This window comes from Zosterops lateralis, assembly GCF_965231275.1.
Source record: "Zosterops lateralis genome assembly, chromosome: 8".
NCBI lineage: Eukaryota > Metazoa > Chordata > Aves > Passeriformes > Zosteropidae > Zosterops > Zosterops lateralis.
The window spans coordinates 1,084,151-1,627,498 of NC_139768.1; the positions used below are offsets into that span (position 1 = coordinate 1,084,151).

At 39.6% G+C, this 543,348-nt stretch overlaps 1 protein-coding gene across 1 annotated transcript; it reads right to left on the reverse strand.

Moving 5' to 3' along the window:
• Window positions 1-5,499: 5,499 nt before the first annotated feature.
• GRID1 (glutamate ionotropic receptor delta type subunit 1) lies at window positions 5,500-475,553 on the reverse strand. The gene is made up of 16 exons (XM_083867019.1): window positions 474,961-475,553; window positions 472,076-472,231; window positions 280,361-280,645; window positions 207,208-207,413; window positions 111,658-111,711; window positions 101,197-101,370; window positions 92,079-92,240; window positions 90,738-90,857; window positions 57,665-57,766; window positions 56,099-56,296; window positions 53,840-54,164; window positions 51,842-51,980; window positions 33,373-33,568; window positions 25,761-25,927; window positions 23,782-24,022; window positions 5,500-6,644 (listed from the first exon to the last, which is right to left on the reverse strand). The coding sequence occupies exons 1-16, from the start codon at window positions 475,037-475,039 to the stop codon at window positions 6,216-6,218; spliced, it is 3,033 nt and encodes a 1,010-aa protein (XP_083723145.1). The 5' UTR covers window positions 475,040-475,553; the 3' UTR covers window positions 5,500-6,215.
• Window positions 475,554-543,348: the final 67,795 nt, after the last annotated feature.

The following is a 543,348-nucleotide window of genomic DNA, read 5'->3' on the forward strand; positions in this document are numbered from 1 at the left end:
TTGGAAACAATTCCATCAGGAAATACAAATACACACATTTTACATGATGAAAAGAAGTTTAGAAAGATACTGAAATGTAGAAAAATTTCCAGGATGGTTCCTTTGATGACTGAGTGACTTCTAGAATCACAAACTAAAATCAGACTAATAATTACCTACAGCTGTAGGTAATAAACCCTCAGGCTCCACCTCCCCTCCCATACAGATTCTGTAACAAAACAGTTAAAAATTCAAACAGAATTATTTACCTTGAAAACAACTTGGGGGCACAATGAGCTGTGTTGTGGGGTTGTCACCCAGAAATGTTTCAGATGGTATCTACACTCCAATCACACATTGTTCAGAAATCAGATTCTATCCCAGCATTTCAAACTTTGGCAAAGTGGGCAGAGATCTTCTTTTAAAAAAAAATTGTTCAAGCTTTTTCTTTGCCTTGCTGTATGTATTTATGATTCTGAGGACTTCTCCTCCTCCCTGTGTGATCATATGGGCCAAACAGACCTCAAAACAACTTTATAACTGCAACAATAGAACCAGGCACTGAAAGATAAAACATCTTTCAAAGAAACCTATAAAAAGACAAATTAAAAAAGACAAAGTAACTCTCTGATAGTTGTACTCTACTACAACACAATGTGAAGTTTCTATACCAGCCATTAATGGATTTCAAATAAAGTTATCAATTTCAGTAGGGAGGACAAAATAAAATAATTTTTAGGTAGTACACCTGAAAGTCTCCAGTTAAAAATAAATAATAATAATAATAAAAAAACTCAATTAAGGCTGCCAGCAAATTTAGGATAAAACAAAACTCAGTAAAAAGCTGAAGCTTTATGAATTATTTGCTTCCCTTGTTGGTTACCTTGCAAGCTTGGAGACCCCACATTTCTTTTCTATCTCCCTCCAAGACCAGAAAAAGCATCATCCACCTCCAGGAAGACAGAAACACAGCTCAGAGCACAAAACCCACAGGCAGAGCTTTCTGGGGAGCTGATTGGAGCTGCCTGAGGCTGATTTTTCCCAGCTGCAGCCCCAAGCAGCCCTAGGGAGTGTCTCCCACAGCTGCTTTGGGTGAAATCACTGATTAAAGCTGATTCTCCTCAGCTGAGCAACAATCAGTCCAAAAAAAAAACCCAAAACAGGCACCACCAAACAAATAATTTCAACTCTTAAATAATGTAACGAGTGTTTGTGGTAGAACAAATGGTGTTTTTATTTGTTTCCTAAAAATTAAGAAAAATAATAATTAGCTGAGGCAACTGCTTGTATGATGGGATTGAGGCTTCTCATACAAGTAATACAGATTTTCTAAGCATGAGTTGTAACCATCCTTTTCTCCCTCCCCCTTCACCACATGGCAGGTTTTTACCTTTTAATTTTGCTTTTCTTCAGAGTTTTCTTCTGACTTTCTCCTTGCCTTTCCCAGGATTCTGCCAAAGGATGTGGTTTCTCTGTTCCAACAGGGTCCCCCCAAATGGGTTGTGTTTAGATTTATGTCACTCTTTAGCTGCTCACAATATAAGTTCAAGTCAGTAAAGCAAAATAAAAGAAAATAAGAAGGTCTGGACAGTGGGTGCTGTACCACATCACTAACAGGATTTCCTCTGAGTGCTCCACTTGTCACCAGCCCAACAGCTTTAAACCTGTCTCAGAAGAGAGTAATTCTACAAATTTATTCCAAAATTTAAACAGATTTTAGGAATTTTCTATTTTTAGAGCAATCCCAGCATAAAGTTTAGACTGTAATCCACATTACATGCTCAAAATTTTTATCAAATTCTTAATTTTTGGAGACATTTTCCTATTCAAAGCTACCCCTGAACACCATTTCATGGAAAGCAGGGGCTCTTGACCCCAATATTAAGAGCTAAACCTTCACCTGCTGAAATTCAGCGTGCTTGACCCATTCAGAAGAGAGCTATTCCAAAAATTAAACAGATTTTAGGAAGAATTTTCTTTTTTTAAGCAATCCCAGCATAAAGTTTAGACTGCAATCCATGTTACACGTTCAAAATTTTTATCAACTTCTTAATTTTTTGAGACATTTTCCTTTTCAGAGCTACCCCTGAACACCAGTTCATGGAAAGCTGGGGCTCTTGACTCCAATATTAAGAGCTAAACCTTCACCTGCTGAAACTCAGTGTGCTTGACCCATTCCCTGGAGGGAAGCTGATTTACACAGGTGAGAACCCAGCTTTCAGTGGTTTTATTCTATCAGCAGACTGAGAAAAAAAAGTGAATTGTTTTGCTGAGACTCCACCTACAATGCAGCAATGGTTATCAAAGCAAGGCAGATTATCTGGAGTTTCACTTGGCAAGACAAGGATTGCACACACGTAGTTGTAACTCAGCATTAAAGCATTCCATCAAGTTTCAACTCTGAAATTAAAAAGCACAATTACTTTTTTTTTTTTTTTTTTCCCATTGCAATAGGAAAACATGACATACTAAGAGATCAGAGCAATGCATTCTTCAGATTGAGAGAGCAGATTGCCCGTGGATTGCAAGTAAATAGAAAAAACTGAGTCACAGTTTTCTAAGAAAATAATTTAAATAATTTCTAAATTTATGGGTTGATAGAACCAGGATTGCTGAGCCACAAATGTCATTTTGTGAAAGCTCATCAGCAAAAAGAGCACAATAAAAGGAAGGTACATTTCAGGTACAACCACCTTTGCAATGTAAACATTCCAGTTGGAGTTGGAATAGTTGGGATCATACCTTATTCCCTATTTTTAACTACACTGAGGGAAGTCCCAGTTGAAAAAAAAACCAGAGCACAGTTTGGTCTTCAAAGTTTTCAGAAACTTTCTGCAGTTTTCCTGTTTCAACTTGCATGGTATTAAAGGTGAAGGGTCAAAGCTGCAGGTGGTGTAAATAAGCACAGCTCTGCGAGAGCTTTTTTTCACCTTATGCTCATTTACATCACATGGAAATTATATTTCTCACTTCTTCTGTGAGTAATTGCACATGTATATATATATATTTATATATATATGCATGTGTGTGGTGGATACATATTATATAGAAAGTGAATGCTTTGATCTGTCAAAAAGGAAGATACAAATATAAAACAAGAGACAGGATATGGAAATCATACATTCTGCATTTACTTTGAAAACTGAAAGTTAGGGGGAAAGAAACATTGTTGATGTTCAAGGAGAAACCTGGTGATTTGCTTAAATAATTTAAAACATGAAGGGTTTAACAGCTCAAGTCAGTTAGCTCTGACTTGCTAAGTTTTAAATAAACAAATAATTCCTAGACAGTGAGAGGTCCATTGCAGATTCCCAGATTTGCAGTGTGGACCCTGGTGCAGCAAAACACTCAAAATTTAAAGTTAACTTAAAGCAGCTGAGTAGTCCCTGGGAGTTTGGCCAGCTCACTCACCTGCTGAAAATTAGGCACACATTTAATTTGAGATGTGGGTTTGAACTCCACCATGGATCAGCAATGCACTTGCTCCCTACAGGGATCACACATGCTTAAACACTTTCCTGAAAATGGTTTGATTCTTCAACATCCTGCTCATCTTAGGTGAAATCCTGCAAACATTCAAACAGCTGAGTTCTGTTCTGTGCACAAGAATTGAGGAGCTCTAACATTGCTTGTAAATTAAAGCACATTTCCAAACTTTACAGCACATAGCAAAAGTAAGCCAGGAGGAGAACCCTGATTATGAAAAATGCTAAAGTTAATCCCCAAAATATTCACAATTTATTCCACAAATGCAGGTCAGTTGCAATTACAGTGTTTTAGCCTATAATATGTAAAAGATCTGGAGTGAAAGCAAAGATGCCTCATTAAAAGAGGTTTCCCAGCCCCTGCTCTGGGATCCCCCTGGGATTTGATGCAGCAAGTCAGCAGCAGGTTTTGTGATAACAGCAGCTCAGGAAACCTCCAGGAGGTTTGTGTGCCACAACAGATTGTACCCTCACAGCCACCCCAGCACCTCCTTGCACTTTCCTGCTGCTAAAATCTTAAGTTGGTTATGAAAAAAAGATTTTTTTCCAATGCAAATCCTTGCACTCTTTCTCCAAAGCATCTTTACAGATCCCTGTGCGTGTGTAGTCTTTTAGTGCAGCTGTTTCTGCCATAACTAATTAGTGTATTTATGGAAGTTGTAGGTTTGTTAAGACAACAAAAAACAAAATAAATACGACAAAAGAAGAAGAAAAAAAAAATCCAAAGCTTTTGTAGGCCAAACCTCTAAACAGCATAAATCTAGTCAGCTGTATTATTAATTTTTAATTAGTGTGAAGCAAATAGTGCAATTTGTGCCAAGGTGCAAAACTGCACCACTTTCATGAGGAACCACCTTGGCAAGAGAGAAAAATTAATCCCTCTAAGGGGACTCCTTCTCTAAGCCCACCATCAATATTCCTCATTTAAAAAGTGGTAATCTGAGGATACTCTTCCATAAGGCTGGGTTTATGTCACAGTTTGACTTTTCCTCCCTACTGCTGCAAGTAGAAATGCAAGAAATGTGGGCACTTTAATCACCCCATAAACACACGTCTTGTGTAATTATGCAAATCAAATTAGGAGCAGTGAATGGAATGTTTATTTCTCCAAAAACCCTGACCCAGACTGCCTGCTGACTTTTCCTGGTACGTGAATGCATTTTTACCTCTGCTCAAACAGAATTTTTCACCCTAACGTAGACAGTGATTTTGCTGCACCAGGACCTAGAGCCTTTTCCAAAGAGCAGTGTTCCAACAAAGCGAACAAATCCAGCTGCAAAGGGAAATTACAACCTGGTCTTAGGGATACATTTGAGAAGACACTAAATTATGCCAATTTTGAAAGAGGGTGATGAAGAATAGGAGGGAGGACAGGGATCCACTAGGTTTGGCATTCAAATTTCTGTTTGGGAAGGAAACAATGTGTTAGATTTTGGTTGGGGTTTTTTTTTTTCCTTCTCATATGACATTTTACACTGGTAACATTTGCATGACAAGACATTAAATAAGCTGTATGTGTTGCTCTATTTTTTCACAAAGAAAAAAAAAGGTTTTGTACAGCCATTTCTACCACGATCATAGACATGGCCATTAAAACATTCCTCTTTACAAAATCAATGGGGAAAAAAAAGCAGAGCTGTGCTTATAGTCTTGTCATTCAGGGATGTGACTTCAACAGGGAGCGTTGCACCCATTATTCAACAAATTCAGTGAAATCTTAAAGAAAGGGATGGCACCAGAGGGCACAGTCCCTGCAGTGCCATTTTCTCCTGCCTTTGCAGCTCCTCCTTGCCTCACTCCATTGGTTCCTCCCCATTTTCAGTCATGTACACAAAAAAAAAAAAACAAAAAAAAGAGTTGAGCAGTTTTTTTTAAAGGTTTTCCCCGTAACCTAAAACCTGTTGTTCATCAAAGCATTTATATATATAATATATACGTCGTAATATATATAATATATATTATATATATATGTATAACAAAACACAGAAAGTTAAATTAAAAAAGAGCCACACAGCACAGCAGACATGTAAAAACACAATAATCCTGTGCCTAAATTTAGAAACTGTGTGGAAGTTTAAATCCTTGTTAGGAGGAAAATGTTCTCTGTTTATTGTTTGTTGGATTTGAGTTGTAATTCGCCTTTAAAGCATTTTTTACTGCTATGCTAATACCAGCTGCTACTTTCTCTCAGTGAATTGTCATCTTGGCTGTAAAACAGGGTTCTGGGGAAAGGAGAAATCTGAGCATGGTAAATTTTTCTAGCAAGAAATAGATATTTTTTTTTCTCTTAAAAAAACCATACCTGTAAGGGAACAAGTGTTGAAAATCCATGGGAAAAATAAAAACAAAAAAAGAAAAGCATGGCCCTCAGTCCCAGTAACAGGTCTTCTTTGGCACTTGAGAACAACCACAAGTAGTTTGCCTTTTTATTCATATAGAACAAAATTTACAAAGTCATTCATACATTTTTGTTTGTTTTTTTTGTTGTTTTTTTTTTTTTTACTTACTTCGAAAATCGGGAATATTCAAAATACACTTTTACCCCACTTCATTCTTCCGTTATTTACAACTATATACAACGAAAAACGTCAAGAGTCCGTTTTATCCTTTTTTTTCTTCTTTCTTTTTTCTTTATTTTTTTTTTTTGCGCGCGTCCCTTTTTTTTTGAAATTTTTATATTAAAAAAAAAAAAAAAAAATCAAATCTCTGCTGGTCGTTTTTCACACCGTTTTTGTCCCCCACCCCCTGTTGTCATATGGACGTCCCGTGCGAGGGCTCCATCGCTTCTGGGATGACTCCACTTGGCACTGCCTGGAAGGCCATTGGGATGGGCGTCTTCACGGGGCTCTGGCGGAACAATCCCCCGTTGGGCGACCTGTGTTTGCACTGTATGGAGGGCATGGTGGCCGAGCTGCTCAGGGGCAGGGGCAGGTTGCTGCCCGAGGCGGCCGTCAGTGTCCTGCTGGCCCCGTGGGCCGTCTGTTCGGGCAGGAAGGTGCTGACGGACAGTTGGGTGTTCTGGTAGTCGCGCACGGGCTCCAGCGGCTGGGCGGGCTGCATGCCGCCGATCTCCAGCGCTGAGATCTCGATGGACGCCGGGGAGAGCTGCTTGTGCGCCATGTCCTCGTCCATCAGGCTGTTCATGCGCCGGTGCACCTGCTCCAGGTTCACCTCCTTGTCCTGGGGGGGAAGAAATCACAACGGTCAGTCCAGACATCATCTCTGACCCCAGGTGCTCTGTAGTATCATCCATGGACAGCGGGGACAAGGAACTCTGCAGAGCTGAGATATTCTAGACACACGGGGGTTTATTGCAGGGTCGTGGGTAAAAAGGGCTTTGCCTTCAGCCACCAGCCTGGGCTGGAGGGAACCCCAAAGAGAGAAAAAGAGGGGAGAGAGATGGGGTAGAAACGGGGTAAGAGTGGGGAGAAGAGAGCAAGCAAGAGATTGGGGAAAAGAGGTGAGAGGCAAGAGAGGACAAGAGGGCAGAGGGGTAGAACAAGAGAGAGGACCTTGTTCCAATCCATTCTGTCTCTTTTGGTGTTGAACATTCTAATTTACAGTGACTAACCCGTGCAAGATACAAAACCTACAGACTTTGCATGCAGCCCATGAGAACTGCTATATTACCATGTCAGTTTATATTCTAAACTCTAAAGAGACTTTTCTTATCCACCTTTTCCCTGATGCCTTTGGCAGAGTGGAAAGGCGACATTCCTGACTCCTTTTGTTTTCTGTCCTTCAATCCATCTCCAGCTCATCCCCGTCTTCCTGCCTGCCATGATCACATCTCAGAGCTGCCCTTCATTTCTATTTCACTCACAGGTTTTACATCTCCAGTATTTCTTACCATACAATCATATCCATAATTCCTTCCTGTCCCATCTTTCCCAACACCGGCCTCCCTGCCTTTGCTCTGTGTGACAAGAGTTGCTGATCTCTCATTACAGCACTTGGGTTTTAACTGTTCCTGCACAAAACCTCGGGGTCCGGCAACATCTCCAGATGAAAAACCTGCTGAAGAAAACAGCAGCTCAATCTTGGCCTGCTGGAGCTGCTGATGTTGTCAATCCCATCCTCCTGGGAGGTAAACTGATGGCTGTGCTTCAGCTGGCAGGGGCTGGCATCAGGGACCAACCAGCACATCCATCACACCCTTTGGCTCACCTTGCACAAGCTGAGAAAAAAATCCCATAGCAGGCAAAGAAATCACCTGGGACACCAAATTCCAGTGGGCAGCTCACATGACAGCTCACCCCTATCTCATCTATCTGCAGAGCATTTTCTAAAGAACACATCAGTAAAAAACCCCTGAACTTCAGGGTGGTTGCTCCATGTGTTGAAACTCACTGGGCAGGGGTTGAGGTGGGGATGAATTCTTGCCTTCCCACCAGGGAGCACTGGGTCACCAGTGTGGCACAGGATAGGAACCTACTGGAACAGCACTGAGAGGGGACTGGGAGCCCTGGGGAGGGAACCACACATTTGTGTTTGGAGCAGCTGTGTGACAGACCATAAACTTGTCACCTCAGCACGTCATCTGGAAAAAGTGACCAGAGCTCAGTGCTGGTCTTTAGAAAATGCATCACCATCTTCTGAGAATGCCTTTCCTAATGCTCCCAGAGTGGTCTCTTCAACCGAATGTCAGAACCACCCACAACACATTTTAGCTTCCACGAGGAAATACAGCAAAAGGAGTTGTCTTCAAACCCTGAAGTAGCAAAGACCTGTTTATCACCTCAGCACGGCATTCAAAATGCTCAAATTGGGAAGCCACAAAACTGCCAGGGTGAACTCAACCACCTGGGAGGCTGCCTGACTGAATTTTAACAGCTGGCATTGTATTGCCAATAAAAAGGCAGTACATTATATAATTTCTCTCCGTTTCATGAAGCACAGCTATGATTGCAGTGGCAGTTATTTGATGCAAGTGTAACACACACAGCAGAACAGCAGCAAAGTGGAACTGGAACTGGAGAAATTCCCTGCTCCAACAGAAACCTGTGATTACATCGCTCAGACAGCAAGAGTCCAACCTAGAAGGAAAGGAGGACTACCCAAAACTCCTGAGTTCCAGTAATCCCTGACTGCTCAAGGTCAACCTGTTATCAAGTGTTGGTTGAACCCACCACCAGCAGCCTTAGTGATTCACACCAAGATGAATGTACAAGGTGTCACTGCCACTCCCTCCTCTTAATCTTCCATCACTGGTGTTTCCAGCTGGAGCACAGAGAATTATTGTCTTATTCCAGTGGTATCCTCTGCTAAGAAACTTTCCCTTCCCCTGTAAATTGACAATCCAACTCCAAAGTCCTCGATTCCAGTCAATGTCAGCCACAGGTTCAATTCCAACCTTGTGATTTAACATCCCTTTCTACATTACTCAAGAACCGTTGAATTTGCTGATCCCTGCACGGGTTTGGGAATGGATTAGTGTTACATGATGTACAGTCCAGACCTGTGTCCTCAGCTTAGGCTAAATCCATATTGATCCCAACTGGAATACAATTGCTCCACAATTACAGGCCTGAGCTGCACCTTGCAAATTCTTTGCTAATCAGTGGAAAATGAATTCCTATTTAATTTATGTCATAAATTCACCGAAATCCCAATGAGGCTCCCAGAAACCTGGGGGGGATACAATCTTCCTGACCAAAGAAGAAAATAACTTTTAGAAAATCTTGCTTTTTCAGCCAAATCTTCTAATCAGATAATTTTGAGTCAAGAGAAAAATCAATGGATAATAAAATAAAAAATAAACTTTTTTGACAGGAAGGGGATCACACCACACTTGATCAGATAACCCCAGCAGCTGTATCAAGTCCTTCCTGACAACAAACACACCTCACCTGTCAGACCCTTCATTCAACACCTCAGACAATGCACTAAGCTGATGATAACTCAGAGGCTCTTTCCTAAATTCTGTAGCTGGGAAACTCAAGGATTTATGGTACAGTGGATTACATGGATTTAATTCATAATTTCCTCAGCTCCTTTTCCTTGAAGTAAAATTGCAGAACTGGGGTAAATGTGACGAAATTTCTTACATTATTCTCCATGAGAGTAAGAGCTTGATCTCTCTGGGTGGGTTCCTTTGGAGCAGGTGTCCCACCACTCACTGCTGATTTTCCTCACCTTTTTTGGCAACAAAATCTTGCTGCCAAGTTCTGCTGGTCCCCAAGCTCCAGCTAACACCGTGTATGATGATATTGTGTCTATGGAGCCCTTGTTAGGTACCCTGTACTATTCCTTTTCTAAAGGATGCTGCCAGCTGGGATGTGAACTCTTAGCTGGCATTTGGATATCTGGGACTCATATCCTTGTCAAGCCTCCACTACAAAATAAGAAAACAAACTGAGCAAATATTAGAGCAAATATTCCTAAATGAGGCTTTGGCGAAATGCTTGTGACTCACTTAAATTTTTGTGAGTAATTTTTTACTTTTGCCAAATATTATGCCTCCTTCAGATCCTTTCAAGTGAAAATATACACCAATGTTTTATTTATATTTAATTTTTTTTTTTTTTTAAATTTATTGCAAGTACAGGAAATGCTGGATTTGCAGTTCCTTATGTCCCACAATACAGACTCGTGTTTCACTGTGCTAAAATTTTCATTCTCAATAAAGATTCAAACACAGACATCACATTCTACCTACACCAGAACACTTTATGGAATACATGGAATAGAGAAATAAACACTTGGGATCTCTTTATTAAGAGGTAGAGGTGACGATTTCATTTCCCTGATTCTCTTTCTTCAACTTGCTGGCCTTATAAAGATCAGAGAAAACTTTTTAAAGGCTTTCAACAGGCCAGGAATTCGCATTATTCCTTCTTTGCAATGTCAAAATAAAATGTTTGCAAAGGTTATGGAAAACAACTTGTCTCTGAGGAATTATAAAACCACATTTTTAAAGGTTCTTCCTTTTTTTTCTCTGTCTTATTAGACAAAGAGCAGCTAAATAAGTAAATGTCAAAGTTTGTTTGAGACTATCTTAATGGTGATTGAATGATTCTTCAAATATTTAAAAAAACACCCTAAGATAAAACTCAGAAATCCTTGAAAAGATCAGTTTGTCACTGCCCACCATAAAACTGCTTTGAATCCCAAGATTTCCAGAGGTTTTGGGATGGCTTTATGTGACAAGTCAACCTTTCAGAATCTGTAAATTCTGTAAACCTCATCTCTTTTTTCCCCTTTATTGTTCTTCTGGGAAATTCAGTAACGCAGCATATGTTACTGAAAACTAACAAGCTAAATGGAGAAAGGTTTAAATGGCAATAAAGCCAGAAAAAGAAATCTTAAAAGTTATGATGTTTTTGTTCCATTGTCAGCTCCATGCTCTCCTTTTAGTTCTTTGCTTCTCATTATGTATCAGTTCAATTTGTTAAAATTTCTTTATTGCACATAATATCTAGAATTTAGTTAATATTATAAATCTGTCACATCTCAGACATTTCATGCCAATTCAACTTCATTTCTCAACTATGGCTGTGTTGGACACAAGTGTATGTTTGTGCTGCCAGAAAAAAAAAAATTTTTCCTTTGCTGGCTTCATAATTTTTCAATATTAATGTTGTACTCCAAATAGATCAGTTGAAGACATTAAGGAAGGAAAAGCCATTCAGTGAAGGAAAAGAAATGTGTAAAGAAAATTAATTCTACACCCAAAATAAGGCTTATCCCTCTGCAGGCTTAAGGAAAACCAGCTAACCAAACATTGCTCCTGCTCAGGAAATTCTCTTATTCATAAATACCAAGTGAATTTGAGCTCAGTTTGAAGGGCAGGTCTCTGATATGTCCAAGTGGCCTCTGATAACAGCAGGAGCCCACCCTGCTTTGGAATGGATTTAGAAAATGTTCACCAGAATTATCTGGGAATAACTAAAACCTGCATGGCCACACCTGTGACTCCCTCTCAGGATTAACCAAGTCTGACTTTTTTCACACAGAGTGAAATTATGGCGAGGTATAAATGCAGACACTGTGATTTACAGAGCAATCACTTTGGTTTTTCTAGCTGATTTTCTGGGACTCTTGACAGTGGGTTCTGATAAAAGTCACATTGAAAGGATATGCTGCTAACTTTGGAGTTAAAACAATCAAATTCAAGGGTGTTGGAAAGGAGCTACAGTTTTTTTTTTTTTTTAAGGAATTGCCTACATGGCTCTAAACACAATTAATTAAAAGGTAATATTGCCCAGCTGACTGGTTCACAACACTTGAGGTTTTCCAAGTGAAAAATCTTTTGAGAAAAGCACTTTTATTAAAGACACCATTGTGATGTCTGGTTTTGTTTTTTTTTTTTTTTTTTTTCCTTGTGATTTCTGTCAGCTTATGACAGACTCCAAGAAAAGCCACTTCAAGGCATAAAAACGCTACAAGATGATGAAGCAGTTCCAGTGAGGAAAAAAAAAAAAAAAAAAAAAAAAAAAAAAAAGGAAGACAAATGCCCAAACAGGAAAGTCTAATATCTGCAGAAATGTGATGCTAAAACTATGCCAAAAGCTGTGATAAGTTGCATCAGCATCCAAGCCATGCAAATAAAAGCACATTAGAGTGGGGAATAAAAAGATTGATGGCCCTGACCCCAGAAAAACTGAAATTTCAGACACGAAGCCAATATGGGCAGAAAGGCTCATACAGGGAGGGAATACCTTGTCATATGTCAACACCTCCCAGCCAGGTGCTGCTAACTGTGCCAAGAGTTAAAAGCCTGTTAAAGTAGTTAATAAGAGTCAGGAGAAATGCAGAAAACAAATGCTTTTTAAGGTAATACAGCCTTAATCATCAATCAGGGCAAGTTTCTGGTTTGTTTTTTTTGTTTCCTGTCCTGGGTGACAACATGAAGGATTATCTTTTGGTGAGAGAAAGAAAACAAATGCTAATATTAGGTTTACATTCTGTGTAAGAACTATTAAAAAAAAAAATTAGGTAATTTTATGATTAGGGCTGGGTTTCAAAATTTGATACAAACCCCAGTAATCAGACAGATATTTTCTCTTGTGCCCTTGACCAGGAAACACTCTGGTCTCTCTCCTGCCCATATAAAATTCCTCTTGACTCACACCTGTGTGTTCACAGTGACATCAGACACAGGTGGTGGAAGGCACACCTGCACCTACTTAGAAAGGAACATTGAGGTACTTCCAGGCACAGTCAGTCCTACTGCAAAACTGAAAAAAGGGGGCAGAAAAAAACCTGAAACAGCAAAGTTGCCCTGCTCAGGTACCTACAAATTATTCTCTTCTTGCTCAGCATCAAACCCCAGCAAGCAACTGCAGTCTGTGGGGTCTCAGACATCATGGACTCAAACATTTAGTTTGTTAAAGAGAAATAAAGCAGCAGCAGCTTTGCATATGTGCAATTGTTTAGGATTATTCTGAAATCCTGTATACACTTAGGGTCATCATCATTACTTTCAGTTATAACTCCTGTATATGTAATTTTAATTTATTCCAGGAGGCTCTGACAGACTGGGCAAAACCAGGGATAACTGTCTTGCTCAAGAAGAAAAAGCAGTGATGATGTATGGAACAGATGTGCTGCACGACAGTGACAATCCAGCATGGTGTTCCATTAATACAAATAAGCCCTTTTTAATACACTCACTGTGTGACACTCATTATTCCAGAGATTCTGCAGTGAAATGCAGAGAGAAGTGCAAACAGATGCAGCGGTGATGGATGTCTGCTGTCACTAATTTAACACAGGCAACTGACCCAGCCAAACAGCACTTCTTGTTACAGGAAATTTTGCTGAGTGGTTTCTCAGTATGCTCTGCTCAAAGCTGGTGTGACCACAAGAGAATCTTACTAGAAATATCCAAGGATTCACCTCAAGGGTCTGCTTGAAAACCTGCTTTTAGAAATAAGGCCCAATCCTGCAATCAAGCTCCTGCTCTTACAAGTGGAAACTCCACCATGTATTTTAAATTAGCAATTAGCTAAATTATCCTCCATAAACCAGCTGGTGGAAGAAGGCACTGAGAGTGACATCAGGTGAGGTCCAGCTGGCTGTTACCTAATTGAAAGAATAAAAGAAATGGAAGTTTTGCAGCCTGTTAATTTCATTCAATGTGGAATCATCTGCAAAGAAACAAAACTTCACAAAAATTATGTACAAGAGGCCACCTTATTTACTAGGTGATTCTCTCCTTCACCAGAGAGCAGAAATTCCTTTTTGAAGAGACAGCAATACTTTTTTATCCTTCTAAATAAACCTGAAAAAAAAAAAAGGTGAGATATTACAGAATACTGCAAAGTTGATGTCAATGTGATAGAAGATGATTTCAAATACATTGCCAAAATTTATTTCCAGCTACCCTCAGCCAGGAAATTGGTGTAAATAAATTACTACCAAAAGCCTGGACACCAAACAAGTAACAGAGACTTCATGAAGCAGTTCCCATCTTCCCACACTCCTGCTGCACATCTGACCCAGGCTGGATTTATCTAACCTGAAATCACATTTATCTAACCAGGGCTCTAATTCTGATGTGTCCCACGGGTCCTGCCTGTGGGCCCTGCCATGATCTCCCCAGTAGGTTGACAATGCACACCACTTTAAACCAGCTAAACCTCTCTTTGTCTTATTTATCCTTTTCAACTGCATCCCTGTCTCTGTGAATAAATACACAGGACACATTCCTGATGGGGGAACAGCAGAGCCCTGCAGTGATCTGCTCCCACATCCACCACCATCCATTAAATGCAATCACAGTCCAGACCCCACAACAGACCAAAACTTGCCAGGGAAGAGGCTGTGGCAGCATTTTCATTTGTTATTCAGTATAAAAGGGGACATTCAGCCTCATGCTGAGTTATTCAAGCTGTAAAATCCTTACCCAACCTTGGTTCGCCACCAGCCGGTAACTCAACGACAAAGAGAATGAGTGAGTGGGTTCACATGGTACAGATGGTTTTTTCCACAGTTTTCACGACGTTAAAAATGGACAGGACAATAAGAGAATGCAAAGAAATGTTTTTCTCAGCACGAGCAGCAAAATGCAGGATGGAATGAGTGCTGGTTGATGAGCATGCCAGTGTCTCTGCAGAGGAATTCGGGAGGAAGGAGAAGTGGAGGAATCTCTATTGTGTGCACACTACAGACTGCAGTCACAGCATTCCCAACAACACAGAGTTGGGGTCAAGGGGAGCTCCAGGGGAAGGTAAAAATGAGGAGGAAACTAAAGGGAAACTAATCTGTGCAGGCATTTTCGACAAGAAACCAATTATCTGTGTGTTTGTTATAAATTCTCACCATGCTCCTGAGGCCCAGCCTCACATCATTGGCCATCTCCAGATGGAAAAGGGAAAGGAAGATGTGGGGAGAAGAAAAAAAAAAAAAAAAAAAAGGATCAAGATAGTGAGGCTAATAATGTAATTAATATTTCACTCTTTTTTTAGCAAACATATACTCATCATTTCTTATATTTCTGGTCTGAAATCCCATTGCAACAAGAGGATGGCCCTCGAGAGGGTGGTGTTTTCAGAATCTGACATCATCTAAAATCACACTGTGAGGTGACAGATTATTCTTTTAATGAAGAAAAAAATTAAATTCATCAAGGTTCTATTTCAAAAAACTCACTAAAACTTAATGGTTTCTCTACATGGCTTTACACATTTTTTAAATCCTAAATTATAATCTAGTCCATAAGGGATGCAATTTCTCACTCTGGTGAGCTCAAATCAAAGCAACTCCATCCTTTAACAGTCTGAATTACTCTATTGGAGCATCAGGCACAACAGATTGCTCCACACCCTCCTTCTTCACCATTCCTGTCTAGTCACGTCCAAATCTCAAAAATTCCCTTTTTTTTTTTTTTTTTTTTTTTTTCTATTATGGCAGGAGGAGAAGGGAGAGTTGGCACAGGAGACAAAGAACTGTTTTTACAACCTGCCTGATGCCCAGGGTTAGCTGACTTCACAAAACCCTTACACCTGACTATCAGCCACCATTTCTGCAATTAAAAACTGAATTTTGGAAAGATTTCTGCATCTCCCCCATTCAGGGCTGTATTTTGGAAAACTGCCCAAGCTCCTGTTTTGACAGAAGACAAGACATGACCAGCCAAATCATTAAAATAGCTCAGCATAATAAAAATCTGGCCACCAGCTTCCTGAAAGATAATTCTTGCATACTGAATATTTCTGAAGAAACAGAACTTGTTGTGCTGAGTGAGTTTTTGTAGCTCTTTTTTATATATGTGCCTATAAAAATGAGTCTGGACTTATGGAAAATCATAACCAAACCATTGATTAATTTAAAAAAATAATAAAAAATAAAATGTTTTCCACAGTATCTGTGATACCTTAATATTTTAGTAATATTGACCACAGGTTATTTTATTTCGGGTATAAACCACAAAATTATTTCAATTCAATTGATAAATAGGTTTATGAATTGCATGTTAATATCATTGCATGGCAAGGCCAATCTTCACCAAATAACTTCAATGCACATGGAACTCCCAGTTTTTTGCTTCACACGTGGTGGTTTCAAAGCAAACAAAGTTTGATCTTCTGCCACTAAAAGGAATGGAAATATTTTGGTGCTCTGGGTGAGATTAGAAGACACCTCTTATTTAATTTTATCTACATGTTTAAATGCTTAGGCAGATCAACACCTAAGGCATTTTACAAACCACAAAAATGCAAAAAGAAATTTGAGAAAAAAGTCACATTTTATGCCTTTTTTTTTTTTAATTTTATTTTAAACTCTTACGGATTTTGTTATTTTACACCCCCTTCAAAAAAATCAACTTTAAAATACCACCGTAGGCTGAGATAAGACATACAAAAATTAGCTGTGTAAACACTGTGTGAAGGATCTAAAAGAATCTGACACGTTAAGGCTCCAATTCAGTAAAACACACAAGCTCATGCCAAGCTCATGAGTAGCCACAGAAAGTTCTCTGGGACAGGCAATGCAATGCAAATTAAACAAGGACTTACACAAAGTGAAATTTTAAACAGGTTATTTCTTTTGGATTTCCCTGCATGGCAACGCTCGTTTTTTTAAAAACTTATTTCTGTTGAATAATTTTCTTCCCCTTCCCCACTGAGGTTCATGGCAGGTAAAATCCAGGTTATATCCCTAAGGATCCCATTAGCAGGGTTTTCTTATGTGAGAGAGAAAAAAATTAAACCAAAGACAAAATTCCCTTCCTTGCAGTTAGGGAAATGTGCTGGTACAAAACTGAATTTCTTGGCCCCAGTGCCATAAATCATGGGGATGACACGTCACTGTTAAATCCATTCCAGCCTTGGCCAAAACCTATGGTGATCAATAGGAGGAGCTGAGTGGTTCCATTGGATCCTGGGAGCAGGAATTACAGAATATCTGCTTCACTCTAGGCACCTCCAAAGAGAAAATCTGGTTTTTTCACTCACATTAAAAAGGCAACGTGGAGTTAGTTAAAGGTGCCCTTCCAGCTATTACCAGCTTTTCTGTACAAGGTAACTTATAGATTATAATATATATATTATATTATAATATAATATAGATTATAATATAAGATATTATATCAGCCCCCTTTTATTTTATTTTTTTTACTGGTTCTTCCAGCTTATACTTCATCATCAAACAACATTAAATTTTGCATTCTGGGTTGACTGATTCCTAACGCAGCTCTGCTGATTTAAAAATTCTAGTTAAATGAAGTTCCTCAGCTTATTACATTCAAAGCTGGTTTTGAAACTGAATTTCTAGATGGCATTAAAATGTATTGTTTTGCCAATGTTTGCATGATTTATTTTCCCCAAACAAGCCTTTATTTATTCTTAGAAAAGTAGAATACAATACAGCAGTACAAACAAATGATAATTTATATGCAACTGAGCAAAAAATGTACAAAGATTTCAGACATGTCATTAAAATACAGAAAAAAATAATTTAAAACAAAAACAAGATAAAATATAGAGAACATGCAATGAAGGGAAAAAAATAAAATATCAGCTTGATGATCTCATGTTTCCTTTCACTCTCAAAAGGAACCATCCTGGGGCAAATCAAATCATCACATAAAAAGATAACACCACGAAGGAGACAAGGTAAATGAAGCGACAAGGAAAAAAGACAAAGAAAGTGAAAATAATGGTGAAAGCAAGAGAGTCTTTAATAATCGAAACCAATCACACTGAAGGTACAGAAGGTGGATCCCCATGGGACACACCTGGCTGGATGTCCTGGGTTGTGGTGTAGGATGCACACACAGTATTTATCCCATCCCCATCCCCATGAGCTGCTGGAACCAGGTGGGGCAGTGTTTTCCCAGGCCCCTCCTTTGGGCTCTTCTGCTCATGGCCCATCAATGCCTTGCCCAGGACTCACAGGGAACTCCCTCCAGGAGCTCTCTCTGTTTAATGGGCCATCAAGGAGCCACTGCACGACTCCTCATCCCATTGGGAGATGCTCCCAATGCCCAGGGGGAGGAGCCAAGCATTCCCACCTGGAGAGAATCTGGGATTTGGGACAGGACAAGCAGCCCTGAGCCACTGGATTCCCAGAGGAGCAGAGCTCCCAGACCTTTCTGTGGGATCACTGCTTCAGGAAGAGCCCCTCACCTGGACTGCTCCCCCCACCCTGCTCAGGGTGTGTTCTGACTCTGGCAGTGCTCCTTTGTGTTATTGCATTGATTTTACTTTTTTCCTTTCTTCTTATTAAATTGTATTTCTGACTTGGCGCCTCTCACTCGTTTTGCTTTCAAACCACAACACTGGAGAACTGAAGTGAGGAGAGCACAGGACAAACCACAACTCTTGGCGGTGACAAATCTGGGTCCATTGCCCTGCCAGCCCCTATTTCCATGGGTAAGGTGCACTGGGATTCCTCTGCTCTTCCAACACCACAAGAGACTCTCAGTGGGCAACTTTCCTCACCACTAGAGCTGGGAGAATGGATTTCTGAGGTAGGCTGCGGTTTGCACATCAGGGAGTTTAAGGCAGATCACAAGAGGCTGCCCTGGCCAGAGAAACAGTTTTGGTTTATTTTCCCTTTCACTGTGAACTGCCAAAATACTTGTGACAATTTTTAGAATAATTTTCCTACCTCTCACTATCTTGTAGAGCTTGCAGAGTTTAGACTTTTTGAGATTCAGGACATTATTAAGCTTGGAGTAGCAGGAAATGGGAATTATAACAAGACCGTTCCCACTCTGAACAGGACCTGAAATGCTGCCTCCTTTTCATAATTCAAAAATAAAAAGGACGGAAAAGTGAAAAGAATATATTGAATAAAATGATTTTGCAGAAGCGTGAGAAAGGAGAGAAAACACAAACAAAGCTGTGCAGACTGTGATTGTTAATGAATTATAAATTTGACACAAGTTATGAGACAAGGACTAGAAGCAACTCAGGAGGGGGAAAAGAAAACTCTGCAATGCCTTAACCAATAAAACCCCCAAATCTTCTTGCACCACAGATTCCCAAACACACTGGGGCTAGTTCCTGAAACTCTTACATTGCTGGGAATAGCACAGCTGGTCTGGAAAAAGAGATTTTTGATGAATCATGTATATTAACTGTGCAAAAAAAGAATCAAACCAAGAATTTCTTGGGGGGTCATTCTAACATGGTCTTTCAAGAGCTGTATCACTCATATAATATAATATATAATATAATATATAAGTGGATCAATATCACCTCTTATGAGATGCATCAATTATCCCAGAAAAAAAAAACATCACCCTGCACAAGTGACTAATTTTGTTTAGCATGTCTGTTTTTTTTTTTTTTTTTTTTTTGTGGATAATCTCAAGCACAATGAAAAATACAAGAATTTAACTTTCTTTCCAGGAATAACAGGATATTTTATCTTTGCTTTTAAGCCTCCATTGTTTTGCAGCGTATGGATGAACTGGAAATGCTTTCTTCATGGTTCTGAAGAGATCTCAGAAATAATAATCTTCAGAGGAACAGCACATCACACAAAGACACAGCTGATAAAGCCCAGAGGATGCTGGGGGAGCCCAGAGCAGGATCATAATCACAACAAAGATGTGAAAACTGCCTTTCATCCCTCCAAAGGGGATAAAAGATACCAACAAGCTGATGATGTGGCAAAGCCCTTGGCTGTTAAATTATCCAAATTACATCATGGCTTACTGATGTTGTGAAATAAATGCATGGGACTCACACAAAAAGTTAAAGAAATCCAAAGGCAATTGTCAAAAGTTTGACATTTACAAGGTACCAGGTTTTAATAACTTTATCTGATTGCTCAGTCATTTAAAAGGGACATAAAGTGACTGAACAGAGACTCCAGAACAAATATTAATTTTTCCCACCTCCCTAGTTTTCTGAAGCTTAGTGAAGTCAAAAGATTAGGTATCAGCATTTCAGGCTGAGCAGCAGCTGTGTAAATCCAAGATTTTAAGACACAGACACAGATGTATGAGCTGGCTCAATTTCACTGTGGGTGTTGGATGATTGGGTGCTAACACTGAGTAGAGGGTGATTATAAATTCCAGAATATCTTTTTGGAAAAAGATGACCTAGTGCAACTTTTTCTGAGTTAAAAAGCAATAAGGCAATTTTAACATTACCAGATATTTTTCCAGCATGAAGAAATTTCAAAGTTGAGCCCTAAGAGAAGAATGTGGCAGGGTGTTGCAGCAGGACATTTTTTCCTGATGTTGGAGCTAACATTTCTTTTGTTAATCTGATCTGATAAGGATTAAATGGGGATAACATTAAGATTTGTACAGCAGAACTCATTAGAAACATTTTTACAAATCGCCTTCGAATAGAATAAAAATCTCTTGTATCAACATCAAGAAACAACAAAAATATGTTGTATCAACATCCTGAAAAAGACCAACCCAGCCCTCACTCTTCTGGCAAGAAATTTCACTATTCCTTGAAAGTACAATTATGAACCAATGGGGGCATGGAAAAATAAAGGAAATTCATCTTTCCTGAAGGTTTGTCTTAACAATTTGACTTAGGGCATAGGAACAATACTATTAAAAAAAAAAAAAAAAAAAAAAAAAAAAAAAAAAAAAAAAAAAAAAAAGTGGGGTTGAGTTTCTTCATACAAACTGGCCCAAACCACCACCTTAACATCACTGAAAACATTTCTCCAATGCCAGTGAAGGCAGCGCACATTTTTCTAGCCACAGACTTCACAGACCCTCAACATAAAAAAAATCAGAGTCACTAAAAAATGTTTTTTCCCCTCTCTCCAGCAAGTTGCACACCACCCAACCCTGTCCTAAATCCATCATAGTAGTTGTACATTCATCATCCCAACATTTTTTTTTTTTTTTGAGTTGGCAATTGTTAACATGATACAACCAACCAAGTGGGTCATGCCAATGTGAGAATGCTACACAAGTCAGGACAACTCCTTGTTCAATTCTGCTTCCACTATAATTTTTTCCAGGAGATTTATAAAGCTCTTAACAGGGTAAAGGCCACAGAAGCCAAATATTGCCACCTTCTCTTTGCCTCACGGGCAACATCAAAATCCAATCTCAGACTGCAAGAAAATCAACCTTTTCTGTGACCCTTCACAGAATAAAGTGGCTGGGAGACATCCCAGTTCCCAAAATTTTTAGGTGATATTACAACACTTGTGCTTTGCCAGAGCCTTCCCAAAAGCCAAAGAAAATCAGCAGCACAACTTGAGTCTGCAGCTCTCAGTGAACTAATGGCGTGGCTGGAGTGCCAGATGCAGCCAAGAGGCAGATTTTAATGTTCTGTGTATGCTCCTCGTGCTGTAGCTCTGTCATTACAGCTCTTGCTGTGGAAATGCTGCTAACACACAGTGCCAGGAGCTGTGAAGCATAAAAGACATAAAAAATAAAGCTATGCTGAACACACTCCTCCTCCTGGAGATCAAACTCTCCTTGTGCTTTTGGTCCCCTGTGCCAGGCTCAGCCACTGCTCCTGGCTCAGGCAGAGGAACACTCAAGACTCCACAGCCCTGGATCCTGTCATTCCCATAGTTTTAAAACTTGGTTCTTCTAAACACCTCAAAAACCTTCAATCTCTATTAACCATCTCTTTCAAAACTTGGTTTCCGACCTTAATTGCATCAGCTGTCCCACTTCAATCCCTCCTCACTGGTAGTGCATTAAAAAATACGTCAGGCCACTGATGTGCCAGGAAATGCTGCCACATTCATTTGCTGATTGAGTTGAGTGGATGTTGTGACAAGAGCCCCCAAGCCCTGGTGTGCAGCAGGGCTGGGCAATGTGGCCACTGGCCAAGGCAGAGGGTTCCTGAGGACCCTCCTGCCTGCCCCTGGCTCTGGGCCTTCCCAAAACCGAAAGTCACTGCACCCAGCTGTCCCTTCCATCCCATCCCATCCCTGTGCATGCCTTCCTCCAGCCATCCTAGTCCAGCCCTGTGCCCTCTCATCACTGGGGACATTCACCTCCTCATTCAGCCTCCACACCTGCTGCACTCTGCTCCTCCTCTCCTGCCAACAGTCCCATCACTGATCCTTCTGGAACCTGTCCATGCTCTGTTTAAGTTTAATGTGCCTCTAGCCCAGCCTAGTTGTGCTCCAAGGGCAGGTCCAGCCCCACAGACAGTGATTTCCCCAGGAACAGCCCCACCATGGGAGCAACTTCAGTTTACTTTAAAACACAGAAGGTTAAAAGTATTCAGATGTACAAGAGCAACTGTCAAGAACACACTGGAGGGAAAGGGGAGAAGGATGGGAAAGGGAGAAAAGATGGGATGGGGGAGGCACAGATATGCAATAATCCTTCTTAGAGTTATTTAAAAAAAAAGAAAGGAAGGAGACAGGTGAAAAAGAAAATATTTAAATTCAGGAAGACAGATCCTTTTTCAGCAATGGAAACTGAGCATTCAAAACTCCTCACAATAACAGAGCGAATTATTTCACCTTTGCTATATGAAACTGCCTTCAGGTCATATTCTCATCTCCCTCTACAAAGACACACAAAGGCAAGTCCCTGAGCACAGAGAGGGGGACAGAGCACTCAGTATGGCCAGGGGAGTGCACACAGCATGAGGACACTTGGGAAAGCACCCCTGCCTTGCCCTGCAGGGTGAAACACTCACTGCTGCCTTTTAGGCCTCTGCAACACCAGCGTGGGGAGACCTTTGGAGTTACAGCAGGAGCAGCTTCTACAAGGCAGCAGGGCAAAATCACAGGATATGGAACTATTGGGATGGAAGGAGACCCTGAAGACCCCCAGTTCCAACCCCTCTGCCAAAGGCAGGGACCTCATCCACTAGATCAATTTGCCAAAATTGCTTACAGGTGACAGGTATGTCAATTAATCTACTGCTCCTGCAGCTTGAGAAAGAGAGATTAGAATTGGTGTGCTATTTTCCAGCTGTGGTGCAGCAGCCCAGCTCGCTGCCATTATTTATTTGTAACAAACATCTATTCCGAGATGAAAGCACCTACAAATGCCTCAGTTTCTCCAAAATTACAAGAGGTTAGTTTGTTAAACATTTAATCTACGTAAACAAACACAGGCTTCATGCAAGACAGATCTGAGAACAGACTGAATATTCTATCTTAGAGTTGCTCTACCCCTTGCTGCTGAGCACAGAAACTTCAAACCCAGGAACTTCTCAGACATAATTTCCTAGATAAAACACGTTATATGAAGGTCAGCCTCCTCAGAGGCTCCTACTTTTAGAAATAAAACTGACTTCAAAAAAAAAAAAAAAAAAAGGAAGCATTTAAACAGTGTCACGGCAATATGGCTCATTCAATTATTCACCACCTTATTTATTTTTAATTGCTCGTCTACCTCTTCAAACTCAGCCTAGGTCAGCCATGAAGGAGAGCAGCTACCCAGACAGATGTCTGGCAGCTGCAGAGCCTGAAAAGGATTGGAGATGGCTCTCCCAGCCAATGGATGGGGCTCAGATCAAAGAAAATATCACCACAAATGTCACAGCTGGGTGCCTGTGACTGTCCTCCCCGGGCTGTGTGTCTGAACCACTCTCTTACCCCTAAAGTTGGTCTCTCCAGGTCAGGGCTGAGGCACATTGCTGGGGCAATGAGGGGAACTTTGCACTGCTGCTGCCCATGCTGTATCTGCTCTACAAATAAATACAGGACTTTAGTCTCCAGGCCTGGCAAGTTTGGCACCTTCCACGTGCACAAAAGACACTTTTGTTTGTTCGCTTTTATTTCCTTAGAAAACAACCGCCCCAAAAAAAAAAAAAAGTTATTATGCGAAGCTTAGTATGGCAAATCGAAATAAATCAAATTTATTGCATGAGAGCACCTAAAAAAATCCCACAATATCCACTCGCTCTCTCTTTTCTTTTGCGTTTTCTACTTTTTAATTGTGATAAGAATAAAAGTTATGGACCTCTTTCGGCGTTTCTTGATGACAACGGTTGCTGTTCCACCACAACTCCAGTGCTGCCACCAAGCAAGCAAGAAGAAGGCCTATTGCTAAAATGCAGAAAACTCCTGCAAAACTGTGCAGCTTGAGTGCCTTCCCATCTGTCTGTGCATTGGTGTGGCTGTTCAGGTCACAACGTCCCATCCGTGGCCACCACTTCTGTTTAAGGACATCCAAATCTCCACTTTCTTGCAACTCTAAGATCCTGCAGAGATTCCAAAAGACGAGTATTATTTGCAATGATACTTTTTTACAGGGTTTTTTTTTTTTGTCTTTTATGCTTCTTAAATCTACCATCCCACAATTCAAAACTCCACACCCCTCCATCAACCAGTGTGTTGTCTTCTTCATCTGAAACTCTCTTATTCCAAGATTTCTTTCTACTCACAGCAGCAGGTAAACTCCACTGGGCCACTTTAGGGGAAAAAAAGAGACTGTCAAAAATCCCACTGCAGTGCAAACAGCATTTCCAAGGGAAATCAGCCCATTGCAGTTAGCTGTGCTTGCTCTGGCTGCATTCAGCTGCAGCAGCTGGTCCCACTAGTGAAATGCTCAACCCACTCCACTGCTGCTCTCCTAAAATAATTCCAAAAATATGTGAAGCTAAACATGCTGCTGTTTGTGCACCACTCAGTGCAAATCTGTTTAAGCAGCGACCGACTCATTTACTTCAGCAAATGTAGTTTATTCAAAAGGATTTTACTTCAATGATGTTACTTAATGCCTGAATTACTGTGTTAACAGTTGCTAATTAATCATTGTTTTGTCTCTTGTGAAGTGTCCCTTCTCTGCATGAATGATTCATTCTGGACTTGGTTTGATGGCTGTTTTAGCTGTTTACTAACAATCTTTTCTCTTGAGGCAGCTTTGTCTCTAGTTATGCAGCTGGAGTTTTGCTCCCTTTTACATAAAGGAGGAGCAAAATGAGGCAATTTTGCTTCAGTTCCCTGCCTGGGGCAGAGCACTCGCTCACCTTCTGCTGAGGCCACAAATTTCTGCACAACAACTGTGTGTCTTCATTGCAGGGACACCCAGCTGAGAGCTCAGAGAGCACTAAACAGCAGTTTTATAGTCTGGCCTTGTCAGGCCCATGCAATTCCCTGCAATTCTTGTTTTTCTGCATCGCTGTGAGTCTTTGAGCTGTCCCTCCACCCTAAAGGATAACACAGGGTTTGTTGGGTGGGGTTATTTTTGTTTATTTCTTTGGGTTTTGGGGCGGGTTTTGGTGTGTGTGGTTTTTTTTTGTTGTTGTTCTTTATTTTTGGTTGTTTGGGGTTTTTTTGTGGATTTTTTTTTGTTTTGTTATGTTTTGTTTTGTTTTGTTTTTTGGTTGGTTGGTTGGGTTTTTTGGTGGTTTCGGTCTTTTTTTTTTTGGTTGGTTGGTTTTTTGGGGGGTTTTTTTGTTGTTGTTTTGGGTTTGTGGGTTCTTTTTTGGTTTGTTTTTTTGTTGTTGTTTTTTGGTTGGTTGGTTGGGTTTTTTGGTGGTTTTGGTCTTTTTTTTTTTGTTTGTTTGGTTTTTTGTGGTTTTTTTTTTTTTTTTTTTGGTGCTTGAGGTTTGTGGGTTTTTTTGTTTTGTTTTGTTTTGTTGTTGTTTTGGGGGGGGGGGGGGTTTGGGGTTGTTTTTTTTTTTAACTGCAGGGAGCAAACCACTACTTCAGAGCCTGCAGAATGTGGCATGAACTCAAGATCTCTCTTCAATCTCTCCTCCACCTCACACCAGGCTCTGAGGACATCAGTCCCCCCAGCCAGAGCCAGGGCAGCCCAAAGGTGTGAGGCCACCAGCCCCCTCCTCCCAAAACAGATGGAGCAGAAGGAGCAGCAGCTTTGATGGACTCTCTGCTGTCAGGTATTGATTGTTCTTTATTAATTAAATGCCAAAAGTAACGTGAGGAGTTGCTGGTTACAGAGAGAAAGCCTAGAGAAGAAGCTTTGTTCCAGTTTACCTCTGGGAGAAAAGATCCCTGTAGGGACTGCCATGCTGCAGTGCTATCCCGTATCCTTTGCTGCTGATGCTGTTCCCAATGACTGTCACCGAGCACTCATCATCTGTCAGGGCAGCGTATTCCACCACTGTCACATCCCACAGGAAAGCGTAATTGCCCTTCTTTGCCTGGAAATACAGCATGGACACAACAGAGCCTGAATTACACAGCATCTCCAGGTAGGACAAAACCTAAGCCAGCAAAAAAATCCAGATTTTCTCACTGCTCCTTGGTGATATTTCATTAGGTCACAGTTTTTGTGTAGATCTTAAACATCTTAATATTTCTACCAGTCCTCTCTTCCAGCAGGACATCACCTACTTCAAACCTTGCTAAAATATCTTCCTTTTTTCAGTATGCACATAGGATAACACAGCCAGCTATAAGTGTAGGTGAGGCTTATGTAGCAGGTCATTAGTTATAAATGCTTTAGATACTTTTTAGATTTAGAAAATTTAGACTGCTTGAAATGATGAGATTCAATGCATGTTTAGTAGGAGACATGGAATGAGATTGGTTTCATACATTTATGGGACAAGACTGGCACAGTGTGAGCATGAAGTGATGAGCATCACAGGCATCAGAATTGTAATTTTGCACCTTTGCTCATATAAACATGTAAATAAACAAATTTTCCTTGCAGGTAAACACATTCCTGAGAGTTATGTTAGTCCTGTAACAAAAGGCACACACTGAGCTGAAAGAGATCCCTTTTCTTCAAAGGTGAGAAGATTCACAAGCATCTGCTACTATCTCAGTTTTGGGATAAACAATCTTTTATTTTAACACACATCCATGCAGATATCCTTAAATATCAGCTTTAATTGGGACTGAAACCAGCACACAGGGCGTATAATGAATGTAAATCAACTTACTTAACAAGATGTAAGAATCATATCTGGAGAGGGATTCAGTAAAGTAAAATAAAATATCATTTTGTTGGGTAAAGTCACCACTGGTTGCCTGATATATTTAAGTAGCTGAAGTCCTGTATATATTTCTTTATGGGAACTGATCCACAAAGCTCCCCCAGCAAATGGCTACAGCTCTGGCATAGAATCAGCTCATCTTTCTGCATTTCTTTTCTCAATTCTTTTCTAAGCTCAGTTTTGAATTCACCTGTAAGTTTGTAAGACTCCATCAGTTATTTCATTACACTGGATTCCTCAGCTGAGCAAATAAGATAATTTACTTCACCACAGTTTGGCACAAACCATACCTTTGTGAAGCCCCTTACAGTTGCTTACACATGACAATAAATTAAACAGGTGAAGTATCTTCTAGGAGGCAGAATTCAGGGAAATAAATTTTAAAATTATATTGCCTAGATTTTCTCTAAGATACTTCCTGCAATCCACCTCTTTTCCCTGTTTTCCTTCAAAGATACACAAATTCATTTCCTTCTGGGTTGAAATGGAGCAGAAATGTTACACCCTCCCTCTTTGGTCAGATGTGAAAGGGTCTGTACACTGAACCCTTGGAAAAATATTATTTTTATTACTCAGCTACACCATGTTCCATGGTAAATAATAATACATAAGATTTTGCTGCCTATGACAGGAAGCTGCCAGCATTAAAAAAATGTCCTCAGGGCGTCAAACCCAGCAGCACTTGTTACTGTGTACAGAATTTATTCAAAATCCACAATATTAGAGAACAAAAGCCCTGCCTGATGGACAGACAGAAATTGGACACCCCAAAAAGATGTGGCCTAAGTCAAGATGGTAAAATGTGGTTTACATTTTTCTGAGTATTTTTATGTTGGTTGAATTTTTGTCTTTTTTGTTGTTGTTGTTGTTGTTGTTCTTGTTTTGTTTGGTTTTTCTTTTGTTTTGGTTTGGAGTTTTGGGGGGTTTTTTGTTTTGTTTTTGGGGTTCTTTTGGTGGTTTGTTCAGTTTAAAGAGCTGCATTTATCTCCTGTTCTTTCAGAACTGGTCAGTAAATCATCTTTTCAAATTTACAGCTTAGAAAAGAACACTGACACCACAATACATTCATTATCTATTTCTTAGTAATACTTGGGGAGCACAATGTTCCTCAAACATTTGACTTCCATTACAATGCACTGGCTAAAGGAAAAAAACCACATTATTGATTCTCCTGTTCAATCCTCAGTTTTCTGTGTGTTATCTTATATACAAGAGCTTTGTACACTGATTTTCAATGCTGGACAGCAGATTTTTTTGTTAAGGTCTATTTCTTGTGTTTGTAATGCTGCTATTCCTAAATCACATCCTGCAACTGGAAATGCTCAATAAACCAAATCTGCCAGATCTTTTCACATCTATTTTACATCTTTTTAATGACATAAGTCAGTCTATGCAACGCCATCACATCTGTAGAGCATCATTTCTCTGACAGCCTGATCAGTTTAGAATAATCACAAATCTGACTTTTAAACCAGAAATCCTGGGTGCAAGGCTGTCCCCTCCCTCCCTGACTGCAAAAAACAGAATCTCCAAAGATCCCTTTTTTTTAAGGGAAGATTTAGTTATTTCCAAACTTTTTCCACTTGTGAAATTTTCCTCCCTGAAGAGTGAAGGCCTCATGCTATTAAATGTGTTCCTTATGTGGAAAGTTTTCTTATAGCAGAATGTTTAGTTGCTGTCTAAATTCAGCATCCTTCCCTTCCCTGTTATTATCTGTTGTGACAGCTGAGCAGTATCATTTGTTCAATTTAAGGAAAAGCTGTCAAACTTTGGAAAACATATGTACAAAACACATTAGTGCACACATACATGTGTGTGTGTGTGTTTGAAGTAGGCTGGCTTTTTATATACCTTCCCTAGGCAAGCAGTGAAAGCCAAATAAAATCAAATTGACATTCACTTGCGATGAAAAATCAACGTCAAGTTCTAAATGTGGCTTAAACTTTTTTTTTCTTTTTTTTTTTTCTTTTTTTTTTTTTTTTTTTTTAATGATGAAAAAACTCCATTTTATGGAGTTTTTTCATTATTATCCCATGTTTCTGCCTCTTAATTTCCAGGCCATGAATGTAGGGACACTGGCAAAAGGCCTGTGGCAAATGCCAGCATAGAATAGGTGAGACAGTTTAAATTTAAAAATGACCAAAATAAACACAGAATAAGGAGCTCAAATTTATAATTCATTCTGCTAATTGTACTTCATATCTTGCCCCTTTCCTGTGTCATTATTGTGACTCTCAGCTGTTGTGCAACTAAACAAAAGTCACTTGGTTAAACTTCCAAAAACCTCTTTATCAGAAAGTCAGCCAAAGCAGCCACTCATTTTTTTTTTCACCCAGGTAGAAACAACTACTTTGGCTTATACCAAGGACATCAGATTTATCTTTGGTTTAAGAGATTTCAGAAAACAGATTTAAGAAGAAAAGAAGCCCCTAGGCAAAAAAAAAAAAAAAACACAAAACAAAACAAAACAAAACAAACCCCCACAAATTTATATTAAAAAAATATTTCTCCTTGCAATCCTAAAAAAAAAAAATTAAAAGGCCAAAGAAGATTGCTTCCTAGACAAGACAAGGACCACAAAGAAAATAATAGTCCAGGAAAACAGTAAACAACCCCATAATGTCACTCCTCAGCACGGATGGAGATAGAGGAATATTGTTCAAATATTCCTGATGGTTAAACAATGTTGCTTCAAACAAAGCACGGTAAGAAATAACAACATGAAAAAAAAAGATTGATTCCAGCTTAATCACTGCTGTATCTGTGATTTATCTGGAACTGATGAAGAATAGTACCAGAATAGTGCAAAATTCATCATTAATTCAGTGCCAGAACACAGTGTCAGTGTAGCTGATCCCATTATGTGCCTGGGACCACAGGAACATCAAGGAGTGACCTTTACATTGGCATTAGCAGGGTTGTTCAAAAACACATTTATTAACTATATAAAAGTGCTTTAAGGGAAGCGACGCAGTTCTAATAAAAAGAAAAAAAACATGCCATTTAATCCTGGTGAAATGTTTCAAACATGAAAATAATTAAGGAATCACTACAGGATGCGATTGATTCAGGTTTAAGGAAGCATTTGCTTTTGCTTCAAAGGCTGGTGGGTCAAGAAATGGAGAAATTTATGAAGCTCTATGAGAACAATCACAATTCACAGTATATAAAATTCACTGTAGACAAAGGAGTTTTCAAAAAAAATCATATTAAATGAACTTTTAAATTACTTCCACTCTCAAAATTAAAATGAAGAAAGACGATCACTCTGATTTAATGCTCAGTGATCATTAAGGAAGCAAAGAAGAGAAGGAATAAATCCTTCCTGTGCCATTAGCTAAATCAATGATGCATTCTCACTTTGTGCTCTACTCGGTTTTGATCGCTTCTGATCAAAAGAGATACACGGGAAGAAAAGAAACAATTCTGAGAAATTTTGGCACCAAATTGATTGGACAGGGGAACAAGCAATCTCAACCAAAGCAGGGCATTATAAAATGCAATAATGAGTTTAATTCTCCTATCTGTATATACAGCAGATGGGGGATCCATATTACTCCATTATTTCAAAGCAAAAATGGGTGCCCCCAAAGAAAATAAAAGGAAATAAAAACCACAGGTCATTAAGTGTGTTGGTGCCAGTCACTCCTCAAATCACACAATAATTCTCTGTTCCACAAAAAAAACCAAAAACAACATGTAGCTTTATCTGAGAGAAATAACATTTTGGTAAAACACAGTGCCATGTGAATGCATTTTCAAAAATCTGGAATAAACAAAGAAAAATCTTGCATTAAACTTCTGTTTTAAGAAAAACGAGTATGCTTTCTGTGGATCCCTTAATTCTTACTCACGTTTCCAATCATGAAGTCAAAAAAAAGAAAACAAACTCAAGTGAGCAAAGGACATCCCTGACTGGCAGTGGATGTAAAGCAAACACTTCACTGAGATCCTGTAAAAAGTTTCCTGTGACAGCATCAGTCAATTCTCATCTGTGACAGTCCCAGGCAGCTCAAAGTGGCAAAAACCCCCATTTTTTATGGGCTGGTGCTTGGTGTGGTTCCTGCTCTGTGCTGTGCAGAGGCTCTGCTGAACGGGAGGAGGTTTTTAATCTTTAGTGACCATTTCTATCTGTCTTGGGATTACAGGAAACACAACCTTTCCCCCACCACCCTGAGCTCCTCAGAGTGCTCCTGTCACTGATGTGACACCAAAGTGCATTCCTGCCTTTCCTGTGGCTCTCCCAGAGGGGAGATGCTCACTGTGGCTGCAGGACCCTGAAGAGACACCTCTGCCATGGCAATCAAACACCAGGAAAGCTCCTTCCACTGCCATCCCTTTATTTCCAGACAAAGGGAGTAGGGAAATCTCCATAAAGATAAATCGAATAGGGACAAACACCTGAAATAGCCGTCTGTGGCATAAATAACCAGCACTCCCTTTTCTGCACTGAAGTTCTGTTTGCTCAACTGTGATACTGTCTAAAGAACATGCAAAGGAGAAGGAGGGAAGAAAGAATAGTAGTGATTTTTTTTCTCTTTTTTTTTTTTTGCCTAAGTCCTCATTCAGAAAAATGTTTTATGAATCTTTTTATGCCAGAGAGATTTAGAGTTCCCATTTCCTCCAAAGCACATTTGTAAGGCACATTTACATCTCTTTCATGCAGCACTACGTGTTTATGGATGGAAACTCTCATTTCCTTGGCTGAATCAATTCTCCTTTAGGAAAAAAAAAAAAAAAATCCAGAATTTCGAGCCATAATACTTGACATAGAAAACTTGTCTGTTTATTCATAGGAAGAGTGACACTTAAACTACAAACACAATAGTTCAGTTGACAATGTTATTAAATATTGTTGCCAATTTCTGGAGGTGTCTAATCAAATAGGGGCCTCGGTCATCTTTGGGGACTGAAGTAAAATTTAGTTGTTGTTGACATTAATTGAATGAGCTGATCCAGTTAGATAAAAATCACCCTGCAACACTGAAAGCAAACTTGGTATAAAAAGTTATTATCACATAGATAGGCTGGAGCTGCCAGCTCCATACAGACAATATAATTGGTATTCTCAACTGCCTGCCAATCTACAGTTACATTTCTGGCTTAGCAAATGTAGCTATCATCAGTGGCAGCCTGCACTAGGCTTACACAATTTCATGGATAAAGAGCATCCGCTGCCAGAAGAATATTAGAAAAAAAAGAAAACTAAAATGCTGTGAATTATTTTATTATTGGTTTAAATGCTAGAAAAGTATTTCATGTCTCTATTTCTCCTCTAAATGTTACCAAAGTGTTTCAAAAGAGGCCTCAATTTCATAAAGTGCTGAGCAGATTAAAGAAAAAAAAACCAAACCAAACCAACAAGCACTGCAGACTTTGCTATTGCTCTGCCTTGTCCCCAAAGAATTGAGATTTTTGGAGCTGAGGGCTTTGGGGAAGCTCATCTCAGGGATGAACCCAAACTTTTGACTGAATGCTGAGACATGGGAGTGTCTGCATAAAGCTTTTGTGCAAAAGTCGAGCAAAGAGTTGGGAATCTCTTGTTAAAGGAATTTGGGAAATGGGACAGCTTGTGTTACTTGTGTTCATCCTCTTCATGGCACTGTAAAAACAGTAGATTTTGGATTATGTCCCTCTGACTGTTCAGAAAAGGTTTCAAAAATTCAAAACAGCAAAAGGAAATGGAAGCCAAAACCACTTTATTATGTCTCACGTACAAAAGCATAAAGAACTACTAAATCAGTGTTTCACTGACAAAAGCATCACTGATCAAACATTCACCATGGTGATAAAAACTGTTAACTTGTTTTAGGGAAAAAAAAAATAATCAATTGTCAGATGAAGAGGACACTTTTCACTAAAGGAGCTGCACATCAAGGCTTTCAGCATGGCTGCATCCCCTCTGTGTAATGCACTCCTGGACAGCAGTTTGATGGAAGGTTTTGTTGAGATGTCAGATGGGGAGCAGAGGGCCATGAGAGAGAGAAGGGACATCTGTAATGGCCAATTCTCTTTGTCACAGGGCTCAGAACAAAGATACAACATCCTACTCTGCATCTCTGCACATCCTCACAGTGTAGGCATACAGCACTCCTCGAATCCCACAGTAATTCTCTGTTCCACAACAAACCCCATGCAGCTTTATCTGAGAGAAACAACATTTTGGTAAAACACAGTGCCATGTGAATGCGTTTTGGAATAAACAAAGAAAAATCTTGCATTAAACTTCTGTTTTAAGAGAAATGAGTGTGCTTTCTCTGGATCCCTTAATTCTTACTCATGTTTCCAATCGTGAAGTCAAAAAAAGAAAACAAACTCAAATGAGCAAAGGACAGGAGTCAGTGCTGAACAAGGCAAAGAATTACATACAAAAAGGCAAAGTTCCCACAAAACTGAGAAAATTTATGACCAGATCCAAAGGACTTGGATACTGAAGACTTGGGCAGAGCTAAAGTACTTCAATTCAGAACAACGACACCAAAATATGATTCTTATTTTCCATCAAGGTACTAAAAGGAACTTTATATAGGAATTCAGGGGGGGGTTTTAAATGACTGTATTTTATTTCCTATGACTTAACTTTAACTCTATAGAAACAACATTGATACAGAAATTAAATTAAAACCTCTGTGATCCAGTCTTACCTTCCTGATGCCTTCAGAAGGGTTGGCCACACAATTATCTGCCCCGTTATTCTTACTGATAGTCCTCCAGAGCTCAGCAAACGTGTTGTCCTGCTCCAAAGGGTTGGTGCCTTTTGCCTTGAAGTATTCATACACTGCTGAGTCCCTGACTGTGCCATAAGATATATCCATTTGTTTGGACAGATCCTGAAAGGTCCTGAAATTCAAGCAACATGGAGAAATTAGGATTATGCAATACATTAACAAGACTTCATTAATTAAATTATTTCTTTCTATGTCTGTCATTTGTCAGAAAGCCCCAAGTAACATTTCCATATTTCATTCCTCATTGTAAAGGAAAGCCAAACAGTTATTTAATTGTACTGAGGTGAACTGATTTTAACTACACCCAAGCTCTGCTTCACCCCAGTGAACATTTCTTTTTTTTTTTTTTTTTTTTTGACAGATAACATTCATATTAAATATGTTACCAAGAATATAATGTGATAAAGACTTACCTGAACACAGGAAAAATTCATATTATAAATATAAACTTCCAACCCCATCAACTTCACCAGAAACACCTCGCAGAATTCAGTGGAATTAGTTCACAGTTATACCAATGCTCCATCTGACTCCAAATCAATACGACTGTTTTAAACAAACAAATAAAATCTTGCTTCCAATTTCCACTAAGTCTCTCTTTTCACAGCCTCTGGTAAAACAGGCATTTTTCATTCACACACAGGCCTAACTTTCATTTACTCATCATCCACCACTCTGCAAGTGTAAATGGGTCTCACCCCGAGTGGCTGTGAATGCACAATTTATTTTCAAATTGTACAGAATGTAATTCACTCCTGTTTTACAGCCTTTTCTGCACGGAAAGGTGTAAATCACTGCCTGCATCAATGAAAAGCAGCCCAAGCTTCAAAACACTTCAGGTGGCATCATCATCAGCAGCATCCTGGCTGTCTTCCCTCTCTCTGAGCTTCATTCCCAATTCCTGAGCCTTCCTCCTTTCCCCTCAAGCATCATCTGTGTGCAGAGCCATCATTTCTCCATAAATCCATAAATCCACATTCCACCTCTGGCAACCACACACTGCAGCAAGGACCAAACTGCATCTGAGAAATAATGGCTTATTTCCTGTTGTTATAAATGTATATATTATAAAGTTGGCTTTTCACAAGATGTGTGCTGTATGATTAATAACCTTGTGGTAAGGATATAAGTGTTTATTTCTGCTGTTAGTAAAGAAAATCAGGCACAGTGGTAGTAGTTGATATAGATTGTTTAAACTGTCTGTTTGGTGGGGATAACACCCAGTGAACATGGAAAGAAGCCCCTGCTATTGATACACCAACTATCAGCATCTCCCATCTGAAGAAAGTCTGGCCCAAGGCCCAGCTGGAGGTGACAATGGAGACACAGCCCAGAAACACAAATGCTCTAAAAAGGGGGACCCAAGGAGGGGCCAGGCAAAAGAGTTCCTGGGATATGGAAACTGTTTATGGAAAAATATGAATATTCATCAAACTGATCCAATAGAAAGGGTATTTAAAGAATGTCTCTGATATGGCAGGTGTGGACTTGGCTGAGTGCAGAGTCACTGGCTGTACTTTGCTTTTATATCTCCTAATTGTCTTATTTTCTATTAAACCTATTGCTTAAAATTTATAGAGAAAATGAACTTTGTTTTTTACACTGTTAAATGCTTTATAAATGTGTGACTTCACATATTAACATGTTCCTGACAGAACCAACCCATTGCTTGACATGGGTTAAACTAAAGCGACCCCTCCCTGCCTCACCCCATTTCTTTTCCCCAAAACCAATTTTTCCCAAACACAAACTTCCCTGATCAATAGATCTGAAAGGCTCACCCTTGCCACCTCCAGCTCCTGGAGCCACACAATCTTTGCCTTGCAGCTTGTGCAGATTTCCTCACCATGCTCCCAGGGAGCCTTCCCTTGGCCCAGGAGCCAAAGCTGTTTTTCCACAGCTGAAGACTTGTCACAGACAATATTTTCCTGCCACCTTTCCTGCCTTGTTTCCCTGGGGAGACGCCACTGCTGACACTTCATGTTGCCTGTAAGATTTCCCTGCTGTGATATTTAAAGCAAAGCAATCTGGGCATACACACAATGCCACATAAAAACACATAAGAAATCTCTTCCCTCTTCTCCCTCTCATCACCCCCAGCTGTAAAAATTACCTTTTTTGGGGGGGTCCTGGTGTTACATCCCTGTCCCCAGGCTGCAGCTCCATCCCCTGGCCCCAAACTCTTCCAACTCACCAGCTGCTTCAAACACTTTAAGTGGTTTAAGTTCTTAAACTGTGTTAAGGACTTTTTATCGTTTTAAGCTGTTAAGCAGCTTTAAGTAAGACTGTGTGAACACTTTCTGTCTATACACATTGCACACTTGTGGATTTGGCTCCACCAAACCCCAAAGCTCCTGCTATTTTTCCCCAGCTCTGTATATGGCAATTGATAAAGTACAAAACAAACATCCTGGAGGGTTGTTGGAAACTCAAAAAGCTAATGAAAAATGGGAGAATTTGTTCAGATTTTATTTCTTTCTTTAATGATCCTGAAAGATCTATTCTGCTCCCCTAAATGTTTTTTTTGTACATTCTAAGGAGCCACTTTTCCTCCAGTCTTGATCTGCATGATGACATGCTGCATTTAGCTCTGTCTTTATTTTTTAAAGTGAGTTTCATCATATCCCAAGGAACTGATTAAACATCAGGAATGGATAATATGACTGTTAAAAGACACATTTCTGCCTATAGGGCAAATAAAAGGTCTTTGAGGGTGTTCTGTGGCAACCCTGTCCCACCAGGTTTAGTGCAGAGATTTTGGTGTGTGTAGGAAACCCTGGTTGGCAGAAGCACAGCAGCAGAAATATGTTTAACTAATATACTTTAATACAAGTTTCAGCTGCTAACAACTTTACAAATGCCAACTGCTGATACTGCTAATTCTGTTTGAAAGTTTCAACATGAGGGTTTGGATAGTAAAAAAAAAATAATTAAACTTGCAGTTTTAATATTATCAGTATTCCCTTCATTGCCATGGAAGCTTTTACTCATGAACGTGCATTTTGTTTTAGCTAAATTGCCCTTTATTGGCAATCAGGATTTTTATTTTAGCTGAATTACATTTTATTGACAATCAGTAGTGCACAAAAGCACGGTGCACGTTGCTTTACGAGCAGAACAGTTTGTTCAATTCTCTAAACATCACAGGGCAGAGAGAGCAAATCTGGGGTTTAAACCAAGGGCTTGCAATAAAAGACAAGCACACAGGTGGCAGGGAGAGAAGCCCAGCACTGGCCTGGCTGTGGGAGTAAGGAAAGCCCTTTAGCTGGCAGCATTTCCTTGGAACACAAAATGTGGAGTACTGTGTGTCCTAAGGATTTCTCACAGTGAACTGTTTGATGTTTGGGACCACTTAGCTAAAAGCCTATCCCAGAAATTATCCTGACAGAGAGTGGTCTCAGCCACAGCTCTTGGTCTGGATAAAAAAGTATTTCTGCTGTATTTCTGCATTGAGAGTGGAGGTGATGCTCAGCACCTCCATGGCCAAAAGATTTGGGCATGGTGGGCATGGGCACATACATAAACAATACTGGATGGAGATTTATAGGAGAATTATTTATAGGAGAATTTCCTCCTACTATTTTACAGGGAGAAGTAAAATAATCACAAGGGTAGTTTTTAAACCTTATTATTTTAGCCCCCATCAATTTTGTCTTTGCCAGACAAAATCACTCACTGCTACATTTCACATCCTGGTTGTATCTCACATCCTCTAAAGGCAACTGCTGTCATTGTCCCTAAGGATTTCTTGTGTCCTAAGGATTTCTCACAGTGAACTGTTTGATGTTTGGGACCACTTAGCTAAAAGCCTATCCCAGAAATTAGCCTGACAGAGAGTGGTCTCAGCCACAGCTCTGACTCTGGATAAAAAAGTATTTCTGCTGTATTTCTGCACTGAGAGTGGAGGTGATGCTCAGCACCTCCATGGCCAAAAGATTTGGGCATGGTGGGCATGGGCACATACATAAACAATACTGGATGGAGATTTATAGGAGAATTATATAGGAGAATTACCTCCTATTATTTTACAGGGAGAAGTAAAATAATCACAAGGGTAGGTTTTAAACCTTGTTATTTTAGCCCCCTCAAATTTGTCTTTGCCAGACAAAATCACTCACTGCTACATTTCACATCCTGGCTGTATCTCACATCTTCTAAAGGCAGCAGCTGTCATTGTTCCTAAGCTTTATTTGTGCAGGACCCAACTCCTTTAGCCACTCAAGTTCTTGCCTCACTTTCTTATGGCAAAAATTTTATGTACTTATTAGACAAAACTATTTGTGACAAAAAATGTGCAGCATAAGAAGATACCCCATTAGCCTCAGCACCTCAGCTCCTGGATCCCACAAGCCATTAAAAGCTCTTTGTAAGTGGGATTAAAGATAAAGGCAGTAAAGCAGAAAAAGCCAATGCCCCTCACTCCTATATCTTATATTTGCTATAATTGACAAGTACACCTAAACCAATTAATTTAAGTAAATGCACCTGTAGTCAATCTAAAGAAAAAAAATGTCTTTTAAACCTGTGTGACCAGCCAAAATATTTAATGTCCATATTTATGCTAGAGGAACACACCAACTGATACGTGTTCACAGTGGAATTGCAATTATTTCATGCAGAATCAACAGAAAACTGGGCTCTCTGCTTGGTTTTTTTTTTTTTTTTAGAGACTCATTGACATAAAACAAATGCTGCAGAAGACACAGACAGGCAACATTAATTAGCATTTATAATTAAACCACTAAAAGTAACTGCCAGAATAAAAATACTGGTTAAGATACACTTTTTTTTTTTTTTGCAGATGTGTTCTTACTTGTAAAAGCATTGCTTAAAAAAGTGATACTTATTTTTTTGGGCAGCTGTAGATATACAGACTAAAAATATGCTGCCAGGATGGGTTTATTTGACTTTGTTGGTGCTGCGTGCCCAAGACTTCTGGATGAATAATAAGTGACAGACTAAACTTGACACCAGGTGCTTTGAGGTAACTGCGGATCAATTAACTCAGCTGGAGGCACCTGGATCATCAGATGTGATCAAAGACTTTTCCAAGAGAAAAACATGTTCCTTCATTAAAAAAAAAAAAAAAAAAAAAAAGGCGGATTTTTTTTATAGTGACCCTGAGATTTTTTTGATTTTTTTGCTCAATGCAGCATAATGTTCTAGCTGATGGTTGCCATTGAGATTCTGAGACTTCTGAAGCTGCTCTGCCTAAATGAAATCTTAAAAATGCACACATCAAATTCATAGTACAAGTCCTAATTTTCTATCTCTAAATTCCTTGAGGCTAAATTATTTTCTTTTAATTTTTTTCTTTTTCTCTCCAAAAATTAAGAATTCATTACATCTCCAGAATTAAATATAAGTGCAGTTCCTAACAAGAATTGGTTTTTTCCACACAATTATGTGAGAGAGAAATATGTGTTTTATGCACTGGGAAAATGGTAAACCAAATAAACTTCAAAGTAAAAACCAGAAGTATCTGAACTGATTTGACAAGTTTTGTAAGGCTAAGAAACACCTATGAGCTAAAACCTAGAACATAAAATTCTACCTGAAAGGGGATTTATTGGATAAAGTTACACCCAGTGGAAAAGCAATGAGTTGAAAGAGAATTCTGCCTGCAGAATTCTGAGACCTAAAATTGCTGAGAGCTCCCCCTTTCAAGGGATAATTTTCCATGACAAGGAGGACAAATAAGAAAATTATTCTCATATGTAGATGCCCCCTGAGAGAGAAAAGTCTGCAAAGCTGAACCAAGGTTGAAGTGGTACTGCAGGGTCTGCACAAGCACATTTTACCATTCACAACCTCATCTAATTCCTGATTAATTGTTTTTATCCATTTATGGATCAGCAAGGCAAAGGATTTGAGCCTCAGCCCGTTGTTCACAAATCAACAATCTTTGCAACTCCAGTTTTAAGTTAAATTTATGAGTGGGCAGGGTAAAGCTTGTCTTCAGACATCTGAAACTGAGTTCAAACTTTCACAAAAAAGACATTCTCTAGAGCTGCTCTACCCAACTTGAATATGTTGAACTGGTTGGAGAGCTGGAAAAATTAAAAATTCCCTCTGTTATGGATATAAAATACCACTAGGGGATGATAGGCTCATTGAGTCAGAGACTTGCATGGAGAGTTTCACTCTGTTGCTAAATTCAAGTTAAAAAAGCATAAGCCCATGTAAAAATGGAAAAAATAGCAGTCAGTGCCTCTAAACATTAGTGCAACTGATATTTCATCAAGAAAGGGAGATGTATTGGGTAACATTGCAATTGATCTATCTTTCGCACCTGTAAGTCCTAAAAATAAATATAATTTTAAAAAATAAAATATTATGATGTATTTTTGGTAGATTTTCAATGTTTGTTCCAGGCACATCCAGGAATGTTGTCAGTGTGTGTTAAACTGGACACACAAAACTATAAACTGTTCAAGGGATTCTTAGACTGGCACTACCCTTAGTACAGAGAAATAAAATGAAAAACAAGTTTATCTCCACTTCTTATAACCTTAGACTTCAGAAGAACCGGTCCATGATTTTAATTTGGGGATCTCAGATTTTCTTTGGAATTCCAAATAATTAAACTGAGATCTTAAATTGTCAACTTCTCTCTAGTGACGTGATCAAATTCTGCATCCTTCCATTTCACTGTAAGTCACTTTAAATGCTCTGAATTCTGTCTCAGTGCAGTGATGTGAGGAGCAACAGGTTTCTTCATCAAATACTCTAAGAAAAAAATTTTAATTTTGGCAGCAAAGGCTTTCCAGTAGAGATCAGCATGTATAGGATACACTTTTCTGGGTCAAGTCCTTCACCAGCAAACATATTCTGCTTTATAATTCATATAAAACTCATTTTATCTGCTCTCCACGAAAAATACCACCCACTTCAAACAACAGAAAAAGCCATGGGAGTTTCTGCAAGGGCAGCTGTAATTATTGACAGACTAAACCACTCTGAATCAGTGGAGATGGAGCCCTTCACAGCAGGAGTGCACCTTCCCAAACCACAGCAGGAGACAAGCAGTGCAGGCAGCCAGGGCACCCTGAGTTTTTTTGCTTTTGAGTGTTTGAATCCCTGCAGTGGAGATTTTCAATCAGTTTTATATAAATTATGTCTATATTTAGAATTAACTATTTTGTTAATATGTTTAGGAGAACTATGATTGATGGTGATGTTCACCAGTGAGGTCGAAGAGGTGGAAACCTGTGCAGCCCATCTTTTGCCTTCTGTAACAAGTGTCTATAAATGGAGTCAGAAAATTAAAATAGAGTTTTCCTGCCCGACTTTCTGCTGCCTGCCTCATCCTCTGTGTGTCCCACAGGGTCCCAAAGAAGGGACTTTCCTCCAGTGGCAAAGCCAATCCATTGACATGTGTCACAGAGCACGTTGCCATGTCAACCACCTCCTGTTCCTACAGCTAAAACAAATAGTGACTGAACTCCTCAGCAGGTAAAATGGCACTGCAGCAGCTTTTTTCAGTGTTATAATGTCACTGCTGACAGTGTGGTGGCATCTCTGAGACTCTCATTGGAGTGGGACTCGCTGCCCTAAATTAGGTGGAACCAAAAGTGAAATGCAATATTTATTTGTAGGGAGAGGTTTTATTTCTGCCTCAAGAGGAAGGGGTTTGTTGCACATTCTGCATACCAGGTGTGATGGGAACAGTTCTGTCACCCACCCAGTGCAGCACCAGAGCCCTTCTACTGCCCCCAAAGGAACTTGTTTTGTGGCTTCCCAGCAGACTCAATAGCTAGAGCAGCACTGCTGGGCTCAGTGAAACTGGTTATACACACAAAAACACACGCTCAAGGCTCCCAGGACAAAAATACCAACAAACAGTAAGAAAAACTAAAAACAAAATAGCCAAATAACACATACACAAAGCACTAGAAGCACTGAACTTGTACAGCCTCTAAACTGATTTAATTTCTTTCAAACAACATCCAGCCGCCTCTGTTCCTGCATGCAAAGGGAAAGACAAGTGAACTAAACTATTTTCTTAATTCCTGATACAGCCCTGGCTCCCCTGCAGCCTGAGTGTGTCTTGAACTACTGTGTGAGTAGTTCCTGAGCTACTGCATGATTAGGTTTGAAAACAAGGGAACAGAATGTAAACCCACCGAAATGCAAAGCCAGTCAAGCCACTAATAAATGATACACTGTCACGTTTATAATTTTAGTAGTAATTAATTACTAGCTACACGTATTTATTGGCAAAGCATTTGGAGGCTTTCTGTATTTTCTAGGAGGTGCAGCAGAAATACATTTGATTACCAGTATTTGAATTTCCACTCTTCACTGATCTCAGAACAACCTGAAGTCAAAGTGTGGAGGATGCAGGACAAAAGCCCAAACAAGTAGGTTGTGTCCCATTGCTCACCAAAGTCCTCAGTATCTTCCAGCAGTTTATTTAGGAAACATGCCCGTTACCAAAAAAGGACTTAACATTATTTCTGGCTTACTTAAAAATTATTTCTGGCTACGAGACTCAAATTTGGATCCCGAAATCAAACTGGATTCTCATCATAATCAGTAAAGCAGGTTCTTCTGTAAACAACATTAAACCTCTGGGTATTTCAATCTGCTGCTATTCCTAAATGATGCCCTCAGGACCCCCTCAGCCACTCCACTCATCTGCAGTGATCTGGGTGAGTGTGACTTGACTTGTCACTGGATCCTAAAAGTTCATTTTGCCTGGAGCTGACACTGACTCTGCTCCAGCACTGCACAGAAGGAAATCTGTGAACCAGCTGGAAATAAGCTACACATCCCCTGATTGCCAAGCCAGTGTTTCTAACTATATTTCCAACCCTTCTCCTCTCCAAACATCCTCCAGGCAATAAAAGCATAAGTCACTTAGATTGCTGATTTTTTTTTTCATTTATTTATGTGTAATTTATTTTTTCTTTCTGGGTGTTCCAGGTTTTCTGAATTGCTGTAAATTATTGTAAAGAAACTGTGATGCTCCTTACAGTAGAAGTTACAATTATTCTGCTTCAAATGTTTTCAAAAACAAAAAATAGAGTAATAAACTATTTCATTAATACTGATAGCAATGGAAACAAGTTTCTGAGCATTTATTTCAGTGCTGGATCCACTGAAGCCCCATAGTTAGTGATCCTTGGATGAAGTTTCTCTCATGGCTGAGCATTTATGATTGCATATTAATTCATCTGATATCTAAATAAGGGAGTGAAGTCAGAGAGCAGACTTCCCTTTATATTTACAATTTACAGAACCCCTCTTCACCATCCCATTTTTCCATATTTTTAAAAACTTAATAACCTTGAGATATTACTCACTTTGCCCACCACATTTACAATTTAACAATGAAAAATATCAGACTGACTCAGAGCACCTATAACACATTAGAGTCTCTTTTAAAGTGCTGGACCAGGTTTTCAAAGTCTGGAGCTTTAATTTATATGCTCAGATCCACATTTAAACTGCTACACGGCTGGGTGGATTTTCAGAACAGATCAAGGAAAGATTTGGCCCAACAGAACATTTGTACAACACTGGCAGACCCAGCTAAAAGTCTGGGGAGGGATTCAGAGCAGCCATGAGGAGTTGCTGTTCACTCTGCAAAACCAGAGTCATCAGTCTGGCTAAAAAATCTGGGTCATCTTGGATCCTTTATCCATATATATTCCATTCAATAATGAGAGGGAAACTAAAATGAAAAGGTGAAAACATCCCAAGAGCACATTTAGAGGAAAAAATACCCCTGTTTGGACTTCCTTTGACTATTTTCTTGCTTTACTTTTAAACCACTTTGCCATTGTGGCCGTTCTCTGAGTAGCTCAAAGGGTTAACACGTTAATCAAAGCAAGGTATTCCACCCCTTAAATTAATAATTAGAATAAAAACTGCAGCTGGTGTTTAACAGCACCTCGGTCCCAACAGCAGGTTTCAGTCACTTAACCTAAATCAAACATATCATAAAGTTGGCATGAAAATCACATTGTCTGAATCAAGCACATCTGGCAGCTGACACATGTTTTTACCTAAAATGAAAATAACAAACCACCTATTAGAGATGCAGATGCACTGGAAATTGTTTGTCTTGCTGATATCTTCTACCTCTCCCATTCAGCAGCTAAAAAATCCTAATGAAGATTAATGATTAAGATGGAGAGGGAAGAAATTGCTTTCTTCCTTTTCCACTGCTGTTCTAAGTGCTGATAACGCTGCCGGTTCTGTTTCACACTCAGATGACAAAAGAGAAGCTTTTTAATTAAATAGAGTGGGCAACAGATAAGCTTGGTTTTTTATAAAGCCTTTACTTGGGGTTAGTGCTGCTTTGTACAGTGACTGTTATTAAAGTCCATGAAATCCCAGCGTGGAGGAAGGTCCTACAAAACTCTTTATTAAGTTTGAACACAAGTTTCTCTGAACACTGAACCTCATACTAGAAAACACCAAAAAAAGCACATCAGAAAAAAAAAATTGGCTGCTCGCTATATTGAGATTAATTAGTTTATTGGGTAGTCTAATTATATACCTTGAAATATGAGCTTGGAAATTGCATTATTGCCATATGTAAGAAACACAGTATTTAACATCCACCCCATTCTGACTGATGGTTTTCTATCCTCTTCCAGATAGACATGACTATTCATAAATCAATTAAATTAAATCAGAGGCACATTCTCTCAGGCTGCTTTTAATGGTTTAGAAGGCAAACAACTTCAATGCCTGTGATTACATTTCTTGTAATGCAGCAAACTTGGTCAGCTGTATCAGAAACAGCTTTTCTGAGGCAATGCTGTTCTCTCCCTCATCTCCAGATGAGTATGGAAACACTCCTGTGTTATATTATATTATATTATATTATATTATATTGTATTGTATTGTATTGTATTGCATTGCATCGCATCGCATCGCATTATATTATATTATATTATATTATATTATATTATATTATATTATATTATATTATATTATATTATATTATATTATATTATGGGCACATGTGCAGAAGAGAAAATTGCTCAGCAAGGCAGATGAGCCCAGGGAATGAAGAGAACACATTTAACCCTTCTCTTAGCAACACATCACTATTCCAGAAAAGTTTTCTTTCTCTCCAGAAAATATTTTGCAATGTAAGAATGGAGAGGAGAGCACTCAGGGTATTAAACAGGAAAATAAGTTCCTTTCTCCCCTAAACCTCCATAACCTGCATTGATTAAAAATGTTTTGCCGGGTTTCTTTTTGGTTTGGTTTGCAGATTTGTTTGTTTTTACAGCATCACAAATAGTTTCTAAATCTCTTTATAAAGATATTCAATTTTTAAAGCCTTTCTTTAAATGGCAAGTTTACAGATTTCCACTTCACAGCAAGAGGGTTGATAAATATTTTACAATGTATTGGAACAACTTTTTTTTTGCAGCAGATGAAATATCATCCTATATATCAGTTAAGAGTGTCTGGTGTGAGAATAAATGCTCTTCCATCATGGAAACATTTATGAGGGGAGTGGCTATTTTAGATCTGGTAGATTTAAATGGAAATTTAAAAGAGAAAAAGCATCCAAATTAAAAGTGTTTGCTGGAGTTTAATATCCTGAGGCAGAAGAAAAACCCAAACAAGATTAACAACATAAAAATAATACATTTCAAAAGACCAGAGTCAACAAACACCAAGAACTAGAGAAGAAAATCTCTTGGGGTGTTGCTTTAAAGGATAAAGGATACAGAAGGGCTGGAAATTCCTATCAGACACAGATGCAAATTATCTTAACATGAGGAACCATTAAAAGAAGTTATAAGAAACTGCAAGAGCTTCTTTTCAGGACTTAGAAAACCAAAATCATTCTCTCTATATTTTCAAGACTAGTGCAGCCATTGGACCAGATAATTGTATGTGCTATAAATGTAGAGGAATTGTGCAATTTTTATGCAAAAAATTGTGCAAAATTGTGCAAATGCACGAGATAAAAGGAAGGAAACTTAAATCTTCCTCACAACACCAATAAACAAAATTTGCATGATTTGTCACTGCAGAAAGAGATTTGTGTCATCCCTTGACTGAGTCCCAGTGCCCAGAGCAGAAGTTGGGAAAATTCCCTTTGCTGTTGGGTGAGTTGAGAAAATCTAATGTTGAACAATCATGGAACAAAAATGACAGGATCTTGGTGAGGAATTGTGCAAGGTGAGAAGACAGAGGTTTTTTCACATGAAAAAATGAAGCAATTCCCAAAATATTTCAAGAGATTAGCAGAGTTGGAAGCCTCTGTATGCCCTGTCTGAAGTGACAATAATTAAAAAAAAAAAAAGTACAACTTCTCCTCCTTATAAGTGAGAACAGTGACTTCCAATCTCATCTCGTGGTTTTGCAGGAATTAATTTACTGTGATTAAATGTTTACTAACTATTGGTAATTTTGTGAATACAATTTACTTGTTGTGTCTTCAGGAATGTTCTCAGAGAGACGTTCTGGAAATTGGGAAACCTGTGCAGTAACATTCATTATATTCCATGTAACAGAACCTGCATGACTTTTATAATAACTGTGACACTAATGACTCGGACCAGTACAGATAAATTATATTAAAAATATAAATAAATATATAAATATATATTTATAATAAGTATAAAATTAAATGTATTAAACATAAATTTATTTAAAATAAATATAAATTTATAAATAAAATGTTATTTTACAGGAGGTTTGGTTTGGCTTGGTTTGGTTTGGTTTGCAGGCAGCTGCTTCACTTCACAACATCATTAAAACATGGAAAAAAAAAACCCACTGGCCAACCTTTTTCATGGTTCAGACCAAGAATTATTTCCAGAAGAGAATTCTCTATGGAGTTTTTCTTCTCCCTCCTGTTTTTGCCTTTAGAGATGATGGATTGAGCCGTTAGGAGATGTCTAAAGCTTTTTAAGGCCCTTTCTGTTTGATTTGCTATAGTAATAATTATTTTGCTTTTTTAATATCCTGCTATATTAGGTGGCATTATCAGTTCATATAAGACATTAAATCAGCTTCTTTAGAGAAAACATAATAGAAATCTAAGTACCCTATTGAGCAAAAATCTCCCATTACTGTGTTACGTATTGTTTATCCCTTAGGAGTTAAATAGAAAATACAACCTGACAAAATAAGTCATCGGTGCCACCCATGGAATAAAAAATAAACTTCATCCTACAAAAAAGAAGGTGTAAGGCAGGGGCAGTGGGATTTAATTTATGCAGAAAGATGCTCTGTGGACAACTGGGGAATAATCTACATTAATATGAGCCAATATGACCAAAAAATGACTCTGTCCAAGCCAAGGAGAACCTGCTATCAAATATCAGATTAAACCAACCCTTGTATGTTTTGATGGCCTGTCCTGAGGGCTGCTACTCTTGCTAGATTTCCGTCCTTTCAAAAGCAAAAGGAAAAAAATAATAAAGATTTTATTACCTGCACAGATGGTAGATTTTGCTAACGTTACATCCAAATCATTTTCTTCTCTAAACTGTGCATGCATCTGAATTTTAATGCCTCGGCCCACCTCAGACACAGAATTTTGGCATAACCAGAACAAATGAAGAGATGCTGTGACACAGGTCTCTCCAAAGTCAAGCTGGAGAGGTGTGCAACCACAAATCTCTTTGTTGGCCATTGAAATCCCATCTACATCTCATTTTTTTAATGGCAACTGGAGAGACACAGAACACAAGCCTGACTTTCAGCTGTGCATTCTCATTTTTTTCTCAGAAAAAAAAAAAAATGTCCCTGGGAAATATTTGCACTTAGACGGTTGTTCAATTAGAAGAGTAATTAGGATCCATTTTAAACCGTGCTGGAGTGGCATATGCCAACACTCAGAGAGCTTTTCAAAGGGCTCCAGACTGGGCAGCACCATCAATAGGAGAGAAATGAAAAGACAAACAATGGGACTTGCAGCACTGGCAGCTGCCCAGTGCCTTGTCCTGAGCACAGCCTGAAGGCAAAAGCTGGCAAGCTCTGCCCCAGGAAATTCCACCTCTGTGCTCCAGACAGGGAATGTTCTGGAAAAAAAAAAAAAAAAAAAAAAAAAAAAAAAAAAAAAAAAAAAAAAAAAAAAAAAAGTTTTGAGCTCTTGCATCTTTCTTACACTCATTTTTAGCCCTTTTTTTTTTTTTTTTTTTTTTTTTTTTTTTTTTTTTTTTTTCTTCAGGGACTTAATCTAGTTATTTAATGATTGAAGCTTTTGCTCACAGGCCTTTAATAATAATCACAATCATTATTTTTTATCATGCTCATTCATACGTGCCTCCTGCCAACATGCCTGAGGTGCTGCACAGACACTGCAGAACACAGTGCAAATTAAACATAACAAAAGGAAACCCAATGAAATATTTAAAAAGACACGTCTGATATTAACAAGAGAAAGGCTGTTTTCAAACAGGAGGAATTTCAAGACAAAATTGATGTGAATACAGAGGGATTCTGGTGAGGTTCCCACCACCAACCCTATCAAATCCACTTAACTACAGAGATGAAATGTTTGTCCATCTCCCTCTGGCTGGCACCTTCCAAGCACTTTCCTCATTTTATTTTTAAATATTTTGAGATTGCTTCTGTTTTGTATGCAACCAGAAAATCTGTATTTTTTTGATACCTGCAGTGCTACTATAACATAGTGACTTATGACCATCATCCTCAAAACAGCTAAACTGACAATATGCCACATTAGAAATATAAGAATTAGAAATATAAGAAAATATTATTACTGTGTTAAACACAAAGAGAACCAAGACAGGGAGGAGGCTGAGCTTGCCAAGATCAAACAAAGCTTGTGGTAGAAAAAGAATTTGCACCCAAGTCTTCCAAGTGCCAGCCTATCACCCCAACTAAGCTGCTCTAAATCTTCAGCTGTCACCAAAACACAAGACATTGGGGGATTAAAATACAAATAAGGAAATGTGAAATCATGAAACAACAGATATATTATGCATTTGTATGCAGTCCCTGAATATATATAATATAGATGCCTCTCAAGGTATTCACAGCACATACAAATGTTAAGGATCAATTTGACAAAAAATCTTAAATTTAAACCTTTATGAATCTGCAAATAGAACACCTTTCTTTGTCCTATTTTTCTGGCATGATTCTTTACCTCTTGTCAGACAAGCTCTCCCAAACCTGAGCTCCAGAATATCCGTGCAGCTATTGAACTGCATGTAGTCTGCTTGTTAACAAGAAATGAGGCTGCAATGCAAGTCACTGCTAATTAAACTCATCATTACAAATGGAAGGTCAGACAGCAGATCCAAGAGCCGTTTGAAAATGTAATAAGACAAAAGAAAGAACAAACTCACACGTAATAATTCTGCCTTACTTGGCAGACTGACCCAGCAGAAGACTCTCCAGCTGCACTGAAGGCAAATATTAGAATAGTAAATCCAAATAATTTGGGTTTAAACAATTTCATTGAAGATTACCACAGGCTCTAAACATTACCTAGATTCCTTATTAAAAACAAAAATTGAGAATTGATCATTTATAAAGTTAGAACAGGCATCATCAGCTTCCTACCCTGAGCTGCAAGGTAGTTGTCTTCCCTTTTTCACACTGAACTGGGTAACCTCTCTCTGCTTGATGTGTCACTGCCCTGCCTGGACCTCCACAAACACAGAAATCCTGAGACAACCACAACATTGACACTGTTCCCTGCCTGGGAGGTGGGGCACAGAGAAGAGTGCCAGGAAGTAATCTGGAGGTAATTTAAGAGTGTCGGGAGTGCAGGAGGAAATTTGGACAAAAGGGATTGAGAAGGAGCATTAAAAGATCAACAGAGAGTAGAAGCACAAAATTTTTTTGGTGCTTCTTCACCAACAATTTTGCCAGCTGCAGAATTGAGGGCAGCCAAGGAAGGTACATCGGATTTCCTGTCAGCTCTGATCTCCTGAGGGGATAGAGGGTTTCCAAACTCCACGTTTGGACTCATCCCACCACCACAGACACCAAGGTGAGTGATGGGCACACAGGACACAAGAGGAGCAAGGACACAGGTGATGTCCTGTCCTGCCAGAGCAGAAAGCCACTGCCTCTTCTTGTTAGCACACCTGAGATAAAGCCCTTGATGTTTTGGGAAAAATCCAAGGAGAAGAATAGTTTTCCTTTCCAAATTAAGCACATTTCTTACTTGGGATCTGGGCACCTGGACAAAAAAAAATCCTGTTCAGGATTTACAAAGTATCTGCCAGGAAACAAATATAGATGGCAGATCAAAGCTGCTTTCTGCCATTCCTCCCACTCTGGGCGTTCCACCTTTCCCTGAGCCACAGGAAGCCTCTGAAACTCCCAGCAGGGTGGAATAGCCTTGTGAGACTTGCCAGTGACAGCTTTAAAAACCAAGAAAAAGTGTTCCCATACCAGCAGGCTTTCATCTGACACGATAATTCTAAAAAACCTGCCTTCCAACAGCTCAACTTCGCTTCAGTGAATGTCTCACCGAGCTCCTTCTAATAAATATTGTTTATGATTTCTATGACACACTTGTTTTGCAGTGAAATTGTGGAGGCAGTGATCACTGGGGCTGATTGACACCTAGTTATTCAATCAAACACACTTCTATTTCACTAGTCACAGACCACACATGCCAAATTTGATACCGAAACAGCTTCTATTAGGGCATTTTGGAGAGGGCTTGGGAAGAAAATCAGTCTTGTAATGAAAATCTTAACTATGCTGCAGCTCCTGCAGCACCATAATACTCATTTCTCTCCTGCTGGCAATTTGGAGGCAGCAGCACTGAACACCAGAGGACTCCTCCATGGAGGGAGAGATAACAGCAGACATTTACTGAAAGGATGGGGGCTGTTTTCTCTTAACAATGGAAGTGTACACAGATGGATTTGGTAGTTCTCAGCTGGTGAGCAAATATTCAGCTCCAGCTCATTGTGGCTCTTTGGGTGGGGAAAAATTGGATTTCACATAAGTATTCCTTTCTGGGTTCATGAAAGACAGAGTGCAGGCCAGCTGAGTGGCAGAGTCAGGCAGAAACAGCCACTGCACACAGTCAGTCAGAACAGGGAGCAGAGGCACAAGGCCACCATTAATTCATGAAAGGCAGTAATTTACTTTCTCAGAAAAAAACACCCCAACAACTTGTTCTAAATCTGACAAAACATTTTATAAGCTGTTTCGCCTCAAGTGTGGGGACATGAAAATCATAGTTCACACTGATGGATGGATGTTCAACAAGAGCTCCCAGAGAAACTATTCCTTTACCCCACCTCCTCTCTCCAAGGCACCTCAGGAATGATTTGGGAGCCTAAACCACAAGCATCCAGAACCATTTTTGACATCTCAGGCAATATGAACAATCCAAATTGTGACAACACCCACTAGAGATCCCTGCCCTTACGGCCAAGGAGGTGGAACACAGGCAGTGAAACTTCCGGCAACTTAAAATTGCTTTTGGCATTTACATTCTGAATTACTCTGCTGATGTTTCCTTATTTCTGCATCCTCATCTTGTATGAGGGGATGTGATAAAGGAACCTGGGAAGTGAGAAAGGCATTTAATGACTCTTCTCCAGCCTCCACCTCCAGCAGTAGAAGGCTGTCTGAGTTCTATACTTGTGAAACAATCCCGAGCAGTTCCTTCACCCAAATAACTTCTCTCCTCCTCAAGATTCTTAGCAATGTCTTTTTATTTTAAGAAGGGGATTTAAAACCCCTTGTAAATGTTGTAACAGCTCAGACTCAAAGGCATCCTCTAAAAATCCATAGTTCTGCTCTTAAACCTCTGTTCTTTTAAGATTCTTCAAGTAATTACACTCCAACTTTTGTCCTCCCCTGAACTTTACTGAGTTTTGGAAAGTGCTGATTAGAGCAAAGAGAAAATTTCTTCAGCAGGGAAAGAAATAGAACCTTCAAAAAATTTTAAGAACCTGATTAGTCAAGCTTTCTGGACAGCTATTTGTGTCTTGCTTTTCAAGAACAATTTATTCACTCAGCTTAACCTTATTCCCAGCACATCCAGGCAACACACACAGACAGTTTTATTCTACATAGTTTCTCGTGGATTTCCAGAAAAAAAAAAATGAAACCCTTTAGCCTTTAAATTTGCAGGAAAAGAAAAACAAAACAACAAGTTACACACACACACACACACAGACACACAAATTGAAACCAAACAATCAACAGGATGTGAAAGATGTCTCTCCTGGAAAAATACAGAATTCAAGTACCATGGTCCTCTCCATCAGAATTGCCTGAGGGCTGTTGGAGTGAAAGTGAAGAGGGGGAGAGGAGAGAAAAACAGCCACTGCAAATAAGCAGAGTATTTTATTAGAGAGTTATCTCCTTTTGGCAAGAATGAGCGCTCAAACGGATAATACCTTCCTGTGAAATCCAGGTTTCCGGCTCCGTGTTAAGAAGAGGCTCTTACCTGATGGGATTATCCATCCTCGATACTGTGAGGAAAGCTGCTAAATTCGCCGTGTAGGAAGAGCACACAATGAGGGTGAAGAGCCACCAGCTCCCCATCACAATGCGCATGGCCACGGAATTGACACTGGACTCACCCCCTACAAACAAACAAAACACAGGAATGGAGGGGCTCTCAGCAAAATCCATTTACAATCACCTTCTGTGTGCTCTGCTCTGTTAAACTTTGCTGGAGTTCCTCTCTGCTTCCCCTCCAGTCTGCCCTTTCACTGTGAGAAAAGCACTGTTAAGGCTGATAATTCACGAGTATTTTCTCCAGTCAACCTCTTGCTCTAGACACTGTTCTAGAAAATCATCTTTCAAAATATTTTCCCTTGAGAATTATTGAGGATCAAACCTAAAGAACGTGAAAAACGTTCTAAATAAAGTTGAACGGCGAAGCACGACTGATACGCAGGAATTAAATCATTACAGTGTTCACAATATAGTAATATTCTGTCTTCAATTACCCTCTCAGAATTGGAAAAGAAGCCCCACAGAACTGCCTAATGGTTTGTGTGCTATCTTTGCTGTATTTAAATCTGCGAAGACTGAAGCATTAGTGTCATTGCTTGTTACCCTTTACAAGATTTCAAACCATTGAAGATTTCTTTCCAGCATCCTTCAAGCACAGTTACTCTTGAGCATCATTGGAGACTAAACCTCAGCACAGAGCTGGTTCTACTTACTTCAGCATATGTTTGTGCTGATTATATCTTACTGCACTTAAACCCATCTTAATGAGATGAGGGACCAAGTTTCGTAGTAATAGGATGGATTTTCCAGCTGAAGCTTTAGAAGCTTGCAATCACAATGAAAAAAAAATATTTAGAAAAAAAAAAGTTAACAACTTTACCCATATGTCAGCAGTCAATAAAACCTGCCTTCCAAGAATACAACTAACGTTATAGATAGGGCACAAAAAACTGTGTGGGCAGATTTTGTAAACAATTAATGACAAAAATAACTTCATTAATGGCAGCAGTCCTACTGAATTCAGCAGCATCAGTCCCATGTAAAGTGTAAAGCTAGTTACACACTCAGCTCAAAGTAAGAGCTGAGTATAGCGCTCACCAAGAGATAAACTGTCTCACGAGTTCAAGAATATATGCATTTGTATTTCCATTTATACATTAAACAATTAAAAAGGTGCTAATTTCAGAGCTGGAGAAACACTGCAATTCTGCACCAAGCAGCTCTGTGGTTTACTTCTAGGGTAACAATTTTGCCAAAGAGGAAAAGCCTTTCCTGGATTCAGCAAGTGATGGGAAAGGCGTAAAAAGACAGAAATCCCCAATCCTTGCCCACTTTTGTTCAGCTGAGCTAATAAAACATACAGAGACCTTCTGTGGGATTGTCACTCCTGACTTTCTTTCTTTCAGGTGTTTGAGCCTTTGCAGCAGCTTTCTCACGCTGCTTCACATAAACAACATTGTATTCTTAGAATTTATCAGTATGTTTTGGATAGTTGTTCTCTGAGAGAGAACTTGACTGATGGTCACAGTGACCAATGGAGTCAGGAGGTTGTGACCTCCTTTGGGCCAATCTTGGCCTTTTGTACAAAATGTATATAAGTAGAATTGGAGTCAGATAATAAAGAGCCTTCCATGTTTGACCCTGCTGCTGTTGCTGTCTTCTGTGAGGGTCCACACCACGTCACAACGTTGCAGGGGTAACAGTGGGATCTCTACCCTGCTCTGGGAAGGGATGCCAGGGGTAACAGTGGGATCTCTACCCCGCTCTGGGAAGGGATGCCAGGGGTAACAGTGGGATCTCTGCCCCGCTCTGGGAAGGGATGCCAGGGGTAACAGTGGGATCTCTGCCCCGCTCTGGGAAGGGATGCCAGGGGTAACAGTGGGATCTCTGCCCCGCTCTGGGAAGGGATGCCAGGGGTAACAGAGGGATCTCTACCCCGCTGTGGGAAGACCTGCCCCACCACCCCATGGAGCAGGGTGAGTACCTTGCTGCACGAAGGCGCCGTAGACCACCCATATGGCGCTGTGCAGGGTGGAGGAGACGGAGGGGCCGGGCTGCGCCGCGCCCTGCGCCCGCACGGCCTGGATGCGGTTCAGCACGAAGATGAGCACGCCCACCACGGGGATGGCGGCCGCGATGCACGCCCACACCGCCACGTCGAAGGGAGCCAGCAGGGAGAAGATGTTGATCTTCTCCTCGGGCTTCTTGATGAGGATGCCCACGGAGTAGTCCATGTAGCGCTTGCTGAAGTCCACCACGCTCTCCCGCTCGGGGGTGATGGTGATGGCCGAGATGGCCAGGTCTGCTCTCTGCAAGAGAAACGTGGCGTGTCGCATCTTTCCCTGCTGTCAGGACACTGGCCAGCACGAGGAGAAGCTTTTAGGAACTAAGTGGTTACTTGCTTTTCCTTCTATTGTTTAAAACAATTAGATGCGCTCATATAAATATAAATTCTCATATTCATATGAATTCTCTAATTCTGCTCTCATCGTTTCGACGTTAGTTAATTGCGTCAATCTGAAGAAGAGTAATGAAGTATAACCTGTCAAGGTGCTCTTGAACAGAAAGCATGGCCCTGACTCCTCTCTTATCTGGCTTATCATCTAACCTTTATCCCTCACTTGTTTTCCAAAGGAGGCCTAAAACTCCAAACCATATTAACCCCGTGCAATGCAAGCAATAAAGAAAGAAACACCATTTATTTAGCTTGTGTGTTTGATTGCAGAGTGGGAAGAGCTAATGTTTGTTTTCCTCCCTGCAGAATTCCCAAATTTACATATTCATGACGAGATTTCATAGGACAATCGAGGAGAAGACTTTGGGTTTTTTTTTTTAATGAATAAAGTGATGGGAAAAGCTCGTAACAGGAAGAATGCACAAGGACAACTTTGTTCCTGAAACTGCTTTGACTTCAATATTTAAAACAAGTAGGTGTTGATGTAGATAATCCTTAAAGAGAAAGCACACTTGATGAAGGGTAAGATAGGAGTTAACAAATAAGATTCCCAAAGCTTTTGAAGAGCTTCAATTAGATTTTCAGTACTTTCTGTCTTAATAAAAAGAGTTCTCTTCAAAAAAACCCAGAATATACATTCTGTTTCCTAACTCTAATTGCATTGGGAACGTAAAGCCAATATTAGAGGAGGGAGGTTTGCTTTGAAACCCTTTGGAGTCTGTGGAACAAATGGTAGCAGAAATACCATTTTAAAAATACCATAATAGATATTTTATTGCTCCAAAGAAAGCAATTTCCAAAGAAACTTAACAGGAGTTCTTACCTTATTTTTAAATCCATGAAATTCAAAGAGTTTATGTCAATGCAAAATATGTTAAAAATTCTTTATGCTCCCTAGCACCAACCAAGAACATTCCATTATCACACACGTTTGCTACTGCTTTAATTGCTTCTATTTCCTCCTAAACATCTCCTTACAGATACTGAACCACCTATTTACAAGATAATGAGAAAGCTTTCGCTTTCAGTAATAACCTCCACTGCACAAGAGTAACCTTTTCTACAAAAAAAGCAGCAACATGGAATATTAATTCCTTTGATTCTTCTTCTTGATTAACGCTTGTCCCATGTCAGGTTGTAAAAACACGAACAAAATACCCTCGTTTCATTCTCTGGGAGATTCTAACCTACAAACTCTACCCGTTTACCTAAATGGACTTCAATTAACTTACTCCTGGATTTGCAATATTGTAATTAAGATATTTGGTCCTCTCAATTTTAAATGAATGAAGAATCTTGAGACAAGTTTAATTCTCATTCCCTGTTACTGGGGCTACTTTTTTCTGTTTGGGAGTCCAACTCATTGTCATTATTCATTGGTTGCCACAGAATGACCAAAATAAAGTCCATCTACAAACAACTTTCAAAGACAAAATGACAACAAATAAAATACCAGTAGTTAATACTTTAAGGAGAATATCTTATTTTTTCCCTATTTTCCATAGCCATTCCCTCACACACACAAAGATGACCTCTGTTCTTATAGCAATGTAAACACATAGATTCACACCAATATAATTTATGTTGAGAACAGCTGGAAGCAAATAAAACAAGAGACTCTCTCTAGCTCCTATCCTGTCTACAGAGTCTTAAATTGCAGTTTATATCACACTCAAACCATCCACAGCTCAGAAGAATTCTGCACTGGTGCCCTCATCCTAATTCCTAATTCCTAATCCTGTCATTTTTTAAAATGCATTTTTTAAATGCAATTTCTTCTCTGTGTACCTTGTTAATGAGTTCTCCAATCATGCCATTCCAGGAGCTGTTTTGGAGCTGGTGTCCATACTTGCCATCAGGAGCTTGGTAAATCTCATACTTGAAGCCCAGATTCTTGGCCAGCGCATCCAGGACGTCGATGGAAAACCCTTTGTATCGTTTTGGCTGCCCGAGGATGTTCTCTGCCACCATCACAAAAGGTTCTTCCTGAGAACAAAACAGCATCTTAACTGACGCTTGAAACGAGATTTTTAGTTTGTTTCTCTGAGAAAAAGGGTGTTTTCTGAGTTAGTTCTGGACAACTTGGCACAGATTTTTGAGACACACATAACCTTTTGAGGCAAAAATTGTAGATTTTTGGGATATACATGGGATATTGTGAAGCTTCCCAACCAGACACCAACCACTGCCTCAGCACTTGAGTCCTATCCATAGCCTTGGTTTTTCCACAGTTCTTGAGAAGAAGCAGATTCCAGATGAAATTCAGCCCCAGATTTAGAAAGCTATATTCTATATACAAGGCCTCATCTTTTACCCAGCTAAACACAAGCCTAAACCACTGCAATCTTGTGAACATTTAAAAATTTGAAAATCCAAATATTAACCACCTTCATGGGTACTGGTTTCTTGAGTATTTTAATTTAAGAATGTCTGTTTTGAGACCAAGTAAATGCAGCGTTTTGTGGTGTGTTTTCTGCTGGGGATGGGTGTCCTGCTCTCCCTCCTGCAGGGGAATCCCAGGGATGTTGGTGGCACAGCCACCTTTGCAGCTGGTACTGCCACAGAGGGGTCTGCTCACCTCTCACACCAGCTACAGAATAAATTGAGGGAAGAAAATTGGGGGCTGGAAAGAGTGTCTGCCTTCACGTACATATGTACACTCATGTACTGTATATTTGTACCATGAATCAAAAAAAGAGAATTGAAAACAAACAAAAAAAGGACATCAATTCTGCAATCTGCAGGCTACAAATATCTTAGCCAGGAATGCATTCAAGCCCTCGTTTGCCCCTGATGTAGCACTTGGCTGACAAGAGCTCTTAACCACACCAGATTTAACAGACAGTAGTCCCAAATGCATAATGATTTTTATATATTTTTTTGAAAGATGACACTTTTCTAAAAGATATAGTTTATCTCAATGGGAATTTATGAGCTCGATGCAGAAAATACTTGATTAAATTTTACAGCCTGCAGTGTACAAGAGCCAAGATTAGATTATCATAATTGGCCCATCTGATCTTAAAATCCATGAAATGCTGAAAACTGCCTCTCCAAGCTGGAGGATGGGATCTGGAATGCACCCCTGTGCTGGTTCTATGCCTGGTAGGAATTACAATGCAGAAAAAACAGCATAAGCAAACAAACAAACCCTCTGTGCCACCGACAGTGCACAGCTCCACATAAAATAATAAAGGGCCATCACCTATCTCCCTTGCTTATGTAACTGATCATCCAAAAATACTGAACTCGAAATGATAGGGGAGAAAACACTTGCGGGAAGCGCCCGAAATATTCAGTCAGATCCTTTTTATTTTGAGCATTTTTGTTTGCTGAACTCAGAAAGGATCATACCAAGACTGTCACCACTTTGAGTGTCACTCCCTGGAGGTCGTTGCCCAGCCGCCGCTCCTGGAGGCTCCCGTTGAGTCCCTTCTCTGAGTCCCACGTCGCCAGCTGGAACAGAAACACCCAGAGGCTGAGGCACTGCCAGGCAGGGACCTCTCAGCATTTACAAAATGTAAATTGTTTCGTGTTTAACAGCATTTAATAGCACCTTGACCGACTCCAGAACTGATACACAGAGGGGTTTGGCTTTTTTTAAGGTACAATCAGAATTAGCGCAATTCAGAGGTCAGACATAGACAGGCACCTGGCCTGAATGTGTGTTCATTTGTGTGCGCCATATAAATTATATAAATTATCTGTAGGATTTATCCTATAATTTCACTTAGTTCACTCTGACATTACGTTTTTCCTCACTAAGCTTGTATTGCCTGGGAGGCTTCAGGATTACCTGTGGTTGCACTATTCCAGATTTCCCTTTCTGCTGAGATCCCTATTTTCAATACCCTACATTTATCAAAGACCAACCTTTTTTTTTTTCCACAGTGTTTTAGCTCACCTGCAGTCATAAATTCCTGACACAGGTTCTATGGTGTCAAGCTGTCTCAGCTCATGTTTTCTTCAGCTCCTATCTTAGCTCCTGTTTTCTCTGTTCTTGCCCTACTTTTACGTGATCTCTAAAACAATTACAGGCTCTGGAGCTCCCAGGCTCCCAATGAACAAGTATCTCATATCCACCAGATGTACCACATGCATGTTTTCAGGATATCTCCCTGGAATATTACATCTAAATATTTCATTTTTCAATTAAACGCATAATTTTAAAAATTCATTTTACCGCATTTTTCTGAAGAGAAATACAGTTCAATTCAATAGAACAGATTCAGTAGGAAAGTCAGTCTTTAAGTGACCTTTGGATTATTCAAACTAAAGATGCTCCTGAGCAGCAGCAGCAGCAGCAGCATCAGACACTCCTTTTGCCTTCAAACAGAATCCACAGTGTCATTTTGTGCAGAAAACACATAAATAGTATCAAGCAGAAACTGTTTTCTTATTTTTTTTTCTTTCAGCTGTACTCTTAAGCACCAATCCTATGCTCACATATTTGGAAGCAGTGTTGTTAGCTGAAGGCATGCCCTGTAGAAATTAAACACAGTCCAAGATCTGTGAAATATGGATTCCTCCTGCCAGAAGCTAATTGTCATGTAACAAGTCAAAATCTTCTTGGAAAGAACTTACTTCACTGAAAACGCCCATGGCTAGATGTCTTACATGATTTATTTCTACGACTTCAGTTTTATCCTAAAGCCTCACAAATCAAATCAGCAAATAAAATGTGATGGAAGAGATCTGTATAGTTTTATTTCTGTTTTGTTGCATTAAACTGATAAACAGGGAACTAGAAAAGAACAAGACGTTCAGTGAATATTCAGCCACTATCACAACTGATGGAAATTATTCCACTAAACATTGAAAGCTGAGACGCAGGAGAGGAAAGACTTAAGGTACAACTTCCTTTTTATCCAGATGACCTGGAGGATGGAGGAGGAGAATGTATGAATAATTTTCAGCTTTCTAATGACACTCCTGAAAGCTGAAATATCTCAGATTGAACACTCTCCTCCTGTGATGGCAGCTTGGAGTGACAGAGGAGTGTCTGCACATCAAGTGTCTGCAGCAACACTGGCATCATTTGAATTTGAATTTAAATGCTTGTTCTGAAATATTTCCAGGTGTTCCTCAGCCCCAAGTGGACAGATCTTTCCTCCGACATGAATCAACATGGTTCAAAGATCAGTGTAGGTGTGTACAGCATCTGCTGTGTCTCAAATCTGTAAAAAAAGCTTAAAAAGAAGGTTTAAACCTTCTTTGCTTGTCCCAGGCATATGATGGAGATTTTTGCCCAAATGGTTTGCAAAATCTACAAGGTGATGATTAAATAGTCATAAAAATGGGAAATGTAACACATTCAGGTTTATTCCATCACTGGTAGACTGACACATCATTTTTTTCCTTTCAGAATCTGGTTTCATAAAAGGCCTTGGACTTCTCGAATACTCTGTTTCACATTCTGCACTACCTGGAAGAGTTCCAAAACAATACTGGAGAAAAGACAGTGTAAACCCATGAATTTATTTTTTTTTTTTTTTTCCAAAAAGGAGCAGACAAAGGTTCTTCTCTGCAGCAGGGATAAGAAGCATATTTTGCTTCAGAACAAGCACTCCAGAGATTACTGTACCACAAACTTTTCAGCCTCTTAAAAGCAAACTACAGAGACAAAAAATCATAAACTGAACATAAGGAAAACCATTTCTAGGAGGGATTTTCCCTGTGCATCCCTGTGCTTTGGAACATTTGTTAAGAACTGTGCCAATTTTATCTTCCACTCCTTGCAGGCAGAGTTTTGTTTACAGGACCGGTGTATTTGCAGATATGTATAGCAATTTGTGCCAAGATCAGAAACTAATTTCCAGCACGGTTACACACCATGAGTGCTGCTGTTCAGGCCATTGGAGTTTCATTTTTTGGAGAAATATGGACAGATTTTCCTACTAGAAGTCTGTAGCCAAAGGTTATGTAGCACAGCCATCATCACTGATAGGAGATAAAGGGCTTTTAAATCTGATTATGAGAAATAACTGCTTGCAGAATCAGCACTTGCAGGATGTGTTTAAAAAAAAATAAAAATCAATGGTCTCTGGGATATGTATTTAATGGCAACCTGGGTGGGGTTTTTTGATTCTCAATTAGCTGGTTCTGTGACTTTAAGTTTTGAAATCAGCTGCTTTATGAAAGATTTTCAACTTAAAGCTTCTCAGTTTTCCTTTCTGAACCAGCCCTGTTGCTGGGAGTCCTCTAGTTCTAACCAAACAGCAGAATCTAAACAATCCAGTAAAGATTACCCAGAGGAAACAAATGTGGAATTCACACCAAAAGGAAACTCGTTGGAAAATTCTGACTCAAAACATGCTTCTGATTTCAGTCAATATTTACTGCATTTTTAACTAGAACTGCAAGGAAAGGTTTGGAGAGAGAAAACAACAACTTGTACATTGTTTTCACCCTCCACAAGCAACACAGGGTGAAACAAAGACACTTACTCAAAACACAAGCAAAACAAATGTATGTCATAGGCCCAACCAAATGGAGATGCAAAACATCCCAAACAGATTTTTCCTTTCCCAAAAGAAAAATCCCTTTCACAGGAAATACAAATAGTTTCTTAGAAACATTTATTCATTCTCAGTGCAGACTATTGGATAAGAAATAGATAAAAGGGCAGGGATTTTTTTTCAGTATTTCTAAGCAAAACGATTTTTAATGGGAAGAGCTTGGCACATCCAGGATATAAGGAAGGACATAGATAAAGGAAATCAAAGAACTCTCTGGTGGTTCTTGAATTTACCAGAGATACCAGAGCCAAATAATGCTGGATCCCAGCCAAAGGTGATTAGGATGGTTTTGTCCCACGTAGAACAATTTCACTGAAGTCCCAGAGTGCACAGTTTGACCTGTGATCTCCTCAGTTTGCAATTTCCCAGGTGAGTGCATTGATTGCCATCTTTAAGGCTGGTAGAGGGGCAAATTATCCACAAAGCAAAAAGGTACTTGTGCAGTCTTTTCAGAGAATGTCACAATGCCAGAACACTTGAAAACCACAGCTACTTTCATCTCCAAAAGGAAAAAAACCATTCCCTACTGCTGAAACAAAGCATTTACAAGGAAACAAAGCCATTCCTAGAACTCTGCCAGGGAGGAACTCTGTCAAAAGTGCTCAGGAACAATCTGAGGTTCCAGCCTACGAGCGTTAATTCGCCAGCCTGTGTAACACCACTGAGTCCCCAGAGCCACACTTATAGAAAGTTAATTGAGCGTAGAGCTGGAATGGAAAATAGAGAAAGTTCAAGAAGGCTGAAGGAGGGATTTGAGCAGGAAAGAGCAATTGACCTGAACAGACATATCTAAGGAAACAGACATACACCAGCGCTCGCCTGAGCAGCCAGCGAGACAAATGGCAAACGTCTGGGGCTGAGATGGCACATGGAGTCTGCCCTTGAAACAGCACAAAGCCCTTCAGAGTTTTTTGAGGGAACAGGCCCACAATTAACAGAGAAAAGCAGCACTAACGGAGTCACCACCACGCAGACAGTCCCATAAAACTCTGATTTAGAATTTAAGAAAACCAATCTCCCATTGCGCCAACGAAATGCACTTTGGCAAGAAGCTGCACAGTAACGAGCAGAGAATTTACAAAAATCAGAATAAAATTTCAAATCAATTTAAACAGCTCAAAAACCAATGCAAAACACTAAAAATTATGTTGCACTGAAACAAAGAGTCAAATTAGTACCAGAAAATTAGTATCAGAAGTGTATTTTTGCCTTGTAAGATCAATGACTACTTAACTGCTATTTTATCTAGAGACTAACTAGATAGGATATGGATATGAAATCTCTCTCTCCATGTCATTTACAATAACTCCTACATAATAAATAGGGAAAACCTAGACGGGGAAAACTACATTAGTTAACCCAAAACTGTGGGGATAGTTTAGGACAGAGGACTCTCAGCAGAGGCTTTGGTAGAGGTATTCCAGCATTGATATTCTTATTCTCTAGAAGTCTCTATATTTATTCAGGTCCTGCTCTTCAAATTCTTCCATCACTGCAGCCAACAATTTCGACCCTACCTATCATAACTCAGCCCTATCTTGCTCCACTATTTTTATGGCCCTTCATTGCAGAGAATATCAAGTACTTCGACGTGAGACAAAATGTTTTCCCTTATGTTTTTCATTAGCCAAAGATCAACTCAATTAAATGTAATGACCGTACTATTAAAAGCCAACTACTTTACATATAATAGAGCTCTACAACATAAATGAAGATTAGACACTTTCTGCCCTATACTACTAATATTAAGGAAGCCAAGGTGTTCCCATGTATTGCTTTGTACGGAATTGAAAGTGAGGAATTTCATGCAGAATTGAAGCAATAGTTTCCTTTCTAACCTTATAGGTTTTATTAACACAGTGGCAGATTTTTATACCCTTTGGGAATAGATCAGCACCATATACTTTATACTGTGTGTATATCACATTTAATATTATGTTGCAGGGCATGGATGATGAGAATTATCTTTTTGCTGAAATGAGATGCTGCTCCATTATGTGGCAGAACGAGACATTATTTTGCTAGCAGGTAATGAAGCAGCATTGATACCAATTCAGGGTTGCTCCTTTTTCCATATTGTGAGAGCTGGTGAACATCTCTGACCTCTTACACAACACAGAGAAACACCTGTGTCCTACTGTGCAATGCTTGTCTGGGGCAGCAAATCCCCTCTTGGCAGAAAAAAGGAGCTGAAAGGACATGACAAGATAAATGTATTCTGTAATTCATTATATAAAAGTATAAATAGGCCATCTTCAGCTCTGCTAGAATAAATTGCTTCAATTAATACTAGTCTTTGAAGGAGCAGTGACTGCAACATGCTGATGTTATTAGTGCGGCAACACAGGCACTGAGAAAGATGTAGTATTAAATGAAGCAATCATGAGAGTGATGAAAACAATATGAACAAGAATCTTATCCTCTGATGGCTTCTTTATGAAGTGCAGGGAAGTATTACTCCATCCCGAAATTCCTGTATTTCATTTCCCCGACATAATATCAAAACGTGGCAAAGAAGGTGTTGAAAATAAATTGGAGGTATTTTCTACTAGACACTCACAGGCTTCTCTCTTGAAAAGCAGGCAAGAAAATTCCACACTTGTCCTCCTGCAGTTTTACCACTTTTTAAGATACAAATGATGTGCCACAGTGTAGAAACACTGTTGATGAATCAGATGGCAGCATTGCCATAGCAAAAAGATGTGAGTGCAGCACCACAACTCCTTTAAGGGTCAAATAAATTAACTGTGAGTACCCAAGATATTGCTGAATCAGGCACTTCCCAGGGGCATCGTAATGATATGAACAACCAGGTCTCTAAGCATAAAATTAAAACTAATAAGCAATCATGAAAGTTAGAGCAATGCAGGTACAAAGTCCTCAACAGCTGCCACAAGTTACTGGCTAAAATCACATTGCCATGGGTTACCTGTGCTAAAGGCAAATGAGCCCCTCTTCTTTTTCCTGCAGTTTTAATGTCAAAGTCATTGTCCAGTGAAATCCAACATGTCCTGGACTCCAAGGATACTCTGAATGTTATGAACAATTACTGAGAATCAGGTTGCTCAGGAAGAGCTGCTTGTGGACAAAACTGAACCAATTCCCTTTACCACGACTCATTACGTGCAGGTAAAGTGGAAACAAATCCATTTCACACAGAGAACAGGTTGTTTTCGAAGCTTCCAAATGCTTTTTGGGAGCAAATATTACCAGCTTTTGAGAGCAGGACTATCCTTGTTATTCATGCAGACCCTTTGTAAACAAAAAAAAACCCCATTGTCATCCAAAAATTGGATCTAACAACAAATACAAATTCATGTTGATTTCCTATAGGTTCTTGTCCTGCTCTACTGAGTGCAGTAGCCAAATCACTCCCTGTTGTGCTGTTCTAAGAATTTTCCTGGGGAGGGAGAGCAGGAGAGGCTTGCACAGAGCTGTCAGGACCCGTTTTTTCCAGCCCTTCTATGTGAGAACTCTGCACACAGGAATTAACCACCACACTACAATGGGCTATGCCAAAACTGCTCTGCTTTTTGCAATTCCTTACTGGGTTTCTTGGGTATTATCTGAGCTGAATGCTTTTTGATACCTCACATTCAAGAAACCCATCCATATTTCTTCAGTTGTAACCACAGGACTTTCCCTGGCCTGGCCCCCGAGGTACAGACCACTGGGTGATTCCACCAGCTGTGATTTTCATCCCCTGAAGCCTGGACAGCAGGAATTCACTTTCTGATTCTGGTTAAAGACACTGAGTCATCTCAGAAGGAAAGCAAAGTTCAGCCCACGCTCTGCTATCACCCATCAAAACCAGATCTCAGCGCTGTATTGAAAATTCTCAATTCTTCTCTCAAACTCCAGACACTTACAAAAAGCTCCACAACACCAAGAGCAACTTTTTGTAGAAATTTATTCAACAAATTGGCATTATTTGATTACCTCACGATATTTTGGTGGCCTTGATATAACAAGGACAATGTTCTAGAGGAAAAGCCACTTTTGATTTTAGTTCAAAAGGTATGAATTCATAAAAGCAATTTATAAACCAAATTGAAAACTTAAAGACAAAGAGGTAAATCTTAGATGAAATGTTGATATTTAAAGAGGACAATTAAAAAACTTAAATAATATTTTAACAGAATTGCTGTTCAGACAAGTTAATACTCTCTCTTGACATCAATAAAAACCCTACATACCAAGGCTTCCCTGCTAAAGATTTTAAATTAATTTTGATCAGCTCTGGTTATCAGCACTGGAATCCACATCCACATCAATGGAACACTGAAAACTCTTGTAATAAATAAAAAAGTTCTGTTTTTACTGAACTTTCCCTTTTTTTTGATCTTTACAATATGACTTCATCTTTATCCAGTGACACAAAATGGCTTAAACCATTTGGAGATACTTTTTTCCCCCTACAACAAAAACCACTGAGTAAAAAAACCCCATAACTTGGTGTTTGGTAATGGATAATTGCCTCCCCAAGAAACAGAAGAACTGTAGATAGTATTAAGGAAAACATGAATTTTCCTCTCTCTAATGATAGGCATTTAATGGTTTTAATTAACAACAAGCTATATTGAGACAGCTTTCAAAAATATATTTATCCCTTGGGCTTTGTTACATACATAGAGCAGGTTTTGCAAGGCAAATAAAATCAGCTTGCTCACAAAGCCAATTAGCAGAGAATATACAAACAGCAGATCCACAGATATTGTAGTTTATATAAACTATGCACCCATTGCTAAGTGTTCACAAGGAACATAACAATACATTTAGTTAATCTTTGCATAGTCTTCATACAGAAACTGTGAAAATACTTCTCCAAGTTACTGTGTACAAACCTTTTGCTCACAGCCTATTGCCCTGCTTCATTTTCATTGCCCTGCTTCATTTTTTCCCTGCTTCAAATCAACATTTAGAGGAATTTTTAGCTTTTAAAAAAAAATAAAAATTCTGGACAATGAGAACTTGTGAACAATTTTGCACAGTGACAGATAGTGCACACAGAGTACATAAGAAAGATTACAGTAATAAATACTTTCTCCCAGCTCCACAAACTGCCACGTATCAGCAAAACTCCCTCACACCAGGAAGGATGTGGCAATTTCAGCAAAGTAGTCGAAGGTAAGAAATAAAAGCAGGTAAGAAATACAACTTGTACTGTGTGTAATGCTTAAAGGCTTCTCCTCTCAGGTTCCTTTTAAAATAAACACTGATCTCCAGAAAGCTTTATTAGAGTGCCCTACATCATTTGTTCAGGAGGATTCAATAATTTAGTGGGTTTATGTAATTACTACAGAGCTTATTTAATATCGCACCTGATGAGTCGTTGTTTTCCAAGTCTCGAGAAAAGCTTCTAGAAAGGTCAAAGCTGAACGAATTAGAAAAACAAGACGTGATTTATGTCCAAACTTCTCAGTGGAGGGAGAGGAACACTTTGGGCCAGGGATGAGCAGCAGAAGCTCTGCCAAGGAAAGGGAGCAGCTCTTTGGGAATGACCCCACTGGGAGATCACCCTACCTGAAAACATCTCAAGATTTACGATTTATTTCTACGCTCTAAATGGCTCTTGGTCACTGCAGGGCAGCTGGTTTTTCAACAATGAACAGCAGAGAATTTATACACAGCCTTAGGGCTAAAATGGTCAATGCCCTCAGAGAAATATGGGTGCAGAAATATGGTAAAGAATTATCACAAACGTATCTGAGGAGGGGAAAAAAACCACACACGTTACATTCATTAAATCCCTTTCTTACTGCCTTAACCTGATATTCTTTCTGTTGCTATGGTGATTGTTATCCAGCCATTTATACATTTAAAGAAAAAAAAAATAATCAAAATCAGTATTCCCTCTCATGAAATTCAAAGTGTGAGAAATATCTCCTTAATGCAATATAAAGACTATTTCCTCAGTGGACCCATCAGACATTCATTTTCCTAAGGTCTTCCGAGTCCATTTAAACTTCTCTCTTGCTCACATTGTGTGGCAATGAATTTCAAAATATAAGCAGGCAGTCTCTGCAAATGTACTTCCTCTAACAGGTTGTACAAGCTGCCTACCAGTTCATTTTATTAAGTATCATCTAGGTTTCCATTGTGAGAAAAAAATGAATAATTCCTTCCCATTTTGTCTTTTAATCTCTTTATTTCCTAAGCACCTAGACACACTCCCTCCTTTGCTTACTGAGCCAAAAAATTGTGGCCTCTATGTCTCTTCATATAGAAGGAATCTGATATCTCCAGTCACCCTTTTTGAAAGGGGGAAAAAAATAAAAATCACCCAAAAAACCCAACTCAATCCAAATTATAGAGACCGGAGAAAAATCAGCCCATGGAAAATTGGAGAACTGACTTCAGAAAGCCAACTTTGGAGTGTATTATTAAGCCTATATTTTAAAATTACCTTAGAAAAGTTGCCTTAGAAATCTTCAGCATTAAAATGCAGAAACAGCTGAACAAGGAAAGCAGAAAGCAAATGTCACCGATAGAAATTGTATATATTTATATAATATATACTTAGGAAATGGAAAATAAATTCTTACCTACTACATGCACAGTAAAACATAGAATTATTTAATGTTTCTTGGGAAAAAAAAAAGGCACTTTCATTTATTAGAAAAAAATGCCAACACCTTCCATTGTATTTGTTGGGAACTCTTCTGAAATGCCTTCCCTTGCATAAGCAGAAGGTGATAAATACAAAATAGAAAGTTGTGAGCCTGCAGTAATCCCCCTCCTCTCACTAGATCTACAGTCATTTATTGGTAATAACTGCCCACAACTTTTAATAAAGGGGAATTTGCAGCAAATGCTGAATTTCCAGTATTTTTTTTCCAACATGGATTTTTTTTTATAACTCACAGAACTGCCTTACAGATCCCAGAATGTCTGAAGCCTGCAGACTTTGCTCCCAAACCCAATTAATTAAAGGAAACAAAATTAACGGGGTGTTAATAATTATGTGTGTTTGTCCACATCTCCATGGCAAAATATTCCCAGCTGCTTTGGAGCTTGCGATAAACTCTGATGGCTGAGAGGCCCCACAATCTGCTGGCTGCCCATCAAACTCAGTATCTTGTGAATGTTGAGTGAAAACTTGGCCATTACTGAACTCTCAGACAGTCACTGCAGATTTCAAACTGCAGGAGCTGCAGGGAGGGATGAAGGAGGGAGTGAGTGACAAATGCAATCATCACATCAGCCCAGGAGATGCTACTGAAATGCTGCTGATTAGCCCTGCCAAGGTGACAGCTGAGAATCTGTGCTCTGATGGACCTACAGAACTGACACAGTCCAGGATGGGGAGGAAATTCCAAAGGATGAGCTCCTTGCAGAAGTGGCAGCCCAGACCACACAAAACTGTTCGTTGCTCAGAAGCAGAGGAGGCCTCCTACACTGAGGGCTGTCAGGCTGGTACAAATACACAATCATTTTTAGAATTCCAGGAAGGGAAGAAGATTCGACTGTTTTTCATCCAAATTATATTGAAAAGCTTGAAGGTTGGGAAGATGAGTACCCAGGCCACTGAGCCTGCATCCCAAGGGTGACAAGGTGCACCTCTTCAAAAGGCAGATTAGGGACAGCTCACAGTTGGTGGCTTTTCCTTCACCCTGCTGAGTAGCACAGTCCACATCTAACATCATAAATGAATTAGCTAAAATGTACTCCTGTAAAAATACACCCCTTCCCACATTCACCTAGGGCTGGCATAAAAATGGCATTTCTTCATCTCTTCTTTAAGAAACACGCAGCTGTCATTAAATAGATATATATATTATATACGTGATATATGTAGACAGATATATATGTATATATGTATGCATAAAGAAGTCAGTGAAGTTATCCCTCATAAGAATCTGCCTGAGTTTAAATTGCCTTTCAGTACTAAATGTCACAGTCACTATAGAGAGCTACAATTTAAAAATCTTACAGGACTGAAACTGTTTTTCTCAATACTCCTAACTAGTTTTCATAGGGTTTTTTTAACCTAGTTACTTGTCCTTTTGGGATGCTTCTGTCTCCTTTTGCCAAATTTCCTGATCTTGAATTGGTACCACACCGGTTAGGAGGAAAAATATCAGATCTCTCAAAAAGCAGGAGTTGGCTGTTAATGTGAATAAATCTCATGTTAATGACTCTCATCACCACTTTGGTCTGTGTTAGTCTGGCAACATTACAGAGGCTGCGTGTGCACACAGAAAATCAAAGAGAACCAAGGCTTAATTAATTGTATAATGGGCTGCACAGCGACCTGTCAGAACCTTTTGGTGAAAGAATCTCACATAAATGAGAGACCAGCAATCCCATCAAACAATGACATCTCCCCTGTCCCCCCAACAGCCCCCAGTATCAACTCACATTCCTTCACAGGCACGTTAAAGGTCACCTCGTGGGTGCTGGACAAAGTGCTGACACCGGAGCTCACGCAAGATTTCACATCCAATATTCTTCAATAGAATAAACTGACACTCTTCTCATCTCTGGCAGACATGGCCTGGGAGCTGATAATCATTCCAATGATGGTGTAAATTACCACAGCAGAGTTGCTGTTATCGTGTTCCAGGCTGTCACACCAAGCCAAACAGATGTAAAAAGACTAACACCAGACTCATATTTTCACCAGATTTCCCACGTAACAAAGCAGTTGCATAAGAAAGAAATAAGGTAAAAAGGAAAAGAAGAAGGTATATTATACTGGCTTTTTTACTCTTCGCAGATTTTCCATTTTTAACTTTTTCCACTGAAGTGCAAAACTAAATTGAAGCTTGCTGTGAATACATTCAAGAACTTCAACAGATCCACACTCATTTTACTTGCAGTGCCTTGTGGTCCTAACCCTTTTTGTTGCTCTATAATAAACACTTTATATGTTGGTACACAAACCAAAGGCATCCACTTCTCACCGCCACCATTCCTGTGTCATAATTCCTGATATTCATGTTCTAGATCTTGTTATCTTTCTCCCAGGATATTTGCCCTAACATAACATGAGCAGGAAACTTCTCATGCTTACTGCACACCATGTCATTCCAGCTCTAGAACTGCTCCCCAACCATTGGCACTCATTTCATTTGTTTATGTACAACTTACACAACTTCTGTCATGACCAAGAAAAGATTCTGGATAAATACCTTAATATCACTAAATTTGGGGCAGTTCTGTTAAAACTGTGATCCAGGGGCTCCTCAGTTTAGGGGGTGCCTCAGGCTCCATAAGGTGGAATTGGAAACAGGAGCAGAGCTTCATTTCATAGTTCAAGGGGCAATGATATTTCATAACTAGTCCAAATCCAACGTGAAGATGGATGCAAAAGTGAGGAGAGGAGACAAATGGGGAAGTAGGAGCCTTAGGTTTTCATGAGAGGATTATTATGAAATATCATCAGAGTATGATAGATTGATATGGTATGGGCAGTTCCTGCAGCTGAAATATCAGAATGAGCAACAGTTGTTCTTCCACTGCTGTAACAATTTGATTTCTCCTGGTTTCAACACGACACTGATACTGGAACTGATTTAAGTGCACTAATGCCACTGGAAGCCATAAGGGCTTTTGGCAGAACCTATAAAATGTGAAGAGTTCCTATGCCCCATTATGCTGCTGATGTTGAAAAGCCAAGTGTGCCAGCCAAAACCCACCCCACACAACCCCAAACCTTTAATTAAGAAAGGCTGATATTAAGTTGTACTCAATTAGAACACGTGTAATTTGCCACTGTGCTCCCAGAGCTAGTCCATGTGCTGGTGAGGCACCTTTTCAAACCCTCTTTTGGGCACACTATGACTATCGTACAATGCACTTGTATTATAATTAAATTTAGTGTAATTACTTTACAGAGTGATCAGTGACAGTTTATTGTTCAGGAAGAATTAATCCTTTGAGCCTTCCAACATCATTTTAGTTCCTGGTTCTAAATGAGATTTCAAAGAATGTAATTTATAATAACCAAAATCCCCAACGCATACTTTAATACAGCCTTCCTTTGTTACAGCAGCTCACTGGTAAAATGCTTGTGAGTGAGAATTCTGATTTACCTACACTGCACAGGACCACTCGAATGGGAGGAAAGCAGGCAGAAATTATTAACTGATCTTCTTGATGTCTCCTCTTTCTTCCTCCCTCTCAAACAAGGTTGTTCTAGAACCCTTTCAGAAACAATCCCACTATTAAAATCCTTCCACCAGGAGAACACTTGCCTTTCCAGAAGCAGCCCAAGAAATCCTCCCTCCCCTCTGAAACATCATGAATATATTTAAAGGAGATGTGATGATTGGACTTAGAGAAAAATCTGGAACTGGTAGCACAAGAGAAACCAGGAATGTTGATTTCCTCTTGAAACGAGATGCTTTTCCACAGAGAGAGGGATCTAAGTTGGGCAGTGTCAAAACATTTTGTTTAGACGTTTTTAATTCAAGCAAAATGTTTTGACAAAGTGGAAAAAATCTTTTGCAGATCTCATCCATTCCAGTATTGAAACCTGTTTTGTATCCACTGCAATCCCAGTTCTCAATTCCTTTCTCTGGACCACTTGTTAAGCATATTGCACATCCCACTGAATAAATTCCTCCAGTTGCACTCCAGTCCCTCAGGACCACCACGCACAGGAAATAAATGAGAGAACCTGACCCACAATACAAGGCAGAAGATATTAAAACAGGTCAATATTGTGGGGGGTTTTTTTAATTATCTTTTCAAAATTAAACCCTTCAGGCCAGTTTAAAAATTCCAAATTTCAATGCAATATCTTTTTACCAAAATAAAAGCTTTTCTTGTGCAACTTTATCCACCAGAAAAGATAATTTCAATGAAAAATCGCCAACTGCCAACTGTAGCTGAATTTCTTGATGTGATTTTTTTCTAAATACCACGTTAAAAATCTCTCCTTCAGTCTACCTGGCTAATTAAGATTTCTCAGCTCTGAAGGCTCAGTCCTTTTTCCTGTCAGCAAGGTTGGTTGGTGCAATCAAAGATGCTCCAGACCTTCTGGAGGTGACACTCCAGGCAAATGTCACTGTTGGGATGATCACAGCAATCAATAATATGTGGCATTGAAACTGCATCAGAAGACACAGCAGAGCACATTTGGGGCAAAGTCTGAGAAAAATCTGTGTAATTCACACTTCTGACAAATCAAGAATCTCTTACAATTATCTTTCTGCCTTTATTTCTGCATGGAGCTACGAAGGGAAATACTTGTTGGAAAGCATAAGAGGCATCACATTAATTTTTTAGGAGAAATAGAAGGTTTTAGGTAGTGACAATCAAAATATGATTGTTCAGAGTTCATTTTATCCTCCTTCCTATGGAAAAGTATTTGATAACAAAGAGAGGGACATAAGCAAAGTTAGAGGAGGAAATAGAAGTTCCAGTGGCAACATCTGCTGGTCCAATCTGACTTTTTGCTGAACCTAACAGTAATGCAATAACATTTATCAACTTTCCTCTCCATAAAGATCTGGCCACTGCTGTCCAGACATCAGAAAAAGCTCTAATGCACAAGAATAAATGCAGAGAATGAAAAAACATGGAACCTTCAGCTGGAACAAAAGCCATCAACTCTGCAGGTTCAATCTCAGCTGTACATTATGTGCCTGCCTTCCTCCTGCAGGTTCCCTGTCAGTTCTCCATGATCATTTTAAAGTTTTGTATTAAAATATTCATTTTGAATAGTCTTCGCAATCAAACTTTTCCCTGAGTAAAATTTCAACTGTATATTCATTTATGAAAAAACACCAGGGGCATTCTTCTAGAACAGTGTGGTTCAATAGACTTGGGTGATTTCCACAGGTGGGGATCAACCATTCCTCATCAAGAAAAATGAGTTGTAAGACAAGTTTCCCAGGTGAGGAGTAAAAATAAAGTAAATGAGGAGTAAAATATTAAAATATATATATTTAAAAATATTTTAAATAAAAAATGTTTTATTATATTATATATTATTAATAATATTATAATATTAATATTATAAATATAATCTAATAATATTATATTATATATATATATAAAGATATAATATATATTAAAAACATTTAAAAATATCCCAAGCAAAACCACAAACAAACACCACCTCCTTTGAAAAAACTTAAAAACTTAATGATAATTTACTGTAGAAACAACACTGAAAATAACCCAGCTTTTAAAAGAAAACCAGCTGGAAAAAAATAAAAAAAGGTGACAGGAGGTTTGCAGGGACAACAAAATTTCTCTACAGCAGAGTAAGCAGAACACCAAAATATAAAATATCAATCATTAACATCAAGTATGTCTCTGATTTGTATTAGCCAACATCAGTTTACTATTGCAGAATAAATATACAAAGGAATATCACAATTATACTACTTCTGTTAATTTTATCTTTTTTTTTCCCATAGAAATTGGAGATGTTAGATGGTTTTGAAAAAACTGTCTGCTTTATGTACATATGAACAAATTCAGTAAATTCTCCCACATTCATAAACCAACAGTATTATCTCTTGATATCAAGAAATGCTAATGCACAGTGATAAGAGCTTGCAAGGTGATTATATTGCAGATTGACACAATCATCACATTCGCTCCAGATTTCCCCTGTGGGCTGGAATTCAGGCATTAGAGCCTTCTGCCCCAGGACACAACATGAGGAGTCAGCAAGAGCTGAGGATGTCAACAACGGGCAAAGCTTCAGTAGCAACTCAGCAAAGAAATTAAACATTGCAACAGGATGAATTTTTAGGTTAGACTCGGGTTAAAGGCCTTGCAGGATTAGGACCACTTCCTTCAAAATACACATCATAACAAATAAATATCAATATTAGCATTTTTCGTAAGCTGCCTAGATAAGTCCTCTGGCGGTCAAAAACAAAACCCACAAAATAAACTTTGGTTTGGGTAGTCAGAATCTTATGAGCAATATAAAATCAGTTGGGTTAAAAAAACAAAAAACAAAAAACAAAAAACAAAAAAACAAAAAACAAAACAAAACAAAACCAACCAACCAACCAACGAAAAAAAAAAAAAAAAAAAAAAACCACCTCACTTTGGTATCCTACTGCTTTCTTTGCCTACTGACAGTGAGCATGAGTGAAGCAAAATGTGAACACAAGAGGCAGAAAATAAAGCCAGATCAGAATTCTTGTCTTCAAACCCCCACAGTCTTGAGTTCACCACAAGAGGTGCAAGACAGACAAATCCCACAGCTCCAGGACTTTCAGAGGGAACAAAATGCGCTTAAGACAATGAAATATTTCAGTAGAATGCTGATATTCTCCCACTTAACCCCCATTTATTAGCATAACGCCAAAAGGAACATAAAATTTCACGAACACGAGCAGTTAATACAGCAGTGCTGTTTACAATGTAATTACTGCATCCACACAACTGTAATTGTTAGGTTTTTTTAGCAGGAACATCAGTGGGTTTTGCAGTCCTTGTATGAATTTCATGGTGGGGTGGAAATAAAACTAGGAATGCCTGAGCTAATTTAAAGCTAGATTAGACATGGTTAGGTGAACTGTTATTACACAGCTTGCAGAGCCAATAGAAGCTGTAATTCTGCTGGGAAAACATTCCAGGCAAGGTCCTTAATTGGCAAAAATCTGATCAATATCCTTTGACTTGGCTGCTCTTCCACGACTGCGGGAACACTGAGGTTCCAGCTCGGCGGAATATCTTTGCTAAGTGCTCCTAGTGAGTTTCTGTGTGTGTTAACAGGAATATTTCAGGCTCTTCAATTATTGCTACAATATTCTGGATGTCCATGTCATAGATTACACTACCAAAGCCTCACAGTGAAATCTCTGTGAAACTGGTGTCTTGGATATTTATTGTCTTATTTACAGCTTTCTATTTTTTTGAAAGCATTTTATTTGGTCTCATCAACTCTCCATGATAATTTTAATGACCAAATAACCTCATTTGGTCATTCTTAAATTACCACTAATACAAGTGAACCAATCTCTCTACACCTCCTAAAGTACAGTCGGAGCCTTAAATTGTTTTAATGTAATTAAAGTTGTCAACATGACGTTCTGTTTATAGGGAAAGGACAGTTTGGAACTGTAGCACAAAATAAAACTGCATTTAACTCTACAAATCTAGAGACTTTTCCAAAGCTTTAAATGCAAAAGGAAAAAAGGAATTTTTACAAATATAATCTTAAATATAATGTTTATCCAGCTCAGTATATTACTCAAGACATACCATAGGCTCACAAGAAAATAAGAATTTAGTGATATTTTTTTTTTCTATTAAATTCTGATCTCCTCAATTCTCCCCTCAGTTCATTAAAAGATGTTGAATATAGAAAAAGCCCCCAAACATCTGTCAGTGTTACCCACTGCACCAGCAGGAATATGACAAGGTTAATCATCTGGCTTGAAGGAGTCTGACTTCCCCTTGGAGGAGATTGCTGCTATCAGTTTTCTCTTGGAAGAACAGTCAATAATGTCTTCTAATCTCTAATAACAGACACGGGACAAACATTCTATTACAGCCTAAATAAATAAGACAAACTTTAATTTTAGACCTGTCTATCAAAGGGCTATTTCAGTAATTATTACCTCTATGCTTGGCATCTTTTTTATTTTTTATTTTCCAGATTAATGTATCTTAGATACTGCTTCAATTAACCGCCGTTATAGTTACAAACAATGAGATTAAATTATATTTTGGTTAAAAATACAATTATTTGCCACTTATCCTCTCTTTTTTTAACTTGAATTTTTTTCTAGCCCTGTTCTCCCTTTTTCAGTGTCCTGTGTTGTGGTGTAGGATGCACACACAGTATTTATTCCATCCCCATCCCCATGAGCTGCTGGAACCAGGTGGGGCAGTGTTTTCCCAGGCCCCTCCTTTGGGCTCTTCTGCTCATGGCCCATCAATGCCTTGCCCAGGACTCACAGGGAACTCCCTCCAGGAGCTCTCTCTGTTTAATGGGCCATCAAGGAGCCACTGCACGACTCCTCATCCCATTGGGAGATGCTCCCAATGCCCAGGGGGAGGAGCCAAGCATTCCCACCTGGAGAGAATCTGGGATTTGGGACAGGACAAGCAGCCCTGAGCCACTGGATTCCCAGAGGAGCAGAGCTCCCAGACCTTTCTGTGGGATCACTGCTTCAGGAAGAGCCCCTCACCTGGACTGCTCCCCCCACCCTGCTCAGGGTGTGTTCTGACTCTGCCAGTGCTCCTTTGTGTTATTGCATTGATTTTATTTTATTTTTACCTTTTTACCTTTTTTCTTCTTATTAAATTGTATTTCTGACTTGGAGCCTCTCACTGGTTTTGCTTTCAAACCACGACATTCAGTCACTTCTGTATCTTCTCCCACACTGCTCTCTACTTATTCCCCAAGCCAATTTATGGAATTCTTGTTCTCACAGAAAAGAATGGGGAATGTGGAGCTCCAGAGCAGCCTTGGCTGGAGTGACCATGACATGCTGGAATGTTGAAGTGTTAGGACTGTGGAAAGGATGCACAGCAAAGTCACTGCCCCAGACTTGAGGAGAGCAGACTTTGGCCTCTTCAGGGATCTGTTTAGTACAGAGCCATGGGATGAGGTCCTGGAGGGAAGAGGGACCCAGAAAAAAGCCGGTCACTATTCCAGGATCACTCCCTCCAGGCTCAGGAGTGATGCACCCAAAAAGAGGAATCCAGGTGAAAACACCAGCAGAGCCCCTGGACAAACTCAAACACCAAAAGGAAACCCACAGAGGTTTAACAGGACAGGGAGCCTGGGAGGGACACAGAGAAACTGTCTGAGCTGCAGGATCAGCCCAGGAAAGGTGAAACCCTGACAGAATTAAGTCTCATCAGGGATATCAACTTCTCTTGCACTGCTGTAGTGAAATAAGTTGTTCCTGACTTTCTCAACAGTCCCAGAGAAGTTGTACATCACCACCTGACTTTTACATGTATTTACAAAGATATTCAGGGCAGATATAACACACAGAAAAACAACCCTAGCTCAAAATACATAAACCAATCAAAATTTTCAAAGAGGATATAAACCACCCCTTCCTGCGTTCTGGTATTAAATATGTGTTCTGCAACATGAAATTAAGACACGTAGACCAACAGTAAATACATATTTTGTTTCCACTATTTATATATAGACATTAGGCACTGTCACTATTGTGTTTCAGATTTTTCTGTCACAATGAAAAGGGAAAAAAAGTGAACTGAATAGATTCCAAAATTCAAAATTAAAAACAAAAATGTAAACGCATTTCTACTGAAAGAAAGCTCTAAGTGTTTCCAGCCTCACACTTGACAGAGAAAATCTATTTTTGAAACAAAGTTTTCTATTTAGTAAGACAAAAAAAAAAAAATCAGAAAAATAAATACATTTGGATATTAAGGGGTATTTCTGTGTACTTCTAGGTTTGAACCTGATTCTGAGCCAAAAAATAGAAATCCCAAACAAGGTGACTCAGAGGCAGCTGAAACCCAAATATTGAATTTTTTCCCCATGATGGAGACCAGCTGTGAAGGACAGTTCCATTACCATGTTCTGGAGACGTTAAACTTGATTTTCAGACCAGAAGAGGTCACTATAATGACTCCAGTTTGGATTCCTCTACTACAAGGTTTGAGGATAAAATAACGTGTCTCTGACACGTCTAACTCTGACCTGACAATGGAAATTTCACATCCATAAATAAGATTATTTATTTTCCTCATGTAGAAAAACCGAAGAGAAAATTCGTGCACTTTTCTCCATATTAAAAACAGAGAAAAAAACCACGAATTTTTAAGTGTCGCTGCTCTGCAGCCTTTGTCCAGTATGAATTACAGAATACAGTCATTATTATAACTGTGGTGTTGATAACATTGATCAAACTACCGCGAGCAGTAACAAAACATCACATTTTCTAGTTATGAAACTGACCCCACGGTATCTTTTCACTGCCACAGAAGGGAAAGGTGAGGAGAGAACACAAATCCTTTGATTTCAACCACAAATCTCCCCAACAGCACAAATGGCACCTATTGTCGTGCCGTGAAAGAAACTCTCTTATTAATAATTTCACTCTTTTCATCCTCAACCTACTAATTTTCAACATGTTTCCTAAAAATTTATTTTGCCTTTATTACAGCTCTTGACTCAACCCGAAGTCAGTATCTGGTTTCAAAGATGTTGGTTTGTTCTACCTCATACTGGCAGAAAGCTTTTAAACAATCATGAATTCAGTATTACATCCACTGTGCTATTAGCGTGGAAAAAAAAATAAATCTTACTGCTCAAGAATATTTCCTCTGGGTCATAATTATAATAAGAATGGATTCCTGAGGGCATAATCCAACAAAGTGCTGAAGTTGAAAGATTGTTTAAAGCTTTATTGAGGTAGATGTCTACCATTTTCTTTCAAAAAAAAAACAACATCAGAGGTTTATAACACATCTGAAAGTTTTAATGTTTTCATTTTTCTCTTGTTTTGAAGAAAAAAGAGCCACATGCAGTTGAGAGTTTCATCTGTCGGTATAATCACTGCAGTACAGAGATTTCCGTCCTAAAGGGCCTTCATCTTTTTTTTTGCACACGCATTCAGGAATTCTTGCAGTGGAAATTAACAATTATTTCACAACGTCAACAGTTCCTGACGTGACAGGTAAATCATTTCAAGGTACACAATGGTTGAAGAGGGACTTTTCAGGAGGATGGGAACCAGCAGCTCGCATTTATCTCAATAGAAGTCAATTTGCATCCCAAATTAACTAATAGAGCTAAGAATCTGCCTCAAACTCAGAGAAACAACACAGCTGAGAATAAACACCAAGAAGAAACCAGCTAGGCACAAATGGGCTAATTTACACTGTAGCACAAGCAATGAAGTTAAACAAGAGATGATGGGCAATATTAGACACCTAAAGGAAACTGGAGCTGGGAAAGGGACAGAGCCAGACTGTGATTAGATCCAAATCAATCTGCACTTCATTACTGGACTTTGGCCACCTTCAAGACATTTAATTTTCACAAGATGCCAGGCAACTGCTCTTCCCAGATGTCCTTTCTCCCCCACCCCACGTTCTCCAGATAAATTCCTTAAAATATGCATAAAAACCCAACCTATGCTACTGAAGGAGTTCGAAGAATTTTCGTAAACCAGGTGGTTTCTATAAACTTGTATCCTGGTCTTATATATAATTATATATTAATATAATTAATATTATATAATTTAATATTAAATTATATTTAATTAATCATTTAGATCATATAAGTGGGTTCCTTAAAACTCAAGGTAGTCTATGATTCAGCATAAATCACTATTTTCCAGACACATCTATTAAGAGAATTAGAAATTATCTAGCTGGGAGATGTCCAGGTTGACCACATCATCTGTCATTGCAAATAAACAGGTTTGGGTTCTTTTAAGCAGATTAATACAAAACAGTAGGAGAGAATATTTATAACAAGCTAATAAATGATAGAGTGAAGCAATTACACATTTGGAGGAAGAGAGAATTTAAAAATCCACTTAAAAACCCATTTCCAAGGCAGCCTCATTTTCTGCTGAGGAAAAATAAAGGTGGGCAGATGTGCAAAGGTCTTCATGTGAAGGTGACTTTAGAGACACCACATTTCTATGAAGACAAAAGGCAGCAGTGGGAAGAAAGACATCAAAGTCCAGCCAGCTAGAATTCCAGCTAGCTACAATTCAGTATTCTAGTCTTTGCAAAAGAAAAATTAAAGGGAAAAAAAAAAAGTTTGTGCGTTTTTCTCTCAGATAATTAAAATAAACGCCAAGTGAGAGTAAGATTAAATAAAGGAAATTTTATAAATTAGAATCGGAGACACATTCATGACTAGGAAATAGCTGGTTTTAATAAACTCTTAGCTGAGGTATGTAGAAACCCAGTAATGATGCAGAGTCAATCAAAAGTGTCTGGAATGGCTGCAGAGAGAAGCAACAGGCAGAAAAAAACAAACTAAAGGACTGCTGTGGGTTTGGTGGCTTTATCTGGGTGACCCTACAAGTTCTGCCTTTTCTGAAAGCAGAACCCACAAAATACACAGATTGTACTCACTGCCTGCACTTACACTGGAAGAAAATATTTATTGCTTGTTATTGGTGAAAGTGGAGTAAAAATTAGTGAGGTTTTTTACATAAAAGCTTTATCTTCACATGAAATGAGCTAATGCATGTATATATACACATGGAAATAAAAATCCCCATATGGAATTAGTTCCTGAAACTGGAAATCACACAGATAAAAATGATGGTCACAGCATTTCTTAGCTTTCTGAAAATGAAGAAAAAAGTTGACCTAGAAGATGAACTATGTACTAAGTCTATGAAAAAAACTATTATTTTACCATCTGATGTAAATAAATACTTGCACATGTGCTAAGCTAGCCTGCATATTCTCTATATCCAAATTTGCCCTGAGAGGTAAGAGAGGTAAGAACTCGAGGACCTTGTTCCAATCCATTCTATCTCATTTGTGTTGAATATTCTAATTTACAGTGACCAACCAGCACGAGATACAAACCCTACAGACTTTGCCTGCAGCCCATGAGAACTGCTCTATCACCACATCATCCTGTATTCTAAACTCTAAAGAGACTTTTCTTATCCACCTTTTCCCTGATGCCTTGGCAGGGTGGAGAGGGGCTGCACCCTTGGGGCCTTTTGTTTTCTGTCCTTCCACCCATCTCCAGCTCATCCCCGTCTTCCTGCCTGCCATGATCACATCTCAGAGCTGAAATTCATTTCTATTTCACTCACAGGGTTTTATATCTTTAGTATTTCTTTCCAGGCAATCACATTTGTAAGCTTTTCCTGTTCCATCTTTCCCAACACCAGAGCAGGAGTGCCCCAGGTGTGTCACCCTGATGTGAGCTCAGACCCTCTGCTGAGCCCAGCCCAGACAACTGAGAGTGACACTGCAGGACGCTCTGCAAAATGCTGTGCAGAGATAACACAGAAAAACCCTTCCTCACAGCAACATGAAGTTTTCTGTAATACAATGTACAGTGTGGAAAGCATAGCTGTATTTCCAGCTTGTAATCAGCTAAAGGAAGCACTGATATTGTCTGTCAGCTTTATTGATGACTGGTATCCATAAATTCTTCCTCCCTTTCTCATATCCTTGTATTTCTACTGGGCACGTCTTGTTTCTCAACACTGAATTTTTGACAGCATTAGTCAGCACACCAAAAGTAAAATAATGAATCCTACTGCTGTGCTTTTTTTCCATCCTAAAAATGTGTCCATATAAAGCTTTCCAAATGCTCCCAGAAGAACTGGGTTTTGTTGATTGGTATTTTCTAAGCGACTGACACAAAAATCAGATGCTTGTTTTTGGTGACAGGAAACGTGGGGAGCAGGGAAATATTTGAAGCAGCAACAGGGCAAGATCATGGCTGTACACAAACAGCTTTGGGTTTGAGATGTGTTTACTCCTAATGGAAAAGGAGTAAAAAATCCCTTCCTTTGCTCACTGATCTGGAGCAGGATTAATGCACACACTGTCTTTCTGGACTGGACCATGAAATACATACTGCAGAAAGGCAGAGCTGCAAAAGGGCTTTATCCTGGAGTGGTGTTTCAAAATCAGAATTAAAAAATCAGAACTAAGCCCACTTCAACTAGAAGGTCAGGCTCTACAGAGCCTTGATGCTGGTCTGATCCTGAACTTTTAACTCAGGAAATACCCACAGTTATTATAAATTCAGAATAGACAGCATCTCTGAAATAATTAAAGCCAGAGAGGCAGTAGGCACAGTGAGGTACCTATTTTATACCACCTACATGTAGAAAGTTAATTCAGCTACAGGAAAGGGTATTTAATCTTTGCTGCAGCCTGACTAAGTGCCGTGGAGCAATGGAGATTATTAATGTGGGCAGGCAGAGCTGGGACACACAGGAGGGAAGGGAGCTGAAAGAGATCCTTACTGCTCCAATTCTTCTCATCATTCTAGGGGATCCTGCTAACTCTATTTTTTTGACAAAAAAAAGGGCAGTTTATCTTCAAAATCCAGTATCAATACTCAAAAGACCTTCCATAAATCCTCCTGTACAGAGACACAAGCACAAAACGAGCACAGGTTCTTAAGGAATATTTGGCTCAGAATGTGTGAGAATAGAGAAGGATAATCTGGCAGGCAGCAGGAGCAGGGCAGGGGAAGATCCTCTCTGATGTGCTGTATATTATGAACAAACTGGCTGTACTCTACCTATTCCTAACAACTGATATATTTTAGGCAAGAAAAGTAATTTCCTTATAATATTAGGATCCAGATCTGGAGTCCCCAAATTAAAATAAGGATGTGGACAAGTGCAGAGGAGGCCAAGAGGATGATGAGAGGGTGGAGCACCTCTCCTAGAAGACAGGCAGAGAGAGCTGGGGTTATCCAGCCTGGACAAGAGAAGGCTCCAAGGACACTTTATAGCACCTTCCACCACCTGAAGGTGGGTACAAGGAAGCTGAAAATGGATTTTTTACCCTCATGGAGTGACAGGACAAAGAGGAATATCCCCTTCCAATCCAAGCTGTTCTGTGTTTTGCCTGCAGTGTGCTTGTCCAGTCGTAACTCTCTCTCCTGTGAGCTTGAAAAGTCATAATACATTATACTAAAAAATTAATGGAATTGCAGTAATTATTCTAAAGCCAAAACTACTTACTGCCTTAAAATTTTGATTAGTTCTGAAAAATGCCCTTTTGGTGTCATCTGAGCTCCTTTCCTTATAAAATCTGACCCTCACTGAAAAATAATATAATCACAAAAGGCCATATATCCAATCCTTATTTCCCATTTGGTCCTCTCTACTGGCTCCAATAAATGACTGTTCTGCACTGCAGCTTGGAAGAATAGAAAAGGATCATGGTATGTGGACAGTGAACAAGACTCAACAGGAGTCACCATGGAGAAAGTGTTATGATGGTGTTAAGTCCTGCCTGACATGACAGAATTGATAATAAATTCTTGTAATGCCACCCCATAGGAAAAATATACCACATAAAGAATGAAAACATACATGAAAAGTTTTCCCTTTTTTCTTCTGAGATTTAACATGGGGCATTTTACATTTTTTCCTTACTTTTCTAATAAATCAAGCCATAATTAGCTATGGATCTTTGAACAATTCACCTGTCATTCAAAACAGAAACGGGAAGGAAATAAATATAAATCTGGAAAATACATGGAATCTATTTAATATGAAAATATGACAATATGACAATATGTTGAGTTTTATTCCAAAGGCTGTGGTTGGGCAGCAGAGGAAGGTACCAGTCTTTCACACAGAGTGTGAAAATTTTAATTTAATAATTAAATATTAAATTAAATAATTACAATTAAATAATTAAATTAAATAATTTGATTATTTTAATTATTAAAATAATGAATAATGCTGTAATGAGAGTCACACTAGAGCAGCAGAGTCTGTGGGCTGTACCCTGGATTCAGATTCCTGTTTTTATTTCCAGCCAGCTTAGCCAGCAAATGTGTGGTTTTTTTCGCTTCACTGGTTACTGTGCTCCTATTTGTGCTCAAAAAAAAAAGGAGAAAGCCCTGAATGGTCTTTCAGTGAGTCTGTCGAGGAACAGTCCTCCACTGAACACTCAGAAACCAATCAGAGTTAATGAAAAATAACAACAAAATCTCAGTGCGCTTCCCTCGTGCTCAAAAAGTAAATGTTTTGTGTTCTCTTTTGGCCTCCCTTGCCCTGGAATGAAAACCCAAAACCACGGAGCAATAACACTTGTTTCTCTAGTGCAATTACCTTGTAGAATCACTGAGAAAGCCTGGAAAGCCTGCTATGGAATACTTCACTCCCTATTATTTTAAAATTTAGGAGAAAAGAAATAAAAAGGCAGAAACAACTTCAGATTCTATTCCAGAAGGAAGCTGCTTTCTCTGCAAGTCTGAGCTGGGAGCAGCACAGTTTGCTGGATGTTTTATTCTGTCATAGTCCAGAGAAATATTCATCCCCACCTTGGCAAACACCCTGGAGAAGCCCCAGTACTGAATGTTCTCCAAACTCAGATTATGACACCATTTTTTCTGTCAGAATGGCAAAACAGGAGTAGCAGATTTCTGAATATCCAACCACAGGGATTACATATCACACAATAATTATACATTTAATTACCTGGGCATCTCTTGGTATAACAAACTCACAACCTCCAGGTGCTGCTGAAATGTAAATATCTACAGTGGCCTTGTTGTTTGGTATTGAAGAGCATCTTGAGCTCAGTTTAGATTCACTACAGCTCAGACAACAATCCTGCAAAGCAAACTGGGGCCTCGCTGTATTATTAATCTTAGGGCAGAATAAATTGCACATAGAGCTTTAAGAAAATTATAGATGAAATGTTCTCATAGAATTAAGCATCACCCAAGCTCCTAGTTACTAAATATTAGCTTTTTTTTTTTCCTCTCATTTAAGCAATTGCTGATTGTTGTACTTGTCTAGGACTCGTCTCTGATAAGGCTCCAGGAAGTAAAAGCATCAATATTTTTAGTCAGATAGTTCCTGCTGCCACTTGGTGACATGGAAGTTCCTCATGCGCCACATTTGGGCTGATCACAAAGAAATCTTGTCATTAAACCTGTCTTTTGAAAACCTGCATGTGAAAGTGTTTATTCATACACAGAGATGTAATCTGTGAGAGTATTTATCCATACACAGCCATGTAATCTGGCATGAAATGGCAGAAATAAAAATACAAATAGAAGGGGGAATTTAGATAACTTCTCTTTATGTCGTTTATTTTTATAAGACTGAATAGAAACCATAAAGTTCTTTCATTTTTCTTAACTATGATGCAAGCAGTGCCAAATAGATTACCTCTGTTTAAAGATCCCCTTTTGGACATATTGAATATATCAGAGCAATCACAGGCAGGCACCAGAGTTCCCCTGGATTTTAATATTACTGCTGAAATAAATGACTTCATAAATTATGCTTGGCCTGCATGTATTTGCAGTTTATCAAATGCTACAAGGCAGCAACCATTAGAAGAATTAAACACATTTTTCAAGTACTGCAGAGAAGACACTGTGTGCATGGTCTCCCTCAAAATTCAGTCCTTGCAACTGTCCCTGACACTGAAATTGTGCTTTAAATAAAGAGATTTTACATCTCCTTATAATTTATGTCCTTCTAAAAGCCAAGATTACATCTATTCCATCTGATAGTTAAGATAACACTATGTTGGCACTATTATTACTATTATTATTTTATTGTTATTATTATTATTTTATTGTTATTATTATTATTATTTTATTGTTATTATTATGATAGTTTTCTTCCGAAGAACTTTTGCTAAACACACATTATACTGAAAAAAAAAGTTATTCTGACATTCAACAGAAAGTTCTGGGAATAGGTATAAATTTTAAACCCCAATCATAGATCAAAGCTATTTCTCAGGGCAGGAAATTAAGAAAGACAGGCTGTTCCTCTTTTCTGGAGGAGTGAGGCTCACTGCCTTTGTTCAAGATTGATACTGTGAAAAAGAAAATTGTAAATAATCTCCATTTTTGGATTGCCAAAAAAGATTTTTTAAAAAATTGTATTTTTTTTCCTTAAGACTTCTTTTTCTTTGTTAAACTCAGTAAATCTTGACCTGTTGCTCTATGGAAATACATTTTTTCACATTGTCTGCACTTTAGCACAGATTCTTTATGAGCTGAGCTACAGAAAGGGGCTTTTCTTACCATCCCACTCTGAACACCCTCCCAGGATTCATCAACAAATTACAAGAGTTTTGGTGAAAACTCCAAAATTAAAGATGCAACTGTTTTTACAAGGCTGATTTTAGCACTCCTATTATCTCCATTTTCTGCACTACTGCACAGGTGTGAAAAAACGAGAATTTTAGACCCACAATTCATTATAACCTGGTCAGTGATACAATAGGTGATGCAGAAATTAAACAGAATTTCTGACGTGTCTGCTGCACCCTAATTTTCCTTGCCCCACTCCTACCTCAGATGTGGCTGCTTTTTAAAATCTCTCAAGCTCCACACTGTGAAAATGTCATATACAAACAGCCTTTCCAGAGGGGAAGGCCAGCACCATCCTATGCTTGGAGAAATTCCAACTCAAATTTGCCAGGCATCTCCTTTTACTCGGTGTTGACACTGGCAGGATTTGCAAATACCAGTAACAGTTTATACACAGCCACAGTCCCATTAGCAGTGCTTTCCAAAAATATAATTTAGAATTAAAAAAAAAAAATCTCTAAAAGTTTAAAAGAGCTGTGGATGTATCACAGGTCTGCAAGAGAAAATACATTTTTAAAATTGTTTACTCACTCTTCAGTGAAATAATCCAGTTAGAATTTTTATAATGAATTAATACACAAAATTAAGTATATTTCAGCCCAATTTGCAGAACTCAGGCAAGCAGTGACCCCACTTTATTTCAGGAAAAAAAACAAACCAAAATGCTCAAGGTTATTATGTTTCTCCTTTAGTTTTCTCCTCTGATTTAAAAATTGATCAGAGCCATTCCCTATATGTTAAACCGTATTTTTCACCATGAATAATTCAACTTATGGAATATGCAAGGAATACATTTACTTCTATTCCTCATACACGTCGTGCACAGAGAATCAGAAATAAAAATTTAAGGGGGTTTATTATTTTGAGTGAAATACTCCAGTTGTTTTTTCACAATGTGGTTATAGGATGAATCACAAAGCTCTTTTTCCAAATCACTCAATCAACTCAAGCAGAAAGAGAAAGTTTAACTGAATGTAAATATGTGGAAATTGCATTTTTCCAAGAGGAACAGGACTATTCACCCTTCCCCCTGTACAGACACAGAATGATTTTAGTGATCAAAAGTAGCCACAAGTTCATTCTTACATTTCTGCTGGAAAACAGGAAAAACTGAAATACAACACCCAAGTTCCTGTTTATAAAGTGCTCCAACAGGAGGCAGGGATCTGTTCTACAGCTAAACCCAGGAAATTAACTGATGTATTTTTCCATGTAAGTAAAACTCATTTAATTACAGTAGGAACCACGTAATTATTTTGGTGTAAATATAACTTTTAGCAGCATATGATGGGATTTGGCAATATTCTTGGAGGTGAAAGCACTTGATACTGCAGGTGTCTAAAAATATCGTTTGTTTGAGCAATGAATAAGAAGCATAGGGTTTGTCATTGTGATAATAATGAGATTTTGTCTTAAAGTGACAATCCCAACTAAAGTGTGGTATCAGAATTCAAAAATGTGGTTTCAACAACTGGGAAACATATCACAAAAACTACTTACAGTGATTTCTGCAGTCTGCCTCAGACGTGCTGCAAGAAACAACTATAACTGTTTACAAAGCTGAAGATATTTCAAGAAAATCTAATGTGAAAAAAAAAAAGAAAAACATACCAACTGACAGAAATGAATAACCAATCACAAACATTATCATTTTGAACAGAATGCTTCTTATGAAACACAAAAATGTGTGCAAACCATTAATCCTGCCTTCATTACAGCCAGCTTGGGAGAGAAATGCAGATTTGCTTTAGAAAAAAAAAAAATATGTTCTTTGTCATAAAGTAAACTGAATCCCAACATTGTTTCACACTTAGAGAAGATCTTCCTGCCAAAGATGAAGATGATCCCAAAGCTCCTTATTCAGCCAAACCACATCCCTGTGAGGTGTGTTTGCTGTTATGGGGCTCTCTGCACTCATGGCCAAACAAGAATAAATAGGTTTATACCCCAAGAGCTCATGGGGATGTGGGGACTTGCCACAAAAGCCCCCCTGGAGTTCCAATTCCCCCAGTTTTGCCTTCACAGCTGGATAATCCAGCTCTTAGATTGTGGAGGATCTGCCCAAGTGCAGCAGCACAAGAAGGATGAAGCAGCCCAGATGTTCTGAAAGTTCCATCAAGGCTGTCCATTAATGAGAGCTAATAATGGGTTGTCACTAAGGATGAATTAATGCAGTCCTGCCTTCCTTTCCCCTTCTACGACCATTGCACTGTGAAAGGACATCAGCTTTATTTTTGCTTTCTCCTTTTTGAGCTATTCTGTTCCCTTATCACTTTACATCCACTTACTTTTCTTTATTTATTTCTTTTAATATACAGATATTCTTGTTGCTATTTCTGAAGGTGTTTACAGACACCAGGAATGTAAATCATGGTGGTAATTATCAAGCAAAAGACATTTAAGCTTTTCAGTTTCTCCAGCAATCCTCAACTTTCAAATGCCCCAATAAGCCACAGCACAAATCTCTATTTTGAGCAGGAATACACAACATTTTCTAAACTTCCACATGTACACAGTGAATAGAAGGCAATTACCTGAGCCTTTTGTAAAACAAGGTGATATACCTTGAGGGACATACCCTGTTCTTTTTTATGTTTAAACCAAAGAAATTTGAGCATTTTCTGAAGTTTCCCTTTCACTAAAGTACACCCAAAGGAAAAACAAACTATAACACAGAAAATACACAAATACTTCTGTGAGCCTTTACCAAAACCACAGGATGTTGCCTTGAGTAAGAAAGGAGAAGACAAAGTGGAACAAAGAAGCTACACTGAGCAATGAAATACATATATTTAGGTGTAATCACAACTAAATCACAGCTAGTGAAAGGGAAAATGCTGTGTGGAAAGATCTCAGTTCAACTGGAGAGTCAAGATACCCCTGCAAAAATAGCTCTGAAAATTCCTGCAGATTGGAGTCACTGACTTGGACATTCTCTGGGCATCTCTCTGGTGGAAATGATCCTCAAAAAACTTTGTGGTGGATGCTGAGTGTTAAAAGTCCAATTAAAACCTTTTGATTGGAATTCCCTCTAAATTTCAACACTCGAATTTAAAGAGTTTTGCCCTCCCCTGTCACTGATCCTGAGTGCAAAGATTTCCTGTAGGGTCAGGACAGGGATGAATAACCACAGATGCTCTCCATACATAAATAAAACCATGCAGAAAAAACCCTCTGTTTTCTACCCAAAACACATCCCTCCACAGCTAAACCTGACCAAAGGCTGCAATGGAAGCAACTGCCAATAAATCAGAACTGGTTCTCTCACTCAAGTAATATACATAAGACAATGATTTTCTGAGCCTTTAAAAGTACTTTTAAGCTGTAACATATTTTTTTGCTGCAATAATAAAAAGTCAGGCTGCTTAAATAATTGAACTCCAGTAGTTCCATGGTAATTTTGCTCTAAGAGGTATCATCTCTTCCAAGTTCCTCTCCAAACTTCTGCAGCACACTGCTGGCTTTTTACTCTCTCTATATATTAGAATGAAAGGATAATTTCCAGAACTTTATTTTAGCTCAGAGCAGTATTCCACAGCCATTAGCTTTTTACCCATTTAGAATTATACTCCCTTTCAATTTTTGGGGAACTCTACAGTGTTCTGCATTTAACACCTGAAGAGTTAAGCCTTCCTATATTAACCACTGAGCAGCACAACCTCAAAGTAACACACCAGGGATCAAAAGTAATCAAAATACCAGGTCAGCCATTCCAGCAATTTTCCCATTTAGTAATTTGATTTATTTCTTTGCTTTGTAGTTGTTTTTGAGTGATATTTTAGTTATCTCCACCTCCCACCTTTGGATTATGTGTCAATTTGGTCAGTGTGTCACATACCCAAGTGAGAGCATTTGTCTCTGTGGTACCATATTTGAAAAGCACGTTAGAAAACACCTAATAATGTATAATATATAATAATGTAATGTCACACATCCCAGTTTGCCTGTAAGGCTCTGGGGTGCTCAGGCAACACTTCTTTCAAAATTAAGACAGTAAGATAATTTTTTATCATTCACATGGTGTTTGAAACTTAAGATTTCCTCATTTTCAATCTTCTAGAAACAAAAATAGACTGAGAAATAGCCTTTTCTGGTCCCCACAATGTAAAAGCCAAACTGAAGTGTTTAGAGGCATGTTTTTGGCAACAGAGAATTTTCAATTATATCTCCTGGAACTTTATGCATTTCAAATACTTGTCTCCCTTCTGTTGAATTTCTAATAGATATTGCACAACTTTGGCTCCATGTCCAGAATCCTTGTGCCAAATTAGACTCTGAAAGAATCTCATGTTTAGCTGATAAAGATGATCATGTAAACACAAGTTCTCTGCTTGTTTTTCCACTTACACTTCTGTAATTCAGACAAATCAAAGAAAACAAATGGCCAAATGAAAATAAGAAATCACGTATATTTTACTTATTTGTGAAATCCTCTTAGGTCAGCTCTGTTTAATGTAGGACCCATTGATCACACCACGGTGATGTCTGTATTTCAACCATCTGAGCAGTTTAGAAACTATTTACAGCACGAGTTCCAATCAGAAGCTCACTGTTCAACTGAGAATTTAATATATTTTTTTGAGCATTCCCTCTGCCCAAGTGTGTTCAAGGCAGCCTTGGCAGAACAAGGCAGTTTATGTTAATAATAATCCCATGGAACCACTTTAACTGTCCTTGTTCCACCAGCTACCACTGATAGGTCAATCTTGACTTTCCATGACAGAGCATCTTTCGTGTTGGAAATCATCTTCCCTAGAACTTATTTATTTCTCTCAAATCCTTGCGGCAGCTATATTTAAAACATCCTAGTGTGTTTATATAATTTATATACTCAGCCAGCTTCCTTAGTGCCAATTGTGTTGTATCTTCCCTATTTTTATCACAGCAATCCCATCTTAATTAACTATAAAACACATAAGCTAAATTGTGTATCTTCACTATTCTATTCACAGGCTGCTTATGGCATTGCATCGTTACTGCACATGAGAAATAACTTGCAGGATTTCCTGCCTACCAACATAAAACCTGTTCAGGGTTTAAGTGCGTCATAAATTAGAAAATATTTCTCACAGAGTAAATGTCTTCTGCAGCATAGCACTAATTCATATTTGAAGAATAACATTGTCTCCTGTGAGGCAGGATGTGTGTGATTTAGAGGGAAAACAGAAGAGAGAAGGAAGCAGCACATCTTTACCCTCCGCACGTCTTTGCCAAACGTCTCGCTGTAGCTGGTGCCCAGGATCTCAAACTGGACATAGGGGTTGGCTCCATCTTCTCTGAACTCCATAACACCAGTCAGCCCAGTTATGTGGCCCTAAGGAAACAAGTTTGAGAAACTTCAGAACAGAAGATATTTGCCTTCATAAACACTCCTCTGCATAAAATGTGTGCCAAACGCACTTTAATCGTGTTTACAGTGAATTTAAATGTGGCTGTTGTATGTTCTTCAGAAGCTCAAACCCAGCACGAGACAAAAGACTTCAATTTTTAATTTTTTTTTTTTTTTTCAGAAAATCACTTTAGCACTCAACCCAATGTTTATGGTCATCAGGTCATTGCTGCCCACAGAAACAGACCCCAAAGGAAAAGAGAAGGGTTTTAGTGGACTGTGAGACAAGAGCCCTCCCAATGTAACCAAGGGCACTGGGCTCAGTTCTTGGCTTGAGCACCAAGGCATGGACTCCCAGCCCAAAACAAAGGGACTGCCTGCTGTGCTCCCAAGAGAGGCATGAAGGAAAGATAAAATTGCATCTCTGTCAAACTATCACAGAGTTTGATTCTGGCTTTGTAGCAAAAAAAAAGCTTGAAGTGACACCAAAGTTCAAATTAATTTAACAACAAAGGATGGCACCATTAGGACTTGTCAGAATGATCAAATTGCATCAATTCGCTGGAGGAAAATGATTTCATCAATATGTATTTGGGAACAGGGTGTTGCTTCTGAACAACTGCAAAAGTTAGTGCAGTAAAAAATTAGGGGGTTTTTCTACTATTACTTGTGATCAGGTAACTTTTATACAAGAAGTTGCCGTGTGTCTGCAGAGCCACAGTTCTGTCCATGCTGGAGTATTTCAGTGTGGTGCAAAAATAGATCCTTAGCAATGCTCAGCTAACTTACAAAGCTACCCTGAGCTGTGGAAAATGGAACATAAAGCTTAAACCATTGCTTCCCCCTCCTGCCCCTCCAAAGTGCATAAATTATCCTCTTGCAAAAAATGCATTAATCAACTCCCACGACTTCTCCTGGTCCTACTTCCTCCACAGGAGGCAGCCAGGAGAACAGCAGAAATAGAACAGGTGCCACTGGACCCACACTGCACTCTATGGGTCATAATCATGATAAATAATCATAAATTATTTATCATAAATCATCTGCTTGTTCAATAGCTGTAGATTGTCCTTGGGCATTGTAGATCACTTGCTTGTCATACATCAAAGAGAAGCTGAATAGAAGTTAAAACCTTCTTCAAATACTCAAGTAGACATGAAGTAACTCTTCCAATTGCTCACACAATCGTGGTTTGAATTTTCTCACCTTTTTAATGGTCTCTAGCATGGATCTTCCCCCGTTCCAAGGCTTGGTGGATTTCCTCATGCAGTTCAGGCTTGCCATGCTGTGCCATTTCCTGTCCTCCAGTTTTCTGTGGAAAGCATTGGCCAGCATGAGCACACTGTCATACAGGTACAGGTTGGAAACCTGCAAACAATAATAAGAATGAGCCTCTTTTTCTTTTACACCTTCCAAGGAAATGATAAAAAAAACAGCAAAGAAAATAAAACAAACAAACAAAAAAAAGGGATAAGTGAGGACTAAAAGCTGGAAGTATTTGACATATTCAGCAGTGAAAAAAATTGAAAGAAATGCCTGTGCTCCTGGGTGCCTCTGTCCAAGGGATTCTGGCACACTGGCACTGCCTGAGCATTGCTGCAATGCAGTGCTGTAAAAAGAGATCTCACTCCACACAGAAACTCAAACTACAGAGGGAGCACAGCTCTCTATCAATGAAAGACAACACTGATAGTTGCTCAGCCCTTTCAGCAAGGAGGGAAAAATAAGAATTAAGTTCTTGGGGGTTTTATTCACTTGAGCAACTGGTGATTTCTGGCACAGCAAAATCCAATCTGCATGCAACTCTTCAGAACATGAAGAGGAGAAATTACATTATTATTTGGGTCTCAGCATCTCTTTGCACCAAATATACCTGAAACTCCTTTCTCTGGAGCTACTGAATTTAGCCTCCCTATTCTTCAATTCACACGGAAGATACAGAAATAAACAATTGATGACAGAGACTGCAGTAAGAACAGAACACCACACTAGTAACACTGAGCATGTATTTCATTTTTCAAACCAAGACACGTCTAGCAATCCATGATTAGATCTTTGACAGGCAGTGGCGTCCACTTCAAATGGTAAAAATTTAGTAGTGGAAATTGGCTGAGACAAGTGATTAAAAAAAAAAAAACAATTAGATACTCTTCCCTTGTTCCCAGAGTTCACACACATTCTTCTTCAAATGTATGTACAGGGGCTGAGATTTAGTCTTTACTAAACTCAAATCTTCACTTTACATCATTGGCCAGATACAGTTTTCTCTATTAATACAACACTACTACTATTACTACTACTATTAATAAAAATAGTGTTTCTTCTAGCTGAAAGCTTTAATCATGCTCATCCCTGACTTTGCCATTTATCTCCTGGATTTTTCTTGTTCATCTTAAAAAGTAATGCCTGGAGGCCAGGAAAGGGCTGCAGGTGGGAGTTAATTCACCTGCACACTTCCTATAAATGTGATTCGCTGAGAATCCCAATAAAAGTGTCACTCTGTGAAAGTTTAAATATATATTAGTGTTGAATCACTGGCTGCAAATAAACTTCTGATGTGTGTAAGATGCTAATCTTCAGAAACAAAATGTTTCATGTTCCATAATCTGGAGTTTGACATAAATTGATTGATTTAAATTGAAAACCTTTGAAATATATTATTGTATAAATAAATATGAACGAAAGATATATGTGCAAAAATTAATTTTGAAAGAATCACAATACAAAGAAAAAAAAAGATGTTGCAAATCCACACTTATTTAAGTGACTAAGCATAAAAAGGGATCTTTACATGAAAAAATGCAAAACCTACAAGATACTATCAGGGAGAATATCTCTCATCTGGCACTGTCATCTTTTTTCCCTTTTCTTTGCTGAACAAGCACTCCACACTGCCTGAATTTGCTATTTTATCCAGTTAAACCTTCTCTTTTTAGAATATTTCCCAAAGTAGCTACATGCCATACACTTCCTCTGGTTTTAACTGTCCAAACTGTATTTTTAACTGTAAAAGTAGTTAAAGAGTTAATAAGAGTCCCAGCAACCAAGTTTCTTCTGCTCAATTGCATTTGTTTCCCTATTCTGCAGATATTTCCAAACAACTTTCAAATAAAGCAACCAAGCAGATCCTTATTATTCAACAGGGCACTTTTCTTCAGGGTTAAACAACTCCTGAGAGGCAAAAAAATCCAAACAAACCTCAGACCCCACAAGATACACCACCCTAAAATCCACTTTCTTTTGAAAGAATGCTACAAACTGAGAGATGGAAAGATGGGATTTGCACAAGAGAAGTCTCCCACTACATTTGTCCTGATCCTACAGCTGGACATCTGGACCAAGGCAGAGGAAAATGTTACAGAGAACACACCAAGGTGCTTTTTGCCATGGAAAGAATATTCTGCGTGTTCTGTTGTATTATCCACTGGAATTCTGCCACTCTGGTTCTTTTCTGCTGAAAGTCTCATCCCAAACATGAGTAAAATGGTGCTTTTTAATCAGCAAAATTCCTTCCTCCATATAATCACACTCTATTTACTCCAGTAAAATTGATATGCATACATAACTACATTTTACTCATTACTCACTGAAGAGTCACTATCCTATGGAAGAGTAAGTTGCAATCAACACTTCTATTTTAGGACAGAAAATATGCAAGCTAGGAAAAAAAAAAAAAAACAAACAAACAAAAAAAAAAAAAAAAAAAAAAAAAAAAAAAAAAAAAAAAAAAAACAGAATAAAAATTTCCACAACTAAAGCTGGATTTGTAATAGTAAGAAAAAAAAAATAAGACACAAACATTCTTGGCCTGATCTCACAGCAAACTCAGGGCTGTAATAATTTTCTTTATTACATTTAAATACAGCAAAATCTCTGCTTATGTCCCAATTCATGTTTACAACATGAGTTTGCTGAACAGTGAAAGGAAAAAGGATTCAGCAGACACAACCTGCTTGCCCTTGTTACTGCACCTGCACACAGATTTTAATTTTCAGTGACCTGTAAAATTCCCTACGAGTATGGACATGACCACTGAAAGGGAATTTTTGAGACATCCAAGGGTTCAGTTGGATTCTGATTCCACCAGTATTGTCAGAGCCATGAGAAAATAGTTAATTTAAAAAAATCATTTTCAGGCAGCATTCAGAATTGGTAATAAAACAATAGAGAAAAGAAACAAGGAAACATTCTCGGCTACTTTGGGTTTTCAAAGCTCTGGAGCATTTTTTATTTCCCCTATTTGGATATTCACAAGGGAACAGAGAAGGAAAGGGCATTTATCTGTCTGAAGAGACTCCCCTTAATAGAATAAAAATTCCCAGACTATAACAAAGCATTTCATTTTGGTCATGTTTGGAGGAAGTGCCAGTAATTTTTAGTTATTCTTTTACTCCATTGCTGACAGTGTAAAAGGCAGAGGTGCTGAAATGGCTTTTGATCTATCTGCTGTAAGAATGATGGTGACTGCTTCACCAATATGCTAAAGAATATACCCTGTACATGAAAAATTTTAGCCATGTTCTGGTTTATCTTCTGGAAATTATTCCAGACTTTATGAAGCTCTTTTTTTTTTTTTTTTTTTTGCACTGAAGAAATAAATCCACCATACACTAGTAGAGCACAGCAGAAAATTTTCAAGAATGAAAATCTATCACAGCATTAAATGTCATTTCATAGAAGTTTCTACGTGAACTTCGTGAGATTCTCCAGAATGATTTTACTTATAAAGTTATGTATGGAAAAAGCTCTTATCTCCTTCAGAGGGACTAATCACAGACAAGGGATTAGACAAGTGATTTCTCTTCTGAGAAAGCCACAAGCCACAAAGACTGAGCCCAACTCTGAGTGGCCAGCAGAGCCAGGAGCCCAGCCAGAGGATGGAAGGAGAGCTCACACTGACATGCCACTATTTATTTATTATCCCTAAGGCAAATGAAATAAAATTACTCAAATTCTCCTACAATCACCAAAAAGCAGTCCTCAACTCTATATTTGTTCAAACCTTCTGACAGTGAGGAATCTAACCACTCTATTATTTAGTGTTTTGCCCATTCTAGCTTTAAGTATCTCAATGAGCTTTCCAAAGAGTTCTTTTTCAGCCTGCATGCTCAGAGTGTCTTTTTAATTGATAAGGATCTCTTCTTTCCTTTTAATTTTCTCCTGTTTTTACACAGCTACACCTCCAACACTCTCTCCTTCTTCCAGGTTCTATTCTCTGAGTGCTCACTGTCCTTCAGCAATTTATTACAGGATGGGCATTTAACACCATAATGAGTGTTTTCTCTGCCAGTATTTTTTGTAACAACATGTCAACAATAATACAAGGCCTGGATTACCCTGTAATGCTCGAGATTGTTAGCTGGAGGCATTGGCTTCACTCACTAAACATCTCAGCAATTTGGCACAGCTCACACTGACCGTGCAAGGAAAGTCTAGGAGGAGTGTCTTGATAAGGAAAACTGAAAACAACCAAGAGTCAAACAGAAGGATGAGGTAAATGCTGGAATTGCAAACAGCATAAAAGATTATAGTTTTATCCTGCCTCATTTAGAAATAAATATAGGTACAAATTAGGTTTCAGAGGCAATAACAGATGAAAAATGGAGGTACTGATGCTTTCCTCGAGCCCCTATTGTCTGCTCCGTGATTGAGCAGTGAACAAAAATTTCAGTGAAATAATTATGCAAATAGAGAAATGCAGCAGTTCAAAAGAAGCAGGGAGGAAAAGATAAGTTTCAGCCTCCAGTGTGATCACAAAATCCCCCATGGCCACAGGACACCTGCAGAGCTCTGGGGTTTTTAATGGATCCCTCTGCTAACACACCTTGGAGAAAACACACATCCCTGGGCTGCAGGGAGAGATCTGTGCTGGGCAATGGGCACTAAAGCCACTTCAAGGATACTTTACATTCACATTGCACTCAGAAACAATTTCACTGTGACTGAACATCTGGCCAAAAGTCCAAATTAAACTTTGCTAAAGAGACTAGCAAATGTAGGTTTGCACTGAAAGAAATGGGAAAAATGTGGCTCGTCAATCCTTTATGGGAGAAAGTGAATGCTTTGATAGGGGTTAATCAATATTTACTGCCCCTCAGTAGCACTCTGCAGTTGTGGAATAACAGCAGTGTTAACAAGCCAAATGAGAATAAGCCCATTTAGCTGGACAAAAGTGCAGGATCAGGCCCTTAAGTTTAGGCACTCAAACACATCCTAAAAAAAACCCCTTTACTTACAGTAAAATTGCAGTGAGTCCTGAACAGGAAATAGATCAGAAATAAAACTCAGCTTAGTAGGAGCAACTGCTAAGAGATGCCCACATGGATCTCTGATGGACACATCATTGAAGAATGGAATTTTTACTCTTTCAGTGAACACCCTCCCACACTTCTCAATGTCTCCTCAAATACGTCCAAGCAGTGCCTGGAATAGTTCTTCAGTAGAGAGGCTGGACTCTCAACCAGGAATAACCTCATTAATTTTGTGACACAGTATGCTGGGGTTTTCTTTTTTGCCTTTTCACTCCTACTGTGTATTTTTGGTCATGCTAAATTATTTTAGATACACAGTGTCCCTGAAATATGTTTAAATAGCTTTAGAATCTTACATGGATTGAACCCATCAACTACACAAATGGTAAGCAAGGAGAAAAATGAACGAATGGGAATTGCATTTTTAAAGAGAAATCTTTCTTAAAAAAATTAAAATTCGTTTTTTAAATTTATGAATGCATTGTGACTAACCCAATGAAAGAAAAAAAAAAAATACCCTCATCAAAAAACAAGTTTGTAGAGTGCCATCAGAATTAATACTTAAAGAGAAATACTTTGGAAAGAAGCAAGTTATACAGCAAGTTTTTCAAATTGAGTCTGTACGAATATTTCTGAAATAATCTAAAAAAGTTTAACAGCAATTAGGCCATTCTATACCATTCAAATGCCATATGAGGACACCATTCTATACCATATGAGGACACACACTAGGACTATGTAGATTTAACTATAAATCCTGAAGTGCTTTTGTGCTCTCCCTCCAGATGAGGCAACACTGACAACACTGATGGCCCCAACCCCAGGACACCAATGGCCAGTGGAGAAAGCAAGTTCTAAACTGTGTCTTTTCCATTTACCAAAAATAAATGAGATGGACACAAAAAAAAAAAAATCCTACCTGAAGAATAAGACAGAGAAAAACACAGTCCTCTGGAGTCAAATAAAATGATCGAGACAGGAAACTTTATAAAGCTTTTTCTCCACTTAAAGCAGAAACCCAGCTGAGTATATTTTACGTGCAAGAAATAAGGGCATGAGCAAAATTTTGACAAGTGGGTTGATGGAATAAGATTGGATTTCCACAAAGCATTCAGAACAGATGAGTTTTTGGATGAGCTTGCAGAACAGCCTGATCTTTAAAAGGCTTGTCAGAATGCCAAACTGGGATGATCACCCACTGAAAAACAACCTTCCAGGATATGGGACTAAAGACACAGAGAACAAAAATCCTTCCAAAAAGATTTTCATTAATTTAGCCAGAACAAAGTTAATAATCCATGACGTAAATGTTTCTCTCTTCTTAAAAGTGCTAAATTCTCCCCTAGAAAAAAAACACTACAGCTAGAGGTTGACAGAGATCAGCTTATTCTTCCTCAAAGTCATTAAATAAATAATTAACCAACAATAGCTGGTAAGTTACCTTGACAACAAACAATTATTAATATGAGGCTGCCCAAGGGAGGGAGAGAGGCAGGGATTTCCAGCCTGTGGTGTTAATCAAAGTATTTCAAAGCCGCACAAAGAGCCAGTGCTGGCAGGCAGTCACTGCCTCTGGTGGATCCGTGCAGCCTGACATGGAGCTTGGAGCTCCTGCAGCCTCTGGCAACGGGGGGGATTCACTGATGGTCTTCTGCACAGCAAAAGGGCAGCAGGATTTTTTTATTTTAAAAAAAACCCCAGAAAATTGCAAGTACCTGAATTACAGGACCATTAATAACACGTCAGTCACACTCAAATTAATATGAGCTGTTTGTCCACAAGGTGTTACATAAGATTTTTTTGGCAAAACATATGGAAAATAAATGCAGCTGTGGAACACTTCAGGTATGACTATAGGTGATAAAACCATCCTGTATTCCATCTATAACCACTTAAAAATATACTGGGGACAACTAATTTGGAGAGCTCCCACATGTGCCCTCTCTCTGTCTTTCATGCCAATGCAATTGAATATGGAAGTTATGGAATCAGCTGCCAAAAACATTTTACCTCTGCATTTTTTTTATCTGTATTGTTTTTAAGTTTATAGAGAAGGAACTAATGGGCAAAGCATAACTTAAAGACAGTTTCTAAGCTGGTATAGTATTTCTGGAAGATAGAAACTGTTTTGTTTCCCAAAAATCCACATCTGGAAATCAGCAAGAAGAGGGTCTTTACCTAAAGGTCCTTATCAATGGAATTTAGTAATAGGACATGAGGCTGCTGGTGCCAACAAACCAGTTACCAGTTTGCAAATTTGCAAATTAGAACTTGCTCAGAGTCCTGTCAGAGCCCTTCAGATGAGTGTCTGATTTAGATTATGCATAAACCAGCACAGGCAGCAATACTCAAAATCCTGCTGTAATGGAAGATTATTCCCCAATGAGTGATTTGTTGGTGCAGCATAGATAATTTTTCATCATACTGGAAATTGCTTTGATCCTTGGAAATGAGGGGCCTTTGTTCTCATTACAGCACACCTCAGAGTTACTAACAAAGATCAAAAGTGTCTTTTCTGTCTGAGCCAAGGCAGATGTAGACTTTCCCCTGCGCAGAAAGAATGCAGCCACACTCAGAACTGCAGGGGGGGTGTTTGGCTTTTCCCAAACTTTGCCATGGCTGAGACAGAACCTGAGCCAGCAGAGCTTCTCTTCAAGGAGGAACTGTTCACATCTGTCCCTTAAAGGATTTCAGCCTCTGCAGCCACAACTTTTTTGTAGGATGCAAAGAAATAAAATTCACACTCCTATCCCTTGGGAAATCTTAATTTACTTCTCTTCCTGATAATCTCCCTGCCTCTCCTGGTCTGAAACTCTTCTTGCAGGAGCAGCCCCTCCCCAAGCCCAACCAAGCCCCTTGTCCATCACCCCACCCTGGAGACCCCCCTGGCTCAACCACCCAACCCATCTCTGTGTAACACTAATTTTGCAATTAAATGATTTTAAGAGAGTTTATATTCTTAGTCCCACTGAAGTTTATAGCTATATCCAACACCTTCAACAGCCACACAAATGAAAATTTTTAACTGTCTTCTAAAGTAAAACAAAATATTCGAGTCCCACTGAAAGTCCAAGGCCTTTGTTTCTGAATTATTGCACTGTCATTGGAAAATAGCACCTATTAAATGATATTTAAATTACCGCAAGAAAAATTCTTGATATCTGGGACAAATTGCCAAGAAATGTCAAGATGTTGCTGACACCAGAGTCAAACGTGTTACCAAAACCTGAAACTTGAAGCAGCAGTGCATATTTTACACGCTCAGACAATTATCAGTTCTGAGCCTACTGAAAAGGGACAGACTGAACACATCAGCTTGATCCAGTCCATTACCTAAATATGAAATGCTCCACAGCCCAATATCTATTGGAGTTCTGTTATCTCCCAGATTAACTCTTTCACAGCAGATGTCTAACTAGCATAAATACAATAAGCAAGCAGTAATACCACAGCACTGTGATGGCATGACATTTTTCAAATATAAAAAGATTTTTAAGAGAATGAAATATTCAAAATCAGCTCTGAATTAGTACAACCATGTGCTGATACTTCATAGACGTCAGCACTCAGCAATAAAATAAATCAATAAAGTCAAGAAAAGTTGACCCAAAGGTTACATGCTCAGATTTATCTGTACTCATTTCCTTCCTCCTCTGAGTCAACACAGCCTCAGAAAAGTGTCCCATGGCCAAGTCCTAAGATGGGCTTTTTTCTGCTGTGCACTGTCACCTCTCACTCAGAGGGGCCACAAGTTGTGATGTGGGTGCAGACCCACACAGAGGACAGCAGCAGGTCACACATGGAAAACTTCTGTATTTTTTTTTTATTCTATCAACTTATATTCACTTTTTACAGAAGGCCAGGATTGGCCCAAGGAGGTCACAACCTCCTGACTCCATTGGTCACTCTGACCATCAGTCAAGTTCTCCTCTCAGAGAACAACTATGCAAAACACAAGATAATTTCTAAAAATACACATAGTTTACATGAAACAGTGTGAGAATCAGGCTGCGAAGATTCAAACACTTGAAAGTAAGAAAATGCAGGGTGACAGTGCACACACAGCTACTGACCTGCAGCATCTGGAGGTAGCCCTCCTGGGGATCACACAGCAGGGAGGAGATCCTGTGGTTGTTCCTCATGCACCTCTGGTTGTTGTCCCTTGACAGAGGGAAAATCTGCCTGATGACTGTCATCCTCCCCAGAGCACTGTGCACCAGCTCCAAGATTTCATTATCAGTGATTTCCTGTGAATGGAGACACAGGCATTTAAAAACATGGATTTCTCCAGATATTTTATGTGTTTCTTTCATTATTGGTTAAATGTTGTTTTTTTTTTTTAAAGACAAGAGGAGAAAAATTTTAAAGATGCACATGCTTAATCTACGCCAAATGTTATTTTGTGTTTAATAACAACAAACCTATTTTTTTATACATCATCTGAAATAGCCTAGCACAGTACCATCTATCTTGGCAATACTACAATTTTACAGATGTAGTTCCTCAAAGGAAAGCACCAAAATGGTCTCAATAGATTTCTAAAAAAAACAAACCAAAAAGCCAAACACAAAAATCCCCCTTGAAATGAAATTTATATAGAAAGACCTTTTGTTTGACAGACTAGAACCTCAGTATATCCTCAGGACAAAAATAACAATCGAAAACCATAACAGTCTTGAGGAAATATGGCTCTTTCACCTGTGAGCAACATTACAAGAGAGCACTTTTCCCATAAGTACAGTAGATCATTTCTGCAGACTAATCCTGATAATGACTCAAGGAAGTCTTTTGAGGTTGTCTGTATTAGGAAATAAAAAACAGGAGAAGCTTTATGGAGGGGTTTGACACGTTTAGGAACATCAGTTGCTGCACACGGAATACTCTGGGATGAGATATAAGGAGACCTCAAGGACAGGCTGCTTTTCTTCCCAGGCTTCACCATTTCTGAAGCTTCTCTGCAGACCTTCACACGCCCCTAATCCATCCAGACTGCAGGATCTACAGACAGAGACTGCACCTACTGCTCCTACACCATGCCTTACACATCTTGTGCTTAAAGAAACACACAAAAAACCTCTTTTTTATACCCCAGCTTGAAAACCGCAGGCTTTGCTGACCCTGAAATCATAACAAAGGTGATGTTTTTTGTCCTGGCAGGAGTTCACTGTGAGGAAAGGCAGGCACCGCACTCATCCATCCCCCAGGTGCCTGCTGCATATCCCAGCTCCTCACCAGGGCCACCAGCAGCTCCTGCAAGTCACATCAGCCTGGCCCCAGCACAGCTGGGAGTCCAGGGGATCCCTCTGGGCACCCTGGAAGGTCACAGACCTCAGCAGAGGGGTCTGGAACCCAAAAAAGAGGGTCTGGGGTCTGTGCAGGGGGGTTTGAGACCCTGGCACAGAGCCCAGGGGGACACAGGCTTTGATTTTGGTCCATGTGAAAAACATCCAACAGAGAGAATTGCAAGTCACAAATGTGTGACAGACAGTGCTGTAGTTTATCACTGTGTAGAAGATTTTGTAGTTTGGGGATTTTTAGAATGGAGGTGCAAAGGGACAAGATGGAGGATTTAGGGTGGAACCTTGGGTTCTTCTTGTTCTCCCTTGGCATCCATTGTCTGCAGTGACGTGGGCACAAGGGAGTTTCAGTGGATTGGGGCAGAGTAGACATGACCCTGTTAGTGCAGGTGATAGACATTGGTATGAAATGGTAAATAATAACCACATAATTATCTCTATAAAAGCAGAGTGACCTCCCATCACAGGGGGAGTCACATCCTGTCCAAGCTGCTGTGAACACCTTGGCTGGACCCAAAGACCTTGCAAGATAAGAACTAATAAACAACGGGAGAAACCAAGAAAACCAAGACCTTGAGACTCCAGTTCATTCTCGCGCCGCACCAAACACAGAGACACAAAATCAGACCTAAAACTTTCAGAGGTCAGGAGGGAAAAACACTCCCTTGGACCCACATGAACCACCAAGCCTTGGAATCTCGGGGCAGAAAGAACCATAAAACCCAGTGTTATTAAACCCAGTCCAGTGCCCAGCCTGCCCACGGCTCTCTCAGCCCTTTGCAGCTCAGGGGGTTGCAAATTGCCCCTGTGGCTGCAGGTTCTTGGTCAACACTTTGTGATGTGTCATCAGCAGAAGTGAACCTGGCCCTGGATATTTTAACATTCAAGGAAAAAAAAAATTACTTTGTTTTCTTGCCATTTTCTCTGTCAAGCTGTGAGCGAAATGACCGTGGGGTTATAATAATTACTTGTTATGGTTGACTAGTACTGTACCTTGGCTCAATTTAGTGCTTCTTTACTGATTTCCCATTTTTATTTTTTTTTTTAGGAACATGAATTTTTAACTTTGCACAAGGTGAAATTCGTTGCATTAATGACAGACCAACTGGGGTGGCACGAAAACAGTAAATCAGAAAACAAATATATTCTTATAGAAGACAAAGGGTTTTGAGGCTTAATAGAAAATGCTGGGCAGCATTTTCTATCCTTGTGAGGAGATGGTGTAGCAGATCCACAAGCTCCACAGATTTCCCCTCTGTGCATCTGAGGGGTGTTAAAACCACACAAAGTGTCTAAGTTTGAGGGAGAGACAATTTTATGGCCCAGCTTTAACTCACAACCTCAAGGCTGCATCCCTGGGGAGGCACACTCAGACCCAAGGGCTGAAAACAAACAAAAAAAAAAATCACAAATCATCCAAACCTCCAGTTCAGCTCTCACCACACACATTTTGTGTCCCCTCTAATTAATGCACAGCCTTTCAAAGATGGCTCAGAAACACAAATATTGGTCATTTGTGGCATTGGTTGATCTGTTTGTTTATCTGCACACACAGAAATTCAGTTATTTGTGATTCCACGTCACATTGCTCAGGGGAAAACTTAAATCCGCTTTAGTTGTGCTCAACCATCGTAACACAAATCACAAAACGAGACAATTATGTTTCACATTACAATCTCTATTTTCCTAGAGGTAATGACAGAAAATGATAAATTTTAATGGCATTAATAATTTAAAGCACCAAAGAATATTTCCCTGAGAAAAGTGGAGGATTAAACAGAACAGCGCTGAGAACAAGGATGCTCATGGAGACAAACTAGAGATTTATTTGGATTTTTTCAGTAGTATCAATACTCTTTGGTGGGTTATTCTAATTTAATTAAATTAGCTCTATTTCTAGATATAAGGATTCTGCACTGGGTATCCAGATGTATTTCTCAGATCATTGTTAGTGCCTACACAATAAAAGATCTTCTGATTTAATGAAATATTATTCCATGCTAAAAATCTTAAAAATTCTAAATAAAGGGAGCACACAAAACAATAGTCAGTAAAAGCAGGAAAAAAATAAACAAAAAACTCATCACTGGTATTAGTGTGGGAATTATTACTATTATTAACTGATTCATCAACTGAATTATTACTATTATTAACTGCTAAAACAACTCATCAAAGCTCATCCATGACCTTGCTCCTGGATTTTTGAGATTCTTTCTGTGCAATTTCACAGCATTAGAATCAAGCCAGTTTTTAATACACATTTATTTGGCCAGGATGGAGAAACACATCCAGCACTGTTCCAAGAGTATGTATAATTTTCAAGCAATTATTAGAAAAAAGAAAAGCCACAGATTTTTGTGGGAATAAATAAATAAATAGAAATGCTGAGGTGTTAAAGATCTCCAAAAGGAGACAAGTGAGATTTCCTTGGGCAAGTAATAAATATAGGGTACCTGGAATACAATTAGAATAAATTGTAATTGCAAATTGCTGCATTTTGCATTGAAACGTGTCATTTCCTAAATCTTACAAAATTTCCACACTGTGTTCCTTGTATTTCTAATCAATTTTTAAACTTTTTTTTACTCTGTATTTTTGTCTGATTTGAGAATATTCTAGACTGCTTGCCCCACAAATGATCATTAAAAAGTCTGATTTTTTTATCAAGAAAAAATAAGATTTAGGGAAGTGTTAAAGTTCTGGTCATCAAAGTAAACACAAATATCATTACTCAGACTGGTGCTTTAAAATTAAACAAAGAACATCATCTCAGGCACTTCCATATGGAGAGAAAAAGTGAACAGAACTCCAGTCCTGGCTCTACTCAGGCAAAACATAAACCACAACAATTTAACTGTTGATCACCCAAAACGCACATAAAAATATTCTCAATAAAAGTGAAGAAAAACCACTCTATTCATTATTTTTTTTTCTTCCCAAAGTGAGTTTTCCCAATAATTATTCTTACAGCCATGTGCTGAGACAACTCTGCTCATCATTCATTATCTCACACCTTCCTGCATGCTGCCCTTGGGGAAAGAAGGATCTTGCTGAGATAGACTTTATCTGATAATTACTATTCTATTTTCTGCTCATTTTTTCTCAACTTTCAAAAAAAATATTTTATGAAGGGAAATAATCCAGAAGTGCCCAGATGACAGATGAGAAACCACTTGATTTTCAGATCAAGAGGACAGAGACAGTGGACAGGTCTGATGTGGTGAAAGGGAAGAAAAGGAATATTGACAGAAGCAATGGAAGTGCAGGATGGAAATGGAAAATAAGAAATACAGGAGAGTGGAAAATAAGAAATGACACCCGGGGATTGGTGAGACACTTTCTTGCCCACCCTATAAAAAAAACACCTCCTGTAGACAATGACACAATGGAGAAGAGAGACCCATGAAAACAGCAGGAAAAAAGAAATTTAGAAATTAAATAAATAAATAAATCAAAATAATAATTAAAAATTTATTTTTATGATTTTATTATTTTAATTATTAAGTTAATAGTATTTTAATTAATAAATTAAGGGTTTAATTAATTCCTAATTAAAAAAATAATTAAGCCTGAGTCTTGGACTGAAGCTTAAAAGAATTAAGCTTGAGTGCAGAGAAGGATGAGCAGAAAGATGCTCTGAGAGGGGAAAGGAAAAACACCAACAGCCATTTTTCTGCATTATTCTCTCACCACCTGGGCTGAGCTGGGGGAAGTTTCATCTGTCCACTGAAGATCTATAAATTAATCTGCTGGCAGCACCACCAGCATCATTTGAAATGTGTCATCTGTCCAAAAAAGCAAGAATAAGGTCAACTGCTGTCGAAAATTTTTTGACTGGTATTCAAGTGATGGGGACAATGTCATCCCCACACGGCCCAGAGTTCCCCAAGTCCCTCAGCACTCGAAACTTCTGTCTAAGGCTTCTCTGATGAATTGTCTGCTCTTGCTATATTTCCAAATTTTTTTATTACTTTTCCTGAAAAAAAAAAAAAAAAATCCAAGAACTTTTCTTCCCAATTCACTTTTCCCTTCTTTTTCTCAGCTAAGAGGGCTTTTCTGACAAATATCATCATAGTTGGGAAGAATTCAATCAAATACATTAGAGCTGCATTTGCTTTAGTAGTTTCTCTGTGCTGACTCCAATTTTTTTCAAAACAGGATCTTTATTGAGGAAAAGAGAAAAGACTCAAAAGTAACTTTTTCTGGGTGTTAATCAGAGTTTAGTTTTATTTTTTAATTAAAGCTTAAAAGAATTTCAGTTGGTTTTTTTTACTGCTGAATACTTTGCTTTCCTATAGACTTGGAATTTTTATAACACTCTATTTCCACAGATATTAATTTCAGATTTCTTATTGACAACAGATTTCCACCAATAACAAACTGGTCCCTGAATTTTATTTTTTTTTAAAGCATAGTTTTGCTTAGCACTGTAAAAGCCATTGGGGATTTTTTAACAGCCCAAGTTATTAAGCTCAGGTTAGTACATGAGGATCAATTGGTTTTCCACATTCCATCTACCAAAAAAGGATATTTTTGCAGGGGCCATTGCAAATACAACTTCTCTCTCTGCTCTCCACCCCACAACGTTGCAGTGTAAGTTTGATTTTTATTTGTTTGTTTTTAAATGGGACAAATAAGAGCACAACTTTTTCTAGGAGATAAAGAAACGAGCCCATTTGAAATCTTGGATTCGAGTCACTCTGCAGAGCATTAAACCGTATTTTGAAATACAGGAATACAGAATTTCAGTCACCCTGTGAACATCTCCTCACTTATTAAACCATTGTGCCATGAGAAATGCTGACAGGGGTTGGCATTTTACCTACGAATCTTCTTTACCCCATAGAACATTCATTTCTAGTGACTACCTGATCTTTTAGACTGTAAAAAACAAACATAATGAGATTTCTGCCAGTCCTCCCCACTATTGCTGTGGTTGCAGTTTGAGAATTTAGAAGCGAATCTTGAATTTCAGCATTTGTTAGTCCATATGGCACAGAATGTGGTGATTCTAAAACTGAAAAAAGAAGTTATTTTGTGTTAATGACAAATGTTCCTTTGTATCTGCTCCGATGGGGACTGATCTGGATCAATGGGGATCGATGCAACGTAAAAGCAACAAATGGAAACCAGACATTCACGTTCACCACCAAAAATACTGAATAAATGGTTTGGTAAGAAGTGCATGGAGTGACTCTCTGCATAAACTGTCACAACAATATTGAAAAAAATGATATATGGACAGGCCTAGAGCAGAAGGTGCAGATCAGAAAACACTCAGTGGCATACAAAACACAGGTTTTTATTTGTCTTTCCGTACTGACACTGAAATTATTTAGCTGGCTTATATAATGTGAGTAGGATGATGAAAAATGAAGAATAAAAAAACAAGAGCAGAGCCAGGTGTGAAAGGAGAGAGATGATGGGATGGAAGAAAATAACCAAGGCAGTTGTTCCTATACACTCTCACACTTAGATCATAAACCATTTTCCAATACTAGATCTAATTTCCACTGCAGAAGATTAAATTTTATTTCCCTTATATTTCCAGATTGAAGATGTGATCATATTCTTGTTTTATTTGTACCCAAGTTTTTCAGCCTTTACACACAGCTCATATTTCACCAAGCTTTCATCACACTAAGTGCTTTCCTCTGTATTTCCAACATTGTTCTGCATGTCTTGTTCTGCTTTTAAAGCGTTTTGCCCAAAACTTGCAACACTGTTCCAACAAAGCCAAGCTGATGTCAAACAGAGCGAAATAATTGCCTCCTTTTCCTTACAATGGATGTTCCTGATATTGTATCTGAGGACTACATTTGCCAACTCAGCAGGACCATGATTCTCATCCTGGTTTTTATCCACAAGGATCCTGAGCTGCTCCTGCAGATGCTCCTCACCTACATCTTATTTTGTAGCCACAAGCAAAAGCACTTCTCTAGATTAAATCTCATGTGGTGGAGTGTTTCAAATTCATCTAAAACAACTGAAAGTACAACAATATATGTTTTTAACAGTCTGGTCATAATTCATGGTTTCTATAGTCAGAATCAAGGAACTAAATAAAAACATGAGATCTCCATTTTTCAAGTAATCACTTCTCACTTTTCTTTATCTTCTGCTCGATATAAACTTTTTCTTAATACTTTTCATGATCCCCTGTATAAGCCATTTTGCAACACAGCTTTATTTTATAGTCCCTTACTTTGTTACACCTTTACACTCTTCCCTGGCCCTTTTCTTAAATCACTTTTTCTGTAGAACTCATCTCTGACTTTGAGTTCTGTGAAGATCACCCGCTGTCATCATAAGGAGACCTTTGTTACGTCTCCAGAGAATCCCACAATTTGCCACCCTTTACTTCCTGTGTCATCTTTCCAAAGGCACCACTGGTTTCCCAAAGCTGTGAAGTTGGACAATCTTTTGATGTCCATTATCCTTTCTAATCTCCACTGCTTTTGACAGCTATTGCAATATTGAAACATGACTTGTTTGAAGCCAGAAAAGTGGACACATACATATATTTATATTTTTAAGCAGTAAGCTTTTAATGATTTTGGCTGCCAAGAGGACATAGGAGGGCATGAAACTGCCTGAAAAGACCCATCCCTGTGTATTCCCTTCCCCTAGAAAACCTGCCAGGTGATGTTTCCACCTTCCAACCCCACATAATAAATTTAACTCCCAATTAACCAGGATTTTTCTGAAGAGGACTGAGCCCTTTCTCACCAGCAACAACATCCAAACTGAACAGACACTTCAGCACAGACCTGGCCTATTGAGAACCAGCAAAGAGAATTTTGTCAATGCAGCTGTTTGTTCATTTGCTGTGTAATTACCAACCAGATAGATTTAAAATTAGCTCATCCTAAGCTTGGTGGTCTTGCTTACCTAACAAAATTTAAGTGATAAAATCTGTTCAACCTCTAAAACTTAACTGCTATTCTACCACATGGGAAGCAAAAAACCAAATACAAATTTTTATTGGATTGTCAGTGCAGAGAGAGTGAAATAGATTTAATTAAAGTAAGAAGATGATAATATATCTAATTGAAATAATACCTATAATGCTATATAGGCATTCTTAAGGCAAGGTAAATGCAAGTTTCAGGTCCTGGTTGGTTTGATGAGAGGTGGAGACAGAGCACACTGGGCCAGCAGAGCTCTGTACTCCAAGATGTGCAAAAAGCCCTTCAATGATTCCCCCTGAAGTGCAAAAGGCCTGGAAAATCTGTTTACAACCCAGTGCTCTTCATACAAGGAACCTCCATGGAAAAAAAAATTGTCCCTGTGTTCTCTTCCTGCTGCTGCCCCTTCAATTAATCAGTCCTACACCTCTTTCCTTGCAATGGGATCGTTGGGTGGACAGGGAAGTGCAGGGTCCTCAACCTGCCCAGGACAAAAATGGACTGGCTCAGGTTTTGGTCCATTTGCATAATGCACTTCTACTCCCATGGAAACACAGCAAAAAGAGCTGATTGGACTGTTGGGAATTTAAAGTTAATTCCATTCCACGAGACACAGTAAGAACCAGCAGCATCTTTCCCATCAAATATTCATGCGGTGCCCAGTACCACTAATTGGAGACATGTACATGGAAACTTTAATCAGTTTGTCCTTTTGCTGGCAGGGGGGGATGCACATTTAAATAAGAATCAAGCCCTAAGGAACCTCCATCGCTACACAGATCCATCCATGGAGATGCTCAATGCACCTTCTTCTCACAGTAGCTTTATCACACACACAAACTCTAACACTCCTACCACAAAAAAAAAAACCTAAAAAATTCCCTCTTCCTTTTTGCCTGCAAAGATTTCCCCCAAAACCCTGTGAGTCTGAAAAATTTCTCTAGTTGTCTGTTCGGATTTAATTGCATTTTGAGATATTTATAAATTATGTGCGCTGATATTTTTCACTAGAAATTTATACTCAAAATTCTCATGCTGCTCTCAGAGCTTCCCCACCCAGTCTTTAGGCACAAAGGAAAAAAAAAAAAACCCAACAAAATCTTCCAGAAGAGAAGCAGAGCTGACACCCTGTGTGATCTGTTTGTGTGTGTACAAGTGTGCACACATTAGTGCTAAAGGCTTTTATCAGGATGTTACAGATTCAGGCTTTGTGAAGGGAATTTTAACATCTGAATAATAACAGCAGCAGTAAAAAAAATTCACAAACACTCCCTGTCTATAAATGTTTAGGGAAATATCTTTATGTGAATATAAACACTGACTCTCTGGGCATCTCGCTGATGTTTTGTAGTGGGTCATTACAAACCAAGAGGTGCTTAAATATAACAAGGACTAGAAAGAATTTATACAGTCTTCACAAGCAGGGATTTCATTCACTTTCCCTAACCCCTATTTAATTACAGAGCCTGTCTAATGCCACACAATACAATTTATAGTTGCTATTAAAAGCTGCCCATCCAAAATTAGAGGTGCAAAAAGGAGTGAGAAATTAACAAAAGAATCAAATTAGAGGCTTTGCATTTGTAATATAAAAATGAGACAGCGAACATCATTCTTTTTAAATTAGGTTAATTTGCTATCTTTAAATAAATCATTATTAAAACAAGGAATTTGTAAAGTACTGCCATTTATCAGTGATTTATAAGTTACTATATATGGTACAACATTTCATTGTTTTTTAAATAAGGATCTCAACAGATTCCCATTAGGGCATGATGGCACTAAGGTAAAATAATCGTTGTAGCAGGACAGGATCCCATTTGCTGCAGAGGGGAAACATTCCACTTGGAATTTAAGCTGTTCTGGATCCTGGCCAATACACCAACACAGTTCTGCACTAGAGAAAACATGTGTATCATGTAAATATATATTTGAATGGACCAAGCTCACAAGTGCTCTTTCCTCTCCTGACATCTGTATTTTCACAGCAGTGCAGGGTGAGCTTCTGCCAGAGATGCCTCTCTGTGAGGTTTCTTTTCAGGTATTCTCTGCTTCCTAAATAGCTAATGAAATAGTGTCAGCAGGAGGGGAAAAATAATCCTCACAGCTGCTCTGAGGTGTATTGGAAGCTTTATCTTGACCTCTGGTGTTCAACCTAAGCCAATTCAGCTGAGACAGACAAGCAGTGACACCACAGAGTTTGAACCTTGTGCCATTCAAAAAGCAAAAATGCTCCATGTAGGCTCAGTTTGGTGTGTCAAAACACATGAAACAAAAGATGGTGATGAGGGAATGCAGCAAGCTGTGTTTTCTCTTTTGACTTTCTTACCTCATTTACATAGACCCAGTGACTATCCTTTGATGCAAGGTTGGTTTCCACAGCCTACAAAAATAAAAAGAAACATAATAATAAAAATAAACAAAACATGGGAAACATATTCCAGAAAGAACTTATATAAAAATCTACTCCTGTAAAGGTCAATTTGATTGCTTTCATTGCTACTGACATTGTTTCAGCAATAGTTCTTCCCATCACTTCCTCTGCTGCTTCATGGAACTGGAACTTTTTGGTGGCATCCACCTTTCTCTGACTTCAGTTCCTAAACCAAAGTACCCTGACTGTGTCCATGTACCCCAAAAACAAACTGGGGCAGGGTGGGACAGCAGCATCAGGGATCCTGTGATGAATAAATGCCCAGAACATGCAGTTCAGGAGATATAACTTCTCTGTGATATATCCAATGCATCCTACTCAGCTGGGTTTCTTTCCAATATGTCTCCCAAAATATATTGTCTCTGGCCCACCCAACCTCTGATAGTTTATCTGTTAACTAACCTAGTTCATTAAAAACATGTGAGATGCTCAAATGAAGTTCACACATTTATATGAGAGTTCATCCTCTCTTTGTATTTACATAAGGCTCAAGACAAAATTATGATTTGCATGGTCACTTTTTTAGATGATCACTACATATTATAAAGAAACACCTCATCCCAGCAGTTTGCAGATTTATCCACACATGTACAACCCAGTGGGAAGCTAAAACTGGAGAAGATTGCACTATTAGCACTGAGAGGGAACCTCAGGTGAAAAATCTCACAACAGACACAGAAGTTCCCCCTTTGACATAGATAAGCTCATCCCAAGACCCTTAATATTCTAATAAAGTGATAACAAGCATGGAGAGATGTGCACTACACTGCCAGGGATATTGTTAATGTCCTGCTTAATACATGTTAACTGTTAGTTAACAGTTTATCTGTTAACTAACCTAGTTCATTAAAAACATGTGAGGTACTCAAGTGAAGTTCACACATTTATATGAGAGTTCATCCTCTATTTGTATTTACATAAGGCTCAAGACAAAATTATGATTTGCATGGTCACTTTTTTAGATGATCATTACGTATTACAAAGAAACATCCCATCCCAGCAGTTTGCAGATTTATCCATACATGTATAACCCACTGGGAAGTTCAAACTGGAGAGGGAACCTCAGGTGAAGGATTTCACAATAGACACAGAAGTCCTCTTTGTTTGACATAGATAAGCTCACCTCGAGACATTTAATATCCTAATAAAGTGATAACAAGCATGGAGAGATGTGCACTACACTGCCAGGGATATTGTCAATGTCCTGCTCAATACACGGTTAAACAATTACCACAGTGTGTTCATCTCTGCTAATAACACAGTGCATACATGTATTTCAGGAGGCAGTTCATTACATTTGGAGTGTTCCTGCCTTCAATCACTTCTCTCCTCTGTGCCTGTACGACCCCATTTATTGAACAGATATTCTTATCTCTCAGTGTTATAAATGGCCCTGTGAATCACTGAAATGAACCCAGTTAAAAAAAAAAAAAAATAGAAATGCAAACAAAACCAGTTAGTGGTTTTTAACTTGGATCATTTGCACAGTATTTCAGCAATGACTGCAGTGGTACCCAGAGGCTCTGCAGACCAGCACTGGGCTGAGCAGCATCATCATCAACCACCTTCCTCTTCAGAGCACATTTGCATAATAAACCTCTCAGATATTTAGTGTCAGGTGGGATGAATCACCTTCTCTGACGACACTGAACTACAGATGACTGGCTTGGAATAAACGCCCACGACTTCTGTGGCTGCAGTGCAATGACAGGAGATCCATCCTTAATATGGGCTAAGGGATATCTGATTCCTTCAAAAATATGAGCAAAACTTCCCTAACAACACCAGCATCTTTAATATTACTCTGAGCTTAAGCTGTGTCCTTAAAAAAAGGTGTAAATGACTTGCCTAAGTAAATGTGGTTTAATATTTTGCTCATTTGTGTAGCTCAGACAACCACAAAAGAAAATTGTGGGCAACACACGTACCTCCACCTATTTCTCATGTCCACAAGCTGAAATACTCCTTTAAAAAGAAAAAAATCCCAAGAGAAACTGCAAACTCATCGAAACACAGAAAGAACATACTAATTCTCTTCATCATAAAGAGCATTACAGAAAAATAACAAAACCTGGTGTCAAAGCAGATGAGAACCAGTAGAGATAACATTTCTAACAAAATAATCCTCTCCCAAAAATGCAGTAAAAAAATTATCCCCTTGGTAATTGCCTCCCTTGCATTACTTTTAAGCCAGGAGGAATATTCATCTGACCACCTGAGGTACTGCAGCTCTTGGGAAATAAAGCACTGATGAACAGGAGGGCAAAAAATGTGTCCATTTCCTCCCTATTCACCTCCCAAATATATCCAGAAAAAGCCAAAATAGCCAGGTGCTGTAACATAGAGAGAAATAGCAAAGTGCTGCTGGCATTAGCACGGCAGAATTAAATAATGCTCAGGTGCAGAGTTATTGCACTGGCTACATGAAGTGATTCATCTGCAACAGTGAGCAATTTGTATGAATAAATGCTCAGTCTGGGGAGACGTGAGAGCCAGGGAATTCAAAATGAATTATCCTATCTCCTTCTCCTGGGTTCACAGATCTGGGCCAAAGCCTTTAAAATGAGGTGCCTAAATTTAGGCTGCTAAGAGTTTATCTTTAGTCATCAGAGTGCCAGACCACTCAGTGCTCCTCCTACAGAGCCAATGGCTCTGCATTCTAATAGCTGGAAATGTATTTAGAGACATCACTGGAGGGAGTCAAGTCTAAATGGATCTAAATATCTTCTGTTCAGAACTGCAACACAGAGTGTGAACCATTACTCCAAATGAAAATGTGCTGGGAGGGAGCTGAAACTTCTTGCATTTTTTTTTTCCTTCAGTTTTATGCCATATTTACACACTTTCAATCCAAAAAAATCTTTAAAAAACCAAAAAATCTTTAAAAAACCCCTCACTGAAAAACAGCTCTCAAGTTTCAACTCTCTGATATCACCAGGCAATTGCCAGAGGCTCAGGAAAGTCAAGCAGTGTGAAAAGCAAGGTCCTGGAGACCTGTGTTATCATAAGGAAATTTATGGAGAATTCTCAAAGTAAGGAAGAATTTAATGTTCATAACTTAGCAAGGTTTTCTTACTTTAAAGAGGAAAAAGGTATCAACACTTGGGAGATCGTGGTCACCCATTTTTAATTATTCTGAAATTAATTTATTTATTAATTATAAACTGTTCAGGTTCTTTCCAATTGCTTGAGATTGTGTCCATCCATTCCAAAATAAATAAATAAATAAAATTTCTTATGAAACATCCTTGAAGGACCTATTCCATCCTATTTGATAAATGCACCCTGTATAAAGAAAGTAGGCTATGAATTTGTGAGATCACTGTGCCTGAGAAAAAGCACTGCCATCTATTGGGGAAGGATTCATGGGTTAAAATATGCTACAGTTTTGTATGGAAAAAAAAATAATATATGTGCAAAATGTCCCAGTTCATTTTTATACTTTCTGTGTAGATGGGGTCTAGGTGACACTTGGGACTAATGCTTCACAATATTTCTACCAGGGAGAAAAGCTGCTTTTGAGACAAAACAGCACACTGAAAATTAAAGAGCATCCATCTTTCATTTGCTTTACCTCAGAGTAGAAAATAACTTGTACAAATTTGGGAAAAAAGAGGAGTATTTGAGATTGTGACCTTCTTCCTCCCCAACTACTTTTCAAGACTCAAATGTAAAATACAGAACCCAAACAAGAGAACTGTAATTCACTCAGTGGATCATTATAAGTGACAACATATAAATTATATTATCAGAATCAGGCCAGAACTGGAAGACTAGAAAGGAATCAGTGAATACAGGAAACTCTTTACAATTCCTCAGCATTTGCAATAGAAATGAAATAAAAAGACACTGAAAATCAAAATATGAGCATTAAGATTTCAGATCTCATAGCAACACTGACAAAAGAAAAGAATAAGAAGCCGCATGAAAAATAATCAGATAGTTTCATGTATATAGTTTTGTTTCCTTTAAAATGTATAACTTAAAATAATTTACTGCCAATAATCCATGACAACATTATTTTGTTGGAACACAGCGGAAAACAAATATTTACATTGCCTTTATGAATAAATAACTCGGTTCATTATTTTATCTAATGGCAGTTGCAGGATTAAAAAAAGAAGGTGGGAAAGCAAGCAGTAAATACTGCTATGTATAGAAATAATTCTGCAGAGGGAAAAATAAATAAATAAATAAATAAATAAATAAAATAAAAAATAAAAAATAAAAAATAAAATAAAATAAATAAAAAAAAAAAAAAAAAAAAAAAAAAAAAAAAAAGGAACAGAAACAATCCTTTCCTAACCCTCTTAAAAAAATCTGAAATTAAAAACTTCTCCAAGCTGGCCAATAACAGGGAAGGCTCTTTCCCAAAATAAGATATAAAAAAACCACCAGACTGTTTTGGTAGGAGGGAAACCAAAGTAGCAAAAGTTATTATTTGCATGTCCTTTAATTTAAAGGTGAGGATAAAGAGCATCACAGCTTCCCACAATGAAAAAAAACAAAGCAGAGGGAAAAGTGGGGAGTCCAAAGAAAACAATTTGAAAAGGGTGTCCTAAGAGATGCTGGGAGAACTCAAAACCAAGTCTCTTGCCACTGCTATGGTTTAACCCCAGCCAGCCCCACTAAGCACCACGTAGCAACCTCCTCACCTCCCTCACCTCTCCCAGTGGGACAGGGAGGAGAATCAGGAGAAAAAATGGTAAAACCTGCGGGTTGAGATAAGAATGGTTTAATAACAGCAACAAAATCTTTGAAAAACAACTGTAATGAGAACAGGGAAGAACAAAAGGACAGAAAAATAAAGCCCAGAATGACAATGATACACAGCACGGCTGCTCCATGATAGTTTTAATAGGTTTAAACTGATTTCTGGGGTAGCAGGGCCTGAGAACAGGACCTTGCCTTCACTGCAACCAGGATGGTATTTCCATGCCATTGTTTTAACCAAATCAAGTATAACTTTGCTTAGGAAATGGGGGAGAAGGGGGGATGATGGTGATTCTTAATAAAGTACATAGTCCTTGAGAATAAAGTTAGGTCAGGATGATTTGTACCTGTATAATCATCAATACGATAAATAACATTATTGTTAATTGTAACATTAGTTTGATAACTGAATATGATCATTCTCTTAAACCAGAATCTTAAGCAAGAATCATGAGAATTAATTGTTACAGGTTTAGGCTTGGATAAAATCAATGGAACAATGGGGTTTAATGATTAACATAGATCCTTATGGAACAAGAAAATTATAAAAACTGTGTTATTTTTCCATCTCGGCAAAGTCGAATTTGGGTCCTCCCCCGACTTCCAGACCTCTCAATAAAGCACCACACACAATTCCAAGATTGTGTTTTCTTTCCTACACCAACACCCCCAACGCCCAAACCTCTCCTGAGCCGCCATCAGTGCTCCCATCCAGCTCTCCACAGCTGGAAGATGCTCCATGGTGGAGATGCTCTGGGCACGATGCTCTGTGCTCTGGAATGTGCCTTTGGCTGCTTTGGGTCTGTGTCCTGGCCATGCTTCCCCCCCAGCTCCTTGTGCAGAGCAGGAAAACTGAAAAGTCCTTGATTTGAGGTGAGCCCCCCTCAGCAACACCACCGGGGTGTTTTCAGTGCTGTCCTCACAGTGAACACAAAACACAGGAAGGAAGATTAACTCTCTCCCAGCTGAAAGCAGGGCAGGAACCGATGACTAATTACAGCTGTCATCAGGAGGCAGATGCACCTGCATTGCAGTGAGTGCTCTGTGTCACCAATCCTGTCCCCAAGGCCACAGCTCTGGGTCTGTCTCTCCTCCAAAGCTGCTCCTCCAGGGCTGTGTTCACACTGCAGACCCCACTGTGCAGACAGACAGACAGACAGACAGACCATGGCCAGCCCTGTGCTGAGGAAACTCCCCTGTCCCAGCAGCCAGGACCCCTGTGGCTGTCACACTAACAGGACCTGGGTGACCAGGCTGAGGGACAGAGGACCCTTCTCTCACACAGACCAGATTTCCCCACTGGCTCAATCGCAGGTTTCCCATGGCAGCGTCTCAGACATCCCAAACCTTAAAACTATTTAATCTTGTACAATAATAAAATAACAGCTTGAGCTTGTGCATCTGAGGAGAGACCACATGCAAAGGAACAACTCCTGAGTTTTACCGCCTGGTGATGTAAAGGAGGGGAGGTCTGGGGGCCATCAGCTCCTGCCACGTCCCTCAGTGTCCCTTAATGTCCCTCAGTGTCCCTGGTCATGCCAAGGGTGGTCACTTTGGGGGTTCTGGTTTGAGGCTCCCACCCTGTAGGAGCATCCATGGACAGCAGGGAGAGGGAACTCTGCAGAGCTGAGATATTCTAGACACACCTGGGTTTATTGCAGGGTGGTGGGTAAAAAGGGCTTTGCCTTCAGCCACAGCCTGGGCTGGAGGGAACCCCAAAGAGAGAAAAAGGGGAGATAGGGCAGATCTAAGGGGTAGAAATGGGGTAAGAGTGGGAGGAAGAGAGCAAGCAAGAGAGTAGGGGAAAAGAGGGTGGAAAAAGTGTGGGGGAAAAGCAGGAGCAAGAGATAGAGGGGAAGAAAGGGGAGAAGCAAGAGAGGACAAGGGCAAGAGAAGAGCATGATCATCTTGTTCCAATCCATTCTATCTCCATTATATATCCATTACATATGTGTTGAATATTCTAATTTACAGTGACCAACCTGTGCAAGATACAAAACCTACAAACTTTGCATGCAGCCTATAAGGACTACTATATTACCATGTCATTTTATATTCTAAACTCTAAAGACTCCTTTTCTTATCTGTTTTCTCCCTGATGCCTTGGCAGAGTGGAAAGGCAACATTCCTGACTCCTTTTGTTTTCTGTCCTTCAACCCATCTCCAGCTCATCACTGTTTTCCTGCCTCCCATGCCTACATCTCAAAACTGGCTTTCATTTCTATTGCACTCACAGCTTTTACAGTATTTCTTACCAGGCAATCATATCCACAAGCCCTTCCTGTCCCATCTTTCCCAACAACACCCAGAGCTCCTGCACCAAGAGTCTCCCTCAGAACTGAGAGCAAAACCCAGCACAGAACGGAGTACCCTGAGGACATGGACTCCAGAAGAGCTGAGTTCTCCCCAGAGAACTGCGTGACAATGATGGCTAAACCCATTCTTTACTGCTATAAACTTATTTTTAATTATTATTCATAAAGAAGATGTGAGCAAAGGAGGGCTTGGGGAAGTAGTCATGTCTAAATCTCAGTTTTTGCAAAACTTTCCTAAGGGGTCAGTCTCATTAATTCGTTACCTGCTCAAGTTACATTTGCCCCTGAATAGGTTTCAAATGAAAATTGTTTGAGCTCTTGTCCCAAGTCAGTTTACTTCCAAAAGGAACTTTTTTCCCCCCTTTTCCCTTCACATCTATGGAGAAATTATTTGTCTACTGTATTTTCTTTCCCCCATCCACCAAGAACAAGAAAAAAAAAATAGAATCCTTTTGAAATCCACTGTAGTAAAACTGCACTAGAGAAGAAATAAAAAAAAAAAATCACTATCTTCTGTATATAATTTTGTAACCTGAGTCAAACTCAGGTCCAGCTGCCGGGTTTCATCGCAGGAGATAGATTTGGATTTTTAAAAATAGCTTTGTTCTTGATTTAAACATCCATGAAAACATCCTAAAAATCAGGAAACTGGTTTTGATCCAAAAGAAGAGCTCCAGACCAAGTTTCCACTGCAATACAACTGACAGTAATTAATTGGACAATATCAAAGTGCACCTGTTTATCTGAGAGCCTTTGTGTATGTCTTGGATACAAATAAGTTAAGATAGCAGATATGAAAAAGTCAATTTTGGTAGAACAGATGGGTTCATTCTACATCCCCTTGATAGCCAACTTATATTTAGAAATCTCTTCAATTAAAGTAGTGCAGTTCTTGTCCAGGTGTGACTTGAATAGGTGATAGCACTTCATAGAAAAACAGTTTCTCTCTACCAGAGATTGAGATTTTTGTGCTTCTTCTTTCCTTTGTGTTTTAAATAAACACCTCTTGGCTCAGTGTCTCCAGAGGAGCATTATTAGATTAAAAATAAAGTCAGCACTACTAGCTGCATTAAATAAATTATTTATATTAATATTATAATTCTTATGGCATACTAAAGAGCACTCCAAACTGATACCATTTCTCAAGTTTAATCGTTAATGGTACCGTTAGAACAGAAGTTAAACCAAGAATTTCCAGTACAACATCCCAGTTCTAGATAAAAGTTCATAAAACTAAGGTAAATTCAGACTAAGAATCTTGAAGATAAAAACTCAGTTGCAGTAAACTGGATCAAACCTGTAGGTTTATTTTCATTATTTAATAGAGGCTAACTAATATTTCTAAATATACTTTCAAAGTGACATATATTTTTTTTTTTCTTCTCTAAATGGTAAAATGGGAATTTAAAAAGTTTCTATGATATATTTTTCAGACAGAAAGTTCAATGTCCCTTTTTAACTGAACCGTATTTTCCAACAATTTGAACTTTTACTACGAAAGTGTTGCCAGAAATTCCATAATCTTCCTTCTTTCTGAGCTTATTCCCAGAACTGTGTGTGCACAGTTTTTCCCAAAGCACCCAGCAGGATCACCCTGATCCCCACACCTCTCACCAATGACAAAATTAATTTTACTACATTTATACCAGAAACTGCCAGCTCTGAATCCTGTACACAGGAGCTTCCTACAAGCCACTCATGAACCACAACCACATTTTTTGCTATTTCTCTATGTGTACCACTCCATTCTTGGTCTACACTCCATAAACACATCACCAACAGTTCTCTCTCAGCAGGGACTTCTTTTCAAGTTATGCACTGTTAACTTAAAACATAAAGCCTGGTACTTGTGCAGAACTGCACTGCTGAGAAAATCTGCTCATCCCTTCGTGGTCCTGATGGAGCACAAGGAATAACTGGAAGGTTATCACCACATCTGGTGGCTTTTTAACCATTCCACAAGCCTATAAACTTGGCATTTTGGGCCTGAATCTCCCACAAAAGAGAGGCCAAAGTGGTCACAGAGATCTCTGTGCTCTCGTTAGTCTGAGTCAGCTCTCCAGGGTTCTTGCTCCCCATAACCTCTGTAATATTTCATTTATGTTCTGTACAAATGACACGGCGATGGTCCTGTCTTGACCTCCTGTCTCAGCTCCTCCACAAGATAAACAACTCAGCCTAATGGGGTGGGGAAGAAAAATTAAAAAAAAAAAAAGGGTTGGAACAAGAAAGGAAAAAAGAAAGGAAAAAATAAAAATACATCCCAAATACCATCCCATTTTTGGTTGCTAATGAGGCATTTCACACAAAGACGAGTAAATATGACCCAAACCTTCACCTGCTTTTAGCACACACCCTGGAGTTGATGAATGCTAATTAGAAGGTGTACCCGACATTTTGCATTTATCAATATAAATTGATAACAACTCAAACCACAACACACAATTTAAAGTCGGCACTGCACTCGTTGCCTGTTACTTAGGTCATAGCTGATCAGAAAAAAAAAAAAATACACTGAAGGAAACCTAAATAAAAGGTAAATGTTAATCAAGAGAAACACTCAAGATGAAGATTGTGAGAAAACCACTGAAACTTTCTTTAGTTTCACAGCTGTATTGTTCTTGAGTAACTGCTGCAACATTTGTGGCACTGCCTATCATTTTAGCCTTAATCATTTGGATGTAATGCACTGGGATTTCTGCTTAATCTGTTTCCCATTTCATACGTAATGCTTATTACAGTCAATCTCCTCTGCCATTCCATTTAGGGCACATTCCACTGAACGATGCATGAAAATGCCGTGCATGGAACCCTTCCAAAAGCGTTCAGGAGGAATGTGCTCTTCAAAGCTCAAATGTCACCCAGTGTTTATAAACATGGTAACTGCTGACCGTTTAACTGCGTGGCCCAGCAGTGACAGCGGGTAATTGCACAGCTGTCAGAAACCAACGTTTCCCTAAAGACATCAATCTAATGTTAACTAAAGAACAAAACCTCCCAGAAATATGGTACTTAAAATTTTACCACAGCCACGTGCCAAGTTGAATTTGAAGACCCAATGAATTCTTTTAAAAGAGTAACTAAATTTTGCTCACTTTGACTCACTTTTTTTTTTTTTTAACATCTATATTCTATTAAAAAGCCTTTGCTTTTTAGAGACATTTACAAAGATTTTTGTAATGTTTTGCTGGCAACTGTACACCTGAGTCACACTCGAAAGAATAAACCAAAATTCATCAGAACTGCCCAGCACCTGGAGGTGGCTGGCTTTTTTCTTCTGTTTGTTTGATTTGATTCTCCACCTATCTTCTAAAAAGAGAAGAAATTTCCATTGAAACAATATAGGAGTTTAAATCTTCTGTTTGGAATGCCTAAAGGACACTGGTCTGAAGGTTGAAAAGGCTTTTTCAGGCACAAACCCTGGGCAAAAAAACCTATTTTTTTGCTCTCCATCTTCATAATGAGTGCAGGGTACAACCCTTCCAGTGCATGTGGTGGTGTGTTTTTAGGTTTTCCAGTTTTCCATATACAGATGTTTGTTTTTTATTGTTCTGGATAAATTACAATGATTTCTCCCTGTACCCCCACGTTAAACCCTTTTGGTTTACCCCAGTGATTGGCAGGTAACAATCACTATGAAAAGTCCTGTCCATCACCCTGCAGCCCTGCCCTGGAAAGTTCTAGTGAGGATGTCGAGTGATTTGACAGGGTCTTGGTTCTCCCCTCCCCTTTTTATGTATTGAATTGATCTACTGTCTGTCCTTTATGTTCTGGGTCACTCTCCCCCTTTGGGATTGGTTCCAAGTTGCCCCATCTCATTTCCCCACCCTGATACCTAAGGTTTGGTACCAGAAGGAAATCTCACTTTTCATGGTCTTTCTTGGTGTGTACAAGTCCCACAGGGGCTCCATAAACACCCACGAGGGTCCTCCCTTCTTCCTCACTGCTGCTCACGCTTCTTGCACAGCCAAAAACCCACTGGATGCAAAACTGAACTGTTACTGCAGCCTGTGCAGAGCCAGCCAGGAATGGGACACCAGGTCCCAGAGAAGCACAGAACTGCCCCAAGTGCATGTCAAAAATCCCATTCACTGTGATTTCTCAGCTCTGCTCACAGCCACAGCTCAAACCCCAGCTCCAGCCTGCACTGCATGTTCAGCCGTGTGGAGTTTGCACAGAGGTTTCCAGAGTTTGATCTTTTTGCAGGTATAAACAGCAGACGGTTGTGATTCCATTAAAGATGCAGAATTCTTACCTCTCTGACGTGCACCCAACCCCAAACAGTGAGAACACAACTTATACATTCCCAACTCCCCCCTTCAAAAGGCTCCTACTTTGCTCTGATAACGCGATAGCTGAAGCTCTGAGAGTCACACCACAAACTCTGAAATGAAAGAACCAGCTATAGGGTGAAGAGACCACATCAATTTCCAGAAACTTACGGTTTAATACTGATTTACTGCCCCTAGCACAGAATTGTCAATCACACTGCAAAGCTGTTATTTAACGTAGGTTATGGGGGTTTTAAACTCTGTGAACTTGGAAAGGTGTATCAACATCAAAGCTCACCCTGTCCAAAATCTATATTTTCATACATACATTCTATCTCTTCTCTTAATTTTTTTTTAAAAAACGTGTCTGGTTTTAAAGGAAAGATGGCAATAGTCAGCCTGAAACCTAATCCCTTTCAAAACAGTCCATTTCTGCCTACAGCACTCTTCTGCTTTAAATTGCAAAATAAATACATAAATAAAGCCAAGTCCTTGCAGGTCTGAGGACCCTCTTGTCAGTCACAGGGTACTTTACATGCAAAAACAGTGCCACAGGCTGTGTGAGCACTAAAGAGCACCTTAAACATCACCTGAACCATCTCAAACCACAAGACTTGCACTGACCAGCCCTGCCAAGAGGAATATTTGCTGCTCCTCACACTGCCTGAGGATTCAGGCTTGTTGTGCATTTGCCAAGTGCGAACTCTCAGGATGCTGAAGAAGGAGGGAAACACTTGGGGAGCAGCAGTGGTGGTGTGGAAGGGCTCCCTCTCCCACAGTCTTGAAGACTTTTTGCAAAGCTTTATGAGCTCATGAAGGGCACTCCAAGGCAGCAGTCACTGTGCATGTACAGCTCAAATAAATTCATTTTTTGTTCACAGATTTTTCTTTCAAGCAGATGTTCAAATATTCCCCACTTGGGTCCAATCCCGTGATGTTTTGCACCAAGGCTTTCTCAAAGCTTGCAGAGATCCACTGGAAGCCCCACAGTGATCTCATTACTGCCATTCTGCATCAGCTTCATCTTTGGCAGCAAGAATGGTATTAAAAATATACATTACAATAATGGGGCAGGAGCAGATTTGACTGGAAAACATAATTACTTTTCCTAAAGGCTTGCACACAGTTATTCAGAAGTGTATGGCAAAGTTATTCCTGTAATTTTTTAAAAAAACCCCAAACATATTTCATCCTTGGAAAAATTTTCTGCTACAAATCCAGAGGAGCAAAAAAAGGAAACTAGTAAGTTTCTAATTTTAAAATACGAGCTGGTTTGACTTGTGACATATTATCCTTTGCACTGATTTCTGTAATTCCATTCACGTAGATATGAAAGGATGCAGAAGGAAAATTTCTGTTATGTTTAAGTAGACTACACCTCACTGACAAAAAAAAAAAAAAAAAAAAAAAGTCCACTCTATGGTACATCATTTATGCAGGATAATTTCTGTAGAGGACTATCAGTCTATGTTTTAAATCTCTAATGATCTGCTTAGAGAAGAGAAAACCAGTCCCCAGATATTACGGAATGAACAGGGTTTTAATTTAACAATTACGTTTGTGACAAGCTATGACTAGAAAACACATCATTGTTTCAGTGTATATCCCATTAAAATGGATTCAGATTTCAGGCTAAGGTATGGAAGCATCCATCAAGTGTTAATTTATTTTTCTGAAGGTGAAGTGACAGCAACCTGTTGTGTAACAATACAACAAATGGTGTTTGGCATGGAATCCATCCTCCTTGAGGGAAGATCTGTGGGAGATGCAAACAAGAACAAAGTCTATCAGCTGATGATAACTCTATTCATAAAGTTTGTGCTGTGGTCAAATTTCTCTATTTGCCGTATTTATTTAGGCACGCCAAACTTTTGAGCAAGGCCATGAAGCACAAATTCCAGGTACCTTTGGCTGTGGCTGATGCTCTTCTCTGCAAATGGAAATAGAGATGCTGCAGGGAGCAAACAGACCAGCAAATAAACCAGAAAAACTCAGCAAACACAGAGGAAGATAAAATCCAAGAGCTGAGACCTATAGGTGGTGAGGATAACACACAGGAGATTAAAAAACATAAATGGAGAAAAGGAAAAAAGAGGACAGGGGAGGTAGGAAGTAACCACAAACCACATGAAGGAAAAAAATAAAATTGAGAAGATTGGAGATTCACACAATCCCAGGAAGTGTTGAATTGCATCAGGGACAAATTGACTGGCCTGCCATCAGAGAGCACAGAGGGAAGAGGTCAGCTAGCCAGGACAAGAAATAATAAAGAAAGAGGGAAAAAAACCAGTCTTTCTTCACTTAGATCAGGTGTCAGTGTAAAGTTACTTCTGGATAAAGTAAGTTCTATATAGGTGAGATAGATGTACAGTGCAAATTGCAGCAGGACGCAGCTAATGAACAGGAATAGACAGATCAGGGCTGTGATGGAAGGAAATGGTCAGCAAATGCAACCACTGAAAACCAGTTTCATTAAGTGAACATTTCTTAGCTGATCCTTTCAGATAATACTTCAGTGCTGGGCTTGAGGGACTAAGAATGAAACAAATACAAGAAAATTAAATATTAAAAACCATACAGGGCTTGCAGTCTCTACTTTTAATTTGTAAGACTATAATTTATTTTTTTTTAATGAGGATATACTAACAGCTGTTTCCAAAGAGGGAACAAGATGTCAAAACAGCAATAAGGAGAATACAATTGTGGTGACATTTTATTCAGAAAAGGAGTGATACTAACATAGTGAGACAACAAAAAACCACAGGTATATAATGGAATCTCTGTGAGGGAAGTAAAGAAAAATGTCTTGGGATAGCAGCCTTACATCAAAGCTAAACATAGAATAATAATCCTCATCTATTAAAATGCTCTGCAGGGGTGGTGCATATTTAATAAAATTTACATTCTTGAAGTCAGAGCATAAAGATAATAATAACAACATTAATAATAATAATAAATAAATATTTTATATATATATATACATATAATATATATATTATATAATTATAATAATAATAAATCTTGTAAGACAGTGCAATCACTAGTTAAATGAAGTCAAGTACAGCCGAGGTTCCCAGCTTCACAACAGAGACCCTAAGAAATTCCAAATTTCCTCTGGCATCCTTAGATTTGGAAGTTTTCACCTATCCAATTTACTCAGCAGGTAGTCCTTTGGAACCAGAGAGCTTTAGTTGCTTATTTAATATTATCAGCAATGAATCTGACAAATGCTACCAAAGGAATTAATTATGATAAAAAACCAGGTAGTACGATAAATACAAAGGTATTTGGAGAGCATTTAAAACGTGACGATTTGTAAAGCCAGATAATATAATTACACTGAAATTCACTGCTATGAAAAACAAGGTCATGCACTCAAGATTAAAAAAAAAAAAAAAAAAAAAAGTCTATTATTTGAAACTTCATCAGTTTGAAAAACACCAGGAGTGTTATTATAAGTTTATTATGTGTGGTCCATGAACAATGAGACTTTTATATATATATATATAAATATATTATATATATATATATATATATATATAAAAATATATAAAATATAATAAATAGATACCAACAAAGAGAGACTCCTAAAGTCACTGGTAGGTTGAGAGCAGAGTTTAAGTTCAGACAGCTGAGCAGCAGAATTGTAACACAGAATGTTTCCTGCATTTCAAGTACTATATTAAGGAATTCAAAAAGGATATAAAGAAAGCATCCCACCTGCTAAACTCACATGGCCATGCTAGATATAGTAATACAGATAATATAGATAATACAAGGATTATCATAGGTATATTCTGGTCAAGAATAAAAACATTTCTTCTAAAGTCTTATGTGGAGATTCTGTATTCACCTCACACCATCAGTGGCAGGTCAATACACACAGTTTCATTTCAGGACCATGATTAGCTCATGGAAGTGATTATGGAATAGATATTATTGATATTTATGGCCTCTCCTCTCAGCAGACAGAAGCATGCAAACCAGGAGTTCACTTCTTATCTTGTACCACTGGGACAGCACACAAACCCAGCAGGAGCCTTCTGAGGATTATGAGAAAAACACAAAAATATGCACTTTATGTGTTATAGACTACAGCAGAGCTGAAACAGTTAATGCTGAGGTCCTGCTTCCTTTAGGAACTCAGGTATTCAAGGTTTAACATCTCAGGTGTTGTAATTTGCATCTCCTGGAAGTTGGCGAGCCTCAGTGTAATGTAACTTGTCAGCTCCAATGTAACTTGTTTTTCCAAAGCTAAATTGTTTTTAAAAGATTAAGGTGTTCTAATTTTTTAAAGCATTAAGTACAAAAGCAGTAATCCTTTACTGCTGTGATAAGGATTGTCTACCATAATGTTTATTATTTACTAAAGCTTGACTGCCAAAGAAAAGGAACTCATTTTTCAAAGTCCATCTTTTTATGTGGCTGAATTGCTATATTCTGAATTTGGGGCTGAGAAGAGAAGACTGATTACTTCAGCTCTGCAGAACTTGCATAAAAAAAGGTATGATTCAAGAATTAATAAAAGAATATGGGATGAACATTAGTTCCAGTCAAGTCAAAGGGGATAAGATTTCATCCTCAGGAGTCTTTTGTCTCTCTTTGAATCCTGGAGAACTGATGGATTTAGAAGACTATTAAGATACAGTTTGCCCAGACATGTTAGTAAAGTAAATCAGTTAATAGGTCCTTATAAAAGAGTATTTATTAACAAAAACAAAAACAAAAACAAAACAAAAAAAAAAAAAAAAAAAAAAAAAAAAAAAAAAAAAAAAAACACCAAAACCCACAAACAACAACAACAAAAAAAGCCAAACAAACAAACAAAAAAAAGAAACAAAACAAAACAAAAAAAATTTACAGACCAAAGCTAAGTAAAGAAATCTGGGATTCTGCTTTCTGGATGAAAGTAGGAATAGCAGAGTTCTGGGGAGGAGGAAAACCCACCCACCACACAATGTTCAAATCAGGTTGATACCATTCCCTATGGAGAAAACCAAGATGATACAGGAAGAGTTTTCAATAGAAAAGAGTAGGAAAAAAACCATCCCTTTTGAAAGGGATTGAATGAATCCATTTTCATGTCACCATTTGTTGGCCTCTGGGAGAGAGATGCCTCTCCCATCCGGGGTGACACTTTTGGGACAAGCAGCAAGGAGCCTTTTCCCCTGCTGGATCTCCTGTGCCTTGCCTTTGAGAGCACATTCCAGCCTTCACTCGGCTGTGTCAGATGAGACACACAGGGCTGAGCTCTGTGCAAATTGCCTCTCCCAGCAGCCCCGTGCCATGCTCAAACATCGCCCTCCCTCACCTCCCATTGTTCCCTGCTTCTTTTCATTAGGTCTCTTCAGCAATTCACTCTCAAATCTGTGTCTTGGCTGTCTCTCTGCCGGCTGATTCCTTCCTGTCCCTCTCAACAAGCACAAGACATTACTCACCTGTCTGTACTGCACAGCTGAAACACAAAAACTATCACTCAAGTGAGAAGGCTGCAGCACATCCTACCTTGTACCATTATTTTGCTTTCCCTTAGCTATTCTCTACGCCTATTCCACAGGAAGATTTATTTCCCAAATTAATTAAAAGTACACAGCCTGTCTTCATTCTGAAACTCTCACCAGTTATTTACTCCATTCCAAACCCAGAGACAGATGGGATTGTTTGCCCCCAGCTGTAGATAAACCTCTGCAAACATAAAACTCTTCCTTTCCCCTCTACAGCATTTCTGGCCCTGTGTGTCCCTACAGAGATTGAAGATTCTAGTGCAGCTGTGTGCAAACTCTACACCATGAGTTCTCCTCCTCTTATTTTATAATCAAAGATGACCTGGTATTTTGAGCCACGTGTCTCTTCTTTTCTGGGTCTTGCCTACATAAGATATACTGAAGGCTCAGTAAGGTGTACTCAAAAAAAAAAAAAAAAAAAAAAAAAAAAAAAAGAAATTGTAATACAAACTTTCATTTACTCAGTTTTGGTTACTTCAACACCTGTTCTCCTTGTATATGTGACCTTACACCACCTAAAACTGCACTCTGACAAATGAACAAGCAGAGTAAATCTTCACCACCTTCCAAAAAACAAATAAAATTATTTTTCTATTTCACCTCCCTAGTTAAAAAATGGAGAGGACTTTTTTTTTGCTTGGGCACAGTAAACAGCAATAAATACCTCAAAATTGCAGTTTGCAATTCTCATTTAGCATAATTACAGATGCTTAGAATTAGTTGAGGAAAAGGAATGCCAGTATGGTACCTACTCTGCCAAATACCCCAAATACCAACAGGGTCCACCTTTCAGCCAAGCCAAGTGCCACAAATCTGCCAGAAAAACCCCTAATTGTTAACAATTGTTTTAACAAAAACCCCAAAACATTAACAACAACCAAAACTACTCCATGAAAAGGTTAAACATTTCTCATTTGAAATTCCACTGCTAGAACCTGTGGTAGACTAAGAGCAACCAACTAACCCAACATCTTGGGATGGATTTTTAACTGATTTATTCTTGTAATTTAAACACAACTAAAAATGACATAATATGGCTTTTACAAGCTTCACATGGGCCTGAACACTTTTCTCTGACTACTGAGAATTATTAATTAACAGAACTTGAACTTTCATTTAGTGACTGGTTACAAATTTCTCAATTTACTGATGCTTCTCAAAGTTCTGCTTTTGAACTCCATGGAAGTGCAGCTTGGGAAACCACTACATGAAATCCTGAGTTTTCCTATTCCATCCTATTTGCCAAGGAAAGCTCCAAACCTGTCTCAGATGAATAATTGCAGTAATAACAGAAATAAACTGAAATGTCTTGTTTTTATCACTGCTTGAATTACTACCACAGAAAATGAGGAGCCTTGGGGGATAAAAAAAAAAAAAAAAAAAAAAAGATGCTCGAAGCATCTGTCTCATGCAAAAAATCAAAGTTCCTTTGACGTTTTAAGTGAAGTGACAGCAACTCAAAAAATATGGCTATAAATTTTCTGTACCACACTTTTAAAATCAATAGGATTTAAAATGCGTGACTAATTGGGCTGATCCAAATCCCCCTTTGGAATTTCCGTATGTAAACGTTGGCAGAATTATCCAAGTAATTACACCACCCTTTAGCTCCTTGATCTACATCATATACGGTCTGGATAAGATGGAAACATTGATAAATTTGTGATCAATCTTTACAACAAGCTTTTTTTTTTTTTTTGGTAAGAGAAAATCAGAACCACTCCTTCCATCTGAGTGTGTCAAAGGCATGGAGTGAATAAATAAATAAATACCATGTGGTATTTTCAGATCAGCTTTTCCTCAACCTCTGCCCTCTTTTTCCTCAACTAATTCTAAGCATCTGTAATTATGCTAAATGAGAATTGCAAACTGCAGTTTTGAGGTATTTATTCCTGTTTACTGTGCCCAAGCAAAAAAAAAGTTCTCTCCATTTTTTAACTAGATAGGTGAAGTAGAAAATCATTTTGTTTGGTTTTTGGAGGCTGGTGAAGACTCCTGCTCATCAAGGGGTACTTTTCCAGCCCCTTCTGAAATACCTGCACTGAGGATGATTTTCGATGCATCTTCACTCTTTCCATTCAGTATAAGAAAATTTTTCTATCCAGAAAAATTACTCCTCTCAGTTTTCTTTAGATATTAGTGTTTTCATCAGAAATCTACTGAAATTAGTGGGTTTCCATGAGATGTCTCTAGAAATTAACAGTCTCATGGGGAAAAAAAAATTCATCCAGCAACTGGCCCAGAGTTTTGCTAACAGTAGTAAACAGCTTCTTTACCACTTCAGTTTTCAACAAACATGAGCCCAGAATGGAAAAAAAAAAAGAAGAAAAAAGCAATAGATATCTTTTTCTATTAGACCCTATCATAATCACTTTGGCAGAAGAAATAATCATTTACATGAGAGGACAAATTAATATCTAAATAATAAACTCTCCATGCTCTGGAGTCATCTCCTCACAACTGAGCCCTCTGTGGATAATGTAAAACTGCTGAGTCAATGACTTTGAACAAGCACAAGTGACCTGAAATAACAGCAAAACAACACAGAGAACTGAATCTTTACCATCATCTCCCACAGGGACCAGAATCCATTGCACCACACTGTAAAATGTTGTTTGTATAGATGATAATTTTATCTTGCCTAACTTTAAAGTTCACATTCATAGGCTTTTTTTTTTTTTTTTTTTTCCTTTTTTTTATTAATCAAATGGCTCTGACAGCCAGAAGCTTCTTTCCAATATTAGAGAGAAAGTGGTGGGTGCCAATTCACAATTATTCAAACCAGCAATCTCCTGTGTCTCTGGCTGCTATTATTCCCTTGCCTGTGACCCAGCCACTTAATGAAGTGAAATTAATTTACAGTAATAGGAAATTCTCAGAACTACATGAAAGCACAAGCTTTAATATGAGAAGAACAAATGGCTATTTCATGCAAGGCTGACCACAAGCATTGTAAAGAAATTTGAAAGGACTTTATACCTTTTTAAATAGGTATGGTATTAGCTGGAACAATATACTGCAGTAAATATGATAAATCAAATGCCTCTCTGAATCAGAAAGCACCAACACAATTTCCTCCTTTTGTCACGCAGCAGAATTTTCTCATTTGCATATAAATATATGACACACATATATTTTATAAAGGTAAAAGCAAGATCTTCTCATCCTTCAAATCCCATTTAACTCTTCCATCATGATCCCAATTACAAACTCCCAACAGCAAGGCAGTAACAGGGAGGTTGTTTTGCTTACTCATCCTTTACAAATACATGTATCAGTCTGCATTAGCACTGAAATAAATATGGCTTTATCTTAAATGGCAAAACAAAGCTCCCAGTTTGGTCCACTGATAGTGTTTATCTACAAAATTCTACAAAAGAGTGAAACTGTAACTCAAATATCTCACGTTCTTTTATTTCCTTTCATGCAGGAAAGCATCACTTTTCTAAATTTTGCTTTAAGATTTTTTTTCCCCACTTGAGAAAACAAAAGGGAAATAGAGAGGGAGAAGTGTGCAGCAGCTGGCAGTGGGGAAAATAAAATAAATAAATTCCTTTATTTGAGGCATTAAACATTTTGGATAACTTGCTTTACAATCACCAAGGCTGGAAAACAAGCTGTTTACCACCGTTAACAAAAATCTGTGCCAATTGCTAACCCTGGATGGATCTTTTATTTTATCCCCCAAGAAGACTGTTAATTTATGGAGATATCTCATGGAATCCTGGCTTACTTCCCACCAGACCTGGAGTTCTTTATTTGCAAGGTGTGGGCTGCTGCCCAAGGTGTTATCAGCAGATGTAACAGGTCCAGGTTTTCTCCAGTATTTATCCTTACAAGAATATTTCTGTTAAGGGAAGTATCCAGCCTGCATTGAGAAGTGGAAAGGCAATTTTACTCCTTGGCAAACACAAAACAAACCCCAGCCTCTTCCAGGTCCTTAAATAAACTGACTCTGACTGACAGCACAGAGAGATACACAAAAAAAAAAAGGCTTTACAAGATAGAAAATGATTCATATCTAATGATAATTCAAAGATTTCTCCTTCTCCCCCCCCTATTCATTTAGTTGTTCAAATAAACTGAAAAGCTCCTCCGTCTCCTTGACATTACAAATTCATCCTTTCCAAAAGTGCTTTTCAAAAGTGCTATTTAATTTCTTTTCTGGCAGTGCATCTAAATCTTCTGTAACCCAAACAGAGTGTACACACAATACCTCACTAAAGCTGAATGGGATGTGTTAGTTTGGCAATGTGCTCAAAGCAATCTTTCCTCTGGAATCTTCATAGATAAAAATGAAGAATCTTCAACTGCTCAGATGATGAAGCTCAGGAAATATATGCAGTGAAAAAGATTTCAGTATTACAAATAAATTTTTAAAAAGACAAAATAGAATTTTAAAGGAGTCAACTGATGGGCAGCTTACATCAGTAATTTCAGTTTTTAACAAATCTGAAAAAGCCCAGAAAATCCCAAAGTATTAACAGTTCTAAAACATTCAAATATAAAATAATTAAAGGGTGTAGAGAATTACATGCCATGGATCAATCCTGATGTTCATGGCACATAACAAAATAATTTATCAATGACTTCTCAGCCATTGATCAGGATCACTGGAATGAAAGGCTTCAGAGGAAAATCAAGAATACCTGAAAAATCATCTGGAAGTGACTGTTACCCAGTTAAACACAATCTGAACAAAGTCTTTCTTTGCCAAAAGGAATGCACAAATTCCCTGAGAATTTCCTCATGGCAGGAAATGAAAACAGACCTTTTGTGTTCCCCTGCAGACTTGGCAGCACAGACCCACAGCCAATTCACACTTGAACGGCTCCAGAGCTGATCCAAAGCTCCCAGTCCCTCCAGCCCTTCCAATGTGCTCTAAAGAAAATCTGAGTATCCCAGAACTAAGAAAATACACAAAGGTGATGTCTGATATCTAAAAGTGACAGGATGGGTAGGACCTGTTGATACAGGATATAATGGCAGAACTTATTAGGATCACTAACAGCTTAATTTCAGAAAATATGCAAAAAAAAAAAAACAACAAAAACACCTGACTTTTTTTTTTTTTTTTTTTTTTTTTTTTTTATGAATCATCTGGAAGTGGAAAAAAACTACATGACATTTTCTTGGATAAAGTAACCACTCAGACTCACTGGGCTACAGCTTTTGAATAGGTCTGGGAATGTTGATACATTATGAGAGGGTGAAGATTTATCACCTGTATTCTTCCTACTCTGGAACTGATGCATTACAGCAATTGCAACACCATGGAAAATTTAGAGCTTGATTACTCAGAAGTATAAGTGAACATAGAAATTATATATATGTATTATTGATTTTCATATAAAAATATTCCTCTAAGTGTGAGTTCTCGCCTTTCTCCAAATCTCTGCATTCATCATTAACTAAAAAAAATCATCTTTATGACTTCAATACTTTAACAAAACATGACTTCATTCCACTTGTGAACAGAAAAACAGCACTGACCTTTTCACATCAAAGTCAATCTTGGTCAACACTGATTGCTGAACATGGGTCTAGTAATATTAACATCTTTGCTGGCTGAAGTTGCATCAAGCAGTTGCTGTGAAGAAGTATCTACATTTTAACTTTTTTTAAAAAAAATCATATAAGGAGGAATTAAGTAAGTAGAGTCTGGGTGTGATGGTTTCTTGGTAGGACCTGTAGATTGTCTAACACACAAAACTGAAATTCATTCAATAATCATCTTTGTACAGCATTTCCTGTGACCCCCTTGCACTCCATGTCACTGCTCTGGGACTTGGGATATTCACAACACCAACAGCTGGAACAAGCTCAGTGATTCCCAAAGGCACATGGGATATTTAAAATTATTCCAACACTAACCCAATTGTTGCTGAGGCTGTAAAAGACAATTTCCAAAACTGAGTAACCTTCTGGTTCCATTGGCATGGTGTTGCTGAATGCTCTCCCCATACTTGGGAATACCAACCCCTACTGATTTTGAGAAATGAGCTGAAGTCTTTGGGACAGGACAGACATTTCTGCTGTTGGGTGGCAGTGTCCAAACTCCTGTGCTGGCCCTTTAGGAGGTAATGCCACCAGTTTTATACACAGTCTTCTGGGCATCCTGGAATGGCTCCACACTTCCACAGCCACTGTGGAAATTCAAAGTATTAACAGTGGAGCCAAGGACACAGGCAAAGACAGGAAGATGGAGTGTTTTTCCAAGGTCACAGATAATCCGTGTTGGATGTATTAAGAATGATATTTGTATCTACTAATGGAGTGGTTTACATTTTCTGTCATTTCTTTTCCATTTGTTTAGCTTTGTTTTGGGTTTTTTCGTGCTATTTCCTTTTCTTTATGGTTTCACCAGTCCATCCAAAAGGCCCTAAAAGTAATTACATAAAAGTGCCAATTTCTGACCCATAAGCATTGGTTTAAAGTAACAAATGACATTCAGTTTGAATAACACTGTAAATGCCTTTTGGTCTGAACTGCCCAGTTCTTTAGTTCACAGGAAAATAACGTCCTTTCACTAGAACAGAAAAGGGGAAATTTTCAAAAGACTGCTCAGGAAAATATCACTAATGACTCATAATATTAAACCTCTCTTAAAGCCAAGGATATTTCCTCGATGCTCAATTAGGTTTTTTTATATGTTTCACGCAGTCCCATTTAGTGTCTAAGATACTACGACTCCAACACTTTGCTTTTTGTAAGCAATTTTCATGAAATGCTCATTACTGAAAGCCTGAATATCCCATGTCTAAGCTGCAGTCCCTTTCAGAGATCTGTACAGCACACAGCATCACCCAACAACTTTTCATTTAGGTAAGAAAGCTAAATGGGGTAATGAGGAGTATTTTATTTCCAGCAACAGTTTTTCCCAGCATTAGAAATGTTAGTCTTGCCTTCTTGTGCCCTTCTAAGAGACTTATCTGAGCTAACTGCAGGGATGTGGAATTAGGTTCCTCAGCCAAGCAGCTCACTAAGAGTGACTTATCCTATTAAAGACAGGCTAATGAATCATCCTTTGAAGGTCTCTCTGTTAATTACAGAAAAACCTCACTGATAATGTGTAGAGAAGACCAGAATACTTTACATTTCCCTGGTTTGACCATCCTTGTTTTTTTACAGCTCCAACAAGGCCTGTCAAGTCAGCAGGGCATGGCCAGTAGAAGCAGTAAATATAGTTCTCCAAAATTCTTTTCCATTCTGGTTTTTCTCTTTTCCCACGTTTAATGACAGGACCTCTGGCTTTGCATTGAACCAATTGCAATTGAACCTCTGGCTAAGGAGCAGACCCAGAGAAGACCAAGGGAGCAATGCCAACAGAAACCAAGAAGAAAATCAATCACCAGAGATTTCTACAGGGACTTGTAATGCAGGAGGTCAAAAGATCTCTCAAAATCAGCACCAAATGGGAAGATCATTTAAAACAGATATTTGCATATTCGTGCCATGCACAATAGAGAAATCTGTGAGCTGTATTCAAATATCGAGTCAAAGTTAAGATACAATAAAAAAAGGAAAAAATAAACCAAAGAAAAAAAAACCTGTCCAATTTTTGATTTCACAAAGTGGACAGCTTTTCATTACACAATGTTTTCATGGGTGTGAATCACACTGTTAAGGAACAACTGTGGCATGAGTCACGGAATGGAAATCTCACTCTAAACTCATTTTTTGTGGCCGCCTGCACTACAAGGGATACAGGAGAAATGTTTTCCTGCCTGAGCCGCACCAGAGCTGCCAGCCATGCCTTCATCCAGAAATTAATCATGATCAATTCAGAATTAGTTATCTCAGTCCTGTTTCTGAAGATACCTCTCTGTTTGTTTTCAGCACACTTTGGTACTTTTCTGAACAAGAATTTGCTTTTTAACTGAAATTCCTGGGTTTACTTTTCTATGTTTTAGTATAGCAGAAAATGAAAAAAATGCATATAATATGAAAACCTGAATCATAAACATTTAAATCATAAACTCTATATTAAATACTAAATTAAATTTAAAAGTCCCATGTTGTATAATTCAAAGGCTCTATATTTGCTAACTTAAACCACATGCATTTAAGAATGTAACATTAAACAGGTATTAAAAATGGAACAGTCTCGTGGAAAATAAATAATCATATTGTTGTAAATCATGCAAATCATGTACTAATTCAAACTATGGAACAAAAGTTTTAGAGTTAAGAGGCTAAAAACTAAGGAGCCCTAAAAAAGGCTTTAACATTAAAATTCCACTAAAAAGGGCAACAAAAAAATATTTATGAATAAATTTATTTCTTTTTGTGTCTCTCAAGAGATGTCCCTCCCTTCTACTTTGCAGCTTTTCTGCAGATTCTCTCCTTTTCTTGACCATCTCAGTAAAGGCAGCAGGATTTCCCAACAGATGCCTCCACACAGCTCTACTCGGATTAAAGTGCTATTTTTCCAAATCCTATTACAGAACAAATAAAAGTGAATCATATACATAGATAATGGTGCTATTAGCATTCCGAGTCTACCAGGTAATACAATGCCATGTAAGCCTCAAAAGGAGATATCATCTTGCAAAACTGGATTTGAGATGCTCTGTGACAGAGCAATTTCTCTAATTCCATTAACAGCTTGTGCAGTGGCTCTTCCTGCCAGCAGGAAAGCAAATATTTAAGGATTTCATAACATCTATGCTAAAAGTTTGAGAGCAACTTGGACCACAATATATATCAACATTTTTCTCGTGTAAAAGACCCACAAAATAATTAGCTGATACACCAATTAAATATATTGATGTTTCTATTCCAGGAGACTGTTAAGAGTAGAAATTTTAATGAGTGATGAGTCAGTCATATGAAAACTCGGGTTTTGTTCCTTTGTTTGTGTTCAAAACTCTTTTTATTTCAAGAGTAATTGGAAAAGAAAGAAAAGCTTTTCATCCTCCATTTATCCCCAGTATAATTTAACAGTGGGATTCTCCTTCCATAGTAATTAAAGATTACTTTTCAGAAAAGATACTGCTGAGGAAAACAGACAGGGGGTTATGTATGATTTGGGACATCAAACATTTTACTTATGTGACACTTAAAAATGCTTTATTCTTTCATGAAAATACACTTGTTTTTTTTTTGTTTTTTTTTTTGTGATTGGCACAAAATCTGGTTTTTATCCAGATTATAGATGAACAGATCTGCCTTATCTGCAAGGAGAGTTATATGCTGCTGTAATTTCTATGTTTAAATAACTTTGCTGAGAGCTCAGATAGTAATGGCTGGGGTTTTGTTTAGTTTCTTGGCAGACAATTTTAAAATGCATAAAACAACTTAACTGAAACATGTTTTTTTTGTTAAAAAAATGTTTTTTCTGAAAAAAAGTTTTTAAAAATAAGGAGAAACTCAATTTTAGGTCAACTGACAAAAGTCATTCAAATGAAGAGATTTGTTTGTGCCCTAAAATGTCGCTGCTTTTCTCCTTTTGACAAAATGTTCTTTTGAAATGAGAGAGAAGTCAAAACACTGCATTTAAAAAACATCAAAGCATTTTCGTTCATCTGAAATACTCTTTTATTGTGAAATGACCAATAATTCCTGTATTTTATGCAGAGGGATTGACTGTGAAATAGTTGGAGGTGGTGCTTCAGTACGATTCTTACTCTGACTTAACCATAAAAGATGCATAAATTCAAATAACAATACAAGTCCACCAAGGACCTTACAACAGGACTTTGGGAAATGCAATAAATCCCTTCTATTCCTTTCCCATCTCTATTAGTGCTGATTAAGCCACAACATCATCCTGGCATTTGTCCTGCCTTAGACAAGAGGGAAGATATCAAAATAATGAAGAATCATTAGAATATCCTGAGTAAGAGGGGACTCACAACTCCTAAATGAAAGAATAATATAATGCCCAATTTTTAAACTCCTCCTAAGGTGTTCTCACCTGCTGGGTTTCAATTAAGAAGCCTCAAGTAACTGTTGATAGGAAAGTAAATGTTTGCTCTTGACAGTTTTACCTTATATTTTGTTAATGCTCGTGCTTTAATCATTTCCAGGGATGCAGTTTCACCATCCAATAACCACTTTGGAAACTGAGAACTTCAGGAAACCTCACACTACAAAAAAATGACCAGACCTCTTAATTTGTTTCTTCAAATGAGGCTTTAAACTGCTGTGAAACATTTCCCTCCCAAGGGCCAGCACAAATCCTTCCTCAAGCATGTACGAAACAAAACCAAACTTTTCAAAATTATCAATCTTCTAAAGAAAAAATGTCATATCTTGCCTAGCAATAAACAAAACCCCTTGTCTGGCAGTGACAGGAAGAAAGATTTTCTTGTCTCTATTAACATATACAGATTTAGAATAATATTTAGCACATTTATTGCACCTGAAAATGTAAAAGTCAGAAAAATTTACGCAGCTTCACGGTTAAAGTCGAAGCTATGACTTTTTTATGTGTTTTACAGAAATTATTTACTTTGATATCAGCTTTTCCTTCCTGTAATGGATTAGTGGCTTCATTCCAACAACAAGGGAAGTTCAAACATTACCAACATTGGAAGTTTTTCTTTCCTGCCAAGGCTTTGCTAATTCCAGAAAAATCAAGAGATAAATTTTGTGTCTGTGGACCAAAAGCATCCATGTCACAAAAAAAAACAATGACCACTGGTATTTGGGAGGTTCTGAATGTGTTTCAGATTTCTTTGCTCAAAGAGAAAAGTAAGAGAATCCAAGCAGAATAAAAAGCATGAGGATACAATAAAAAAAGAAAGGCAAAAATTCTTTCCACTTTATTGAGTCTTAGGATGCTCCCACACTTCTCAAAATCAGGGATATTTAAAAAGCAGAACTTGTCCCATAGAGGTCACACAGCAGAGATGGGAGAGGTGGTTTTTAGCTTCAAGCTAAGCTTTCCGCCCTTTGCTGCAAATTCAAATTTACTGCTTTTACTCCTGAAGGCTCTCTATTAGTAGTCAAGATATTTAGCAAATTCTTGCAGGCAAAGATTCCTACTGATATATAACCACCAGCAGAATTTTACTGCCCATATTTCCCACCAAATGTTCCAAAAAGTTGTATTTATCTAAAATTATCCTTCACAGAGTTGAATGATAGGTCTTAATGCTTTACTGCTTTGCTGCAGCAAACGTGAAATAAGTGAAGGGATTCAACATTAGTCACTGAATAATTTTAAGGGGGATTTTACTGTGCATCTCATGCATCAAACTGCACAGGCTTGAATTTGTAGTTTCTTTCTGCTTAACCACAGGGTCAGAAAATTACAGGGTTTTTTTTTTACCATAAAACAATAAATAAAACATTTCTGTTTGCAAAATACATATTCCAGACTATTCTGAAATCACAAGGAATTAGCTCTTTTCCAATCTCTGAATGATATGTACTAATGAATAATAATTTCAGTTGTGAGAGGGCTACTGGGGGATTAAAATAATAAAGAGAAGTTACAGATGTTGGGAGTACATTGTATTCCTACCCCACATAGCCTTAATTAACTTCCTTGGTGCTGTGGATATCCCAGAGCCTTGATTAAATTACTTTATTACCTCACATGAAAATTTAATTTCAGCTTTCTCCTCCCTCCTTTCTGAAGTTCGCAAAAAAATGTTATTTTTCGCAAAAAAATGCAACAACTAATTTTAAATAAGAGGCTTGATTTAGCAAATGTTAAAAGGACTTGTTTGATTGTTTTTCCAAAACTACATTCTTTAAAAAAAATAATCTGATGAAGATTTTTAGCTTTAATTTAATGACACAGCTCAATAAAAAAGTTATCATCAGACTCTTGCCCTACATCTCTAGCAAAGCAGCTTTTTTTGAAAGGGAATTATTTCCTCTGCACATCACCTGTATTTGGGATATTTCTGGTTACACACACCTTCCTGCACTGCAAGGGGAGTGAGACAACAATAAAATGCATGTCTGAGAACACACTGACTATCAGGAACAATATTTGAAAAGGAGAAATCCACACTGTCAGGAGCAGCATCATGCAAAAAAAATGAAGAACACCCTAATACAGTTAGAGCACATTCAGGAGAGAAGATGTACAAATAGGATGTAAATATGTCCATGATAAATGGAAATACAATTGTGCAGAGGGTGAAGTCTGCTTTCTCCTTTTTTTTCCCATGGAGTTTATTGAAGTGAGATAGACACTCATTCACTCAAATTCTGCAAAATGTCTATTCTGGTGAAGAGCACAATCTTATAAATGTTTCTAAGTACTTTTGCAAAGGAAATGTTAAATAACATCTCCTGTACTTTGGAGACTTGGTGACTCACACTCCACCTCCAACAATCCTTGCTTTCTGTTATAATTAGGAAATACTATTTGTTTTCATGGTAGTAGTGCCTGGAGACCCCATTCCCTGGCACAAGGCCCCATAGGAAAATGTAGGTGACCTTTTTAGCATCAGCTCACCAAAAAATACTCTAAAAGTAGAAACAGCAATATTTCTGTCTGCCACTTCTCAGAGGGAGCAGAAGCAGCACAAGAGTCTCTGCACATATTAATGACTTTATAAACACCCTCGGTGCTGAAGATGCCGAGCACTCAGTGCAGGAAGAGCTCCACAGCATATGGCAGTCTGTAAAAATCCTGTTTATAGTGACCACCAGCCTCTCTGTGCTGGGAACAAGTGCTGGCCTGGGATTGAACAGGCAGCCTGAATCCATAAACTACAGCTGTGCTCTACATGATCCATTTGGCCCGAGTCATTTGGAGTCTCTGTGCCCTATTTCTCCACTGAAGAGGCAGGAATCTCTGTCAGGCAGTGAACTTTAGCACATTGAGAGTAATTTGGATCTCTGAGGGGAGCTGGGGTGTGAGCAATGTGGGCACAGAATTACCCTGATTTGACCAGAAAACACTGAATTCTTTATCAGTTCTCCATTCTGTGCTGTTTGTTCCCAGGGCTCTTCACTGTGCAAAATATCCCGTTTTAAAGGGATAAAGAGCAGTTTTCTCTGTGCTGTTTGAGCAACTTTGATTCTTGCAAAACAGCAGCCCAGGACAGCTTGTAAGTCACCCAGAGCAATGGGAAATTAGACCCCACAAGGGAGGTTTCCTGGGTTGCGGTGTAGGATGTGCACACAGTATTTATTCCATCCCCATCCCCATGAGCTGCTGGAACCAGGTGGGGCAGTGTTTTCCCAGGCCCCTCCTTTGGGCTCTTCTGCTCATGGCCCATCAATGCCTTGCCCAGGACTCACAGGGAACTCCCTCCAGGAGCTCTCTCTGTTTAATGGGCCATCAAGGAGCCACTGCACGACTCCTCATCCCATTGGGAGATGCTCCCAATGCCCAGGGGGAGGAGCCAAGCATTCCCACCTGGAGAGAATCTGGGATTTGGGACAGGACAAGCAGCCCTGAGCCACTGGATTCCCAGAGGAGCAGAGCTCCCAGACCTTTCTGTGGGATCACTGCTTCAGGAAGAGCCCCTCACCTGGACTGCTCCCCCCACCCTGCTCAGGGTGTGTTCTGACTCTGCCAGTGCTCTTCTGTATTATTACATCTATTTTATTTTACTTTTTTAACCTTTCTTCTTATTAAATTGTATTTTCTGACTTGGAGCCTCTCACTCATTTTGCTTTTCAAACCAGGACATTTTTGGTGCCCAACGTGGGGCTCGAGGCACTGAGAAAAGTCAGAATTACAGTTGTTTTTATTGAGAGTCTCCCACAAGCAACAGAGGGGAAGGCAGCAGATCAGGGTAATGAGAGAGTCACAGCAACAAGTGATCTGAGCTGGAACACTGAGCCCCTCGTCAGTGCCAATCTAAATTATAACACAGACAGCACTTCAAAGAGTGAAATCTCTGACCTCAGCATTGGTTTGTACCCCCTGCTTTAGAGTTTATGGGAAAAAATTCCAAACACTTTTGTATTCTTACAAGTCGGATTTACAAAGGGAAAAATTAGAAAGGGAAAAAGAGAATACAGTAATAAAGATAATTAAAAAACCAACCAAATAACAACAACAACAGCCCAAACTAAAAAACCCAGAGAACAATACTCTTGTATTCAAGTTCAGTAAAATACTCTTATTGTTGATTTCTAACATGCTGCAAGGTTTTGTTTAAGCCAACAAAAGCAGCATATCCCCATCACTATCCACATTCACTTCAGTCTTTTATAACTCTACATTACACCTAAAGCCTAAACAGGTGCTCACGTTATATAAATTTTATATAAATTTTCTCTCAAGTCCTCACAACAATGAGTTTTCTAAAATAACATGTAAAGGCTTTCTGAGACTTTGCATAAGAAGTTTTTATCCAGTGACTTTACAGCCATTATGCAGAAATGTGGTTTTGAATCAACCAAAAGATATCAGCCAAAACTGTCAGCATTAAACTGGAGTAACAATATCCTCACACGAGTAAAAAAACACACAGTAGACAGAATTTAAAGTTTCTTATGGACAATGCTAAAAGCCAAAGATATAAATCATAAAGGGACATTAAAAGTTCACACATTTGCACACGTTCATCAGCCAGAGAGTTTTCTTTTTTCCATTTTTATCCCACAGAGTCAAAATACAGTGATGACTTGGCGACCTGAGAAGCAACGGGAGGTATAAATATGCTCAGAGCTCACATCAATTTTAATAAAAATAATTTTCTGTGGAAATTACAGACTGAGCAAATAAAGATAAGAATTAATGGGTTCTCTCTAATATCGCAAGAACTATTTTCTGAACATTCTGTTTTCTCATGAAGTGTGTTAATAAAAGAGAACAAAAACTTTTTAGATGTGAGAGTACAATATTTCACCTATGCAGGTAATTTACAAATCTCTTGGACATACATTTACATTTATTTTAAATGGAATGCTTTCACCATAAGATTTCCTCTCCTCCTGCTACTTATCCCCTTGACATTTGTGCTCTTACCATAATGGGATTTAATAGCACAAGTGGGTTAAACTCTTATGAAATAAAATCCCATTTCATGGAAAATTTTTCCTGGTAATTAAAGCAAGAAGAAGGAGAAATACAGAAAATGCATTGTTTGTGGTATGCAATGAATATGTGTCTGCCTGGAACATTACACAATCTCAACAGCTCTAATGTAATTCAGGGACTGAAAAACCGGGGGGAACAAGAGAATAAACAAGCTGTATATTCTCACAGCCTAATGCAAAAATAATCACAAAAAAAAAGTAAATTTGATTCTTCGATTTCAAGTGAATTTAAAAAGAATGGTGACATTTAAAAGTCACACTGTGAAGAAATAAATTGCAATTCTCTGAACTACTGTTAGTTTAACTTGTAACTTGTTCTTGTATCTGGCAAAGAAAATGAATCATATTAGGCGTGTTTATGTTGTGTTTGGTTTTTCTCTAATGCCGTGCTGGATGGCAAAGAATTCGGGGGATATTGATTTGTTTTAAAACAAACTGTTCAATTTAAAATTAAAAAAAGAAAAGAAAAGAGCACAAAAAATTTCTATTCATTGTGGGCTTTTTCCAAGAAGTTTGAGCTATCCAAAGCATGTACTGTCAGCCACATGTTAACACATTACTAATTATTATATATATCATTATATTATAAATATATATAAATATATATATAATATAATGTAATATATAAAAATATAGAATATATAGAATATATAGAATATATAGATTACCAGTTTTAATATATATAAATATATATAATATATATAAAATATATAATAATATATAATAATATATTATATATTATTATATTACCAGTTTTGTCAGTCAAAAAGTACATCCTGCAAATACAAAAAACACCCCACTGCCTGCAGAATAACATCACACTGAATGAAAAGAAACCTGATTTTCTTCAGCACTGCAATGGTGGCAGGTCACATCCCACCTGTGCCATTAAAAATAATTCCTTCCAACCACTGACAACATGCTGAATATTCTGTGTAAATGTTGCATCATCAAAATCTTTGGACTTTGTAGATTTTTGTGTTGCACAGACTTAAATACTGAACAACAAAGTGTCTGTGCAGTGCCAGGAAAGTGCCAGCACGTCACCATTTGTGACACAAATTATGAGTGAAAAAGTCAATCGATGGAAGACTGGATGTGATGCGTGCAGAACAAAACTACCTCAAAAAAAGCAACATAACTTTTTTTTTTTGTTAAGGTAAACAGCTAAGTTTAGGTACAAGGCTGAAAGAGAAACAATGCCAGAATGATGGACTTGAAGATTATCTTTTAGTCAAAGGAAAATATTGATATTCCTCCAAGGAAAACAAACCAAAGAGATCTAAATAAAACAGCCAAATTTCAATATGTTTATTAAGTTCAACTTCTACATCACCTTAAGTCCACTGCCATAAATTTACTATTTATTGTATGCTGAGGGGGAAATAATCACTCCAGTGTAATTTCAAGACAAAATAGCTGTGATATCTGTCCCATCAGACATATATTAGAGAGATCACTACCCCAGCACATATGGGAAAAACACACCTCACACTGAAATCTCTGACGCTTTGTCATTTGCATCTGTTGTTTTGCAGGGGACTTCTGTTCTATAAACTAACTTTCATTCTCTTAAAAATACCATTTTTTAAGTTAATGAATTTAAGAAACTCCCTTGTCCAAGTTTTCATCGCTTAAGTGACAGCAAAGCCAATTTATCAAAATAGGAGAAAAAGAAAAAAATAGGTTTATAAGCTCCTAAGTAGCATTTAGTCCAAGTGTTTCAAATACTGCTGCTCCTTTTGCTACCAGAGTTCTGGCACCTTCATAAACCATTATTAACCAAGTGCATTTAGTATTAGTAGAATTTCAGCTTCCAAATGAACACCACTAACAGCCATTCTGCACAGAAATCCTGTTTTACAAGACACTTAGGAGCTCTGCGAGACCAGACCATAAAAATTATTAACCAGAAACCATGCTCAATTTAGTGTTTTTCCAATTAGCAATTCAGATTGTATTCCAGTTGGTGATGTTCTACATTGGAACAGAAATGGATTGATTTTAACTGAAGAGCAGTAGCAAAAGACAACCAGGTCCTCAGTAGAATCTGCATTTTGGACCCTGTGTCTGCTGTAGGAAATTTGGGTCTAGGGACTTCTCCCACATGGGATGCTGTGAAAATCCAGCTTCTAAACAACCAAAAAGTGAAAATAAAGTTAATTCTTTCTTTGTTCCCAGCCCAGATAGGAAAGTCTTTTGACTTGGTGTCTTACCACTGTCAAAAAAAACCCCAAATTTGGGGGTTTTTTTGTAACAAAAGGACACACCAAATCCAAAATAAATGGCAGCAGACACAGCAGGCTTGTCCCTCTGAAACCTCCAAAACCAGTTCTGCTGGAGAAAAATGGAATAAACTTCTGCAGGGGTAAATCAGCCCTAACAGAGCACGGCTAAAGACACTGAGCCATCCCATTGTAACACAAAAAGGAATAAAACATTTTGGGTTTTCAGCTCAGGAAAAACGCTACAGCTGGGTTTCCCTTTCCTCACTTTTAGAAGAAAATGCAGAAAACAGGAGCTCTGTGGCTATTGTGCCTTAAATGTTGTCCAAAAATTCTCTCCAAGGGAGACAGTAAAAGCAGAGCAGAAATTAACCCACCTGAAAGGTCCTTGTTGAGAAGAATCGTAAAATAGATCCTGAGAGCATCTGTAAGCTCAGATATCTGACAACTGTGTTGCTGCTCTCGAGATTTAAACTAATGGTGCTGAGTTGTCCAAGTATTAAAACAAGAAGTATATCTTCAAGTTTAAAAATAGTTTATAATTAAATCTAAAGTAGATCATTGTGCACTGATGTCTTAAAATGCAATTCAAAACCCACAGACTGTAAAAGCATTATTCAAGCAAGAAAAACTTTCTTTTCTAAACATTAAAATCAGAAAAAAAAATAAATAAAGGGCAAGAAAAATGGTAAATACAGCCCAAAAGATATATATACACCAGTGTGCCAGTGTCCTGAGAACTGATCCATCTTCCTCACAATGAATTCCTGTACATAAAACTTCCTTTTGAATTACAGTACATGGATTTGGGGACTTCTTGTTTGACAGAGACAAAGGGAAAGCAGCAATTTAGGACTGTACACCATTTATGCAACCTTTTTGTTAATAGAGCATGAAGAGTATAGATATATTTTATATAGTATATTTTATATATCTATACTAGAGTAGTATTATATATAGAGTATATTTTAAATAATTTCAAATACAACATGATACTGTCTAAATTTCTAATGACCTAAAAGAGTTCCAGTCTGATAATTTCTCAGTGAAGAAAGTTGAAAGAAGTCAGCTGTGTCAGTCAATTGACTCCTCCACATGAGAGGAGGCTAAACAGAATGTAACTTTTCAGCTGGAAAATATATGACTGAGGGGATGGAGCGTAACCACTCTCAGATTTTAAACAGCCTGGAAAAGGTGATAGGAAATGATTATTCACAATCCAAAAACCAGACAGAGCCAAATGATGTTAACAAAAAAAACCCAAAGCACTTTTCCACACAAAGCGTGTTAAAGGGTGTAACTCACCTAAAAAAAAAGAATTAGGAGAGATGAAAAGATCTGCCTGCAAGTCTGGAGGAGGCAGTGACACCTCCATCAGCCAGACAAGCTTCCTACCCAGCAGAGTTACCTGGTTAAGCCATGGGCAGCTGGTTTCTCCAGGAGAATATTGCAGGAAAGAGTCTCAATGACTTTACTGACGTCCAGACAACATCCACAGCCTTTTCCTCACCAGCACAGCTCCATGGAAGGAGGTGTTGGCCAGGCAGGACCTGCCTTTCCTAAATCCAATCAGCTCAGTCCCATCCCTCTTGTCCTGTTGTCACCGTAAGGAAATCCCCATCCTTCTGCTGCTTGAAATAAACTCATTTTGAGGGTGAAAAGAGGAGCACCTGTGTCAGATTCCCTGTGTTCCAGCTCCCCTGTGCAGGGGAGGCAGAGCAGGAACTCCCAGCACCAGCTCTCTGCCAACAGACAGCATCGCTCGTTTGCATCTCCTCAACATTCATGGCCAGGATTTCCCATGATTAAACCATCAGAAAGATGCAACAAGCTCTTTAATTGGGAGAGAGGAAAGGGGAAAACAAATGATCATGCTCGGCCTGGTGTTCTTGACAGCCTGAATGACGTGCTTTACACGACAGTTATTAACAGGATTGTTATTTCCAGGATGAGGCTGCTGGTGGCTGGAAACTCAGGGAAAGATCCAAGAGCACCCCCTGAATACAGAGAACCCCAAAGACAGGAGAGAGACTGTTATTTCTGCTCTCAGAGGGGCAACATGTTGTGACGTGGTGCAGACCTTCATAAAGGACAGCAACAGCAGCAGGGTCAAACATGGAAGGCTCTTTATTATCTGACTCCAATTCTGCATATAAATATTTTGTACAGAGGGCCAAGATTGGCCCAAAGGAGGTCACAACCTCCTGACTCCATTGGTCAATATGACCATCAGTCAAATTCTCCTCTCAGAGAACAACTATCCAAAACACACAGATAAATTCTAAGAATACAATGTTGTTTATGTGAAGCAGCGTGAGAAAGCTGCTGCAAAAACTCAAACACTTGAAAGCAAGAAAGTCAGAGGTGACAGGAGACCCCAGTGCAGCCTGACTCTGCCCACGGGGCAGCCAACAGGGCAGCCCATTCAGCAGCCTCCATGTTTCTCCTCACTTTGAAATTTTCCATTGGCTCAGGACAATTTTGATGCACTATTTTGATGCCCCAGCTAAATCCAAGTCCTGGAACCAGTTTGGAACCAGTTTGGCTGCATAAACCTGCCAGACCCTGCTCAACAGAGCCCAAGAAATAATCTCCAGCCAGTGCCATGACCATACCTGACTCACATCATTCCTCTCCCCCTCTCTCACACCTTTTTTCTGCAGGAGGCATTCAGGTGCTCAGAAGAAATTCAGCATGAAAGACTCACTACACTTAAAGATGAAAGTCTCTAGATCTCTCTCTAAGTGTGTGTTTCCAATTCTAGCCTTAATTCAAATTGCAGGCTTCATTGGAGGTTTTTTTTTTGCCTGTTTTTAAACGTAGGCTTGAAGCAGAAGCAGAAATGCGATAAGAAAAGCTCTGAAAGTCTCTTATAAGTATATCAGTCATGGGGATATATGAATGAGAAATCTTAGGTTTCAAGGCTGAGAAGAATTTTTAATTACTTGTATCACTAGTAAAGACCTCAGGTATTGGCAAAGAACAGAACCCAACATATATGATACACATTTATAGGAAACTACATACAGACAATGAATATAAAATACCTATGATATAATATAAATCAGGAATTTAATATTTATTATGTATGTGATATAATAATTGATTCTAAAAATGTTATAAACCTATTTTTTTTATATTTTTCCATCAATGATGTCCTAATACCACTTCATCACCCTAACAAAGCTCCCTTAGAAATTAGGTTTGGTTATTCCAAATTCTCCTGGTAGATGCAGAAGGAAAGGACTAATACAATAGGTGTGGTAATTATCTTGTACTCAAGAGATTTAACTTCACTACTTCTAACTGATAAACATTCAATTTTAGAAAAAATCCCTTTCATTTCCATTTTGCCTTATTTTCCTCACTGTAAAATACACAGAATACACATTAACTACGCATAAAACAAATAATTGCATAGTAAGTTCTTTAACCTGTCATCTTTACTCACCTGCCATGGTAACAATGCTTAGATAATTTACATGATGTTATATCCCAATTGTGGATTTCTGCCTTTTCCTAACTAACACCCACCTGCATTTTAATATAGGCAAGTTTAGCTTAAAAAGTCTCACACCATTTGTTAACTGAGTGGTAAGAGATGCAATTGTCTTTTATTTTAATGCAAATAAAGCATATAAAAAATAGTATGTGCAAAGAGATCACATCCATGAAAAGTTTATGCCTATGAAATAGTTACAGATGAGAGGAAAACTTCAGACATTTACTAAGTCCAAGTCTCACATAGTTAACAGTAGAAAATATTTACTTTTACCAGGAAATCCCATCATATCGAAACTCAGGTTTGTGTGCTTGGTCATCCCCAGCCCCACTCCACATTTCCAGCTCCTGAAAGCACCGAAGGCCACTAGACCAGTTTCCCCTCCTGATATTCTAATGCTGCCTTTGTCAGGAGAACTAAATGTTTATTGCAAAAGAGGATATAAACTGCCTACCCTCCCTGACATTTATTGAACCAATACTCGGCATTAAATTTCCTCTCTGGCATCTCAGAGTAAGATAAATAGGGATTAAAATGGCAGCAGAGCAGCAGAGGAACAGGGGGATTTTATTTACACATTCATTCTCCCAGAGATGAGAATCAGGATGCACCAGAAAACAACGTGCATGATGAGAAGTTAACATTGCCATCAAACTATAGGATTTCCAAAGGAAGAGGGATAAATCAGGCTCTGTCCTAAATGCTGAACCTTACTGGATAATCCCTAATAAAATCTGCCCAATACAGAGCTAAGGGAATTAATTTTATACAACAAATGAACTTGAGTTTGTCCATTTCCTTTCTCCACAAAAACCAAGTGGCCTCAGGAGTTTCTACCCCCTGTAAGAGAAATGCACCCTAGATCTGTGTCTTCCTATAGTCCCAGACAACATTTTTCTTTTTTCTGCCATGCAATAATTAGACAGATTTTTCCCCCTGCTGCATAACAGAGTTATGTTGAACGTAGTTATTTCCAGAAAATCCAAAATGTTATCAAAGACTTGTTAAAATGGGTTTAAAGAGTAAGGAGGATCAATCAATATGTTGAGGAATATTCAATTAACAATAACACATACTGCACAATGGGGAAACACAGACATAACTGAGGCATTTGTTGGAATATACAACTTGCTCTGAATCATTTACAAAAAGAACTAACTGAGCAACTAAAATATATTTCTTTTTGATGAGTACTAAAATTCAAAATATGAATGTTTCTAATCTGCCTGCCACACATACCACAAGATTAACTCTTTGGTTTTGCACCCCTGGAAAACAAGGATTTCATAATTGTTTTTTCATTTATAACTTTGCCAAAAGACACTTCTCTTTAAGCTTCTGACACAAATATGTGATGGTAGGTATTGTATCTCCAATCAGCAGGTTGACTGCTAGAAAATATGTAATTGTAGGAAGAAATAATGTGTTTTAAGAGTCATTTTTATCCTAAGAATCTCCAGACTATCATCAGAATTTGTCATCTTATAGATTGTTCCTTAGCCTTAAATCTTTAGGAAGAAACAAAGAGACAAATCTTAGGAAAATCAAAGGACAATCTTAGGAAGAGACAAAGATGTAGGAGGTTATGATCCAGAAACCCCATGAGACTGTTCAAGGGATCTTAAAGTGCTGTAGTCAACTTCATCCTCAGCCCTGAGCTCTACCATGTCTGGAGAAAATGGGTCGACAGAGGACATCCCTGAGTCCACTGCCCACAAGTGTTTTCCTGTAGATAAAGAGGATCCTTCCAATGGAATAGCTGTGAAGGTGGGAATTACATCCACAAAATGTTACAGATATGTGAGGTGATGGTGACACACCTCAAATGGTTGTTCCCATTTGGGTTTTCTCCTTTGTAGATATTTTGGAGTGAGGTTTGAGCTCACCCAGCCTGGGCATCACCAAGGCCAACTGTGAAGCCTGTGGTGCAGTTAGAGAATAGATATTAAGGTGTTAATGAGAGATAGTGGGTTTTCTAGAGGTTAATAAGTATAGTCATTAGTGTGAACACTTCAGCCACCTTAAGGAACAAGTAAAACAATGTTTGTTTGCATTTTTCCCTGTGCTGTGTGCCAATGAGAATGTAACTGCAATTGTAAACTCTATAGAAGTGTATATAACCTGCCGTTTTAGACAAAATTAATGGAGAATGTAGAATTAATCATAGTGATTGGATCGGCGTTTGTTCCCATTATTTTAAGGGTTTTCCCTTGTTTTACTCCTTTGTGCAGGTGACTGTCCCCTGACATGCTGCAATCACAACTTTATTGACCTGGAAGCACATAAGGCCATGAACGGAAAGATTCTCCTTTCCCCAGTCATTTTTAATCCCAGTCAGTGAAAGCCATCACACTCCCCTATTGGGACTCCGTGTCTCAGAAATCCCATTAGTGACAGGATTCCCCCCTTTCTCTGACTTCAATGTGACTGGTTCTGAACTTGCAGCCCAACACAGATCTGAAATCAGTGGTTTCATTTAAACATCACCACACCAATTCCACTGCATGCTTACTTCAGTCCTCATTCCTTTAAAATGTCATTGTCTAATTAAATTTGAATTAAAAGCAAATAAAAGCACAAAATGCTTCACTCTGTTTCGAGGAGAATGACCCACCAGAATATGGCTGACATCAAGTCAGACTTCCTGGAATAACTAAATATTTCTGAGTTGCTGATACACATTAAACTAATAGGGGTCCCTGCTTACTTCAGCTGGTGGCTGTATAATTTTTTCCTTCAAATAACTTTAAAGAATTGCTGACACACACAATAATCCTCATGCTCTGTACTCTTTTATAGATTATGCTCATTTAATAACTATTTCATAACATCACAAGCATTATACAGATTCTTTTCTATGGATCCTGCCATCCCCAGTGAAGAGCAGTGGTCAATAATCAACTCAGAACACCACTACTGTAAATTCCTTTTGACTGTAAAAAATTCATCCCGTACAAAGGGATCTTTTTATTGAGCAAAGCTTTTAAACTCTCTACCGGTGAATAACGGAGAAAAAAATAGAGGGCAAAAGAAACACTGCAGAGATTTTGTTACTATTATTACCACCTAAGCGGTCATTTAAAGATAAAATCTAATTTTAAAACTCCAGTTGTAAGAGTGGCCCATATATTAATAGGCATAAAGGGCTATTTTGTCTGCTGCAGGTTGGTCTGGAGCCACTGCCCTGGACTCTGCTCACAGCCCTGGGACAAGGAAAGGCTCCTGCCTCTCCTGCTGCTCCATCCCAGGCACAGCAGCCCTGCCACGTTCTCAAAACACAACCAGGTCACAGCCCAGCTCAGTGAATTGCTATAATGAGATATTTTTGTTTCACTGTATTCTGTACCTGAACTAAATCTTGCCCAAGCCAGCAGACAAGTCCATCCTGCTGCCATTGATGAGTTTTTTACCACATACTTTGGAACTTCTGCAGACACAGCTTATCATGACTAAAGTCAGATGACAGTGTTTCAACAAGTGAAACCAAATCTGGATGAAAATTAAAGAAATAGCAATATTTGTCTAGATAAAGGAGGCTTGCTCAGAGTTTGATATATTATATATTTTCAGTGTGCTGCACTAATCAATAGCAGCTGATTTGTGAAATGGAAAAAGCCGAGTCTACCTAAGGAGAAACACTCCTTGTGTTACTGTACATTTCAAAAATCAGCCTGGAAAAAAACCACAACAGCTTTGAGCTTTATAAATACTGAGATAGAATTGAAAAAACACAGATATTATTTTTATTCCACGTATTGTGATGAATGGAGCTATCAGAGATGTTTTTGTCTAAATACAAGCAGTTAACCAATGGCATTTGGACTGATTACTCATAACACAAATAAACAATTTCTATTTTCCACAACCCATAATAAACAGAATCCACATAACTTTTCTTTATAATTATGGTTGTTACTTTTCCAAATGATTTGACAAAACACTTCAGTGGGGAAAAAAATCCCAAATAGGAACCAGAAACAAAGCAAAACACTGTCCCTCAGCTAAGGAGAGCTCTCCAAATGAGTCTAAAAAATTGGAAGTATTTTCTTCAAAACGAAAAGAAAAAGACAAGTCTAACTAGTTTATTTCTGTGCTTGTCAGTATTTTTCACCAGAAAAGTATTCCAAGTCAGAACTAGTCTTATATGAAGTAGAAAATAAAAAAAGTTTTCAAAAAAAAAAACCAGACCCAAAACAATCATCCAACCAACCTCAAACAATCCAACCTAAAAAATCCCCACACTTGTCAAGGTGGGATCAGATTCAAAACTACAACATGGAAATGAGAAGGCCTTACATGCCTCTCTTAGTCAGCAAGTTAATAGGACTGGGTAATGCTATTTTGAGATCAATTTCATATATTTATAATCTCCATAATGGAATAATAGGAGGAGGCACAGAGTAAAAAAAAAAAAAGAGAAAAGCCATTAAAAATGTGCTGCGTGCGACAGGACTGTGACAGCCAGGGCTCAAAGAGAAAAGTGGGAACAGAGAGGGGAATCAGCCACAATTTCTGCCGGGTGTTAAAAATAGCCAGGTAGAACAGGCCAGATTTTTAATACACATTTTCTCATTTGATGCATGTTCCCCTCAGCAGGCACTGCGAGCCACCCTCCAGTAGATATTTACAACAATGTTGATTTTCTCCAGGACTTCTCTGTGTTATCAATAATCCTCATTCCCCCCAAAGAAACCCTAAAGCAAACGAAGGGGACAGAATGAAGAGACAGGCAATTACAGCACTGCATTCTACTGCTCAGGCTGCCCATGAAAAGTCTAAGAAATTTATTATCAAAACTGTTTTTCCAGACTTCCAGTCATTTAAAAGCTTCATATATTACTCTGGAGTTACTTCCAAAATTATTTTTCATAATTTCCTTTATTTCCTTCCGGCGTAACTCTTCCTCTTTGTTTATCTCTTGGTGTATAAATTCGAGTTTATTTACATATATATAGTGGATATATTACTGGCTGCCCTGCTGCAGGCATTACTGGGCTGCACTCTGTAATTCAATCAAGGCAATCCATTTAGGTTCACAATTATATTCTCTATAATTGGAATTAATCTATGGGAAAAAGTATTTCCTATAGATACACTGAGCTATCACACATCAGCCAAACACCTGCCGAAATTGCCTTCAAATATAAACAAATTTTATACATTTATTTTTTAAGCCCTACCATTTCTGGGATATAAATCTTCAGGTAAGAGTCAAATTTTCCTGCGTGTGAGACTTTTTTTGTAGATTTATAATAGAAACTATGTAAATATTGATCTCTTTAAAGTCTTTCCCAATAAAAATTCCTTCTACTTCAGCCTCCCTGTCATGTACGACTTCAGCTTATTGCTTCTCTAAGCTATTATGAATTCCTGCAGTAATTAAAAATTATGAAAAAAAATCAAAAAACCCCAAAAAAAACCACCATTGGCCACAAGACCCACTAAAATTTGACACAGCCAAGGCATGCACCACTTTCCAAAATACTTGCACATAAATGATATTTTTGAAAATAGAGTTTTATACATGGGAGTGGAGTTTAAAAGGTCTCCTGCCTCTGTTAATCCAAAATGACATTTTCCCACCAGTGCTGCGACTGCACTGACCATTTTACACTCTGCTAATTTGTAAAAAATCCGCATCATGGAATGTACTTTCGTTAAAATGCAGGAAATTAAAGCAGTTTATTGGAGAAAGCTATTGCATACCCCAGTGGGAAGCTGCAGATTTTTCACATTTGTTTATTCTGCAGAAATTAAGAATTTAGTGCTGAAATCATAGAGGTGACTTGGAGACCTAAACATACCTTTGGATACTGAGATCTTGTAAAAGTGATGTTCACAAACCTCTTATCACCAAAAAAGCTCAGGAGACCTTCCTGGGTTACAGAAAATAGGAATTTAAGCTTCTAGAGAAACTTCCAGTTAAGCACCACGCTGTTTTCACATTATTAGCCTTATTTGTTATTATAGAAAAATGGTTTTGGCCTGTTTCCCAAGCAGACAGGAACTACAGCAATTTAACTCTGCCAGCAGCAGATCTGCTCAAAGACACAATTGCTGCTCAATAATCCAAGAGGTTAAACAAGCAGAGGTGGCACAAATGCCCTGAGTAGGATTGTCTACATCAAAAAATAAAGAGATCAGCAAGAAAAGCAGGAGAAACAGAAAAATAACTCCAAAAACAAACAAACAAAAAAAAAGAACTCCAAAAATGAGCATTAATTATTTCAGCAGACTCTCAGGTCATAAAAAAAACAATAGAAAATATTTTAAATATGTTACTGAATTTATGCTCTAGGAGAGACAGGACACAGAGCAGGATGCAATTGGTACCTACAGCACATTCCAAATAGAGTTTTACTCGAAGAAATGTCACCCAGCTTGGCTCATAAAATCTTTTAAAGTCTTGATCCATGTTAAGAGCTGATAGCAAACAGTCACTGTCCTCCTTTAAAGCAGTTGGTGATTACAGATGGTGCATTTTAAAATGCTGGGAACAGATGCAGTGTGCTGCCAGTGCAGCATTAGTTCTGCTGTCCAAATCTACCAAATATTTAATTTTTATCAACAGGATTCTCATTCTCAAAAGTTACTGGTACCTGACAGGGCATTATTATGTAACAGAATAAATAATTCTGAAAGATTTCCACTTTTTACAAGTTTTATACCAACTATGTTATTCATCAATGTGCTTTAAGACAAATAGTGACAAAAAACTACAGAGAAATCAAAGTTTCACTACTTTGGTAGTTTTAACTTCTGTGGAACTGCATAAACATTTTAACAGAAGACAAATTTCGCAATTTCAAAATCTTCCAGAGTGTTCCGGCTGTGATTGAGGCAAGGGCAATATTTGAAACATTTGTATCTGACAGCCTGATGTTCAAAGCCATCAATTTTGCATTATGGCTGTAAGATTTCCAGTCCCTGATGGCGAAAGGATCAATATGAAATTATAAATTGTCACCACTTGCATGTGTGCACACCCCCCTCCATGGAAACCTCTCATCTGCCAAGGGGAGCACAGCCCTTCCACAAATCATCTCCCATTGAATTAGTTCAGCACTCAGGAAAGGAAATCATATTTTTAGACATACTCTTTTTCTACCTGAATGCACGTACCAAATTACACCTTATAATTAGTCACTAATTGATGAGGTAATTCAGAGTATTACGCAGTGACATTTGAGAAACAATATCTACACATCGGATTGGGGGAGTGTTTTCTTATGATGAGCACCCAAAAAGTAAATAAAACAATTCAGATAAAAACTGTGAAGAACATAGAGAATGAAAATAACTGCAGAATATTCAGGTGAGATTTGGGCAGAAAAAAGCTGCTCCAGTGGTTGCAAGAGCTCCCGGCCACTCATTTGAGCACAGAGATTGTAGATTCAGGATAGACCAAATAACAAATTCAGTTACCAAAACAATGTTTTGTCTTTCCAGCATTGAAAATTATCAGCACTGAGGTTCTCTGGAAACTTTTGACTGAACCTCTGGGTCTTCTTGGGAATTTTTTGTTGGTACAAATTACTGACCTTTCACAGTGAATTTCAATTCCTCATTTAAATTCTATTAGTGAATAAAATGAAAATTCTCCAAAGCATGTTTGGGAGAGGGAAAACCACCTTGACCTAACAGATTATTCCTTGTTACATCCTCTGGGGAAGTTTTAACAAAGACAATCTAACATGCCAAAGTGAGATTTCTCAGAAACCTCTCCAGGTTTTGAAAATCCTTCCCAAATATTGGATTCAATCCTCCCTCACTGCACAACCAGGCTGCTTTCACATGCAACTTCCATGATTTTCATCAGAAAATTTCCCAGCATCATGGGAGATTCCCACTGCCATGAGATTTCCATGCAAATCCAGCCTTCGGCCCTCATTTAATTTCTAATCCGATAAATAAAATAAATCTGATTCTGACAACATCTGCTTTTCCAGGTTGTGTGTCTCAGAGTAACATCCTGGAAATTTCTCCACCACCCATTCGGTTTTGATTCAACCAGCATCTCTACCAGTTGAAATCCCACTGGTTTTTAATTGACAAGCACTTTCAGGTTGCAAGTTTATTAAGTTATCTGAGTATCAGCAGAATAAAATTATCTTGGGCTTTAGCACTATTTCTGGATTTGTAGCATCAGAGCTTGACCCCGTATCTCAATCAGATAAAACCAAGTGCAGCAAATCAAAGTTCTGCATGGGAAAAGTCTATAGGGATCAAAAGAAAATATAAGTAGAGCAAATAGGCAAATGAGGCTGTTTTTAGTAGTTTTTAACTTAAGGCAAAATTCCTTGGCTTTTGTACTGAAATAGCACCAGCACAAAAATGATCAAAATTAGGTTTTCATTAAAGACTAATGCACAATTTACCAGAGCACCTTTTAGGACACTCATTTTAAAGGCTTTTAAACCCAATTTATGTTTATATTACACATCCAGTTTGCCTCAAATGCCTTAACAGGATTTATAGCACAAACCCCAGATTAAGAAAACTTCACAACTTCTACAACCACCCCCTAAAATCTTTTTTGTGCAAATTTAGCACCAAGCCTGTCAAATTCCTGCCCATAGCAATGACTTTTGATCACTGCTGCACTTGCTCTGGAGACCTGAAACTGGGAACTTCTGAGAAATCCCCATTTATTTTTTTTTTTTTAAACCCCAACCAAACAAAAAGCCAACACCTACCACCACAGAAATAATTTGAATAATTTTAAAGATTCATTAGGAAAAGAAGGAAGGTTTTTTTGTCAATAACTAGGTTGGGGGTTTTTTTCTGCAGATGAAACAAATATAGACAATTCTGCTGGCCAAAGATTGCTGGGGAATATCAACGAGCTAATGGTGAAACTTGTTGGGAAATACTATGAAAAACGAAATTCCCTTACGAATTGTAAAGGAAATACTACAAAAAACTCTAGTCCATTAAGACTGAGTTATTTCAGCTATCAAAAAATGAACAGGTTTTCGTACTTGGGCATAAAAGCAGAGTTCAAGAAAGAGAACTGCAACAGGCAGCTTAATGGTGCCGTAAAAAGCAAAAACCAGGCAAACAAAAAAACCTCAATAAACTAGGATAGTTCAATATCAGGACTGTTTCAGGGATAGTTTTATTAATGCACCACCACATGGAGCAAATGGAGTGGGCTACCATGATCCAAATAATTTTTTTCCAAGGCAGTTATTGAGGGAGAACAGGAAAATCAAGTCAGATCCACAGTGTCTAAATGGGTAAGCTTTGATAACACGTGAAATCAGAAGTTTATACACCACACTGCCCTAAAATCATAAACCTCAACCAAAAAACCTCACAATAAACCAGGGTTGTTCAATACCAGGGCTGTTTCAGGGATAGTTTTATTAATGCACCACCACATGTAGCAAATGGAATGGGCTACCATGATCCAAATAATTTTTTTCCAAGGCAGTTATTGAGGGAGAACAGGAAAAGCCAGTCAGATATGCAATGTCTAAATGGGTAAGCTTTGATAACACGTGAAATCAGAAGTTTATACACCACAGATGTGATTCATCTCAGTGCCCCAAAATCATAAACCTAAAACAAAAAAACCTCACAATAAACCAGGATTGTTCAATACCAGGGCTGTTTCAAGGATAATTTTATTAATACATCACCACATGTAGCAAATGGAGTGGGTTACCATGATCCAAATAATTTTTTTTCCAAGGCAGCTATTGAGGGAGAACAGGAAAAGCCAGTCAGATACGCAGTGTCTAAATGGGTAAGCTTTGATAACACGTGAAATCAGAAGTTTATACACCACACTGCCCCAAAATCATAAACCTAAACCAAAAAACCTCACAATAAACCAGGGTTGTTCAATACCAGGGCTGTTTCAGGGATAGTTTTATTAATGCACCACCACATGTAGCAAATGGAGTGGGCTACCATGATCCAAATAATTTTTTCCAAGGCAGTTATTGAGGGAGAACAGGAAAAGCCAGTCAGATCCACAGTGTCTAAACGGGTCCATTTTCAGACAGCGCTGATAACACGTGAAATCAGAAGTTTATGCACCACAGATAGTGATTCATCTCAGTGCCCCAAAATCATTGCATTTGGAGGCTGAAAAGCTCTATTTTCCCATTTCAGCTGCTGCTCTGCACTGCACAGGTTTCACTCTACGGACCGTTTTCTACTATTTTGTCAATCCCACTTATTCAGGTGAATTGGTCTGTGATATTTCCCTAAGATGACTCTTTCACAACTTAATATATCTCTGCCATAAAACATTTTCTGCCATACAATTAAATGTCTCCCTTGCTTGCCTTAGTCCTATGGGGATAGTTCTCTGACCTGGACATAGATCTTACATTTGAACATTACATTAAGATGCTGGCACAAAACACCTTCATATGTGCAACAAAATGAGGTAATGGAACAAAGCTGGATGGGAGAGGGAATAAAAAAGATTGCATTATTAAAGAGCAATTCACCAGCATGATAAAAGTTCAAGTGTATAAAGAGAAAAATGCTGCTCTATTTAGCTTTGAACAGAGAAATCCATTTTTTACATCTAACGACGGTAATGAATTTACTTAATTCCAGCAGTACAAGCAAATTCTTCTAAAACATCAGGAAAAATGATTTAACTTCTGCTCCAGTTTGCTTTGTAAAAGGGAGACAGTGCCTCCTGAACCAGAGATTGCTATCTGCTTAGATTCAATGGCTATCCATGGGGATAAAAATTATTTTATCTGCATTTCTTTGAGGAGAATATTCTTATTCACACTTATTTATAAATGCATAAAAAATACAAGACTGCTATTTTGCAATTCTGTCCCACACATGCACAGACAAATAGTGTTCACACAAAACTATGCCATTAGTTATTTGATTATTTAGTCATTTTTATTAAAAAATTGGTCTAGCTTGTTATTTTAATTATTTTTCCTGCGTTTTAGCGGGACTTGCTAAATAATTTGATTACAGCAAAGAGAGTGTTGCCATTTAATCAATATTGAGAGTTGAGCAGCAGATGTGAACGAAGAAAAGATGACATTAGAGGAAGCCATAACAGTAAAAAACTTCATTTCAGACTTTCATAAACACATTGCAGGGAGGGAATCTGTACAACACTCAAATTGCCTTTGCTCATGTGCTTAGATTCAACAGGCTGTTTAATTAACATTTTTAATATATTTTTAGATTTGGATAATCATAAACAAGTTATTGTGTAAAAAAAAAAAAAAGTCTACAAGCTTCTCTTTGGGTGTTTAGAAATTCATTTTTCTGTTTCTGGAAAAACAACCAGCACAAATATTTGTCTGAAAACAAATTAGCCACAAACGTTCCGAAATTTGGAGTGAATATCAGAGCTATGAGTAATGCTCTGGGGTGTTTGACCAGCCACTCTTCAGATAACACAAAATTAACTGGAATTTCAAAGCCAAATTTTCCGACTTCAGAACGCGTGATCGACTGCAGCTATCTATTTATTCTCAGCTTCTCTTTGTGGAATACACAGGAATGTTTTCTACTGGAGCACAAAGATGCAAAAATGGTTTTAAGAGCTGAATAATTTCCTGGGTGCAGGTGAGAGCTCTGGAGGAGGGCTCAGTGCCACCCCTGGGACAGGTGGAAGTCACAAAATCCAAATTAACGTGCAGAAATGTCCATGGACAGGGACAAGTGGAGTGGAAGGTTCATCCTCAGAGAGCAGAGCACAAATCATAAAAACACGAGCCTGAAATCACTTATGCTTGCATTATTGTGATTAATGGGTTTTGCCCTTTGCTACAGCATTGCTGCAGCCCTGAGAAAGGTGCAATTACCTCTTTTGAAGGATGAAGTTGAAAAGATTTGCTCCTAAAGGGCACTGCACACACTCTGCTGCTTAATTAAGACTCTCAGTGAACGTTTTCATTACCTTTCTAAACACCATCCTTAGTCCTGCTCATTTCCCAACGTTTCCATTGTAACAGAGTAAATTACAATTAATAAGCTGACTAATCCGTGTTAATTAAAGATGGTTGTCATGTAAAGTCTTTTAACCACCTCAAACCATCCCTCTGAATCTTCAAACACACAAAACTTAAAAACATTATGAAAATTAGATAGGGAAAGACTGTGGAGGCTTCTTAATTCTCCTTTTGATAGTCATTGCAATTTTTTCCACCATTCCTGGCAGGACCACCATAACTTATTTTTCAGCCTAATTCTTTATTTTACAGCCCCATATCTCTCTACTCTTCAAAAGCTTTCCCTACCACCTTTCCTTCTATCTACAAAACACAAAAGCTGTGGAAAGTCTCAGGGCAAAAAAATGCAACTGCATTTCAAATTCAACAGTCTGCAGTGAGCAAAATAAAAGTGAATAAGTGAATACAAATGTAAGTGAATACAAATGTAAGTGAATACAAAGGTAAGTGAATACAAAGGTAAGTGAATACAAAGGTAAGTGAACACAAATAATTCTACAAGCCCAAGTCTAGTAAGGAAAAGAGATGCCTTCTAAATTAATATAAAATTATCTCTCATATAAAATATTTACTTATTTAATACCCACAGGTGCTCTATTAACCATCAGCTTATTACAGCTTAGCTTTGTGCACCAAGAATTTTTATAAACATGATGTTTTCGCACCAATCAGAGCCAGGAGAAGGAAGGTTGGGTCATTTTTTATTTGTGAAAAGCAGCACCACATTCACCACTGCCCCAGAGCCTTTCAGGACAGCACAGGGGTGGATGAAGGACAAAGCAGGTCTAGGAAAGCTCTTGAGCTCAGTGTGGGAGAAAGAAAAGCACTCAAAGCTGACAATATCACAAAATCTTTCCTCCCTGTCTTTTTTTCAGAGCTATCTCCACAGGACACCAGCCTTTCTACATTCTGAGTGGTGTTAAATGCACACAATGAGCACCTGGATTTGTATTATTAACAAGCTAAATTATCTTTTTCCTTTTTTTTTTTCCTTTTTTTTTTTTTTTTTTTTGGTAAGACATAAATACACACACAAATGTTTAAATGCAGTAATATTCCAAAGGCTACATGAAAGGCAAAAAGCATTTAGTAACCATGTTACCCAACCCCCAAACCCAGCTAAAACCTAATTTGACTGAACTCCTCAAAGTTAATCAAAGCATTAGGCTAACTCTTGGGAAGTAATTTTCATCAGAAAAAAAGCCTCTGCCTTAAAACTTATTATAGCACTGGAGTCCCCAGACAGAATTTATGCTGCGGATCTTTTTCTTCATTACTTGGGTTGTTTATAGGTGAAATTTCATTTACAAGTCTGAAGAAAATCCACTCAGCCACAATCACCAAAGCATGGAAAATTTTGGTTTTACTTCAGATGAAAGGAGAGCAGAGAAGGGAAGAAAAGAAGCATTTTCAAAGTGGGTATGTAGGACCTGAGTTCTGATTTATGAAATTCAATCCAAACAATACACTTTTGTTTCCTTAGCTCAGATTCCTCTGCTTTTAGAAAAGTAACGCGGATTTTTCTTCAACAATGTTTTCAACTGACAACATTTTATGATTGACAGAATTATTTTGAAAAGATAGTTAAAAACATTTTAAAACCAAGAAATTACGCAATCTCTTCAATAAAACTAAAGTTTTATTTCCTGCAGAAAGTATTAACTCTCATAGGAAAATTTTAACATTCCACTGTGTTGGGTTACACAAGTGTTAAACTTGTCATTAGAACTTAGAATATTTTAGATGAGAAGATGCCACGGTAATAAAATATTCCAACTTCAATGGTTAATTAAAAGTTACCAGGTTCTCTTGTCCAGTTTTCCATAAAAGTTAGACTACCCACCTAAAAATGAAGAGATGCTTTTTGCATTCCACTTCATAATAATACTTTAAGTCAATGCACTTGATCAAATATAATATCAAGTTTCACTCTCAAAGCATGATTTTAGGGAAGTATAGCACTTTGAAATAAAAAGGTAGAAGACTGGAAGGCAAAAAGCAATTTTGATTTGATTATTGCTTTCTGTAGCTAATATTAATACTTCAAAAGAACTGACTTAACCTCTTCTTACTGGTTTAATATTAAAAATAATATCTTGAGTGGCTGCAGATATGCTGCCAGTGGAGCATTCATATCAGGTGGATATCTGTTCTTAATTTCAGTTTTAATGCACAGACCCAGCACTAGCCAAGACTGAGTGGCAGCACCACTGGGACAACTCATTTAGGAAAATAAACTGCACAACTGCAGCCACAGACAGGACTGGGATTATGTGAGAGAACAACTGTAGACACCAGTGTTGGTGCAGAAAGAAGGGGAGGAGCAATTCATAAAAAACTAACAAATATCTGAAAAAACCCTTCTGAGATAAAGATGTCCAGGTGGGGCTATACCCACAGATGATACTGAGTGATGGGATGAAGGAAACAGACTTTAAATAAGTCAAGTTGGTGGTTTTGGATTTGGGCACCTGTGTGATGAGCAGCCCTGGGCATCAGACAGGCACAGCACCCACAGGGGAGTCCCACTGCCCTGAGAAATGAGCTTTTCCTGACAAAAGCAGCACTGGGCTGATCCTGCTCTCTGGGCAGTTTTGCCTAATCCAGTTTCCCACATAGGATGGATTTACATTGGGCTTACACAGCAGCGCCTGGGGGGAGCAGGGGGCACCCCATCATGGTACAAATGCCTGCAGCTCTGGCCACTGCCTGCTCAGGAAGGACAGGCTTTACAGGAAACAATTTAAATAAGCAACTCCTGTATTAGGGAAAAAATTGACTAAATTGATTTTTTTCTAGTAGATGAAAAACACGAAGGGGAAGTTGCTGTGATGTGTTCCAACACTGAGTGAATGATGTTTTAATACTGACAGTCCTGCCTTGCAAACAGGGGATCTGGGCTGAGGGGATCTGCACAGAGAGATCCAAGTTAATGCAGGTGGAACTATAAGCTCAGTAAAATAAGAGTAATTCCACCTGGAGGGAGCAATTGCAATGTCCCTTGGAACCATCTACGTACAGTGCTTTCCACTCCACAGCAGCTACACCACAGCTCCCAGGTCAAGGTGCAGAGATTATATTCTTATTATAATATATAATTATTATAATATATATTAATGATAATAATAGTATATTATTGTAGTATATTCTTATTATAGTATATTACTAATATTATTGTATTGTATAATATTAATATATTAAATTAATGTATATTAAATTATTATTCCCATTACTGTTCCAAATGACTCAAATATATCAGAGAAATAAATTTCCCAGCAATGCAGGTGCATCAGTATTAAAGAGCAGGCCCAGTCTGCACTGGGATTTAATCTGAGAACAGAACATTAGAACTGGTGAGGTCCATGTGGCCCAAACCCAAATCTGCTCTATCCAGAGCTAATATTAATATTCAAAAATATTAATATAATATTAATATTAATATTGATTACAGCCAATATTAATATTCAAAGTGCTATTCTCACTTTCTGGGAAGTGGGCATTGCCATTGGAAACACACTCACCCAGCAGAGTCCAAGAAGTTAATACAAGAACAAGACAATACTGTTTTACAGCCTTAACTAATCTGATCTTTTCTATATATACTGGCAATTATAGAATAGAAATTGTCATAAATTCTTTGAGATTTTACCTCTTACCACCATAACTGCTTCCAGTTACACCAGGCTATATCTGCTGAAGGCCCTTTAAGAACCAAATTTAACCTCTGTTTTAAATATCACACATTCTCAATTATCACTATAAAATAATACACAGCATTTTTGTTTTTCACAGCTTGAATTCATGGGGAAAAAAATACAGTCCCTTTGGTTACCCACAGTGATTGTCACCACCCAGGGCAATAAACACAGACCCAGAACTTACTGCAGTCATGCAATTAAAACTAAATCTCATGGTTTTCTAACATTACAGGCTGTTGATTTATCTGACCAATGTCTCCCTGACAAAGCTCTGAGGAGTTAATAAACCACAAAAAAAACCTCAGCTCAGGTTATTTTCAAATTTCATTCAGTGAGATACAGCACAGGAAGAGTACACGTGTACTGAGCCTTCCAAAGCCCTGATAAGGCATTAATAAACTTTATCAAACTCTGATTATGCCTGTCTCTTTATGGATATTGTTACACTTCCCAAAGACAGCGCAGCTGGGAAATTAAATGCCACAAGTGCAATGTTTGAGTCTGCCCACCTGAGTGAGCAATGATAAGTAACAAAAGGCAACAGGCAGAATCTCCCTATTTTGCCAGTGTTCAATGGACCAAAGCAAATTTGTAGATATTTGAGTTCTCTATTTGTTCCTAACAAGTACCTGTCACTTTTTAGGAGGCAAAAGTGCACAAAATACAGCATTTTATTATCTAAATTCTTCAAGCGCTTCACCTGAAAGCCCAAGTGCCACCTCTAATCATAAAACAGCACACACTAAGCAAATTCTTTTGCCAAAATCTCTTACATCCTTTATTATTACATCGTATTAGGAAAGTGCTGACTCAACAGCAGCTATTTTGCTGCAGAATGGATAAATTCCTAAGTAGGCGCAGAACGTGTCACCCAGAAAATATTAACAAAATAATTTACTATTATGATACAGGGGGCAAAGATAGAAAGAAAATGCGTTTTTATTGAGGATTCTTGTGCCAAGCATTAAAATCCCTGCCTGTGCACAGACATCCTCATGAGCAGGCCAAGATATGTGATGGCTTTCAGAGTTTTATTCTGCTGTTAATTTGGCTGTGTGACCCTGGGAAGTGCAGCCTGTGCTCTGACACTGAGAGATGGAGGTGGGGACTGTTAAATGATGCTAAATCTACAGATTAAAAAGTTCTACACAGAAAAAAAAATAATAAAAAAAAAAATTTAAAAAAAATTTTAAAAAAGGTATTTTTAGCTCTTTTTTTTGCTCTTTCTGCACCATGAGTGGAATGCTGGTTGACAGAGCCAAGGAAGGGAAGTGGATCCTCACTGATGAGTGAGAAGTGGCTCTGCAGTGATTGACAGAGATATGTGGGACACGCCAAAACTATCAGAGAAGTTAACACTTGTCATGCAAAACAAATGCGGTGGCCTCTAAGGCAGCAAGGAAGGAAACAATGAGAAATAAATTTAAGCAAACTCAGCAAGGTTCCCATTAAATAAAAGCCCTAAGGCTGCAGCAAAATGGGCTAGAGAGGAAATAAAAGGAAGAAAATATTGTATTTACAGCATCATGTAACAGGTAAGTAGGAGAAACATGGATCCAGAACAGCACCTATTAGACAGGATTCCTCCTTTGCACAAAAGCTCATTGGCTTTCACAGAGTCATTAAAGGGATGCCAAACTCAAAAGCCATGTACCCATAGATAAAACATCATTTCCCTTTAGTGGTAAAAAGTGTTTCACCATGGACAAAGACAGGTTAAAAAGCCATATTTTAGTATAGCTGATCTCCCTCTCTATCTCCAAAAAAACCCCTAAAAACAAAAAAAAAACAAAAAAAAAGAAAACAAAACAAAAAAAAACAAAAAAAAAAAAAAACAAAAAAAAAAAACAAAAAAAAAACAAAAAAAAAAAAAAAAACACCCACCCAACCAACCAAAAACCCACAAAAAACCAAAACACCACCCTAAAACTCAAAAACCTCCCTGGGTGCTTTCTGTTTTCTTCCACAGAAATTTAGATATTTTCTGTTGAGAGTGTCCAGTTATTGCTGCCCCAATTTTCTCACCTCCAACACTTACTGTAATACTGTAATACTCAGGTTTAATTAAAGCACAAGGCTTTATGAATGTTTAGGGGAATGTAATACTTAAATAGTGTCATTCAAGGACAACTTTGTTTTCCAAGGTGGCAATCGGTCTTACTCCAATCAAAACCAAATCAATAAAGTGGAATTTAGCAATTCAGACACAGCATTAATAAATACAACATGAGTCAGGACAATGAAAAAGAGTTAGCAATGGTCAACTATGTGAGTGAATCTGAATAAAACCTGTTTTTCCATCTCTATAGAGAAAATTATTATTATTTGTTGCACTTTTGGAATATAAGGAGCATGTTCACTTATCTTTTGATCCAAAGAGTGTAAGAATTCACCAACTCCCCACACTTTTCTCTCCTCTTGATTTGCAGTGACAATTTCCTGCAGAAGACCTGCCAATAGTTCTTGGGGAGATGCTTGGGGGGGCTTTGAGCATCTTTTTCTTTTAATTCTCTCAGTCACTGGGCTGCTCCATCCTGGTACCACTCGAGGCTCAAGCTCTGCAGGTGATGTGATGGCTGCAGAATGTGACAGAGGAATGTGAACTGAATCCTAAAGCAGCACAGGGATGTTGCTAAAGCTTGTGAACAATGTGGGTGCAGAGCAGAATATCAGCAGCATCAACACAGCTGTCCAACAGAACATATGCTCCCACACTCCTTTTTTTTTTTTTTTTTTTTTTTTTTTTTTTAATGAGGCACTGATTTTTAATTGTTGTATTACTGTAGGAATATTGGGAGAATTACTCCGTGCAACCTGAGCTTCATACCATTCAACATATTCCTTCTCAACTTTATTCCTGGTGTTCTGGTTAAATCTTTTTTAATGGTTTTATTTTTAATTGTTTTATTATTGTAGGAATATTGGGAGAATTACTCCCAATTTTTAATTGTTTTATTACTGCAGGAATATTGGGAGAATTGCTCCGTGCAACCTGAGCTTCATACCATTCAACATATTCCTTCTCAACTTTATTCCTGGTGTTCTAGTTAAATCTCTGACATTTCTCGCAGAAGCTTTTTTATTAAGGACTTATAACAATCATAAAAATCTGCTCTGGGCAGAAACTCAGCGTATAAAGGCTTAGTGAGGGAATACTCACACCATTTAAAGTGAATTTAGGATTTGTAAAGGCACTGTGAATGAAAGAACCCTCAATACCTGCAGTAATTTTATAGTTCAAATGGTAACACTAATAACAAAATGTGTCCTCTCACTTTCCCCTCTCCTCCTTCCCTTTTTACCTCCCTCTCAGTGTTTTCCCACAATGGTAAAGCACAGTGTTATTCCAGAGAGGGAAAATAATTCAGGATGATGGGGAGCCCATCACTCAGGCTCTGTGCTGATCCTGCCCCTGATGCTGATCCTTCTCCACGCAAAAGGGACTCACCAAAAGGGTTCTCAGAGCCCAGTCAGGACCCTGAACAAATCTGGGGGTTCCTCTTATGTCCTGCAATCCTTACATGGTCAGGACTTAATTATTACATTTATTACTGCTTACATGGCTTAGCTCCTCTCTGCATCTTGTCAAAAGCCTCTCTCAACTGTTTTATTTAAGAAAAAAAACCCTGAAAACACAAAAACATTAAAAAATCCACATCCTGACAGTAATACCATGCAAGAAATCAGATATTCCCGTGCCATGAATCGCATGCAGGTCGTTAGGGCTTTTTTTTCAAAATTCTGCCAAAGAGTTGCTTAAGCCGTTTGCTCAGTTTAAAAAAAAAAAAAAAAAAAAAAAAAAAAAAAAAAAAAAAAAAAAAAAAAAAAGAAAAAATAAGGGGGAAAAGTTTAAAAAAAAAAAAAAAAAGAAGAAAAAAAGAAAAACAAAGAAAAAAAGAAGAAGAAAAAAAAAAAAAAAAAAGAAAAAAAAAAAGAAAAAAAAAAGAAAGAGAGAAACTCTTTAGAAAGATGCCACCCAGAAAATATCTGGGATATACACAATTCCAGGTACACAATTCCCAGGACTAAGAATTTCAAACAAAATTGGGTGAATATACAGAAAATGTATTGGATTATAAGGATTATAAGATTAATTTGACTGTTCTTTCAGAAATCAAATTCAGGACGTTGTGATTCACCAAGCAAATGGTCCTCAGCACCTTCTAGCTGGTCTGACTACATGAAACTGAAAAAAACTGCTTTAAATCCAGTCTGAAAACCTTGGTTGGAACTGAAGGATATGTTTCACTGAATATATAATTTTTTATATCTCCTTACACAAAGTATGTTTTAAAATGTCATCTTCTCTAAGCTAAAAGAATTACTAGAAAAATCAAACCTTTTTTTTTTTTCACTTATTTAGCTCCAGTTAATGGCATTTAATAATATTTATATAAACTTAATATATTTAGCCACACACCACCCAGAAAGGTGAGGAATAATTGATTTTAAAAGTTCTAAGAGTGTGAATATTATTAACTGATCCCTTAAAAATTATTTTCAGTGGTTCCTTTCTAAAGAGTCCAGTATTGCTTTAATGGAGACTATTAAATAAATCAAGAATATTAAAATTTTTATTATGGTTAAATGAAAAGTGAAGAAATACAAACATTTTGGCTGCCATAACTTATTACATTCTTTTAATCTACTATATCCATTGCAGTGCATGAAAAATGGTGACTTTGAAGAATTAAGCATTTTCGTTGTTTTGCATCCCAACTTTATTATCCTCTCTTAGCCCTAAAAGAAGATAACCAGGATCAGACAAGAGATTATACACAAACAGAGGTAAACAACAAATGGGTATAAATCAGATTATTGGGATGCAAATTGAGGGAGTGATTCATAGCCTAAACCTTGGAAATAAAAAACTATTTTATGCCTTCCAGGGCATTCTACTTACTCCATTATATTTTACAAAATATTTTACAAGGAAAAGTTTTGATATATCTCTGTCAGCAAAATCACTGTAGGGAGAGCAGGTCACATCCAGCATCGCTCAGTTTTCATTATAAGGTTAAAACACCTCATTCCTTCTGCTGTATCCAATCAGACCAGGGAGGGAACCCAGGAATGATCACCATGGACTCTCTGTGCTCACAAACATCTTCTCCCAACCCCAAACTCGTGTGGATGTGCCCAGAGCCCAGCACCTCACCTGCTGCCAGGTAATTCTTCCTATTTTCCACCAGGGACTGGAGCAGCTCATCCTTGTAAACCTCTGGTGGTGTTGGGCGTTAGGTTTGTTCCTTTTTTACTTTAAATATTTTTCCCCATAAGTTACCAAGGAGACTAAATGTTGGATACTTAAGAGGACTTGACCAAAACAAAGAGGAGCCCTGAGCTCAGTTGGGGAGATTTTTATCTGTTGTAACTCCAGAAGGGAGGGGGTAACTGCCTTCTCTGATAACAATCCAGCTGTTAGAACAGGATGGGGCATTGTTCCTTATCTCTGCTCAGTCTGCCCCTGCCTCCCAAGGCAGCTGTGAAAACCAGATGGAGCAGAGTTTGTTATCTCTGTTCACTCCTCCACTGCCCCATGGGAATATCTCCTGTTAATGGGCCATTAAAGCTCATGGACCAATGGCATCACACATTTCATCATCCCAGTGTTCCTTATCTCCTGTTAATGGGCCATTAAAGCTCACCAATGACATCACACATTTCATCATCCCATTGGGAGATGCTCCCAATGCCCAGGGGGAGGAGCCAAGCATTCCCACCTGGAGAGAATCTGGGATTTGGGACAGGACAAGCAGCCCTGAGCCACTGGATTCCCAGAGGAGCAGAGCTCCCAGACCTTTCTGTGGGATCACTGCTTCAGGAAGAGCCCCTCACCTGGACTGCTCCCACCACCCTGCTCAGGGTGTGTTCTGACTCTGGCACTGCTCCTTTGTGTTATTGCATTGATTTTATTTTATTTCTACCTTTTTCCCTTTCTTCTTATTGAATTGTATTTCTGACTTGGATCCTCTCACTGGTTTTTCTTTCAAACCACGACACCATGACAGAGACCCTGCAGCCCATGACAAACAGCAGTGCTGGCAGTGTGGACTGAGTCACACATTTATCCCAAAAGGTCTGAAAATGTATCACAGAAAGCTCTCTCAAGTCTCAAGGAGACAAATGAGATTCCATTAAAATCAGGAAGGGAGAAGGATCACCTTTAGAGGATGTCTTTATACAGAGAAAGATGCTCAAGACAGCCAAGGAAAAACCAAGGTTCTCCTGAGGAGCACAAAGCACAGGCAGCTCCTGGCACCTGAAGGAGAAGCTCAGAGCACTGTGTATCTCCCAGGGCAGGACAGACTGTCCCCCACGAGGGAAAACTCCACGGGAGAGCAACAGATGCCTACAGGAAAAAGGATGACGGCTGTCAAAAGGAGACGATCCCATCTGATGTGGGATTGCAAGTGACTTCCTCTCATTTTTCTCCTGAAAAATGTGGGTTGTGTCCAACCCCCAGCAGATGCCATCAGTATGATATTGTTACGTGCCTCGTGTTTGAGTACGTGCACTCTTAAAACTTTTGAAGTTTTCATTTTTCTTCAAAGAAATAAAAAAAGCAAACAATGCCTTCTGATCAGCTGCTACAGACAAAATAATGAAGTGCCCAGATTTGCACTGCTGAATGCTTTGTTGAGATAATTTTTTTAATTTTTTTTTTGTCAGAGCTCAAGAAATGAAAGTACAATCAATTTAATCACAGGCTAATAGCAGGACTCGAGAAGGAAATACAAATGATGGGAGAAACCACTCTTAGAAGGAAAACAATAATCATAAATTAATGAATCAGGGGAGTATTTTGAACTCACAGCTACTTTCTACACATTTGTTAACATTTTTCTGAAGATACAATTTTGCATTTACAAAATATCTGTTAATAGAAGCAGTCTTCTGGTTTTAGAGGATTCCTCCCTCGCCCTAAGGATGTTTTGTGAGATCTTGTGGAACAGAAGGAATAGTTATACCACCGTGTTCCACAACTGACCAGAAAACTTCCAAGTCTTTGTGTTTTAACCTGTTTCTCTGCAACTAAAAACCTGCAAGTGCAAAGCTGACAATACTGGGGGGGGGGGTTTATATATCCACAGACACTTTTGGGTTTCTAAGAGAGTGGAAAAGACTTCCAAACATGTCAGAGTCCAGGGCATCCCTCTGGGCACCCTGGAAGGTCATAGACCTGGGCAGAGGGTCTGGGGTCTCTCCAGGGGGGTTTGAGACCCTGGCACAGAGCCCAGGAGGACACAGGCTTTGATTTCAGTCCATTGGGAAAACTCCCAACACAGAGAGGAATTACAAGTCACAAATGTGTGACAGACAGTGGTGTAGTTTATCACCAAGTGGAAGATTTTGTAATTTTGGGATTTTTAGAGTGGGGAACAAGATGGAGGATGTAGGGTGGTGCCCTGAGTTCTTCTTCTTCTCCCTTGTCCTCCATCTTCTGATGCGATGATGGCACAAGGTGGTTTGAAGGGATTGGGTCAGAGTAGAAATGACCCTTCTAGTCCAGGCACTGGGCATTGGTATGAAATGGTAAATAATAAGTGTGTAGTTATCTGTATAAAAGCAGAGTGACCTCCCATCACAGGGGAGTCCCCTCATGTCTGAGCTGCTGTGAACGCCTTGGCCAGCACAGAGAATTGTAAGATAAGAATTAATAAACATGCGAGAAACCAAGAAAAAACAAGACTTTGAGACTCCAGTTCATTCTCACTCCAGACTCAAAGCCTTCAGAGGGCAGAGGGCAAAAAAGATTCACTTGAACCAGCAGAACCACCAACCTGAATCTCAGGTCGGAGAGAAACCAAACCTGAGACAAACACACAGAACTTCCCAATTGCTGCGAAGCTCCTCAATGACCAGCAAAGAGCCAGAAAAGAGCAATGAGCAATGAACACTCCCAAGGTTTCACACAGGGGAAAACCACTCCTGTGCGCACCCACAATGATGATGTGTCATATTCAGACTGAGAACAGTTCTCTGAAGCCAAACATTTTACATTTTACATTTTGCCTGGTGCTTCTGGGTTTGCTCACAGATCTCACACTGCCTGACACAGAACCTGGCATGTTCACCTCCAAGATAAATGCTGGATTGCCTCCCTGCATTATGTATTTCCTCATAACTTCACATAAACAGCAAATTCTAAAGTTCAGCTCTGTTTAAATTCAGATTATTAAACACATTTGGCCCTCGGATCTTATGCAGTGCTATTGTGATGCAGCAGAACAAAGCAGAGTTGTAGATGAGCTTTACTTTTGCAGAGAACACAAGAAAATCATTGAGAATTGAATTTCCTCACCATCTTTGAAGTCTAGTTTACAGAATAATTTTTGCTGTCTCAGGCCCAGGTAGCAGGTTTATAAATACATCAGAAAGAGGAAGAAAAAGGAGGGTCAGGATGATTCAGTGAGTGAATTACAAGCTCACTGAAAAGGCCAGTTGCATGGTTCAGTGCACAAGGCAGTCAGTAATTAGACAGCAGGTGTCTGAGGCCAAAGAGAAAGAGGAAAAAAGTGCAGCCACCTCACCCACCTGTATATTTTTTTTTTTTTTTTTTTCAGAGACACTGTTTAACACTGACCTTCTGGGCCAGCCTGTGCTGGGTGTGCACAATTTACAAAAGGGCACAAGAGGAGCAAGGGATCTTTTAGGGACAGGGACAAGGGAGCCACGAGCAGCCAAATGCTCAAGGTGAATCCTGCAGGACAGAGGAGTTATTGGGAAATATGGAGGGAGGCATGAAACGAGATAACAGGGGGAACACAACAAAGAAACAGGAAGGCACAGAGCAGAGCTGTGACACATCAGAGATGCCACACCACTGTCCCCTGCAGCATCTGCCTGCCCTTTCCCTGACAGGGATGCCCCTCCAGCATCCTGTAGAGAGAATGTTCAGATTGTTGTGTGATCTCTAGTTCTCTCATTCTCCCTTTAATCACTGATTCTGCACTGATGCTCCACTCCCCACTGCTGTCAGCCAACCCTCTCTCAAATTTCTTTAAACATCCCTCAGCAGGACCTACTGTGCCCCTTCATTTGTACAGGATCCTGTGTGAGCTTGAGGTTCTCCCTCCTTAATCACCTAATGATGCTGAAAACGCTCCCTCCAAGGGGTTTTGAAATGTGTGCACGTCTTTCTTGTGCCACCCCTTCAAGAGCAGCAGTTATGGACAGATCAATGAGGTCCTGCAGGAAGTTTTCAGATTAGGGGAGAGCAAGATCACAGATGAAATTATGAAAGAAAAAAATGCAGAGAAGGGTAGTGAGCCCTTAACTCCACACTCACAACACTGAGGGAAATGCATTTTAACTCTCAGCTTTTCTAAATTATGCTTTTCATAGGGGGGGCAATAAAGGCTGGATGGCACAATCCTTTCTAGGATTGAAATTTAGCTGACAAATTGGGGGACAAACACTAGAATTAAAAAAGTAATTTATTAAAATTCTTGATGCTGATCTAAATTTTACTAAAATCCTAGCAAAGTCTATCACTCCAATAAAGATAAAGGTTTTAAAACAAATCGTGCCACAAACAAGACTTGAAAAACATTTGGTAAGACTTGAAAAACTTCAGTGAAATCCAAAAAGTAAACTATGTATGCTGTGAGTGTAACAGAGCAAATACTGGGCAGAAATTTCAAGGTTTGGGCACACGCTGTGTACAAAAGTCTTAAGAGCCTCTTGTTTATTTGTTAAAAGCAGTATAATAAAAATGATGTTAAATACTAGCACTCTCTATGTGCACCTCTGCTACAAATGTTCTCCTGAAGTTCATTCCTCAGCTCAAGTGATACAAAACTACAATTCCTATTCATCCTCTGCAGTATCTTCCCACTCACACACAAGTTATTACCATTTATATTACACAGAATTGATAAAGGCTCACCTCAATTTAAAAGTTCTTTTTTTTCTAAAGAGCTGGCATTTCTTTTTTTCTTTAGTCTTCCATTGTTTTGGGGTTGACATTATAACATTTCCAGTCTCCAATTAGCAAAGAAAGTCTCTGCCAAAGAGCAGGCCTAAAACTTCTCCAGAACTAAAATTAAAACGTATATAATTACTCAGCTAAAGGTTTGAGATATGATTGTTTATATATTAAATTGCTCTTACAAAAGGGATAGTCTGTTAGGAAGCAACATAATTAAAATATAAACAATAAACTAAAGAGGTAATAAAACATCAATTGGCTCCTCATTATAGAGCACCCAGCTTTTACCTGGGATGTTTTATATATTTTGTTCCAGTTATGTTTTTTAATAACTCAAATTAATTTATCCTTTCGACAAGGCTTGAAAGAACATTATTTGCATTTTTATGGAGTATTGGTGGGGTAATTTTGTTGTGTTTTTTTAAGACCAACGCCACAAAAAAAAAATCTTTTCAAGTCTTTTATAAAAGCAATTCTTTTCCCATTTCTAAATACAGCAGTCACCACTTCAAGGTCAGCTTTAGTTTTCTAATACTTATGCAAAATGATCAGAGCTTACAAGGGAATCATCTGTACATAAGCTGAAGCTCTATATTATAATGGAGAGGCAACAGGGGATAAAAGTTGGCTTTTCAAAGAAAAATAGATTTTTGTCATTTTTTTCTTTAAATAAATCAATCAAACATTCAACAGAGTGGTAGAATTTCTTGCTAGAGAGCTTGCTCCTGAATGAAAATGTACAGATAAAAAGATCTTGTAAAAAGCATCTACATGTGATAAATATGAGCCTTGAGTTGGATGAGCACAGGGAAAATTACTGCAGAGGCTTTATGGACTTTGTGTGTCCGTATGTCCTGGGTGACTGTGATACCTGTACCCCCAATTGCCTGTGCTGTGTGTTCTGGACCTTTCAGACTGGTTCTGAGAGTCAGCAGGGGAAGAACAACAGCACAGTTTGTTTTGAAAAACTGCTCACTCCTCTGCATCTTCTTCTCATCCTTGGGCTGTGTGTTCATTGGGTGCACGGACAGCAGCCAGAGAGTTTTTCTCTTTTAGTCAGTCTGGCTGGCTCGAGCAAAAAAGTTTCCTGGACTGTTTTTTTTTTCCTTTTTCTTGGGACTGTTTAAATCTGCTCTGGACTGAAAACCCCAGAGGAGCCCCAGGAGCTGCCCCTGTGGCCACCAGGGCTGGACCAGCATTTTCCAGCCCCAAAGGGACGGGGACTGACAGAGCTGAGAGAGCTGAGCTGACCCAGGCAAGGACTTCTCTCAGTTCTGCCATCTGTCTTCGGACCTGAGAGAGGTTTTATTGTTTCATATTATTCATTCCTTATGCTTGTGGGCAGTTTGTTTGTTAAATAAATAGTTTTTTCTACTTTTCTCCAAGAAAGTTCTTTCCCCAGACTGGCCATTTGGGTTTGCCCTCCTGAGGTAGTCCATTCCCAGGTTTTCTCCCCAATCTGCCCTAAACCAGGACACCATACATGAAAAGAAACGTTCCACCCTAAATCCTCCATCTTGTTCCCCTGCACCTACATTCTAAAAACCCCAAAACTACAAAATTTTCCACCTGGTGATAACTACACCACTGTCTGTCACACATTTGTGACTTGCAATTCTGCTCTGCTTGGAAGTTTTTCACATGGACCAAAATCAAAGGATGGAGCTGCCATCCTGCACAGTTAAACTCTTGCAGGAATGAGAACAACTCACAAATGAAAGCAAAATACAGATAAATATTAATTATAATAAGGGAAGAAGCTCTTGAGAAAGAAAAAGCTGCTGCACCAAATAGGAGTTCTTAAAATAAATAATGAGTCAGGAGAAACAAAATATGTTCAGTTACCAAAATCATTTCTATGTAGACTGCTGCAAATCTTCCCATATGGGATAAACAGATGTTAGCACAGACCAGGCAACAACAGATACCCCTTGCATGACATCTTGCACATTATTTGATTGGATTATATTTTTATCAGATAAAAATAGGGCTTGCTAATATAATGGGAGGGAGGAGGGTCTATACATTCAAGGAACCAGCTTCTGGTACTTTTAGAATTATTTAAAGCACACAATATCATCTTGGGCATTTAATATTTTTTGTGCTCACATGGATTTTTAGGCTCAGAATGGTCATTTTTTCCCTCATTCCCTCAAAAGAGACTCCACTTGCTTTTATTACACCAACACACCAGTGCCTCTAACATCCAAAGCCTGCACTCCAAAGTGCCCTGTATGCTATTTAAGCCTCTATTTGAACAACTTCTTGCAAAATACACTAAAAAATTCAAAAAAATACCCAGAGCTAAGTGCCAGATGCCTTTGCAACAAACTCATGTTAAAATCAGGTAGAAAGTTCAAACTGAGAGCTGCTCTTGCCCTCCTTAACCAAGAGTAAAGAGTAAGCTGAATCAAAATCTAATCAATATTCCACAGCTTCTCTGAACACATCAGAGGATGAAGAACACATTAGACTTCTTAATTTTTGAACAGAACAATGATTAGATTTCACTGTTGACCAGTAGCTTCACGATCTCATCCTGGGAATAGACAAAGAAATTAGGCTTAATTATTTTATTATACCATCATTAATTCCTTTCTTGAATTTTCAGCTCTTCATCACACTGTCAACACACCAGATCAGGAAAGATGTGAAGCAGGGGTTGGTTTGTGCCTTTTGACTGGTGGGCTTTTGCTCCCTGCAGCACAAACCCACCACACTGTGGGGAGATCCCCCAGGGATGCCACACCAGCCATTCCCCAAAAAAACATTTTAACAGGAAAACTTCACTTCAGAGAGGGGCAGTGCAATGAGAGCAGCTGTGATGGATCACAGTCACACCTGAAATACTCATGTCTCCACTTGCGGAGGGGAGAGCAGGAGGAGAGCACATAAAGATGTGTCAATCCTTTCCCCTTTATTCCCACCTGTTGTGGTTTGAAAGCAAAATGAATGAGAGGCTCCAAGTCAGAGATATAATTTAATAAGAAAAAAAGGTAAAAAGGTAAAATAAAATAACTGCAATAACACAAAAGAGCACTGGCAGAGTCAGAACACAGCCTGAGCAGGGTGGGGGGAGCAGTCCAGGTGAGGGGCTCTTCCTGAAGCAGTGATCCCACAGAAAGGTCTGGGAGCTCTGCTCCTCTGGGAATCCAGTGGCTCAGGGCTGCTTGTCCTGTCCCAAATCCCAGATTCTCTCCAGGTGGGAATGCTTGGCTCCTCCCCCTGGGCATTGGGAGCATCTCCCAATGGGATGAGGAGTCGTGCAGTGGCTCCTTGATGGCCCATTAAACAGAGAGAGCTCCTGGAGGGAGTTCCCTGTGAGTCCTGGGCAAGGCATTGATGGGCCATGAGCAGAAGAGCCCAAAGGAGGGGCCTGGGAAAACACTGCCCCACCTGGTTCCAACAGCTCATGGGGATGGGGATGGGATAAATACTGTGTGCACATCCTGCATTACAACTCAGGACACCACCTTATCCCAAATTTTGGCTTCAGCAGTGACATCCCAGAGCAGGATTGTGTCCCCACTGACCTGAAAGCAGCTCCTGTGAAACATCATTCAGTGCCTGACTGAGGACACAGGATGGGGGAAATGCAGAAAAAACCTCATCTGCTACATCAGAGCAAAGTGCAGTCAAACCGCTTTATTGCACTGATAGAACACAAAGGGGTTTGTGGCAGTAATTGGAAAGAGTATTTAAAAGTCTGACTGACTGTCAGGCATTGTGGGAGAAACAATTAGCAACGTGGTTTTAAAATGCACCAGAGACTGTTTTGAGTGAACCTCAAAAGAAAAGAAATCCTTTTAAGTTTCAAAATATTTGGATCCCAGGTGAGTTCATCCCAACTTTTCTTTTTTTTGCAACAGCTTCATCCCTTTTTTTTTTTCTTGAAGTGGATTCTGTCCTCCTTCCCAACCTCATTCTACTAGAGTCAATTACCAAAATAATTCTGAAAACTTTTGTTCTCTTTTCCCAATTAAGAATCTTTTCTTACTCTTTATTTTTTCCCTCAATGATGACTGCACATCATCAAAAGAAATCACACCTAACATTATGTCTCATGACATCAATAAGTGAGAATAACTTACCATCAGTATTATATTTAAGAGGTAATAAATAACATCCTATAAATACAATTGCCTGCATCATTTTGCTCTAGTTGTTGTTTAATACTGTTTAATTAATTAACAAATTAATGTTTAATTAATTAACCAATAAGCCTATGGAAAACTGGAAACTTTGCTTCCAGAAATGGGTACCACATAATACAAAATACCTTCCATTATATTCATGTCTGAAAATTACATTTTTCTATTCTGCAAAAATCTTTTATTCTTTGTAATCACCAAAAGAATTGGTGCTGTGCTCCTCTTTACACACCATTTCTGCTGCACTTGTGTTCACATCTGCTACATCTGCTTCCTGAGACACACTCCACTGGCTTCTGTGCTTTGAGAAACGCAAAATTATCTAATTAAAAAATATTTGAGAAACGCAAAAATTATCTCTAATTAAAAAATATTTGGACCTATAGATCCAAATACTCATTTTTATTTTGAGATTCACATTTTTCCCCTTGCAGAAGTATGTCCACGCACACACATTTGTTCTATTATCAGTGAAATCAGGGGAAAATGCAACTGCTGTTTGCAAGGAGAAACATCCACAATCAGGACCCCAACATGGGCAACCTTTGCTTTGGTTGAAAGGAATTAATTGGGATACCACAGTATGTAATTATACACTGAGGAGCTGCAGTGTGAAAACCCCAGAAAGATTTTAGGAGCACCAGCACCTTCCACAGCAAGTGCCAAAACAAGCATTCAAGGGAGCTGGACTGAGGAAAGTGCCTCACACACAGGGACATGCACACACTGAACCTCATGAGTACATTAAAATAACCTTTTTTTCTATTTACATAATAACTTACATAAGAGGCAAATGTCAGGAAGTCACTTAAAACTGGAATATGCCTGTTTCTGAGCAGCTTAACTGACATGTTGTTGCTATTCCCAGAGCCTGGATTCCTGGAAACCAGGAGGCTGAACACAAATGAACAATTTACTTTTTTTTTTTTTTTTTTTTAAGCCAATGTAATTGGATTAATTCGAGATAAAGATTTTGATTAATTGTATTCATCCCCACTTAGAGGAAGTGCATTATGTTACTGTAGCCTCAGCCCTGGATTGATTTGTTCATTTATTCTGAGAGGCAAATTCTGTTTTTCTAAGTGATACATTTGTTCTGGCTTTAACTTTGGAAGGGAAGGGCCAGATCCGGAAACACTCTGTGCCCCTGCTCCCTCTCAGAAGAGATGTTGGAAAAGCAACAACTCTGATGTTTCTGCTTCTACCTCAAATCTGGCTAAAACAGGTCAACAAGTTCAAATTTCTAGACTGACAAATCCCACATGGTTTCATTACATAGTCCTGCTTTTTTTCTGGTTGTTCAGACTTTTAAAAAATGTGTTTGTGTGTTTGTGTGGGCAGGGAGGGGATGCTGTTTAAAATGACAGAGAGAAGTGTGGAATTATATTAGATGAAAACATTTTATTTTGGGCAAAACACGATTATTTATTTGGACCGATCTTTTCTTTTTTTCTTGAAGAAATTTTAAAAAATTATTTGGCTCAATTTGAAGTAATTCTGCATTTGACTTTCAGGCTGCAGAGCAAGAATTCCTCTGTCAGATGGTCAACTGCATATTGAAGTTGAAATAAAGCTGTAAACAGCTGGATTTTAGATGAGATTTGGCATTTTTAAATTAGTAATAATTCAGCAAGAAGAAGAAAATAGAAGCAGTCTGCTTTGCCTATTACATCCTCCTCATTCAGTTATAAACATAGTCCTTTTAATGCCAGAAGGGTCTGAGTTTTCCTCTCCATCAGAGTTTATTTCAATGGCACCAGAGTTTTCCATACCTGTCACTCTGCAAATTCAGTTTTGCTGTCTCCTTCAAGAGGAGTTTTGGGTAAGGGAAATCCAGGCAGAGAAGCAGAGAAAACCAGCACTGGAGCAGTTGTCCTCCTCACTAGGTAACAGCTTCCTGACAAATCAGGTGCCAGCCCATGCTTTTACAGTCCATGTTGAGATTCATTTACCTGACAAATTACTCCCCCAAACTTCCAGCTTCATTATTTCCTTAGATAATTACACCTGCATTTTTTTTGTTTTATTTCTGGAGTGATTTGTGATGGTAGCGAGCATCTGGCATTGTGTTCCACACAACTTTCTCTCCAATTAATGTGAGGAAACAAATGTCATTTTAGGGATGTTCTGTTTTTCGTAAAGGTTGTGTCCTAGGTACTTCAAGTATAAATATAAACACACACAGACTTTTTTTCATGCACTCAAATCCAGCCCAGTGAACACAAACCCAGCTGCATAACTCAGGATGTGTAACCTCTTCATCCCTCTATGATTATTATAAACGTGGCATGAGTTTTTCAGGAAGAGCAGCAGGAAAATGTTCTTCAGGGAGACTCAAAAGCCAACAGGTACCAAGCCCTGCACTCAGCTCTGCCTGAGGACCTTCCTGCACTCCAGGGCTTTGCTCTGGAAGAGTTTATTTCGAGTGTCAACTTGGAAATATCCCAGTTTTGAGGACACAAGAGCAGAGAGCTTTACCTTGGATGTGAATCTCTCTTTATGGAGACATCAGCCCTTTGCCAGGTCAATATTGAGGCCACTTCCCCTGTCCTTCTCTGGGACAGCAGCATTTACAACAATCAGATTAACAAATCATTCCTCTGACAGAGGAATTCATAGTCTCTGGAGCTTTTGTATTAATTTATACATAATTTTGTATTGTGTGTATCTTCACACAACTGAACAACTGCTGAAGAGAGAGAAGCCTGATAAAAACAAATCTGAATTAATGCTGTAGAAGTGTTGGTGCTGAGGCTGAAGGGTTTCTGGCTGGAATTTAACCACTGTATCTATGTCTGAAGTCTCAACATTTGTAGGAAAAGGCACCTGGGAAATCTCACATAACCCACCAGACACGGCAGTGCAGCAGGTCTCCTTTCAGTCTCAGCTGAACACAGCCAACCCAGCAGTACCCAAGCGAAGTCCCATCCAAATAAATATCCAAATTCAGTGTGTAAGGGTTGTCTACAGACTAATTCCTCATTAGAGCACAACCTGAGCAGTGGAGCCCAGTCACTTCCCACATCACTGCTTGTGACTGATGTGACTGTGGCATCAAAACAATTCCACTGCATCACCATCACCTCAACTGAACACAACAGGAAGAAAATGATCTGTAAAGATAAAAGGTGCACTTAAAAGAAATAGATAATTTAAAAACTGAGGATAACAAATTGGCCACTGAAAAAACAGGATCTTGACCTAAACTCTGCTGTAAACCAACCTTTGCAGTAAACTGAACCCCAGCTCCAAGAAACTGCAGGGAGGTTTTTAAGTGAACTCGACAGCTGCTCGTCCAATATCTTGTTCCTGACAGGCTCAATCAGGTGCTGTCTGAGCTCCTAAAGATGGCCAGATCTGAAGGGATATGATGTTTATTCTCTGTTTTCAACTCTCCAAAATACAAACTCATGAGTGCTGCAAGATAGGGCTGTCAATCTCTGAGTGTAACAGGGGATTCACACCCTGCTGTCCACTGCTTTCTGCTTTTCTGCTTACAAATCCATGATGTAAATTAAATGCCATCAAACTGCTTATTATCTTTTTTTGTTTTCCCATTCAGATACTCCGGATGTGTTATTTGCAGCTAATTTTATCTCCCCCAGCATTGTCTGAAAGGAGGGAGGCAATTACAGGTGCATTTACTAAAACCAGATATCCTTTTCACAATTACACTCACCCTGAGCTTTGAAAGTTGGCAGTTTGGTCTTTATCATGGGAAAATAATTTTTTACAAGGACACATTGAAATGGAATGAGTATTTGGGGAGGGCTGGTGCTGTTTTTGTGGCCACCTCATTACGTGGCTGAAATTGCAACTATTTGTAATTCTGTCTTTGTACAGCACAGGGCACCAGTGTCAGCACTGTCCCACGTGCTGCGACACAGATTTATTACCCAGAAAACTTTAATAGTGGTAAATGTTTAATTTATGGCTTCATTTAAAAATATTAACCTAATAGCAAGGCAGATGGATGGAAACTACTTTCCATTTCCTCTTGCAGGGCTTTATGTGAAGATAGCTGTCTTCAGCTAAGAATATTGGTCTACTGAGGTCAACACAAAATGCAAATTCACTTCAATCACACAAAAAATCAATTCTTAAAATCTGTGATGTCTCCAAGCCTTTCAATATAGTTTATTAATTTCAGCTGATGAAGCCCCATCAAGCTGCTGCTTCCTGTAAAGAAGAGACTAAACCAAGGTGGAAGAGTCAAGAGTTCACAGAAAGAAGAAAGAAATGCAAATATGTTCAGCTTTCTTGTGTGGTTGTTTTTATAAGACAAATGACCACATGCATGTGGAAGTACAACATAAAATTCAATAGAAATGTAATGACCTTAAGTGGGATTTTGTCCATCTTTTAACAACTGAATTTTTTCTACCCACGAAGAAGCATCAAGGGTCACACCAGACTCAGCTACTGCTGAACATCAAAGGCAATCTCCCAAAAGCTCAGTGTGCATCAAACAAATAATTGATGCAAAAAACCCAGCACTGACTCATCATATTTGGTTGGAGTAAAGGGCATTCAGCTGGATCCCTGGAGAAATTTTACATTTCAAAAAACGGAACTATGTTCATTATTCTCCCCATTTACTCAGCTCAGCCTTTCAATAAACTCCATGACAGCTTAAGCCTTTCAATAAAGCCAAAAGTGAACATAAACAACTGAGTGAGTTTCCACAATGAGGACACCCACACACCCACTGCAGGATAAGGCACTGCCCTGTCACAGTCAAATATCAGAAAATCCCTGTTCCCGTAGAGATCCTGCAGGAAAGGATTGTATCAAACTACTGCAGTGCTCCCCTAGCACACAAAATTCAATCTTCAATGATCTGAAATGACTGAGGTATTTAACATTTTTAGGTTTTCCCATATCTGTAACTCCTGCCGTGCATGTTTTGCTTCCCTTAAAACAGGAAAACGTAGAGACCCATTGACAAGAGCACCGTGGGAACCAGATAGTTTTCTGGAGGATGATTAAAACAAAGATGATTATTCAGTTATCAGCATCAAAACCAGGAGTTTAAAGAATCCACATTGGTGTATTCTGCAGAACAACTATCTCAGTAGCAGCTTTCATCAGCCGTCAGGAAAAGAAACAGACCGACCGAAAGCCATGGAAACCACTTCTAGGAAAGAGTGAACAAATCCTTTTTGTCAAGTCCTTGCAGCCTGCCAAGAGCCCTAATGCAGTGAGCAAAGGTTTCTTTGAGAAGGAAAGGCAATCCAGGAGTTACTGCCTTGGGCTGAGATGAAACAGCTGAGAGCCGACTCTGTCACTGCCACTGGGCTGAGCCAACACTCCTGGGCAACTCCCTGTGCTCTTCTCCTCTGATTGTGCTGCAATCAAGGGAATAAAGCCAATTGGGACAGTTTGAGAAACACGCCTGTGTCTGCCCATGAGATTCTGTGGGTTTTGAACAGTATTTATTCTTCTAGACAGAGTAAAACTTTCATTCTGGAGCAGAAACACGTCACCAGGGAAAAAAAGCTTAGAAAAGTAGAACGTGGTCATTGAGAGGCTGTTGACATCAAACTCTTCCAAAAGAAGGCATAAGCAAGAAGGAAGCTTTGGTCATGATCACCTAAAATATCACCATACAGATATTTATGTATTTTTATCCATATACATGGCATTCTATAACACTTTTATCTTTTTATCCCATGAAAAAAAAACAAATTGGCTGAGCATTTTGCAGTCCCAGTAAAAACCAGTGCTGGCAACTTGGCCACCAGCTGCACCCCAAACAGCTGAACTGAACCCCAGCTGTGCTGTGACAATGCTACAAACCCAGATTTGCAATGCCTCGAGAAGACTCACAACACAATAACTGTATTTTGTGTACTGCATTCTCCCCTGGATCTGTGCAGAGCATTTCACTTTTCCACAAGACTTGGGCTGCCACCAAAGCCCCAAGTGTTCCTTTCTCACTCTGCTCAGCGCAGAGCCTGCAACTGAAATACAGAAATGCCAATGAGGAGGTTTCCAGCCTGAAAAATGATGTGTCTTTTTTGTTCCATTGCTGCTGTGGATGAACTCCTAAACAATGAGCCCATTGTTGTGTCCCTGCAGTAAATTAACCCATTGCAGCACTTCAGTGAAGGATCAGTCCCTTTACAGTCACATTTATTCTACAATAAGGAACAAGCTTGTACCTTTGGAAGGGCTTTAAACACTGGGTATCATCGGTGTGAAATGTTTTCGGAAGAATTTCTCCCAGAATAACCAGGGGAATAGAAGAAAGCACTTAATTCCATTTAACTACTACAGGATATAGTCATACCTCTCTATCTCTTCTTTACTACAGCACAGCCCTTAGAAATAGCCCAACAGAATAAATATTTTGTCCATTATTTAGACAGAGGATAGACATATAAAAGTTTTTCTTTTCCTTGCAGCCAGTCCTGCTTCAGTTACATAAAACACTTTCCAGCCCAACGAGTTAAGCACTGACAGACAAGGGGCTACAGCTGAAACACAGCTGGGAACAGCCAGATCCCAACCCTGCACTGTGTTTATCTGCAAAAAGTGAGAAAGTTATCACCCACTGTCAGCCGCATTGTTCTCCTTTCCAAATCTGGATGGAGAGAGCGTGATATTATAAGGGAGTAAATTGGGGAAAAAAAGAAAAAAAAAGAAAAAAAAAAAGAAAAGAAAAAAAACAACAAACAAACAAACAAAAAAACCACCACCAAGAAACAAGCTTTAAACCAGGCATGATTCCATGGGTTTAAAAATCAGATGAAATGTTTAAATATCATATGAAGTACTGCACAGTCAAGGTCAGAAGTGTCAAGTCAACATTCAGTGCAAGAAGCAGCCCCAGCACTCCACTGTCCAAGAGATGAACGTTCTGTTTGAATTCAGCCTTTAAGGAACCAGGTGCCAATGACAGAAAATGACATCATAGTCTCTATTTGACTATTCAGTAAGGTCTGGTGAACTTGTGGCAAGAGGTAGAGTGTATTTCTGAATTCAAACCTGGAATTCTACTCAAGGCAAAGAGAATATTTCTACATCCTCACCTAGAACTTTTGTCTGATAAATACATTCATGCACAGAATGCACCCATGTCCTTGTATTGTGACTCAAATACTCACTTCAGTCAATTTAAACAGAAGGAACAAAGCCAGTGGAATAATTACCACATATGTGTGCCTAAAGCAGCAATATACTACTGGTGTATTTGCTCATCTTTACCTCTTTTCACCTCAAGAATCTAAAGGATCTTCTAAATTGTTTTCTTTTATTTAATTCAGTGAAAATATAAAGAAAAATAAGCATTATTTAAGTACATGTACCCTACAGAATGTTTAATACATGCATTATGTCTATTTAATATGAAAGAATAGAACACATCTAAATATAGAATACATTTTGAAGTGTAATTTCATATATATCACAGTTTATGCACATATCAAAAGTAGTGCTCAAATATCTCTAAGAAAATGATGAATGACATCCAAACGCATTAAGCACGTTATTACTTCAGATAAACAACCCTTAAATTATTCTGATTTATTATTCAATTTTGCTAGAAAGCATATTTGCAAAAATTAGCCAGGGTTTTAAGACATGAAACTGGATATAAATCATTAACCAGACAGCTACACTCCTCTCACTCTCAAACTATTGAACTAGAAGCATTAATGATGGCTTGGAACTGTAACTGATGGTGAATTTTGAAACTTATCATTACAAAGTGGCAAAAGAAATGGAGAAATGTGGTTTAGAAGCTCATTTGCACACTAAGATTTAATATTTGTACATTAGTCAGGTACAACTGAAGCCTCCCCAAATATTGATAATTTTAGGTCATTTAGGGCACAAAATTGAAAACAGAGCACAAATAAATTGTATCACTTGTACAGCTTTTTTTTTTTTCCTTATAGGTTCCAAACCACTTTAAAAAGAAGGTGATGATCCCTATTTGGCAGATGGGAACAGAAGGAAAACCAAGTAATTTCCTGAAGTTGGACCTGGCACAGCCTGGGACAGAAAACTCTGTGCGTCAGTGTTTCTTCCCACCTCCCTCAAAAAGATACAAAAAGGAGGGATGTCTGTGTAACCAGATAGAGAATTCATAAAAAAAGTCCTAAACTGCAAATGAAGCATCAGTTTTAAATATTTGAAAGCCATTGTAGTATCTATTACAATGTAATACATTATTCATCCTAATTGCAAGTATCTAATTTATGCCAATATTCCCATAAGCATGAAATATCCTTCCCTTGATTAGAGATTTTAAAATATATATTTTATTGGGTTAACTGATGCCTACTCATCAATTACTCATTCAAATGTGCTGAATAACCTTGTTCTTCCCTATTTCTGTTTAGGTCTAACTGGCAGATAATATGGATCAATGATGGACAGGAGGGAACTGTTCCATACCACAACTGCCCATGTCTTTAATCATCACTGTTGTCACAGACAACGTAACTTAGAAAATCTTTAATCATTATTAGTAAACTTGATGAGTATAGAAAAAAAAAAAAAAAAACCACCTAAATTGTAACAGGCAGAACTTGAATGATGGCAACTATCAGTCATTAATGTTTCCAACTGAAAGGCATTTTGCACCTATCATCTATTACAGCAAATTAAATACGTGTCAGCCAGTCAAATAAAGGACATTGATTCATTGATAGAAGCCCCAAAGACAAATAGTACATCTGAATGAGTCCATCAGTCTTTACAGAGTTATTTAAAACAGAGTCTCAGTATTTAATGAAAGGTTGAATTTGTCTTTGGCTGGTTAATGCATTCTGTTCCCAGCTCAGATCTGAGGAGAGTTTAAGGAAAGTTATCTGAGGTCATTTCTGTGCTACACCACTTTCCTCCTGGTCATTTCCATCCAATAATATTCTTACGTGTTGTTTCTCACTTTGCTTCATCACCTTATGAATTAGATCACTTGCAGACATACTTTATCCTCCCTTTATTCAATTTCTTGGTATATTTAATAAAGAAATGTCTTTTCTCGAGCTCACCAATGGGGTCAGTTTGCAGAACAACACACACAAAACCACAGCACTCCCACGTTAAATAAAAGAACTTCAACTCCAGGTGAGAGGAATTCTCAAAAGCCAAAGAAAACGAGTATAAAGAAGAATTTAAATGATGGAATCATATTGAGCAAGATGATTAATAAAAGGAGATTAATAGAAATACTCTGAGCAACAAAGAATTAGAAACAGCAGCCTTTGAACTGGTTCTTTCACCTCACAGCACAACAACAGAACATTTTTCTAACATGACATTAGGTAAACTAAAATTTTATTACAGAAATCATCAAGATGAAGAAGTTACTGAGCTTTAAAAGAAAAATAACTGATGCTAACTCAGACAAAATATATGCATAATTTAAAGATTTAATTATTATAAACACTTCGGAAGTGATTGCAAATCTAATGTTGCAGGTCCTCTCTCAAAGAGTATCAGGAAGTTGAGTATGTAGGTTCTCCTGATTTCCTTTGGCCCATGTGGTTCTGGGGCAAAGCTTGATTTAATTTCACTTAATTTAATTTCATTTCCCAGCTGGGAAATCTCTGGGCTGTGCTGTGGCCAGGCTGTGAATACACTACAGGGATTTCAGAGCATCAATTCACCCATCCCAGGACATCTGGGGCCATCAGGAAGGGAGAACTGAGACCACAAATGATTCATTTCCTGGGTCTCAGCAATTGCTTTATGCACTCCAGGGAATGCAGGGGTGATTCCAGACCTGCCACACTGACCAGCTCTCAGGAGGTAATTTACTTTTGGTCAACGCCAAGTGATTTGCTGCAGTCTGGCAAGTGTTTGCCTAAAAAACAGCACACTGATAAAAAAAAAAATCACCTTATTTGCCCACTTTTAGGGAAGGAGCACTGCTGGGAATTCTCCTCCTGAGGGAACTGAGGAAGCCTGGGAGCAGCCATGAGAAGAAGAGAGTTAAGAGGAGGATTTTCATCAAGGTCTCCAATTTGAAATCCATTTTTAGGAATGACAATTTAGTCCTGGGAAATGAACACAGTCTGGCCTTGCAGAAGGTACAGAGTCTGTCTCAGAGTGGAGCTAATGCAGATGTCAACACACACACCTGAGGCTGGAGGAGCAGAATTTCCTATTCCTATATTCCCATATTCCTATGGCCTGATAGAAGCACAAACTCCTCAGTCTTTAGATCCAAGATCTGAGGGACAAAGGGAATCCAACCCTGTGTTACAGAGTAAATTGTTATTTTGACCATTGTGACAAAAAGCCCCAATTTTCAGTATGTGACACAAGGTAAGAGATGTTCCAGTCCTTCCCTGAGCCTGCAGTCAGCACAGGAGAGTAAAGTGCCACTGAGAAATCCCCTGAGTCCTTTCTGAATATGCATTTTTACAACCTACAGCCCTGGATGCAGTGCTATCAGCACAGGAAAAATCAGATCACAGAAATTAGGAGTGTACCTTGAGGATGTGTTCTGCTCCAGACCAAGTGCTAAGAGTTTACACCTTCATAACCATCACTTTTCTGCTACACACAACAGAAATGTTCTTGTGATGTAGCTCTGCTGTGTAAGGCCCTAGAGTCATCATATCATCTAAATTTTCCCTCCCCTAAGAATACTTTGTGATTTTTTTTTCCAATGACATTTAACTCTGAGTGGATTTTAAGTGTCAAGGAGTCAGATTTATCCAATTTTGTAATTGATATATAACCTCAGCTTTTGCTAGAATGCACAAAAAACCAAGTCATCACAACAAGGTAAACTGCAGAAATGAAATTATAGTGTTCTGCTTTATCAATAGAGGGCTCCATTCCACCTAATTTCTCTCACACAATAACCACATGGCTCAACATCACAAAAAAAAATCCCATTGCTGAGGTGGCTGAAGTCAACAGGACTTTGATTTCTTGGTACCAACAAAGCTCCTTGATTTCTTAGGACCAACAAAGAAAACAGTGCAAAGCCTGTGACATTCACTGGCAAAGAGATGAAGCATCTGAATTGCACTTTATTGCTGAAAGAATGTGAAATAATGATAGTTCTATTACAAATGAAGTGATGGAAAGGCCTGAAAGAACTTTCCAAACTGCATGTGGATGAGACAGCTGAATCTATAAATGACCCTAAATCCAAATATTCCCCACTGATCTGCTCCTCCTGTGACCTGCCTGAGCTGCTCTGGGCAGGCAGGACAATTAAATGGTCACAGAACAAACTGACACAACAAGCCATGAGGTTAAATCACAGATTAGTTCAGTTTAGAATAACTTAGATATCAACTTTCTCATCAAGAAAAACCACTCTGTGGTGGTAAAACAGTGAAGTAAAATAAAATCTGTCCAATGATTTTTTGGTGCCCTCTGCACACACCCTGCAGGTATAACTCGATATGGATGAGACAAGGTTGTGTTGGCTGCTTGGTTTCTTTGGCATCTAAAGGCAGGAAGTGTGATCTGATCCAAAGTATGACTTAAATAATTCATAAAATAATATCAAATTCTTATTATCCATTTTCAGTGAGAGAGGTATGCTGTTAAATAGAGCATTTTTCAATCGTCTGATTTTCTCAAAAGGAGAATTTTCATGGCTAAAACTGGTTTTGGTCCTATAAATAAGGATCATCCATCCAGTTCTAAGATCCAATCAGGCAAAGGAATGTGGAAGTTTCTGTTAAACTCTGTTAATTTATTATTCCAAAGCAACTATTGAGAACAGCAGAGTCTGGGAAACAGGGATGAACACTGAGATCACTTCAGAGAGGGAATAATTCTAGACCAAACAAGGCAAAGCAGAACCCAAATTTCAGAGGAAAACAGAATATTGCCCTTAACAAAACTCACACATTTTACTGGACAGAGCACTTTAATGGCTGCAATAATTGATTTCTCTATCAAACCCCTAAATTAAATACTTTCTTTCAGTCTTTCTTATCATCTATACATATAAATTAATTTTCATACTACTTAACTACAATCAAAGTCAATATGCATTACTTTTATTACACCTAGGGATGGCATATACACAAAACCACAAGTTCAGTTCTACATAAACAGGTATATAAAACTTCCTTGCCAATTTGTAAGAAACTCATTAGTAACCTTAGCAACACAGCTAATGAGCCAGATTTCTATTGGTAGTAATTTTAATAGCCTATATCATACTTCATTTGCTCATCTTGAAGGGAATTTACTATTTATTGGCAGAACTAGCAGCTAACTCAAACCCTTTCTCATTGAATTACATTTAAAATTCACTATTTGCTTATAAATATTTAAATTAAATACAAACAGGATTCTTGCAAGGCAAACCAAAAACACTCTCAAAAAATAAACACAAGTCTCTGCACGCTCTCTCCAGATTCATCATTTGCTTTCCATCATAAGTTTGCCTTCTCAATGCTGTAGAGTTATATAATAGAAATATAGATAAAAGTGCAGAACAGTTCCAGCAATATTTAAATTATGAGAAGCAGAAAATTCAAGGGTTTTGCTGCACTCCTTCCCTCCATGCCACACTTGCTCTTAGACATCAATGGATGTCTCCAAATATTCACATCTCTCTATTAGTGCTACAAAAAACAAGTAGCCCTCAATTTTCAACCTGCAGTTTCAGGTTTCTATTGATCCCTGGAGGGCTTAAGGGAAAAAAATTCATCCTTGTTTAGACAGCCTTCACTTAATCCTGCTGACCTACTCAAGAAATGAGATATAATGGTAATATTAACATTATGAGTCTGCAGATGGCATTTCCCCTAATTCTATCAAAGTCCTGTGACTCTACAGCCCCTCTTGGTGCTCTTTAGCCTGTTATGAACTTATTTTTTAAGCAACATCAAGAGCCCTCAGCGTCACATTCTGAAATCTCATCTTGACTCTACACTTTCTCTTTTGCTGCTGTCCCATGAGGTCTCATTTTGTCTTTGATGCACAGTCAATTTTTTCCAAATATTTTCTCCCAAATGCTTTAGAGGACTTTCAAGGGAACAAGATTAAAAAAAAACAACAGCTCCTTTCTTGCTCTCAGGAAAAAAAAAAAAAAAAATCTGCTCTTGTTTTGAAGAAAACTGCAATAAATACACAGGCAGAAGGCTGTTCACAGAGATGTCTGAGAGTCTCCTTTGACCAGACACTCCTAATTTGAGAAGGAAAAGACAGATGGTCCTCACCTGTGCCTGTAGAGCTCTTGTTTTAGCATCAAATAAAAGGGCTGCCCTCGGAAGAGAAAGGATGGAGAGCACTTCAAAAGCCCAGCACAGACCGGGTGCAAAAGTGGCAATTTTTTTTCACTTTCCACAAATCCACTGAAAAATTTGCTGCCATTCTACACCTTGTTCAGCCTAACTGTGGTCCTTGACACCAAGAGCCTGGTGACCTGCCCTGGTGGAGCTAAAGAGACTCACAGGGGACACAGGGCCAAAGGGAAGTGCCTGTTCTGTCACAGGGATTGGAAACCTCTCAAACCAAGAGCATTTCAAGTGTCGGAACAGAGAAGCTTTCCAGCAAGCACCAAGAGGAAAGCAAGGTCAAACTCAAATGAGGGGACTGGCACCAAAACTCTGCCTACCTTTGCTGCCAGAATTCTGGATGGACGGGCTCGACTTGAACCTTTCCAGAAGCCAAACTGCCAATAAACAGCAGCAGGAAATGCACGAACCCAGACATTTTCATTGTGCATTAGAGAACTTTGTGTACTTTTGTCAAGAGCAACAAAGAGCTGCAGAGAGCTTGCTTAAAGTGAAATTTATTCACTTTAAACCTCTTTTTCTCCTTGTATTAACACAGTCTATAGACTATTATGTATTAACATAAACTGTAGACTTTAATAACACTTTGACATTTTTCAGGAGATTCAGCAGAAATTCCCTACTCAAATGAGGGAGAGTTGCATGAGCCACTCCACTATTCCATCCTCTCTTACTCTTGTCTCCCATGCTGATGGTGTCAGTTTACTCAGCTTTTTTAAAGACAAATCCCATTCCTTTGCCTTCATTCTTGTGCAGGACCAAGGGAGAGCAGCACAAGACTGAGGGACAACATGCACAACAACAGGTTCAGGAGGAGGGCAGTGTGTCAGAATCGCTGATTTTCTTCCTCACTTTAACACACTGTATGGAAACTGGTAAATGGAAAATGAAGAGTTTGTTGATGAACAGAAAGGGTTTCCTAAGTTTTCTCAAGCAGTCATTAATTATATGGATAATCCAAACCCAAGACACTGACACAAACATCTGACTAGTCATCTAAACCACCCCATCCACTCAGTTTGCCTTGTTCTTGTTACTTTGCTCTCTGATTTCTTAGGAACATCAAGTAGATCTTCTCCTCACACTTTTCCTCTGACAGGAAGAAGTTATATATTCACATAATTATATATCTACTGCAAACAGCTTCTCCATATCCCAAGTCTTGATCTAGATTAGCAACTGCTTAAAAAGCAACTGCTTTTTAAGACTGCTTATATTAACAAGTGAATAATGAGCATTAGCAACAGCAGTGGCACAGATGCTCTGATTCCCTCTGATACTACTTTGTCCTTATTAAAGCAATTGAAACACTGCTGTATTCCTGTTCTTTAAAGCTTATTTAGTCTTTTTAAGAACTCAAGTACCAAAATACTTTCCCAGTTTATGATTTTTTTATTCCTTGTTTGGTGGGTTGTTTTTTTTTTTTCTTATTCCAAGTCTCACTGCCAGGTCTCCCAATCCTTCCACAGTGATAAACCATGAAACCCACAGCCCTTGGAAAGTTGTTTATCTTGGCTGGGACACTTTGCTGAAGTAATGGTGATTCCAATAAACAGACATATTCATTTGCAAATCAATACCAGAGTGGGAAATCTGGAGGTTCCAATATTCTCTAGAACCACAGACAGATTTAACTGTTTTCCCACAGCCACTGAAGGTGTTCAGAGCTCCAGTGCTGTGATAAAACACTGTGTTCACTTTTAATTACAGCAGCCAGCACGAAAAGCTTCAGTGGTTTAGCGGGGCCTTGTGGGTTTTTGTGGTTTTGCAGAGGTTTCTTTTTAATAAATTCTTTGGTCAAAGTGACAAGAATTTACATGAGCGTTGTACATAAGCAAAGCTCCTGGACACGGCACAACTGGGTCATTACATCCCTGTAAAAATTTATATATACTCTTAATTCTAATTTTAGATTACCAATTACAACACTGCAAATATTTCTCTTTAAGTGCTTATGTAGATCATTGTAAGATCAGCAGCACTTTTATTTGCTGTAAGGATCCCTGAAACTCTTATTTACCAGATAGTAAGTAGTGAGTTAAACCCATCACAAAGGGAAACTCTGGAAAGGGGAGTGAAATTAAAGGAGCAGGAGAAAGACATAAATTCTCTGGCTGGCAAAGCTGAATTTCATTTTTCCAAGTAGCAGAAACCAGAGCAGAGATAAGGACTATGCACACCACATCAGTGTGACTGCTGCTATCAGCAACACAAGCACCAGCACAGTTGATTTAAACACATCCATGGATTTCCTGCTTAAAACACTGTATTTCCTACTTAAAACCCATCTCAGTGACTCCTAATTCCATGCAGCCAACCAGGTTTTTTCCTCTGCAGCCTTGAAATGCCAGAATTGACTATTCAGCCTCAGGTTATTCACAAATTTGTTGATGCTTTGACACTGTCACTGAGTCATTTCATTCAGGATTGCTTTCCTTATCACCTGGGACTGCAGCATTCCACAACTCTCATTTGGAAATCGCAAATAGCAGTTTCTGCTCAAGTCACCATTAAACTGCAGAGAGCTTTGGGACCAAATCCTGGCTGATGTTATCATTCGCACTAAAGCATCCCTCATGTTCCCAGAGAGATCTCTGTGCTTTGCCAGGACATAGATTCTCCCTGCTCACTCACAGTAAAGGTTTGACCTTTTTATTTTATAATTATTTTACTTTTTGTGTCTTCATCATTCACAGAAAACTCAGGGCTGATGAGCCTCAGTGAGGTGGTTTTCCTACACTGTTCCTGGTTCCATTTGGGCAGCATTGCAAGTGCTCTGCATGAATAATGCCCAATTAAAAAAAAAAATTAAAAAATTAAAAAACACAGTCCTTCCCCCAGTTTACACTGAAAGGTGCAAACACTATTTGCAAACATCAGTAAAACACATCAGAAATGTGTTTGTTCTTAATGAGCTGGAACAGAAAAACCCTCAAGAGCTTGTAGTCTTTGGCTCATTTCTGCTCCAGTGTCTTTATTCTCTTTTTCAGTTGCACAGAACACAAGCATTTGCTCTCTGTTCTGTATTTCTAGACATACAAATTTCTTTTTAAATGACTGAGCTGGTCATGGTATAATCTGCAAGTTGTGCTTGTGTGTATAGATATAAAACACACAGAGAACATACATATTTTAATATTTATATGTATTTATACTACATAACCACATATATTTTACTCAGACGTGCTTGGCACTAAATAGAACAGCTATTAATTGGCTTTATTAGGTAATAACTATTAATTAATTTTATGGGGTTTTAGGATCTTCCTTTATTACTATTTTGTCTCCTTGGTATTATTATTATCACTTCTGCCTGCCACAGATTTTTTTTAAATTAGACAGTTCCACTTTTTATTTGCCTTTTATGCTGTAACCACCTTATTTCCACAGGGGCACTTCCAGTGTCAGGGTGGTTCCTGTGCATGGAAAGCATCAGGAATGAGCCTGTTTCAAACTGCACATTTTATTAAGAATTCACAGCTGGATCCAGGCTGAAATGCTCTATTTTCTAGGTGCTTCTTACTCTCAATCAAGATGCATTCAGAACTGACATTGATTTTTAAAATGCCTTTTAAAATGCTGGTATGGTTTGGAAAATAAACCCTGTGGTGCAATGAGTTTTGTTTGCAGGACTTTTTAGCGTGTTGATGTACATTTCAAAATACTCTCTAAACCCTTTTAATAATTTTATGGAAAAACTTGTTAGAGAACTTGTAACATTTTCAAGTCAATATACTCCCATTAAACACACAAAGTCATTGTCATACGTCAAGGCTTATGGGGGTTTTTTTTTTCCCTTTACAGTATTATCTAAAAATAATTTTAATGCGATTTTTTCCTTTGGAAAGCTGGAAGCAAAATATGAATTATATATCAAGACCAATCACTCAAGGTGCTTTCCTAAAGAGTGTCCTTGGAACCCAGTTGCTATTTGCACACACATTAATAAAGTGCAAAGCTTTTAAATCTGATTGCTCCGAGTTAAATGGATGGGTCAGTGCCAAACAAATTGATCTCTTCCACAGTGCACAGAACTAGAACTCCATAACAATGAAAGGACTCAATTCAATAAATAAAATACAGATTTTTTAAAGTTATCTGAGCACCCCCTTTAAATGCTCTGTATGTACAAACTGCATTGTTTACCTGAAACTCAAGCCAATACCTCCTGTTTACCTGAAACTCAAACTCAATTCTCTTTGAATAGAAAGAGAATTTTAATATTTGACACAGCGTGGAGGGGTTAAAGGCTGAGTATCTGAAAAAAGGATCACTGGAGAGGCAGGACAATCAGTTCTCTCAAATGAAACAACCAAGGGGTCAGTGGTGGCGCAGACATACCTGGCAGTATCAAATGAAAGGATGACCTTTTGGGCAAGTCCTTGGTTTGACATTTAGAACTTCAATCCCTGTTTGAGGTGAGCTCAGTAAATTGCCTGCTCTCTCTGTAACCCCAGCTGGTAAAAAAGGGACTAATGACCCTCTACCTCCCCATTTAACGCTAACAATAATCATCAGGTACCTGTCTCCATAGAAAGAGCTCAACCTTGGAAAGTGATCTTTGAATAAAAGCTGTGAAAACATAACTTGAACAAACCCCTGAGCAAGCAGCGAACAGAAACAATGGTGAAAACAGCAAATCTCTGTGTGAAAACCTGATTGTATTTCCTTCTCTGCAAATTTCAGCATGGAGAATTACCAAGTAAAAAGGTATTACTAAAAATAAAAAACTATCAGAAATTATCCTTAGGACACAAAGTCCTTCCCTACTGTCAGAGCCACTTTTATTCCCTTGTTGCAAAGGGAATTCTCCAAGACCTGAAAAACTCCCTTTTTTTTTTGCACGTAGTGGAACAACCAGCAACAAAAACGTGCAATTTCTGCTGCCTACGTGTCCAATGCCTTCTCCAGCCTCTGGAACCTTTGATGAGATCTTCCACACAGCTGCCCTCAGAAGATCTCACCTTTAAAGCGGTTTTTTCTTACCTTGTTTCTCTTCCCTGAGACCAGGAGGTGTTTTAGTCCTTGTTCTCACTCTTCCCAAGTCCCTACACCCATCACCCCATTCCTCCTCTCCCTCCCACCTGCAGACCCTTTAACAGAGCTCACTTGGCTCAAACTGTTCCTAAAAAATCACTTTTTCTGCCACATTCTGCAATTGTTCCTGTCTCCTACTGGACCTGCCAGATGCCTTTAATAGAGTTAATCACATTTCTTCTTGACCTCTCTCCTGGTTTTCCTCTTGTGACGCTCCAGCATTGTCCCTCCAGGGAATTCCCTTCCTGTGAAATTCTCCAAGTTCCCACACCCATTCCCTCTGTAATCTTCTTTCTTTACATTAATTCCATTCAGCAAACCAAACTAGAAAAAAAAAAATAAAATAAAATCCCCTGCCATTCATATGCTGATGTGTCTTGATCTACTTCTCTGTGAGACATTTTTCATATTCTGGTCAGTCTAAACTGACTGCAGTCAGCATATCCCTACGAGCTTCATGTGGATAAGGAGATTTCTCAACACTCTCCCTTCAAAAAGCAAAGAAAATCTTTTTTTTCAGTCAAAATGGACAGCCAGAACATCAGACCTGCCAATTTGGACTACAACACAAGTGTCATCTTTGACTCTCACTTCTTATCCAGGATAAGCCCAAAATCTCAGAGATCCTTCAGACACAATCTCTCTAATAAACAGGTTTTTTAACCCATCTGTAATGCAGAAATTCCTCTCCCAGCTCTGATGATATTACATATTGATTACTCCCAAGTTCATCTTTCTGACCTTAAGAATCACAAGCTCCTCTCATATCTCAGTGAAACTTCTGCTGAAAGGAGGATCTCTAACCCTTTTCTTTGATCATTTCACCCAACTCTTCATATTCCTTCAAAAATTCTCTTGTTACCTGTCACATCAAAGATATGCTAAGGATTTTCACTTCCAATCTTATCCCAATCCTCCAGGTTATCTCTAATTCATCACCAACATTCTGCCCTTAGTGCCAACCTCCTTCACCTACCCCTGTTTATAAAAACATTTCCACAAGTATTTTAAAAAATCCTTAGTTTGGTTTAGTTCAAAATTTTATTTTTATTTTCAAAATGCTGATTTCTAAGATGATGAAGTGAGGACACTGTTTGTGTCACGTAATATTCATTATCAACCTCTTTTACTCCAAAGATGTCTTGGTCATTTCTTGCACACTGCAAATTTTTAGGGACACACATTCATACAGCACCCAGTAAAAATCCCAATTCATAATGAGCCCCTCAAGTGCAACAAGCATAAAAACATCAGGAAAAATCATTATTAACACAGGGCTACACCCCCTTTTCCGAAAGAGCTCTCAAACCCTTGCCAGTTTTGCAGTATTTTCCAAACTGAGGTACCAAGGTAAATGAAAAACTCACCTATATCTCACCTGAGCTCTTCTCTCACACAGTGCACTGAATTCTGTGCTGCCAGCAATTAGTAAAGGCTGCAACAGGGTTGTTTTTTTTTAAATTAGTTTGAAACTAAAAATAAGTTTCAGGTGAACATAATTTTATTTCACCTGCTGAAAGTTGCTAAAAAACCTCCTGGGAAAAGATGCCAAGCAGGTGCAAATTATTATCAGCAATTATTACTCATCCCTTCCAAGGGTAATGGGCTTTTTCTGTGACCTCTAGGACAACAAAAAAAAAATGTATCTGTGATTTTCTCAAGCCAGCACACCAGGCTAGAGGTGCATTTTAGGGGAGAAATGATTGTGCATCAGTCCCTGTGCTTAGAAAATATGGAAGAAAGTCAACCTGCACCTAATGGTTCAAAAATTCAATATTAAATACTTAAGAGTATTTATATATATCTAATATGTCTAATCCTCAAAGCCCAGCTTCCCCAGAACAATCAGCAGAACACTTCACTAGATTTATATGAAAAAGTAAAACTGGAGGATGGTAAATAATTTTTTTATGTCCATTATTTTTTTAGATTTTTGTAAGGCAAACATATTTTCTCATGTACCTGTGCTCTGCCAGTGCCTTACAGCAGGCAAACACTTGTATGGTGATCAAATGCAGCTGCAGGAGCCTATTTTAAAATTAATCAGCCATAAATTAATTAGTAATGTCTCCTTTCTGGTAAATTATACCTAAATTGCAGAAAATTATCCTTGCTGAGAATGATAAAGTCATCTACAGCTTTCAAGTATTTTAAAGAAACATTTTTGCATATATTTATGTATTATATATAATATATAAATAATTATATATATAAAATACATATATGTATTATATGTATACATTATATATATGTCTTTTATATATGTATGTATGCATGTATGTATATATGATATATATATACACTAAATATATAAAATATATTATATATATTATATTATATTATATTATATATATTATATATTATATATTATATATTATATATTATAACATATATAATTATTATATTTATATTATATATTATAATATAAAATATATATTATGTAATATATTATTACATATACTTATAATTATAATATATAATATATATTTGTTATATCTATTTATAATATATATTTATTATATATATATATAATGATATTATTATATATATATATGATATATAATGGTCATTATAATGACCACAGATATGTCAGAGTATTCAGCTCCACTTTGCACTATGCTAAAAATAAAAATGCATAAGAATATTATCTTTAAATTGCACAAGGTGTTGTTATCACCCAAACAACCTGAAGTTAAATAATTTGGAAATCAGATCCATGAAGGAGTAGGTGGAGGGGGGTTAGTTTTTGACAGCCTTGGGGTTTTTTGTGCCCACTAGATTTGTCCTCTCAGCTCTTGCAGAAGCCAGAACTAAAGAAAGTGGCTTTTCTGTGTCCCAATACAACATTTGTGTCTTTCCAAATCATAAACACATCCTGCTCCTTCAAAAAAGCCCCAAAAATGAATGCAGCCTCTCCTAACAGACAGAATCTTCCCTATCCTGAGGTTAAATCTCTTTAGAGTTCCAGATCAGCAAGTGAAAAAAAACCAAAAAATGTTGAAAAAGAAGGTTTGTTAAAAAAAAAATAAATTACTGAAGCTCACAACAGACATGAATGCTGATTCATGATACCTTAACAATTTTTTTCAGCTGGATGTTTGGCACAGTTTCCTTTAGCCTTGACATCCTGACGTGCGGACAGCAGCAAAATTTCAAAACGACTTATGTTTTAGCAACTGAACACCTGCACTGAAACAAGGACCCAAAAAACACAGGGAGGATGAAGCATTTGGGGCAGGAGAAGGAATGCCTGGTTCCTGTACAGACAGATTTATTGACATTTAAAAATACATGATCCTTGATGTGTCATCAGATTCACAACATGAGCTGAGAAATCAGATCCCTTCAGATCAGACATTGATGACACTGAGAGATTTGGTAAAAAACTGCCACTAAAGCAGTATTTAGACTCAAAAGGGCTTTGTGTACCTCTGGCAAATTTATCCAATTGCTGTAGTTTTGTTGTTTTTTTTTTTTTCCTCAATTGACCCATAATAAAACTCCTATCAGTTATTGTTAAATAAACAAAACTGGATTCAAGCCTCCTATCTCTCATGATTTCAATATTCAGGTTCAAAATCTCATGCAACATTCTAGTGGAGTAAAAAAACAAAAAACAAAAAATTAAAATTATTGTGACTTCTACCTGCAGCAGTAAAAGGAATGTCATTTAAATGAAGCTAAATAAGCAATTCATAAAGTCATTTGTTCAATATTTTTCCCCCCTCTTTACAGTGTCTATGAATCCATGGAATTGAGTGTTCCAAACACATATGACTGGGATCCCTGTGAGAATAACCCCATCCCCTGGATTAGTCACAAAATGTAGGAGGGTTTGTGTTTTTTTGGCCCAGTGGAAAGAAACTTGCTTCAAAGCCAATTTATCCCAGAATGGGAGGGCTTTGTTTTCACTCAGGTTTTAGCAATTCAATGAGCTTTGCTTGGGCTTTAATTATAATTAATATTCTCTTTAAGCACCAAGAGTCTTAGCATATTGAAAATGTCAACAATAGCAGACAAGATTTTAGCTCTAAGGAAGAAATAGAATACCAGAGGAGGATTTAGAAGAAATAAGGCGGGCATAATTTAACTTGAACTATTGAAAGAAGAAATGTATTATTTCTGCAGTTGTGTTACCAGCACTCACAAATCACCAGCAGCTCTTTAAACACAGAAATTGCCTTCTAAAAACAGAAGAGGCAGAATATTTTTTTTTCCCCAAGATTATGCAACAATATTTCGAGATGTTTGTACACTGCATATAAAACAGAGAGATGGATTAAAATGTTGAAGGTTTGCAACATAAATTAAAAAAAAAAAAAAAAGAGAGAGAAAGAGATGAAGAGTTAAGTGCCAGAAAATTAATATTGAACTTTTTTCCTGTTAAATTCTGAGAAGTGAATATCCCTGGAAAACCATTCCATACAATTTGCTTGTGGGTGCAAATTGTTCAAGATGCCATAAATAATTCCCTCAGCTCCAGTGAAGTGATAGCACATCACCAAGTGCAGAAAGAAAAAGAGAAGGCCAAGTTCCAACTCAAAGTGCTCTGGGAAGAAGCAGCTCAGCACCTTCAGTGACCAGCACTGAAGGAAGGCCACAAATCACTGTGAAATAATCCCAAAAGCAGGATATCTATATTTATTTTAAAGAATCAGCCAGGACACTTTGCAGGAAGTAGGGTGAAAAAGGAACAGAGGAGCCTTTTCTTTGCAATGAGGACACTGAGGTGATTATATAAACAGGGCAGAGATAAATTACACCTGTTTAACACAGTCTTCTGCTGGAAATTTTTAGCTTCAGCTCAGAATTGGAATTGCTGTGATTCACAGCACTGATACAGCAGTTTTGGTATTAATTTTTAAAAGAATTAATCTTGTTCTCTTTTATTATAGCTTTCTTTTTTAAAACTTGCTTGCTGTCCCAGGCTGCTGTGCTGCAGGGATATGCATTTAACCTTCCTGCAGCCAGGCAGCCTCACAAGGATCTACAGCACTTTCAGACATCCACCTCAACAGAAACATTTTTCACTCCAGTGAAGCTGCCAAAAAATACAAGTAATGCTGAGTTAAAGGTTTTGTAAAGCTGATAATGCCTTCTTTTTTATAGACAATAACTACATGCAACTGGGTTACAGCCTCCATTTCGCTGGCGCTCAAAAGGAAAAGTTGTATATAAACCTTGCAAAGAAGGAAGAGTAAAGTCTGTGAAGCAACTGATATCACGTATATTTATAAAGACAAATCCTATTAAAACACATAAACCATGTGTTCTATGAAGAATTGAGAAAGCAAAGCCTCCCCAGAGGTCAGGAAGTGCAAATCTGCCACAGGAAACTGGAGAAGACCTTTCCCTCCTCTTCAGATGGGTTGGATATAAAAAGTACGAAGTCTAAACTTATTCACACAAGCAATGTTTCCTGGCAGGTCTTCAGAAGGGCTCCTGGGTCAGCTGGAACATCCTGCACAGCCCAATTGAGGACAAACTGCTGGCCTGATTCACCAGAGTGTTTTATCCAGTGAACTCTGGAGTGCCCTGCAGAACGGTCCCTCCCTGAACTCCCATTGCCCCACTGACCTCCCTGTTAAAAACATTCTTCTCTTTAGCTTTGGGTCATTGCTTCCTGTTGGACAACCAGGATCACCTTAAATAATTCCTCCTCCTCCTCCACTCCTGTTTGCTCTCAAGCACCTGGCAGCTCTATTCCCTCAAAACGTGTTCCTGAGATCGTGCTCTCCCATCCTTTCAGTATTTTTGCCACCTCTCTGAACTTCTTTCCATTTATTCATTTCACTGTACAGCCCTTCATGAGAAAAGTAGTCCATAAAAACAATACTTCTGTTTGCAATTGAAGAAAAAAACATATCCACTGCTGAGTGGAAGGGGGAAGTGAATCCTCACTGTCTCAAGGAAACCAACAGAAAAGGTAAAAGTGCTAAATCTTCCATTTCTGAATTATTAGTTTTTCTTATCACCTTGCAAGAGGATCACGTACTTTTCAAAAAAATTTATTTTTTTTTTCCTGGCACCTCTTAAAATGGAGACAAATAAATCTGGGATTTTAGCAGATGGAGAAAGGAACATTTAAGGAGGGACACTCTTCAGATTAGGTTTGTTTCAGTCCCTAAATGCCCTTTTAATGCATAATCTAAGATAGTTAACATTTTATAAATGCATTTACCATCCCTGTTGTGAATAAAGGCTGATTCCAGGATTACAGCAATACCATTGAAAAGATTTTTTTTTTCTTCTCTGTTCTTACAGTCAAAGCAGTTTCATAGCAAAACACTAAATCTTGAAGATTCACAAAAGGTCCATCATTTCTCCTGCAGTAACTTTGACACAGGACAGAACCAGGCACTGAGATGTTAACAGAGTTAAATGAAAACCAAGCCTAAATAAAAATTAGAAAAATGTAATTCCTCCACGATTCAAAAGTTTTTTACACATGAGATGGCAGAGCCCCTTAACTTTGTACATCCCAAATCAGATCAGATCTCCCTGGCCTCCATAAGAGATAAGACAAAACCCAAATCTGTATTTCTAGGAAGAAAAATGTATCACTTGCGGTACCAAACCAGGCAAAATAGATCTTGTAGCTGATATTTATGATTTGTGCTAAGAAAAATCTGTTAAATCTGTTTATTTCAGGTTTCATAATCACAATGCTGTTCTTATTGTTTTTGTATTTTACCAGAGGGTTGGTGCTCAGCACCTGGTTTTCATGAGGACGTGCTATTGGCCAATACATTTCAATAAAAATCCTGTTGAAATTTGTCAGACAGTTTTTCCCTACTACAAAATACCAACTCAGAAAAAATGAAAATCTTAATAAGAAACCTCATTTTCACAAGAAATTTTCCATTTCCACAAACAAAGTTTTAAAACCTCTTTATGCTTCTGGTTTTTTTTTTTCCCTTCCTAACTGGAGTTAAAGAAAAAAAAAAAGGAAATAAATAAGGGCAAAATCTAAAAATAATATCTTAAAATTTTCTTCTAGCATTGCTACTTAGATTTTTTTTTTCAGAGGGCTTTTTTCTCCAAAAAAACCTAAAAAAGCCCTCAATAATTTCCAAGGTGCAGAGTGAGATTGATAACAGTAAAGATCTATATGGTACCTCCAGTATAAAACACCAACTGTGGAATTGAATAAACCCATGGAAAGCACTCACTGCCACATGTTGTGGATTATATATTTCAGTAAAATACATAAAAATGCATTTTTCATTTAAAGCTGCAGGTTTTTATTCTAAACTCCTTGAAAATGTGCTGTAGATAATTAGTTGCACTTATTGACTGAGGTATTGAAGAGCTGCAGTCATTTTAACTCTCCACAAAATATAAGTTCAGCCTCTGCCTGGGAAAGATTCTCCCCTCTGCACCTCACACCTCAAAAGCCTTTGGAGAATTCCTTTTCTAAGATTTAAATTTTCTCTTGTAAAGCTTTTTTTTCTGAATCAATCAAGATTCAATAGAGGAAGATTGGCAAATAAATTACTTTTCATTTCTGCCCACTCCTAAAACTCCTGCAGGGAGCTGGTAATACATCAGGATCATTAGTCTTAATGCCTGTAATACACAGGGATTTAAGGTGAAGTGAGGAGTAAAGGGTTTAATGCAGTTTAATATTGGTCCCTACACTGGGGACACCTCAGGGTCCACCCAACAACCCCAGAGTTGTGTGAAGGGGGACACAATTTCAACCCAACTGGGGTTTGAATAGAATATTTCCTTTTAATCAGGTTTGGATACTTTGTTAGGACTCCCTGGAAAGCCAAGCAATGTGCATTTCTCAATTGACCCATAAAGCCTCATAAAACTCCTATCAGTTATTGTTAGATAAACAGAACTAGATTCAAGCCTCCTGTCTCTCATGATTTCAATATTCAGGTTCAAAATCTCGCGCAACATTCTAGTGCAGTAAAAAAAAAAATAAATTAAAATTCTTGTGGTTTCTACCTGCAGCTATATATATATCTGGGATTTTAGCAGATGGAGAAAGGAACATTTTTGTCAACTGTTTAAGGAGGGAGACTATTTAGATTAGGTTTGCTTCAATCCCTAAATGCCCTTTTAATGCATAATCTAAGATAGTTAACATTTTATAAATGCATTGTAAAAGGAATGTCATTTAAATGAAGCTAAAGAGGCAATTCATAAAGTTATTTGTTCAACATTTTTGAAAACAACAGTTTGAAAACAACTGAGCTGTTGAGAGCTGCACACACTTTGAGGTCACCAAACTCCCTTCATTCTTCTACTGGAAACACCTGAAGAGAATTTATCCCTCCCTGTGCTTAGTCTTTTCCAATCTACCTATTTGCCTCATTTATTTAGGATAAAATTTACCTTGTAATTTAAAAAAATCACTGATGAGCACAAATGTGGATAATTTACTGAGGGTGTTATGGTAAAAAAAAAATCCTAATGAGCTAATTTGAGTTGATTTTTTTTTTAATTTAACAGGCTTTGATCCAGCAAAACTGATAATGGAAACAGGTCTCATCCACATTTTAAATTCCTCGGTTCAGTCATATCCCTGGTTAGTTAAAAAAATAAATTCAAACCCCTATTTTATTGCCAAAATCTTAACTAATGAATATACAAACTTAAACTGAGGCTCAGATTCCATTCTCAACTCTGACACATAAAGCGCTGTAAAATAATTCATTACTTAATATTAAGAAAGCTGGATAAAACTAATTAATGCCAAAACTTAGCCCACAGCACATTAATTAAAAGTTTGCCCAACAGCCACCTCCCTGTCCTAATTAGCATCACTGATTTCAAGAAACCACTGAGAAGACAAACATATAATTCCAACTTCATATTTCATAAAAATCTCTTTGATTCAACTTTTAAAGATCAATAATGGGCCCCTTTAATACAAATTTGGAGATTTCCACAGCAAAGACAGCTCTCTCAGGCACGTCATGTTTCATTTCTAATGGATTATTGCAGATTTTCTGCTCACTTGGTAACAGTGGTTGAAATCCAGGACACAGAATTATTGATATAGAAGAGAACCAGACAAAAATAATTACCCCCCATAGAGCTGTATATTATATTATATTATATTATATTATATTATATTATATTATATTATATTATATTATATTATATTACACTATACTATAATATACTCTATTATATTATATTATATTACATTATACTATACTATATTACACTATATTATACTATATTATACTATACTATATTACACTATATTATACTATATTATACTGTATTGTATTATATTAATTATATTGTATTACACTATATTACACTGTACTATATTATAGTATAATATACTATATTACATTTTACTATTATATTATTTAATATTACATTTTACTACTATACTATTTAATATTACATATTACTGTTATACTATACTATATTACATTTTATTACATTATATTACACTATACTATATTATATGATACCATATTATATTACATTATATTACACTATATTACACTATACTATACTATATTATAACATACTATATTATATTAAATTACATTACACTATATTATATTATATTATTACATTACATTACATTATACTCCACTATATTATATTACATTAAATTACACTATATTTTATATACTATAGTATATTACATTATATTACATTATATTACATTATACTATATTATATTGTATTGTATTATATTATACTATACTGTATTATATTATGTTATGTTATATTATATTATATTACACTGTATTATATTATATTAATATCCAGCCAGTGATGCCCCATTTGCATTAACCACAAATCAAGCATTCCACGGAGCCTGTGATATTCCAATTCCCCAGCACTGGAATCTGACAATCTCATTTAACATTAAACAACCAACACTGCCAAGAAGGGCAAAACAGGGTCACAATAAATGCTTCTGAATTCTTGAAAAAAAAAAAAAACAAAAAGCTGCGGACTGACCTCACTGATGAAAGTCTGGGCTCCCCGTGGGCTCAGGAGCAGGATTGCCCTTCTCAACGTGTCCCGGTAGCGGTTCAGCTCCTCCGTTTTCATGGTGGTGAAAAGGTTGGAAAACACCCTGCTGATGTTCCTGTCCACTTTCTGTAAGGACACGTCCAGTCCCAGCCTGGAGGCCTGATCCAGGAATCCCTGCAGCCCACGGATGTCTGCAACACAGGAGGGGAAATAAAATAATAATAATAATAATAATAATAATAATAATAATAATAATAATAATAATAATAGTAATAATAATAATAATAATAGGAGAAGAAGAGAAGAGAAGAGAAGAGAAGAGAAGAGAAGAGAAGAGAAGAGAAGAGAAGAGAAGAGAAGAGAAGAGAAGAGAAGAGAAGAGAAGAGAAGAGAAGAGAAGAGAAGAGAAGAGAAGAGAAGAGAAGAGGAGCCACTGCATCAACCTCACCTAGTCAGCCAAGCAGCAATAATTAAGTGGAAAAGAATTGGTTTTTTTTTTTTTTACTTTTTTCCCTGCAGTGCTCTCTGAAGAAGAGTATTCCACACAGCCATTTTTCACAGAGTGTGCCAACAGGGAAACTCCATCGGGGACCTTTCCCTGAGAATGACCCTTAGGAAGAGTCTGTTTGTACTTTTGGGTGGCTCTGCAAACCTCCCCAGAGGCTCAAGGCTCTGGGGGTTTAACAGTGCAAAAACAACAAAGTCCCACCCCAACAGTGTCACTGTTCAAATAAAAAAATCCAGGAGCAGATAAGTTTGCAAGGGATAAATCACTCACACCTGAACTTTTCACTTTCTATAAACTTACAGTTGCTTTTCCTAAGAAAAAAATACAATATCCAGAACATACACAGTCTTTCTTCTGATTTATCCTTTTTTCCCTGTCCTGGAAATAACCTGCCTAACCAGAGGTTTATCATTTATGCATAAACTCATAAAAGAATACACAAAGCCCCAGTGTAATTACAATACATTTTAGTTTAAAAAAACCAAAACAAAACAAAACAAAAAAAGGCAAAATAACAGAAATCACGCAAACAGAGCCATTCAAAACACGTTCCTTTGAGCTCTGTGCCTCAACCTCAGGATGATTTGAAAAAATATATCCTTAAACTGCTAAATACTGCAGGTGTGCTGAAATAATGACAGTGACAAACAACCACCATTTACAGGTTAAAGCATTTCACTAAAGTTGCCAAAGTAAGTTTGGAATTTATGAATTTAAATTAATCAGACAGCATTCATTACTATACCTATTCAGACCTTATGGATATGTGTGACCAAAAAAAAAAAAAAAAACCACGAATATTTTTCTTTCAATGATGTTTAGTCCTTCAAAATTACTGCAGTTAGGAGATTCCCTTCCTCATGGTTCAGTAATGACTTGTGTTTTTGTGCAAGCCTCCAAAGGAAAGCTGTTTACAGAAGATTAACTGTGCTGAGATTGCTCTGGGGGGTTTTTGCCTCCCATTTTCAGCTGACCTGATGAACTACCAGTTAGAAATATTCTTGTAGACAAGTACAAAATACTGGATGCACTTGGTGAGACTGTCTGGACTCAGAGGGATGTTTTATATTGCCTTACAAAACCTTTCCCCCAAGGAAAACAGAATATTTTCCCGTTTGAGAAATGGAAAGGATGCTGAGTTTTTCCAGCTTGGTGAGAAAGCAAAATCTGAGATGGATGAGATTGTCCAAGCTCGAGTGAGCGAGCACAATCTGGGAGTTTTTCACAGATAGAAGTGAATGTGAATTTATTCAGCGTTGGCAATTAGAAAGAACTGTGTGATGATGATACCTTCCTGAATGCTGACACGCCTGCTCCTGTACTTGACACTGGGAAAAACTGGGAAAAAGGAGGACGGGATTTAAAGGTGGAAGTGGGAACTGCAGAGAATTGCTGGAAGAGGTGACTAAAGGCTTGAGGTGCCTCCATAATGGAATCTTTCTTCACAAATAATTATTCACAACAATTACCAAGAGGGCAATCATTTCTTAAAATGTATCAGTGCACAAACACACAAACATGCCCATATGCAGCAGCATCTGTTTATAAGACATAATAAATTAGGCTCAGTCTTATTTTATCTGACATCACACGAGGGAGTGCCCTCATTTTTTTTTCCCTCCATTTAAAAGATCACAGGTCCATGAAACATTAAAAAAATGTAAGCTTTGCTCCACAGCAGCTGAAACAAAAAATACTCACAGTTAAACTTACAAATTTCTTTCCACTTCTCATAATCTAGGACTGCTAATCCTTCATTCTCTTCAACATTAAAAGGAGTTTGATACAGTTCACATAGAATTTGATTAAAATAAAGGGTTATATAAACAGTTTTGTCTGTTAAAATACAATTGTTTCATGTCTTTGGTAGTCTTAACAGTGATTTATTTATTAAAAAGTTTGGATTCTAACATTAGAGAGTTATCCTGGACCATCACTGATGAAATAATTCCTTGTGCCCATTCATTTCACACTTTGTAGGCAAAGTACAGCAATTCAAATTCTCACTTCTGTCTGGAACAAAGAGTTTGATGTAGGGAGAGAACCTACAGCCACCTGTGCCCTCAGTCTTAAAATTACTTGCTTTTCTCAGGTTGGAGCCTGAGAAAACTCACACCAACATATTTTAATTTTCTAAATGACCCTCTGATTTGTGCATGCTCAGAATGAGGCAATATTTGAATATTTTCTCTTAGAGAAGATCAGTTTCTTGAAGAGGATGAAACAGTTCAAAAGGAAAATTGTTCTAGAGAAAACACACCTCTCATAAACGGGATCCATAACACCACACAATAATTGGGTACATTTACAATAGTCTAGTCAATGACAATCATGGAATCAGCAGCTTGGAAGTGGAATTAGAAAGAAGACAAAAAAAAAGGCAAATTTCTTATGAATTATGAAAATTCTTTGTGCCTCTTCTGTTACATCTGTTCAAAATCTGTGTCTGAGAACCTTCTCTCTAATGCTGACAGATAAACCACACCTGCAGGTCTGACAACAGAATTCCGGGACAATTTTAGGGAAAACCATTACAAGGAGGGAAGGAAAGCTTTGGCACACTGCTAAGATGTGAATTCTGTCACTGTGACTACAAAACTAATGCTTGCCATAAATAAATAAAGGGTGTTATTGAACTATAAGGAATAATGGAATATATAATTTCCTGCTGGAGGTTAGCTTGGGTACTGTGCTGGCTGATTGGAACACAAACATAAAAAAAATAGTACTAAATGTGGCATTATCTTATTGTCACCTACAAAACACTTCATTTTTATTACATTATTTATAATCCTTTTTCATACCAAAAAAAAAAAAAAAAAAAATTCCTAGAGTTTCCAGTAACATTCATCTTTTATGAATTTACAGGCTCTGATTCACGGCCTTGACAAAAGAGCTTGAAGCTATTATTTCTGTGTGAAACAGCTGCGTGGCTGGGCACAGCTGGCCTTTTAGGATGGCTCATTGCAGAAAGGAATTTCCAGGAGGTAAAGAGCACTGGATCGTCCTTTCAACACCAATTCCTAACCCCACTTGACAGAAAATAAGAGGCAGCACATGGCCAGGAAGCATTTTTGCTTTGGGTGGAAAACAGCTGGAAGCAAAGTGAAGCACCAAGTTTGGAGCTCAAGAAGCACCAGGATGTAATTTCACAGCCTGTCATTCCCATCCGAGCAGAGCCTGGGAGGACCGAGTGTCGTCACCCAGTTCTGTTGTCAAATAACCTACGCAAATCCTTTCGCTGGCACATTTGTAAAAGGGAAAAATAAATAAGTGTGAAAAACAATGAGATCAGGCAGGAGATGGTGGGGTTTTTGGAGTTTTCTTATTTGCGGGTTGCAGGCTCTACACTTCACACTTTTTCTTGTTGTTTTTTTTTTTCCCCTCCCCAGTGTCAGTTTTTATTTGATGATATTTAAAGTAGTGAGGAGAGTGTCAAGTAGGCTTGGAGAGTTTCATTATTTTAGCATTTATACACTTATAAAAATATGTTTACTTTTTTCAAGAATTGAGGAAGGGTATTCATTGTTCTTTATACTTAAACTCCAAGAGAAGAAAAAAATAACATTGTTTCTTCTCATTCAAAGATAAGCTTTATTGTCATTTTGATTCTCTTCAAATTGGACAATTATTTCATTTCTTGGCACAGAATAAAACACACATTTCCAGGATTCACTGATTTGAAAGATAATACAAAAGCACTCTGAAACAGGTTTCTTAAACCACTTCAGTTTCATGGGTTTTATTCTTTTTTTTTATTTTACATTGGCTGTTCTTCCTAATCCTCACAACTGCAAATTGTTTGCATTAGAAATAAGGGATAATGTGCCTGGTGTTAGAGACACATATCCTGATGATTAGACTCCTGCTGCATTGTCAGCTTTCTGAATAAATTATTCTGAATTCCAGATTTGTGTCCTTGCTGCTACTAACCTACTTGAAGGACTTGAATATATTCTAGAATTTCAGAAAACTGGAAGTGGACAAACTTCAGAAGTGGCTCTTATTCTTCAGTCAATAAATAACAAAATTTAATTTCTCCAAACACTAGATAGAAGACTATTGTAAATATTCCCAAAAGGGAATTATTTTGTCCAAATAATCTAGAAGAATCAGACTTTGAGCAAGCACTGAAACTTCCAATCTAAAATACTCACAGAACGATTTTAACTGCTCAAATAGAGTGATGAGACCAGGATGTATAACAACATATCCTGTTACAACAGAAATGACTGCATTAATATTAGAACATCAATACTTATTGCAGCCAAGTACAAATGTGAAATGATATTAAGACAATCTATTTTCTACTTTTTCTTTTTTTCCTCTGCTCTTACAATGTCTCCCCCCAAGCTCGTATTTCTCACTTCACCTACATCATTTCCTCAGGTGTCTTTGCCTGCACATTCCCACCATCAGTGCTAAGATATTTATTTTTTTTTTTCCTACAAGCATTAAAACTCACAGTTTCAAAGTGTGTCCAATCTAGTTACCTCATTCCTAATTAAGTTTTAGTTCAAGAAACTTTCTACTAAAAAAAAAATTAAAAAAAATCCTTGGCTTCTTTGCATGTTTTAGATATGCCAGAGTTCACAGTAACACCTCTGCAATTATATCCCAATTTCATTGCCTATTTTTTTTTAATAAAGAAATGAAATCAGGAACTAAGTAGTCGTTATTACAGCAAGGAGATATAATATCAAGTACAAGAATTCCACTAATTAAATTGGATACTTCTTATTCTTCAGCTTAGCTAAAGAACAGCTGGACCAAATGAGACCAGACAGGAAATTCTGAGCTTCGTGACCCGTCACTGACACACAGGGAATAAACCAGGAGGAATTGTGGATCCTTCCCTTGAATATTCTCCCAAAAATTCAGTTTACTGCAAGGAATTCCTCAGACAAGTGGAATTTCTCTGGATTTCTATGCACTAATGGTCCACATCACCCTCCATAGCTTTTTTCCTCCACAGAACAAATGTAAAATTTGAGCAAATGTAAAATTTAAATTTAATGTAAAATGCAAAATGTAAAATTTAAGCAAATGTAAAATTTGAGCATCCAAATCAGTTTTCAACCAGCATAAAAACTTGGGAATTTTCAGAATCCCATTAGATCTCCCATTTCTCAATTTTGCCTTTCCCTCTTGGACACTCCTACTGACAGGGAACAAACACAAAGCAGCGTGCCTGAATAAACACACCTAGAAGCTGCACAATCCTTTCTCAAAGACACAAGAAAAAAAGCAAGAAGTGAGACATTTCAGGAATAAAAAAAATAAAAATAAAGCAGGCTATCAGAAACTTAAACTTTGACAAATGCATGGAATATTAATTCACCATTTAAATCAAGATCCCAGACTGACATTTGACCACTTCTCCATAGAAACAAAAAGTCCCACCACGGGTGTTTCCATCCAAACATCATCAGGATCAACCAAATGCCAACTTCCACTCTGAACTCCTTGTAATATCAAAGCTCGAAGTTTCTATAACGGCTGCAGAAATTTTCCATACTGCCCACATCCATATTCTTTTCCCAAAGATAAAAACGACTTTGAATAGAGGCAAATCAAAGGTTATTTTCACTCCCAAACAGCTGGAAAAGGGACAGAATGCACCATAAAAATCCAGATGTGCTGCATGCACAAACAGATGCGTCCAGACTCGTCATAAAAGGTTAAAAAATATTGAAGTGACTCTGAACAACTGATGTTTCACACCTGGAGCAGCTGATCCAAGCTGAAGGTGGCTGGAGCTTCCCAGGAGGCCCAGAAGGACAAAAACCTTTTAAAGGCTACAACAACCCTTTCACATTTAGCATGAAAGGTCAGCCACAGGTCTCTCCTGCTGGATTTTAACACTCAGCATTCAAAAGCACAAGGGAAAGCACCTCAGGAAATTCGTTACTGCTGGAAACAATGCACACATATGCTACAGCTGATGTAAAAAGGGAATTCACTGAAGAACCAGCGTTCCTGTTCAAATCATCCATTTGATTCTTCCAAGTGCAATAATTGCCAACTGTCTGCTCAATGGTGAACCACTGAAATGAGCTGTAATAGCTTCTCACCTCACTGCTGCTGTTTATACAGTGAAATACCTTTCAAGGCACTACACAGTGCAACAGCTGTATCTTCCTGTGAGACCAAAAATATCTGTATTGGCAAAAAAAAATCCCTTTTCTGATGTATAGACTCAGTTGAAATGAAATATTTTTCACATAAACTAATTTTAATCATTGCATTAAACTGCTGAGTTTACTATTTGCTATGACTGAGTACCAGAAATCTAAACATCCATCCACCAGTACCTTAAAAAAACATTTCTTTTTTTTCTCTGAGATGCAGCCATATTTCTGAAGCCATATTATTTTACATGAATATCTGAATTAATAGCACCCATTTAAGACGTTGGGGCTGTCAGCTTTCACACAAATGTAGCTGTTACTGTATGGTCACTTTGGTTTATTGTATTTTGACACCCTTCAGAAATAAGACTAGATAAGAAAATAAGACTAAATAAGAAAAATCAATAAAAGCATCCCAAAACAAACCAAATGTGCAAAGGGAATAGCTGAAATAGAGAGGCAAAGGTTCTCTCTTGTCAGTCAGAGAAAACCAGGAGTCACCAGAGAGATTCAGTGTGTGTAGCTGAGTGTCCAGCAGAGAACTCAGCAGCTCATCCCTTTGGATTTAATGGATTGCAGAGTGAGTCCCTCTCATTTAATCAGCCTCAAATACTGCACGTTCTGATATCAAGAGAGATGGCAATGAAATTACTGCAGATAAAGGAATGAAATCACTCCTTGAGGATTGAGGGAAGGCCACTGGCAGGAACACCTTATTCCTTCACATTGCTTGTGTTCATACAACACCTTTCAGCTAAAGGACCTCCATGGACTTTATAAACTTTATAAACAATGGACTTTATAAACACCTGGACAGCATAACAAAGTATAAATGTACGGCACAGGAGCCAGTTGTTCTTTACACGACAGCAAATAATAATTCAACTCTTTATTGGTACGGCCTCACTTTGAATATTGTGTGCAGTTTTGGGCACCAAAATATGAGATATAAAGTTATTAGAGGGTGACTGAGGTCCCCTGGTGTGTCCAGCCTGGGCAGGAGCAGACTGAGGTCAGACCTCAGTGCACTCACAACTCCCTGGGGAGGGGAAGAGCAGGGGCAGCCCCTGATCTCTGCTCTGTGCTGACAGGGACAGGAGCCCAGGGAATGGCCCCAAGCTGTGCCAGGGGAGGCTGAGGTTGGATAGCAGCAAAAGGTTCTTCCCTGTTATATATATATATATATATATATTATAAAGTTGGCTTTTCACAAGATGTGTGCTATATGATTAATAACTGTGGTAAGGATATAGAATATAAGTTTTTATTTCTGCTTTTAGAAAATTAGGCACAGTGGTAGTAGTTGATGTAGCAGCTGCTTAAACTGTCTGTTTGGTGGGGATAACACCCAGTGAACATGGAAAGAAGCCCCTGCTATTGATACACCAACTATCAGCATCTCCATCTGAAGAAAGTCTGGCCCAAGGCCCAGCTGGAGGTGACAATGGAGACACAGCCCAGAAACACAAATGCTCTAAAAAGGGGGACCCAAGGAGGGGCCAGGCAAAACAGTTCCTGGAATATGGAAACTGGTTATGGAAAAATATGAATATTCAACAGACTGATGCAATAGAAAGGGTATTTAAAGAATGCCTCTGGTATGGCAGGTGTGGACTTGGCTGAGTGCAGAGTCACCTGGCCGTACTTTGCTTTTTTATCTCCTAAATGTCTTATTTTTTTTATTAAACATTTCTTAAAATGTACCAAAAAAGTAAACCTCATTTTCCACATTCCCCCCCAGAGGGTGTCTGGGCATGGAACAGGCTCCCCAGGGCAGGGGGCACAGCAACAAGGCTGGCTGAGCTCAAGAGGCTTTTGGACAATGGTCCACATGGGGGGACGCTGGGCATTGTCCTGTGCAGGGCCAGGGGTTGGACTCCAGGATCCTTGTGGGTCCCTTTCAACTTAGTTTATTCTGTAATTCCGTGATTGGAGAAACTTTTCTCTCATTCCTGTAGGTTTGAGTAAGAGTCAAGTGTGTCTGGGCACACACAGAGAGCAGAGAGGCTGTCAGAGCTGACAGCTCTAGTACTGCTGCATGGAGTCTTCACTGAGAAAACAATCTCTCTAAAGTTACTATTTCTCTATCAGTCTCAGATTTTCACAACCAACCCTCAGTGACGTTAATCTTGTACCATCTCCAATCTCCTGCCCTGCCCCTTGGGCAGGTGCCACATTTCACTCAGTGCCCAGAGCCCCCAGCACAAGGTGGATCAGGGGCACTGAGCCTGGTCCCTGTCTGGAGCCTGGTCCCCTGGAGCCCCTCTGGCTGGGTGGGCACCTGGAATGGCTCAGGCTCTGTGTCCCCTGGAGCCCCCCTGGCTGCAGGAATGGCTCAGGCTCTGTGTCCCCTGGAGTCCCCCTGTCTGGGTGGGCACCTGGAATGGCTCAGGCTCTGTGTCCCCTGGAGCCCCCCTGGCTGCAGGAATGGCTCAGGCTCTGTGTCCCCTGGAGCCCCCCTGGCTGCAGGAATGGCTCAGGCTCTGTGTCCCCTGGAGCCCCCCTGGCTGCAGGAATGGCTCAGGCTCTGTGTCCCCTGGAGCCCCCCTGGCTGCAGGAATGGCTCAGGCTCTGTGTCCCCTGGAGCCCCCCTGGCTGCAGGAATGGCTCAGGCTCTGTGTCCCCTGGAGCCCCCCTGGCTGCAGGAATGGCTCAGGCTCTGTGTCCCCTGGAGCCCCCCTGGCTGGGTGGGCACCTGGAATGGCTCAGGCTCTGTGTCCCCTGGAGCCCCCCTGGCTGGGTGGGCACCTGGAATGGCTCAGGTTCTGTGTCCCCTGGAGCCCCCCTGGCTGGGTGGGCACCTGGAATGGCTCAGGCTCTGTGTCCCCTGGAGCCCCCCTGGCTGGGTGGGCACCTGGAATGGCTCAGGCTCTGTGTCCCCACGCCGCGGGCACCAGATGGACACCAGCTCCCAGAGCTCACTGCCCTGCCAAGCCTCTCCTGAGCCTGGCCAGTGTTTGCTCATGTGCTGGCAAGGCAAGAACAACCATGGGTGTATTTTAGCTTTAGGGATGAAGGACCCTTTGGACAACCTTGATTTTATTTACGTGACGTCCATCAGGCTGTAACACAAACAGTGTGACAGTGCTGGCAGTTTGATTTCCTGTTCAACTCATAAAAGGCATTTTTATACTTAGAAAAATGAGGAAAAAAAATGCATCCTTCTTTAATTTCCTACTTTAGCCCATTTTCACAATATAGTTTCCATAAAACGCTGCAGAAAAATGGAAAGGGTTAAAAAAATCAATTGTAGACTCCTCTTTTCTTCAGTGCTCTCTGATAAAAGCAAGATGAGAAGGATCTCTACTGGGATAACAAATCTCTTGGCAGAATAAAGAGGGAGTTGAAAATAAAAACTGAGTTCATGTCACATATAATGACCACCAATTACTCCCTCTTGCAGGAATCTGCCAATAAGAAACAAACAGAAAAATCCAATTTTCGATTATTCATTCACATTACAACAACTACTGTAGTACAATGGCAAACACAAGTACTCTGTTCTTTAACAACATAACTCTGAACCCAGAGGGAGGGGAAAAAAAACATATAACCAACATGCCAGAGAATAAAAACATAGATCAACTTGGTTTTTTTTCATCAGCCAAAACCTCCTCAGGTTCTTCTCTTGGCTCCAGGCTTTAGGAACACAGTGAGTAACAATTCCTGAAAGTGAGTAATAATTACTGAAAGACAACTGGTCACCCTGAGGTGGGAGATTGTGCAGGACCACTGTCAGAAGATTCTCCACTCAGCACAATGTAAACAAAACAAGCACGTTTTTACAAACTGAAAAATGAGGCAGGCCTTAATCCCACAAACATTTAATTTAAGTCTGTATTTTGCTCTGTGTGAGGAAATTCAATGCCAAATCTCCTCCCACGTGCAAGATCTCTCAACATATGAATATAGTGCACAGTCAGTTCACACTGCAATTTATTCCTTTGATGATGATCATCATCAGGACAAACACTTAAAACACACAGGACACACTTACACCTTTCTGGATGTGAAGCCATTCTTCCCCAAAACAGCAATACAAAAACCACAAGCAAAAAAAACTTCTCAGCTTTTTAAGCTCTGCTTCCGTGCAACTCTTCTCTCCAAGCTACAATCCTGATAATTCAACAGTTTATGTTCATGAAGAAACATATGGCCTTTGTGAAAGCACTTTCCATTCTTCTTTTTACTTTATTTCTACAGAGCAGCAGCAAAGAGAAACATTTGCAGGCTTAGGATAACAGTGCCTCCTCATTAAACACTCAGCTGCAGGAAAGGATAATGGTAAACAGAGCCCTTCCCATCCAGGGCTCTCAGGACTTCAGGGGCAGCAGGTTTATAAAATTGGGGCTTCCTATAGCATCTCCTTTATGTGTATTTCTGAGTAAATGAATTGAGAGATCTGTCTGCCTCATACATTTAAATTTGATTGTAAGACATAGAGACAAAGCAACTCCCCCAAAATCTGACAAGTTTTTATCCACTTATCCCAGCCATTAATCTGAAGGCCATTTAGGAAGTCCAATACACCCTAAGGTTAATTTTTCAAGAGGTCTCACTTTTTTCCCCCCCCTAATTAACTTAATTCCTTAACTAATGCCTTCTAATTTACTGGAAAGGAGTCGGGCAACTCCAAAAGTCACCAGAGGAGATGTCATTATTAGAGAAGGATGTGAAGGACATCTCTGGCAGGTGCTGCTATCTTTGGTGGCAAACCCACACACCTGAGCGTGGCTCACAGGAGCAGACACTGTGCTCATTTCTGTTACTTTAAATAATAAAGCAATGGCCTGGAAGAGAACAAGATGTTGTGCCAGAAAGGACAGGATGATGTGTTACTGCCAAGACATCTCAAAGTCCATCAATCAGGTAAAGACAAGACTAACATAATTACTGACTTCTTTTTATTCTTATGGAGAGGCTGGAAAGGGTGAAACAGAAACCCCTCCTTAGGAAAACATTACAACTGCCACAATGCGGTGAAAGGAAAATAAAAAATATTAAAATTATAGCTAATAAATTCACATTACTTTCACATATTCCATTTTCTGACGGAAGAAAAATCTAAATCTGCTGAGTTCACAGGAACAATTCAACTATGTAATGTTTCATAAAGACATGGAAAGTCTATTTGAACTCTAGATGAACCATGCAGCATTTTTAATTTATTTTTACCTTTTATTCTGCCCTTCACTCCAGGCAGAATCAGTCTCAGGTTTTCATTGTGGGGACACAACACATCAAGCTCTGCCTCTTTACAGCTTTAAGGTAACTTCCACATACTGTAATTAATTATAAAAGCAGCAGATGAGAACTAAGAGTTCTCATTCTACCAGCTCATTTATGCACTAAATATAGGTAAGTCCTCTTTCAATTGTCCTGGTGTTTGATTTCATGGATCATGACAATCATAGTACTTGAACATAATATGTTCAAGCACTTCTGCATCTGAAATATATTTGGTTAATATAATTAATAACTTGGGGCAGGAGAAAGCAGGGTTAGAGATTTCCTGTCAGGAGAACGTGGCCCAAATCTCTGCAAGGCCACCTAAGAATGCCAGCTGGAAATATTTGGAAGGCAAAATAACAGTGAATGGGGTTTTATTTGCTCAGATTTCTTTGCCTTTTTATCCTTCTAATTCCCTCCTTTGAGCAAAAAAATGAGGTTTATTCCAGTTCAAGTATTTCTTCAGATCTCTTCATTCACTCATATAATTATTTTTCTCACTATCAAGTGGTTGTTCTTGGTCACAGAGGACATGAACAGATTCTGTTCTTACCCTGAACCCCCTTTCACTAAAGATGCCTGTGGGTCTCTTCCAACTCTGAATATTCTGTGATTTATTGGGATGCATTTCCTGACGTGGCACTACACTGACTTCCACAGCAGCAGAGACAATCCAGCTGTAAACTTCAGGGAATGAGCCAGCCCTGTAAACTGCTGGGAAACACCCTGACTCCAAAACCTCCCAGCAAGAGGCTGCAGATAAGAGTTTCACACTTCATTTCCTCTGACACGTCCCCAGAAACACTCCTGTGCCTGTGCAGTGACAGAGCTCCCAACCACACACCCCAAACACCTCCCAGGCTTTATGACACCAGCCACTCTGCCCAGGAAAAAGAAATACTCTTGGTTTTTTTTTTTTTCCCCTCTGGAAACAAGTGCTCAGTGTTTGTAGGAACAGAGACCTTTTGCTCAAAAGAGTGGAATGAATGATCGGCAAAATGTGCTTTAATGTTGGGAAAAGAGAGAGCTGGGAGTGGAGCTCTTGAGATTTGAGGCTGATTGCATTCTTTAGACAGCAGGACCTTTTTTATTATTTTTTCCCTCTTTTTTTATGTAGAAAGTGTAATACTAAAAATATCATCTTATCAGTTTCTAGTTATATTATAATAGTATCCTGATTTATGCTTTCTTTCACCCACTATCACTAAATCTTACAAGTTAAAAATAAAAAAAATAAAAATTATAATAAATATATATATATTAAAAAAACCAGGTATTTTCCTGTGCTTTCTGAATTTAAATCATAATTTTTCTGATTTATATTTCAATGATTGAAACATCCAGTTTTAACTGCCATTTAATGAGTGAAATAAACCCCCATTCATTCTCTTCTTACAGACCCCACACCCATCTCTAAATGAAATGATCAATGACTGGTTATTGGTTCCACAACGTTGATTTACTTATATAGAACACCTATAAAAATGTATGTGTATATATGTGTGTATATATTCATACACAAACTTAATGTATATATTGTATATATACACATATATATGTATATATAAAATAATAACAATATATAATAATTATTTATAATATTGTATATTTATAAATGTTATATGTGTATATAATATTATATATAATGTTAATATATTCTATATTTTCTATAATATTATATATTTCATAACATTATATACTATATTTATATTTTATATCTATATTATATATGTATGTGTGTATGTATATATATATATATAAAAATTTTTTCTGTATATATATATATGTGTGTATATCCAAGGACTCTTCCCCAGCCCCACAAGGACAAATTTGACCAAAATCATGAAAATCTTTTTCAATCTCTGCAGCACAAGAGGCAGGAGGGGGTAATAGGATTCCATTGCTATAGCAATAAATAGTGAGCAATAAAAACATTTCCCTTGAGCAGCCATGGTACAGCTGAAGTGCCAAAGCTAAAAGAGGAATATTAGAATGAACATAGACTAGTTAATTGAGGATAAACATACCAGGAAAAAAAAAAAAAAAGACTTCTTGAACTTTGCAGTATGCTGATGACAATTTGAAGAGACAGTGACTAAAAAAACCTACTTAGGAAAGAAGAAAATGAACTGTGTGAAATTTGCAGTGGATTTAGTGAAGTGCACAGTCCCCTGAGATAAAGAGATGTGAAGAGGGATAACAAGGTTGGCTGTGAGAATGAAAGAACTGGACACTGAAAATGCCAGGGGAATATTGAGGCAAATTCTTGCATCAGCTACTAAAGAATAGAAAACAAAGAACCAACACAAAGTGAGGTGTATCTTCAAACCTACATTTTTGACTTGGTTCTGAATAAAGAAAACAAACAAAATCCAAAACCACCCACAAACCAAAAACAGAGCTGAGAATAATCAAAACTAACTGTTCAAAAACTTTATTTTTTCTGATTTTATAATCCATTCCTGCAAATTATTTTTGGTGATGTTTATCTGACACTGTGTCTTTGATGCTTCGTACCTTAATTTCTATTCTTTCTTTTTTTATCCCATCTATCCCTTATTCCCACTGCAATAAATAGTCACTTTGATTTACAATTCCCTTCAGCCATCTGAGCAGGATTAAATATATCTATATATATATATATACACATACAGAGAAACAAATTAATAAAAACAAAATAAAACTTCTTATTTCATAAGGTACTTTATTTAAGACAAGGGTTTGAACTTTCTTTTTCTTTCAATTTCTAATTGCATTTGCAATTTTTAGTGTGACACTGTCAGTGGAAAGATTAAAATAAGCTGCAAATTTAACCTTTAAAGATACCAGCAGCTGTTTGTTTCATTTTCTACATAAATACTGTGAGTCAAAGGAACAGGTTTTACTAAGGAGACTCCAAACTCAAGGTTGAATATCATTCTGTTTTCAGACAGATATTACTATTTTCTCCTTGTTAAAGACTTTCCAAAGGTCTGCACACACACTCCAGTGTCTGATGTCTCAGACTCATCAGATGTCTGGTGTCTATTTTTGTTACAGCCTGCACTTCAACTAATTTGAATGTCTCATATTAGTGCTCTAATTATAGATTTCATATAATCTGATTACTGTTACAAACATAAGGGTCAAGCTCCTCTTAAAGTTGCCTGGTTTCTTTTAGGCTCTACTGAAAGTAGCTGATGTTAAAATAAAAGTTATTCCATCCTGCATGTTTATTAAAGGGATCTGATACCACTTTTATGGATTCTGCAAAGGCATCTCCTGTGATAGTCCAGGGTTAAACTGATTTCTGGGGTAGCAGGGCCTGAGAACAGGACCTTGCCTTCACTGCAACCAGAAAATGGTATTTTCATGCCATTGCTTTAACCAAATCAAGTGTAACTTTGCCCAGGTAATGGGGAGAGGGGGATGATGGTGATTCTTAGTTAAACACGAAGGGCTGGGAATAAAGTCAGACAGGTCAGGTGGGTCTGTGCCTGTATAATCATCAATATGACAAATGACATCATTGTTAATTGTAACGTTAGTTTGATAACTGAATATGATCATTATCTTAAACCAGAATCATGAGAATCATTGTTACAGGTTTATGCTTGGGTAGAATCAATGGAACAATGGGGTTTAATGATTAACATGGATCCTTATGGAACAAGAAAAGTATAAAACTGTGTCTATTCTGAACCTCTGTCGGAGTCTCCAGACCCCTGGCTCCCAGAGCTCTCCAAATAAAGCACCACACACAATCATCTCCAGTGATTGTGTGTTTTTTCCTACACTGACACCTGGACTGGAAAACCACCACCTTGTAGGACCTGGCTGCAACTTGGAACACAAACCATCACCTCTCCCAAGGGTCCAGTGCTCCACTTCAGCAGCACCAAACTCACCCAAGGGGTTAATATTAAACTCTTGATAACCAGTCCAGGATTATTTCCTATAAGAACAAACACATTCAGAAGAGGTGGGGTTTTTTTTCAGTTTTAGCAATGCTTTTTTTATATAAACTGCTGCAGGATTAGGAAGGTAAGGCTACAAACCCTCCATCACTTTGGGTGGTGTGGCACCCTGCCTTTCACATGGAAAGCAGCATCAAACTCACACAAGGGTTAATAACTCATGATAACCAGGATTATTTCCTACAAGAATAAACACATTCAGAAGAGGGTTGGGGTTTTTTGGGTTTTTTTGGTGTTTTGTTGTTGTTGTTGTTGTTTTTTTTGTGGTTTTTGTTTGGTTGGTTTTTTTGTTTGTTTGGGGCTTGTTTTTGTTTTTTGTTGGTTTTGGGGGGGGTCGTTTTTGGGGTTTTTTTTTCAGTTTTAGCAGTACTTTTTTTATATAAACTGCTGCAGAATTAGGTAGGTAAGACACCTCCAAACCCACCCTGCCTTTCACACAGACTCTGAGGCTCAGCAGGATCAAGTTCTCAGCTCAGTGTCCCCTCTGCCTCCTCTCCATTTCCCTGACAGAGGCTGAGATCAGAACAGACAGCTTGGTCTGACGTTTCCAGATGGAGCAAGAAGCAGGCAAAGCCATTCCCTTTGGATAGAGGTGGGATGGCCAGCTCACAGAGAGGAAATGCCAGGAAATGATTATTTTTTTTTTTTTTCACAGCTCCCTGCTGTCTTGATCCTGAATAATCTGTAGCTAACTGTGTTCATCAGGCAGGCTGACATGCCCTTCCCTGCAGGTGGCCAGCCCAGAAAGCATCAGCCAGCTATTCTGCAAAGGAAAAAATATCACGAAAGCAATGGCAAGGAGAAGCTTTTGGTAGCAGCAGACTTTGAGCGTGATAATGTTTATTAAATCTGATACACACTGGGTTTATTACTCACCTAAGGGGTTGTGTTATCGTGCATATAAATAGTCATATTCTGATATTAACCTTAAACTAGTGCTTGGTGAAAGAAACAAAGGATGTAAGGAGAAACTTTGGAAATGCTGTCAAGTGGATAGACACATGATTTAAGTGATAAAAGTGATAAAAAGTGATTTTAAGTGATAAAAACACTCAGTTTCATCACATACAGAGAAAGTTGAGTATTCTGACCACCAGTAAAAACATGCCTGGAAATGCAAAAATTTAACTTATTATTAAAATGTGATTTATATCACTGACAGTGATTAGTCTTAATCAGTTTTAATAACTGTAACATTACAAAGCTAAATTCCGTATGTGTATTACATGTGATTATTAATTTAAAAAAAATCCTGGAAGGCATGAGCCAGAAAACAAGAGGGAACACTTCCAGATTCCATTTTTACTCTTAAAAATGCCCAAATGATGCAAAGTAATATCTGTAACTGTGATTTTAGATACGTAATTCCCAACTACTACTAGGAGAAAAGTAAATATTTTCATTATTCTAGCATTTAATTTTACCTTGGGGAAAAAAAACCCCATAATATCCAATGCACATTGGAATAAATAACTTGCCAATGCTCTTCAAGGTGGTTTGTTTTTTTTTAATTATTATTAAGTTATCATGAATTTACTTCTTTGTGGCAGCCTAACTTGCATGTCATGAGAGAAAATTCCTTCTCAGAGGAATCACATATCCAAACAAAAATGAAAAGTGGGGAAAGAAAAAAATTAGAGTAAAATTATTTAGTCTTTAGAATTGCATTAAGAGTAAACCAGAGGCTTCCTAGAGCTGAGCTGTTCCTCTCTGGCTTCTGGCAAATCTCATGGGATCATATTCACTGACACACTTAGAGGTCTGATGTTGTGACAATTTCAGAACCTTCCAGTCTATTCCCCAATAAAACTGTTAAGTCGCTGGATGCTTTTAACACTATTCTAAAACAAAACCCTAAATTTTATTTCTGGATGTCTCTGCCTCCATCCCCCATCTAAATCATCCAGAGCGTTATTATTGCTGGGACAAAATGCTTTAAAGTGAGTAAATTATCCAGATTCCACATTAACAGCAGCAATATTCACTTAATTTAAATAGATCATTAAGAACCACATCCAAAGGCTGAGAAATCCCTTGCATTTTATCTTCATTAACATCCAAGCATCTGTAGACCTGGCAGTGTTTGGTTAATGGTTGGACTTGATGATCTTTTCCAACCTTAATAATTCCATTCAAAGGCAGACACATTAGAGGAAAGGCGATCACACATTATGAGTTTTGTCTCCTCTGCCTTGTCCATCCATTGTATCTCTGCACAGCAGTTAAAAGCTGAATGTGGCTTCTCCTTTTGTACTAAAATGCATTCTACAAAAAATATTTCAGCAGCTCGTCCTCCTGGACCAGGGCAATGTGCTGCACTGTACTCTGAGATATTTTAAAATTTAGTGAAAATTTTACCTCTTACCTCAATTTCCCTATTTCAGATCTGCCCTGTAAAGCAGTGTATGGATTGAGGAAAGCTGACTCCATCCCAACCAGCTCATCTACTGTATTTTGCTTTTGACATTTGTTGCTGTTCCACTCCCTGTCCTGCCACAGAATAACTCCAGATTTTAACCAAAGGAATGGATTTTCAACTCCACAGTACTAAGAGACAATCGAAACAGCACCATCAACTCAATTTTAAAATTAAATAGTAGCTAGGTTTCAGTTATTAAATTAAATACTAGCTAGGTTTCAGTTATTAAGACAAAATTAAGGAATATAAAAATCTTTAACATCCACGGACTGATAGATCAAAACCATTTGCACCTCATGACAAAATCTATTTCCTTACATTGTTTACAGCTGGCATGAAGGAACTTAGTCTTTAGAGTGACTTATTAGAAATATTACCAGTGATTGCATTCAAAAATCAATTCCTGCTGAAAATATATATAAAAAAAAAAAGAACCCCACTAATTAAAAAGCTATATTGGCAAAATAAAACTGGCCTAATAGGATCCTGGAAGAATCAATCACTATAATCATCTGCTGCCATAAACTCCATGGGAAGATTACAAATGTGATGCTTCAAAGGAGGGGAAAATTCTTTTAAAATATAATTTGAACTTTACTTCTGAAATACCATGACCATCATGATCCATCACCCACAGTCACTGCCCGGACCTACAATAAATCAAAGCTCTGATCCAATGGTTACAATCAATCTTTGGAGAGCAAATGCTGCTGCCATGTCCAGTGCATGCATTTCAGATTATTCATGGTGAAAGGTGTGTTAGCAAATGGCAAACAAAAAAGTTGAGGGGGAACACACACAGGACTAATAAAACCTCACACAACAACTAATCAAAGCAAATGGGAAAAGACACAAAAGCAGCACAGGGATGGAGATGAAGAAAAGCTGCATGGCCTGAGGTGGATGGGAGAGGGTGGGAATTAAAACTTTTTAATAATAAAATAGATGTTAAACCACTCTGTCAGAGGAAGCAAACGACCTTGGAAAAAGTTCTAGCTGTGAAAGAGTTATTCAGGCAGAAAAAATGACCAATTACCAGAATATAATTGGCGGCTGCTTTGCAGGAGCCTCAGAAAGCAGAGGTTCTGGGAATGGATTTTATACAGGAACCAAGTTCTTTGCCCATTTATCAGCTTGAGAAAGGTCCATTTCAGGCTTCTCACACTCACAAACCAGAATTCAATTTAAGAAATCAGACCCAGTTAGGCCTGTAATGCAGTTTAAGTCTAATGTAAGCCTATAGCAAAAGAAAGTCTCCCAAAAAAATCCACAAGTAACATCACATTCCATAATCTTCCAAGCTATTCCAGAGATTTTTAACCAGAATTCTTATGTGGAAACTCTGTATCTTGACAGTCTTGGTTGCTGTGTTGAAGAACCACCATAGACAAGGTGCTTTAGACAAAAACTTGATGCAAAGACGTGACCAGGATAGATGATTTTATACTTCCGCATTCAAAAAAGTCAATATAAATTCAATAATTGCAATAAATCTTCTTCAGGCAATCTATTTGGAGTCTTCCCCTTCCATGTAATAAATTGTGAGAGGCAAATCATGAAGCACAGTTTCCAAATAGTCTAAACTCCATTGACCACAGAGGGTGAACTTTTAATAGAGGAATTGTTATCATTTCCTGTGAGGAATTAGAATGGCTTTTCTCCAGTTAGTTGTAGATGTCCATTAGACAAAGTTATGGAAGATGAACAATTTAAATTCCATGTCAAGAGTTTTCACTTTAATTAATGCTATTTCCAGTTTAAAGGAAATAAATATCCAAGAAATGATTTAAAATTAATCCTTCCCTTCAGAAGTAGCACTAGGAGTAAAATACAATTATTTCACTTCAAATCTTGTAATCTAGAATAATAAAAAAAAAGATCCATTGTGTCTTTATTTGGCAGTAGCTCACCAGAGTAAGGTATCCAAGTCCTTAACAGAGTCCTAAAATTCCAATTTCAGCTTTGCTGCTCTCCCTCATAAACCATAGATCAGTGATAATTATGGTGCCAACCTCGTTCTCCTACATTTTCTTTCTTCAAATTCCAAGTATAAATATCAGTGAGGAGCACCACTATATTTTAAAGTAGGAAGAAACTGCAAATCCTCTGTCTTCATAAAGGTCATCTCACCTCTTCCTTTTCTAATTCAAAATGAGACATTTGAGAACAGAGAAAATACACACTTCAAACATAACGAGAGGGCTAAATGCCATTCCGAGTCTCTCTCCAAATACTGCACAAAATAAACATTCATATTAATAGGAGTTTAGGGAATCCAGTCAAACAACAACCTGAGCATGAAACTCCCACCATCTTTGGAAGGGCTGTCTTGGAAAAAATTCTGCTTGTCATTTTGATTAGAGTAAGACTGGAAGAGAATTTACTACCCAAGTGATACACGCTCCAAAATTTAAGCAAATTGGCGTGTTCTAATGAGACATTTTTTCTGCAGACAAGCTTTAACATTTCTAACCTGCTCAAATGCTAACCCATCCTTCCCGTGTGGTATTTCTTTCATCCTCTTCTCTCTGGCTGAAGTGCAGAAGCAACTTCTCCATTCTCCTCCCCAGATACTTTAATATCTGTACATTGGGTCAGACAAAAAGTAGCTGCTCCTTTTCTTCGTAATATTTTTATGGTCTCCTGTCACCACTGTGATTTACTCTCCTATTTTTTGATGTTGAATATGTACTCTTTTGAGCTTGTCTAACAACCACTGCACTTTTCCCAGTGCACACAAAATGCTGGTTATTTTCCTGCTAGACGGTATCAACCCTTGTGAGGAAAACTTTCAGCAGCAGAAGTGACAGTCTGTTAGTTCAAGCTCAGAGCAATGTCCTTCCTCGTGCTGTTCCCTCTCCACTTTCCATTCTATTCTTTTCCAGTGTTACCCTGAATGTACCAAAACCAGCAATTTCATCTTCCACCTGTGCCTTTTGCTGCACTTTCAGGAACTTAAATATTTCTAAAACTAGAACAGACTACAACACTTCGCTGACATGAATCTTGCTTACAGAAAAGCCAGAAATCTCTGAGGAATATCATCATTAATCACAGATGCAGATTCACACAAAATACAAGAAAATTAATACACTCCCACATATTTAATTTACATGTCTATACATGCACAGGCATTTTCTCACCACAGTTTTGGGTTATTTTAAAACTGTCACCCCTAATGCAGAATGAGGGAGATTTAGCTGTTATCAGTGGGTACCACTTCATGGCCCACCTGTAGCACTGAATAAAAAGGGAATTGAACCATCTGGGATATGACCCAGTGCATCCCCTTTAGCTTTTTCCATTCTTGAAACTCAAAGCTCTCAATGGTTTTGCACCACAGTGTCAGCAGGGACAGCAAAGGACAACAAGGACTCAGGGAAGGTAAACCCAGGAGAGCATCCAATTCCACAACTCAGAGAAGTTTGTACAAAGGCAGCACAAAGCTTATTTGACTAATCAAAGTTGCATTAAATGCACCAAATTAAGGGATTTTGTGAGATCTGAGCTTTTGAAAAGTTATACACACCCACTTTGAGAAGTAACACAGCAATAGGAACAATAAAATCCTCATTCTGAAAACTTCACTGGACAGAATCAAAAAGCTATCTCTCTGCTAAGGAGAAAAACTCTCTTTAATCTCCCCTCAATCAGATACCACGATTCTTTCATTGTTTTGGGGATTTTTTAGATGGAACAGGAAAAAGAAAGGGTAAACTGGACCACTTGAAAGACCCCTTATCTGCTCATTACCTCACTGACTTTGGCTCAGTGTGCAATTTCTGGTGGATTGCTCCTGAAAAGAGCCCCACATTGACAAACTCCTGGAAGGAAATATTACCCCCAGCAGCAGCAGTGAGACAGAACTGGGAACAAGGTGCTCTATTTATTGGGTTACTCTGCAGGCAGCCACAGCCCATCACAACCTCGACCTCTGCAAGAACCAAACTCTCTTCAGGATCAAATCTGACTCTCTCAGCAATCCCAGCCCAGGAAGGTTGGTGCTGAGACACCCTGCTCCATATTCCACTTATTCATTTCATCATTTAAGAACAAATCTATGAGCCAATATACAGAGCTCACCACCAATTGGAGCCTTTTTAACAAAACCCCTCAGCAATAGTTTTTTTGAACTATCTGTCCTTAGAAGTTTTATTTGGAAAATCCTTGCACACTCCACGAATTCTGCAATTAATGATTTGAACTGAAACATTTCTGCCCTCCTTGTCACCATGGTAGCCAGCACATCCCAGATCATCTCTTTGATGATTCTTTCCTGTTTGCTTATTTCAGGCACGCTGGTCCAGCATTCATGAAGCAAATTCCTTTTGCTGCCTTAAACACACAAACCTGAAGATTTCAACACCGGCTCACAAACACTTAGCCCTGCAGTTTCCACATTTAAAAATGAAGGCAGAAGTTTGAAAATGTGAGGCTAATATCACCTGTCTGAGCACATCAGCTCTCACTGCTGGCTGTGAGGCAGGCTCTGAGCATGGAACCACTTTGCAGCAGTGCTGGGAAAAACACCCTCTATAGTACATTACCCTGAAGATAAATAGGACCACAGCAAATGATTCAGTCAACAAGTAACACAGATAAAATTAGATTAACCCCTCAGTGCAACACGTTGCACAGGCTTCCTAAACAAATTGTTTTACAGCCTCCATCCCTTCCCCCTTCCCCATCACTCCACCAACTCAGGCTTCACATCCTTCAACCTCTGCCACCTCACAGGTGCAGACTAATGCTCCCCCAGCATATGGCAGATGCACAGGGACTAAATCAATCTGCTTTTTCTCCCTGTCTCTTCCCCCAAAAATCAGGTCACACTTAACAGAAAAAAATTCCCATTTTTCTCTACATTTCTGACCTATGCAGTGCCTGAGAGGGGACAATATAATTTCAAGAGCAGGGGAGCAGGGCTGTGCATGTAAAATGCTCACACCCATTTCCCCTCCATGCACTCCATGCTCCCAACATGCACAGCAGGAGCTCAGAAGGATTCCTTCATATTTCATATTTTTAAGCCCTATCGTGGTAACCACAGAAGGCAGGAACTCAGGAGAAAGGGAAAAAGGCAAGACGTGAAACTTCTGCCAGATTAATTTCTTTTCGGGCTGGTGGAGAGTTTAAAAAAAAAAAATTAAAAGCATGATTCATTTCCTATTATTCACTGTGAGATCCATTCAATTACTGCTCTAACAGTACACTGGAGCAAGGATAGCCCAGACATAGGGAAAGGTCAGCCTGACCTCTGCTTCTGAAGTCTAACTCTCACTTCCAGATCCTTCTCTCCCAATGCAATGGCAGAGGATGCACACACCAGTGCAGAATGCAGCTTTGCAGCTGGGTACCCAGCCACTCCAGCTAAGAGAGGAGCTGTGAAGCTTTAAAAAAGAAATTACAGAGGATATTTGCATAATATTTGCTGTTGGAAATAAACTTGGTTTGAGGAGCTTGTCTCCAGATACAAAACAACCTTTCCAGTTTCTACATTGATTAAATGCAGTTTTACTGTATCCAAATTAATTATTCCTATGGTTAAGCACTAGCTTCAATAGCATCCAATGTGTCTTGCAGCACAAAAAAGGATCATTTTGGACAACGTTCATTTTTTCAGCTCAGTTAAGGGTCCAACATATATTAAGTATCAGGTTAATTTTTGCTATGAGGTTTTTTTACTAAAAGAAAAACTCACATGGATGATTAAACCTGTGTCACACACTTCAAATATCAGTTTTTACCACTGCCCTGTAAGCACAAAAAGATATCCAGTTCATAATAGAATGTTCAGTGCTGCAAATTAAAATTTCAAAGTATCCACACATCAGAGTTTGTATCTTATTTTTAAAATAACAGAAGTACTCAGACCAAATACATGGACATTTGAAGAATACAGAATTTTCTAATTCACACCACTTGTTTAGAGAGCAGTGAGAGTTAGCAGAGCCAGCAATCCACCTCAGTAGTAAAAACTGCTATAAAGATCTTTATGAGCTGTTACAAACTGGCCTAATTATCAGAAGATTCCTGCACATTATTTGGATGAATCAAAGATGGATAAATGCATAATCCAAGGTTTTCATAGGGCAGCAAACCACTATTTACCAACAAGGTGAATGTAAATAGTAAACAGGAAAAGGAAGAAAAAAAATAGAAAAAAAAAAAAAACACTTCAAAATCATCAGCAGGAAAAACTCAAAAGCAACTGTTTGTATTTACAGACCCTCAGGTGTTTTTAATATTAAAACCAAACTGAGCTGAAAGTAAATTGAAAGGGTCTTAACTTCCCAGACACCAGCAAAATATAATAAGGCTTTATTGCATTACCTACACAGCCCTGCCTCGTGGAGTAGATCCCTACATGTCACTGATTTTTTTAGTTTAATTGCTTCCAAGTCAAACCAGTGGGGAGAATTTCACTTTGCCTCTGAGGGCTAAACCCACAGCTACGCAAGCAGAGAAGCAAACAAAGCCAAATAAAATCACCTCCTGTGTTTGGAACTACCTCAGAAAATGAAACAACACCTTCCTTAGTAGATGCATATATTTCACATCAAATTAGATCTGTGCACAGTCTGTCTGATTCCATGTTTTACTATTTAGGAAAGCAGTATATAAATATTTAGCACATTTGAAACGCACACACACATCAAAGTCTGTGAAATGTGTTTGGAGAGCTTTAAACAAACAACACTGGTCATAAATTTTGGTTTTTGCTTTATTGAAGCCAATGTGTTCCTCTCCACACCCTACCAATTATACATCATCCAGATTGCTCCTGTCTGCTCACACACATCCCTGCACATGTATATGCAAATGGAAGTTTGTGCTGCATTCAGAGGGTTTGTGATTCCGTGACAACTGCTCCTAATCACAGTTATTACCATTATTTATGGCACAGCTCGTGGGCCAGGTGTGCAGGGTGCCTTACAGGCAATCAGGCAGATGCCAGAGCCACACAGCTGCCTGCACTAGCAAAGCTCTGAGACAGCAACAGGGCTGACAGTGGGAGCACCTCTTTAGTGAGTATAAAGATATGTATGTAAACTAAATGTAATTTTAACAAAGCATCCCTTGTTCCACAGCACTCTTGACCTGTTCAGCTGCTACAGCCAATACCTGCAGTGTTCTGAAGGGAACAGGTGGCAATGGCTCATTGAGGAAGGACTTGAACTCTCCACACTCCTACCTTGTAACTCAGAATTCCAGTTCCTGGAATTCACAAAAGTTCCTGCTGATATAACTGTGATGGAGCCGTGGAAATTGTGGTTAGATTCCAAAACCAGAAGAATGGAACTTGCACTTTCCACACTCCTACCCTGTAATTCAGAGTTCCAGTTCTTCAGCCACAAAAGTTCCCCAGTGATATAACTGTGATGGAGCCATGGAAATTGTGGTCAGGTTCAAAAACCAGAGGAACACCCACTGCTCTGTTCTTTAGAGCTGTCAAAATTGGACATCTGGTTTAAGAGATGCAATAAGATTTTTCTAAATATTTTTTACTAAAGACCAGGGCCTGGCAGGAAGCACTGTCTTCATTTAATACCTGATTTTGGAAGCACCCATGGGTGGCCTGTGAGAGAAATTTGTATCTTCTCCTCCATTCAGCCTCAAAGGCAGGGAACAGACACAGATCTCAGTTACCCCAACACCAAGACTCCTTCCTCTAGAAACTGCCAAATTGCCTGAAGACATCCCAGAACTCTGGAAAACAGGGGGTGGGTGTTGGGAAAGATGGGACAGGAAAGGTTTGTGGATATGATTGTCTGGTAAGAAATACTGGAGATGTAAAAGCTGTGAGTGAAATAGAAATGAATTTCAGCTCTGAGATGTGATCATGGCAGGCAGGAAGACGGGGATGAGCTGGAGATGGGTGGAAGGACAGAAAACAAAAGGCCCCAAGGGTGCAGCCCCTCTCCACCCTGCCAAGGCATCAGGGAAAAGGTGGATGAGAAAAGTCTCTTTAGAGTTTAGAATACAGGATGATGTGGTGATAGAGCAGTTCTCATGGGCTGCAGGCAAAGTCTGTAGGGTTTGCATCTCGTGCTGGTTGGTCACTGTAAATTAGAATATTCAACACAAAGGAGAAATAATGGATTGGAGCAAGGTTCTCTCTCTCTTACTTGTTCTCTTCCCCTGCTCTTACCCCACTTCTACCCCTTAGCTCTCCTCTCTTTCTCTCTTTGGGGTTCCCTCCAGCCCAGGCTGTGGCTGAAGGCAAAGCCCTTTTTACCCACGTGCAATAAACCCCCGTGTGTCTAGAATATCTCAGCTCTGCAGAGTTCCCTCTCCCTGCCCTCCACAGATGCTCCTACAGGTGGGTTTGGCTTACGCCTCTTGCCCAATCCAAGCAATCAAGAACAAGTGAAGACTGCAGTGCAGTGCAGAAAATGCTCACTGCACTCCCACACCTGTGCAGGCACTGCAGCACCAAACCTTCCTCAGACACCTGCAGGGAACAGACATCTCCAAAGGCTTTTGCTTCCAGCATCTCTTCACTGCAGAAAATGAACCCCTTGCAAAGAGCAAAACACGCCCTCACCTTGCCAGGAAGGCAAACGTGCCATTTTCAATGCAATTATTTATATTCACGTCCATGTTACCACTAATGTAATGATGACAACAAAGTTCTAACATAGTCTACTCTCACTATTAAAAGACGTACAGAATAATAGCAACCATATATTTCTAAACAAAACCAATAGGGTACATCTCACTCTCCTTTTAAATTAAAATAAATAAATAAATAAATAAATAAATAAATGAAAATTGGGTGTTTTTTAAATTGTTTTGTTGGGTTGTTTTTTTTTTTCAGTATGTTTTTAACAGTGCACTGTCTTACCTCCACAGGTTCTCCTTCTATTGAGGTTATTAGAAAACCAGTGCTTGAGTAGGTTCTCTCTTCTTTAACACCTTACAACTGTTGTTTACAATAAGAATTCGAAATAAAAATAAAATTTTATTGGACTGTATTATAAAAATCTTCCAATAAAGTGCCCTTGCCTGAGGCTAAGCATTTACCCTGGCTTTTATTCCTCCCCAGATTTTTACAAGACACCTACTCAGCCTCCATCAAACCACACTGGTGAATGCACAACAGCCAATGATCAAAATAAATTCCTTTGTTTCCAGTAGCTGGACAACACTTTGATTTAAATGGGTTATGGTGTGCAAGTGATCTATAAAATGACTTTGTAGCAATATTATTAAGTTGGAGAAATTCCAAATGCCAATGTCCTCTTTTGTATTCCTTCCTAGTTCAAACTGTTATTTCCCAACATATCTTTCTTTCCCTTTTTGGCACGATGAGCAAGTCAGATTTGGAAGGATGTTTTCTTTGCATTTCTTTCACTCAGACTGAACAGGGTAGTGAGCCAGGAGCATCCCTGTGCACTCTGAAGAGAACACACATCAGTGCAAGGATGCAGCATTCCTCTGGTGGACAAGACAGAAAGACAAAAGAAGAAAAGAAAAAAGCTAATATTATGTCTGACACATTTGCCATTTTCTAACTCGAATGGCTATAATAAACCACTTGCTATTTAACATCCTACAGCTGGAAATATTTGACATTTGTCCCTTGTTGTTTGACAGAATCCCTGCACATTCTGCTGTTTCTCTCCATCATCCATGCAATTAAGTTTCCAGTGGAAGTGACTTTGAGAACTGGAAGAATTTCCTTTCACTTATGGCCTTCAACTGCTCTACAATCCCAGAGCAGTGGCCAGACCTACACAAACTCCACGCCCTTCCCTACCTGCCAAGGGTGTAAAAAGGCACAAAAATCTCTGTGGAGAGAGGTCAGCACCACATTTTGCTGCCCAAGGTGAATACAGTAGTTTCTGTTGCACACAATGTCAGGACTTTTTTATTTAGGATTGCCACATTTCCCCTTGCATGGCCATCACCAGAAGAGGCACAGCAAAACTTGTGGCTTCTTTGAAACTTTACTACCAAAACTTTATCAGGAGTGATGACAAAAAAAGCCTGGAGCTGCTCAGAGTCCAAAATCCTGAAACATTACTACCAAAATCCAAAATCCTGAAACATTACTACCAAAACTTTATCAGGAGTGATGACAAAAAAAGCCTGGAGTTGCTCAGAGTCCAAAATCCTGAAACATTACTACCAAAACTTTATCAGGAGTGATGACAAAAAAAGCCTGAAGTTACTCAGAGTCCAAAATCCAAACCATGTTCTGAAGATACTCGCACATTCATTTAAATTTAATGGGAAAATCCAGAGCACGTCAAAGAAGAGAGAAATTATGCAGTCATGTCTTCTCTAAGAACAAAATAGCATTATTACTTCAAAATTTTACTTGTGGATCTCATTCAGTATTTTCTGTAGTCTCAAAAATTAATTTCCATACAAAAGAAAAATCAAAACAACCAATTAAAAAAAAAATTTAAAAAAGCCAACAGTAAAATAAAGGCTAATTAACTATCCTCGTCTGTTCCCCATCTTTCAGTGAAGCTTTTGATTGTCAAACCAGTCAGGAGCAATTCAGACATCTGCAAATAGGTGCCTTTGAGATAAAACATGATGTCCCATAAATGACCCCTGCCTGTTTTGTGGTGGCCTAATGGAAGGTGGGGTAGGTGGCCACTGAACACACCCCAGACATCTAAAACCAGTTATTTCTATTAAGTACAGAGTTACTCTCTCCATATTTTTACAGGTTATACAAAACCAGTTCAACAGAACCTCAGTTCCATAAATGACAAAACTCCTAAGTGTCATAGCTTGATTAAACAGGGGTGTTAATGATGCACTCAAAGCACTCTCTGATTTAAGGGTCCATGGAAATCCAAATTAAGATGGAGATGGAAAAAAACCACTGTCATTAATAATGTAAATAAGGGATAATTAGTGCTCCCCAATTATTTTCAGGATAACATAATATTTTTCTATACTTAGAAAATAAATTATTGGGAATGTGTGAATTTACTTACTTTGGTCTCAAAATGAACCAACTTTATGCAAAAATTGTAAGTCACAAAGAATCAACCCCCAATTGCTGCCTCACTGGGAAAGACCAAATTTGTCAAATGTTCAAACTTTGAGGATTTCGTCAGATTCTGAAGCAGAAACAACTCTCCTGTGACAGAGGGATGTGCAGCAAAGTTGCCATTCTGTGATTCACTGCTCTTTTACAGCAGGAAAAGTACCAGAAAGAAGGTGAAGAAGGAAAGTTGGAAAACAAGTAACTACCACACAATAAATGGCTTCCACCTCTATGGATGCATCTCTCATTTTTTCCCCTGTATGATGCAAACTAAAGAACTATTTCTTTCTAAAGAAAGAACATGTTCTTGTTCAGTGAAGAAGAGGAAAGGAGTGCATTCTAGATGGTGATAACCCAGCTAACAGGAAAAAAAAAAAAAAAAAAAAAACCACAAAAAAAAAAAAAAAAAAAAAAAAAAAAAAAAAAAAAAAAAAAAAAAAAACACCAAAACAACAACAAAATTCCAGATTATCTTGAAGCCACACACACCTTCTGAATCCCCAGAGCCTGAACATTCAGGACCTAATCCATCACTACCTGCAGCCTTTTGCTAATCAATTCATTTCACTGAAAAAGCCTCTTGGAACCAAAGATTAGGTGCTCTCCCTCCAGCAGAGTCATTTTTCATTTGTATACTTTGATGACTACTTGCTTAATGAATCAAATTTGACTTAAAAAGAACAACTGTTGTTCTGTTTACTTCTTTCTGGCAGCCCTGTAAACTCACTTCTGACATAAAGGTAACTATAATCTCTTCATCTGCACAACATAAGGGTATAGAAATATTAAACCCTGAGCCTGCAGGTTTAATCCTGCTGGTCAGAGAGCAAAATAACCATAGTCACAAAAAAAAGGTACTTCCCCAAGCAAACTTTTTTGATAGTCTGAGCAGACACTTGAAAGTAATTTAAATACACCAAGAATTTGGCATTATTCATGTTTTCACTATTTTCAGCCGGGTCACTTTTATAATCTAATCAGCTAAACTTTGTCTTCTGGAATCGCTTTCAGAATAAGAACAATGTGATTCTCAATATTCATTGCACAGGACAAGCCATGTGTCAGCCCAGGCAATGTGTGGATAATAAATAAATAGGGGATAAATTCCTGCCCTGTGTGCAGTGTCAGAGTGGTCCAAAGGGCAGCACATGGAGGAGAGGCCCCATCACAGCTGGGCTGGCTGATCTAAAAAAGGGGTTTTTACAGCAGCAGAAAGGATTCCACAACACTGATAGTGCCAATGTGCTCTAATCCTCACCTCAATAATTCTGGCACTCTGGGCTCCTCATTCTCGTGGGGTGACTTTCATGCAAATTTGTGATGAGTTTTCAGCCAGTTTGGGATAGATGGGAGATGTTTAAGTGACAGTGATGTCAGTGTTTCACACAAACCTGCAGGGGACACTGGCAGGGCAGCTGAAGCTGGAATGGCACAAAAACTGTCTCATTTGTTCAGATAAGCTCATTTCTGGGACAAAAGATTAGTTCTCTCTAATGCCCCATACTGGTTTCTCTAAACCAGGATTTGGGAGGTATTAGCCACTGTGTAAATAGCCCAGCAGATTTTAACTCAACATGTTGGTGGATGTAGAGCAGACACTGCCCTACCTACACTGAAAAAGGCAAAGTGAGAGAAATTCACATTAACCTGTCTCTTCCAAATCTTGGTCAACCTGACTCGGAGTTTTTGTGATGAGGGTTGGACAGACAGCTGTCCACCACAAAGCTGAATTTCCATCCAGTCATTCTGCATTTTTCCAGCAACAAGTTAATTACTGCCACTGCATTTCAGCATGAAAAAAAAAAAAAGAGCACATAAAGAAAAACCCCAATTTGCAATTCAAAATGTATATAAATGTATATCAAATCACACAGACTAAAGCACTATTAATAATGGCAGCATAAGCATATTTTCTAGTGGTGTTTAAAATTCACAACCCTGTGCCACCTGTTTGTCTCCAAAGTCAATATAACTGAATTTTCTCTCCATATACTTCACTAGAGAAATCCCTTTCATTCTAATGAAAAAAACCTCTGCCCTTAAAAACTGGCAAATGCTTTTCAGCAAATGCACTAACAGTAATATCTGTTTCTTAAAGCATGAGTTTCAGCTTAGTGGGGTTCTTTTACCACTGATTTTTATCCTTTAAAATGCATTGATTTCTCTCTTTTTGCTGACCTTTACAGTATAAATGTCACTGTCAGATAAAATAATTGAACCCAGTAATCCATGCACAGACTGAAGAAAAACCTTTGACTGATTTCACCATGATACAATCACAATCTAATAAGAACCCATCTGTATTTCCTTGACAGACGTGTTCCTCTCCCTCAGTCTGATTCAGGTGCTGTATGAAAAACACAAAGTTTATTCTGGGGAAACATTCTCAGAGTGACACTGGTTGCTGGTTGCCATGGAAATAATAAATTATGAAGGTGGCAGACGGTGCCCTCTCTTCAGTGCACAGGTAACTGCACCATTCCCACCAGGATGCTGCAGCAAGGGAAGGCACCAGCATCTCATTTTTCCTGAGACAAACACTAAAAGAAACTGCAACAGTCAGACAAACAAAAAGCTGTTATCATTTATATATGCATTTAAATTTAATACCTGTGCAATTCCATTCCACTAACCCACCTCATTAGCACATGAAGCCATGAGATCTCTCTCCTGCCATGTATTTACCTGGAAACTCCCCATTTTCCTCAACACCTATCAGATTAGGCCTTGAAGTAATTAGATTCTTGAGCACAAACCCTATTTTTGGTGTGCTTTCTGCAAAGGGCTTTACAGAAATAATAAGTTTGTCTGTTCACTATACAGTCACTGAAACATCTACACCTCTCAGCCAGGGGGAAGCAAGTTCTCAGCCTGTCAAGCTGCATTTTTATTGCTCTGGGTGCAGCCCTTTGCCAAGGCTGCTCCACTGCAGAGAAAAGGAGGCAGGACACATCGATCCAAAGAGACAAAGCACAAACAGTCACTTTAACCCATCGGGAGGCAAAGCTCTAGTCTGAAAAAAAAAAAGAAAAAAAGAAAAAAAAAAAGAGAGATAACTGATTACAAGTACAAAGCTTTGCTGGATTTCCTCTTTCCCAGTGTGACACCAACCCCAGACCTGCAGCCACAGGTGTCCCTGTTCCTCTGGGCAATGGGGACAATCCAAAGTGCCCAAAGTCACAGCACTGGCCAGCACAGCACAGCCTGAGATCCCAAAAAAAGCTGACATGGGCCCAAATGGTCACTTCTGTGAAGATTTGGACATTTTGTGCCTGGCAAACTGGTGAAAACAGGAGTTTTCAGTGTGTGTTCCTGATCCAGCAGCTATTCTGTGCATTGACTCCATCCAGTCAAGAGATTTCTATTCAGGCTTTAAAAATATTCATAAACCGCTGGAAGTTAAGGCTGGAACCTTATTTATCTGCTTCATTGGCTCGGTTATGAGCTTAACTGGAGCTTTATGAATGATGTCTGTCCTTCCTGGAGAAGGCAGAGAGGTTGTACAGGGTGTTCAGTTGGAGCAGCTGCTTTTTCAATCAAGAGATACTTAATTAAGCAGAGAGGAAAAATGAAGAATACATAAAATGTGCAGAAACAGGTTAGCTAAGGGTTTTAGCCAGCAATGAAAAAATTTTAAAAAAAGGGACTTGCAAGAAAAATATACTCATCTATTTTTTATTTTAAGCTGGTTTCTAAAGGAAACCAAATTACGGGACTCTTTAAATCTATTATCACTTTTTAAACACCCTTTCCTACATTTCATTTCATTGATACACAGGGAGAACTCTCTCCTCGTTGTTAATGGATTCAGCAGTTTCAGTGCCACTGATGAAATGCCTCCAGACTCCCAGAGCCCAGGCAAGCAAGAAATCAAATGATGGCAGGAGGTGCAGCGGGCTCTCATCTGCCCCCAGGCATTTCCAAGCCTCTTATCACTGGAAATGCCTGCTTGAGGTTGCACCAGAGTAGAGCTAAATCCTGCATTTTCATCACAAACTCACCTAATCTGGGCTTGCACAGATTCCTCCTCTGTCATGGTGGCTTAGGTGTGCTTTTGGGGACATCAGCATGGGCTGTGACATGTTAACTGAGAACACAGGTGGCGATTTTATTTTGTCCCCACAAACTGCTCGGGCCTGTTAACACTGATTTCCACTCACATTTTACTACCTGAGTCTCCTAAAGCTAAAAAAATTACTCTAGCCACATTGGAATCCACATTGCAACCGTTCTGCAAAAAAAAACCCCAAAATAAATAAAGCAGCAACTCCTAACATTAGTCTCTTATATAGGAAAAGAGGCATTACCAAGCAAAGAGAACTTTAAAAAAGGGTGAGCCTGTAAGTAAATTGATGTAGGAAAGTATTTAAAACTATATCACACCATTATTGCCATGACTTTTCCGTATCTTCAACATAAAAAGATGTTTTAAAGCAGACTATCTTTCTCTCTACAGAGCTGACATAAAAAGGCTGGCTGTGGCTTTTCAGAAACTTTTTATACATCACAGACTTAAACCATATTTCTATTGTTTCTAGACAAATTCACATCTGGACATTCTCTGCCTGTTTAGCCGTCATTCACTAATGCACAATTTCTTTCTCCACTGTAAAAACTGGAAGAAAAAAATAAACCTTGAGGAAAATAGATACATCACTTGTTTCAAGATTTTAGTATCTGTTCCAGAATCACCTGCAAGGTAGTCATGGGTCCAGACTATTTAGACAACAATTAATCCCAAGTTTACCACTTCAAAATTGTCTACACACAACCAGCTCATATTCACCCCTCAGAGCTGACTGCTCCTGAATAATTTCAGGTATTTCTAAGTCTTTTCCATCTCATAGATGACTCAGTTTCAGTGCCAATCAGTGGCTTCAATAGTTCAGATTATGAACAGAACCATAAAATTAACAGCTGACAATCCATGGAACTGATAGAATCACTTTGATGTGATTTGAGTAACCATTGGTGAACCTCTCCAGAGGAACTGGGCAGGTTGGGGTGGGTTAACCACATGTAATTCTGCAGATGAAATATCTGTCAGCTTTAGCAAGCAGCAGCTTCCTGACTCTCCTGAAGGTACCTGCAAAGGCACAGAGGGCTCCCAGTGCCCCAGGCAGCTCCTCAGCTCCAGCTCCTCTGGATGCTGCTGACAGAGCCTGGGCTGTGTGCCCTGCCCTGATCGAGGTACAAACACCTGCCCAGTGCAAGGTGCATCACTGGCTTTACCTGCAGCTCAGTGTCTACTACCATGAGTAAAACAAAGGATGGACACCAGGAACCCCCAGCAAACACAGAGAGGTTTTCACTTTCATCAGGAGAGTAGGAGCTCATAGCAACAGGCTACATGGTGGCCTATGTGAGTTCTAAGTTTTAGTTTTCATGTTTGCAGATTCTGTGCTGTTTAGGGATGTAGTTCTGAGCCTCGTATTCAGTGTCACTCAGCTCTCTTCACAGAGTAGGGAGACAAAACAAATCCTTTTTCTGCAGAGAACCAAGGACAACTTTCAGGCCCAAAAGCACAAACAACAGTGGACTGAAGGGAGGAACAGGAATAATGGGACCTCAAAGTCTGCAGCTGGATTTAGACAATTAAACCCCAATATGCAAATGGACCAAAACCAATAAAACCAATCTTGTGACTGGGGGGCCATTTTTTTGTGAATGCATTTCTGATGTGGCCTGTGCACCATCACCCGTGTTTCAGAGCTTCTCAAAAAAGTGGCTGCAGAGCTGCCCATTGGGGGTTTGGGTGCTGACCAGCAGAAATGCTGCAGTCAATATTCACTTTGAGGAATGTTCCTCCAAGAACTAATAAAAATGTATAGAGTCCTACAGAAAGAATGCACAGCTACCTGAGAATTCCCTGGATCTTTGCCGCACTGTTTTTAATCCACACTTGCAGCAAACACTTATGATGTCACACCCACCCTCTGGTTACTCACCACCAGAGGAGATCCCAGAGGTATTTTTTATTTTTGTGCTTCCTAGTATCTACATTGTTCTTTTTTAGCTTTTTGACTTTGTGCAGTCTGTATTTCTAGTCTCAACCATCCAAGAATAATGACTCCAAAACCCAAAGTAGTGCTCACTGGAAAAATGCAGATAACTGTGGGAGACATGCAAAATTATTTCTACCTTTAGCTTATCTCACAGATAGATTTCCTAGCAGTGAAGTTGTTCACTTGGCTAAAAATCCTATCTCACAGGAGATACCCATGTTAAATAAACAAGCAAATAAGAGTTACAGCAATCACATTCTGTTATAACTCCTGGAGCTGGAATGGGGAGAGAAGGAACCAAATAGCACAATACCCTTGATGAATTCACAGAACTTGACAATACACTGCTGACAAGACAGGGGACTTTGAAAAGACCAAAACAATTCCCCTGATGATAACAACCTGAATTTCTCTGAATCCTCAACTCTCCATCCCAAATGGTCGCTTTTAAAATGCATTAAAATTTATTGCAATAATGCCTTGCTGCCCATTCCTGTACTTATAAAGCACAGAGCAGTCATCTAAATCTCCCATGATAACATCTTCAAGACAGGAGCTTATCAGCAGTACAGAGAAGGAAAATCCCGTGGGTTGGGATTACACTTTTTGATTATAAATTTCCTGAGAGAAAGATGCCATCAATCTACATTCTTTATGAACTCTACCACATGAAAGTACTCTTTTATTCTAATAACAGATATCAGGTTTTGTGCAAGCAGCACCTGCAACAAAACTCTCCCACATGGAAAAAGGAAAGTTGTTACATACAACCCCACAAAAGAGAATCAGTCAGCATTATTTTTTTTTGTCATGAAGCTGGTTTATTTTTATCTTTCCATTGTCATCAGCATACCAGCTGTTACATACCCCTTTAAGGAAGATTAGAGATTAATAGCCCTGTTTTCAAAATATATTGGAGTACTTACTTCCTTACCCTATAATACATATATCCTAACACAGGAAAAAAAATGGAAGGCCTATTTCTAGACATGGCACAAAACAGGTGATGGAAAAAAAGTTCATCAGGATCTTCCCAGGCACTTTTGTCAGAAATATGCCAATTCTACATTTTCCATCCTGGCTCCCATTCAGCTCTTCTGTAGAGAGCAAAGGTCACAGTAAATGACCAGTGACTCAGAGCTGTCCTGGGCTGTAGTGCAGGATGTGCACACAGTATTTATCCCATCTCCATCCCCATGAGCTGCTGGAACCAGGTGGGGCAGTGTTTTCCCAGGCCCCTCCTTTGGGCTCTTCTGCTCATGGCCCATCAATGCCTTGCCCAGGACTCACAGGGAACTCCCTCCAGGAGCTCTCTCTGTTTAATGGGCCATCAAGGAGCCACTGCACGACTCCTCATCCCATTGGGAGATGCTCCCAATGCCCAGGGGGAGGAGCCAAGCATTCCCACCTGGAGAGAATCTGGGATTTGGGACAGGACAAGCAGCCCTGAGCCACTGGATTCCCAGAGGAGCAGAGCTCCCAGACCTTTCTGTGGGATCACTGCTTCAGGAAGAGCCCCTCACCTGGACTGCTCCCCCCACCCTGCTCAGGGTGTGTTCTGACTGTCAGGTGCTCTTTTGTGTTATTGCATTGATTTTATTTTATTTTACTTTTTTTTTCCTTTCTTCTTATTAAATTGTATTTCTGACTTGGAGCCTCTCACTTATTTTTTTTTTCAAACCACGACAGAGCAGGAGAAAGCTCAGCAGAAGGAGGCCAGCTGCCTGTTTCAGAGGCTGGGCAGGTGCTTCAGGCCTCCTTTTCGAGGCAGGAATGGGCACTGCACACAGTGAGGGCCTGTTGAGGTACCCACTAACTCACATCACTCTGCATTACAAAAACTCACCGTGCTACTCCTCATGACAAAGTCAGTAAAGAAAATAAGACTGCCTCCAGAAAGAACCCCCAGCTCTTTGAACTCCACATATCACTTTCAGAACAACAGGTTACCCCTTGAGCCCCTGATGCCATTCCTGTCTCACCTTTCCCAACATAACAAGACCACGTTTTGCTTTAAACTAAGAAAACATGAAGATCAGAGAAAACTTTGAGAGGAGATTGGAGATTGTAACACATTGTGTTAGCTCCAGGCTCAGGAGCCCATCACCAGTTACATCTGTGCCCCGGGCCTGAGCTGGCCAGACAGAAATAGAGCTGCTATTCTCGGGAAGGTGCAGCTGCCTCCTTTGCTGTGACTCTGGTCACCAGCAGATTGCATAAAGGGAATAACACAATGAGCACAACAGGCTGGGCAGGCAAGGAGGCTCAGCACGAGGATCACCTCAGCCTGTGCACTTGAACAGTGTTATGAGTGATGTCTGTATAAAATAATTCGTGCTGGAAATTAAAAAATATAAAACCGAGAAATCGCAAGCGGCCACCAAGAAAGTTGATTTACATCTGTAAAGGGACAGGAGGTTCCAAAGAGGAATCACAGAATTTGCAACAGAAAAGGAGTTGCAGCCACGAAGATGAGCAATCAACAGTGATTAATCTAAGCTGACTAGATGATTGAGGCCAGATATGCATCAACAACAAAACGCCCAAAATCCTCAGGACTGATCATATCAATATCAGCTTCTCAAAAACTTCATCAACTCCTTGTCCCCTCCCAAACGGCCAACCAAAAGAACCAAAGTCCCAAAAGAAGATGCATGAATATGCAATTTAAACCAAAGTGGACAAAGAAACCCTACCTCAAATAGAATAAACTGTATTTAAATTGCACTTTTGGTGGTGAAATTTTGTGAACAAGGGGGGGACTGGTGCAATAAAGGCCAGTCCAATGTTCACCCAGCCTCGATCCCAAAATCAAAGCTGTTCTTTTATCGTGGCTTTCCAAGTTTGCTGTTACGTGAAAATAAATTTTATTTTTTTATTTTTCAAATTCAGCTGTTTCATTTATAGCAACAGGAAACCTCAGGCTTCAATCTCCTTCCAGTGACCTTCCACCATTACAAAGTTTTGTGTTAAACACATGGTGCAAGCCAGTTTTCATTTCTTTTTTTGATACTTTGGTTACGTGCAATCCTATATTAAAAGAAGTTGAAATAAAGGACTTAGAGTTTCCTCCCTGCTGTCCTCCAGAAAAATTCAGAGAATTACCTCCTTCTATCAGGCTCTGTAGCAAAATGCTTTCAAAACAAATCTACACTTTCTATTAATGCTGTTTATTAAATTAGGCTTTAAAGAAATACGCTGTACTAGTTCTAGCATTTTACAAAACAACTCTTAATGAAAAGCTCCAGAGGGTTTTTTAGAGTGTTCACTCAAAGTGTCACTTGACAAGTCAGATAATTCTCAAATATGAGGAAGATAAAACTCCCCCTTCCCCCAGACATCATCATAAACTCAGTGCTTCTATTGTAACTTCTATTGTAACTTCTACTGTATTCTAAACAAATGTTTGCTTAGTTTTTCTGCTGCCCTGACTTCTGAAATCTGCATGAAATTACTCTGAGAGAATTAATAAAGCGAGCATCAAGAAAATCCTCATACCTGCATAAGTCTGTATTTAAAGCTACAGGTGAAAACCAGCAATCTAGTTCATTTTCACCCTTTCTAAAAATTGAAGCAAACACTTCCTGAAAAAGCAATATATGGACATGGCAGGGGAATGCTTAATACCCAGCCAAACTATTCTTGACTCCTGCTTTACTGCAGATATAAGTGATAAGATACTTGGGGAAAAAAAGGTAATAGCCATTTATCCTTTCAAAAAGCAGAGTTCCTTCATTCTGTGCAGTTCAGTGCACAGCAACATAACTCACCAGTACAACACTTACCTTGATCTCAGCTAGATCAGTACATCAGCAGCCCAGGAGATCAACACTGCCGCTTATCAGGCATCTACATGATGATCATATTTCACAGAGGTGCTCACAATTTATCCCACACGTTCTCAGCTGTGCTCACATTTTCCAGCATGGGGATGGAAATAGCATCATTTCTCTCTACCTGTGCAGCTCTCAGCGAGCCAGCAAGACTTTCAAAGTTGAAATCAAACAATTTGAAGGCGGTCCCAGAACATAAAATACCGTTTGCCAAATACTTGGAGCATTAGTGCTACAAAGTGAAACGCTGTCATAGGAAAACTCTGACTGGGATGAGAGTCTGCTGTGCCACTGCAGTGTGCATTTTACATTCCTGTCTAGACCAAGACACCTTGAGAAAAAAATGTGTTTAGTGAAAAAGCAGCTTCTGGTATTTTTGTTCTCAAGCAGCAATGCAGCAGCATTTTCCCAGAAGATCACACACATCCAAGCAGCAGATCTCCTGATGACCAGCCCTCCACACACAGTGTTTTGGAACATCAGCAAGGGTGTGCAGCAGGGGAAGAAGAGATACTGAGAGAGAAAAGCAATTTCTGTAAAAAGCCAGCTGCAGATGAGCTGGGGAAAGTGCTACAGTACATCACTGGTGCACACAACTGTCACTTCTGCTGCAATTCCTGAGCAATTGCTGCATCTGACCTGATGCAGGAAAAGAGGAAAGTGAAATCAGGACAATAAAAAGAGTCCCAAAACAAATCCGTAACAGAAAGAAAAATAAAATGTTAAAAACGTAAAAAAAAGAACAGGAGAAATATCTCACCAATTTTTTCCTATGCAGTAAGTCTCATAATTTTGGCATGATAGGTCCTATATTAGCTCACTGTTTAAATTTACATATTGTACATTTTATACATTTTAATCTTCTCTAGTGCACCTTTATTAGAAGTTTGCTAAATATTTACAAATAGTAATTCAGCCCTTTCCTGACACATTGCTTTTGTTCTCATTTTTCCTCGAAAGTAATTTTCTTCACTACAACGAAGGTAGGACATCAGTTAAGAGACTCTGCTAATAAACCTTTGTGCACAAGATCATTTCTCAGGAAAGGAGCCTTCCTGAGTTTCATAGAGGAATTTATGTCACTGTAAAAGTGTCATGAAAGGAACACAAGACAAGCACCTGAGCAGAATTATTCCTGACAAATTCCAAAGACCAGGATGAAGACAACCGTGTGGATTTTCAGCAATAATGTTGGCAACAAGCTTAAGGACCAAAAATACTCTTTTGCACCTTTGCATTAGTCATTATTTTTACGTGCAGGAAAAGAACCACAATTGGTGGTTCTTTTGGAATCGCCAAAGCTGTGCTGCTTTCTAAGACTCTTCAAATTTATAAAAGATTTCCAAACTCTCACTGAAGCCTCTCACACTGTGATGGGTTTTACAACAACATTTCTGCCAATGTCCCTTTTATTTTATTAAAGCCACAAGAGGCCACACTGCAGCCTGTTTGTCCTTCTTGCTCCCAGATTCAGATGAAAACAGATGAACGCAGAAACAATTCAATGAAAACACTATTTTTAACAATGCCTTCCAGGAAACTTTAAAAGGAGAGCAGCTGCCCTGCCTTGGCCAAGGCGTGGACCCAAACATCAAAGAACAGGAGCAGAGCAGAAAGGAAAGGTCCAAACAGCAGAAATGTCTATCAATTCCTCTTCTTTATTGGAACAAGGAAGATAAAAGATGAATTCAAGTGAAGATGAGAGTTGTGCAGAGGGGTGAACAGAAAAAGGCAGAAAGATGGAATTAAACGTGAGAAAAAAGATGTCACAATTTTGGTTTGGTTGCCTGTTTTTTTTCAGGAGAGAACCAAGCACAAAACCTAAAAAGGCAAGACAAAAAAATATATATATATATATAAATATATATATAAAAGCAGGAAAAGGAACTGAGAATGAAACTAGTGACACCTTGAAATGGCAGCTCCTCCTTATTGGAGACCCTTTGTTTAAGGTGAGCAGCTCTCCAGGCAATCTGCTGGACCTCAATCAGTCTGCTCCCTAAGTGATATTCACGACAGATCAAATCAGATAATCCTCCCTGCCCTTAAAATACATGAATTTTTAAAAGGCTCAGATAAGGAAGGAAGTGAGCAAGAGGTTACAGAACAGGAAGGGCAAAACTTATAGAATGATGTAATGTATTTCAAAAAGGGTAAGAAATAAATTCTCCTGTTTTCGAGCTTCAAAATGTGCAACCATATCAATTTTAAGTGCCTGATCTTTGTTTTCATATATATATATATATATATATATATATATCTGTACTCTCCAATATTATTCTCTTCCCAAGACCTCAAATAAATACCACTAGCTCTATTGTTTTAGCTAAAAGAAATCAAATCTAAAAATTCAGCTTTCCCTGACACCTTGCAGCTTTCAGAGAAGATATTAAACAGTAGCTGGAAGGTTCCAAGTATTTCCAAATATTTCCTATTTACAATTAATCACTTCCTAAAGCTCAAGAATAATCTTCTATAGAGAGGAAAAACAGCTCTGAATGAACACAAGTTCTCAGAAAACAGATTTTTATTTTAAAAATATTTTTATGAGTGGATTTTTCCAGTGCAGGTTTGCAATTACACAGCTTATTTTGCCTGAGAATCCATTGCACACACACGATTACAATTTCCATGACAGAAAATTTATATTTAATCTAAAAAGACATAACCCAGTGGCAGAGACTTCGAGCACAAGAAATAGCAATAAAGTGGCTATTACCAGCACTGAAAGCTGCCTCAGAACATTTCATGTTTCCCACTTAATGTGAATTTAAATTTATGCTTGAGCATCTATGGCTTGTAAAGTTACACTACAGCCACTGTATGAGTCAATGTTCATTTTTCTACCTTTTTTTTTTTTTTTTAACACTGAGTCTCCTAGTGTGATGTTTTGTCTGACAAAGTAAAGCAACTAAAAGCTGGAAAAAAAGATGCCCTGGTGGAAATAGGAAATACACAAACAGTGAATGTGCAACTGAGATTTGAAGAACTGCACATTTTTTGTTAGATGTGCAACAGCCTGTTACTCAAATATAACAGAGATCAAAATATTAGAATAAAGTAGTAGGCACACAATAATATTCTTGTGTTTTAGAGGCACAACTGCATCATTTGAGTTCATTTCAACACACAGAACTCCCAAAACAGCCATGGGTGTTGTTATTCTATATTTTATCCCTGTTACTTATATTTGAAGTTCCTCAGTCCAATATTGGCACGTTGAAAATTAGGCACCAAGCCATGAAACAGCATTTTAATGTTCAAATTTCCTTACTCACAAAAAGGTCTTTTCTTGGTTAAATATCACGGCCACAGTGTGATAGAAACTCTTTGAATTTATTACTTAGCAAAGAATTTCAGGAAAATATTACCTGGAGTGTAGGAAAGTATGTCCAATAAAGCAAAACCTCAATATAAATACATTTCCTCTATTATGTTAGAACAAATGATGGTGAAGCAAGCAGCACCAAACTGAAACACAATCATTTCCTAAAGAATTGACTTTAATGACAAGAGCAGCATAGAAGAAAAACATCAGCTCAATAAATAACACATTTGAAATGCCATGAAACACATTTAGAACTTGTTTCAGAAGGAGATTCAAAGCCACCTGCTAGAATTCTCTTACGGGACACCTAAATTATTACCCAACTAGTTATTAATAATATTTTTATTATATATAATTTTTATATATATATATTTATATTTATATTTATTATATTACCCCACATTACTGAAGGCCTCATTATTAAAGAGACTGACTCTGCAAGCTCTGAATAAAGTCATATTGTTGCAGCAGCACCACATGAGTTAAATCCAGTTAAAAACAAGTTAATGCAGCAATGAGTTAAATCCAGGAGCTGAAATTGTATTTGGTGAGAAGCTCATCAGATGAGTTCCCAAAAAATCCCCACAGTCAGATTTCACTGCAAATATTCACTTTGAGGCAAAAGGGAATATTTTGCATCCTGTCTGGGGCAGGCTCAGCTCTCTGCTGCACTGACCAAACTGGAAAAAATTGTGAATTTCATTTGCATCATCAAAGTAAATCAGCGACAAATCTGATGGGGAATTTGATGCCAATTTATCTTTATTTTTATCTTTAAAATGCCTCCTTGCAGTGTTCAGACACAGCTACCTGAGCATCCTGTTCTTTTGTCTCCTCTTTTCACTGCTTAGATACTCCTTTCAATCTACCAGAGAAAAATCATTTACTTGAAGACAGAGAAAAAAAAAAAGGTTAAGCAAACATGCACAAAGGAATTGTGGGGAATGGAGCAAAGTAGACTCATAAAAAATGAATGCTGATAAAATGATTAAAAGCCCAACAAGTAGTACTAGTAAGATGGTAACTTCATTTTACTAAGATTTTACTCCCTCAGTCCTTGAAGGAGCTGTGCTGCTTTCACACACAATAAAAAAAAAGACAGAAAAAAAGTCCCAGGAATATTCTAAGACTCTTCAAACTCCAGATTTGGGGGATCTAAAAAAACAAGAGGCCCAGCAATAAACAATATGTTATTTAAAAGTCCACCCAATACTCATAGCAGATACTAAAGTCATCACATGGAGTCAGCAAAAAGTTGAGTGCCCTTCCCAAATTGCAAGATCAAGCTAAAAATATGAAAAGCTGATGTGATACACTTAATAAATTCAACAGCTTTAAGAGCACAATGGAAGAGACTGAAATTTGTGTGTGCTGAAAATTATCCCTAATTTCCAGCTTCACACCTTCTCTGCTGAGCTGAGCTGGATATTGTCAGTCCAGTTTATTGAAAAATGGAAACCACAAGGAAATATCCTGTGCTCAATATATCTGCACATATTTATGTCTTAAGCACACAAAATTGCTTTATCCTTAATTTAATAATGAAAGGGGGTGGATGGTTGTTGAAGCACTTCAGAAGTATTTTCATGTTTATGTGGGGAAAAAAGCCACACTTTATTCAAATTGATCTAGTTTCATATTATCATGATGAGTAATATGCTCTCTGCAATCTTATCTAAGGAAGTTCTAAACATCTGAGAGAAATATGATGTTTTAGCAAATGAACTTTTACTTTGTCTACACCATCTGATGATGGCACTTCAGTGGGAAGAAATACTGATCAGATTTACTCAACCTCTTTCCTGACAACAATAAAAACACCAGTGAGGTTTGGAGGAAAGGTTGATTTTATTTGCCTGCTTTGGGTTTTGCTTTTGTTTAATTTACAAGTGATTCATCTGCAGTGCTTTACTCGTGAAGGAATTGTGCAATCTGGACCAGAATTCAGTCTCACTGGAGGAACAGACTTTGTTTTAGTCAATCCCAATATAGGTGGCAAATAATCTGCATTTCAAGCTGCTACTGTCACTAAAGCCCAGGTATCTAAACCATGTGCATTCAAGCAAATTAAATACCAAAAAAATAAATATATTATTTCCACACTGAAGAAAAACACCTATACTGAAAACCAGAAATTCTTTCACAAGAGGAAAATGGAAAAAAAATATGGCAGGAGTTGGATAGTGAAGTATTTATTTGATCTGCTTTCGATTTGTATATTCATTTTCTTTTGAAACAAACAACGTGAAAGCAACAGAGATCTCAAACATGAAATGCAAATTAACTGATTACAGAAGATTTTTATTTCCCAAATGCTGACATAAAGCTCCTACTCACCAGACCTCGGAACACCTGAAAGAAAAATAAACTCCCAGTTTCCAGGCAGAAAAGTCAATGCTTGACAAGACAGAGAAAGACCAACCACAGGGCAAAAGAGGACCTCAGAATAAAACCCAAACTATTGCTTTATTACATCACTTAAAGCAAAATATTTTTAACCTGGTGCCTTTTATCAACACAATACTATAGTTCCTTTTATAATCAAAGAGAAATACATGCCTGACATGCAGGATTTTTTCTTAAACTGTGGTTAATCACAGTGGAGGAGGAGAGAAGGGAAAAATCCCACAAATAATTTCAGCACCGTGTTTGCAAATTCAGGCATGGAAGGCCATATTCACTTGCACACATCTGTTGCACCATCAGACACACGAAGGACGAGGCAGGGAGTGGAAAGTCAGGAAGGAAAGTTCTATTTTAATTTTTCTGACTCAATATATACATTTTTTACAGAAGGCAAAAGATTGGCTGCACAGGCTTCCACCTCTTTGACTTCTTTGGTGAACATCACCATCAATCATATTTTTCCTCCCAGAGCATCAATATATAAACAAAATAGTTAATTCTAAATAGAGTTTACATAAAACTGCATGAGAATCTCCACTGCAGAGATTCAAACACTCAAAAGCAAGAAAACTTAAGAGTGACACACATCACCCTCCAAGGTTTGTCCTGAAGTGTCTTTTCTAAGCAGTTACCAAAGAGACAAAGTGTTGCTTCTACCATCAGAAGTAGAAAGGAACAGGGTGGGTTTCACCCATTCTCTGTTTCTATGTATAAAAAGCACTCTGCTTCTTATTTTCAAAGAATCCTAATTTTAAAATATGAGATAAGCTGGTTCTAACATACAAAAAAAAAAAAAAATACTCCAAGAACTAGTTCCTGACTGGCTTGCAATGTTAACACATTTTGCAAACATGCAAAAATCCTTCAAATTATATTATATTGTAATCTTATGTTAGTAATCCCTGAGGCTAAAAAATAAAATTACAGGCACTAAAAGAAGCAAACTAAAACTCCTTGGCATTTCTCAGTGATTTTGCATGTCTGTAATACATCACTGTAATTGTATCACAGTTATGCCAATGACACTCAAACCTGCTTTTCTATTTGTGGCAATACATCTTGCAAGACAGAACATAAACCACCATCTTTTGGCTCAAAAATTGTGATTGTCAAATAATTTTTTAACTCAGACACTGACACCCCTGGAGATGCCTCCCTGCTCTGGTTTTTCCTTTTGTTTTCTGATTTTTTGGGACACCATGTCCTCAATTTGGGACAAGAGTTGGATTAACCACTGGCTTTTTAAAAAAAATATAGAAATAATTAACCATAACCATAAACTGTCTTTTTATGTAATGAGAGGGTCTGTATTCTCCATCAACCCCATGATATAAGATGCAGAAAAAGTAAAATATGGGTAATTAACCATTACAAAAAGCAGAGAGAACTGGCATAAATAACTGGTTTAGGCACCAAGACTCTGGGGCAAACTTTATCAAAGAAAGGTAATTATTTGCTCTTTTCCATCACCTTAATCTCAGAGACAAATAGATATATTTGCCATCCATGTCCCAAAAAAAAAAAAAAAAAAAAAAAAAAAAAAAAAAAAAAAGGCATAATGTTTTAACCACTGAAATACCATAATAAATCCAAAGTTCATTTTTAAGGTAAACACCCCAAACACTGAAGAAATAAATAGGTCATAATCTGGTAAGATTGAAGCACTACTTCATTTTATGATAAAAACAAAGTTTTGGGTGTTTTTTTTTTAAACATTTAGATATGAAGAATTCTTAAAGGTTAACCCCACTCCCATGAAAGCTGATCTCAGTGTATATTTGCAAATTTCTCTATCGTGCACCTTGAGGACTTCCCAAGGCAAGCACCAAAAGGAACCAAAGACTTATTCACTGCACAGAATTTATTGACAAGACCTTTCTTTCTTTCTTTGCACAACACATCTACTGTGCTGCTTAATTTGTCTTCCAACAGCATTCCTTCAATTTAGTCTTCATATTTAAACAATACCAAGAAAACCCATATTTTTTTCCATTTTTTTTTCAAATTTTACAGCCTTTCTTTCAGAGTGCTTTATGGAGTTTGGAACGCAGCAGTTCTAGTTTCTCCTGAAGACTAAAAATCTAAAAAATTTTAAATCTAGGTTAAGAATATCTTAATAAGCTTTGAAAATATGTACTTATTGCTTTATCTCTGTCAGTTAATGGAATATACCACCTTTGCACAGGGGCTAAAAACTAGCAGAGCTAAAGTTCAGAAATTTTAAAAGAAAAATTAAGCCCTTTGATACTACTATAAATAGTGTGAAATTTTTACCCAAACCCCTGTGACAAAACCTCCTGAAGGCTTAGTTCATCATTATGACATAATTTCAGCACATTCATGGCAGAACATGAGCAGATCAGGTTATCACCAGCAAACAGACAATTCACTGCCTGTCTCTCTTTTGTTTCTAAAGAAAAGTAACACCAAAAACTGATATTAAGTCCTTTCCTCAGAAGAAAAACAGCGAAACAGCACCAGGGGGTCTGAAGAGACAAAGAAGGGAAGGAGCACTGTGAGGTGCCAACCATTTGTGGTTGTTCTGGTGTTCTGGGTTTGTGGCTTGCTTTTGTTTTAAATTAAGTCAGTAGGAGTTCTGCTTCCTGCCAGTGGCAGAATAAAATCAGTTTGTTAGCTTGCTCTGTATCCTCTCACCAGGAGAGAGCCAACCTGACTCTTTGCTGGAGTTGTGCTTAGAAGAGAAGATGAATAAATTGTGGGAGAAAAACAAACCACAATGCAGACAACCTGTCATGGCTGTCCAGAAAAATCTCTTCTTGCTCTCAGCATGGGATTCTTTCTTGGCCAAATCAGTGGAAGTTTGCTTTGCCCACTCATGAACTATCACCTGTAGGAGGAGGGGCAGAGATGGCAAACCCCATTACAATTCCATCACTGTATTCCCAACTGGAATTAAAAGCACCAGAATATTGTAAAGCCTCTGAGTTACCTGCTCCAGCACTCCCAAGAAAGAAAAACAGTGTAAAAACTTGCTTTATTCTAAAAATCACAAGCACAAAAACATCCCTATCAATTTGCAGAATAGTATAAAGGAAGACACTGAAAAAAAATTCCCCACCAATTAATTTGGAATTAATTGAGCCAGCTGCTGTACACGTTCTGTGCTGCTTCACTCAGCCTGCCCCTTTCTCTCAGTGCACCTGGACCACAACCCTGTGCACCACAGCAATGTGAGTCTACCTGTGCAAAACACCTCCATTCTACACCAACCTCATTGCATCTAATTGGGATTGATCTTCTACCTGCACAGATCCTTCTAAGTCTTTCTGTCACAGACATCTCCTAAAAAAACTCCTTGATGTCTAAACATCTTCCTACAAATAAAGAAAATAAATCAAATTCAATTGACATCAACAAATAAAGAAAGGAAGAACAGTTGGGAAAGAGAGAAGTCACTCTCGGAAGATTACAATCTCCATCATGCAAAACAAACCAAACTAAACAAACAGAAGAGAAAAGAAAACAAGCAACAGTTGAAAGAACTTCAATAAACAAAGATGGCTCAGCTATTGACTGCTCAAAATGATCTCTCCTTATTTCCACCTCATTACCCAGGAGAGGCAGCAGAGGAGTTGGACACATATTAATGGTCTCAGTCCATGTGAACTCTGCTGCATCCAATCACAAAACATCCTGCCTGGAGCTATTCCACTGGCTCTTTGTCACAGACACCTCAAGCCCACCCACTCTGTAGGAATTCAGACATGCTCCTGTAGGATAATTATCCATCCAGTGGGAAGTCAATGCTGATCATCCCAAGGACACTTCAAGGTTATCTGTGACAACCACCAGTCACTTAAAAAAATACACAAACAAAACAGAAATCTCAGTCTTTGCAGCTTCTTTTTAAACTGGTCAACAGTTCCAGAGCATTTTGCCACAGACAATGGAATATCCAGACTTTTGGGGATGGGGGTGTATCCTGGTCATATTAAGGAAATCTCCATAACTTTTAGTGTATGCATAAAAGTTAACACTCCTGATTTTCTCATGCAATGCACTGAAAGTTAATTCATCTGGTTTCTCCACGGTTTGACTCCCTTATTGCGTTTTGATTAGATTGCCAATGGCTCCAGAGGTTATCAATAATTAAAATCAGAATTGCTCTCGTTGTGCATCCCGTATTTTTGAAGGAAAATAAGAACAGTCTCCCATAGAGAGAATGATAGGGACTGATTAGAAAGATAATTTTCCTTTTGTGTTTTTCTTTAAAGAAAAGCACTCTATAGCTAGAGATTGTAAGTCAGCAACATCTACACTAAAGTTACATTTCCATATTCACCTGTGAAGCAACTCTGGCCGGCTGAATAGAGAAAGATGCTCCCACTGCATGAACAGAGTGAGCAAGTAAAATAACACGTTTCAGTGGACATTTAGCTATCACATAGATTAACACAGAACATGAACCAAAACAGGCAGTGAGGGCAAACTACAGCTAAACATGTTTTGGAAAACAAAGAGGGAGAATTGTGGGAGGAAAAAAAAAAAAAAAAAAAAAAAAAAAAAAAAAAAAAAAAAAAAAAAAAAGAGAGAGAGGGAAATATGACAGCCTAAAGTCCACTACTCCTCCAGTGGACTATAAGAAACACTTCAGAGAGTTTCTAAGAGGTGCTGATTAGCATTCTGAGTTATCCCAACTGTAAAACCTGTCACCTAACCTTTGAAGCTGAAAATGCAGATCTAAATGCCTGCAGATTAAAGTGTGCAATAAATGCAGCCAATAATCTTTTTTTGCTTAATGTGACAGTTAATAAGAAAACACAGAACATAGCTGATGTAGAAATTCAGACTTTGCAAACTTCACAACTGAAGGTACACCAGGCTTGTGGCATTACAAGGTTTTGCTTAAGAGGTCTGGCCAAATATATATTTTATTCACAGTTCTTCTGAAAAGTAAAAGCAGAAATCATTACAGGAATTTTTCTTGCAAGTCTTCATCAGCCAGACATCTGTTACATTAAAGGGGGCTCTCATTCCTGCCTGGTGCAAGCCCCAAAAACAAACCAAAACAAAATAAAGCTAAGAACCAAACAGACTGATCTAGACTTTCAACCTTCTTCAAACCATTGTGACAAAGACTGCTCCAGGATAATCATGGATTTTTTTCTTCTGATGAGAAGTGCTCCTGTACTCTTCTGCTGCCAAAAAGAACAATTTACACTTCTGCACATTCAAACATGAGGGAGCACCAGATGGAAAGTGAATGGACAACCAAGATGAAACAAAGAACCAAAGCCCAGACATATCTCAAACTTAGGCTGCTGAGCAAAGCATATTGCTGTCCTCCTGTTCTTCTGGTTTCTTGTAGAGAGCAAAAGGAAAGGCAGCACCTCTTCCTCCAGCTCAGAGGAAAAAAAAAAAAAAAAAAAACAAAAAAACCCACCTTAATCAATTAAAAAAAAAGGTGCCACTGTTTGTTCCTGAGCATTAATTTCCACACTGGTGGAGCACCACCCTTGGATCACAAACAATTTTCATTTTAACATTTGATTCTTTGATTCCTTCCCTTTCTTTGTCTGTGAAAGTATTTTTAGTGACTATTAATGCACACAACCCACAGAGTGATGAGCAGAGGGTCCAAGTCTGGACTGCTACTGTACTGGAGCAAATCTAATCCAGCTTTCAAGTGAAAAACCCAAATATCAATTATGCTGTGACCAAGACAGACCAGCTGGAGAATTCCATGCTAAAGAAACAGGGCACTAAGACCTCATAAGGCTTGTGCTGTTCTTGGTATCTGAGTTAATCTCATTAAAAATTGGATGTGCCTTCAAAAGCTGTGGTAGCAAAAATGCTGCTCCAAAGAGCATTTCTAGAAACATAGAGCTTTTACCAGCCATTCAAAAAAAAAAATGCATTACAATTAATTTACCAAATCAAACAAGTTAGTTGAGTGGGTCCTAAAATATATATATAATAATTGAATCAGGTGAGCATTAATTGATTTTAATGGTGCCTCATTTCTGTGAATGGAGGCAGAGGGGGATTTGTCAGGAGCAGCTCCTCACAGCAGGTTCTCCTCCTGCTGCCTGACAGCCTGACAGCTCCTTGGCTCCTGCCTCCTTAACCCACAATTGTACCTGTTATTGTGCAAAACTTTGCTCTATTTCTGGTGATTGCATGGGTGGATGACAACCTTTTCCTTCTGAGTCATTTATTCCTCCTTGGGCCTTTAAACTGCTCCTTTACAGTATAATCAGTCTCAGCAAATGACTAGTAATTACAATGTTAAAACACACTTTTTTCCAATGAAATAATTTTTGAGTATAGGCTGTCCAAAAACTAACTCTGCATAAAACTCCAGTGTTCCTTAATTCCCTTCTGTACTCTGAGTAGAAAAGAGGGACAAACTTATTTTTCTATTTTCTTTCACTTAGAAGAGCCTTCCCCCTTTCTAGCCCTCACTCTGGGCTCTGCTCTGGAAGGTGTTTCAGTGGCATCAAGTTCCCTCAGATTATAAATAAGAAATAACATCTTTCCTAAATGAAAATTAGTGAAAATATTCTTCAGAAAAAGTGATTGCCATCTATAAGTCAGGAATGCATGTAGAGTATTTACAAGAGCACACAGTGACAGGGGAATGGCTTCACACTGAGCAGGTTTAGGTAAAATATTAGGAAATAATTCTTTACTGTGAGGATGTGAGACTCTGGAACAAATTGCCCAGAGAAGTTATGGGTGCCCCCATTCCAGGCCAGGTTGGATGAGGTTCTGAGTGAAAGGTGTCCCTGCAGGTGGGTTGGAACCAGATGTTCTTTGAGGTCCTTTCCAACCCAAACCATTCTGCAACTCCGTGTCTGTTGGGAAAGGTGGGACAGGAAGGGCTTGTGGATATGATTGCCTGGCAAGAAATCCTGGAGATGTAAAAGCTGTGAGTGCAATAGAAATGAATTTCAGCTCTGAGATGTGATCATGGCAGGCAGGAAGACGGGGATGAGCTGGAGATGGGTGGAAGGACAGAAAACAAAAGGCCCCAAGGGTGCAGCCCCTCTCCACCCTGCCAAGGCATCAGGGAAAAGGGGGATAAGAAAAGTCTCTTTAGAGTTTAGAATACAGGATGATGTGGTGATAGAGCAGTTCTCATGGGCTGCAGGCAAAGTCTGGAGGGTTTGTATCTCGTGCTGGTTGGTCACTGAAAATTAGAATATTCAACACAAATGAGACAGAATGGATTGGAACAAGGACCTCGCTCTCTTACTCTTGGTTCTATCTCTTCTATCTCTCTCTTACCCCTATAGATTTTTTTTTACCTCCCTCACCTCACACTCTCTTTCTCCCTCTCTCTTTGGGGTTCCCTCCAGCCCAGGCTGTGGCTGAAGGCAAAGCCCTTTTTACCCACGGCCCTGCAATAAACCCCCGTGTGTCTAGAATATCTCAGCTCTGCAGAGTTCCTTCTCCCTGCTGTCCATGGATGATCCTACACATCAAAATCTACTGATGTACAGGCACGAAATCAAAGGAGGTGGTTGCTGTCATATCACTCAAAAAAAAAAAAAAAACCCCACACTTCAGCATTGCACCTCAGTATTCAAGTCCACAGTCTTACTTGAAAATAAATGTATTTATACACATATAGAGTGGGATGTTGGGATTTCCTGAGGCTTCTCTCAGATGGTGTGACTCACAAAGCACCTCACTGCCTCAGAGCAGACATCACAGCACACACACACAGGCTCCATGGAATTATTAAAAGTATTTGTACTGTGTTATTCCTAGAAATCTCAACACTCATTTGACTCATTTTTTTACAGTACCAGCAGACTAGTTTTGATCTCAGAAGCAGATAGGTCAATGTAGGCATATTGCAGACAACACAAGAGGTGGCAGAGCTGAAAACCAATCAATTTACAAGGATTCTTCTAAAATTACATTCTACACACTAAGTTCTCTCTTTTGTGTTATCTGTTTTCATTTTTTTATCAAAGGCTTCCCTCTGCTAACTAGTAATTAGCAGAGAACTTAGTTCCAAACAGTTTTAAGGAATTAAATTCTCTACAGGACACAGCCCTATTGATATATGGCAATAACAATTCCATCTCATAGTGCAGGCAACATCCCCTTTGGGACACCTTTTTCAACACATATTTACCCTACTACTTTGTGCTTACCACGTCTGGGGGTTTTGTTTGGTTTTAACATTGAGGTGATCACATTTAGGGGATTGGGCATTATCGCAAGATTGATACACCAACACTTGATCACCTTCAGAGTTACAAGGAGAAAGTTTCCAACAGGTTTTAAATCCGGCAGGTGAAAACTCTGACCTGAACTGCCACAGACACAAAACAAAGAGGTTTCTAAAGGAAATGCAGAACACTCTGCAAGTGACCCCCCAGAGAGAGAACCCATTAGCCCATCTCTCATCCTCTGGCAATACATTTTGTCTCTTTACACTTTAATTTGAGAACTGTCAGGGAACCCACCACTGAAGGATCCCATTGATAACAGGTTAACAGCACAGACAGGTGTTAAACAGCCTCAATAAATTGTGCTGCTGCAGGAGCCAGCAGACTCAGCCCAAAACTTTGGATTCTGTATTGAGAATAAATTAATATCTCCCAGCTCTTTGAATCTCCTTTTATCCACAGTAATTATTGGTTGCCACAGACCAAACAAACTTAACTACTACAAAAAACATCCAAGGTACCAGCCAACCTTCTAATAATGATTTGTAGTTTCTGAAAAACATCAAAGAGTTTAACAAACATGTCAAATTGTATCATTTATAAATACATTCACATGTATATGCAGGTTCACATAAATAATCAAAAAATTCCTCAAACACATTTTTAGAAGATGTCTATGTGGCTGCCTAACTTTAAGAGAATTTAAAATAACTGAAAAACTGAAAAATCAAAGGAATTGGTTCTATACAGGTATGGAAAAACTGGGAATATTTTTGAACAAAAGCAAATTTTAAGTGCTTCTTAAAAATAGGAAAACAAAAGGCGTTTAAACAAGCAACTCTTTGTAGTCAATGTTTTCTGTTAACCTTCAGTCAATACCAATTAGTGATTCCAACAATTTAAACTGGAATGTCTAAACTGGAAACAAAAACTTGAAGTCATCCAAAGAAAACACATTTTCTTCTGGTTGTTTTGTTTTGTTGGGGTTTTTTTGTTTGTTTTGTTTTTGTGTTTTTTTTTTTGTTTTTTTTTTTTTTTTTTTTTTTTGTGGGTTTTTTTTCGTGGTCTTTTTGGGGGTTTTTTTTGTTGTTATTGTTGTTTTTTTGGTTTTTTGTGGGTTTTTTTGTTTTTTGTTGTTGTTGTTGTTGTTTTGTTTTGTTTTGTTTGTTTTGTTTGTTTGGTTTTAAGTATCAAATATTCCAAACTGAGCAGAAATTCATTGACAAGCCCATTGAAAGAGGAGCATGCCAAGGTTGAACTCCATCTTTCATCAATACCTCACGTTATACTCTGTGTAACAATTTAAAGAGTAGTTCTGTCATTAAAAACAGAATAAGAAAATGAGTTCCTGATTGTAGAAGTCTAGTTCAACCAAGTCCTCAATCAGTGTTGTTTTCCTAAGGCTGGAGATTGTTATAATTTTATTAGTAAAGATAATAAGGGCTTGATACATGGAAAGGTCTTTTCAATAAATACAAAGGGTTAAAAGGAAACAAGGAAGGGAAATGATGTCAAAATGTTGGTAAAGGGCATGAAATGGCTATAAAGATCAGTGGGCTCAGTGGAGCTGTGCAGTGCTGAAACACAAAGTTGCCTCCCTGTCAACAAGCAGACAACTACACAGAAATAGTTACAGAGATAAAAGTAAACATTTTCCATTTATGTTCCAATTTAACATTTCAGAAATACAGAAAAAGCTCTAGAGGCAAAGCGAGATGTCTGCCTTCAAAACACCACTAATCATTACTGCTGTTCTGGGAAGGTCAACATCCAGGAAAAAAAATAAAATAAAAGCTATCTCCATATTAAATTTATTTGGCCTTTTTTCCCAAGTGTTTTCAGAAAGAGAGCATGCACGAGAAATAATGTTTACCTCTAAAGATGAAAATTGCATCTATTGAAACACTTTATTGCATACACCAACTCAAAATGTCCCAAAATAAATCAAAAATTAAGGAAAATATGAGCATTTTTTAATATTTTGAACTCATGATCAAGGTGTTAAATTCTTTTCTTCATGGAGCAAATAGGCCCAACTGCCCCAGGGGTTTATCAACAGCAGGTCCATATTGTCACAATAAAACCAGAATTTCTGCAGCATCACCTCCTTGGCTGAAGATACAACTATCCCTGCATTTCTCATGGACAGGAATTACTATGAAAAATATTCCTCACTTTTGTGAAAGAAAAATATTAACAATTCTCAAGCTATTTTGCAGCACAGAAAGATCTCAATCATTCTGGAACAGACTGCAGCTGTTTTCTCAGCAGCCCTGACCTGCAGGAAACGTGACTGGATGTGGAGACCTGTCCTGTCCAAGTCCCCAAGGCCAGCCATGGCCACCACTGTGACACTGGAGAGCAGAACACTCCCATTTGTGCTGCCATGAGCATTGAATCCATGTAACTCATCATCTGAGACAGAGGGGAGACACCTATGGGAAAGTGACTATTTTTTAACCAAGATCTAAAGGCATTTTTTCCATAACCTGGTCCCTGCCATTTGGATCTCCCAGCACTCCTTTGGAGCCTCCCAACCTTTTCCCCAGCCCTGCAGTGGTGAAGCAGAGAGCTGTCAGCAGTGACATCCCACCTTTCCTTCCCAAGGCACCAAAGCATCCCCAGTGGTCCAGGGATAATGCTGTTCAGAATATCACAAACAAACCATCCTCCTTAGTGCTGTGAAACAATTCCAACCCCAACACACTCTTAAAAAAATAAACAGACACAAAAATAACAACCCTACTCTCCTGCTGTCTCTTCTTCCCCTCTTTCACTGAGAGACAACTTCAATAAAATAAATAAATCTTTAACCATGAGAAGAAAAGAGGAAGATGAATTAAACACTTGCTGTCTATACACATCCCACTCTCAAAAGACAACAAGCACTTTCATGCAGGAATCCTCTAGGTGTAAACATATTAAACTTTCAATCATCAGTATACAAGGACATTAGAGAAAAAGAGCATTACCTAAGGCAGAATCACCTCCCAGTCATAATGTTTGCCATATAAGCATATGAGCACAACGAAACAGAGACCAACACAATGGGAATTCAAAATTAATATGGCATGATAGGACTGAGATTGTGTGATTATTACCATTTTAATACACACTGGAAAGCAGAAAACAAGCTCTCAATTATCAAAATGTCTCAGGGAGAGGGAACTAGCAGGGAAAGCCTCACTGCTGTATTACCCTCCTCAGGCCTGTGTACCTTTAGTCACTTGCTTTAACAGCCATATCAAACACTGGGTATGACAGAAATAAAATTGTGGAGACCTTTATTATCAGTCACTTTAAGCTTCCAACATAAACAAGAGTGTTCAAGCAGGAAGACCAGCACAGCAAAGCAAATGTCTCTCCATGGTCTCCTGAGGACTCATTTTTCTAACATATGGACATTCAGGCTGAAGCCCTTCAAAATGTGATTAAATTCACACTAAAATGTTCTGTGCTCTCACAATTTCAAACACCTTGACATCACATCTAATTTTTATCTTTTGATTTAGCTTAGAAGTTATGTTAATCCTTAAAAAGAAGCTGAATTTGTCCTTGAGACAAGCCCTTCAGGTAATTTCACTTCAGTATCATGTAAGCTAGAACATATTTTACCTTGGCTATCATTAGGATTTACAGCCAACCACTCCAATATTTATCAGCTTGTCTGACTTTAATTATAACACGCATGGAGCTAATGGAGCTAACTTCCAACACCACATCCATCAGAGCCAGCTCTCGGGAGCTCCCAGCAGAGCCTGTGTTGTATTTCACTGGGGAATGGGTTTTCCCCCAGGACCCCTGAAGCCTGTGACCATGTAGTTTGACCTTTCCTTCCTTTCCTGACCTCATTGGCTGAGGTCCAGCTATCTTTTCCTGAGCAGGAGACTAGAAAAGGCCCTGTTCTTCTTTATTCACTCTCTTCCCCCCGGAAGCCAAGAATAAATGCCTTGGAATAATCCCAATGGAAGAGGCTCTTTTGGAATCTTTTGTCTTGTCCCTGAGATACTCCTCAAAGCCTCTCAAAGAACTGAGCTAGCCAAAGACCCCAGGGAGGCTACGGGGGAAATATTTCACCTAAGCACAAATGCCAACTCAGGTAACGTGGATTTACTTGCACTTCCCAGTTTGTACCATCCATTAGTAACAGAGTGTTGATTGAACAAGGAGGGCAGGGACAAGACACTTCATACAGCCGGAGTGTGGTGAAGGCAGCACGACCCCAGGACACCCCTGAGAACAGACTGCCTGGCACACACTGTGATGGGATGGAAATCTTACACTTTCCATTGTCGGAGTCCAGGGCATCCCTCTGGGCACCCTGGAAGGTCACAGACCTGGGCAGAGGGGTCTGGGACCCCAGAAAGAGGGTCTGGGGTCTGTGCAGGGGGGTTTGAGACCCTGGCACAGAGCCCAGGGGGACACAGGCTTTGATTTCAGTCCATTGGGAAAACTCCCAACACAGAGAGGAATTACAAGTCACAAAGGTGTGACAGACAGTGGTGTAGTTTATCATCAGGTGGAAGATTTTGTAGTTTTGGGGTTTTTAGAATGTAAATGCAAAGGGACAAGATGGGGGAATTAGGGTGGAACCCTGGGTTCTTCTTGTTCTCCCTTGGCATCCATTTTCTGCAGTGACGTGGGCACAGGGGAGTTTGACTGGTTTGGGTCACAGTAGAAATGACCCTTCTAGTCCAGGCACTGGGCATTGGTATGGAATGGTCAATAATAACCACATAATTATCTGTATAAAGGCAGAGTGACCTCCCATCACGGGGGCAGTCACATCATGCCCGAGCTGCTGTGAACACCTTGGCCAGCACAGAGAATTGTGAGATAAGAATTAATAAACACATGAGAAACCAAGAAAACCAAGACCATGAGACTCCACATCATTCTCGTGCCGAGCACAGACACAGATCTAAAACCTTCAGAGGTCGGAGAAGGAAAAACACTCCCTCGAACCCACCAGAAGCACCAGCCCTGGAATCTCAGACAAAGAGAAACATAAAACCCAAGATCCATCTGCTATCCCAGAGAAAGAGAAGGGAAAGCAAGAAGAGAAGAAAACACTAAGAGTAGTCAGCTCACAGCACTCAAAACCTCAAACTCCTCTGTTTGTTCACAAATCAACATCACATTACCCACATAACCTGACCTTGCCAAAATCACTCACTCCTCAGGACAGACCAAACACAAGAAATTAAATCCAAACAGCAGAATGGTAAACAGAGCTAACAGGGTTACCTGAAAACAAAGTTGTAGCTTCAAAACCTTTATAGCTCTAACAACTACGGGCAGGACTCATTACCAGGGGCTCTGTGTTGGTTTTTCAACACGAGCACTTGCAGAGAGGATACACACACCTCACATCTGTGCTGTGTGCACACAAAGGAAGAAGCACCAGGAATTGTGTCACTTAAATGAAACTTCAGTTTCAATGAAGGGATGTTCCTGTAAAGACTGAGTGCTGTGCATTAGTTCCTACCCTGCAACTTCATAAAACTGACTTGCCTGGGAGTGTGAAAAGCTGGATGGTGGTTTGCAACAAGCCCAAAATGACAAAAAACAAACAAACAATAAAATCTAAAACAAAATAATCCCAAGAAATTTGTATTTTTTTTTCCCAAAACCCCCACCTTTTTCATGTGTGTAAATGGTACCAAACCAAACTCCTATTGCCACAATTTTTTTTTTTTTTTTTTATATACTTCCTCTTTATTTAAAGCTCAGCTTCTAATTACAGTTTCCAGGTCAGTGATATTCATCAAGAGAAGCCCAAACTGTCTTTGCTCTTCATTCACACACAGACATACACAATTGTAAATATATATATGCACACATATGTAGAGCAATAAGTGACAACTCTTGGTGCCAACATGAGGACTTAAATACAAACACAAAAAATGCCCCATTGAAATAGTCTCAGCATTTGTGTTTCATGTGTTTTTCCTTTAAATTCAGCAGCAGCTCCTGCAGGAAATAACAGCAACACCCAAATAAGTTCTTCCTCAGCAGTTCAGTTAGGACAGAGCTGGACACAGAAATGGAGCAAAGCAATACCAACTCATTAAACATTTTAATCACAATGCAAAGAATTCCTGCCATGCCTAGAACTGAATATCATGGCTTCCTTTGCCATAATAAATCCTCTCCTGGATGAGGACATGAACACTGACCCAAAAAACAGCTTTAGCATGGTGACCTAGTGCTTCTCCTAAATATTCCCAGGAGACTACGAGCAGTGTCAAATCTTACAATGACTAAAACTCACGTTCTAAATCCAGCTATAAAATCATCCTTGAAACATTCTTTACTCCTCCAGTCAATCCCAGCAGCAGGTGGGCAGCTCTAAGGACAGCATGTGAATACAAAGGCAGAAAGGCAAATCATTTCCAAGGCTCTGACTTGCAGCCTCAGCAAGTAAAGTGAGATTTAAGCCTCAGTGCATAGTGTGGCAGTAGTTATGGCTTTTTACCAATTACCTCTAATAGGGATGGCTCCTTTTCCCCATTGCTGTGTGAAGCACGGAGAGAGACAAAGGCTGTACCTTAAATAGAAACACTGACTGCAAAGTGCACGGCTGTCAGAGGAGCCACAAATGAACACAGGAGCCACTTCAGACTAAATAAATACTGATCCAACTTCTTCACCCTCAATACAAGGAGAACAGAACTGCCTGTGAGTACAGTGAGGCCCCTCCTGAAGCTGTAGTTTGGAAAAAAAATTCCCATTGGTCCAATAATCTCTTGCCTAATTAAGCCCTTTGGGTCAAGGTGTCAAAAGGCAGGAGGAACTGACTTTTCCAACAGGAATGGTAATAAATATAACTCCTATTATGATTCAATAATCAGAGTTTCTTTTCAAAACTGATACAAAAAGTGGGGCACACCACCTTTTCTTGGAAAAGATGCGCATGAAAGGTGTGAACAACCAGATTTTAGGTCTCTGTTATGGACATTTCTGTAAAAACAGGGGCGAGACTTGAGCTGAACCCTCACCACAACCATTAACCTCCTTTGGGATAAATGTTTGCCTTTTTTTAAAAAGCAAACAGCTCTAAACCACACACACGACCTGTGTGCTGAACATCCTGACCAGAAAAGCTGTGGGAAAGCCACAGGGATGGGAACACTGCAAACCATGTAGTAACATAAACCTCACTGATGATGGCCAAGTGCAAATTCCTCTGATTGATAAGAACAAGATGCATTAAAGTCTGATCAACACACAGGATCAGGTTTATGATTGATGAGGATGGACATGCAATTGTACTTGGAAGGAGGATTTATAAATTCTTCTCCATGAGGGCCTGCAGTCTCCAGACAGGTTAAACTGATATTTGGAAGATTCTCTTAAATTTCAGTAAAATTAAGTCTTGTCACATTTTTTTCAAAAGGTCTTGGCAAAAACAATCTGTGGACAAAGCTCTGAGATTGCTTTAAAAGCAATGAAAATTGGTCATCTCCCTGACACTCAAACTCCAATTACTTCTCCTTGGTAATTGAAGTCCAAAGCATAGAGATGAAGCATCTTGCCAGCTTCTGTGGTCTTTTAAGACTGAATTTTATTTTAAACACACGATATTTCATATCAGTAAATCAAGTTCTGCAAGAGACACCCCACCATGAGACAGGCTGTGGGCAGAGTCTGGTGTCTGACAACATGGCTACATCCTACACAAGATTTTTAGAATTAAAAACCTGCTTGTGGATGCTTTAACATGTTTCAAATAAATAAACCAGGAATTAGCATCACACATTACCACTTCTATACAATTACTGTGGTAATTAACAGCGATAAACATTAAATGTTTAAAATATTTCTTTTAGATCATTATCAGAGTCTCTTTCGGTTTTTTCCTTTAAATATATAAATACAGCTATTTTCCCCTAACGCCACATCTCCTTAACACAAAGAATTAGCTAAACAGAAAGCAGCCATCCTCCCACCCAAGACATATGGGAAAACAAAGCTATTTGCATATATCCCCACAGGTCCCCTTTCGCTTGCCAATTTCCAGTATTTAAACTGTTATTAAGGGGGAAAAAAAGCATTTAGCTGCTTCTTTTGGTTAGTGTGTTCTGCTAAAGAGAACACTCAGATCAATATTTTTAATTTTTTTTTTTAATATTTGATTGGTAACACAAATAAGAACATTCAGGAGTGTGTTTATCTAAACATCTCCAAAACCACTCACATGCAATAACCATAGTTATTCTTACCTCCTCATTTTCTAATCAATCCACGACAAAAAAACACATGTCTCTACAGATTTCTGCTGAAGCAATGCTTGAAAAGCAACAGTGACCACAACTAGGAGGAAATTCAACTGGGCTTTTTGTTTTCTAAACAACCATTCAGAATCCCCAAACGATTGTCTGACACTAACTTCCATCATAATAAAAACCAAAGAACCAATTAGTGTTGCTTTTCTAGACAGCAAGGGCAATCCTTCTTTATATATTAATATTAAAAACCTGGTGTGAAAATAAAATTCTCTCCTCAAATTCTCCCCCCTGCCTGAGGTGATTATTAGTTTTTTAAGGATGTTCCTTCAGCCCCTCTGCAGCAGAAGGGGCTCAAATTTGGCTCATTTTATTATAAGGTCATTAATAAATTTAATGAAGTCCCAAGCAAAGGAAAAGTCCACCTTTGGAGGAATTTAAAAACGTGAACAAGAGGAAGTTTGATCTTACATTAATCATGATTAAATTCAAATATTTTAAGCACATCCTAAACCAGCACAATAACTAACGTACACTCAGCTGTTTAGAACTCTGGCAGAGATGGTTTACTCCATTCCAATCCATGATCCAATATAAAAATAAAAACACATCTTCCTGACATCAGCTGAGGAAGATGAAACACAAGGAGGTTAATTAGCACAAAATAGGGATTAAACACTGGAACACGAGGAACAAACCCTTTCCTGAGCTCAGCACTCACTGTGTCTGATGTTTGGATTACCTTAATGTTTAACAATGTCTGATTAAAGCTTTTAGGACTTTTGGATATTCGTCTTTATTATTTAAACCAGCTCGGTCCACATTCTTTAACTTAAACAAGAAAATAGATCTCAATCTTAAAAACAAAGTCACTTCTCTCCTTCCCCTCAGAAGTGAAGCTTTTAGCTAATTTTTTTACACAGGTGATTTTTTTTTTTTTAAATAAAGTGCAGCAGAGTTGCTGAGTGACTGAAATTAAGCCCTTCTATCATCTTTACAACAGCTGAGCCCACAAAGAGAAACAGAAAAGTCTCACTACTAACTTTGTCGTTTTCTATCCTGTCTCTCAACCCTTCTAAGTGGTTGGTTGGTTGGTTTTTTCCAAGTACAGCATGTTATAAGCCATCAAACACCTTTCTGATGCATCTATGTGAAGAGACCCTAAAAGTTTTACTGTTCTCCAGAATAATAAAAAAAAAAAATTCAAGATTTCTCTTACTTGTAATTTGTTAATTTTCTGTCTAAACCAGATCCAAAGGGAACTGACTAAATAATGGGAATCTGAGCAGGAAAAGGATGGTCTGAGATCCCCCCAAAGCAGATCAAACCCCAGTGTCATCACTGCCAATGTCACATCCCCCTGAAGCCAGTCTGAGGTTACTGGGAATTGCTGAATTTGCCAAACTCACTTGTCTCTGGCCTTGCAGGCTCTTCTTCTACCACAATTTGTATTTTTCTTCCTTTCTTTCCAATGATTTAATTAGGATTTGAGAGAAAGAAAACTTAAATACACCTGTCAGGAGTACTCAGTCAAACCCACTAATTGGCCAATAATCCAGCATTTTAAACATTCCTCTTTCCTCTCCTCCCACCCTTCCCACTGCAAGGCTGCCCTTGTTAGTCCTATTTTAGTACCATAATATATTGTTTCACTTAATTACAGCTTGGCCAGACTTATATGGCCACACAAATTAGAAGAGATTAAAAGACATGCAGCAACACCAAGACTCCCACAGATATTTCTTTATACACATATGTCACCAAATGCTCCTTGCTAAACAGGGAGAGTGCACTTTGGGTGGTCCAAACTACTTTTAAATAATTGGATGTACTTATATATTCTTCCATATATAAGGCAATCATTATAAAGCATCCTTAATGCAGAGGAACTGGGAAAACCTGGGAAAATAAAAGCACACTGCTGTTCCTTCAGCCAAGATTTCTATTGCACCACAAGGGCCTGGTGGGGTGTCCAGTTAGGTGTTGGTGCTCAGGCTGTGCTGACTCATGAATACAATGCCAGATTTTGACCTTTAATTATTCTTCCACAGCAGGAGGGATTACTATCCTTATGACAAAAAAATAAATGACAGTTCCTTCCTGTAAAGATTCTGTCATTTGAAGGAGAAAGGTGATGACAGAGAAATGTTGGTTCTAGTTAATGGATCATTCTTTTCTTAACAAAGTTCCCATGACGTTATTATAGGGCTTTTGGAAGATGAGATATGTCTTAATTCCTGTTAATGGCAATGTCAAATATTAATACCAGTGGGCCAAAGCAAAACGACTTTGAGAATTACTGAGGAACTGCATTAGGACAAGTGAGATCACTGGGTTATGGACTGTTAGGCAAGGAAGGCATTTTGTATTTCAGGCACTGGATATTGCTTGGTCTTTTGGTATAAACATAACATTCCTCTATAGCAGTTTCTTTATTTTCCTGACTCCCCATGCATGCTTTGCTAGAAGCCACTTTGCTGTTGATATAAACAGTGGCCAGAGGAAATCACTCTGACTTTGGAAATGAAACTCAAGCCAGGCCATAACACCAGCACTGAATCACTATGCTGCATTCCCTTCCTCATCTGCTATGGAAGAGCTGAAGTTTTATCCAGCCAAAGGTTTGATTCTTGCTGATGGATGGGGCAGGGGGTGCTGGGGAGGTGCCAGGGGAGGCCATGGAATGGGTGATATTAACAGACACCGTGCAGGGCTCACACAATTACTGTCCCAGGCTGCAGTGTAGGATGTGCACACAGTACTTATTCCATCCCCATCCCCATGAGCTGTTGGAACCAGGTGGGGCAGTGTTTTCCCAGGCCCCTCCTTTGGGCTCTTCTGCTCATGGCCCATCAATGCCTTGCCCAGGACTCACAGGGAACTCCCTCCAGGAGCTCTCTCTGTTTAATGGGCCATCAAGGAGCCACTGCACGACTCCTCATCCCATTGGGAGATGCTCCCAATGCCCAGGGGGAGGAGCCAAGCATTCCCACCTGGAGAGAATCTGGGATTTGGGACAGGACAAGCAGCCCTGAGCCACTGGATTCCCAGAGGAGCAGAGCTCCCAGACCTTTCTGTGGGATCACTGCTTCAGGAAGAGCCCCTCACCTGGACTGCTCCCCCCACCCTGCTCAGGGTGTGTTCTGACTCTGGCAGTGCTCCTTTGTGTTATTGCATTGATTTGATTTTTTTTTCCTTTCTTCTTATTAAATTATATTTCTGACTTGGAGCCTCTCACTGGTTTTGCTTTCAAACCACAGCTGCACAGCTGGTGAGGAGTGTGGAGCACAAGGGCTGTGAGTGAGGAGCACCTGAGGGAGCTGCCAGTGTCCAGCCTGGAGAACAGGAGGCTCAGGGGAGTCCTCCCCTCTCCCTACAAACACCTGAAAGGAGGTTTTATCCAGCTGAGGGTCCATCTCTTCTACCAGTGATGGGACAAGGGGAAATGCCCTCCAGGTGCACGAGGAGAGGTTTAGATTGGACATCAGGTAAAACCTCCTCACTGCAAGGGTTGTGAAGCCCCAGAAGAGGCTGCTGAGGAAAGCAGGGAGTTGATGGAGTCACCACCCCTGGAGGCATTAAGAAGACCCATAGATGTGGCACTTAGGGGACATGGTTAATATTTGCACTTTATGACCTTAAAGGTCTTTTCCAAAGTAAATGATTTAATGAAGTGGGGACTGCCAATAGTTCCTGACCCCAGAAGACATTCCAAACTGATGAACTCAACTGCTGTCTCCAAATAGTGTGACAACAGCTGTTGCCATTTACTGCTCTCCTTTCACAGGAAATAATCAATGAAACTATTGCAAGGGATTGTCCCAGCTCGATTTTTGTCTCTCTCTTGGAGCCCCCTGTAACTCTCCCCTATGGCTTTGTAAGAAACAGTCTCTTTGAGTCTTGGTTACTAAACCAAGAGACACAAAAACAAAAGATCCAGTATTAAAAAAAGGATCTCGGTAGGACTCAATGTTCCCCAGTAGTGAGACTAATCCTATTTACTCAATTTGTACACAAAAAAGAATGCATTATTTCCACTTAAATAAATGCCATAATAAGATGATGAATATTAAATTACTTCCCAATAGAACTCAAATTCGAATTACATTGGCAATGGGCTCAAAAACTTTGAAGCATTTTTCCTCTGCATTTTATTTAATTTTTACAGTCCAATGATGCATTTTTTTCCTAAAATGACTGAAATAATTCTTAAAATAACTCCCAGAGCACCAGATGCAAACATTAAACACACAAGGAGGTAAATGCAGAAGGCATAAAAGGCCCACACAGCACAATTCAATGAAGAGCAAAACTCTGCTCTCTTTGCATGTCTCTGCCTGGGAGGTGAAATTTGTGCAGCTGTGGACAGCCAGCTATACAAAAGAACAAGTTCAAAAGAACTTGTATCGTGTCTCTTTGCAAAACATTTTTCAAACTATTTGAAAGCTCAGAATTATTTCCTGAACTTGCCTTGAATTTATGAGCAAGACGAGATGCCTGAAACTGCCCAAACTCTTGGTCCAGAGAGCTGTGACTGGTTTTTGCTACCACTGAACTTTACAGGTAAACTGTGATAGTACACAGTGAGAATAAAGGCTGGACCATAACTCCAAGATCATTTGTATATCACATCAGGCATTGTCCTGGAAGTATTTAATTGCTTTTATGGGAAACAACCTCTGCTCATGCTCCCATACCTTGCTAGGAATAATGGGGGGTGAGAGAGGTGGAAATCTTACTGCTGCTATTAGCACTCACATACCTTAAAAATCAAAGCACTAAAAGTAATATATAAGTATTAATTTGAAGTGAAATTGACTTTCTTTAATTATATTTGGTGTTATATATTGTGATGCATTACTAAATAAAAAGAAATACCATCACAAATGACAAAAATCCGTGCTTAATTTAAGCAGACCAATTACTTTAAGTGCTGCCACAGTCAGAAAAGTGATTCAAGGATAAGTATGGGAACACACAATATCATTTCTTCAATAGCTTCCAGATCAAATTCAATGTAAAAGTCAAAAGGTCATTTTTTTTTTCTACCCCGTGGTATCACAAAGTCCCTGTTGGACTTGGAGAACTTGGCTGAATCCTTTCTTTCCTGGCACTCTCTGCAGCTGCAATGACAATCACACATTAAAAGACTCAAACTTCTTACAGGATGGTCCTCATTATTTCCAGGTAGATGCTACATTAGTCTGGAAACCAGACATCCAGTATGCAGTTGTGACTGAACAACCAGGTAGTGCAGAAATTGTGGAGATTAAATATTCAGACAATTCTGCTCTTTGTTGGGTGAAAAGTTACTCAGTCCCCTTTATCACCTCATACAGCAGCATCAATGCAGAGATGTCTGAGGCTCCCCTCCCTCAGTGATTGCTCTTGCAGACTGATGAGCATAAAGGAGTTAAATTTCTTTACAGCTAGCTCTTAAAATCTATATATCTTACTATTAAAACAGCTTCTCCACAGCAGTTCCAACTGGGATGCACCAACCAACTGGAAAAAGCCAGGTATTTTTAACAACACATCCAAACTCCATCAGCACAGCTCATGCAGGAAAAGACACCTTGGGGCAGTGTCAGATTTGTTGAACGGGCACCAACCAATACATGTGCAGTTGGCTCAACACCTCAGGTGCCAGATTTATCTGTATTTACATCAAGCAAGGGTTTCTCACTGGAAATATGGCAGCCCCAGTGATGCAGAAGTGCTTGTCTGACAGCTGGAATCATGACACAGAAAGAAGATTGTTGCAAAGTGCATTTTGGGTCTTCTAAAGTTCTGTATGATTTTTTATTATTGAGTTGCTGTAAAAGTTCATCCACCCCCTTCCCCTAATCCCTGTTGTTATCCCACTCCATAGGCCTTGCCCTCCCCATTCTGTCTCTTCAATAGCCCCCTCCCAGTGTGTTGTACCTTCTATTGTACCTTATCAATGGACACACCCTGGTGTTTGATGGCCCTGGCAAAGCCAGATGGTTCAGCCAAGGCTTCAGGTATCCCCACACCCCTTTTGCCCCAAAATGGCCATGTCAGTGCCCCCTGTACCTAAATCACTGCCCCTCATTTCCATCAGTAACGCCCCTGTTCATAAAGGCAGGTAAGAGCCAAAATCCTCACTCACACTCTCAGTCTCTCTGACACCAGGGCTTTGCCCTGAATAAACACCTTCCTAATGACCACACAGTGTGAGCTGCTCCTTTTCTTCCAAGCAAAGTCACATCTCTGTCTGGAATCTGGACCCAAAGGAATAACTCATTTATGTGGGATCTGAAGAGCAGAGCTGGCCAGGAGACAAGCTCAGAAGGATCATAGAAGGTAACTTAGGTTATAAACAGACAAGGATAAAAGAAAACTTAAAGAAGGTAAGGTGAAAGTAGCTCACATGCAAATGCTCTGCATTAATTATTTTTGTTGTGACAGTCAGTGTTTCACATCACCAGTGATTTGCAGTGTCCCACATGGACCGTACAAATGCATGCACTTCTAAATTTTCATTGCAATATTCCTCTGCAAATTAAATCAATGCAAGAGTAGCAGCCTGCACAAAAGGATCCTGATAAAAGACAGACCATTCCAGGACCAATATCTTGTTGTAAAATTATTAACAGCACAATTCCTGTAATTTAAAATCGTGGCTGAGGCCCCTGACAGGCAGGACTCAGAAATGAAACTGCCACATAATTGCTGTGGGAAACACAACTTCCCACAAAACCAGTCATATCGAAAATTAACTTCCTTCCACACAGCAAGATTGATCAAGTAGCATTCAAAGTTAGTGCAGCATCAATGAAAAAGAATAAACCTCTAATCTTGAAAACAAAAACAAATTTAGAAATCAATAAATTGTGGCCTTGGGGGTTTTTCTCCTGTAGGAAACAAGCTTCATATACAGGTTTGGAAGGTCAAATGTTCTTCAAAGGTTTTTCTTCTGTAGAACTCATACAACACTTTTCTTCAGCGAGCAACACTCACTTATTGACACCAAAACTTAAAAATACAATATTACAGCTACTTTTCACAGGTCTAACACCATTTTCATTGACAAAGTGGACTCATAAAACACCCTTGTTCTATCTCACATTCTGTAATATGGATATGCAGACATGTATGAAGGAAAGCAGAGACCTAATCTAAACCACAGAGACAAAATGTGGTTTTCAGTAGGAAGGTTAATCTAGTGAAAACACAGCTATTACTCACATTTCTCTTCAGAAACATGACTTAATGCTCCTCATTGTTTTCATTTTCACACCCAGCCTCCAAACCCCTTCTCAAACCCATCCTCTAAGCACACATCTGTTTATTTGCTCACCCTGGCAGCACAATTTCAACTGTTTATTTCCCATCCTCATCTTCTGGTGGGTGGCACCCACTGCTTTCAACTGATAGTCATTTTACAGCTTGGTAAAAAATTCTTTATGAAACTTGCCCCACTACCAATTTTTCTGTCAGAAAAGCTGATTACTGATGCTTCTACATCCAGAAGGTCAGCAAAATAAAACATTAAACTCCCCAGCAGGCTTGTGCACATTTGTTGCAATATATGTAGAGGCACAAAGGATGCTCTTGTAGAGGAAAACATAACTCAAAACACATCAGGCACAGCTGAAGCTTCTCAGGATGACACAACTGATCAGAATTCTGTTGCATGTTCTTGTACAGCTGGGAAGATCTGGTTTTACACAGAGCACCATCTGAGAGCCATTGAAAAACTTGGGGGCAGCTTGGTTTTTTTTCACCAAAAAATAGATGTCAGCAACAGCAACCTCCCAGTGTGGTCAATGGGGAGCAGGTTCCTGTGCATCTTCAAAATTACACACAAATATAAGTGATAGACGTGGAAAAGCAATGGATAAATCATGAAGGTGCAATATCTGCATTAAATCCTATCTTTTCTTATTTAAGTACAGGGGCACTGAATGGATAATGATCAACAGCCTTTCCCCTGTTGGTACAGCCCAGTAGGAATCTCTTGGTTTCTTGTTGTAGACCTTAAGGCATTTTACTGTAAAAGACCATATTCTTGCACTGAAGTTGTGCATACATTTTTATCTGTCATTTCAGTGTAAAACAAGGCGTATTTTATTGTAACCACAAGAATATTATGGGCTTGTTGGACTGTTCAGAAACTACTCTGTTTTTCTAACAGCCAAGTCCATTACTTTTCCCCAGAAATTATAATTCAAAATGTATGTCAGAGAAGGGACGAGTAATCCCTTAAATAAATTATTTTCAGCTTCAATGTTACACAGCCTTGCTATAAAGGTAGAACTTCCTTAAATTGTGCAATGTTGTTTTGTCTTCAGAAAATCTGACACAAGGAGGACACCAAGGGCTTTTAGAGACCAGCAAATGAACAAATTAAAACACCACTCAAAGGAATAGTAACAACTTTCAGAGACCAGGTAGAGAAGGATCAGTAATTATAGAAAACCACAAAAGCCCAGTGCTGGGAACTCACTGTGGTCACAAATACATCATGGCCAGCAGGAAATTCCTGCCCATTCGGAGAATTGAAGAAGAAGGAGGAAAAGGGCAGAAATCTGTTCTGGAGCTCAACATGCAACACCCTGAGAAATGGGTTATTTATCCTCCACTCACTGATCCACGCCCAGATCTGGCAAGGCTCAGTTTGGCTTTATTATGGAAACCCCCTCCCACCAATTTCTCATGAAAAAATTATTCCAAGTGGAATAAGCCTAAGATGGACACAAGGGCAGCTGTAAAGCACAGCAGACTCCCCACTGGAAGGAGCAAAATGCCTGTGGCAATGTTCCATCACCTTAATGTCTCAGTGATACAGCCTGTGCCAAATGGAAAAGATAAATTTGATCATAATTGAAATTTAGGGGTATGTGAATTAAGAGGTTCAGGATTTGCTACTTTGAAGAAAAAAAAAAGAAGAGAGAGAGAGAGAGAGAAAAGGCAAAAAAAGGCCAAGAAACACAGATGCATCACCAGCAAAAGGGATACCACAGTTCAGTAAGCAGGTTGGCTGGTATGGAAAATAGGAAAATGCAGTTTGAACATCAACCACCTGGAGTGTTTCTAAGACATCCTAATAGGATGATTCTGATCCCCTTCTTTCTTGAAATAACTGTTAGAATAATTTTGACTTTTTAACCCATTCCCCTGCTAAAGAATAACCTCCTCATCACCACCACGAGGCCACCAAAAGAACATCCTGTACATTGTAATTTTTCTTTTAAAGCATTCACTGTTCAAGCATTACAGAGGACAGCAATTACAGGACAGTTTATTTGCTGGGTTACTGGATTTTTGTGTCTACAGATTAGCTCTACAAGCATCATGGAACTCTGTGTCATTAAAAGGATGTTACAGTCTCAGTTGATTTCCTACTTAAAACCATCCTCATCTTCAGTGTTCCTGTTAAAGAAACAGCAAATAACTATCCAGCAACTGAGAAAATCTGCACCCAAGACATTCAGAACTCTTTTAAACTCAGGTTTGTTCTTTTTTCCTCTGTTCACTTGTTGGATTTTGGGGATTTTTAAACCAGGACTAAACAAACTTCAAAACCAAAGATGTTATTTCTCTCTGACTTGCCACTAAAAATCTGACAGTGTATAGGGAGAATGCAAATAAAGATTTATTTTGCAACAGCAGAAGACATATAAAAACTAAACTATATGCACAGACATACATAAGATTATTTTTCCTACTGTGACTTAACCTTAAGTTTCCTGTTTTTATATTCTGTTCATGGTAAATCAGCATGTCAAAAGACTATGCATCACATTTTAAAGCAAAAGCATTAGCAGGGTTTTAAAACACACCATTGAAAATTTATTTTCCACATTACAGATCCTATATCCTGAGACAGGAGTGCTGAATAAACAAGTTAAACAAATGGAACAGTGTTTGTATCAGTTGGGCAGGGGCAGGGGAGATATTAAAAAAATATACACAGTTCCCTTTCCCTCTGAGAGCCTGGTACAATGAGAGATTTGGGGGGTTATTATTCTTTATGTCTATCATAAAGTACCTGCACAGAGACTCCCCTTTTCCTCAAGTTTCAGCTCAAAGTAAGAATTCTCTACTCTACTTTTCAGTTTAATGCCAGGAATATCCCTGTGAAATTTAATTCAGATACAGAATAGTGTGAAAAAAGTAATAGTTATTGTGAAAATTAATTTTTAAAGAGAAAGCACTTTCTGGAACAGGTAGAGACCATGCTGAACCTCCTTGCACACCTATGTGACCCCTGCTGATCAGTGTCAACACTTGATTAATATTTTACTGAAAAAGTGTGAGATGACTCAAACTTTGTCTGGCTGGGTAGGTGTTGCTAAGCAACTTTGCTCCTTGTCTGAGAACCAGTCTTCACAGCAACCTCTCCTTCAAGACAAAGACCTGCACCCACTTGAAACACGTCCTTCCTCTGCCAGTGAAAAACCAGCACATCCTATTCCACCCTTCCCTCTCTAGTAATGCACCCCACATCCCCCAGCAGGTGTTTCCAAATAGGGAAAGAGTTTTCAGTTTACCTTGAGACGTGCTAGGAAGTTTAACTAGAAGATTTTGTTGGTTTCTCATTGTAATTAGCTCAGAGCCAGCCCAGAAGTGTGGACTGGACTCCAGGAATGTAACTCAAAGTCTGTTTGTTCATCTCATTGGGACAAAAAGCCCACCTAAGGTGTTTGGTACTCAAGAGAGAGAACAACTCTCTGTGCACGTAACGTTTGTCGTTTTGTTATTTTTTATTTATTAAACTGTCTGATTTACGAAACACCTCCCAGAAATCTTGCTCAAATTAATTATAGCCACTTTTCTGCCAGGCTGGGCCTCAGAGTTTGAGTCAAACTCACATCCCTCCCCACCTTGCTGTTAAAGAGAAGTGTAGCAGTTTGGTTTTAATTTTTCTTGTTCTCAATGGTTTCTGCTATGGTGCTGTTTTATGTAAATTAAAGTGGTTTGTTCCATGTACCCCTCTGTTCTCCCCATATGGTTTCTCCCAAGTTTCAGTTTTCTGTCAATCAATGAGTGATGTAACCCCTGGGGCTTGTCCATCATTTTGGGGTCTCTCCCTGTGTCCAGAAGGTTCCAGGGAGAGCGTCCAGTGATTGGACAGGACCCCAACCTTCCCCTCCCACTTCTCTTTGATTTGCTGCAATATCTGTCAGTCACCTACTGAGCCACTCCCCCAAGAGCCCTGATTGGTCAGGCAATGAACCCACCCCCTTGTCCCACCCCCTCAATATAAACTGCTGTACCAGAGCGCTCAGTGCCCTGTTAAGGGTGACACTCTGGAGGTGAGGTCTGACCTCAGGAGGTACCAATAAACTTCAGTTGCTGTCCCCTTATCAGAGTCTGCCTTTCCTTCTTGTCACTGCTCACTCCTCGCTGGCAGAAAAGGCTCCACAGGATCACAGTGAGGTTCCCCAGGGCACCAAACCATACCCTGTACTGTAGCCAGTGTCAGGGCTGACCTGGAAGAGCAGGAGAGGCAGAAAAGGTTCTATAGGATTGGTGAGGTTCCCAAGGTACCAAACCCTACCTCGTCCTGTGGCCAGAGTCAGGGCTGACCTGGCAAGGCAGGAGAGGCAGAAAATGCTCTATAGGATCACAGTGAGGTTCCCCAGGGCACCAAACTGTACCTCATATTGGAGCTGATGTCAGGGCTGACCTGGCAAGGCAGAAAAGGCTCCACAGGATCACAGTGAGGTTCCCTAGGGCACCAAACTATACCTCGTCCTGCAGCTGGTGTCAGGGCTGACCTGGCAAGGCAGGAGAGGCAGAAAAGGCTCCACAGGATCAGTGAGGTTCCCCAGGGCACCAAACCATACCTCGTACTGCAGCCAGTGCCAGGGCTGAGTGGCACAGCAGGAAAAGGATCCTTCCACACCACAACCACCGCACAGAACCAACCATAACAACCCTAAAGCACCATCCCTGCCTTACCGTAATCGCTGTCGTAGAAGACGATGAACTTCTGCCAGCGCAGCTCGGTGACCAGCTTGAGCATAACATCATTGAGGCGCACGGGCGGGCGCGCGGCCAGCGTGTACTCCTCGTCCTCGGGGCTGGGGTTGAGCTGGCAGGCGGTGCGCGGGGAGCCGCCCGTGCTGCGCTGCACAAACAGGTGCGGGATGTGCATGGCGTCCGTCAGCGACTGCAGCGCGTTGGCCGACGCGCAGCCTGTTGACGTCACCAGCGCCAGGATGCCCAGCGTCATCAGGTCGCAGGCTGTGGAGGAGGAGATGGAAAAGAAAGCAGGGTTGGAACGAGCTCAGATATGTCTTTGGCCAACCTAAGTGCTAAGAAGGGAACGAGGAGTCAACACAGCCCTTGCCCGTCAACACGGGGTGTTGTCGCGCGTTTTGGGTTTTCTAAAGTTCTGTATGGTTTTTGTTATTGAGTTTCGGTAATAGTTTATCCCTACCATCCTCCTTTCCCAAATACCTGTCCTTCAGCCTTACAATAGGCCTCGCCCAGTCCATTGTACCTTCCATGATAAGACCAATTGGCCCATTGTATCTTCCCTTGTATCTTATCCATTGACACACCCTTGAGTACTCTGGCAGAAGCTGGAGACTCAGCCAGGCTCCAGGTTCCCCACTCCCCTTTCACCCCTAAAATGGCCAAGTCAATGCCCCCTGTACCTAAGTCACTTCCCCTCATTTCCAATGGGAACACCACAGTACTTAGGGGCAGGTACGAGCCCCAAATCCTCACTCACACCCTGAATAAACCTTCCTAATACCACCAAGTGTGAGTCCACGCTTTTCTCCAAGCCAAGAACACATCTCTGTCTGAAATCTGGACCCACAGAATAACTCATTTATGTGGTATCTGAAGAGCAGGGCTGGCTGGGAGATCAGCTCAGAAGAACCATAGCAGGGCTGAAATTATTTATATTACACTATCATCTGAAGCCTTTCAGAGTTAGCAGCTTAGAAAACTGCTAATAGGAAGAGACCACATGAAAGCAAGTTTTCCTCTGTAAAAGTTCTGACCCACAAGAGAACTTCTCTAGGTTGTCAGTAGGAAAATGCCATGGTAAACAAAAGACTCCTCTCCTGAAGAATTAATAAAAGACTATATTTAAATGGTGAAACTGACTGAATGTCACAAGTTTTGTCTCTATTTTGTTTCTAAGAAAGTGAACACTTGTGGGGGGGAGGAGAAATGTTTTGAAAGTTTCATTTTTTTTTCTTTCTTGTTCTTACTATGTGTTAATAAACTATCTGTTTACTTTTAAGTTGAGCCTGTTTTGCCTTTTTCTCCCAAAATCCTATCTCCCACTTAGCAAACAAAATTAAGTAAACGTAAAACCACCACAGTCCTACCTTTCCTACCCTTCACAGCAGGAGACAGTATCTGCAACCTGTCCTGATATGCCAAAGTTGAGGACAGATAACAAAACTACTGTCAGTCCTTGAGACAGCAGCTGATGTGGATGGAGATATGGCCCTGCCTTCCTGGAGCATGCAGGAACTGAATTCCCATTTTCTAGAACTCATTTCACTGCTTTAACCCCTTAATCCTTGTTGAGTACATTGGATGAAGGTTTCGGACAATAAAGAGCAATTTCCATTCCAAGGAACTGCCTCATACAGCAGAGTTTTGAAGGGTTTTTTAAATTGCTAAAAAACGTTCACTGTGTGTCTCAGAGCAATGAAGAAACAACAAAGGCATTCTTTCCAACCAAGACAACTCCTGAATGACTAAACAATTATTAACAACACTATAGCTGCCTTTAAAAAGATCTGGAAAAGCACGTATCATTTAAAAACACAGCATATACATCTGACCCCATCTGTTTTTGGGAATTTGTCTCATGCTGATTTTGATACACAGACTGTGGAGAGGTGTGGGCACTCTGCTCTGCTGCTCAGGGCATACCCCATGGCATGTTCTTCCCAGGACTTTTCCAGGTAAGGCAACCTGATATTCAGCTGCAGTTAGAGAGTATTTCCAGCCAGGGCCCTCAGCAGTGGTGAGAAGACTGTGTCAGACAGACCATAAGGCAGCCAGTGATGCTGCTTTTTACTAACTCCAGTGAATAAGTGGCAGCAGAGTTGGCCCTGGCAGCTCCAGCCCTGAAGGTCACTCACTAGGAGCTGCTCCACCTCTGTAGAGGGCTGGGGCAAGCTCAGGGGTTCAGCAGCTGTTCCAGACCCCAGCACAACCCACAGGAAACCCTTGCTCTGCTCCCCCAGCACAGCCAAGCCTGACAGGAGGGGACTGGGGATGCTCCTCAGCCCTGGGCTCAGCAACAGTCCATGCATGAGGAGCCTCAGCCCTGGGCTCAGCAACAGTCCATGCATGAGGAGCCTCTGGGATGCAATTCAGAGCCCCCTGGGACACACAGAGAGCTGAGCAGGAAATTCAGCTGGAGAGGGGAGGCTGCCCACGCCCCAAAAATAGAGTTCACAGGCTTGGGGACTGCCAGCATCATCTCTGGTGACCTGCAGCCACAGTGCCACTGACCTGCTGCCTCAGCCCCTGTGGAAAGGCAGAAAACAGAACACAGTCTATTAAAAGCATTTATTTCTCCTCTGAACACTTTTAAGTGTATCTCCACTTTCAGAGACCAGAAAGTCAAAGGAAGTAGGTTATGAATAATTAATAGTAATTAACACTTAAGTGTCAATTAATATTAATTACATAAAGGCTCCATAATTAAACACGTAACTGTTTCTCACACAACCAATGAACTGCTCCACCAAAAATCTTACAGCAGACAGAAAATAGATATATTTCACTTTGATATGGGATAACAGAAAGAAAATGTTTGATCTTCTCTGTGCCCAGAATGTTCAACATGTATCCTGATGCAACAAAGATGAAGAGCTTTTAAAATTATTTCCTTGATGGTCTTCACAATAAACATATGCCAGCTGCATTATCTAAATTTACTCTGTGTTGATTATAGTTATATGAAATTGTTCTTTGCTTTTCCTGAGAGCTGACCTGATTTAACAGCAGGGAGGCATTATATTTGCCAAATGGGAGACCCAGGTTCGGGAACAGATTTGATTTCCCAGGCTTCTTGCCAGAGAAAACTGAACATGTCATACAGGTAATTTATTTAGTCACAGTAGGGGAGGGAACAGAGAAGTGAGAACAGAGGGAGAGAACAGCAAAGCTGAGCCATAAACCCCTGCAGAGATCACCAAGCAGCAAGCTTTGCTGTCACCAAGGGTGAGAGCAGCAAGCCACAAGGAGCAGGAACAATTTACTTGCAAACCAGACAGAAGGAGACAAAAAACAAAGGCCCTTCTGATGGGAGGCTGCATTTGGAGAGTCACTTATTTGTGCAATTCAGAGCTGATCACCAGTTGTAGAACAAGAAAAACCTTCAGTCTCTGGCTGACACTAATCAAAAGCTGCTGCTTATTAACAGCAGAAAGAGCAGAGAGGTGACAGATCACAGCCCCCTTATCTCCCAGCACAGCCCACCAAACACAGCTGAAATATCTCAGCAAAGAACATTCCAGCTGAGGCATTTTCCCAGCGTTTTGTAGCTCATGTCCATTGGAGAATTAGTCAATACTCTTCCACATTCTGATATTTTTGTCGATTGATTATGTTCTGCCTGAAAACATTTGCTCCTTAGGAAGTGTGTGTTCCTCTTGTCTCTCTGTTTTGAGATAGGAGGCAATAAAAACTGGAATGACTAAAGAAAAAAAAAATCATGTTGTCTGAATTGCTTTCTTTAGTCAAATTTCAGAATGTGAGACAGAACATGTCATTTCTAATAGAAGACTTTCATTATACAAAAATACAATGGATTCCAAGAAGTTCAACCTCTCCACAATTATTGCACTGAAGGGTGAGAATGAGCTTTGAGAACATAAAGGAAGAAAGGATTACTTTTTACATGAGTAACACAATGGGGAACAACAACATAACAGATTCCATTAAAAAAAACTCATTAGCTCTTAAGGCATCTCAAAATTCCTTAGAGAAGAGAACATTCAAGGTTTATACAAACTTGGGAGAAAACTCTGGTGGACACTTGTTTTTTTAGGATTCCCTCCACATTCCTACAATTTCTTGCACAGAAAATTAACATTAGAAAAGAGATGCAATTTTCTGTTGAACTTCACAATAGCTGTCCTTGACTCTGTGACTGAGTAAATGCCTAATTCTGTCCAGCAGTTGCACTTTCATAAGCATTCAATGGAATCTGTGAATTTTTTGCATAAAAAATTTCATAACCCTGATCATGATTTTCCTACGAGCTAAATACAGTTGGTTTGAAATTCTTTGATCCACATCAAACTACCAACATAAGGGAAAGGGGAATGAAAATACCTTGAGAACTTCAGTGATCTTCAACTGCTAGAGTTATGGTACTTTAGGTTTAATATTATTATAATCCTTAAACACTTCCATATTTATGTATGTTGCAGATATCTTTACTTAGATAGGTTTTAAGAAATAAGGCTTTGAAAGTATTTGTTCCACAAATGAAAATATAGAAATGTTCTGGCAATCCTGCCCCAGATTTGACTGGTATTTAAACAGAAATAGGTGTTAGTTTACTGTGATGAGAATTCCTTTATCACCATCAAAATTCATTTTAAGAAGATACCAACATTGTACAAACCATACAGTAAGAAATGTTCATGTTTTCACCATGTTAGACTGCGCATCATCACACATAAAGAATAAATCTTCATTAATCTATTTGAGCCAATTGAATCGTGTCATGGTGCTTGCTCAGTGTCGACAGACCATCTCTCAAGCTTATTCTTGGATTTCATTGAAGTTTCACAAATTGATTAAATCCCGTTTGAAACTGTTTTGGTGAAATATTTCTCCCAACCTATTCTTTTGAAGTCTGTTCTCCCTTTTACACATCTGCCTAACATTTTACCTGTTGAACTGTTACTCCCATCACAGTGTTTCACTGCTTTCTTCTCCATCTACTGCCTCTAATTTTACTCTCACATCACTGCAATACACACAAAACTCATTCTGTGACCCACATCTCTAACTCCAGACACATTCCATTAAGACCACATTTAAGTCTGAAAAAGGAGCTATTAATTGTCAGACTTTGCCTTATCCACAGCACCTTTCTCATCAGTGGGACTCCCCATGGGACGTGAGACAATGCAAGATTTGTAGTTTCCAGTAATTATCCTTCAGGTCTTGCATTTCTACCCCAGCTCCCTGTACTTCCTAACTCTGAAGACAGGTGCAGATGGCAAAATCCTGATTTGGCACCATCTTCGTGGGGATACTGGCATTAAGAGCTTTATCTCAGATCTCTGTAATTAAATCCCTCTCTCTCCCCAACCCACGGGGGATTAAAATACTCCAAGAGGAACCGTGTCTTTTGCTCCTGGCAATGTGACAACATGACCATCTCTCAGTCTTTGTTTTCAGTGACTTCCCATTATCAGAAAAGGGCAGAAACTTGTTCTTTTGTTTCCTCCATTATCCACAGAGCAGCTGCCAGTGTAATTTCAGTTTTAACTATATATCCACCTACTGGCATTCACACTGCCTCTTCAAACTTCAATGTCTTTCTGTCTCTCACTTCTGGGCATCACCATCCTGCCCACTCTGGACAACCTCTCATATTTAATAAATCCTCTTCAAGTTTTTAGTAGATTATTTTTTCCCCCTTCCGTTTCACTTTGACTAACCCTTAGGGAACTCTTCACTGCACTGCAAATGGACAATCATCTAAATCACAAATAACTTGGGCAGATGAACCTGGGGTTGTTTAGAGAGAAAAGACAAGATAAAAGGAGACTCAGAAGTGACTAGAAGTTCCTGAAAGGTGGCTGTGATCAAGGGGAGGTTGGTCTCTTTCTCTTTTTCTCCAGGCAGCAGATGACAGAAGGAGAGGACACAGTCCTAAGCTGCACCAAGGTTGGATATTAGGAAAATTAGGTTGGATATTAGGAAAAAGCTTTTTATGGAAAGAGTGATAAAGGACTGGAATGGTCTGCCCAGGGAGGTGGTGGAGTCACCTAAACAAAGCCTGGATGTGGCACTCAGTGCTGTAGTTTAGTTGAGGTGTTGGGGTTGGGTTGGACTCAAAGACCTTGGAGGTCTCTTCCAACCCAGTGATTCTGTGAACTTGCATTTAAAAAAAATTACCATCTGAAAATGGAGAGGCTGTTGCCTTTCTGCTTGGAAAGCTTTTCAGAGGAAAGAGGACAACTTCAGACATGCTGTATTACCCTGCAATGAAGTGATTAACTAAGTTGGCACTTAAGTGTCTGTGATTAGGTTTGAAAGCCACCTTCCTGCTGAGACAAGGGACTTCATGCCTGCCTCGGTACTTCTGCCTCTGATTTTTCACGTTATTTATCTTTGAAAACTGTTAGGAAAAAAAAAAAGTCATTAAAACTAAGTCTGGAGAACACAGAAGATTCTGGGAAAAAAAAAAAAAAAACAACAAACTGGTTTTGGGAACTTAAATTCTAATATTTCATGAGATAATCAAGGCTTGTAATATCAGCTGAAATTTCACAGTTGGCAGATGCAGGATGTGGTGTGCTATATACAAATGAATTATTGTATTATTTATGGGTATAAACTTCAATTAGCAATTTGGTAGCCAATTTATAGATAAACAGAGACACACGTAAAATTCTGGGGGGAAACAACCAAGAGCCAGGAGTTAAAAACGTATCAGTTTGGAAAACTGTGTCTTGAATCAAGATATAAGGTCTGTGGGAAACACGCCCACAGAGGTATTCTTGAATTAAATGGAAAAAACTCCTCCTGGGAGGTTTGCTGGAGCACTGAAATGAGAGAGAAAAGACAAGGATGCAAGGAGAGGGACTGCATCCATCAAGCAATATTTCAAACTCAAGAAGATGATGATACAATCCTTCCAGGTAAAGCCAAAATAACAGAAACCACAGAAGTGTTTTCAAACATAATCTAAGCAAAACCTGAATGTTTCTGCTGTAGAACAAGAGAAATTTCCATGAAGTTACAGCACAGGCCCATGAGCTAACTCAGTCACCCAGAAAAATGGCAAAAGACTATTTAGCTATCAGCATTTTACTCCTCTATAGACCACAAAAGCTCTTTAAAATTTAATGCTTTTGTGCAAAACCAGCTGATCAGGCAGAAAAAAATTTAGAATAATCTCATCTATATCACTGAAAGTGCTTCTATTAAAAATATTGATTTATACAAAGATTCACTCCTATTATTGGTGTATTAAGGACAACATTAAAATTGGTTATCTAAGCACTCACTGAACCTCATGCTTCACTAAATGGGGTTTCCTGAAGAGCAATTTATTTCTTGCTTCACATTTTATGATGTGTCTTACTCTTCAACTTCTTTTCTTAACTGAGAAAGGCAATTCAGAATGAATTTGCATTATTTGCACTTCATGACATGCAATGCAGTTGCTCTTCCTTTGGATACTCAGCAATAAATATATTTTTCCTTTGTATCATTTCCATAGGCTTTTCCTTACCTTTATGTTCTATATTACACTATGTTTCTACAAATAACAAAGAATTTATTATTTTTATTATGAAATTTACACAAAGCTATAGTTACTTGTCATATAATGACTGATAATACAGAGAAAAGATAACAAAGGCAGACAGCAAAAACCTTTTATGCAGCACTTTTATTGCTGTATCACCTTATATGTAGTGAAGATGGATATTTCCTACTCCATTATCAAAACGAAATGCATCTCAGAACAAGAAAGAAAATTTACAATTTGTCCTCTGTGGTTAGAGAAAAAAAAAAGGAAAAAAATATAATCAAACCAACCAAAACCCCAAAGTACCTCAACTTAGGTGTGTCCATTTTTTTGGATAAAACATTTGAGAAGAATAAATATTCCCTCCCTCTTCCTGTTCTGTATCTGAGGAAGGGCATGACAGAGGTACATTCACACATTGCATTAAAGCACATAAGAATTCACATAATCACTATGTCAGAATACCTCTGACAAAGCAGCATGTAAAAAACATCTCCAAAGCAAGGAAAGAATGAAGATTTTGAAATGTCTACCAAAAAAAAAAACTTGGAACAATTGCTTCTAAAGGTCATCCTCCAATTTCTGGGCAGTTTTTTTAATTGTTTTTCCATTCGTCAAGGAGGAGGAATAAGGGAATTAAGGGAATAAGGTGCTGAGGTCAGCAGCTGGCTCCATCCCTCATCACTGCTCAACAGCACCAACTGCCCAAGAGAAACAGTTTTCAGACCTTCAGTTTCCTTTCAACTCTGTATTTTAAACCTGATGCCTCGTGGGCCAAGTCTCAGCACGTATAAACTCTGAGAGCTCCCCTGGCATTACCACAAGTGTCCTTTACATCCAAATAATTGCCACTGTGCCTTGTTTGCTCCATTATCCCCTTGGTGCAGCATTTTCAGTGCACTCTCATTGTTGGCTGGCACACACAAACACAGAGACAACTCTTGGTACAAAGGCTGCAAAATGCTTTTATTTTATAGGACCTATGATGAACACCAAAATTGCATCAATCCTTTGAGTGCTATTCAAATTAACTGCAACAATTGGGAGGAGGTTTAAAGCAATATGGCTGGAAAGACAAACCAAAAAGCCATTTATGTCCTGGACAACATTCCTTGTGTCAGTACTAACCCATTAACTGCTGTCCTTGAAAAATCAACCAGGAGCACCAAGAGGAGCAGTCTAGATCATTCTTCTGTTTGCATTTATGCAGACAAAGAAATCATTCCAAAATGGTAAGTAATGTACAACAGAGAATAAAAACAATGATCAGTTGTGGCTTTCATTTAATTGATGGGAGTGTATCAACTCCCTTCACTCTTTGATGGCCAAAATAAAACACCCAGCACAACTGACAACACCATTGAGTTTCTGCACAATTGAGTGATGCCATCAAGTGGTCAACAAATGCACCAGTTGTTTTCCCAGTGAGGTTTTGGGGTTAATCTTCATTGAACACGCTGAGTTTTGTGTGGAAGAGCTGCTGCCATGAAATCAGCACAAAGCTGATAAAAGTGCATCAACTGAGAGCGCTAGTGACAGATAAGAGATGGCCTTGTTTTTCCAAAAGACAGCTCTGGCACTGCTCTCTAGCTCCTCCTAAGAAGGTGAGAGTCTCTGGGAGCACAAACAGCTTTCTGAGAGCTTTAGAGTTGATTTTTTTCCTATTGGTTTTGCAGTTGGGTCGATCTAGAAGGCCACACCAGGAAAGACTGCATTATGTAGGTATTAAAGGTATTTAATTTTATTTATTTTTTTTTAAACAATTTTAGCATTGTGAGTGGTTAAGGATGTGCGACATCCCAGAATTTAAACCTTTCCTAGTTTTCTCAATGAATAATAAAAAGATCCTTAAAGCAGCTAAATAGAAATTTGATGGTACAGAAATTCTGCAGAGTAACTGTTTCTGTCTTCTCAACAAAATGTAACTCCATTAGTGACGACTTTCTCTTGGAATTGTAGTTTGGCACGATTAAAAATGTGAATAAGCATTTCTGGTAATTTCCAGTAGTGCATGGTCCTACAGAACTCACATTAATCACAATGGCATCAATACTATTTTTAGGCACTAGGTGGAACTGAATCAGCCTTGACTTTATTTTTTTTTTTCCCTTTTTCCCCTTCAACACTAGTTCTGAGGTAGAATTAACTGCAAACCATCTCAATTATTCACGGGACATAACTGCTTTTCCGAACACCGCATATTTGATCTCTGTTCTTTGCAAGTTCTTCAATAATTATGTTTTCTTTTGCCCTCCAACACAGAATGAGCTGCACTCTCTCACCCTCTGCTTTTTTTCCACCTGCCTTTCATGCCAAATCAATGACACAGAGGTATTTTTTACACCCTCGTTAGCATTCTGCAGGGATGCCTGACTTTGTCTCCTCCTTTGGGACTATTTTACTTGTACACTGAGTGTTATTTTAATGTCAGCGTGGCTCAGGCTCAGCTTGAGCACGAACAAAAGGAAAACACTCTTCTGCCAGCTACAAAAAGCAGTCAAACAGTGATTCCAGATGAGCTGGTAAAACCTCTCATTCTTTGGTGCTGGATCTGGAGCAGCACTGACATCCAAGGAGCACATTAGCCCTGCTTATCTCAATATATCTCTGCACAAATAGGGCCAAGAGAAACCTCATTTTGGGGAGAGGCTCAAACTCTTCCCCTTTGCAGGAGGGATGAGCACCAGCCTGAGCCTCCTCAGCACTGCTCCTGCACTACCTACAAAAATTCCTGTTGTTTCCCCAGCACAGCAGCATCAGGTACCACTCACTGCACACTCCCACTCACGTAGACATTTTAAGCAAACCAAAAAACACAGACGCATTGATCTCTTGTTCCAACCTGCCATTGTGCTCACTGAAGGGCCTGCTTGAGGACAGCCAAAATCAAAAAAAATCCCAAAATGTTGCTCCAAGGGGCACTTCACATCCTCAGATTTTAGGGAAGACTCTGGAGTTGCTGCTGTTACCAGAAGCAAAATGTTACGAGGGTCAAGATAAGTTCACAAGGTTCCCATTGTCTCATGCGCAGACAGCAAGTTCCATGCTCCAACAAGCAGCTCCAGAAATGCACAGCCTTAAAAAAAGTTATGCTTCTTGTCCCCATCTCTGCTTTTCCCCCTCCCACAGCTGTTAGTTCTGCCAGCAAAGGGGACAGCGACAGTTCCATAAGGCAGAGGAGACACCAGGAATGATGGCGGAGCCGAGGGAAGCACAGCCGTGCTGGAGGAGCCCACTTATCCAAACAGCATCCATTTATTTGTGCCAACTGCTGAAATACTCGTAGTGTTTATGGATTCTAGTTGTGACTCAGGATGTATTTATAGCGTATATTTATCGACAAGCTTTAGGGGTTGATCTATTGAAGGATCTCTGCGATGTATCACACACTTACAACTGCATTCAGAGATTATGCAAATAGCCCGAGCCTAGCAACAGTCTAAAGCTGCTATGTCATTTTCTAAAATCAGCTTGAAAAGGAACACTTTCTCCTTTCCTCACCCATGAAAGGCAGAACAAATGCCAAAATTATTTTTTGCTCATTACTAAGGAAAGGTTCCTGTCCTCACTCAGCACTAGTATTGGTGATATAAAAATCACTTTGCTTGCAGATCTCAAATCCCCCGTGGCCATCCAGTGCTATAAACTGGGGAGCATTAAAACACTGCAAATCTGCATTCTCCAGTTCTCCTTTCAGCAGATGCCACTGAGTAACTTCAGACAGCACACAAAACTTTTTTAACATCTACTAAAGCTACTTTAAATTACTGGAGCATTACTCTGAATTTCTCCTCCCTTCAGCTCTGCGTGAAAACACCAAAATTCACAAATTGTCAGGAGCTCTCACCTGAACACATGAAATTAGCCAGTTGTTCAAATGTGTTTAACACCTGGTAGTTCCCACTGTGAACCTGAGGACAGATTTTCAAAAAGCCTCAACATTTACACACTTCCTTACCAGAGGCTGCTGCAAGTCCAGGTCTCGTGTTTTGATGTTTAAATGAGATCTGACCTCTTGAAAGTTTTTCCCATTTTTAACTAGTTTTTTTTTTTTTAACCATGTCAGCCTCTGTCTCTGGGTATAACCAGGTATTTACACTGGGGATAACCAGGCTTACCTCAAACCAACAGAAATGCAGAATATTTAATATTATATTATTAAAATTGTTTAAAAAACAGCTTAATTACAACTTGTACCTAAGGTTTCTAACCAAATGAAAGTTGCTTTCAATTAGTTCATATCGTAGGTAACAATTCAGACTCATCTAGAGGAAGCCATATAGAAAATATCTGCTTTTAAAACACCTCACATTCCACAGGAAGACACAGTTTAAGGAAAGGAAAAGATGCACCTCAAATATAAAAGCAGAAAGAGCAGGTCAGAGAAGGTTCCTGCTTTCAAATATCAACAATTTTTTGTTAAAAAAAAATATATGACTTCTTAGAAAAGTGAATTTCTAACGAGAAGTACCAGTACAAATGAGGAATTTTTGTTTGTTTATTCATAGTTCATCAGCTTCTCGCTAAAGCCATTCACTATTGGATCATACAGATTTGCTAAGAATATATATTATGGTTGTATGCTCAAATCATAAGCCAAATTTAAAAAATTCAAATGTTAGAAAGCCACACATCTCAATCCTTGCAATCCTCAACTGTCCCAACCATGAGGGAATTTTACTGTGAGAAACACTTGAATTCTAGCCTGATAAAAATGAAGTTACAGCAGGATGCCACAGACAGCAGTGCCAGCTTGGACATCCTGACAAGAACCAGGGGATTCCCTGCAGGGCTGAGATGGGCTTTCTTCAGTCATCATTGTATGACTGTTACACTCTGATTTCTTCTCTTTTTACTGCACAACATCTTTATAAAATCCTTGTCTCATCCAGAACATGTGCTAGCTAAATTGTCACATTCTTCACAGCATCTATTCTTTTCTCACAATCACTGAATTGTTTTCTTAAAACAACCTGACTCTAAGGTCCATACTTTATAAATCTGCAGGGAATCACTATCCCCAGTCCTGGCAGTGCATGACCCTCTTGTCTGACTGATAATAACCCATACAATTGACACTTTTAGAGTTTTCCACATCTCTCCAAGAGTGAGGCACTGCTGTCTGAGGTTAAATCCCCAGACACATCACAAAGGTGCAGCCTCTGAGAGCCCTAACACTGTAGATTGGCTCTGCAGACTCAATGGTCACTGTCAGCTCTCCAACCTCCCCAATTTACTGGAAATGACCACTTCCCAAAGATCCAATTTCATGAACATTAGGCCAGAAGACATTTTTCTTCATTCAAGGATCTCTAACTGTCTAAATACACGTCACTGATGGAGAAAACACCTTGCCCTTGATGTAAAAAATACCCCACACCACCTCAGATAAGTTCTACACAGCTCTTGATTGTTTTCTATAGCATTAACTACACATGCAGCACTATGAACCACTTGTATTTTGGACCTGATTCATCTCAGGAACTAACTACTACAAAATGCAATTAATTTATTTCCTCACAGGCTGCAACTATTTTGTGCCACCAGGAAAACTACCTCCTGGTAGTTTTCACAAGTGAGCTGATTTCTCAGGGGGGCTTTTGTCACAGGGGCTCCTCATTTTCACACTGTAAGAATATTTTGATGTGGTCCAAACCTACATTTTTGTGACTGTCTGGCAGACAATGACCTTGTACATTTACTAGTCTCAGAAACTCCATGGAGACCACTCTTATATATATATATATATATATATATATTTAGACTGACAACCATTTCTCAGTTCTACAAGAGAAAAGTGATGGGTTGTTGTTTTGTTTTTTTTTTTTTTTTTTTTTTTTTACCATAATAACAGGTTTCTTTAGCTGTAGAGCCCAAGGCACAATATGTTCTCCTTGGCCACAGGACCAGCAGAAGGTGTTTTAATGAAGCCCAAGACTCAATCAGGGTTAAAATCTGGGGGAAGTCTGGCTCTGTACATTCAGGCCTCCATCACACAGAACCCAGGCAGTTAGAGAAAAACATTTTTTTTTCTCACTTCCACTCCAAATTCCTTGCCAGACTAAAAGCCATTTCTGCAACATTTCACTTCTGGCTCTCCCAGTTTCCTTGGTCCTCTGTGCATGCAGGAGACTGCACTGGACACTGTTTATGGCAGGAAAAGGGGGTTCTAAATGGCAGAAGTGACTGTCATTTACCCTCAGTTTAATAACATGTAATAACTCACAGGACTTGAGCTGAACATCAAAACTGAATGAAAAGGTTTTTGTGAGCAATGACCAAATACATCAGCTCTACTGTCAGAAAGACTACAGAACAGAAAGGCAGGGAATGTTCAATTTGAAGACTAATTTTAGAGCACATAGAAATGGATGATGAGAAGAAATGTTTTCTACCAATGCTCTCAAGATACTTATCCCTGTTTTGCATTAACTAGAAGACAACTTTCCCATTTTGTGACTATACCTTTTCTAATGCTCAGCCCAAGATGTTCAGAATCCAACCAGCTGAACCTCACCAAGGCCCAGGAGCTGACACAGACTCCTCATCAGGGACTTGGGTGCACACAGAGTCCCATGAAATGAGCAGCTAAAACATCTCTTTGTACCCCACAATGTGCTGATGCACCAGGAAGGAAATGTGATCTAAAAGGGCAGATATTTTCAAGTGACAAGCTTCATGACCCTTGCTCAAGTCATTTAAATATAGAGCTCTACAAAGCAAAAGTTCAACCACAATAAGCTTCATATGAAGAACATACAAAACTTTTTTTAAACAATTAAACCTTGACATTTCAATTCAGGCAATGCCTTTTTTTTTTTTTTTTTTTTTTTTTTTTTTTTTACAATCTAAATGCTTGGGGGGGGGCAAAAAAGGAAACAAAACTGCATTTTTTTATTTTTTTTTTCAATACAAAAATTGAAAAGCAGCTGAAGTTCAAGGCATAAGACTCCTCTCAGCACCACCAAAAAAAATTGGCAACTGTTTGATCCCTATAAGCCCCACTTGGGGTGAGCATCAGCTGGCACCTTCCCTGCTTCAGTTCTTTGCTGTGAAAAGTCTGAGCTCTCAAGGGCAAGTCGTCCAAAGGCTCCAGCACAAAGCTCTCCTGTACACCTTGGGAACATTCCAGCAGAGATGGAGACTGAACCTGTCGAACACAATCCCCAATTTCCATCACTCAGAAGGCCTAACCAGGAGTGATGGGCTTTCTCCTTCACCAAGAATGTTTGTTTAGAGTGCAGTGAGAGCCACAAGAAGCACAACCCTTTGTGCCACTTAGGCAAATCGGGAGAGACTGGATTTTTATCACAGGGTCAATTGGATTGAGCTGGGAAACTCCATTTCTGTTCTCTGCACCTTTGACAGAAAGCAAAGAGTCACAGGGATAATTTATACAGATAAATTAATGATAGCAAGGTCTAATTTAATTTTGTAGCCATTTGCTTATTTCTTTTATTTGTGTTCTTTCCTGAAGTACTTGCATGAAGCATGCAATTGCATTCTGCTGGAGTGGTTAACACAGCATGAAGAGAAATACACACTTGTCATGTCATTTCAGGCCCTGCACGGCAGAATCTCATGTTAAATTATTTTTGGCTACTGAAATCGAAACAGGGCAGATGCTATAGAAAGTAAATGAGCAAAAATCTGAATTGCTATAAATTTATTGCAACGTAAATAACTGTCCATGTATCCCTTGTGCAGCCCAGGATCAGCTCTCTTCTATTACAAACTCTGATACAGTATGGGTTTGCAGTCCTCTGTCACAGTTCCACTGACAGGATAAGGGTAAAGGATTTTTGAGACAAAAATTTTGGGGCCATTCTGTGAAAATTTGTTATCCCCCAAGTTTCTCTGTCCGAGTTCAATGTTGTATCTGTAATCAAGGTGTAAGTAACACCTTAACTGAAGATAAATATAATATTGAATCTACTATATCAGCTACCCTGGCTTGTCTGGGTCTTTTCCATATCCCTCACTGACACCACACCAATCTCTCTAAAGCTTTGTAAAATCTATTGCAGACATACACAAAACCAAATTCCTATAAGAGAACATTCTTCAGAATATTGTTATATTCGCTGGCTTTTGTGCTGAAGCATGAGGATTTAAATTCTTTATAATTTCTTAATCCTATCAAGTATACTTGTGCATTTTCTAATTATCTAATATAGTATAGAGTCTAATCCTTACCCAAAAAAAATGAGAAATGAGAAAATCCTACTAAGATTCTAAGCATTCAGTACGTTCACTCTGAGTTCACAAAGTTCTTGCTGGTTTTAAGCCTTGACACTGCCTCCTACAGAGTTGAAATAAAGTCCTTCTTGCTCTCTTTTTGCATCACCATTCCCCTTCCTCCAATTACGACTTTTTTTTTTTTTTAATGACTCCAAGTTTCTGCTTGTTGGGAAAGATAGGACAGGAAGGGCTTGCAGATATGATTGCCTGGCAAGAAATACTGGAGATGTAAAACCTGAGAGTGAAATAGAAATGAAATCCAGCTCTGAGATGTGATCATGGCAGGCAGGAAGACGGGGATGAGCTGGAGATGGGTGGAAGGACAGAAAACAAAAGGAGCCAAGGGTGCAGCCCCTCTCCACCCTGCCAAGGCATCAGGGAAAAGGGGGAGAAGAAAAGTCTCTTTAGAGTTTAGAATACAGGATGATGTGGTGATAGAGCAGTTCTCATGGGCTGCAGGCAAAGGCTGTAGGGTTTGTATCTCGTGCTGGTTGGTCACTGTGAATTAGAATATTCAACACAAATGAGATGGAATGGACTGGAACAAGGTCCTCACTCTCTTACCTTCCTTACCCCTGCAATCTCTCTTACCTCACCCCCTTCTCTCTCTCCCTCTCTCTTTGGGGTTCCCTCCAGCCCAGGCTGTGGCTGAAGGCAAAGCCCTTTTTACCCCCGACCCTGCAATAAACCCCCGTGTGTCTAGAATATCTCAGCTCTGCAGAGTTCCCTCTCCCTGCCCTCCATGGATGCTCCTACACCCACTGACCTCCTGCTGCTGGAGTCACTGAGTTTCTGCCTTCCCTGGGTGTCACCCACACACAATTGTTCTTCCCAAACCCAGACTAGGGATGAGAACATCAAACACTATTTCTAGTACAGAACTTGGACAGTTTTCCTGTGCTAACCATTTGTGTTCAACTGCCTTCCCAGAGCTCTTGAATTACAACAGCTTCTCACCTCCACTCTCTCCAGAACTGCTCAGATATTCTGCTGGCTTCTGCAAGCATTTGCCAGAGCATGATTTTTCCATTTGGTAACCCATTGACCTACAATAGTTCTGCTGTCTGAACGTCCTGAAAATAAAAAAGTGTACCTTAGAGCAAGTGTTTGCATCTTTGGTGAAGATCACATTGTCTTATAAACCCATGTTTAATTGGATATTGCTTTGGGAAATTGTGTTGCAGTTTCAGCAAAAGCCACAAGCTGTCTCAGAGGATCTGAAAGGTATTGTGACTGTCCTATTTTAATGAAATTGCACTTGCAGTGTTGCAGCAAAAACATCTCGTACATCTCAATTCGGTCCCTTGAAGAGATAATAAACAAAACCAAAAGAACAGTGAGCTGATTATAAATCTACTCCTGTTTTTGTTGTTTTTTTTTTTTAAGATTTACTAGTATACCAAATCTTGCTGTCTCTGGAAAGACACGAAAAGCCAAACCAACATAACCCTACAAATGGACTTTACATTTTGTCTAGACTGTGCAGTTCACAGCTGCACAAGCTCCTGATCATTTTGGAGTCACACAGAAGGTTTTCCTGTGTTACAGTGCACTGAGCAGTGCAGAAAACTCATGAGTGGCACATCCCAGAAATGCAAAGTGGGGCAGAAGGTCTGATGTTCTGGATAAGCCCCACATGCTTCTGACACACTCAGTGCAGTTGTTATACTACAATGGTTTCCTCCATCAAAACAAAATCTTGCAAAATATGATTGAATTCAAGATTCAACAGGGATGCAGAGCCCACCCTGGAAACCTACACCATTCTGTGAGGAAATGAAACCACAAGAAAGAAATGATTCAGTGTTGAATTGGATCTAGTCTGAGGTTGCTCTAGAATTCACAGCCTGAAAAAATGAGCTAAAAAAATCCTCCAAAACATTTCAAAATCCTGTGCAGAACTTCTCAACAAGGTTTTCACCCCATTAAATGGCTGGGAAGAAAGGTGACGTTATTCCCTCCAGTACAAATTTCCTTTATGCAAATCACCCAGGATTTACTACTCAGAAGTGGAAATGAACGTTCCTTCTCCTGTCTGAGGTGCAAGAAATTACCATGTGCTGCTCATTGTCAGCAGCAGGATCCTTATGACTCATTTCTTTGTCCTCATAAGACACATAAATGGAAACAAAATTTCAAGATGTACAGATAACCCTTTTTACAAGGCAAATGATTTATTACACCACCATGAATATTCACAATGCTCTTACTGGTTTTAGAGGTAGCTTTATCTTGTATCTCATTTGGATGTGACTGTACCAAATTTACAATTTGGAATATTTGTTGTAGTTCAGTTAAATATGTGCAGACATATACAATGCCGCATACCTCAGTATTCTACCCCAATACACTACTGGAGAACACTAACTGTTAAACTCAAGTTTATTTAAAAATAAACTTCAAGGAGATTAAAACAAAAACAAACTGGGTGGGTTTTTTTTTTTTTTTTTTTTTTTTTTTTTTTTTTTTTTTTTTTTTTTTTTTTTTTGTTGTTGTTGTTGTTGTTGTTGTTGTTGTTTTGTTTTTGGTTTTGTTTTTTTCTTAACCAAAGAGCAGAAAGCAGGAGCATGGTCTGAGTTTTCATTTACAGCCTCCACAAGTATCAATTAAAATCCCTGGGTTCACGTACACTGATGGATAAAATAACAAGCAAATAATGGCTAGAGAGCCTTGCTACAGCATCAAGTGTTCCTTTGAAGAGGAGCCTCAGAGTTTGCAGGGCTGATTCTGCTCTGTTTGATCTAGCACAGACTAGCCTGCACAAAAGTATTGGTTTACCCCTGACAAAACACTCTTCTGTTTGCATTATCTGCGCTGGACTGTCATAATGCCCTCTCCACTTTGGAACCTCCGAGAGCACAGAGCACAAATTCACACTCAATTTATCTTACAGCAGTGGAGACAGGTCTTCTATTCAGAGCTGGAATAAGAGACACCAGAGTGGAATAAAAAGAGGACTTTGTATTAAAATATTTATATATGTATGTTTACATGGACACTTTCAAGTCAACTGGCTTGCATAATGCTCTTCTGTGACCCCCAATAATTGAATTATTCTTTGTGGGTTGTGCACTCAGCCACAAGGCAGCCACGAACATCCAAGAGAAACAATGGCACTGTCAACAATTGCAAACAAAGAAACTAAACTGCTAATCCCTCTTTGACACAGAGGAAATACCATGGATAAATGGCTCCACTTTTACTTTTTTTAAAATTAGAAAAATAAAACCAGTATCTGCCTCTTAGGTCTTACAGCTAAAAACAAAGAGACCTGCACTACCAATGAGCCACAATCACATTTCTGAATACAGAAATGACTAAGGTAAAAGGGAATAAGAAACCACCTATCCCAATATTACCTTCCCTTTTCCTTCCCTTTGTGAATTAACATGAAGCAGAGCATGTATTGGTGGGACCCTCCTGCCTGTACACTGACAGCAGCTCCAGCAGCTCAACAGAATTACAGAATTAACCTGAGTTAGAAGTGACTTCCAACCCACTCTTTGGATTGGATGTAGCCTACAAAAGAATTATTTTTATGAGAATTCTTGAATTTTATGTCCTGTATAATTTGTTGACCTTCATACTATGTGGTTGCAAGGTCTGCAATTTAATTGTGCTTCCCATGAAAAAGGATTTACTTTAAAACATCTATTTTTGTTGGACACACCTTAGATCCCATATTACAACATGCAGATAATTCTCACTCCCTACTCTTATTTCTTTCCCCTGCACATTATTACATTCCACTATTACATCTTTTCTTGCAGCAATCCTAATCTATTGTGTTTCTCCTCCTGTACAGGCAGCTCCACACCTTTAACCATCCTTCTTGTCCTTCTTCTAGATTTTATCAGTTTTACTGTGACCTTTCAGAGACAGGAGCATCAGATCTGCACACAGGAACTGAGATACACAAGTACACTTGAAAAATGAGGTTGATTTGTTCTCCATTCCTTTCCTAAAAATCCCTAAGATTTATTTGTTGTTTCTTACTGTCACCAAGCATTCAAGTAGTGCTTTTTGAGAAATCTCCACAATAGACACAAGATCTCTCTCCAGAATGGTAATAAAGAGTTTTCAGATTTACTGCTGTGTACATGAACACATATATATTCTGTGTGGAAACATCTCACAGCAGAAAATGTTTCTTGACAGCCCCACGACGCTGAGAAAACAAAATGCCCAGGAAAAAAAAAAATAATAAAAAAAAAATCTGTCATGCCAGATCAAAATAATTCCTGAACTCTATGCATCTTCCCATCCTCATGTCCATTTCCCTGAAAATTATTATTTATAAAAGCAGACAGCCTGACAAGCAGGAGGACAGACATTTGATACCTGGCCACATCCACCTGTGCCAGGAAGAAAACTGCAGCACACAGGACAAGGAGGATGAACACTTTAATACCAAGCACTAGGCAGATACACCACAGAGAGCAGGCATGAATACTGCATTTGTTAGGGAAGAAAAACATATATCCTGCAGAAAGGCAGAGCAGTCAAATTCTCTCAATCTCAACTAACTGCAAATAAATATGACTGTGTTCCTTCAGAAAAGTCTTTCTGCGCTACATGTAAATTAGTATTTTTCAGAAAATATTGAGAGCATCTTTACCTGCCTCAGTGAAATCAAAGAGCATATTTTGAAGCACCAGAAGGTATTTTTCTTTTCTATTTGTGCTTTCTGATTGTCTGGCTGGTTTTTTTTTTTTCATTTGCACCCAACTGAGCACTGCTACACCACCAGCTCCTTTGTTCTGGCCTGTTCATCTGCTGCAATAACTTTTTTTGTTTTCCAGTTGGTAATTCCATCTTCTAGCATATATCCTCCTGTTTGGCTGCTTTATTCAATTTTATGAAATTGCCACTGCAAATTATTTGTACAAATGGAGAGTTATTTCTTTTTCCATTAGCTCTCCCTCACTCCAGACTTGCTCCAGCAATGCATTTGGTCATGCTGGAGTAAATGGTGGAAAAAAAATGGCACAACCACAAACCAGAATAACTGAACTCAAGTGTACAAGGAGAATCACCCAGTGGTAAAAGTAATATTCATTTTATAAGGCACAGGAAATCAAGATAGCTTGTATTAATTCTACTCATCTTAGAAAAGTATTTCCTTCAATTATTTTATGATCTGTATATGCAGCATAAATCCTCCATTACCCACAGTTAATTTAAGGGAGAAGAGAGAATAGTGAAGCATTTCACGTTGTTTCAAACAAGTGAAGAATTGCACTGCAGCAGCAAACAACAACAGAGCCTGTTCTGAACATCACAAAGAGGCACAATCCTAACAGGATCTGCAGAATGGGCTATATGGAATCTTGCTGCCTTCAATTTCTGCTCATCAAATGAAGCACTCCTATTAAATGGCCTTTATGTGCTCCCTAATTCAAAAAATGCCAAGGAGTTAATTTAATCCTCAAAGCAGATACTATCAGATGTGTATCTGGTGCTGTAAACAGATAATAGAGAAAGCACCTTAAATTCACAAATTTCATGGTTTTTTTCATAAAATTAACTTAGTACCACTTGCCTACATCTCTTTGGCACATCTTACACACTTTCCAAGCAGCACAAAAATTCACACTCTAACACAGCTGGAAGCCTGGCAGATAAAAAAGTATCCCCAGCCAATGTTTTAACCTTAACTGCATATCACCCTTGTCTGGAGGAGTTTAAAATACTTTACTTATTGAAATACTACATTTGTATCAGAAGCCTGAATTGCTTCCATTGAAAAGTTTAGGAAAGCTGAACTCTCCCTCTGAGCACCATGATCTATATCTGTCCTTGTTTTTCCCTACTGAAATAGGAAAATCATTTGTACTTAATCATCTGTACTTTGAAAACATAAAGGTATTGTTGATGAGTGTTTTAAAATGGAGAAATTCCAGAGAAATGGAATTGTATCCATCTCCAGAGCACCTGGGCTCAGCCCATCAGGGTCAGCCTGATTTTTGTGTCTCAAACTGATGATATCCCTGTACTCACTCTGTGTCTTTGGACAAATGCAGCAATCTGTCTCATATATCAATATTTAGAAAGTTTATGCACAAAAATCATTCATTTTTAAATCCTGATGGTGTTAATCCTATTCCTAGTGGTTTTCCATCTTTGTAAGGCTTCCCAGTGGAGGGATGGGAGAGTGGAAATTCCACAGCTGGCAGCACAGCAAGGGTCTCCACCCTCTCTAAAAGTCCTTGAGGGCCCTGCAAGAGCCTAGGGGACACTTGGATAAAAATCAGCCATGCAAGATTTTTTCCTAATTCACAGAAATGGTATGGAAATGACAGCAACAATTACAAGATGAATGCACTCTTAAGTGGTCTAGAGTGAACAGGAGTGGAATCATGGAATAAATTAGAATGGTATTACAAGAAACACTTTAAAAACCAGATTAAATTAGTTTGGCTTGAAAAATCTTTTGTTTTGGTATTTGAAAGTTTTTAATGTGTGGAATAAGTCTTGCATGAATAATATTAAAATATATTTAATCATTTTTATGGTTACACATAATGAACAATATTTGATAATGCTTACATATTCCAAACTTCAAAATACTGTTTCAAAATATATATAATAAATGGGGGTGCTGGTTTATTCCCCCCCCAAGAAAATCCATTATCCTTCTGCTACTGGGCATGCTTAAGATCAAAAAAAAACTAAAATGAAGGATGTTATATATCTTGAGGAATCACTTCTTGATTCTCAGTCATTCCAATTGCAAGACTCCACTGCCTCCTGCAGAGCAGAAATCACCTTATGACCAAATCCATAAATGCATACCACATGTGCAAATAATAATTTACAGCAACATTTGCTGAAATTTGTATCTTTAGGTGTGCAGTTAGATCCACCATAAAGAGCAGGTGATGTTCAGGCAGGAGGTCATCTGCATGTTTTTAAAATGAGATTTTTTGCACACTATGGTTTCTTCTGAGCTGATCTCTGGCCAGCCCTGCTCTTCAGATAAACATATAAATGAGTTATTTGTGGGTCCAGATTTCAGACAGGGATGAGTTCTTGGCTGGAAGAAGGAGCAGACTTACACTTGGTGGTAGGAAGGTTTATTTAGGCCAATACCCAAGCTGTTCTAGCTCTTACCTGCCCTTAAGTACAGGGGTGTTCCCTTTGGGAATGAAGGGGAGTGATTTGGGAACAGGGGACATTGACATGGACATTTTGGGGCAAAAGGGGAATGGGGATACCTGGAACCTGGCTGAGTCACCAGCCTCTGCCACAGCAATCCAGCACTGGGGTGTGTCAATGAGTTCTATCATGGAAGGTTTACAATGGACTGGGAGACGGCTGTTGTATGGGAAACAACAGGGAATTGGGAAAGGAGGGTTGGTAGGGATGAACATTTACAGAAACTTAATAACAAAAACCATACATTTTTAGAAAACCCAAAATGCGCATTGCAACAGCACAAAACGTCTGAAAGCAACAGGTCTAAGGGGCAGGTGCACTAAAAGACTCTGGGGACATTCCCAGCTCACAGGTGTCCCCAGAAGGGACAGCAGCAGCTACCCCAAGTGCCACCCCTGGGTTAGAGTGTTATCAGTGCAGGGCTGCCATAAACACACCTCCACTTCCTGCACTCTGGCACGCTTCAGCCCACCTCTTTTGCAACCAAAAATGCAACTTTTTAGCCATAGTAACAGGCACCAGTTTGAGCAGATCTGGGGAAAGGGCACATGCTATTGGTCTCAGCCCTTAAAACATAAAACACTTCATTATAAATATATATTATAAAGCTGGCTTTTTGCAGGATGTGTGCTATATGATTAATAATGTTGTGGTAAGGATATAGGATGTAAAATTTTTATTTCTGCTTTTAGAAAATTAGGCACAGTGGTAGTAGTTGATGTAGTAGCTGCTTAAACTGTCTGTCTGGTGGGGATAACACCCAGTGAACATGGAAAGAAGCCCCTGCTATTGATACACCAACTATCAGCATCTCCCATCTGAAGAAAGTCTGGCCCAAGGCCCAGCTGGAGGTGACAATGAAGACACAGCCCAGAAACACAAATGCTCTAAAAAGGGGGACCCAAGGAGGGGCCAGGCAAAACAGTTCCTGGGATATGGAAACTGGTTATGGAAAAATATGAATATTCACAAACTGATGCAATAGAAAGGGGATTTAACAAATGTCTCTGATATAGCAGAGTGTGGACTTGGCTGAGTGCAGAGTCACCCAGCCACACTTTGCTGTTTCATCTCCTCATTGTCTTAATTTTTTTATTAAACATATTTCTTAAAATTTACCAAAAAGTGAATTTCATTTTTCACACACTTGGCAGATTTTTTTTTTTTTTAATTACACTTATGTGGAGGGTGTGAATCTGTGGCTGTTGTAGGCAGCTGGTCAGAGGAGATGGCTGGTGAGACACTGATGATCTTCCAGACTTCACAACAGCAACCCCGAACTCAATAATATCTATATATGCCAAAATAAGCGACATTAAATTTACCACTGTGTCAATATGGCAGCTGTCACTGATCACTTGGAAAAATCTAATAGAGACAATAATAATATAAAAAACAATGATAATAATACTTCACTCCTCTAAACACCTGACATCTTCATTTCACTAGCTAGAAATTACAACAATAAATATCAAGTTTCATATTTTTAAGGCCAGTAAATTTCATTACAGCCATTAAGTCTGAGGTTCTGTACCATATTGCTATGAAATTTTATCAAATGACCCTCACATCAAGTCTAGAGCTTCTTCAATTCACCACATGCTCAGCTTCAGTGATCCAATATTTTATCACCAGAATTGTTTCAGAATGTGTGGCTTGTTCCAGCCTCAGTCTTTCCTACCTTCATTTTCTCTGTTTTGTAAAGATTTTTTTCCTCCATGAGCACGCAGCAACTTACTACCAAGAAATACTGTCTCAAAGTCATTACAGAAGGATTGTCAACCTTTCTTTTTCTGAACCAGGCAAAGCTTTTTTAAGTTCTTAGAGCAGAAGACACAGATGTCAGATCAGCCTTGCAGTGACTTTCTCATATCCTCCACAAAGCCCACACAACTGAGAAAAGCTGTATTTTAAGACTGCTTACTGTAAGAGTGGTACTACTGTTATTAATCAATATTCTGCACTCAGATCTGCCACAAACCCCTTAAAAGCTTGTGTTTGGAAGTCACAGAAGAGAATGACTCATATTGTTTACTAAGTCAAAATACACACCTCTGTAGGATACACACCCTGCATTCTTAGAAGCATGGGCTCACAGCATTTAATAGGACCACAAGACAGAAATGCTCTTTGCAATGACAGTAAATAATTAAATATCAGCCCAAATTACAAATCTTTAGCAGCCCAAATTACAAATCTTTAGTTGACCTAGTTGTAGACATTTCCCATGTTATTCACCCAAAACCTCACTTGGTTACTCTCCTTAATGACTCCTCCTCCTCCTCTTTAGTGAGATATTAAGAATTATTCATGTTCAAAGGAACTGCAGTTAGTTGATACCACCAGATTGACAAGAAGCCTAAGCAGGGTGTTAGGTTCAGGTAGGAATCTGAATTATTGAAAACATAAGTGACCATTTTCCCTGCATTTATGCACATCCAGCCTTCCAATAGTGACTCCCTCCATCCATCAGTGAGAGGGAAACTCTGAGAGAGAGAAATGCCAAAGCTCAGTTTGCCCACAGTGCAGAAAGGACATGAATAGATTCTCCTCCATGGGATGATCAAAGACCTCCAGAAGCTCAGAGGTTAAGGTTACATGTTCTCAAATCACTGCTCAGCAGGTCTGCCTGCACTAATTAGGATACAACACCAGGAAAGGTCAACTTCATAAAATACCCAGAGAATTAATACACAGTGACCTTGCCATTTCCTTTGATGTGATTACATGCACACTGCCAGAGAAAGGCTTCATGGCTTGCATTTTATTCATACCCACTCTTTTCAAACAGCTCTTGTGAAAAAAGAGCTGCAGTTATTGATTAATTATTAACTTGAGCTATTGATATATGTTTTGTTTTATTGACGATTTTCTTGTTTCTGATTTTTTTCCACTTACATCCTTCACAGCAACGAACTGGTTAAGGAGATTTAAAAAAATAAGTTTTACAAGAAATATTTTAGTCTTTGAGGTCACACTTTCATGGATAGCATTGCTTTCTTCCAAACAGAGGTCTGCTAGGTGATAAATCCTGCAAGAACTCTTGAACTACACCTCCCTTAAGCAGTGTACTTTAGTGATGCTGGGTGTGGTTTTTTGTGGGACTTGCCTTTTTACCTACCAAAGAGAAGCTCCAAAGAAAACCTCTCCCAACCTTAAATTAATCTGCATTAACTAAAAAAGGAAAAAATCTATTTCCTGAGGTTCACTGTTTTCTGAATTTTGTTATGCATTATTCTTCCCTTCAGCCAAGATTATGTTTTTCAACATTCATCTTCCTACTTTTCATCCTCATTTCTAATAACTCTCAATAGTCTTTTGCACTATCTATTTTCCTCTGCATTGGAGATATTCATGGTTCAGTACCTCCACAGGATTTAGTTTCTATACTTCATTTTCTGTGCTACTAACAGAGATATTAAACATTAGAACACATATAGCATGATTCCCCAGGCTTTTTCAGAGGCTCCAGCTTAATCCAGTTCAGATTATTCTTTGTTTACACTTGCCCTGCCAACTCTTAGCTCATATGGCAGTATCTCCATCACAGGAAATTTGGATCAATATTTTCAAGTAAGATTTCATGAAGCAGATTATCATGAAGTATGATTAATGCTTTACCTAATTCCAAATCCATTACGTTTCTTGAATCCCCTTCATTCACCAGATTTGTAACTCTATCAGAAAGGTAATCAAGTTTGATAGGCCTTTCACACCATACCTTTAACTTTCCCATTTTTCTGGCCAAAACACATCCATTACACTGTACTTGCAAAATACAGAATCACCAGAGATGCAAAGCTGAAAAGAAATAGTTTTCTGGGTTCAGAGGTAGAACAAACTTTACTGAATGAGCAGAGGCTGAATTTGTCTAAATCTCATCTCCCATGTAAGAAAACTGACCTCTCATTATGATTTAGCACAAAATACAAATCCAAGGCAATTAACTTGCCTTTGCTACAATTTGTGCAATTGTATGTAACTCCAAAATCCAAATCAGAGTTGTATGCAATCAGCATCAATAAATACCCACTTGGCTCTGCATCCTGCTAATTCCAGACAACAAATGTGTCCTTAAATCAATAAACACACACAATGTGGGGGGTTTTCCTTCCAAAGCCAGGCATGATGGCAGTTTCTGAGGTCAGGCTGTGGAAACTGTGCAAGACAAATTATGGATGGCTGTTCTCATCTGCTGCCTTCCCTCATTCTTGGCTCTAAAATACATGTTATAATGGCTGGGGAATCACCCTCACTCAGCTTGCACCTGGGGGCTCCTGCATCCTTTCAAACATAGAAATATATACAATTACTTTCCAGCATGTATTTTGTACTGTAAAAGCAACAGGCTGCAGCAACTGGACAGAGGCACAGGCTGGATGGTGCTATGCAGGACTTTGGGTCAATGTGAAACTTCCCTTCTCAATTACACCAGCAGGGACTGCATTATTTTTAAAAAATTAAAGAGCACTGCATAAAGAACACGAGCTAAAGATAATTGTTTCCTGAAAGCAACAGCTTTTCTATATGAGCAAACCAAAGCCCCACTAAGTGAAGTGCATCCCTAGATAGGCAGATTACAAGGTACACATTACTGCCTCTTTGTGCCAATAAAAAACCAAAATTTCCTATGAGAACACAGCTCTTTGTCCAGACCATGTGTGTTCTCTGTCCCATTCTGCCCCAGTTGATTTCTTTTTGATCTTTATATTCAGATGCCCTTAGCGAGAGAATCATCTCAGACCCACCAGTGGGACATCACTCCCTTGTGAGAGGTTCATGCTCAGAGAAATGCAAAGCACATTGTGATGTGTCAGCTCCTCCCTGCACAAAAACAGAAACAACATTCTCACTGGCCTTTAAAACAGATTCCTCCTAGACCAGACAAGCCTTGCCCAACCACAACACAACCAGATGCTGCTACAGGATTTTCTTTTGCCTTTCCTGCTGCGAATCCTTTGGAAATTTCTCCTGCCACGCTGCCTGGTGGGAGTCACCACTGATGAAGCCACTACTACCCTGATGTAGCCCTGCTTTGTGCCTGAGATGGTTTAGTTTTCTGAAATTCCCTTCCCAGAGAGTTTTCTGTAAACAAGAGACATGTTTTTTTAACTACAAATTCGTTTACATCCTTTCCCTAGGAGGGACTTCTTCTTGATGTCCCTCTGGTCTGACCAATGTAATTTTAAAAGTTTGTCTTTGTTTCACCAGTCAAATTAATCTGTGTAGAGCAGATTCTCCTCACCAGCTACAGGCTTTCCATCACCACCAGCCTTTTCCTCTGGCAGCTCCAGCACAGCACTGAACCCTGCAATGCTCACCAGGCTGCAGCACAAGGCTCCTGCCATTCACAAGGGCCTTTCATTGGCTACTTCAAATCCAATATCCAAAGCTCTTTTCAAACTAGAAGCACTCAGATCTGTCTCAAGGATACAATCCCATTTCTCTGCTTTTAAAACACTCGTCAACAATACCTTTATGTTTTCAAAGCACAGATGATTAAGGAAGAAAACAGCAAAATCTATTTCATATACTTGGCATTAGCATGCAGATTGACTAGAGAGGTAGATCTAGCAGCAAAAAAAAAAATAAAAATCTTTGTAAACAGACTGCCAGTCACAAAAACAAAAACATTTTAAAATGATGCACTAGCTGCATTCAGCCAGATTAGTAACATTACAATTAAAGGACTTACTACTAATGCAGTTTAAATAACAATGAGAACGCCTATTAAATGTATACTCAAAACAATTATTTTCAAAAGCTTCAGCATCAGCAGCTGCACAGGGCCATCCACATCAGCCAAGCCCTTTTGAAAGGCTCAGTACTCAACCAAGGACAAGCTCAATGTAGCTGAAGTCAGAACCATCAGTGGCCACAGGGAGAAAGAGGCCATACCCAAAATGAACTGTTGTCTAGCTAACTTATACACAAAACCTGTATTTAAAAAAAAAAAAAAAAAAAAAAAAAAAACACCAACAACAAGGAAAACCAAGGTTTACCCATTGACAAGTCCTCGTTTCCTGCAGAGATGCAGCACAGATAGCTAAAAAGACAAAACCAAGGGGATGCTGCTCAGTGCTGTGGTGCCCAGCAGGGCAGAGGCAAAGGACAAACCCCCATCAGTTCAGCCTTAATCACAGTTTGGTACAAGTGGGACTGAGCCAGCCTTACACCTCCTCACTGGCACACAGCCACCTCTGTGAATGGAGCTGTTGATCTCATTACAGCTCCTAGTAAATTATAGTAGACACATCAATAGCTATATCAGCACTGCTGTGACATTCTGAAAGGAAGTTAAGGGTTGGAAAGCTCTGGCCCCCAAGCAGCCCTCTTTTCCCCCAGAAGAGCTGCCATCACATCAAGGTTGGTAAATACTGCTGGATGGGGTAATAGCAATAGACACCGACAGATTCAATTCTGGTTTGATGGCAATCCAAAATCACTATCAGGAAATTAATTCATGCTAAAGAAATAAATCTACTCTCTTTAAGAGGTCACTTTATAATTAATTATACTCCGGCTTTTAAAGCATTTTGCAGACTGCAGTTCTCTCTAACGTAATTATCTCACAGGCTGCATTTTATAACAAATCTGAACTGAGAACTCTAGTCTGGAATGCCAGGAGTGAGATTACTTTAATATGAAGCTTCAGTAGGTGTTTATAACAAGTATTGGAAAAGCAGGTAATAAAATATTACACAGCCTTGAGACAAAAGTTAATGAGACAGTAAACAGCAAGAAATTAAGAAGCTGGCATGTATTGTGTTCCAGAAGCAGAAATGACACCATCAGTTGTCTCTGAACACTGACTGTAATGTTCCAGACCTTGTTCAGACATCTGAATTATCACAGCTGGCTTCCCCCAGCAGAGCTGCTCAGTGCCCATCCCATGGCCAGCCCAGGCACAGCCCAGCACTGTGTGTTCTTCCAGAGGGAAATCAAACTCCTGCACCCAACACAGCCCCTCCTGCCTGTAGGACCACCCCAAAAACCCCAGTGACACTGTCACTGCATCACAGCAATGAGAGTGACACACCCAGCACTGTCACTGCCACAGTGACACACCCACCCCTGTCACTGCATCACAGTGACACACCCAGCACTGTCACTGCATCAGTGACACACCCACCACTGTCACTGCCCAGAGTGACACACCCAGCACTGTCACTACCCCAGAGTGACACACCCACCCCTGTCACTGCATCACAGTGACACACCCAGCACTGTCACTGCATCAGTGACACACCCAGCACTGTCACTGCCCACAGTGACACACCCAGCACTGTCACTGCCCCACAGTGACACACCCACCACTGTCACTGCCCCACAGTGACACACCCACCCCTGTCACTGCATCACTGACACACCCACCCCGTCACTGTCACAGTGACACACCCACCACTGTCACTGTCACAGTGACACACCCACCACTGTCACTGTCACAGTGACACACCCACCACTGTCACTGCCCCAGTGACACACCCACCACTGTCACTGCCACAGTGACACACCCAGCACTGTCACTGCATCACAGCACAGTGACACACCCACCACTGTCACTGCCCCAGTGACACACCCACCACTGTCACTGCCCCAGTGACACACCCACCACTGTCACTGCCACAGTGACACACCCACCACTGTCACTGCATCACAGCACAGTGACACACCCACCACTGTCACTGCCCACAGTGACACACCCACCACTGTCACTGCCCCAGTGACACACCCACCACTGTCACTGCCACAGTGACACACTCAGCACTGTCACTACCCCAGAGTGGCACACCCACCACTGTCACTGTCACAGTGACACACCCACCACTGTCACTGCCCCAGAGTGACACACCCACCACTGTCACTGCCCCAGTGACACACCCAGCACTGTCACTGCCCAGAGTGACACACTCAGCACTGTCACTGCTCCACAGTGACACACCCAGCACTGTCACTGCCCCACAACACAGTGATACACCCACCACTGAATAATCTGAAATATTCTTTTTTTTTTTTTTTTTTTTCCAGAGATGTACAGCTCAAAGCAATTTGCAATCACTTGAGACTCAAATAAGAGTTCAACTCAAATTTTTGAGGAATTCAAGACAGATTGTCTTGCACTGGAATTCCATTTGTCCTTCACATTATGTTAAAAGGTCCTCCTCTGTTTTGCAGGTACGAGTAAATTGGAAATAACAAGACTGAAAATATATTTTTCATTCTATATGAAATCCTGACATTTCAGATCATCTTTTTCTAATCAGTACAAAAGACTAAAGGTCTAAGGCTGCTAAACCACATTCATTTCACAGTATTACACAATGGTAAAGTCAAATAGTAAATAAAAATCTCAAACATGAAATATTAGCTCCATTATTTTCAAAAACTCACATCATAATAAAAATAAGCAAAACAGTGTAACATAAATCATAATAATGTCATTATCAGAACCAAAATGTAAAGATTTTTTATCACAATACAAATATTCCCACCATGGATTTTGAGTAAAGCTGCAATTATCTTCCAGCCCAGTTTTGCAGGACAAAAGGCACTTCACAATTTTGAAAAACTTTGTGGGTCTTACCCAGATTTCAAGGTACTCTGATTCACCCATATTGTTATAGTCCCTACACAGAGATGAGTGTCCTTCACCTCATCCAAACCAGACCTTTCCACCACACACCTCACCCTGTAGGGCTCTGCATGTCCCAGCACTGATTTTCTGAATTTGAATTCAACATCTATTGCAAATGTGAAGGGGTTGCTACTCAGATTACACATTTCATAGAAGCTTAAAAGAAAGTTTTTTAAGTTGCCTGTATTGATAATGGAAAATTTTTCAGTGATGCAAACAAGAACATCAGCCCACACTCAAACATCATTTTTTAATACAGCAATTAATCCTAAGTGCCATTTGTTTAGTATTAATTGACGCTGAACTACTGTCACCTGCATGGCACAATAAATGAAGCATCCAGCACAAATCCCCTGAGCACACAGACCAGTCTCTGTCCTTGGGCAGCTCAGAGCTCTGATTCCAGCAATGTCCCTCATGGCAGTGATGCTTTTCCACTGGAGATACACAGGACATGTCCTGGCATTCTCCAGGATCAGAGCACCCAGGATTTATTGCTGTGAGCAGTATTTAACCTGCCCTTATCTAACCATTCAAATAAATACACCAGCCAGGTTTTAAATGCTGAACCACAAGTACCAGACTGCCTTATTTTAAAAAGGCAATTTAGAACAACTTGTATTATTATTAGAAATTCCTTTGATTCTGGAGGGGAAAAAAAACCAAAACAGATGCAGTACAGAATCCATGGCTTCAAAATGTAATTTCAGAAAAATACTAACTACAATCTGAATCTAATTTTATTTTCTATATTCAAATTGGGATGAATAGATGCTATGAGTATTGTCTATTAAAAAGCCCATACCACAGTTTTCTATATATCTCATTTGCAATTCTTCTCTCTCATTGAAAATTTCTAGCACTGCAGCTGCAAAGGCTGCTATATCTGCCTGGCTTTCTGACCATTTGCAGTGACACACACACAAAAAATAAAAAATGTGTGCTGCTCAATTCTTTCAGTTATTTGTGCTCAGTCCCCCACTCCCTTTCTCACTGTTGGGGCATTAGGTTATGTAATAGGCTGTGATATAACACAGTAACATGAAATACAACCAGATACAAAGGCAAAAAAGAGATTTTATCAGTTTCCAGTGGTGCAAAGGATGATGTTTGTTCTGTCATTGTGTCCATAAATTACAATAGGTTTGATAAAAATGTCTTAAAAGATGTCTCACTAACACAACTATAATCTCTTCTGCTCTGCTTCTTTAATCCCTGAAGATCTTTTTTAATAAGCCTCTCCCACAGAAACTGATTAAAATCCACATCTTTCATATCTTCTGAACACAAAAAATAGCACGAGGAGTAGTTCATATATCTAGTGTTAGTAATTATGCTGAAAGTGCACTTTAAAAGACTGTTTCCTTTGATTTATTTATTTCTGGCTATCCATGAATGAGCAGAGTAGGCCATTAAATGACAATATTTCAGCATCAACAGGAAATCACAGGTATATAATTTACTAGGTGACAATTCTAGCATGGGAAAGAAATAAGAAATCAACTATATTGGTGTTATTAATTACAAAGGAAATTATTTCAGTGCAATCTGAAACTCACTTCAAAGCATGGATATTGGCTGCTTATGGCAGGTAAAGCCATAACTCCCTCCATTTCAGGCCTCAGGTCAAAAAATTAACAATTCCATATTAAATTTACCATGAATTATCATCTGTATTTAAGAGTGGAATAAACTTCTCCAGGATGGGCCATCTTCACTTTCTGTTAAAGCATCTACAAATTCTATTTCGGCTCTTTTGCATGAAATCAGTCATTAAAAAGTAGGTTTTGACTAGTTTGCAGTCCTTACTTCAGTTCAGCAAACTGCAGAAGGGGAACAGCACAGGCAGGAATGGAAAGGAGCTTCTCCTGTGCTCTGCTGAGACCATCTATGAATTAAAATGACAAGGAAAGAGCCCCTGCAACACAGAGTGATGACAAAGAAAAGCCCTGCCCTTTGCTGTATCTATTATTTCCCAAGGCTGCCTGAAATCACCCCCTCCAAACAGAGGCTGCACATACACATGAGAAGGTTACCAAAGCCCTGAGTTACAAATCCTCCTGAAGTGCAGAGGAAGATGAACAACCCCAGTCAACACTCTACGTGCTGCCCAAGCACCAGGGAGATGTGGCAGACAGCACTGAAAACACTCACTCCAAATGCAGCATTTACTGCACAATTTCTCTGTATTTATAGATGCAGAAAAGCTACAAGGGGATGAGTTACCATCAGCAGCCTTGCCCTCTGCTCTGTGAGCAGGGCCAACCCAGCTCCTCCCAGAGAAATGTCACCTTCAAGGGCAGCTTTGGAAGGCTTTATTTTCTTGTGCAGCAAAACAAACCTCATCGTTCAACACCTCAATTCAGTTTAATTCAACATAAAGCTGAAAAAGGCTTGAAAACTAAATTCTAAGTGCATACAGAGTAAAGATTGCAATACACACTAGGGATTGTTCACTCACACTTCCCTTGGTTCAGCTGCTCAAAAGGATGAATCTCACAATGAATCCACTGCTAATTACCTGAAACCAGACAGGAGTTTAATATGATCCAGGCTGCTCTAACCTCCAGCATTCCATGTCTTAGGATTGCATGGACTCCAGTATAAATTGCTCTAATCCAAACACTCTGCAGAACAAGGACTTCTTTCCCTTCTCTGGACACAGGTAAGCCCTTCACCATCACTGGGCAGACAGAAAACAGCAGTATTAACACAATCACACACATTATCTAAAATTACCTGCATAAAACCCCCAAACCTTTGCAAATCAGTTAAATTTTTAGATACATGTGGGTAATCTTGAGAGAAGCCCATCACACAAACATTTCACTCATAGTTACTTTCCCCAATCTCTGACCCTCATCACCAGCTCCCTCACCCCCAGGAGTGAATTCTGTTGTTTTCTATGGCTTTGTGCAGGTTAAAAGACATTGAATTCGTGCACATGAAAATGTCTCTTCTTTCCATGGTTTACAGCTCAATTTTTGAGGAAAGAAGAGGATTTTGAATAATTCTAACGACCCTAAATATGCACAAAAAACACAATAAGATTAAATTTCAGGTGGCCTGAAATTCTGTGCATTTGTGAATATAATATTCTTTTCATGTAAGAAATTTGGGGTGAATGCATTTGCAAACAGCTGAATTCAAAACTCTAAGTTTGTGACCTCATTCACAAGGTGAGGTGATAAATATTTGTGCCTTGCTATGAATTGCTGACACAGTGCTGTGCACTGAGGAATACACAGTATTTCCTCACAGGTATCCTCATGATTCTTCCTATTTAATACTTGACTTCTCTTCTGAGACTCCCACTGATGCTGTGAGGGTCACAAGGTTTTTAAAGGTGTCCTGTAAAAACTAACAAGCAGAATGAAATACCTGCCACCTTTCTTGCAAGGCACCTAACACAGCTTTATAGGGTGGTTAAAATTTGCCTGATGTGATCAAATTGAAACCTCTGACCCAGTGCAGGGGAGGTTCTCACTCTCATTAACAGTCCCCAGACACAGCTCCTTACTGGAAAAACAAATTTGGTCAGTGCTCTGTTTCTCAAACAGTTTTGTCACTGAGGAGGATATTTGCACCAATATGATGCTGAAATAAGTCACTGAGGGAGAAACCCAAAAGGAAACAAAGCCAGACTCAATGGGCCCTGCAAAACAGCTGCAACTTATAAATAAAATTCTCCACTAACGAGTTTCCAAGTCTCTATGAAATCCCAATATTTGGCAAAAAGGCATTCCATTTCCCATTGTAAAATCCTCTGGCATAAACTGCCATGCTTTAATTAAACCCAGAATGCAAATCACATCCCCAGGAGATAATGCCTCTAGCTGCTTTCTCTTTAAGTGTGGAAATCCACTAGAGCAGTAAAGAGCACAGAGAGAGCAGGGGCAACTGTGCAGCCCCTGGGGCTGAGCTGCCCAAATGCCACTCCAAGGGGTGACTCCTCAAGAGTTCCTGGCAATACTGCTCCAGGCAGGCTCCCTGTTGGCAAAGCAGTGAGCTGTCCATCTCTGCTGCTGCCCTGCTGAGTGCCAGCCTGCACTGCTTGGAAACACAGGCTGAGCTGAGCTGATCCCACACACATTTGTTGTTCTGCCTTCTGCTGCAAGGAGAGAAGTGTCTGCTCCGAGGGCTGCAGATTCCCAATGGGAAGTGTCCTAGGGTGACTATGATTCCTGTATCCCCAATTGTCTGTTCTGTACTTTTCAGACTGGTTTTGAGAGTCAGCAGGGAAGGAAGAACAACACAGTTTGTTTTTGAAAAACTTTTCACTCCTCTGCATCTCTTCTTCGTCCCTCCATCTCATCGAACGCACAGACAGCGGTCAGAGTTTTTTTCCCTTTTAGTCAGTCTGGCTGGCTGGGGCAAAGAAGCTTCCTGGACTATTGTTTTCCTTTTTCTTGGGACTGTTTAAATCTGCTCTGGACTGAAAAAACCCAGAGGAGCCCCAGGAGCTGCCCCTGTGGCCACCAGGGCTGGACCAGCATTTTCCAGTGAAGGAACTGGGACTGACAGAGCTGAGAGAGCTGAGCTGACCCAGGCAAGGACTTCTCTCAGTTCTGCCATCTCTCTTTGGACCTGAGAGAGGTTTTATTGTTTCATATTATTCATTCCTTACGCTTGTGGGCAGTTTGTTTGTTAAATAAATAGTTTTTTCCACTTTTCTCCGAGGAAGTTCTTTTCCTGGACCAGCTGGGGGAGAGGGTCCATTTGGGTTTGCCCTCCTGAGGAACCCCATTGGCAGGTTTCCTCCCAAATCTGCCCTAAACCAGGACAGAAGCCCCCACCAGTGCTGAGGAATTAGGAGAGCTACCTTACACAGGGCAAAGAGCAAACACTTGGTGCACCTGCCATTTAAAACTCCCCTTTGGAGACAGCCCCGTGCCACAGTGGCACTCCCATCACAAACCCTTCTGTCCAGGCACTGACTGCATCTCTGCTGGGTAACTAAGAAAAATACAGACACAATACAGAAACTGGAATTGTACTGGCAGAGAAATATTGTGCACTTCCAAGCGGCCATACCATACCAGGACATTCCATAGATGTTCATTTTCTCACCAGCTCAGGAAAGTCAGGTATGCTTTTATAATAAATGAAACCTGAGGATGGGAACAGAACCAAATTGTGTTTAGCTTATCAAACATGGAACAAACCACAGCTCTTCCAAGGCAGTTTTAAAAAAGAAATGATAAATAAATACAGCTTCCACAGGTACAAGATTTGTTATGTATATCTTAGGGAAGTATCTAACAGCAGCTAATTCAAATATCAGACTAACTATATAACATTATTCCCAATACTGGGAATCCACTGCTGAGGACTCCTGTTTGACTTCAGACATGACATAAAAGACTCAGGAACTCTGTACTACGGCAGGAAAAATGCTCAAGAGTCTTCCTTATGAAAAGGGTTTGTCCAAGCTGAGTGACCGAAGTGAGAAAAGTACAGCTCATCCTACAGCCCACACACCATGGGAAGGAGCCAAACACAGGGTGTGCACACATTTTAAAATGCACAAAGCCCTGTCTTCTAGAATGCATTTACTATTTGAATTTTAAAAATGAAGCAAGGGAAATCTACTCCACGCCCACGACTTTCTAGGCTGATTGATACTCAGAGTCAGTATCCTCTGCTGCACAGCTACAGTGTGCCTGACTCCCCCACCATCCTCAGGAATTATTTTTACACCAATATTCTGTAATTAGGGTTCTGAACTCATAAACCCTCAGTTTTTTCTGCAATGTGCCTTTAGATCTCTCAAGGTGGCCAGAGCCACAAGGTAATTCAGTGTCTGACTTCCTGCAGTCAAAGCTGTTTGTTAACTTGGTTTTTGCACTGAAATATTTCACTGATGCTCTCAGCACCACCTTGCCTGAGACAGACCTGCAGTACCACAGCCTGGAAATGGAGAGTGAGGGAAAGACAAGCTCTGGAGGAAACATCACCTTCACAGAAAATATAAACTGATTCCTCTAACGGAGATAAAAAGATGTGAAATGTTAGATGCCTTTCATCCTGAGTGAGAGAAATAAAAACATTTTCAATTAGGTATTGCAGAAGGTTCAAAAGTTGAGGAAGTGCCATGAATTCAATCTTTAATAAAAAAATCATGACCATTTATTATTGATGATCCTTAGTGGTAAATATCCTCATCTAAAATTCTTAACTGATAGGGACTTTTCAGAATTTTTTCAATGGGCAGCAGGAGGAGTTTCACTCAGGCATCTGTGGCTGTGTGCACCTTCCTCCTCACTGGGGAAAAGATTATACAGTTAAAATAAAATACAAAAGAAAGACTCTATGTTTAGACAGGCATGTCTGTGAATGCTAAACAGGGGAATGCTCTGAAGCTGGTGAAATCCTTGGTATTTCCTCACTGGCCATGCAGCAGAACATCAGCCCAATATCAATGAGCCAGAAAAAAAAAAAAAAGACTGGAGTGCCCATGTGTTAGAGATGTCCTTAATGACTCAGCAATAAAACTGTTCCTCAGGCCAAAAATCAGCAAAACTTGAATTTATAAAGATATTAAGTTCTTTGTTGCATTTGTGGGTTTGTTTTTTTTTTTTGGTAACCCAAATGATTGGTACATCCAGGATGTGAACTGCTGTGATTCTATGCAAAGTGTTACAGCTTAAATCACAATGCAGTTAGCAATGCTGGAAAATACATAAATTCACCTTTCTGCATGTGATTTTTGGGAGACACTGAGCCTAAATGCTGCTGAGGATTTCAGTAGTTCCAGGTATTTTGCTTCTCAGAGCAGGGGGATGAAAGGACAGGCCACACAACGACCACCTCATCCAGAGACAAATTTCAGACCTCTCCATGAATCTTTGGCCTTATACACTAAAAATAAAAATCACTATACGTATTTCTTAAGTTTCTTGTTCCTTTCACCTTCATACAGGTCTCATTTCCCTGGAAAGCAAAAGAACCACCAAGTACTGCAAACCAAAATATTTGCAAATGCTAAGAGCATTCAGGCACTCCACTAGAACAAACAAGGATGTATCTCCTCCAAGCGCATCCAAAATCCCTTCTGGGTGATGAGCAACACAACTTTGCTGGAGTTACTCATCAAAAGAGATCAGTTTTGTCTGCAAAACACAAATGCTGATTCCAAACTGCCACTTCTACACACAGAGTCTGCTTTGGGTAAATAAATGCCATTTCAATATTTAACAGGGAAAATTATGCACTTGTTCTTACAGGTTTTGACCTACTTTAGAATTTTCTTAGCTGAAACAAAAGCTTGTCTGAACACATATACACACTTTTTACATAAATTTATATTTTTTTAAATTTATAATTATTATACTATAATATAGTATAATATACTATAATAATAAAACTATATGGTATAATTATTATAATTATATAGTATAATTATTATACTATAATAAAAATTATAATTAATATACTATAAATAAAATTTATAATTACTATACTATAATAAAATATGATAAAATATAGCTCATATATAATTAATAAACCTTAATTACTATATTATAATATACTATTATACTAAAATAAAAAATTTATACTATAATATGAATATACTATAATAAAATATACTATATATAATACTAAGTATTATACTATAATACTATAATATTTATTATAGTATAATATTATACTATAAAATATTATACTATATTAAAATTATAATATACTATAATACAATAGTTATTATACTATAATAAAATAATTATAATTATTAAACTATAATATATAATAAATTATTTTACTATAATAAAATACAACCGAGAACTTACTCTTTTTGAGTATTGGACACAACTTTAAAAAAAAAGTAGAAAATGAATGAATGTGAAGTCAGATCCTGGGGCTCTGTTTCATGCAATTCCCAGCTAAAATCCAAAAGGAAAACATGGCAGGCTGTTCATTAAAGCCATTTACTATTCCATTCATTTCCTCTTTATTTGTTCACATTGCGCTGTCACATCATGGAGACCTTGTTAGATAATCACTGAAATTTATCTCAAAACAAAATAAAAATAAAAATTCATGGTTTACTTAAGTTTTTATGAACAGACACATCTCAAAGAACAAAAAAACCTCATTAAAATCAAAGGAATAAAAATATTTCCTTCTCTCAAATTTGGCTTTTTTGGCTACTTTCTTGCTATTGCAAAATACTTAGCTTCTAATGAAAATAATGAAAGCAGGGATTCTGTGCTCAGAGGTTTTCATTTGAATAAGCAAGGCAATTTCCATTTCAAATATATGTTCTGCCATGACACGATATATAGTGTCATTTCTCATTTTAAGGTTATTGAGGTTCTTACACCCCTCTAGAAAAAACAGAAATCCACCTCAGCTTTCCCACTGCTCAGCACAGCAGATTCCCCATCCAGCCTGAGGTTTGACTGCAGAGTTTCAATGTAAAACCTACCCCAAATCCTGCTTTCTGTTCTTAAACCTGACTTGGCACAGGAATTTTCTCAAGTTGCTGCATCTTACTTGTTCCTGTCATTTATTTCCTCGCTCACTCAGGGGTATTTATGACCTGAAGTTGGACAGAGACTTTGATAAACCCAGATAAAAGATGTTGAGTGTTGTTCTTAGGGAATCAAACTCTGCACCAACCTGTGCAAAGTCTTCTCCACCAGCTCATCTGGTTGGAAACAATAATGCAGACATTAAAGTGAAACTACAGATCAAAATTTCATGCTGAAGCTCATCTTTAGGAAAAAATCCCCCTAAGAAAATAACTTCTTTAAACAGCAGAAGCAACTTGGCCAAGAGTGATTGATAAGTCGCTTTGTTTCATGGCGTAAATCTTTAATTTCATTTGCTGCCCTTGTTACTCTGACCCCAGCAATGGTCCATAAATATTTAGGTAGCTCTCGACCAACATGCTTTCAGCTTTGGAATACTAATGCTGGCTGCAGTGAAGAAGAAAAGGAATTGCTGTAATGGACCACAGAACTGGCTGTGAATATCTAACCTGTTTGTAAGGCATTCTGTTTGCTGAAATTAAAGCAGTCATTACAGCACACAGGAGCCCTTCACATTCTTAATGAATGGTGAGGCTGTCTTGGGAAAATAACAAATATCTTTACCTGAATAAGCATTAATGTTGTAACAACCAGAAAAAAAAAATCAATAGCTGTATAAAGCCCAAGGCTAAGAACAGAAAAACAAGACAGACATGCATACAGATAACCTTACCAGGGAAGAAATCAAAGAGATTCTGGTTTACTCTGCATCTCATCAGGCTGCCTGACAGATTATCAACAACTTTAAAAGTATCCTTTGATATAAGTACAGTCAAGGCCCAGGGACATGACCTTCCACCAGCCATATTCCCCCACTGCACAACACCCCAAAGCTTCTTGGACTTCAAACAAAGGGTTTGACAACACCACTGCTGGCAAAGAGTGGTGTGTGCAATAATGAGGTGAGCCTTCCTCCTGCTCCAGCCAGCAGAAATGCAAGATAGAATCACAGAAATCCTCCCATCAGTGGATGCAGCACCCAAGTTCAGCCTCTCTGGGGGGACAGGGTGATTCAGTCCATCAGCAGGGACTGACCTCCCAGCTGGCCAAATCTCTCAGAAACACCAGAAATAGAAGCAATCACCTGCCATTCCCAGCAGAAAAGGGGTGCTGAGCATAAGTAACCATTACTGCTGAAAGAGCAGCCAAAATTGATCTCTACCTTCTCCCAGCTTCTGCCAGAAGCCTCTTCTAGGCTTTAATTCCTTCTTGTCTCCGCTACTGAAATTATATTAAAAAGAATCTTGTTACATTGCTATGCTTTCAGAGCTGCAGAAGGGGATTGAGAACACTGCAGCATAGCTCTGTTTGCTCTGGAAAGCTCTTATCACTTCTTGATAATAAAAACTAACCTCCTAAGTTTGAGATGCTGTCCTGATATTTTTATGTGCATGCAGACCTTCCTCCTTAAATTCTCTTTTCTTATGCTCTGCTTCTTTCCATTAGGACTATCCAGAGTGAAGCATCAAGTACCAAGGACTTGCCTGTCTCTGACAGCCACCAGAATTCAGTGATAGTGAAACCTCACCTTCTTTTTGATAATCCTGAGGCTAAACGGAGCCAGGAATTGGGCTCTGTATCACACAGTGGCTGAAAGGGAGCAGAGTCCAACATTTGCCTTTAAGAGTCACTGGAACAAACCATGTCAGTGCAGGCCCTCCCAAATCCTACATTTGCTTTTTCCCTACACTGAAAACTGCCTGCTAAAAACCTATGAGCAATGGCAAAGGCACAGGTCTAACACTAAATCAGCAAGTCAAATGAAACTATTTTCTTCACGTCACATTAAGAAGCATTTACATGTGTGGAAATCCTGCAAACAACATTTTGTCATGTCCAGCTCATGTCCAGCCTGTGCTAAAAGGCTCAAAAGTGACTTGGCCTGTCTCAAAACCAGCCTGTGTCTGTTTGCAGCTTAAGAAAAGGCATAAAAAAAATCTTCAAATCCACTTTCCAGCTCCTCCTCCAAACTGAACAGGTTTCTGCAATACAGGAGGACAGGACTGTAGTTACTAGCAAGTTGATGATTCCCTAAACTCTTAAAAAATACAGCTTTTTTCTCACTTTCCCTAAGTGTTTCCTGTTTAGGCTGCACTGTACACAGCTCTCCCCAGCACGCCATAGTGGGGTTCCATTTTATCCTTTCAGTTCTGCTGCACAAAAGGGGAGCAAGGCATTCAGCAGAGCTCACAAACAGCACAGTTCACAATAAAGAAAGGGAGCCTATCTTTACCATAAATTTCAGGCACCACTGAGATAACAAGGACCCAACTGAGCAGGGCAAAGAGCACATTAGTAGGTTGGAAGTTTCGTTTTCCTGTTGGAGTATAGGAGTTCTGGTTTATTACTGCTGCTAGTTTGCAAGTTCTCTTTTATAGACAGTTTAACAGTGAATGTGAATAGCTTTTATTTGCTAGAGTTGCTACTAAAAGGATTTTCGTTAAAAGATTTTTTTTTTCTTGTAAAAAATCACTCAGGTACTATTTCTCAGAATGAATTGATCCAGCAAGGCACAAGTGCTAAACAGACCAGAATCTCAACACTACTTTTCAGAACATAAACCTCTGATATTTGAGCACAAAATCACCTTCAGTGATACAACCTCCTTACAGTATTTACACCTAAAACAAGGATCTGACACCCACTGTTGTCAGAAGAAAAAAATCTTTCTAATATCAACACTGGCACAAGGCTCCAGGGTCTCTTTAAGGTGCAATTTATCCATGGAGAATGGGACTAACATGTAAATACATGCAACCACTAAAGAAATTGATAAAGTTATCAGTAATTACTGACCACAAACCGATTTCTTTAAATATCACCCATTTAACCAGTTCTCAAGGAGATTTAGTGCCACACTGGGAAGAGTTAAGAGTGAGAATTTTGCCACCTTGAAGGGCCTAAGAAGCCAGAAGACAATGATAGCATCAAACCATTAATAATGTAATATTCAAAAACACTCAGCCCAACTGTTTGCTTTCAGAAATAACCAAGTCATGATCAAGGCCATGCAAAATATCTATAATATACAACAAGGCTCCATTCAAAGCAGTGCAACTTTACTGATTTAGGTGCTTGAACCTACTCCACACAAAGCAAATATCTAATGAGTGAGCACACACACACACATTCTGCCCAGATATAGTTAAAAGCAAAGTTTGGTCATTCAGTATTGAATGAACTTTCTTTGTGCCAAACCAACAGGGTTTAAACCCCACTAGTACATTGTCACTTCTCTTATATAAAGATTTTGGTGGTTTGCTGTTGCTATTGCAGACTGAACAATCTTTCAGTGCCCTATTCTGAGCAGAGTGAGCTGTAAGCCAAGCCTGCAAGTTCCATTATCCAAAAAACTGAATGAGTGACACAAAGAAGTTGATCAGAGGAAGAGTGTCTTTCCAGCCAGTTGCCTTTTTACTCACAATTCTTCAAGTTTAGCAGCACCAGCAGTGTGGGTACAGAGTGTATTAAGCACTTAATCAACAACATCAGCTCAGAGGAGTCAGGAGTCTGGCTGAACTAGCAGGGAATCATATGTGGAAATCCTCACAAAAACCTGCACTTAGAGCATTCCTGCTGCACTTAGAGTATTCCTGCTGGTGCACGACACAGCGTGGGGAAGCTGCACAGCTCAGAAGTGCTGCCTTTCAGGTAAGTACTGACAAGGTCTCCTTTGCTTTCCTCTAGAGACGTTTAAAGAGAAATTAAGGGCTCTAGGACTCTTAAAAATGTGTAGAGGGAGTTAATCATTATGTACCAGCCAACACAGCCTCTTACAGTGGAATGATGCCATTAGCCACAGCTTTAGCTATTGCTAACCCTCTAATAGCTGCTGGGATTTCTCATGGCAAGTGCAATCCTACCACTGAGCTTTTCATTTTGGACTGAGCTTTAGGACACTTTGGGGACCTCCAAAACTACACAAGCAACCCCACTGCAGTGAGCCTCATGTAGTGTTCACTGGGTTAGCACCTGTGAACTGGAAAGGGAAAAGCTGAGCCTGGCTGGGAGCTGTGATACCTGCAACCCTCACAATCCAATTCCCTGCCCTCAGTGCTGCTCTCCATGGGGTAATTCACTCTCCTCTGCTCCCCAGCACACAGCTAACATTGGCACATCTGTGTTGTTCACACCTAGAAATAAATTAACTCACACTATGTGGGAGCTAATCTTTTTTTTCAGAGGTTTCTGAGCAAGTCTTGAGAACATGCAGAATTCACTCATGGTTCATGGTAAGGCACAATTAATATATCCAGGACAGACACTGCCTTGTGCCATTTGCTCTGCCAGACTATCCTGGAGTTAAATACCTGATTTGCCAAAAATTAAACTCAAGTTCCCATGCTTCTCATAAAAACAAAGTGTTTATGGAATACACTCTCTTGATATAAACCTGATCAGATGTTTACATTCATAGAGGCAATCCTCAAGGCTTTTCTCTATGACAGCTTGGAAAAGAAGTTGTTTCAACCTTTTCCCTTGCCAGCATGAACTTTTAATGGAAGTAAATCCAATTTCCCTCCGACCTCTTGTAGGAGCATCTGTGGTTACCAACAACCTCTACATACCTGAACTGCCAACGATGGTCTCAAAGTGTTCAGTTCCTCAACCAATATTCTTAAAAGGAGGAACAGTTTTCCAGCTTATCATTCCTAACCTGTTCTCCACTGCCAAAAGTGCCCTGGGAGAACCAGGTTTACTTTGTCTTTATATTCATCAGCTCCAAGCTCTCTTTAGCTGCTCTGTTGGGCTTGCACAGCCACGGACAGCAAGGTCTTCTTTCTTCACGAGCAGCCTGTGCTCCTTTCCTGCTCGGGGATTTGATCACTGGTCTGAGCCAACTATGGACTCTTAACAAGGCAAAGAGGGTTTGGATTTATAGTCTAGATTTATAGCAGGAGTTGTGAGCAGATTGTGTATCAAATATCTCATTAGAAGTGAACAATACAATGACACACCCAGCAGATCTGTCCCCTGCTCAGATCAGGCCAGGCAGACCAACGCCAAGTGTGGGATTGGGGCCACTACCAATTCTGTAAACCACTGCCTTCTAAATTCAGAGACTTCATTTTACTCTACCACACCATTTTTCCCCCAGAAGACCTGTAAAACCTTCGACATCAAATACAGTTTTAGCATCAGAAGCAAAAGGGCTGTAGAAGTCACTGGTGTCAGTAAAGTGACATTGCAATACAAACTCAATAAAATACTTGCTAGTATGTTCTTAAACTTCTCTCATCTTTTTTTTTTTTTTTTTTTTTTTTTTTTGCCAGAAGCTCCCTGACTCCACACAGAAAACAACAAGACACTCAGATCAGTCACACACTCAACATTGATAATAAAGGCACCTTCCAGCTATTTTACATTGATACAACACCCCTGAAATGGTGCAGTGAGTGACCTTCTCAGTTACCTTTCAGATCTGATTTTCCTCAGGATTTTGTACCTGCAGCTGCTCAAGTCCCTCAAAGGTGTTTTTTTTTCCCACTGTGTTTGTCCTCTGTGGTTCTGCACATCTACAGCACAAGGAGCAGATTCTGTGATCTGCATCTGTGCAGACAGGAGACAAGAGGAGCCACAATTCTATTAAACTGATCTTTTATCTCCAAGTTTGCAAACACACGGTGCTGGAAGATTGCATTTAAATTCAGCACTTAATTCCCTTCAGTCAGCGATTAAATTCTTTAAGGTGTGAATGAGGTGTTAACTCTATTGCAGAATCGTTCCATGTGACAGAAATATATTTTTTGAAGTGACTGAATTTCATAATGGGCTAATTCTTGGGGAGTGAGAATTCAGTTCACTTAAAATACATTTGAATTACTAGATTTCAAAGCAGCTGCACCTAAAAGCAAGCCTCATAAAGTAAAAGAAAAGTATATTGTCTGGGTATTTTACTGAATAAAAGCTGGAAATTATAGATTAAGGAACTACCTTAAGACTCTACAGAAACAACTATACAACCAAAAAGTGAACCCATATCTTTAGGATACAGGTTTGTTTTCGAGCTGAAAAATAATTAAAAATTAAGAATAATTATTTTCTTTGTTGCAAGCATTTGTTTTAAAGCAGGTATGATTCAGGTTGACTTCAAAGCCTGAATTGTTTTATTTCCCCTTTGGATGATTATTCTTATTAATAATTCCCCCATTACTTTTGTTGGATTTGTTCTAGTTATAGACTGAATAGTTAGAGTTTTATAGTTATATATTTGTTCTAGTTATAGACTGAATATACTAGAACAATATAGTTATAGACTCTTTTGTCTATAGACAATATAGACTGAATCCACCCCTAAAAAACAAGTTTAATTATTTTGTGCCCACTTGAACCAAGTTGAAAAATCATTTCCTAAGTTTAATGTAATATATTCACACACCACCTGCCTTTCCTGGGTGACACTGTATGCAGGAAAAAACAAAAAAACACCCATTAAAATGAAAAGTACTGTTATAGGGGATATACTGCGTTTGATAATTCGTGCTGAAATAAAATGGTAATAAATAAATGAATAAGAACTCATTCTAAAAAAATTAAGCTTGCATTTCGAGTTAGGTGTCTCTAACAAAAAAATAATAGAAATCAACACTTAAAAAAAAGTTCCCAGTTCTAGAGATGAGCCATTGCCAACAATTAATCAAGAAAGAGCAAAATCAAATAAGACCCAACGACTCGACTCTCTCAAATGCAGCCTTCCCAAAAAAACAATCAACTCACCAACTCTGCTCAAAAATTTACTCAGGAGGGGGACAGCTTCAAAAAAAAAAATCTCAAAAAATACATCATCCCAAATAGTCAACAAAAGATCTAACCTTGGGGGAAATAAACTGTATAAAAATTAGACTGACGATGGTGGGATTTGTGTCCCGACGTTCACCCAGTCCCAATCCCAAAGTCAAAGCTGTCCTTTTATCGTGGCTTTCCAAATTTATTGTTAGGCAAAAATAAACTTTGTATTTTTACTTTATTTTTCAAATCTGGCTATTTCATTTATAACAAGCACTAATTTCCTTTCCACCTCGCGGATGTTTATATTCTTCTCCCCAGCCTGCTTTGCTCTGCCTTTATTTCTAATCTGTCTGCACCAGCACAGCTCTTGTGTAGCTCAGAATCTCTGAATAAAGAAAGAAGTCTTTCAGATCATGAAAATATTCAAATTGACATCCAGCTACATTTTTCAAAACAGACCTGTGGCTGTACCAATGCAAATCACTCCCGAAGCCAACTGCTCTATTATCATATTCATACAAGTTATTTGTTTTACAGACTTTGGAATCCCTCTGTGGTGGATTTTATTATTTGTTCATTGTTACATTAGCGCTGTTCTGCCCTTGGAAATACCCATGGCATTAGCTGCTGAATCTTTTTCATGTTATCTATTTCAACAAGAAAACAGGTTGTTTTTCCTATACCTCTTGAAAATAACAATAATACAGATATGGGGAAAAAGGATTTATACAAAACAAGGTGAAGGGGATAAGGAGGAAACTGAACACTCAGAATAAGAGGTTCAGATAAATGACTGAGCTTCATGTGTTTTTATAAGCACATAATGGAAGTCAGAATTCAGATTTAGATCTAGATTTTAAATGAGCTTAACTAGCAACAAAGGGGTATTGTGTTCTGCATTAAATTTACCTCTCCCATCATTTAAACCAAGATACATTACAGTGGTTTTTGTAGTGAATAGCTGATAGAGAATATTGTATTATATATGTATAATAATGTATTATACAGGTGTAATAATACAGATATAATACAGATACATGTGTCACCTTGATGGAGACACAGGACTTTGATCAGGCAATAAGTAACAAAATTTTAACATAACAAATCCTATTTTTCTCATAAAAATACAGGGAAATTTCAGAGTTTGCCACAAGCTCACGAACAGAAGACTGTTATTAAAAATTTTGATCAGTTCCTTATGATAATAAAGGCTGTTAATCTGAAAGCATCAAATAAAGGTCCCTTAAGGCAATCCATGTTCAACAACAAACTCGTCTCCATTTTTAAAATTTAGTCAAGATTCTAATAATTACAGAGAAAAAAATGGAAGTTTTATCTATTTTTTGAAATCTTCTCTTTAAAAATCTACTAGAAATCTACTCATCATGCAGACTGATTTAAATACTTCAAAAAGCATTTTCTAGAAACCTTAAACGGTGCAAAAAAATGGCTGAATTCAGCCAACTACATGGATTTTTTTTGTTTTCATGTATTTTATTTTTTAACTATCATGAAATGCAGCATTAAAGAAGTGATGCCATTCATTTCAGAGTTCCCTGGTACCTTCTCTCAATGTAAAGCCCAGCAGCAAACAACATTAGCCTCTATTAAATTCACGTTGTTAATCAAAAGACAAATTTGACTCCACAAAATTTCGTGGCCACCCTAAACAGGAGGCAGATCAATTCACCTCTCTGAAGTGTGAGAGAAAGAGATTATGGGCAAAAATCCAATTCTCTCGAGTTATCCTTTAGGGCAAATTCCAGTTAATTCCAGAGAGGAAGATGGAAATCCACCCACACACACAATCAAGAGGATCAGGTTGCTCAGGACCATTAGAGTAGAAAATCTGTGAGAATCACTCGTCAGGATAAAGGATCTCAAGGTTTTTTTGAGGAAAAAAAACCCACAAACAAATAAACACTTAATTTAATTCTAGAGACTTTTCAGAGGAAATTCTGTACTGTGTTCCTGCTTTCATTCCCACTGAATTCTTAGACTCCCCTTGTTAGATATTGTACAAAACAAACACAACATTTTTATTAAAAAGCACATTTCCCAGTAGCTGTTAACAATATATTGATAAAACCCAGAGAGAAATTCAGTTTTCTTAATCATTTAACATAATTCCATTTCCAAAGAGCATCAATCCTGATGTACCTCGTGTTTTACACTGCGCAGAGGTCAAAGGATCAGCTGGAACACTCTGCACTATTTTCCCTCTTGGTTAAACACAGGTTGATATTGGAAACTGAAGCAACAAGCAGATGAAAATCTCTCTCAGTTATCACAGACAGGATTATAATATCCAACAATTTTATCCACATTCCCAACTATTCAAATAATGTTAGAATAGAATATAGAATCAATAGAATGTTAGATATAGAATATAGAATAAATATAGAATCAAATTACCAACTAAACACACTAAAACAAAACATTTAAGATGAAAACAAAACATTTAAGATGAAACTAGAAAAAAAATATTCTGAAGCTGTTTATTGCTATTTGGTGACTACTAACATGCAGCTGGGTTGGGCAAGATTTAATTCTTGGAAATTCAGCTCAGTATTTCCCAGCAGGCACCAGCAAATTGATTTATTTTAATAATCAAGTCCCCCCCCAAAACCAATTAAATTTAAAAATCAGAAATCCATTCACATCTTAAAAGAAAAGCAACTAGAATAGTCAAGGCAAAGTAGGGAATGAGAGACATGGACAGAGTCAACTGCATAAATACCAGCTACAATTGAAGGTTCAGACTCTGAGCTCAAAGGGTCATGGGGTATTTAATAGTCTACAAGTGGCTTGAGAAGCAGCAAACCATCTGTCAGGGGACATGAGTCACTAGAAGAGTAATTGTCTGCTAAGAGTAATAGTGATTGAGATGTTTTATCCATGATTTCTCCAGTACAGATTAAATGAGATAGATACTATGAACAAGAAATTGTACTTTCTGCAGCCTAAAATTCACTTACATACTTTGCTGTTACACTAACCAAGACCATATTGCCATGGTTTAATCTAACCTCGATCATAAATCTTTCTCTTTGGCAGAATTTGAAACTGCTGATTAGACTTAATATGCATATCCTTAGCAAGGATACAAGGAGATTTTTTTCCAAGGACATTTCCCAAAATGAATCATCTTCAGAGAGGGAGAAGCTCTTTTCACTTAGAGCACTAGTAAAGATATTTAGAATTTAAACATGCTGCAATTCAGAAGATTTTTGTTAGATAATGGATTGAGATAGTGCTAATCACCACTCTCAGTAACGTGGGTTGAGCTAATGAAATCTGTGCGTGCACATTTGATGCCCTGCTGAACCAAATTTTAACAAATTCCATAACACGTTGAGTGGATCCACCTTCTTACTTGCAGAGATGTTCCACATCCAGCTGAAGGACATATCCAAGTTTCTACATTTCAGCACTGAAAACTGCAAGTTTGATTCCTTGGGGAAAAGCTTGAATTTGTTCCATGATGTTCATTCATCTCATTGACTCCGTTGAACTTTAAAACTGAACTGTAGGTTTAAACACAGCTCCTGAACTCTTCTGCATCTCCCAGCCCAGTCCACACACACATTTCAACAATTACAGAGTGCATTTAGAAGAATCCAATTTTAAGTACACGTTTTATGGCAACAAAGGACTTTTCACAGTGCTGGTCCCAAGTCACTGCTATTACCTGGGGTGATTTCAGAATATCCCGACAGGCCTCTCTGTGGTACAAGTCTTGATCCTATTACTGTTTCTAGGGTAACCCACATTCTGCTCAAGACCCTACAGAGCAGCTACTGTCGTGAGAGACCTCATGCCCGGGCTTCAAACAGATGAGTGTTTAATGTGCTGAAAGACTGGCTCCAATTCGGTTTGTGGGGTTTTCCCAAAACCTAAACACAACAAAAAACACCAACCTCCACAACCTGTAGGATTCCTGTCAGAATTTCACAAGAAAAGTCAGGAATGATCTCTGTCTTTAGCTTATTTTTCTATTTGCCCCCTTTCTCCTTCTCTATTTGCCTCCTTTCTTTATCTCCACCAAAAAGAAAAAAAAAAAATCAAATTAATAAATGAAAGAAAAAAGGTGAATGATGCATGTTTACCTTGGTCAGATTTCTGGATGCTGCTCCTCACCAGGAGAGAAAGAACATGGGTTTTAACACCAATAAACAAAGGTGAAAAAAATCAATTTATAAGCTTGCACTTATCTGTGCCTCACCTCAGTTAGTTGCTGTGATCACAGGCAACACAGACTTCAGAAGTCTGGTCCTAAATGGTGCATGGCCTGTTTAACACAAGCAACAGCCCTCAGACCAAAAAAAGCCCAAAAAACCAACCCAAACCCCAAAATAATAATAAAATTTAAAAAAAAAAATTAAAAAAAAAAAAATAAAAACAGCAACCAAGTCAGAGATCCCTTGGTTGTCATCTCTTTGAAGCTGCATTACACCTTCTACAGAAAACAAACCCCTTTGATCTCCCAACAAACAAGATGAAACTGAGCTCAGCCAGAAGCACAAAGACTTCCTATGTCATTATCCAACCCAAATTCAGTGCTCTGCAAGACCATGTTCGAGGCATGGCCACTTCACTGGATCCCTTCAGGCTGTGCAAACCAACATTTGGAGAAGCAAGTTTATCTCACAGCTAAGAGTAGCAAAATCTTCACAAAAGAATGGGGTTAAAAAAAAGAATGTGCCCATGAAACAGCATTTCTGGGCAATAAGAAGGAGAAACAAGCCAGTTCCCCCATAAGCAGATCTTGTAAAGGACTTCAGTGCTCTCCAAAATGCTCTTGAAGCAAACATGAGGTCACTCTGCATGAGAAGAGTTCAGAGAAAGGATCAGCAACTCAAGAAGTGAATGAAGGTGCAGAAAGCCCCAGGTCTGCAGCTGGTTCCTCTGCTCATTGTTCACCCAGGTTACACAGCCTGCAGGGCACCAAATCCTCCTAACCAAATCAGACCATTTGTTTTGCACAATACTGCAGGCAAAAAGGATAAAGAAAATAATAAAAAAGATGAGATGCAACACCACTGATGTGCTGAGAGTAAGGCACTGCCCAAGAGCTGCTGATGGAGTGCAAGGAACAGCCAAGGCAGGGGATTTTACTCTGCTGTTTCAAATAGCTGCTTATTAAACACAAATCTAATGTCTTTCTTTCAAGAAATTGCTTTGGCTTTGTACAAAAAGCTTGGTTTTTTTTCCTGAGGTCTGGCTTTTCACGATAGCTGTAGCACTAAGATAGCCTTTATTAAAACTGCTCTGCACTGTTCTTTCATTTGTGGAAAAAACAGCAGCCATGAACACCTAGAAGTCAGAAATCACTTCTTGCAAGAATAAGGACCCTCTGTGGCCATTTCTTTGGCTTATCATCCAAATGCAGTGTGCTAACATGTATGTATATACCATTCTTATATTTTAAACTATAGCCAAGGCCAGACACAGCTAGAAGACAAAAACCCACAAATCTGTTGGTAATTATTTAGCAGAGGCTTAGTTACTATGGTGATGAGTTTCCTATAAGTACCACAGTCAGAGACAGCAGCAAACATTTTTGACACTGTATCTTTATTTTTTCCATTATGTTTAGAAATAAATATCTTTGTCCTGCCCTAATGCTTTTATAACTGACCAAAGTATAAAAAGCACTTAAAAAGACAGATCTGACAGGTGGGAAGTGCTGAGTAGAAAGGGGTTGTGAAGAAAAAGATTTTTGATTATTCTGATGTTTTAACAAGTGAATATAAAGCAAATACACTACTGAATTAAGCATCAACCCTGATCTATTTATTAGAAGTAAATATCAACTGAAATGAAACATAGGCAAGAAAAAGTAGATTTTAATATTGACTAAAATGAGCATTTATGCTCTTTACAATCACATACTCTAAATTTTATTACCCATACTCATTATGGCATAGGTGCAATTGTGGTTTTAAGTTCAAGTCCAGTAGGCAGGCCTGCACTGAAGAGGAGTTTTGGACTAAATTACTGCTCAAAATCTCTAAACGTTAGGGAAGTCTGGGATTTTATTTGCAACTGGTGGTTTGAGAGAAATGAGTGACACCATGGGGAGATATTTCCAGCTGGCCCAAAGGTGGCAGCATCAGCTCTGAACAGTTCTCCTGTCAGCCCTACCCAGTTTGGCATTTCAGAGCCAACAAAGGGCTCTGAGCTGGGTTTTCCTCAAGTTTTGGGTGGGATAGAGATACCTGGCTGCAGGTCATGCAGGGGAAACTCCTCTCCCAAAACAAAGCAAGCTGGGGCTGAAGTAGTAACACTTCTCACCTACCCAAGGTTTTAATGCTGCTACTTCCTTGTACAACTCCATCTCCAGAAGTCCTTAACCTTGGTATTCAAATTCAGACATGGCCAAATAAGTCTGGGGGGCTGGGGATGGGATTTTATTTGTTTTTTAATGTTTTTTACCCCTTCATCACTTGCAAACTTCCTTTCCACATGGGATTACACTGGATAGGATTGTCTGTCAAGCTAGAAGTGCATTAATTGAGATAAACAAAACCTCAACACAGTAACTTGTCCACATAATGCAACTGTATTTTGTGAGAGGGATTAGCTGTTCTTTACTCATCCTTGCTAGAAAAAAAGCAATGAAAGAATGAGAAGCAGAGAAAGCTGCACAGAGGTCCTGAGCAGCCAGGGCTGGGCAGGATCTGCCCCCACACTCCAATATTAGAGTGGATTATAGTCACACACTCTGCTGTTCTCATCTCATTGAGACAGACACTTGGCATCAGCAGCAGCACACTAGCTCAAGCATGTGCACATCACCATAACAAACTGGCATATGGCTATTTTCAGCAAATCTGCACTTGGCACACGAGGTGAGTAACATTTCTGGATTCCAGCATCTGACCTTCCTGACACTGGAATGAGGGAACCTTGTCCTAGTCCTCCTACTGGGGACTGACTGTGAGCACCTGGGATCAGTTAAAGGTTGATTCCCCTTCCCACTCTCCCTCATTTTTTTGCTAAGTTCAAAAGCAACCTTTAAAAAATACCTGATCCTGCCTGCAGTGAGCTGTTCGTGCATCCTCCTTAGGAAGGTGAGGAACCCTTAAATATGTATTTTTCTAAACAAAGCTGACTAATTATTTACTGCTTTGACTTGTTCGTGCGTGTACATTTTGATATCCTTTTAATGTGAGATTATTCTGTTATCATGTAAAAAGGCAAAACTACACAAAGAAAGGAATAAAACAATGGCCACAGCAGCTGTTTCTGCCTTCTCTTGCCACCTCCCAGCTGTGTGGGGTGGAAGGCACCAAACACAACTGACCCATTTATCATCACCTCCTTACAACCTCTGTCCTCTGAGCCTCACCTACCTAAACCCTCAATGACAAGATGCTGTGACTGACCAAAACCATCACTGCAGTTTTACTGTCAGCCTGCTGATACACTGCACTAATTAATGCTCTTTGCAGATCGTTTTAGAAAAGCCAAGCACTCAGCTGATCCAGCTTAGCTCCTATTAGGGCTGGCTTTTCCAGGCTAGCTTGACATCTCCTGGTTTTGGAACCTTTAAAGCATTTCTGGCTGCTTGGTGCACGGAGCAGTATTTGCCAGGACTCATTTCACCGTTAATTAGAGAACATGATATCTTTGTCTGCACGTTGATGGAACTCAGAGCAGGAAAGGAAGATTTGAGATCCAAGCTATGAAAATATCCTACATGACCAAGGCACTGGGAGCATTACACTTCCTCCTTCCCCAAAACATGGTGACACTGGGTTTGATGCTGGCCAAGGAGGAATTTTAGCTGGAATTTTCTCTTCTCAGGTTAGCAGCCAGCTCAGTGAGCTGTACCACTGAGCACTGGAACTGGGACCATGCAGACATGAACCCAAAGTGAGGGAGAGGGGAACAGCTCATCTTTTTCCCATTCTAATTAAATACAGGAAGCAGAGCTCCCAGGAGAAGGGCCAGCAATAACAGGGAGCACAGCTTGGTGACAGCATCACTGAGCAGCCAACTCAGGAAATGGCTGTGATTTGGAAGCCAGTCCTTACTGAGCTGGACCAAACTGCCTCCACCACACAGACCAACATGGATTCCACTCAAAGAAATGCACGAGCTGGTTTAATATCAAGACAAAATTTCTCTTTTATCATCATTTTGCATTTTGTAATAAGTGACACATTTTCCCAGATACTCCATGTCCAGGTTATTTGGTTTGTCCCATGTTTGCATTTCAAATCGGCTCTTAACACGATACTGGTCACAGAAAAAGCTGTCATCCCTCCTCAAACCATACCCTCAGTATACACTGGCATTTTTAAAACTCATTTCTCTACTTTTTAAATGGCTCTCTACCAACTCTTCTAAAGTATTTCCTAATCACTGGTTGTCATTTGTCATTCCTACAACACAAAAATGACACCCTAATATAAAACAGTCTTTTGCCTGTCTCAGAGATCTGAAAGAACTCTGCCCAAGATTTATCCTTTTATTTGATGCACTGAAACAGAATTATTTCAAGGGCTGTTTGTCAGTTGAAAGGTTATTTTGCAGAAGTTAAATTACATTGTGTAATTGAAATCTAGTTACATTGCTCTTATCAGTCTTAGGAAGGTTCCACTGATTCAACTTTATCAAAAAACACAACCAAAAAAAAAGAAACCTGGACTTTTTCAGGTTACATAGAAATATCTTTCAGTTCTAAAAAAAAAAAATAAAAATAAAAATAAAAATAAGAGAAAAACATTCCAGTGTAAGCACCCAGTTCTTGGCTGCTGCAACATTGCCAGGCAGTGCTGACACCACGGCTTGAGAACAGCCCTGGCTCTGCCATTGTTTGCTGGCTGCACAATCAACACAGATCAATGATTTCAGGGCACTCTAACTTCCAGAACAGGGCTAATTATTAGCAGTAAGTGAGGAACAGAAAGGCACAGAGATAAGGAAAGGAACCCAGAAGATATGAGAGAGAAGGATGGAAAGTGCCCATGCAGGAAATGCATGGAGAGTATGAGAATGAACTAGTGCCTGGCCCAGCTTTTTTGAAACAGAATTAAAATTGGAAAAGGTGTTATGTTCAGCTGGAAGACATCTCTGCTCCCCTAGTGCTGATAAAACCTCCACTGTTTAATCTGATTACCACATCCATCTAACACAAAATTATGTGAGCACAATATTGGCTCCCACAGGAGCCAAGAGAAAAAAATCATTCTAATTTTTTGTACCATTGTCGTTTTGTCTTTAATTTGCTGCTTATATTCTTCCTTATTGGTGTTGCCAAGGAGCAATAAGAATTGAGAAAAAGACAACTGAAAGTGCTCACAACCTGATTCATTTGAAATCACTGAAGCACTGGTCACAAAACACTGAAATACCCTTTTCTCTTTTACTTGGTCTACAACTAACATAATGCAACAGGACAATCAGTGGAGTTTAAAACAGCAGTGCAGGTGATGCCCAAAGATTTTACAACCTGGTTTTGAGTGGTGTTGTTAATGACATTAGACTTTGTGCAGGCCTTAAAAAGACTTTTTCCATTTGCAACTCTTAAGCTGTACTCACTTCTCTTCCTGCACTGTGTCTTAATATTGAAATGGAAAATTTGAACTGGTTTTTAAAGTGATTTATTGTGAAGAAACAAGCACAAGTTCGCAACCATAAGATGAACTACATGGATATAAGATAAATTCAGTTTCTCTCTCTCTTTTCACATTTTTCTTAGAACTGTCATTAGAACAATGTGAAAGAGGCAAACAGTAAAGTTTAAGCATTCAACAAAACCTGAAGAGGTGACAGATCCTCATCAACACGTAAGAGCAACATTGAGTCTCCTGATGAACTTAATTAAATAACCTCCTAAGCACACAATTGATATCCAAATATTTTTAGCTCTGCATTCTGCATTTCTAAGTGTTTCCTAAACGATATACATTGCAATCAACAATAAAACCACAGCAAGTGCAGTGTTGCATTCTGTGCAATACAGATGTCTTACATACACAAATCACCACTGCTACCATGTGAAATAAATGCACGGTTTATTTCATGTATATAATACAGCTGAGTGAGCTGCAGCAAGACACTGGAGCCCACTCAGCTTTGGCTCCCTTTTTCACTCCCAGCAGGCCTTCAGTGCCCCAAACACCAAGTACCTACAGCAAGGATTAATAATTCTGGCAGTCCTGAGGAATAATTAATAATTCTGGCAGCCACATCCCCCTCCCTGCTCACCCCAGCAAACAGGGAGGGAGCCACACACTGGGGAGCTGCAGGAGAAAAGGCTGGGCTTGGGGAAAACAGGTTCCCATCACAGATCACAATCCTCTAGAGTGCAGCAGAGCTGGGTTTCTTGTCCATGCCCTGCATCCATAGAGAACGTATAAATTCCCATGTTCCTGTGCACACATGCAGACAAGTCTGTTTTCCTGTCAAATCAATTTTTAAATTGTGCACTCGCTAAGCAAACCTGTGTAAACAATCAAATCCCCAAGTGCCAGAAGAGGAAACACCACCCATGTACCAAATGGAGGGAACTGGGATCCTGCCTGGAATAAGCCCAAACCTCCTTCTTCCTTTTCTATATTTATAACGGGTGCTATGTGTAAGAAAAGGAATTAACAATCTGTCAACTTGCTTCTACGCCTTTTGATGCTCAAAGAGCTGCAAACAAAACTCGAGCAACCACTGCCCATTGATTGCTTCAACCTTTTAATTCTCTTGATTTCCCCCACCATGAATGAGATGGTCATGTCCCAGCTCTTATTTATGCTGGGCAAACCACAAAGTCACCATCAGGAACTTCCCTGGCACAGCTGCTCTCATGTCAGCTGGGTGTCACAGCTATAGAAAAGAAGTAAATTGACAGGGAATTGCTAAGCCACATTCACTGGTAACTCCACAATGAGTCTGGAGGAACCACTGTCAGGTTTTGTGTCTGGGTTTGGATGGACAGGTATCTGCCAAGGAAGATTGGAGTCTCCCTTGGAATGTAAGCCCCTCGTCTCCCTTTCAAATTATTAGAAATTTGCAATTAAAACGTTGTCAGGCAAAGATTTGGGGAATAGCTACAGCAGTTCTTTACTAGGGATATTAAACACACAAATGCTGTAGTACAAAATAATAAGCAAACAAACAAACAAGGAATCCCAGAACACCCTGACAGAGTCAGAAATACAACCTGACCCCTGTTGGTTCAGGGGGTTGGGAACAGCCCAAAGTCAGCCCTCCTGGAGGGGCAGGTGTGTCCTGTTGGGAGCAGAGATGGTCCTGTGGAGCCAAAGGGGCCAGAGATGGGTCTGGTCTGCCTTTGGGAGTCCCCTGGGAACACCAGAGTGCCTGGGGACACTTGGGGCTCCTTTTTATCTGGGTGGAAATGGTTTGGCTCCTCCTCCCTGGGTGGAGCATCTCACACTGGGATGATGAAATGTGTGATGCCACTGGTGAGCTTTAATGGCCCATTAACAGGAGATATTCCCATAGGGGAGATAAGGAACACTGGGATGATGAAATGTGTCATTGCCATTGGTCCATGGGCTTTAATGGCCCATTAACAGGAGATATTCCCATGGGGCAGTGGAGGAGTGAACAGAGATAACAAACTCTGCTCCATCTGGTTTTCACAGCTGCCTTGGGAGGCAGGGCAAGACTGAGCAGAGATAAGGAACAATGCCCCACCTTGTTTTAACAGCTGGATTGTTATCAGAGAAGGCAGTTACCCCCTCCCTTCTGGAGTTACAACAGATAAAGAAAAATCTCCCCAGCTGAGCTTTGGCCACCTCTGTGTTTTGGTCAAGTCCTCTTAAGTATCCAACACTCAGTCTCCTTGGTAACTTATGGGGAAAAATGTCTTTAAAGTAAAAAAGGAACTGTATGAAGAACCAAACAGGTACACACATCCAAAACCACATCTAGCCACATATAAAGGGGATTTTTAAACAAATATGTGGACACATATAAACCAAATGTTTGGAGATGCATTTCATGCACACAAAAAACAAGTTCACTAAGGTCAGCTGGTTGTTCTGGAGGAACAAAGTGGCACTTGGCATAAACTTTTTACTGTCTCTTCTTCTCTCTGAGCATTTGGTGTTCCAGAAAGCTTTATGAGTTTTCATTGCTTTTTGTATCTCTATTCAAATTGGAAACAATATACAGTGTATAATCAAAGACAAGAAGTTTAGGACAAATGAAGAAGGGCATCCTTAAGCAGGTCACTTCTGATTCTAGTGTTTGCTTCAGTCCAAGAAACTGAAAGGTTAATTTATCCATTATTTTGAAATCTCTGATATGGTGATAATTTGAGCCTGTGTGAATTCATGAAGGGCAAAAGTTACTTTCTTGATTTTCATGCAGTCAAAATATACCAGAGGTCTTTCAAGCAAACAGCCATGGTTGTACAATTTTCTAGGCTTATTTTCACTTTTCTATGATAAATTCAGTTATTTATGTTGTGCTATCCTTCCTCAGTTTCAGAAAAAAACTCCTTCATGCATGTCCTCCAAATGCCTCATATTCCACAACCGAAAAGTTTGTTCAGCCTGAATTGTGCTTTACATTTTATCACTTTTCATCCAGAACCTTTCCTAAAAGAGAAAAGTCTCCTTCCTCCCACAGAATAATTATGAGGCAGTAGCTGAAAACCTGGCTGTAATGGGCAAAAGAGAAATAAACACATTTTACCTGTTTTCTTTGTTGTTGGTTTAGAAATTACATGGTTTAGCTCAACCCTGGGTGGCAACTCTGTATTTGCATAGCTTGTAATCTCAGAGATAATGTTATGGTCCCTGGGGTGTCTGTGGTTAAATGCAACTTATTGGAGAATGGTATGAATTATCTCTGCAGTGATTTCACACTGAATTTGCAGTGGTGTGTAGCAAGCCAAAAAAAAATATGGACAGACACACACGGTATTTTATCTTCATTCCAGAAAATAAATGGCAATAACATCTGTAATATGCTCATAGACAGAACCCTGGGTTTAGAAGAGAATTCTTACAACAAAGTACTTAACTAAGATGGAAAACAGTTTGACTTGTGTTGAAGTCAAAATGAATGTTTTGTCCTAGAGAGCCAAAAAACCCCCACATTTGTTACATCAAGTTACAATGAAATCTTGAAATTATATTCTTTAGTAATTATATTTACCTTAGCTATAAAACAAGCAATGTCAAGTGCTTTGTATCTGATGATTCTGTGCAGATACAAATACTATTGTGTTTAGCCAATATAGGAAAGAGAGTGATATTCAGTGTTTTAGAAACCTGTTTGTGTCTCATTTATAATCAGTTTTTCTAGGAAACCAAAGAAAAATATGAATCTCTTTTATGCTTCTCTTATTCTTGTTTCACTCCCCTTTCTTTTGATACTTTTTTGATTCAATCCTTTGTTTGGGATGTTTGCTTTGTGAGGCAGAAGAGATGACAAGGGAAAAAGACACGTACAATGCAATGAGCTGTCGCTTTGTTTCCACTATTCCATGTGCAACAGAGTCAGTGCTCTCAGAAATTGTTTGTAAAATAAACTAGTTTTGGCAATGACCTAAGCTTAGTGGGGAGAAAACAAAGAGAATCATGCAATTCATTTTTAAAAATCAATTAAAGTCAGCCTAAGATCACAGACATGGTAAATACCATCACCAAAAAAAACCTACCACAGAATTCCAGGAGTTCACACTGAGAATTAACCGAGTACAAACTCGCTTTTCTAAGTGAGCATCTCTGGAACATCTTGGGTATCTTTAGAGCACAGCCTTATCCATTCTGCTTTTGGTTATTTTCCACTTAAACTGCTTCCCTTAAACTCCAAGTAACCCAAACCTTGATTCCAGCTCGAGATATTTTTATCTGGCTGTGACAGAAACAGAAGTTAGTTGGTGTCTCTTGCTGCCATGTGCATAATAACTCCGAGACAAGAATTTCTAAGGACTTAGTAACAGTTTCTCCTTATTGCATGATATTAACACAAATTTAGCTTGCACAGGCTGGTTAATGATGTAAAACTGCTAACGACCCTCTTTAGAAATTCCCCTCCACAACTCCAAGTAATACAACATGAAATAATGTCTGAGCAAGGAGAGATGCTCAAGAGAATCTGTACTTGGAGACTGTTGGAGTTGTCAAGATAACCAACTCCAAGGATCATGTTCTCCTAAAATATTAGTGTTTCAACATTCCACATCAGCTTCCAACTAAGAAATTGTATTTTGCAAGTTAACAAGTAGGGCTTAGGGGGAAAAAAAAATTACTTAATCCATCATGTGTTTCACAGAAAAATCACAGAAAATTCACTGGTGTCAGCTTTGAATCAAACTTGTCAGGTTAAGGCTCTCAGAGAGTTGCTTTAATTCACAGAGGAGACAGAGTCTCTGGTGGGAATGCACTATCCAAACACACTCTGCTGTCTGCAAAGGCCTTTGCTCCACACAGCAGGTCACTTCTGATGATCTGTTTTCCACACAGCAACCACCCACCAAAACTGGGCTACTTCAGGAAAACACAGGATGAAAATACAACAAGACACTTGGATGCAGGAGGAAAACAGAGATGATGACACAATGCATGAGAGAAGAAGTATGTTCTCCTTAATTCTAACTCCAGTGAGCAGGAGCACCACAACAACCTCCAGATACCAAAACAGAGGATCTTTGTTACAAGTACTACAAAAAAAAAAATCTAAACATAAAAAACACGGACACTTGAGGTATTCTGAGAAATAAGCACCCACTCTATCACTTAATTGTGATTTGAAATGCCAGTGAAGCCCTTTGCTGATGCCAGTAATGAGCTTTAGCACTTCACTTCCCTGGCCATGAGTGCATGTCCTACTTTAGGGCTGATCAGGTAAAAATTTGGCAAATCCTGGTATTTCTACAAGGAGTTGGCTTTGATAATTCAGAAAACATTTTTTAATCTTCTAATTTCTGATTTTAATGTTCATCTTGTTCTTATGACCTAAATTATCCAAGATCTTCTAAGCAGCTCATGTAGACATGAACTCCCAACTTCCAATTCAAGTTTGTCATCTATTTATTTCTCACCATGTCTCTGTAAAGCACAGGAGAAATTTAAAACCTGAAGAAATGGCCATCTGTAGCAGGTAAACTTCTATTATCAGTCTATATCTAAAGGAAATCTCTATTCTAAAATGAAGATTCCTGTCCACTAGACTTATTTGTTACTTCAGTCAGACAAATACTTGTGAAGAAAAATCTTGGTTTTCTGTTGAAGCAATAAGGCTGAGATGTTCTGAGGAGTAACAAATCAAGTTCTGCAATGCCCAAATTCACATTATACCTTTTTTTTAAAAAACACAAAAGTTTGGAAAACAGCTACTATCGCAGAACCAACACTTACATTGCTCTGTGGTTTTGTTGGGTATTTCTTTCCTCTAATTAAATTATATTTGGATTGTTGACTACAGAAGCAAATCAAGACAAACAACCACACAAATCTTCCATTCAGTGAAGAAGGGCAGGAAAAATCCTCAGGAGCCAGAAACTTCCTTGTTCACCAAGCACACACATGCAATTCACAGCAGTGCACAATGACAATAAATATACATGTATAGCCTTGAATACAGCTTGGAAAAATTACAAAATAATTTTTTTTAAACACACACACTCCCACCTGCAGCACAAAATATCACAGGGAAAAAAAAGCGAAAAAAAGAAGCAAAGAAGTGTTATTAAAAAGGCTTATTGTTATTAAAAACACTCTGAGGCCATTCCTGATGGTTACATAAGTACTGTAAAAGCAAGATGTTCTTGGCAATCAGCAGAGCTTCACTGTGCTTGCTACACTGGTTTCATTAACTATTACATCATGCTTAATTTCCATAATTGGCTTCAACTTCACTTTATAAGCTAGTCTAATTTAGTTTTTATGCATATTTTAATTTAATACAGTTTGTTCTTCACTGTAAACCCTTCATGGGCCACATATTCATCCTGTACCACCTCATTTAGAGCTTTCCCTAAGAGCAAAACTAAAAGGACAAAGACCACAGTGTCTGGGAAGTGACCTTTTCGTTCAGCTCTGACAGCTGAAACTCTCATCCAGGCCCCCATCACACAGATATTTGACTAGAAAAACCTTCTCATTTTGTGCACTCAAGACAGGACATGCTCCCCCAAAAAAAAATTTTAAAAAATTACAACTACTAAGAGTTTATTACTTATATTATTCTATTCTTCCACAAATCTAGGTCTGTACTAATTCTCTTTTCATCACACACGAGACAGTTCAACTTTTCAGCCTTAACCTTCTTGACTCCACTGTATATTTCAGTGCATTTTCCCTCTTTTATCCAGATCCACAGTTCAACAATGATCAAACATTCCGGGACTTGGGATTTGGCACATCAGACTCCACAGAGCACCCGCTTATCCCAAAAAAATTCCTCTATTTCTTGTCCTCAGTTTCACTCCTCAGCTACCCTCAACACACCCATCTGCTCTGCTCTCCTGATTCACATCTCCTCCAGATCTGCTTTTATGCTGACAGCTGTAATGATGAGCTAACAAAGGTCACTCATTCTTTTATACACTTCTCCTTCTAGGCGCTCCACTTTAACTGAGTAAATTCAGAATGTTTACTGATCTAATACATTCCACTTCTCACCTTCCTTTCCCCCATCTCCGCTGCTGTTCTATACCCTGGTTTCAAATGTCTAAAATTAGAGTGATATCTCCTGAGGGAAGAGTACACACACTTTGGGCAGCACAGCTTTTGCAGCTACAACATCATCCACGATGCTCTAAAATACAGAATAAGTGAAAACGTGACACTAACGTAATGCAGAGCCCAACAGACACTTCACAGCCGCTGCCTCTTAGAACAAAAGTGCACACTGGAGAAAGCACTGACCTAGAAAGGCAGGAATTATTTGGATGGCTTTGTTATCCATTATGGAGCAAACCTTATAAAAGGCACAGATTCAGCCCGTGCTGGGGAAATGTTTCCTTCATTAACACGACTGAGCTCAGGAGTTACTCACAGGTAAATTCTCAGCATCACTAGGCATTAAAATAATGGCTGCTTGCCCCCTTCCCCAGTAGCCTAATGAAAACACAGTGGAAGAAATTGCCACGTTTAAGAAGCAATTCCTATGCACCTCTCCGAGTGATGCACAATCTGATAATGCCCACCCAGATCGGGAACAAAAGTCTTGGTCTTTAGTAGGAATTAGACTTCCATGAACCTTTGGACCTTTGAATTGGAGCCTGAAATTGTCAGTAGTTTCTACAAAGAAGCTAAATATTAAAAAAAGCAAGCAATACAAAAAAAGAGAAGCTTGTGATGACTAAGAATAAAATTACATTACGTATCAACTTTCCGAAAAAGAATCTTTATTCTTAGACTGAATGTGATCCAGCCGCAACAATTTAATATTCCCCCCGGTAATCCTCTAAATCTTAGATCTGCACATCACGCAACCCACAGCACTTCCCAAACCATTCTGCAAATAACTAGGTCAGGAGTCATATTTATCTGTTAATATGAGATGATGAGGCTCAGATTAGGACAGGGACACTGGGAAAGTGGCCACAGAGTCACCCTTTGCCATAAGCCAATAACCCACCAGCGATGACACGCACGGCTGGCTGAGCTGCCTGTAGAGCAGAGCTGTGGCAGGACTCAGAGCACTCAGGGACCATCCTGGCCTGCCAGCACAATCCCATAATGATGGGAGATGTTTTACACACTGTCCCATTGTCCAACTATTTTTTGGAAGTAAGAGGGAAAATGAATATGAAGTTTGGTAACTGAGTTCCCTGTCGCTATGTCAGACACGCAGGCAGCAGGAGGTCAAGCAGCAAAGATTCTAATTTAATGTCTGACTCCATCCTTATATACATTTTGTACAGAAGGCCAAAGATTGGCCAAAACGGTCACCACCTTATGAACATCACTGGTGGACTTGACCATCAATCACATTCCTCCTCCTAGAGAAGAAATACATAAACACAAAGATAAGTTGTAAGAAAACAATATTGTTTATGTGAAGCAGTGTGGGAAAGCTGCTGCAAAGGTACAGAATTTCACAGGCAAGAAAATTCATGGCAACAATTCTCATGTAAAATTTCTACTTTATTGATTTTAGTTCTGATAAAACTTACTTGCAAGTTTAAAGGGGTAATTTTGAGCAGGTATGAGCCACACAGTATGGGTCTAGACTTGAAAAACCTTTACTTGCATAAACTTTATCTATACCCTCCTGAAATAATTAGAGTAAATTTACTCACTAGCTTTAGTGGCTTTAGGGTCAGGTAATTTTACTGATTTACAAGTGGTCAAGAGAACACAGAGTTACTGAGCTTTTATAGCAGTCCTAAATTATTTCCCATTACAAGCTAATTTCTTCTCCCCTGTCTCTTCCCCTCCCTCAAGTACTTATTAACCAAGGGTTTGAAGCTGAAGATAATCCATCAAGTAACAGAACCTTAAAGCAGTTTTTCTTATCCCATTTTTTTTCTCACTAAACTTTCACAATGCCTAAAGCCATTCACAAGTCAGTTACTATTCTGTTGTGTTTGTCTGAGATGTAGGAGTCCCTAGAGGGAATGGAGAAAACTCTGGGGCAAGAAGGACATTAAATCATCAAAAATTAAAAAAAAAAAAAAAAATCACCAGAATAGGGCAGACTGAGACTTTCCGGCTATTTCTGCAGCATCAGAGAAGTGTATCCTACAATTCCCAACACCAAAGTCCACACCAAAGGGGTTTCCCCCCTCGGACATTTAAAAGCCTTTAAGTAATTTATAATTACACAGACTTTTGCCTGGCTGCAGCTCAGCAGAGCAGTAATTCCTCAATGTGAGTTAAGTGGGTTCCTTTCTCATCACCAGCAACAGACTCTGCTCATTGTGGCTCTGGCACAGCAGGAGCTTCCTCTGTCCCAGATCCTGGCACAGGAGCTGCATCCTGACAGGATTTATGCCACTGGTGGAGGAGCTGACTTTCAGCCATTGCAGCACTTCAGATACCAAACATAGCCCTTGGACAAGAAAATTAAGAAGCTCCAAAGTCTCTTCTGTGCCACAGAGTGGCAGCTACTTATTATTATCATTTATATTTTATATATTATCTTATAATATAATAGAATGATAATATACTTATCACTTATTTTTATTTTTTATCAGCTATTTCATTCTAGTGCGTGTTTTACTTTCCTTCTAAATCACAACTATCCTCTTGAGAGTACAGGATACTTTATCCACCATTGGTTTTTTAGTGCTTCCAAAATCAGAGGTACACTTTGTGAGCCAGTTAGTTCCCTGGGCCCAGCACATAACTCATTTGAGCACCTTGGGAGACCAGCAGCTACAGGATTTTCTGATTTGCAGGAGGAGATGGTCAAAAGACAGCTCCAAAACCCGAGCAAACAGCAGAGTGCTGTGTGCAAGCTCCTGGACAGGGTCTTGTTGGGAAAGATGGGACAGGAAAAGCTTACAAATATGATTGCCTGGTAAGAAATACTAAAGATATAAAACCTGTGAGTGAAATAGAAATGAAGGGCAGCTCTGAGATGTGATCATGGCAGGCAGGAAGACGGGGATGAGCTGGAGATGGGTGGAAGGACAGAAAACAAAAGGAGCCAAGGGTGCAGCCCCTCTCCACCCTGCCAAGGCATCAGGGAAAAGGGGGATAAGAAAAGTCTCTTTAGAGTTTAGAATACAGGATGATGTGGTGATAGAGCAGTTCTCATGGGCTGCAGGCAAAGTCTGGAGGGTTTGTATCTCGTGCTGGTTGGTCACTGTAAATTAGAATATTCAACACCAGTGAGATAGAATGGATTGGAACAAGGTCCTTGCTCTCTCACCTTCCTTACCTCTCTTACCTCTCTTCTCTCTCTCCCTCTCTCTTTGGGGTTCCCTCCAGCCCAGGCTGGTGGCTGAAGGCAAAGCCCTTTTTACCCACCACCCTGCAATAAACCCACGTGTGTCTCGAATATCTCAGCTCTGCAGAGTTCCCTCTCCCTGTGGTCCTTGGATGCTCCTACAGGCTCTGAGCTGCCTTTCCCTGTGCCTCAGCTCAGCCCTAACGTGTTTATTCCTCTCTCAGCTCACTCTCAGCCCCTCCAAACCTGATGGAGGTGTAAAGTAGGCTAAGGCACAACCTGGAAACAGCTTCCATTCCACCCAGTGAAATGGAGCACGAGCAGCTCAAGGGGAAAGGCTGCTGTGCACACTTACGTAGCTGCCAAGGGCCCATCAACCCTCAGACTCTTTTATCAAAGGCAAAAGTACATTCTACAGAACTTTTAAAATGCAGAACAGGTTTGTTGTTTTTTTTTTCCCCACAATAGCTGCCTACTTCAAGAGGATATCAAGTTGAGGTTGGGTGAGATCTTCCAGTTCAGGCTTTCCTCTCAACTCAAAAAACTAAAAGAATGTAGGAGTGACAGCAGGATTTGGTAACACGGTGATAAATGGAGTTTTTAATATTTGCCTTCATAAAAATCAAACTGTCTGTACATTTTGCAGGCAAAGTATTGCTGATGCTTCTAGCAAAGCTTTTCAATTTTTAATTGGTTTTTAGTCCTTTACATTGATTTTTTAACCCTTTTATTGATTTGAAGCCCTTCATTTCACTGATTTTTAAAGCAATAAAAGTTTTATTTAAAATGCATTATATCTGTTGACATAGATCTAATACATCAATAACATGAAACTATTTCTTGGGCCAAGCAAAAGTTTCACTCAACTCTAAAGACTTTTTCCTGCTGGTCAAAACCACTAAATAAATATTTAAAGTTTTGTCAATACATGTTTTTTTCCTCATTTTTAGAATTGCTGAAGTTAGCTAAAAATAATTTTAAAACAAGTGCAACATTAATATATTCTGTATACCAATATGCTTTTGAAAAGGAGAGATCTCTACATAGACTTTCCAGCTTTCTAAAGCAGTGTGTGGTTGGAATTTTTTGGTTTTACATAAATACCTCACAGTCTTGAACTGTGCTTTATTAAGTAATATAAAATTTAAAAGTCTACAAAGTATAACATAGCTTGCATAGTTTAATATTATATATTGAAATATGTGCATTAAGTTAATTGTACAAATATATTATAGAAAATTAGAAAATACAGTACTCACACCACATTACTTAGAAATTACAGGGAAAGCTCTTGCAAAGATCATGGCCTAAAACAACAGAAGACCACTTGGTAACTATTTGGAATTATTGCCTTGGGAGTTAGGGCTATGAGTCCAGAACTGAGGGAATTTCTCCATGTAGTGGCTTACCTCATGTCATTAAATGCCCTTTGGAAAGAATGTCTAATTGACTCCTAATTATTGACCAATATTCACTTATAAAACCACCACATGGTTTAATTAATGTTTATAAGCTGCCCACTGGTTTTGCTTTGCACACATCCCCAGGAACACCCCTGCAAAATAAAGTTCCTTACACAGCACAGATTGCCTCGCCACGTTTGGTTCAGTCTGGTTTGCATTGTTATATAATCATTAATTCTGTGATCCCACTTCCCCCCACGAGCCTTCCCTGCCATCCAAGGCACTGAGGAGAAAAGGAACTCACCAACACTAAGTAGCAAAGAAAAGTATTTTTTATGTCTATCTCTTCTTTTCCAGTTTTACCTTCCAAAACAGATGTTTTTGCCAGGATTTTTCTACGCTGTTGGGAGTTTTTAGTGTTTGGATGGTTAATAAAATATCACTCATTGCACCAGTTCTGCACATGGGATGGTGAGCACACAAACATACGAAACACTGAAAAAACATTCAAAACCGCTGTTATTTCAGACACGCAAAGAACAAGGCAGGCAGCAGAAGGTCGGGAAGGAAAACTCTATTTTGATTTTCTGACTCCATTTATATACACTTTGATCAGAAAGCAAAAGATTGGCTGCACAGGTTGCCACCTCTTTGACTTTGTTGGGGAATATCACCATCAATCTTATTTCTCCTCCCAGAGCAGAAACATATAAATAAAATAGATAAGTTCTAAATAAATTCATAATTTACATGAAGCTGCATGAGAATCTCCACTACAAAACTGCAAACACCCAAAAGCAAGAAAACTTAGGGCGACACAAAAGCACTGAAATCAGTCCAGATATTGATCCTCAGTATTACCTATGGCATAGCCCAGGCTCAGCTCCCAGCCATGTTTCTCACTGATGATCATGAACTTTGCAAAGCAAACCGAGGCATCATGACAAGGCAGATGGAAATTTCCAACCTGTAGAAAGTTTGGCTTAGGGAATTTGCTTGGAGTTTTCCTACAAATGCACAAACAGTTTTGTCTTTCTTAAACTTCAACACAAATTATTCCCCCTCCTTCAAACTCAAGGGCTCCTCAGATTTTTGTCATTCAGTGTTCAGGGTTGGGTTTTACTGGTTTGTTTGTTTGAGGAGGTTTAGTCAGTTTTCAAGTTGTCATTTTGTTAAATTTTTTTCTCTTTCCCCTTTCTGGGTTTTTTCCTCTTTGGAAAAGAAGAGTTGATTTTACTGGGATTTTTTTTTCCTCCATTCTGAAGCAGCTGAGAGCTCTTTTAAGCTTTAAAAGAGCAACAAAATTGAGATCTCTTATCTTGGCTCTCAGTCAAGAAGCTTGTAGATTCCAAGAGAGTGATAGCGGCTGAGGTTATCACACAGAGCCACCACGCCTTGGCAGCCAACACAGAGCTTGCACTGAATGCACAGAATCCAGTCCCTACCTGATTATTGTGTATTTGGGCAACTCATTTTGGATGTTGGGATAATGTGGTCACCAGGAGGTGACTCCTGCTCTGGTTGGTGCTCTCCCACTCCGTGGGTCCCCGAGCCGCATTCGGCACATCACACAGATGATGTTCTCTTCCATCAGCAGTCCAAATCTCCCTGCAACACATTTCCCTCCACACAGGCCTCACAGAAGGAGATAAAGATGCCCAGGCAGGAAGATCTGATTTGATTTTTCAGATCAAAAAGAGATTACCAAAAGAACAAACGGCAGTCGGGATGCTCAAAAGGCGGAGAGAACCGGGCACCTAATTTCCATTAGGCACCTCCCAGTCGCAGCTTCAGCATTGCCAAAAGTTTTCTTCAGAAAATATCTGTATTCTGAGGCTGACATTCCACAGTTTCAACTCAGAGGAAAAAAAAGTCATGAGACCAAATGTTGTTACAGAATTTTTTACCAAAAAAAAAAATCCAAAACAAAACCAAACCAACCTTCCCGAACAAGCCTACCAGTCAAATGTCATTGATATTCACAGAATATGCTGCTTATGTACAAGACTTCCTTCAAAGCAGGAAATTACTTTCCATCTGAGAGAACAGACTAACTGTAAAAATCCATTTTTTTTAAACTGGGTTTTATTTGCTGTTTGTTTCTGAAATTTAAACCAAACACTTTAGATACGCCCAACGACTTTCATAACTGGCTCCACTTAGAACTCATTCATTGGCATTCATTCAAATGTGCTTAATACTATAGACACACATTTTTAAGTGATTACACTTTATGGTGCTTTAGTCTTTGAGGATTGCTAATGGGATACAAACTTTTCCACTCCATTTGTGTAATTATAAACCACTTTTCCTTATGTCCAGGCTGAGGCAATGTTCAAATCCTATCTGCTTCCTGGCAAATAACAAATGAACAGCGCAGGATAAAAGGACCATGTAGAATAAAAGGGATTTATCTTCGCTTTAAAGAGGGGGAAAGCATGCAGCAAGGTCATTTCCTACAGATAAATAGGAAATCATCATCCTTTCAGTTGATACTATTTTTCCTTGACAAGTGAGTAAGTCTTAAATGTTTTCAACTTGACACTGTATATTTTTTTTAAAGAGCTACCAGGGAACTGCAGTTCCACATTACATTTCCTTAGGTTTTTTTTGAGCATCAGTTTTCTTCTTGCTTCAGAAAAATCTCACTACCTACCATCAACATCTTCATCTCATTAAAAGCTCTATGTAATTACTCAGTCTGCATGGATTATTCAAAGCACTCACATAAGCTTGATTCTGCTTACTCTGCTCCTTCCATGCCCTCAACTCCTCTATCTATCCATGGCTCTGGCCAACTGCATATTTGGACATAAGAAAAGGGGCACTTGTCATATGCAACACAAACAGGGGAGGTTCATGAAGCTCAGAAATTGCTGTAAGAAAAAAAAAATAATCTTCCTTTCCTAAGTCACTGCAAGGTCTGACTGAGGAAAAAAAAAAACAAACACGGTTTTCTATTCTTAAAAAAAAAATGTCCTTCAGGAAGACTTTTCATTTACACCAACTCATTAGCTGCCAAAATTGACCTCTGCTTTAAAACCACGTATCTCCCTTCCAAATGGCATTTTCATTAAGATGAAATGCCTCTTGAAGCCTTTGGAGAATTTGCATTTGGTAGACACAGCACACTGTCATCAAATTGTACACAATTAACCTGAAATTAGAATGAACTACAGAAAAGCAATTAAAGTAAACCATCAAAGAAATGAAAAAATAAATTGGTAACTCTTCAGTGAACATTTTTTGGAACAAATACAGATAGGTTTGCAACAGGGCTATTCAAGAGAGGTCCAAGACACACCACAGGGCACAGTGTAAATCTGTCATTCTAAATCTTGCCAGGTAAATATGTCCTGCCATGCCAGATTTTGCTCAAGTTTTTCTCTGATGTTCTCTTCAGCATCTCTCATCAACACTTGAACTGGATGAAACCACATTCTACTTGCCTACAGACCCTCACTGCCTAATGCAAGAATGGATATAAAATCAGACAATGAATTCTCAGGGTGGCAAGGTGGTTTTTGTCATCGTTTTGGTTTTTAAAGAAGGCAGGAAGCAATGAAGGAGCCAAGACAGGAACAAGTCACCGTGCAGTGTGTGGGGGAAGCACCAAAATTAAAGGCTCCTCAGCTCAACAGCTAAAGGAGAAGTCCTGGGGTCTCTGCATTTACCTCACTGTGTCCTGGATCAACTCCTACAAAGCAGCAGAACTCAAAGACCCGACTCATATCCGAGTCCTCTTCCCATTCCATACATACAGAGCACTGGATAATGTTCTCAGTGAGTCACAGCCCTGGAGCAGCAAACAATTGTTCTCTGTTCCAAACAAGAAACACGCCATGGTCTTCTCCAGGCAAACTTCCTTCCCAGAGCTGATCTTCAGGTTGCCATTAGTGAAGGCACTGGCGTCACACTGTTGTTAAAGTGTGACAAAGGCAGGGAAGACACAATGATGACTTTTTCTTCTGTCGTGATGACTCTTCCCTTTCTGTGTGTTGATTGCAAGAGCCAAACAAGCTTCCACTTAACCCTGCTGACTCCCATTCCAACACCAAGTCCCTTCTCCTCATTGTAAGGGCCTTTCCTATTGCCACAGCAGCCTTTCACCTCAGTTCTCTACCCTGCAGCAATAGTCCTGGCCATAATGGATAAGCACTGGGGATGGAGGGAAGGAATAGAAAAACTCCCTCTGAGAACAACTGGATTGCTGCTGAATTCTGAGGACAGCCAGCACAAAAGGAACTGACACCTGTTGCTTTGCAAGAGTAGCTCAGTCCCAAGTTCCACACACCAAACTGAGCACGACGATCTCTATGGTAACCAAACTGCTTTCACTTTTTTTTTCACCCAGGAGACTTCCTTTTAAAATATAGATGCTTAAAGCACATTTCACAGTCTGGTTTTGAAAATGCAGATGGAAATAGAAGGGCTTTACTTAGTACTACTTAAATAACAACAAAAATACCCTTACAGCATAAGCATGACGACACGTCTCTTGCCCACTCTCCAAAAATAGCCCAACAATCAAATGTCAACAAGCCACAACAATCTGAAAAACCAACCCAAAGTCATGTATTTTACAGCAATCCTAGGGGACTATTATGCCTGGAAGGATACCCTCTTGAGTCTTGAGTAATTCTGCAGCTTTTATAAATAATCCTGAAATTCAGACCTCAAAGAAATACTGACTTACCATTCCTGAGATTCTCATTAACAGGACATAAATTGGTTTCTTCTCTCTAACCTTTAGGTTAGCTTCACTGAAATGCTAACAGAAATTTTAAGTGGCAGGTAGTATTTTCAGGCTGCCATTATCACAAATACAAGTTCCACAGTTAGAGGAAATATGTAGCTCATTGAAGGTTGTCACCACACTGCCTTCCTGCAGTTCTTCCTTTAATTCTGATCATGTATACACACATCAGCATTGCTGTCTTGTACTACATTATTCTATAAAACAAGCACAAGTGAAGTTTAAATAAGCTACAAACGCCACCTTTTTTTTTTTTTTTTGGCTCTGCAAAAATTTCTAACTAAACCTGTGGTTTTTTAAATGGTTTGAATTCTCATTTCTACTATGTATGTTAGAAACTCCAAGCCCACATACTTTAATCAAGACCCAAAATTGGAATAAAGTAGACAAAAAAAAAAGAACAATTTTCACAAGATACTGTTTTAATTATTTGCACCCCATAATCAGAATGACTGGGGAACACCTACAACATAAGGATTTTAATTTCAAATCATTTGCATCTAAACAGTTGGAAAAATTTACCTCCTCACACCACCTGCTTAACACAAGTCTCTTTTTCTGTCCCAGAGTTGTATCCTGCTCTGGGGCCACACAGCTACTCCAGTGTTACATTCTGGACTCACAAGCAGGATCCAGAGATTTCCAACTGTTGACCTTCCAAGTGTTTTTTAAAAAGCCTCCAAAATCATAACCACTGTAACAGATGCTGGGTAGAATTTATGTAATGCCCAAAAGGTTCATTATGTCATTTATAACCCAGGATGACAACCACAGTGCAGCATTTGTATTTGATTTTTTTATTTTTAGGTACTTTTAGATAGAAATTTCCAAATTCAAGGATTTAACCCATCCTGACACCAACTAATCCACACGACCTCTACTGCCAGATGGAGCTAAATGACTTCCAAGCCAAACCTTAGGGGGTTGGCTTGTGCTTCAGAGTAGGGGAGAAGGAGGGAAGATGTCCAGGGCTTTTTCTGGCCTCTTTAATTGTACACAGGGCTATTTTTGCTGCACCTGTAGGTAAGACATTCTGCTGGTCTCAGTGATGGTTTTGTTGCAGGTATAGAGGAGCATAGGGACAGTGATGGAAAAACATGGCAGGAGCTCTACACGTCACTGAAGGCTGCTCCCAGTTTTCCAAGGGACAGTCTGTTCATACTTTATGATCCAGCACACAATTATTTCACCACCCTGCCTCCTAGAGCAGAGACCCAAAGACCACCTCATCCACAGCTCAACGAGGATGCTGCAGCTGGAAATTGAAAGAGGGGAGGAATGATTGTGTGGTGTTTGGCAGGTTTGAGCTCACTACATCCTCTCCGTGGTCAACAGAAGCAGAAGGTATAGGTTCAAACAGTAAGTGAGGCTTCAAAAATATCCACCTCTTTCTATTTAAAATAATGTGTTTTGTAAGGACTTGGCTTACTACTTCAACACCCTCTCCCACAACAGTTTTATTTAATTCTGGTTGGCTTATCCAGTCACTTGGTAACCTAATACTACTATTTATGTTGCATCATCTCATTGATTTTATTTAATATCTATGCCTGTAATTTGGTATTAATTTTTATTTTAATTATAAATTCATGATAGAAGGGGCAGAACTGACCGCTGCAATTCACAGACCAGTTACAAACCAGTAAATTAACCCATGTAAACACTGAATTTCTGCCAACAGCTCTCAACCTTTCAAATTATTAAGTGTGAATTACAATAATAAATAGATGAGGCAGGAAGGAAATAATTTTAATAATTACTGAATTATGCATACTAAGATAAGACTTTGAATCTTAATTAAACCCTGGCCTTTGCTTAAGCACTGTATAGGCAAGGAAGCAAAAGCATTAGTCACCACAGGCAAAATAAAATGGTTGAGGTATTGATAACTGCAGGCAGTTCTTAGACTTATTCGCTGGACTATGCATAAAACAAAACAAAAAAAAGTTAATTTAAATGTTCTACATGAAAGACAGCAACAGTAAAAAAAATTGCTGGTACTTTGATACAATAAAGAACAGCATTATATATTTCCCAAGTTTCCATGCATCTTGTAATTATGCAGTGATGGTTGTTTACATGCAGAACCCTGTTTGGCAGGGCCTATACATATAACAATTTTTTGTTCCTAGTTAGGTATCCCTAATTCTTCCTCAGTACAAGCAACTGTGTGAGGCACAGGAATTTCATCCCCAAAGCTGTTTCTGTGCCACAGTTGTTGTGCATGCAGTGCCACAGGTGCCCTCAGTGCTCTGCAGACACAGCAGCCAGTCTATAGAATACAGACACTGGGAAGTACCTGCTGCCTTGTTCCTGAAGTCTGGAAACACACCTGCAAGTCTGGTCTCTATGATCTACAACAAATAAAAACTGCACTATTTACTCCTGCCCACAGAGCAGCTCACGAGCAGCAATGTTAATCCCCAGCTCACAAACCTGGACAAGAGTTACACATGGGAAAAGGCAGGGATGTCAGGAGATCAGAAACAAAATGCTTTCTTACAGCTGTCCTGGGTTTAGTGTAGGATGTGCACACAGTATTTATTCTATCCCCATCCCCATGAGCTGCTGGAACCAGGTGGGGCAGTGTTTTCCCAGGCCCCTCCTTTGGGCTCTTCTGCTCATGGCCCATCAATGCCTTGCCCAGGACTCACAGGGAACTCCCTCCAGGAGCTCTCTCTGTTTAATGGGCCATCAAGGAGCCACTGCACGACTCCTCATCCCATTGGGAGATGCTCCCAATGCCCAGGGGGAGGAGCCAAGCATTCCCACCTGGAGAGAATCTGGGATTTGGGACAGGACAAGCAGCCCTGAGCCACTGGATTCCCAGAGGAGCAGAGCTCCCAGACCTTTCTGTGGGATCACTGCTTCAGGAAGAGCCCCTCACCTGGACTGCTCCCCCCACCCTGCTCAGGGTGTGTTCTGACTCTGGCAGTGTCTTTCGTATTAGTGCATTTCTTTTATTTTACTTTTTTCCTTTCTTCTTATTAAATTGTATTTCTGACTTGGAGCCTCTCACTTATTTTGCTTTCAAGCCTTGACCACAGTGTCCTGCTGGGACTGCTGATTATCAGGGGGAAGCCTTCACTGCTCCTGATTCCCCCAGGGAGGATACAAAACACTGCTGTGTCTACTCAGGACTGAAGGAAACACCCAGCCACACCTACAGCAACTCAATGCTGTTCATTCAACGAGGCTGGGCAAGAGTTTAGTGCTTATAAATCTAGTAAGACAATCCTTTCGGCAGAAAATATTAATTCTATTCATTCGCTCTGTTTCACCTACACCTTTGAAAAATAGTCCTATTTCTCATTGCTGGTTTTAAGTTTTTCCTTTAAATTAGTGTTCTGGAGTTGGTCACAAAACCCACAGACAAAACCACATAAAATAAAAACAAGCACCTAACCAGAGCAAATCTCATGGGCAGCAGTATAAATCACACAGACAGCAGAGCATCAGCCAGCCTTCACATGCATTTGCAAACACATTTGAGGATTTTCATTTTAGTCATTACTCACTGGCATCCAACCACAGGTAAACTGCTTCTGGCAGGGAAAAAAAAAAAAAAAAAAAAAAAGGATTGGTGGTAGGGTAGGGGGTTGACACAAAAGGGAGAAGGAGGGAATAGATGATGGAAACAGGTACAGAAACAATTTTTCCCTTCTTTTACAGGCTACTTCTTGCATAAAGCAACAGCTACCATGGTTTCAACTCCCTGAGCAAGGAGGACTTTACTATTCCTTCTCTAATGGAGATCAAAACCACAGGACAGACCTGGATGTGATAAATAAAGCCACATCCCAAATGTACCACAGGCTGGCCCAGTAACTGAGTAGAACTCTTGAAACATTACCCCTTTCCCAAATGTATAGCTGTTCAGACTTTCTGCACAAAAAAAGAGGAAGGTGAGACAGAACAGCATTTGATCTTTTTTCTGCTTCCAAGTATATTTCTGCGCAACCACTACCAGAAAAAAATTTGTCTTTATGTATGTACTGCATCTTGCATGCAGGAGTTTTAATATACATCCCCACTGGCAGACTAAGGCCACCTGAACAGTAAATGAGCATGTTTCACATTCTCTCCTGCTGCTCATACAGTACATTTTTTTCTGCTCCTTACCAGCACAGGAAAGAAAAAAAAGCTCTGGAATTTTTATCTGTAAACACACCTGATCTTCAACCTCTCACCTACAGTTTCTACATTACAGCATACATGATTCAGACAATATACAAGTATTAGATTCTGCTCTGGTAAGTTTTACCACATGAGATGGGATCCTGAACTACTTGGGGATGTTTGAGGGCATTGCAGGGCTGCTAAAACTCAAGGGGATTTGCAATAAAGCAAGAATTCTTATCTTATTGCAATTCCATTCCATAGTCATTCAAAGTAACTTCAACAAACACAGGGATTTTCATTGTCATGACTGGACCTTACTTTGAAAAGTAATGGAGCATTTGTTTGTTGTAAAGAAACTTATCTTATTGTGGAAATAAAGATAAAAATGGTATAAGCTGTTTGTACATATTGAAAACTAGGACAGTTACAGTGCAATTCCTACCATGAAAACATCTTTCAAATCATTAAGAAGGCAATTACTTGACTGGGTACTGGTGGCCCTAAAGAAGATGCACAGCTGGACAAGCAGAAATCCCCAATTTCAAACTGGGCTTACCCATTTGCTACTCAGACAATAAGTAACACCATTAAGTTCCAGTCTTCCCCTAAACAGCTCCAGGGATGGTGACTCCACCACGTCTGGGCAGCCCAATTCCATTTCTCACTAAAATCCTAGTTGCTAATTTTTATATTTAAAAATAAATTTAAAATCCTATTTATAAGATCACTGTTAGCTACAGTTTCCCTACCCCCTGTAATATCACACAGGGCAGAGTATGTCTTCATAGGAGAAAAACACAAAAAACATATGGAAAGTTAAATGGAAAAAAAATAAAGCAAGAAGAAAGGTGAGGGAATGGAACTTTAAGAAACCACAGGTGCAAATATATGAACTAGCAGGATATTTGTTCCATAACATAACATTTTGCAGCAAGAGCCTGAAAATTTGTAAATATGAATGCTGGTGCATGTTCTGTGGTCTTGGACTCTTCCAACTATTTATGATCAGCACTTGCATGTGCATATGATGAGAGCTGATTTACCTAAAATAAGAAGGATCCATCTTGCCCTAGCAGGTTAAAGAGAGAATGTGTACAATGCATAATAAAATGCCAGTTTTATTATGATTTAGAGGAAGGAAGATCCAAATGTGGAACAGACTGCCTGCTAAATAAAATCTGTTGGGGCTGCTGAACAAAACTAAGTTAATTTGGCAGGTGGACTCCTAACCCAAGTTGCTCTTAATTCACAGACGTTTTTTGCCAGACAAGGGAGTCTTGCTTACGAGGCACTCGCAGGGTACTAGGGTGGAATGCAAATTCAAATATGTTTCATTGTTCCTCAGGAAAATTCCCCAAAGGGTGCAGTGCACTGGAAAATAACAGAGCATCATGCCATCTGGAAGTTTACAGTAGCATAGATGCAAATAATTAGAGTTCAGAGCTGCAAAGAGAATCCCTCCCCTTTCTCCCACCAGATCTCCACAATTTTGTTTCTTCTAATTCAACCAGACACCCAAAAACTTGTGAACAAATGCAACAAGCAAGGTCACCCCCACAACAAACAGCCCAAGGCTTTTGGGGACATTTTTGTCCTTAGAGCTTCCAGCTCAGGCACCTCATTAGGAGCACACAGCCCATCTTCCCTGAGCACAGAGCTCACCATACTGCACTGAGTGACTTCTTGTCTGCTCATTAGCATGGACAGGAGTTACAGGACACCAAATTCACCATCAAAAGCAGCCATGTACCTTTGCTGAGCTCTCCCAGATGAGGATGGAGGCTCAGGGCTTGGTCAGTGTACCTGGAAGTATGTACAGACACAAGAGGGTCTCCAGCAGGACTACAGCATTGCTTATATATCCTTATACAAAGCATTAAGCATATTAAGCATATATCCTTATACAAATACATTTTTAACCTATACAGTGCCATTGAAGAGTTTCACATCAATGTTTATATCTAAGGATTTTCATTCTGACTCTATTAAAGGAGAATTTAGGAAAAAAATTTAAAAAAAAAAAACCACAAAGTGGCCTCCTGGTGACTTTAGTGTTCAGTTTCAGACCTTCAGCATAAAGGTATCAGTGATTAGCACCATCCCAAGGGCTGCAAAGATGCATCTTTGGTTCTCAGTCCCTTAATGACAATGCCCATGTCTGCTGTAGCAGTTATGCAATCATTCCTTTAGCCTGTGACCCGATGATGAGCTAAGATGATGTGAATGAATGTGACAGAGTCCATCCACTCTTTTCTTAATTCTTCTAAGATTACTGAGTGCAGGCTGGCAGGGGTTCAAAGGAGGAGAAACGCAACAATTCAATCCTGGCTTTTTCAGATTAAAAATCTTAGTGTGTGGTAGGGAAGACAGAGGAGTGATGCATCAATAGAGCTGAGTTAGAAGCAGTTCTTACGAAAAGCCAAACAATTACACTGAGTCTTTACTTTCAACCAACATTTGAAATGCCCAGGAAAATAACTGGGGAATCATTACACTGAGAAATGTGTAAATCATGTTTCTAGTGTGCATGACTGTATATTTAATTAAAACTGGATACAACAGTTATTGTGTGTTAAATAGGAATCTAAAAAGCACTGAAGTTGAAGACCATTACAATAAATAAGTACTGACTCTTGCATGCTAACTCATGCACGATTGTAGCAGGCTGAAAATGAAAATGTGTCCATTTTCAGCCTTGGAGGCCTTTAATAAACTATCATTCCTCTTTTATTCATTTGCAAGATCTGAAGGAGCTCCTATTCTTCATTCATTTGAGTAGAAGTCTCCTTTACCAGTGAGGCTGATGAAACCCTAAATCACATTAATGCTCTTGCCACTCCTCTTTCCTACTCTGTACAGAAATCTTCCACCACTCCCCACCAGCTTCATTAAGTCCATCCTAAATCCTGCCCAGTAAAGACCAGCCCTGTACTCCAACAATCAAAGGTCTGCAGGAAAAATGGTATGAGAAATCTTGCTTTTCAAGTCTTGACTTCTACTGCAGAATGGGAACGAGTGAAAAAAAAAAAAAAAAAAAAATCAGGTTTCTTCACAGCTGTGAATCAAATTCAAGTCCAGGGAAATTACCTGGTTGAAATGGGAAAGTAACCAAGAAAGTGCTAACAACTGCAGCCCCTCTTTTTCCTTTTTTATTAAAAAATAATAGAAAGGCCCATTAAACTGCAACTTGAAGAGGGGGAAAACAGTACCCTCCTTGGATGAGACATTCAAACAGATCTTGAAACAGCTAAAAACTGTATTAACAACCTTGTTCTGAAGAGGAAGAAACAATGACAAAGTAAACTGGACATTTCATGCCTCAGAGTGAAAGAAGCAGAGACAAAGCTGAAGAAACTCCCCAACTCCATGGCCAGCATTCCACTTGCTGAACTCCCCAACCACTTCTCACCACCACAACATTGGAACTCTGAGAAATGTTGTTTTTATTAAATGAAGGCCTCAACAGATTGAGCTTTCAGAGTGCAACAGCAAAAAACAAATACACATGACATGAAATCCTGTAGAGGACAGCCTCTTCTCCAGGTCTCTTGTTGCATGATATTCTGCATCACAGCATGACATGAATGAAGCTTCCAAAATTAAGGCAAGAAAAAATGTATTCAGAAATAATTCCACATTTTTTCACATCATATCTTGACAATAAATATCCTTTCAGACCACACGTATCTCACAACAACCTTTCCACAGCCCTGACCTACCAGTATCCTATTTATTTGAGCACTACTGAAAACCACCTGTGCTCAAAGCAGTCATTCCATCACCACATCCTTCCTCCAGGATAAACATGACAAATCCTACACAGCACATCCTCATCTCATGAGGTGACAGTAGCCATACACATTCTCAATTTTGGAGATACAGCCTTCCATCTCACCCAAGGAAGAGTAAGCCAAGTTTTCCAGGTAGTTGCATCTTAGCAATTCAGAATTCCCTCACCTGAAATCACTTCTGCCCTGTACAAAAGTAAACAGCACAATGTAAAATGTCAGATTTAGGAACAGGTCTCACAATCCAGGGAACTGAATATCATTTAGAGCTTCACACAACATCCTTTTGCAAAGAATTTCATCATATTGGTTGACCAAAGTAACCAGCTAGCTGGGGAGATCCCTTCAGTTAATTTAAGATAAACTGTGAGCTACATTGAGAGGACTGCTCAGAATTCCCATTAAGGACAATGTAGCAGCATCAAACACACATTTTATTATTTGGCTTCTCTTCCTTTTTTTTCTTTTTCAACATCACACCACTGGCACAGCACTGTGAAGTATTGCTGTAACTCTGCTGTTCAGGACATGGATATGCCCTAAAGGGCCTATCATTGATTGCTCTGAATAATATTTCTTAACTGCAAAGGAAAAGATGTAACAAGAATAAAGAGGTCAGCTATTAAAAAAATTAAAAGAAAAATAATAGTCTTAAAATATTTTAAAATGGGATTATTTTATGATGAAGATCACAGAGACGTCCCCTTTCCCTGAGTTGTGAGCTCCTCCTGGTGAAGTATTTTGCCTTCATTTACCAGACACCATTTGTAATAATTCAACTTCCTGGACTTTTCATTCCACATTCTGCATGGTGACTTCATGCTGACATCACTTCAACATAATTTTTCTGATATATTACTGGTTCTTTGCCAGCTAAGAGGAAACATTCTGACAGTGAAACTGAATATTGAGGAACACTGACACCATTCTGCAGCATGGAATTTGGTTTTTTTTTTAAATAAAAGACAAGAAATTTAAAAAGAAAAAATATGGAAGCTTTCTATTTTTTGGTTATTCTTCCTCACTACAGAACTCTTCACACCTTTTGTCAAGAGCAGCCAGACACACCACAGCCATTCTTTTGGGTAGAAACAAAAATATGGAAGATTAATTGGCCACCTTCAGGCACTGAAAGAGATGAGCATTTGAAATAAACATAAGGGTAAGAAAATGAGAAGTAATTAACCTTTCTGGCTCATCTGTCTCCCTGTGCCTGCAACCTGGCATGTAGTTTTGTCACATCAATGAGCAAATATCCCATACAGGCACCGGGACTTTCATCAGCCCAGCACTCCTCAGTGCTCTCTGTGAAATGAAAATAAAGCACATTTCTCCTTCTGAACCATCACCAGCACGGAAGTGAGAATAGAGACTCTATTTCCAAAAGGCAAAAACCATTTAAAAATGAATTCTTCATTAAAGGAAAAGCTTTTTTTGTCACATTTAAGTAACTGGTCCAGGTGTGTATCACTGAAATGCAAGAGTGATTTTTGAACCAATATCCTCTATATGAGATTACAGTATGTCTGGCAATGGGGAGCTCAGCTTTTTATCCCACCAGTCACCTCATTTTTTAACTCTAAATCAGTTCTAACTGTCTGATTCACTGCAGGAGTAAATCAGATCACCAAAAGAGTTTGGGGTGGAAATGCAATGAAGAATTATTCAGGAACAGGCTTGCAATGAAAACTAGGTTTTCACTGTTATTTAAATTATAGAAGAAGGAAGAACAGAACAAAACAACAAACCTACATGAAAATTCTGCATTTTTCTGAGCATAATATGCAGATGCAGTCCTACTGTATAATCCTCTGGTTTAGTAACCTTGCATTTTGTTTTTCCATTATGTCAACAGAGGACTCGGTTCTATAGGAACTACTTTACATACAGCCACTGCATGTTCCAACTAAAAACACAAGAAAGAAAGAAAAAGCAACACACTTCTCACATCACATTGCTGTGCTGAGAGTGCAATCCACTGCACAGCTCCTGCCCCACACAAACAGCCCAAGAATTTCTCAGTATCTTCTGTACATGGGCTGGGGAGGCACAACCACTGCAGGACAAGGGTCCTCCTGGACATTCAGCCAAAGGAACAGGACAGTTCCTGTTAGTTCCTTAGTCCTTAATTAGCAGTTTTAAGTCAAGATCAAGAATTTCCTAGCACAGAAGCACTTTTCTGGGACAAGAAAGTCAGAGGCAGCTGTGAATAGCCCTGCAGTCCCCTAACAAGCAAGTTAAAATTTCTTTAACAACTGAACTGAAACTTCACTTGTCTAAATTATTTTAAACTCTACTCCTATTGTACTGAGAGGGAAGTAGAACCTCCCATGGGTGTTTTCAGAGCTCACAACAGAGAAAAGAATCCTTTTTCTTTAGTACCCTTTTTATCCTGGCTAACAATGACATTGTGAAGTGCACGCAGTGATGAAGACCACAGAATTTCATATACATTGACTCCTTTCCTCTTTAACTCCCACCCACTTCCCCCAGCACACCCCAGAGTGACAATCTCCTTCAATTTGTCCCATGAAAAGCCTGTCATGAAAGTGAAAATTTATTCTCCATCACCATATAATCTCCACTGATGAACCATCAGGAACCTCTATCAATTTACACAAGATAAAAATATCAGAAAAAATACGAGTGCTTTTCAAACTAACAAAGACTTGACTGATTTGAGTTGCACACAATCTCCAGTCATCTCGAGCTTTAGTTCTCCTGTACAAAACCAGGCAGTGATGCTCTCCTGGAGAGCACAGCCCCTCATCTTGCATCCTTTTCTTCCCTTCCTGCATCACACACACACACAAGGGGAAGATCAGTGCCGTGCCCGCAACGCAAAAACAACCAGTGACAGCAAGGCTGCCAAGCTTTAAACAGAACCTTGGCAGTACAAATTTCACTAAAAAAAGACATTTTTTGGGTTGGTTTTTTTGCTGTAGGTCAGTAGTTTGAATTCTGTCCAAGTCAACACTGCACAAAGGTTGTTATGTGATGTTGAGGTGCTAAGTGATCTCAACTCTGACAGGAGAATCTCACCAGCTTCACTCTCTGACACGTCTGCAAGGGGTGACTGCATTGAGCTGCTCCCTGCACAAACCCACGGAAAAACACCCTCATTAGAAGTGTCACCTTTGTACCCAGCTCTCCACAGGAAAACTGAAGACTCCAGCAAAAAAAGTGAGCTCATCCATCCTGCAGCAATTCCCTGGAGGAAACTCAGAGATTACAACCTGTATCTGGATTTACAGGTGACTGTTTTCCCTTTGGTCCATCCAGACCTTTTTACACGAGGCAATAAAAACTAACAAAGCAAAAAATTAACAAGTAACACCTTCTGAGTAAAAGGAAACAGGGCTAGTGGACCCAATAATTGTGAAGAACGGATTGGATTTTATTGTTCCAAGTGACAACAGGAGTTTCTATAAAACCAACAGTATGCAAAAGGTAAGAATCCCAAATCTGATGGAGTTGAAGCATTTAATCTTCTGTTAATACACTAATTTTTTTGAATATGTGACATCCAATATTCATCCTAACATCTCTAACAACCCTATAACAGAAAGATTCACAGATTTTTTTACCAGGTTTGTTTACCCCAATGTTTCATTCCAGTCCATTCTCCAACCCCAGATTTTAAAAAACCATAAATACTACTCTCAACTCAAAAAACCACATTCAGTATTGTTGCATTTACAGGTTCCAGCTTTAGCATCCTAAACCCCCCATGCAATTAGAGATGGGAACTGCCCAATAAGCAGCAAATGTTTCCATCTCGCTCTGGAAGATCCCCAGGGAGATGATTTACAATCTGTAACATTTTTATAGATCATAAGGCTGGTTTACATCACTTTTATGAGATGCTTTAAAATTTATAAGTTTTCATTTTCCCCTCCCTTGGAGTCCAGTTATTAGTGGAGAGAGGTTTTAGAGGTAGCAGGGAAGAAGGAAATGATCAGATTTAAAAACAAACAGAAAAAAAATAATTTGTGGAATATTTCGACTCCTTCATTCTATAAAAGAATGGGGAATAAACTAATTTGGTAGGACAGTGCTTAATATTTTGTTTTTACACTTCCAAATCCATTTATAACCTATGTTACAAAATATGACAACATTATAATTTAGTTTAAGTATTTAGCTCAAAAATAACGACTTTAGAACAAACATTTTATTTTAAAAATAGGTTTTAATTGGTAAGCAAAAATTTACAGAGCATTAGAAATTTCACAACAAAGTCAAACCTAGAGCACCATAAATTTTAATGCAGTAAATTACTACTCACTTCTGCTATCATGCAGAAGAAAATTCTGACAGTAATAAAAACCCCACACGCAAACCTAGAATATTTTTGTTCCAATATTTAGAATTATTTCTCTGCAATTCTCCTCTTTCTTTTGTATTTAAAATACTTGAACTAAGTGGCTAATGTTATTTACAGGGAAGAGAGGAAAAATACAGATGGAGAACCTCAAATAAATATACTTTACACTGTTTGATGAGAATCAACTGCAGAGATTGAACTCTGATCAAACCAGCTCTGAGCTGCACAGATACATCAGGATCTATGACTTAATCATGCATTTTCCTTAGGGGGCTTCAGAAATTTTTAAATAAATATTTCACTATTAATTACATGTAGTCTCCAGATCATTTTAAGATACTTATCTTGAAGATTCAATCTTTGCAGTTGAAAGTTATGGTTTTTTATCATATGAACTGCCTTGGTTTTTAAAAACCTACCTCTTTTCACCAAGGTATTCACTACTATCTTTTTTAAAAAGCTGCAGTATTATATTTATCTTTCAAGAAAAAAGAACTTAAGACCCCTTTTTCAGCAAGATGCATAAAACTGTCAGAAGGTGCATATTCAAATTCAATGGAATGGCTTAACCCCATCATACACAGGGGTTCTAAAGGACAGGTTTTCCCAACAAAAGAAAATACTCAGCCTTTGAAACAAATCCTACACTACATATAAATGTCATTGTACTCTTAATTTCAAAAGTAAGCCATTAACATTCAAGTAAATGGAGTTTCGTGGCAAATGCAAGAGGAGAAATGTTGCTAGAAGAGCAGTCACTTCCTACAACACATGGATGAAAATGTTCCAAATTTACAGCAATACTTTTAAGTGAAAAAAAAAAAAAAAAAGTAGAACAGAAGTCAAGTGTCTGATAAATATATGTAACAATCACTTAAAAAATAAAACAAAACACACACTCTTAGAGCATCCAAAGGTCCTGACATACCCAGGTAAGCAACAACTAAGCTGAAAAGAAAAGAATAATCAGCAGAGCACAAATATTTCCAAGGTGGTCAAACACAGCTTTTCACTCACACAGAAAATTGACAGTGACAATTTTATTTAGAAATTAAAGGGTTGTTTTCCAAACAAATCTGTGTCTCAGTTCCATTAATCCATAGGTCACCCAAAGTAGCCTGGCAAAGGTACCTCAAGCCAGTCTCCACATCTTTTGGCTCAGAAAAAAAAAAAAAGAGCTACCTCTTCCCCTCTTTAATTCATATTACAAGCAGATTTAAGAGAGAAAAAGGGGAGATATAGATAGATAGGGTTTTGAGTTGAGTTTGGGGCAATACTCCAAATTTCAGTTTTAGCTGCAAAAACCCAGTAGCGCTGGCTCATTTCCCCATCCTTCTTTCTACCTGTCTCTCCTTTTCTCAGAAAGCTTCACAAGAATTCTTAAACAAAGAAACACTAAGCTCAGAGAGATGTGGCTCACCTTGATGACACACCTGCCTGCTCAGCAGCTGGACAAACACCACCTGGACTACCCTGGCCATGAGGATTTCAATCTACCAAAACATGTCTCATTCAGTTTAAAGAAGTGAAGTACGTTTTAAGCACAAAAACCTATAAAATCATCACCAAAAGGCTCAATTTGTATTGTTTACATTCCTTGGCCAAAGATGACAATCACATTTCACAGGTTATTCAATGCCTCATCAAAAGACATTAATACAATTGTAATGATCACAGTCAGATATCTGTTTTAAGAATGACAAACAGTTTTCAGAATTTTAGGTAAAGTTTTGCAAAGCCAGGATCTTCCATCACAACTGCTGAAGGACCAATATAAACACACACATAATTCTGGACCAGATCAACCAGCACATTTTAGTATTGAGGATCCCTTGTACAGAGATCTGTCAGCCAAAAACCTGTAAATACCAGTTCCTCAGTGTTCACTCCCCAAGAGCACAGGAATTATTCAGTGCACCACAACTCAGCTCCCAATACTCTATCCCAGACTGAAAGCACATAAAGCACCAACTCTAAGGACAGTTGCAAGCTTTGAACACATCAGTTCACAGCATGGAACAGCTGGGTGTTTTACATTCCACTCAGGAGTGCTTCATCAAACAGTCCAGCATCCAAGATTCCAGCACTCCAAAACATTTGTTATCTGCCTCGTGTATTGTTCCATGAGACAATAAAGGGCTCAATATCTCTCCCACTGCTTTATGAGGTTACCCTTTCCTCCCCTTGAATAATACATCACTACTACTGAAATGTGTGTTCCTCCAGTTGCTTCCAAAAAAACTTAAAAACCTCTCTCTCCTCAAATGCAGCCCAGTACAAAATCAGTAGTAAATCATCTTTATTATAAATGCAGACTGTTTTTCCAGCTGCATTTCCCTTCCAAAGAACAAAATTGTTTTGCTGGTGGTTTAACTAATATCACAAAATCACAGAACTCTGCACATCCCTAGGCAGCTGCTCCAGTGCTCTGCCACCTTTAACATAAAGAAGTTTTTTTTTCCTCATGTCATTCAACATCAAATGCCACAAAAGGATTCTCCTGATAGGAGAATCTCCCCAAAACAGCCCCCTCTGCTTTGATTCTGCTGTCCTGTCCAGTTCAGCTGAAATTAAACTCCAGACTACAAAAGAAGAGGAAATACAAACAGGCTTCCCTTGGAAAACAAGGTACAATTGTAAAAGTAATAGGAGAAGCTTTTGTTACCTAGAACTGGAATATATCACAGTAGGAGTTTCTGGTGTATAATTACACCATGTTGTGCATGCTACAAGTTCTCAAAATCATCTCAAACTTCACATTTTTATATATAACTGTATATTATGCTTAAACATAAAGATCCCTGATTATAGACACACATAAAAGTGTGAGTTATACTATTCCTCATTTTGGGCTACCCAGCATTATTAAACCTGAAAAAATATAATCCTGAAAACACTCAGAGTTATCCAGTTGTGTCCTGAAATAAAAAGTTTTCATCACAAAAAAAAAAAAAAAAAAAAAAAAAAAAAAAAAAAAAAACCACCCAGAAATAACTCTTTTTAAGAAATTAATTCAGATAGAATAAAGGTGCCCAGGAATCACTACTCTCTGGATTACTTCCTTAATAAGGTGTAGCATCCTACATTATGATACATTATGAGACAAAAATAAAAAAAATTAAAATTACTTCTGCATAAAATATGCATCATTTATGACAAGACTTTATTGTAACTTCTGGTGAGGATACACAGCTTTACATTTCAATTGACAGTGCTTTCATCTAGTGCTCCTTCCACAGTCTTCATGCTATTTTAAGATACAAAAGACCTATAAAAACTGTTAATATCATGGGGATATGTGATTTTTCTCTAGTATGTTGGACTCCTGTTTCCCCTACAGCAAACAGCTCTAGTCCAGCCCCACAGCAAGAGGACACGAGGATGTCCAACCCTAAAAAAGTTTTGGCAGGTTCTCAAACTAGAAACAGCCCACAAAAATCACAATTCATCTTTCTGAATAAATAGTGGCAGGAAAGGAGAAATGGCACACTATCCCCCACAGTCACAATGGCACAACAAGCTCTCAGGAAAAAAAAAATATATATATCACCCAGGAGACAGATTAAAAAGAATCCATAAAATGTGATGAAGAGTAAAATTGGAACAGTAGAAGGGAAGATGAAAGAGATACATTCACATAAGTTTAATTACTGAGTTTGGGGCTTGCCTTACCCTCATCTGCATTTGCCTAATCTTGTGGAATTCAAACTATCACTTTCTTTAAACTTTCTTTTAAACACAGTCCTAGAAGTGGCACTCAGATTAACTGTCATTATTAAGATTATGACATGGGCAATGCAAATTGTTAAAGCTGCCCCATTCTGGACCAGAGGAGTGGAGCACACAGACACCTGGGGGCTGATTATAAGGGGGTTTAGAGATATTCTCCTTCCCTTTCTTTGTCTATAAAACACACAAATGTTTATCTGCAAAGTGGATGCCCTCTGTGGGAAATGCCAAAAGCAAAATCACCATCTCCCATCATCACTTATCCAGCTGGAATTTACCTTGTTCCTGAAAGAGTTGAGATATGTTTGAGTTTTGTCAAGGAGGAGATGAAAAGATGTTTCTCCCATCTCAGGGAAGTGCCATAAGTGTTACACTGACTATTGTCTGATGGAGCAGTGCTGTCACAACCACCCCTTATCCTCTGTGAACAGTGAGAATGGCAAGATTTTCATCTAGCCTTAATAAAATAATAAAAATCCAAGTATAAATGGTTTTATTCAGATGAGAAGCATTTCTAATCCTTTAAATTCATCTCAATAGATACTTCACACCATCCCTCAAAATTCAGTCCAAAAAAAACACTCTTAAAAAAAATTTAAAAAAAAATTATTAATTCCCATGCTTTATCTCTACTAGCAAGTAACTTAAATCAGTGTGAGTGAGGAGATCCTGCACTCTGAGCAGTGAAGCAGCTGGTGCTGATCACCAAGTGCTCCCAGAATAGGATTACAGGGCTTTACTGGGAACTAGCACTGAGCCAGGGCTGTGGGTAACTGCCCCTTATCAGCTCTGGGAGTGCTCCTGGAGAGCATCTTCCTGTTGAATTTAATTTGAAAAAGCCTGCCTTGTGAAGTCTGAAATTGCTTCGTGACACAAACCAAAAGGTACCAACTGTAGCAGAGACTGATTTCAAAATTAGCCCAGTCATTTATAAACTCATATCTACACACACATAACACTTAAGTCCCTGGTGTGAGATCAATTTTTTTTTTTTTTTTGAGACAAATGTGCAGAGTATCCCCACCTGCATTAGTACAGGGGAAAAAAAATAAAAACAATCTCACAGCTTTCACCTGTGCTGAGAAGTACTAAGGAGAGGCTGGACAAAGGCAAAAAAAAATACTTGTTTATTCAAGTGTGTTGTGCCTCAGCTTCTGGACAAGACACAGCTTCTGGTAGCTCAAACCTCTTTGTGCTGAAGTATCCCCAAAAAATCCATTGTTAATGAACTGCCCTATAGTGCAGAATGCCTGAGTGACACCTGATGCCTGAAATTCTGCATAAATCCACCAGGGAAGGTGTTAAGTCATAGAAACCAAAAGCAGAGAAGCAAAGTGAGAAAGCAGAGATCTCTAACACACCTTATAATGTTGGAACAATTAATTGCATCCTCCCCACATCCTTACTTGAGGGCAGTAAGGAGAAATCTCTGGCTCAGACTGGATCTCAACTAGCTGAGTTTCTCCTTATTTTAGGGCTGGAGCAGGTACCTCAATTTCTGCTCTGGGTGTGAAGTGGAAATGGATTTTTATTGGGAGCTGAAGGCTTGGCTGGAGTTCCCAAGGGCAGCCTGCAGACCACTCACCACTGATTTCATTATTCTCCTTTTTCCCTTCCCAAAGCTACTTAAAATTGGATTTCAATGGCAGTAAATTTGTCTAAGAAAAAAAAACCAAAAACTTCCTAACAGGCAGCTACAGTAACTCCCCCCTGAAAACTGCTCACATGACTCCTTCCACCCTTCAAGGAGAGATGAGTTTTTGGGAGTTAAAGCAACTCATTCTGCCACAGCAGAGACAGGTAAGAGCAGTATAAACTCTCATTACGAGTGCCACTCCAGAGAAGAGCTTTCAGAGATGACACTGATGGAAGTTTATGCTTGATAAATCAATATTGCATATGAATAGTAAGAAATAAAGTAATCAATGGATTACAATTATGTATGTACCCCATCAAGACAGGAATCAGTCATTCAAAGTGGGAGCTAAAATAAAAATCTCTCTCCAGATGAGCTAGTGGGATCAACAGTAATCCTTCAAAGCTGGAAATGGGCACCCTACAGCACTCCACAGAGCTCAAAAAAATACAATCTAAGAGTTCATTTGCACACTGCTAGTTTAGGAACATTGAGCTGCCTTTCAGCTGATAGATATCTCACAGTTTTTGCAGCCTCTGAAATAAATCCTTTTAATTCAAAGTGCGCCATTAGCATTCACAAAAGGTGACACAGTGCCCCAAACAAAAGCAGAGTATAGCCCTGAACAGTTATTCACAAGCCTCTGCAATAGGTTAATGCAAACAAACTCCTGTTTACTAACAAGCTGGCAATTAAAGCCCCAGAGCATACACCTTGCTTCATTTCAAACCCTTGTAATTTGTATGAAAAAAAGCCTCTAGGAGAGGCAGAATAAAAACGAAGTGTCTGTTAAACTGAGAGAGCTGTACCTAATTATAAACCACAATAAGATTCAGCTGGTGCTTTAAAAACATTTGGTCTTAGTTTCCTAATACTAGAGCTTAGCAGTTGTCCAGCTAAGCTTTTCTAACCAACCTCCCAACTATAAATCCTCTAGTTTTCCAAAGGGAATATTGTTACCGAAAGAAAACCATGAATATCAATGTATTGTCTTCCAATTTGTATTTGTTTCTTACATTCATAGCAAAATTAAGAGTTAGAGTTTGCTCCCTACCTTTCACACCCACTTTTCACAGGTGCAAAGGGTTTTGTTAAACAAGCAGGAGAGAATGAATCCAGAGAGTTCTGGGTGTAGAATCTGCCACCCAGCACAAAAACAGATCAATCCAAAGTCATTTCTAGTATGTATCATCCAAAATCTCTCTCACCCACTAGTATCCCATAAAACACACTGAAATCTTGATGTCAGTCTAGTTTTGCTAACAATTAAGAGCTGATGCAAAAGCCAATCACTAAATCAATGCATGTGAAATGCATTAATTGCATTTAATGCATCAATGCATTAAATCAATCAATGCGAAATCTAGTGGATTCACTTTAAAATATTACATGTAATAATTGGACATGCAATAGAATTGTCTTCTTGGAGGCACAACAGGCGCCTCCCCATGGTTTCCAGACAGACAGACAACACATCTCAACACTTATAATAATAAGTAATATTCCCTTGCCCAAAAGGAGGCTTGGTCTGAAATATGGATGTTTTTGTCAGTCTTCTAACTTAGGCTTAACTCTTTTTCAGCCCAGATATTTTCTACACTTCAATCTTCTCACTGAGACAGTCCTGGAAAGGATTTCTGCCTTACCTGGCTCACAAACACAAACCAAGTCTCCTAAAATGTACAAAAATGTAATGCTCACAAAACGCAAAAGTGATCCAAAACAGAGCAAACAACTAAGCCTTATTTGTTACCCACAGAGACTCCCAAAACACAGAAATCTGACCAAAACACTGCTGGATTCAAGGGGTGGGCAAAAAGAATTCCACCCTGGGTTTGACCCGGCTGCTGTTGCAGTCAGTGGTGACTCCCCCAGTTAATTCAGTGCAACAAGGTCCATTTTCCTGCTGGGGAGCTGCAATATTCCTATTTCACAAAGGAGAGTGTCAGGAGAAAACAGGCAGGTTTCTGTCCTAAGGTGATGGGAGCAATCAGTCTTTCCCCTACCAGACAGACAGTTAGACCAGAGAACTGCTGTCAATGCAAAAATCCCTCAATGGAAGAAAAGATCTTTCTTTAGCCCAAAGAGCTGACTATCCACATCTTCAAGAGAGGCAGAAGTTTTGCTACTCACCTTGCTAAAGCTTGATCAAAGCTATTTTTCCCCTCAAGAAAACGAATTATTTTGATTCTCCTTAGTCATTGAATCAAAATAATGTACAGAAACACGACCACCCATTTATTTTATTGCATTCCTATAAAATTTCTGTACAATATTTCCTAACTATCATTTTTTTCCTCAATCCTAGGCTTTAAAGGTTTAATGGAACTTTCACAAAGTGATACAAACTCATCCTGTGAGTATCTGCACAAGATGAAAGTCTTGACAAATCGATGATGCCAAACAAACACAGGCAATTTTTTTGCCCTCCACATCTGCAAGCTCAGATCCTCCAGTTTGTCTGATCCAATAAACATGATCCATTAGATGATGGAGAAAACGAATCCCACTACATCGAGTAATATGAAAAATTAATTTGAGATGCTGGATTGAATCTCAAAAACATGGCCCTTTTCCAGGAGGAAGCAGTAAAAATTAGTATTGTTTGCTTTAGCACAATAGATATTTCATCTGGGTCTGCTGACTGAGATATAGAGCTAGATTTTATTCTAACTCTGAAAATTGAAACCTGTACTCTTCTGTCTTCCTATAGGCACAAAATAACATACCCAGGAGCATACATAATTTAGTAATTGTGCCAAGAGATTCTGAAAACAATAAGAAAAAAAAATAAATGTTTTATTTAATAAATAATAAATATATGGGTGAAAGTTTGCTTCATGCAGAGTGAGCTTGAGAAAGAAATGATGCAGTAGCTGCTTCCATCAGCAGTCTAGGGAGACATTAGAAGTTCCAGGTATGAAGGGAGTTTAATTTCTCCTTCACTGTGTAGATATGTAAGTGAAGTCACAGTTCTCTGGTTCAAGAAGTTCTGCATCTTTGAACCAGACAACACTACTGAACCCCTTGAGAGTTATATAAGCACTGATGATCTCCCCATTTCATAGAAGGAAAATTGTATTAGGACTAAGAAAAAAAAATTAAAAAATAAGCATTGCTTCAAAGGGGCCTAACTCCAAAAAGAGTTGCCATTTATATTGCAGGGCCACAAAATAAGAAACTTCAATGCAGTCATAACAATTATACTGTTTTATTAGTGCTATACAGCCCTTATTCAAAGTAGGATATAAATCCCTCATGGTATAATTTAAAAACTCTCTCTGATCCTAAAAGCTCATAGTCTAAAACCTTGACCCAACACACATTTAGAACATGCATTCTAGAGCCTGCACCAACATCCACAAAAAGAGAATGAAAATGTCTCACTTTCCTCCTTTCACTGACCTTTCTCTTTACTTCACCTGAAATTCAGCAGAATCAACATCTTGTAAAATCAGAGCCAGTTCTTATAACCACAGATTCCATTGCTCAGACAGCAGTAATATCTTAATATAAATCATTCAAACTGTTCACCATAATAAATACTTAAAATGAATTCTTCACAGACACTGTTACTTTTTAAGAACGATTTATGTAAATCGTATACAATGGCAAAAAAAATTTATATTTAAGACTTGAAATTGTACTGCTTGCATATCAGGCATCTGGACCCGAGCAACTGGGATATTGCCTTCTCTGCCTGATATTCATCACTATCTGTGCTTCACAGAGATCTGAGACAGGGAATGCACTCCCTAGATTTGAGGCAGTAAGATAAAGGATGGAGGTAGAAAGAACAGGAAAACTACAATTGAAATTAGAGTTTATGCCCTTTATCCCTCCCATGGTCCTTTCTATACCTGAACAACCTTCTCCTCCTCTTCTCCCAAGGGCTGTACACAGGACACTCCTCAGCTCCTGTTGGCATCTCCAGGTGACATGGAAAGTGCCCATCGTTATCCCCCTGAAAGGCTTTATACAAGTGGTTTATTTAACACACCTGGGAGGAAACACCCTGAATAGCAAAGTTGGTATTTTAAAGACGGTTATTCTAATTAGCAGGAGAACCCCAGGTGATTCAAGTTAACTCTGGCACCCACTACATGGATGGTGTAGTGACCTTAGGGGTCTGAGCACTAAAAATGCAAGATTAAACACAAGCTGTAAGAAGAGCTCGGTTACCATGAATGCCATCAAAACCTCTAAATTTGCAGCCAGTTTTAAAATGCACCCTCCTTTCTAAGCTGCAAATAGCAAAGTCCTGATGTGGTTGCCAAGAAACCAGTACTTGCAATTCACAGGGTTCACGTTTGAGAGATATTTGCACTCACAAACGTTTACAAAATCAAAACTGAAGCAAACCAGAAAATATGGTATCAACCCCTCTTATGATTTCTCAATATCACTGTTAAAAAAAGCACATATTCCATTCTTCAGATGACTCAAAGAAATGGACTTTGTTCCAACAGCCCTGATGGGATTCTCTGACATCTCCTCATGAATTATAGCACAGCCACTGGGGTCCTCACCAACATCAAGCTCTTCTAACTCATTGTCCCACTTTGTGGATTACTGCACTGGTTCACTGATTAAATCCAGAGTTAATCATGATCATTGTGCTGTAAAGCATCTTGGGAGACGTGACATGGAAAGTACTAAAAAATGCAGCTGAATTTGGTTGTGCTGTGTCTTCTCAAAGCCATTTATATGTTAAAGATTGGCTTTTATTGCATTCACTGTTATGTTCCGTACAAACTCCTGCCTCAATCCTATTTTCCTGTGCCATTTTTAATTATTAATATTTCTGTTTGCTACCAGAGATCTGACAAGGTTAGGCCCTGTACAGACACAAAACAAATGGCATTTCCCAGTAAAGACAATTCACAAGGTGTAACAGTCAATAAAATACAAGAAAAACAAGATGAAACAACTGCTGGAGACAAACAAACAGGAAGCTGGAGGGAAACCCATGGCTAAATCACAAACTATCCATGGAACTCTTTTAAACAAAATTCTTTGCTGCTTTTTAAATTCCCCAAAAATGTATGTATTCACCAACTTCAGTCATGCAATGCTAGTTTACTTTACATATTAATTCATTTTAGGGGATTAAGAATTATTAAAAATGCACAGTCAGAAAAGTTACGGGTAGTTCTGAAAATCCAAATCTAAAGATTTAGGATTTCTGCAATTCACCAGGATACTGCTACGTTTATAGTAGTGCAATGAGCAGAATCTCATTGCAAATTTTATGCCCTGTGATAGTTTTCTGTTGTTGGGATTCCACAGATAAATATTTCACAAAAGGACATCCTAGGATGCTCTTTGACAGTTCATCTGTCCTGAAGGTGCTCTGTAGTTCACTAGGTGATCCTTTGCTGTATTTACTCACTCAAACAGATGTGCTTCATCACTTCACCTTTTCTTTTTAATTATTTTTTCCAATTTTTCGGGTTTTTTTCAATTTTGTCCAGTAGTGGTGCCATTACAGAGGTATGAAAATGAAGAAAACAATATTAAGCCAGCAAGGTTAAATGTCTGTGAAACATAAATGGCGAAAGTGTGAAAATCATTTCAGGAATGAACAGCAATTGAGAAAGGCTACAAGGGCTCAGAAATGGTGTGACAGACCAAAGTTTGCCCAAAGTGCTTTTCAACACAGTCTCAAAAGGATGGGATGAGATGAACAAAAAGCTTCTCCAGGAGGAGCAAATCTCAATAAAGACTGAGGAATATCCAACATCAGATGATGAAACTTCCTTTCCAATACCCATTTGCAAAGAAAGAAAGACCAAGACTTGGTATAGCAAACCAAGTCAACTAGTGAGAGATTTAGAAACATATCCAAGAATAAATTTGCATTTTGCCTTTAGGAAATGTTACTTTATTTAACAGAGAAGAAAAAAAAAGGACTGGGACAAAGTCAGGCTCATGGCACAACTTTGGCCTACTTCAGTTGCATTGACTCTACCAGTTCTTGTACCCTGAATCCATACAGAACAATCAATTCTTATCTAATAAAAAACCTATCTTTAATGAGAAAATAGTCTTTCTTCCATTTACATTTGTTTGTCACCAGCAGCACAGTTCCTTTAGAAAAAAAAAAAAATCTGACTATAATTGCACTAAGATGATAGTAGGAAAAAAAAAAAAAAAAAAGAAAAAAAAAAAAAAAAAAAAAAAAAAAAAAAAAAGGGCAGAATAGTAGGTGGTAATTTTAAAAGCATCAAGCTCCATTCTTCCTTATCTGATTATTCCTGCCCATCTTCGTGTATTAAGGTTGTGTACTCACAGCATTATCCTATTTGTAATCCTCAAACACACAGGGCTTTAAGACCAGCCCCTCCAGATATCAGTGACAGGCAAGATTCTATCCTGCTAAGGAAGGATTATTGTCTTCCTGTTTCAGAAAAGCAAGAGAGGGGGAATCATGAAATAAATTAACATTGCCTGTCTCTGCAAGTCACTGTGACTCCCTTTGCTTTAATTTCTGTTGTTATTAAGGCTTTCATCTAAAGCCTTTCAGCAGAAACAGCAGAATAGAAATATAAACTGCTGCTGGAACAGGCTGATGCCTGTGATGACTGATGACTTGGATTCATCACTTTTTAGTCACTAAGCAAAGAAAGGAGGAGGAATGGGGGGGAATGGTGCTGTAGTAATTAGAGATCCAGGTTTATTAGTAAAGGCTGGTTTTATGCAGTCTAAAAGAGCACAAATCAAGGAAATATGCACACATGCAAAACAAGCAAGAAAATTTTTCTGTAACTTTTTATATAAATATATGAAGTGCAATAATAAAGCAGGGAGAGAGAACTGTAGTCCTGATTTAACTACCCAGTAGCTATGCCAAGAATGAAGTCAGTTTATTAGGTAACTGGACTAGCATCCAAATTTCTTTTCTATCATAGGATGTATTCTTTTAAATGATCAAGGTCACCCTTTGAACAGACTTTTTCTCCCTCTGGTTGTGCCTGTATTTGTGGTCCCCTCACTCAGAGGGGTCACAAGTTGTGATGTGGGTGCAGACCCACACAGAGCACAGCAGGCAGCAGCAGGTCACACATGGAAAACTTCATTTTTTTAATTCTATCAACTTATATACACTTTTTACAGAAGGCCAGGATTGGCCCAAGGAGGTCACAACCTCAGGGACCTCATTGATCACTCTGATCAGTCAAGTTCTCCTCTCAGAGAAGAACCATACAAAACACAAGATAAATTCTAAAAATACATATAGTTTACATAAAACAGTGTGAGAATCAGGCTGCAGAAGTTCAAACACTTGAAAGCAAGAAAATGCAAGGCAGCATGTACCAGACTTTAAAGAACATAAAAGGAAATGTGATTTTATTCAGGAGTTCCTTAAGCACTGTCCAGTTTGTCAGTGTTCACCATCAACCAGACATTTATCAAAGTGAATCAGCAACTGGCCACTCGCTGAGTCACTGCTCCTGATCCAACAGCCCAGAATACACATCAGGGTGTTGTTTACCAAGCTAAAAGGGAAAATAAGTTATTGCCATGAGTCACAGAGGGAAGGGAGCAACCACAGAAATGAAGATGAATGTCTGGAGCCCAACACAACCGGAAACGATCAACAAAACCCTGACACACAGACACGAGGCAGGAATGGAGTGCCAGGAAAAGACAAATACTGCTATAGATTCAGATGTCTTCCTCTGATAACAACCACAAAGATTAGTGGTTGCTGCCAGCTAAATCACAGAGAAAAATCTTCTGCTGTCCTGTACTTCGGCCTGGATTGTTAGATGGTATTGAACTGTATAATTAGGTTACCACCAAATTAAATGCAGCAAAAGTTCAGCTGCACTTCATACAAATATAAATATGCTAAATTAAAGGCTTTTCTCACTGAAAATCAATAGTGATCTAATCATGCATCTCTTTAACATCGAAGATGACATGTTTCCTTTCCATTAAAAACCTGTAGATTTGCCATTATTAAAGAATCAAATAGAAAAATATGAACATTTCAGAGCCAGGGAAGAAGGAGCAGCTCAGCTCTGGTTCCAGCAGACAGAAACTCATCACCAAGAAAATGAACTGAAGAAGGAGGGTGTTTCCAGCATACCAACTAAAAAATATAATCAGGAAGAGGATTAAAAGCATGCTTGTTCTGAATGATTCATGAAACATAATTTCTGCTCTTGCCTGGGTAATTAGAAGGCTTTCAACTCTAGTTCAGAGACCTGGGTTGGGGCATTTTTTATTCTCAAAACTACTGAGCTAGAAGAGTTTTTCTTCCTTTCAAACGTTGACATCAAGGCAAGAGATGTAGAAATGTAAAATATGCTTTTTATCAATTAATAAGAGTCCAAGATTTTAAGTTCCCCAATACCAGCCAAGGGACAAGAAAAGCCCAGATCACTTCAGGGTGAGTTTCTGAGGAAGCATCCCAAACTACAACTCCATCATACTCCTGGTTGGGAAGCAAACACACGAAAAAGGCAAATAATATGTAATTTTAAAGAACAGCTACAAGGCAAAGCATATCACATTCACTCACAAGCTTTCTTTTTTAGTCTGACTTTCATTAGTAAAAAAAAAGGCAAACAAAGCATGATCAAAACTTTACTGCTGACTCTGCCTAATTACACAACTACTTGAAAATTCATGGCAATTCTCAGCACAGGAGTCTAACCTGAGTGCCTGTGCCTGCAGACTTACAAACATCAGGCTTATGCGATTTTTTGTGCTCTGTGATGGGCTAATTTATTAATCTGCATGTTGCATTATGTGTTAATGAGTGTCTTACACACGATAATGCACAAAAATTCTAATGCAGGATGAGGAGCTTTCAGATGTAACATTGTCACTGGAGCTCAGACAAACAGAGAGCTGATAACAAAATGAATGTCACAGATCTGGTGATGAAGCATGAAAATGCTTCCTGAATGAACTAACTCAGCCTCTTGGGAGAGTAAGAAAATTCTTCATACAACAACAGAAGGTCTGTCTTATCTTTAACTCTTCTCCAAGTTCTTAATTTTAATAAGTTTTTTGTTGCTAGAGATTGTGTTATTCCTTTTTTCATAAGGTATCCACTGGTAGTTCCTTTCCAATTTCAGACTAACATTTTTAATTCTGTAAGACTGTCTTTAAGAAATTCCCTCATTTATTGGTGTTACAATAAGTATTTGTATTGCTAAATAGCTCTAAAACATAAGTAAACTTTTCACAAAGGTTTTATGCTTTATTTTGCACAGACTGCTGAGCAACAGTCACAGCTTAACCCTTTTACATGGTCTGGATTAAAAAATGACAGGAACATGAAATATCCTATATTTTCATCAATCATTTCAGCCATACAGTCACAGATCATTTTCCCATCACTTCTGTAGGGTTTTGGACTCCAGAAAGATTATCCATAACAACGAGTAAGAGGAAGAATATTTGTCTGTTCTCTAATCCTTTAAAAGAATTGTTTACTCTCTTCTAAAACAAGGTGGTCTGCAAGTTGTGCTTCCTGGAGCCTTTAGCAAACTGAGACTAAAGAGAAGGAGAGGGAGGGAGGAGGTTCAAAATAAGTTCCAATTTTAAGTTATTTCAAGTCAGAGAGGCATTAAATTGAATTAATAAATTAAACGTCACATAACTTTAATTCCTGGCTCCGGAGTACCCCTTTATTAAGACTCTGCTCCTTGGAATTAGTGTATCTGTTTGTGTATGTGTGTCTGAGCACACCCAGAGCCTTCTGGCCAGCCCACATTCACCTGGTTCATAGGAAGGTGATTAATGACAATATCTCAAAACTTTAATGGTTTCTGTTATGGTGGCAGAAAAACAGATAATTTTAGGCAACAAAGTATAACAATAAAGATGTAATGAAAGGTAGAAAACTCATCAATATGTTTATTTGAATAGGTCAACTATTCTTGACCTCAGTAAAATCACATCAGTGACAGGCATAATGCACACTTTTTCTAGAAATCAGTAATTGAGATTGTTTTTAAAGTAATAATGACAAACATCTTTTTCTGTTTCGAAACAATAAACAAGAGAAGAACCCAGCTTTCCTCCTTGCCTGTTCTCTCCCAGAGCTGCATTTCTAGATATGACAGGATCATACTCAGTACAATATTCATTCCCTGTTTAACAGCAATAAAGCAGCTGGAGCTGTTTCAAGGCTGCAAAGCCTTAATGGTCATGGGTACTTGGAGGTGTATTTTTATATCTGTCTTCCCCCTGGCTCTGGGCATTGAACAGACATGAATTGTGGTGCTGTCCAGGGCCAGCAAACATTGCCTTTAATTTACAACAGGAGAATTGCAGAGAATGAGTGTCCTGACCAATGTTACACATCCAGGAATCTGTGGCAGAACTGGGAAATTCTGGTTGAACCATCAAGTGCGTGAACTTAGTAAATTAAGGAGACAGAATGCAAAAGCAGGTTTTCTGACTCCACAGCATTGACACTCTAGGGGATGTTTGTACAAGACACTGCAGTGCAGTGGGTAACCCCAAAACTACCCTGACATTAGTTACACTGGGAATACAAAACCAATGTCCCATAAAGGTCAGTACTCTTGGATATCACCTACAGAGATGAGAGGCAGAGCAGCCTGGACTGCACTGAAATCCATTCTGCCACAGAAATTGCTCTCAATGTCTCAGACAATACAATTTGTTTAAGCCCAACCCAGCAGGTTCTACTGCACTCACAAATAAATTCCAGCCCAGGACACAGGAAATGAAGTTGGTACTTTCTGCTCTGTCACACATCTTCCTGTTTGGGAAAGCCAGAGAATACCTTGTGGCTCAGCTCCCTAGCTTTCAAATAAGGACAATTTTTTGCTAAGGATGGGATTTTTCTGCCTCAAAGGCAAATTGAAACACATCATAAAAATTCAGGGAGCATTGTGAGCATCCCAGAGAAATACTACTTTGTTTTTTTCCATTAATTTCTCCAACTCCAACGTTATCCTCAGTGAAAGAAAACTTACTGCTGCACATTAAATCTTTACATTTACTGTTATTAATCTTTTACGTTCTAAATGTAAATATATTCAATTAAACTTACGTTGGATCTCTCTTTGCGAATAATCTCTCATTTATTTTTCATTTAAACAAACTTGAAATTCTTCTTTCCCTCCAGTTACTTATTTGTAGGTTACATTGGCATATGATAATATTTCCTAGTTACAAAGGTGAGCCATGCTGGCAAAATTGCCTGTGCAAAAACAAATCCCAAAAAGCAAACCAAGAGAAACTATAGTATGTTTTACAGAAAAAAAAAAAAAAAGGTAGAACAACTGTCCTGTAATAAGTACAACAGTTCTAATTCATAGTTGCACTGAAGTGATGCCCTTAATAAATGACTAGGGATTTCTCAGTCTGTGATTCCCTCGAGTGAGGTCTCCACATTTATTTGCCCTCTGTGATGTGACAGAGCCTGATCATCTCTCTTTGCTTCCTGTGAACTGCAGGGGAACGTGCCACCCTTCTTTCCCAAAGACTCCCTTTGAATCACTCTCTGGAGACTCATTTCTCTCCCCCAGTACCAGCAGGAGTGTCTACACTATTCCCTCCTGCCCATAAAATTATCACCTCCACTGAGGTGTCCCTTCCGCTGTGTCGCTGCATCCATTGCACAGCACATCCCCAAACTCCACGACACCGGTCAATTCTTGAGGTCAATCCCAGGATGCTCATCCAGACAACTTTTGGAAAACCATCTCTTCAACCCTTATAATAAAGCCATCAAGGAGGATAAAGAGACAGATATTGGAAAACAAACCCTGAAAGGCACCTTTGTTATCACAGCCAGTGAAATATAGATAGGGCACAATTAATAAATCAATCAATAAATGAACAAGAGTAACTCAGGAACTCAATATGGAAGACAAGAACCAAAGAATGTCCTTTACAAATCTGTGCACCATGGACTTTACCAGGTTCCAGGGGGATAAAAGCCTTAATATTTATAAATATTCATAAAGCCTTTGTGGTACTTCCTTAGAAATGCTCTTCATTTAAGCATTAAATGATAAGAAAGGCACAAGCAGGAAGAATTTGATTCTGGTATATTTAAATGAATCCATGATTGATGATTGTATAAAAACTGTGAGGAGTGAAGAGTCTGTCCTTTTTCATTATTTAATTTCATATATTCTTTCATTCTTTATTATTGCATTGAGGTGAATATTTCCCTTTCTGCAGCAAATCCTTCCCCTTAGGATTACACATTTGCACAAGAAATACAGGATTATCTTCACCTACAGGAAATGAGGAGATAATCTTTGTGCTGCATACTCCATAAACGACATTTCATTGTTAAAACACTCTTTTTTCCCACTGAGGCGTGAAGAAAACAACAGCAATTACTGTCCTTTCTGAAATATTTTTCCTACTTATGGTCAATTTTTGGAAAAAACAAATGAAGTTGCAGTCTCCTTTCTCTGATCAGTGTTGAAAAATGAGCACCTCACCCTCTAAACATGACATGGATTGTGAAATCTGCAGCTTTTAAAACACCCAGAATTTAATCTGACATGGTCTTGAGCAACCTTATCCTCACTGGCCCCTCCTCTGAGTAAGGGGATTGATAACAGAATCTCCAGAAATTCCTTCAAGAAAATTATCTTCTGATTCCTTTTACACCTCTTAGAATTATCTCTTCACTTGGTTGTCTCATCTTAACCAAAGCATTTCACTTTAAGTTACCACTTGAAAATGCAACCACAGGCCTTATTATTCAAGGTTTCTTTTCTTACATCTCTATTTCCATTTCTTTTAAAATAACCAAGTGACCAGGGCTGAAGTGTTTCAAATTACCACTACTCACTAATACCAAGAGAAAGCAATTTCTTAGGGCTAATTTAATGCACTTCTGAATCCTGTAATTTATTTTGATTCTGTGTTCCCTCTTCCTTTCCAGGCTCTCTGCCAAGGAAGTTAAAGAGGGTCTTTCTAGCTAGATTTCCAATATTCTTCACAGGTTTTTTTTTTTTTTGTTTTGTTTGGAGGTTTTTTTTGGGGAGTGGGGAGAGGGTTGAAGTCTACAAACATAGGTGGATGGATGGCACAGGACCAAGCTGCAGTCATTAGCCAGGATTAAGCCATGTGAAGCTGGTATTAAAGTGGAGAAAGCAGAGAAAATAAACATCTCTTACTGTGGCAAAGTATAGTTTGAGAACAAGGATGTGGGGATCTTCTTTGCTGGCCAGAGAAACCCTTCACAGACAGTCAGTGTCCATCACAGGAAGCATATTAACCTACAAAATTCGATTACATGACACTGGCCCACAGAAAATTTACATTCAACCTCTACAGGAGGAGCTACAGAAACAGGGTGATCAGCGTTTTTTAAATTGGGTTCAAGTCTTCTTTCCTAATACTGGATTAAAGAAGGCATTTTTTCAGTAAAAAAAAAAAAAAATTAGAAAAAAAAAGGCACAAAACAAGGAGAATTTCAACACTAATTCTCTGACCTCACTTGTCACAGTATCAGATGTGGGATACTAAGCTCAGTGAAAATGCTGATTCTCAGTGAGGTGTCTTAAAGGGGAAGTTGAGCTGTCACAAATCCTCATCTTTGTGCACTGAAAGCAAGAGACCAAATTTACCATTAGAACAGTCTAAGAAGGTGGACTGTCACCTCCAGAATCTCCTGATCCAACCAAGGCTGCTCCTATTATCACCTTGGTGCTGAAAACAGAAGAGATAAATGGCAAGGACAGATCTCTCACATTTAGCTCAGAATATATCAAAAAAAGGAATGAAGGTGGTGGCTTTTATCTTGTTTTTTCTAGAGTTGGAGATTTCTGTGCCTGAGTGAGCAGTAAATGCTCTTCATAGGGTAAAACACTATCTTAGGCAGAAAATACTCCTGGTGATACCTGCACTCCTTTGGTTTTGAAGTTGCCTTAACCACCCAAAGTAAATTGTTTTAACACTAATGCATTCTCTACATCCCGCCTACTAATGAATATAAACAGAGAAAAAACTTGGTGCAGAAAGGAAAATACAGCATAAGGAAGGAGAGTTGTTAGAATCAGGGCACTTAGGACTGCTCTCTAAATGAATGAATTACATTATGAACTTTTCCCTTTTGCTCTGTCTAGCCTGAAAAGATTATGAAACACCCTCTTTATTTTTTTGAGGCAGAGTAGAAGACAGTTAAAGGATAGTTCAATGACATCTCCTTTTCAAAGGCATAAGTAGCGATACAGTGCTCTATAAGACTAAAACATTTTAAAAAATATTTTGAATAGCTAATTGTAAGTTGAGGTTAAAAAAGAATGATCACTTTAAAAAGTGAACTCCCTGCAGCATCCTGTACTTGTCAAACACTGTTCTTCCAGTCCTTGATATTGATTAGGATTCCACTTGAAGGAGGAGATAATGAAGTAGATTATTTTTTCTGCACTGCACCTGACACAATCAGAAAAGCTGACACAGAGTATTTTCCTGCTTTCCAATTTGTCTGCCACACCTATTTTCCTTTCTTTGAAGGCCACGGGGGAGAACAAATAGGAATTAAATTAAGACATTGCAGAAAATAACTGAGAATGAGGTGCATTTAAATTCTACACAAGACACAGGAGGGATGAGTGGTATACAGCAGAATTCAATGTCATACCTTTGCTAACTATGAAAATCCAGAGTTAAAGCTCGTTAAATGGTTTCCTAAGGTTTGCTAGCCAGTGTAAATGCTAATATAGCACGGCAGATGTTCCCCCAAAATAACACCTTTCTCACTTTGGAGGTATTTTTCTTCTAACTACATATGCACACACAAAATCTCAGCCTGTTCACCTATCAAAGATGCCAGAATAAGCAGGTAAGTAACTGTGATTGTAAATTTATTCACAGAACAGAACACAGACAACAACCACAGACACTCCTGCAGCTGGACAGCACCTGGGGCTGGCTGACAGGGAGAACCTTTGGTGAGCTGCAGGACCACAGAGCCTTGAAGAGGCTCAGCCTATGGATCCTTTTATGCTCCTATTTATGTAGTTGCTGTCCAGCCAATATTACATGGCCATGCACTCCTGGTTTCCCAAAACACTTGTGGATTTTCCAGCTGCAGAGTAAAATAAGCACCTTTGGCATCTGTGACAAGAGCCCACCATATCCCCAGCCCACCCTCTCCTGCAGAGGGGAAACAGGGGTGAGATGAGCACAGCAGGACCTTTGCAGGGGCACAGGAGCACTCAGAGAAACAAACAACAGAACACACTGGTGTGGAGAGAATAAACCAGGGATGTGGCAGACAGAAAATGCAAAGGATTTTAATGCATAATAGTCAGTAAAACAGTCAGGAGAACATTCAACTTCTTTGTACCTTTAAGCCTTCTTAATGAGCCAAACTTTGTTGAGGCTTTGTTGACCTCAGCCCTGCAGCAGAGGAGAAATTTGTTTTCAAGTGACTGTAGCTGCTTGAGTGGCAAACAGAAATTCTGCTCCTTGGGAGAGGGAGCAGAGTCCCTGCTCCCCACCACACATTCAGGGGAACACAAACCAGAAATACATTTGCATTTATTTCTTGACCAGTTCACATGTCTTTTGATGAGCTTGATAATCCTGTGCTGGCTCTGGAACCCAGGATTTTTGATCTGTCTGGATAACAAATTATTAAATTACTAATTACCTGGTCACAGCCATGGTGAGAACAGCCCTTCCATCACAGGCCTTGTTTTGCTGTATTACCACAAGTACCTGCTGTGTGCTCTTTATTTTTAAATTTGTGCAGTTGTGGGGATTACCCAACGTTCTCCCACACTCGGGATGTCTGAGTCTCAAACAGAGAGGATAACCTTTCCATACAATTCCCTTGAGCATTTAAAAGCACTCTCCTGGCACCATTACAAGGTAAGTCTTATTGAAGTGTATTTTTAGGCTGCCAGATGTACAAAAGACACCTTTACTAGGTGTTCTGCCTCTAAACACACTGTGTGATGTACACTGTGACACACCAGCTTTTCAAACCTGCCCATCACACTTGTGGTTACCAATATTGGAAGATGCAATCCATGAGAACAAAAGCCTGCCCTGAGAGGAGCTGCTTTCTGCTACCAGGAAATGACTGAGAAGGATATTTACCTGTCAAGATTTAGGATAAAAACAGTTTTTGAGCCTGAAGTAAAGCATGCAGTGTTACTCCCATATGAGTGTGGTGCTCAGCTCTGATTTTTTCCATCCCACAGCAGCTTCACACAGATTCCACAAGGAGCTGGGCAGCTCCTTCCAGGTAAGGCTTGAGAAAACCTTCCAGAGGCTTGTCCAAGTGTCATGTACGATCCATAATGATTGAAATGAGGTAAAAGTAAAGAATATCCCATCTGAGCAGGGGTTTTGTCCAAGAGCCATCCATGATTCCCCTCCCCAGTCTCTGCTCAGCTTTTCTCCTGGGCTGCTCTACATTCTTCCCTTTAGGGGACATTAAATTTCAGAAGATTTTTTTTTTATTATTATTATTTTTTTATTATTATTTTATTTTTTTTTTTTTTTTTTTTAGGTTTGGGTATTTTTAAGGTAAACTTTGATATTGTTGAGAATTGCTCTAATAATCCCTTTGACCAAAGACTGACCAATTAACAATATAGCTAACGAGACACTGTATTCTGAAGATGGATTCCTTCTTCTCTCTGTATAAAACTCAAATGTATTATTTTACCTTTTTTTACCAAAATCATGTACTAAATCCCATGGACAGGGTAAAAGCATAAATGGGTTTCTATTTACCTGACATTCCAAATAAATCTCAACATGCTGGAGCTGTTTAGCCATAAATAACCAACTCCTGCAAACCTTTCTTTCTTTGGTTACCTTCAAACAATGCCCAACTGTCTTTTCCAAACTAAAGAAATTTATCATCCTTTTTTTTTTTTTCAATTTTGCCACCAATTCTTTCACTACCTTTGCCTGCAGTACCCACTGCAGGTATGTGAGGTGCACATTGCCAAGCATTGAACAGGCAGAGTTTGCTCCAGAGTCAGTCAAATCACATCCCCTTCAGGTCATTTGACTTGTCAATTCTCTTGCAAAATTGCACTTGCATTTTTATTCCTTCTAAAAAGCATTCACGTTGTGAAGTGCTACATTAATTACACATCAGGCTGTGCTGAATTACTCATGTGGCTGGAACCACGTTTGTGCTGCTTTATAATATTTCCAAAGTGATCACGCTGTGTTAAGCTGTACTCTAAAAAAAAAAAGTGATATTTCTGAGAAATATGAAATATTTTTTAATAAAAAGTATTTTCTCAGAAATTTGACTACGTTCTAGATTAATTTTCAGGTATATTAGAAAGCTCAAAGGAAAAGCATGGAAAATAAAAATATATGGAATTGAAATATTCCCTTTTAAAAAAAATTCATTCTGTAAGCTAAAAGAATATAAGAATATTTCACACTTTACATTTTAAATGCCTACTAAAACCTTCCACTATGGATATAGTGTTGCTTCTACAAGATACAGCCTTTAAAATAAATTGCTAAGATATAGCTTAAAAAAGGGAAGAAAAAAAAAAAAAAAAAAAAAAAAAGGAGGGCTTTAAATTCTTCTAAACTGACAATCAGGAGATACAAGCCAAACAAAAACCTTTTTCCTATTCCCCTTACCATGACTCTGCCTTTGATGAGTCACTGACACTGAGGAATGCCAGATCATGATGAAGACACAGCCATGTGCCTTTAGCCTTCCACACAGTAATAAATTATGATAATAAGAGACCTAAACCCTCATCCCAGGCACTTCTGCAATATTCTTTAGGAGAAGAATAAACCAACCAACCTTGAGCAGACAGAACTAGCAGGCTGAATATCAGAATCTCCTAAAGAAACTCTGTTATGGTCTGGGTATCTATTTCTGATGGTACCATCTCAACAAATTGGGTTTTTCAGATCAAAAGGAATTCCTTTACTCGTGTTATTAAGAGGCTGTAGAAACACTTGAGCTGCTTGAACAGAAAACATACATTTCCCTGTTTCTCAGCAAAGTGAGAGCTTCTGTAGGAAACCACCTCTGCTGCTTTCTCAGAAAAAAAAAGAGTAACAAGAATTACTTAAAAAGGAATGAAGCATCTTTGGAAACAGGAACATGGGTCAATACCTAAAAGTATTTGACAGTTATGAAAACAAAAGGTCAAACCCACCTCTTTGTACTGAAGCATCAGTTGTAAGGGGCACAAATTATCTGTTTTCAGAGTAGTGAATACTTAATACCTGAGCTTTAATCCAGATACTCTTTCCTAATTTGGCTTGGGTCAATACCACCCTTCAATAAAGGCATAAAAACTGACATGAAGGAGGCTGCACATTGCTACCATTATTACTAAAAATCTACTAATCTATTAAACCTAGATTTAATAATTTGTAATTTAGTAAGTTTAATTGAAACTTTTAATAGATATTAAAAGCAGAACACTACCAGTGCCACTAGCTTAAAGCAGCAGCCAGTCCAACAGATCACATCCCAGAATCACGTTGTCCCATATGACAAATTCTGTATTCCTTCACTTTTGGCAGAAGTTGGTTTCACAACATCCCTGTTTCTCTTGAGGTATATTGGGAGCTTGAAAGGAAAGCCAGAAATAGTGGTGTTCCTCCTTGGCAGTTAGCCTCAACCAAAAAAAGTAGTAAACTACATTTAAATCAGCAAGACATTTCTCACATATCACAGGATGGAGTTTTTAAATGAGATATCCTGTGTTGTACCAAGGGTGAACCAGCCTTCCTTGCCAGGATGGAGGAATCTTCCCCCAGAGACACAGCCAGAGTGTCAAACTTGTCCCTTCACCAACACAGAGCCCCGTGACCAAAACCCAGAGTCCCCAAACTGGGCAAGAGGAGCTCCAGTACCCAAAATACAGAGTCCAGGGACAAAATGAGGCTACAAAGCATCTCAGCTGGGGAGAAGAGAGAAGAGAAGAGAAGAGAAGAGAAGAGAAGAGAAGAGAAGAGAAGAGAAGAGAAGAGAAGAGAAGAGAAGAGAAGAGAAGAGAAGAGAAGAGAAGAGAAGAGAAGAGAAGAGAAGCCAGAGATGTTCCCTTGTAACTGAATGGATCAGTGATCACAAAAGGCCCCAGGGAGTGAGGACCCTGAGTTCAGCAGTTTCCAGGAGTTTTCCTCAACCTTAAATCAACGTTTCAGCCTTTATGTTCTGTGAACACCTTTAGCAGCACCTAGACTTGCATTCAAATAACCTTCATCATAATGTGTCTTGTGCACCAGGCACAATCATCTGTAATTTAAATCTCTGATTGACATTAATTTTAACATTGCTAAACTTACTAAAGGACTTGATAATATTTAATTTGCAAAGAATGAACTTGATTCATCTTGAGGAATATCTCATGCTGCTTTTTATTCTAGGGATTGTGGTTCTCTTCTTTTGGGGACAAGATGGAAAGGGGAAAGCTACAAGAATAAAAAAAATCTTCATGATCATAAGTATGTCAGGCATTCCCTATGAAATAATAATATCTGGGGAGTTCCAGCTGGAAAACAGTTGTGATATTTGCTCATGGAGGATACAATAGCTGAGTTGAAGAATGAAATACAGGAAGGAGTTATGTTACACTGTTTCCTTAAACAGAACCCAAAATAATAGTAACAAAAATTGCCAAGAAGAAGAAAATTATTTTACTTTTCATAGAAAAAGGATGATATGTAAATTCACTAATTGGAGAATTCATTTCACACGGTTTAGCTCTACAGGACATTCCTGTCTGAAATAACAAATGTTCAAGCACCTAATTACAAATGTTGCTATAAATAAAGTACTTTGGGCAACTATTTTAGTCATTATGCTAAATAACTACAGTAATCATTATACTTCAAACATGCTGAAATGTGGCAAGTGTTCAGATTTGGTACCCTTGCATTTTTATTCTGCATGTGGAATAAAGTGCTAACAGATATTTAACTTAGTCAATTGGATTCAGTTCTAATTTTTTTTCTTCCACTGACATATTCATCTCCAGCTCCTGATCCATTTCAGCTCATACTTATTCCACACCAAGCTTCCAACAATAATATCATTATCCTGACAGCTCCTATCAATTATTTCTTTTTAGAGCTGTTAATTTTTTGTGCTGTAAACATCATCAATAATCACACAGGAAAAAAAAATTATGAAAAAGTGATAACCATTATCTCTCCATTCTATTTTTTTCCTTCCACCACAACCGCTACACCGACAATAAATTGAGAATAAAGTACAAGCAACGTTTGAAGCGAAGCCCTGACGCCTCTGCAATTCACATTAAATTTCTGTAGTTGCTTCATCCTTCCCCACCCTCAGAATTTCTCATTTCTGTGCTGAATCCCTCTTTGACTTCTAGATAAGGTTAGGCAACTAAACTGTAACAAAAATACCAAAAGCACAAGTCCCGTCACTTGTAAAGGCATTGATTAGGACATCCATGGCTGACTCTGGACCTTCTAACCCCATTTTTTGCACACATTTCACGCCTTGGAATAGAATTTGAGTTTCTATGTGTAAAGACAATGGATTACAGGATGCTGAAGATCCAGAGGTGAGGCTTTCTCTCTGAAAAGCCACGGGGGAGGGGACCAAGTGCTGCAGACATGGCAGAGCAAGGGCAACAACCCCAGCCCTGCCTGAACACTGAGACTGTCACTGTGCCAGGGGCAGGGAAGGTCTGCACATTCCACCCTTGCAGAATATCTTGCAACACGTGTCTGAAAACAAAGACAGAAAGGCACAAAGCCCCAGGTCTGCTGGACCAAGCACACTGAGAGGATGGCAGAACACAGGGACGTGGCTGGAGGAGACTGGCTGCTCCAAAACTGCAGCAAAATGAGAGTGCAGCGTCCTGTGAGCATCTGATGCGATATATTACTTTAAAATCAGCGCTCCTGGGGAAAAAAAGGATGGAAAAGTTGTTTGGGGTGTTTTGTGAACAGCTAAGACAGAGGAAGCATGATGGTTTCAAAAGCAGACACTGAGTTGTGAAGCCTATCCTTGGATCAGTCTGCTCTGCACTCAGGGATCCCCTGGGCATTGCTGTTTCATCCAAATCAAGTCACAAAATAACACCTTCTTTTTATCTCCTTGACTTTCAGGAAGTTACTTCCCACTTGAGTCTTATGGGACTCTGGAGCACGAGGAGAGCCCACTTGAGACTCAGATAAAACCAAATACTCCTTGAAAACGTGGTTTCAGAATAGCAAAAAATAGCCCTCAATACTGTTTCTTCTAGATAAGATTTACTCTGGCACTTGGTTCATTTCTGTAGCTTTGTTAGACTATCAAAGTGACACTGATTTTATATAAATACCTTTATACCACACTCATCTTTAAAAAGAAGATCCTAGAAGCTCTGCAATTTCATATTCCACATTCTTCTTATCTACAAGAGCCTGTCTGCCAAACAGCTACTATTAAAACACAAAGCACCAATTTTACACAATTTTAATATTATCCAAATAATTTGCTGGTGTTACATTATCTCCCCTTATTTGGTTTTGCATGCATTTAAAGGAATCCATAACAAGTTTTGCTCTACTTAGCTCATTTTGCTCACTGTTAAAAGAAGCCAGAGAGATTCACCTAAGCAATACTGATCTCAGATGACAAAAAAAAAGGGTAAATAAGAATAATCACCTCCAGATACTTATTTTGCTGCCCAAGTGGCCTATCTGCCATGTAGTCTTTGATGACTCTACTACCACAGTCAATACCAGGCATCCCTTTAACATGGTGTTTGAATGTCAGAGACTATTTAGAACATGGATAAAGCAGGGATGGTTCCAGCTTGTTTCTTTTTGGTTTGCTATGCAGCACGCAGTCTCCACTGACTAAGGTGATAAAACCATAAAACATCGTGACAAATTGACTGAATTTTACAAGCCTGCCCAAAGTGCATTTTCATATTGTTTAAAGCTTTCCAGGGAAAACATGTTGGCAGTATTAGCTGGGCAAGGTACTGACATGCACAGCATTAAAAGGGAGATAATACAGTGCTCTCTGTGCTAAAAAAAGCCTCATTCTCCCAGCCTGTAAGCAATCTGCTTCTCTGTGTGCCTTGGATGGCTCCAACGGAGGAGAGTAGCTGCAAGCAGCTCTAAATAGGAGCAAGCAGAAGCATGTGTGATAAACAGCTACTCCTCAAAGCCTTTTTTTCCCCTCTGGTATTTCAATTCTTTCACAAGCTCACAGGAGACAAGCACTCTGACAGGGTCCTATTCAGGGCGTGTTTGGTTTATATTCCTTCTCCAGGCTCTGCACAGCACCTTGTGGTGTTCAATCCCTTTCTGCACCAACAAGTGAATTTCTTGCAGCAAAGCCTTTCCTCATTCTTTCCTGAGCACGGTAGGGCCCTCCAAATGTCACTTAAGATTCTTTAAGTTACAAAGGGAAGGATAGCTTAAAAAAATATGTGAATGGGATAACACATTTCTGCAAATCTGGTGACAACATCAGCAGCAGCTGTATGGGTGGAACATCACTCCAAGAGGCTGCAGTGCTACAGCCGAGTGAAACACAAGTGTGAATTTTCTGCTTGTATCTGTGCTCTCCTTTCACATTGAGATAATGCTTGAAACCAAGATATAAAATAAAAATAGACAGAACTGTGTTCTTTACTGCACTTTTCCTAAACATTGCTATATATTTCAGCTGCTGAAATACATCCTTGGGAGTGCAAATGATGAGCCAAAAATGCATCTTCAGTCATACTCCAACACTCAATCCATTCTAAAGCTCCTCTCTGAGCCACTCAGATGTTCACCATCTCACCAACACCACTAAACCAAAATCCTCCTCCAGTCTGGCAATACTTTGGCCTGTACAGTTTAGAACACCATTTGCTTTGTGCTGATCTTCAGCTAATTCAACCTACCACTGCTTTTTCCTGCTGTAACAGTTATAGAAGGTATAGATAGCAAAGCATTAAGTAACTGCTTGGCAAAAGCATGCTTTGTATCTTGGATGAATAAAAATGTGAGTGTATTATGCCCAAGAGCTGCAAAACTGAAAAAAAAAAAAAACAAACCCAAGAGATTACAAGTTACAGACAACCAGACAACTGATATATATATTTTATTATTATTATTTTACTTCTCTATTATCTGAGAAATTTTCTAATTTCTTGACCTGCTAAAGTTTATAAATATCTTGCAAATCGTGTGGGCAATAAATCTGCTTTTTTTTAATCATCAGTTTGTTCATGAACAAGCTGATCATTCTTCCAGGTGGACATTATTTTCTGCTACTCATACTCTCGTTATCTCCCCTGTCTGCTTATCTCCACACCAGGGATCATGAAAGGATTCCTACCAGGATTCATGAAAGGATCATGAAAAGAGTAAGAACAGGATGAACTTGTTCCCTGCTTCAGCCTAATACTCTGAGCTCAGGAAGCCAACAGTTTTCAGACCAGGACCTGGATATGGTTTCTATACATTTAATTACTCTCAGTACTTCTCTCTCTCATTAACTTTCCGAGACATCCCTGTATTGATGTAAAACCTTCCCTCTGCAGCAACCTGGAGTGGAACAGCCACATTCTCTCATGTGTTTCAAATTTAACACCCACTACTTTCACCTGGTGAATGTGCCTGCATTAGAAGAACCAGTGAACAGATAATTCCTCTCCATCTCAGTCAGGGTTTTAGAAACTTCTATCATATTCTTCTACAGCTGTCTCTTTTCTGAAGAAACTTCTTCACATTATTTATTATTGGATTCAAAAAATGCTGGTGTCGTGGAGAGAAGACAAAATGTCATTTTATTTCACCAGCTGAAAACACAAAACTGAAAAAAATATATATGTTTCTAGATAACATGAGCACAACTAGATAAATTGGCACACTGAGGTGGGAAAACAAATTTTGTTTATTTCCTGACTAGAACCAGGTTTTCATTAGGCAAAAAGCATTAGGGATGTTATCTTAACAAGCTGCTTGATGACCTGTTTCCAGTGAGCACTTTGGCTAGAAGGATCTCAAAGAGGACTCCCAAAGGTCAGAGAGCAAATAAAGCCTTCAGCCAGGGATCAGGCAACAACAAAAAGCAGAGAAAAAATCTGGCTAGGCTAATATGGTGATATGGAACACTTTGAAATGTCTGTAAAGACCAGCCTAGGTAGAGCTCTTAAGAATTGATGAAGGAAATTAAGAATTTCCTTCATAATGCACCCTAAGATAAATAGGGTATAGATAAATAAAGTATATTTATTTATAAGATAAATGAAGTATAGATGTGCATCCACTTGGCTACGGAAAAACAAACGTGTCTTCCTGCAGAAAGCAATTCTTGGTGAAAGGTTGCTGCAAGTATCTCATTTCTGGTTTGAATTTGTTGTTTATATCTTTAAACTGACTTCACCACAGGGTTAGAGGTTCTTTGCTTCCTCTCCCCATCACCAAAACAGAAAAATATTCGCAAGAAATCAAGAATGTAAGTGCCTTTAGAAAACATAAATACACCGTAAGTGGGATCATCTACTAGCAGGAAATTACATGTCTGAGAGGGAAAACAACCACCTAATGCAAAACATAATAAATGTTTGTCTAGAAAAAGCATATGAATATTTGATGCTTGAATCTATTTCTTTTTAAATTATCTCCAACACACTGTGGGCATGGTAAAATTTCTCTGAGATCCTTTTTCAAGCCCCCATTAGCCCTTTTCATAGTAAAACTTGCTGGAGAGAGAGATCTATGTGTCATCTCCTTTGTGTCCCTGCCTGCTGCAGGGAGGTTGGGCTGGATGAGTCCTGAGGTCCCTCCCAACCCAAACTGGTTTCTGGATCTGTGACTGTTGAATGGAGTGTTGTCAATGGCACTGAAATAGGATTTATGCAATGCAAGTCACAATCTCCATGTTCCAGACAAAGCTAAGCTGGCCTGTATTCCTATACTCTTACACATTCCGTTCCCTAATGATTTTTATTTTCTAGCAATACTCATTGGAGTATAAAATAGAGGACATGTTGAAGAGCAGCTGAGAAATTCATTGTTCTTACAGGAAACTTGTCTTCTAAGCTTCTTCATTCCCAATACCAAATATTTACTAATAAAGCCTTTGGGAAGTGTGTGTCTTCATTTTAAATAATAAAAATATACATTCCCAAAGCTCTGAAGGAATGAGAAAACAACTAGTTAAGCATCTCTCATCTCCATCAAAAAACTGTGTGCTGCAAATTAACATCTGCAGAAAGAGGATGTCCCCTTCTTTCCCACTACTCAGTCCCCACTGCAGGATGTGCAGGGCCTGGAATCACTGTGTTACCATGAACTTCTCAGTGTCTTTAAATATGATAATAATAAAATAAAAAGATGTCTCCGTACTTTGTGAATATAACTGGAGAAATTATGAATATTTCTCTTGGAATAGGACCTTAGGGTGCAAATTCAGCTCAGCTGTAATTGCATTTAAGTGTATGGAACAATTCCAAGAATAAATTCGTCCCACTATCCAGAAGGGTGCTTGCTTTATTGAATTAGGAGAATGGAGTGCACTCATCCTGTCCACAGATCCATTAGTCAGTAGTTATGACAGGCCATAAGCAAAATCTATTATTAGCACATTAACTGAAAATGCAGTTTTTTACTTGCAGAATCCATAGCCATGATCTTAAAACTACTAAAAGAACACTGAAGCCTACAAAAAAAAAAAAAAAAAAAAAAAAAAAAAAAAAAAAAAAAAAAGACCCAGTTTTAATTTTAATTTCAAAAAGGTGATACTTATGCAGGGCTAAAGAGGGGGATCTCAGAACGTGCTAAAAATTTAAGAAAATCTCACTAAACCAGTTTTATTTCATCAAAGGCAATTCCATATTTGAGAATAATAAAAAAGAGAAGGTTCCCTGCTGGACCTGTGTAGAATTCTCTGTGCCACAGTGCAAATGGTGGCCAGGCACTAAAGCAGAATGAACCAATTAGCAAAGTGTTCCATCTGCTACAGCCTGGGCTTGCTGTGTCCCCACACCTCGTGCCACCATGACAGGAACTTCTAAAGGGACAGCTTTAGCAAGAAAGCATCTCACTCTTGCTGAAACATCTTTCTTTTTCATCTTTTCTGCACACAAAACCAAACATGGTCACTTTACAGGAAGCCAGAGTGTTGAGAGTTGGCCATTCCCACCATGAAAGGGCTTTTTCTATAGGCTTTGCTATAAGTCAATTCAAATATGCTTCAGCTCTGAGAAGTAGAACACAATCATATATCCCTTTGAGAAATACAGTGGATCAAGACAAACAGTTTTGAAGTATTGAAGAAAATAGAAAACCATGAGACCATCCAATTTCCCATCATTTCCAGATTTCACTAATTCATTTTTTTGCAAGATTCCAGCCTAACAGCTCTGGGTAACAACCTCCTGTCCTCAAAAGGCAGCAGAAGCACAAGCTTCCTGCAGTGCCAGTTCTGCACTGCTGTCAGCTTAGAAAGGCATCCTTATTTCTGAAAAAGTAGATTTCATATTGACAGTGACTTTTGTCATTGCTGAAATTGCTAAGCTGCGTATTAATTAATGGAGACAAGCCAGTAACATGGATAAAAAACCCAGGGGAGACTGGACTGCTGGCCAAACAACAAGGTTTCACAACTGCTCTGACTCATGCAGACCCTGAAACGGAAACCTGGAGATTAAAAACCTCAATGCCTCATCTCTTAAAACCACCTATCTCCCTCCCAATTTGCATAATGTGAAACAGAACTCAGAATTAAGCATTCGTGTCTCTTCTGCAAGAACAACAAGCCCATAAATCAAAGTCTCCTCGCTGTCTCTGCAATTTGCAGCATTTCAATAGTCTCATCCCCCTGCAAGGATTGATGTTGGGGCTCTGGCCAGAGTCAGTGCAGTGGAGCTGACAGGAGACTGCAGTGGGGATCTGGGGAACCAAAGGAGCCCTGCAGGAAGGCAGGGACAGCCCTCCCTGTGTTGGAGTCCAGGGCATCCCCAAGGAAGGGAGTTTGAGCCGTGGGCAGAGGGTGTGGAGCTGCTCCAGGGGGGTTGGAGACCTTGGCACAGAGCCCAGGAAGACACTGGGATTGATTTTAGTTCATGGGAGAGGCTTCCAACACTGAGAGAGGAATTGCAAACCACAAAGGGGTGAAAACACAGTTTAGCACAATAGAAGATGAAAAATTCAGTAGTTTTGGGGTTCATAGAATAGAGGTAAATGGAGGACAATGGTGGAATTTGGGTAGCAAATCACAGCAGATGTAATCCAACTCTTTATCTTTCTTTGGATTACATCTGTGTTTTAGTGAACACAGATGTTCATGATTTAGTGAATCGTGTTCCTCTCCTTCTTCCTCATCCTCCATCTCCTGAGGTGGTGATGACACAAGGTGGTTTGAGTGGATTGGGTCAAAGTGAAATGACCCTTCTAGTGCAGGCCCTGGGCACTGGTATGAAATGGTCAATACCAGACACAGGGATCTGTATAAAAGCAAAGCCAGGCCCATCGGGGGCAGTCCCCTCGTGTCCCGACCTCGGCTGGGAGCGGAGACAATTCTGAGATATCAAACAATGAACAACAGGAGAAACCTGAAAACAAGGCCTTGAACACTCTGCCTTTTTTCTACCAGCACGACTCAGGGATTTTAGAGGGCCAAGGACTTTAAACAACTTAAATGTCAGTGAGGAAACCCTCCCCAAGATCCCTGCACTCAACATGTGCTCTGGCAAATGGGGACAGACAATTCCCCATCCTGAACATCAGAAACCCGACCCAGGCTGATCTGTCACACTCCTATCTGTCCCTTTCCTTACTATCATTGCACAATCTGCTTTTTCAAAGCTAAATTAGCGTGGATTCTGTGGAGCAAAGCTTCTGCTGATGCCTGAAACAGAGACTGGACAGAGCTGGAGAATAAAGGAGGGATTTATTGAAGGGACTCCAGGCTTCACCTTGGGCAGGACAGGACTCTGACTAAGGCTGCACCCTGAATCCACTACAAAACCTCAAACAAGAAAGGCTGACCAGTCACAAGGTCTGACATTTTTATAATTTTTGGTCCATTTGCATATTGGGGTTTAATTGTCCAATTACAGCTTCAGGTTGTGAGGTCTCATCCCTCTTGTTCCTCCCTTCAGTCCACTGTTATTTGTGCTTTTGGGCCTGAAAAGTGTCCCTGGTTCTCAGCAGAAAAGGAATTTGATTTGTCTCCCTACCCTTGAAGAGAGCTGAGTGACACTGAATATGAGGCTCAGAGCTACATCCTCAGGTAACAGAGAATCTGCAAGCTAAAGCTTAGGGTATCACTTCTACTGTGGTTTAGGTAAATTACTGTTAGAAAAATCAAATGCCAATGAAATTCCTAAGATCGACTTGCTCAGTGGTGACGAGATAATGAATTATTTTCATTACTGTATATTAAAATAAAGAGGAAATTTTTATTTATTAGCATGAAAGTTAACTTTAGATATAAGATTCTCAAGCCGAAACTGATCTGGCATTTGAATTAAGTAAACATAAACAGAGACACACTGTTTTCTCTTGATGACAGAACAGCATTTCTACCATGTTAAATTGTACATCTTGCTCATAAAATTTAGTAACAAATATAACAATGACAAAGCTTTCCCAACTATAAATCAGAAATACTAGGAAATAACACATTTGCAATGCTGTGAATGTAAATTGTTCACCAGAAAGTTGTTTTCTGAAGCACAGTTTTGTATATCTACATGTCTGTGAACGACAGACATTAAATTGAGCAGGTTGGAAGAGCTGTTTCCTGTGGGTTTGTTGGAATAACCTTCTGGGAGAAAAAAAAACAACCCAACCAACAAACAAACAAACAAAATCCAAACATCAAACTGGGAAACTCATCCAATACCTTTGTCTTGGAAAATATTTTGGTGATTGAGAAGGTTTTTAAGATGCCTAGAAAGAGATGCTTTTTGTCCTGATGATTAGAGAACTTTGCTGGGTCATAGGGAGCTCCAAAGCCTCCTCCATTCACACACACACAAATCAAACCTACCCTTGATCTGAGTCCCATTTCCAAGGGTGCTGCCTCATTTCTGACAGCCAGCATTGTCTCTTAAAAACTTCACTGAGGAGAAGGAAATAAGGGTTTGGACAATCATCTTGAAAGGGGAATGTGAAATCTTCTGCAGAATTTTATATTTTCTCAAAAAATATTTTTAATATTTTGCAGACAAAATATATATATTATATATAAAATATATATTTTAATATATAATATATATTCATATAATATATAGGTATATTATATATATTTATATATTATATATTATATAAAATATATATTAATATCTTGAAGACAAACCCAAGGATATTATTTTAGTGGATATACCCAAGACATTAACGCTATAACTAAACTTACTGTTATTATACATACTCTTTCTAGAAATTTTATTGTTTTCTGACATATTCTGTCAATTTTAGTTCTTTTGTTGTGGTTGTTTTTTCTTTGCCAACACTTGTGCAGAAGTGAGGGACAAGGAAAGGGAGGGAAGGAAAAAAATTATAATAACTGCAAATAAAGCTCAGATTTCTGTGCAAATTACCAGATTCACTAAAACACAGATGCAATCCAAAGAAAGATAAAGAGTTGGGATTACATCTGCTGTGATTTGCCAGATGAATTTATAGTAACCACTGATAAAAGAAAAAAAAAGAGTTGTTGGGGAAAAGGAATAGATTTAAATCAAAGCCAAAAAGTAGGTCAGTTACTACTTTAGGTATGAAACTATCCAAAATGACAAGAGATGCAGCACAGGGCTGGGAGAGCAGGATCTCCATGAGAATCTGGGCTTTCTCCATGAGACCCAGGGCTCTCTCCATGTGCCCCAGGGCTCTCTCCATGTCCCCAGGGCTCTCTCCATGTCCCCAGGGCTCTCTCCATGTCACCAGGGCTCTCTCCATGAGACCCAGGGCTCTCTCCATGTCCCCAGGGCTCTCTCCATGTCCCCAGGGCTCTCTCCATGAGAACCAGGGCTCTCTTCATGTCACCAGGGCTCTCTTCATGTCCCCAGGGCTCTCTCCATGTCACCAGGGCTCTCTCCATGTCACCAGGGCTCTCTCCATGTCCTCAGGGCTCTCTCCATGTCACCAGGGCTGTCTCCATATGCCCGAGGACTCTCTCCATGTCACCAGGACCCTCTCCATGTCACCAGGGCTCTCTCCATGTCACCAGGGCTCTCTCCATGAGACCCAGGGCTCTCTCCATGAGAACCAGGGCTCTCTCCATGAGAACCAGGGCTCTCTCCATGTCACCAGGGCTCTCCACGTCACCCAGGGCTCTCTCCATGTCACCAGGGCTCTCTCCATGTCACCAGGGCTCTCTCCATGAGAACCAGGGCTCTCTTCATGTCACCAGGGCTCTCTCCATGTCCCCAGGGCTCCCTCCATGTCACCAGGGCTCTCTCCATGTCACCAGGGCTCCCTCCATGTCCCCAGGGCTCTCTCCATGAGACCCAGGGCTCTCTCCATGTCCCCAGGGCTCTCTCCATGTCACCAGGGCTCCCTCCATGTCCCCAGGGCTCTCTCCATGTCACCAGGGCTCTCTCCATGAGAACCAGGGCTCTCTCCATGTCCCCAGGGCTCTCTCCATGTCACCAGGGCTCTCTCCATGTCACCAGGGCTCTCTCCATGTCACCAGGGCTCTCTCCATGAGACCCAGGGCTCTCTCCATGAGAACCAGGGCTCTCTCCATGTCCCCAGGGCTCTCTCCATGAGACCCAGGGCTCTCTCCATGAGAACCAGGGCTCTCTCCATGTCCCCAGGGCTCTCTCCATGTCACCAGGGCTCTCTCCATGAGACCCAGGGCTCTCTCCATGAGATCCAAAGGTCTCTCCATGTCACTAGGGCTCTCTGGAGGGGCAGTGCTGGTCACTCAGCCCCAGGGACAGTTTGATGCTGGGGCTGAGCAGAAGGGCAGCAGCACCACTGTGGCTGCACTCTGAGCTCACCTCTGCCACAACAACACACACACAAAGTGCTTGTCTGTTCCAATCAGGAGGAGAAATATGTACCAAAGCATCTTCAAACCCATCTTTTATTGGAGATACAACATTTACCTCTTCTTTATTAAGAGGAAAAACAGGGTAAAGAAGGCAATGTTCATGGGATGGAATGAGGAACAGATGAAGAGTAACAACCCATGAAAGTGCTGGCAAACAGAAAGGAGACTTTCATTACTATGTACAAAATGTGTTCTTTAAGATGATTTCACCACTCAACCAGCAAGTCTGATTTTCTGCCATAAGCATAGGAATATTGCACCCCAGAGCAATCTTGAAGAAATGGGGAATCATCTACTCAAAAAAGCCTATTGTTACTTTGGGTTTTTAAAGCATTGTGACTATTTGCATTTTTCTAGTGTGCACACAATGCTTTGTTTTATAAGATACCAGTGACACACTTGAGAGAAAAGGGAAAAAAAGTCATGGTGTTGTTATGAAACAATAAAATGTCCTTTAAAAAAACACATATAAAAACCAAGTAACAACACCACATGCACAAGAGTATCTCCTATCAAGCTGCACTAAACCCTTTTCAAGGAGGCCTGGAAAAATAATATCCAAATATTTCTGTTTGTGTTCAAACAGCATGAATATACTACCTACGTTCTAAAGGCAAATTATTTGTTAGGTACATTTGATAAATTTAAAGAGCTGGATGTAACTCAAATAATATTTAGAGATACTTTAATGACTTTACTCTGAGATGCACATTGCTCCACAAAGAGTGCCTTTGACAAGTTAGGCTGTGCTCCCATCACACAGACATTTATTCTTTATCTGAAAACCCACAGAAAAATGTAACTAGAAATATGTAAACAGAAATGTCATATGGAGGGCAGATAAATGTCCATCTGGAGGTAAAGTGGGGCTACCTGGTCATAATCCTCACAACAACAACATATCCTCCAAGACACTGTCAAGACAATAACACTTTGTAAACATGCAGAGACTGCAGCAAGGCAAATTGCACTTGGCAGGGTTGCCCCAAGGTTTGTTCACCAACACTGCTGTGCTCCTGAAGCAGCCCTGACAGAACCCTCAAGTTGCAGCCATGGTGAGGAGCACTCAAATGCAAAAGGAGAGCGTAAGTCAATTGTGAAAAGCTGCTCTGGAAACGGGCCTGCCTCATACACTGGTGCTCACAAAACAAACCAAGCAAACAAGGAGAGGAGGAGAGGCAAGGCACCAAAACAAAACTGAAAAGTTTTGCTGAGAAGTTAAATTTAACTGAATCAGAACTTTTTATAGGAAAATAGCAGCACCATCAAGACTCACCTACCAGTGCCCACCTCCCTCACTGGGCAAGGTGATGGGACATTCAAACCACCCCTGCACAATCTGACAGCTTTAGCCAAAACCTTGACTTCTTGTAAAATTCTAAACCAACAGGGTAAAGAAAGAAGAAAAGATTTATTCCTTGTAAAGCCCATTTTCTGGCCCTTTTTATGCCTGTTTCAATTTTTGCAGAGAAATGGAGTTCAACAAGGAAGAGAGAGCAGGATTTAATCCTTGTTTAGCTTCAAAGCTGTGCTTCCAAAAACTCACAAAACTCCAAATATTCTTTTTGCATTAATACAGGTTTTCAGACTCAGCTTCTAAATAATGAATACATTGTTAGAATGATTACTATTTATGGCTGTACAAACTGACTCGTTTTAGAAAAAGATCACTGAATACTTGCTCCATTCTTGCATAATTCTGTAATTTCTGCAATAAGGCCTCATTAAACCCAAGTCCTTGATGAAATAAAAAATAATAACTTGAGAAGAAATTAAGATCCTTAAGGTTATACTGCATGCTAAGGGAGACATTCATGTATACACCCACACTTCCTAGGAGAATCAAATTCAAATTCCCACTTTTCTTATTTGGAAGCAGAACATAAATACAAGAAACGACTGAGCATAATAAGCTTAAGAAATAAAAGCAAACAATCTGAATTATCTGAATGCAGGAGCCACATTTCATTAAACTTAAAAGTAACAGAAATTGTGGCTGTAACAAACTCTTTGGGAACAAGGAAGGCTCAATTGGTTTGGTTTTTTGGAGGATGTTTGCTTTCCCTCATTACACTAACTTGATTTTCTTCACAGGTATTTTACATTACTGAAGCTCCTTGGTGAAACCATTTGAAATACAATGTCTTTCCATCAACTTCAACACTGCTTGGAATAATCTGTTTGCAAGGACTGTGACAGAGTACAAATATTCCACAGAGAACCAGAGGTAACCTTGTTGTGCTTTATATTCAGCACAAAGCACACATTTATTAAATATCTGTGATCATGATAGATTTCAACCCCAGCATCCTGTCTTTGCCTCATGAATGAATCTCCATCTAAAGTCCCTGAGGTCTGTAGTCACCTCAGCAGCTCCAGCTGGCAGTACTTACTTTAAAGATTTCAAAAGAAAATTCTCTTGTTACTCCTCTTTGAGGCAAGATATTTTACATATCCAAACTTTACTGCACAGCTGGATATGCCCATGACTACAAGCAAACCCTAAATTATCACATCAGTCCTTGCACTTCACAAATCAAGTGAGCAACAACAGTAGAGATTTAATAATGAAAAAGTATTTTTTTACAAGATCCAAGATGGAAATGCACATGGCAAATAAAAAAATGTAATTTCTGAGTTTTAAAACTCATAATGCATTGTCTATAAAAGTGTAAAGTTCACCTAAAACTCTAATTCTCAAAATACCCAGCACATAAACCTTGATAGGTAAGTCTGGTTTGAAAACCTGAGCCCTGGACTAGAATATCACCATAAAAGAAATCAGCAACACTGTTAGATTAATGAAATTCCACTTTTAAAACCTGTTTTAGGTGTTGCTGTGTCAGACAGTTGTCCTCACTCACAGGGAGGGGAAGAAGGGAAAGGTCACATTCCTGTCTTCTAATTTATTAGCACTATACATATAAATATTTGAAAAGAGCATGAATATTAGATTGCCTAAGCAACACTGCTGCCTTGGGATTTTTACTACTGAATATATTAGGCCTGAACTTTCAAAATCATTTGAAGAAAGGAGGTGAAATCACAAATATCTTGGGAATATACAAAGGCAGAGGAGAGAAAATTAGACAACGAGGGACCTTAAAGCAGAAGAAAATCCTTCATTTTTGGCAGTTGATGTGTATTGCATGCATTAATATGCAACAGTCCCCAGAAACACTGGCTGATGCTACAGTCACCTCATTTTAAGTACTGTTTATAGTAGGGAACAGTCCTAGCTCAGACGACTTGGTGTCTCAATAGGCAAAACAAATTATCTCCATTTATAGAACTGCATGTCACCCAGAGTCAGAAATAGCACTGCATTAGCACCGAGCTCACACAAAGCAAAGGGGAGAGTCACAGCTTGTGTTAACCACATGGTGGATAGATATTAAATGGCTTACAATAATTAGTGGTTAGGATTTCTTTTAAATAAATAAAATAACAAAGGCGCCGTATAATGTGAATAAATTTCAATAAATCAAACATGCCAGATGATGTGGTCAGCTCTGGAGAGTTTATTGCATGTTAATCTGGTATCTGGATATTGTTTCACATCATTATTGGTCAGAATACAGCAGGACAGGTGTATCCATGGTCAGAACATGGACTGCTGCCTCCCCCAGGCTTGCCCAGAGGAATATCTTTACTATCTATTAGGTGAACTCAGTTGTCCATTTCCAAATAAAAGTGGTTTCTTCAGCTCAATTTTTGAGTCAGAAGAATATGAAGACAGAAAAGAAGATGAAGTAATTTTAGAACAGGAACTGGCCTTCTCTAGTCCTCAGCCCGTGTGTCTTATCTGTATTCTGTGCTACAGTTTATGACCTGAATTACAAACCGTTAGTATTCACATGCACCCGGCATTTATTGCAAGCTAAACTATTTCTTTAAAACAAGATAATTAAAATTAGTTGTGGTGGGCATTAAATGCCTAAGAAATCTTTCTAAAAATGTTCCCAGAGCTTGCCCTTGGATACAAACTCATGACTCCACTAAAGCACCCTGACTACACAAAGAATTAAAAGACTTTTGTAATTTTCTGACAGCAGAGGCTATTGAATTAAAGTGACTCATTATTAGCATTTACTCTTTTGAAGTTACTTCTAATTTGATTTGAGTACTCCAAGGGAAAGTATGTTCCAGTAGCCAGAGGTGAGGCTTTCAATAAACTATATGGCTCCTCCTAAATCAGACTAGCAGAGTTTGGTAACAGCTACATGGGCTCATTCAGTATCTCAGCTGGGGCAGTGAGACACTGAGGGATTCTCATTCCCTGGGGAACAAATCCAGCCTCCAAAACGACTGAATGAAGGGACAGCCTTTCCCAATTCCATTGCCTGGTGTGACACCACACAGAGTTCTCTGCTGTAGCCTTGGTCTCATGCAGAGCTGCCACAAGCCTGAGACTGTGAGCAAAACTTGGAGGAGATCACACAGAGCATCATCTGAAATGTGCCCAGCAACTGAACCAGTGTTGATGATCCCTCAGCAAAAAAATGCAGTGATGGATTTGTGAAGAAAAACAAGTGGTTACCAGACTGCCCAATGGTGGGAGGGTCATAACCTTCTCTTCAGGGATGCATCATTAATGAAGGTGTGGAACAAGCAGCACAACAGGGCAGAGATTGAACCACAACCTTGGAGGTTTTCAGGAGTCACAGAACAAGGTTTTATAGCCCCAACACCACAAAAATATACTGGGTATGGTCTCTCTCAGTGACTGTCATCAGCAATGGCTCAAGTGGCCCCTTTGAACCAGGGGGAGTTTGGACACTCCAGTATTAGAGGAACTAAGTTCAGACATCGACTTCTTTTGAAACAGCTCAATTATTTTCCTGTGGTACTGAATTCCTGACATAAAGGAAAAAACACTGTTCCACTGTAATTGGTTAAGGATAACTATCAGCAAAGCACAGTTATTGGGAGAAAGACCTTTGCTTTCAAATACTGAAGTCAGCAACACAACGTTTAGAGATAATATTTTGACCATTTGATGTCTCATTTTAAAAAGCTATTTATACAGCTTACCTCTAAACAAAGTTTCTTACATAAAGAACAACATGCCAGAGCCCACTGCCTTAGAACTATTACCACAAGACATAGTTTAGTTTCAAACCCTTTAAAGTTCTTGACATTTATTTATTACATTTATTTCTTCTCTGTAAATCTCTGTGTGATTAGGCAAACATTGTGCAGTGCACACTGGATGACAAACAGCCTGTTTCAGGTCTCAGGGCATCCAGAGCACAAAATCTACTTCCTTATGTCAGTGCTCCCCAAAATATGCCATGGGGATGTCTCTGGTGATCACAAATCCACAAATAATCTGCCCAGCACCACGTTTGGGAATTCTTCCTTAAAGACAGAAAAAAGGGATGGAGCTGCACAAGTAAGAGCCCAAATATTCACCAGCTCCTGAAAATACCCCAAATCTTCCTGAATGGTCAATAATATTCCAGACTACTAAATAATTTGATTTTATAATAATTTATATATTATTAAATATATAAATTATTATATATATTATTATATATAACATAATAAATAATAAATAATTATAGGTTGAAATAATCACTACACACACCGGTCACTAGTCCATTAACCAGGAGGAGTCAGTGACATGAGAATTTAAACAGCATTTTACATAAGGAGGGAGGCCTGAGCCAGTCTGAAAAGGGTAAAAGAGTTCTGAGGACTCATGTGAAGGCAAATTTCACTTTGATTTCCTGGGAGATTCTTTTCATCAATAAGAACTAATGCACTCTCCTCCAAAACCTTGAATAATAACCCAACAGAGGTATGGGCAAATATATAATCCCACACTCTCCAGAGCTTAGCAACAGAGACTTTTATTTATTAAATTAGTTGAGATATTTAAAAAATAATCATAGTATGTGCAAATCTAAAATGCAAAAAAGTGAGAAAGAAAAGTTTCATGGATAGTATTTACAGTTACTATGAATATATAATTATAGGAATCATAAGCTACGAAATAATTTAGTAAAATATTCTGCAAGCTCATTTTTCATTCCTTAAGTACATCAGAACTTAATACTACTAAATTACATGAAAATTCACAGTAAATATCTGCACACATAATTTTATAACCTTCCACATTCCTGATCTAATGAAAAAATGACAATTTAGCTTTATGACAAACACTATAGCAACAGTCATTGATGAACAGCTTCTAAGAAGTTCTTTGAAAGTATCAGTGTTTATAAATTGAATGGATATACATGATGGGTTTACAGAATGTAGAAAAGAAAATTCATTATTTTGGGACTCCTGATGGTATTCTAAGCAATGACAAAAACATTATAAAAATTTTAAAAACAGGAAAAACGTGGAGTAAACGTTCAGAATATGAAACAAAGGTGATTCTTATTGTCAGTATAGTTAAAAGAACAGAACAAGTACCAATGAAAAGTTTCAGCTGAGATTACAGTGAGACTGAAAATGTGACTAGCAGGTGGTCATAAAGTAGGATCATGCAATATCTGATATATGCCAGGATAAAAAGATAAAATATTAAATGTATGCATAATTTGACAGCAATAACTCAAGAAATTCCCTCCTAGAGTTTCGCTTTTTAGTAAAAAATCTTGTTCAGGAAGAATCCTGACTCTGATCTTAGTTACACATTTACATAAATACCTTCTTAGCAAGGGGAACTTTTCTTACTTCTGTTAAAAATTAATGAAAGACATTGATAAAAAAAAAAAATTCAAAATATGCCAAGAAATGAGCAGTAGGGAGAAAAGCATTGGTATAATAAAAGAACTTGCTTTAGATCTTGTCACTTAAGATTTGATATGACTGGATAAAAAAAGCTTAGAGAGAGTCTAAGGATCACTGAGAGGAAACAAAGCAGCTCTGAGCTTGACAAGAACTATGATAGTAGAAAATGTCAATGGAATTTGGAATAAATCGTCCACCTGGGAGCAGCTTTGAGTTGGTGACTTCATTAGATGGCTGTTCCCCACTGGTGAGAACTACTGGAGCTGGGGCTGTTGAGATTTTTGAGTTGTGAGCCCTGAGTTAATGCTGAGGGAAGAACTGCAATGTCATTTGGCAGCCCAGAGCAGGGCAGAATTCCCACTTGGAGCCCTCCTCCTGCCAGCCCCATTGAAGCTGCAGCAGCACCTCTTGGGCACCCAAACTCTGTACAAGAGACATTTGTGCCTTGACTGGAGAGCTCCTGCCTGTTCTCAGTGGATGCTTCAAATCCAGATTTGACAAAAAAACTGAGAGATTTCTTTCAGGACAACACAACAAAGTGTATTAGAACTACAAAACTGAACATATTTTATGCTGATTTGCACTTTAAATACTTCTCAAAATAGGAAAAAAAGGTACTTTGATTCTTTTACAGCACTGCTAAAGTGTTTTCTGAAAAAGCTCAGTTTTCAGTCAATGTGAGGAAGGTCTTTGGCAAGACTTTCCTCCCTCCACATCCCAGATTTTCTTCCCTGATACTGTCAAGGACTGTTCCTTCAGAAGTGAAAGTGCCACTGCACTGGCTGACAGGTCTCACAGTGGTGGGAGCTTTGAAACTTAGGACAGCAAAGATTGGGCTCAAACAGAGACTCCTGTGCTCTCCTGTGAAGAGAGGAGGCAATAAAATCCTTTGCTAAGAAAGACAACTGGAAATTCAGCTCGGTGCAATTTGACTGGAAGGAGGAGCACTTTATCTTCCTGTACAAATTACTGGCTTAGCTGAACTGTGTTTAGTTCAGATGTTAAGAGCATTGCATTAATCCTCTGAACAATTTAAAAGCCCTAAACCCTCCAGAACTGACTTCTAAGAAAGCCACCAACAATACTGATAAATAACAATACACATACATGAAGGATGCTGGCTGGATTTTTGACTTAAAATTTTAGCTCAGAGCTGGGTGGTATTTTTTAATCTGTGCCTTATACACATAAAACACCATTTTCCTTTCCTTCCAATGAGGCAGGTTTGGTTTCTTTAGGACAGGAATGAAGCACAACCTCCAGCACATGCAGTGGGATTCATTCCAGCAATTGTTATTTTACACAGGTAAATTCTCTGACTCTGCCTGACCTGGGGAACTGTGCAGGGACAGGGAAAGCTTGGCAGAGAATACTTGGCCTCGAGATCAGGTTCTACAGTGCAATCAAAAAATAGAAAAAAATATTCCTTCAATATATAAGTAATTAAAGAGATGCTTCCAATAAATCTTAACTCACCATTACTTATTCAGTCTTTATTAAGAATTCTGAAAGGCAAACATTTTCTCTGTTAAGTGCTGGTCCCGAGGAAGATGCAGTTCTGTTTCTCTTCTTGTCCAAATACTGAATCTAATTTTCCTCTAAACTAATTTTTCCCTAAACAATAGTTACTATTTTCAAACATCTAATCACCATCTCAAAACAAAAAAACCCAAAGCCAAAAACAAAGCACCACTTTTTTTTATAAAGAAAATTATTTATCATCCAAACTCTTCAGAGACTCCCAAAAAAAAGACAAAGAAACTTACTAAGAATAAATTAAAGAAGAAACAAACAACTCCATCAAATTGGCAGCGTGTCCAAACTCACAGTGTGTTATTAAATTAAATCAGTGACATTTAAATGAGTGCACCTGTATGCATACAAAAATAATCTCCCAGTTAATTAGCTCTGCAGCTATGGATGCCCTAATAGGTCAAAAGTACATTAATTATACCTAAATGAACAGAAATAATTTACAGGTGGCCACAAACCAGTAAATACATCTTAACACCTCAGATTCTTGCGCTGGGAGATAAGGTCGTATATTCACTTATCATATTTTCCAGATGTAAAAAAAAATATCATTGGAGGCAAGATGTGATATTAATATTGAGTGCATTTATCCAGATGGCACAGGACAGACACCTCAGATGGGATTGTCCTGCACACAGGGAGCTGCAGATTCAAGGAAATAGGTACAGCCTTGGAGTGCTGCACACCCAGAAAGGCAGAAAAAGAGGGCAGAAAACAGCCCAGAGCTGGGAGAGGGCAGCAATGGATCTGAGAAGGAATTTCAGAGTTTGATAAACACAGAGAGCTGCAGATATGGTGATAAAACCCTCAATTACTGAAAAAAACACCCCACACTTAGCAGAATGGATGCTAAGTGTTAATCAAGCATCTGTACAGCCCTGCACTTGCAAGCTGGTAGAGGGTTCTCTGCAGAGCATCTATTTAACCAAAATATATTATCTGAGTTCTATATTTAGAAAGCAGAATAACATGGTAAAAACTATTGGATGTTCCAAACTTGATTGAGACTGAAATTCCATTTTTATTTGAGTTTAAAGGAGGGAATTCATGTTCAAACAAAACATTGATTTAATCATTCTCCAAAACAAACCTCATTTTTCAACTTTTTATTAACTGAAGAAGTAATAAACTGGAAGAGGAATTTGCCCTGAAAGTCCCTGTGAAAAGTCCTGTATATTATTTCTATATTGTTTTGGTTTTATAAAGAGATGGTGACAACAAAAATATGTGGACTCAGAGCACCCATGGACCAAACTGAGGAGCTGGAAGTGAAAGCCCCTGATATTCTGACCCCCCTGATATTTCTGTGTATCAACCCCATCAAGGAGGGCAGAGTTTGACAAAAGGAATCAGATAAATGTTGCAAAAAATTAGTTTGGTTGGGATGAACATAATATGGATTATATCTTATATTAAATACATTGTCTCAAGGTTGACTGCATGGTTTCTTTATTCAGAATAAGTAAATCAAAATTAGAACAGAGGAATTCCAAACTCTCACCATCAAACCACATATTAATCAAACCAAATAAATTTAATGATCAACCTAAAAACAGTGATTTCAAGGCAATGCATGGAACTGGAGTTTCTGCAAACTATTTGGCTTTCCACTGAAAAACAGCACTAGTCAGTCAAAAGATGAAAAAACAGTCAAGCTAATAGCATTAATGAAAAACTTGTATAACACGTTGATAATCCAATTTCTGATAGCTTTTTTTAAAAAAATGGAAAATAGCCACTAAAACCATTAGATTTTAATGAAGATTGTTAGAACAATCACTTTATTCTACTCTTTTCCTTTTGCTGTGTGCATTTTTAGCAGAAAGTAACACTGAAGTACAACGACCTGCATATGAACTGATGTTCCAAAATAACTGAGCAGCGGCTTTGTGACCTTCAAAACTCTTGTCTCTCGGGCCAGTGGGAAAATTATAACAGCAGAGTATTTAATAGGTTCAGTTTTGTTAGCTGAATGCTGGGTTCTGCTCTAGAGCAGAAGAATCAGGCAGTGTCTACACTTCACTGTGGACAGCCCAAGGTCACTGGCACCTCTCAGGGCTGTCACAGTGAAGACTGGCAAACACAGCCCCACTCCCTGATTTTCAGCCAGTTCTGAGATGAAGATAAGCTATTTAATCAGTGCAATTTTAGTACAGGAAATGAGGACACCTATCATAACCATTAAAAAAAGCCCTCCAATAATTGTATTGTAACTCATTCCTCATAATGAAAACACTGAAAGACGATGGAATTGCCTTGAAAATGGGGAAACTGCACTAAAAGGAAGTGGCAGCCACTGGAGCTCTCACTGTGTGTTATGAGATTTTTAATACTGTAAAGTAACTGCTGTAACTATTTTCTTTACTTCCCATAAAAGGGCACCTCCAGGAGGGGGTTGAAGAACTGGAACAACACAAGTCCAAGTAATGATGCACAATCACTGGACTCCTCTCCAGCAGCACAAAAGCTCTTCCTAAAAGGAACATCCTGGAGCAGAAGTAGCCCAGGACAGCACTGGGCAAAGCCACTGTCCTGGCTGTAGTGTAGGATGTGCACACAAAGTATTTATTCCATCCCCATGAGCTGTTGGAACCAGGTGGGGCAGTGTTTTCCCAGGCCCCTCCTTTGGGCTCTTCTGCTCATGGCCCATCAATGCCTTGCCCAGGACTCACAGGGAACTCCCTCCAGGAGCTCTCTCTGTTTAATGGGCCATCAAGGAGCCACTGCACGACTCCTCATCCCATTGGGAGATGCTCCCAATGCCCAGGGGGAGGAGCCAAGCATTCCCACCTGGAGAGAATCTGGGATTTGGGACAGGACAAGCAGCCCTGAGCCACTGGATTCCCAGAGGAGCAGAGCTCCCAGACCTTTCTGTGGGATCACTGCTTCAGGAAGAGCCCCTCACCTGGACTGCTCCCCCCACCCTGCTCAGGGTGTGTTCTGACTCTGGCAGTGCTCTTTTGTATTATTGCATTTATTTTATTCTTACCTTTTTACCTTTCTTCTTATTAAATTGTATTTCTGACTTGGAGCCTCTCACTCGTTTTGCTTTTCAAACCACAACAGTCACTGTGCACTATGACCAAGACAGAGCAAGGCAGCCAGAAACCAAAACCTGAACACCAATGGTCTGGTGTGGCAAGGGCACATCACCTGCTACGTCTGCCTGAGAAATTCTTGATTCTCTACAAACTAAATGTCTCCTTTTTTTTGAAAAACAGTGATTCTGCAGTTGTGGCAGACACCACACAACACAACTGTACCAAAAACCAGCTTCTAGTAAAGCATCCCCCAGGAATGAACGACACGAGCAATCCTGCCTGTCCTCACAGCCACCATCCCCACATCATCATTTTCCAGGTTACACAAGTACACAATACCTCAAAGGGCAATCAGTCAACATAAAAATTTTCATGTCACACCATGGAGAGCTTTCACATTAGCTGCAAAGACAGGCAGTATATCATGGGGCAAAATGTCTTTGTTACGTTTTTTCCAATGGTGCAGTTCAAAGCTTCAGGCTACTCCACGTGGCAGGAGAGGTATGGAGAGAGAAAATTCAAAGTACATTTCACAATTTTTTACAGGACTCTCATGTTCTCTACAAATACAGCTTTAAGTGCAGTGTTAAACTAATCCCTGTAATTTGAGCCAAAGGCAAGCAGCTGAGAAGGGGGAAAGAGGTGGACTATCCTTGCTACTGTTTAGCTCTTCAGGTATTTTATAAAAATATATTCTTATTCTTTTCTGAGACAATTACTGGCAAGCAGGATTTCAATGCACAAGGAAATAAAAAGAATAAATTTTGTGGCTTCACTACAAATGCTTCTCTAATTAGTAGTTATAGACATGTTTATTCAAGATTCTACTATGATGTCTGAGGTTTTTTGCCCCCAAAAACATCTTTTAAAACTTCTGACTACAAAGAAACTTCACTGAAGATGGAAGGAGTAACCAGCTCTGAAAAGAAGTCTTCTCTAAAAGACCATAAAGTACCACAACCCCTGCATCTGTCATAAATATTAAATTACTGTTCAGAGCAAAAATATGTTCTTTGACTTCTCCAAAATCACCACACCAGAATGCAAATTACTGCTGTAATGCAGCAGCACTACTGAAATATCCTTCTAATCAATAAAGCAGCAAACAAATCAAAAGTCCTCATTTTTGGCTGATGTCTGGAGCTGTAAGTTCACCTCCCACACACTATTTCTACCCACTGGAGCTGCAACCCAGAGATCAACATCATTTGGTTATGCCATCCATGTGGCTTTATCAGCAAATAAAACCAAAATATATTTCCTCCATTACATTTCCTCTCCTCATCTACTTTCAAAAAAATAAAAATAAAAAAATAAAAACACCATGACAGACTTTATATCCTTGCTGGTCTTGCTGTATTCCCACTATCACCTCCATTTTTATGTTGTTTTAAATGCAAATACATGAACTTAAATTTTGAGGTGATACTCAAAAGAATTACTCATCTAATTTGCAGATTGATCAATAAATAAAAATTGCAAATTCTGTAAGATTTCTTCCACATGGACTAAAAAGGACAAAACTAACATCAAAAATACAAAAATATATCAATAACATTTCATTACCAAAAAAAACTCCGTAACATTTGATTACCAAACTCCTGAATTAAGAACAGAAGCAAACAAACAAAAAAACCCTAAACAAATCAAAAAAACCCTCCACAACTAAGCACATATCAGACAGTGCATTAATAAAAATTTTATTTTCTACATTGCAAATCTCTCTTGGAAATAAAACAACCTACAGCCTTTGCAAAGCACAGAAGCCAACACAGTCACCAAAAGATGCTGCCAAGGAAAAAAAACAACTGTATGTCATATGCAAACACTGATCTTGTCCTAGAAAACTATCCCAGGACAAGGACAAATGCAATGACTTCAACAGATTCCTCAAAAATATCCAGTCACAACTATAAAATGCAGGTAGACAAGTCATGGAGCAAAAATAGGATCGTTGGTGCAGAGTGTAATGAAGGAGAAAGTGATAGAACTGTATAAAACTCTGTATAAAAGAGTACAAAAGAAGAGAAATTGATTTCTTTCAGGCTCTCAAAGTTCATAATTTATTAAAGAAAGTGAAAATAACCAGAAAACAGCAGGAGGAGAGGCCCACTTTACAGGAACCTGGACATCAAAGGTCCAACAGCCTTTCCCCCCACTTTTGCTATGGATGAGCACAGCAGCACAGCCTCGAGGGAGGGACAAAGTGAAACTCAGTTTATGTCCTGAAAATTGACCAGTAGTTTTTCATTTGAGAGTGCCAACTCTTAAAATCCAAAGTCTTTCATAAAGAACCAGTTTCTAGTGTCTAAATGGGAAAATTGATTTTAATAATTTTACTGATAGTTCATTATACACCTTCTTAAGTGACAACAAAGAATTCTGGGGAGTGTATCACACTTTGCTTAAAGAATATTAATCCTTTTTTCTTTTCAAAATTGAACTTAAATCATTTAAATGCCTAGAATTTTAAAAACATTGGATTTTTTCTTTGGTTTTTTCTGAGTTAGCTCTATTTATCTGTATTTTTGATGTTCAGACACCATAGCAACAAATGTATATGGAAAAAAAGTGGACATAAAACTGTCATAATAGAAATTGCCTAAAGGAAAAAAGCACAAGAATAGAGGAAGAATTTGAAGTGACAGCAGAAAGGCCTAATAATAATGAATGTAAGAAAATAGGGAATGGTTTGTCACATTTCAACACATGAGTAGTAGATATCATATTTACACACAACTCGTTTCACTAAATTATTTCATGACCTTGGGCAAAGACTGTTTTAATCCTCTGTGGCGTATTTATTCCAGCATCTCCAAAGCAGATGTCATTCCTCTGCCTCTGTAAATACTGCTCTCACCTACCTACAAAAAGGAATTACCTAATTCTGTAAATACTAAAATTCTAATGTAAATTACCTATTCTCTCACCTACTTACAAAAAGGAATTACCAAAGATTCTGGCAAGGGCTAAGCCAAATTTGAGTCAATTTAGTCACTGTGCCACACTCCATTCCTGGCTACAGGTCTTCTGCTCCTGTCTTACCATCAAACTTTCAATGGACTATAAAATATGCTAAAGCTCTGTCTTTCTCTGCAAAGAAATTAAGATTTCCATGCATTAAACACATTCATTCTGTTGGCAGTGCTACTAGTCCAGCATACACGAGTTTCTGATTCTGACACAACGAGAACATTCACTCCTGTAAAACAGAAAAATGTCCTGGGATAAAAAAAACCCAAGAGTCAACGGTTTCAGAAATCAAAGACAAAAGAGCAAAGCCAACCCTATGCTGAATTAATAAAAGCCTGTTTGTGTAATTTTTTCATGTCAAGAGTTCTGTATTTTAAAAGAACATAAAAAACGTTGTTGTTGGTAAAATGAAACTAAAAAAACACGAGGCACTTGATTTTCCTTTAGCCATAGCTCAAACTTTACATTTTTCTCTAAAGAATCATGCCTTGTGTTATCAATTTTTAAACAGGAATTGGCATGAAATCACCATTTCTTCAGTTAGACAAAACCAGTTAAGAAAAAGAGCTTAAAAACAACAACAGATTTACCTGCCAAATGGATAATGGGAAGTTAAATGCTTGTTGTATCTCTTACACTTCAGTATTGACAATGAAAATTATTTTCTCACCCCCTTAGAATAACCATTTTTGGGTGTCCCATAAAACAGGAAAAAGGAGAGCTACTGCACGTGGTGAAAACTAAAGGAATGTGACAAGGCAGCAGAGCAGAAGCTCTCTGGCCTTGACAAAAGAATAGAAAGGACCTTTTCAGCCTAATGCAAAGCACAGTGATTATTATTATTATTATTATTAATGTTATTATAACACAAGAACAGGTAAGTAGCTTCCTCAGTGATGTGACAAACATGGTGATCTAAAATTACAAATGTAATCATGAACTCAATTACACTTCCAACAGCAGTGTGACTACTAGAGAATATAGTATTCTATATTGTCACTAGCCCATTTTATTGGCTGGTGATCCCAAACACAGAAAAGCTAAATACGTGCACTACATAACTCTGCAAGTCTGCTAAGATCTATTTGTTTTCATGAAAAAAAAAATGCAAATAAAAATAAAATAGGAAAAAGACATAGACTCCTTGTAGCTGGATGATGACAGAAGGAAAGGCAGAGAGGAAATGAAACTGTGTCACACACAGCTGACAGTGGTTAGAGAAACAAAATTGTATATTGATGTTGCGAGGGGTAATAAGAGGCAGGAAAAGACACCAAACATCCAAGCTCTGCAAAGCTGGTGATGATGGAAGAGACATGACTGCAGGTCCTCCAGGTACCTCACACCTGGGACACAGAACAGCCATGGGCTCTGCTCTGCTCACCTCCTCTCCTGGGGACAAAGGTCTCACCAACCTCCTCCTCCTCATGCTCTCATTTCCCTCCCTGAACTGAAGGCTTCACCTCTCCACTCCTGCTCCTCTCCCAGGTTGCCATCTGGAGAGATGGATTTCTCCTGCCATCAGACATCACTGTCTTCTCATGTCTCATCAGCTCTTCTCCTCACCTGGGCTCTGCCTGGGAACCAGCCCCACCAGCAGGGGAGATGCTCCCAGCCCTCCCTGTGCTCTCACACTTGGGAACAAGGTAAGACAGTCCTTTCCAGGGTGGCTGTCCCCTGGTGAGTGTCACAGCCCTCCAGCACAGCATCTGGCCTGTGTCCTCAGGCCCTGTGGCTGTCACTGCTGCTCTGGGTGTCCTGCTCACCTGCCCTGCTCACCTGCCAGGTTGTTTATTGGTGGGCAGCACAGGTGAGAGGCACAAGGAGAGGCCCCATGAGGACCTGGAGGTGTCAGAGGAGACACATCTCCTGCTCCCCCTGTCACATCAGCAGGGTCATGGAGCTGTGCCTCACCCTGGCAGAGCCAGGCTAGCCTCCCCCAAGCTCCTGAGTGTGCAGGGACTGGAAATGTCACCTTTTACTGCAATGGGATAAAGCCAGTTTGGCTTCTGTCAGGGGACTCTTAACCTCTCAAATACAGAGATTCTGAGATCTCACTGATCTAACAAATACAGCCTTATGGGTTCATCTCCCTCTTTCTTTCCCTTTTTTATCCCCCACCATACCTTCAGCTGCACATCCTCTAAGAGGATATACCCAAACTGGTAATTCTGCTCCAACCTGGGAGGTCACCATGTCTGATTTACTGCAAAGGCCAACACAAAAGTGCAAATGTCTGTCACTCTAAGTTTTCTTGCTTTTGAGTGTTTGAATCCCTGCAGTGGAGATTCTCATGCAGTTTTCTATAAACTATGTATATATTTAGAATTAACTATTTTGTTTACATATTGAGGAGAACTATGATTGATGGTGATGTTCACCAACGAGGTCAGAGAGGTGGAAACCTGTGCAGCCAATCTTTTGCCTTCTGATCAAAGTGTATATAAATGGAGTCAGAAAATTAAAACAGAGCTTTCCTGCCTGACTTTCTGCTGCCTGTCTTGTCTTTTGTGTGTTCAATAGTGCAACAAATGTGCAATACAGACATTCAGCAATCAGCAGTAAGAGTTTGCACAAGGGTACACCATTTAACATGCATTTGCAAAACTGCTTTTTGTGCCCTAACCATGTATCTGGAGTGAAAAACAAGGCCAGAGAGAGGAAAAAGCAGAAAAACTGTATGAGGAGAAATGCTAAAAACATCTACTGCATAAATAATGGATGCTAACCAGTTCCAGTGGAGGGCTGCAGTAATGAAGAGGGAGAAAGGAAGTGCAGCTTAACTAGTTCAATTTGTTATCCTTCAGGATTTAACGGTATGTTAATCACAGTATGTTAATGACTGATAAATATTAAACACATTAAACAGCTAAAAAACATTTAGTCCTCATCCAGTGGTTAATATATATCAAGAATATATTTGTTCTTTGATTTCTTTTGCAAATTACTATTAAATTCATATTAAACACCTAGTTCTACACATTTATACAGTAGAGTTCAGTGGTTTTTACTCCAGATATTGTCATTATTAAGAAGTTAACAATGGGTAGCAGTTGCCTTATGTTTAAAATATTTGTCCTTGATTTTTCAGTTTTCTAAAACAGAATTAACTAAGCTCAGGTGTTGCTGTCAACCAACCTTCCACACATCCCACTGAGCATAAAATGGAATATGGGTTCTATGGAAAAATTAGGGTGCAACCATAAAATTAAAAAAATTAACAAAATTACTTGGCACAACCATCTACATGCATGTCAAAAAACCATAAATCTGGGAGTGTTTTAATTCCAATTGCTGAATTGAACAGAAATTATCATTAAAAATGATAAATTAAAAAATTAAAAATGATAAATTAAAAATTATCTACCAAGACAGGAGGTTTTATTCTGGAAAATTGGTTCCTCGTTGTCCCAGCCAGGATCTCTGACCTGGGCCTTTCTCTAGCCCATAGTACCATTCAAAAGGCATTTGCTATTAATTGCAGCTCTTACACCCACTTTGACCATCAAAAATTCACTAGTGTCCTTTCTCATTTCCACATGAAGCACAGCCATACACAACTTTGCACTTATCTCACAGAAAAGTCATTTTTAAGGATTTCAAGATCATTTCTCCATTTTTTTTCACAGGAAATGGAGAGCAAAAAGTAAACAAAAAAAAATATAAATCAATCAGCCACAAATATTTCACCCTATAAAGTGCTGAATTGTCATCAGATTTTGCAAGGCCCGTTTGGAGCCCTCTATTTCTTACTGTTTTACTCTTGCTAACTCCTCAACGTAAAACAATGACCTTTACTTCAGAGTCAGCAGTCCTTTTGATTCTATCAAAGCGATGATTTCTTCCGACTGCTAGAAGAAAACTAACCTCTATTTTAAGGACTCTGTGCTCCAGTGTTTAAAAAAAAACAACCAAACCAAACAAACAGAAACCCCCAAAACCCCACAGACCCAGAGTTAGTATTTTTAAGTATTCCTTAAGGCTGCTGACAATTTTTTTACTGGTCCTACGTTATATGGCAAACAAGGACATAAAAGAACAAAAGGCTTTCTGGGTCTTCTTTATAAATAGTTTTTTTTATTGCTTGTTTGTTGCCAACTATTTCCAGCAACAGACCAAAAGATAAAGACAGAACCTTGACAGGTGCAAAAGGAACCAAGTTTATCTGAAGTGTGATACAAAAGACAAGGCTTCCTATCAAGTCACACATTTTTGAGGGGTGGTACCACAATGAAACTACCCACTGTACCTTTCTGCTAATTACAAATTATGAGTAATTCAGAAATTACTCACACTTTAAGAGGATATATATCCCAATATATCCCAATAGGCAGTCTTGCCCCAACCTGTGAAGTCAGACACCCAATTTACCTTTACTTCTGTGCTTCAGAAATGTATGTAGGAATTGAATGGTGAATAATAATAATATTGTTCTCCTTGTCCTCCATCACTTCTTTTAAAGATGAAGAAATTTGTGTCATCTCTCAGTGTTACCCACCCTGCACAGGATTCTACAGGACAGCTGCTCCTGGTCCTGAGCTTCACTCAAAGAGGTTTTAAATACTGTATCCTGAACACAGGCTGATGTGAAAACACTTCTAACAATCAAAGTGCTAAATTCACAGTTCTCTCCCAAGCTGGAACTTATCGTTTTCTTTTATTATTAACAGTAATTTTGTTCTTATTTATATTTGATCTCTTTCAAAAGACCTTAAGAATAATGGCCTTCTTAATACCATCTCCTGAGAAATCTCTTTTCTGTTGCTACAGAAGACCAAAGCTTTTCCTTTTGCTGCTAATGTGATTATAGAAGTTGTTCTTGTTATCCTTAATGCCTCTTGCTAAACACATCTAATTTTGAGCCTCGGTTTTCTAAGTACCTCTCTATAAATCTGTGTTACTTTTTTATAGCTGTTCTTAGTAAACTAACTAATTTTCTTTTCTACATAAAACCAGTGGGGAGTTCATGATTCAGTCAAGCTAGTCTTTAATAATCTTCCTCTGCTATCCTTCTTCCACACATGGATAATTTTGAATTATGCTGGTAATGTCATCTGTTTGAAAGCAGGTCACCCAACTTTCTGCTTCCCTTAAACTCTCCCCCAGAAGATTTTGAAGTTTTATATGTCTGCCTTCTTAAAAGCTCTTGTTTCTGTGTTCCTCTAGCAGTTCTCATCCAACCTCACTTCCTCGGCGTTAGATTTTTTTGGACTGGATTGAAGGCTGTTTGAATTATTTCCATTTTTGCATTGTCCCTATCAATAAACAAGTCCTTGCCAGTTCATGAACCTGATGAATTCTAAGATTTTCCTGAGCATTTGCTCATTTTTGTGTCCCATCCCCATAATGTCTCCTTATTTAAACTTCACAGCCTACCCAACCTCAAATTCTGCATCAATATAAATCCATTTAATAAAAACACCTCACCAGCCTCCTGATCTCATCATCTTTTGTAAATTATCAAAACGCACAAAATTTTCTCCTAGTGCTTTTCTCATTATGGTTTATGACATTCATACAGTTGTTCAGGTTGTGGGCATTTTGCTCATGTTCTCCTTCAACCTCCATTTAAAGCTTTTACCAGTCAGCACATATTAAAAACCTCTTCAATCAAATGCTCCATATCCCATGCCAACGTTTCTCACCCACAGACCTACCCAGCCTATCTGGCCAGTAATTTTATGCATATCAGAACAAGAACTTGTTTAAACATATCCAAATTTCATTATATATTTTACACAAAATGCAGTCTACTAGAATAGCATGTGAAAGAAAGCAATTAGTTGGGATGCTGATAAATTAAAACAGTAATCCCACTAGAAATATTATATCATTAGCAGAAATCACTTTTTCAAGTGAAAATAATCATGACAGAACCATTTAAGAATACAGACAGGAAACAACATTCACCAGGAAGTTTACTTGATTATTCCAATAATTAACAAGTTTGAGGATGCTCTGTCTGAATTTATACTGCCTGGAAACAGAAAATTAGAGTGAAATTAATCCAATAGATAGTCCTAAATGATGTCCCCACTAGATCTGGATATTTACATGCATGCAGGAGCTACTCCAGTGCACTCTGAGAAGTTTAAAGATTAAGGATCTAATGCCCTGAACAGCATCACAAATGAGCAGCTTCCACAGTGAAAGGAGCCCTCAGTGGGGACGGCAGAGCCCAGGAATGATGGACAGGAGTTGCGGCATTTTCCCTCCTAAAACATTCCAAACTTTTGAGTTTTGTGGTTCACACATACTGCAATGGAATTATCAGAACTTATTTTTTAAGTGATAACTTTCTCCATTGTTTTCCTTCAGCTGGATGGAAGGTTCTCCTGTTATAATGCATCTACACTCTCATTTTTCTTTTTAAGCTGAAATACCATACTGTCAATTTAAAGTCTATATTAAGGACAGCAAACAAGAAATCTCAAGATCAATGTTTCATCAGAGTCATGTAAAAAAAAGCAAAAAGAAAGAAAATCCCACTACATGGCACTATGAAAAATAAAGACAGGATCTATAATGAAAATCACATTGTAAAAGCAGAACTTAAGTTTATTTTTGTAGTAAATCAATTGGTTTCAATAAAAACATTGCATATGGAATAGATATTGGAAAAAAATCTCTAAAACTAACTTTGTAACAATGCTGTTTTTCAAAACTATTTCTGAATGTAGGCATTAAAATAATTGTTTATGCACATTTCTGAGGCCAAACAATAGACTCTCTCCATAAAGGCAACAGCAAGTGAAAGGGAGAGTCAAGAGGGAAAGTCAGCTGGGTGCTTTTAGAAATCTTGTTTTCTTAAACAGAGTGTTCTGGCATCACAATAGTTCCCAAAAATACATATACATGGCATAATAAAGGTCATCAGGAACTGTCCCCAGCCCTTGCTTGGGGCCAAGCAGAGACCTGAGATAAGGATCTTCTTCATAAAGCAGTGAGAGCAAACAATAATGGGGGAGAAATGGAAGAGGAAAAAAAGAGGAATTTATTTTTTTTAATCTATTTTTACTCCAGCTTTGTGCCCTTCTGCAGTGAAAAACTCTGCTGAAGTATTTCCATCAAAATCAGTGCTCAGACCTGCTCTTTTTCCCGTGGCACAGTCCTGAGTGTGGAACTTTGCTCAAGATCCCTTTTGAGTCTGAACTGACTCATCCTGGTTCTTTGCATTCTCCAGTATGATTGAACTATGAAGTGAAGGGCAACAATCCTGTGTGAAATTAATAAAGGTAAAAGAAGGAAAACTACTGCTCCAGATGGCCTACCAGAGATGCAGACAGAATAGGTGCAGATACTTATAAAATTAAATTAAGAATGAACTGACTGCATGTACAATAACAGTAAAACAACTTTGCCTATTCCAGCACAGGAACCTCCCAACAAGAGGCTTCAATACACAAATTGCAGCTCAAGAGCCAGGTGTGTGTTTATGAGCTCTGGGCCCTTGAAATATGATAAATTCACCATGGGAAATAAAGAAAACTAGCTTTGGAGAAAGTTTGCATTTATCTCCAGCACTTGAATGCTGTACCAAACCTCCCCTTCTCCCTCGCTCCTCCTCTCATTCCCCTGGTAATTGATCAGCCTTTATGGACCATTTCAGTGCTTTACAAAGTTGGGGCTCGACTGGCAGGGAAGTGAAGTCTCTGCAAGAGCAGCTGTTCCAGCAAACATCACCCAGTGATGTGCAGCTTCGGGAGGATTTTTCAGCAGATAACAAGCACCAATGAAAATATTTCTCCTGTTCCCTCAGCAAAAGAAGGATGGGCTCCCACTCCATTTATGACAGGAATAAAGGTTTGGGGAAAAGGAAGTGTCTGGGATCCTCTGTTACCATGGTGACCACCCCCTTTGGAAGGCCAAACTGATTTCAGTTTGTTGACAGAATGATTTGTAACTGAGTTTCAGGGAAGTGTGGTGTTCATCACATTTCCACTGAAACAACTCATTTTTAGTTTTGCCTTTTGCCTTGTCTTTGGCTTACAGAGCAATGTGGCTAAAACACGAGAAAAACTGTTGATGTTATTTACTGTTCTGAAGCCTCTGGCACCAGCAGACAAAGAGGAATGCTGTTCAGCATCAAAAATGTCTTCAGTGGTTAGCATGGAATGTCTTCTCACTCAGCCCCACAGGACCAAGGGGAGGCAGTTTATGGTGCATTGTGCATCACAGTCATTGCAGTGAAAGGTTCTGCATCCCAGCTTCAAGTGCTCAGACAGATGCAGAGTGCACAAGTTCATCTACAGACAATAACTAGAAACTGTGTGCTCAAGACATTACCCCACACAGGACAGAAAACAAGGAGGGCAAAAATTCTTTTTTATTCAACTAAGCAGCACCTGAAATGTACAGCTGGTTCCTTAACAGAGTCACCCCTGGAGCACAGGGAGAGCACAGTGCAGTAATGTCAGGCTGGGAGGTGTGTGCTGCAGAGAAGGGCTCCCAGCTGGGGCACTACCAAGCCTGGTACTCAAAGGACTCCAGGAACAGCAGGAGTTTAAATATTTTAAGGCAGCAAAAGCAATTGCTGTTACCAAAAGAAGTCCTGCTTTCCTCTGGACACAAACATTCCACCCAGCCTGTGACACTCTGAGCTTTTATGCCAACATGGCTTTTTGTGTGGCTGCAGTTTCATCTGGATCCCAAGGCTGAAATAAAAGTCTAAAGCAAAAAAGGCTCATCCTGTGGCTATGGAGGTATGAAAAGCAGGAGGGGCTAAAAAGAAGAGAGGGTTACAGCTTTGTTTTGGTGCCAGTGCTAAGAAAAAGCCCTCCTATGTCCTCCCAATGTGTTTCCAGGTTTGCAGCATAATTGGATATTTAATGTGTGAGCTTTTATGGCATTTGAATGTTAAAAGAAATTGTTACCACAACTTCCAAATATTTTGTGAAATATTGATTACTTTTTCTTAGTTTTCTATTTATGCCACAGTATCATAATTCTGTTTTCTTTGACATTTACTAACGGGAACATTATATTAAAGAAATTCAATCATCAAGAACTCTGAAGTTTGTGAAGTGCTATTGCTGATCCCTCAAGCTGGTCATCTGTTTCTCTTTCAGATACTGCAGTCAACATTCTGGAAAGTATTACAGTGCCAAATAAAGAAGATTCATTCTGGTGCAGCATTGCATAGCAGGAGATCATACCTGAAAGATAGAACAGGTGCTTGGCCACCACCAACCAGCTGTAGCTAAAACACCTTGTTAAAACTATAAAGTAGCAAGCAAACTCTGCATATTAACATGCAGATTTCTGAGATTTATTATTTTAGGTGTTGATTGGTTTTGGTTGGAAGCCAGACTTCTCAGAAGACTTTACACAGTTCAGTGAGTCTCACTGGAAAAGAACTTTTGGATTCAGAACCAAGACTAGGAAACGTGCACACCAAGGAACAGTTATTAGCCCAGTGTCTGTGGAACTCAGGGCAGTATGGGAAGATAACACTGATGTTTCTGTTCTGTCACTCCAAAACTGGAAGTGACTGCCTTCACTTTTTTTACACATTATATCTTCTTTCTCAGTTTTTTGGGAACAAAAATTCCACAAACATTCATTTGGACATAAAACGGAAGTTTTCAAAATCAGAATTTTTTGCCAAGAACAGTAACAAATTGAGAGGAAGTTCAAATTATGCTGTAAGTGAATACCATCTACACCACACTGCTATCCAGACAAGAGAGCACAATATGTCCATCACATTCCACATAGCAGAGCACTATCTCAGAGTGTACAGAGTATAACTGAAGAGGATTCTCAAATATAAAACTAAATTCAGATTAAATATTTTGAAACCCCCACAAAACCTCATTTGCAGCAAGGCTAAAATACAGAAACCAGCATTTGGAGTCACAACAATTAACATGCAGAGAGGCAAAGCAAGAGTTCTCCTAAGTTTTTTTTAAAACCAGGCAATAGATGAGAACAAAGCAGATAGATGTAGGGTGTCCAGAGAAGGGGCATTAAAATCCATCATTTAAAATAAGATCTGCTTCCACACACTCCTGAGCATGCCAATGCTCCAGCTTCACTGCACTTGAAATCAAACCCTCCAGAAGAGGTAATTAGAACAGTAGCCTGGTATTTATCACAGAGGTGCCATTCCCCAGCACATCACTCGCGTTTACTCTACACTAATACTGAGCATAAATTTCATCTTTTATTGATTTATAAATATTTCATACTATGTAAAATATTGTCAGATTATAATTCTCTCTCCATGAAATGGCAAGCAAACGTCCAGCCATCTGTTTGGCTAATGAGAACAATCACCCAGGCTACTTTTCAAGCATAACGCATCCCAGTTTGAAACTGCTTTCAGTGTAAGCACCTGTTCATACATATCAATTAAAATGATAATTACTCCGTTAGTGAATATAATCAAAACAAAATAGTTACAGCTCTATTGTTTACCAATTAAGACTGCAGAGTTCGCTGGTGATATATTTCTGGGCTCATTTTTTCTTCTTCTTTATCCATTCCAAGACTGGATCGATTTCACACCAATTTAAGGCAATATATGTTTCAATATTTGAGAACTTATATTTATAATGCAGCAAAACTCAACATGGTCTCCTGGAAGGCTGATCTATCATAGATAGATCATGCTGACATACCTTTCCAAGAAAAAGAGAGGACACTTCTCCCTGGAAAGAGAGGGCCATTCTTTCCAAGTTGAACAAGTGAACAATGGAGATAAACAAGAATGGGAATTCTGCTCTTTGTACAGAGTTCTTACTACAGGGTAATTGTCAGACTTTTTTTTTAATACTAATAATTATTATCATTTAACAATGAACTCTTATACAAATTGGATTACGATGGCTTTTTATAGCAGACATGTTAAAGTGCACAGAAAGTAACTCTCAGAAAGGTTTTGTATCCTTTCCACAAAATGTAGTGCTGCTTTTCACATGCTCATTGCTCAGCCAGTTTTGCTCAAAATTCCTCTCCATGTAGAAAAAAATTATTCATCTGTGCATTGTTAGCTATTTCTCATAATCTTTCTGAAGTATGGCTGTAGCTGGATGTGAGCCTGTGCTCCTGTGTGGTGATCAGATGTATTCTGGAGTATCCCCTTGCTACCCTTCACCACAGTGAATGCTGCTCTGTTTTTAATGAGGATGCTGGAGATTTGCTGTGCCATTCCCAGTCCTGACAGCTACTGAGTTTCAGAGATTCCTGTTTGTTGAAAACCAGTTTATTCTCCAACAGTCACAACAACCTGAGACATTCTTTCTGCAATTGCTGTATGGGCACCCCTAATGAAGTCACTGGGCATGAATGCAGTGAAACCTTTCCACAGTAAAAACACATCCTTTAATGACTTAATGCCCCTTTAGTTGTCTTCTGTGTTGAAAGCAAATCACACCTTCCAAATGCAACATTCTTCTCCAATATCTATTTCCTAAAATGGGTTTTGGGTATTGCTGGAAATAGATTTCTTCTCCAGCTGAACCTACTTTAGTGTGTTGATAGAGGTTATTGATGTTTAGAATACAATTGCTGTGAATATGAATTCTAACTTCTAGATGAGTTTAATTCATTTTAATGTACACAAAAAAGGGACCTCTTCAAAACAATACACTATATGATGATAGAAATAAGTTTCTTCCTTGCTGCCATGTACCAGATTTACCCTATTGACATAAGCAAGAATTACAAAGAAATGTAAATCCAGGTATTACACCCATAATCACACTGATGAATGAGCTCCTAAGCAATGCTTGTGCATGTGTAAGATACTCCCATGCTGAAGTATTTGAGCACACTGGAAAGAGAATTTTCACTTTTTCAGCTCTAAAAAGCTGAGAAGCAGCTTCGTGTCTCCATGAGACAGAAACTCTGATTCTCATTGTGTCTCTTGTAAACTTCCTCCAGCCCATGTTCTTCCTCCCTTCTTTGCTCTAACCCCATCAGTGTCCAGGTCAGCACTGGAACTGAATTCAGGGGGCCTCATTCCACAGAGGTTAAATGAGTTAACACATGAGGTGACTTCTCTGACAACCATAAAATTTGCTACAGCAAATTTATGCTGGAACATGTGAGGATCAGGAAAGTTTGCTACTCACATCTGCTCCTGTCTTTGTTACCAAATGGAACTCAGTACATCTATCAAGAAAACTATTTTCTAGTTTATGGCTACACAGTTATCTCTTCCTCCAGGGAAAGGCACCTCAAGAATTATGATGCAAAAAGAACATTTATATTTCACATACAGTGCTGTAACACTGTAAAAGACAACACACTTTGCCCACAGATACTTTTCCACAGTTCACTGAAATGTGGAGGTTTGGTACAATGGATACTAAATATTTTTCTTCCTCCCTTTACTCACACAATCCATCAAAAGTTGACATCAATAAACATGACTATGTTAACCAATCTCAACACTCTCCAAGATAGGAGAGGCACCTGGAAACTGACAGTGATTTTAATATTAGCTTTGACTGAGATAAATTCTGACACGGCTTCCACCATATATATAATTCTCTAAAGACTCTGATAGACAGAACCCATTTTATGTCCTCAGAGCACCAAGTGCACCCTGTCATGTTGAAAGATTTGTCAGCCTGAAGTCACCCTGAGCCATCATGAAAAAAAAAGCAATTGTCTAGAGTACAAGAAACCTGGAACGGAAGAAAATTGATTTTTAAAATGGATCATATGTACTTAGTGACTTTTACTTCAAGAATTGAAAATGTTCCCAGGTTTGCTTCCACATAAATAATTATTCTCTGACAAGACAACCACAGGAATAAACTATCCTTTTTGCACAAAGTTGTCAGTAGAATCACAACAGATAACTGTGGTCACATAGTGGATAAATTAAAAATTCCCTTGCTCAAGACTTAACATTTAAATTTGACTTTTTTGTGCAAGTTTTGCAGAAATGGTAAGATTTTCCTTCAAAAACCATTCATACCTACTTTAAAGTAGGAGGAGCATGAAAATTCACAGAGGAGCATGAAAAATTTCCATGTGCTTTCACTGATTTTTCTGTCCATTCCTCCTATTTCAACTTGCATTTCCAGTTCCCCAGGTGTCTATAGATTTGGTAATTGCCTTTTAATCAGCCACATGAACCATGTACTTGACATTCCATTTTTTACTGTTTCCTGGTCTTTCTGTAGCCATCTCATGGTATTTCATTTCTGTCAAATTTCAGATCAGCTTTTATTCAAAGGCAGCACAGGTAACATCAAATTGCATTAATGACATTAATTAACTATTTATGAAACTCCCACAAAGAAAACATATCTGTCAGGGTCCTAGCAGTCAGTGAGCATATTTAAAACTCCATCATCAGCTTCAAAGTACTTTGGATTTTCTCCTAGATGGTATCAACACCATTTTGAGCCTGACATGCCAAATATTTTTTGTAGCCATCTGAGAAAGCTTCATCATGATAAGAGTTTGTAAAAAAAGCCTTGTTTTACTATAGAATAAAAAATATTACAGGGAAAAGTCAGCTTTATTACCAAGAAGTATGAAAGAAAATATTTATTAACATTATTTGGGAGTTCATAATGGACCTGACAAAACAGATTGAAAAAAATTTTTTTTTGTTTTCCCACTTGTAGGCAAGCGGTGAGATGCACTGCCCTGAAAACAGACAAGATGGATAAATTAAATGACTGGCAGTGATGTATAACACCAAATCACCTAGAACTTATCTTCTGATAGTGTTTCTACCACATTCCTAACCAGAACACAACCCTGGTATTTAAATGGCATCTCACTGCTCCCTCTGGAGCCCCTGTACTGCAGGATACAGGGAGGAACAGGGAGAGAGGGGAAGAGAAGGAGACAGGAGAAAGGAATCAGCCTTGGTGCTTCCCTCCTTCCTCAGATTTGCAGCTTTGGAAGCAAAAGGACAGAAAATATTGTTCGTAACCTCACAGCCAACACAAATCCTTCCTTGGGATTTTCCCAGAGCACAGTTCCCTGTGGTACCTCCTGCTGGGAGAGGGAAGCAGAAGGTGCAGAGTGCAGCCTCCTGGGCAGCCCAGGGTTCAGGGAGCAGGACAGCAGTGTTTACAATGGCCTCAAGGCTTTTCCTGCACTCTGCCACCTCCCTCACAGCCCTCTCCAATGGCTCTGTGGCTCCCAGCCATAGTCTGAGCTCTTCATTTAAGAAGTACAACTTGCTGCAACCTCATTCTTCTTTGTATTCCTCCAGAGGCACTTGCCTGCTTCCTTTCCAAGAATCCACTGAGGCCATGATGTTGCCCTTCTCTTTTTTCCTGAGATTTACTATTAATTCCTTTCTGACTAGGACTTCACCATGCTCAAGTTACTGTTTGTCAATTAACAGCCCATCTAGATTTATGTAATGTGAGTCAACAGCATAGCCTGGTGCCCACCTACTCATCACTGAGTGTAAACAACACAGCTTTATATTGTTGCCTACACTGGGATGAGTAAAGTCCTCTGCAAGGAAACAGTATGGAAACTGCTCTGGGAAACAGTCTAGCACCCCATGGAGTACAGAAAGGAACAGCTGGCAAGAGGAAATCCCAAATGTCCCTTCTGCTACTCACTCACTTGCTGCCCAGAGAACCTAGACAGACTCAGCTACCTGAACTGCCTAGGCTCAGGAGTGCTGCACATTCTCTGCAGGGATAAAACATCACAAAATAATAAATTGCTGTCTTGCTGCTTTGGCTTTCCTCATGCTCCTGCTCAGTGTTTTCAGATGGAGGTAAGGAAATCAATCCCAGGTCCCATGCCTGTAATGGACAAGCTCAGGGGTGCTCCAAAGCAGATGTCTTAACTCTGCATACATGGACTCAGTGACAGATCCCTAAAAAGAAGTACAAAACTAAGAGCTGTATCAAATACCTGGGGGCTGCTCAGAAAGTATATCCTGAAAACATAAAAAGACAAAAGTCCTTTCAACAAATCGTGTTTCGGAGAAAATAAAAATACGCTAAAGACAAAAAATAACTGAAACACCAAGTACCATTTTGTGTGGTTTTATGAATAATAAATAAAGCAATTAATTTCTCAGAAAATAAGACGCTGCTGCAACCCTTATGCATATGTTCTAGCAGCGTGTTTTATTGAATTCCACAGATGTAATTAAGTGTGTCATTCATTTGTTCTCCATTATGGTATTTCAGTCAAACATAAACGGCTTTCAGACTTTATTTGCAAGAAAGATACTTTGAGCCAAGTAATTTGCTAACTTCAGAGCAATAGCTTGAGAGGTTTTAACAGGCATTTAACTCTCATTCCATGTATTTACAAAGCTCTCCACGTGCACACATGTGGGTAAGCACCAATTTACCACGGCACTAACACAGAATAGGTTGACAGATTCTTTCCCTGCACATACACTGTGATGTACAATGCCTTCATGGCGTGTTCCTCCTGTTCCTGCTAGTTTGCAATACATTTAATCATGCCTCTGATTCAGCTGTGCTCAGTGGTCTCCATTTCATTTGTACAGCTGGAAAACGTGTGCTGCTGGCAGTTGGGCAAAGGAATCCACCACCGTGAATGACTGAGGTGGAGAGGAGGGGAAGAGCATAAAGAACTTGTGAGTGGAACTGGAGTACAGCATTTTAATCCTTGCATTTCAATAAACAAGTCCAGAAATCCAGCCTATCAAGGAAAGTCCCTTTTATCTTACAAGTGATGTGGCTTGACTGTGGCAGAATTCAGCTCAGCCATCATCTGCCTGAAAAAGCCCATTTATAAATGGGCTGGTGATTGCAAAATGAATCCCTGGGAGCATTTTTTTTCAGAGAGGAGGCTATTGACAAGGCTGTATTGCAGAAAGAATGGACTATGAACAGAATTATCTATCACAAGATAATTCACTGCAAGGTCAAACTTTGACCTTGCACCAATGAGGCAAAAGAGGCTCTGGGTGTGCAATAGAAGAGGAGCTGTTTGAAGGTGGCACTGGGCCAGATCAGCTTCCTTTAGAAGACTGCAAGCAACTGTTGCTGCTGCCTGAAAGGATTAGTTACCACCACAGGACAGTCAGAACCTTTTGGGGGGCTCACCCTGATGTGCCAAAGTCAGGATTTTCCCATCTCTTGCCTATGCACTTTCTGTTCAAGACCTCAGGAAAAGCCCACTCTAAATTTTTTCTATGAGGAAAAAGGTCTGCATCTCATACCAAGAATAAATCACTTAGAACAATTCCAATATGAGTCACCAGAATAATTAAGGGATCACCCTTTCAGTATTCAGAGCACGGCCAAGATGAATTGGAAAGGCCACCTCATTCCTCTTCACAGGCTGCTGACCAGAATTTCCAGAGCTCCTTTCCCAAGTTTATTTCAAGTCCTGCACTGTGACCTGGAGCAATGTATGTTCTGTATTCTCCACAGACAGAGGGGTGAGGAGTTTTGCACTGTGGCCTCCTGAAGGAGGAGGATGCTACACAAGTCCTTCAGCAGCCCCTGTGATGCCCCAGACTATGTGAACCTGCCCAGAGATGCTCATTCCAGTGAGACATTCCAGCACAAACTCCATCATTTCTGTGTGTGAACCTGCTCAGAGATGCTCATTCCAGTGAGACATTGGACCCCCAGCACAAACTGCATGATTTCTGTGTGTGAACCTGCCCAGAGATGCTCATTCCAGTGAGACATTCCAGCACAAACTCCAACACTACTGTCCTTCACCTTCCTGAGACAGGAATCACACACTGCCCAGAAACAAAGAATTGTATTCAACAATCTCTGTTGAGGCCCACAGCTGTTACACATCTGTCTATGTACCTGCTGTTCCATCTTTAGCAGGACTAGGAAATTTTTAATCTTTACGTGGGCTCTCAGTTATAAAATTAATACTGTGTTTGCAACATTAAAAATCAACTTCCAAGTTTACAGTCTGTGCCTTTGAAAGTCTGTCCAGCCTTCTTCCATCTGGATAATAAAGGCAGTGATTTCCTGGTTTTAAGTGAAGTTTGGGGTTGTTGATTAAATATTTACTACTGGTAAAGCCCTACTTCTTAAAATGTAGAAGATTTTAAGATACAAAAGATCTCCTTCAATCTGTATCTGTTTCTGTACTTCTCACACAGTGTGCAGCTTTTTAATTCTCTGGTTTAACCTAATTGCACATCATAAGTGAAATGCTTAGACAAGACATTGCATAACTATTGGCCAGGGAAAAACCCCAAAATTTGGTCTCTGAGTCTGAGAAAGCAAAATGTGATCTGAGAAATAAAATGACCAAGATTTTTTCATGTTAAAAAAAAAAAAAAAAAAGAGGTGAATACTATTGAAACAAGACTTATCTGATTAGTAACAATTCAATGGGTTTAATTCAATTACCCCAGTTTGGGGGAGGGGGATTGTATCTCAATATAATTTCATTTTTAAATGAATTTGGTATGGTCTTCCTTTATATTTTCCCCCACTAAATCTAACATGGATGTCATTACACATCATAACTGTAATTACAGGTTTCAGTGGAAAGATGACATAATTAGGTGCAATTATGCTCATTATGTAAATGTAACACTATAAATTAAATACACAGAAAACCAACAAAGAAAAAATAAAATCCCAAGGGAAAAAAGAAATTGAACAAATCCACGAGGTAATAAACTCAAAAAGAGAAAAGCAAACTGGAAAAGTAAAAAAAACCTGTCAACTAATGTACATAGCTCTGTTTATCCCTCTTCATTTTATTTAGTTTAAGTTTTTATTTTACTTCTTAAAATGCTTGCAAGAACAGGACCAGATGAAACATTTTATTAGCCCTTAGATTAAAAAAGCACTTAGAACATGAATCCCCAAATGGAAGCACTACTATTAACTAGGCTGTAAAAGACCCTGGACTTGTTCATCACTGGTATCTGAAGAACAAACACACTTCTCCTTTAGCCATCACCCTTTATCCTGTACAAACTGCAGTTTGTACACCCAGCCCCCTGTATTTGCTATAATCATTCAGGTTCTGGCTGAGTGTGGAAGCAAATGGAGTTGTCTGGATAACACACAACAGACACCAAGAGTTTAAAGCTGCTCCTTCTGTAAGTGGCAATAATAGTTCTGAGGTAAATCACACAGAAAACTCTGATAAAATTAGGGGGCATTAGGAGACACTCTGCAGTACCCAGATGGAGTTTGGGCAGGCTCAGAGAATCTGGTCTAGGAGCCACAGGAATGCGCTGGCTCTGCACTGGGTCATTTAGTACTTTACCACTGTGATCAGATGCTTGCAAAAGAAATTGGGGATTGCTCTTTAATGTCTCTTCTTGGCAGTGACAGGAAAGCATGAACAGGTTCAGTCCCTCATTGCTGACACTGTCAGTTCTATTGACAGGTGAGGTACAGAACTGGGACTTAATCAAACAAGCAAAGGGGAGACAGATTCTCAAGGGTTACTTGTTTAAAATTTGGGTAACTCTGAGCTCCTAAACCTGTGGCTCCATTCTGTTCCTAACCTACAGGTCTTAAAAACTGCAAGAACTATTTTTTTAAAAGCTCAGCTATTCACATTTTATGGGGGCTTAGCTAACTGTGAAAGTACCATTTGATTTAACGGCTGAACTTTTGCAAGGTGAAATGAAGGATTTTTTTCCTGCCTGTGTCTACAGGAGATGCCAAACACTCTCCAGCTCTCAGGAATTAGAGGTGGTCAGATGCTCAGTCCTCATGCAGTAGCTTCAGCAGCAGCAGGGGCTGCTCACTGTATTCCTGCAGGTGACTGATCCTGCAGTCCTTCCTGGAAGATTCGGCCTATAATACTTGGGAATTCTCTTGGTGGAAGTTTCAGACACCTGGATATTATTGCATTCAATATCTTTTAAATAAACAAAAGCTGTATCCCATAAAAAATTAATTGCACAAACATTTTATAAGTGTTCTTGGGGACTCTGAGGCAGAAGCCAAGGCCTATAGGTAACATTTGCTTCCAAGACCAAAATGTGCAAGTTATGATTTTGTGGCAGCATATGGGAGGCTGTTGGTAAAGTAGCAGATGCATGATAAAAACCCAATATGGGCTGGAAGAAAACATTTGTTATTTCCCATAGAATAATTCATCATATGTTCATAGACAGAATACCCACAGGGCTCTGCTCACCAAGGAAATGGGAACCATTTTCATACAACAGCCCCACACCACACACACCATGGAAGGCAGAACCTGGAATGGCCGTTGTTCAAGTGTATCTTGATGTCTTTGACAGCCTTTTTGTCTTTTAAGACAAAATATAAGTAATCAGTCATGTATTTTGTTCTTAATGCACTACACAAAAGAAGCAGCTTTACCAGCTCTTTGTGTTTCAAGCACATTTCATCAAGTGCTCCTTTGCACAGTGTAATGCTGAACTTGGATCTAAAGAGATGATGTTTTTGTCTCAATGAAAGACTTTACCATTCCTTGTAGCCATGCACAAAGTCTGAACAAATAAAATTTAAAAAAAGCTTTTTTTCAGAAAAAAACCAAAAATTGTTAGAAGACAAAAGCCTAACCACAAATTTTAGAAGCCAGCTGATACTTAAGGCTTGGTCTGAACTCAGATTTAATAGGAATAAGAACAGTTGACCACTTAGTCATATCCATAAAAAGCTTGCATGAATACTCTCAATTCAAATTAAGCCATACATAATAATTAATGCTAAAATCCACCTAATCCATCTCATACACATTTTATATTTTAAAAAGGCTGGGGCAGTAAACTTGTGGCACTTGACCAGGTAAGCAAAACCCACTGTGATTCTGTTCTGCCTGAGGTGAAAGAGCCATTAGGCTGCTGAGTAAACAGTTCCCCTGTCCCTCCTACCTGCACACTTGTTTCCTGTACTTATTCTCAGCTTTATTTCTTCTTTGATGCCAGCACCCACACTTGAATCAGCCCACCCACTTTTCATCTGCCGAGCAATCAGCCATCGCTTCTCAAACCTTCCAGCTCCCCTGGCAGAGAGTGCCAGCACTGTTCTCTGAGGACACGCTCATCCTCCCCTCCCTGAACACTGAGCCAGTGCCACGGATGGATCTACAAATGCTGGAGTAGAAAGCTCAGAGCAGCAGCTCCAAATGGAATAAAACCATGTGCAAAAGTGAAAAATAAATGGGAACGTGCGGCGTTGCCTAAAGAGTGTCATCATTTGTTTCACCAGTATTCCTCCTCAGGGAGCCAATTCTAGCTGGGGATTTATTACGTGCATAATACAGAGCAAGAAAGACAGAAGAATAAAATTACATTTGAAAAAGGAAGATGATTTGGAAGCCAGGACAGATGAGCTGTGCACCTGATACTGCACCTACCATTGCTATCTGTCTGTCTTTGGTGGAGAGTATCAATTTAGCTGACATCACCTCCTTAGGATACATTCATTTCATGGAAAGATTTCTAAGAAGAAAATCCCCAGAATGACTACTCAGAATTTTTAACCAAGGCTCAAAAGCAAAAGAAGGAAAAGTAGAGAATGAGTACCAGACAGAAAAGAGCTCAGCAGTGGCAGGCACCTCTCCTACTGTGATTTCTGAGAAACAGTAAAATGTGAGGTCCTTATCTTCTGAAGGGTGCTGGAATCATTCTGCAAAGTCAAAAAATCTCTTTCTCTTCAGCTAAGCAGACAATATAGCAGATGTCTTACACAAAAAGTGAAGGTGAACTTTTGCAATAAGGCTTCAATTACAACAATCATGCACCTCACCTTGTGTGCTAATTTAAAGTCACAGAGGCCAGCCAGAAATTTTAAAATAAACATCACACACCAATAGCACTATCTAAGCAACAGTTCAGCAACAAAAGGGTTTGATAGGTACCAGAACAATTAGTTGAGTTATTGATGGTTAGCAATTAATAAATCTCTTGTTAACAAGACTACCATACCACTCGTGCCATTTTTACTCAAATTCACCTTCCACAGGCCATACAGTGGACTCAATTAGCAGAATCAGGGACAACTCCAAATACTGGAACTACTTTATACAAGTGTTCCTTTTTACTAATGGTCATTTTTCAAGAGGCCTTTGTCTTCTGAGTCTCTCAAGTAACAGAGACTGAGCTCTGCAGCTGATTTTCTGAGAAAGCCACAGAGAGAAACTGAGAAGATGCCACACGTGCAATTAAAAGTGACAATATTTCCATAAATTCTCCTGACAAAATAGATGGGATTCTCCACCAAAGCAAAGCAGGAACTTGCTCATGGCATGTCCCATTCCCACTGTACAAGGCACTCCGGGCTTTTCTCTCCCCATCACGTCGTTCAGTTTAAGTTAATGATTTAAAAGTAATTAAATCCAATAAACCATGACAGATTAAATAAAAACTAATCAAAGTAAATAAATTACTGTTTTCACACATGGCTTTTGTTTGGGCAACAGAACAAAAGGAAGTAGATGATGGCAGTGAACAAAAGTGAATAAATAAGAGAAAACATTAGTGTTTGAGACATTATAATTCATTAACTTTTATGTCTGTTCTGCTGTAAAAAATACTCTATATCAGCTAACAAGACAATCTAATGAGACCTATCAGGGGACTGTTCTAACAAGATTAGGAGAGGGACCAGTGGCAAGGCTATTTCTGCACAATGGAGAAAAGGATTTGGATTTAATTAACAGCATTTATCTCAACAGTCCATTCCTAAGGAATAGTCTGATAAAGACAATCAGTCTCTTGAACCAACTGGTCATTTAACCTCACAGATAGTTTTAAAAGAATAAATCTGGAATAACCCTTTGTTGATGACTGTTGATTACTATGTGCTGAAGATATTTGTTGGAACTAGCATTTGGTTGACACTGACATCAAAGTAAGTTGGATTTAGCCTTTTCCATTCTGCTCCCAAATAATCCTGACCAAAACACAAGCACACAGGTACAGGTGGTGTGCGCACGTCTATAGCTCAAGTCAGAACCACAATGGACCAAATGGACTTCAGGATTTTTCCAGAATCCAAGCCCCAACATGTTCTTGACTGAGTGAAGAAAACTCAACACCCTCCCTGTTGAATAGCTCCAATGAGGCACAAGGATTAACTGCTAAAACCTAAGGATTGCTGCCTGAGTTTTATTGCCTAGCAATAAAAGTAATTCTCTTATTAATAAAATTAGGAGAATCCTAGGAGAAGCAAATGCCACAGAAGGATTAGTTTTAGTACTGAGATTAAATGTCACAAGTTTCTGCCTCCCAGACCTGCATTTGAATGATACTTCTCGTAATTCTTCACTATTATTTTTATTATTGCTCCCTGCAAAGACACTGGCAACTTCTTTAAAAATAGCTTCACACAAAAGTACAAAATGGAAAATGTTGAAATATTTAGAGAACAAGTACCTACACACTTCTGAAGAGTTCCTGAACTTGAACAATTTATAACACGCAGCATTCTGTACAGATGACTGATCTAAAAGTAAGAGAGACTATTGTACTCAATCTCTAGCTACAACAGCAATAAAATACAGTGAAGATAATTCTTTTATTCATATTTTTCAGAACAATTGAAGTGACAAGCTCCAGTGTGAACCTCAGGCTCTTTATGAACCAGAGCTGTCATCAGCCAGGCAAAAAAAAATCTTGTTCCTTCTCCCAACCTACCTTGAGCAAAAATAAAAAATAACCTGCCAGTTACTCCAACACTAAAACACTCCACAAGTACAAAATCTTTCTTCTGCTTATCTCTGCTGGAACTTTCAGGTGTATTGTCGCTTCCATTGTCATCTTATTTCTTAATCTACTTACAATCAATATAATTGAGCAGCTAATTGGCATTAAAGCTTTGTGATGATACTGAGGCCTCTAAGCCTTTTTTACATAGTAAAAAACTAACTCTTGCTCTCTGTAACTTTCACTATTAACATTGCTGTCTCTAATTTTACACTTGTGTAACATGGCTGACAAACTCAGTGCAGGACATATGACTATGACAGGTTTTTTTAAGGCATGAACTTTCTAAAAGTTCCTTGGTTTACTCCATGACCCTTTCAAGAGTTCTGATTCTCTTCACAAACTGGGAAATCCTTTTACAATTGTCACTGCAAGGCACTGCTCAGCTGCAGCAGCACTTTGCATAGGCAGGTTAACAATCAGATTCTACTTCGCTGTCTGGAAACAAGAGAAAATCTGCAAAATCCAAGAGCCACACGGACTTCTCTATGGCACACAGGCTATAAGGCTTCAGATAGTTTGGGGTTTGTTTTGGTTTGGTTTGGTTTGGTTTTTTGGGTTTTGGTGTTTTGTTTGGGTTTTTTGGGGTTTGGAGTTTTGTTTTGTTTGGCTTTTTTGGGGTTTTGGGGGGTTTTGGGGGGTTTTTGGGGTTTTTTGTTGTTGGGTTTTTGGGGGGTTGTTTGTTTGTTTGGCTTTGTTTTGGGGGTTTTTTGGGGTTTCTTTGGTGTTTTTTGTTTGGTGGGGTTTTTTGTGTTTTGTTTTGGGGGGTTTTTTTTGTTTATTTTTTGTTTTGTTTTGGGGGTTTTTTGTTTTTGTTTTTTTGTGGGGGTTTTTTTTTGGTTCACTGGTTAGGTTTTTGTGGTTTGTTTTGGGGTTTTTTTTGTAAGTAAATTGTACCTGAAAGATTTGACAAATTAAACGCAAAACTACCAAAATCCTGGTAAAATCCTTAATTCCTTGGGCTGGCAGCAATCACTGACCACTCGAGGCAATCACCCCTTGCATCTGGCTGAGACCACACAGACAATATCCTCCATGTCCCATCCAGACACAGGCATTCCCCACTTGGAAAAGGGGAATCCTTGCTGAACCCACTCCTGGTCCCCACCTCTGTGGCACTCCCAGCACACGGTGCAGCAGCAGCAGCAGCAGGAGAGGCTCAGCCTGTCCCTCCTCCCTTGGTGGCCTCGGGCTCCAAGGGGCACATCAGGACACAGGAGCAGCTCCCCAGCTGGTGCTGCTTGTTTCCAGTGGGCTGCTGGCCATCAGCATTCCAAAGATCCCTCCCCAGCACTAACAGGCTGTATTGATCCCCTGCTCTCACTGGAGACCTGATTTCACTGCATTTCATTCATTTAATTCTCTCAGCTGCAGCTAAGTGGCTTGACACCTTTTTATTACATAAAGATGATCTTTTGCAGGCCTAATCTTATATAGTTTTGATCATTAACAACAGGCTGTTCCAAAGAACTTTGAGTTCATTTGGAGGGATGCACTCAACCCCCATGTCAGTGAACACTGGCAATTCTACCAGATTTTTTTTCTTGTTTTCAGCCTCTCCAAAGCATGAAGAAAGTTGTTAGTCTTGAATAAACTGCACATTTCATTTAATGGAATCCAGCCTTACGGAGTAGGGATTCTGAGAGTTTATTTCATCGATCATAAAATCACTTTCAATGCATATGTTCTACAAGCCTTGGCACTGTACTGCTGCAGACATGAAAGCTATTATTGTAACTGAACAATCAGATGTCAGTAAAATACTGTCTGCTTTTCCTTAGAGCACCTAATGCTGCACAGGCAGCTGTTCCCCCTTTTTATAACAGTGTTTCATAATTCTTCTCTAATCCAGACACCCCTCTGCTTAGAAGAAAATGGACAGTTCTGATGAAAAAACTATTAGCTTCACATAAATTAAAGTTCAGTAAGTTACTTAAATGTTCCTAATAACGTTTCAGTATCTTTAAAACCTAAACTAAGCCTTGCAATGACTTAATTTTAGATTATTAAAAAAAATGGAAAAGAAAGGGAAAGGAATAAATGTTTCAAATTTCCACAGTAAACACAAAGTCAGCAAAAATAAACATTTTGCAGATATGCAATGCTGTTACACTGCACAATGCAGCCAATTCTCAATCTGAAGATGGTACTTGGTGGATCTGAACTCACACTGCAGTCAGATGTATTGTATTTGTATTCTAAAATATTATACAAATTTATATTTGGATTACACAATAATGGAATATGATGCACATCCTACACACTCACATGTGGATACACGTAAAAAACAAACACACAAAAACCATTTCATGTTTTATTACCACCAGAAGCGTGAAGGCATTTAGAGGCTTGGCATCAGAGAGTAATAAAACAAGAGGGAGAAACTCAAGCTCTGTAATTCTGAGCAATTAGAACATACTGCACCTGTCACACCCGTTAGCCAAAGAGTACGAAAATCCTGTTCCATGTTTCACGAACATACCACACTTCTTGGATTCCTCCAACGTGCTGTGGGATCTTGGAGGGTGACCAAACTAATCCTTCAGTTTCATGCTTTCATCATCTGAATAAATTATACCCTAAATCTTATCTTGCAAAATACTGTGGTATTTTATTTGATTCGTGATCAACAGAGGCATTTCCCTACTATAATCTTTCAGATTTTAATAAAAGACCTGAATTCCCACTGAAGTTTGCCCATGGACAGGGTGAGAACCTTCCCAACCTGCTGTGTCAACAGTGGGCAGCCAGAAACTGGCATTGCAGGGATCCAGGTAAATTTAGAAGAACATCACCTGGTAAGATAAATATCCTTTATTTTGTAAGAAAAGCTTGTTTTCTTCAAATTGCCCAACACACTTCAGCAAAGTGAGTAGTTTTGACCGTGCAGTAGAATTTATGGCTTTCCACTGATGTTGTGATGCACATTATGTATCTTTCTGAAGGTAAATGGATCTTCAGTAACTTTCAAAAAGCCTTCGTGCCATTGGAACTGTGCAGAAATGTTAATTTGAATTTAATGGGAATTTGGTTTTGTTCTGTTACAAACTCCTCCATATTTAAAGTGACCATCAAGAGAGAATTGTATTTTCATCACTCCTTTCCAGCACAAATTTGCAAGATATTAATTCTAATTTTAATTTCATAGTCTCTATCTTTAAAATTTATTCTAAGAGCATCTGCCTAATTTTTTTCCATAGAACTTGAGGAAGGTGACCATCATGGGTTTTTTTAAGTAAAATCTGTGATCCAACTTCCTGAGACCTTTCTCAGACAGCTGAGATGCATTTATCCTTTCAGCTTAACAGTGAAGAAATACAGAATTTGCATTATGAAAGTTTTGAAAATGTCATTCTGAATAGCGAGATTCACACCAAGAAAAAAGGAATCAATTATTCCTTTTGACTAAAGTAGATGGCAGAAGCTGAAGTAATTGCTCCTTAAATAAAGTACCACCATTCCCCACACAAGATTTAATCTTTCAGACTGAACAAAGATTGCAAGTCTTGGCATATTCCACACATATTTATTGTACTCCTGCTGCTGCAGAAGGGAGGGTTAGTATCTCATTTGGTCTAGACAAACCAATCACAACAGTTTCAGATTTTTTTTTTTGTCTGGACCCTGCTGACCAGGTGAATCTGCACAGCTACACAGATACACTCCATCAACTCTCTCAGTTATCCTCCCACTTGTAAATAGTTGTTTATTTTGGAAATTTCCTGTAATTTAAAAATTGACCACACTTCTCTCTAAATTAATATAAAAATCAATAGGAAAAAACATGTAAATGAAACCAGTTTTCATGCTGCATATAGTTTCTTAAACGGAATTAATTTTAAAAAATCTTAAATAGAAGTAATTTAAAGTATTCTTACTATGACCTGTTCCTTCCAGTTTCCAACACTGGAAAAAAATAGACATACATTTCTCAATACATCATTGTGGTTTCTGTGTTGCTCTTGCAGTTCTGCTGTTTCATTAATCAATCTCTACTACAGACCCAGTCCAGCAAATATGGATGTACAAGTTTACAGCAAATACCAATCACAAAATAAAAATTATTTCTGTGTCTCAGTCTGAAATCTGGACCCAAAGGAATAACTCGTTCATTTGGTCTCTGAAGAGCAGAGCTGGCTGAGAGACAAGCTTGGAAGGGCCATAGTGGAACTCTGCAAAGCACCCAGCCAGAGGCTGTTTTACACCTTGGTGCTGCCAGGACCACCCTGCAGGGTTACCTTTGTAACTGCACTAGTGCTGCAGTTGAGTGAAGGACAAAGGGCCATTCCTTCCTTCTCAGCTTTAGACAACTGCAGGGCACAGGGTGAGGATACAGCCAGGTGCAAGGGATGTAACATGTAAGCAGGCCTTGAACTTTATGCTTAATGCAATGTGATTAATGCTCAGGTTCATCCAATTTGACCTGCACTCTCTTTCCTCCTGAAAAACAGCCTTTACTGTCCTATATGTGCTTGTGTTATAGCAATCAAACCAAACAACTAAAAATTAACATAAAAACAGAATTAAAAGAGCAAGGCAGTCACAGACCCTGGGAATGCAGAACTGCCTACTGTCTAGTGTTTAAAATCTGAAACAGCAGCGAGAAACTCGGAGAGGGACTAATTAATCCTGCGAGTTGCCCTGCAGTGTGAGCAGCCTTTAGCAGGAGGGAGTCACTCAAGTGGTCTTCGCATGTGTAGGAGCCCATGCTGTGTTACTGAGGCGCTGCAAATGAACCTTTGTTAAATGACACGACTGCTGGGGAAAGGCAGAAGGGGTTAATTATAGTCAAGTGCACATGAAATATTTTGCTCTCTGTAATTTTTAACCTGAAACTAATAGCGCAAGTAAAACTGTCACCTTCTTGTTAACGGCACATTACAGTATCATTTATATTAGTTTTTCCCTTAGGAAATAATAAGCTTTTCTGCTCTATGGGGGCTGTTAACAAGAGAATTCAGCAGAACTTAGAGGCTTATAATTCCTCTTTTATAAAATAATCACAGTAGAACTACAGTTATAAAGCCTTTTATTACATTGATGTGAGACCTAGCAGGCTCACTCCCATGAACAGTATGAAAGAATAAAGGTCTAATATTTTTCAGATATTGCATTCTGCAGAGTGATCTGGACACATCTAAACAGTGTCAGACAAAACAGTTTGGCCTATGACAAGTCTAAGAGTAATACCACAGCAACTCTCACTCTCACTCCTTTATCCCTCAGGTTGTGACAGAAGTTTTCACCAATGCAAATAATTCAAGGAAGATGTCAAATACTTCACACAGAGAATGCAAAATGAGAAAGATCTCAGAATGTTATATCCCATTTTAAAAATCCCTATACCCATATAATTTTGATCAAAACAAAACAAAACAAAACCAAAAACCAAACATTTTGAATACCACTTAGATTCAACAAGAACACGAGAAGTTTGAATACAGCACAAATGGTCACAGTGTAGAGGAACCTGTTTGTGAAATGACACCTGTGGCTTACACACATTTACAAAACCACCAAACCCAGGTGTCCTGTCAGTGGTCTTATAACATAAAAGCAACCCTAAACCTAACAGCAGGTTATTAATTAATCTCATCACAAAATCCACACTGTATCTTGCATTAGTACCCGAGATCGCATAAAAACCTCATATCCTAGAATAAGAAAATCAAGTCCATCACCACAAATAAAACCCATTCCCTCCCCACCAGTGTTAAGCACTAGGTTTACACATGGCTTTGAGGACCAGATTAGATATTTGAGGACCTCTGTTGACTTTACTGGCACATCTCATGTTCAAGTTAATGGCACCTACACAACACACATCAGTGAACCAGTAAGAGTAGAAAGACTCAGTTTTCCTCCAGCATTAAGTATGATGAAATGTTAAAATTACAACCTCCTATCATATTTTAAAGTTTGGTTAAAAGCCAGCACATATTGAATTTCATCTGTTCTCTCACTGAGAACCAGCCTCCAAGTGACAAAGTAACATGGTTTAATGCACCATGCTGAAGCACAACCCAAATAGACATATATTTTTTCTGCTTTTTTTCTGCCATGAAGCAATTCTGTTTTCTTACAGCAATACATCTGCAAGCTGTTCTATCAATTGGTCATATATTTCTGTTGCCCAGTAAGACCATGATGTGCCAAGTAGCTTTTTCTGCACCAGTCATGGCTATAACTGAATTACAGACTGGGAACAGTTGGGATTAAATGACATCCTAGAGACAGTATGTGCCACTGGAGCAAAATCCACATTTCTTCCATATTAGCACACCATAAAGTACCTTCCTTCACAATAGTTGCACAGAATAACACAGACCAAGACACAAAATTGTATTGCCATGGTAGAAGAGAACTTTCACCTTTGTCTTTTTCTCCTTTCTAATGCTGACCTGCCCCAGTAAAAATAGTGATAGAGACCAGCTCAGAACCACAAGCCTGCATGTAGAAAACTGTCCTCTAAAATATCACTCTAGTTGGAAAACACATCCAAGACTGAGTTCCCCTTTTCAGTTCCCACTTGCCTATCAGTATTTAATGAAATTGCATTGCATTAAGGCAAGGAATACCTCATAAAACAAGGTGGTAAATAATACCCATATTTTATGAACAAAAACATTTAAATGTGTTTTAGAAGGCTGGAGAATTTATCTGTTTGGTATTTCAATATCATGACTACTCTGAGCAACAGATGTACAATGTTTTTGTACAAAGAATTAGGACTGCAACTTTACTAAAAAACATTGTGTGTTAAAGCTTATATGGAAAAGCTCAAGGATTAATCACTAAACTGCAGTTTAATATTCATATTATGCTACTGAAGCCAAGAGTTAATAGATAATTTAAAAGGCTCTGAGTGATATATATTCAAGTTTGGTCATATTCACATCTTCAATTTTGTAAAAATCAACTATTATCTAATGTTGGCATCATTTTGTTCCATTAAGCAATCTGTGCTGACAGTAACTCTGGGATTATAAATCTAATGAGAACAAAATAGGTCTTATCCTATGTGAACTAAGAGGTACAGTGGCATGGCTCTGATTCTTCAATGTAAAGACAATCTCCAACTAAGACACTGCAATATCTCTTCCCTGTAGATAATGGAAAACTAGAACTAGAATTAAGAAAACAAGCAGTAATTCCTGTTTGTATTTAAACAGCAAATGTCTGTTTAAAACACATCAGTTTATCAACAATGGAATGTCTTGAGGAAGAGCCAACAGTCATGGAAATGGCTGTTCAGAGTAAGGATGCAAGAGGTTCATGGGGACAAGAAGAAGAAGAGCCAAAATTATATTTTATCTAAAGTCCAACTGCAATATAAGAACCAAAAAATGTATTTGGGAAATACAGTTGACAAGTAAGGGGTCACAGGCAAGTTTTTCTCTCCTGGTGAGATGCTGCAATATCCTCTTCAAGCCACTGACACTGTTTATATTGGAGACATCAGTGACTGCACAACAGGCAAGCCTTCTCTACTACTACTACTACTAGGAGGAATTTGGAGAACAAAATTCACAAAGGGATAAAATAACGCAATACTCCAAAATGAGAGAAAAAGAACTGCTCTTCAGTAGTAACTTTAAAATATGACTCAATATGGCTGATTCCTTATGGAGAGACTGTTTGATAATAACTGGAAATAGACAAAGGTTGAGAAAACACTGAAATTTCCTAAGCAAAGCTGCATATGAACAGTAATTATTGCTAATCCATCTGGTGCATTTCTTTGAGTTGGGTCAACAGAACTGATCCTGCGATAGTCATTGAGGAACTATAAAAAAACCAGCAAGTTTCTAGTTTTAGAACTGATAAAGATGATTCCACCCTAGAATATACCAAAAGAGCCATCCTTGAGCAGATTGGTGTGTAATGGGAGCTCCTGTATGGTTCAAAGCAAAACAAACTTTGTGAGGAGATTCTTCTCACTTGTTCCATTACAATTCCTGTTCTGTGTTCACTGTGGCATTCACCAATAGCACGTTGCTTTTCTGCCCCCATTATGGTTCCTCTGAGCTTGTCTCCCAGCTGGCTCTGCTCTTCAGATACCATATCTCCTTTGGGTCCAGATTTCAGACAGAGACCTGATCTTGCTTGGAAGAAAAGGAGTGAACTCACACCGAGTGGTCATTAGGAAGGTGTTTATTCAGGGCAAAAGTCTTGGTGTCAGAGAGAGGGAGAGTGTGAGTGAGGATTTTGGCTCTTATTTCCCCTTAAATTCAGGGGCGTTACTGATGGAAATGAGGGGCAGTGATTTAGGTACAGGGGGCACTGACATGGCCATTTTGGGGCAAAAGGGGTGTGGGGATACCTGAAGCCTTGGCTGAACCATCTGGCTCTGCCACAGCCATCAAACACCAGGGTGTGTCCATTGATAAGGTACAACAGAAGGTACAATACACTGGGACAGGCTATTGAGGGAGTACAATGGGGAGGGAGAGCCCTATTGAGTGGGATAACAACAGGGATTAAGGAAAGGGGTGTGAGAAGGGATGAACCATTACAGAAACTCAATAACAAAAATCATACAGAACTTTAGAAAACCCAAAATGCACATTGCAACACCCATTTTGTTTACAAGGTTTGCAACGAAGGGTACTGGATGTGAAAACACAGAGATGAAGGAAAAGCTCCTAACAGTGTCTGCACTGCATCTCTGTGCAGCCCTCGAAGCTCCAAATTGGCCTGCAAAGAAAAGGAGAGTGCCCTTCTCCCCAGTCATCATTTGGGTGCTGTAAATAGCTGCTGTTTCATGCATGACAGTAAAAAGAATCAACATCACTTGAAGAGTTACAGAATGACCACAAACAGCCTCCACTCCATCAATGCACTCAACTCTCAGCAGCAGCGAAATAAAGGAGCTCCTTAGTTCTCCTTGGCCCTCCCACTGTAATTAATCTGGACTACCAGAACTCCAGTGAAGCTAATTAATAGTTATTAAGGAACATGCTTAATGACACTATGGGCATGCATCAACACAGACACCCCATTTGTAGCTTTGCCAGAAATAAAGCATTTTTATGACAGATAATTTGCAGACTCGAATTCTCGCAACGTATTCCCTCCCTGAAGGGAATATCAGAATGCCAGGCTGTCTGCATGTACAGAAATACGCAGAGATATTTCATTTACCTGTGATTATTTACCAGTTACAGCTCCTAGAATTACGGCTGGAGCTAGGCTTAGCAAAAAAATGAAAAAAATTAAAATCCACTACAGGAGCAAAATACTGGGGAAAAAATTAATGTTTCTTTAAAGCATTTTTTCCTTAAATACCAAATATTAAATGCAAATGTCAAATTATATTTGACATTTTTATTTTTTCAACAATATTTCCTTTTAGTTTAGAGAATTCTTCAAGCCAAAAAACTGAGACAGAATGGTTGGTTATAGCTGGAGATATGGTAAAGTTGGCAAAGGTATAAAAACTTCCCAACAACAATTTTACATAAACAACTGTCAGGGTTCATCCCTGAACTACATCATCTCTAAAAGCAAAAAGTCAAAATATTTTATGTGCAGACACTGCCAGAAGTGTAGCAATACATTTTTAATTCCATTTCTTTCTGTAAGAAAAATTTCTTGCGTTTCACTCTAAATTTATCTATTTTCTCCTCCCACCCCACAACCTCAGCTTTTGGCAAGTGTAAAATCTGCCAGTATCTAACTCAGAGTTCACGTCAATGGCACAAGATGGTTTTTGATATCTCTGTACATTATGGGAAATCTGTGGGCATTTTCATATTTCTAATTATAACAATAGAAGAAAATTAAATTTAGCAGCTAAGCTCAAGACTTTGGATCCCCTACATACCCTACAAAACAAAACAGTGAAAGGACATGGAAGGCCCATATTTCCTAAAATTATAATGTCAGAAGCTGTCATCGTGTGTTGGTCTCCAAAATCCAAATCTTGACCCTCTGATGGAAATCTAAAGGAGGTACTCAATAGAATAGCCTGGATTAAAGGAGATACCTACCTGATTATCCTTCTTACTACTACTATCATTAAGATTTTTTAAATATTATTTCAAAAATCCTAAATGTCAGTTAAACTATAAAAAGAAGTATAGAGATCACTCCCTAGTAAAAGTATTTGAAAATGAATTTTCTATATCCCTCTCTCTGCCTTCATAAAAAAGCTTTTATTTTTTTTTTTTTTTTTACATAGGAAAACTAGAAACAGAAAACACTAAAAAAAAGTTTATCAAACAAACCCAAACAAGACAGACATACAAAGGAGCACGCTCAGGGACAGTATGATATTATGATATAGATCAGAATGATCCCAACACTGACGGTGTCACATCAAACTGGCACTGTTTAACAGCAGGAATTATTTCAGAGTAATGGCAATGTGGTACACATTTTTCCCTCACAGATAGAAAAATAGAGAGAATCAAAATAGAGGAAGAGTGGAAAAAATGCTTTCCCAGTAACTTTAACTTCCCACAGATCTTTCATATCTATTGCATTCTATAAGCTGTTCCCTGCAGAAACAACACAAATCTTCAGAAAACCGGGAAATACAGAACAAATTTCACATAATGCAGTTACATGACAATGGCTGTGTGCATCTGGAGCTGTTATTTTTCAGACCCTGCAAACAACCCTCACTTAATGGTGACAAACTCACTGCAGAGCCTCAACTAAGCTAAAAACATTAATCTGCAGATGCACAAGGCCTTCAAATCTGCATTTTGACTAACAAAGACTCCAGATTAGCTGTCTTGAAGCCACTGGAATATATAAATCTTAACACTTACCACACACCTGCAGAGAACCAAAGCATTTGGGTTAGGTATCCTAACTGTGAATGTCCAAACTGCTGAGTTAATTCATCAACAAGCAACAATTAAGAAGTACACAATTAAGAAGAGATGATTTGTGTCTACTTTGGCCTCCCACCTAAGGAAACTCGTCCTACTGAACAAAATAATCACAGAGAAAGGCAGCAAACAGAAAGTGAACTAAAGTTTTCCTCCTTTCCCTACAACAGAAGTTCCTTTCACTTAATGATGGATGTACTGAAAATGTGCATGAAACCTCCACCCTCACTAGGAGAGGGAACCTCATATAAGGAAGACCCAAAAATCCACCTTTCTCTACCATTCTCAATGGGTAAACTGGAGACTGACACTCTGCTGGTGTGATACTCACCACTGCAGACCCAAGGCAAAAACTAACAAACATCATTCTTTCTGATTCAACATCCTATACTCCTGTCACCTTGATCCAGGAGAAAAAAAAAATGAGCATTTCATGTTCACCTATGAAATTCACATTGCCAAATTAATACGAAATACTTCCCTCATTGCCTGGGCACTGCCTCACCTTACTTCTGTAAAATTAATCTCATTTGAAATGTCACTGTTTTGCTACAGAAGGACAGATCCCAAAGTACTCAGCACTCTGAACAGCCTGCAGAAAGGGTGATTATTATTGCATACATTTCTGAAAAGCTTGTCTCTCCATTGTGTCTGCAGATAAGATATGCTGTTTAAAGATGAACACTGGAAATGAAAGGGATGCCCAGTGGGAGGCAAGACACCAGCTAGAGCCCGTGATGGAAGTGTTTTTATAACTGTAATGCTTGTTGCTGCAAACAATGTAAGAATTCAGCACTCATTTGAAGTGTATCCTTTAGAGTTACAGCTGTGCTGATGCACAGATGAGAAAATAAACTTCAAGTTGAGTTGCATCAATTCTTTCACTTTAAATAGAAAATACAGCCTAGAGAGAGAATGTTGGGAGCAGGTATATGAAATTTAAAAGCACAGTTGCTGTAATGAAGATGCACATGCAGTGATTTTTGAGATCAGGGTGGTCCCACATAGTTTATATGGCTCCTGTTTTGACTTTCCACATAAGCACATTTCTGAGTTGAGAGAAAATTGGATACAAAGGAAATGTGGGGATGTGTCACCCTCCTGGTGAAGTCCTCAGATTTCTTCTGAGTGAGGAACACAAGGAATTTTTTTTTTGGTGCAAGGATCCCATGCACGCTGACTCCTCTTATTGCTAAACAATGTGAGGGTTTTTCCTTTTCACATCAGCTTTCTGAAAGTGCTAAGGCAACAGACATCCTGCATCACAAACATCTGATGACTGCTGGCTGTCCTGGTAGGAGAAATAAAAGAGACTGAGGTTCAAAAGTAAAGGCAGGCAAGAAAAAGAGAAAGGGATAGATGAGAAAAAACATCAGTAAAGTCTGGAGTGATAGGGAAGGAGATGAGCCTAAAGAAAGCACTTCATGATGCAGGAATGTGTGATGACAAGACTAAGAGGGGCCAAGGAGATGTCAATACAGCCAAAAAGGGAATTTATTTGTGGTGCAATGATCTACAGAATACAAAGCAAGTGTTCTGAAAAGCTGCTGTTACCCACACGTTCAGAAATGGACAAAAATAGAAGAGATTATGTTTGTAAAGGAGAAAAAAAAAACAAACAATAACATGATGAAGAAATACATATACTTGCTTCCTAGGGCAGTAAAGCTGCAGAACATAATGAGATCTGAAGGGAAATAAACTCAACCTTCGAGGAGGCTGGAAATGCATTCTGGCAGCTATCAAAGATATGTAGCAAATGAAGATCAGTCTAAAAGGTAAACAGAAATGGTGCAGGCATTTATTTTTCTTTAGAAAATTACAGATACCAAGGCCAAACCCTACTTTGGCACAGCTCTCTGAGGACAAACGTAAACCAAAGGGACAAGAGCAAGGACTGGGAAAGGTCGCAGAAAAGAACTAAAAGGCTTGATGGACTTGGCCAGGGATTTTTCATCAAATTACAGGATTCTGCTACTCCCAAGACATACAAAATAACAGACTTTTATCAATATTATATCAATTCCTTCCACACAAGAGCCTGCCACCTAGGTCATTTTGTAAGTCTTGTAGCTGATCCCTGGTAACTGAAGAAAAGCCAGAAAAAAATAATGACAACACCAAGAATGATTACCAGGAAATCCAAAAGTTATTTTAAATGGAAATGATCCATATGAACTGATGTCCTGCTATTTTTTGTGATTAACCAACAAGTTAAGTACTTATAGTAATTAAGTATTACTGGTTGCTCTGCAGAAAACTGCAGACAAAGATAAAAATAGTCTCAAAACAGGTACCAGGTGGTTGCAGTTTTGACAGGACCTTGCCAGTTTTCTCACAAATCATGCTATAAACTCATCTTTCAGCATCCAGGTCTGATACCAGTGAAGAAGGGAAAGCTCTGCTCAGAAAACCTTTGGTGCAAAGCCATCAAAAGGCAATAAAAACAGCAATTTCAGACCCAACCTCACCCCACCATCTGAACACACATCCCTGGTGTCACACACGGCAGCTCTGCTCCCTGACCTCTTCTCCCAATACATATGGGGAAAAGAAAAGCACTGCAAGGCAGGATCTCTTGGAATAAAATGCTTAAGAGGTGCTGAATATTCTAATTGGGACTTGTTAATTAATCCTCACGATGCTTGTTACAAGCAGGTAGAGCAGAAAGATAGTGTTATTACAGAGGAATCAGGTCAGAATCTATACAGTGACAGGCAATAAAATTGTCTAGAATGACAAAAATATTTCTGTTCAAGAAAATACAGATTTATTGGAAAGGGACTGAATTTATTTTCAGATAAAGACTGAGACCTTTAAACTCTGATTTACAAGCCCAAAACTTACGAACATCCTGAAGAACCATTTACATGTACCTGGCTGCCTTTTTGAAACATCTAGGCTATAAGAAATTTTGACATTGCTAAAATGACAAAGACTACAGTCCCAGTATCACCTTGTCTTTCAGTGTTCATGTAAATCCCTCTTGATGAAAGCCATTTTAGAGTCCTTCACAGTGACACACAGCTATTATGTAAAACACAAAGAAGGTTTATATAAAGCTAAAAACTTTGTCTAATCCAAGTCCTCTCCATTGCTGTGTGATGGGCTGTAGTTGAAGGGGTTTTTTACTGATTTCAGTCATTAGGGGGTATATGAAAAAAAGAAAAATCCTCTACTGTGCAAAGCTATTCCTTTTTATGAGATCTTATGGACCTGTGCAAGCAGTGATCTCCTTTTCTTTTCAAGTATCTTTATGGAGACTCCAGGGAAGATTTCCTCTGGATAGGAAGACTTTGAGGGGCTGTAAGTCACACACATGCTTTTGAGCCCTTCATGTCACCAGGGATCTGGGGAAGGGAAATTATCTCTCAAGACACTTTCAAAAGGGAAATCCACAGTGCTGTCTCTAGAGCAGTTAACAGCTCCATCTCTAAGGCCTCCCATTAGAGGCAGGAATGACAGCTCCTCTCTTTGCTCTGCTTTACAAGTGTTCCCTAATCAAACACACAGGGCAGGTACACAGCAACCTCCCCAGAGATTCTTACCATATTTGACACCTCCTTGTTTCATCCTGAGCCTCCAGCTAATTAGTAATTTCTGAACTGAAATTGTTCAGTACCAAAAAACTCAGGCTTGCAGAGGCAAACCCAACCACCAGAGGTGTTTCTTAAGCCTTTGGCAGAACAAATGGAAAGAAAAGAAATACTTTCAATGGAAATATCCTTTCTTTCTGTTGCACCAAGTCATCAGGAGCTTTACAGCAAGTTTACAGCAAGTTCCCAAACATTGTCAGGCATCACAGGACTTTTAACTGGGATTCAAGCAGGGTTAAAGCTTGTGTAGAGTGAAAGAAGATCTTAGAGTGGAGGGTTCAGTGTTCTGTGGGAAATGAGGACACTGAGATGGTCATGTAGGTACCTGACTGAAGAGTTCCAGTGCAAATACAGGTTGGATATTAGGAAAAAGTTTTTCACTGAAAGAGCGATTAAATACTGGAATAGTCTGCCCGGGGAGGTGGTGGAGTCACCATCCCTGGATGGGTTTAAAAGAAAACTGGATGTGGCACTTGATACCATGACCTAGTTCAGGTGTTGGGGCTGGGTTGGACTCGATGATCTTGAAGGTCTCTTCCAACCTACACATTCTGTGATTCTGTGAAATGCAAACACAAGGTTCAGTGCACCAAAAGCTGCAGAGACCTTGTGCCTCAGCAGCTGATGGCTGGATCAGCTCACCAAAAAACAGCCTGGCAGGGGCTGCACCTGCAAGGGACATACCAGGGTGCTCAAGGAACTACTGCTCAGTGTTCTGGGGGGCTGCCAGCAGCCTAATGCAAAGATTTCACTCCTATAATGGCTGGGTTTGGCATAAAACAAGACATAGCTTACAGGTAGTATGGACATAATCTGAAGGGTGAGCAGTTATTTTAGACACAAAAACACACACACACACACACACACAAGCACATATATATATATCTATATATATGAAAAGTGGGAAAAATACAGGCCAACTGACTGGCTCAAATTCCAGATTTGGGGAATTTGTTTGCCTCTGTTTGTATCTTTCTCACTGAAGTTTAAAGGGAATTTTGCCCACATACACAGACTTCAGTAACAAGTTTTGACAGAGACACCAGATCCCACATTCCACAGAGACCAGATGACCAGTCATGAGCAATCCAAAATATCCTGCTCCTTCCTTAGACCAAGGAATCCCAAGGAGGGACTTGTGGGGTAGTGAGGATCCTTCTGGCCCAGAGTCAGCACTGGGACAGCTCCAGGTGTGCTCAGTGAGCTCTGGCACCAGCAATCATCAACAACAGGGATGGCAAAGCCCACCAAAGCCAAAGTCATTCCATTTGCTTCAAAGTCTTTTAAATTACAATAAGGTTTTGTTTAATTACACTAAAAGAATTAACAGTTCCCTGGAAATTTAGGGGTTTCTCCAAAATATTCTCATGATATGAAACAAAATAAATTACAGAAGGTAATTTAAGAAAAGGCAGTGGGTTGTGGGTGTCTACTGATACTGCCCAAGACTGATTAGCTGCCTAGTTTTCAGACCAAAAATATTCCTTACCACAAGAAGAATCAGTACTGACAGCAAGGGCTTCCTTGGATTTTGCTTAGGAGAATAAGCAGAGGTAACAGAAAACATCACTGTCACCAAAAATTATACATTCTGAGGCAGGAATAAGAAGTCTGTAACAGAAAAGCTGCACTCTATTCAGCTTTCAAAGTAGCAAAAGATGAAATAAAGGAGTTTTCCAACCACTCTTTCACAAACCTCACTGAATGATTTTTTAATAAACAGTTAGGGGGGTTAATTTTGTTTGCATTTTCTGTTTTACATTTTTCTCAGAAGTAGGATGAAGGAGCAAAGCTGCTCACAAGCCTTTTCAAGGAACTTTAGTTACATTTTGCTGCTGAAAGTGCTCAAACACTAATGATGGATCTCTAACCCACTATGGAATACATTCTGTGCTACATGTGACAGATTTTGTGTATTAAAAAAAGCAGGCTCAGAACTCTTCTGTATGACTTGCACTATTCTAGTAACAGCAGCTCCAGCTCTACCACATCTCATGACATATTTGCTTCCAGATTCACTTCCTGAAGCTACAGTAAATTATTAAATGCAGTGCAGCAATCTGGGGTAAGTAGAGCCTTTCTCTTGTTGCAGTTCAAAGATATTTTTAGGGTGGGATAAAAAAGGCTTCATCTACATGGCTGACATTAGGGCCTGGGAGACCCCTGGAGGGAATTTTCTGTTGTCCTTCTCCCATTGTCCATACTTGGCTGGCTCTTCCTCATTTCTTAGCAACAGTTGGTTACAAGCTTGGAAAATCATCTGATATCAAATCTTCAAACAGACTCTCCTTGGAAAACCGAGATATTCTCAACCCCCAATCTCTGAACTCCACAGATCAGTCAGACTCTTGAAAGCTTCTTTTTAGAAATTATTTGTCAATGACTAGTAAAACAGGCAATAAATTTTTAAAGCTATGTTATCTATAACTCTTACAGTCAGACTTAATACCTACTTCAGTTACCATAAAAAGTGTTGTAACAGATGTTTTGGGGTTTAATGAAGACAGTCAAGGGGATTTATTGCCTATTTCTTGCAGAGGTGACTGAGCAATTTTCAACTAATAACTTCCCCCACTACAGTCTTTACTTTGTGCCTGTATTGAGCAGCACATATCAGACTGCAGTTTTTTCCCTTGGAATGAACCCCTTCAAGTCTTTACAGACCAGTCAAGGCTGCTGAGGCTCATGACTGAGCTGGAAGGAGTTATTCCAGTGGCAGAGCCCTGGGTATCTTCAGCCAGCACAGCTGGGCACACCTGTGAGACAATCACCTGTGTCTGAGTTAAAGGGGGGAACTTTGGGAACACTTAGCACTGTTTCCACTTCGTTCATGGTGCAGCTCTGGCTCTGGAATTATTTTCCCATTATCTGCACCTTTCAGAATCATAATCACAATTTCCACACAGCCCAAGTTTAAGCAGAACTGAGTTTCGATGCCATAAGAACTCTGGCCAAGGCCATCTGCTTCTGCCACAGGAAATAAATAAGAAGGGACAAACCCTAGGTGAAGTCTCAGTGGTGCATTCAAGTAAGCAGATTCTATTATCCCTGATGTCAGTTGGGAGAAAATGGAAAATATGAGGGGTGCTCCTACCCTGCCCCAAATCCCACCCCTTCTCATGGGACAGGGGCCATGCTGGAAAACCTCACAGAGCAGCAAAATTTACTGCCAGAACTAAGGCTGGTGCTACACTAGCAGTCCTTTATCTTAGATCTGTCTTTGCCATTGCCTTGGGCCATCCTGCCTTTAATTCCAGACATGTTCCAGGAGTGCAGGATCTGCCTTTGGAAGGAGCAAGTGCTGTACTCCAGAAATACCCATGAAAGACTTTGAGTGACTGCAATAAACATAAACAACAAACCAGGTGAGTTGTTCTCTTGTATAAGACACACACTCACTGAGGCTGAAGAGCCAGGGTAACCTGGAAAGAAAGAAGAAATCCATCCCAAAGCTTGACATGAGTGAGTCAAGCTGTGCTACAGACAGGGTAGAAGTAAGCCCAGGGCTGGACGTGGTTCACGCTCACTGTACTCACACTGTCTTGGTCACAGATCAGGTCTAAACACACAGGAGCCCATTGTGCCCACTGTGCACAAATTCTGGGCCTGCTTGTAAGAATTAACAGTGACTTGCACTAGGTAGAAAAAAAGAGTTGCCATGAGGTTATATGTGGCCTAAAACCTGAGCTCTAACATGGCTGAGGACCAAGGCAGGTCAAAGTTCACAATTGTTGATGGTTATAAAGTTCTGCTTTCAAATCTCTGTGAACAAAAAGAAAGCAAGCAAGTGGTTCTCCAACTACACTTCTATGAACTGAAGAAAGCTGGAGAAGCATCTAATAAATTTAATAAATTAGAACAGCAAAACATCATCAAATACAATGATTTACTGATCCGTCTGAAAACAGTTAAGTGCATCGAAATACTCACAGAACTAATTCTTTTTATTTTAAGCAAATGGTCTGAATTTTTACAAAAGCATCAAACTACTGTGTTGCTATCAATGACAACAAATATAATTAACTGTGTGCTATCAATGGCAACAAATATCATCAACTTCAAATGTTTACAGGCAAGACACAGAGGGAAGAACTTCCAAGGAATTTGCTGCAATCAGTTCAAATGAGGCAGATGGGGAGGAACACGCAGCTCCTGTGATTCAGTGAGTCAGTGACAATAGAGACTGTGGTATTAAAAGTACTCAGCATCACTGTTGTACAAGAAAGGTCCCATTGTAGCACCCTGCATTAACAGCAGCAAACCCTTGAGAGTTTTCCAGGCCTTGTCAGCCCAGACTGCTTTGATGAATGATATAAACAGAAGATGAAATAATCACTCACTAGTTTACAAGCACTGAATTGCAGCTATTAAAGAATTCTAGCCTGCATTATGACAGTGGAGCAGTCATGCTTGGCAAACAGGCCAATAGCTGAGCTTATGGTTGTCAGACATCCTGAATTCTTGTCTTCATTTTGTATTTCTCAGGCTTATACCTTCCAAGACAGAGGGTTCTCCTCCTTCACATTGTATTTCCCTACAGGAAACAAGCCTGGCAAACTCGAGGGGGTTGTTCCACTGCTTGTCAGCTCCTAGATAAAGGCTTATCATTCAACAACACCAGTCAATTCTTCTAGTCTTTGTCGTCAGCAGATGATAAGGGAAACCCTCAGTACCACCAAAAAAAAATTTAACAGATCATTTTAAGGAAAATAGAAGCATAAAGTTAATAACAATGAGCAGACTGTCATTTTATGGTTGGACTTAATAAGCTTAAAGGTCTTTTCCAACTTAAATCTGTCTACAGTTCTGTGCTTATGTTCCATGCCAGGGGGACAAAGCTGGAGAGATCACTGCCATCACTGATTGCAATTCTCCGCAATCACAGGAAAATACAATAAACATGTCAGTAACACATGGGTCCTATGAACACCAAGGACTATTTCCTAAATCCTCTACCACTGCTTTCAACCTGTGGCTCACAGACCAATCTAAGCAACTAAAAAAGAAACAACCTAAAACCTAACAACCAAGTTTCAGTAGATTTAAACGATCAACACACTCAGAAGCTTTTCCAGAGGAACAGAAATGGAAAAAGCTTGGAAACAACTGGCCTACAGTAAGAGGCCAAAGGCCAGAACCACGACACAGCTCAAGAGCAGAGCAGATGAAATTTGGGCTGTTTTACTGACCCCCAACAATCCTGTGAAACATCCTATGCTAAAAACCCTGAGAAACAGATCACAACCAACAGAGCACAGAGAGTGAAAATGATGAAAATTATGTAAGTAGCAGTTCCCCACTCATCTCACTCAGAAAAAAACTTCCTTAACAAGTCCACATCTTGTTTAACCAAGCTCTGATTGAAGCAAGTGCTGCAGAGTGATAATAGAATTAAGAAAGTGGTGCACCAGGCTAATTTACCAAATATCTCATCACTTCCTCTGATACTTGTGTGATCAAAGGATACCAGCAGTGAGAAGGCAGGGAAAGAAAACAAGGAATGAAACTAAAGACTACCAAGCACTTTAAGCTATCTTTCAAGAGGAAGATCCCTTTTTGGGCCCCTATTGCATCAGGAATAGGCATGTACTATCTGATAACACTTCATGAGCACTGGAAAGAGGAACTCCAATCCCAAGGACACACACAGAGGTCACAAAGTTCTGTCTTCCTAATTGTGTTATACAGATCAGAGCTTGGAAAATATATTGGGATTCCCAGTTCTCCTCACCTGACTGTTTTCATTCACCAGCAACCAGAGTTGGAGTTAAAATTCCACAATTTAAAACTTAATCCAGGATCAGAATCCAGAAAATCAATTGAACTTTCCCTGTATCAAGGTAACTAATAGTCTAAACAAGTTTGCTTTCTATATAAATACTTTTCTATAGAAAAAGAGATAAAATTAGTTTCCTGGAAAATCTCATCAAAGAGAGCACATAGTTATGGGTAGAATGGCATAATCCCTTTTTAAGCCAATATATGCATCTTGAGACAACCATCAATATACTGTAAAACGTTTCAAGAAATTTTATCAGCATTTAGGAAGGAAAAAGAAAGCCTTGAGGCCAAGCCCTGTCAGCAAATATCTCCCACCATTAACTTAAATCTCAGTATTATTTCAGATGACTGCATTGTGGGCAGAATTTTCACTCTGCTTCATTGCTGGCCACACTTCTCCCACATGAAGCATTATTTGCAAATATGGATACAAAAGTAATTAATACTCTCTTGCAAAGTTCACAGGCACACTCCATATTAACAACCTGTCACGAAGAAACTCACAGAACTTTGTAAAATTAGAATTTATGAGACCAAGATCAAACTATATCTTTATTTGTCTCTCTCTATGGTTTCATAACAAAAATGATTTTGTAATACCTGTTAGAAAACTTTCTGACCAAAAGCTAAAAAAAATAAATCTCTTTTTTTTTAATATATGTAACATCACCAGATTTTTTTTTAATTGCCAAGTTTACATATATACTCAACTTTTTTGAGGAGCAATTTAATTTTCCCTCACACATGTCTATTTGAGTTTCCTCAGATAGTTTCCATCTTATCAACACAATCTTAAGTTTTTCTTCAGTTCTCAAGCAACTTATTATCATTGTAATAACATGCTAAATCTTGAAAATACCTCTTCAAACTCTCAGCTTCAAAGTGCATTTGCCAAAGGCCCCAGGATATATGACTATTTCCCAGTTAACGTGATAATCTGACAAGATATTTGCAAATTATACATCCAAAGTGGCCCTGAAGAGATGGAGATATGACAGAACTTTCTACATTTATATATTTATTTGTAGTTCCTAAGTCTGATTCCACCTCACCACAAAGCAGTTGGGGACAGATTTAAATGGCAAACAGATGAGAGCCTTCAATTTGCCTTTAGGGCACCTCTCAGGGGCACCAGAGCCAGCAGAGCCTTTTCAGCTGTTGCTCTGCTGTTCTGTACTCAAGAGAAGAAACTCCTTCCTTTTCTTCTTCATCCTCAGAAAGAGCAATTTTACCTTATTAGTTCCCCTAAGTGTCCCAGAAAGTGAACTGAGCAATCCAAGCTAACACCTTTTTCTGCCTGTCCCTTGATCCTCCCGTGACTGAGTTTAAGATGAATTTTGCCAGGTAAAGTGTTGTGTGTATGTAAGATACATATTTTTCTCCAGGGCTTTGTTCAGGAGTTCTCTGGGCTCCTGTGCTGCATTTCACAGTGTATGAATTTTACAGTTAATTTACACTCCATGCACAGGTTTTGTACAGAAGTAAACTACACCCCTGGGCAGTTTAGCAATGCTATTTCTGGAAGAAAAAAAAAAAAAAGAAAGAAAGAAAGAAAGAAACCCAACTTCCTACATTGTATGTCTGTCACAAGCCACAGACTGTAAGCTTTTCTCCCCTGCAAGCCCAAAAAAATGCATCATTTTAAAGCACATTTTCCCTTTTTACAAACACAAGAGATCTAAGAGAATTTGCTTCCCTATTAATTACCCCGTGTCACAGCTTATTCACTCATTCTTCTGAGAAAATACATTTCAGAACCAAAACATGACACACATCCTGCTCCAAGCCTTCCTCCTTCAGCATCCTTTAGATGTGCCACTTCCACTGACTCAACGCAGCCACCCACAACTTCTCCAGGCGAGAGACGAGACTGCAGATCACAAACAGCTTCCCTGAGACCAGCACCAACACAGACCAGTCATCAGCATCACTGTCCTGGGTTGTGGTGTAGGATGTGCACACAGTATTTATTCCATCCCCATCCCCATGAGCTGTTGGAACCAGGTGGGGCAGTGTTTTCCCAGGCCCCTCCTTTGGGCTCTTCTGCTCATGGCCCATCAATGCCTTGCCCAGGACTCACAGGGAACTCCCTCCAGGAGCTCTCTCTGTTTAATGGGCCATCAAGGAGCCACTGCACGACTCCTCATCCCATTGGGAGATGCTCCCAATGCCCAGGGGGAGGAGCCAAGCATTCCCACCTGGAGAGAATCTGGGATTTGGGACAGGACAAGCAGCCCTGAGCCACTGGATTCCCAGAGGAGCAGAGCTCCCAGACCTTTCTGTGGGATCACTGCTTCAGGAAGAGCCCCTCACCTGGACTGCTCCCCCCACCCTGCTCAGGGTGTGTTCTGACTCTGGCAGTGCTCCTTTGTGTTGTTGCATTGACTTTATTTTATTTTACCTTTTTTACCTTTCTTCTTATTAAATCGTATTTCTGACTTGGGGCCTCTCACTTGTTTTGCTTTCAAAATCTGGTTTAGAGCCCCAGTGCCACTATAAATGCAGGACATGAGCTCCCATCTTTGATCAACAAGCTATTTCTTGTACCCACCAAGCGTTTTTCTTCACTTTGAGCTGCCCGAAGTGCAACACCTCTCTGAACATAATTAATGCAAGAAAGAAAACACAAAACATAAAATTATGACAATGCATGATCTGCCTCAAGTTCACAGAAAACTTAGGAAGTATTTTTTTACCAAACTACCATTTTAGTCTGAATGCATTTAGCTACTAGCATTGCCAGAATGCCCAACGGCAAATACAACTGAACTTTCCCTGTAGCAAGATAACTAATACAAGTTTACTTTCTATATAAATACTTTTAAAATTTCTTTTTTACATTCCTGATATTTTGCCATTCTTCAGAGCTGCCGAGATGCCTTGAAGAAGCAGATCTGGCTTCTTGCCCTTGTGTGTTCTCCATTTCCTTATAATGGCAGTGATAGACAGCTTTAAAGGTTACAATCTAAAATAAAAATTTTTGAAAAGAGAGGAAGATTACCCTTCATATCAGTGAAAGCAGGATGAGAGAATTAATTCTGTAATGCAAGGCTCACTGCAGCAGGTAACACAAAGGAAGCTACATGAAACATGAAGGTTTCACCTGTTGGTCACTGAAAGGCACAAAGTCTTCCAGAGACACTTTTCATCTCCATAATAACAATCCCACTTCTTGTACTGTAAATGAAAAAGACAAAACCTTAGTTTTGTCATGGAGATACAGTAAGCATTTACAAACCTTAGAATATACTCTGACAAAGCATCTGTGTACTGCTGCCAACAGATGTCATCACGATGATTAAAATGCAGTGGAAATAAAATAATCCAGTAAATCATGAAAAGAGTGTTCATAAAATCTATTGCACTGAGCAGTGGCAGGGAAGAGGGAAGTATGGGGGGAACACCATGCTGCCAAATAAGAGAAGACAGGTAGAAAAAAAAATCAGAATTTGAAGAGAAAATTTGCATTTATAAACATCACCAGAAAGTAGAAAGACAGATCCTCTGTTCATACAAAACGGGGCATGGCCAGAAGTGATGAGGTGGCTCTGCAAAGTGCAAGCACAGACAAGAAAGTCTCCTCAGCCAGATGCTTTGGAGGAACTGGAGTTTTAGTTAAGAACTCCAGGCATAAAGATACCAGCTACAACTCTACAGTCCCTGACTTGGCAATAAAACACCAAGAACAAACCAAACATGTAACAGAGAGAAACATTTCCTGAGAAAAATACTGGGCTACCAAAAGAAGTCTACTCAAAGACAGTAAAATGCCTTTTGAGCACTAGATTTGATTCTAAAAGAATCAGGTATCACTAATTATATTGCCCAGATGACTTTCAGTTTCATTAGATGTTACATTATATTTCAAAACAGCAGTGTGAAAAGCAAAGAGGACACACCATGGCCACAAAAATGGAAACTGCCCCCAACACATAACAAAGCATTAAGCCTTTAGAAAGAGGGTTTGTTTTAAGGGAAAAATAATAATAATAATAATAATAATAAAAAGCTAGGTAGTGCTGAAACATGAGATGACTTCAATTTTTTAACCCAGATGTCCTGGACAAGTGGCTTTCTACAAGCTGAGGTTTGTCAACCTCAACTTCTGCTACACCATATCTTTCCCCATCTCATCCTGTGAGCAAAAAGTCCTTTTCTCCTCTTTGAAAGTAAAATGCACAGGCTGATTATCTGCAAAACGATTACTAGTCTAAGATGTGGCACCCCTGCCTTGTCCAGCCTCTTTAAAAACCAGACCCACACCGTGCAAACACCTCGCTCAGAGCAGAGGAGGAATAAGCTTTTTCTATTTCTGTTTGGGTCACTAAGTCCTACCTATATCAAAAACACTGTCACTGCCACAGTAACTTCAGAACTTCAAGCTGAAAGGAAAGAAAAGACAGTTTTGGTAAAAAAGAAACTTAGAGCAGATAATTGGGTTGCTCCCTTTTATTTTCTGTGCACTTTAACATCCTAGCCCTCTCTGGGTTGACCCTTGCAGACATCACATCCTAAGTTCCTTCTCAGGTAACTTTTCTCCTTCCAAAAAATATATTCAAGTAGGATAGAAAATGAGTAAATTATCAATCTTCTCAATTAAAATGCAGCTAATATTTCACACAAGACAATGCTCAATTTATGTCAGAGTTTACTTTGGAGTTCTGAAGCATTTTTTATATCAATGTAAAATGAAGTTTATTAAATAAACTGTTTTAAAATAAAGGATTTGCAAACACACAAGGACAGTGAGAGGCTCTGCCTCCCATAAGCCAATTCCTCCTTCCATCATCCCAAGTTTTACCTTTATTTAGGTTAAGAAGACAAAGGAAATGCTCTAGATCATTACACAGTTTCTATATTGAAAGTATTCTCAAGCAGCAAATAATTGGTGTTTCCTAAATATCATATAATGGTGTAAAGTAGGGTCATTTACCCACTGACAAAGACAATTCTCATTAACTTTACAAACACTCAGCTCTATGGAAAATCCTTTTATTCAATTTCTAAATAAGAACAAACCAGATTGTCAATGAGATTTTGAGGACATGGAAAGCATTCCATCAGCATCATTACTAGTTAAAATCTCCAAGACTCAGATAAGTAAATTAAAAAGCAGAGGATTAAATTACTAGACTGAGGAATAGGACACTTAATGAGTCTCTGGCCCCACTGGGAGTTCTTGGTTCGAGATCCATGTGTTTATAGGAGAGAAATTAATTTCTTAGATATGATTCTGTTGACTATATGGGAGAGAAATTGTTTTCTGACTGTCCTTTTACTCCCTCTATGAAAGGTTGCTAAGGGAATAGTTCTCAGTAAGGTCAAGCAGCAGAAACCCTGCTGTGTGTTTTAATGCAGCCAAACAACACTTGAAATTAATGCCTCTTGGTTCTTTCTACCTTTAAGGACTGGCTGTTAGTGCTCTCCAGTATTCTTACTGCACAACTGAATATGTAATAGGCAGAAGGGAGAAAATGGACAGGCACAACAGGGTCAGAGTGAAGGAACTTCACAAAAGCTGTGCTAGTGCAGCTTCTTCCTGATAAGACAAACCTTTCAGGCTATAAAAAGCACTGAATAATAAATAATAAAATACTTAACTTAATAATAATAAATAATAAAAAGCACTCCAAACCCACACCCTTTTTCAAGCACAGCAATCAAGTCTCCAAATTATAATTAAATGCAAGCTATTAGGAAAAACATAAAAGAAAGCCTTTCAACATAGTTCTCATTTCAGATATTTATTGCCTTGAAGTTATGTGAACGAAAGAAAACCTGGCATATTTAGCATATCATTATTATCTGCCTTTGAAATTATTACAGATCTACATATGATATAAAATGAGGATCTCAAAATGTTGTCTGCTACTTCCATTTTCTTGACAAGATTCTTAATATGAGAAGAGCTACAGTAAGGATCAGCATCAGCTGCTCCCTGCCCTCAGTGAAGAGTGAAATGGAGAGAATTCTCAGGGTGACACTGAGGATTTTGACCTCAGAGCCACCACAGTTGTGTGTAAGGAAGTCTGCAGGACTCCAATGTGCCCTGTGCATAAAATGTGTCATTTCTCAGCCTGAATTCTGACCCCTCTCAACAGGTTTCCAAATGGGAAGGACCCACAACATTCCTGTGCGTAAGAAAAATCACTGTGAGAACTAGTGCACCAAAATAAAAAAGTGTAAAAACATGAAATTGAACATATAAACCGTTTTTCAAAATCATCGACTCAAACAACTGAAAGTTATGGAAAAACCTCTTGCCAAAAAAAAAGGAAAGAGTGAGCTCTGTGGATCAATTTCATTCTAGCAGGGTGCTTTCAGAAAAACACAGACATTTGCAGGTTTAAAAAAAAAAAGTTACATTTCCTACAATTACAACACTCACACAGCAGCATGAGTCCAACCATCTAAGTAATATTTTTTTTCTTCTGAGGGGCAAGTTGAAAAAACACCTCTAAGCACAAGATGACAGAGACAAATAAAGACACAGCAGGAATTCCCCTCGGAGGAAATTTATTATGAATAAAAGTACAAGAAACATTTTGATTCTTTGCCTAAAAAAAGAACTTTGGCTGCTCTGAAATGACAAAAAGTTGAATCTGAAGTAACTGTTTCAGCTACAGTCTTGGTGTGCTGTAGTTTACAGTCAGGCTGTATAACTTGGCTTTGAGGTTTTTTTGTTTTCCTTGCAGTAAACAACTGTGGTAAGCCACAAACAGTTTTAATAAACACGATGACATCCCCTCTGCTCAAAGAACATGCTGCTTTAACTACTTCCACTGTATGGCTTAACCTCAGCATGATAAATCACATCAAAATATTACATTCATCTCATTCAGCAAGTATAAAGATGCAATTTAAAATGTAATACTTAGATAGTCAATCCTCTAATCATCTGTAGCTGGAAGATTCTGAACACAGAAAGGCTCAAGGCATATTCCCTGCTGGACACATTACAGTAAGTCTAGCAATTAAATTATTTGTACAGGGCATACATGTATATATCCAAAAATCCAAATTGTATTTCACACTTCAGGATCCTGTTCTTGAGCCATTGTTTTACCCAGATCAGGCTGAGGAGGTTTTGTGTACTCATTTCATGTTTACAGATCCTCCTTCACATTAATGACTGAGAACAGCTGCCACAGACAAACAAAGCGCTCAGAAAATTATTTTCTGTAAAAAATAAGTAAGAAAAACACAAAGAAAATCTTTAACCCTGAAACACGTTTCCTAACATTTTTATGAGCACTGCTTAGTTCTGATCTCTTGGGATAATTTCTAACATACCAGTTAATGATGTAGCATATTTTCCATAATGAAATCCCAGAATAAGAAACCCAACTGCAGCTCCTTGGTAAATGACAGGATCAGCAGCAGGATCAGTGGGAAAGACCATTACATACTGAAAAAGAACTGTAGCCTAAACCTGCAGCTAATTTTCTGTATGAGACCCTTAAAATAGATGGGTCACCCACACCTAACATGGATATAAAAGTATTAGCAAATCTGCAATTAGAAGGAAGCAGAAATGCACTTAACCTGCTATGCAGGTGGAGGAAGTAAAAAAAAATAAAATATAAAATATATATAACCTTTCAAACTAAGTCTTTTAGCTGGAAAGCATGAAAATAATAAGGCATAGCCTGTCATCCTACTGTGACCAGAAGAGCTGTTGGCTATGGAGTAACAAACAGCAAGAAGGATAAACCAACAAAACAAAAGGGGATATAGAGATTGGCCCATAGTGTGTGACCTGCCTTCATCCTCAGCACCAAAGGGACTCCCTCATGGGAAATCTACTCCTTTCCTTCCTACTGCACATCCCTGCTTTCAGCATAAAAACACAAGAATACAAGGAGATAGACATTTTAATTTGCTGTTTTCTTTAGCTCTGCAAACACTCTTGTTTAGAATACACCAAGACATACAACTGTAGAGCATAAAAAGCTCAAGCACAATGAGATGACAGTGTCACAGGTGTCTTCACTGTGGCAGCCCTTAACAAGTCATGGTCTGATCTCAGAGGGCCCAAGGAGGTAAAACTGTTAAACTCATTCACCCCACTGAGCAACAGCTTTTAAATGCAGAGAACCAGTAAAAAAAAAATAAAAATGTGTAGTTGCACAGCAAGACCTCTCTGACCACAGGTGGGAACCCCTACCTACACTTTCTGTGTAGGCTTTTAAAAACTGTTGAAGGTTGATATTAAACATAGGAAAAAAAAGTATGTAACAGTATGTGCTTTGCAGAGAGTTAAGAGTGCACCTGTCAAAACTTCCAAACAAGACCTTGCAACCCAATGAAAACAGTGTGAAATCTGTGTTCAAGCATGGAAGAAAAGCAGATAAAGGTAAAATTACCTGACAGTGGAAGACTCAAGAGAAAACACTGGAGAAAAACTGACAGTACATCGATATAAACCAATCCTTTGCAATTCTGGTAGATGAGATTTTTTTCTTTCAATGCTTTACTTTAAAAATCTAGGTACAGCCTACAGGTTTCTACCTATGCACCCAGTTCCCCAAGCCAGTGCAGTCAAATCAATAAAGCCTTGTTTTTGGGGTTATCTTTTTGAGCAAATAAAAAAAAAGAAAAACAAAATACCAATCAATCAATCAATAAAAAACCTAGTAATTTGTAGATGCAATGTTTCATGAATAAATGTCAAGACCCAGTGATGTGATGTGTGGGAATGTTCAAAGCTGTGTCATAGGAGGTTTAGACTGGACAATGGGCAATTTCCTTATTGCAAAAGGGTGTTCAGACACTGGAACTGCCTTTCTAGAGAGGTGCTGGATGCCACAAGCCTGTCAGTGGTTGAGGCATTTAGACACTGCTCTTAACAATGTGCTTGAACTTTTGGTCAGCCCTGAATTATTCAGGCAGCTGGACTAGATATTGTTGTCGGTCACTTCCAACTGAAAGAGTCTATTCTGTCTATTCTGTTTTATGTCAAGTATATAACATTACCAAGTGCTCCAGACTATGATAACAGATCACATTCACTCAATGGCATACAGCACAGACAACCCAAAAACTCAGCAGCTCTGAGCTGCTCTGAAACCACAGCAGTGTGTCAGTGTGTATGGGACTGACAATAAACCCATTTATGGAACACCATTCTTGCTCTCAAATCACATCCCGATTTTTCAAATTTGTTCTGGTTTCCAGAACTGACAGCATTTTAGCATCAACAAGCACACACACACAAGGCCTCCCAAATTAGAAACAATTCATTTGAAATTGCTATGCAGAGAGAACAGCAAGTTTCAGCTCCAGGAAGGCTCCATGGATGTGTAAAGCATCGTCCAGTGAGAAAAAGGGATTTAAAGTTTTGCAGTCAGTGAGTAACAGGCTCCTTTGGATCCCTTCTCCTAAGGGCACTACAAATGGTAAGTCTCAGCTTTCTCATGTCCCAGTTTGGACCTACAGCTAACTATGCCCTCTTTGAAAGCAACATTTTAAAAATCTACAGGTCAGTTTTGTTTGGAGGTTTTTTAGTTTAAACATGACATCACGTTTTCAAGCCTACCCATAAACCTGTTTGCCACCTGTAAATGCACACAGTCCCTTTTGAACACCAATGACAGGCTCAGAAAACTCAACTTGAACAGAAAGCTTAAGTGTCTTGTAGCTTTGAGCTTATCTGAATCCTCAAATCACAAAGAGGTTACTACAGTACTAGTTAAATACACACCACACACAAACACCTCACACTGCAATCACTGAACTGAAACTGAGCACAGAACTCTTTTGGAAGTGAGAATCTAGTTTAACTTCACATTTGTGGTTTGAGTTTCTTTCTTTAAATCATATGTAAAAAACAATGATTCCCCATGTAGATTTCCTCCCATAACAGTCAGTGAGAAAACAATTTTTCCCTCAAGTAATTGCCACATACATAAAAGCAATATTCCACAAAATACAACGACTGCTTGCAGACAAAACAGGCCTGTTTTATGCATACACCAGGGTCTGTTCATTCTTTACTGTTTCATCCCTTGCCACTGGAGCTTCTTGCAGACCCATCTGCCATGCTTTGTTATAGAATGAGTTTGATGGGACCAAAACAATCTCATCACTTATCAGCACAACAGCATCTTGTTTATGCAAAATACATTGAAATGAAAGACAAACAAGGAAACAAAATTGATACTTTTTGTTAACTGCAGTTGTCTGGCACCTGACACAACCATGAACATGAGTGTCCACCAAGTCTTTGAAGAAAAAGCATTTCTGAATTTTATTTACCAATTCAGTCACCAGAGACTATCACTACAGTTCCCTTATCTAACTATAGCAAAGTCCCTAGAGTTTTGTAGGGTTTTTTTCCCAAAATCCAGCAATACTTCTCAGCACGTCCCAGCACTGCAAACTATTTTGTAGGAAAAGCAAAGTATCTTCTGTTTGGCCTTTTGTTCTGTGAATTCATTGCTCCTCCAAGAAAACTCTGCTGGTACCACTGTTCTGTGCCTCCTCCCCACGCAGATGCTCTCTGACTGCACAGGAATTGCCAGGACAAACACATGCTAAAACCATCTCTATCAGTAATTAAAGCTTTGTCATTGTGTAACAGACATTGTTACATGGAACCACAATTTTCTGTAATTCTACCAGCACAGTATCATTGAAATGAAGGTCCTTCTTTGAAGTTCTCAATTAAAAGGACTTGAGGATAATTTACAATGTCATCTTACAAGGCTTGCAAAAGACACTTCAAATAAAAACAGTATTTGTGATTGGTGTGCTTGCATGAACTATTCTGGTGGTGATATCACAATGGTCTATTTTTATTCCAAATTGGGTTCTACCTGTAAAAAAAAAGTTCCATCCCTGTGAAACTAAGGCTTGCAACATTGATTTCCACGGCATTGCTTTGGAAAGATGCTGCAGAAGAGTAATGTGGATGTCAGGGCATTTTATGTAGCAGCAGCAGGATCCTGTGAATGGTCTGGGCAGCGGATTTGCTCCAGGTTGTTCTGACTGCTACATGCAATAATTTACCCAAATGAGCAGGACATCCATACAGTGAGATACAGTGAGATTTTGAATAGTCACAACACCACCAAGTAACACTGGGCAATGAGACACTGCTCAGTAGGAACAGGCCAGCAACTTGTACATCCCATGGATTATTCTGCCCACATGGATGAGTTTCAAAGGTAGGAAATTAAATCTTAAATTAAAAAAAAAAAAAAAAAAAAAAAAAAAAAAAAAAAAAAAAAAAAAAAAAAAAGACCTGACCTGAACCAACAAAGCAAGCCAGGAAATTGAGCAAAGTCAGACCCTTTTTTCTTAGGCCTCCCATTGTGGCAGGGCTTTTACTTGCAGAAAAGACCTCACCACAGTCCTCTCAAAAGAAGACACCTTGATGCACCTTAATGAAGCAGTGATAGAGAATGAGTTCCTTTTGGAATTGTGAAGAACCATCAATCACTTCCTCAATTCTCCAGCATGGCATCAGTTCATCAGAGAGCAATTTGAACAGCAATGGGCAGTGCAAGAGCATCTTGGAAGGGACATGAATGAGTACCTTGGAAGGGACAGTAGAAAACATCTTTATTTACCAATATTCAGGTACCACAAAGCTCCTGTACCAAGTGAAAATCTGACCAGGCTCTTTTCTATCCATGCAGCACAGAATTTCAACAGAGAGAATTTATTTTCATAGTAGCCTTCATACATGCAACCCCAATCTTCGAGGTGAGCAAACAACTCAATTTAAAAGAAGTATTACTAGACCAAGAATCCTCCACTAGGTCATGCTTTCCTGCTTTAACAAAACTGAGCAAAGGGACCCCATCCATGAGACTGCCAGCTCAGATCCCTGGGCACTGGAATGGTTTCATACAGTTTCATTTCTGAGAAGAGACACTCTTGAAAGCCATTGTTCAGCCAGCCAACTACTGTCACTTCCATGAATATGAATAAGCTCCAATATAGGACACTGAGTTTTTGCAAATGCAAGAAGATTCAATTGTTCAGTTATTCTTTGCCAATAAATCGACCCACCATTATTTAGAGATTTTTGTTTTCCTCTGGTGTCTGAATATGTGGGTGGAATTTTGTTTTCAAATCCCCTCTTCCCATTTTCATAAAGATTTCATTCCATATCACCTTGCTAAGTTTTCAGAGCAACTGAGGGAATCCTACTGTCAATGGGATAAGGCCCTTGAAAATATATATATATTGCTGTTTCTCTTGATAATATTAACTAGCACCTACTCTGAGGAAAAGAGAGAACAGAAGAAATTGTTCAGAGTTCATGAAAATTAACACTTGGTATAATTTTGTAGCCGTAATTTGCATGTACACAACTTAGACATAAATACATATGGATTAATGCAAATTTTCATACCGGGAAAGATTCGCTGTGCTCTGTAAAACTAAGGGTAAGGCTGGTGATGAATCATTTTTTTTTTAAAATATTCTAGTCTGGGTATATAAATAGCTCTCTGTTTCTAGAATAATTACTACCAAAAAACACAGCTTCTTAAATAACCTAGGCCATAATTAACCTTCACTTCATTAAATCGCAAATAATATCTTTTTAAAGTCTTATTTGTAAAGGCAAGCTGATTAATTTAAACGTTTCCCTTTTGCAAAAAAAAAAAAAAATATATATATATATATATAATTGGACTGATTTACCAACGTAGCTACTTTTCAGCTGTTGCAAACTCTGGGCAGGCTTTCAGCCGGTTCCCTGAGCCCCTGCCCGGCCTCTCGGTGCAGCATCTCCGCCTCCCTCCCTCCCTCCTTCCCTGCGGGTGGGACCTGCCCTGTCCCGCCGTGTCCCCGGGGGAGCGCTGCCAGCGCGGCCCGGGCTGATCTCCGCACTGGGGGGCAGGAGTGATGCCATGCCCTGCCCAGCCCTGCTCGGCCGTGCCCAGCCGTCCCTCCGCACCTGCAGAGCCAGGAGCGCTGGGGAGCTCCCCACGGCCTGCCCTGCCCTGCCCTGCCCTGCCCTGCCCTGCCCAGCCCATCCCGGGCTGTCCCCGCGCTCACGGCCGGGCACGGCACGGCAGGGCAGGGCAGGGCAGGGCTGGGCACGCCGCCGCCGCCGCACGGAGCCGTCCCTCCCCTTTCCTTGTAAGACAGCGCCAACCCCTGACCGAAGAAAAGTTTCCAGCCGAGCGCCAGGACGGGTCCGAGCTGTCATCGGCGTCCTCTCCCCAGCCGATGGGACCGGACCGTCCTCCCTCCGGCCCGTCCCCAGCCCCGCCGCCCGAGGCTCTCACCTTCCTGCACCGCATGGAAGGGGTTGTTGGCCTCTATGAGCTTGATGGAATAAGTGATTTTCTCGCTCTGGAGGATGTCGTCATTGAGGTTCAGATCCGATACCGCCTGCTTGAACACCTCGTCGTCCTTGGCGGCATTGCCTTCGAAAATGGCACCTGGGGGGAGAAAGGGGAGGAGGGTGAGGAGGGTGAGGAGGGTGGGGAGGGCTCGGCAGGACCCCCCGCTCCCCCCGGGGCCGGGCAGGGCTCACACGGCACCGGGCACGGGGAATCGCAGGATTCCTCCCGGCCACTTCTGCTCCAGCGGCATTAACGGAGCTCTCAGCCAGGCGGGGTGATGGACTTGCTTCGCCCGTGATGGGAAAAGGGAGCAAGGCTTGGAAACTCCACCAACTTTTTGCTCGCTGCTCGCCTCTCCCCGGGATGCTCCTCTCCCTGGGATGCTCCTCTCCCTGGGATGCTGTGCCTCTCCCTGGGATGTTGCCTCTCCCTGGGATGCTGTGCCTCTCCCTGGGATGCTGTGCCTCTCCCTGGGATGCTGTGCCTCTCCCTGGGATGCTGTGCCTCTCCCTGGGATGCTGTGCCTCTCCCTGGGATGCTGTGCCTCTCCCTGGGATGCTGTGCCTCTCCCTGGGATGATGTGCCTCTCCCTGGGATGCTGTGCCTCTCCCTGGGATGCTGTGCCTCTCCCTGGGATGCTGTGCCTCTCCCTGGGATGCTGTGCCTCTCCCTGGGATGCCGCCTCTCCCTGGGATGCGCCTCTCCCTGGGATGTTGCCTCTCCCTGGGATGTTGCCTCTCCCTGGGATGCTGTGCCTCTCCCTGGGATGCTGTGCCTCTCCCTGGGATGCTGTGCCTCTCCCTGGGATGCTCCTCTCCCTGGGATGCTGTGCCTCTCCCTGGGATGTTGCCTCTGCCTCTCCCTGGGATGCTGTGCCTCTCCCTGGGATGTTGCCTCTCCCTGGGATGTTGCCTCTCCCTGGGATGCTGCTCTCCCTGGGATGCTGCTCTCCCTGGGATGTTGCCTCTCCCTGGGATGCTGCTCTCCCTGGGATGCTCCTCTCCCTGGGATGCTGTGCCTCTCCCTGGGATGCTGTGCCTCTCCCTGGGATGCTGCTCTCCCTGGGATGCTGCCTCTGCCTCTCCCTGGGATGCGGCCTCTCGGGCTTACAGGCACGAACGTGAAGCCGGGATTTGTGTCCGGTAACCTGGAAGCTTTAATTTCACTGTCCTGTTTCTGCAGTTAACGTGAAAACATCTGGCGATGTGTGTTACATAAAATCCCTCTCCACGGAGCGTGTGTGTGCCCACGCCAGGCTTTACTGCCCTGCTCTACGCAGCGCTGGGAGGTCTTTAGAGCTGGCAACAAAACAAGCAAAAAAAAACCATTATTCCCCGGGCTGGAAAAGTCCTGCTGATTCACACCGTGCGTGCCTGCGGCTTGAGCTCCGTGCAGTGCCCGTGTGCAGTCACATCACAGCCCTGCACAGAGCAGCTCCCGCTCCTTCAGTGAGCCAGCAGCACTCGGGCTGGAGTTCCTGCGGGGAGAAGCCGAGGTGACACGGTGCACGGGGCCGAGAGCGAGAGCTCCATCACCCACTCGTGTACCCGGCCCTTCCTCCCCCAGGGCGGCCCCGCCGTCTCTTTCCCCCGCGGGCTCTGCCCTGCCCTGCCCTGCCCTGCCCTGCCCTGGCCGGGCGCTGCCGCTGGGCCGGAGTCCCCGCTGCGCTCAGGGCTGACCCGTCTCCTCAATGGCTCCGCAATGCTGTCTGCCTTGGCTGCGCCCCCAGGCTCCGGAGGCGAGCGGAGCCTCCTTCGCACCGGCCCCGGAGCCGTCCGTGCCGGGAAACTTGTTACGGGGCTGGCCCCTTCTCCCCTTCCCCGCCTCGGACTTTCCTCCCGTCTCCGTGGAGCTTCCCCTTCCCCTCCTTCCCTTCCCCTCCTTTTTGTGATCTCCCATCCTCCCCGAAAGGCTGGTGGGAATTACGGCGTTTCATTTCCCGGCCATACTCCTGTTTCCTCCTCTATCATCCTCCACAAGTGATTCTTCCCCCCCTCTCCGCCCCTAAACATCCTCATTTTCGTTCCTGCTGGTACCTTTCAACACCAGCCAAAAGGTGACTGCAGAGCCTCGCTTCTGCTTGTCAGGCTTCCCGCGGACATCACCGTGCCTTGCTCTCAGAAGCCAGAAAAGTTCACATCAGCCTTTCCTTTGCCTCTTATTCATCCCTCTCTTCCTCCCACTGCTGCAGCCTTCTCTCTGCCCAGGGGTTTTAATGAGATCTCATTCAAACCACAACAGTTGCGCGCACAGACACACACACACACACACACTCTCTCTCACAGAGCCGCTGCACAGCTCGCCTCTCTAACCCTTTCCCAGCCAAGTTCCCCCTCCGCCCCCCGCATCTCGGCTTGGCTGACACCTGCTACGGCAGGAGATGGAAACCAGGGGGGGATTGGATTATCTCCCCGAAAGTTTTCCCTGCGAGCACGTTCGGATGCTGCTGCCTCTCTCCTCTCGGGTGATGGGGGCGGTTGTTTGTTTTCGGTGCCGAGGAGGCGGGGGGTGGGGAGGGGGGGGAGAAGCCTTTCCACGCAAACAGGTCCAGGCACAGAGTCCCCGGGCACAGGGCACCGCAGCGGGTTCCCTGCCCGCTCCCGGCCCAGCGCACGGCCGGCATTTCACCCCGAACTTCAATACAGCTGCCTCCTCCCTCCCTCCCTCCCTCCATCCGTGCTCCTGTCTCTCCGCGGAGTTGGGTTCCACCGCTGCCCGTGACATTATCGCGGCTAAACGAGGTGTTTCCTTTATATATTTATTTATCTATATACCGCGTCCCTCTTTTACCAACCGCCCCCCCCTCCCCGCTCCCTCTCTCTTACCAATGTGGATGATGGAGTCCGCCCGCACCGAAACGCACTGAAATATCCAGGGGAAAAGCCAGAGCATCAACACTTCCATTTCCAGCCTCTCGCACAGCACATCAGCCCGGGTTTGGTGGAGAGGCAAAGAAGAAAAAAAAGGCGCAAGGGCAGGTGGAGCGAGGCAGCGGGCGCGGGGAGGGGGGAGATGCCCAGACGCCCTCTTAAAAAAAAAAAAAAAATCCCAAAATCCCCCCCAGCGCCCCAAGAATTTTCCAAGATTGAGGAAAACGGGCGATGGGGGAAGAGGAAAAAAAAAAAAAAAAAAAAAAGAGAGAAAAAAAAAAAAAAAACACCCAACCAACACCACCACGGGGGCTAGAAGAATCACGGAGGTAGATCCCGGCTTGGCAGGCGGCGCGGCGGAGCCTCCAGCGCTCGGTGTGTGCCGGGGCGCCGGCAGACCGCGAACTGCGGAGCGGCCCCCCCGCCGCCGCCGCCCGCCCCCCGCGCCACGTGACTGCGGAGCCTCGCTGCCGCCGGGCCACGGCGCGCCGGCCGCCCGGGCTGGAGAACGGGCAGCGGGGCCAGCGGGCGGCGAGCGGGGCCGGCGGGCGGCGGGGAGAACGGGCAGCGGGGCCAGCGGGCGGCGAGCGGGGCCGGCGGGCGGCGGGGAGAACGGCGGGCGGCGGGGAGAACGGCGGGCGGGCGGCGAGCGGAGCCAACGGCGGGCGGCGAGCGGGCGAGCGGCGGGGCCAGCGGCGGGCGGGTGGGGAGCGGGGCCGGCGGCGAGCGGGGCGAGCGGCGCGGCGGGCAGGCAGCGGGGCGAACGGCGGGCACCGAGCGGGACGGACAGCGGGGCTCACGGGCAGCGAGGCTTACGGCGGGCACCGAGCGGGGCGGGCAGACGGGCTCACGGTTCGGCGGGGCGGGTGGCGGGGCTCACGGTTCGGCGGGGCGGGTAGACGGGCTCACGGTTCGGCGGGGCGGGTAGCGGGGCGCACGGCGGGGCGGACGGCGCGGTGGGGCGGGCGGCGAGCGGGGCTAACGGGTGGCGGGGCGCACGGGCCGCGCCGGGGACAGCGGCAGCGCTGCGGGGCGCGCCGGGGCAGTGCCTGCGATGGAATAGACTTAAATCGAGCCACAATATATATATATATATATATGTCTTCATATGTAATGTATGTCTCCCCGAGGAAAGGGGCAGGGGCGGGCAGGTCCCGGTTCCCGCAGCCCCTGCCCGGAGGATGCCCGGGGGGTGCCCGGCACTGCGCGGCCCCCGCAGCCCCCGCCCGGAGGATGCCCGGGGGGTGCCCGGCACTGCGCGGCCCCCGCAGCCCCCGCCCGGCCCCGCACCGCGGGACGCCCCCGCAGGTAAGGGCGCGCTGCCGCTCCGCCAACTCCAGCGCCGGGGGGTGCAGGGAATGCCCCTTCCCTTCCTGCCGCACGCCGGAGCCCGGGACATGATCCGTGTGTGAGCAGCCAGATGGAAATGCCAGGGGTTTATGGGGACGAGGTGGTGGGGAAGAAAAGGGGTACAGCAGAACCTTTTCTTGTTTTGTTTTGTTCTAGCTTTCAATGAAATCTAATTCATAAATTGGACATGCTCGGGCTCAGAAGACTAATTCATCCCCTAAAACAAACGCATCAGTGATTGCAGGCACCCAAACGTGACAAGCGTCTCAATATACCGAGGATCCAGAGAAAACAAATTCATTCAGGAGCCTGAAACGTAATTAAAACCACTGCCAAGAAAATGAGTTGAGAGCAGGATGTTACCACGATTATTAAGCTGCTGCGGGGCTGAGGCACGGAGCGCCTGTAGTGATACACAGAGATAATGTCAGTCTGTGGATAACGGGAGAACAGCCATTCCTGGAGGTCGCCTGGTACCGCTGACACCGGCTCCAGCATCCCTGGCGTGTGTATCCAGCACAGTTTTTATAACCATCACCTGTACGTGTGCCAGTAAATGCTCCTGATGCTGAGCGGTGCAGGAGGGATCGCTGCAATGTATTTATTCCATGTAGAAAGCAGGTTTTTTCATGCAGAGCACAGTATGGCCAGAACTGCTCGATGCTTAGGAGTAGGAAATACGGATAAGGGGGCTGGTGAAGGGAACACGCAGTATAGATGGAGCAGAGTGAAAGGGAAGGAAGCTGAAATGGAAATGATATGAACAAGAATCCCTGTTGATCCACATGCATCAACAACCTCCTATTCAGCCGTAGTTACAAGCAGAGCATTCGAACAGGGAAGAGCAGGGGGTAAATAAAACCAGATATGCTTCTTAAAAATAGATCACTTGTTAACTACTCTTACTTACAGTCCTTGTCTTAAATATGCAATTTCACCCTGATCAATGCAGAGTGATATATACTATACTCTGCATTTCACGTAATAAAAACACTTAATCCAGATAATTGGCTTCTGGGACAGAGATCAATAGAAATGTTCCTTATTTGACTACGTTAGCAAGTCAAAATTAATTCTAATTTACATTTGCTTCAAATCAATATGCACTTAGTGACTTACACAGGCTCTTTAAAAAGTTAAGCACCTATATTGACCAGAGTCATATATATGTCAGTAACAAGTACATGTGTGGGAATTAGAGAGGGGGAAAGTGTTACTGCAGAACCAAGTCTCTGACTTTCATAGAGGAAAGGAGGCTAAATTTATTTGTGTTTGAGAAGTGCTTTGGCGTCCTAGCCTAAAACCTGTGGAAATGTGCAGCTATTAATCCCACAATTTATGCAGGCACCCAAACACCAGTCAGCTGCACTCCAAGCACTTGGGAACAGGCTTGCCTCCTACTTTAGTTTGTACAGCAAGGTCTTGACCTCAGCTGGGGTGCCTCTGGATGCTATTTTAGTAATAGAAAAATAGTAATATAAAATATTAAACCTCTAAACCCAGTGAATTGGACAAGTTACAAAACTTCCTGTGAAATCCTAGAGCAAATGCTCTGAATGCAGAAAAGGATCCAGTCCCAGCCAAGGGAGGGAGAGAGGAAAAGACAAGAGACCAGAATACAGTAAACCAGACCAACTGAAATAGGCCCCCAGAACAGAGAGAAGACTAGTCAGAAGACAAAAACAAACCAGGAAAATACACAGAAGAAATCTCAAATACTATAAAATCTGACATGTAAAATGCAAAGTGCAATGAGACCCAAATGGATCCACCATAGTAAAGAAGATTGCAGCTTCAGTAGCATCTCTGCAAGATGAAAAGTTGCCACATCAAAACTTCTTTGTGTCTAGTTTTAATTCAGGTTGCATTAGCTTTTCTTTCACATTATTTCACTTTTTTTTTCCTTTCTCCTCCCACTCTGTTTTCTGGGAGAAGAAAAAAAAATCCCAACAACTTTGGCTTGGATGATATTTTTCAGAACAATTACTTCTGCTGTGACTTCCCCTCCTTCCAAACAAGCTATCAATGGTGCATTTCTAAGCCCAGTACAAATGAGAGCACTCCTTTCTACCCTGCGATCCCACATGTGCAATCAGGGGAGCACTGACACTTTGCAGTGGGTGCACATTGTCCAGGTGCAGCAATCAGCACTAAAAGGCCAATCCCTTTGCCAACATTTTGCATATTAAGAATGCTCCAAGCTGCTGTGATAGTCCATCATTATCGTAGGGGACAGCTCATTATTCCACAAGGTACCACTGGGTTTACAGTGCCCACAGAAGAATGACATCCCAACAGAAATATGCCGGGTAAAAACTCAACTCAAGCAACAGCCACGGAGTCACAGGTCAACTCTGTGCCAACAGATGTGGTTCTGTGCACGTCTCAGATGGCTCTTCCCACCTCTGCAAAGCACTGTGGTGATTTTAAGCTGACCTCTCACAAGTTATTGCTGTGCTCATTTCTGTTGTCCAAATGAACATAATATCAAACCCCTACCAAATGGGTTTTGCTACCACGAGAGAGCGGCTGGAGTAATGTTCCCAAAACTGCATTGATTGCAATTAGAAACACAGAACTTCCTAGAAAGGTGAACTGGAAGTGCCACACTCAGAGCCTGTGCCCAGGGCTCTGTCCCTCTGTGCTGCCATAACAAGAATGAACCACAGTTTGAAAGACATCATCAGAACCAAGGCTGCAGGATATGCCCAGATCTGGAAAGCACCTCACATTTACAAAACTGCTTCATAAACAGGATTGAGACTTTTATCAGAGCCTATGTTCAGAATAAATGGAAGGCTTTAAGATTCAGTGTTTCTTGGGTCTTCTCCCAAGTTTCACCCATTTACTATAGCTAAACAGGCTTCCCTTCATAAAAGTGGGTATATATCTATTTGTGCACATGTAGTGATGATTTATTCCTTCTGAAAGTAAATGGAACTCCTCCTTTGTAAACAGGTGTAAAGATGCAGCTAATATCTCCAATTGTTAGTTGCTCAGTCTATGGAGTTGGAAGAATGATGAATGAAAACAACAAAATACCCTAATACAGACAGTAACAATCTCCCTTCCTTCCCCAATAGCCAAGATGTCTACTGTTAACACACCCACAAAAAAGTGCAATTTCTTACTCTAAAATGCCATGAAATTTAACAGCTGTGCTTCTCTTCAGAAACAGTAATGCAAAACCTCAAGCCTAACTTAATTCCAAAGTTTGTGGATGCTTATGTTTAAAAATTCATTTTGTCATCCAGCTGTGGTGACAGCCTGAGGTTTCAGTTGCTTTACTAAGGCTTCCTTTAGCTTATTAAAACCACCTTTTCACTTTTCATGGTTGATAGCATAGTATGATAATCTTGCAGGAGTAAATGGATTAGAGTCTGCAAGAAGAGGCTGCTGAATTAGAGTGTTCTTTGCAGGACAGTTGACATCCTTGATTAATTTGTTGTGTGCCTCCTAACAAGCTGAAACTCTGCTACAGTCAACACTTTATTTGGATTGACATGCCTCTTAAGATGCCATAAAGAAGGCAAAGCATTGTTATTTCCATATTTTTGCCAATTTAATTCAACAGAGCACACACAGACTAGATGTGATTTAACTGATTTAGGTTTGCTTAACTTCATCACTTCAAGTTGCCTCTTGATAAGGTTCATATTACTTCTCTACTCTCTTTCAACTGTGAGTTTTCACACCCTATTTTTCTTTAATGGGCATTTTCTTTGCAATAGAAATAGGATCTCTATAGGCCTTTCCAGCCTCCCACATTTTTATAGTTGCATAAATGCACTCTTAATGTAGTGCAAGGCAAATTGTATCAGTGTTGGTAAACATGGTATCTGTCTTGGCAGTTGTATTAAATTAACACTGATTCAGAAGAAAAGCAATCTCTTTATTCACAACATTTTAATATCACCAGTATCTGTTTATTGACAACACACAGGTGACCAAAGAATCCTTTGCTGTTACTGTAAGGGATGGGAGTGTAACTCATAGTTACAAAGAAAACACCCTTCTTCATTTCTAAGCAAGCCTCTTGTCATTATATCCACTGCACACTAACTAGAAAAGGCTAAACTCCCTAAGTTTATTTTCCTGAGCAGAGATCCTTCCTTTTTTTAAACAAAAAAAGAATAAGTAGGTATGGCTGCCATCTTTGTTACAGCACAGTTGCATAAGAAGGCAGGCTCTCCAAGTAAAGGTGTCTGTCAATTGTTCCTAATTTAATAGCAGCCATATCAAGATAATCTTGGAACTAACTTCACAGGCATTCATCTGAGGGGAAAAAACAATTTACAAGATTCTCCAATATAAAACCATCTCCAGGGGAACTCCATTCAAAAACATCTTGCATGCCTCATTGATCCATCCACATAGTACACACAGTCCAGTTTCATGAGCTGTTCAATGAGCTGCCTATTACAGATAATGAGACATTGCTAGGACAGCTGTCCTCTGCCATCACAGCCACCCAAAGAGACAGACACATCCCAAAAGGAAAATCACAACAGGGAAAGGCCCAGGTGTGCATAAATACACAGGTATTTATGACCACTCTCACAGGTAGGAACAGGCCAAGAATGACACCTATCTTTTACAGACTATGAATACATATCCCAGTACTTCCACTGTTACAAAACTTCCCAACATCTACCATACGAATATATCCTTGCTTTGTAAAGAGTCAATTGAAGCTGCAGGGTGGTTATTGCAGACAGAGGAAAAAGAAAGCCACTAGAATTTAACCTGCAGTTCACCTCAGCTGGGTGAAGGCTCTGGAGAAGTCACACTCCTGCTGCTTCTCACTTTACCCATCTAAACAGTAACAAAACCAGTAAAGTAGATGCTGCTGCATGGTGAAGCAGAGAACCAGAAAAGTCAGAAAACATACATTTTAAAAGTTCTGCCCTCCAGCCAAGACCCAGTAACTGATCTCGTGTTTGTTCCTGTTCACTGCAAACTCCACCAAGGAGTGATGTAAGCAGAAATATTTTGCTACAAGCCAGAAACTTGAACGCTGCCCTTTCTGCATCTCAGGCAAAGAATGGGGACCTTTTCAACTGCACTAATTCAATCCTTTGCCGTCACTAAAAACTGATGCAGTTTGTGCGTGTAGAGTCCTCTGAAAGCCTCACAATGGAAAGTACTCTAAGGGAAAAGTAATTTTATCTTTAAAAAAATCCCCGATCTTTCTCAGCAGTCCATTCTAAACCATATTATGTTTAGTCACTGTCTTACAATGGGTCATTCCTAACAGCCTCTCTTTTGTCTTGCAATGCTGTGTCATGGAGTTGGTGGCTTGGGATTTTTGTTTGGGGTGGGGTTTGTTTGTTTTCCAGTGTGTTTCTGCAACCATTAGTACAAACGAGGCACAGAATTGGCCTTCTCAGTGACCCCATTAGCATTAATGGAAGTCATACACAGAATATATTCTCCCAGGGATCTGTGTGCTCTTTGGGAAAAGATTCCCTGTAATGGAGTTCATAATTCATGCTCATGTTTCCAGGAAGGGCTGAAATGAAGACATTTCTGGCAGAAACTCCAGCTTCTCATGGTATGGCCTGACCTAAAATATTATTCTACCAAAGCCTTTGCTTGTATTTTTTGTCCCTTAGAGGAAAGAAAAAAAAGGAAGGAAAAAAATCAAGCCAAGGAGTAGGGTCAAGTGCCATGGTATGTCTTAAATTTCCTGCTCAAAGAAGGGGATACTCTTTTAAAGGCAGTGCAGCCCAGCCATTGGAGCAGAGGGGCCATGATTCCTGGGCTCCATTCCCACCACAGTCACCGATTCATTTCATGGCTAATTGAGTGGACTGTTGCATGAACATTGTATTCAGTTCTCAATTTAAGGGTGAACGAGAACATCAAGTTCCTTTCCTCAGTTCCTGCCCTCAGTCAGCTGCCCTACTTCCCCAGGAGGTAGAGGGGAAACACAGTGGGTTTCTTTTTGGCAGGTCAAACAGGTAATTTTAGGTAATTTCAAGTTTGTAGATCCTACAGAGATTAGGGGGGAAAAGTTGTTTTATTTTAAATAATTTCAAACAGAAAATGCTCTTTATGGTGCTTGAGACCAACCCATCCCACTTGACTGAGTCTGGATACAAATCTTCAGTATCCCAGCTCCACTGCTGACCTGAGTGACAGGACTTCAGATGTCTAATGATTTCTTTTCCTTTCAATTTTTTAACCATGGTGGGGAGGGTTATGTGAAATAGGGGACAACACCTTATATTGAGATGGATAAGAAAAGCTCTACAGACAAACCCACCCAGAGCTATGAGCTTGTTATACTCTCTTCTAAGTTACATTCAGTTAATCTCTTCTATTCTGCTATAGTAAGCACCTGAACTAGGTCTCCCACATGAGAAAGGGGTGTCCTGATGACTAGGTGTTGGAAAAGGAGTGGGGGAAGAATATAAACCTCTTTTGAGAAAGAAGAAAAAAAAAAGTAAAAACACCTTGAAATATTTCCATATGGCCTGGTGAGAAAGAGGGAGAGAAGAAAAAAAGAAAAGCACACTGCTTGCTTTCTACTTTTGGCTGTAGAAGGTGTTTGTGTGCAAGAACAGCTTTCTAACCCAGGTTTCCCCATGTCAAGAAGTTTGTTTATGTCAGGTAGATTTTCTGTTGGCATTTTATGCTGCTCCCTGAAAAGAAACTACTTCTATGAACACATCCAGGCATTCACAACCCTTCCAAAGGTTTGAGTCATGTAAGCCACATCCTAGTGGTGCCTCATCCCTTCAACACCTGTCCCGTGCCATTCACACAGCCTGGGCTGAAAACGTAAGTGTATCATAGATCGTTTGCCATGGTTTATATTGTGGCCAGTGGAAACAGGAAACTCAGGACCACCTGACTTTGCAGCACTCCACAGAGCACCACTGGAATGTTACTGCCACAGTGTAGAAAGTCAAGCTACAGAAAAAGTACAAATTAGTTTAGGAGCTCCAAAATACTTTGGTTCCTGGTAGACAACGCCTGACGACACTGGAAACAATGACCTCCCTTACTGATTCTTATTCCAAGTGAACTTAAAGCTATTACTCCATATACTTAACTCAACAGTTCTGAGAAAGAGCATAAAAAAAGCCCAAACATTTTCTCCAGTCTTCTGGAAACGTGGAGATATTGCAGTAAGGGGTTTATGGAAGGGGCAGGGAGGATAAAAAACAGGCGCCACTTTAAGCACCCAGCACTCCACGAGTCACAGTCCCTGTCACTGCACCCTAATGAAACTTCATTGACCAACAGGTTCTGAACTCCCCACATTCTCCAGTGTCTTCAGAATATCACAAAATACACTTTTACCTTGCTCCCAGTGCTGCACTGTACAGCAATATATTTTACTGCATTTTTCCACAGCTACATGCTATCCAGCTGAATGTCAGTCTGCAGTGGAAATAGCTTTGTTTGCTGCAGTGCTGTATTATCACACATGACTAGACCAGGCAACATTGATTCTTAAGCAATGGCATTGATTACAACTCTAATTTTTAAAATGCTGCCAGGATACAGCCCTTAGATAAGCACTTTAAGACCAAATTTGAATTGCATTTCCCAGCAGCTCTCCATTTTTTTTTTTTTTAACAGAGACTATATAATAGAATTAGGAATAGCACTACTGACTTCAACATGTACTGAGGATTTACACCATCATGGTTTTGAGTAGTAGAAGCTTTTAGTACTTCACACTTATTCAACTATAATATGCTTTAGATAGTTGTTTTCAGAATGCAAAATCTTTTTTTTCCCCTTCACTAGCTAAAAAAAGATAAACTTATTAAATTGAATTTGACCTTTCAGAGCATAGTAAGGTAGGGATTTCTGTTCCCTGGAAACATAGGAAGATTCTTCATGTACTGCTCTGAGTCATACAAGAGTCCACAAGCAAGTAAGAAAAGCACCTTTGGAAGAACACTTTACATTAAATAAATTATGCAGGGTGAGGGGGCAAAAAAAATGGAAAAAAAACCCCAACCTCAAACCCCAAATAGATCCTTACAGCTACATTTTAAATTACATACTTGAGGGTATGCAATCATTACAGAGTTTTCATGCTCTCAAGCAGCCCTCCAGATTTATCAACACTGTATCATTGCTTGACCAGTTTCCATGGGGTCGTTCCTGCCCTATTCCAAACATAACTTTTAAATACCTCTCCAAGATTTCTTTGCAGATTGTGCTTTTGTTTTCCCAAGTTGGTAAAAACCAACCTTAAGCTGGTTTGCCAACTTAATCCCAGTTTGCAAAGTGGGTTGTTTGTAACAATGCACAAGGATCATACTTTTCCACTTCTGCTTTCTCCTGCAGGAATATAGGGAAGCACATCAATGCCATCACCTGTGCTGGTCTACCTGCAGATCCACAAAACCTCTTGTTCAAGTGGCTAAACATCCTTTTCCTCACACAGTACATGGTGAGAACACAAGAATAGCCCTTGCTTCCCCTTCATGCCACAAGCTCCTTGTTTCACTCAGGACTTGCAAGTGCCAAAATACAAAAATCACAGGCACAGAGTGATCTTTGTGTCCTGTGTTACAATAAAGCAAGACTCTGTTGCTGAGCCTTGTTTGGAACACTATCTCTACATTGTCGTTAGTCATTTAAGATTTTGATGGACTTGCCATTACTGATAAATTATATTTTACCTTTCTCCCTGTTTTGATCAGAGATCTTTGGCCTCACCACCTGCTTGGGCTTATTAAGACACAGGTTTCCCTCTCAAGCAGCAGATTTATAGTCAGGATCTAAAGAAATCCAGTAGAAACACCAGGTGAAGATGGATCCATTATTCAATGATCTCACACAGTTCCCATCATTCACCAAGTAAAATGCCTTTAGGAGAGACAGGTGTTATAGCAGCACTTGCCATCCTATTGTTTACTCCAAGCCTCTCTTTCCAGCCTGCATTCATGGATATCCTTTAATTAAGTGCAAACCAGTTAAAATAGATGAATAAAAGCCACAACTGCTCTAGCACCTTCTTCTGTGTCAACTGAATTAACCAGGCTTGCAGAAAGGGGCTCAGGAGAATCAGCAGTAAATGCAATGTCCCTCATGACCCCCCAAAACTTTTTGCATTTAGTTTAGGACAGTCCACACTACAGAATTACTTCTGCGCCCTCCCCAACACTGAGCAAAGTCAGAATTTCCATGCAACGAGAGAGGAAAACCAGAGTGGCATCACCACAGTGAAATTGTCATTTCTGCACATTCCTCGTTCCACTGCCAGGGTCCTTACCCCACCCAGCAGAATTCAGCTGCTCTCAGCACTGCTGTACCGTGGAGAGCAGCTGGAGAGTTTTGCTTCAGCCACTCCTCCACTCCTGCCACTCTTGGCACCTACTTGGATTTCTTTTGAAAGCTCGGACTAGCTGCAGACTAGCTACTGAGCACTTTTGCCTTACACACACAAAAGAAGCCTCTTAATAAATACACTGCAGACACCTCTTAGTGAACTTTACCTCCCTCTAATTCCACACTGAAGAGCTATTAAAGAGAAGCACAATTATAACAAGACATATCCCTGTAAAACCCTGCTTCTTTGTGCACTTTATCCATTCACAGTTATCCGTCCTCTCCTCCATTTAGGAATACAAACCTCATAATTTTGTTTTCCTAACCTGACAAGCATGTGTAATTTCTAGGTGCAATACTTGACTCAAGAGAGAATTTTTCCCACTCATGTTTTTCCTTTCAGTCCAGCATACCCAAGACACTCAATTCAACAGAATTTTGGCAATGCCTCATATATGTCAATAATGTAGAATTTTCCTTTTCTCTGTTCAAAGTGAAAGTGGATATGGATGCATGGATTTTGTGTCCTAATCTGAGATGAATTTTGAATTATAATTTTGGCTCAGTGTTGTTTTCAGCAGAAACATTTCTGGCCCCAGAAGCCAAAATTCTCCATCAGCAACATCATTCCTTTTCCTTTTGCCAACCCATCCACATCACTGTGTGACTACGAAATCACAGGAGCAGTGATACAAATCTGTGAGGTCCTTCAGAATCACAGATAATCCACCAATTCACCAATCATGCATATTTATTTAGATTGTTAGGAACAAAACCCACAAGTTCAGCAGTTTCCATTATGTGGCTCCAGACCCTGGCTCTGTGAGCCAACCACAGAACCAATTGCCACTAAGTGGAGAACAACCCCTGGATTTGTCTAAGGGTGTTAAGTAGACAGAAACTGCAGGTCCCCCTGTTCCCTGCTGAGCTTAAGAGAGCGGTTCCTGCCACCTGCTCACCAGGCACAGTTTGGCAGCACCTCTGTCCCTTGGTGGCAGCAGCCCATTCAATTCCATCAGTGTTGGGCTTCATATTTGAATGGGCTTTAACTAACATGGCCTCAGAGGATGCATTTGAAAGGCAGAGTGAATGATTTCTTCTATTTAGACCTCTAAGTGCTGGAGCGGAAGTTCTCAGTCTCCGCAGTTAGGAGTGAGTCGTGTGGATTGGTGTGCACAGGAGGAAAACACGCTTCTCTTGACGAAGGTGGCAACACAGCAGCTCAAACGATTTTCCATTAGCACACAATCAGACTTTATATTGCTTATAGAGGAGGAACAAATTCAGAATACTGACAGAGTCTAAAAGGGACTCGTGAACACTGGTGGCAAAACAAAAACAAGAGGCGAGCAAATTTCTCATCTCTTGGTTTCTGTAACCTTGAGCTCGTCTTGCTGCAATGTAGTGGAATAAATCTGAACTGTGCAATTATGGATTTGGTTTCAAGGCTGAACAAGAAAAAAATCATCTAAATAACTATAGTTGCTCTAAGCTAATTCACTGTACAGTTTTACTAAACTAAAGATGGAATAATACAATGAAAAAAAATTGAGTGAGCAGTTACAATTAAACCAATAGGCTCAAAGAATCAGATCATTAAATTAATACAGCTAGTGATAACCAAATCAGCTCACAAGAAGAATAAGCTTTGTAGCTCACAGGAAAAGGAATTAATTGCTTTGGATTAATGCTAGAGAGAGAGAGGGTTTAAAGGGAGAGTGAACTGCCTTCCAGCACAAGGCCACAGCCAGCATAACTTCTCTGTAGCTCACAAACCATAATGGCAACCAGCATAGGCAGCAGCTCAGGATGTTGTTTCAGTTTTCAAGAGACAATAAAGCATAGGTGAGGAAACAAAGCCAAATGGCCAAGATGGGTCTGACCTCAATCTAGTTAGCTCAGATTTTCACCTCTCCAGCTCTTTTTCTTATCCCCATCAGTGAAAAGTTTATCAAGAATGTCCTTGCAAAAAGTATGGCTGCCTCTAGTACTTTGATAAGGATATGTAAGTTAGAATGAAATCCATCTTTCTATATTTCCTTGCTCTAAAAAGACAACAGGAATATAAAAATCAATCCTTTATGATTTAATGATCACACCCATAGAGAAGGGCAGCAAACTGGTTGACTGCACAAGGAGTCAGTGTGAGGGCTGAGTGTGAGGGCTCATCCCAGGCTCTGGATTCCTTTTCCAAAACCCCACACCCTGGTTGGATTAACACAGTCCTCTCTGGCCACAGCACAGCCTCTGCCTTGAGGGAGGGACCTGGAGGAGCCAACTCAGCTCTCGGGGCAGGAGAGTGGCTGCACCAAAAAAACTGTAGTATAAGCTCAAAAGCCACTCATGGCCACAAGTCCAAATCACAGCTCTGTGATCATTCTTCATGCATTTTGACTAACACGCAATAGTCATTAATGAAACTATTATCAGGCTACTGGTCTCACTCCTCATGCCACAAATAGGCAGTTTTATTCCTTTCATGACATTATCTGCTGACAAAAACTGCAAAACAATTAATTTTTTTAAAGCTTCCCTTTTTATGTTTCCAAGAAATTTTCCTCACAAAAATGTGTATTTTCTAGAATAAAATAAAGAAATATTCTAAGCAAGGATGACTCTCTGTGTGTACATATCAACCCCAGAATGTCACAAACCAAAATAAACGCTGGTAAGAACCATGTCTCACTTCTTGAGAGCTGAGGAAGTCTCAGATGACCTGTAATCTGAGGAGAGATTAACCTTTGCCAAGGAATCACTAGGAACTGCTGATGCAAAACCAAAACCTCTTCACCAACAAGGCCTTAAATAAGCTGCCAGGGCTCTGAATGTGCAAGGAAAGGAGATGTACGAAATAATGAGGGTTCTTTCCTGTGCAGTGCCTTGTCTGCTCCAAAGCACACTTTTGATTTGCTGATCTATTTTCTTTTAACAAGATGGTTTAGTTCATTACTTCTTACATGACTAAAAGCAGCACACTGCTTTTCTTCTACAGAAGACAGTAAATAACATTAAGGGAGTTATATGAGAGAAGGTAGAGCAACTTTATAACAGAAAGAAGCTCATAATCACAGGATACAGGATAATAATCTTAAGGCGCCATCATGATAAAAAGCAGTTTTTATGTAATACCCTTTTAGATTGATTTTTCTACACTCCAAATGCTCCCATAACCATCTTTTGACATCTCTCCTGCACAGCTGGTTACACCATCCATAGGCAATCTCTGTCTACCTGGCATTATTATTATTTTTAAAGCAATTTCTTTCACTTCCTTTCAACTAAGACTTATGCTATACCTAATTGCCAGTTACCACCCTCCCTTCTAGCAAAAGAAAATCTGGTTTCTAACCATTTGAAATGCATCCTCAATGAAAATGACAATATAATCATGATACCAATATATGCACATTACAGGAATATGAAAGCAGAAGACCAAAAAAAAAAGTGAGTACTACTCGAGTTCTCTGTCCCACTTGAAATGTTAACTCACAGATGAGCACAGTCTTATGATAATAACTTCAGATATATTATGTGCAGAACTACCAGCAGGAGTCATAAAAGGTATTAGTTGCTTGCTTATGATTAATAAAGTAGTTAAAAGAGAAGGAATATTATTCTTGCTGGGTGCTCATTATGCATTTGATAATCTCTATTTATAGGACAATGAAGCATGAGGCTTATAAAATGCCATCTGTTGGTTTCTTTTTAATGTATAGGATTTCTGACTCCAGGAGCTGCAGTTCAGCAGTGTTGATAGTGCTACAACATGTAATACTAATGCCTTTGGTAACAAGAATTTGAGCTTTTGAGAATTAAACATCAAGAAGCAGGTTGGGTACACATCCTGAATAGTGTAACTCCTATCTTCTTATTCTAATCTTCTCAAAAAGCAATTTATACTTTCATGTAATTGATTTTGCTCAGTCATTTAAATAGCACAACACTCACAAAATTATATATTGCAATGATCCACAAATGTGACAGAAGTGATTTTGTTCTTTGATCTCCACAAGAGAAGGCGTCTCATGAGAGAAGCTCCGAGAGATCCATAACAACTTCAGGAAAAATAGCAACTACTTTTTTATCTAAAAAATTAAACAAAACCACAGGCAAAAAAGAAAAAAAAAGTCTTTCTCAGAACAGACAGAGTTAGAATCAGATATATCTGCATTAAATTTGTCATTACCTAAAGGATGAATTTTTCTTACATATTAACCATGAAAATAAAACATTTATAATAAAGGTCAATATTAGAATGCATCAGCTCTGGTAAGTTTGCCTGTCATTGACTTCTATTCCTAATTAAGTCATCAAATGGCCCAATATCCAGATCTTAGGTTCCCTTAGAGCATTATCTTCTGGTTTTAATGCAATTAATGAAATAGTGATTGATTTTTTTTTGAAGTGGGTCACTGCGTATTCATGTCAGCATAAAGTCAGAGGGGTTTATATCACTGGTTTAATTAGGACTTCTGCCTTCACCAGAACCCATAAACACTCAACTGCTCACAGGGCAAGCAAACACAAGAAGAAATAGCTAAGCACTGTCAGGGACAATTTATACTCTGGCAGTTTCTTAGGGAGATCAACCTACAGTTTCTGTTCCCACTTTGAATTGCTTTCACCTCTGCAGTCCCTGCTGTTGCCTCAGCCTTCACCCCTGCCCTGCCACAGCTCCTCATTGTGTTTCTCCATCAGAGTCTGTCAGATAACTGGGAGCAACAGCTGCCCAGGATAGGAACTGTCATCTTTGTATTTCTCTACAGCACTTTGACAAAGCAGTTTGATGTCTGAACCAACAGGATTATAATGCCTTCCATCCCAGAACACAGGATTTGCTTCTCCCTCAGAGGCCAGAGAAATGGTAGAAATTCCTGCCTTGCTACCAAAACGGGGTCACTGTGTTAAGCTTATGACAGGTTGATGCAAATATTTGAGGAAAATTGAAAAAAATTTTACAAAAACTTGTGGTTTTTTTCATACACCAAGAGCAATGTGTGATGTTTATAGCCTGGACTCATTCAGGCTAAGAAAGGCCATCAAGAACAGCAACAAAACAAACAAACAAACAACAACCAGAAACAACAACAAAAAAGCTGTTTCATAAAAGGACACCCAAACTAACTTTCAATATCTGTTTTATCAGTGATGCACCCAAAAGGCAAACTGGTGTTCTCCTTTCTCTCAGAGATACAGCACACAGTAAGCACTGGAATTTGGCCAGAAGATCAAGACTAAATGCAAATGGGCTGTGGGTTTTGGGCTGGGCAATGAGAAGTTCCTATTTGTGCCATATAAGGAAACATACAGTTTTTCCAATCAATCCACTGTCAGTGAAGTATTCTTATAAAATTCCAAGAGTCTTAAACTAATGCCAGACAAGTTTAGCAGGAGATCATGGCAATTCAGTAAACCATATGTCATCAAAAATCACAGCAGCCTCACTTCACGAAATATAATTCAGTAACAAGATGAGGAATAATGAATAATATCAAGAACAGCTGAGATGAGGAAATAAAATGGCACAAATAATTCTAAAATGAAAATTTAAAAATATTCCCTGCAATTAACTTAAAGGGCACTACTCAAAGTTTGTTCAAACTCATATAAATTAATGGTGGTTATCTCAAGTTGCAGCAAATAAATACCCAATGTACCCACATGCTGAAATCTCTTTCAAGTAGAACACAAATAGATATTGTTTTCACCACTTTGGGGAACGTATAGTCATGATTCATCTGATGCTTGCTAATAATATCTCTTTTCCCCCCTCCTCTCATTTGTTAGGTTAAAGGCTGCCCGCAAATCGTTTACCACAGAGTATTTTAGTAGTAACTACTGGTAAGGTTGTTAGAGCAATGTTACAGGTTATGCAACATTTTTTCATCCCTGTATTTCAGTTTGTTCTTTGGCAGTAGCCTGGAATCCCTGTTTGCTTTGTCTTTAAAAAGTCACAGGATTCCCTCTAAATGGAGCCCTAGAGGATGATAAAATCCACCGTGAGCCTGGAGAGACAGGTCTCCAGAGGAATTCTGCATCTCTTTAATTAGATTGTTCTAAAGGTCACCGAGGTGCATACAGATATCAATTAGCCAATAAATACTGAGTGCTTCCCATGGAACTGGAAGTTCTAATCAACTTTCAGAAGCCCTGAAATTAAACAGTTATGAAAGTTGGATTTTTTTTAATTAATCTGAAGGGAAAGGCAAAGAGGAGCTTGTACATTTCCAGAGAGAAAGGGGATCCACATTAGCACCGTACAGTCCAACTCAAGAGTAGCATGTTCCAAAGATGAAAAGCAAAGTACCAGGGAGTTTATTTACAGGGTGTACCTTGAGCCTTGTCAAGTTGAACTAGCAAGGCAAAGAGCACACACAGAGCTCCCTTTGGCTGAAAACCCTGCTCAGGCAGACGCTGCCTTGATCTCCCCCTCACTCTCTTCAAGGGCTCCCAAAAACAGCAAAGTGGAGCCATCTGGTTAACACACTTCCTTCCCACACATCGTTCTCCCTCAGCCCCTGCACATTACACTTTCGAACCTGCCATCCCTTAGACCTCTCATCTCGGAGAACGTGACTCTGCTGTCAATTCTGCCTTTGATCGGTTGCTCTGAAGAGGAAGGATGCAGGGATCCAACAGCCCAAGCAGTGCTGACAGCCACTATTGTTTGGCATCTTTAATCATTCCCAAAGACAGTTTCATTATGGGTGCCTACAACTCAATGACCTTTAATACACGACTCAAGGCTTTTTTTTCAGGCAAGCAGTATTAATTGCTGATCAAACACTCTCAGGTGTATGAAAAGATAATTGACGCACTTATTTCCAATCCTAATAAGTGAAGAATGCAGATTTTATTTTCAAATTATGAGTGATCACGGTTAAGTGGCTTAAAGAAAGCCTTTATTTATTTGAAAGTTGTAAGAGTTTTACAAAAAAAAAAAAAAACATTCTGAAAACCAGTCCTAATGTGGCCATCACTCACACTTTATTTTCACAAGTTTAAATCACAGTTGCATTGGGAGACGTTTGTTTCTGCTGATACCTTCAGACAGCACAGCCCAAGTCACTTAATGAGAGAGGGAAACAGGATCACTCAACCAGCTCCTTGAAACAGATCTTTTATTCGCAATACACAGTTTAACAACCAAAATACATTGTGCTGTTAGTTACTTTAGGCATCAACACAAATTGTTTAACAAGTTGTGAAGCACAATTTTCATAGCAGTGGTTGGTCACATAGATCCTACAAAGCAGAGAGAACCTTTTCTATGGCTCTTGGATCTAGACACTGTAAGGAGGCTGATGTGCCACATTAGGTTTCACTATGAGACAGTTCACAAAGCACATCGGAGAATTTCTAAATTAATTCCCTGATTTCATATTACACAGCTGGTGCAAAAAAACTTTCAGAAGAAAATGCAAAAACCCCTCTCTCAATTTAAAAAAAAAAGGGCAACTGAGTTTCCCAATAGTAAGATAAAAGTACATTATATTCTCAAATAACCATTGCCAGTCATAAAGCATATCCAAAAATGGCTCAGTTCCTTATGCACTTAGTTCCAGCACATTTTCATTTGCCTTTTTTAAACTCTTTAGCAAGTTCAGTTTAAACTCTGTTATTCAATGAACATAATTAAAAAAAAAAAATCTTCAGGCTCCTGGCATGTGTGGCAAACACATGCTTTAAGAAAAAGGCAAGACTCTATCCACATTTGCCATGTGCTGGACTCCCTTCTAGGCAGAAAGATGGAATGGACTTGTTCAGGGAAGCCCAGCAGCAAAGCCTTGCAGTCCCCAGGGAAACATTGATTCTGCACTAGGAAATCTGTGCAGTCCTAGACTAACTATAAAAACTTTTCATAGTCACAGACCTGGAGCTTAGAAACCCAGCGTCTTCCAAGAAATTGTTCCTTGTTTTGTCTTCCTGCATGTAAATACTGGGTAATTTAAAGGAATTTACCTCCAGAGGAAGAAAAACATATTAATTTTTCAGGCTTGTAGTTTAAATACAACATTTAGAGGCAACACTAACACAAAGATGTTTGGAAGGAAAATTCTGAGTATTTATCCATAAATCCACAACCTAATCTTGTTGCTGTGAGTTCTCCCTCTGTAAAGGAATAAATAAGGTGGAGTTAAATTTTTAACAGTGACTTTATGAGGTTTATGTCCAAAATCCCTATCCAAACACAGCTTAGACAGAATTTACACCTTGAAGTCCAAACTAGGATTCTTTGAAATGGAATATTCTGTGTAATCAGACAGGCCTCCATGTAGAGACATGCATTATCTAAGGTACAGCAATTCAGAAGCAAGTTTAGATGTTAAACAACTGGAATCCAGCAGTATTTGCCTCCAGAGTTCTGATTCATCTCTAGCCATGGCAGATATACAATCAGGACATTGCATAGCTGCCTTTCAAAACCTTATCAGAACCCCACAGTTCAATAGCTTTAATATAAATAGGGCATCATCAACTAAGGACTGAAATAAGCATTTCACCACTACACATCATCAGCCTCATTTCAGTCAGTGCAGGGTAGGTCATCAACACTTTGACTCAGCCCAATTTCAGCAGCACTTAATGCATAAGTGCCACATATCCTAAATTAGTTTCACATGGAGCTTCCTCCTCATGAATGACAGGCAGAACCTTGCTGGAGACACTTGGGGCTCAGACAGGATGTTCCAGAGAGATGTCAGTGCAGTCAGGAGAAAGAAAAAAAGTGAGGTGCAGGAGGAACACCGTGGTTGTGTGCCTTGGTCTGTTCCTAATGCAGAACACTTGGAGTTTTGTGGGACATTCCATAAGATGCCTCCTAATGCATATGGTGAGTGTGAAGACTTAGGCTAAATTAGTATTTTTTTTTAAGTGATAAAGATTAGTTCTTCTTTAACTCCTAGGTCATACTGTGTTCTAGTATTTTTAGGAGGCATTGCCTTGAGAGTAATGCAGTAGTGAGTAAACTTGAAGCCTTTCAGCAGCTGTGCATTCTTTCCCCCTTTCTGAAATGGAAATGATTCTAGTTTCTAATCATGTTAATAGCTACAAAAAAGTGCCTGGCATTAGAAATACAGATAACTGCCTGGCATTACAAATACAGATGACTATTTTTCCTCTAAATTCTTTCACTTTACTTGTGTATTATTTCATTGTTACTATGTTTACAATATAATTTTAATGATTTTTCTCGGCTAGCTTTCCCTGTTCCAAGTTAAATCATCATCATAGGTGACTATCCATTTACCTCAGGTGAAATAATTTTCCAATAGTGCTTCTATCTTTAAAGGTCTGTTTTTTTCCATTCCCCATTCCCAAGAAGTCATCACCTAACTACACACAGAGACATATATTGAATGAGCAGGTGAAGTTTACAGGCAAAATAAAATCCACTTTGCTCTAACACATTTTTAAAGAACATTCTTCAAAGTTCAAAATCCAAACCTTAACAACAAACAGAACAAAGAAGACTCTGTCCAAAACAGCACCTGAAAGAATATTGCCTTTAGTATGAAAGCTTCCACAGGAAACAAAGTTGGAACTCTTTCAGTGAATTTCTATTCATGCTATTCCCAAGCTCTAACACATGATGAACATGACTGTAGTGGCACTGCATGGCCAGCAGGTAGATGAGAAATCTGAGACAGCACCTGCCTGCTCTACTGGCCCTGAGCCTGTTCCAGCTACTCACTGACTCACTAAAATTTAGGGGCAAAACCCAAAAGTTTAGCACCTTTTCCTTTGAACCTATGTAGTATCTTTCTGACGAAGTCCTGAGGACAACTATCAAACTCTAGGCCAGCAGTGACCATCAGGAAAGACTGGCTGAACACAGTTTTGAAAAGAACATTCTTCACAAGCCACCACCAGAGTATAGTAAAATAACCAACCAACATTTCATCTCCTCTCTCAAGGCATTCTCCTCCTCTCATATAGCATCTCTATGCCTTCCCTGCACCTGACCCTTGTATTCTAGGTATGGATTTAGAATAATCCAAGGGACATCTTAGCTAATTATCTCTTTCTAGTGATGGATGAGAATCAGATGTCTTGTAATAATGCTGCTATTATTAGCTTGATTGGCTGCCTTTGATACTCTCACAAAAGCATACAGGTTATCTCTAATCTGATTTATCTTGTCCAGAAAATAAATTGACTTCCTCAGAGTAGGAAGGCCTCAGAGTTGAGTCACCTACACACCTCATCAGGCAGCAATAGGGCCTGTCCTTCAAGTGAGAAATCAAGCTCCAGTAAAGCATCTCACTCTCTCAGTTCTTCCCACAGCTGGCAGGAAGGTTGAGGAGAGGTGGGAACAAGCTGAGTAAGTTTTTTGTTGTTCAATAATAAGCATAGTAAACATGTTATATTTACTTTTGAAACCAAATGTCATGTTGAAACTTTTCTTTTTTAATGCAGTGCCAGTGAAATGGTCTGACCAGATTTATCTGGATCTTTTCCCTCTCCCCTCCCAAAAATACTTCATGTCTCATCACACAGATTCAGTTAAGTCAGTCATACATTTTCAGGGTGAGAATTTAGAAAAAAAAAAATTAAAACAGAGTGAAAGATGAAGACTTTGATGCAGTTTAGCTTTTCAGAGGTTTCATATTTTTGCTTTAGATGATGTTCCTGCTGATTGTCATGGACTTGGCGCTTTTGTTTTCCCCCACTAGAGATTTCCCAGTTTGAAGTGGTTGGTCAGTGACAGGGGACCTGGGGAGGAAACACAGATGTTTCTTGTGTACTGACACACATCAGCTTCACAGCCACACCTCATCCGAAGTGCAGGGTTTACCTTCAGACTGCAGCCTCAGCCTTGCTGGAACCAAGATGCAGGTGAACAGGAGACAGGCACCTTTCAGGTAAACCTAAGGGAGCCACAGAGCTCTGCTAGAAGAGCGAGGTGGCTTTGCTCCTCCAAGAAAAGGGACCGAGTTGTTAATTTCAGCAACAGCCTGCTCAGCTTTTCCTGCCATCTGTATTTTGAATGCAGACTCTCCCGTTGTTACCTACACTTTCATCACCTCGAGGCTGAGGTTGTCACCAACACATCCCAGATGGGACTCCATCTGAGCACGGTGGGTGACTGAAGCAGGGTTAGATCCCTCGCTGCCATGTGCTGATGGCAGTGTACAAGTGACAGCTCTGACTGAGCTCATCTAGCAGCTGAAGTTGGAGGTGCTGATCCAGATCGGCGCTGCCTTAGATGGCAAAAGCCCATCCCTCCAAAGAAATTATTTTAGTCCATCTGCCATGTTCCTACAACTGTGGGGAGCCCAGACAAGCAAGCTGAATGCTGCTGCCACAACCACCACAGGAGTCTGTCCATGTGGACCTGGAATCCTCCAGAACAGCCCCTTGCCCAAAGGAATTTCTGGGAGAATTGCAGAAAACAACAATGCATTAAGGCTTCTGACAGACAAAGTTTCCAGAATTAAAAAAAGGTAGAAATGAGTTTAAGTGCTTGCTGGTTTCATTTTAAATCTAAAATAAATAAGGATGCCTTAAACTGTGTCCACTGCTAACATCCAATTTAGATGCATGTTAACACATTCTTCTGGGGGTTTTATCAACATATAAACTTCTCAGAAACCCAAATCTTTTCTTTTATACAGAATTATTTCAAGAAAAATCTTGCAGCAATGCATCTGGTTCATCTGCTCCCTTCCTGGTAAATACCAAGCCCTTTTTTTTATAAATAGAGACATTTTGGAAGGAAGGCTGAGAAGCTGCAGTGCAACAGTGCCATCCCCCGACTGCAAAAGTCATTGTCTCTTCTCTCGGAAAAGCCGAGGACGGAGAGGCTCCACCTGTGCTGCTGTACCGACATGGAAGGAACCAGGGAGCAGCAGCACAAGCACCAGGTGCTTCGTGGGAACTGCTGGGGAATTCCTCCCTACAAGCTCCGTTTGGAAAGAAGTTTCTTTCTAGCTCGTGCCATCGACTTCATGTGGAAATAAATTGCAAATTATACATTGAAACTCAGTTTTCATATTATCCAGCATGCAGTCTGGGGGAGGGAAAGCATTTTGCATCTTTTTGTAGTAAGCAGAAAGGAGGAAATTTCCACACACTTCTAGACATCCCTGAAGAAAATCTGCTCATCTATTCCACTGCTTTGCATGTCCACTTCTGTTTCTACTAGAAGCAAGAAGCACTTCTTGCTAAATGTCTACTAAAAGCACTGCACCACCTCTAACACCCCACAGCTCAGCATTCAGACCCGAATTAGAATGAAATATTGCAAAACAAAGAAGGGGTCCAAGGAAGTTTGGGAGTAAGTGGGCTGAGGTATGCCCAAAGGTATTTCTCCACAGAATTGTGGATGCTGTTGTGTATCCAATCAGCATTTTTCATTTACAGGACTGCTGTAGGGGCTTGCATGGACTAAGAGCATGTGCAAGACACGTTTACTCTGAACTTTTTTTTTTTTTTTTTTGGTCTATTCCTAGATGCTAACTTTCATCCTGTCCATGGTATCAGGACAAGAAGAAGAAATTGAAATTAAGCAACAAGCTGACCATGTCAATAGTTACCCACAGTTGCCAATTCCCTCCATTTAGCAGGAAAAATTGAAGCTAATCATTCTTTGCTAGCATTAGGAACAACTTAAGTGCTGTCTACAAGTGTCATCTTCTCTGAAGGCTTAAAAAAAATTCCCCACAAACAATCGATCCCCAAGCCACACAACTAATGTATTGCACTATTAGTGCCAATTTCTTAAACATATCTCAGTTAGGTGCAAGTAAAGCCAGAGCCATTTTTACAATCTCCTCCAATCTCTTCTTCTTACAGAGCAGAACTAAATCAGTCCTGCAGACCAAGAGCAGCCCTCCCTTCTAGCCAAGGAGAAATCTTTATCTCTCACCTGCCATCGATCCTCTCCTACAGGCTACAATAAAATTACTTCAAAGAAAAGTTAAATCACAAATGTCAGAGGTTTCCCCTGGTTACCCTGTTTCAATCAGCTGCAAACTGATTTGTTGTGTTTTCTCATATCAACTTTATTACAGTGACTTTGACTGAATAGGTCCAGGGAATTAGAGCCTTTTAAATCACTGAAGTTCAAAGTATTGCCTCTTACAATTGGTCTCTTGGGAAACTGCTACTGCAACCTAACTGCAGATTTTGCAGTTTTTATGTGGCTGCCTGTGGTCCCCTTGCTTCATTAGGATAAATAAATTGTCAGTGACCTTCTACCTTGGTTTTTTTTTACATCCACATTGTGCCTTCTTCTGGGGAGCAGTGATGGGACTTTACTGGGACCTGGTCATCCCTGCCAAGCCAGGTGCCACATGGCCTTTTCAGGACAACAGAGGAAAAGCAGAAAAGAAGCCTTTCCCTTTATTCACTGCTGTCCCTAGAATACTTTCAACAACCCTCAGCTTTCTTCTTGGTGGTTATGGGTTCTTGTTTTAAAATGATCTTCTAGATAATCAGCCTGCATGAGAGGTTCAGTTTGCTATTAATGTTCCAGTTCCAATCTGCAGCTGGTATTAGCTCAAAGCTCATAAAGTGACTCCATGGGGGATATGATAAAAGTGACAGACACATTGCCTGAAATATTTTATTTCTTATTTCCATAACCCTGAAATATTTTATTAGAATCCTATCTATATTAGAAGCAGAGTCTGATAACTGTCTAATGTCTGAGTTTCCACTAAGCAAAGTCAGCTTCCACTTTGTTGTGAACAGGTTATTATAATCAAAAATAACTTGCTAGAGCCTTTTCACAAAATAAATCAAGGGGCACAGGACACAACAGAGAAAACAAAATAAAATCTAACCTCTGAAGTTAATAGGTTGTCAGTTAGCACACAGTAGTTAACTTCACCTTAGACATCCCTGGACATATGGATGTTTTTTGAAGACTGATGTGATCTCTCCTCCTCAAATATTTTGCAATTACCTTGATTTAATGATGTGTGGATAACAACTGGTTTTAACTGGTGTAAAAGCTCACAGCAGCAAGTGGCTTAGTGGAAAGTCACAGAAGGCAAGATAAGATCAAGCCTCCCAAATAAAGAGAAATCAATGATCAGTATCACATAAGCAAAAAAACCCAGCTACAGACAAGCTGATGTGACTGAGAATTAGCTATGTGACCTGTCCCAAAGAAACAAGTTTATCAGTTATAATTTAATGAGGAAATATTGCTATGGGAGTCACCAGGTGGTGCTGTTAAAAATGCACATTTTAATTGAGAAATTATGTCTATTTTTGAAGAGATGCTGTGCTATTAAGCTCTTTCTCTGTTTAGGTGCTATCTTGGAGCAGAATTATGCCAGTATTTGACTCTTTGGCCAAATGAGGCACTTGCTCATGCCATGCTCCTGAGGTCTCCCACTCCTACACTGAATTTATAGGAAGTCTTCCTTAATTTATACTAAGAAAATATATAGATTTTGCCACTAACATAGGGAAAATTAACTTATGAAGCTCCAGCTCCAGGATAAAGCTGAAGAACCAAGATTAAACCCAAAATACGTCCTGGATCTAAGAGATACCAAATTATTTCCACCAGGTGAACAGAATTACCTGGTTAGTTCTGAGACTTTCCTCTTGGTGTGGTGTTCCCTTATAGAATATGCCTGCTTGGTGGTTATTAAACGGAAGAGAGACCATTACTTGAGATATGGGATAAATTTTTTTACACCTTACAATAGATCTTTGAGTTCTGATCACAAGAAGCCTAAGCACTGTCCTCACTGAAGACAGCCTAAAACTAAGGCCTACATGAAGATACAACTGTTTTTAGTTCAGTATTGTGAGTTATGGTGTGCCTAAAACAAATATTCTGGCAAAGGCATGGAAGGACTTTATTGCTGTCCAATTAACATATTTAGAAACAACTCTTTCCAAAGCAGCTTATTTTCTTTCTACTCCCTAGGAACAGAACCCCATACAACTGGAGTGCTACAAAAGTGACATTTGGAACCAGGATCACGAAAATTCTTCTTTGGTATCTTCTGTGGTAAAATTAATATATATGACACCACTTAAAAAATGTTCTAAAGAACTCCACCACCTTAGCAAACTGGAGAAACGTTTCAGAAGAGAAAGTAAAATGCAGAACATCTTCCAGCAGATTCCTTGCTATATATTTATTGCTGCTATTTGAAAAGTGAAGAAAAGTATTTCCCAAGGAACCATTCATATGAATCTTTTATGGGCAATTCATTTTCACACTCTCTTGGTTCTGGGTAGGATACTGTTATTTTTGCTCTGGGTAGAACAAGGTCTACTTCAAGCCACTTCTCAAAGAGTGTGATTTCCTTCAAAGCTAAAGCAATCTTGCTGGCAGAGAGCTTCACCTTCAAAAGATGGCAAGATAAAGCCAGCATGATGGAAGGGAAAAATATCCTGTGAGTATGGCATGTGCCTCTTTATGTTTCGTCTTTAAAACACTTGTATCATGCTAGTGGTGACAGATTCTTCTCCAGGAAATAGGAGTTCTTACTGCAGAATCTACTAGAAGCATTAAAAAAATGAAAATAATTTTTTTTTTTTTAAATTAAAAAAAAAAAAATCCTACTCTCTGCTACCAGGAAGTTCACAGAATATTTAAAATTGCATAGCAGAATAAGTCAATTGAGGTTTAATTACTAAACACCAGCCCCCTTACAGCAGTCACATTATTCTCATGTAAAGTGCCACAGGATCTTTCAAGGCTTTATATGAAAGGTCAAGGATTTAACTGCACATTTTCTAGACATAAAGGTGTAGTAAAACAAATGCAGAAAAAACATACAATCTTCCCCAACTGGCATCCAAAGCTGTTTGTTAATCTTTAATGTCAAAATGTTTCAAGTTCAATATCTGTCAGCCCCAACTGGAAATATTTATAGATCCTGAAAATCATCAAGTTTTCATGCTTTTTTGTATCATTAAAGCGTTTTTTTGTGTCATTAAAGATCTTAGCATAGAGTTACAGCTGTGCTTACACTGTCTCAGCCAGGACTTCAAGCATGTCCCTTCTGCCATGGCCAGTGGCACTGTCATTCTCCATCTTATGCCAACAACAGGAGTCTGGGACTGCTTCAGATTTAGGAAACTCTAGATGAGCATAAAAGCTCTCTGGGTTGGGGGAGATATTTTACTATTGTTTTAATTATTGTTTATTTTATTATAATGAAGCAAAGGAACAAATATTAAAAAAAAAAAAAAAAAAAAAAAAAGAAAAGCAAGTGGTTTATTTCCTAAAGTCTTATTAGGTTTTCTTTAAAATGCCATACAACTTCCTATCTTTTTAAACACAGGCTCCCCACCTGCTCACTACTAGCATTTAATTAATGTACTTCACAGTTTGCAGCTTGAATTTCTCAGCAAGTTGGAGTTTTAACCTCTCTGTAGACTACCTTTCATGCCATCAACCTCTCCCTTCTTCCCAGTTAACCTCATTTAGGCCAATTTCAACATAGCTCCATGCTCAGACATGAGGTCAGCCTGCTAAGCAGATCCAAACGACAGGGGCCATTAAAACCACACCTGGATTAACCACTCCAAAAAGGGTAAGTCATCTTCATTTTTTTATTATGCCAAAGCAAATTTTCAGCCCACTACTTAAGTGATTTTTAAAAGAGCAAAGGATCTGTAGCCAACATACACAACACTGGGTCATAAAAAGTCATTTCCAAGTGTCCAGTGAGAAGTTAGAGCAACAATTTTCATGTAGGAAGGAGCCTGGGAACACATGGCTTTAAGAAATCTTTTCTAGGAGGTCAATTTTAAGAAAAAACAAAAAGCCTAGCAAGAACCTTCTGCAAGAACTGTTGCCCTACCTCCTACTTGACAATAAATAACTTCAGATGGTAGCAAAAGAGCCTAAGGGTCCAATATTCCAATACTGAAGATCCTAGATCCTCAAAAAAAAAAAAAAAAAAAAAAGAATTTAAAAAGGAGGAAAGGACATTGCCCTCTTCTCCCTTCTTGGCTGGAGATATCCAAGCCACAAAGAGAACACAATAACCTCAGCTAGGGGCCGGCTCTAAGTGGGGAGCTGTAATTCTTTTTCAGTGGTTACATTCTTCAAGGAAACAAGAACAGCCCTTTATGGCAAAGTACTGAAGCAGCACATTTTTCTCCTTTTACTGCTTCCAATCCTGGCTCACTGCCAGATCTCTTTCTCAGGAGCGCAAACAGCCTGGCTGCCCTAGCACACCTGAGATAATTAAATATTTGATATCATCCCATACTTTCAGACCACTCCGTGGTCCACAGAATAAAGTCTACGTCACTAAACTTTACAAGAGATGTGATGGGGAAATATTGATCAAATGGAGACTTTCTAGTGCACAGCCAAGACTTTAAAAGTTACAAATGTAAGAAATCCTACGTTCATATCACGCTAAACAGATGTTCTTAAGTCTAAATACATTTAATTGGTAATGAAAATCCCCCCCCAGATGGAGGAAAAATAACAAGAACCAGCCAAACCACAGAGGCTGCCATCCTTCTCTGTCCTAAGGGAAAACATATCCCACAAGCTCTGTAACCCAGAATGCTGATTTAAATACTGCTCTTGAGGACAACAAATACCATAAAGCACTTAAATACTTTTTGAAGCCCTCATTTGTAGCACTTACCATAAAGTGTAATGCACAGTGTTGTATCGATACTGTTTTCCTTCCATTTTAGACAAAATGAATCCCCAAGCTTCTCTTGAAAGGCTCTCAATGCATGTATCAATCACACTCACAGGCACATCACTTTCAAAGCTGTCATCCCATGTGCCGATTTCGAGTATTGATCCAACACTTCACACAGCCTACTCTGGCATTTACCTCGATTGTCAGTCATTGCAATAATTCCCAGAAACTGAGCAAAAAATAACTCTGCTATGGCTTTAGAGCACACAGCCCAAGATCCAATATTTAAATCCAAATGACAATAAGGTCACAAGCCCTGGTGAGCTTTCTTCATTTTGGTAGAGCCACCTTCAGACACTGATGTTCCTGAGCACAACCAAAGGTGGCAACTGCAGCTGCTATTTTTCTCTGTGAACAAAGACAGACATTCCATGTTTCCCATCTTCTCTGTAGTTCCCCAAAACATATTAGTATGCAGTTTAAGTATTGATCTGTAAGGCCTGTGAAATTCATGTTACTTCAGGCAACAGAGGGGAGAAAAAGCAATGCAGAAAACAGGCAATGATCACTATTACCCTCTGACTCCCTTCAAACCAAACCCTCAGAATTAAGAATCCCTAAGAAACCCAACTCATTAAGTGGTCCATTCACACCAAAAATCCCCACAGAAATCTTCTTGCCAAGCTGTGAATCATTGTACATAATACACTCCTCAAAGAAGCCTGTAGCCACATCATGGCAACCTGTATTCTCAGAGGTGGTTTTCCAGTCCACAATAAAAAAACAGAAGTAGAAATGGCCCTCTGATACTGGCACATATACAATACATTAATTCCCATGCAACTTATTTCATATCTCAATAGCAATGCAAACACATTGGAAAAACTTCACCCCTGCTGAAAACTGTTAAGCACTTCTTGTGTATCTGCAGTGTTTATCCTGCCAGTAAAGAAACTGCCTTTGCTAAGGAGTTTTAGATCTATGTACAAGTCATGATAATCAAGTTACTGGAATTGAAAACTCTTTTCTAGCAGCAAATGCGAAAAAGACAATTGAGTTTCCAGGCAACGATTCTGCTACTGAGACTCACAGATGCTGAGCAGGAAGGCTGAGAAATTGCAAGATTCAACATATGGTAATAGAAAGCCCTACTTAAGCAACCATAAACTGCATTTGCTTCCACAAAATTAAAGCAGAGCTGGGGTTTTATTTTATACACTATCCAAAAATTTGTTTGTTGGTTTGGTTTGATCTTTCCAAGGTGTGCTTTAGTGCACTGCAGTGCCAGACTGACACGCTCCCAAATCAGTGTCCTTTCCTGTTAGTGGGACAGCCTTCCTCTGGACACAACACCAACCCCCTGCTATGGCCTGGACCCTGCCAAAGGATCACAGTTAAAAGGGCATCCAGACCAAGCTTGTCCAGTGTACTTATGGAATGTTGATGCCTCTGACACACAGCTCTCTAAAGGCTTTTAAACTCTTCTTTTCCACTGGAACTGACAACAATGCATGACCTGCCTCCCCAGCTCAGTGCTGCTCCATCCAGGTGTTCCTGTGAGGCTGCAGGCTGTCTCCTGCAGAAGCAGCTATTTTCCACAGGCCCCAAGTTATCCACAGCTCCTGTGTCAAACATCCCACCTGTTGTAATCCTCTTGTAGGGTCAGTACTCCAGCCAGGCACTGTGCACAACTGCTCCTCCTTAGGGAGCTTGCCCACCTCTCATAGCACACTCTTTCTACAGACTAGGTACTACAAAAATAGGAGAAAAAAACCCCAAACAACCAAACAAATCAGTCACAAATGCTTCATTTACTTATTTCAAATGAGAGCTATAAGAGATATACCTTTATCTCTTAAAAACAGCCAAAACCAAAAACCCAAAACCAAGAAAAAAAAAAAAAAAAAAAAAAAAAAAAAAAAAAAAAAAAAACACCCTCATTCTACTCTCTCATTTTACACTTTCTCTACACTTTTTTAATGAAGCCAGAACTGGAAGTTGTAACAGAACAGAATGGCAATGCAATAGATCTTAAGTCAGATCTCCAAACAGGAGTTGTGCAGACGCTCATGTACAGTCCTTACCCCTGGGGATTACATCTCCACACCTTAATTTTGCCCCACACAAACTCTTCCTCAAAAATCAATAGGACAACACAACGCAGAGAGTAAGACAATAAGCCTACAAAGTATTCAATGTAAGTAAAGTCGGACTAGGTAGGATTAATTTTTGCTTAATTTTCTTTACCACACTCCCACTTTTTCCTGTTTTAGAGAGGAAAAACACCTTGACAGGATAAAATAATTGCAACCCCCTTCAAGGTTCAGGTTTTGTCTCTGTTTTGATATAAAAGTAGCAATGTTAATTTAAGACTGGACTAAAAGGCAGAGAGAAAGAAAATACATAACATAGCTCTGCTCACAGCACAGCAAATAGAATTTGAATTCTCCGCCTTTGGAACATGAAGTGACTATAAATCCCACCAGGAGAAGGGCATTTGCTGACAGAGATTGTAGATAGCAGGTGTTAAATTACTTACTGTCCATTGCCATGAATACAAATGTACTGAGAATTACATTCCAAAAAATAATAAACCAATAAAAGAACAGAGTTCAAACTGACTCCCTGGGAATGATGTAAACCAGCCAAGATAACACTTCACAGATCAGAGCTCTTTCCAGACTGGCTAGGGGATGCTTGTCCAGCATGTCTTTCACATTACATTAAACTGAGACTCATTTTTACAAACACCATATTTAGATAAGCAAGTTTAGAAAAAAAAAAAAAAAAAAAAAAAAAAAGAAAGAAAGAAAACCCAAAGTACAAACACACAGAGGATCCCCTGCAAATAAGCAGGTAATGACTGTTAATTATTCATGGTGTGCAGCTTCAGAGGAAATGGAATCCCAAATCTGTTCTTATGCACATACACAAAAATCCTAAAAGCCAGTCCTGTTCTGCACATAGGGGGTGTAGACAGCATACCAAATATGTCCACAACTTGCTTGTCACCCTATGAGAACTCTGTTTTTCCCAAATGGTTACCACTGTGATAATCCACTTTCAGGTTCCCACTCATTTTGATAACACAGCCCACAGCACTGCCCTAATCAAAACAACACATCCAAGTGCCTAAAGCAGATCATTGTATGGATAAGCTTCCATTGCCTCTTGGGGATAGAAGTGCTGCAGCTGGGGGGTATCGATTGTAATGCACAGGTGTAACCCCTCACAGAGCAAGCTACATGTGAAGAGTGACAGTAACACAACATCCATCAAGGCTGGGGTTGGTTTATTTTTGAAAGGAGTAGGAGGAGAACAGAAGGCACTTGGGGAAACATTTGATTTTATAAACATATGCAGGTTATTCCTGCAATGTCCTTCAGGAAGAGATCACCAAAAAGAACCTTTTTTCTGTGAAGGTGGCAGTGCCTGATGTCTCCCTGGTTACACTGCACAGTGCCTCTCATTATTGTTTCAGCACATCTTAACTTTTTGCCCCTACACAGATATAGAAATCTTTACAGAAACTGGTCATATATTTCTGCAATATCATTTTTTAATCTTGCACCCAATAAATATTTGTTTTTGTTAGTGCTGCTAGCCGAGTGGCATTTGATAAACAATGAATACTGCAGCAGAGTTTTCTCATCAATCAAGCTATATAAAAGGCAAATCCAGCAATTTAATCTCCTGTTGCTGCAAGCTGTCTAAACACAGTGCTTTTAAACAAGACAGTTTTGTTCCAAGAGTACACACTCCATCCAAGTCTTGTCATTAATTTGAAAAATTACATGCATGATTCCCAACCCCTGGGAAACACAAAGCTATCTCACAACTACCCTTTAGAACTGAACTTCTTCTAAACAGAGTTAAAATGAACCCTAACACAGTAGTTGTCAAAGCAGAAAAATAAAATTTAAAAATCCATCAAATGATTTCTTAAATGGTTCCTGATTTCTTAAATGTTTTCCTTGTTCGGTGGTTTTGTTTTGAGAAATGTCCAGACTCTAATTTCAAATTTAAACAGAGGTGAAACAACTCAAAACTAATTCCTAAGTCACACCTATTACAAAGGCTTGATGTTTTCAAAACAAAACAAAAAAATGTGGGGTTTTTTTCAAAAAAAACATGCATTTTTTCCTCCGCTTTTTTAAAGCAGAAGGGAACTTCAAGTATTGGAACCACTTATAGATTATTTTTAATCACAAGGGTCAAGAGCCTGTTCAATGTCTTTGAGTGACCAGAGCATTTGCTGTTGATACTGGACTGCTCTATTCAAACAGTGAGCAAACTGTTGTGCCCTGCAGGACAGAGATGCTCCTGGGTCTAGAACAGGAAAGTCAGCCTAGAGCAGATGGGAAGGAAAGAAGGCCATTGGAGAAATCTGGGACAGCCTTCCAAGGAGCAAAGGGGGCAAAGACCCAGCCTAACTCAACCTAAAATAGTCTCAGTTTATTGCAAGGATTGTATTGAAATTCAGCAGCTCCTTCAGTCCAAAAAGATATTTCTCTTCCCAGATTATATCACAAACTCACTAGGCCTTCAGATGAAGAATTTTTATAAACTGAGCAGTTTTTTCAATTTGTCTGAAGCTCAAGTTGATGTTTACAGCAGTGTCATCATCCTCTGGTAAAGAGAGCTGGTGGTGACCTAAAGAGCACCAAGCAGCTGCTCAGTACTGACAGGTTCTGCTGGATTCAAACTGATGATCTACTGTGGAAGGTAAAGTCTCTCTACTATTTCCTTAATCCTTCAAGCATCCCCATGTACCTATTCCTTTATCTCCTGCCCCCTGCAGTAAAGAGAAGTTAGGAAAGGATAACTTCCTCTGAAGTTATACATCATTCATGCATTATGTAGAAACCCCTTTTATTTTGATTTGTAAAAGTTAAAATCTCTCCTGACCTGAAAATGGGAACCCAAGACCTTCTGAATTTTTCATCATGGAAATACACTGTAACAAATTGACTTTTAAATCCATTTCCCTTTTCAAACAAATTTTAAAATGTAAAGTACTTCGCACTAAATGTACTGCCATGCAGAACATTTCTATCCAAGAATGACAGTGTCTTTCAGAATGATTCAAAATAAACAATCCATTAGTGAGAATGGCATCATTTCCTAAGGTGTTAACTAACTGGAGAGCGAGTGCAAAAGCTGAATTTCCGTTTAGCAAAACAGAAAAGATTCATTTCAAAGTTCAAATTTATTTGCCCCTTTCTGGAGAAGCAGAAAGAAATTTAGGTGGAACAAAAGTCCTATACATACACAAGAAATTTTTTCAAACACTTCTTTTCGTAACAGCAGAAGATCAAGTGGCTATTTTGACTTACATCTCACTGTTATTCAGGCTATGGATGCAGAAGTAGTTTAAAAATGCAGTGAGAGGGAAGGAAAAGAAGCCCACAACAAACTGAGAAAAAGCATACTGACCCTCATCCCCATCTCATCTGCTAATCAAAAAGGGAAGAATGAAGGTGAAGAAGATAGTCTAGAAGCAGCCAGGTGAGGCAGGATTGCTCTGTGCTACCTGGGACAACACTGTCTATCATCTGGGAATATTCCCGTGGTGACAGGCCAAGCACAGGTAATCCCACTTAGGGTCCACATAAATACTTAATTCTCCCAGCTGCCTTTTATTTCTTGCGCTGAAGCATCCCAGAAGAAGAGACAACCTAGGTGAGAGAAGACATAGGAATTACTGTCCTGGGAGATAAGACTTCAAAATCTGGCACCATCCCAGGACCCATGTGCACATTCTCAATGGGACAGAACTCACCACCATTAGTCAGTGCTGCAGCAATCACTTCTCTGAGAAATCCCCCACACAGGAATGAACACCAAGCTGAGAATTTTGAATTCTGCTTGTAATCCATGTCTTTCTTCCTTACTGTACTCAGGTAATATTTCAACCGGCTCACAATGTGACACTGCATCTTGAAAGTTATTTTGATCTGGTCAGGCATCTGATATAGTGATTAATTTGTATCCTTAAATTTGCTAGAATGGTCATACACACTGCCAAGAGCTTGACAGGGTTTGTGTAACTAGAGAGAATGCAGCATGTGCCTATCTCAAAGCAGTATTTTCAAGGTGTGTTTTCCCCTCCCCCTTGATTCAAAATAAAGGTTACAATCATAAGCCTCTATGAACCTTATTTCATAGTGAATGCAAAAAAACTAGGTTAAGGCATTATTAAGCTTGTACAGATAGGCTGACAAATACCCCATGAAAAAGAGAGCTGAACATGAAAAAAGCCCATTCTTTTTCATTGATTGGTCTGATGAGCCACTCTCTACATAAAAGCATAATTCTTTTAAACAAGCAAACAAAAAGTTATTTAATATAACATAATTATGAACCTGAGGACTCTCCTAAAGAACATTCAAAAGGGCAGGATTGGACAATGCATTTGCCCTTTAGCACCTTGTAATCCATGCAGCACAAAGCTCATTTCACATTAGTAGAACATAGTGCTTTTTTAATACAGTAGACATAAAGAACAGAATGACAGAGGCCCCAATACTCCTGACATGAATTGGCCAGCCATTACCTCAAAAATACCTTTACCAATATAAACAAGCATTTTAAGAATTTAATTAAAGTAGCACACAGCTTCTACATGTACTGGGTCCCATTCAAGGATGAGATTTTCCCCAAAACATTAAAGAAATTTTCAACCCTGGGTAGCAATGCCAACTGTCCCGTCCTTACGCACCGAGTGTGATTAACAAAAGTTGTAATTGAAACTCATCTGAAGTTATTGCTGGACTTTCTTTACAAGGTAAAATGTCTCTCTAAGTATCCAGGCCCCTCTGTGCCAGAGGTTGGCATAGCTTTAGGGCAAACACGAAATAAGCCTCCGAAACTCCAGGCTTAGCAAACTATTTCTTTTCTCGAGGGAAGGGGTCAGAAGTCCCTTTCCCCTCTAAGAGCAGCAATAAACCAGAAGTACATTACCTACCAATTCCTGCAGCCAGCCCTCTACACACAGCTCTGTTTGCCAGACAAGGAGGTTTAAACCACGTTAACTGGCAGCAGCAAAGACAACACTGGGATGTTTCAAAGGAACACTGAAGTCTTTGGGTGTATCCAGTGATGGGCTCAATTACAGCAACTCTGTTCTAAAGGGCCCCACGGGCAGCTCATCCTGGCGCCAGAAGACTCCAGCAATGGCAAAGCAAGTCTAGGACACAGCCTGTGCTAATGGCACAACTGTCCTCGACAAAAGGTTGGCATTTTATTAAAATGGAGGACACAGCTTTAATGTTCTATTCTCCCTTGGGTTTTTTATACAAACAGCAGGCCAGAAAAGAAATCTTGCCTCAGCGACACACTGTAGACATGCAACAAGTGGAATCAGAATGCAACACGGGCATGCAGTTTGTTATCTTACCTATCAGCATCTTACCAACAACTCACATTCCCGAAGTGAGAGCTGTAAATGCGATTAACGCTCTTTCCCTTCCCTCGTGAGAAATCTCTCTGCCTTTTTTCAATTTCATAGAGAAATTTTTAAGCCCTGGATATGCATCATGTAATTTATCCACCTGATCCTTCTTGGCCAAGAAATAATGCTCTTTGTGATAAATAGCTTCATAATGTAAAATCTAGTAGGCATGGTGCAATTCTGAAGCCTTCTTTAATGGAGTTACTCACTGCAGGTCCCCTAGGGAGGGGCAGCCCTACCAGGAGACAGCTGTGATCTCTATTCCCTGTCACTGGGCAGGATATTAATGCTGTACCAGTAAGTATTTGAGGGGACTTAGCCAGCTAAAGAGGTTTTGAACTCCCAGTGCACTCGGGAGGGACTCACACCTTCTCTTACCTTTTTTCCTCAGAGCTGCAAATGGCACCAAAACACAAACAGGAACAGGATTAAGCTGAGCACAGATTTTGTAGCTGAGGGAAATGAGGAGTCCTATTAGGCAAATGTGAAACTACAAACTGAGTTGCACAGTAGTGAATTTGCACTTGACATAATTAACTCTGTGGAGAGCACAAACACAAGTGCCTGGACAGGCTAAACCACAGCATACTAATAAACAGAAAAAACAGTTAATATCATAGCTAGCACTGCCAGCGTGCATCAGATCTGACCATCAATGTTATATATTCTCTAGGACTTGAGAAACTATGAACAAAAACTGAGGCCAAAGGACAGGACAACCTCATTAGAAAGCAAGGTAATTTGCATTCAAATGCTTGAGTTTCAATACCTGTGACCTGCTGAGCAAAGGAAACAGCTGGAAGAGTTAAATTCAAGCCCATCATACAGTATAATTTAGAATTCTTGCCTACCCTTGTCAAATGCTCTGCAGTTATATCCCTTAGGTAAAAATATCCAAGCTAATATGAGGTAAAAATGAAAAATGGTGTTAGTTCTTGTGTTGCTTGAGCAGTTAGGAAATGTAAATAATTGTGACATTTGTTTGGGAGATTACTAGCTCAAAGTTCTGTATAAGTCAGAAGTTTCTAAGTCAGTACTTATGTAGTTTTGTTATCGGTACAGAGACTTTTGTTTCCCCCTGTGTTCCTGATTCTCAGACTCTGCCTGTATCCCACATGTGCTCTGCAGAGTTGGAACAGTAAAACACATATCACTTTTCAAGCTACATTGCTCTCTGCAGGAAAGCAAGCTGTTCAAGACTTCTCCTAGGCCCTCAATAGGTAGGTTGGTTGGTTTGTTTAAATAGATTTGAAACCAGAAATTTTCACCTGTAGCTTGTTTGAAGTTTTTGTATGGAGTTAATTTAGTGGGTGATTTCGTCATTGAAGGGGTAAATGCACTCAGGCAGACAAAGGTGTGACCATAAAGTAATGTTAAGAAATTAAAGCAGCTATGGACATAGAATAAAAAGGTAACACAAATAAATTAAAAAGTCCATAATTCCAGGGAAAGAAAAGGCACTAATACATAAAGGAGAATGATTCTCAGATGGATAATTCAATCACACTTTTTGCAGATGAACTGTGTAAACCAGGGGAAAAAACAAAAAAAAAAAAAACAAACTAAAAAAACAAAAACAGGAAGACCTATTTCTTGAAATGCAAAGTGAAGATACTGAATACTGAAAAAAAAATCCCTAGTTTTTCAAATGCTTGAATAAAATTGGAAAGCAAGAATAAACGAAAATAAAATCATTTCTATTTCAAATGCAGTAGTCCCATAAGCTTTAATGGAGTTCAATCCTGAGATCATTCTATTTCACTTTCTCCTTATGAAGGAATAAAATAAAGTTATGATACAACTTTTCTTGCCCCCAATACCCAAGATATTTCATCTGTTCTAGAAAGATAATAATTCTTATCTTAACCGCAAGCTTATGAGATTCGTATTTCTACAGTTAAACGCAGAACAGCATCCCGTGTCAGTGGAATGGTAGGGATGAAAGCACCAGAACTGAAGAGCTTGTACCACCGGTGGGATCACTAAATCAATGCCATTCACCACCACATGCTGCTGCATCAAAAAAACAGGCCGAGTCCTCACAGTGTACTTAAGAGGCCTGTGAAATTGGGATCACTGCCCCTGTCTGCTGGAGCATTTATTACCCTTGCACTTCTCACATCTTACAGGTGGATTTATTCTACCCTCATCCTGCAGAGAGAAAACTGAGACACCAAGCAGAGTAAACCAGCCCCTGGAGGGGACAGAGGGTTGGTGGCTTGAGTTGGGATCCAAGTTATTTACTTAACCTGCAAACAAAGGCTTCCAGCTGCTCTAATCGTGTCTGTGTACCCAAACCCACAGTAAGGAACCCACTCAAGAACCCTGATGGAGCACAGTGTCCATTCAAGGTGCACATGCAGTGATTCAGTTTAAGCAACACAAATGATATCAATGTCAGTGATGAGATGGGAACAGTGGGACAAGACCTGCAACACTTGGTCCTCATTTAAAGAGTAGTTGTATCAAAATGCAAGCAAATCCTCCTTGTTGGCATTTCCATACATTATACCCTGATAATTAATACTCTTCAAGATTGAGTCAGTAGGCTGTAATTAGTTAGAGAACTATTGTCACACTAATTGTTAAAATCAGTGACACAGGATATTTGCTAATTGGGCAGAGAAGGTGCTGAGCCAAATGAGGCCTCAGAGTAGTGCTTCCACTGCTCTTCTTGAAATCATTAAGGACAGGGGGAAGGAGAGTCTTGCCAGAAAAACATGTTCTGTTCAAACAAACTGTAATGTGTGCAAAGACAGCACAAGTCTTCCTCTGAAACATGACTGACTCAGCAGAGCCTCTGCAAAAAGCTTTGCCAGCATCTTAAACCCAAAATTGAAGCCCTTGTTTGATCTACTTGTAATTAAAAATCTTCCACATCTGCTATCATTTGGCCTTCCCTCTTTTCTGCATGACATCAAGGTAAACAACTAAGTAATTATTACAGCTGTTTCCACAGACATCTAAAGCACTTACCTCGGGTAACAGATTTTGTTAAAATTATTGGAGTGGAGTTGTCATCTGTTACTATATTGCAAAAAACCTGTGTCTCTCTTACATGCAACATATAATAAAAAGCTCAGTAAAAGCCTGCAATACACACTACTAAGACAAATTTTTCTTTTCTACAAGTTCATAATCTGGTTTTCAAATTAACAGAATCCAAGAGAGCACCTGACATGCTATGCAAAACTTGAGTTATTCTCAGTTTAGAAACAATTTTGTCTCTTTGCTGAGACTCGGAGGTTTGGGTTTTTAGTTTTATTGCTATGGTAGCTAATACAAAATCTGTATAATTACTTGACATTTCTTCTCTTCTTGCTGCTTATTCTCCTCACCTGAAACCACATTCTTGTGCCATACCCACCTCAGCAATTCTGAAGAAACAGGAGCCTCTGAATTCTGAAATAATGAATCTCATCCTCATCCAAATCTATTTGACAACTGAAGAAATGAAGTGAGGTGAGGAAAAAATAAAATAACAGTGTCTGGAGAATTGCAGCTCAACAATACACTTTTCAAAGTTTACCAGCAGGAGTCACTCACTCTGTCAAGAAGTTCCTCTGTGTGTTCATGTCTGAGACACTGAATGGGATTGTCTCACAGGTACTGTGGAAGAAGCCTTAGATGAAGGTACATCAAACAAGCCATAAGCAAAATTCAGACTGGATAAATTCATTAACACAGGTTTAACTAAGGGACTTACTGAAAGTGTTTCAATTTAAACAATATTTTCCTCAAATAGAACATATGCCCCCAAGACAAAGGCACTGACCCAGAGTATCCTTACCAGAGGCTGCAAGGGCTGAAGTCACTGGAGCTGTCATGGGGCTGCAGAAGAGTGGTGTAGTGGTTTGAAAGCAAAACAAGTGAGAGACTCCAAGTCAGAAATAGAATTTAATAGGAAGAAAGGGGGGAAAAAGTAAAATAAAATAAATGCAATAATACAAAGGAGCACTGCCAGAGTCAGAACACACCCTGAGCAGGGTGGGGGGAGCAGTCCAGGTGAGGGGCTCTTCCTGAAGCAGTGATCCCACAGAAAGGTCTGGGAGCTCTGCTCCTCTGGGAATCCAGTGGCTCAGGGCTGCTTGTCCTGTCCCAAATCCCAGATTCTCTCCAGGTGGGAATGCTTGGCTCCTCCCCCTGGGCATTGGGAGCATCTCCCAATGGGATGAGGAGTCGTGCAGTGGCTCCTTGATGGCCCATTAAACAGAGAGAGCTCCTGGAGGGAGTTCCCTGTGAGTCCTGGGCAAGGCATTGATGGGCCATGAGCAGAAGAGCCCAAAGGAGGGGCCTGGGAAAACACTGCCCCACCTGGTTCCAACAGCTCATGGGGATGGGGATGGGATAAATACTGTGTGCACATCCTACACTACAGCCCAGGACAGGTGGCCACCTGCAGTGACATCATGGCAGGGAGGACAGCAGCCCCATCTGCAGCCTGGAATTAACTTGTAGGTGGTGCTGGAAGCACAAGAACAGCACCAGGAAAATAAACAGTTTACTTTGTGTAAGGGGATGTAATTACACAACTTCCAAGGAAGGGCTTTCAGAAGCAAGGATGCACCTTCCCTAACGTGCATCTTCCACTGCACAGATTCTGGAGTTTATAATCTATAAAATTTTAGAGTGTAACACAAACATGAAGGTAATTGTATAGACCTTCCTCAAGGCAAAGGATGATAAATGACCCAGCAAAGCATTTCATTGTTGCAGAATACTACACACACTCCAACACAAAAAAATCTATGGAGATTAAAATTCTGAAAGAAACATGGAACTCAGGAAAAAGAAGCTTAATGAGCTACCTCACTACAGGCAGTCTTTGTACCTATGATTAATTTGATGTTTCCTCTCACATTTATTTTAGGAAGGGGGAAAATGACTGTAACTAATTATCTAAAAGGTGAACATCAAAGCTTTTAAGTGATGCTATCTCAGAGCCAAAATTTCTAACATTGTGTATATGTACATGGGTGAACAATTAGCAATAGGCTTTATAGTAAGACTCTTTAAAAAAATAGTTAGCAATTAAGTGTCTTGATTTTTGAACAGCCAATTCAACATCCTCACCAGGAGATGTTTTCTGAGAATTGGTGCTTTTTTCCCTGATTTATGGATCCTGGCAGCAAGTCAAACTGAAACTTGGATTGAAGTACAACTTTCAGAAAACCCAACAAAAATACAGGGAAAACCAATAGTCTCAGTTTCAGAGCTTGTCTTCTGTACTGTCCTATGCTACACTGAGCTTGTAAAGTAAAAGGCAGTGAACAAAATTACATTCTCAGCTGCATGTCATTTGCCTTTGCAAAGACATCATCTCCTACAGTAGAAAAAAAAGTGAAGCAGGCCCAAGGATCTGGCAGGCAAGTGAAGGATGAGTTACTTTGATTGTGATGAACTGAGTCTCTTGTGGTAACAAAAACATCAGCTCAGTTAAAAACGTGGTGTGCAATGCAAGCTCACTTTTGTGATGCTAGTTAGACATTGATGCCATTGTGCTGTCTCTGGGTTTCAGAGCTTAGGCCCTTGATGTGCACAAACCCAGCAGTTTATGGATCCTGGGGCTCCTACCATTGTGTCTTTGGAATGGATGGGAGTAGGGGGAGCAGGAAGGAAATTCACAACCACAGACATCTGTAGGACATGGCTGTGTTTCCAGCTCTGCTGTTGGTCGCTACATCCCACAGAGAAGAAAGGACAGAGAACTTGACAAAAGTCTCCACTGAAACATGATCTGTAATAAATACCAAGTTACCTGGTTCTCTAAGTCTCTTCCCTACCTTCAGTCTGGTTTGCTAGAACTCTTCTTTTGGTCTTTTATTTAGCTAGTTGATGGAGATTCCTCTCTCTTCTTCTCCTTCAGGCTTCCTACATCATCCAATGGACCTTTTCTCTCCAGACTGAATTTTACCAGAATGGAATCTGAAATTCAACATTTTGCTGTGAGAATTTAAGCTTGTCTCAAATGAACATATCTGAAAAGCACTGAATGCCTACAGCTAACCTGAACATTCCTAGTTCCTTTCAGATGGCCTTTCCTAGCAGCAAGGAGGGTTCCCTTTTACCAGTGTACAGCGTTGGTGCACAACCACCCACAGCTCACCTCTGAAGAGAAGCAGCACTATTCCCCCAGAGCTCCAGGGATGATGTTATTAGAGGTCTGACTCCCACAGCCAGTACACTGCAGCCTTAATAAACCATGTATTTGCATCAAGGGATTACGTCCGTGAGTGCAGGGGAGTGGACTCATTTAATAGTCTTTCTCTACCACTGACTGCTCTGATCCCTACAGCAATTCTGCACTGCAAAAAAAAACAGCTACAGAATGACAAATTGATGCTTTCCTTCCTTCTAAAACAAGTCACTTCTGATTTTATGGGTACACCAGATACATTCTCCTCACTTAGATTTAAGGAGGACAAGCTGGTTATATTTCTCTCTATTTTTGCCAGAAGCTTTGTATTTTGTGCTGGATGCCTCAGGACAGGGCTGATCTAATTCTACAAACTATGGTTGATCTGTTTTGCTTTTGCTGAGCAATAGCTCACAAAAATAATCTCTATGATCCTGACTGCAGCAATTGGGGAGGATTAGACAGTCAAAGGTCTGACATACACAGGCATGTACCTTTGTCTTTAATTCTGTGTGCCTCCATTATCAGATGGTAATGCAGATAATCCTCTGTTTGAATTTTAGATAAATAACTCTTCGCCCCGTTTTTTTTCCTTTGCATAACTAATGTAGTTTTACCCCCTCTGCATGAATGAAAATACATTGAGAGCTACTCCTGTGAAAATAAAGCAGTCTCCTTATGTTGGCTGTGGGGTGCCTGATCTGAAGAGCCTCTCCAGACTATCAGCTGGCATAAGCTGGCAACAATCTGTCAGCTTCAGATGCTGCCAGTGGCAGAGGGAACTGGAAACTCTGAGCTCTCATGTCTCCAGAGAGGCTCTCACTTCCTCCAGTCATGCAAGGGCACACTGGTGTGTGCAGGCAGGGTACTCTGTACTGGTAATGCCTCTGCTGTCTCTATCACAGCTCCTTTCAGGCTACAGAGACGCCAAATTAATTGCATTTTGAAGCCTCTTCCTCTCACAAATTCAAAGTTCTCCACCTCCTCAGTGAAAAGTTGTATTGTAAATTTGTCCCGCAATGGAGCTGGGCAGCCACATTTAGATGTTTTGCTCTGTAACCAGATCTGTACCCAGAAATGTAAAAATCAGTGATTTCCCTTGGTCTCTTTGCTCATGGTGTCTCAGAGTAGAGGAAAGTGGGACCTTACTGACTTATACCTGTGCAGGTCCTAAAGAAACCTTACTTGCATAGTGAATATTCAGACAGAATGAAGATTGTAGAGCACATACAGAGGCACTTCTGTGACACTCAAGTGGCTCAGTCTTGTGGCTTTAATCACTGACCAGTTCTCATTTTTCCCAAACTGCCAATTCCATCTATTCTGACTTAGCACAAAAACTCCTATATTCTTTCCTCCAGTCACAAGGGAAGCTTGTAGACCTTCAAAACAGATGCTATCATTTCCCAACTGACTATTTCTGCTCCTGTCATTCCCTCACTTTCTCAAAGTTCATCACCAATCTCTCAAACACCAAAACCTCCCTCTGGTCCTTCACTCCCTCAGAGTGAAATTAGCCCCTGAGCCAGAGACTGAAACATCCTTCTGCAGTCCCAGTGTGTGTCTCATTCAAACCATTCTTTTCTCAGCTTTAGCCCTCAGACAGGCAATGTGATGCATTTACATCTTTGCTTTTTTCTCCATTCCTCTCGTTGCCTGCAATTCCTACAGACCTTCTGCAAACTCCAGGCCTCAGAACATCTCAGCTCCAGGCTGATGTAACTACAACTTGTCTTAAAGAACTTCACTGCCTTATTATAATTTCCCTTTTTTAAGAGTTAAAAGACCTTTTCCTTTCATATTTTTTTTCCTCAAAGATTTCCTTTCTTTTGATTATTAGTGGATTCTGACAGCAGTTATCCTATTTTATTTCACATTTTACAGCCAGGTATCCTGTCTTAAAATTCAAAAGAGGTGGTGAATAGCTTCCTCAGGAACAGAGGTTTGGGAAAGGTACCAAGGTAACCCTGCTCTCTGCTTTTCTTCTCTTACTTCCCTATCCATTAGAAACCTTGAACTCTATTTAAAATTAAATTAAATCTCTTGTATTTGAGACAAAACAAAGCAATTTCATTGCACATGTTTGGAAAGCACAGAAAGAGAAGCTAAGATACATGTGTGAATCTTGGGTTTTCTTCAGAGCTTTCTTGGAAGACAAACAATAAAACCAGATGTTTTCTTTTAAAAATTATCCAAGAACCTACACACAGAGTTGCCTTGGTTTAGCCATCTGAGCTGTGGAAGAACCCCCAGCACTGTGGTAAGGACATAAAAGGAGGGATGATCATCAGCATCTGAAGTGAGTGATGAGCACACCAGTTCTCCATCTCTGAGCACAGCAACAGCCCCTCGAGAGAAAGAACTGAGGAGCAGAGCTGGTGCCACTGTCATGACTAAAGGGCTCCATCCTCCACCCTGGAGTTAAGGCACAGATGTATCAGACTGAAAATGATCTGCTGGACAGATTGCAGGCAGGAATCTGCAAGCATCACCCTCTCAAGGAAGAGATTTCTGTGCCTGTGTTGGATATAACACACAGTTACAGAGTCTTCAAAGGAAAGGCAACATCCACTGTGGGATAATTCACAATTACATACTCCAGCCAGCTCCAAATCTATTTCCCTACAACTTCAGGAGCAAAATTTGAACCCCTGAAGTCATAGCAGTAACACTTAGGTTCAATCCAGATTTAGGCATGGGTTAGGATAGGTATGATTAAAAAAGAAGCCAAACGCCAAAATATATATATTGTGAAATAAATGTTAAAATTAACTTTAGAGTACTTTTTCTTTTCTTATATAATCTATAGTTTTGTCAGGTTGTTTTGCCTGTTGTCATCTGAAATCTATCTATTTCTTGGACTTGTTTTCTGTCTTTGGGAGTGAATACACTGATTTACTCTATATTTATTCATTTATGAGAAGTTTTTCCAAGATGGCTGAAGGATTTAACCATACAAATCTTTTTGACTCTCAATAGGATATTTTTTTTCCAAAATTCTCTAGAGGCTTTTGAAAAGTCTAAATCCCCAGACCTACAATAAGTCTGCTTTGTGTACTACTGTGTTTTTATTTCACAGTTGTTCTGCTGGCTCACAGGCATGCATATCTGCTGATCAGCACATTTGAAGGATTCCTGGAGAGTGCACATAAAATTCTCTGTCTCCTGTAAGGGAATCACAAGCACCAACAACAGAATGTTTATGTGTCTTAAGCTGCCCAGCTCAGATGGAAGTGAGGACAGAAAAATTCAGGAAACTGACTCTGAAAGATCAGCAGAAGCCAAGAATGAGCGGAGAAATGTTTCATTGGATAGTTTTAAATCTCCACACATAAATCAGAGGGCACTGTGAACTGTCTGGAATAGAACATTAGCCACCTTCAGTGTATTTCCTATCACACAGCCAGGGCAGCATTTTGGATCAAATTCATCCTGCTGAACATACTGAATTCCTCAGCTCTGCTGAGCATTTCGGATGAATAATAGAGAGGAGGCAGGTGAGGTGAATCATAAGAGATCAGAAAAGGCCAAAGCATGGCACCTTTCAGGTTCCCCACAGGACAGAGCTCACCAGGAACAGCTGTGCTGTCAGTGCACAGGGTGAAATCTGGCTGGAAAACCTGGAAGATCTTCCATGGGATCACCCACACAGCACAGCCAGTGGAGAACATGAGGATGCCTTTCATTCCTTTGTGTCTCAAATTTAATCTCACTGATTGGCAGAGCTCAGCCCAGACTCACTGAATTCGGTCTGGCTGCCATATCTGGGTTCATGACTAGGTCTATAAATATTCAAATTTTTCCCCTCCAAAAGTAACACCTTGCAGCACAGTCTGTACATGTGTACAGAATATTTGGAAGTTCCCTATTAGAAAAATAGAGAATGAACTGTTGAAATCACTAATTGAACTCAACAGGGTTAAAATCTAAAAAAAAAAAAATGCATTACAGAAACAGATCTGCTGAAGGAACAGTCATTTGAGCCTAGACAATCATGACTCAGAAAGCTGCACAGCAACTGCAAATGACTCCCTTTGACCCTCACCTATGATGTTTTAGGCAACAGAACAATATGCAAACCCAAAGTAAGCTGGTTTTCAGCAGATTTTTAAAAGGTTTTTATCCAAGAATTATGCCCTATGTCAGTTAAAATTGTATACAAAGTAGGTGAAAGAAGCAAAGGTGAGAAAAGGCTGCAGGTAAAAAAATTATTCCGGTCTAAGGAGGTTATAATTACAAAGTGAATCATCACAAATACACATTGAATACTTCCATCATTACCTGCTTTCTGGAGTGAATGACTGGGTGATCAGATTGGTAACTTTCTCTTAAAATCCAGATTTTCTGTAGGCTAAATAGAACTCAGCATCTCTGAGTTCTGGGGGAAAAATTCGTCTGGCAGCATCAAAAATAATACAAAGTCTGAAATGGCAACTTCTGCTGGTAAGCTTTTTTTTTCTTTTTTTTTAAAGACATTTTTTACTTTAGGGTCACAGTTTCTATCTTACATCCTTCAGCTTATATGAGATCAACTTGAATTTTCTTTTTTCACCCATCTCTTTTCCTAATTACTGGCAAAAAAAAAAAAAATCTGGCGTTCAACTCTTCTGATCTCCCAACTTAAAACATTGAATGGAAATTAGTAACAATGAATCTAAGGAAATTATTCTCAAGCAAAACCAACAAGGAGGTGACTGCAGTGAAGTGCCCCCCTGGCCCTGGGCAGCTAATCATGATCTAACAGAGAATACATCAATTGTAAGGTCACTGAGAGACAAGGGAAACACCACTGATCCTGATGTAAGGGGAAACAAGCTCAGGGAAGTGTAATTGTTAGTCCAGCCAGTTCAGGGAAGAACTACTCAAGTGGGACAGGGCCCACTGCATGCCCTCAGTCCCCTGTAAGACACAGAGGTTCCCCATTTTCACTGGCCATGCCTCATTAATCCCTTACTGAGCCACTCATCTGCAAACGACCTGAGCTCTGTAACTGACCCCGATGGGACCACCAGGGCTCCCCCAGTTGTGAGCAATTATTCAATGGTCCACTGTGGCATTCAGCTGTCACCCACACACCAAAGAAACACATTTTACGCTACAAAATGCTTTGTGATACTTCCTTGAAATGTATTCATGTGAAGACACGTTTTGTGAAGCAGAATCCTTAAATATAACCACAATAGAGGAGCAATTGGAGTGAATTAATTTCACCTGATTCAACTGGCAGCCATTATAATTACAAAACCAGCTCAGCTTGCTATAGAATTCTCTGTTGATACACTTTTAGTCTGAAGAGGGGTAAAGAAAGAAAAGCATTTAAAGGCAGCTTATTATTGCAGATGAGGGCAGGAGCTGAGTCTGGCTCTCACTGCCTGCTATCTTCAGTAACTAATGTATTAATAAAAGGAGAAAAATGTAACAGAACTGGCAGAGCCCCTCATTCCATAGAAAATGGTTTAGAAGCTACTTTCACCATTATAGGCAAAAAAAAAAGGATATAAAAAACCAGCAAAATACTCAAACTGGGGTAGATACAAGAATTCAACCTACAGGTTAATTTATCTACAGCTCGCTCCAAGTTGTAGGAGTTTGACATCATAGCTGAGATCTAAGCTTTGAACTTGAGCATTAGAGCCGACTTTGATTTAAATGCTATCTCCAATACCACTCCCAGGAGAGTTATGTCATGGAAATGACAATTTGCATCACATTTACTTATTACAGTACAAGAAAAATATACACAGTGATCCTGTCTTCCAAAGGAGAGCTGCAGATTTAATTGCTCTTCTGAAATTATCCTGAATTAAATACCTGCAAGTTCTAATCCTGTGTGTTCTAAAGACTTTAAGGTAGTAAAATAAGCTCTTTATCACAGTTTCGTGAAGAGTGCAATGGAAAAATAAATCCTATGATAAATATCTGGCAGTAAAAGGATAATGAGGCCAATATAGAGCGGCCTAAGGATTGAAATTGGCCAGGGAATAAAGAGCAACAGACTGGTTCATATTTTCCCTGCCTCTTGTGGCATTAAATCTTTCTTGAGAGAGAAATTGCACCTAGCCATTTTCCTAAAAGAAGGATGGATTACTGGAAGTGATAGGTCAAAAGCAATTTATCTACATAACTGTCTCAGAGTGTCATATCTTTTCAGCCTATTCTCTTAATGATGCGACATGATAGATACAGTTACTTTGAAGGGTATTATTCCTTTTTGCCCATATGCCAAGAACAGCTTTTGCCAAAACCACAAGAAGTATTACAAAGTTGCTATGGAAGATTTAAAAACAAGTTAATTACTCATCTATGTGAGAAAGGAAACATCTGCCTTAAGAAAACTACCAACCAATCAGTTTTCATTTTGAAAATGGTCAGACATTATTCAAGTCCAAAACATCAGAGAACATGCAGGTAGGCAGGAGATCCAGTGTGGATTTTCAACACTCTTCTGGATGCTATAGCAGGACCAAGCAACAAAAAGCACTGTGGCCAGACAGACTGCATTTCATCACACAGCTTAGAGCTCCCCATTTGTTTATTTTTTTGATAACTGAAAATTCATTCCAATTTGGCTACAGAATAAAAAAAAAGTTTTCCCTGATATGAAGCATCATTCTTACTATATAAGAAGCCTCTGTTGCAAATACTACCCAAACAAATAATAATTTAAGCAACTCATATATACTTTTATTTCATGAAAAAAGGGATATCAGCATGAAAAATTTCACACCAAACATTTTATTTGAGCTATAAACCACTAAAGAGATGTTCTTGCAGCAGAAATTGGTGTAAGTTATACTGAGTAATAGCAGTTCTCCCTATCCAGGGGGAAAGGATCCAGGCTGTGAGAATGCTGAGGCAGAGCTGAGTCATGCCCTGACCCTGTAAATGCCCAGCAGAGACTCAGCACACACAAAGGGGAATGAGCAAGTGGTTGCCTGAAACCTTTTGGCCAAAGAGAGAGCAAACCATGGTTGGCCTCAAGACCCAGGGCAGCCAAGGGAAAAAGTCTCCCATTGATTTTAAGGGCCTTGTGTTCAGCTCTGCAATGTTTGTTTTCATGCAGCCCAAGCTATTCTGCAAGGTTCCAGCCTGGCCAAACTTCCAAGCATGAATTACAATGGAGACTGGAATGCATTCAAATGCTATTGGCTCTTCAGAAGTGGAGCCAAATTCACACTAAAAAGCACTGTTTAACAGATAGGAATATGTTGGTTTCCCAAAAACTGTGTAGTATCAAATGGCAATGTTAAAAAAAAAACAGAATTCTGTTTTCAAGCCAGGAGAAAGAGTGGAATAGCAATCTGAGCCTGTTCCAGCCTCACAAAATGCAGACTGTTGCTGGGCTTGCAACACATCCACTGGTAGCAGAAAGCAGAAGGGATCACTGTGCGGTTTTGAGTTATTTAAAGGCTCTTTTAATCAATAAATTACTTAGATGTGCAATTGTCCAGCTTAGCCATAGGAAGGTAGCAGTGTATTGTTCAGCAGAGTATTTCTTATTAACATATTTCAGCTTTCTTCTTCAGAGTGTGCTAATCGCTGTTACATAATGTAACACATTACAATACACATTTCAGTGTTTTAAGCTGCTGTTTTACTTCTGAGACCCTGTAGAGGGCATTAGGAAACACAAACGCTGCCTCCTCCCAAGGCCTACATTCCTGGGACTGTAATGGGAGCAGAGCTAATGATGGAGTGAAATCCAGCAGGTACACCCACTCCTTAACACGTCTGTGCATACATAAAGGAAAAGAATCGCCATCTCTCTGCTGCCAGAAAACCTGCCAGATATAGCAGCGTCTGGAATCCTTGACCTGAAATAATTTCTTTTCACTTCCTTGCAAATGTGGGGTTTGTGTTTGAGTGTGCTGCAATTAGGTTCTGCAAGCCTCACTGCTGATATTGAGTGCAATAATACCAAAGCAACATTTCCTCTCCCAATCTCATTATTTTTCTCTTATTCTTTAGTGTTTTCCCCTGTTGCAAGGCTTACTCTAACTTAGGAGTGTGTTGCAAAGGTGCTTGTTTCACTCATGTTATTCTCCTTCCCAGTCCACTGAGTGGCACCAAAGTTTTTTTCTTAACCCTTGGTTTTTCTGTTTTCTTTGGAGAGAAGAGAAGTAAATCACTGCAAGACTGGTGTCCATCTCAAAGGGTGGTAATAACACATCTGTACCTGAGAAGAGATCCCCACGACCATCCACCTGCCTTAAAATGGGTCTGAGGAGCAGGACAGGCTTGGACAAAGTGCTGCTGGGGTGTTTCAGTTTGTTTTTATGAAAACCTGAAACTCATCAGGGATCATCAAAAACAGTGAGAGCTCCTTTTTCATCTCTCATAAATCTTCTATTCCCTGGATGGTCTGTTAATGAAATAAGCAAAACAGACCAAGCTGCCACATCCTCTCCCTATCTTCCTAGATTTTTGGAACAGTTGAAATTTGCAACAGTCTCAAGCTCATTTTCATTCAAGAGCATGCGGAAATACAAGGCACGATGGGAGGGGCTGTCTTTACAATAGATTCACACTGATTTAATCCAAGTGGAAAGCTGCATGCCTCTTGGTTTTTTTTCAAGAGAGTGTCTAACAGGATTAATTTCAAGGCTGTGGATGTGAGTTACCATGTTTTCTTCCAAGCAAGGCAGAAAGGGCCATAGTGCTGGGCATTACGGGGCTCCCTGCCAGCCAGTTCTGCTTTGTGTTTCGTTACCAATTAACCTTGCAATGTCTGCCCCAAACAAACAGGTTACCAATGATAAATGAACAGCTAAATGCTCATTTAGCATTTTTGTGTCCCTTTTTCACTCGTTTTTATGCTCTGGCAATTCAGACACAAGAGGTGAAAGGTAAGAGAGGGACAGACACACAAAAATCTGCACCACCTCCTTAGGGAACATATGGCTGAATTCCCCAGGAGCAGGCGTGTACATGGAAGGGGAGAAGCAAAATGAGCCAAGAGGAGCTGTCCAAAGGCAGCTGTCACTGGTCTATGACCTGCAGGCCACACAGTATTTAATGCTAAAGGAAATGTGTGTGTGCAGCTATTTCTCAGCAACTTCACTCTGAAGGACATTGCAATTTATATTAACCATAAAAGCTGGATATTGCCTTTTGGGTTGAGAGGTGTGCAGAGTGGAGGAACTGAGGCATTTAATTTCAACAGAACAACTGCATTGAGAGGTGCAATGTACCATGTTTCCCAACTAAGCTTTGATAATGATCTCACCTAGAATTTATAAAAATTGCATGCTGGAGATTCAGAGGGGCTCAGCAAAGGAGAAAAGAGTCTGTTGTTGAACCTAATAGTAATAGATGTTTGCAGTTTAGAGAGTCACTTAACAAGGTATAGCTTTTGGAGATTTTTGAGCTAAGCAGAAAGGAATCAGTCTGTGCTCCCTGCTCCAGCATTCTCGGCAGCAAAACATCAGCTTCAGTCACTGACGTGAAAATTCTCTGAGTGACATTTTTACTAAATGACACCTATACATGATAACAGTTTGGTTATGAAGACACAGGTCTGAAAGGCCTAAAAGCTCTCCACAGCATCCAGATATGGCTGAATTTTATTGGCTGAATTTCCATGCCTGCTGTTTCTCATTTCAGAATCCATGGTTATCACAGAGAAATGCCTGCTCTGTACCACACGTGACAAAAGACACTGTAAAGTGAGTCTGGGCAAGTATTTACCTCATCCCATCCCTATTACACCCAGTGAATCTCTTTGAGGGCTGCTGTAAGCCTGATGAATGTTTGTCTCATAATATTGATATGCACCACATCAAATTTTCAAGAAGTACTGTGGTACATATCTCAGAACCCTGTCATTAATATAATCTGTCCTAGAGGTCTTTTTACTTTTCTGCAGGATCTCTGTAGCCAAGTAAGAAAGCAGCTATGAAAGTGTACTGCTCGTCACAGGATTCCACATAGGGTCAACTCAGCTGGGAGGAGGTGATCCTTGGAGACCTTCTTTCTTGGAACCTTCTTCCCTCCAGGACCTCATCCCATGGCTCTGTACTGAGCACATCCCTGAAGAGACCAAAGCCTGCTCTCCTCAAGTCTGGGGCAGTGACTCTGCTGTGCATCCTTTCCACAGTCCTAACACTTCAACATTCCATCATGTCATGGTCACTCCAGCCAAGGCTGCTCTGGAGCTTCACATTCCCCACAAACCCCTTCTTTTCTGTGAGAAAAAGATCCAGCATGGCATCACTCCTCATGGGCCCCTCTGTCACTTGGAGAAAGAAGTTACCATCAGTGCATTCCTGGAACCTCCTGGATCACCTGTGCTCTGCTGTGGTGTCCCTCCAACAGATATTGGGGTGGTTGAAGGAATACATGAAGAGTCTTCCTGGTTAGTGCTATAATGCCACTGTCCCTGCCCTCCTTCCATCCCATCCCATAAGGTCTCAGCCAGCTCCTCATCCATCCCCAGGAAGAGCTCCACGCACTCCAGCTGGACATTAATATAGATGGTAAGAGCTCTTCCTTGTCTCCCTTGCTTGTCCTTCCTGAAGTACCTGAATCCTTTCATTCCAGTATTCTGGTCATAGGATCCATCCCACACATGTCCACGATTCCACAGCCCTGCAGATCTCTACACATTTCTAACTCCTTTTAATTATTCCCAATGCTACATGCATTTGCACTGAGGCATTTAAATCCATCCCCCAGCGAAGCTTTGGACTGCCTGAATTTCCTTTGTGCTGCTCTTCAGGGGCTCTCCTGCTGAGATGTGAGCCCTCTCCAGGCTCTGGGGTCTCCTGCTGTAGGAGTGGGATGGGCTGAAGGTCCCTCCCCATGGAAACGTTAAAGCCCTGCCCACCAGCTTGGCAAGGCGGTCACTGACGATGCTCTTCCCCTTCTCTGACAGATGGAGCCCATCTGCCCCCAGCAGACCAGGTCTCCAAGCAGAATCTCATATTCTAGGCAGCTGAACCAGTTGCTGGTGCAAGATTTCATTCTCCTGCATCACTGACCCCTCTTCCTCCCTCTTTGCTGTGTGTGGCAGCAGGAAAGTTTGGCTCTGTTTGGCTGTGGGCTCACTGCAGACTGTGCTTGGAGCCAGCTCTCCAGCTCCTCCCTGACACGGCTGGCCCATATCACCACCTCCTGCAGCTCAGCCAACTGTTGCAAATATGCAAATTGTAATTAGAAGGAAAAGTGTTAGACCAGCCACATTAGCACTGATGTTGCAAACACGCTGCAGCTTGATTTACACCACAACATTTTGACAGCACAATTATGTCAGTTAAAAACAGGGGAGAGAGCAGCTACAGCATATTAGCTCTGACAGAGCTGACGAAATCACTCCTTGTTGAGTTCACACTGAATCTAACATATTTTCTTCTGAAGCAGAAGCAGAGCTGTACAGGGACTGCTTGGGAAACAAGCTGTGAAGGCAAGAAAGTATAGCCAGGGAGCAATGAGGAGCAGTTGGAAGCAGCACAATTAGCACACGTGGATCCACAAGAGGATGACCTCCTTTTTCAAACCTTTGTAGTTTTTGCTAGAAGAGAAACTCCTACTGAATTCAGTAGGCTATTGAGGGGTCTGTCTAAAGTTCACACAGCACCGGATGTGAATAAGGCCATGAGGCCGCGATTCTAACAATTAAATTGTAATTATTAGGAACCTGGCACAGCTGCAACTGAATATCCCAAATGCAGCCTACTCGGAATCTTTCCTATGCTTGTGAGTGCATATAAAAAGTTAGTAAAAAAGTGCCTTATTATCTAAAAACATACAGGATATAAAAGAAGTGACTCATCAGAAATAAAACCTCTGATTTAAATTACTGGTATCGTGCTAACATTTGCCTCCCAGTCCTTTGAGAGGTCAGGCTTTGCATGAATATTTTGTATTGTGAAATCAATGAAGACACCAAGTTCTTTTTCCAAGATGAAGAGATCGAATCCCTGCTTTAAATAGGGAAAAAAAGCATTGACATTTCAAGAACAGTACAGTTTGTACCTCTAAGATGAGATGTGAGCAGTGTGAGTTATGACTCTGATATTAAGTAGTTCTGGTCCATCTACTACTCTCCTCTCAAGAGCAACTTCAATTTCCATCTCCACTGAAGGTAAAACGAAGACTGAATTAGAAGCATGTTTCTTCTCCAATTCAGTTCTCTTTAAAACAGAAGAGGGGAGTTAAAAACGTCTTGGACAGAGGGCAAGGCACTATGTATAACTACAGCAAAGTCAGCAGTATTGTAGCAGAAAAAACAAACACTTGAGATTTAAAATAGAAACTGCATGCCTGGATTTTAGCAGGGAGCTCTTTTCTTTCCTTGTGTAATGGACAGGGACAGGAATATAAAGGCCACAAAGCAAGGGGTATATTCCATCTAAGCTGCTGCCTAACCACAGAAATTAGAAAGAGCTTTCAGCAGTGAAACTCCTTAAGAGTCAAAAAACTCCTAAGCTTCCAAAAGTGAGTGAAAGGAGATTGTAAATTTTCAAACAGAAGAGTGAAATAAACATATTTCTGTAAATATTAGTGAAACCTGATACTTCAACTATACACTTTTTTTTTCTTTTTTTCGTTTTTCTTTTTACCTGGCACAAAACACAACCTTATATTTCACAGGGCTGACACCTGTCCCCAAAAACAGTGGAAAAAACACTGGCCAGGAACTGCAAGCACCACAGGGCCGTGAAAGCCCAGCCCACTGACCTGCCTGAGGAACCTTCTGGAAGCCTCCAGTCGCCATTTACCTGCCTGAGGAAGGTTCTGGAATCCCCCAGTCACCGCTAACCTGCCTGAGGAACCTTCTGGAATCCCCCAGCCTCCATTCACCTGCCTGAGGAACCTTCTGGAAGCCCCCCATTGCCATTCACCTCCCAGAGGAGCATTCTGGAAGCCTCCAGTCACCGCTAACCTGCCTGAGGAACCTTCAGGAATCCCCCAGTCACCATTCACCTGCCTGAGGAACCTTCTGGAAGCTTCCAGTTGCCATTCACCTGCCCAAGGAACCTTCTGGAAGCCCCCCCGTCACCATTCACCTTCCTGAGGAACCTTCCAGAAGCCTCCAGTCGCCATTCGCCTGCCTGAGGAACCTTCTGGAATCCCCCAGTCACCATTCACTTGCCTGAGGAAGGTTCTGGAAGCCTCCAGCCACCATTTACCTGCCTGAGGAACCTTCTGGAATCCCCCAGTCACCATTCACTTGCCTGAGGAAGGTTCTGGAAGCCTCCAGCCACCATTTACCTGCCTGAGGAACCTTCTGGAATCCCCCAGTCACCACTAACCTGCCCGAGGAACCTTCTGGAATCCCCCAGCTTCCACTCACCTTCCTGAGGAACCTTCTAGAAGCCCCCAGCCGCCATTCACCTCCCAGATGAGCCTTCTGGAAGCCCCCAGTCACCTCTAACCTGCCTGAGGAGCCTTCTGGAAGCCTCCAGCCTCCACTGGCCTTCCTGAGGAAGCTGCTGGAAGCCCCCAGTCCGTCCCCGCAGAGCCGCCTGAGGAACTTTCTGGAAGCCCGCAGCTGCCGCAGGTCACAGCGGGTCGGGCCCTGAGGGCTGCGGGCAGCCCCCGGTGCTGGGCCGGCCCCGCCCTGCCCTGGCACAGCCCCTCCCGCAGTGCCGGCCGCTCCCCCCGGGGGCACGACAGCGGGGGCGCTCCCTTCAGGAGCCTGGCGGCTGACGGGCTCCCCTCGGGGACACGGCTGGGGCGCTCCCTTCAGAAGGGGGACAGTGGCCGAGGCGCTCCCCTCGGGGGTACGGCTGGGGCGCTTCCCGCAGGGGTCCGGCAGCCGGGGCGCTCCCCTCAGTGGCACAGCCTCTTCAGGGGCACGGCTGGGGCGCTCCCATGAGGGGCACGGCTGGGGCGCTCCCCTCAGGAGGGGCACGGCTGGGGCGCTCCCATGAGGGGCACGGCTGGGGCGCTCCCCTCAGGAGGGGCACGGCTGGGGCGCTCCCATGAGGGGCACGGCTGGGGCGCTCCCCTCAGGAGGGGCACGGCTGGGGCGATCCTATGAGGGGCACGGCCGGGGCGCTCCCCTCAGGGGTTCGGCTGAGGCGCTGCCCTCGGGGGCACGGCTGAGCTCCCCTCAGGGGCACGGCGGCTGAGGCGCTCCCCACAGGGACACGGCTGGGGCGCTCCCTAAAGAGGACACGGCTGGGGCGATCCCCTCAGGGACACGGCCGGGGCGCTCCCCTCGGAGGCACGACGGCGGGGGCACGACGGCTGAGGCGCTCCCCAGCCCCACGTCCACGCTCATAGCTCAGAATCCCGCAGAAACTCCAAGGCGAGTCATCCAGCATGGATTTCATGAGCAGGGGTAGTAGCATCACCAGGTGAAGTCTCCCCAAGGCTCAGCCCCCCGCAACTCCCAGAGTCGTGCCCAGGGGACAGGCAGCCACAAACCAAGCTAAATTCTAGATTGGATGCGTTTCCTTCTATCTGACGGGATTTTGGGCTCCATCCCTCTCTAGGAGGAGCTGCCTGCCGTGTGAGGGTGAGCTCCTCCTGCCCATAGAGAGACAGAGGGGTGCGAGGAGGCCGGGATGGCTGCCCTGGGTTACTTAAACCAGCTGGGGTGGGCAGGAGAATCAAAATAAAACTCTGGGTTGTGGTAACAGTTTAATAGCTGAGAACAAAGTAAAATGCAGAAATGACATGAAATGACAGTGATTATGATAACAAAAAGGAAACAAACAAGTGATGGACAGTGCAGTTGCTCACCACTCACTGACCAATGCGTGATTCCCCCTTCCACACCCAGATTGGCCCCACTTGAGGGTGACTCCCCCAGGAAATACCAGGCAAGATGTTCTCTGGTGAGGAATATGGCTTTGGCCAGTGCAGGTCATCCATCCCAGCCACGCTCCCTCCCAGTTTCTTTTGTGCGCCTTCTCACTGGTAGAGCATGACACAAAAACAAAAACCCATAACCAAAAAAAAAAAAAAAAAAAAAAAAAAAAAAAAAAAAAAAAACACCAGAAAGCCCGCCCGCCCACCCACCCAGAAAAAGCCAAACAAAAAAGTAAAAATTCAGTGACTTAGGATAAACAGGACTTAGCAAAACGCAAAACCTCCGTGTGTTATCAACACCATTCTCATTCCAAATCCAAACCACGGCACTGTAGCAGCCAGAAAGAAGAAAATAATTCCATCCCAGCTGAGAGCAGGGCACAGGCCCACCGTGAGCTCTCACCTCACACAGGGGTCTGGCCATTGCCATGGGGAAACGTGAGTGTCCTTGTTTTCCAGCCTGGCCCAGAAGCAGGATTGCAGAGACATTTAAGCTCAGAGCTCAAACACAGCGAGCCTTTAGGGATTGGGGTCAGGGAGAGACGGTAAACGCTTGACTCAATCCCATTTGTGAATTAAACTAAAGCATGGGCTTAGCAGCCGTGCTGCAGGTTTAATGAAGCTTCAGCTTGTGCAGCCTGCCTTTCATTAACTTGGACAGACTTGCTGGAGTGCCCCAGGGTGGAGAACATGAAAGGACACTTGGGCCAAGTCGCTGGAGAGGCCTCTGGCCAAGCACAAACCACCATGTTCTGCCTGCCAAGCTGTGCCACGGCCCCTCCTGGCTGGAGGCACGCCAGGACTGCTGCTTCCCACCCCTGGATACAGAGAGAGATCAGCTGTAGCTGCAGAGAGATTCCCAGCCTCGTGGTGCTTCCAGTGAAAACCAGGCATAGCTTCTGAAAATAGAAAAAGTATTATTAAAAAAAAAATCTGTCTGAAATTTGGGCTATTCCAACAACCTTTTTATAAAAAAACCCAAAACATGTTCTCTACATTGCACTAATTTTTAAAAGCCTGGCACTTGGTACTCATGAGAGCAGCATTTCCACTGCCAAGATTATTTTACTCTCATAGGACAGTGATAACCAAATCTAAAAAAGCTCATGGAGCAAAGACTTTGAGAAGATTTACCCAGTTATTTGACAGGCAGAGGAATTGCCTCATTTTGCCTTCTATTTTAATAACGAGTGCTCTTCCCACTTGCCTGGATTGAACAGGCTGATCTCACCAGCAAGCTATTTTTCCACTCAAACATCTGCCCAGACAGCTTGGAGCAAGACTGAAACGCCAGGCTGGGTTCTTTTATTGTAGGAGCAGGAATTAAGATCCCAGATGTTGCTGCTCGACACCTGTACCTTATTTTCGTCAGGCACTGCTGCAGCTGGAGCGAGAATGTGACACAGCAGAATCACAGCAGCACTTGCTGTGATCTCTTTCTTGTTAATCAAGAAAGAACAAACATATGATATATATGTTTGATGAGACAGGGGGCTGCTGGTGGCCTGTAACCCTGTGCCAGGTCTGCCACTGCTGGGGATGGCCCTTGTGCTCTGCTCCGAGGCCTCAGCACTGATTCACACCCTGCCTGCTTTGGCAGAACATTTCCTGACCTACCTGCGAGTTTGCTTTTAACTTGCCTTAGCTGTAGCAGCATTTTTTCTTCTGGCCACACAGTCATGGATGATTTGGTTTTACTTTTGCTTATCCTGGTATGGTGCCACTGTAGTTGTCCTGTCCACAGACAGGAGTGGCAGGTCATTGTTCTGTGCAGAAGAAGAGGCAGCCAATATAAATGATGTCCCATGGAGAAAACACAGACCTGGGGTGGTAGCACAGGATGCAGTGGGGAGAAGTACAGGAATAAGATGACAAAAGATGAGGCATGGGCTTTCCACTGGAAACCCCACAGCTACAAACCAACCAGATATTGTTTTCCATTAAAAACACAGATCTAGAGTTAGACAGAACCACATTTTCATGCAGAACAGAACAAGGAACAAGTTTGTACAATACACAAGATAAATCAGCAAATTTGGATATCATGTGGGTTGCAAACCAGCAATGAAGCAGCCAATGTGACAGTTTGTTGGCAAACATAAAAACCATAAAAAAGATCCCAAGTGGATCCTGGAGTGAGAAAGATGCAGCCAACATCAGATCCCTCCCAGCCAAAAGAGCCCATGTGCTGGTGACCAGCCTTAGCACCTCTACCACTACACTGGAGGCAGCAACACGAGGACCCTGAGAAGTGGCAAGGTGAGGGCAACACCAGGAAAGGGGCAAGAAGCTGGAACTGTGAGTATAAGACACTTAGCTGTATTATTATTATTATTATTATTATTATTATTAGTATTATTATTATTTCTGCATAGATGGTTTTTTTTCTGTAATAATTAGGTCTGGGCTAATAGCGATTCTTAAAGTTAAGATTTCAGCCATCTTGGCTTTGCAATATATCCTATATATCATGTTTTTTCTTTCTTGATTAACAAGATTTTGAAGGTAACAGGGTTTAAAATTAGTCTGTGTTGTCACAGTAGTACTCAAAGTGCACTCAGAGTTACAGATACAGGATTTAAAGTCCTTGTGTGTGGAGGAGATCCCAGACTACAGGTCACTTTAGAAAGTACAGAAAGGACAAAAAAATGGAAGTGGTAAGAACAGAATTTAGCAAGATTTAAAAATTGTCATGGCAATGTACTCTTACATGTAAATCAGTGTATGAATTTAGGTAAATTATACTAAGAGCTGCCACTGCTTAAGGATTTTTCTGTCTTTTGTAGGCAAGACTGCAAGTGTTGCATTTTTTTTTTTCAATTTGCTTTTAAAAGTGTATATTCCTTATTAGCAGAATATCAGATTATTTGTTGAATTTAGCTTGAGACATTTATACATTTCTTTGAAAGAATCTCCATCTTATTGTAAACCAGCCCTTCGTGCCTCCTGCCTTCTAAGGATTTATATTTATATCCTGGCCAAACTTGCCCTTCTGTGACGTTAGACTCACACCATTGTTTAGCCTTCCCCGTGGGGAGCAGGCAGGAAAAAAATCCGAGGTTTTTAGAAACATTTCTACTAATTGCATAGAATAAAGGTTAAAATTAACGAAATACCTGACATTGTGATGAACTTCCAGGGGAACAAGGTTTCAGACCCAGGGAATCTATTGTAAATGCTTACTAAAAATACCACTCCTTAATAATTAACCCGGAGCTGGCCGTGGAGCAGAGCAGTACATGCTTCTGTCAGCAGCTCCTTGAGTTTGGCCCTATTTCATGTGCAATTAGGAAGAGTGACTTTCCTAACCGTGCCAGAGACCTCCCACACCCTTGGATGGACTCGGAACAAGCGGCGTGTGGCAGTGCAGGGGTCGAGCTCGGAGGTGCCGCTTTTTGGGGCCGTGAGCTGCTGTTGTCAGCACTGGGAGTGCCCTGACCCGGCTCCGGCAGCGCGCACGGAACGAGCCGGCTGCTCCTGCTGCCCCTCGCCGAGCCCGGGGCTGCGCATCCACCTCCATCCCGCCCTGTCCCGGGGCTGCACATCCACCTCCATCCCGCCCTGTCCCGGGGCTGCGCATCCACCTCCATCCCGCCCCGTCCCGGGGCTGCGCATCCACCTCCATCCCGCCCTGTCCCGGGGCTGCGCATCCACCTCCATCCCGCCCTGTCCCGGGGCTGCGCATCCACCTCCATCCCGCCCTGTCCCGGGGCTGCGCATCCACCTCCATCCCGCCCTGTCCCGGGGCCGCCGCGGGGAAACAGCGCTGGGGAAAGCGCCCAGCTCCCGCCAAAGGCACCGAGAGGCAGCAGCACAGGGCTCTCGGGTTAAGTTTTCTTTCTGACCCGAGATTCCAGCCTGGTGGTTCTGGTGGGGCTTTTTCTGCCCTCTGAAGGCTTTGAGTCTGGCGCGAGAATGAATTGGAGTCTCAAGGTCGTGTTTTTTCTTGGTTTCTCGTGTGTTTATTAATTCTTATCTTACAATTCTCTGTGCTGGCCAAGGCGTTCGCAGCAGCTTGGACACGATGCAACTCCCCTCGTGATGGGAGGTCACTCTGCCTTTATACAGATAACTACAGACTTATTATTTACCATTCCATACCAATGCCCAGTGCCTGGACTAGAAGGGTCATTTCTACTGTGACCCAATCCCCTCAAACTACCTTGTGCCCACGTCACTGCAGACAATGGATCCAAGGGAGAACAAGAAGAACCCAGGGTTCCACCCTAAATCCTCCATCTTGTTCCTCTACATTCTAAAAATCCCAAAATTACAAAATCTTCCACCCAGTGATAACTACACCACTGTCTGTCACACATTTGTGACTTGTAATTCCTCTCTGTGTTGGGAGTTTTTCCAACGGACTGAAATCAAAGCCTGTGTCCCCCTGGGCTCTGTGCCAAGGTCTCAAACCCCCCTGCACAGACCCCAGACCCTCTTTCTGGGGTCCCAGACCCCTCTGCCCAGGTCTGTGACCTTCCAGGGAGCCCAGAGGGATTCCCTGGACTCTGACAGAGGGATGGGTAAGGAGGGTCCTCACCAGCCTGGGTTGGTGACACCTGCACTGCTCCAGGGCCTGACCACTGCACTGAGGCCACCGGCCACAGTCAAAGGGGGAGCAACATTTTCTGCCAAGGCCTATCTGTGGCATTTGTTTAGTATTTTTGGAAATGCAATCTGAGTGTAGCAGATTATTCAGAGGGGACTTGGATTATTTTTGAAAAGAATACAGATTATTTATACAAGGGGTGATAGGCATGTGGAGGCTGGGAGAAAGCAGAGAGGTGAAGGGAAATTAGAGTTAGAAAAGAAGCAGGCATATGGTGAGCTCTAGAAAATACATGCCAAAAGTATGGAAGAAATAGGAAAAGACCCATGCTTTTCCAAGCAGTGGGGTGGAAAGCCTCTCCCTGCCCCACGGAAGGAGCCAGGGCCTGTGGAGGACTGTCAGCCAGGGACGTGACTCTTTAAGCCCAGCTAATCCTGAAGCGGTGTCTGGGACACTGCTGGTAACTGAGGAATTAGGCTGCAATAAAGCTGCTTGTGCTGCATGTGCACACTGCAGAACACACGTGGTGCTGCCACTGAGGAACAGCACAGCCAGGGGGACCTGGGGCAAAATTTGAAAGGAGAGATGAGCTCTTGCAGAAAGCAGAGAGCTGACGCTGCTCCCTCCTGCATTGCTGTGCACTTGAGCTGCCTGGCATGCAAAACATTCAGAACAAACTGCTCCCAGGAGTGTGGGGCAGCAAGTTCCACAGTTTAATTCTGTGCTGTGGTGAAGTGTACTTCCTTTTGCTTATTTCAATTTCTGTTACCTGGTAATTGCACTGGGCTCCCTGTTACAAGAACAAAGGAGAGCACTGGGAGAAGCAGTCATTTTCTATTCATGTTTTCTAATGATTTTTTGTCGTTACTGTTGCCAGTCATGTATCTCCAGTCATTATTTTTTCTTCAAGTTGAAGAATTCTGGGCTATTCAACCTCTTTTGGCTATTCCACATTGCTGATGAACCAGGGTATAAAGCAGGAGAAAAAAAAAAAAAAAAAAAAAAAAAGGATCAAGTATCTGCCTCTTGCTATTTCCTAAAATCCATGCTGAGTTCTGAACAAGGCAACATCAGGGATGCATCCTGTGATACAAAGATGGTTCTCGTTTTCTTCTTCAATTTGTTTCCTAATTACACCTAATGTTACAATTGTCGTTCTGCCCTCTGTTGGAGTTGAATAGTTAGACTCACCCCCGCAGGCAACAGTTAATTTGCAGTTTAACGTGCTGTAGTACAGAGCTGTTTTTCCTCCCGCGCATTACTTACCAGGGACAAGTTCATTGGGCTCTCAATCAGGCCGTGCAGCTCTGGGCACTCACGTTTGGATCTGGCCACAAACACCCAAACCCGAATTCCCCGCCCCTGCCAGCCCCTCCTCTTGTCAGGGCACTGTGAACCCAACCAAGAGTGCAGCACTCGACCCACAGCCCTCGGGAACTCAGCAGAGTCCTCCTTTCCTGCAGGGATGAAGCTGCTATTTCTGCCCAGCTCTTCTCTTTTACACCCTTGGAGTGAAGGTTATCAGTCCAACAGAAGATTTTTTTTCTCTCTCTCAACAGCTTAGGGGCTTGAGGAAGATTTAGTGAAAACTCTGGTCCTTTCGTTGTTTTTTGTTGGTTTTTTTTTTTTTGTTTTTTTTTTTTTTTAACTTGACAAATACATCTTACTTTTTTTTTTTTTTCTGTAGGAGAGAAGCATAGGCCTGGTGTGGATTACCAAGAGAGGCTGTGAAATCTCCATCATTAGATGTTTTCCAAACTTGGCGGGGCAAAGACCTGAACTAGCTTTGAGCACAAGTCAGGACTAGATGATCTCCACAGTTTCTCCCAACGAATATTTCCATGGTTTTATATTAACTATGTCACACCTGCCTGCTTACTTACAAGCTCCTCTGGAGTTTTAAGACCAATCCTCACAGCTTCTCTTGTTCCCCCCAATATTTAGGCAAGTACCTCACCAGCTGCCTATGCTTTATTGCAGTGTGTAACTTTTAGCAATTCCTTTTGGAAAGAGGTCAAACCTGCTAGCCTGTGGTTAGTAGGACTGTTTCTGAGGCTCTTTCCAAAGTCAGTCTTTCCTCTATTTCCAGCTGCAAGTGACACGTTACAAACCACAGCCACTCACTGCGTTGCTTCAGGGCTCTTGGTCCTCACCAGTTGGCCCTGACAGTGATTGATGGCTCCTGTCACACCTACACAGCTCTTGCTTTGACAGGACACCTTCTCAACACTTCTCCCTTCACCAACCTTCCAGGAAGTCTATTTTTAATCAGTGTGCTCTCTGTCTGGAAATCCTCTACAAATAGTGACAAGCAGTAAGAGCAGAGCACTGTGTGTGTGGAACACACTGGCAGGGGTGTCTCCTTAGTAAATCCTGTGTCTAAGCAGAAGTGCTGCAAGGAAGCACTACACACATCCTACTTTCATGCACCATCTCCTTCATAAAGTCACCTGTTTACTGCAGCAGGTGTGGTGGCTTTTCTCACGTTTGACAATCCATTTAACCCCGTGCAGGACACAACTTAACACCTTATCACTTACCTTTCATAGAGCCTCACATTCCCATTCCAAATCCCACATTAGAAGATCTCCTTAGAACACTCGTGCAGTCTGAGCAGAGTGCTACCCACTATGCAGTAACATGAGCAATTCCCAGCCAGTGTGACCAGGGCAGCACAAACCAATAGTGCAGCTTCAGAGTAGCAGGGAACTCTGCTCTGCCTGTGCTGCATCCCCCCTGAAAGGCTTCAGGTGCACTTACAGAGCTCCTTGCATTAAAAAAGCAGCCAGGAGCCCAGCACAGACACACACTCACCTCCTTTGCCCTTACAGGCACAGCAGGCAGAGCTCAGCTCTCCCCCACTGCCATGGGCAGAGCATCACAGAGACAAGACTCTGGAACAACCCTTTGAGTGTTTTGAGAGCCACAGAAACTCCACAAGATAATTCCTGGGGGCTATCCCCAGCTGCAGGGGTGATCAGAGGAGGCAGGGGCACAACATGTGGAGAAACACAACATGGTTCTCCTGGTTCTCTCCTCATGAAAGTAAAAAGAGAAAAAATACCTGTAGTCTTCCTTTTGTTCTTTGCAGTTTGATGATTATGGTGGTTGTTCTGAAACACTGACGTCAAAAGATTATGAGTTTTGCACCTTTCACAGCATCTCAAATAACCAAGGTTCTACTTTAGTATCTGTTCTTACAAATGGACATCATGGCTGATGAGTTCACTCCCGAGTAAATCTCCTATTTTCTACTACTACTGCTTAGTGCAATAGTCAGTGCTGGTTCTTACTTTGGTGTGGAAATTCAACATTCCAAACTTCATGTGTGCTCAGTGTTCCTGTGGAACTGGCACTGGAAGGGTGGGCAATAAACCAAGTGCCATGATGCAGCCTGGGCCTTAGCCTGGGTCCAGGAGAGAAGGTGCACTGCAACGGTGCCACGTGCTGCTCTCACTGGAATGAGGCTCCCAATGGCTCAGGACCCAGCTGAGTTTTGAAATCAGCCTGGGAAACATGGGGGAGTTCTGGTATCAGCAAGAGCTGGTGCAGAAACAGAGCAGGTGCCCTGCCCCCGTTCCAGTTCAGACTCCTCCTCTGTGAGCAGCCCGAGTCCAAGACACGCTCGCGGTGACCTGAGCAAACCCCTGTGCACACGCCAGCTCCTCACCATGGGCCTGGCACCGAGCCCCTGCTGCCACGAGAGCACTCTGCCTCTTGCTGAGAGCTCTGCATCTGCTCAGGGCTTCCTGCACAAACAGCCACAGCCTGAGCTCAGCTCTAAAGACCAGCACCACAAGGCAGGACTGACTGAGCTTAGCACACTTGGAATTGAGCATTCAAAAAGGTGACCAGGTACAATCTGCAGGGATGGGTGGGACTGTGGAGACACCGTGGTCCCAGAGCTGCTTCACTTGGTCCCAGGTAGCAAAATTCAGAAACCAAAGCACATCGACCCTAAGGGATTTTCAGATTTAAAGAAAGCAGAAGCTGTATCATGTAAGGGAATCAAACAGCACAAGCCAGTTCTCCTGAGAACTTCTGAAGGCTAATCACAAGTATTACATAAAATTCACACACAGTTCATTCTTGTATAAACCTCTTAACATTGTATAACAACACTTGGATAGATGTATATTTTTCACTTCTTGTGAAGAACATCAAAATTTAGTTCTCTCAACAGAATGATTTTAGGTTGTGGGGTTTATTTTTTACAGTCCTAGACTGGATGTGTAATAGACTAACAAATAATTCTAGAGCACTGGTTTGCCCCAGTAATTTCAATTTATATTCTACAGGGATACATAAATGACTTGAAGTCCTCTATGTTTGCTTTTCTCTCACATCTGAAATTATACTTGAATAACCATTATAACCTACATTAAATAAGGGAGCACTTGTATGATTATCTGGGCTAAAATAGCTACAAATTTATTCTCACAAAAGCCTCAGTAAGGTATCTATCTAAGGTATCACAAAAAAACCATGGTTTTGCAATATGAAGCTCCATTTTGAAATTGGATGCTTGAGATGTGTGAATATACTCAGCAAATTCCAATCAGATTTTTCCACCAAAAAAGATGCAGTTTTTCTTATTAAAAAATTATAGCCACGTTTTAAAAATAGGGCAAGAGACTACAAACAATAATTGCATCACTTCTATTTACAATGCTTAATTTCTGCTGCTAAAGTATAATTTCATTATAGCACTTCAACCTAGATATTTTTAATTTGGGTAAGACAGCTTTGCTTTAAAATTCCTTGCCAAATGAAGACAAAATTTAAAATATGAGCCAGCAAAATGACACCAGATGTTACACAGCAGTTTTATATAACACATCACTGAACTGCTTTTTGAGGCTCAGTAACCTGAATATCAAGCTTTTGAACCCAAATTCACGGCTCTGCATAGAGCTGTGACACAAAGTGATCTCACTCCAAGTTTTCCTTATGGTTTGTACTTCAACTCAATTCAGACCATAAATTTAACAGTAGATCAGAAAACAACTCTGGCCTGGATCCTTTTAAAATGTTTGCACTGGAAATGTTTTCAAGAGATGTACGTTTGGGGTGAGGGGCCAACAATACATCCATGAACAAACCCCACTTTTCCACAACTTGGACATCGTTACCAGAGATAAGGTGTGTACAAGGCTCCTGATGGTATCATTTGACAAAACCAACTCCTTCCTTCCCTTTCTCATTCAAACTTCTGCAGTAATGCCTTTCACCTCGGTTTTCATGCCTCATGTACTGGAAGCAGTGAGAAAAAGTAAGTGTCATTCTAGGACATAATCACAGGGTCATCTTTACAGGTGGAATGACAATTTCATCCACTTCACACCCCAGGTTAACATTCTTCCTCCCCACATTTAAAAACACTAAGTGCAGAGACACAACTAAACTTTCTGTTAAAATACAGAAATTTAAAGGATTCCTACACTAAGCAGTGTATTTAATAAAATTCCTGTTATTTTTTCTTTTACTCTAAGCAGAGTACCCTTTAATACATTCCCTGATTTTATTCTGCAGAAATCCAATGAACCTTCCTTTAAGTAACTTTGGTCCACTTCAGACAGACCAGAACTCTGGAAATAGGAACTACTGCCTGCACAACTCTTCATTATTTACCAGTGTGGAGAGAAAGTCTTTCGCCTTTGCTTCTCCAAAGTGACGAAGTGGAAGCTCAAATTGCAGGTAAGGAGATGTGGAGATCCAGTCTGAAGACAGCAGGGGACAGATGTGACACATCTGCCTCTGCAGTGCCAGGCTCTGTCCCTTTCCTCCAAACAAGCTCCCTCTGCATCACCAGGGCACTGCTGGCACACACAGATGTATCATACCAACCTTGGAAACCTGGGGCACAACCTACAGCTGGAATAAAAATCCTGTGGCATTAGTAAACCAATCTACCCTTGGGTAAGGGCTTCCAGCAGTTGCATTATTTATAATGGTTTCATTTTTATTTACAGTAAGACTATCTGAACCTACTGATGCTGCAAACATCTTAATAAATTACAGTCCCTTAGATAGGGGACCTTTAGGGCAAGTAAAAAAGAAAATATATGAAAGGCTTCTATTCCACACAGCTAAAAGAACCCAGAAGTGTCCTTTATCCAAGGATAAATTAACATATTACACAGAGAAAGAGAAGCAGCAGTATCAAAAATTACAGTGGCCTGGTTTTGAAAACACTTGGCTAGCGGAATTCAGGGCAATTTCCAATCTCGTTATCTACAAGAACCCAATTAACAGGCCATCCTATAAGGGCAGGCTTGATGCAGAAGAATGGCACTTACCTAAGTCCTCTATCTTCTGAACTCAAATTCACATTTTCGTTTTTCCCATGCCTTTTAAACAAGAAAAGTACCCCACATTCATGAAGAGAAACATTACTGGAAAACCATGTGGGCTTGCCTGGTTACAGCCCCAGCTACCCAAGTGTACTCTGGCTTCTGCTCAGTGATGTCCAGAAAGGAAATAAGAGACAAATCAGTGCCATATGCATCAGGCCACACCACTTCCTCCTATGCAAATCAAGCAGTTTGAAACAGATTGAAAGGGAAATAGTTTATGAGAAAGGCTGTGACTCCCAAATCTTTGGTGGAAGCTTCACAATTATCCTGTTAATCTGAAAATGCTGATGTCACCCCTCAGCACCCACACACAACGCTTTCATTACGTAACCATCAACAACATAAGAGGAAATACTCTTAGCAGATTTTTTTAAAACATTTGCTTACATAAAGCTGGATTTGCCTCTTACAGTACCACACACTAATAACACACTTTCTTCTATGTTTCAAACTCCAGTACCGTTCCCTCAGAGCACAGAAAAGGTTACATTGTGCTGCTGCTTGTCCAGAGTGGTAATGAGATGACACATCATATTCAACTCGTGTTACAGTTCATGAATTATTGCATATTGTACCCATAGCTAGTTGTACCAATTAAGGAAAAATCCATGGGAAAAAATCCATCCTGAAATTAAAGCATCATTCATATTAATCAAGAAACAGAGCAACACTCATGGCAGTTTCCTCCCTTTTCACTTCAGAAAGACCTTAACGCCCCCCATGATGTGAGAAGTCTCACCATAAGGTCTGTGCCATTTTCCCTGTGCTCTATCACATTTATGTTACTGACTACAGCTCTCCAGTGTTGTTACTGAAAGATCAACTCGTGCAGAGAACTCTAAAATGCA

Coding starts and splice junctions, on each gene's coding strand:
- GRID1 (XM_083867019.1), bottom strand. CDS start 475,039: ATGGAAGTGTTGATGCTCTGGCTTTTCCCCTGGATATTTCAGTGCGTT. Junction 92,241..101,196: donor GCTACCTCCAGATGCTGCAG/GTCAGTAGCTGT, acceptor TATTGTTTGCAG/GTTTCCAACCTGTACCTGTA. Junction 90,858..92,078: donor TGCTAGAGACCATTAAAAAG/GTGAGAAAATTC, acceptor TTGTTTCCTTAG/GGCCACATAACTGGGCTGAC.